This window comes from Phyllobates terribilis, unplaced genomic scaffold (genome assembly GCF_046119375.1).
Source record: "Phyllobates terribilis strain yellow unplaced genomic scaffold, ASM4611937v1 Scaffold_1__5_contigs__length_1240528914, whole genome shotgun sequence".
NCBI lineage: Eukaryota > Metazoa > Chordata > Amphibia > Anura > Dendrobatidae > Phyllobates > Phyllobates terribilis.
This window is the reverse complement of record NW_027362761.1, coordinates 1,227,320,134-1,227,865,652: the sequence shown is the minus strand read 5'-3', so window position 1 is coordinate 1,227,865,652 and position 545,519 is coordinate 1,227,320,134. Positions and strand designations below refer to the sequence as shown.

Here is a 545,519-nt window from a genome sequence, read left to right as displayed (position 1 = left end):
CTGAGTATTGTGTGTGGCCTCCACGTGCCTGTATGACCTCCCTACAATGCCTGGGCATGCTCCTGATGAGGCTGAGTATTGTGTGTGGCCTCCACGTACCTGTAAGACCTCCCTACAACGGCTGGGCATGCTCCTGATGAGGCTCAGTATTGTGTGTGGCCTCCACGTGCCTGTATGACCTCCCTACAATGCCTGGGCATGCTCCTGATGAGGCTGAGTATTGTGTGTGGCCTTTACGTACCTGTAAGACCTCCCTACAACGCCTGGGCATGCTCCTGATGAGGCTGAGTATTGTGTGTGGCCTCCACGTGCCTGTATGACCTCCCTACAATGCCTGGGCATGCTCCTGATGAGGCTGAGTACTGTGTGTGGCCTCCACGTGCCTTTATGATCTCCCTACAACGCCCGGGCATGCTCCTGATGAGGCTGAGTACTGTGTGTGGCCTCCACGTGCCTTTATGATCTCCCTACAACCCCTGGGCATGCTCCTGATGAGGCTGAGTATTGTGTGTGGCCGCCACGTGCCTGTATGACCTCCCTACAACGCCCGGGCATGCTCCTGATGAGGCTCAGTATTGTGTGTGGCCTCCACGTGCCTGTATGACCTCCCTACAACGCCTGGGCATGCTCCTGATGAGGCTGAGTATTGTGTGTGGCCTCCACGTGCCTGTATGAGCTCCCTACAACGCCTGGGCATGCTCCTGATGAGGCTGAGTATTGTGTGTGGCCTCCACGTGCCTGTATGACCTCCCTACAACGCCTGGGCATGCTCCTGATGAGGCTGAGTATTGTGTGTGACCTCGACGTGCCTGTATGACCTCCCTACAACGCCTGGGCATGCTCCTGATGAGGCTGAGTATTGTGTGTGGCCTCCACGTGCCTGTATGACCTCCCTACAACGCCTGGGCATGCTACTGATGAGGCTCAGTATTGTGTGTGGCCTCCACGTGCCTGTATGACCTCCCTACAACGCCTGGGCATGCTCCTGATGAGGCTGAGTATTGTGTGTGGCCTCCACGTGCCTGTATGACCTCCCTACAACGCCTGGGCATGCTCCTGATGAGGCTCAGTATTGTGTGTGGCCTCCACGTGCCTGTATGACCTCCCTACAACGCCTGGGCATGCTCCTGATGAGGCTGAGTATTGTGTGTGGCCTCCACGTGCCTGTATGACCTCCCTACAACGCCTGGGCATGCTCCTGATGAGGCTGAGTATTGTGTGTGGCCTCCATGTCCCTGTATGACCTCCCTACAACGCCTGGGCATGCTCTTGATGAGGCTGAGTATTGTGTGTGGCCTCCACGTACCTGTAAGACCTCCCTACAACGGCTGGGCATGGTCCTGATGAGGCTCAGTATTGTGTGTGGCCTCCACGTGCCTGTATGACCTCCCTACAACGCCTGGGCATGCTCCTGATGAGGCTGAGTATTGTGTGTGGCCTCCACGTGCCTGTATGACCTCCCTACAACGCCTGGGCATGCTCTTGATGAGGCTGAGTATTGTGTGTGGCCTCCACGTGCCTGTATGACCTCCCTACAACGCCTGGGCATGCTCCTGATGAGGCTCAGTATTGTGTGTGGCCTCCACGTGCCTGTATGACCTCCCTACAACGCCTGGGCATGCTCCTGATGATGCTCAGTATTGTGTGTGGCCTCCACGTGCCTGTATGACCTCCCTACAACACCTGGGCATGCTCCTGATGAGGCTGAGTATTGTGTGTGGCCTCCACGTGCCTGTATGATCTCCCTACAATGCCTGGGCACGCTCCTGATGAGGCTGAGTATTGTGTGTGGCCTCCACGTGCCTGTATGACCTCCCTACAACGCCTGGGCATGCTCCTGATGAGGCTGAGTATTGTGTGTGGCCTCCACGTGCCTGTATGACCTCCCTACAATGCCTGTGCATGCTCCTGATGAGGCTGAGTATTGTGTGTGGCCTCCACGTGCCTGTATGAGCTACCTACAACGCCTGGGCATGCTCCTGATGAGGCTGAGTATTGTGTGTGACCTCCACGTGCCTGTATGACCTCCCTACAACGCCTGGGCATGCTCCTGATGAGGCTGAGTATTGTGTGTGGCCGCCACGTGCCTGTATGACCTCCCTACACCGCCTGGCCATGCTCCTGATGAGGCTGAGTATTGTGTGTGGCCTCCACGTGCCTGTATGACCTCCCTACAACGCCTGGGCATGCTCCTGATGAGGCTGAGTATTGTGTGTGGCCTCCACGTGCCTGTATGACCTCCCTACAACGCCTGGACATGCTCCTGATGAGGCTGAGTATTGTGTGTGGCCTCCACGTGCCTGTATGACCTCCCTACAATGCCTGGGCATGCTCCTGATGAGGCTGAGTATTGTGTGTGGCCTCCACGTGCCTGTATGACCTACCTACAACGCCTGGGCATGCTCCTGATGAGGCTGAGTATTGTGTGTGGCCTCCACGTGCCTGTATGACCTACCTACAATGCCTGGGAATGCTCCTGATGAGGCTGAGTATTGTGTGTGGCCTCCACGTGCCTGTATGACCTCCATACGACGCCTGGGCATGCTCCTGATGAGGCTGAGTATTTTGTGTGGCCTCCACGTGCCTGTATGACCTCCCTACAACGCCTGGGCATGCTCCTGATGAGGCTGAGTATTGTGTGTGGCCTCCAAGTGCCTGTATGACCTACCTACAATGCCTGGGCATGCTCCTGATGAGGCTGAGTATTGTGTGTTGCCGCCACGTGCCTGTATGACCTCCCTACAATGCCCGGGCATGCTCCTGATGAGGCTGAGTATTGTGTGTGGCCTCCACGTGCCTGTATGACCTCCCTACAACGCCCGGGCATGCTCCTGATGAGGCTGAGTATTGTGTGTGGCCTCCACGCGCCTGTATGACCTCCCTACAACGCCTGGGCATGCTCCTGATGAGGCTGAGTATTGTGTTTGGTCTCCATGTGCCTGTATGACCTCCCTACAACGCCTGGGCATGCTCCTGATGAGGCTGAGTATTGTGTGTGGCCTCCACGTGCCTGTATGACCTCCCTACAACGCCTGGGCATGCTCCTGATGAGGCTGAGTATTGTGTGTGGCCTCCACGTGCCTGTATGACCTCCCTACAACGCCTGGGCATGCTCCTGATGAGGCTGAGTATTGTGTGTGGCCTCCACGTGCCTGTATGACCTCCCTACAACGCCTGGGCATGCTCCTGATGAGGCTGAGTATTGTGTGTGGCCTCCACGTGCCTGTATGACCTCCCTACACCGTCTGGGCATGCTCCTGATGAGGGTGAGTATTGTGTGTGGCCTCCACGTGCCTGTATGACCTCCCTACAACGCCTGTGCATGCTCCTGATGAGGCTGAGTATTGTGTGTGGCCTCCACGTGCCTGTATGACCTCCCTACAACGCCTGGGCATGCTCCTGATGAGGCTGAGTATTGTGTGTGGCCGCCACGTGCCTGTATGACCTCCCTACAACGCCTGGGCATGCTCCTGATGAGGCTGAGTATTGTGTGTGGCCTCCACGTGCCTGTATGACCTCCCTACAACGCCTGGGCATGCTACTGATGAGGCTGAGTATTGTGTGTGGCCTCCACGTGCCTGTATGACCTCCCTACAATGCCTGGGCATGCTCCTGATGAGGCTGAGTATTGTGTGTGGCCTCCACGTGCCTGTATGACCTCCCTACAACGCCCGGGCATGCTCCTGATGAGGCTGAGTATTGTGTGTGGCCTCCACGTGCCTGTATGACCTCCCTACAACGCCCGGGCATGCTCCTGATGAGGCTCAGTACTGTGTGTGGCCTCCACGTGCCTGTATGACCTCCCTACAACGCCTGGGCATGCTCCTGATGAGGCTGAGTATTGTGTGTGGCCTCCACGTGCCTGTATGACCTCCCTACAACGCCTGGGCATGCTCCTGATGAGACTGAGTATTGTGTGTGGCCTCCACGTGCCTGTATGACCTCCCTACAACGCCTGGGCATGCTCCTGATGAGGCTGAGTATTGTGTGTGACCTCCACGTGCCTGTATGACCTCCCTACAACGCCTGGGCATGCTCCTGATGAGGCTGAGTATTGTGTGTGGCCTCCACGTGCCTGTATGACCTCCCTACAACGCCTGGGCATGCTCCTGATGAGGCTGAGTATTGTGTGTGACATCCACGTGCCTGTATGACCTCCCTACAACGCCTGGGCATGCTCCTGATGAGGCTGAGTATTGTGTGTGGCCTCCACGTGCCTGTATGACCTCCCTACAACGCCTGGGCATGCTCCTGATGAGGCTGAGTATTGTGTGTGGCCGCCACGTGCCTGTATGACCTCCCTACAACGCCTGGGCATGCTCCTGATGAGGCTGAGTATTGTGTGTGGCCTCCACGTGCCTGTATGACCTCCCTACAACGCCTGGGCATGCTCCTGATGAGGCTGAGTATTGTGTGTGGCCTCCACGTGCCTGTATGACCTCCCTACAACGCCTGGGCATGCTCCTGATGAGGCTCAGTATTGTGTGTGGCCTCCACGTGCCTGTATGACCTCCCTACAACGCCTGGGCATGCTCCTGATGATGCTCAGTATTGTGTGTGGCCTCCACGTGCCTGTATGACCTCCCTACAACACCTGGGCATGCTCCTGATGAGGCTGAGTATTGTGTGTGGCCTCCACGTGCCTGTATGATCTCCCTACAATGCCTGGGCACGCTCCTGATGAGGCTGAGTATTGTGTGTGGCCTCCACGTGCCTGTATGACCTCCCTACAACGCCTGGGCATGCTCCTGATGAGGCTGAGTATTGTGTGTGGCCTCCACGTGCCTGTATGACCTCCCTACAATGCCTGGGCATGCTCCTGATGAGGCTGAGTATTGTGTGTGGCCTCCACGTGCCTGTATGACCTACCTACAACGCCTGGGCATGCTCCTGATGAGGCTGAGTATTGTGTGTGACCTCCACGTGCCTGTATGACCTCCCTACAACGCCTGGGCATGCTCCTGATGAGGCTGAGTATTGTGTGTGGCCGCCACGTGCCTGTATGACCTCCCTACACCGCCTGGGCATGCTCCTGATGAGGCTGAGTATTGTGTGTGGCCTCCACGTGCCTGTATGACCTCCCTACAACGCCTGGGCATGCTCCTGATGAGGCTGAGTATTGTGTGTGGCCTCCACGTGCCTGTATGACCTCCCTACAACGCCTGGACATGCTCCTGATGAGGCTGAGTATTGTGTGTGGCCTCCACGTGCCTGTATGACCTCCCTACAATGCCTGGGCATGCTCCTGATGAGGCTGAGTATTGTGTGTGGCCTCCACGTGCCTGTATGACCTACCTACAATGCCTGGGCATGCTCCTGATGAGGCTGAGCATTGTGTGTGGCCTCCACGTGCCTGTATGACCTACCTACAACGCCTGGGCATGCTCCTGATGAGGCTGAGTATTGTGTGTGGCCTCCACGTGCCTGTATGACCTACCTACAATGCCTGGGAATGCTCCTGATGAGGCTGAGTATTGTGTGTGGCCTCCACGTGCCTGTATGACCTCCATACGACGCCTGGGCATGCTCCTGATGAGGCTGAGTATTTTGTGTGGCCTCCACGTGCCTGTATGACCTCCCTACAACGCCTGGGCATGCTCCTGATGAGGCTGAGTATTGTGTGTGGCCTCCACGTGCCTGTATGACCTACCTACAATGCCTGGGCATGCTCCTGATGAGGCTGAGTATTGTGTGTGGCCGCCACGTGCCTGTATGACCTCCCTACAACGCCTGGGCATGCTCCTGATGAGGCTGAGTATTGTGTGTGGCCTCCACGTGCCTGTATGACCTCCCTACAACGCCTGGACATGCTCCTGATGAGGCTGAGTATTGTGTGTGGCCTCCACGTGCCTGTATGACCTCCCTACAATGCCTGGGCATGCTCCTGATGAGGCTCAGTATTGTGTGTGGCCTCCACGTGCCTGTATGACCTCCCTACAACGCCCGGGCATGCTCCTGATGAGGCTGAGTATTGTGTGTGGCCTCCACGCGCCTGTATGACATCCCTACAACGCCTGGGCATGCTCCTGATGAGGCTGAGTATTGTGTTTGGTCTCCACGTGCCTGTATGACCTCCCTACAACGCCTGGGCATGCTCCTGATGAGGCTGAGTATTGTGTGTGGCCTCCACGTGCCTGTATGACCTCCCTACAACGCCTGGGCATGCTCCTGATGAGGCTGAGTATTGTGTGTGGCCTCCACGTGCCTGTATGACCTCCCTACAACGCCTGGGCATGCTCCTGATGAGGCTGAGTATTGTGTGTGGCCTCCACGTGCCTGTATGACCTCCCTACAACGCCTGGGCATGCTCCTGATGAGGCTGAGTATTGTGTGTGGCCTCCACGTGCCTGTATGACCTCCCTACACCGTCTGGGCATGCTCCTGATGAGGGTGAGTATTGTGTGTGGCCTCCACGTGCCTGTATGACCTCCCTACAACGCCTGGGCATGCTCCTGATGAGGCTGAGTATTGTGTGTGGCCTCCACGTGCCTGTATGACCTCCCTACAACGCCTGGGCATGCTCCTGATGAGGCTGAGTATTGTGTGTGGCCGCCACGTGCCTGTATGACCTCCCTACAACGCCTGGGCATGCTCCTGATGAGGCTGAGTATTGTGTGTGGCCTCCACGTGCCTGTATGACCTCCCTACAACGCCTGGGCATGCTACTGATGAGGCTGAGTATTGTGTGTGGCCTCCACGTGCCTGTATGACCTCCCTACAATGCCTGGGCATGCTCCTGATGAGGCTGAGTATTGTGTGTGGCCTCCACGTGCCTGTATGACCTCCCTACAACGCCCGGGCATGCACCTGATGAGGCTCAGTACTGTGTGTGGCCTCCACGTGCCTGTATGACCTCCCTACAACGCCTGGGCATGCTCCTGATGAGGCTGAGTATTGTGTGTGGCCTCCACGTGCCTGTATGACCTCCCTACAACGCCTGGGCATGCTCCTGATGAGACTGAGTATTGTGTGTGGCCTCCACGTGCCTGTATGACCTCCCTACAACGCCTGGGCATGCTCCTGATGAGGCTGAGTATTGTGTGTGACCTCCACGTGCCTGTATGACCTCCCTACAACGCCTGGGCATGCTCCTGATGAGGCTGAGTATTGTGTGTGGCCTCCACGTGCCTGTATGACCTCCCTACAACGCCTGGGCATGCTCCTGATGAGGCTGAGTATTGTGTGTGACATCCACGTGCCTGTATGACCTCCCTACAACGCCTGGGCATGCTCCTGATGAGGCTGAGTATTGTGTGTGGCCTCCACGTGCCTGTATGACCTCCCTACAACGCCTGGGCATGCTCCTGATGAGGCTGAGTATTGTGTGTGGCCGCCACGTGCCTGTATGACCTCCCTACAACGCCTGGGCATGCTCCTGATGAGGCTGAGTATTGTGTGTGGCCTCCACGTGCCTGTATGACCTCCCTACAACGCCTGGGCATGCTCCTGATGAGGCTGAGTATTGTGTGTGGCCTCCACGTGCCTGTATGACCTCCCTACAACGCCTGGGCATGCTCCTGATGAGGCTGAGTATTGTGTGTGGCCTCCACGTGCCTGTATGACCTCCCTACAACGCCTGGGCATGCTCCTGATGAGGCTGAGTATTGTGTGTGGCCTCCACGTGCCTATATGACCTCCCTACAACGCCTGGGCATGCTCCTGATGAGGCTGAGTATTGTGTGTGGCCTCCACGTGCCTGTATGACCTCCCTACAACGCCTGGGCATGCTCCTGATGAGGCTGAGTATTGTGTTTGGCCTCCACGTGCCTGTATGACCTCCCTACAACGCCTGGGCATGCTCCTGATGAGGCTGAGTACTGTGTGTGGCCTCCACGTGCCTGTATGACCTCCCTACAATGCCCGGGCATGCTCCTGATGAGGCTGAGTATTGTGTGTGGCCTCCACGTGCCTGTATGACCTCCCTACAACGCCTGGGCATGCTCCTGATGAGGCTGAGTATTGTGTGTGGCCTCCACGTGTCTGTATGACCTCCCTACAACGCCTGGGCATGCTCCTGATGAGGCTCAGTATTGTGTGTGGCCTCCACGTGCCTGTATGACCTCCCTACAACGCCTGGGCATGCTCCTGATGAGGCTGAGTATTGTGTGTGGCCTCCACGTGCCTGTATGACCTCCCTACAACGCCTGGGCATGCTCCTGATGAGGCTGAGTATTGTGTGTGGCCTCCACGTGCCTGTATGAGCTCCCTACAACGCCTGGGCATGCTCCTGATGAGGCTGAGTATTGTGTGTGGCCTCCACGTGCCTGTATGACCTCCCTACAACGCCTGGGCATGCTCCTGATGAGGCTGAGTATTGTGTGTGGCCTCCACGTGCCTGTATGACCTCCCTACAACGCCTGGGCATGCTCCTGATGAGGCTGAGTATTGTGTGTGCACACCACGTGCCTGTATGACCTCCCTACAACGCCTGGACATGCTCCTGATGAGGCTGAGTATTGTGTGTGGCCTCCACGTGCCTGTATGAGCTCCCTACAACGCCTGGGCATGCTCCTGATGAGGCTGAGTATTGTGTGTGGCCGCCACGTGCCTGTATGACCTCCCTACAAGGCCTGGGCATGCTCCTGATGAGGCTGAGTATTGTGTGTGGGCTCCACGTGCCTGTATGAGCTCCCTACAACGCCTGGGCATGCTCCTGATGAGGCTGAGTATTGTGTGTGGCCGCCACGTGCCTGTATGACCTCCCTACAACGCCTGGGCATGCTCCTGATGAGGCTGAGTATTGTGTGTGGCCTCCACGTGCCTGTATGACCTCCCTACAACGCCTGGGCATGCTCCTGATGAGGCTGAGTATTGTGTGTGACCTCCACGTGCCTGTATGACCTCGCTACAACGCCTTGGCAAGCTCCTGATGAGGCTGAGTATTGTGTGTGGCCTCCACGTGCCTGTATGACCTCCCTACAACGCCTGGGCATGCTACTGATGAGGCTCAGTATTGTGTGTGGCCTCCACGTGCCTGTATGACCTCCCTACAACGCCTGGGCATGCTCCTGATGAGGCTAAGTATTGTGTGTGGCCTCCACGTGCCTGTATGACCTCCCTCCAACGCCTGGGCATGCTCCTGATGAGGCTGAGTATTGTGTGTGGCCTCCACGTGCCTGTATGACCTCCCTACAATGCCTGGGCATGCTCCTGATGAGGCTGAGTATTGTGTGTGGCCTTCACGTACCTGTATGACCTCCCTACAACGCCTGGGCATGCTCCTGATGAGGCTGAGTACTGTGTGTGGCCTCCACGTGCCTGTATGACCTCCCTACAACGCCTGGGCATGCTCCTGATGAGGCTCAGTATTGTGTGTGGCCTCCACGTGCCTGTATGACCTCCCTACAACGCCCGGGCATGCTCCTGATGAGGCTGAGTATTGTGTGTGGCCTCCACGTGCCTGTATGACCTCCCTACAACGCCCGGGCATGCTCCTGATGAGGCTGAGTATTGTGTGTGGCCTCCACGTGCCTGTATGACCTCCCTACAACGCCTGGGCATGCTCCTGATGAGGCTGAGTATTGTGTGTGGCCTCCACGTGTCTGTATGACCTCCCTACAACGCCTGGGCATGCTCCTGATGAGGCTCAGTATTGTGTGTGGCCTCCACGTGCCTGTATGACCTCCCTACAACGCCTGGGCATGCTCCTGATGAGGCTGAGTATTGTGTGTGGCCTCCACGTGCCTGTATGACCTCCCTACAACGCCTGGGCATGCTCCTGATGAGGCTGAGTATTGTGTGTGGCCTCCACGTGCCTGTATGACCTCCCTACAACGCCTTGGCAAGCTCCTGATGAGGCTGAGTATTGTGTGTGGCCTCCACGTGCCTGTATGACCTCCCTACAACGCCTGGGCATGCTACTGATGAGGCTCAGTATTGTGTGTGGCCTCCACGTGCCTGTATGACCTCCCTACAACGCCTGGGCATGCTCCTGATGAGGCTGAGTATTGTGTGTGGCCTCCACGTGCCTGTATGACCTCCCTCCAACGCCTGGGCATGCTCCTGATGAGGCTGAGTATTGTGTGTGGCCTCCACGTGCCTGTATGACCTCCCTACAACGCCTGGACATGCTCCTGATGAGGCTGAGTATTGTGTGTGGCCTCCACGTACCTGTATGACCTCCCTACAACGGCTGGGCATGCTCCTGATGAGGCTGAGTATTGTGTGTGGCCGCCACGTGCCTGTATGACCTCCCTACAACGCCTGGGCATGCTCCTGATGAGGCTCAGTATTGTGTGTGGCCTCCACGTGCCTGTATGATCTCCCTACAACGCCTGGGCATGCTCCTGATGAGGCTGAGTATTGTGTGTGGCCTCCACGTGCCTGTATGACCTCCCTACAACGCCTGGGCATGCTCCTCATGAGGCTGAGTATTGTGTGTGGCCTCCACGTGCCTGTATGACCTCCCTACAACGCCTGGGCATGCTCCTGATGAGGCTCAGTATTGTGTGTGGCCTCCACGTGCCTGTATGACCTCCCTACAACGCCTGGGCATGCTCCTGATGAGGCTCAGTATTGTGTGTGGCCGCCACGTGCCTGTATGACCTCCCTACAACGCCTGGGCATGCTCCTGATGAGGCTCAGTATTGTGTGTGGCCTCCACGTGCCTGTATGACCTCCCTACAACGCCTGGGCATGCTCCTGATGAGGCTGAGTATTGTGTGTGGCCTCCACGTGCCTGTATGACCTCTCTACAACGCCTGGGCATGCTCCTGATGAGGCTGAGTATTGTGTGTGGCCTCCACGTGCCTGTATGACCTCCCTACAACGCCTGGGCATGCTCCTGATGAGGCTCAGTATTGTGTGTGGCCTCCACGTGCCTGTATGACCTCCCTACAACGCCTGGGCATGCTCCTGATGAGGCTGAGTACTGTGTGCGGCCTCCACGTGCCTGTATGACCTCCCTACAACGCCCGGGCATGCTCCTGATGAGGCTGAGTATTGTGTGTGGCCTCCACGTGCCTGTGTGACCTCCCTACAACGCCTGGGCATGCTCCTGATGAGGCTGAGTACTGTGTGCGGCCTCCACGTGCCTGTATGACCTCCCTACAACGCCTGGACATGCTCCTGATGAGGCTGAGTACTGTGTGTGGCCTCCACGTGCCTTTATGATCTCCCTACAACCCCTGGGCATGCTCCTGATGAGGCTGAGTATTGTGTGTGGCCGCCACGTGCCTGTATGACCTCCCTACAACGCCCGGGCATGCTCCTGATGAGGCAGAGTATTGTGTGTGGCCTCAACATGCCTGTATGACCTCCCTACAACGCCTGGGCATGCTCCTGATGAGGCTGAGTATTGTGTGTGGCCTCAACATGCCTGTATGAGCTCCCTACAACGCCTGGGCATGCTCCTGATGAGGCTGAGTATTGTGTGTGGCCTCCACGTGCCTGTATGACCTCCCTACAACGCCTGGGCATGCTCCTGATGAGGCTGAGTATTGTGTGTGACCTCGACGTGCCTGTATGACCTCCCTACAACGCCTGGGCATGCTCCTGATGAGGCTGAGTATTGTGTGTGGCCTCCACGTGCCTGTATGACATCCCTACAACGCCTGGGCATGCTACTGATGAGGCTCAGTATTGTGTGTGGCCTCCACGTGCCTGTATTACCTCCCTACAACGCCTGGGCATGCTCCTGATGAGGCTGAGTATTGTGTGTGGCCTCCACGTGCCTGTATGACCTCCCTACAACGCCTGGGCATGCTCCTGATGAGGCTGAGTATTGTGTGTGGCTTCAACGTGCCTGTATGACCTCCCTACAATGCCTGGGCATGCTCCTGATGAGGCTGAGTATTGTGTGTGGCCTCCATGTCCCTGTATGACCTCCCTACAACGCCTGGGCATGCTCTTGATGAGGCTGAGTATTGTGTGTGGCCTTTACGTACCTGTAAGACCTCCCTACAACGCCTGGGCATGCTCCTGATGAGGCTGAGTATTGTGTGTGGCCTCCACGTGCCTGTATGACCTCCCTACAACGCCTGGGCATGCTCCTGATGAGGCTGAGTACTGTGTGTGGCCTCCACGTGCCTTTATGATCTCCCTACAACCCCTGGGCATGCTCCTGATGAGGCTGAGTATTGTGTGTGGCCGCCACGTGCCTGTATGACCTCCCTACAACGCCCGGGCATGCTCCTGATGAGGCTCAGTATTGTGTGTGGCCTCCACGTGCCTGTATGACCTCCCTACAACGCCTGGGCATGCTCCTGATGAGGCTGAGTATTGTGTGTGGCCTCCACGTGCCTGTATGACCTCCCTACAACGCCTGGGCATGCTACTGATGTGGCTCAGTATTGTGTGTGGCCTCCACGTGCCTGTATGACCTCCCTACAACGCCTGGGCATGCTCCTGATGAGGCTGAGTATTGTGTGTGGCCTCCACGTGCCTGTATGACCTCCCTACAACGCCTGGGCATGCTCCTGATGAGGCTCAGTATTGTGTGTGGCCTCCACGTGCCTGTATAACCTCCCTACAACGCCTGGGCATGCTCCTGATGAGGCTGAGTATTGTGTGTGGCCTCCACGTGCCTGTATGACCTCCCTACAACGCCCGGGCATGCTCCTGATGAGGCTCAGTATTGTGTGTGGCCTCCACGTGCCTGTATGACCTCCCTACAACGCCCGGGCATGCTCCTGATGAGGCTGAGTATTGTGTGTGGCCTCCACGTGCCTGTATGACCTCCCTACAACGCCTGGGCATGCTACTGATGAGGCTCAGTATTGTGTGTGGCCTCCACGTGCCTGTATGACCTCCCTACAACGCCTGGGCATGCTCCTGATGAGGCTGAGTATTGTGTGTGGCCTCCACGTGCCTGTATGACCTCCCTACAACGCCTGGGCATGCTCCTGATGAGGCTCAGTATTGTGTGTGGCCTCCACGTGCCTGTATAACCTCCCTACAACGCCTGGGCATGCTCCTGATGACCCTGAGTATTGTGTGTGGCCTCCACGTGCCTGTATGACCTCCCTACAATGCCTGGGCATGCTCCTGATGAGGCTGAGTATTGTGTGTGGCCTCCATGTCCCTGTATGACCTCCCTACAACGCCTGGGCATGCTCTTGATGAGGCTGAGTATTGTGTGTGGCCTCCACGTACCTGTAAGACCTCCCTACAACGGCTGGGCATGCTCCTGATGAGGCTCAGTATTGTGTGTGGCCTCCACGTGCCTGTATGACCTCCCTACAACGCCTGAGCATGCTCCTGATGAGGCTGAGTATTGTGTGTGGCCTCCACGTGCCTGTATGACCTCCCTACAACGCCTGGGCATGCTCTTGATGAGGCTGAGTATTGTGTGTGGCCTCCACGTGCCTGTATGACCTCCCTACAACGCCTGGGCATGCTCCTGATGAGGCTCAGTATTGTGTGTGGCCTCCACGTGCCTGTATGACCTCCCTACAACGCCTGGGCATGCTCCTGATGATGCTCAGTATTGTGTGTGGCCTCCACGTGCCTGTATGACCTCCCTACAACACCTGGGCATGCTCCTGATGAGGCTGAGTATTGTGTGTGGCCTCCACGTGCCTGTATGATCTCCCTACAATGCCTGGGCACGTTCCTGATGAGGCTGAGTATTGTGTGTGGCCTCCACGTGCCTGTATGACCTCCCTACAACGCCTGGGCATGCTCCTGATGAGGCTGAGTATTGTGTGTGACCTCCACGTGCCTGTATGACCTCCCTACAATGCCTGGGCATGCTCCTGATGAGGCTGAGTATTGTGTGTGGCCTCCACGTGCCTGTATGACCTCCCTACACCGCCTGGGCATGCTCCTGATAAGGCTGAGTATTGTGTGTGGCCTCCACGTGCCTGTATGACCTCCCTACAACGCCTGGGCATGCTCCTGATGAGGCTGAGTATTGTGTGTGGCCTCCACGTGCCTGTATGACCTCCCTACAACGCCTGGGCATGCTCCTGATGAGGCTGAGTATTGTGTGTGGCCTCCACGTGCCTGTATGACCTCCCTACAACGCCTGGGCATGCTCCTGATGAGGCTGAGTATTGTGTGTGGCCTCCACGTGCCTGTATGACCTCCCTACAATGCCTGGGCATGCTCCTGATGAGGCTGAGTATTGTGTGTGGCCTCCACGTGCCTGTATGACCTACCTACAATGCCTGGGCATGCTCCTGATGAGGCTGAGTATTGTGTGTGGCCTCCACGTGCCTGTATGACCTCCCTACAACGCCTGGACATGCTCCTGATGAGGCTGAGTATTGTGTGTGGCCTCCACGTGCCTGTATGACCTCCCTACAATGCCTGGGCATGCTCCTGATGAGGCTGAGTATTGTGTGTGGCCTCCACGTGCCTGTATGACCTACCTACAACGCCTGGGCATGCTCCTGATGAGGCTGAGTATTGTGTGTGGCCTCCACGTGCCTGTATGACCTACCTACAATGCCTGGGAATGCTCCTGATGAGGCTGAGTATTGTGTGTGGCCTCCACGTGCCTGTATGACCTCCATACAACGCCTGGGCATGCTCCTGATGAGGCTGAGTATTGTGTGTGGCCTCCACGTGCCTGTATGTCCTCCCTACAACGCCTGGGCATGCTCCTGATGAGGCTGAGTATTGTGTGTGGCCTCCACGTGCTTGTATGACCTCCCTACAACGCCTGGGCATGCTCCTGATGAGGCTGAGTATTGTGTGTGGCCTCCACGTGCCTGTATGACCTCCCTACAACGCCCGGGCATGCTCCTGATGAGGCTGAGTATTGTGTGTGGTCGCCACGTGCCTGTATGACCTCCCTACAACGCCTGGGCATGCTCCTGATGAGGCTGAGTATTGTGTGTGGCCTCCACGTGCCTGTATGACCTCCCTACAACGCCTGGACATGCTCCTGATGAGGCTGAGTATTGTGTGTGGCCTCCACGTGCCTGTATGACCTCCCTACAACGCCCGGGCATGCTCCTGATGAGGCTGAGTATTGTGTGTGGCCTCCACGTGCCTGTATGACCTCCCTACAACGCCCGGGCATGCTCCTGATGAGGCTGAGTATTGTGTGTGGCCTCCACGCGCCTGTATGACATCCCTACAACGCCTGGGCATGCTCCTGATGAGGCTGAGTATTGTGTTTGGTCTCCACGTGCCTGTATGACCTCCCTACAACGCCTGGGCATGCTCCTGATGAGGCTGAGTATTGTGTGTGGCCTCCACGTGCCTGTATGACCTCCCTACAACGCCTGGGCATGCTCCTGATGAGGCTGAGTATTGTGTGTGGCCTCCACGTGCCTGGATGACCTCCCTACAACGCCTGGGCATGCTACTGATGAGGCTCAGTATTGTGTGTGGCCTCCACGTGCCTGTATGACCTCCCTACAACGCCTGGGCATGCTCCTGATGAGGCTAAGTATTGTGTGTGGCCTCCACGTGCCTGTATGACCTCCCTCCAACGCCTGGGCATGCTCCTGATGAGGCTGAGTATTGTGTGTGGCCTCCACGTGCCTGTATGACCTCCCTACAATGCCTGGGCATGCTCCTGATGAGGCTGAGTACTGTGTGTGGCCTCCACGTGCCTTTATGATCTCCCTACAACGCCCGGGCATGCTCCTGATGAGGCTGAGTACTGTGTGTGGCCTCCACGTGCCTTTATGATCTCCCTACAACCCCTGGGCATGCTCCTGATGAGGCTGAGTATTGTGTGTGGCCGCCACGTGCCTGTATGACCTCCCTACAACGCCCGGGCATGCTCCTGATGAGGCTCAGTATTGTGTGTGGCCTCCACGTGCCTGTATGACCTCCCTACAACGCCCGGGCATGCTCCTGATGAGGCTGAGTATTGTGTGTGGCCTCCACGTGCCTGTATGACCTCCCTACAACGCCTGGGCATGCTACTGATGAGGCTCAGTATTGTGTGTGGCCTCCACGTGCCTGTATGACCTCCCTACAACGCCTGGGCATGCTCCTGATGAGGCTGAGTATTGTGTGTGGCCTCCACGTGCCTGTATGACCTCCCTACAACGCCTGGGCATGCTCCTGATGAGGCTCAGTATTGTGTGTGGCCTCCACGTGCCTGTATAACCTCCCTACAACGCCTGGGCATGCTCCTGATGAGGCTGAGTATTGTGTGTGGCCTCCACGTGCCTGTATGACCTCCCTACAATGCCTGGGCATGCTCCTGATGAGGCTGAGTATTGTGTGTGGCCTCCACGTGCCTGTATGACCTCCCTACAACGCCCGGGCATGCTCCTGATGAGGCTCAGTATTGTGTGTGGCCTCCACGTGCCTGTATGACCTCCCTACAACGCCTGGGCATGCTCCTGATGAGGCTGAGTATTGTGTGTGGCCTCCACGTGCCTGTATGACCTCCCTACAACGCCTGGGCATGCTACTGATGAGGCTCAGTATTGTGTGTGGCCTCCACGTGCCTGTATGACCTCCCTACAACGCCTGGGCATGCTCCTGATGAGGCTGAGTATTGTGTGTGGCCTCCACGTGCCTGTATGACCTCCCTACAACGCCTGGGCATGCTCCTGATGAGGCTCAGTATTGTGTGTGGCCTCCACGTGCCTGTATAACCTCCCTACAACGCCTGGGCATGCTCCTGATGAGGCTGAGTATTGTGTGTGGCCTCCACGTGCCTGTATGACCTCCCTACAATGCCTGGGCATGCTCCTGATGAGGCTGAGTATTGTGTGTGGCCTCCATGTCCCTGTATGACCTCCCTACAACGCCTGGGCATGCTCTTGATGAGGCTGAGTATTGTGTGTGGCCTCCACGTACCTGTAAGACCTCCCTACAACGGCTGGGCATGCTCCTGATGAGGCTCAGTATTGTGTGTGGCCTCCACGTGCCTGTATGACCTCCCTACAACGCCTGGGCATGCTCCTGATGAGGCTGAGTATTGTGTGTGGCCTCCACGTGCCTGTATGACCTCCCTACAACGCCTGGGCATGCTCTTGATGAGGCTGAGTATTGTGTGTGGCCTCCACGTGCCTGTATGACCTCCCTACAACGCCTGGGCATGCTCCTGATGAGGCTCAGTATTGTGTGTGGCCTCCACGTGCCTGTATGACCTCCCTACAACACCTGGGCATGCTCCTGATGAGGCTGAGTATTGTGTGTGGCCTCCACGTGCCTGTATGATCTCCCTACAATGCCTGGGCACGTTCCTGATGAGGCTGAGTATTGTGTGTGGCCTCCACGTGCCTGTATGACCTCCCTACAACGCCTGGGCATGCTCCTGATGAGGCTGAGTATTGTGTGTGACCTCCACGTGCCTGTATGACCTCCCTACAATGCCTGGGCATGCTCCTGATGAGGCTGAGTATTGTGTGTGGCCTCCACGTGCCTGTATGACCTACCTACAACACCTGGGCATGCTCCTGATGAGGCTGAGTATTGTGTGTGACCTCCACGTGCCTGTATGACCTCCCTACAACGCCTGGGCATGCTCCTGATGAGGCTGAGTATTGTGTGTGGCCGCCACGTGCCTGTATGACCTCCCTACACCGCCTGGGCATGCTCCTGATGAGGCTGAGTATTGTGTGTGGCCTCCACGTGCCTGTATGACCTCCCTACAACGCCTGGGCATGCTCCTGATGAGGCTGAGTATTGTGTGTGGCATCCACGTGCCTGTATGACCTCCCTACAACGCCTGGGCATGCTCCTGATGAGGCTGAGTATTGTGTGTGGCCTCCACGTGCCTGTATGACCTCCCTACAATGCCTGGGCATGCTCCTGATGAGGCTGAGTATTGTTTGTGGCCTCCACGTGCCTGTATGACCTACCTACAATGCCTGGGCATGCTCCTGATGAGGCTGAGTATTGTGTGTGGCCTCCACGTGCCTGTATGACCTCCCTACAACGCCTGGACATGCTCCTGATGAGGCTGAGTATTGTGTGTGGCCTCCACGTGCCTGTATGACCTCCCTACAATGCCTGGGCATGCTCCTGATGAGGCTGAGTATTGTGTGTGGCCTCCACGTGCCTGTATGACCTACCTACAACGCCTGGGCATGCTCCTGATGAGGCTGAGTATTGTGTGTGGCCTCCACGTGCCTGTATGACTTACCTACAATGCCTGGGAATGCTCCTGATGAGGCTGAGTATTGTGTGTGGCCTCCACGTGCCTGTATGACCTCCATACAACGCCTGGGCATGCTCCTGATGAGGCTGAGTATTGTGTGTGGCCTCCACGTGCCTGTATGACCTCCCTACAACGCCTGGGCATGCTCCTGATGAGGCTGAGTATTGTGTGTGGCCTCCACGTGCTTGTATGACCTACCTACAATGCCTGGGCATGCTCCTGATGAGGCTGAGTATTGTGTGTGGCCGCCACGTGCCTGTATGACCTCCCTACAACGCCTGGGCATGCTCCTGATGAGGCTGAGTATTGTGTGTGGCCTCCACGTGCCTGTATGACCTCCCTACAACTCCTGGACATGCTCCTGATGAGGCTGAGTATTGTGTGTGGCCTCCACGTGCCTGTATGACCTCCCTACAACGCCTGGGCATGCTCCTGATGAGGCTGAGTATTGTGTGTGGCCTCCACGTGCCTGTATGACCTCCCTACAACGCCCGGGCATGCTCCTGATGAGGCTGAGTATTGTGTGTGGCCTCCACGCGCCTGTATGACATCCCTACAACGCCTGGGCATGCTCCTGATGAGGCTGAGTATTGTGTTTGGTCTCCACGTGCCTGTATGACCTCCCTACAACGCCTGGGCATGCTCCTGATGAGGCTGAGTATTGTGTGTGGCCTCCACGTGCCTGTATGACCTCCCTACAACGCCTTGGCAAGCTCCTGATGAGGCTGAGTATTGTGTGTGGCCTCCACGTGCCTGGATGACCTCCCTACAACGCCTGGGCATGCTACTGATGAGGCTCAGTATTGTGTGTGGCCTCCACGTGCCTGTATGACCTCCCTACAACGCCTGGGCATGCTCCTGATGAGGCTAAGTATTGTGTGTGGCCTCCACGTGCCTGTATGACCTCCCTCCAACGCCTGGGCATGCTCCTGATGAGGCTGAGTATTGTGTGTGGCCTCCACGTGCCTGGATGACCTCCCTACAACGCCTGGGCATGCTACTGATGAGGCTCAGTATTGTGTGTGGCCTCCACGTGCCTGTATGACCTCCCTACAACGCCTGGGCATGCTCCTGATGAGGCTAAGTATAGTGTGTGGCCTCCACGTGCCTGTATGACCTCCCTCCAACGCCTGGGCATGCTCCTGATGAGGCTGAGTATTGTGTGTGGCCTCCACGTGCCTGTATGACCTCCCTACAATGCCTGGGCATGCTCCTGATGAGGCTGAGTACTGTGTGTGGCCTCCACGTGCCTTTATGATCTCCCTACAACGCCCGGGCATGCTCCTGATGAGGCTGAGTACTGTGTGTGGCCTCCACGTGCCTTTATGATCTCCCTACAACCCCTGGGCATGCTCCTGATGAGGCTGAGTATTGTGTGTGGCCGCCACGTGCCTGTATGACCTCCCTACAACGCCCGGGCATGCTCCTGATGAGGCTCAGTATTGTGTGTGGCCTCCACGTGCCTGTATGACCTCCCTACAACGCCTGGGCATGCTCCTGATGAGGCTGAGTATTGTGTGTGGCCTCCACGTGCCTGTATGACCTCCCTACAACGCCTGGGCATGCTACTGATGAGGCTGAGTATTGTGTGTGGCCTCCACGTGCCTGTATGACCTCCCTACAACGCCTGGGCATGCTCCTGATGAGGCTGAGTATTGTGTGTGGCCTCCACGTGCCTGTATGACCTCCCTACAACGCCTGGGCATGCTACTGATGAGCTCAGTATTGTGTGTGGCCTCCACGTGCCTGTATGACCTCCCTACAACGCCTGGGCATGCTACTGATGAGGCTCAGTATTGTGTGTGGCCTCCACGTGCCTGTATGACCTCCCTACAACGCCTGGGCATGCTCCTGATGAGGCTCAGTATTGTGTGTGGCCTCCACGTGCCTGTATGACCTCCCTACAACGCCTGGGCATGCTCCTGATGAGGCTCAGTATTGTGTGTGGCCTCCACGTGCCTGTATGACCTCCCTACAACGCCTGGGCATGCTCCTGATGAGGCTCAGTATTGTGTGTGGCCTCCACGTGCCTGTATGACCTCCCTACAACGCCTGGGCATGCTCTGATGAGGCTCATTATTGTGTGTGGCCTCCCTCCCCCCACGTGGCTGATGACCTCCCTACAACGCCTGGGCATGCTCCTGATGATCTCTTGTGTGTGGCCTCCACGTGCCTGTATGACCTCCCTACAATGCCTGGGCATGCTCCTGATGAGGCTGAGTATTGTGTGTGGCCTCCATGTCCCTGTATGACCTCCCTACAACGCCTGGGCATGCTCTTGATGAGGCTGAGTATTGTGTGTGGCCTCCACGTACCTGTAAGACCTCCCTACAACGGCTGGGCATGCTCCTGATGAGGCTGAGTATTGTGTGTGGCCTCCTCGTGCCTGTATGACCTCCCTACAACGCCTGGGCATGCTCCTGATGAGGCTGAGTATTGTGTGTGGCCTCCACGTGCCTGTATGACCTCCCTACAATGCCTGGGCACGTTCCTGATGAGGCTGAGTATTGTGTGTGGCCTCCACGTGCCTGTATGACCTCCCTACAACGCCTGGGCATGCTCCTGATGAGGCTGAGTATTGTGTGTGGCCTCCACGTGCCTGTATAACCTCCCTACAACGCCTGGGCATGCTCCTGATGAGGCTGAGTATTGTGTGTGGCCTCCACGTGCCTGTATGACCTCCCTACAATGCCTGGGCATGCTCCTGATGAGGCTCAGTATTGTGTGTGGCCTCCACGTGCCTGTATGACCTCCCTACAACGCCTGGGCATGCTCCTGATGAGGCTGAGTATTGTGTGTGGCCTCCACGTGCCTGTATGACCTCCCTACAACGCCTGGGCATGCTCTTGATGAGGCTGAGTATTGTGTGTGGCCTCCACGTGCCTGTATGACCTCCCTACAACGCCTGGGCATGCTCCTGATGAGGCTCAGTATTGTGTGTGGCCTCCACGTGCCTGTATGACCTCCCTACAACACCTGGGCATGCTCCTGATGAGGCTGAGTATTGTGTGTGGCCTCCACGTGCCTGTATGATCTCCCTACAATGCCTGGGCACGTTCCTGATGAGGCTGAGTATTGTGTGTGGCCTCCACGTGCCTGTATGACCTCCCTACAATGCCTGGGCACGTTCCTGATGAGGCTGAGTATTGTGTGTGGCCTCCACGTGCCTGTATGACCTCCCTACAACGCCTGGGCATGCTCCTGATGAGGCTGAGTATTGTGTGTGGCCTCCACGTGCCTGTATGACCTCCCTACAATGCCTGGACATGCTCCTGATGAGGCTGAGTATTGTGTGTGGCCTCCACGTGCCTGTATGACCTCCCTACAACGCCTGGGCATGCTCCTGATGAGGCTGAGTATTGTGTGTGGCCTCCACCTGCTTGTATGACCTCCCTACAACGCCTGGACATGCTCCTGATGAGGCTGAGTATTGTGTGTGGCCTCCACGTGCCTGTATGACCTCCCTACAACGCCTGGACATGCTCCTGATGAGGCTGAGTATTGTGTGTGGCCTCCACGTGCCTGTATGACCTCCCTACAATGCCCGGGCATGCTCCTGATGAGGCTGAGTATTGTGTGTGGCCTCCACGTGCCTGTATGATCTCCCTACAATTCCTGGGCACGTTCCTGATGAGGCTGAGTATTGTGTGTGGCCTCCACGTGCCTGTATGACCTCCCTACAACGCCTGGGCATGCTCCTGATGAGGCTGAGTATTGTGTGTGGCCTCCACGTGCCTGTATGACCTCCCTACAACGCCTGGGCATGCTCCTGATGAGGCTGAGTATTGTGTGTGGCCTCCACGTGCCTGTATGACCTCCCTACAACGCCTGGGCATGCTCCTGATGAGGCTGAGTATTGTGTGTGGCCGCCATGTGCCTGTATGACCTCCCTACACCGCCTGGGCATGCTCCTGATGAGGCTGAGTATTGTGTGTGGCCTCCACGTGCCTGTATGACCTCCCTACAACGCCTGGGCATGCTCCTGATGAGGCTGAGTATTGTGTGTGGCCTCCACGTGCCTGTATGACCTCCCTACAACGCCTGGGCATGCTCCTGATGAGGCTGAGTATTGTGTGTGGCCTCCACGTGCCTGTATGACCTCCCTACAATGCCTGGGCATGCTCCTGATGAGGCTGAGTATTGTGTGTGGCCTCCACGTGCCTGTATGACCTACCTACAATGCCTGGGCATGCTCCTGATGAGGCTGAGTATTGTGTGTGGCCTCCACGTGCCTGTATGACCTCCCTACAACGCCTGGACATGCTCCTGATGAGGCTGAGTATTGTGTGTGGCCTCCACGTGCCTGTATGACCTCCCTACAACGCCTGGGCATGCTCTTGATGAGGCTGAGTATTGTGTGTGGCCTCCACGTGCCTGTATGACCTCCCTACAACGCCTGGGCATGCTCCTGATGAGGCTGAGTATTGTGTGTGGCCTCCACGTGCCTGTATGACCTCCCTACAACGCCTGGACATGCTCCTGATGAGGCTGAGTATTGTGTGTGGCCTCCACGTGCCTGTATGACCTCCCTACAACGCCCGGGCATGCTCCTGATGAGGCTGAGTATTGTGTGTGGCCTCCACGTGCCTGTATGACCTCCCTACAACGCCCGGGCATGCTCCTGATGAGGCTGAGTATTGTGTGTGGCCTCCACGCGCCTGTATGACATCCCTACAACGCCTGGGCATGCTCCTGATGAGGCTGAGTATTGTGTTTGGTCTCCACGTGCCTGTATGACCTCCCTACAACGCCTGGGCATGCTCCTGATGAGGCTGAGTATTGTGTGTGGCCTCCACGTGCCTGTATGACCTCCCTACAACGCCTGGGCATGCTCCTGATGAGGCTGAGTATTGTGTGTGGCCTCCACGTGCCTGGATGACCTCCCTACAACGCCTGGGCATGCTACTGATGAGGCTCAGTATTGTGTGTGGCCTCCACGTGCCTGTATGACCTCCCTACAACGCCTGGGCATGCTCCTGATGAGGCTAAGTATTGTGTGTGGCCTCCACGTGCCTGTATGACCTCCCTCCAACGCCTGGGCATGCTCCTGATGAGGCTGAGTATTGTGTGTGGCCTCCACGTGCCTGTATGACCTCCCTACAATGCCTGGGCATGCTCCTGATGAGGCTGAGTACTGTGTGTGGCCTCCACGTGCCTTTATGATCTCCCTACAACGCCCGGGCATGCTCCTGATGAGGCTGAGTACTGTGTGTGGCCTCCACGTGCCTTTATGATCTCCCTACAACCCCTGGGCATGCTCCTGATGAGGCTGAGTATTGTGTGTGGCCGCCACGTGCCTGTATGACCTCCCTACAACGCCCGGGCATGCTCCTGATGAGGCTCAGTATTGTGTGTGGCCTCCACGTGCCTGTATGACCTCCCTACAACGCCTGGGCATGCTCCTGATGAGGCTGAGTATTGTGTGTGGCCTCCACGTGCCTGTATGACCTCCCTACAACGCCTGGGCATGCTCTTGATGAGGCTGAGTATTGTGTGTGGCCTCCACGTGCCTGTATGACCTCCCTACAACGCCTGGGCATGCTCCTGATGAGGCTCAGTATTGTGTGTGGCCTCCACGTGCCTGTATGACCTCCCTACAACACCTGGGCATGCTCCTGATGAGGCTGAGTATTGTGTGTGGCCTCCACGTGCCTGTATGATCTCCCTACAATGCCTGGGCACGTTCCTGATGAGGCTGAGTATTGTGTGTGGCCTCCACGTGCCTGTATGACCTCCCTACAATGCCTGGGCACGTTCCTGATGAGGCTGAGTATTGTGTGTGGCCTCCACGTGCCTGTATGACCTCCCTACAACGCCTGGGCATGCTCCTGATGAGGCTGAGTATTGTGTGTGGCCTCCACGTGCCTGTATGACCTCCCTACAATGCCTGGACATGCTCCTGATGAGGCTGAGTATTGTGTGTGGCCTCCACGTGCCTGTATGACCTCCCTACAACGCCTGGGCATGCTCCTGATGAGGCTGAGTATTGTGTGTGGCCTCCACCTGCTTGTATGACCTCCCTACAACGCCTGGACATGCTCCTGATGAGGCTGAGTATTGTGTGTGGCCTCCACGTGCCTGTATGACCTCCCTACAACGCCTGGACATGCTCCTGATGAGGCTGAGTATTGTGTGTGGCCTCCACGTGCCTGTATGACCTCCCTACAATGCCCGGGCATGCTCCTGATGAGGCTGAGTATTGTGTGTGGCCTCCACGTGCCTGTATGATCTCCCTACAATTCCTGGGCACGTTCCTGATGAGGCTGAGTATTGTGTGTGGCCTCCACGTGCCTGTATGACCTCCCTACAACGCCTGGGCATGCTCCTGATGAGGCTGAGTATTGTGTGTGGCCTCCACGTGCCTGTATGACCTCCCTACAACGCCTGGGCATGCTCCTGATGAGGCTGAGTATTGTGTGTGGCCTCCACGTGCCTGTATGACCTCCCTACAACGCCTGGGCATGCTCCTGATGAGGCTGAGTATTGTGTGTGGCCGCCATGTGCCTGTATGACCTCCCTACACCGCCTGGGCATGCTCCTGATGAGGCTGAGTATTGTGTGTGGCCTCCACGTGCCTGTATGACCTCCCTACAACGCCTGGGCATGCTCCTGATGAGGCTGAGTATTGTGTGTGGCCTCCACGTGCCTGTATGACCTCCCTACAACGCCTGGGCATGCTCCTGATGAGGCTGAGTATTGTGTGTGGCCTCCACGTGCCTGTATGACCTCCCTACAATGCCTGGGCATGCTCCTGATGAGGCTGAGTATTGTGTGTGGCCTCCACGTGCCTGTATGACCTACCTACAATGCCTGGGCATGCTCCTGATGAGGCTGAGTATTGTGTGTGGCCTCCACGTGCCTGTATGACCTCCCTACAACGCCTGGACATGCTCCTGATGAGGCTGAGTATTGTGTGTGGCCTCCACGTGCCTGTATGACCTCCCTACAATGCCTGGGCATGCTCCTGATGAGGCTGAGTATTGTGTGTGGCCTCCACGTGCCTGTATGACCTACCTACAACGCCTGGGCATGCTCCTGATGAGGCTGAGTATTGTGTGTGGCCTCCACGTGCCTGTATGACCTACCTACAATGCCTGGGAATGCTCCTGATGAGGCTGAGTATTGTGTGTGGCCTCCACGTGCCTGTATGACCTCCATACAACGCCTGGGCATGCTCCTGATGAGGCTGAGTATTGTGTGTGGCCTCCACGTGCCTGTATGACCTCCCTACAACGCCTGGGCATGCTCCTGATGAGGCTGAGTATTGTGTGTGGCCTCCACGTGCTTGTATGACCTACCTACAATGCCTGGGCATGCTCCTGATGAGGCTGAGTATTGTGTGTGGCCGCCACGTGCCTGTATGACCTCCCTACAACGCCTGGGCATGCTCCTGATGAGGCTGAGTATTGTGTGTGGCCTCCACGTGCCTGTATGACCTCCCTACAACGCCTGGACATGCTCCTGATGAGGCTGACTATTGTGTGTGGCCTCCACGTGCCTGTATGACCTCCCTACAACGCCTGGGCATGCTCCTGATGAGGCTGAGTATTGTGTGTGGCCTCCACGTGCCTGTATGACCTCCCTACAACGCCCGGGCATGCTCCTGATGAGGCTGAGTATTGTGTGTGGCCTCCACGCGCCTGTATGACATCCCTACAACGCCTGGGCATGCTCCTGATGAGGCTGAGTATTGTGTTTGGTCTCCACGTGCCTGTATGACCTCCCTACAACGCCTGGGCATGCTCCTGATGAGGCTGAGTATTGTGTGTGGCCTCCACGTGCCTGTATGACCTCCCTACAACGCCTTGGCAAGCTCCTGATGAGGCTGAGTATTGTGTGTGGCCTCCACGTGCCTGGATGACCTCCCTACAACGCCTGGGCATGCTACTGATGAGGCTCAGTATTGTGTGTGGCCTCCACGTGCCTGTATGACCTCCCTACAACGCCTGGGCATGCTCCTGATGAGGCTAAGTATTGTGTGTGGCCTCCACGTGCCTGTATGACCTCCCTCCAACGCCTGGGCATGCTCCTGATGAGGCTGAGTATTGTATGTGGCCTCCACGTGCCTGTATGACCTCCCTACAATGCCTGGGCATGCTCCTGATGAGGCTGAGTATTGTGTGTGGCCTTCACGTACCTGTATGACCTCCCTACAACGCCTGGGCATGCTCCTGATGAGGCTGAGTACTGTGTGTGGCCTCCACGTGCCTGTATGACCTCCCTACAACGCCCGGGCATGCTCCTGATGAGGCTGAGTATTGTGTGTGGCCTCCACGTGCCTGTATGACCTCCCTACAACGCCTGGGCATGCTCCTGATGAGGCTGAGTATTGTGTGTGGCCTCCACGTGTCTGTATGACCTCCCTACAATGCCTGGGCATGCTCCTGATGAGGCTCAGTATTGTGTGTGGCCTCCACGTGCCTGTATGACCTCCCTACAACGCCTGGGCATGCTCCTGATGAGGCTGAGTATTGTGTGTGGCCTCCACGTGCCTGTATGACCTCCCTACAACGCCTGGGCATGCTCCTGATGAGGCTGAGTATTGTGTGTGGCCTCCACGTGCATGTATGACCTCCCTACAACGCCTGGGCATGCTCCTGATGAGGCTGAGTATTGTGTGTGGCCTCCACGTGTCTGTATGACCTCCCTACAATGCCTGGGCATGCTCCTGATGAGGCTGAGTATTGTGTGTGGCCTCCACGTGTCTGTATGACCTCCCTACAACGCCTGGGCATGCTCCTGATGAGGCTGAGTATTGTGTGTGGCCTCCACGTGCCTGTATGACCTCCCAACAAGGCCTGGGCATGCTCCTGATGAGGCTGAGTATTGTGTGTGGCCTCCACGTGCCTGTATGACCTCCCTACAACGCCTGGGCATGCTCCTGATGAGGCTGAGTATTGTGTGTGGCCTCCACGTGCCTGTATGACCTCCCTACAAGGCCTGGGCATGCTCCTGATGAGGCTGAGTATTGTGTGTGGCCTCCACGTGCCTGTATGACCTCCCTACAACGCCTGGGCATGCTCCTGATGAGGCTGAGTATTGTGTGTGGCCTCCACGTGCCTGTATGACCTCCCTACAACGCCTGGGCATGCTCCTGATGAGGCTGAGTATTGTGTGTGGCCTCCACGTGCCTGTATGAGCTCCCTACAACGCCTGGGCATGCTCCTGATGAGGCTGAGTATTGTGTGTGGCCTCCACGTGCCTGTATGACCTCCCTACAACGCCTGGGCATGCTCCTGATGAGGCTGAGTATTGTGTGTGGCCTCCACGTGCCTGTATGACCTCCCTACAACGCCTGGGCATGCTCCTGATGAGGCTGAGTATTGTGTGTGGCCTCCACGTGCCTGTATGACCTCCCTACAACGCCTGGGCATGCTCCTGATGAGGTTGAGTATTGTGTGTGGCCTCCACGTGCCTGTATGACCTCCCTACAACGCCTGGGCATGCTCCTGATGAGGCTGAGTATTGTGTGTGGCCTCCACGTGTCTGTATAACCTCCCTACAACGCCTGGGCATGCTCCTGATGAGGCTGAGTATTGTGTGTGGCCTCCACGTGTCTGTATGACCTCCCTACAATGCCTGGGCATGCTCCTGATGAGGCTGAGTATTGTGTGTGGCCTCCACGTGCCAGTATGACCTCCCTACAACGCCTGGGCATGCTCCTTATGAGACTGAGTATTGTGTGTGGCCTCCACGTGCCTGTATGAGCTCCCTACAACGCCTGGGCATGCTCCTGATGAGGCTGAGTATTGTGTGTGGCCTCCACGTCCCTGTATGACCTCCCTACAACGGCTGGGCATGCTCCTGATGAGGCTGAGTATTGTGTGTGGCCTCCATGTGCCTGTATGACCTCCCTACAACGCCTGGTCATGCTCCTGATGAGGCTGAGTATTGTGTGTGGCCTCCACGTGCCTGTATGACCTCCCTACAACGCCTGGGCATGCTCCTAATAAGGCTGAGTATTGTGTGTGGCCTCCACGTGCCTGTATGACCTCCCTACAACGCCTGGGCATGCTCCTGATGAGGCTGAGTATTGTGTGTGGCCTCCACGTCCCTGTATGACCTCCCTACAACGCCTGGGCATGCTCCTGATGAGGCTGAGTATTGTGTGTGGCCTCCACGTGCCTGTATGAACTCCCTACAACGCCTGGGCATGCTCCTGATGAGGCTGAGTATTGTGTGTGGCCTCCACGTGCCTGTATGACCTCCCTACAACGCCTGGGCATGCTCCTGATGAGGCTGAGTATTGTGTGTGGCCTCCACGTGTCTGTATGACCTCCCTACAACGCCTGGGCATGCTCCTGATGAGGCTGAGTATTGTGTGTGGCCTCCACGTGCCTGTATGACCTCCCTACAACGCCTGGGCATGCTCCTGATGAGGCTGAGTATTGTGTGTGGCCTCCACGTGCCTGTATGACCTCCCTACAACGCCTGGGCATGCTACTGATGAGGCTGAGTATTGTGTGTGGCCTCCACGTGTCTGTATGACCTCCCTACAACGCCTGGGCATGCTCCTGATGAGGCTGAGTATTGTGTGTGGCCTCCACGTGCCTGTATGACCTCCCTACAACGCCTGGGCATGCTCCTGATGAGGCTGAGTATTGTGTGTGGCCTCCACGTGCCTGTATGACCTCCCTACAACGCCTGGGCATGCTCCTGATGAGGCTCAGTATTGTGTGTGGCCTCCACGTGCCTGTATGACCTCCCTACAACGCCCGGGCATGCTCCTGATGAGGCTGAGTATTGTGTGTGGCCTCCACGTGCCTGTATGACCTCCCTACACCGTCTGGGCATGCTCCTGATGAGGCTGAGTATTGTGTGTGGACTCCACGTGCCTGTATGACCTCCCTACAACGCCTGGGCATGCTCCTGATTAGGCTGAGTATTGTGTGTGGCCTCCACGTGCCTGTATGACCTCCCTACAACGCCTGGGCATGCTCCTGATGAGGCTGAGTATTGTGTGTGGCCTCCACGTGCCTGTATGACCTCCCTACAACGCCTAGGCATGCTCCTGATGAGGCTGAGTATTGTGTGTGGCCTCCACGTGCCTGCATGACCTCCCTACAACGCCTGGGCATGCTCTTGATGAGGCTGAGTATTGTGTGTGGCCTCCACGTGCCTGCATGACCTCCCTACAATGCCTGGGCATGCTCCTGATGAGGCTGAGTATTGTGTGTGGCCTCCACGTACCTGTATGACCTCCCTACAATGCCTGGGCATGCTCCTGATGAGGCTCAGTATTGTGTGTGGCCTCCACGTGCCTGTATGACCTCCCTACAACGCCTGGGCATGCTCCTGATGAGGCTCAGTATTGTGTGTGGCCTCCACGTGCCTGTATGACCTCCCTACAACACCTGGGCATGCTCCTGATGAGGCTGAGTATTGTGTGTGGCCTCCACGTGCCTGTATGACCTCCCTACAACACCTGGGCATGCTCCTGATGAGGCTGAGTATTGTGTGTGGCCTCCAAGTGCCTGTATGAGCTCCCTACAACTCCTGGGCATGCTCCTGATGAGGCTGAGTATTGTGTGTGGCATCCACGTGCCTGTATGACCTCCCTACAACGCCTGGGCATGCTCCTGATGAGGCTGAGTATTGTGTGTGGCCTCCACGTGCCTGTATGACCTCCCTACAACACCTGCGCATGCTCCTGATGAGGCTGAGTATTGTGTGTGGCCTCCACGTGCCTGTATGACCTCCCTACAACTCCTGGGCATGCTCCTGATGAGGCTGAGTATTGTGTGTGGCCGCCACGTGCCTGTATGACCTCCCTACAACGCCTGGGCACGCTCTTGATGAGGCTGAGTATTGTGTGTGGCCTCCACGTGCCTGTATGACCTCCTTACAACGCCTGGGCATGCTCCTGATGAGGCTCAGTATTGTGTGTGGCCTCCACGTGCCTGTATGACCTCCCTACAACGCCTGGGCATGCTCCTGATGAGGCTGAGTATTGTGTGTGGCCGCCACGTGCCTGTATGACCTCCCTACAACACCTGGGCATGCTCCTGATGAGGCTGAGTATTTTGTGTGGCCTCCACGTGCCTGTATGACCTCCCTACAATGCCTGGGCATGCTCCTGATGAGGCTGAGTATTGTGTGTGGCCTCCACGTGCCTGTATGACCTCCCTACAACGCCTGGGCATGCCCCTGATGAGGCTGAGTATTGTGTGTGGCCTCCACGTGCCTGTATGACCTCCCTACAACGCCTGGGCATGCTCCTGATGAGGCTCAGTATTGTGTGTGGCCTCCACGTGCCTGTATGACCTCCCTACAACGCCTGGGCATGCTCCTGATGAGGCTGAGTATTGTGTGTGGCCTCCACGTGCCTGTATGACCTCCCTACAACGCCTGGGCATGCTCCTGATGAGGCTCAGTATTGTGTGTGGCCTCCACGTGCCTGTATGACCTCCCTACAACGCCTGGGCATGCTCCTGATGAGGCTGAGTATTGTGTGTGGCCTCCACGTGCCTGTATCACCTCCCTACAACGCCTGGGCATGCTCCTGATGAGGCTGAGTATTGTGTGTGGCCTCCACGTGCCTGTATGACCTCCCTACAACGCCTGGGCATGCTCCTGATGAGGCTGAGTATTGTGTTTGGTCTCCACGTGCCTGTATGACCTCCCTACAACGCCTGGGCATGCTCCTGATGAGGCTGAGTATTGTGTGTGGCCTCCACGTGCCTGTATGACCTTCCTACAACGCCTGGGCATGCTCCTGATGAGGCTCAGTATTGTGTGTGGCCTCCACGTGCCTGTATGACCTCCCTACAACGCCTGGGCATGCTCCTGATGAGGCTGAGTATTGTGTGTGGCCTCCACGTGCCTGTATGACCTCCCTACAACGCCTGGGCATGCTCCTGATGAGGCTCAGTATTGTGTGTGAACTCCACGTGCCTGTATGACCTCCCTACAACGCCTGGGCATGCTCCTGATGAGGCTCAGTATTGTGTGTGGCCTCCACGTACCTGTATGACCTCCCTACAACGCCTGGGCATGCTCCTGATGAGGCTCAGTATTGTGTGTGGCCTCCACGTGCCTGTATGACCTCCCTACAACGCCTGGGCATGCTCCTGATGAGGCTGAGTATTGTGTGTGGCCTCCACGTGCCTGTATGACCTCCCTACAATGCCTGGGCATGCTCCTGATGAGGCTGAGTATTGTGTGTGGCCTCCACGTGCCTGTATGACCTCCCTACAACGCCTGGGCATGCTCCTGATGAGGCTGAGTATTGTGTGTGGCCTCCACGTGCCTGTATGACCTCCCTACAATGCCTGGGCATGCTCCTGATGAGGCTGAGTATTGTGTGTGACCTCCACGTGCCTGTTTGACCTCCCTACAACGCCTGGGCATGCTCCTGATGAGGCTGAGTATTGTGTGTGGCCTCCACGTGCCTGTATGACCTCCCTACAACGCCTGGGCATGCTCCTGATGAGGCTCAGTATTGTGTGTGGCCTCCAGGTGCCTGTATGACCTCCCTACAACGCCTGGGCATGCTCCTGATGAGGCTGAGTATTGTGTGTGGCCTCCACGTGCCTGTATGACCTCCCTACAACGCCTGGGCATGCTCCTGATGAGGCTGAGTATTGTGTGTGGCCTCCACGTGCCTGTATGACCTCCCTACAACGCCTGGGCATGCTCCTGATGAGGCTGAGTATTGTGTGTGACCTCCACGTGCCTGTATGACCTCCCTACAACGCCTGGGCATGCTCCTGATGAGGCTGAGTATTGTGTGTGGCCTCCACGTGCCTGTATGACCTCCCTACAACGCCTGGGCATGCTCCTGATGAGGCTGAGTATTGTGTGTGGCCTCCACGTGCCTGCATGACCTCCCTACAACGCCTGGGCATGCTCCTGATGAGGCTGAGTATTGTGTGTGGCCTCCACGTGCCTGTATGACCTCCCTACAACGCCTGGGCATGCTCCTGATGAGGCTGAGTATTGTGTGTGGCCTCCACGTGCCTGTATGACCTCCCTACAATGCCTGGGCATGCTCCTGATGAGGCTGAGTATTGTGTGTGGCCGCCACGTGCCTGTATGACCTCCCTACAACGCCTGGGCATGCTCCTGATGAGGCTGAGTATTGTGTGTGGCCTCCACGTGCCTGTATGACCTCCCTACAACGCCTGGGCATGCTCCTGATGAGGCTGAGTATTGTGTGTGGCCTCCACGTGCCTGTATGACCTCCCTACACCGCCTGGGCATGCTCCTGATGAGGCTGAGTATTGTGTGTGGCCTCCACGTGCCTGTATGACCTCCCTACAACGCCTGGGCATGCTCCTGATGAGGCTGAGTATTGTGTGTGGCCTCCACGTGCCTGTATGACCTCCCTACAACGCCTGGGCATGCTCCTGATGAGGCTGAGTATTGTGTGTGACCTCCACGTGCCTGTATGACCTCCCTACAACGCCTGGGCATGCTCCTGATGAGGATGAGTATTGTGTGTGGCCTCCACGTGCCTGTATGACCTCCCTACAACGCCTGGGCATGCTCCTGATGAGGCTGAGTATTGTGTGTGGCCTCCACGTGCCTGCATGACCTCCCTACAACGCCTGGGCATGCTCCTGATGAGGCTGAGTATTGTGTGTGGCCTCCACGTGCCTGTATGACCTCCCTACAACGCCTGGGCATGCTCCTGATGAGGCTGAGTATTGTGTGTGGCCTCCACGTGCCTGTATGACCTCCCTACAACGCCTGGGCATGCTCCTGATGAGGCTGAGTATTGTGTGTGGCCGCCACGTGCCTGTATGACCTCCCTACAATGCCTGGGCATGCTCCTGATGAGGCTGAGTATTGTGTGTGGCCGCCACGTGCCTGTATGACCTCCCTACAACGCCTGGGCATGCTCCTGATGAGGCTGAGTATTGTGTGTGGCCTCCACGTGCCTGTATGACCTCCCTACAACGCCTGGGCATGCTCCTGATGAGGCTGAGTATTGTGTGTGGCCTCCACGTGCCTGTATGACCTCCCTACAACGCCTGGGCATGCTCCTGATGAGGCTGAGTATTGTGTGTGGCTTCCACGTGCCTGTATGACCTCCCTACACCGCCTGGGCATGCTCCTGATGAGGCTGAGTATTGTGTGTGGCCTCCACGTGCCTGTATGACCTCCCTACAACGCCTGGGCATGCTCCTGATGAGGCTGAGTATTGTGTGTGGCCTCCACATGCCTGTATGATCTCCCTACAACGCCTGGGCATGCTCCTGATGAGGCTGAGCATTGTGTGTGGCCTCCACGTGCCAGTATGACCTCCCTACAACGCCCGGGCATGCTCCTGATGAGGCTCAGTATTGTGTGTGGCCTCCACGTGCCTGTATGACCTCCCTACAATGCCTGGGCATGCTCCTGATGAGGCTGAGTATTGTGTGTGGCCTTTACGTACCTGTAAGACCTCCCTACAACGCCTGGGCATGCTCCTGATGAGGCTGAGTACTGTGTGTGGCCTCCACGTGCCTTTATGATCTCCCTACAACCCCTGGGCATGCTCCTGATGAGGCTCAGTATTGTGTGTGGCCTCCACGTGCCTGTATGACCTCCCTACAACGCCCGGGCATGCTCCTGATGAGGCTGAGTATTGTGTGTGGCCGCCACGTGCCTGTATGACCTCCCTACAACGCCCGGGCATGCTCCTGATGAGGCTCAGTATTGTGTGTGGTCTCCACGTGCCTGTATGACCTCCCTACAACGCCTGGGCATGCTCCTGATGAGGCTGAGTATTGTGTGTGGCCTCCACGTGCCTGTATGAGCTCCCTACAACGCCTGGGCATGCTCCTGATGAGGCTGAGTATTGTGTGTGGCCTCCACGTGCCTCTATGACCTCCCTACAACGCCTGGGCATGCTCCTGATGAGGCTGAGTATTGTGTGTGACCTCGACGTGCCTGTATGACCTCCCTACAACGCCTGGGCATGCTCCTGATGAGGCTGAGTATTGTGTGTGGCCTCCACGTGCCTGTATGACCTCCCTACAACGCCTGGGCATGCTACTGATGAGGCTCAGTATTGTGTGTGGCCTCCACGTGCCTGTATGACCTCCCTACAACGCCTGGGCATGCTCCTGATGAGGCTGAGTATTGTGTGTGGCCTCCACGTGCCTGTATGACCTCCCTACAATGCCTGGGCATGCTCCTGATGAGGCTGAGTATTGTGTGTGGCCTCCATGTGCCTGTATGACCTCCCTACAACGCCTGGGCATGCTCTTGATGAGGCTGAGTATTGTGTGTGGCCTCCACGTACCTGTATGACCTCCATACAATGGCTGGGCATGCTCCTGATGAGGCTCAGTATTGTGTGTGGCCTCCACGTGCCTGTATGACCTCCCTACAACGCCTGGGCATGCTCCTGATGAGGCTGAGTATTGTGTGTGGCCTCCACGTGCCTGTATGACCTCCCTACAACGCCTGGGCATGCTCTTGATGAGGCTGAGTATTGTGTGTGGCCTCCACGTGCCTGTATGACCTCCCTACAACGCCTGGGCATGCTCCTGATGAGGCTCAGTATTGTGTGTGGCCTCCACGTGCCTGTATGACCTCCCTACAACGCCTGGGCATGCTCCTGATGATGCTCAGTATTGTGTGTGGCCTCCACGTGCCTGTATGACCTCCCTACAACACCTGGGCATGCTCCTGATGAGGCTGAGTTTTGTGTGTGGCCTCCACGTGCCTGTATGATCTCCCTACAACGCCTGGGCACGCTCCTGATGAGGCTGAGTATTGTGTGTGGCCTCCACATGCCTGTATGACCTCCCTACAACGCCTGGGCATGCTCCTGATGAGGCTGAGTATTGTGTGTGCGCTCCACGTGCCTGTATGACCTCCCTACAACGCCTGGGCATGCTCCTGATGAGGCTGAGTATTGTGTGTGGCCTCCACGTGCCTGTATGACCTCCCTACAACGCCTGGGCATGCTCCTGATGAGGCTGAGTATTGTGTGTGGCCTCCACGTGCCTGTATGACCTACCTCCAATGCCTGGGCATGCTCCTGATGAGGCTGAGTATTGTGTGTGGCCGCCACGTGCCTGTATGACCTCCCTACAACGCCTGGACATGCTCCTGATGAGGCTGAGTATTGTGTGTGGCCTCCACGTGCCTGTATGACCTCCCTACAATGCCTGGGCATGCTCCTGATGAGGCTGAGTATTGTGTGTGGCCTCCACGTGCCTGTATGACCTCCCTACAACGCACGGGCATGCTCCTGATGAGGCTGAGTATAGTGTGTGGCCTCCACGTGCCTGTATGACCTCACTACAACGCCTGAGCATGCTCCTGATGAGGCTGAGTATTGTGTGTGGCCTCCACGTGCCTGTATGACCTCCCTACAACGCCTGGGCATGCTCCTGATGAGGCTGAGTATTGTGTGTGGCCTCCACGTGCCTGTATGACCTCCCTACAACGCCTGGGCATGCTCCTGATGAGGCTGAGTATTGTGTGTGACCGCCACGTGCCTGTATTACCTCCCTACAACGCCTGGGCATGCTCCTGATGAGGCTGAGTACTGTGTGTGGCCTCCACGTGCCTGTATGACCTCCCTACAACGCCTGGGCATGCTACTGATGAGGCTGAGTATTGTGTGTGGCCTCCACGTGCCTGTATGACCTCCCTACAATGCCTGGGCATGCTCCTGATGAGGCTGAGTATTGTGTCTGGCCTCCACGTGCCTGTATGACCTCCCTACAACGCCCGGGCATGCTCCTGATGAGGCTGAGTATTGTGTGTGGCCTCCACGTGCCTGTATGACCTCCCTACAACGCCCGGGCATGCTCCTGATGAGGCTCAGTATTGTGTGTGGCCTCCACGTGCCTGTATGACCTCCCTACAACGCCTGGGCATGCTCCTGATGAGGCTGAGTATTGTGTTTGGTCTCCACGTGCCTGTATGAGCTCCCTACAAAGCCTGGGCATGCTCCTGATGAGGCTGAGTATTGTGTGTGACCTCCACGTGCCTGTATGACCTCCCTACAACGCCTGGGCATGCTCCTGATGAGGCTGAGTATTGTGTGTGACCTCCACGTGCCTGTATGACCTCCCTACAACGCCTGGGCATGCTCCTGATGAGGCTGAGTATTGTTTGTGGCCTCCACGTGCCTGTATGACCTCCCTACAACGCCTGGGCATGCTCCTGATGAGGCTGAGTATTGTGTGTGGCCTCCACGTGCCTGTATGACCTCCCTACAACGCCCGGGCATGCTCCTGATGAGGCTCAGTATTGTGTGTGGCCTCCACGTGCCTGTATGACCTCCCTACAATGCCTGGGCATGCTCCTGATGAGGCTGAGTATTGTGTGTGACCTCCACGTGCCTGTATGACCTCCCTACAACGCCTGGGCATGCTCCTGATGAGGCTGAGTATTGTGTGTGGCCTCCACGTGCCTGTATGACCTCCCTACAACGCCTGGGCATGCTCCTGATGAGGCTGAGTATTGTGTGTGGCTTCCACGTGCCTGTATGACCTCCCTACAACGCCTGGGCATGCTCCTGATGAGGCTGAGTATTGTGTGTGGCCTCCACGTGCCTGTATGACCTCCCTACAACGCCTGGGCATGCTCCTGATGAGGCTGAGTATTGTGTGTGGCCTCCACGTGCCTGTATGACCTCCCTACAACGCCTGGGCATGCTCCTGATGAGGCTGAGTATGGTGTGTGGCCTTCACGTACCTGTATGACCTCCCTACAATGCCTGGGCATGCTCCTGATGAGGCTGAGTACAGTGTGTGGCCTACACGTGCCTGTATGACCTCCCTACAACGCCCGGGCATGCTCCTGATGAGGCTGAGTATTGTGTGTGGCCTCCACGTGCCTGTATGACCTCCCTACAACGCCTGGGCATGCTCCTGATGAGGCTGAGTATTGTGTGTGGCCTCCACGTGTCTGTATGACCTCCCTACAACGCCTGGGCATGCTCCTGATGAGGCTGAGTACAGTGTGTGGCCTACACGTGCCTGTATGACCTCCCTACAACGCCCGGGCATGCTCCTGATGAGGCTGAGTATTGTGTGTGGCCTCCACGTGCCTGTATGACCTCCCTACAACGCCTGGGCATGCTCCTGATGAGGCTGAGTATTGTGTGTGGCCTTCACGTACCTGTATGACCTCCCTACAACGCCTGGGCATGCTCCTGATGAGGCTGAGTACAGTGTGTGGCCTACACGTGCCTGTATGACCTCCCTACAACGCCCGGGCATGCTCCTGATGAGGCTGAGTATTGTGTGTGGCCTCCACGTGCCTGTATGACCTCCCTACAACGCCTGGGCATGCTCCTGATGAGGCTGAGTATTGTGTGTGGCCTCTACGTGTCTGTATGACCTCCCTACAACGCCTGGGCATGCTCCTGATGAGGCTGAGTACAGTGTGTGGCCTCCACGTGCCTGTATGACCTCCCTACAACGCCCGGGCATGCTCCTGATGAGGCTGAGTATTGTGTGTGGCCTCCACGTGCCTGTATGACCTCCCTACAACGCCTGGGCATGCTCCTGATGAGGCTGAGTATTGTGTGTGGCCTCCACGTGCCTGTATGACCTCCCTACAACGCCTGGGCATGCTCCTGATGAGGCTGAGTATTGTGTGTGGCCTCCACGTGCCTGTATGAGCTCCCTACAACGCCTGGGCATGCTCCTGATGAGGCTGAGTATTGTGTGTGACCTCCACGTGCCTGTATGACCTCCCTACGCCTTGGCAAGCTCCTGATGAGGCTGAGTATTGTGTGTGGCCTCCACGTGCCTGTATGACCTCCCTACAACGCCTGGGCATGCTACTGATGAGGCTCAGTATTGTGTGTGGCCTCCACGTGCCTGTATGACCTCCCTACAACGCCTGGGCATGCTCCTGATGAGGCTGAGTATTGTGTGTGGCCTCCACGTGCCTGTATGACCTCCCTCCAACGCCTGGGCATGCTCCTGATGAGGCTGAGTATTGTGTGTGGCCTCCACGTGCCTGTATGACCTCCCTACAACGCCTGGACATGCTCCTGATGAGGCTGAGTATTGTGTGTGGCCTCCACGTACCTGTATGACCTCCCTACAACGCCTGGACATGCTCCTGATGAGGCTGAGTATTGTGTGTGGCCTCCACGTACCTGTATGACCTCCCTACAACGGCTGGGCATGCTCCTGATGAGGCTCAGTATTGTGTGTGGTCTCCCACGTGCCTGTATGACCTCCCTACAACGCCTGGGCATGCTCCTGATGAGGCTCAGTATTGTGTGTGGCCTCCACGTGCCTGTATGACCTCCCTACAACGCCTGGGCATGCTCCTGATGAGGCTGAGTATTGTGTGTGGCCTCCACGTGCCTGTATGACCTCTCTACAACGCCTGGGCATGCTCCTGATGAGGCTGAGTATTGTGTGTGGCCTCCACGTGCCTGTATGACCTCCCTACAATGCCTGGGCATGCTCCTGATGAGGCTCAGTATTGTGTGTGGCCTCCACGTGCCTGTATGACCTCCCTACAACGCCTGGGCATGCTCCTGATGAAGCTGAGTACTGTGTGTGGCCTCCACGTGCCTGTATGACCTCCCTACAACGCCCGGGCATGCTCCTGATGAGGCTCAGTATTGTGTGTGGCCTCCACGTGCCTGTATGACCTCCCTACAACACCTGGGCATGCTCCTGATGAGGCTGAGTATTGTGTGTGGCCTCCACGTGCCTGTATGAGATCCCTACAACGCCTGGGCATGCTCCTGATGAGGCTGAGTATTGTGTGTGGCCTCCACGTGCCTGTATGACCTCCCTACAACGCCTGGGCATGCTCCTGATGAGGCTGAGTATTGTGTGTGGCCTCCACGTGCCTGTATGACCTCCCTACAACGCCTGGGCATGCTCCTGATGAGGCTGAGTATTGTGTGTGGCCTCCACGTGCCTGTATGACCTCCCTACAACGCCTGGGTATTCTCCTGATGAGGCTGAGTATTGTGTGTGCGCTCCACGTGCCTGTATGACCTCCCTACAACGCCTGGGCATGCTCCTGATGAGGCTGAGTATTGTGTGTGGCCGCCACGTGCCTGTATGACCTCCCTACAACGCCTGGGCATGCTCCTGATGAGGCTGAGTATTGTGTGTGGCCTCCACGTGCCTGTATGAGCTCCCTACAACGCCAGGGCATGCTCCTGATGAGGCTGAGTATTGTGTGTGGCCTCCACGTGCCTGTATGAGCTCCCTACAACGCCTGGGCATGCTCCTGATGAGGCTCAGTATTGTGTGTGGCCTCCACGTGCCTGTATCACCTCCCTACAACGCCTGGGCATGCTCCTGATGAGGCTGAGTATTGTGTGTGGCCGCCACGTGCCTGTATGACCTCCCTACAACGCCTGGGCATGCTCCTGATGAGGCTGAGTATTGTGTGTGGCCTCCACGTGCCTGTATGACCTCCCTACAACGCCTGGACATGCTCCTGATGAGGCTGAGTATTGTGTGTGGCCTCCACGTGCCTGTATGACCTCCCTATAATGCCTGGGCATGCTCCTGATGAGGCTGAGTATTGTGTGTGGCCTCCACGTGCCTGTATGACCTCCCTACAACGCCCGGGCATGCTCCTGATGAGGCTCAGTATTGTGTGTGGCCTCCACGTGCCTGTATGACCTCCCTACAACTCCTGGGCATGCTCCTGATGAGGCTGAGTATTGTGTTTGGCCTCCACGTGCCTGTATGACCTCCCTACAACGCCTGGGCATGCTCCTGATGAGGCTGAGTATTGTGTGTGGCCTCCACGTGCCTGTATGAGCTCCCTACAACGCCTGGGCATGCTCCTGATGAGGCTGAGTATTGTGTGTGGCCTCCACGTGCCTGTATGACCTCCCTACAACGCCTGGACATGCTCCTGATGAGGCTGAGTATTGTGTGTGGCCTCCACGTGCCTGTATGACCTCCCTATAATGCCTGGGCATGCTCCTGATGAGGCTGAGTATTGTGTGTGGCCTCCACGTGCCTGTATCACCTCCCTACAACGCCTGGGCATGCTCCTGATGAGGCTGAGTATTGTGTGTGGCCTCCACGTGCCTGTATGACCTCCCTACAACGCCCGGGCATGCTCCTGATGAGGCTCAGTATTGTGTGTGGCCTCCACGTGCCTGTATGACCTCCCTACAACTCCTGGGCATGCTCCTGATGAGGCTGAGTATTGTGTTTGGCCTCCACGTGCCTGTATGACCTCCCTACAACGCTTGGGCATGCTCCTGATGAGGCTGAGTATTGTGTGTGGCCTCCACGTGCCTGTATGACCTCCCTACAACGCCCGGGCATGCTCCTGATGAGGCTGAGTATTGTGTGTGGCCTCCACGTGCCTGTATGACCTCCCTACAACGCCTGGGCATGCTCCTGATGAGGCTGAGTATTGTGTGTGGCCTCCACGTGCCTGTATGAGCTCCCTACAACGCCTGGGCATGCTCCTGATGAGGCTGAGTATTGTGTGTGGCCGCCACGTGCCTGTATGACCTCCCTACGACGCCTGGGCATGCTCCTGATGAGGCTGAGTATTGTGTGTGGCCTCCACGTGCCTGTATGACCTCCCTACAACGCCTGGACATGCTCCTGATGAGGCTGAGTATTGTGTGTGGCCTCCACGTGCCTGTATGACCTCCCTACAATGCCTGGGCATGCTCCTGATGAGGCTGAGTATTGTGTGTGGCCTCCACGTGCCTGTATGACCTCCCTACAATGCCTGGGCATGCTCCTGATGAGGCTGAGTATTGTGTGTGGCCTTTACGTACCTGTATGACCTCCCTACAACGCCTGGGCATGCTCCTGATGAGGCTGAGTACTGTGTGTGGCCTCCACGTGCCTGTATGACCTCCCTACAACGCCCGGGCATGCTCCTGATGAGGCTCAGTATTGTGTGTGGCCTCCACGTGCCTGCATGAGCTCCCTACAACGCCTGGGCATGCTCCTGATGAGGCTGAGTATTGTGTGTGGCCTCCACGTGCCTGTATGAGCTCCCTACAACGCCTGGGCATGCTCCTGATGAGGCTGAGTATTGTGTGTGGCCTCCACGTGCCTGTATGACCTCCCTACGCCTGGGCATGCTCCTGATGAGGTTGAGTATTGTGTGTGACCTCGACGTGCCTGTATGACCTCCCTACAACGCCTGGGCATGCTCCTGATGAGGCTGAGTATTGTGTGTGGCCTCCACGTGCCTGTATGACCTCCCTACAACGCCTGGGCATGCTCCTGATGAGGCTGAGTATTGTGTGTGGCCTCCACGTGCCTGTATGACCTCCCTACAACGTCTGGGCATGCTCCTGATGAGGCTCAGTATTGTGTGTGACCTCGACGTGCCTGTATGACCTCCCTACAACGCCTGGGCATGCTCCTGATGAGGCTGAGTATTGTGTGTGGCCTCCACGTGCCTGTATGACCTCCCTACAACGCCTGGGCATGCTCCTGATGAGGCTGAGTATTGTGTGTGGCCTCCACGTGCCTGTATGACCTCCCTACAACGCCTGGGCATGCTCCTGATGAGGCTGAGTATTGTGTGTGGCCTCCACGTGCCTGTATGACCTCCCTACACCGCCTGGGCATGCTCCTGATGAGGCTGAGTATTGTGTGTGGCCTCCACATGCCTGTATGACCTCCCTACAACGCCTGGGCATGGTCCTGATGAGGCTGAGTATTGTGTGTGGCCTCCACGTGCCTGTATGACCCCCCTACAACGCCTGGGCATGCTCCTGATGAGGTTGCGGATGGTCTCCTGTGGGATCTCCTCCCAGACCTGGACTAAAGCATCTGCCAACTCCTGGACAGTCTGTGGTGCAACGTGACGTTGGTGGATGGAGCAAGACATGATGTCCCAGATGTGCTCAATCGGATTCAGGTCTGGGGAACGGGCGGCCAGTCCATAGCTTCAATGCCTTCATCTTGCAGGAACTGCTGACACACTCCAGCCACATGAGGTCTGGCATTGTCCTACATTAGGAGGAACCCAGGGCCAACCGCACCAGCATATGGTCTCACAAGTGGTCTGAGGATCTCACCTCTGTACCTAATGGCAGTCAGGCTACCTCTGGCGAGCACATGGAGGGCTGTGTGGCCCCCCAAAGAAATGCCACCCCACACCATTACTGACCCACTGCCAAACCGGTCATGCTGAAGGATGTTGCAGGCAACAGATCGCTCTCCACGGCGTCTCCAGACTCTGTCACGTCTGTCACATGTGCTCAGTGTGAACCTGCTTTCATCTGTGAAGAGCACAGGGCACCAGTGGCGACTTTGCCAATCCTGGTGTTCTGTGGCAAATGGCAAGCGTCCTGCACGGTGTTGGGCTGTGAGCACAATCCCCATCTGTGGACGTCGGCCCTCATACCACCCTCATGGAGTCAGTTTCTAACCGTTTGTGCAGACACATGCACATTTGTGGCCTGCTGGAGGTAATTTTGCAGGGCTCTGCCAGTGCTCCTCCTGTTCCTCCTTGCACAAAGGCGGAGGTAGCGGTCCTGCTGCTGGGTTGTTGCCCTCCTACGGCCCCCTCCACGTCTCCTGGTGTACTGGCCTGTCTCCTGGTAGCGCCTCCAGCCTCTGGACACTAGGCTGACAGACACAGCAAACCTTATTGCCACAACTCGCATTGATGTGCCATCCTGGATGAGCTGCACTACCTGAACAACTTCTGTGGGTTGTAGAGTCCGTCTCATGCTACCACGAGTGTGAAAGCACAAACAGCATTCAAAAGTGACCAAAACATCAGCCAGAAAGCATTGGTACTGAGATGTGGTCTGTGGTCCCCACCTGCAGAACCACTCCTTTATTGAGGGTGTCTTGATAATTGCCAATAATTTCCATCTATTGTCTATTCCATTTGCACAACAGCATGTGAAATTGATTGTCAATCAGTGTTGCTTCCTAAGTGGACAGTTTGATGTCACAGAAGTTTGATTTACTTGGAGTTATATTCTGTTGTTTAAGTGTTACCTTTATTTTTTTCAGCAGTGGATATCCTTTGTTATATATACTTTGTTGGCAATGACAGAGGTGAAACGTTTTCTGTAAGTCTTCACCAGGTTGGCACACACTGTTGCTGGTGTGTTGGCCCATTCCTCCATGCAGATCTCCTCTAGAGCAGGGATATTTTGGGGCTGTCGCTGGGCAACACGGACTTTCAACTTCCTCCAAAGGTTTTCTATAGGGTTTAGATCTGGAGACTGGCTAGGCCTCTCCAGGACCCTGAAATGCTTCTTACGAAGCCATTCCTTCATTGCCCTGGCGGTGTGCTTGGGATCATTGTCATGCTGAAAGACCCAGCCACGTTTCATCTTCAATGCCCTTGCTGATGGAAGGAGGTTTGCACTGAAAATCTCACGATACATGGCCCCATTGATTCTTTCATGTACAAGGATCAGTGATCCTGGTCCCTTGGTAGAGAAACAGTCCCAAAGCATGATTTCGCCACCCCCATGCTTCACAGTAGGTATGATGTTCTTTGGATGCAACTCGGCATTCTTTCTCCTCCAAGCACAAGTTGTGTTTCTACCAAACAGTTCTACTTTGGTTTCATCTGCCCATATGACATTCTCCCAATACTCTTCTGGATCATCCAAATGCTCTCTAGAAAACTTCAGACGGGCCCGGACATGTAATGGCTTAAGCAGGGGGACACGTCTAGCACTGCAGGATCTGAGTCCCTGGCAGCGTAGTGTGCTACTGATGGAAGCCTGTGTAACGTACGTCCCAGCTCTCTGCAGGTCATTCACTAAGTCCCCCCGTGTGGTTCTGGGATTTGTGCTCACCGTTCTTGAGATCATTTTGACCCCACTAGGTAAGGTCTTGTGTGGAGCCCCAGATCGAGGGAGATTATCAGTGGTGTTGTATGTCGTCCATTTTCTAATTATTGCTCCCACAGTTGATTTCTTCACACCGAGCTGCTCGCCTATTGCAGATTCAGTCTTCCCAGCCTGGTGCAGGGCTACAATGTTGTTTCTGGTCTCCTTCGACAGCTCTTTGGTCTTCACCATAGTGGAGTTTGGAGTGTGACTGTTTGAGGCTGCGGCAGGTGTCTTTATACTGATAACAAGTTCAAACAGGAGCCAGTACTACAGATAATGAGTGGAGGACAGAGGAGCCAGTACTACAGGTAATGAGTGGAGGGCAGAGGAGCCAGTACTACAGGTAATGAGTGGAGGACAGAGGAGCCAGTACTACAGGTAATGAGTGGAGGACAGAGGAGCCAGTGCTACAGGTAATGAGTGGAGGACAGAGGAGCCAGCACTACAGGTAATGAGTGGAGGGCAGAGGAGCCAGTACTACAGGTAATGAGTGGAGGACAGAGGAGCCAGTACTACAGGTAATGAGTGGAGGACAGAGGAGCCAGTACTACAGGTAATGAGTGGAGGACAGAGGAGCCAGCACTACAGGTAATGAGTGGAGGACGGAGGAGCCAGTACTACAGGTAATGAGTGGAGGGCAGAGGAGCCAGTACTACAGGTAATGAGTGGAGGACAGAGGAGCCAGTACTACAGGTAATGAGTGGAGGGCAGAGGAGCCAGTACTACAGGTAATGAGTGGAGGACGGAGGAGCCAGTACTACAGGTAATGAGTGGAGGACGGAGGAGCCAGTACTACAGGTAATGAGTGGAGGACAGAGGAGCCAGTACTACAGGTAATGAGTGGAGGACAGAGGAGCCAGTACTACAGGTAATGAGTGGAGGACAGAGGAGCCAGCACTACAGGTAATGAGTGGAGGACAGAGGAGCCAGTACTACAGGTAATGAGTGGAGGACAGAGGAGCCAGTACTACAGGTAATGAGTGGAGGACAGAGGAGCCAGCACTACAGGTAATGAGTGGAGGACAGAGGAGCCAGTACTACAGGTAATGAGTGGAGGACAGAGGAGCCAGTACTACAGGTAATGAGTGGAGGACAGAGGAGCCAGCACTACAGGTAATGAGTGGAGGACAGAGGAGCCAGTACTACAAGTAATGAGCGGAGGACAGAGGAGCCAGCGCTACAGGTAATGAGCGGAGGACAGAGGAGCCAGCGCTACAGGTAATGAGCGGAGGACAGAGGAGCCAGCACTACAGGTAATGAGTGGAGGACAGAGGAGCCAGTGCTACAGGTAATGAGCGGAGGACAGAGGAGCCAGCGCTACAGGTAATGAGCGGAGGACGGAGGAGCCAGCACTACAGGTAATGAGCGGAGGACGGAGGAGCCAGTACTACAGGTAATGAGTGGAGGACAGAGGAGCCAGTACTACAGGTAATGAGTGGAGGACAGAGGAGCCAGTACTACAGGTAATGAGTGGAGGACAGAGGAGCCAGTACTACAGGTAATGAGTGGAGGACAGAGGAGCCAGTACTACAGGTAATGAGTGGAGGACAGAGGGGCCAGTACTACAGGTAATGAGTGGAGGACAGAGGAGCCAGTACTACAGGTAATGAGCGGAGGACAGAGGAGCCAGTACTACAGGTAATGAGCGGAGGACAGAGGAGCCAGTACTACAGGTAATGAGCGGAGGACAGAGGAGCCAGTACTACAGGTAATGAGCGGAGGACAGAGGAGCCAGTACTACAGGTAATGAGCGGAGGACAGAGGAGCCAGTACTACAGGTAATGAGTGGAGGACAGAGGAGCCAGCACTACAGGTAATGAGTGGAGGACAGAGGAGCCAGTACTACAGGTAATGAGTGGAGGACAGAGGAGCCAGTACTACAGGTAATGAGTGGAGGATAGAGGAGACAGTACTACAGGTAATGAGTGGAGGACAGAGGAGCCAGTACTACAGGTAATGAGTGGAGGATAGAGGAGCCAGTACTACAGGTAATGAGTGGAGGACAGAGGAGCCAGTACTACAGGTAATGAGTGGAGGACAGAGGAGCCAGCACTACAGGTAATGAGTGGAGGACAGAGGAGCCAGCACTACAGGTAATGAGTGCAGGATAGAGGAGCCAGCACTACAGGTAATGAGTGGAGGACAGAGGAGCCAGTACTACAGGTAATGAGTGGAGAACAGAGGAGCCAGTACTACAGGTAATGAGTGGAGGACAGAGGAGCCAGTACTACAGGTAATGAGTGGAGGACAGAGGAGCCAGTACTACAGGTAATGAGTGGAGGACAGAGGAGCCAGTACTACAGGTAATGAGTGGAGGACAGAGGAGCCAGTACTACAGGTAATGAGTGGAGGACAGAGGAGCCAGTACTACAGGTAATGAGTGGAGGACGGAGGAGCCAGTACTACAGGTAATGAGTGGAGGACAGAGGAGCCAGTACTACAGGTAATGAGTGGAGGACAGAGGAGCCAGTACTACAGGTAATGAGTGGAGGACGGAGGAGCCAGTACTACAGGTAATGAGTGGAGGACAGAGGAGCCAGTACTACAGGTAATGAGTGGAGGACAGAGGAGCCAGCACTACAGGTAATGAGTGCAGGATAGAGGAGCCAGTACTACAGGTAATGAGTGGAGGACAGAGGAGCCAGTACTACAGGTAATGAGTGGAGGACAGAGGAGCCAGTACTACAGGTAATGAGTGGAGAACAGAGGAGCCAGTACTACAGGTAATGAGTGGAGGACAGAGGAGCCAGTACTACAGGTAATGAGTGGAGGACAGAGGAGCCAGTACTACAGGTAATGAGTGGAGGACAGAGGAGCCAGTACTACAGGTAATGAGTGGAGGACAGAGGAGCCAGTACTACAGGTAATGAGTGGAGGACAGAGGAGCCAGTACTACAGGTAATGAGTGGAGGACAGAGGAGCCAGTACTACAGGTAATGAGTGGAGGACAGAGGAGCCAGTACTACAGGTAATGAGTGGAGGACAGAGGAGCCAGTGCTACAGGTAATGAGTGGAGGACAGAGGAGCCAGCACTACAGGTAATGAGTGGAGGACAGAGGAGCCAGTACTACAGGTAATGAGTGGAGGACGGAGGAGCCAGTACTACAGGTAATGAGTGGAGGACGGAGGAGCCAGCACTACAGGTAATGAGTGGAGGACAGAGGAGCCAGTACTACAGGTAATGAGTGGAGGACAGAGGAGCCTGTACTACAGGTAATGAGTGGAGGACAGAGGAGCCAGTACTACAGGTAATGAGTGGAGGATAGAGGAGCCAGTACTACAGGTAATGAGTGGAGGACAGAGGAGCCAGTACTACAGGTAATGAGTGGAGGACAGAGGAGCCAGTACTACAGGTAATGAGTGGAGGACGGAGGAGCCAGTACTACAGGTAATGAGTGGAGGACGGAGGAGCCAGTACTACAGGTAATGAGTGGAGGACGGAGGAGCCAGTACTACAGGTAATGAGTGGAGGACAGAGGAGCCAGTACTACAGGTAATGAGTGGAGGACAGAGGAGCCAGCACTACAGGTAATGAGTGGAGGACAGAGGAGCCTGTACTACAGGTAATGAGTGGAGGACAGAGGAGCCAGTACTACAGGTAATGAGTGGAGGACAGAGGAGCCAGTACTACAGGTAATGAGTGGAGGACAGAGGAGCCAGTACTACAGGTAATGAGTGGAGGACAGAGGAGCCAGTGCTACAGGTAATGAGCGGAGGACAGAGGAGCCAGTACTACAGGTAATGAGTGGAGGACAGAGGAGCCAGTACTACAGGTAATGAGTGGAGGACAGAGGAGCCAGTACTACAGGTAATGAGTGGAGGATAGAGGAGCCAGTACTACAGGTAATGAGTGGAGGACAGAGGAGCCAGTACTACAGGTAATGAGTGGAGGACAGAGGAGCCAGTACTACAGGTAATGAGTGGAGGACAGAGGAGCCAGTACTACAGGTAATGAGTGGAGGACAGAGGAGCCTCTTACAGAAGAAGTTACAGGTCTGTGAGAGACAGAAATCTCGCTCGTTTGTAATTGACCAAATAATTATTTTCCACCAAAATTTGAAAAAAAAATTATTTCCAAATGAGACAATGTGATTTTCAGGATTTGTTTTGTTATTTTGTCTCTCATAGTCGAGGTCGATCTATGATGACAATTACAGGCCGACCTCATCTTTATAAGTGGGAGAACTTGCACAATTGGTGGCTGACTAAATACTTTTTTTCCCCACTGTATATGCTAGAACCTGGCAAAAATGTCTGTCCTTCTCAGGTGTTAAGGTAGAAGAAGGTTACAGAAAAGATAGGTCCCTTTTCTTATGTTACCAGGGGGTTAGGAAGGGGTGTAGGGCCTCAAAATCCACTATTGCCAGGTGGATAAGGGACGCCATTGCTCTTGCCTATTCGTCAACCGGTGAGGAAGTACCAGAAGGTCTGAGAGCCCATTCTACTCGGGCAGTGGCGACCTCCTGGGCAGAGAAGACCGACGTCTCCATAGAGGAGATATGAAAGGCTGCTACCTGGTCCTCTCCCTTTACTTCTTACAAGCACTATTGGCTAGATATGGGTGTCTCTACCGATTTCACCTTTGGGAGGAGGGTGATCCAGACTGTGGTCCATCCCTAGAATTTTTCTCTCAGTAATTCTCTCGTGGTGCTGTCATGGGTGAACGAATAAAGTCTTAGTTACTTACCGGTAACGGGATTTTTCGGAACCCATGACAGCTCCCTTATATTCCCTCCCTTCACGTGGTGGGAGCACTCCTTTAGGTGTATCATATCTCACGCTTATAAGGTAAAGGAAAAAAAAAATTGGGAAAAGTTTATAGGTAAGCACATTGGTGTGAATTGGATTGTTGTACTAACCTTGGCGGTCCTCTCATGCTCTGTAAACAAAACTGAGGAGGGAGAGAGGCGCTGCCCCTTTTAAGTCCGTAGGTTTCCTGTCTTTGAAGGGCGGATCCCCTCTCTCGTGGTGCTGTCATGGGTTACGAAAAATCCTGTTACCGGTAAGTAACTAAGACTTTTCCTACCACAGAATGAAAATGTAACTATAGGAGCAGATGGTTATTCACGAATAGGGTAACAAATCTTAGCGATAATGACAATAACCACAATATAACAATTGCAATATCTTGTTCTGTGTTCTATCTAGTTATCTCTCAGTTAAATGACTATTAATGTATTTCTGTTTTAGCTCAATGGGTGTCACTTCCCCATGATAGGCCCGTCACTGTAATATGCTCTTCAAGCGTTTCTGATTATTATTGTGGCACTAACTGAGATCACTGGTATTTCAAGCTAGGCCACAAGTCCTTTATAAGCGAGTCACTTAGTACCCTGCCTGTATTTGTTACACCGGCCTCATTCGGTCCCTTCTGTAGAGCCGCCCCGGCCAATACCCTGTACCGTAAGTTTACGCTGGAAGTAACAGCCCGTCTCCTCTACAGACGTCCGGCCTCATACAAAGATCAGCGTCCGACCTACGGCGTATGGATGTTGGGTCTTAACTGGTAAAGTCTGAGCTTGGGTTATTGACCAACGATGTGCCGTCTGCTTTGGTCTCCAGCCATTCTTTGGTCGCTCTGACTCTGCGTTCCACTGCTCACACGTCCTCTCCCATCCGGCTTACTGGCACCAACTGACTTCCGGTCTTACCACTCTGGCCTTTTATATTTGATAACTGCGCCACAGCAACCACCTGATCCAGCGTCCCTTTCAAATTCATCCCTCTAGAAATGCTTCCTCAATCTTTTAGTAGTGCCCTACGCAGTTCGCTCAGCATATGGCGACATTTGGCTGTGAGTGCCGTAGAACGTTGATGAACCATATCTTCTACTCCAAATTACATTCCTCTCTTCTTCAAACTTGACAGTCCTCGGGCGAGGGAAGCCCTCACGCATCCTAACTTTCTTCGGAGGTGGCCCTATTGTGGCTAGTAAGCGAATTAGTTTAACGGCCGCCCTCTCTGTCGGCAATCCTGAGTCGGGCAGTTCCGGAAGATATGTCCTCTTCCTCCATAAGTCCAGCATTCAACACCACGTTTTCCTGGAGAGCAATGTGACCGGTGTTGTTGGCCACGGGGAGAGGGATACCCCAGTTCTGACTTCTAAGCGCTGTGCTATTAGCGGGGGTTCCTCTGATGCTGATCTCCTAAGGTCTCGCATTTCCTGACGTAATTCCCTGGCCCAATCTGGCTCGGCATTTGGCAACTCAGAGACTGTTACTTCGTGCCTCCGGACTACACCTGTCAAGGCTGATACCTCCTGTTCTCGGACCCTAGCCTCCGCCCCCGACCTCCAGGAAGCTTATGTTTGGGTTATAACGTAGACGTTTCTTCAGAGCCTGTCTCAGATAGGGGTCCCTCAAGCCAGCAACTAGTTGATACCTCAGCACCTCGTCCAGCGGTCCCAACCACCCGATGATCTTCCTGAGTCTTCTTCACATACTGGGCCACTGTCTCGCCTTCCGTCTGAACCCAACGGAATAGGCGTAAATTACCCAAGTCAGTAGTGTCGCCATGCATGGCCTCTAGGATTGTAGTCCCTTTATGTACCGTATCACAGTCCCTGGGCTGTCTGAACATAACTGTTTGTCAGGCCTCCCCGTCTAAGGTTAGCAGGACCATCATCGCCTTTAAGGCAGGTGTCATGGGGTGGTTGCTAATGCTTCCCCTGGTGGACTCTGTTACTGACTGATCCACCATTTCTTTGATGGTGTATGTTGCATCCTGCCAACTACGCCAACTGTGAACCGGTTACTGGGATGCAACAACACATAATGATGCGGAAGTAGTCACAAAAACTATTTATTATCCTTCTACAGAATGAAAATTTACCTATAAAAGCAGATGGTTATTCGGGCGTTAACTATCAGTTGAACGACTATTAATGTCTTTGGCTTAGCTCAACAGGCGTCATCCCCCAACGATAGGACCATCACTGTAATATGCTCTTCAAGTGCTTCTGATTATTATTGTGGCACTAACGAGGGACACCAATATTTTCCGCTAGGCTCCAAGTCCTTCATAAGCGGCTTGTGTTCGTCACACTGGCTGCCCTCGGTCCCTTCTGTAGAGCGGCCCCGGCCAATACCCTGTACCGTAAGTCTATGCTGGAAGTAACAGCCCGTCTCCTTGTCTCCACTACAGACGTCCGGCCTCGTACAAAGATCAGCGTCCGACCTACGGCGCTTGACCTGCGGTGTATGGATGTCGGTTTTTTACTGGTAAAGTCTGAGCTTGGGTTATTGACCAACTAAGTCCCGCCAGCTTCGGTCTCCGGCCACTCTACGATTGCTCTGTCTCCCCCGTTCCACTGCTCACACGTCCTCTCCCATCCGGCTTACTGGCATCAACTGACTTCCCGTCTTAGCGCTCCGGCCTTTTATATTTGATAAGTGCGCCACAGCAACCTCCTGACCCAGCATCCCTTTCAGGTTCATCCCTCCAGAAATGCTTCCGCCCTACTCTGTTCGCTTTGCAGAGCAGATGGCGCCATTTGGTTGTGAGGGCCGTAGAACGTTGATGAACCACCTCATCTTTCCCCCGCTCCACCTTACAGTACCTCGCTGTAAGCAAAGAGCAGGTGTGGGAGTTTATAGCTCCCAGTCGTGCCCACTAGACTCAACCAGCATCTGCTTAAGGGTACCATTGAATTGGTTACACAAACCATTGGTCAGTGGGTGATACGAACTTGATACCAACTGCTGCACCTGCATTTTCTCACAGATAGGATTGCATTAAACAAGACATGAACTGAGTCCGCTGGTCTGTAAGCATCTCCCTGGGAAATCCTACCCGAGAAAATATTGCCAAAGGGGCATCTGCCACCTTATCGGCCCTAATTGAAGACCACTGCCTCTAGGTACCAGGTAGCATAGTCTACCACAGCAAGGATGAAACGTTTTCCAGAGCTGCTGGGGATGGCCAGATGTCGACAGCAATCCTTCGGAAAGGCTCCTCTATCACCGGCAAAGGGATCAGGGGGGCTTTGGGAGCCGGCCCTGACTTCACCAATCTTTGACACGTGATCCAGGAGCAGCGGTAGTTGGCAGCATCTGTATCTACTTTGCGCCAATAGAAGAGTTGGGACAGCTGGGTCTTTGTTTTGCCGACCATAAGTGTCCAGCTAGTGGGATCTCCGCAAAAACTCCTCCCTAAACCAATTGGGCACGACCAACTATCTTTCCCTCAGCCACTCCTGTTGGTGGGTACAGGCTCCTGGTACAACCTCCCCGGGTTCCAGAATACCATCTCCTTGTCGGACTCGAAGTAGGGCTTCTCTGCAAGGTCCCTTGGTATCTGAGTGCAGAGACGCCTGGAACTCCTGACTACAAGGCAGCCAGAAGCGACGTCTAGGCCCCAACATCACTGGAACGGTCTGGGACCTGCGCCAGGTCTGCACTTGGTTCTGTTATCCCGCAGGAGGATGAGGGTCCAGAAGGCAGCACGTTACCTGCGTTCTGGGCACTCTGACTGCGGGTGACAGCAGCTGTGTAGGCCGCTTTCATCTCCCTCATCCTGACAGGCTATGGGTACCACTTTCCCATCCTCCCCAGATATCTCAAAGAGCAATGGTAATCATGGGGCAGCTACCCCCGGCCATGTCACTGTCATGACACTGGTCAGCTGCACGCGACTACCTCCTTTATGATCCCCATGCCTGTTCCCATCGCCCTTAGCACTGATTCTGGCTCCTTTTAGGGGGATCCTCAGCAACATCACTCCACAATGTGACATGGCTGAGTTCTCCCATATACATTATCATCATGCATCACATATTTGATTCACATTAAGTGCCAGATCAGTTCTCAATAACACATTTGTGGGGAGGTTCTTGGACACCCCTACTCCCCTCAATCCTCTCCCAGCACCCCCAATCTAGGAAGACACGGGCCATTGGCAAAGGTCAGTGGACACCCTCAATCCCGGTGACATACAGGGTTTTCCCAGGGACAAGGTCTTCAGGGGACACCAATTCAGGGCGGATGAGGGTTCGTTCTGCACCAGTGTCCTTGAGCCTCACAGTGATGGTGTCACCCACAGGAACTGACTGCATGTTGTCACAGGCCTTCCCAACCACCATCCACAAAAAGAACAGCTGCAGTAGGCCCCTGGGCCTCAGATATGTGTTTCTTCTGTCTATCCGGGCAGGTGAGGCTGATAAGGCCAGTCTGTTTGCAGGAAGAACACCGGCGGGAGTCAGATGCAGGCCGGGTGCTGGAAGATGGGTTGAGACCCCCCCAAGAACCGGTAGGCAAGGTGCATTGGATGTCAGCTTACCCCCTACATCTGACTTCTGCACCTCAGGTGTATGGTTGGCCTCATAGGTATCAGCAATCTGTGCAGCCTTTTTGGCTCCCTGTCCATCATGAACGGTCGCACCTCAATAGAGCAAAGATGAAGAAATTGGTCCTTCACCATTAGGTCCTTCAACTCCTCGAAAATGTTGACCGACAGTCCCTGGACCCACTGCTCGACATTGGTTCTGAGCCCGTCCACCACATCACCGCAGCTGTTGTGAGGTCCACGTTGGAGGGGCCGGGACTCTTTTCGGTACACCTCAGGAGTCAGCTGGTATTTCCTTATCAAGGCCTGTTTAACCCCTTTCTGGCCTGGGGCGTATTAGTACGCCCCAGGCCATCACCCCCGGTTCAGTGAGGGCTCCGGTGGTTCTTACAGATTCTTACAGCTGACATGTGCCTGCAACAGCCGCTGGTGGAATCGTGATGTACCCGCAGCTGTTGACCAGTTAAATGCCGCTGTCAATCTCTGACAGCGGCATTTAACAGCGCCGCGTCGGAAGCGTGTCACTTAAACCCCGCCCATTGGTGACCCCGTCACGTGATCGCAGGTCACTGATGGTTGGGCATGACAACCCTGGGTCTGCAGCAGACCCCAGTGGTTGTCATGTAAAGATCGCTATGAGCGCCACCTAGTGGTCGGCGCTCATAGCACAGGAGCATTTCTGCTACATAGAGGTGATCTGTTCATCACCTCTATGTATCAGAGGCGATCAGACAGTTGCTGCTTCTAGTCTCCTATGGAGACTATAGAAGCAAGCAAAAAGTGTAAAAACAAATTGTTTTTAAAAATATTAAAAAAATGTAAAAAATATAAAAGATTAAATCACCCCCCTTTCACCCCATTCAAAATAAAATAATAAAAAATAAACCCCACATATATATATTAGGTATCGCCGCGTTCAGAATCGCCCGATCAATATAAAAAAAGAATTAATCCGATCGGTAAACGGCGTAACGAGAAAAAAATTCCAAACGCCAGAATTACGTTTTTTTGGTCGACGCAACATTGCAATAAAATGCAATAATGGGCGATCAAAACATCGGATCTACCCCAAAATAGTATCAATAAAAACGTCAGCCCGGCACGCAAAAAGTAAGCCCTCACCTGGCCCCAGATCCCGAAAAATGGAGACGCTACGGGTCTCGGGCCTTATTTTTTTTTTTAGCAAACTTTGGATTTTTTTTTCACCACTTAAATAAAAAAGAACCTGTACATGTTTGGTGTCTACGAACTCGTAATGACCTGGAGAATAAGAATGGCAGCTCAGTTTTAGCATCCAGTGAACGTGGAAAGAAAAAAAAAAAACATCTGTGGTATTGCATTTTTTTTGCAATTTCACCGCACTTGGAATTTTTTCCCCGTTTTCCATTACACGATATGGTAAAACCAGTGATGGCGTTTAAAAGTACAACTCGTCCCGCAAAAAATAAGCCCTCACATGGCAGTATTGCCCAAAAAAATATATAAGCTATGGCTCTGGGAACAAGGGGAGCAAAAAACGAAAATACAAAAACGGACAATCGCAAAGTCGTAAAGGGGTTAATGGTTTCATAGTTTCCATCTTGTTCTCGAGGGAGAGCGGCGAACACCTCCAGAGCTTGCCTCATAGCCCTTGGGTTAAGTCTCGAGCCCACTGGTCCTCAGGTAACTGATACCGTCGGCAGGCCTTTTCAAACCCCCTTCAAAGATGTGTCCAGATTCGCATCCTTGTCCATGACAGGAAAATGCCCGGGATGAGGTTTGAAGGTGTTGACATTATTCCGCTCGCTGTTCAGTGGGGAAGATTACTCCTTCTGTAGTCGGGTTAACTCCAGCTGGAGCTCTGTCCGCCTGTCACCCTCACACCGGTCGCTCCGCAGCCTCTCACACGGCCTGTCACCCTCACACCGGTCGCTCCGCAGCCTCTCACACGGCCTGTCACCCTCACACCTGTCGCTCCGCAGCCTCTCACGCGGCCTGTCACCCTCACACCTGTCGCTCCGCAGCCTCTCACGCGGCCTGTCACCCTCACACCGGTCGCTCCGCAGCCTCTCACACGGCCTGTCACCCTCACACCTGTTGCTCCGCAGCCTCTCACTCGGCCTGTCACCATCACACCGGTCGCTCCGCAGCCTCTCACACGGCCTGTCACCCTCACACCTGTCGCTCCGCAGCCTCTCGCTCGGCCTGTCACCCTCACACCGGTCGTTCCGCAGCCTCTCACACGGCCTGTCACCCTCACACCTGTCGCTCCGCAGCCTCTCGCTCGGCCTGTCACCCTCACACCGGTCGTTCCGCAGCCTCTCGCTCGGCCTGTCACCCTCACACCGGTCGTTCCGCAGCCTCTCGCTCGGCCTGTCACCCTCACACCGGTCGTTCCGCAGCCTCTCGCTCGGCCTGTCACCCTCACACCGGTCGCTCCGCAGCCTCTCACGCGGCCTGTCACCCTTACACCGGTCGCTCCGCAGCCTCTCACTCGGCCTGTCACCCTCACACCTGTCGCTCCGCAGCCTCTCGCTCGGCCTGTCACTCTCACACCTGTCGCTCCGCAGCCTCTCGCTCGGCCTGTCACTCTCACACCTGCCGCTCCGCAGCCTCTCGCTCGGCCTGTCACTCTCACACCTGCCGCTCCGCAGCCTCTCGCTCGGCCTGTCACTCTCACACCTGCCGCTCCGCAGCCTCTCGCTCGGCCTGTCACTCTCACACCTGTCGCTCCGCAGCCTCTCGCTCGGCCTGTCACTCTCACACCTGCCGCTCCGCAGCCTCTCACTCGGCCTGTCACTCTCACACCTGCTGCTCCGCAGTCTCTCGCTTGGCCTGTCTCTCAGCTTGTCACTCAGCAAACTCACTTCTGCTCTGTGTTCTTGTAGCACAAGCTGCATCCGCATTTGAGGGTCACATCCCCCTAGTTGCTGCAAGATGAGTGGCAAGCAAGTGTCAATTCCACTCTGGGAGCTATGGCTGCTGCTGGCCCCTTCTGAGTCCACCGGTACCGGGCTCTGGTAGAACATTGTGTTGGTGCCTGGCATCATCCCCCACCAAGGCACAGATCAACATCTCTTTGGTCTTGTCTGACCCATCGAGACTTTGCTCCTCACACAAACGAATCAGCGCAGCTTTCTCCTGCTTCTTATAAGCAGCTGCCATCTTGCCAGGCACTCGCCAAATAAAAGAACAGAAAAACGAGAGGGATGCAATTGCTCCATGTACAATAATGTCCCTAAATATAAACACGGAGTCTGATCCTCAAAACTCTGCACAGAATCTTTGCAGGGACCGTGCAAGTTTTTAGTGACAGGGATGATTTCTCACTACAGATCACTAATGCTCTGTGATATCCCACTGCTGCCACCAGTTTGTCAAGGATTACAGCACGGGGGTCGCACAGATCTCACCACTGACACCAATTTGTCAGGGGACGCAATTACGCTGCTTCCAATCATCAGAGCAATTGACTGACAAGTGAAGAACGAGGCCGTGGCTGCTTCAACTACCAGGCCGGTTATTGAGAAACTAACAGTGGGCATATGGTTTCAATGCATGGAATAGATATATATATACCCCGATAAGGTCACTGCCAACTCCACAATAACAAAAGGAACAACTACCTGCCACTACCAATCGTTTATGCAGGCCGATTGGACACCCGTTCCATGTAGCGTATGACTTCAGGGGTTCAGTTTACAGAGAAATAGTAACGAAGCTATTAAATTGAATATATTTAATCCAGAAAAGTAGGCAGTGTTCATAAGAAATATACAAAGATGATACAAAATGGGGGGGAAAAAAAAAAAAAAAACGGTTTATACAATCACATAAAATAAAAGGGATAACAAAAGAAAAGTACTAAACCTGTGTCATGGAAAAGACTCAGAGCTTAGTGGAGGGAAACGGAAAGAACTACAGCAAGCTGTGCCTTCCTGAACTGGCAAAAGACCAAAACCCAAACTCTTGATTTTTATTAGATCAAGGTTACGCCCACATAACTCTCCTTGGGTGTGGGCTGGTTGTGGGTAGGTCTAATTTTCAGGATATCTTCGCCCCTGGAGATCCCAGGCAGGAAGATATTGTCATGTTTCCTGTGACGATTTTACCTTTCTATAGTGATGAAACATAGCATGGATAGCATCATCCATCTTACCCAATATTAAGTTGGAGGTGTTCGGCCGACCTTACGGTGATGTGAGTGAATGCGTTACGTTCGTCCCTTTGCTATGACACTGAAAATATATTTCCCCTAAATATCAGATCGATGCAAACCCCAATATTCATAACTTTCCACTGGCTCCAGAAAGTCTGAAATTAATCTGAGACCGGCGTGTCTCTTTCATACACCAGCCGCAGCCACTGAGATGAACAGAAATTATCAACTTTTATTAAATTCAAGAAATTTTTTTTATTTTTTTCACTTGTTTATATCAGAGGGACGATCGGAGGTCGTAGATACAAGAACTCGGGCAATAATCTCACATTTACTCATTGATTCTTCAGCCTTAATCACAGGGGTCACTTCATAGTCAACGTGATGACGATGGAGAAAAGTAAATAATAGTGCAAATGCATGAAATGACGCCGGCCCCTTTATAGTTGTAATGCCGTCACTTCTCATTACTATACAGTGGACTGCCTCTCCACACTGCACAGACCTGTGTGATTCTCCCGCTCAGTCTACAGATGACGGGAGCGGTGCGCAGGAGGCCATGCAGCTTCAGGAGGGTGCATGATGGAGGCGCCATCTGTGGGCTGAGCAGCAGGCCTGCAGGCTGGAAGGACTGCTGCTCATGTAGGGTGGGAGCTAGGGGCACTGGGCAAGCAAGAAGCACGGACCCCCTATTGTCACTGCCCAGGAGGGGCGACCTCAGAGACCACACGTCATAAATATCTGATTCCAACATAGAAACCTCTATAGAAAAATAAAGAATCTCCACCATCTGCTCTCTATATAACGTCTATTCTAGAAAGGGTACGGCTACACAATGGGCGGCGCAGGGGTGGGGTGCTGCCATAACTGGGCACACGACCAGGAGCGGACCACCATCATTTATAAGAAGTACATGTGTGACGGGGACATGGGGCAGCTGCTGACACATCCAACACCGGGCAGATAACGCTGACACCCCTCTATTACTGCTGACAGCAGATACCGCACTGTCACAGGCCCTCCCTCTACTACAGTCATACATTGCATGGAGAAAAGTATGTGCCCCCCACATCCACCTCCGGGGGCTTCTCTGTCCTCATCTACATCCATAGACATTAATATGGAGGAAAGTATGTGCCCCCCACATCCATCTCCGGGGGCTTCTCTGTCCTCATCTACATCCATAGACATTAATATGGAGGAAACTATGTGCCCCCCACATCCACCTCCAGGGGCTTCTCTGTCCTCATCTACATCCATAGACATTAATATGGAGGAAAGTATGTGCCCCCCACATCCACCTCCGGGGGCTTCTCTGTCCTCATCTACATCCATAGACATTAATATGGAGAAAGGTATGTGCCCCCCACATCCACCTCCAGGGGCTTCTCTGTCCTCATCTACATCCATAGACATTAATATGGAGAAAGGTATGTGCCCCCCACATCCACCTCCAGGGGCTTCTCTGCCCTCATCTACATCCATAGATATTAATATGGAGGAAAGTATGTGCCCCCCACATCCACCTCCAGGGGCTTCTCTGTCCTCATCTACATCCATAGACATTAATATGGAGGAAAGTATGTGCCCCCCACATCCACCTCCAGGGGCTTCTCTGTCCTCATCTCCATCCATAGACATTAATATGGAGGAAAGTATGTGCCCCCCACATCCACCTCCGGGGGCTTCTCTGTCCTCATCTACATCCATAGACATTAATATGGAGGAAAGTATGTGCCCCCCACATCCACCTCCAGGGGCTTCTCTGTCCTCATCTACATCCATAGACATTAATATGGAGGAAAGTATGTGCCCCCCACATCCACCTCCGGGGGCTTCTCTGTCCTCATCTACATCCATAGACATTAATATGGAGGAAAGTATGTGCCCCCCACATCCACCTCCGGGGGCTTCTCTGTCCTCATCTACATCCATAGACATTAATATGGAGAAAGGTATGTGCCCCCCACATCCACCTCCGGGGGCTTCTCTGTCCTCATCTACATCCATAGACATTAATATGGAGGAAAGTATGTGCCCCCCACATCCACCTCCAGGGGCTTCTCTGTCCTCATCTCCATCCATAGACATTAATATGGAGAAAGGTATGTGCCCCCCACATCCACCTCCGGGGGTTTCTCTGTCCTCATCTACATCCATAGACATTAATATGGAGGAAAGTATGTGCCCCCCACATCCACCTCCGGGGGCGTCTCTGTCCTCATCTACATCCATAGACATTAATATGGAGGAAAGTATGTGCCCCCCACATCCACCTCCGGGGGCGTCTCTGTCCTCATCTACATCCATAGACATTAATATGGAGGAAACTATGTGCCCCCCACATCCACCTCCAGGGGCTTCTCTGTCCTCATCTACATCCATAGACATTAATATGGAGGAAAGTATGTGCCCCCCACATCCACCTCCGGGGGCTTCTCTGTCCTCATCTACATCCATACACATTAATATGGAGAAAGTATGTGCCCCCCACATCCACCTCCGGGGGTTTCTCTGTCCTCATCTACATCCATAGACATTAATATGGAGGAAAGTATGTGCCCCCCACATCCACCTCCAGGGGCTTCTCTGTCCTCATCTACATCCATACACATTAATATGGAGAAAGGTATGTGCCCCCCACATCCACCTCCAGGGGCTTCTCTGTCCTCATCTACATCCATAGACATTAATATGGAGAAAACTATGTGCCCCCCACATCCACCTCCAGGGGCCTCTCTGTCCTCATCTACATCCATAGACATTAATATGGAGGAAAGTATGTGCCCCCCACATCCACCTCAGGGGGCTTCTCTGTCCTCATCTACATCCATAGACATTAATATGGAGAAAGTATGTGCCCCCCACATTCACCTCCGGGGGTTTCTCTGTCCTCATCTACATCCATAGACATTAATATGGAGAAAGTATGTGCCCCCCACATCCACCTCCAGGGGCTTCTCTGCCCTCATCTACATCCATAGATATTAATATGGAGGAAAGTATGTGCCCCCCACATCCACCTCCGGGGGCTTCTCTGCCCTCATCTACATCCATAGACATTAATATGGAGGAAAGTATGTGCCCCCCACATCCACCTCCGGGGGCTTCTCTGCCCTCATCTACATCCATAGACATTAATATGGAGGAAAGTATGTGCCCCCCACATCCACCTCCAGGGGCTTCTCTGCCCTCATCTACATCCATAGATATTAATATGGAGGAAAGTATGTGCCCCCCACATCCACCTCCGGGGGCTTCTCTGCCCTCATCTACATCCATAGACATTAATATGGAGGAAAGTATGTGCCCCCCACATCCACCTCCGGGGGCTTCTCTGCCCTCATCTACATCCATAGACATTAATATGGAGGAAAGTATGTGCCCCCCACATCCACCTCCGGGGGCTTCTCTGCCCTCATCTACATCCATAGACATTAATATGGAGCTGTCCTCTGCAGATATTATGGCTCCCGCTCTCCTGGGAAGGATTTCTACAAGATTTTTGAAGGCGTCTGTGGGAATTTTTGCCCCCTCATCCAGAAGAACATTTCCCATCACTGGAGCTGAGGGTCCACGGATGCCCCCTGATAACAGCCCATAGCATTATCCTCCTCCACCATCTGTACAGCGGCACAATGCAGTCAGGGGGTAACGTGCTCCTGGAATCAGATGCAGATAGAGAAGTGCGATCCGTCACTGCACAGGACACGTCTCCTCCAGAGTTCAGTGGTGGCGGCTTTACACCACTCCATCCGACGCTCAGCATTGTGCTTGGTGATGTAAGGCTACCTACAGCTGCTCAGCCATGAGGCTCCCGGCTGGGGCGCAGTGTTTGTTCTGATATCAGAGGAGGTCTGGACTCTGCAGTTATGGGGTCAGTGATGGGGAAGATTCAGGAGGAAGAAATGTCATGGATGGACCTGTTAACCTCGGTGGCTCCTATTACAGGACCGCGCTGGTATCAGTGACCTCTGCACCACTGGCCGATATGTCACATGGTAGAAATGGCAGACGGTGTTGTGGGGGCACCGGGCTTGATGAGAAACCTGAGTTCAGTGACTAGGAGGTGGGGACGATACTTTTCTCCATACAGTGTCTATCTGCGCTCAGCTATGTGTCTCAGGAAAAAAAGGGATGTGATTTCTTAAGGGGAGGCTTAAAGGGGTTGTCCACTACTAAGACCACCCTTTCTCAATCCTTGTATTTCTCCCCATTAAAGCAATAACGCCTATAGTGATCTCTGGTGCCGGTTCTGCGGTGTTGGTGCTGGCTCTCCCAGGGATTGTGTGACATAACAATCTGTGTGACCAATCAGCTGCGGCCGCTCTCTTATTTCCTCCAGAAGTCTGATTTGTCCATAGGAGGAGAGATCACATGACATAATGTCGCACGAGCCCCGGGAGGATCAGTGCAGACACCGCTGGTATGGCACTGGCACCGGAGGGTAATATAACTGGTATTATGTTACTGGGGTGAAACATAGGGATTGAGAAGTGATGTCCAAGCAGTGGACAACCCCTTTAACACACAGAAAAGATAGGTTAAAGGTCAGCCAAGAAGTTACCAAAGTTAGATGCAGGTGTGTAAAGGTGCAGGAAGCATCGTGAGCCGATCACAGGCGAGGAGGTAAAACAAAGCGTGGATCACATAACACAGCGGCCGGTCCCGTCTGTACCTGGAGACACCAACAACTGCTCCAAGACTAGAGCTCCACTTAGTGGTCACTAACACTAATGTGCACATGTAGGTTTCCAGCATAACAGACGATCTAAGACTCTAGAATGTCCCACATGGAGCCGACGTCACCAGCCGCATGTACAGACGGGCGCAAAGTCATGGCTGCTGGGCTCCTCTGACAGCCACACCATATACAGTGTTTACTACACAAGACAGAAGAGTCACCAAGGCACAGGCCACAAAACTGCTGACAACTCTCTCTACTCCTAAGGACTGCTGACAACTCTCTCTACTCGTGGGCTGCAGACAACTCTCTCTAGTCCTGTGGGCTGCAGACAACTCTCTCTAGTCCTGTGGGCTGCAGACAACTCTCTCTAGTCCTGTGGGCTGCAGACAACTCTCTCTAGTCCTGTGGGCTGCAGACAACTCTCTCTACTCCTAAGGACTGCAGACAACTCTCTCTACTCCTGTGGGCTGCAGACAACTCTCTCTACTCCTAAGGACTGCAGACAACTCTCTCTACTCCTGTGGGCTGCAGACAACTCTCTCTACTCCTAAGGACTGCAGACAACTCTCTCTACTCCTGTGGACTGCAGACAACTCTCTCTACTCGTGTGGACTGCAGACAACTCTCTCTACTCCTGTGGGCTGCAGACAACTCTCTCTACTCCTAAGGACTGCAGACAACTCTCTCTACTCGTGTGGACTGCAGACAACTCTCTCTACTCCTAAGGACTGCAGACAACTCTCTCTACTCCTAAGGACTGCAGACAACTCTCTCTACTCCTGTGGGCTGAAGACAACTCTCTCTACTCCTGTGGGCAGCTGACAACTCTCTCTACTCCTGTGGACTGCAGACAACTCTCTCTACTCCTGTGGGCTGCAGACAACTCTCTCTACTCCTAAGGACTGCAGACAACTCTCTCTACTCCTAAGGACTGCAGACAACTCTCTCTACTCCTAAGGACTGCAGACAACTCTCTCTACTCCTGTGGGCTGAAGACAACTCTCTCTACTCCTGTGGGCAGCTGACAACTCTCTCTACTCCTGTGGGCAGCTGACAACTCTCTCTACTCCTGTGGGCAGCTGACAACTCTCTCTAGTCCTGTGGGCTGCAGACAACTCTCTCTAGTCCTGTGGGCAGCTGACAACTCTCTCTACTCCTGTGGGCTGCAGACAACTCTCTCTACTCCTGTGGGCTGCAGACAACTCTCTCTACTCCTAAGGACTGCAGACAACTCTCTCTACTCGTGTGGACTGCAGACAACTCTCTCTACTCCTAAGGACTGCAGACAACTCTCTCTACTCGTGTGGACTGCAGACAACTCTCTCTACTCCTAAGGACTGCAGACAACTCTCTCTACTCCTGTGGGCTGAAGACAACTCTCTCTACTCCTGTGGGCTGCAGACAACTCTCTCTACTCCTGTGGGCTGCAGACAACTCTCTCTACTCCTAAGGACTGCAGACAACTCTCTCTACTCCTAAGGACTGCAGACAACTCTCTCTACTCCTGTGGGCTGAAGACAACTCTCTCTACTCCTGTGGGCTGCAGACAACTCTCTCTACTCCTGTGGACTGCAGACAACTCTCTCTACTCCTGTGGGCAGCTGACAACTCTCTCTACTCCTGTGGACTGCAGACAACTCTCTCTACTCCTGTGGGCTGCAGACAACTCTCTCTACTCCTAAGGACTGCAGACAACTCTCTCTACTCCTAAGGACTGCAGACAACTCTCTCTACTCCTGTGGGCTGCAGACAACTCTCTCTACTCCTGTGGACTGCAGACAACTCTCTCTACTCCTGTGGACTGCAGACAACTCTCTCTACTCCTGTGGACTGCAGACAACTCTCTCTACTCCTGTGGGCAGCTGACAACTCTCTCTACTCCTGTGGGCTGCAGACAACTCTCTCTACTCCTGTGGGCTGCAGACACCTCTCTCTACTCCTGTGGGCTGCAGACAACTCTCTCTACTCGTGGGCTGCAGACAACTCTCTCTACTCGTGGGCTGCAGACAACTCTCTCTACTCCTAAGGACTGCAGACAACTCTCTCTACTCCTGTGGGCTGAAGACAACTCTCTCTACTCCTGTGGACTGCAGACAACTCTCTCTACTCGTGGGCTGCAGACAACTCTCTCTACTCCTAAGGACTGCAGACAACTCTCTCTACTCCTGTGGGCTGCAGACAACTCTCTCTACTCCTGTGGGCAGCTGACAACTCTCTCTACTCCTGTGGGCTGCAGACAACTCTCTCTACTCCTGTGGACTGCAGACAACTCTCTCTACTCCTAAGGACTGCAGACAACTCTCTCTACTCCTGTGGGCAGCTGACAACTCTCTCTACTCCTGTGGGCTGCAGACAACTCTCTCTACTCCTAAGGACTGCAGACAACTCTCTCTACTCCTGTGGGCTGCAGACAACTCTCTCTACTCCTGTGGACTGCAGACAACTCTCTCTACTCCTAAGGACTGCAGACAACTCTCTCTACTCCTGTGGACTGCAGACAACTCTCTCTACTCCTAAGAACGGCAGACAACTCTCTCTACTCCTGTGGACTGCAGACAACTCTCTCTACTCCTGTGGGCTGCAGACAACTCTCTCTACTCCTGTGGGCTGCAGACAACTCTCTCTACTCCTAAGGACTGCAGACAACTCTCTCTACTCCTGTGGGCTGCAGACAACTCTCTCTACTCCTGTGGGCAGCTGACAACTCTCTCTACTCCTGTGGGCTGCAGACAACTCTCTCTACTCCTAAGGACTGCAGACAACTCTCTCTACTCCTGTGGGCTGCAGACAACTCTCTCTACTCCTGTGGACTGCAGACAACTCTCTCTACTCCTAAGGACTGCAGACAACTCTCTCTGCTCCTGTGGACTGCAGACAACTCTCTCTACTCCTAAGAACTGCAGACAACTCTCTCTACTCCTGTGGACTGCAGACAACTCTCTCTACTCCTGTGGGCTGCAGACAACTCTCTCTACTCCTGTGGGCAGCTGACAACTCTCTCTACTCCTGTGGGCTGCAGACAACTCTCTCTACTCCTAAGGACTGCAGACAACTCTCTCTACTCCTGTGGGCTGCAGACAACTCTCTCTACTCCTGTGGACTGCAGACAACTCTCTCTACTCCTAAGGACTGCAGACAACTCTCTCTGCTCCTGTGGACTGCAGACAACTCTCTCTACTCCTAAGAACTGCAGACAACTCTCTCTACTCCTGTGGACTGCAGACAACTCTCTCTACTCCTGTGGACTGCAGACAACTCTCTCTACTCCTGTGGATTGCAGACAACTCTCTCTAGTCCTGTGGGCTGCAGACAACTCTCTCTACTCCTAAGAACTGCAGACAACTCTCTCTACTCCTGTGGGCTGCAGACAACTCTCTCTACTCCTAAGAACTGCAGACAACTCTCTCTACTCCTGTGGACTGCAGACAACTCTCTCTAGTCCTGTGGGCTGCCGACTACTCTCTCTACTCCTGTGGGCTGCAGACAACTCTCTCTACTCCTGTGGGCTGCAGGCAACTCTCTCTACTCCGGTGGGCTGTAGCTGGAGCGCCGGTCTCCATGTAGCCGATGCCTTTTCAGATCAGGTGTTGTCCACAGTTTTCACACTATTTCCAATAACTCTGAATACTGTCAGTAAATTGAAATACTTTGCGGCTAAAATCCTCTGACCTAGTTCTGCTCTAACAGCTATAAATCTTGATCAGAAGTGAATGTTCGCTTCATTAACAGCAAGCAGTGATCTAGATGAGGAGCGGATACTTGGTCTATTAGAAAAGTTTCCGTATTTATCTGTCTAGGACGGAATGGCCTGGCCCTGGCCCTGTGTTTTCCTGATCAGCACCGATAGATATGGATGGTACCTTGTAGCCCCTCTGACACTTCCCTGGCCATAACGTGCCACCTGGACCCCTCCTGTATAACCCGTTCCCGGTAATCTTCTATACGGTGAAAGTCACGTATGATATAAAGATGTCAGTGGCGTCGGAGCTTCTTGCAGCACCTGGACAGGGCGAGGACATGATAGTCCATGGAGCAGAGGACACTGGCTCCTTCGTGGTTTAGTCAGTGAGATAGTGGCCCCCGACTGCAGCTAGTGGTGGCCCTAGTGGAGGCCGGTGGCTCTTCATGGCAGCCTCTTGATAAATGTGCATTATTGCCTCCCTCACGACTAATCCCGGGAGGACGGGAGGGTCCAGTCTTGTAGCTCCTGGCGGGGCGTCCTCTGCCGCCTCATATAAATAACAGTATAGATATATTTCTGAATAAAATATGGATATATATAATATACAGATCTATATGTATATCTCACTGGACTCAAAACACAAAGAAGATCAACACAGACATCGGGGCCGGGCCCCGTCCTCCGGGGCCCCTTGGCAGACCCCCAGGGGGTTTCTTGGCTGTCGCAATGAACTCACATGGAACAAGGAGGAGGAACACGAGGAGGAGTCCTGTAGACGGACCTGGTCCTGACCTTCCCGGCTCTGCGCTTCCATCTTAAGGCCTCCCAGAAACTCTCGGGTACGGATATTTGGCAATAGGCGAGTGCGGCCCTTCCCATGAGGAGACGGCGCCGTTAAATCTGATCGCAACCAGTTTGATCCGCAGGGGTTAGCAGCCTTCCTCCACCTTTATGTGTAAGATCTTGGAGAATCCCGGCCTCTTCTTAAGAGCCTGCAACACAAGAAAGGTCAGGTGGTCAACGTGCAATGTTACTGTCACGGGTTTACTGCGACAGTGAGAAGACCTCAGCGTCTGATTCCTCCCATTCCTACAGTGATTAGGAGGACTTCTCCTTCATATTATACGGTGCAGGTTTCTTCTAGCAGTGCAGGGGTTAATCTGCTCAGTTGTGAGCTCCTGGAAGCTTTCCTGCATTAAGGCTCTCAGCTGTTAGCCACTCCCCTCTCCTATATATTCTGGACTCTGGCTAGCACTCATTGCCAGAGCTAGCTTCATGCTGCATGGTTCAGGAGTGGGTGGAGAGTTGTTGTTTGAGAAGGCGTTTGGTGGATTTAGCTAAGACTGTTGTGTGGTTTTGGTTGTGTGTAAATCCCCTCCTTCTCCTACTTTAGCTTTCACCCATCTTCCACTCCCCGGATGTTTTCCTCTGTTGTTTGTGTGTATATTTGTATGATTGGTATTTTTAGTCTGGTTGGTGTATCGCGATATACTACTACTCCCCTCTTCCCTGGGTGGATTGAGGAGGTCAGACAAGGTACGTGGCCCTGGCATCTTCACATTCAGAAGTAATCCGGGGAACAGGGCCAGTTAGGGCGGCCCTAGCATTAGGAACAGGGAAGGAGCCCCTGGTCCCGGGAGACCCGACAAGAGAGTCGTGACATTAGCTCTGGCCGAAACCATTTTTTGATCCATCATGGATCCCATCACTGCTCTGACAGGGCAACTGCAGCAACTCAGCATGGAGGTGTCAGGTCTTCGCACTGTTATGTAGAACCCTAACACATCAGCTTTGGGGACCGTGACTGCCAGTCTACCATTAGTGGAACCCAAGATCGCTTTGCCTGACAGGTTCTCTGGGGGGCGTGACAAGTTTGTTGTTTTCAGGGAGACCTGTAAGCTATACTTCAGCTTACGTCCTTTCTCCTCAGGAACCAAGGAGCAACGGGTGGGGATAGTAATCTCGCTCCTTCAGGGTGACCCCCAAGAGTGGGCATTTTCTCTCCCATCGGACTCCCAGTTGCTCCGGATGGTGGAGGAATTTTTTATGGCACTGGGTCATATATACAACGACCCCGACCGCATTTCCCCGTCCAAGCTTCAGCAAGGAGACCAGCCGACGGAGGAGTATTGCTCCAAGTTTCAGAGGTGGTCCACTGACCCTAAGTGGAATGACCCTGAACCCTGTAGCCAGTTCTGTCAAGGGCTATCGGGGAGGGTGAAGGATACCTTAGCCATGTATGAGACTCCAGTTTCCCTTGAGGCGGTCATGTCTCGGCTATCCGGGTGGATCGCTGTCTTCGCCAGAGACATAAAGAGACACCTCAATGTGTGGGAGGTCCAGGGCAAAGGGAACCGTGGTCTGAGTCAGCTGAGAAACCCATGCAGTTGGGTGAGAAGACTCGTTCTGTTGTTCCAACTGTAGTTCAGAGTAAAGGGGGAATGTGTTTTTACTGTGGGAGAAAGTGTCATTTCATGGGTGCCTGTCCTTTCCTACCTCACCGTAAACAGCCACTGGAAAACTAAGAAGCCCGGGTTGCGGGGAGGTTAGCAACCCGGGTGTACATATTTCCTCTGTGGGTAGGTCACAATTTTTTCTACAGGCTAAAATCCATCTGGGAAAAATAAGGTGATCATTTCGGCCTTTCTGGACAGTGGGCAGGGTTTAATTTGATTGATGCCAGGTTCGCCCAGGTCCAGCACCTCAGACCACATACACTGTCCAGACCATATCGAAACTGACTCCGCACCCTTGAGCCAGGGGCATTTTACTCAAGTCATCAGAGGGTTACATCTACAGGTAGGGGCCATGCACTCAGAATGTATTGACTATTATGTGCTAGAGGTCCTGCCCTCTCCTGTTGTTCTGGGACTACCTTGGCTCACGCTGCACAACCCTGTGGTAGATTGCCAGACTCCGAAGGTGGTAAAGTGGAGCGAGTATTGTCAAGGACACTGTTTGGGCACCCAGCTAGGCAGGTTGGATTCCCAGTCTCTGCCTAAATACCTGTCTGACTTTGGGGATGTGTTTTTGGAGCAGGGGTGTCAGGAACTCCCTCTCCATCATCCTTATGATTGCGCCGTTAATCTTGTTCCTGGGGCCAAGCTGCCTAAGAGCAGACTTTATAATATATATGGTGTGACGACACAGCTGATAATCTTAATCAACCAGACGATTAGATTTGTTAAGCCAAGAGAAATACACTATTGTCTTTATGTTGGCTTGTAAATGTATGTGTATTTCTGTGGCTGGTCAAGGACAGACCAGTATTTGTATAACCCTGAATGTTGTCTTGTATTGGTCTGTGAACAATGATGTTTGTTACTATGCTAATTGCATATTATACTAAGCTAGCTAGATGTTTATTTAAAGAGACCCCTGCTATACCAACTATGTAAATTGATTAGCTCAAACAATGAGACCTGAGTGAGCCCTGCACCTTTATCCCTTGACATGTGAATGATGACCTTACACAGATGTAAATAAAAACAGGGATGTCTGTTGTGCTACAAGCAGAATCAATGAGCATCAGAAAGACATTACAGGGAGAATCAAGGATCAGAGACTCTCTCAGACCATCAGCTTGGAAGCATAGCTTTAACCAAAGAGACACAGATTTGGATTCTCCATGATTCCGGTCAGGGTATATGGCCCTGACTGGAAAGATACATGGATCTGCTCCATTGACCATCAGAGAGCCCATGGAGACATTCGGAGAAGCCAGATTGGGACCAGTCGGTCATCTGATCCCATGGAAACACTCACAGAGGCCAGGGTGGGACCCTCAGGTTTCCTGGCCTTGTACCTTGATGCTGGCTTCCTAAGCTTGCCGCTACCTCATCTCTGTGGGGGTCCGCCAAACGTGGGGGCAGGGCCGGCATCAGCACCCGGCGCAGCCGTGCAAGTCCCGGGGCCCTGAGCAGGCGGGGGGGGGACCACTCACCGTAGGGCACCCCGCCACGCTATGAGCGGAGGAGAGCGGTGTCAGCGCCCGCTGCCCCCCGCTTGCTCAGGGCCCCGGCGGCACAATACCTCCCCCGTTCCTCCGCAGCAGCTCCGGTCTTTTTCCGCGTCCTCTGACTGTGACGTCTCAGGTCAGAGGGCGCGGTGCCGTCTTTACACCGCGCTCTCTCCTGAGCCGTCACAGGCAGCTCAGAGCGGGAAGACGACGGCGACGCTGGAGTCCAGAGCAGAGCAGCGGCAGCAGGTGAGGAGAGTATTTGATTTTTTTTTTTTTAATGTATGGAGGCATGAGGCATTATAAGGGAGGGGGGGGTGACATCCTGCATGGGGCATTATAAGGGAGCGGGGGGGGGTGACATCCTGCATGGGCATCATAAGGGAGGGGGGGGTGACATCCTGCATGGGGCATTATAAAGGAGAGGGGGGGTGACATCCTGCATGGGGCATTATAAGGGAGAGGGGGGGTGACATCCTGCATGGGGCATCATAAGGGAGGGGGGTGTGACATCCTGCATGGGGCATTATAAGGGAGAGGGGGGGGGTGACATCCTGCATGGGCATCATAAGGGAGGGGGGTGTGACATCCTGCATGGGGCATCATAAGGGAGGGGGGGTGACATCCTGCATGGGGCATTATAAGGGAGAGGGGGGGTGACATCCTGCATGGGCATCATAAGGGAGGGGGGTGTGACATCCTGCATGGGGCATTATAAAGGAGAGGGGGGGTGACATCCTGCATGGGGCATTATAAGGGAGAGGGGGGGTGACATCCTGCATGGGGCATCATAAGGGAGGGGGGTGTGACATCCTGCATGGGGCATTATAAGGGAGAGGGGGGGGGTGACATCCTGCATGGGCATCATAAGGGAGGGGGGTGTGACATCCTGCATGTGGCATTATAAGGGAGAGGGGGGTTGACATCCTGCATGGGGCATCATAAGGGAGGGGGGTGTGACATCCTGCATGGGGCATTAAAAGGGGGGGAGTGACATCCTGCATGGGGCATTATAAGGTGGGGAAGTGACATCCTGCATGGAGCATTAAAAGGGGGAGGAAGTGACATCCCGCATGGGGCATTAAAAGGAGGGGGGAGTGACATCCTGCATGGGGCATTATAAGGGGGGGGGGGTGACATCCTGCATGGGGCATTATATGGGGGAGAACAGCCTGCATGGGGCATTATAAGGGGTGAACAGCCTGCGTGGAGCGTTATATGGGGGCCAGTATTCGGTATGGAGCGTTATACGGGGGCCAGTATCCTGTATGGAGCGTTATATGGGGGCCAGTATCCTGTATGGAGTGTTTTATGGGGCCAGTATCCGGTATGGAGGGTTATATGGGGGCCAGTATCCTGCATGGAGCGTTATATGGGGGCCAGTATCCTGTATGGAGTGTTATATGGGGCCAGTATCCGGTATGGAGGGTTATATGGGGGCCAGTATCCTGTATGGCGTGTTATATGGGGCCAGTATCTGGTATGGAGCGTTATATGGGGGCCAGTATCCTGCATGGAGCATTTTATGGGGGCCAGTATACTGTGTGGAGCGATTCGCTGGTTTCTGAGCTATTGTAGAATTTACAGTAGATATCGCTCATGTAATGTAGTAAGTGAAATCTTTGGCCTTGTACTATATATATATATATTTCTCTGCGGTATCTGTGCATCATGAATCGTGGTATGTGTTAAAGGGGCCACTGAGACTCTTTCGCCCGGGGCCCAGAAAAACCTGGAGCCGGCCCTGCGCGAGGGGGGGGGGGCACTGGTTGAGGTAGTTGGCACTGGAAGTCCCAAAGTCGCAGCTATCTATCCCAGGCGAGCCAGCGCAAGGGTGAGACGGTGTAATGTTCCACCATCTTGGGCACCTGCTGGGACTGTTCTATCTGTTTATTGTCGGTTTTGTGGGTCAGTAAAGTATTGCCACGAGGTTTTACCCCCACCCTGTGTTGTCTGAGTAGTATAATGCCCATGGAAGACCCTAGGTCTTCACATCTGGTCCAGATAAGAAGGCCATGAAGGACTAAATCGCGGAGAGTTTGGCAAGGGGTTATATCAGACCATCCTCATCCCCCGTTGCTGCGGGGTTACACTCCTGCCTAGATTTCCGCGAACTCAATCAGATCATGGTCCGGGATCCATACCCTCTCCCTCTCATCCTGGACCTATTTAATCAGATCTTAGGAGCAAAATGGTTTTCTAAACTGGATTGGAGGGGGGTGTATAATCTCATTCATATTAAAGAGGGGGATGAGTGGAAAATAGCCTTCAATACACATGAGGGACATTATGAAAACCTTGTGATGCCATTTGGGTTGACTAATGATCCCACCGTCTTTCAGCACTTTGTTAATGACATCTTTAAGCACCTGCCAGGTAAATTTGTGGTGATCTACCTTGATGACATATTAATTTATTCGCCTGACTTTGAGCCACATCAGGTACATGTCAGGCGGGTCTTACAGACACTCAAGAGACAATAAATTATTTGTCAAACCAGAGAAGGGCATGTTCTCAGTTAATGGGCTATATTTTATCGTCCGCTGGTTTTCGCATGGATCTGGCGCAAGTCCGGGCGGTACTGGATTGGGATCATCCTGAGGATTTAAAGGCGTTACTAAGTTTTTTGGGTTTTGCCAACTACTATCGCAAGTTCATCAAAAACTTTTCGGTAGTGGCCAAACAGCTGACTGATGTGACCAGGAAAGGGACGAACTTTTCCAAATGGTCCATTCCGGCCAGGGAGGCATTTAATACCTTGAAGGAGTGTTTTGCATCTGCGCCGATTCTCATACAGCTTGACGTCACTCAGCCATTTATTGTAGAAGTTCACGAGTCTGAAGTGGGGGTGTCCACTAGTAAATGGTGTCCGTGTGCATACTTTTCTAAAATACCGTCATCCGCTAAGAAAAATTATGACATTGGTAACAGGGAACTCTCGGCAATCAAGTGGGCCTTTGAAGAGTGGCATCATTTTCTGGAGGGTGCAGTTCAGGGTTCTTAATAGTTTGAAGAAGATGGAGTCCAAATATAAGAGTGTGGATGATCGGAGACGTTTTGTGGGTCCGGATCAGTGTGTTAGTGATTTGTTATGGTTTAGCTAAGACTGTCCCCTTCTTCTCCTACTTTGGTTTTTCCCCATCCTCCACTCCCCGTGTTTTCCTCTGTTGTTTGTGTGAGTATATTTGCATGATCGGTATTTTCCTTTATCCCTGTTTGTATTACCTTGTTAGTCTGGTTGGTGTATTGCCATACACTACTACTCCCCTCTTCCCTGGGTGGGGAGGGAACAGACTGAGAGTGGATTCAGGAGCTCAGCAAGGGACGTGGCCCCGGCGTCTTCACCTTCAGAAGTAATCCGGGGAACAGGGCCAGCTAGGGCGCCCCTAGCGTTAGGGACAAGGAAAGAGCCCCTGGTCCCGGCATACCCGACAACAGAGTCGTGACAGTTACTGGCCCTAAACATGGCCATACGGGGGCAAGACAGGGATGGACTGTGGTTACAGAGGGTATCATAGGGTCACCTGCAGCCCCTGAGCTGCCTAGGATGGCATTGTGGGGAGCGGCCGGACAGTATGGAGGCCCGAGAGTACGGAGGCCAGACAGTACGGAGGCCGGAGTCACCTGCAGCTTGTTCACCATCTCCTCAAACAGTTTCTGGGCTTCGGGGCTACTCGGGTCCTTAAAGTAATCAGCAATCCCGACCTGCACCACGATGGACTTCAGATTGCGACACACACCTAGAGAGAAAGACGACAGTGAGGGATGCCATCACCCCTGGCGGAAGCCATCACTCCTGGTGGATGCCATCACACCTGGCAGACTGCACCGCATGGGAGTTATACTCACTATTGAAGTGCAGCAGAGCCTTGGGAGTGACCGGGGTGGAGGTGAGGACCAGCATCTCCAGGCCCTTTAGACCCTCCCTGCAGACCTCTGCTGCCACCTCCTGGTTGATCTCAGTGACGTGGTCCAGCTCCAGCACCTGCAGACGCATGCAGTTCCGCGCTGAGGGGGGACAAGATGAGGTGAACGGCACTGAGACATAAACCGCGCTTCTAAGACTGCCAGGTCTGACGCTGCACTACATCACACTGCACCTGTGCCTTCCACTATGTGATATCAGGCCTGACACTGCACTACATCACACTGCACCTGTGCCTTCCACTATGTGATATCAGGCCTGACGCTGCACTACATCACACTGCACCTGCACCTTCCACTATGTGATATCAGGCCTGACACTGCACTACATCACACTGCACCTGCGCCTTCCACTATGTGATATCAGGCCTGACGCTGCACTACAGCACACTGCACCTGCGCCTTCCACTATATGATATCAGGCCTGACACTGCACTACATCACACTGCACCTGCACCTTCCACTATATGATATCAGGCCTGACGCTGCACTACAGCACACTGCACCTGCGCCTTCCACTATGTGATATCAGGCCTGACGCTGCACTACATCACACTGCACCTGCGCCTTCCACTATGTGATATCAGGCCTGACGCTGCACTACAGCACACTGCACCTGCGCCTTCCACTATATGATATCAGGCCTGACGCTGCACTACATCACACTGCACCTGCACCTTCCACTATGTGATATCAGGCCTGACACTGCACTACATCACACTGCACCTGCGCCTTCCACTATGTGATATCAGGCCTGACACTGCACTACATCACACTGCACCTGCGCCTTCCACTATGTGATATCAGGCCTGACACTGCACTACATCACACTGCACCTGCGCCTTCCACTATGTGATATCAGACCTGACACTGCACTACAGCACACTGCACCTGTGCCTTCCACTATGTGATATCAGGCCTGACGCTGCACTACATCACACTGCACCTGTGCCTTCCACTATGTGATATCAGGCCTGACGCTGCACTACAGCACACTGCACCTGCGCCTTCCACTATGTGATATCAGGCCTGACACTGCACTACATCACACTGCACCTGCACCTTCCACTATGTGATATCAGACCTGACACTGCACTACATCACACTGCACCTGCGCCTTCCACTATGTGATATCAGGCCTGACACTGCACTACATGACACTGCACCTGCACCTTCCACTATGTGATATCAGGCCTGGCGCTGCACTACATGACACTGGACCTGGACCTTCCACTATGTGATATCAGGCCTGGCGCTGCACTACATGACACTGGACCTGGACCTTCCACTATGTGATATCAGGCCTGACGCTGCACTACATCACACTGCACCTGCGCCTTCCACAATGTAATATCAGGCCTGACGCTGCACTACATGACACTGGACCTGCACCTTCCACTATGTGATATCAGACCTGACGCTGCACTACATCACACTGCACCTGCACCTTCCACTATGTGATATCAAGCCTGACACTGCACTACATCACACTGCACCTGCGCCTTCCACTATGTGATATCAAGCCTGACACTGCACTACATCACACTGCACCTGCGCCTTCCACTATGTGATATCAAGCCTGACACTGCACTACATCACACTGCACCTGCACCTTCCACTATGTGATATCAGGCCTGACGCTGCACTACATGACACTGGACCTGCGCCTTCCACTATGTAATATCAGGCCTGACGCTGCACTACGTCACACTGCACCTGCGCCTTCCACTATGTGATATCAAGCCTGACACTGCACTACATCACACTGCACCTGCGCCTTCCACTATGTGATATCAAGCCTGACACTGCACTACATCACACTGCACCTGCGCCTTCCACTATGTGATATCAGGCCTGACGCTGCACTACATGACACTGGACCTGGACCTTCCACTATGTGATATCAGGCCTTACGCTGCACTACATGACACTGGACCTGCACCTTCCACTATGTAATATCAGGCCTGACGCTGCACTACATCACACTGCACCTGCACCTTCCACTATGTGATATCAGGCCTGACGCTGCACTACATGACACTGGACCTGCACCTTCCACTATGTGATATCAGGCCTTACGCTGCACTACATCACACTGCACCTGTGCCTTCCACTATGTGATATCAGGCCTGACGCTGCACTACATCACACTGCACCTGCACCTTCCACTATGTGATATCAGACCTGACACTGCACTACATCACACTGCACCTGCGCCTTCCACTATGTGATATCAGGCCTGACACTGCACTACAGCACACTGCACCTGCACCTTCCACTATGTGATATCAGACCTGACACTGCACTACAGCACACTGCACCTGCACCTTCCACTATGTGATATCAGGCCTGACACTGCACTACATCACACTGCACCTGCACCTTCCACTATGTGATATCAGGCCTTACGCTGCACTACAGCACACTGCACCTGCGCCTTCCACTATGTGATATCAGGCCTGACACTGCACTACATCACACTGCACCTGCACCTTCCACTATGTGATATCAGGCCTTACGCTGCACTACAGCACACTGCACCTGCGCCTTCCACTATGTAATATCAGGCCTGACACTGCACTACATGACACTGGACCTGCACCTTCCACTATGTGATATCAGGCCTGACACTGCACTACATCACACTGCACCTGCACCTTCCCCTGTGTGATATCAGGTCTGACGCTGCACTACATCACACTGCACCTGCACCTTCCCCTGTGTGATATCAGGTCTGACGCTGCACTACATCACACTGCACCTGCGCCTTCCACTATGTGATATCAGGCCTGACACTGCACTACATCACACTGCACCTGCACCTTCCACTATGTGATATCAGACCTGACACTGCACTACATCACACTGCACCTGCGCCTTCCACTATGTGATATCAGGCCTGACACTGCACTACATGACACTGCACCTGCACCTTCCACTATGTGATATCAGACCTGACACTGCACTACATCACACTGCACCTGCGCCTTCCACTATGTGATATCAGGCCTGACACTGCACTACATGACACTGCACCTGCACCTTCCACTATGTGATATCAGACCTGACACTGCACTACATCACACTGCACCTGCGCCTTCTACTATGTGATATCAGGCCTGGCGCTGCACTACATGACACTGGACCTGCACCTTCCACTATGTGATATCAGGCCTGACGCTGCACTACATCACACTGCACCTGCACCTTCCACTATGTGATATCAGGCCTGACACTGCACTACATCACACTGCACCTGCACCTTCCACTATGTGATATCAGACCTGACACTGCACTACATCACACTGCACCTGCGCCTTCCACTATGTGATATCAGGCCTGACACTGCACTACATCACACTGCACCTGTGCCTTCCACTATGTGATATCAGGCCTGACGCTGCACTACATGACACTGGACCTGCACCTTCCACTATGTGATATCAGGCCTTACGCTGCACTACATCACACTGCACCTGTGCCTTCCACTATGTGATATCAGGCCTGACGCTGCACTACATCACACTGCACCTGCACCTTCCACTATGTGATATCAGGCCTGACACTGCACTACATCACACTGCACCTGCACCTTCCACTATGTGATATCAGGCCTGACGCTGCACTACATCACACTGCACCTGCACCTTCCCCTGTGTGATATCAGGTCTGACGCTGCACTACATCACACTGCACCTGCACCTTCCCCTGTGTGATATCAGGTCTGACGCTGCACTACATCACACTGCACCTGCGCCTTCCACTATGTGATATCAGGCCTTACGCTGCACTACATCACACTGCACCTGTGCCTTCCACTATGTGATATCAGGCCTGACACTGCACTACATGACACTGGACCTGCACCTTCCACTATGTGATATCAGGCCTGACGCTGCACTACATCACACTGCACCTGCGCCTTCCCCTGTGTGATATCAGGTCTGACGCTGCACTACATCACACTGCACCTGCACCTTCCCCTGTGTGATATCAGGCCTGACGCTGCACTACAGCACACTGCACCTGCGCCTTCCACTATGTAATATCAGGCCTGACGCTGCACTACAGCACACTGCACCTGCGCCTTCCCGTGAGTGATATCAGGCCTCACGCTGCACTACATCACACTGCACCTGCGCCTCCCCCGTGTGATATAAGGCCTGACGCTGCACTACAGCACACTGCACCTGCGCCTTCCCCTGTGTGATATAAGGCCTGACGCTGCACTACAGCACACTGCACCTGCGCCTTCCACTATGTAATATCAGGCCTGACGCTGCACTACAGCACACTGCACCTGCGCCTTCCCGAGTGATATCAGGCCTGACGCTGCACTACATCACACTGCACCTGCGCCTTCCACTATGTGATATCAGGCCTGACACTGCACTACATCACACTGCACCTGCGCCTTCCACTATGTGATATCAGGCCTGACACTGCACTACATCACACTGCACCTGCGCCTTCAACTATGTAATATCAGGCCTGACACTGCACTACATCACACTGCACCTGCGCCTTCCACTATGTGATATCAGGCCTGACACTGCACTACATCACACTGCACCTGCGCCTTACACTATGTGATATCAGGCCTGACACTGCACTACATCACACTGCACCTGCGCCTTACACTATGTGATATCAGGCCTGACACTGCACTACATCACACTGCACCTGCGCCTTCCACTATGTGATATCAGGCCTGACACTGCACTACATCACACTGCACCTGCGCCTTACACTATGTGATATCAGGCCTGACACTGCACTACATCACACTGCACCTGCGGCTTCCACTATGTGATATCAGGCCTGACGCTGCACTACATCACACTGCACCTGCACCTTACACTATGTGATATCAGGCCTGACACTGCACTACATCACACTGCACCTGCACCTTCCACTATGTGATATCAGGCCTGACACTGCACTACATCACACTGCACCTGCGCCTTCCACTATGTGATATCAGGCCTGACACTGCACTACAGCACACTGCACCTGCACCTTCCACTATGTGATATCAGGCCTGACACTGCACTACATCACACTGCACCTGCGCCTTCCACTATGTGATATCAGGCCTGACACTGCACTACATCACACTGCACCTGCACCTTCCACTATGTGATATCAGACCTGACACTGCACTACAGCACACTGCACCTGCGCCTTCCACTATGTGATATCAGGCCTGACGCTGCACTACATCACACTGCACCTGCACCTTCCACTATGTGATATCAGGCCTGACACTGCACTACATCACACTGCACCTGCGCCTTCCACTATGTAATATCAGGCCTGACACTGCACTACATCACACTGCACCTGCGCCTTCCACTATGTGATATCAGGCCTGACACTGCACTACATCACACTGCACCTGCGCCTTCCACTATGTGATATCAGGCCTGACGCTGCACTACATCACACTGCACCTGCGCCTTCCACTATGTGATATCAGGCCTGACACTGCACTACATCACACTGCACCTGCACCTTCCACTATGTGATATCAGACCTGACACTGCACTACATCACACTGCACCTGCACCTTCCACTATGTGATATCAGGCCTGACACTGCACTACATCACACTGCACCTGCGCCTTCCACTATGTAATATCAGGCCTGACACTGCACTACATCACACTGCACCTGCGCCTTCCACTATGTGATATCAGGCCTGACACTGCACTACATCACACTGCACCTGCGCCTTCCACTATGTGATATCAGGCCTGACGCTGCACTACATCACACTGCACCTGCGCCTTACACTATGTGATATCAGGCCTGACACTGCACTACATCACACTGCACCTGCGCCTTCCACTATGTGATATCAGGCCTGACACTGCACTACAACACACTGCACCTGCGCCTTCCACTATGTGATATCAGACCTGACACTGCACTACATCACACTGCACCTGCGCCTTCCACTATGTGATATCAGACCTGACACTGCACTACATCACACTGCACCTGCGCCTTCCACTATGTGATATCAGGCCTGACACTGCACTACATCACACTGCACCTGCGCCTTCCACTATGTAATATCAGGCCTAACGCTGCACTACAGCACACTGCACCTGCGCCTTCCACTATGTGATATCAGGCCTGACGCTGCACTACATCACACTGCACCTGCACCTTCCACTATGTAATATCAGACCTGACGCCGCACTACATCACACTTCACATGCGCCTTACACTATGTGATATCAGGCCTGACACTGCACTACATCACACTGCACCTGCGCCTTCCACTATGTGATATCAGGCCTGACACTGCACTACATCACACTGCACCTGCACGTTCCCCTGTGTGATATCAGGCCTGACACTGCACTACATCACACTGCACCTGCGCCTTCCACTATGTAATATCAGGCCTAACGCTGCACTACAGCACACTGCACCTGCGCCTTCCACTATGTAATATCAGGCCTAACGCTGCACTACAGCACACTGCACCTGCGCCTTCCACTATGTGATATCAGGCCTGACGCTGCACTACATCACACTGCACCTGCACCTTCCACTATGTGATATCAGGCCTGACACTGCACTACAGCACACTGCACCTGCACCTTCCACTGTGTGATATCAGACCTGACACTGCACTACATCACACTGCACCTGCACCTTCCACTATGTGATATCAGACCTGACACTGCACTACATCACACTGCACCTGCGCCTTCCACTATGTGATATCAGGCCTGACACTGCACTACATCACACTGCACCTGCGCCTTCCACTATGTGATATCAGGCCTGACACTGCACTACATCACACTGCACCTGCGCCTTCCACTATGTGATATCAGGCCTGACACTGCACTACATCACACTGCACCTGCGCCTTCCACTATGTAATATCAGGCCTAACGCTGCACTACAGCACACTGCACCTGCGCCTTCCACTATGTGATATCAGGCCTGACGCTGCACTACATCACACTGCACCTGCACCTTCCACTATGTAATATCAGACCTGACGCCGCACTACATCACACTTCACATGCGCCTTACACTATGTGATATCAGGCCTGACACTGCACTACATCACACTGCACCTGCGCCTTCCACTATGTGATATCAGACCTGACACTGCACTACATCACACTGCACCTGCACGTTCCCCTGTGTGATATCAGGCCTGACACTGCACTACATCACACTGCACCTGCGCCTTCCACTATGTAATATCAGGCCTAACGCTGCACTACAGCACACTGCACCTGCGCCTTCCACTATGTAATATCAGGCCTAACGCTGCACTACAGCACACTGCACCTGCGCCTTCCACTATGTGATATCAGGCCTGACGCTGCACTACATCACACTGCACCTGCACCTTCCACTATGTGATATCAGGCCTGACACTGCACTACATCACACTGCACCTGCGCCTTCCACTATGTGATATCAGGCCTGACACTGCACTACATCATACTCCACCTGTGCCTTCCACTATGTAATATCAGACCTGACGCCGCACTACATCACACTGCACATGCGCCTTACACTATGTGATATCAGGCCTGACACTGCACTACATCACACTGCACCTGCGCCTTCCACTATGTAATATCAGGCCTGACGCTGCACTACATCACACTGCACCTGCGCCTTCCACTATGTAATATCAGGCCTAACGCTGCACTACAGCACACTGCACCTGCGCCTTCCACTATGTAATATCAGGCCTGACACTGCACTACATCACACTGCACCTGCACCTTCCACTATGTGATATCAGGCCTGACACTGCACTACATCATACTCCACCTGTGCCTTCCACTATGTAATATCAGACCTGACGCCGCACTACATCACACTGCACATGCGCCTTACACTATGTGATATCAGGCCTGACACTGCACTACATCACACTGCACCTGCGCCTTCCACTATGTAATATCAGGCCTAACGCTGCACTACAGCACACTGCACCTGCGCCTTCCACTATGTGATATCAGGCCTGACGCTGCACTACATCACACTGCACCTGCACCTTCCACTATGTGATATCAGGCCTGACACTGCACTACATCATACTCCACCTGTGCCTTCCACTATGTAATATCAGACCTGACGCCGCACTACATCACACTGCACCTGCGCCTTACACTATGTGATATCAAGCCTGACGCTGCACTACATCACACTGCACCTGCACCTTCCCCTGTGTGATATCAGGCCTGACACTGCACTACATCATACTCCACCTGTGCCTTCCACTATGTAATATCAGGCCTGACGCCGCACTACATCACACTGCACCTGCGCCTTCCCCTGTGTGATATCAGGCCTGACACTGCACTACATCACACTGCACCTGCGCCTTCCAGTATGTGATATCAGGCCTGACGCTGCACTACATCACACTGCACCTGCGCCTTCCCCTATGCGATATCAGGCCTCACACTGCACTACATCACACTGTACCTGCGCCTTCCACTATGTGATATCAGGCCTGACGCTGCACTACATCACACTGCACCTGCGCCTTCCAGTATGTGATATCAGGCCTGACGCTGCACTACATCACACTGCACCTGCGCCTTCCACTATGTGATATCAGACCTGACACTGCACTACATCACACTGCACCTGCGCCTTCCAGTATGTGATATCAGGCCTGACGCTGCACTACATCACACTGCACCTGCGCCTTCCCCTATGCGATATCAGGCCTCACACTGCACTACATCACACTGCACCTGCGCCTTCCACTATGTGATATCAGGCCTGACGCTGCACTACATCACACTGCACCTGCGCCTTCCAGTATGTGATATCAGGCCTGACGCTGCACTACATCACACTGCACCTGCGCCTTACACTATGTGATATCAGACCTGACACTGCACTGCATCACACTGCACCTGCGCCTTCCAGTATGTGATATCAGGCCTGACGCTGCACTACATCACACTGCACCTGCGCCTTCCACTATGTGATATCAGGCCTGACGCTGCACTACATCACACTGCACCTGCGCCTTCCCCTGTGTGATATCAGGCCTGACACTGCACTACATCACACTGCACCTGCACCTTCCCCTGTGTGATATCAGGCCTGACGCCGCACTACATCACACTGCACCTGCGCCTTCCCCTATGCGATATCAGGCCTGACGCTGCACTACAGCACACTGCACCTGCGCCTTCCAGTATGTGATATCAGGCCTGACGCCGCACTACATCACACTGCACCTGCGCCTTCCACTATGTGATATCAGGCCTCACACTGCACTACAGCACACTGCACCTGCACCTTCCACTATGTGATATCAGGCCTGACGCTGCACTACATCACACTGCACCTGCGCCTTCCACTATGCGATATCAGGCCTGACACTGCACTACAGCACACTGCACCTGCGCCTTACACTATGTGATATCAGGCCTGACACTGCACTACATCACACTGCACCTGCGCCTTCCACTATGTGATATCAGACCTGACATTGCACTACATCACACTGCACCTGCACCTTCCACTATGTGATATCAGGCCTGACGCTGCACTACATCACACTGCACCTGCGCCTTCCCCTGTGTGATATCAGGCCTGACACTGCACTACATCACACTGCACCTGCACCTTCCCCTGTGTGATATCAGGCCTGACGCCGCACTACATCACACTGCACCTGCGCCTTCCCCTATGCGATATCAGGCCTGACGCTGCACTACAGCACACTGCACCTGCGCCTTCCACTATGTGATATCAGGCCTGACGCTGCACTACAGCACACTGCACCTGCGCCTTCCAGTATGTGATATCAGGCCTGACGCCGCACTACATCACACTGCACCTGCGCCTTCCACTATGTGATATCAGGCCTCACACTGCACTACAGCACACTGCACCTGCGCCTTTCACTATGTGATATCAGGCCTGACACTGCACTACAGCACACTGCACCTGCGCCTTCCACTATGCGATATCAGGCCTGACACTGCACTACAGCACACTGCACCTGCGCCTTACACTATGTGATATCAGGCCTGACACTGCACTACATCACACTGCACCTGCGCCTTCCACTATGTGATATCAGACCTGACATTGCACTACATCACACTGCACCTGCGCCTTCCACTATATGATATCAGGCCTGACGCTGCACTACATCACACTGCACCTGCACCTTCCACTATGTGATATCAGACCTGACACTGCACTACATCACACTGCACCTGCGCCTTCCACTATGTGATATCAGACCTGACATTGCACTACATCACACTGCACCTGCACCTTCCACTATGTGATATCAGGCCTGACACTGCACTACATCACACTGCACCTGCGGCTTCCACTATGTGATATCAGACCTGACACTGCACTACATCACACTGCACCTGCGCCTTCCACTATGTGATATCAGACCTGACATTGCACTACATCACACTGCACCTGCGCCTTCCACTATGTGATATCAGGCCTGATACTGCACTACATCACACTGCACCTGCGGCTTCCACTATGTGATATCAGACCTGACACTGCACTACATCACACTGCACCTGCGCCTTCCACTATGTGATATCAGGCCTGACACTGCACTACATCACACTGCACCTGCGCCTTCCACTATGTGATATCAGGCCTGACGCTGCACTACAGCACACTGCACCTGCACCTTCCACTGTGTGATATCAGACCTGACACTGCACTACATCACACTGCACCTGCGCCTTCTACTATGTGATATCAGGCCTGACGCTGCACTACAGCACACTGCACCTGCACCTTCCACTGTGTGATATCAGACCTGACACTGCACTACAGCACACTGCACCTGCGCCTTACACTATGTGATATCAGGCCTGGCGCTGCACTACATTACACTGCACCTGCGCCTTCCACTATGTGATATCAGGCCTGACACTGCACTACATCACACTGCACCTGCACCTTCCACTATGTGATATCAGGCCTGACGCTGCACTACATCACACTGCACCTGCGCCTTCCACTATGTGATATCAGGCCTGACGCTGCACTACATCACACTGCACCTGCGCCTTCCACTGTGTGATATCAGACCTGACACTGCACTACAGCACACTGCACCTGCGCCTTCCACTATGTGATATCAGGCCTGACACTGCACTGCATCACACTGCACCTGCGCCTTCCACTATGTAATATCAGGCCTGACGCTGCACTACAGCACACTGCACCTGCGCCTTCCACTATGTGATATCAGGCCTGACACTGCACTGCATCACACTGCACCTGCGCCTTCCACTATGTGATATCAGGCCTGACGCTGCACTACAGCACACTGCACCTGCGCCTTACACTATGTGATATCAGGCCTGACGCTGCACTACATCACACTGCACCTGCGCCTTCCACTATGTGATATCAGGCCTGACACTGCACTACATCACACTGCATCTGCGCCTTCCACTATGTGATATCAGGCCTGACGCTGCACTACATCACACTGCACCTGCGCCTTCCACTATGTGATATCAGGCCTGACGCTGCACTACAGCACACTGCACCTGCGCCTTCCACTATGTGATATCAGGCCTGACACTGCACTACATCACACTGCACCTGCGCCTTCCACTATATGATATCAGACCTGACACTGCACTACAGCACACTGCACCTGCGCCTTCCACTATGTGATATCAGGCCTGACGCTGCACTACAGCACACTGCACCTGCGCCTTCCACTATGTGACATTAGGCCTGACGCTGCACTACAGCACACTGCACCTGCGCCTTCCACTATGTGATATCAGGCCTGACACTGCACTACATCACACTGCACCTGCACCTTCCACTGTGTGATATCAGGCCTGACGCTGCACTACAGCACACTGCACCTGCGCCTTCCACTATGTGATATCAGGCCTGACGCTGCACTACATCACACTGCACCTGCGCCTTCCCCTGTGTGATATCAGGCCTGACACTGCACTACATCACACTGCACCTGCGCCTTCCACTATGTGATATCAGGCCTGACGCTGCACTACATCACACTGCACCTGCACCTTCCCCTGTGTGATATCAGGCCTGACACTGCACTACATCACACTGCACCTGCACCTTCCCCTGTGTGATATCAGGCCTGACGCTGCACTACATCACACTGCACCTGCGCCTTCCCCTGAGTGATATCAGGCCTGACGCTGCACTACAGCACACTGCACCTGCACCTTCCCCTGTGTGATATCAGGCCTGACACTGCACTACATCACACTGCACCTGCACCTTCCCCTGTGTGATATCAGGCCTGACGCTGCACTACATCACACTGCACCTGCGCCTTCCCCTGAGTGATATCAGGCCTGACACTGCACTACAGCACACTGCACCTGCACCTTCCCCTGTGTGATATCAGGCCTGACACTGCACTACATCACACTGCACCTGCACCTTCCCCTGAGTGATATCAGGCCTGACACTGCACTACAGCACACTGCACCTGCGCCTTCCACTATGTGATATCAGGCCTGACACTGCACTACAGCACACTGCACCTGCGCCTTCCACTATGTGATATCAGGCCTGACACTGCACTACATCACACTGCACCTGCGCCTTCCACTATGTGATATCAGGCCTGACACTGCACTACATCACACTGCACCTGCACCTTCCACTATGTGATATCAGGCCTGACACTGCACTACATCACACTGCACCTGCACCTTCCACTATGTGATATCAGGCCTGACGCTGCACTACATCACACTGCACCTGCACCTTCCACTATGTGATATCAGGCCTGACACTGCACTACATCACACTGCACCTGCACCTTCCACTATGTGATATCAGGCCTGACACTGCACTACATCACACTGCACCTGCACCTTCCACTATGTGATATCAGGCCTGACACTGCACTACATCACACTGCACCTGCACCTTCCACTATGTGATATCAGGCCTGACACTGCACTACATCACACTGCACCTGCGCCTTCCACTATGTGATATCAGGCCTGACACTGCACTACAGCACACTGCACCTGCACCTTCCCCTGTGTGATATCAGGCCTGACACTGCACTACATCACACTGCACCTGCACCTTCCCCTGAGTGATATCAGGCCTGACACTGCACTACAGCACACTGCACCTGCGCCTTCCACTATGTGATATCAGGCCTGACACTGCACTACAGCACACTGCACCTGCGCCTTCCACTATGTGATATCAGGCCTGACACTGCACTACATCACACTGCACCTGCGCCTTCCACTATGTGATATCAGGCCTGACACTGCACTACATCACACTGCACCTGCACCTTCCACTATGTGATATCAGGCCTGACACTGCACTACATCACACTGCACCTGCACCTTCCACTATGTGATATCAGGCCTGACACTGCACTACATCACACTGCACCTGCACCTTCCACTATGTGATATCAGGCCTGACGCTGCACTACATCACACTGCACCTGCGCCTTACACTATGTGATATCAGGCCTGACGCCGCACTACATCACACTGCACCTGCGCCTTCCACTATGTGATATCAGGCCTGACACTGCACTACAGCACACTGCACCTGCACCTTCCACTATGTAATATCAGGCCTGACGCTGCACTACATCACACTGCACCTGTGCCTTCCACTATGTGATATCAGGCCTGACGCTGCACTACAGCACACTGCACCTGCGCCTTCCCCTGTGTGATATCAGGCCTGACTCTGCACTACATCACACTGCACCTGCGCCTTCCACTATGTGATATCAGGCCTGACGCTGCACTACATCACACTGCACCTGCACCTTCCACTATGTGATATCAGGCCTGATGCTGCACTACAGCACACTGCACCTGCGCCTTCCCCTGAGTGATATCAGGTCTGACGCTGCACTACATCACACTGCACCTGCACCTTCCACTATGTGATATCAGGTCTGACACTGCACTACATCACACTGCACCTGCGCCTTCCACTATGTGATATCAGGCCTGACGCTGCACTACATCACACTGCACCTGCGCCTTCCCCTGAGTGATATCAGGCCTGACGCTGCACTACATCACACTGCACCTGCGCCTTCCCCTGTGTGATATCAGGCCTGACGCTGCACTACAGCACACTGCACCTGCGCCTTCCCCTGAGTGATATCAGGCCTCACGCTGCACTACATCACACTGCACCTGCGCCTCCCCTGTGTGATATAAGGCCTGACGCTGCACTACATCACACTGCACCTGCGCCTTCCCCTGTGTGATATAAGGCCTGACGCTGCACTACAGCACATTGCACCTGCGCCTTCCACTATGTAATATCAGGCCTGACGCTGCACTACAGCACACTGCACCTGCGCCTTCCCGAGTGATATCAGGCCTGACACTGCACTACATCACACTGCACCTGCGCCTTCTACTATGTGATATCAGGCCTGACACTGCACTACATCACACTGCACCTGCGCCTTCCACTATGTGATATCAGGCCTGACACTGCACTACATCACACTGCACCTGCGCCTTACACTATGTGATATCAGGCCTGACACTGCACTACATCACACTGCACCTGCGCCTTCCACTATGTGATATCAGGCCTGACACTGCACTACATCACACTGCACCTGCGCCTTACACTATGTGATATCAGGCCTGACACTGCACTACATCACACTGCACCTGCGCCTTCCACTATGTGATATCAGGCCTGACACTGCACTACAGCACACTGCACCTGCGCCTTACACTATGTGATATCAGGCCTGACACTGCACTACATCACACTGCACCTGCGCCTTCCACTATGTGATATCAGGCCTGACACTGCACTGCATCACACTGCACCTGCGCCTTCCACTATGAAATATCAGGCCTGACGCTGCACTACAGCACACTGCACCTGCGCCTTCTACTATGTGATATCAGGCCTGACACTGCACTACAGCACACTGCACCTGCGCCTTACACTATGTGATATCAGGCCTGACACTGCACTACATCACACTGCACCTGCGCCTTCCACTATGTGATATCAGGCCTGACACTGCACTACATCACACTGCACCTGCACCTTCCACTATGTGATATCAGGCCTGACGCTGCACTACATCACACTGTACCTGCGCCTTCCACTATGTGATATCAGGCCTGACACTGCACTACATCACACTGCACCTGCCACTATGTGATATCAGGCCTGACGCTGCACTACATCACACTGTACCTGCGCCTTCCACTATGTGATATCAGGCCTGACACTGCACTACATCACACTGCACCTGCGCCTTCCACTATGTGATATCAGGCCTGACGCTGCACTACAGCACACTGCACCTGCACCTTCCACTGTGTGATATCAGGCCTGACGCTGCACTACATCACACTGCACCTGCGACTTCCACTATGTGATATCGGGCCTGACGCTGCACTACATCACACTGCACCTGCGCCTTCCACTATGTGATATCAGGCCTGACGCTGCACTACATCACACTGCACCTGCGCCTTCCACTATGTGATATCAGGCCTGACGCTGCACTACATCACACTGCACCTGCGCCTTCCACTATGTGATATCAGGCCTGACGCTGCACTACATCACACTGCACCTGCACCTTCCACTATGTGATATCAGGCCTGACACTGCACTACATCACACTGCACCTGCACCTTCCACTATGTGATATCAGGCCTGACACTGCACTACATCACACTGCACCTGCACCTTCCACTATGTGATATCAGGCCTGACGCTGCACTACATCACACTGCACCTGCACCTTCCACTATGTGATATCAGGCCTGACGCTGCACTACATCACACTGCACCTGCAGCTTCCCCTGTGTGATATCAGGCCTGACGCTGCACTACATCACACTGCACCTGCGCCTTCCCGAGTGATATCAGGCCTGACACTGCACTACATCACACTGCACCTGCGCCTTCTACTATGTGATATCAGGCCTGACACTGCACTACATCACACTGCACCTGCGCCTTCCACTATGTGATATCAGGCCTGACACTGCACTACATCACACTGCACCTGCGCCTTACACTATGTGATATCAGGCCTGACACTGCACTACATCACACTGCACCTGCGCCTTCCACTATGTGATATCAGGCCTGACACTGCACTACATCACACTGCACCTGCGCCTTACACTATGTGATATCAGGCCTGACACTGCACTACATCACACTGCACCTGCGCCTTCCACTATGTGATATCAGGCCTGACACTGCACTACAGCACACTGCACCTGCGCCTTACACTATGTGATATCAGGCCTGACACTGCACTACATCACACTGCACCTGCGCCTTCCACTATGTGATATCAGGCCTGACACTGCACTGCATCACACTGCACCTGCGCCTTCCACTATGAAATATCAGGCCTGACGCTGCACTACAGCACACTGCACCTGCGCCTTCTACTATGTGATATCAGGCCTGACACTGCACTACAGCACACTGCACCTGCGCCTTACACTATGTGATATCAGGCCTGACACTGCACTACATCACACTGCACCTGCGCCTTCCACTATGTGATATCAGGCCTGACACTGCACTACATCACACTGCACCTGCACCTTCCACTATGTGATATCAGGCCTGACGCTGCACTACATCACACTGTACCTGCGCCTTCCACTATGTGATATCAGGCCTGACACTGCACTACATCACACTGCACCTGCCACTATGTGATATCAGGCCTGACGCTGCACTACATCACACTGTACCTGCGCCTTCCACTATGTGATATCAGGCCTGACACTGCACTACATCACACTGCACCTGCGCCTTCCACTATGTGATATCAGGCCTGACGCTGCACTACAGCACACTGCACCTGCACCTTCCACTGTGTGATATCAGGCCTGACGCTGCACTACATCACACTGCACCTGCGACTTCCACTATGTGATATCGGGCCTGACGCTGCACTACATCACACTGCACCTGCGCCTTCCACTATGTGATATCAGGCCTGACGCTGCACTACATCACACTGCACCTGCGCCTTCCACTATGTGATATCAGGCCTGACGCTGCACTACATCACACTGCACCTGCGCCTTCCACTATGTGATATCAGGCCTGACGCTGCACTACATCACACTGCACCTGCACCTTCCACTATGTGATATCAGGCCTGACACTGCACTACATCACACTGCACCTGCACCTTCCACTATGTGATATCAGGCCTGACACTGCACTACATCACACTGCACCTGCACCTTCCACTATGTGATATCAGGCCTGACGCTGCACTACATCACACTGCACCTGCACCTTCCACTATGTGATATCAGGCCTGACGCTGCACTACATCACACTGCACCTGCAGCTTCCCCTGTGTGATATCAGGCCTGACGCTGCACTACATCACACTGCACCTGCGCCTTCCCCTGAGTGATATCAGGCCTGACGCTGCACTACATCACACTGCACCTGCGCCTTCCCCTGTGTGATATCAGGCCTGACGCTGCACTACAGCACACTGCACCTGCGCCTTCCCCTGAGTGATATCAGGCCTCACGCTGCACTACATCACACTGCACCTGCGCCTCCCCTGTGTGATATAAGGCCTGACGCTGCACTACATCACACTGCACCTGCGCCTTCCCCTGTGTGATATAAGGCCTGACGCTGCACTACAGCACATTGCACCTGCGCCTTCCACTATGTAATATCAGGCCTGACGCTGCACTACAGCACACTGCACCTGCGCCTTCCCGAGTGATATCAGGCCTGACACTGCACTACATCACACTGCACCTGCGCCTTCTACTATGTGATATCAGGCCTGACACTGCACTACATCACACTGCACCTGCGCCTTCCACTATGTGATATCAGGCCTGACACTGCACTACATCACACTGCACCTGCGCCTTACACTATGTGATATCAGGCCTGACACTGCACTACATCACACTGCACCTGCGCCTTCCACTATGTGATATCAGGCCTGACACTGCACTACATCACACTGCACCTGCGCCTTACACTATGTGATATCAGGCCTGACACTGCACTACATCACACTGCACCTGCGCCTTCCACTATGTGATATCAGGCCTGACACTGCACTACAGCACACTGCACCTGCGCCTTACACTATGTGATATCAGGCCTGACACTGCACTACATCACACTGCACCTGCGCCTTCCACTATGTGATATCAGGCCTGACACTGCACTGCATCACACTGCACCTGCGCCTTCCACTATGAAATATCAGGCCTGACGCTGCACTACAGCACACTGCACCTGCGCCTTCTACTATGTGATATCAGGCCTGACACTGCACTACAGCACACTGCACCTGCGCCTTACACTATGTGATATCAGGCCTGACACTGCACTACATCACACTGCACCTGCGCCTTCCACTATGTGATATCAGGCCTGACACTGCACTACATCACACTGCACCTGCACCTTCCACTATGTGATATCAGGCCTGACGCTGCACTACATCACACTGTACCTGCGCCTTCCACTATGTGATATCAGGCCTGACACTGCACTACATCACACTGCACCTGCCACTATGTGATATCAGGCCTGACGCTGCACTACATCACACTGTACCTGCGCCTTCCACTATGTGATATCAGGCCTGACACTGCACTACATCACACTGCACCTGCGCCTTCCACTATGTGATATCAGGCCTGACGCTGCACTACAGCACACTGCACCTGCACCTTCCACTGTGTGATATCAGGCCTGACGCTGCACTACATCACACTGCACCTGCGACTTCCACTATGTGATATCGGGCCTGACGCTGCACTACATCACACTGCACCTGCGCCTTCCACTATGTGATATCAGGCCTGACGCTGCACTACATCACACTGCACCTGCGCCTTCCACTATGTGATATCAGGCCTGACGCTGCACTACATCACACTGCACCTGCGCCTTCCACTATGTGATATCAGGCCTGACGCTGCACTACATCACACTGCACCTGCACCTTCCACTATGTGATATCAGGCCTGACACTGCACTACATCACACTGCACCTGCACCTTCCACTATGTGATATCAGGCCTGACACTGCACTACATCACACTGCACCTGCACCTTCCACTATGTGATATCAGGCCTGACGCTGCACTACATCACACTGCACCTGCACCTTCCACTATGTGATATCAGGCCTGACGCTGCACTACATCACACTGCACCTGCGCCTTCCCCTGAGTGATATCAGGCCTGACGCTGCACTACATCACACTGCACCTGCACTTTCCACTATGTGATATCAGGCCTGACGCTGCACTACAGCACACTGCACCTGCACCTTCCACTATGTGATATCAGGCCTGACGCTGCACTACAGCACACTGCACCTGCGCCTTCCACTATGTAATATCAGGCCTGACGCTGCACTACAGCACACTGCACCTGCACCTTCCACTATGTGATATCAGGCCTGACGCTGCACTACATCACACTGCACCTGCGCCTTCCCGAGTGATATCAGGCCTGACGCTGCACTACATCACACTGCACCTGCGCCTTCCACTATGTGATATCAGACCTGACACTGCACTACATCACACTGCACCTGCGCCTTCCACTATGTGATATCAGGCCTGACGCTGCACTACATCACACTGCACCTGCACCTTCCACTATGTGATATCAGGCCTGACACTGCACTACATCACACTGCACCTGCGCCTTCCACTATGTGATATCAGGCCTGACACTGCACTACATCACACTGCACCTGCGCCTTCCACTATGTGATATCAGGCCTGACGCTGCACTACATCACACTGCACCTGCACCTTCCACTATGTGATATCAGGCCTGACACTGCACTACATCACACTGCACCTGCACCTTCCACTATGTGATATCAGGCCTGACACTGCACTACATCACACTGCACCTGCACCTTCCCCTGTGTGATATCAGGCCTGACGCTGCACTACAGCACACTGCACCTGCACCTTCCACTATGTGATATCAGGCCTGACACTGCACTACATCACACTGCACCTGCGCCTTCCACTATGTGATATCAAGCCTGACGATGCACTACAGCACACTGCACCTGCGCCTTCCCCTGTGTGATATAAGGCCTGACACTGCACTACAGCACACTGCACCTGCGCCTTACACTATGTGATATCAGACCTGACACTGCACTACATCACACTGCACCTGCGCCTTCCACTATGTGATATCAAGCCTGACGCTGCACTACAGCACACTGCACCTGCGCCTTCCCCTGTGTGATATAAGGCCTGACACTGCACTACAGCACACTGCACCTGCGCCTTACACTATGTGATATCAGACCTGACACTGCACTACATCACACTGCACCTGCGCCTTCCACTATGTGATATCAGGCCTGACACTGCACTACATCACACTGCACCTGCGCCTTCCACTATGTGATATCAGGCCTGACACTGCACTACATCACACTGCACCTGCGCCTTCCACTATGTGATATCAGACCTGACACTGCACTACAGCACACTGCACCTGCGCCTTCCCCTGTGTGATATCAGGCCTGACACTGCACTACATCACACTGCACCTGCGCCTTCCACTATGTGATATCAGGCCTGACACTGCACTACATCACACTGCACCTGCGCCTTCCACTATGTGATATCAGGCCTGACACTGCACTACATCACACTGCACCTGCACCTTCCACTATGTGATATCAGACCTGACACTGCACTACAGCACACTGCACCTGCGCCTTCCCCTGTGTGATATCAGGCCTGACACTGCACTACATCACACTGCACCTGCACCTTCCACTATGTGATATCAGGCCTGACACTGCACTACAGCACACTGCACCTGCGCCTTCCCCTGTGTGATATCAGGCCTGACACTGCACTACATTACACTGCACCTGCACCTTCCACTATGTGATATCAGGCCTGACGCTGCACTACATCACACTGCACCTGCGCCTTCCACTATGTGATATCAGGCCTGACGCTGCACTACATCACACTGCACCTGCGCCTTCCACTATGTGATATCAGGCCTGACGCTGCACTACAGCACACTGCACCTGCGCCTTCCACTATGTGATATTAGGCCTGACGCTGCACTACAGCACACTGCACCTGCGCCTTCCACTATGTGATATCAGACCTGACACTGCACTACAGCACACTGCACCTGCGCCTTCCACTATGTGATATCAGGCCTGACGCTGCACTACATCACACTGCACCTGCGCCTTCCACTATGTGATATCAGGCCTGACACTGCACTACATCACACTGCACCTGCGCCTTCCACTATGTGATATCAGGCCTGACGCTGCACTACATCACACTGCACCTGCGCCTTCCACTATGTGATATCAGACCTGACACTGCACTACAGCACACTGCACCTGCGCCTTCCCCTGTGTGATATCAGGCCTGACACTGCACTACATCACACTGCACCTGCGCCTTCCACTATGTGATATCAGGCCTGACGCTGCACTACAGCACACTGCACCTGCGCCTTCCACTATGTGATATCAGGCCTGACACTGCACTACATCACACTGCACCTGCACCTTCCACTATGTGATATCAGGCCTGACACTGCACTACATCACACTGCACCTGCGCCTTCCACTATGTGATATCAGACCTGACACTGCACTACATCACACTGCACCTGCGCCTTCCACTATGTGATATCAGGCCTGACACTGCACTACATCACACTGCACCTGCGCCTTCCACTATGTGATATCAGGCCTGACACTGCACTACAGCACACTGCACCTGCGCCTTACACTATGTGATATCAGACCTGACACTGCACTACATCACACTGCACCTGCGCCTTACACTATGTGATATCAGGCCTGACACTGCACTACATCACACTGCACCTGCGCTTTCCACTATGTGATATCAGACCTGACACTGCACTACAGCACACTGCACCTGCGCCTTCCCCTCTGTGATATCAGGCCTGACACTGCACTACAGCACACTGCACCTGCGCCTTCCACTATGTGATATCAGACCTGACACTGCACTACATCACACTGCACCTGCGCCTTCCACTATGTGATATCAGGCCTGACACTGCACTACAGCACACTGCACCTGCGCCTTACACTATGTGATATCAGGCCTGACACTGCACTACATAACACTGCACCTGCGCCTTACACTATGTGATATCAGGCCTGACGCTGCACTACATCACACTGCACCTGCACCTTCCACTATGTGATATCAGACCTGACGCTGCACTACATCACACTGCACCTGCACCTTCCCCTGTGTGATATCAGGCCTGACACTGCACTACATCACACTGCACCTGCGCCTTCCACTATGTGATATCAGGCCTGACGCTGCACTACATGACACTGGACCTGCGCCTTCCACTATGTAATATCAGGCCTGACGCTGCACTACATCACACTGCACCTGCGCCTTCCACTATGTGATATCAGGCCTGACGCTGCACTACATCACACTGCACCTGCACCTTCCACTATGTGATATCAGGCCTGACGCTGCACTACATCACACTGCACCTGCACCTTCCCCTGTGTGATATCAGGCCTCATGCTGCACTACATCACACTGCACCTGCACCTTCCACTATGTGATATCAGGCCTGACGCTGCACTACATCACACTGCACCTGCGCCTTCCACTATGTGATATCAGGCCTGACGCTGCACTACATGACACTGGACCTGCGCCTTCCACTATGTAATATCAGGCCTGACGCTGCACTACATCACACTGCACCTGCGCCTTCCACTATGTGATATCAGGCCTGACGCTGCACTACATCACACTGCACCTGCACCTTCCACTATGTGATATCAGGCCTGACGCTGCACTACATCACACTGCACCTGCACCTTCCCCTGTGTGATATCAGGCCTCATGCTGCACTACATCACACTGCACCTGTGCCTTCCACTATGTGATATCAGGCCTGACACTGCACTACATCACACTGCACCTGCGCCTTACACTATGTGATATCAGGCCTGACGCTGCACTACATCACACTGCACCTGCGCCTTCCACTATGTGATATCAGGACTGACGCTGCACTACATCACACTGCACCTGCGTCTTCCACTATGTGATATCAGGCCTGGCGCTGCACTACAGCACACTGCACCTGCGCCTTCCACTATGTGATATCAGGCCTGACACTGCACTACATCACACTGCACCTGCGTCTTACACTATGTGATATCAGGCCTGGCGCTGCACTACAGCACACTGCACCTGCGCCTTCCACTATGTGATATCAGGCCTGACACTGCACTACAGCACACTGCACCTGCGCCTTCCACTATGTGATATCAGGCCTGACGCTGCACTACATCACACTGCACCTGCACCTTCCACTATGTAATATCAGGCCTGACACTGCACTACATCACACTGCACCTGCACCTTCCCCTGTGTGATATCAGGCCTGACACTGCACTACATCACACTGCACCTGCACCTTCCCCTGTGTGATATCAGGCCTGACGCTGCACTACATCACACTGCACCTGCACCTTCCCCTGTGTGATATCAGGCCTGACACTGCACTACATCACACTGCACCTGCACCTTCCCCTGTGTGATATCAGGCCTGACGCTGCACTACATCACACTGCACCTGCACCTTCCCCTGTGTGATATCAGGCCTGACACTGCACTACATCACACTGCACCTGTGCCTTCCACTATGTGATATCAGGCCTGACGCTGCACTACATCACACTGCACCTGCACCTTCCACTATGTGATATCAGGCCTGACACTGCACTACATCACACTGCACCTGCACCTTCCACTATGTGATATCAGGCCTGACACTGCACTACATCACACTGCACCTGCGCCTTCCACTATGTGATATCAGGCCTGACACTGCACTACAGCACACTGCACCTGCGCCTTCCACTATGTGATATCAGGCCTGACACTGCACTACATCACACTGCACCTGCACCTTCCACTATGTGATATCAGGCCTGACACTGCACTACAGCACACTGCACCTGCGCCTTCCACTATGTGATATCAGGCCTGACACTGCACTACATCACACTGCACCTGCACCTTCCACTATGTGATATCAGGCCTGACACTGCACTACATCACACTGCACCTGCACCTTCCACTATGTGATATCAGGTCTGACACTGCACTACATCACACTGCACCTGCACCTTCCACTATGTGATATCAGGCCTGACACTGCACTACAGCACACTGCACCTGCGCCTTCCACTATGTGATATCAGGCCTGACGCTGCACTACATCACACTGCACCTGCGCCTTACACTATGTGATATCAGGCCTGACACTGCACTACATCACACTGCGCCTGCGCATTACACTATGTGATATCAGGCCTGACACTGCACTACATCACACTGCACCTGCGCCTTCCACTATGTGATATCAGGCCTGACACTGCACTACATCACACTGCACCTGCGCCTTCCACTATGTGATATCAGGCCTGACGCTGCACTACAGCACACTGCACCTGCACTTTCCACTATGTGATATCAGGCCTGACACTGCACTACATCACACTGCACCTGCGCCTTCCACTATGTGATATCAGGCCTGACACTGCACTACATCACACTGCACCTGCGCCTTCCACTATGTGATATCAGGCCTGACGCTGCACTACATCACACTGCACCTGCGCCTTCCACTATGTGATATCAGGCCTGACACTGCACTACAGCACACTGCACCTGCGCCTTCCACTATGTGATATCAGGCCTGACACTGCACTACATCACACTGCACCTGCGCCTTCCACTATGTGATATCAGGCCTGACGCTGCACTACATCACACTGCACCTGCACCTTCCACTATGTGATATCAGGCCTGACACTGCACTACATCACACTGCACCTGCACCTTCCACTATGTGATATCAGGCCTGACGCTGCACTACATCACACTGCACCTGCACCTTCCACTATGTGATATCAGGCCTGACGCTGCACTACATCACACTGCACCTGCACCTTCCACTATGTGATATCAGGCCTGACGCTGCACTACATCACACTGCACCTGCACCTTCCACTATGTGATATCAGACCTGACGCTGCACTACATCACACTGCACCTGCGCCTTCCCCTGAGTGATATCAGGCCTGACGCTGCACTACATCACACTGCACCTGCACTTTCCACTATGTGATATCAGGCCTGACGCTGCACTACAGCACACTGCACCTGCGCCTTCCACTATGTAATATCAGGCCTGACGCTGCACTACAGCACACTGCACCTGCGCCTTCCCGAGTGATATCAGGCCTGACGCTGCACTACATCACACTGCACCTGCGCCTTCCACTATGTGATATCAGGCCTGACACTGCACTACATCACACTGCACCTGCGCCTTCCACTATGTGATATCAGGCCTGACGCTGCACTACATCACACTGCACCTGCACCTTCCACTATGTGATATCAGGCCTGACACTGCACTACATCACACTGCACCTGCACCTTCCACTATGTGATATCAGGCCTGACGCTGCACTACATCACACTGCACCTGCGCCTTCCCCTGTGTGATATCAGGCCTGACACTGCACTACATCACACTGCACCTGCACCTTCCCCTGTGTGATATCAGGCCTGACGCTGCACTACAGCACACTGCACCTGCACCTTCCACTATGTGATATCAGGCCTGACACTGCACTACATCACACTGCACCTGCGCCTTCCACTATGTGATATCAAGCCTGACGCTGCACTACAGCACACTGCACCTGCGCCTTCCCCTGTGTGATATAAGGCCTGACACTGCACTACAGCACACTGCACCTGCGCCTTACACTATGTGATATCAGACCTGACACTGCACTACATCACACTGCACCTGCGCCTTCCACTATGTGATATCAAGCCTGACGCTGCACTACAGCACACTGCACCTGCGCCTTCCCCTGTGTGATATAAGGCCTGACACTGCACTACAGCACACTGCACCTGCACCTTACACTATGTGATATCAGACCTGACACTGCACTACATCACACTGCACCTGCGCCTTCCACTATGTGATATCAGGCCTGACACTGCACTACATCACACTGCACCTGCGCCTTCCACTATGTGATATCAGGCCTGACACTGCACTACATCACACTGCACCTGCGCCTTCCACTATGTGATATCAGACCTGACACTGCACTACAGCACACTGCACCTGCGCCTTCCCCTGTGTGATATCAGGCCTGACACTGCACTACATCACACTGCACCTGCGCCTTCCACTATGTGATATCAGGCCTGACACTGCACTACATCACACTGCACCTGCGCCTTCCACTATGTGATATCAGGCCTGACACTGCACTACATCACACTGCACCTGCACCTTCCACTATGTGATATCAGACCTGACACTGCACTACAGCACACTGCACCTGCGCCTTCCACTATGTGATATCAGACCTGACACTGCACTACAGCACACTGCACCTGCGCCTTCCCCTGTGTGATATCAGGCCTGACACTGCACTACATCACACTGCACCTGCGCCTTCCACTATGTGATATCAGGCCTGACACTGCACTACATCACACTGCACCTGCGCCTTCCACTATGTGATATCAGGCCTGACACTGCACTACATCACACTGCACCTGCACCTTCCACTATGTGATATCAGGCAAGACACTGCACTACATCACACTGCACCTGCGCCTTCCACTATGTGATATCAGGCCTGAGACTGCACTACATTACACTGCACCTGCACCTTCCACTATGTGATATCAGGCCTGACGCTGCACTACATCACACTGCACCTGCACCTTCCACTATGTGATATCAGGCCTGACACTGCACTACATTACACTGCACCTGCACCTTCCACTATGTGATATCAGACCTGACACTGCACTACATCACACTGCACCTGCACCTTCCACTATGTGATATCAGGCCTGACACTGCACTACATTACACTGCACCTGCACCGTCCACTATGTGATATCAGGCCTGACGCTGCACTACATCACACTGCACCTGCGCCTTCCACTATGTGATATCAGGCCTGACGCTGCACTACATCACACTGCACCTGCGCCTTCCCCTGTGTGATATCAGGCCTGACACTGCACTACAGCACACTGCACCTGCGCCTTCCCCTGTGTGATATCAGGCCTGACACTGCACTACATCACACTGCACCTGCGCCTTCCACTATGTGATATCAGACCTGACACTGCACTACATCACACTGCACCTGCGCCTTACACTATGTGATATCAGGCCTGACACTGCACTACATCACACTGCACCTGCGCCTTCCCCTGTGTGATATCAGGCCTGACGCTGCACTACATCACACTGCACCTGCGCCTTCCACTATGTGATATCAGGCCTGACGCTGCACTACAGCACACTGCACCTGCACCTTCCACTATGTGATATCAGACCTGACACTGCACTACATCACACTGCACCTGCACCTTCCCCTGTGTGATATCAGGCCTCATGCTGCACTACATCACACTGCACCTGTGCCTTCCACTATGTGATATCAGGCCTGACGCTGCACTACATCACACTGCACCTGCACCTTCCCCTGTGTGATATCAGGCCTCATGCTGCACTACATCACACTGCACCTGTGCCTTCCACTATGTGATATCAGGCCTGACACTGCACTACATCACACTGCACCTGCGCCTTACACTATGTGATATCAGGCCTGACGCTGCACTACATCACACTGCACCTGCGCCTTCCACTATGTGATATCAGGCCTGACGCTGCACTACATCACACTGCACCTGCGTCTTCCACTATGTGATATCAGGCCTGGCGCTGCACTACAGCACACTGCACCTGCGCCTTCCACTATGTGATATCAGGCCTGACACTGCACTACATCACACTGCACCTGCGCCTTCCTCTGTGTGATATCAAGCCTGACGCTGCACTACATCACACTGCACCTGCACCTTCCACTATGTGATATCAGGCCTGACACTGCACTACAGCACACTGCACCTGCACCTTCCACTATGTGATATCAGGCCTGACACTGCACTACATCACACTGCACCTGCGCCTTCTACTATGTGATATCAGGCCTGACACTGCACTACATCACACTGCACCTGCACCTTCCCCTGTGTGATATCAGGCCTGACGCTGCACTACATCACACTGCACCTGCACCTTCCCCTGTGTGATATCAGGCCTGACGCTGCACTACATCACACTGCACCTGCACCTTCCCCTGTGTGATATCAGGCCTGACGCTGCACTACAGCACACTGCACCTGCGCCTTCCACTATGTGATATCAGGCCTGACGCTGCACTACATCACACTGCACCTGCACCTTCCACTATGTGATATCAGGCCTGACACTGCACTACATCACACTGCACCTGCACCTTCCCCTGTGTGATATCAGGCCTGACACTGCACTACATCACACTGCACCTGCGCCTTCCACTATGTGATATCAGACCTGACGCTGCACTACAGCACACTGCACCTGCACCTTCCACTATGTGATATCAGGCCTGACACTGCACTACATCACACTGCACCTGCACCTTCCACTATGTGATATCAGGCCTGACACTGCACTACATCACACTGCACCTGCACCTTCCACTATGTGATATCAGGCCTGACACTGCACTACATCACACTGCACCTGCGCCTTCCACTATGTGATATCAGGCCTGACACTGCACTACAGCACACTGCACCTGCACCTTCCACTATGTGATATCAGGCCTGACACTGCACTACATCACACTGCACCTGCACCTTCCACTATGTGATATCAGGCCTGACACTGCACTACATCACACTGCACCTGCGCCTTCCACTATGTGATATCAGGCCTGACACTGCACTACATCACACTGCACCTGCACCTTCCACTATGTGATATCAGGCCTGACACTGCACTACATCACACTGCACCTGCGCCTTCCACTATGTGATATCAGGCCTGACGCCGCACTACAGCACACTGCACCTGCGCCTTCCACTATGTGATATCAGGCCTGACACTGCACTACATCACACTGCACCTGCACCTTCCACTATGTGATATCAGACCTGACACTGCACTACATCACACTGCACCTGCACCTTCCACTATGTGATATCAGGTCTGACACTGCACTACATCACACTGCACCTGCACCTTCCACTATGTGATATCAGGCCTGACACTGCACTACAGCACACTGCACCTGCGCCTTCCACTATGTGATATCAGGCCTGACGCTGCACTAAATCACACTGCACCTGCGCCTTACACTATGTGATATCAGGCCTGACACTGCACTACATCACACTGCGCCTGCGCATTACACTATGTGATATCAGGCCTGACACTGCACTACATCACACTGCACCTGCGCCTTCCACTATGTGATATCAGGCCTGACACTGCACTACATCACACTGCACCTGTGCCTTCCACTATGTGATATCAGGCCTGACGCTGCACTACATCACACTGCACCTGCACTTTCCACTATGTGATATCAGGCCTGACACTGCACTACAGCACACTGCACCTGCGCCTTCCACTATGTGATATCAGGCCTGACACTGCACTACATCACACTGCACCTGCGCCTTCCACTATGTGATATCAGGCCTGACGCTGCACTACATCACACTGCACCTGCGCCTTCCACTATGTGATATCAGGCCTGACGCTGCACTACATCACACTGCACCTGCGCCTTCCACTATGTGATATCAGGCCTGACACTGCACTACAGCACACTGCACCTGCGCCTTCCACTATGTGATATCAGGCCTGACACTGCACTACATCACACTGCACCTGCGCCTTCCACTATGTGATATCAGGCCTGACGCTGCACTACATCACACTGCACCTGCGCCTTCCACTATGTGATATCAGGCCTGACACTGCACTACAGCACACTGCACCTGCGCCTTCCACTATGTGATATCAGGCCTGACGCTGCACTACAGCACACTGCACCTGCGCCTTCCACTATGTGATATCAGGCCTGACGCTGCACTACATCACACTGCACCTGCACTTTCCACTATGTGATATCAGGCCTGACGCTGCACTACAGCACACTGCACCTGCACCTTCCACTATGTGATATCAGGCCTGACGCTGCACTACAGCACACTGCACCTGCGCCTTCCACTATGTAATATCAGGCCTGACGCTGCACTACAGCACACTGCACCTGCGCCTTCCCGAGTGATATCAGGCCTGACGCTGCACTACATCACACTGCACCTGCGCCTTCCACTATGTGATATCAGGCCTGACACTGCACTACATCACACTGCACCTGCGCCTTCCACTATGTGATATCAGGCCTGACACTGCACTACATCACACTGCACCTGCGCCTTCCACTATGTAATATCAGGCCTGACGCTGCACTACATCACACTGCACCTGCACCTTCCACTATGTGATATCAGACCTGACACTGCACTACATCACACTGCACCTGCGCCTTCCACTATGTGATATTAGGCCTGACGCTGCACTACATCACACTGCACCTGCACCTTCCACTATGTGATATCAGGCCTGACACTGCACTACATCACACTGCACCTGCACCTTCCACTATGTGATATCAGGCCTGACGCTGCACTACATCACACTGCACCTGCGCCTTCCCCTGTGTGATATCAGGCCTGACACTGCACTACATCACACTGCACCTGCACCTTCCCCTGTGTGATATCAGGCCTGACGCTGCACTACAGCACACTACACCTGCACCTTCCACTATGTGATATCAGGCCTGACACTGCACTACATCACACTGCACCTGCGCCTTCCACTATGTGATATCAGGCCTGACACTGCACTACATCACACTGCACCTGCACCTTCCACTATGTGATATCAGGCCTGACACTGCACTACATCACACTGCACCTGCGCCTTCCACTATGTGATATCAGGCCTGACGCTGCACTACAGCACACTGCACCTGCGCCTTCCCCTGTGTGATATAAGGCCTGACACTGCACTACAGCACACTGCACCTGCGCCTTAAACTATGTGATATCAGACCTGACACTGCACTACATCACACTGCACCTGCGCCTTCCACTATGTGATATCAAGCCTGACGCTGCACTACAGCACACTGCACCTGCGCCTTCCCCTGTGTGATATAAGGCCTGACACTGCACTACAGCACACTGCACCTGCGCCTTACACTATGTGATATCAGACCTGACACTGCACTACATCACACTGCACCTGCGTCTTCCACTATGTGATATCAGGCCTGACACTGCACTACATCACACTGCACCTGCGCCTTCCACTATGTGATATCAGGCCTGAGACTGCACTACATTACACTGCACCTGCACCTTCCACTATGTGATATCAGACCTGACACTGCACTACAGCACACTGCACCTGCGCCTTCCCCTGTGTGATATCAGGCCTGACACTGCACTACATCACACTGCACCTGCACCTTCCACTATGTGATATCAGACCTGACACTGCACTATAGCACACTGCACCTGCGCCTTCCCCTGTGTGATATCAGACCTGACACTGCACTACAGCACACTGCACCTGCGCCTTCCCCTGTGTGATATAAGGCCTGACACTGCACTACATCACACTGCACCTGCACCTTCCCCTGTGTGATATCAGGCCTGACACTGCACTACATCACACTGCACCTGCACCTTCCACTATGTGATATCAGGCCTGACACTGCACTACATTACACTGCACCTGCACCTTCCACTATGTGATATCAGGCCTGACGCTGCACTACATCACACTGCACCTGCGCCTTCCACTATGTGATATCAGGCCTGACGCTGCACTACATCACACTGCACCTGCGCCTTCCACTATGTGATATCAGGCCTGACGCTGCACTACAGCACACTGCACCTGCACCTTCCACTATGTGATATCAGGCCTGACGCTGCACTACATCACACTGCACCTGCGCCTTCCACTATGTGATATTAGGCCTGACGCTGCACTACAGCACACTGCACCTGCGCCTTCCACTATGTGATATCAGGCCTGACGCTGCACTACATCACACTGCACCTGCGCCTTCCACTATGTGATATCAGGCCTGACACTGCACTACATCACACTGCACCTGCGCCTTCCACTATGTGATATCAGGCCTGACGCTGCACTACATCACACTGCACCTGCGCCTTCCACTATGTGATATCAGACCTGACACTGCACTACAGCACACTGCACCTGCGCCTTCCCCTGTGTGATATCAGGCCTGACACTGCACTACAGCACACTGCACCTGCGCCTTCCCCTGTGTGATATCAGGCCTGACACTGCACTACATCACACTGCACCTGCGCCTTCCACTATGTGATATCAGGCCTGACGCTGCACTACAGCACACTGCACCTGCGCCTTCCACTATGTGATATCAGGCCTGACACTGCACTACATCACACTGCACCTGCACCTTCCACTATGTGATATCAGGCCTGACACTGCACTACATCACACTGCACCTGCGCCTTCCACTATGTGATATCAGGCCTGACACTGCACTACAGCACACTGCACCTGCGCCTTACACTATGTGATATCAGACCTGACACTGCACTGCATCACACTGCACCTGCGCCTTACACTATGTGATATCAGGCCTGACACTGCACTACATCACACTGCACCTGCGCCTTCCACTATGTGATATCAGACCTGACACTGCACTACAGCACACTGCACCTGCGCCTTCCCCTGTGTGATATCAGGCCTGCCACTGCACTACCGCACACTGCACCTGCGCCTTCCCCTGTGTGATATCAGGCCTGACACTGCACTACATCACACTGCACCTGCGCCTTCCACTATGTGATATCATACCTGACACTGCACTACATCACACTGCACCTGCGCCTTCCACTATGTGATATCAGGCCTGACACTGCACTACAGCACACTGCACCTGCGCCTTACACTATGTGATATCAGGCCTGACACTGCACTACATCACACTGCACCTGCGCCTTACACTATGTGATATCAGGCCTGACGCTGCACTACATCACACTGCACCTGCACCTTCCACTATGTGATATCAGGCCTGACGCTGCACTACATCACACTGCACCTGCGCCTTCCCCTGTGTGATATCAGGCCTCATGCTGCACTACATCACACTGCACCTGCGCCTTACACTATGTGATATCAGGCCTGACGCTGCACTACAGCACACTGCACCTGCACCTTCCACTATGTGATATCAGGCCTGACGCTGCACTACATCACACTGCACCTGCACCTTCCCCTGTGTGATATCAGGCCTCATGCTGCACTACATCACACTGCACCTGTGCCTTCCACTATGTGATATCAGGCCTGACACTGCACTACATCACACTGCACCTGCGCCTTACACTATGTGATATCAGGCCTGACTCTGCACTACATCACACTGCACCTGCGCCTTCCACTATGTGATATCAGGCCTGACGCTGCACTACATCACACTGCACCTGCGTCTTCCACTATGTGATATCAGGCCTGGCGCTGCACTACAGCACACTGCACCTGCGCCTTCCACTATGTGATATCAGGCCTGACACTGCACTACATCACACTGCACCTGCGCCTTCCTCTGTGTGATATCAGGCCTGACGCTGCACTACATCACACTGCACCTGCACCTTCCACTATGTAATATCAGGCCTGACACTGCACTACATCACACTGCACCTGCACCTTCCCCTGTGTGATATCAGGCGTGACGCTGCACTACATCACACTGCACCTGCACCTTCCCCTGTGTGATATCAGGCCTGACGCTGCACTACAGCACACTGCACCTGCGCCTTCCACTATGTGATATCAGGCCTGACGCTGCACTACATCACACTGCACCTGCACCTTCCCCTGTGTGATATCAGGCCTGACACTGCACTACATCACACTGCACCTGCGCCTTCCACTATGTGATATCAGACCTGACACTGCACTACATCACACTGCACCTGCGCCTTCCACTATGTGATATCAGGCCTGACGCTGCACTACATCACACTGCACCTGCACCTTCCACTATGTGATATCAGGCCTGACACTGCACTACATCACACTGCACCTGCACCTTCCCCTGTGTGATATCAGGCCTGACACTGCACTACATCACACTGCACCTGCGCCTTCCACTATGTGATATCAGGCCTGACACTGCACTACATCACACTGCACCTGCGCCTTCCACTATGTGATATCAGACCTGACACTGCACTACATCACACTGCACCTGCACCTTCCACTATGTGATATCAGGCCTGACACTGCACTACATCACACTGCACCTGCGCCTTCCACTATGTGATATCAGGCCTGACGCTGCACTACATCACACTGCACCTGCGCCTTCCACTATGTGATATCAGGCCTGACGCTGCACTACAGCACACTGCACCTGCACCTTCCACTATGTGATATCAGGCCTGACACTGCACTACATCACACTGCACCTGCACCTTCCACTATGTGATATCAGGCCTGACACTGCACTACATCACACTGCACCTGCACCTTCCACTATGTGATATCAGGCCTGACGCTGCACTACATCACACTGCACCTGCACCTTCCACTATGTGATATCAGGCCTGACGCTGCACTACATCACACTGCACCTGCACCTTCCACTATGTGATATCAGGCCTGACACTGCACTACATCACACTGCACCTGCACCTTCCACTATGTGATATCAGGCCTGACACTGCACTACATCACACTGCACCTGCGCCTTCCACTATGTGATATCAGGCCTGACACTCCACTACAGCACACTGCACCTGCGCCTTCCACTATGTGATATCAGGCCTGACGCCGCACTACAGCACACTGCACCTGCGCCTTCCACTATGTGATATCAGGCCTGACACTGCACTACATCACACTGCACCTGCGCCTTCCACTATGTGATATCAGGCCTGACACTGCACTACAGCACACTGCACCTGCGCCTTCCACTATGTGATATCAGGCCTGACGCTGCACTACATCACACTGCACCTGCGCCTTCCACTATGTGATATCAGGCCTGACGCTGCACTACATCACACTGCACCTGCGCCTTACACTATGTGATATCAGGCCTGACACTGCACTACATCACACTGCGCCTGCGCATTACACTATGTGATATCAGGCCTGACACTGCACTACATCACACTGCACCTGCGCCTTCCACTATGTGATATCAGGCCTGACACTGCACTACATCACACTGCACCTGCGCCTTCCACTATGTGATATCAGGCCTGACGCTGCACTACAGCACACTGCACCTGCGCTTTCCACTATGTGATATCAGGCCTGACACTGCACTACAGCACACTGCACCTGCGCCTTCCACTATGTGATATCAGACCTGACACTGCACTACATCACACTGCACCTGCGCCTTACACTATGTGATATCAGGCCTGACACTGCACTACATCACACTGCACCTGCGCCTTCCACTATGTGATATCAGGCCTGACACTGCACTACAGCACACTGCACCTGCGCCTTCCCCTGTGTGATATCAGGCCTGACACTGCACTACATCACACTGCACCTGCGCCTTCCACTATGTGATATCAGACCTGACACTGCACTACATCACACTGCACCTGCGCCTTCCACTATGTGATATCAGGCCTGACACTGCACTACAGCACACTGCACCTGCGCCTTACACTATGTGATATCAGGCCTGACACTGCACTACATCACACTGCACCTGCGCCTTACACTATGTGATATCAGGTCTGACGCTGCACTACATCACACTGCACCTGCACCTTCCACTATGTGATATCAGGCCTGACGCTGCACTACATCACACTGCACCTGCACCTTCCCCTGTGTGATATCAGGCCTCATGCTGCACTACATCACACTGCACCTGTGCCTTCCACTATGTGATATCAGGCCTGACGCTGCACTACAGCACACTGCACCTGCACCTTCCACTATGTGATATCAGGCCTGACGCTGCACTACATCACACTGCACCTGCACCTTCCCCTGTGTGATATCAGGCCTCATGCTGCACTACATCACACTGCACCTGTGCCTTCCACTATGTGATATCAGGCCTGACACTGCACTACATCACACTGCACCTGCGCCTTACACTATGTGATATCAGGCCTGACGCTGCACTACATCACACTGCACCTGCGCCTTACACTATGTGATATCAGGCCTGACGCTGCACTACATCACACTGCACCTGCGCCTTCCACTATGTGATATCAGGCCTGACGCTGCACTACATCACACTGCACCTGCGTCTTCCACTATGTGATATCAGGCCTGGCGCTGCACTACAGCACACTGCACCTGCGCCTTCCACTATGTGATATCAGGCCTGACACTGCACTACATCACACTGCACCTGCGCCTTCCTCTGTGTGATATCAGGCCTGACGCTGCACTACATCACACTGCACCTGCACCTTCCACTATGTAATATCAGGCCTGACACTGCACTACATCACACTGCACCTGCACCTTCCCCTGTGTGATATCAGGCCTGACGCTGCACTACATCACACTGCACCTGCACCTTCCCCTGTGTGATATCAGGCCTGACGCTGCACTACATCACACTGCACCTGCACCTTCCCCTGTGTGATATCAGGCCTGACGCTGCACTACAGCACACTGCACCTGCGCCTTCCACTATGTGATATCAGGCCTGACGCTGCACTACAGCACACTGCACCTGCACCTTCCACTATGTGATATCAGGCCTGACGCTGCACTACAGCACACTGCACCTGCACCTTCCACTATGTGATATCAGGCCTGACGCTGCACTACAGCACACTGCACCTGCGCCTTCCACTATGTGATATCAGGCCTGACACTGCACTACAGCACACTGCACCTGCGCCTTCCACTATGTGATATCAGGCCTGACGCTGCACTACATCACACTGCACCTGCGCCTTCCACTGTGTGATATCAGGCCTGACGCTGCACTACATCACACTGCACCTGCACCTTCCACTATGTGATATCAGGCCTGACACTGCACTACAGCACACTGCACCTGCGCCTTCCACTATGTGATATCAGGCCTGACGCTGCACTACATCACACTGCACCTGCGCCTTCCACTGTGTGATATCAGGCCTGACGCTGCACTACATCACACTGCACCTGCGCCTTCCACTATGTGATATCAGGCCTGACACTGCACTACAGCACACTGCACCTGCGCCTTCCACTATGTGATATCAGGCCTGACGCTGCACTACATCACACTGCACCTGCGCCTTCCACTGTGTGATATCAGGCCTGACGCTGCACTACATCACACTGCACCTGCACCTTCCACTATGTGATATCAGGCCTGACACTGCACTACAGCACACTGCACCTGCGCCTTCCACTGTGTGATATCAGGCCTGACGCTGCACTACATCACACTGCACCTGCGCCTTCCACTATGTGATATCAGGCCTGACGCTGCACTACATCACACTGCACCTGCACCTTCCACTATGTGATATCAGGCCTGACACTGCACTACATCACACTGCACCTGCACCTTCCACTATGTGATATCAGGCCTGACACTGCACTACATCACACTGCACCTGCACCTTCCCCTTAGTGATATCAGGCCTGACGCTGCACTACATCACACTGCACCTGCACCTTCCACTATGTGATATCAGGCCTGACGCTGCACTACATCACACTGCACCTGCGCCTTCCACTATGTGATATCAGGCCTGACACTGCACTACATCACACTGCACCTGCGCATTACACTATGTGATATCAGGCCTGACACTGCACTACATCACACTGCACCTGCACCTTGCCCTTAGTGATATCAGGCCTGACGCTGCACTACATCACACTGCACCTGCACCTTCCACTATGTGATATCAGGCCTGACGCTGCACTACATCACACTGCACCTGCACCTTCCACTATGTGATATCAGGCCTGACGCTGCACTACATCACACTGCACCTGCACCTTCCACTATGTTATATGAGGCCTGACGCTGCACTACATCACACTGCACCTGCGCCTTCCCCTGTGTGATATCAGGCCTGACACTGCACTACATCACACTGCACCTGCACCTTCCACTATGTGATATCAGGCCTGACGCCGCACTACATCACACTGCACCTGCGCATTACACTATGTGATATCAGGCCTGACACTGCACTACATCACACTGCACCTGCACCTTCCCCTGTGTGATATCAGGCCTGACGCTGCACTACATCACACTGCACCTGCACCTTCCACTATGTGATATCAGGCCTGACGCTGCACTACATCACACTGCACCTGCACCTTCCACTATGTGATATCAGGCCTGACGCTGCACTACATCACACTGCACCTGCGCCTTCCACTATGTGATATCAGGCCTGACACTGCACTACATCAGACTGCATCTGCGCCTTCCCCTGTGTGATATCAGACCTGACACTGCACTACATCACACTGCACCTGCGCCTTCCACTATGTGATATCAGACCTGACACTGCACTACATCACACTGCACCTGCGCCTTCCCCTGTGTGATATCAGGCCTGACGCTGCACTACATCACACTGCACCTGCGCCTTCCACTATGTGATATCAGGCCTGACACTGCACTACATCAGACTGCATCTGCGCCTTCCCCTGTGTGATATCAGACCTGACACTGCACTACATCACACTGCACCTGCGCCTTCCACTATGTGATATCAGACCTGACACTGCACTACAGCACACTGCACCTGCACCTTCCACTATGTGATATCAGACCTGACACTGCACTACATCACACTGCACCTGCGCCTTCCCCTGTGTGATATCAGGCCTGACACTGCACTACATCACACTGCACCTGCACCTTCCACTATGTGATATCAGGCCTGACACTGCACTACATCACACTGCACCTGCACCTTCCACTATGTGATATCAGGCCTGACGCTGCACTACATCACACTGCACCTGCACCTTCCACTATGTGATATCAGGCCTGACACTGCACTACATCACACTGCACCTGCGCCTTCCACTATGTGATATCAGGCCTGACGCTGCACTACATCACACTGCACCTGCGCCTTCCACTATGTGATATCAGGCCTGACACTGCACTACATCACACTGCACCTGCACCTTCCACTATGTGATATCAGGCCTGACGCTGCACTACATCACACTGCACCTGCGCCTTCCACTATGTGATATCAGGCCTGACGCTGCACTACATCACACTGCACCTGCACCTTCCACTATGTGATATCAGGCCTGACGCTGCACTACATCACACTGCACCTGCGCCTTCCACTATGTGATATCAGGCCTGACGCTGCACTACATCACACTGCACCTGCACCTTCCACTATGTGATATCAGGCCTGACGCTGCACTACATCACACTGCACCTGCACCTTCCACTATGTGATATCAGGCCTGACGCTGCACTACATCACACTGCACCTGCACCTTCCACTATGTGATATCAGGCCTGACGCTGCACTACATCACACTGCACCTGCACCTTCCACTATGTGATATCAGGCCTGACGCTGCACTACATCACACTGCACCTGCGCCTTCCACTATGTGATATCAGACCTGACGCTGCACTACATCACACTGCACCTGCGCCTTCCACTATGTGATATCAGGCCTGACGCTGCACTACATCACACTGCACCTGCACCTTCCACTATGTGATATCAGGCCTGACGCTGCACTACATCACACTGCACCTGCACCTTCCACTATGTGATATCAGGCCTGACACTGCACTACATCACACTGCACCTGCGCCTTCCACTATGTGATATCAGGCCTGACGCTGCACTACATCACACTGCACCTGCACCTTCCACTATGTGATATCAGGTCTGACACTGCACTACATCACACTGCACCTGCACCTTCCACTATGTGATATCAGGCCTGACGCTGCACTACAGCACACTGCACCTGCACCTTCCACTATGTGATATCAGGCCTGACGCTGCACTACATCACACTGCACCTGCACCTTCCACTATGTGATATCAGGTCTGACACTGCACTACATCACACTGCACCTGCGCCTTCCACTATATGATATCAGGCCTGACGCTGCACTACATGACACTGCACCTGCACCTTCCACTATGTGATATCAGGCCTGACGCTGCACTACATGACACTGCACCTGCACCTTCCACTATGTGATATCAGGCCTGACACTGCACTACATCACACTGCACCTGCACCTTCCACTATGTGATATCAGGCCTGACGCTGCACTACAGCACACTGCACCTGCGCCTTCCCCTGTGTGATATCAGGCCTGACGCTGCACTACATGACACTGCACCTGCACCTTCCACTATGTGATATCAGGCCTGACGCTGCACTACATGACACTGCACCTGCACCTTCCACTATGTGATATCAGGCCTGACACTGCACTACATCACACTGCACCTGCACCTTCCACTATGTGATATCAGGCCTGACGCTGCACTACATCACACTGCACCTGCGCATTCCACTATGTGATATCAGGCCTGACACTGCACTACATCACACTGCACCTGCGCCTTCCAGTATGTGATATCAGGCCTGACGCTGCACTACAGCACACTGCACCTGCGCCTTACACTATGTGATATCAGACCTGACGCTGCACTACATCACACTGCACCTGCGCCTTCCACTATATGATATCAGGCCTGACGCTGCACTACATCACACTGCACCTGCACTTTCCACTATGTGATATCAGGCCTGACACTGCACTACATCACACTGCACCTGCACCTTCCACTATGTGATATCAGGCCTGACACTGCACTACAGCACACTGCACCTGCGCCTTCCACTATGTGATATCAGGCCTGACACTGCACTACATCACACTGCACCTGCGCCTTCCACTATGTGATATCAGGCCTGACGCTGCACTACATCACACTGCACCTGCGCCTTCCACTATGTGATATCAGGCCTGACACTGCACTACAGCACACTGCACCTGCACCTTCCCCTGTGTGATATCAGGCCTGACACTGCACTACATCACACTGCACCTGCGCCTTCCACTATGTGATATCAGACCTGACACTGCACTACATCACACTGCACCTGCACCTTCCCCTGTGTGATATCAGGCCTGACACTGCACTACATCACACTGCACCTGCACCTTCCAGTATGTGATATCAGGCCTGACGCTGCACTACATCACACTGCACCTGCACCTTCCAGTATGTGATATCAGGCCTGACGCTGCACTACATCACACTGCACCTGCACCTTCCAGTATGTGATATCAGGCCTGACACTGCACTACAGCACACTGCACCTGCACCTTCCACTATGTGATATCAGACCTGACACTGCACTACATCACACTGCACCTGCACCTTCCAGTATGTGATATCAGGCCTGACACTGCACTACATCACACTGCACCTGCACCTTCCACTATGTGATATCAGGCCTGACACTGCACTACATCACACTGCACCTGCACCTTCCAGTATGTGATATCAGGCCTGACACTGCACTACATCACACTGCACCTGCGCCTTCCACTATGTGATATCAGACCTGACACTGCACTACATCACACTGCACCTGCACCTTCCAGTATGTGATATCAGGCCTGACACTGCACTACATCACACTGCACCTGCACCTTCCACTATGTGATATCAGGCCTGACACTGCACTACATCACACTGCACCTGCACCTTCCAGTATGTGATATCAGGCCTGACACTGCACTACATCACACTGCACCTGCGCCTTCCACTATGTGATATCAGGCCTGACGCTGCACTACATCACACTGCACCTGCACCTTCCACTATGTGATATCAGGCCTGACGCTGCACTACAGCACACTGCACCTGCGCATTCCACTATGTGATATCAGACCTGACACTGCACTACATCACACTGCACCTGCGCCTTCCAGTATGTGATATCAGGCCTGACACTGCACTACATCACACTGCACCTGCACCTTCCACTATGTGATATCAGGCCTGACGCTGCACTACATCACACTGCACCTGCGCCTTCCACTATGTGATATCAGGCCTGACGCTGCACTACATCACACTGCACCTGCACCTTCCACTATGTGATATCAGGCCTGACACTGCACTACATCACACTGCACCTGCGCCTTCCACTATGTGATATCAGGCCTGACGCTGCACTACATCACACTGCACCTGCACCTTCCACTATGTGATATCAGGCCTGACGCTGCACTACAGCACACTGCACCTGCGCATTCCACTATGTGATATCAGACCTGACACTGCACTACATCACACTGCACCTGCGCCTTCCAGTATGTGATATCAGGCCTGACACTGCACTACATCACACTGCACCTGCACCTTCCACTATGTGATATCAGGCCTGACACTGCACTACATCACACTGCACCTGCGCCTTCCACTATGTGATATCAGGCCTGACACTGCACTACAGCACACTGCACCTGCGCCTTCCACTATATGATATCAGGCCTGACGCTGCACTACATCACACTGCACCTGCGCCTTCCACTATATGATATCAGGCCTGACGCTGCACTACATCACACTGCACCTGCACCTTCCACTATGTGATATCAGGCCTGACACTGCACTACATCACACTGCACCTGCACCTTCCAGTATGTGATATCAGGCCTGACACTGCACTACATCACACTGCACCTGCACCTTCCACTATGTGATATCAGGCCTGACACTGCACTACAGCACACTGCACCTGCGCCTTCCACTATGTGATATCAGGCCTGACGCTGCACTACATCACACTGCACCTGCACCTTCCACTATGTGATATCAGGCCTGACGCTGCACTACATCACACTGCACCTGCGCCTTCCACTATGTGATATCAGACCTGACGCTGCACTACATCACACTGCACCTGCACCTTCCACTATGTGATATCAGACCTGACGCTGCACTACATCACACTGCACCTGCGCCTTCCACTATGTGATATCAGGCCTGACGCTGCACTACATCACACTGCACCTGCACCTTCTACTATGTGATATCAGACCTGACGCTGCACTACATCACACTGCACCTGCGCCTTCCACTATGTGATATCAGGCCTGACGCTGCACTACATCAGACTGCATCTGCGCCTTCCCCTGTGTGATATCAGACCTGACACTGCACTACATCACACTGCACCTGCGCCTTCCACTATGTGATATCAGACCTGACACTGCACTACAGCACACTGCACCTGCACCTTCCACTATGTGATATCAGACCTGACACTGCACTACATCACACTGCACCTGCGCCTTCCCCTGTGTGATATCAGGCCTGACACTGCACTACATCACACTGCACCTGCACCTTCCACTATGTGATATCAGGCCTGACACTGCACTACATCACACTGCACCTGCACCTTCCACTATGTGATATCAGGCCTGACGCTGCACTACATCACACTGCACCTGCACCTTCCACTATGTGATATCAGGCCTGACACTGCACTACATCACACTGCACCTGCGCCTTCCACTATGTGATATCAGGCCTGACGCTGCACTACATCACACTGCACCTGCGCCTTCCACTATGTGATATCAGGCCTGACACTGCACTACATCACACTGCACCTGCACCTTCCACTATGTGATATCAGGCCTGACGCTGCACTACATCACACTGCACCTGCGCCTTCCACTATGTGATATCAGGCCTGACGCTGCACTACATCACACTGCACCTGCACCTTCCACTATGTGATATCAGGCCTGACGCTGCACTACATCACACTGCACCTGCACCTTCCACTATGTGATATCAGGCCTGACGCTGCACTACATCACACTGCACCTGCACCTTCCACTATGTGATATCAGGCCTGACGCTGCACTACATCACACTGCACCTGCACCTTCCACTATGTGATATCAGGCCTGACGCTGCACTACATCACACTGCACCTGCACCTTCCACTATGTGATATCAGGCCTGACGCTGCACTACATCACACTGCACCTGCACCTTCCACTATGTGATATCAGGCCTGACGCTGCACTACATCACACTGCACCTGCGCCTTCCACTATGTGATATCAGACCTGACGCTGCACTACATCACACTGCACCTGCGCCTTCCACTATGTGATATCAGGCCTGACGCTGCACTACATCACACTGCACCTGCACCTTCCACTATGTGATATCAGGCCTGACGCTGCACTACATCACACTGCACCTGCACCTTCCACTATGTGATATCAGGCCTGACACTGCACTACATCACACTGCACCTGCGCCTTCCCCTGTGTGATATCAGACCTGACACTGCACTACATCACACTGCACCTGCGCCTTCCCCTGTGTGATATCAGGCCTGACGCTGCACTACATCACACTGCACCTGCGCCTTCCCCTGTGTGATATCAGGCCTGACACTGCACTACATCACACTGCACCTGCGCCTTCCCCTGTGTGATATCAGGCCTGACACTGCACTACATCACACTGCACCTGCGCCTTCCCCTGTGTGATATCAGGCCTGACACTGCACTACATCACACTGCACCTGCACCTTCCACTATGTGATATCAGACCTGACACTGCACTACATCACACTGCACCTGCACCTTCCACTATGTGATATCAGGCCTGACGCTGCACTACATCACACTGCACCTGCGCCTTCCACTATGTGATATCAGACCTGACGCTGCACTACATCACACTGCACCTGCGCCTTCCACTATGTGATATCAGGCCTGACACTGCACTACATCACACTGCACCTGCGCCTTCCACTATGTGATATCAGGTCTGACGCTGCACTACATCACACTGCACCTGCACCTTCCACTATGTGATATCAGGCCTGACGCTGCACTACATCACACTGCACCTGCACCTTCCACTATGTGATATCAGACCTGACACTGCACTACATCACACTGCACCTGCACCTTCCACTATGTGATATCAGGCCTGACACTGCACTACAGCACACTGCACCTGCACCTTCCACTATGTGATATCAGACCTGACACTGCACTACAGCACACTGCACCTGCACCTTCCACTATGTGATATCAGGCCTGACGCTGCACTACATCACACTGCACCTGCACCTTCCACTATGTGATATCAGACCTGACACTGCACTACATCACACTGCACCTGCACCTTCCACTATGTGATATCAGGCCTGACGCTGCACTACAGCACACTGCACCTGCACCTTCCACTATGTGATATCAGGCCTGACGCTGCACTACATCACACTGCACCTGCGCCTTCCACTATGTGATATCAGACCTGACGCTGCACTACATCACACTGCACCTGCACCTTCCACTATGTGATATCAGACCTGACGCTGCACTACATCACACTGCACCTGCGCCTTCCACTATGTGATATCAGGCCTGACGCTGCACTACATCACACTGCACCTGCACCTTCTACTATGTGATATCAGACCTGACGCTGCACTACATCACACTGCACCTGCGCCTTCCACTATGTGATATCAGGCCTGACGCTGCACTACATCACACTGCACCTGCGCCTTCCACTATGTGATATCAGGCCTGACACTGCATTACAGCACACTGCACCTGCGCCTTCCACTATGTGATATCAGGCCTGACGCTGCACTACATCACACTGCACCTGCGCCTTCCACTATGTGATATCAGGCCTGACGCTGCACTACATCACACTGCACCTGCACCTTCCACTATGTGATATCAGGCCTGACGCTGCACTACATCACACTGCACCTGCACCTTCCACTATGTGATATCAGACCTGACGCTGCACTACATCACACTGCACCTGCGCCTTCCACTATGTGATATCAGGCCTGACGCTGCACTACATCACACTGCACCTGCACCTTCCACTATGTGATATCGGGCCTGACGCTGCACTACATCACACTGCACCTGCGCCTTCCACTATGTGATATCAGACCTGACACTGCACTACAGCACACTGCACCTGCGCCTTCCCCTGTGTGATATCAGGCCTGACACTGCACTACATCACACTGCACCTGCGCCTTCCACTATATGATATCAGGCCTGACGCTGCACTACAGCACACTGCACCTGCACCTTCCACTATGTGATATCAGGTCTGACACTGCACTACATCACACTGCACCTGCGCCTTCCACTATGTGATATCAGACCTGACGCTGCACTACATCACACTGCACCTGCGCCTTCCACTATGTGATATCAGACCTGACGCTGCACTACATCACACTGCACCTGCGCCTTCCACTATGTGATATCAGGCCTGACACTGCACTACATCACACTGCACCTGCGCCTTCCACTATGTGATATCAGGCCTGACGCTGCACTACATCACACTGCACCTGCACCTTCCACTATGTGATATCAGGTCTGACACTGCACTACATCACACTGCACCTGCACCTTCCACTATGTGATATCAGGCCTGACGCTGCACTACAGCACACTGCACCTGCACCTTCCACTATGTGATATCAGGCCTGACGCTGCACTACATCACACTGCACCTGCACCTTCCACTATGTGATATCAGGTCTGACACTGCACTACATCACACTGCACCTGCGCCTTCCACTATATGATATCAGGCCTGACGCTGCACTACATGACACTGCACCTGCACCTTCCACTATGTGATATCAGGCCTGACGCTGCACTACATGACACTGCACCTGCACCTTCCACTATGTGATATCAGGCCTGACACTGCACTACATCACACTGCACCTGCACCTTCCACTATGTGATATCAGGCCTGACGCTGCACTACAGCACACTGCACCTGCGCCTTCCCCTGTGTGATATCAGGCCTGACGCTGCACTACATGACACTGCACCTGCACCTTCCACTATGTGATATCAGGCCTGACGCTGCACTACATGACACTGCACCTGCACCTTCCACTATGTGATATCAGGCCTGACACTGCACTACATCACACTGCACCTGCACCTTCCACTATGTGATATCAGGCCTGACGCTGCACTACATCACACTGCACCTGCGCATTCCACTATGTGATATCAGGCCTGACACTGCACTACATCACACTGCACCTGCGCCTTCCAGTATGTGATATCAGGCCTGACGCTGCACTACAGCACACTGCACCTGCGCCTTACACTATGTGATATCAGACCTGACGCTGCACTACATCACACTGCACCTGCGCCTTCCACTATATGATATCAGGCCTGACGCTGCACTACATCACACTGCACCTGCACTTTCCACTATGTGATATCAGGCCTGACACTGCACTACATCACACTGCACCTGCACCTTCCACTATGTGATATCAGGCCTGACACTGCACTACAGCACACTGCACCTGCGCCTTCCACTATGTGATATCAGGCCTGACACTGCACTACATCACACTGCACCTGCGCCTTCCACTATGTGATATCAGGCCTGACGCTGCACTACATCACACTGCACCTGCGCCTTCCACTATGTGATATCAGGCCTGACACTGCACTACAGCACACTGCACCTGCACCTTCCCCTGTGTGATATCAGGCCTGACACTGCACTACATCACACTGCACCTGCGCCTTCCACTATGTGATATCAGACCTGACACTGCACTACATCACACTGCACCTGCACCTTCCCCTGTGTGATATCAGGCCTGACACTGCACTACATCACACTGCACCTGCACCTTCCAGTATGTGATATCAGGCCTGACGCTGCACTACATCACACTGCACCTGCACCTTCCAGTATGTGATATCAGGCCTGACGCTGCACTACATCACACTGCACCTGCACCTTCCAGTATGTGATATCAGGCCTGACACTGCACTACAGCACACTGCACCTGCACCTTCCACTATGTGATATCAGACCTGACACTGCACTACATCACACTGCACCTGCACCTTCCAGTATGTGATATCAGGCCTGACACTGCACTACATCACACTGCACCTGCACCTTCCACTATGTGATATCAGGCCTGACACTGCACTACATCACACTGCACCTGCACCTTCCAGTATGTGATATCAGGCCTGACACTGCACTACATCACACTGCACCTGCGCCTTCCACTATGTGATATCAGACCTGACACTGCACTACATCACACTGCACCTGCACCTTCCAGTATGTGATATCAGGCCTGACACTGCACTACATCACACTGCACCTGCACCTTCCACTATGTGATATCAGGCCTGACACTGCACTACATCACACTGCACCTGCACCTTCCAGTATGTGATATCAGGCCTGACACTGCACTACATCACACTGCACCTGCGCCTTCCACTATGTGATATCAGGCCTGACGCTGCACTACATCACACTGCACCTGCACCTTCCACTATGTGATATCAGGCCTGACGCTGCACTACAGCACACTGCACCTGCGCATTCCACTATGTGATATCAGACCTGACACTGCACTACATCACACTGCACCTGCGCCTTCCAGTATGTGATATCAGGCCTGACACTGCACTACATCACACTGCACCTGCACCTTCCACTATGTGATATCAGGCCTGACGCTGCACTACATCACACTGCACCTGCGCCTTCCACTATGTGATATCAGGCCTGACGCTGCACTACATCACACTGCACCTGCACCTTCCACTATGTGATATCAGGCCTGACACTGCACTACATCACACTGCACCTGCGCCTTCCACTATGTGATATCAGGCCTGACGCTGCACTACATCACACTGCACCTGCACCTTCCACTATGTGATATCAGGCCTGACGCTGCACTACAGCACACTGCACCTGCGCATTCCACTATGTGATATCAGACCTGACACTGCACTACATCACACTGCACCTGCGCCTTCCAGTATGTGATATCAGGCCTGACACTGCACTACATCACACTGCACCTGCACCTTCCACTATGTGATATCAGGCCTGACACTGCACTACATCACACTGCACCTGCGCCTTCCACTATGTGATATCAGGCCTGACACTGCACTACAGCACACTGCACCTGCGCCTTCCACTATATGATATCAGGCCTGACGCTGCACTACATCACACTGCACCTGCGCCTTCCACTATATGATATCAGGCCTGACGCTGCACTACATCACACTGCACCTGCACCTTCCACTATGTGATATCAGGCCTGACACTGCACTACATCACACTGCACCTGCACCTTCCAGTATGTGATATCAGGCCTGACACTGCACTACATCACACTGCACCTGCACCTTCCACTATGTGATATCAGGCCTGACACTGCACTACAGCACACTGCACCTGCGCCTTCCACTATATGATATCAGGCCTGACGCTGCACTACATCACACTGCACCTGCGCCTTCCACTATATGATATCAGGCCTGACGCTGCACTACATCACACTGCACCTGCACCTTCCACTATGTAATATCAGGCCTGACACTGCACTACATCACACTGCACCTGCACCTTCCAGTATGTGATATCAGGCCTGACGCTGCACTACATCACACTGCACCTGCACCTTCCACTATGTGATATCAGGCCTGACACTGCACTACATCACACTGCACCTGCACCTTCCACTATGTGATATCAGGCCTGACACTGCACTACAGCACACTGCACCTGCGCCTTCCACTATGTGATATCAGGCCTGACGCTGCACTACATCACACTGCACCTGCGCCTTCCACTATGTGATATCAGACCTGACACTGCACTACAGCACACTGCACCTGCGCCTTCCACTATGTGATATCAGGCCTGACACTGCACTACAGCACACTGCACCTGCGCCTTCCACTATGTGATATCAGGCCTGACGCTGCACTACATCACACTGCACCTGCACCTTCCACTATGTGATATCAGACCTGACACTGCACTACAGCACACTGCACCTGCGCCTTCCACTATGTGATATCAGGCCTGACACTGCACTACATCACACTGCACCTGCACCTTCCACTATGTGATATCAGGCCTGACACTGCACTACAGCACACTGCACCTGCGCCTTCCACTATGTGATATCAGGCCTGACGCTGCACTACATCACACTGCACCTGCGCCTTCCACTATGTGATATCAGGCCTGACACTGCACTACATCACACTGCACCTGCACCTTCCACTATGTGATATCAGACCTGACACTGCACTACAGCACACTGCACCTGCGCCTTCCACTATGTGATATCAGGCCTGACACTGCACTACATCACACTGCACCTGCGCCTTCCACTATGTGATATCAGGCCTGACACTGCACTACATCACACTGCACCTGCACCTTCCAGTATGTGATATCAGGCCTGACGCTGCACTACATCACACTGCACCTGCACCTTCCACTATGTGATATCAGGCCTGGCGCTGCACTACATCACACTGCACCTGCGCCTTCCACTATGTGATATCAGGCCTGACGCTGCACTACATCACACTGCACCTGCGCCTTCCACTATGTGATATCAGACCTGACACTGCACTACATCACACTGCACCTGCGCCTTCCACTATGTGATATCAGACCTGACACTGCACTACAGCACACTGCACCTGCGCCTTCCACTATGTGATATCAGACCTGACACTGCACTACATCACACTGCACCTGCGCCTTCCACTATGTGATATCAGGCCTGACACTGCACTACATCACACTGCACCTGCGCCTTCCACTATGTGATATCAGACCTGACACTGCACTACATCACACTGCACCTGCACCTTCCACTATGTGATATCAGACCTGACACTGCACTACATCACACTGCACCTGCGCCTTCCACTATATGATATCAGGCCTGACGCTGCACTACATCACACTGCACCTGCGCCTTCCACTATGTGATATCAGGCCTGACGCTGCACTACATCACACTGCACCTGCGCCTTCCACTATGTGATATCAGGCCTGACGCTGCACTACATCACACTGCACCTGCGCCTTCCACTATATGATATCAGGCCTGACGCTGCACTACATCACACTGCACCTGCGCCTTCCACTATGTGATATCAGGCCTGACGCTGCACTACATCACACTGCACCTGCGCCTTCCACTATGTGATATCAGGCCTGACACTGCACTACAGCACACTGCACCTGCGCCTTCCACTGTGTGATATCAGACCTGACACTGCACTACATCACACTGCACCTGCACCTTCCACTATGTGATATCAGGCCTGACGCTGCACTACATCACACTGCACCTGCGCCTTCCACTATGTGATATCAGGCCTGACACTGCACTACAGCACACTGCACCTGCGCCTTCCACTGTGTGATATCAGACCTGACACTGCACTACAGCACACTGCACCTGCACCTTCCACTATGTGATATCAGGCCTGACACTGCACTACATCACACTGCACCTGCACCTTCCACTATGTGATATCAGGCCTGACGCTGCACTACATCACACTGCACCTGCACTTTCCACTATGTGATATCAGGCCTGACGCTGCACTACATCACACTGCACCTGCACTTTCCACTATGTGATATCAGGCCTGACACTGCACTACATCACACTGCACCTGCACCTTCCACTATGTGATATCAGGCCTGACGCTGCACTACATCACACTGCACCTGCGCCTTCCACTATGTGATATCAGGCCTGACGCTGCACTACATCACACTGCACCTGCACCTTCCACTATGTGATATCAGGCCTGACACTGCACTACATCACACTGCACCTGCACCTTCCACTATGTGATATCAGGCCTGACGCTGCACTACATCACACTGCACCTGCACTTTCCACTATGTGATATCAGGCCTGACACTGCACTACATCACACTGCACCTGCACCTTCCACTATGTGATATCAGGCCTGACGCTGCACTACATCACACTGCACCTGCACCTTCCACTATGTGATATCAGGCCTGACACTGCACTACATCACACTGCACCTGCACTTTCCACTATGTGATATCAGGCCTGACGCTGCACTACATCACACTGCACCTGCACTTTCCACTATGTGATATCAGGCCTGACGCTGCACTACATCACACTGCACCTGCACTTTCCACTATGTGATATCAGGCCTGACACTGCACTACATCACACTGCACCTGCACCTTCCACTATGTGATATCAGGCCTGACGCTGCACTACATCACACTGCACCTGCACCTTCCACTATGTGATATCAGGCCTGACGCTGCACTACATCACACTGCACCTGCACCTTCCACTATGTGATATCAGGCCTGACGCTGCACTACATCACACTGCACCTGCACCTTCCACTATGTGATATCAGGCCTGACGCTGCACTACAGCACACTGCACCTGCACCTTCCACTATGTGATATCAGGCCTGACGCTGCACTACATCACACTGCACCTGCACCTTCCACTATGTGATATCAGGCCTGACGCTGCACTACAGCACACTGCACCTGCACCTTCCACTATGTGATATCAGGCCTGACGCTGCACTACATCACACTGCACCTGCACCTTCCACTATGTGATATCAGGCCTGACGCTGCACTACATCACACTGCACCTGCGCCTTCTACTATGTGATATCAGGCCTGACACTGCACTACATCACACTGCACCTGCGCCTTCCACTATGTGATATCAGACCTGACACTGCACTACATCACACTGCACCTGCGCCTTCCACTATGTGATATCAGGCCTGACACTGCACTACATCACACTGCACCTGCGCCTTCCACTATGTGATATCAGGCCTGACGCTGCACTACATCACACTGCACCTGCGCCTTCCACTATGTGATATCAGGCCTGACACTGCACTACATCACACTGCACCTGCACCTTCCACTATGTGATATCAGGCCTGACACTGCACTACATCACACTGCACCTGCACCTTCCACTATGTGATATCAGACCTGACACTGCACTACATCACACTGCACCTGCGCCTTCCACTATATGATATCAGGCCTGACACTGCACTACATCACACTGCACCTGCGCCTTCCACTATGTGATATCAGGCCTGACACTGCACTACAGCACACTGCACCTGCGCCTTCCACTATGTGATATCAGGCCTGACACTGCACTACATCACACTGCACCTGCGCCTTCCCCTGAGTGATATCAGGCCTGACACTGCACTACATCACACTGCACCTGCGCCTTCCCCTGAGTGATATCAGGCCTGACACTGCACTACATCACACTGCACCTGCGGCTACATCAGGTAATGACTGTCCTTACCTAGCGAGGAGAGCCCCTGCACCCCACAGCCGGCGCCCCCCACACCCAGCGCGCGGAGGTGGGGCCAGCATCGTCCAATCATCTGCAGGCAGCGGTTACTGAAGCGCGTGGGCTGCTGACTGCGGAGAGAAGAGAAGGAGGTGAGGAGCTGCCTCACAGCTGGGGGGCTGCTACAGTGTGTCCAGTGCAGAGAATACTACACACAGCACTCAGCCTCTCTGCTCTGGACACTGTGTTACAATGTATCAGTCTGCAGTGAGGACACTGGATACCACTGTAACAAACCCTCAGCTGTCAAAGCAGTAGGTCAGGACAGGTTCTAGCGTAGGGACAAGTTCAGACACGCAGATTTCACAGTTCATATACGGACAGTAATCCCCGGACTGACAGCAGGTCTCCGGACCACAAGGGACTATGGACCAGTCACTGGGGGGCGCCCTCTGCTCTGTATACGGCCTGCCGCAGGGCGGACTCACCATGGATGTAACGGCGCCACCTGGAGGGAAATGATGTCTCTACATCCAGCGCCCAAAGCCCAAATGACTTCATGTCCTACAGGATCAGTGGCACTTCTGCAATGGAGCAAAACGTAGGAGTGACAGAGTATATATACAGCCGGCGTATACCCGCACTGCACCAGTATATAGCAGCACCTGTACGTCACAGCCTGCAGCGCACGGCAGTAGCAGCTCGCCAGCCACAGCGAGCGATCCGTCAGGATGTTCGGACAGTGGGAAAAACGCAAGATCAACAAGTTCCCGCCTGTGGCTTTCAGAAGAGATTCCAGACCGGATTCAAGACAGCCCCTGATAACAGCGAGAGACATGTAATACAGAGAGACAGACGATCAGGAGCAGTATGATAGGAGTTATATTCTTGTACATAGGGCCAGTATTACAGTAGTTATATTCTTGTACATAGGAGCAGTATTATAGTAGTTATATTCTTGTACATAGGGGGCAGTATTATAGTAGTTATATTCTTGTACATAGGAGCAGTATTATAGTAGTTATATTCTTGTACATAGGGGCAGTATTATAGTAGTTATATTCTTGTACATAGGGGGCAGTATTATAGTAGTTATATTCTTGTACATAGGAGCAGTATTATAGTAGTTATATTCTTGTACATAGGGGGCAGTATTATAGTAGTTTTATTCTTGTACATAGGAAGCAGTATTATAGTAGTTATATTCTTGTACATAGGAGCAGTATTATAGTAGTTATATTCTTGTACATAGGGGGCAGTATTATAGTAGTTATATTCTTGTACATAGGAGCAGTATTATAGTAGTTATATTCTTGTACATAGGAGCAGTATTATAGTAGTTATATTCTTGTACATAGGGGGCAGTATTATAGTAGTTATATTCTTGTACATAGGAGCAGTATTATAGTAGTTATATTCTTGTACATAGGAGCAGTATTATAGTAGTTATATTCTTCTACATAGGAGCAGTATTATAGTAGTTATATTCTTGTACATAGGAGCAGTATTATAGTAGTTATATTCTTGTACATAGGGGACAGTATTATAGTAGTTATATTCTTGTACAGAGGAGGCAGTATTATAGTAGTTATATTCTTGTACATAGGGGCAGTATTATAGTAGTTATATTCTTGTACATAGGGAGCAGTATTATAGTAGTTATATTCTTGTACATAGGGGGCAGTATTATAGTAGTTATATTCTTGTACATAGGGGGCAGTATTATAGTAGTTATATTCTTGTACATAGGGGGCAGTATTATAGTAGTTATATTCTTGTACATAGGAGCAGTATTACAGTAGTTATATTCTTGTACATAGGGAGCAGTATTATAGTAGTTATATTCTTGTACATAGGAGCAGTATTATAGTAGCTATATTCTTGTACATAGGGGGCAGTATTATAGTAGTTATATTCTTGTACATAGGAGCAGTATTATAGTAGCTATATTCTTGTACATAGGGGGCAGTATTATAGTAGTTATATTCTTGTACATAGGAGCAGTATTATAGTAGCTATATTCTTGTACATAGGGGGCAGTATTATAGTAGTTATATTCTTGTACATAGGAGCAGTATTATCGTAGTTATATTCTTGTACATAGGAGCAGTATTATAGTAGTTATATTCTTGTACATAGGGGGCAGTATTATAGTAGTTATATTCTTGTACATAGGGGGCAGTATTATAGTAGTTATATTCTTGTACATAGGGGGCAGTATTATAGTAGTTATATTCTTGTACATAGGAGCAGTATTACAGTAGTTATATTCTTGTACATAGGGAGGAGTATTATAGTAGTTATATTCTTGTACATAGGAGCAGTATTATAGTAGCTATATTGTTGTACATAGGGGGCAGTATTATAGTAGTTATATTCTTGTACATAGGAGCAGTATTATAGTAGCTATATTCTTGTACATAGGGGGCAGTATTCTAGTAGTTATATTCTTGTACATAGGGGCAGTATTATAGTAGTTATATTCTTGTACATAGGGGGCAGTATTCTAGTAGTTATATTCTTGTACATAGGGGCAGTATTATAGCAGTTATATTCTTGTACATAGGGAGCAGTATTATAGTAGTTATATTCTTGTACATAGGGGGCAGTATTATAGTAGTTATATTCTTGTACATAGGGAGCAGTATTATAGTAGTTATATTCTTGTACATAGGGGGCAGTATTATAGTAGTTATATTCTTGTACAGAGGAGGCAGTATTATAGTAGTTATATTCTTGTACATAGGGCAGTATTATAGTAGTTATATCCTTGCACATAGGGGCAGTATTATAGTAGTTATATTCTTGTACATAGGGAGCAGTATTATAGTAGTTATATTCTTGTACATAGGAGCAGTATTATAGTAGTTATATTCTTGTACATAGGAGCAGTATTATAGTAATTATATTCTTGTACATAGGGGCAGTATTATAGTAGTTATATTCTTGAACATAGGGAGCAGTATTATAGTAGTTATATTCTTGTACATAGGAGCAGTATTATAGTAGTTATATTCTTGTACATAGGGAGCAGTATTATAGTAGTTATATTCTTGTACATAGGGAGCAGTATTATAGTAGTTATATTCTTGTACATAGGGGGCAGTATTATAGTAGTTATATTCTTGTACATAGGAGCAGTATTATAGTAGTTATATTCTTGTACATAGGGAGCAGTATTATAGTAGTTATATTCTTGTACATAGGGGGCAGTATTATAGTAGTTATATTCTTGTACATAGGAGCAGTATTACAGTAGTTATATTCTTGTACATAGGGAGCAGTATTATAGTAGTTATATTCTTGTACATAGGAGCAGTATTATAGTAGCTATATTCTTGTACATAGGGGGCAGTATTATAGTAGTTATATTCTTGTACATAGGAGCAGTATTATAGTAGCTATATTCTTGTACATAGGGGGCAGTATTATAGTAGTTATATTCTTGTACATAGGAGCAGTATTATAGTAGCTATATTCTTGTACATAGGGGGCAGTATTATAGTAGTTATATTCTTGTACATAGGAGCAGTATTATCGTAGTTATATTCTTGTACATAGGAGCAGTATTATAGTAGTTATATTCTTGTACATAGGGGGCAGTATTATAGTAGTTATATTCTTGTACATAGGGGGCAGTATTATAGTAGTTATATTCTTGTACATAGGGGGCAGTATTATAGTAGTTATATTCTTGTACATAGGAGCAGTATTACAGTAGTTATATTCTTGTACATAGGGAGGAGTATTATAGTAGTTATATTCTTGTACATAGGAGCAGTATTATAGTAGCTATATTCTTGTACATAGGGGGCAGTATTATAGTAGTTATATTCTTGTACATAGGAGCAGTATTATAGTAGCTATATTCTTGTACATAGGGGGCAGTATTCTAGTAGTTATATTCTTGTACATAGGGGCAGTATTATAGTAGTTATATTCTTGTACATAGGGGGCAGTATTCTAGTAGTTATATTCTTGTACATAGGGGCAGTATTATAGCAGTTATATTCTTGTACATAGGGAGCAGTATTATAGTAGTTATATTCTTGTACATAGGGGGCAGTATTATAGTAGTTATATTCTTGTACATAGGGAGCAGTATTATAGTAGTTATATTCTTGTACATAGGGGGCAGTATTATAGTAGTTATATTCTTGTACAGAGGAGGCAGTATTATAGTAGTTATATTCTTGTACATAGGGCAGTATTATAGTAGTTATATCCTTGCACATAGGGGCAGTATTATAGTAGTTATATTCTTGTACATAGGGAGCAGTATTATAGTAGTTATATTCTTGTACATAGGAGCAGTATTATAGTAGTTATATTCTTGTACATAGGAGCAGTATTATAGTAATTATATTCTTGTACATAGGGGCAGTATTATAGTAGTTATATTCTTGTACATAGGGAGCAGTATTATAGTAGTTATATTCTTGTACATAGGAGCAGTATTATAGTAGTTATATTCTTGTACATAGGGAGCAGTATTATAGTAGTTATATTCTTGTACATAGGGAGCAGTATTATAGTAGTTATATTCTTGTACATAGGGGGCAGTATTATAGTAGTTATATTCTTGTACATAGGAGCAGTATTATAGTAGTTATATTCTTGTACATAGGGAGCAGTATTATAGTAGTTATATTCTTGTACATAGGGGGCAGTATTATAGTAGTTATATTCTTGTACATAGGGCAGTATTATAGTAGTTATATCCTTGCACATAGGGGCAGTATTATAGTAGTTATATTCTTGTACATAGGGAGCAGTATTATAGTAGTTATATTCTTGTACATAGGAGCAGTATTATAGTAGTTATATTCTTGTACATAGGAGCAGTATTATAGTAATTATATTCTTGTACATAGGAGCAGTATTATAGTAATTATATTCTTGTACATAGGAGCAGTATTATAGTAGTTATATTCTTGTACATAGGGGGCAGTATTATAGTAGTTATATTCTTGCACATAGGAGCAGTATTATAGTAGTTATATTCTTGTACATAGGGGCAGTATTATAGTAGTTATATTCTTGTACATAGGAGCAGTATTATAGTAGTTATAGTCTTGTACATAGGGGGCAGTATTATAGTAGTTATATTCTTGTACATAGGGAGCAGTATTATAGTAGTTATATTCTTGTACATAGGAGCAGTATTATAGTAGTTATATTCTTGTACATAGGGGGCAGTATTATAGTAGTTATATTCTTGTACATAGGAGCAGTATTATAGTAGTTATATTCTTCTACATAGGGGCAGTATTATAGTAGTTATATTCTTGTACATAGGAGCAGTATTATAGTAGTTATAGTCTTGTACATAGGGGGCAGTATTATAGTAGTTATATTCTTGTACATAGGAGCAGTATTATAGTAGTTATAGTCTTGTACATAGGGGGCAGTATTATAGTAGTTATATTCTTGTACATAGGGAGCAGTATTATAGTAGTTATATTCTTGTACATAGGAGCAGTATTATAGTAGTTATATTCTTGTACATAGGGGGCAGTATTATAGTAGTTATATTCTTGTACATAGGAGCAGTATTATAGTAGTTATATTCTTGTACATAGGGGCAGTATTATAGTAGTTATATTCTTGTACATAGGAGCAGTATTATAGTAGCTATAGTCTTGTACATAGGGGGCAGTATTATAGTAGTTATATTCTTGTACATAGGGAGCAGTATTATAGTAGTTATATTCTTGTACATAGGAGCAGTATTATAGTAGTTATATTCTTGTACATAGGAGCAGTATTATAGTAGTTATAGTCTTGTACATAGGGGGCAGTATTATAGTAGTTATATTCTTGTACATAGGAGCAGTATTATAGTAGTTATAGTCTTGTACATAGGGGGCAGTATTATAGTAGTTATATTCTTGTACATAGGGAGCAGTATTATAGTAGTTATATTCTTGTACATAGGAGCAGTATTATAGTAGTTATATTCTTGTACATAGGAGCAGTATTATAGTAGTTATAGTCTTGTACATAGGGGGCAGTATTATAGTAGTTATATTCTTGTACATAGGAGCAGTATTATAGTAGTTATATTCTTGTACATAGGAGCAGTATTATAGTAGTTATATTCTTGTACATAGGAGCAGTATTATAGTAGTTATAGTCTTGTACATAGGGGGCAGTATTATAGTAGTTATATTCTTGTACATTGAAGCAGTATTATAGGAGTTATATTCTTGTACATAAGGGGGCAGTATTATAGTAGTTATATTCTTGTATATAGGAGCAGTATTATAGTAGTTATATTCTTGTACATAAGGGGGCAGTATTATAGTAGTTATATTCTTGTACATAGGAGCAGTATTATAGTAGTTATATTCTTGTACATAGGGGAGCAGTATTATAGTAGTTATATTCTTGTATATAGGAGCAGTATTATAGTAGTTATATTATTGTACATAGGAGCAGTATTATAGTAGTTTTATTCTTGTACATAGGGGAGCAGTATTATAGTAGTTATATTCTTGTACATAGGGAGCAGTATTATAGTAGTTATATTCTTGTACATAGGAGCAGTATTATAGTAGTTATATTATTGTACATAGGAGCAGTATTATAGTAGTTATATTCTTGTACATAGGGAGCAGTATTATAGTAGTTATAGTCTTGTACATAGGGGGCAGTATTATAGTAGTTATATTCTTGTACATAGGGGGCAGTATTATAGGAGTTATATTCTTGTACATAGGGGGCAGTATTATAGTAGCTATATTCTTGTACATAGGGGGCAGTATTATAGTAGTTATATTCTTGTACATAGGAGCAGTATTATCGTAGTTATATTCTTGTACATAGGAGCAGTATTATAGTAGTTATATTCTTGTACATAGGGGGCAGTATTATAGTAGTTATATTCTTGTACATAGGGGGCAGTATTATAGTAGTTATATTCTTGTACATAGGGGGCAGTATTATAGTATTTATATTCTTGTACATAGGAGCAGTATTACAGTAGTTATATTCTTGTACATAGGGAGCAGTATTATAGTAGTTATATTCTTGTACATAGGAGCAGTATTATAGTAGCTATATTCTTGTACATAGGGGGCAGTATTATAGTAGTTATATTCTTGTACATAGGAGCAGTATTATAGTAGCTATATTCTTGTACATAGGGGGCAGTATTCTAGTAGTTATATTCTTGTACATAGGGGCAGTATTATAGTAGTTATATTCTTGTACATAGGGGGCAGTATTCTAGTAGTTATATTCTTGTACATAGGGGCAGTATTATAGCAGTTATATTCTTGTACATAGGGAGCAGTATTATAGTAGTTATATTCTTGTACATAGGGGGCAGTATTATAGTAGTTATATTCTTGTACATAGGGAGCAGTATTATAGTAGTTATATTCTTGTACATAGGGGGCAGTATTATAGTAGTTATATTCTTGTACAGAGGAGGCAGTATTATAGTAGTTATATTCTTGTACATAGGGCAGTATTATAGTAGTTATATCCTTGCACATAGGGGCAGTATTATAGTAGTTATATTCTTGTACATAGGGAGCAGTATTATAGTAGTTATATTCTTGTACATAGGAGCAGTATTATAGTAGTTATATTCTTGTACATAGGAGCAGTATTATAGTAATTATATTCTTGTACATAGGAGCAGTATTATAGTAGTTATATTCTTGTACATAGGAGCAGTATTATAGTAGTTATATTCTTGTACATAGGGAGCAGTATTATAGTAGTTATATTCTTGTACATAGGGGGCAGTATTATAGTAGTTATATTCTTGTACAGAGGAGGCAGTATTATAGTAGTTATATTCTTGTACATAGGGCAGTATTATAGTAGTTATATCCTTGCACATAGGGGCAGTATTATAGTAGTTATATTCTTGTACATAGGGAGCAGTATTATAGTAGTTATATTCTTGTACATAGGAGCAGTATTATAGTAGTTATATTCTTGTACATAGGAGCAGTATTATAGTAATTATATTCTTGTACATAGGAGCAGTATTATAGTAATTATATTCTTGTACATAGGAGCAGTATTATAGTAGTTATATTCTTGTACATAGGGGCAGTATTATAGTAGTTATATTCTTGTACATAGGGAGCAGTATTATAGTAGTTATATTCTTGTACATAGGAGCAGTATTATATTAGTTATATTCTTGTACATAGGAGCAGTATTATAGTAGTTATAGTCTTGTACATAGGGGGCAGTATTATAGTAGTTATATTCTTGTACATAGGAGCAGTATTATAGTAGTTATAGTCTTGTACATAGGGGGCAGTATTATAGTAGTTATATTCTTGTACATAGGGAGCAGTATTATAGTAGTTATATTCTTGTACATAGGAGCAGTATTATAGTAGTTATATTCTTGTACATAGGAGCAGTATTATAGTAGTTATAGTCTTGTACATAGGGGGCAGTATTATAGTAGTTATATTCTTGTACATAGGAGCAGTATTATAGTAGTTATATTCTTGTACATAGGAGCAGTATTATAGTAGTTATATTCTTGTACATAGGAGCAGTATTATAGTAGTTATAGTCTTGTACATAGGGGGCAGTATTATAGTAGTTATATTCTTGTACATTGAAGCAGTATTATAGTAGTTATATTCTTGTACATTGAAGCAGTATTATAGGAGTTATATTCTTGTATATAGGAGCAGTATTATAGTAGTTATATTCTTGTACATAAGGGGGCAGTATTATAGTAGTTATATTCTTGTACATAGGAGCAGTTTTATAGTAGTTATATTCTTGTACATAGGGGAGCAGTATTATAGTAGTTATATTCTTGTATATAGGAGCAGTATTATAGTAGTTATATTATTGTACATAGGAGCAGTATTATAGTAGTTATATTCTTGTACATAGGGGAGCAGTATTATAGTAGTTATATTCTTGTACATAGGGAGCAGTATTATAGTAGTTATATTCTTGTACATAGGAGCAGTATTATAGTAGTTATATTCTTGTACATAGGAGCAGTATTATAGTAGTTATATTCTTGTACATAGGGGGCAGTATTATAGTAGTTATATTCTTGTACATAGGAGCAGTATTATAGTAGTTATATTCCTGTACATAGGAGCAGTATTATAGTAGTTATATTCTTGTACATAGGGGGCAGTATTATAGTAGTTATATTCTTGTACATAGGAGCAGTATTATAGTAGTTATATTCTTGTACATAGGGGGCAGTATTATAGTAGTTATATTCCTGTACATAGGAGCAGTATTATAGTAGTTATATTCTTGTACATAGGGGGCAGTATTATAGTAGTTATATTCTTGTACATAGGGGGCAGTATTATAGTAGTTATATTCTTGTACATAGGAGCAGTATTATAGTAGTTATATTCTTGTACATAGGAGCAGTATTATAGTAGTTATATTCTTGTACATAGGAGCAGTATTATAGTAGTTATATTCTTGTACATAGGAGCAGTATTATAGTAGTTATATTCTTGTACATAGGGGGCAGTATTATAGTAGTTATATTCCTGTACATAGGAGCAGTATTATAGTAGTTATATTCTTGTACATAGGGGGCAGTATTATAGTAGTTATATTCTTGTACATAGGGGGCAGTATTATAGTAGTTATATTCTTGTACATAGGAGCAGTATTATAGTAGTTATATTCTTGTACATAGGAGCAGTATTATAGTAGTTATATTCTTCTACATAGGAGCAGTATTATAGTAGTTATATTCTTGTACATAGGAGTAGTATGATAGGAGTTATATTCTTGTACATAGGAGCAGTATTATAGTAGTTATATTCTTGTACATAGGAGCAGTATTATAGTAGTTATATTCTTGTACATAGGAGCAGTATTATAGTAGTTATATTCTTGTACATAGGGGGCAGTATTATAGTAGTTATATTCTTGTACATAGGAGCAGTATTATAGTAGTTATATTCTTGTACATAGGAGCAGTATTATAGTAGTTATATTCTTCTACATAGGAGCAGTATTATAGTAGTTATATTCTTGTACATAGGAGCAGTATTATAGTAGTTATATTCTTGTACATAGGGGACAGTATTATAGTAGTTATATTCTTGTACAGAGGAGGCAGTATTATAGTAGTTATATTCTTGTACATAGGGGCAGTATTATAGTAGTTATATTCTTGTACATAGGGAGCAGTATTATAGTAGTTATATTCTTGTACATAGGGGGCAGTATTATAGTAGTTATATTCTTGTACATAGGGGGCAGTATTATAGTAGTTATATTCTTGTACATAGGGGGCAGTATTATAGTAGTTATATTCTTGTACATAGGGGGCAGTATTATAGTAGTTATATTCTTGTACATAGGAGCAGTATTACAGTAGTTATATTCTTGTACATAGGGAGCAGTATTATAGTAGTTATATTCTTGTACATAGGAGCAGTATTATAGTAGCTATATTCTTGTACATAGGGGGCAGTATTATAGTAGTTATATTCTTGTACATAGGAGCAGTATTATAGTAGCTATATTCTTGTACATAGGGGGCAGTATTATAGTAGTTATATTCTTGTACATAGGAGCAGTATTATAGTAGCTATATTCTTGTACATAGGGGGCAGTATTATAGTAGTTATATTCTTGTACATAGGAGCAGTATTATCGTAGTTATATTCTTGTACATAGGAGCAGTATTATAGTAGTTATATTCTTGTACATAGGGGGCAGTATTATAGTAGTTATATTCTTGTACATAGGGGGCAGTATTATAGTAGTTATATTCTTGTACATAGGGGGCAGTATTATAGTAGTTATATTCTTGTACATAGGAGCAGTATTACAGTAGTTATATTCTTGTACATAGGGAGGAGTATTATAGTAGTTATATTCTTGTACATAGGAGCAGTATTATAGTAGCTATATTCTTGTACATAGGGGGCAGTATTATAGTAGTTATATTCTTGTACATAGGAGCAGTATTATAATAGCTATATTCTTGTACATAGGGGGCAGTATTCTAGTAGTTATATTCTTTTACATAGGGGCAGTATTATAGTAGTTATATTCTTGTACATAGGGGGCAGTATTCTAGTAGTTATATTCTTGTACATAGGGGCAGTATTATAGCAGTTATATTCTTGTACATAGGGAGCAGTATTATAGTAGTTATATTCTTGTACATAGGGGGCAGTATTATAGTAGTTATATTCTTGTACATAGGGAGCAGTATTATAGTAGTTATATTCTTGTACATAGGGGGCAGTATTATAGTAGTTATATTCTTGTACAGAGGAGGCAGTATTATAGTAGTTATATTCTTGTACATAGGGCAGTATTATAGTAGTTATATCCTTGCACATAGGGGCAGTATTATAGTAGTTATATTCTTGTACATAGGGAGCAGTATTATAGTAGTTATATTCTTGTACATAGGAGCAGTATTATAGTAGTTATATTCTTGTACATAGGAGCAGTATTATAGTAATTATATTCTTGTACATAGGAGCAGTATTATAGTAGTTATATTCTTGTACATAGGGAGCAGTATTATAGTAGTTATATTCTTGTACATAGGAGCAGTATTATAGTAGTTATATTCTTGTACATAGGGAGCAGTATTATAGTAGTTATATTCTTGTACATAGGGAGCAGTATTATAGTAGTTATATTCTTGTACATAGGGGGCAGTATTATAGTAGTTATATTCTTGTACATAGGAGCAGTATTATAGTAGTTATATTCTTGTACATAGGGAGCAGTATTATAGTAGTTATATTCTTGTACATAGGGGGCAGTATTATAGTAGTTATATTCTTGTACATAGGGCAGTATTATAGTAGTTATATCCTTGCACATAGGGGCAGTATTATAGTAGTTATATTCTTGTACATAGGGAGCAGTATTATAGTAGTTATATTCTTGTACATAGGAGCAGTATTATAGTAGTTATATTCTTGTACATAGGAGCAGTATTATAGTAATTATATTCTTGTACATAGGAGCAGTATTATAGTAATTATATTCTTGTACATAGGAGCAGTATTATAGTAGTTATATTCTTGTACATAGGGGGCAGTATTATAGTAGTTATATTCTTGCACATAGGAGCAGTATTATAGTAGTTATATTCTTGTACATAGGGGCAGTATTATAGTAGTTATATTCTTGTACATAGGAGCAGTATTATAGTAGTTATAGTCTTGTACATAGGGGGCAGTATTATAGTAGTTATATTCTTGTACATAGGGAGCAGTATTATAGTAGTTATATTCTTGTACATAGGAGCAGTATTATAGTAGTTATATTCTTGTACATAGGGGGCAGTATTATAGTAGTTATATTCTTGTACATAGGAGCAGTATTATAGTAGTTATATTCTTCTACATAGGGGCAGTATTATAGTAGTTATATTCTTGTACATAGGAGCAGTATTATAGTAGTTATAGTCTTGTACATAGGGGGCAGTATTATAGTAGTTATATTCTTGTACATAGGAGCAGTATTATAGTAGTTATAGTCTTGTACATAGGGGGCAGTATTATAGTAGTTATATTCTTGTACATAGGGAGCAGTATTATAGTAGTTATATTCTTGTACATAGGAGCAGTATTATAGTAGTTATATTCTTGTACATAGGGGGCAGTATTATAGTAGTTATATTCTTGTACATAGGAGCAGTATTATAGTAGTTATATTCTTGTACATAGGGGCAGTATTATAGTAGTTATATTCTTGTACATAGGAGCAGTATTATAGTAGTTATAGTCTTGTACATAGGGGGCAGTATTATAGTAGTTATATTCTTGTACATAGGGAGCAGTATTATAGTAGTTATATTCTTGTACATAGGAGCAGTATTATAGTAGTTATATTCTTGTACATAGGAGCAGTATTATAGTAGTTATAGTCTTGTACATAGGGGGCAGTATTATAGTAGTTATATTCTTGTACATAGGAGCAGTATTATAGTAGTTATAGTCTTGTACATAGGGGGCAGTATTATAGTAGTTATATTCTTGTACATAGGGAGCAGTATTATAGTAGTTATATTCTTGTACATAGGAGCAGTATTATAGTAGTTATATTCTTGTACATAGGAGCAGTATTATAGTAGTTATAGTCTTGTACATAGGGGGCAGTATTATAGTAGTTATATTCTTGTACATAGGAGCAGTATTATAGTAGTTATAGTCTTGTACATAGGGGGCAGTATTATAGTAGTTATATTCTTGTACATAGGGAGCAGTATTATAGTAGTTATATTCTTGTACATAGGAGCAGTATTATAGTAGTTATATTCTTGTACATAGGAGCAGTATTATAGTAGTTATAGTCTTGTACATAGGGGGCAGTATTATAGTAGTTATATTCTTGTACATAGGAGCAGTATTATAGTAGTTATATTCTTGTACATAGGAGCAGTATTATAGTAGTTATATTCTTGTACATAGGAGCAGTATTATAGTAGTTATAGTCTTGTACATAGGGGGCAGTATTATAGTAGTTATATTCTTGTACATTGAAGCAGTATTATAGGAGTTATATTCTTGTACATAAGGGGGCAGCATTATAGTAGTTATATTCTTGTATATAGGAGCAGTATTATAGTAGTTATATTCTTGTACATAAGGGGGCAGTATTATAGTAGTTATATTCTTGTACATAGGAGCAGTATTATAGTAGTTATATTCTTGTACATAGGGGAGCAGTATTATAGTAGTTATATTCTTGTATATAGGAGCAGTATTATAGTAGTTATATTATTGTACATAGGAGCAGTATTATAGTAGTTTTATTCTTGTACATAGGGGAGCAGTATTATAGTAGTTATATTCTTGTACATAGGGAGCAGTATTATAGTAGTTATATTCTTGTACATAGGAGCAGTATTATAGTAGTTATATTATTGTACATAGGAGCAGTATTATAGTAGTTATATTCTTGTACATAGGGAGCAGTATTATAGTAGTTATAGTCTTGTACATAGGGGGCAGTATTATAGTAGTTATATTCTTGTACATAGGGGTAGTATTATAGGAGTTATATTCTTGTACATAGGGGGCAGTATTATAGTAGCTATATTCTTGTACATAGGGGGCAGTATTATAGTAGTTATATTCTTGTACATAGGAGCAGTATTATCGTAGTTATATTCTTGTACATAGGAGCAGTATTATAGTAGTTATATTCTTGTACATAGGGGGCAGTATTATAGTAGTTATATTCTTGTACATAGGGGGCAGTATTATAGTAGTTATATTCTTGTACATAGGGGGCAGTATTATAGTAGTTATATTCTTGTACATAGGAGCAGTATTACAGTAGTTATATTCTTGTACATAGGGAGCAGTATTATAGTAGTTATATTCTTGTACATAGGAGCAGTATTATAGTAGCTATATTCTTGTACATAGGGGGCAGTATTATAGTAGTTATATTCTTGTACATAGGAGCAGTATTATAGTAGCTATATTCTTGTACATAGGGGGCAGTATTCTAGTAGTTATATTCTTGTACATAGGGGCAGTATTATAGTAGTTATATTCTTGTACATAGGGGGCAGTATTCTAGTAGTTATATTCTTGTACATAGGGGCAGTATTATAGCAGTTATATTCTTGTACATAGGGAGCAGTATTATAGTAGTTATATTCTTGTACATAGGGGGCAGTATTATAGTAGTTATATTCTTGTACATAGGGAGCAGTATTATAGTAGTTATATTCTTGTACATAGGGGGCAGTATTATAGTAGTTATATTCTTGTACAGAGGAGGCAGTATTATAGTAGTTATATTCTTGTACATAGGGCAGTATTATAGTAGTTATATCCTTGCACATAGGGGCAGTATTATAGTAGTTATATTCTTGTACATAGGGAGCAGTATTATAGTAGTTATATTCTTGTACATAGGAGCAGTATTATAGTAGTTATATTCTTGTACATAGGAGCAGTATTATAGTAATTATATTCTTGTACATAGGAGCAGTATTATAGTAATTATATTCTTGTACATAGGAGCAGTATTATAGTAGTTATATTCTTGTACATAGGGGCAGTATTATAGTAGTTATATTCTTGTACATAGGGAGCAGTATTATAGTAGTTATATTCTTGTACATAGGAGCAGTATTATATTAGTTATATTCTTGTACATAGGAGCAGTATTATAGTAGTTATAGTCTTGTACATAGGGGGCAGTATTATAGTAGTTATATTCTTGTACATAGGAGCAGTATTATAGTAGTTATAGTCTTGTACATAGGGGGCAGTATTATAGTAGTTATATTCTTGTACATAGGGAGCAGTATTATAGTAGTTATATTCTTGTACATAGGAGCAGTATTATAGTAGTTATATTCTTGTACATAGGAGCAGTATTATAGTAGTTATAGTCTTGTACATAGGGGGCAGTATTATAGTAGTTATATTCTTGTACATAGGAGCAGTATTATAGTAGTTATATTCTTGTACATAGGAGCAGTATTATAGTAGTTATATTCTTGTACATAGGAGCAGTATTATAGTAGTTATAGTCTTGTACATAGGGGGCAGTATTATAGTAGTTATATTCTTGTACATTGAAGCAGTATTATAGTAGTTATATTCTTGTACATTGAAGCAGTATTATAGTAGTTATATTCTTGTACATAAGGGGGCAGTATTATAGTAGTTATATTCTTGTACATAGGAGCAGTATTATAGTAGTTATATTCTTGTACATAGGGGAGCAGTATTATAGTAGTTATATTCTTGTATATAGGAGCAGTATTATAGTAGTTATATTATTGTACATAGGAGCAGTATTATAGTAGTTATATTCTTGTACATAGGGGAGCAGTATTATAGTAGTTATATTCTTGTACATAGGGAGCAGTATTATAGTAGTTATATTCTTGTTCATAGGAGCAGTATTATAGTAGTTATATTCTTGTACATAGGAGCAGTATTATAGTAGTTATATTATTGTACATAGGAGCAGTATTATAGTAGTTATATTCTTGTACATAGGGAGCAGTATTATAGTAGTTATAGTCTTGTACATAGGGGGCAGTATTATAGTAGTTATATTCTTGTACATTGAAGCAGTATTATAGGAGTTATATTCTTGTACATAAGGGGGCAGTATTATAGTAGTTATATTCTTGTATATAGGAGCAGTATTATAGTAGTTATATTCTTGTACATAAGGGGGCAGTATTATAGTAGTTATATTCTTGTACATAGGAGCAGTATTATAGTAGTTATATTCTTGTACATAGGGGAGCAGTATTATAGTAGTTATATTCTTGTATATAGGAGCAGTATTATAGTAGTTATATTCTTGTACATAGGGGCAGTATTATAGTAGTTATATTCTTATACATAGGGGGCAGTATTATAGTAGTTATATTATTGTACATAGGAGCAGTATTATAGTAGTTATATTCTTGTACATAGGGGAGCAGTATTATAGTAGTTATATTCTTGTACCTAGGAGCAGTATTATAGTAGTTATAGTCTTGTACATAGGGGCAGTATTATAGTAGTTATATTCTTGTACATAGGGGAGCAGTATTATAGTAGTTATATTCTTGTACATAGGGGACAGTATTATAGTAGTTATATTCTTGTACATAGGAGCAGTATTATAGTAGTTATAGTCTTGTACATAGGGGCAGTATTATAGTAGTTATATTCTTGTACATAGGAGCAGTATTATAGTAGTTATATTCTTGTACATAGGAGCAGTATTATAGTAGTTATAGTCTTGTACATAGGGGCAGTATTATAGTAGTTATATTCTTGTACATAGGAGCAGTATTATAGTAGTTATATTCTTGTACATAGGTGCAGTATTATAGTAGTTATATTCTTGTACATAGGGGCAGTATTATAGTAGTTATAGTCTTGTACATAGGGGACAGTATTATAGTAGTTATATTCTTGTACATAGGGGCAGTATTATAGTAGTTATATTCTTGTACATAGGAGCAGTATTATAGTAGTTATATTCTTGTACATAAGGGGGCAGTATTATAGTAGTTATATTCTTGTACATAGGAGCAGTATTATAGTAGTTATATTCTTGTACATAGGGGAGCAGTATTATAGTAGTTATATTCTTGTACCTAGGAGCAGTATTATAGTAGTTATAGTCTTGTACATAGGGGCAGTATTATAGTAGTTATATTCTTGTACATAGGGGAGCAGCATTATAGTAGTTATATTCTTGTACATAAGGGGGCAGTATTATAGTAGTTATATTCTTGTACATAGGAGCAGTATTATAGTAGTTATATTCTTGTACATAGGGGAGCAGTATTATAGTAGTTATATTCTTGTATATAGGAGCAGTATTATAGTAGTTATATTATTGTACATAGGAGCAGTATTATAGTAGTTATATTCTTGTACATAGGGGAGCAGTATTATAGTAGTTATATTCTTGTACATAGGGGACAGTATTATAGTAGTTATATTCTTGTACATAGGAGCAGTATTATAGTAGTTATAGTCTTGTACATAGGGGCAGTATTATAGTAGTTATAGTCTTGTACATAGGAGCAGTATTATAGTAGTTATATTCTTGTACATAGGAGCAGTATTATAGTAGTTATAGTCTTGTACATAGGGGCAGTATTATAGTAGTTATATTCTTGTACATAGGGGAGCAGTATTATAGTAGTTATATTCTTGTACATAGGGGCAGTATTATAGTAGCTATATTCTTGTACATAGGGGGCAGTATTATAGTAGTTATATTCTTGTACATAGGAGCAGTATTATAGTAGTTATAGTCTTGTACATAGGAGCAGTATTATAGTAGTTATATTCTTGTACATAGGAGCAGTATTATAGTAGTTATAGTCTTGTACATAGGGGCAGTATTATAGTAGCTATATTCTTGTACATAGGGGGCAGTATTATAGTAGTTATATTCTTGTATATAGGAGCAGTATTATAGTAGTTATAGTCTTGTACATAGGGGCAGTATTATAGTAGTTATATTCTTGTACATAGGGGAGCAGTATTATAGTAGTTATATTCTTGTACATAGGGGACAGTATTATAGTAGTTATATTCTTGTACATAGGAGCAGTATTATAGTAGTTATAGTCTTGTACATAGGGGCAGTATTATAGTAGTTATAGTCTTGTACATAGGAGCAGTATTATAGTAGTTATATTCTTGTACATAGGAGCAGTATTATAGTAGTTATAGTCTTGTACATAGGGGCAGTATTATAGTAGTTATATTCTTGTACATAGGGGACAGTATTATAGTAGTTATATTCTTGTACATAGGGGCAGTATTATAGTAGTTATATTCTTGTACATAGGAGCAGTATTATAGTAGTTACATTCTTGTACATAAGGGGGCAGTATTATAGTAGTTATATTCTTGTACATAGGAGCAGTATTATAGTAGTTATATTCTTGTACATAGGGGAGCAGTATTATAGTAGTTATATTCTTGTACCTAGGAGCAGTATTATAGTAGTTATAGTCTTGTACATAGGGGCAGTATTATAGTAGTTATATTCTTGTACATAGGGGAGCAGTATTATAGTAGTTATATTCTTGTACATAGGGGACAGTATTATAGTAGTTATATTCTTGTACATAGGAGCAGTATTATAGTAGTTATAGTCTTGTACATAGGGGCAGTATTATAGTAGTTATATTCTTGTACATAGGAACAGTATTATAGTAGTTATATTCTTGTACATAGGAGCAGTATTATAGTAGTTATAGTCTTGTACATAGGGGCAGTATTATAGTAGTTATATTCTTGTACATAGGGGACAGTATTATAGTAGTTATATTCTTGTACATAGGGGCAGTATTATAGTAGTTATATTCTTGTACATAGGAGCAGTATTATAGTAGTTATATTCTTGTACATAGGAGCAGTATTATAGTAGTTATATTCTTGTACATAGGGGGCAGTATTATAGCAGTTATATTCTTGTACATAGGAGCAGTATTATAGTAGTTATATTCTTGTACATAGGGGCAGTATTATAGTAGTTATATTCTTGTACATAGGGCCAGTATTATAGTAGTTATATTCTTGTACATAGGAGCAGTATTATAGTAGTTATATTCTTGTACATAGGGCCAGTATTATAGTAGTTATATTCTTGTGCATAGGGGGCAGTATTATAGTAGTTATATTCTTGTACATAGGGAGCAGTATTATAGTAGTTATATTCTTGTACATAGGGGCAGTATTATAGTAGTTATATTCTTGTACATAGGGGCAGTATTATAGTAGTTATATTCTTGTACATAGGGGCAGTATTATAGTAGTTATATTCTTGTACATAGGGAGCAGTATTATAGCAGTTATATTCTTGTACATAGGAGCAGTATTATAGCAGTTATATTCTTGTACATAGGAGCAGTATTATAGTAGTTATATTCTTGTACATAGGGCCAGTATTATAGTAGTTATATTCTTGTGCATAGGGGGCAGTATTATAGTAGTTATATTCTTGTACATAGGGAGCAGTATTATAGTAGTTATATTCTTGTACATAGGGGCAGTATTATAGTAGTTATATTCTTGTACATAGGGGCAGTATTATAGTAGTTATATTCTTGTACATAGGGAGCAGTATTATAGCAGTTATATTCTTGTACATAGAAGCAGTATTATAGTAGTTATATTCTTGTACATAGGGAGCAGTATTATAGTAGTTATATTCTTGTACATAGGAGCAGTATTATAGTAGTTATATTCTTGTACATAGGGAGCAGTATTATAGTAGTTATATTCTTGTACATAGGGGCAGTATTATAGTAGTTATATTCTTGTACATAGGGGCAGTATTATAGTAGTTATATTCTTGTACATAGGGGCAGTATTATAGTAGTTATATTCTTGTACATAGGGAGCAGTATTATAGCAGTTATATTCTTGTACATAGAAGCAGTATTATAGTAGTTATATTCTTGTACATAGGGAGCAGTATTATAGTAGTTATATTCTTGTACATAGGGGGCAGTATTATAGTAGTTATATTCTTGTACAGAGGAGGCAGTATTATAGTAGTTATATTCTTGTACATAGGGCAGTATTATAGTAGTTATATCCTTGCACATAGGGGCAGTATTATAGTAGTTATATTCTTGTACATAGGGAGCAGTATTATAGTAGTTATATTCTTGTACATAGGAGCAGTATTATAGTAGTTATATTCTTGTACATAGGAGCAGTATTATAGTAATTATATTCTTGTACATAGGAGCAGTATTATAGTAGTTATATTCTTGTACATAGGAGCAGTATTATAGTAGTTATATTCTTGTACATAGGGAGCAGTATTATAGTAGTTATATTCTTGTACATAGGGGGCAGTATTATAGTAGTTATATTCTTGTACAGAGGAGGCAGTATTATAGTAGTTATATTCTTGTACATAGGGCAGTATTATAGTAGTTATATCCTTGCACATAGGGGCAGTATTATAGTAGTTATATTCTTGTACATAGGGAGCAGTATTATAGTAGTTATATTCTTGTACATAGGAGCAGTATTATAGTAGTTATATTCTTGTACATAGGAGCAGTATTATAGTAATTATATTCTTGTACATAGGAGCAGTATTATAGTAATTATATTCTTGTACATAGGAGCAGTATTATAGTAGTTATATTCTTGTACATAGGGGCAGTATTATAGTAGTTATATTCTAGTACATAGGAGCATTATTATAGTAGTTATATTCTTGTACATAGGGGCAGTATTATAGTAGTTATATTCTTGTACATAGGAGCAGTATTATAGTAATTATATTCTTGTACATAGGGGCAGTATTATAGTAGTTATATCCTTGTACATAGGGGCAGTATTATAGTAGTTATATTCTTGTACATAGGGGGCAGTATTATAGTAGTTATATTCTTGGACATAGGAGGCAGTATTATAGTAGTTATATTCTTGTACATAGGGGCAGTAGTATAGTAGTTATATTCTTGTACATAGGAGCAGTATTATAGTAGTTATATTCTTGTACATAGGGGCAGTATTATAGTAGTTATATTCTTGTACATAGGAGCAGTATTATAGTAGTTATATTCTTGTACATAGGGGGCAGTATTATAGTAGTTATATTCTTGTACATAGGGGCAGTATTATAGTAGTTATATTCTTGTACATAGGGGGCAGTATTATAGTAGTTATATTCTTGTACATAGGAGCAGTATTATAGTAGTTATATTCTTGTACATAGGAGCAGTATTATAGTAGTTATATTCTTGTACATAGGGGGCAGTATTATAGTAGTTATATTCTTGTACATAGGAGCAGTATTATAGTAGTTATATTCTTGTACATAGGAGCAGTATTATAGTAGTTATATTCTTGTACATAGGAGCAGTATTATAGTAGTTATATTCTTGTACATAGGAGCAGTATTATAGTAGTTATATTCTTGTACATAGGGGGCAGTATTATAGTAGTTATATTCTTGTACATAGGAGCAGTATTATAGTAGTTATATTCTTGTACATAGGAGCAGTATTATAGTAGTTATATTCTTGTACATAGGAGCAGTATTATAGTAGTTATATTCTTGTACATAGGGGCAGTATTATAGTAGTTATATTCTTGTACATAGGGGGCAGTATTATAGTAGTTATATTCTTGTACATAGGAGCAGTATTATAGTAGTTATATTCTTGTACATAGGAGCAGTATTATAGTAGTTATATTCTTGTACATAGGGGGCAGTAATATAGTAGTTATATTCTTGTACATAGGAGCAGTATTATAGTAGTTATATTCTTGTACATAGGGGGCAGTATTATAGTAGTTATATTCTTGTACATAGGGGGCAGTATTATAGTAGTTATATTCTTGTACATAGGGACAGTAATATAGTAGTTATATTCTTGTACATAGGAGCAGTATTATAGTAGTTATATTCTTGTACATAGGAGCAGTATTATAGCAGTTATATTCTTGTACATAGGGGGCAGTATTATAGTAGTTATATTCTTGTACATAGGAGCAGTATTATAGTAGTTATATTCTTGTACATAGGAGCAGTATTATAGTAGTTATATTCTTGTACATAGGAGCAGTATTATAGTAGTTATATTCTTGTACATAGGGGCAGTATTATAGTAGTTATATTCTTGTACATAGGGGGCAGTATTATAGTAGTTATATTCTTGTATATAGGGGCAGTATTATAGTAGTTATATTCTTGTACATAGGGAGCAGTATTATAGTAGTTATATTCTTGTACATAGGAGCAGTATTATAGTAGTTATATTCTTGTACATAGGGGGCAGTATTATAGTAGTTATATTCTTGTACATAGGGGCAGTATTATAGTAGTTATATTCTTGTACATAGGAGCAGTATTATAGTAGTTATATTCTTGTATATAGGGGCAGTATTATAGTAGTTATATTCTTGTACATAGGGGGCAGTATTATAGTAGTTATATTCTTGTACATAGGGGGCAGTATTATAGTAGTTATATTCTTGTACATAGGGAGCAGTATTATAGTAGTTATATTCTTGTACATAGGAGCAGTATTATAGTAGTTATATTCTTGTACATAGGGGGCAGTATTATAGTAGTTATATTCTTGTACATAGGGAGCAGTATTATAGTAGTTATATTCTTGTACATAGGGGGCAGTATTATAGTAGTTATATTCTTGTACATAGGGGGCAGTATTATAGTAGTTATATTCTTGTACATAGGGGGCAGTATTATAGTAGTTATATTCTTGTACATAGGGGCAGTATTATAGTAGTTATATTCTTGTACATAGGGGCAGTATTATAGTAGTTACCGTATATTCCGGCGTATAAGACGACTTTTGAAGACTGAGAAATCTTCTGTCTAGTCTGGGGTCGTCTTATACGCCGGTAATGTTTTTGAACTTTCAGAAATTGACATGCGGGGATACTCTGGGGGTGTTAATAAGCTGCCGTGGCCGTATCCCTGCCATGTGGGAGTTAATATAAGGTGGAGGGAGTTAAAATACGGCGGCGGTAGGTCCAGACAGTCAGCGCTTCTGTGCTGAAACTGACACATCGCTGCGCTGTGTCTTCTCAGGCCTGGGACACTGCGCAGTGTATTCCCAGCAGCGGAGACAGACAGAACCTAGCGAACTTTTCTGACACATCGCAGTGTCTTCCCAGCTCCGGACACAGCGCAGGGCTTCTGTGCCGACAGCTTTCACTTGTCACAGATGCGCTGCGCTGTGTCCGGAGCTGGGAAGTTCGCATCGCTTCTGTGACAAGTAGTCTTGAGCATTCCGATACTGAAATATCGGGTATCAGCCGATATTCGCGGTATCGGAATTCCGATACTTAATTCCGATACTTTTACAATATCGAATACCAGAATCGGAAGTTCCCATAATGCCTGCGCTCTGCAGTGTCTCTGAAGGATGACAAGCTGGATGGCAGAGCTCAGCTGAGATCCAGCCTGTCATCAGAATGCCATCCCAGCGTGGGAGAATTCTCCTGATTGTTTAAAAGCCGGCGGGCGGTAAAAAGCCGCCGGCTTTTAAACAATCACACAGCCCCATACTGCTTCCCCGCAGCCTCCCACCCCGATCCTCCGCTCCCCCAATCCTGATCGTAAGTTAGGACCGGGCGGGGAGTGCAGCACAAAGGAGCGGGGAGCGAAGGACCCGGGCGGGGAAGCCGGCAGTGAAAAGACTTCACCGCCGGCTTTCCCGTTCTGTGCTGCGCTTTCCCGCCGGTTATTTCAAATGAACAGCTGAGGTATCAGGTGATGCCGATCAGCTGTTCATTTGAAGTCGCCGCGGTGCCCTCTGAGGGTTCATGTGAGTTCATGCTTGACTGCATTGCATGAACTCACATGAACTTTCCCACGGTCTCACAGGTCAGCCTCACCTCCCAGACCGGTCATGATTGGTGTGTGCGGGTGTCTGTGCGTGTGTCTGCGAGTGTGTGTGCGAGTGTGTGGGGTGTCTGTGCGATGTCTGCGGGTGTGTGCGGTGTCTGTGCGATGTCTGCGGGTGTGTGCGGTGTCTGTGAGATGTCTGCGAGTGTGTGCGGGTGTGCGCGGTGTCTGTGCGATGTCTGGGGGTGTGTGCGGTGTCTGTGAGATGTCTGCGAGTGTGTGCGGGTGTGCGCGGTGTCTGTGCGATGTCTGGGGGTGTGTGTGGTGTCTGTGCGATGTCTGGGGGTGTGTGCGGTGTCTGTGCGATGTCTGGGGGTGTGTGCGGTGTCTGTGAGATGTCTGCGAGTGTGTGCGGGTGTGCGCGGTGTCTGTGCGATGTCTGGGGGTGTGTGTGGTGTCTGTGCGATGTCTGGGGGTGTGTGCGGTGTCTGTGCGATGTCTGGGGGTGTGCGCGGTGTCTGTGCGATGTCTGGGGGTGTGTGCGGTGTCTGTGCGATGTCTGGGGGTGTGTGCGGTGTCTGTGCGATGTCTGGGGGTGTGCGCGGTGTCTGTGCGATGTCTGGGGGTGTGTGCGGTGTCTGTGCGATGTCTGGGGGTGTGCGCGGTGTCTGTGCGATGTCTGGGGGTGTGTGCGGTGTCTGTGCGATGTCTGGGGGTGTGTGCGGTGTCTGTGCGATGTCTGGGGGTGTGTGCGGTGTCTGTGCGATGTCTGGGGGTGTGCGCGGTGTCTGTGCGATGTCTGGGGGTGTGTGTGGTGTCTGTGCGATGTCTGAGGGTGTGTGCGGTGTCTGTGAGATGTCTGCGAGTGTGTGCGGGTGTGCGCGGTGTCTGTGCGATGTCTGGGGGTGTGTGCGGTGTCTGTGCGATGTCTGGGGGTGTGTGCGGTGTCTGTGAGATGTCTGCGAGTGTGTGCGGTGTCTGTGCGATGTCTGCGGGTGTGTGCGGTGTCTGTGCGATGTCTGGGGGTGTGTGCGGTGTCTGTGCGATGTCTGCGAGTGTGTGCGGTGTCTGTGCGATGTCTGCGGGTGTGTGCGGTGTCTGTGAGATGTCTGCGAGTGTGTGCGGTGTCTTGCGATGTCTGGGGGTGTGTGCGGTGTCTGTGCGATGTCTGGGGGTGTGTGCGGTGTCTGTGAGATGTCTGCGAGTGTGTGCGGGTGTGCGCGGTGTCTGTGCGATGTCTGCGGGTGTGTGCGGTGTCTGTGCGATGTCTGGGGGTGTGTGCGGTGTCTGTGCGATGTCTGCGAGTGTGTGTGGTGTCTGTGCGATGTCTGCGGGTGTGTGCGGTGTCTGTGAGATGTCTGCGAGTGTGTGCGGGTGTGCGCGGTGTCTGTGCGATGTCTGGGGGTGTGTGCGGTGTCTGTGCGATGTCTGGGGGTGTGTGCGGTGTCTGTGAGATGTCTGCGAGTGTGTGCGGGTGTGCGCGGTGTCTGTGCGATGTCTGGGGGTGTGTGCGGTGTCTGTGCGATGTCTGGGGGTGTGTGCGGTGTCTGTGCGATGTCTGCGAGTGTGTGCGGTGTCTGTGCGATGTCTGCGGGTGTGTGCGGTGTCTGTGAGATGTCTGCGAGTGTGTGCGGGGGTGCGCGGTGTCTGTGCGATGTCTGGGGGTGTGTGCGGTGTCTGTGCGATGTCTGGGGGTGTGTGCGGTGTCTGTGCGATGTCTGCGAGTGTGTGCGGTGTCTGTGCGATGTCTGCGAGTGTGTGCGGTGTCTGTGCGATGTGTGCGGGTGTGTGCGGTGTCTGTGCGATGTCTGCGAGTGTGTGCGGTGTCTGTGCGATGTCTGGGGGTGTGTGTGGTGTCTGTGCGATGTCTGCGAGTGTGTGCGGGTGTGCGCGGTGTCTGTGCGATGTCTGGGGGTGTGTGCGGTGTCTGTGCGATGTCTGGGGGTGTGTGCGGTGTCTGTGCGATGTCTGCGAGTGTGTGCGGTGTCTGTGCGATGTCTGCGGGTGTGTGCGGTGTCTGTGAGATGTCTGCGAGTGTGTGCGGGTGTGCGCGGTGTCTGTGCGATGTCTGGGGGTGTGTGCGGTGTCTGTGCGATGTCTGGGGGTGTGTGCGGTGTCTGTGAGATGTCTGCGAGTGTGTGCGGTGTCTGTGCGATGTCTGGGGGTGTGTGCGGTGTCTGTGCGATGTCTGCGAGTGTGTGCGGTGTCTGTGCGATGTCTGCGGGTGTGTGCGGTGTCTGTGAGATGTCTGCGAGTGTGTGCGGTGTCTGTGCGATGTCTGGGGGTGTGTGCGGTGTCTGTGCGATGTCTGGGGGTGTGCGCGGTGTCTGTGCGATGTCTGGGGGTGTGTGCGGTGTCTGTGCGATGTCTGGGGGTGTGTGCGGTGTCTGTGCGATGTCTGGGGGTGTGTGCGGTGTCTGTGCGATGTCTGGGGGTGTGCGCGGTGTCTGTGCGATGTCTGGGGGTGTGTGTGGTGTCTGTGCGATGTCTGAGGGTGTGTGCGGTGTCTGTGAGATGTCTGCGAGTGTGTGCGGGTGTGCGCGGTGTCTGTGCGATGTCTGGGGGTGTGTGCGGTGTCTGTGCGATGTCTGGGGGTGTGTGCGGTGTCTGTGAGATGTCTGCGAGTGTGTGCGGGTGTGCGCGGTGTCTGTGCGATGTCTGCGGGTGTGTGCGGTGTCTGTGCGATGTCTGGGGGTGTGTGCGGTGTCTGTGCGATGTCTGCGAGTGTGTGCGGTGTCTGTGCGATGTCTGCGGGTGTGTGCGGTGTCTGTGAGATGTCTGCGAGTGTGTGCGGTGTCTTGCGATGTCTGGGGGTGTGTGCGGTGTCTGTGCGATGTCTGGGGGTGTGTGCGGTGTCTGTGAGATGTCTGCGAGTGTGTGCGGGTGTGCGCGGTGTCTGTGCGATGTCTGCGGGTGTGTGCGGTGTCTGTGCGATGTCTGGGGGTGTGTGCGGTGTCTGTGCGATGTCTGCGAGTGTGTGCGGTGTCTGTGCGATGTCTGCGGGTGTGTGCGGTGTCTGTGAGATGTCTGCGAGTGTGTGCGGGTGTGCGCGGTGTCTGTGCGATGTCTGGGGGTGTGTGCGGTGTCTGTGCGATGTCTGGGGGTGTGTGCGGTGTCTGTGAGATGTCTGCGAGTGTGTGCGGGTGTGCGCGGTGTCTGTGCGATGTCTGGGGGTGTGTGCGGTGTCTGTGCGATGTCTGGGGGTGTGTGCGGTGTCTGTGCGATGTCTGCGAGTGTGTGCGGTGTCTGTGCGATGTCTGCGGGTGTGTGCGGTGTCTGTGAGATGTCTGCGAGTGTGTGCGGGGGTGCGCGGTGTCTGTGCGATGTCTGGGGGTGTGTGCGGTGTCTGTGCGATGTCTGGGGGTGTGTGCGGTGTCTGTGCGATGTCTGCGAGTGTGTGCGGTGTCTGTGCGATGTCTGCGAGTGTGTGCGGTGTCTGTGCGATGTGTGCGGGTGTGTGCGGTGTCTGTGCGATGTCTGCGAGTGTGTGCGGTGTCTGTGCGATGTCTGGGGGTGTGTGTGGTGTCTGTGCGATGTCTGCGAGTGTGTGCGGGTGTGCGCGGTGTCTGTGCAATGTCTGGGGGTGTGTGCTGTGTCTGTGCGATGTCTGGGGGTGTGTGCGGTGTCTGTGCGATGTCTGCGAGTGTGTGCGGTGTCTGTGCGATGTCTGCGGGTGTGTGCGGTGTCTGTGAGATGTCTGCGAGTGTGTGCGGGTGTGCGCGGTGTCTGTGCGATGTCTGGGGGTGTGTGCGGTGTCTGTGCGATGTCTGGGGGTGTGTGCGGTGTCTGTGAGATGTCTGCGAGTGTGTGCGGGTGTGCGCGGTGTCTGTGCAATGTCTGCGGGTGTGTGCGGTGTCTGTGCGATGTCTGGGGGTGTGTGCGGTGTCTGTGCGATGTCTGCGAGTGTGTGCGGTGTCTGTGCGATGTCTGCGAGTGTGTGCGGTGTCTGTGCGATGTGTGCGGGTGTGTGCGGTGTCTGTGCGATGTCTGGGGGTGTGTGCGGTGTCTGTGCGATGTCTGCGAGTGTGTGCGGTGTCTGTGCGATGTGTGCGGGTGTGTGCGTGCAGGCAGACATAGGCCGATGTGACACTACTACTCCCATCGGCCTATGTCTGTCCCCCGTCCACTCGTGCCAGCAGGATCAGCTCGATGGGAGCAGTAGTTCCCATCAGCCTGATCCTGCTATATAAATTGCCCTACTGTGTCCCCAATAAATGTTAGATACATGTCATTGGTGGCCAGTGGTTACCTAAAAGAAATTAGTTCATACATTACCTGTCCCCGCCGATCACCACCTAAAATAAAGTAAAAAATAAAAAACTACACCTATACTCACCTAGACACCTAATTCCCCAAAGCCATCGATCTCCTGTAATAAAATATAAAATAATAAACCACAACCTTATCCTTACCCCTCCGTAGTAGTCCACGAGTGTCCCACGATGATCTCCAGTTTAGAGCAGCCACATAGAATGTGACCGCTCTGAACCGCTGCCGCCGCTAGAATGACGGGGCCGTAAGGGTTCACCGGAGTTCAGGCAGCGCTGCTCCGGTCAGCTCCTTTACGGCCCTGCTGTATCGTGATAAATTCCCACGGTACAGCAGTGCCGTAAAGGAGGTCTCCGGAGCTGCGCTGCCTGAATGCACTCCGGTGACCTCAGTCAGTGGCTCCCGCTGCCGGGAGCGGACGTGTTCCCGGCAGCGTGAGCTTACAGCAGCCATGCACAGCTGTCACCATCTCCAGATGTGACAGCTGTGCATGGGAGATCAGCGCAGGAACGTGGACAGGTAACTATTTTTTTTTAGTAAACTAAGAATTAAATAAAATGGTGTTTTATTTCAAATAAATTATTTTTTTCTGGGTGTAGTGTGTGTTTTTTCTTTTTAACACTTTGTAGGTTAGTAATGGGGGTGTCTTATAGACGGCCATCATTACTAACCTGGGCTTCATGGCAGCTGGCGCTGACCTGAACCCCACCACTATTACCCCCTGCCACCGCACCAGGGCAGCGTGGAAGAGCGAGGCTAAGTGCCAGAATTGGCGCGTCCTATGGATGCGCCATTTCTGGGGCGGCTGACGGCTGGTGTTTCTAGCCTGGGAGGGGGCCAATATTCATGGCTCCCTTCCTGGGCTATTAATATCAGCCCCCAGCTGTCTGCCTAGCCTTTGCTAGCTATTAAAATAGGGGGGACCCCACGTCATTTTTTTGGGGGGTCCCCCATTTTAATAGCTAGTAAAGGCTAGGTATTCAGCTGGGGGCTGATATTAGTAGCCTGGGAAGCTCCGTGGGTATTACCCCCTTCCCAGGCTTCAAACATCTGCCCCAGCCGTCTGCTTAACCTCCGCTAGAGACTAAAATTAAGGGGAACCCCACGCCAATTTTTTTTTAAATAAATCTGTTATTTTAATACTAAATGACAAGTACAGTAATCAACACTGTCACTGTACTTCTTATATATGTGACTGACATGTTTCTATCTATCTAATCTATGTGTGAAGCTCTATTCTGTCTGTTATAAATTGTCGGTACCGGTGTATGCCGCTGATGAATTGTCGGGTACCGGTGTATGCCGCTGATGAATTGTGGGGTACCGGTGTATGCCGCTGATGATGAATTGTCGGGTATCGGTGTATGCCGCTGATGAATTGTCGGGTACCGGTGTATGCGCTGATGAATTGTCGGGTACCGGTGTATGCCGCTGATGAAAATGGATGATAGTAATGTTGTTGTTGTATGCCTTATATTTATGAGTGACAGTTTTCCTGCTATATACCTGCATGTCATAAGAATTTAAATTAAAAAAGGACAATGTTAAATTCAAATCTGTTTTTTTAAAATTTTTACCGGTGTTTGGTATGCGTTGGAAAAGGGGTAGTCTTATACGGTGAATATATCCTAAACTCTATATTTTAACAAGAAAGTAGGAGGGTCGTCTTATACGCCGGAATATACGGTATATTCTTGTACATAGGAGCAGTATTATAGTAGTTATATTCTTGTACATAGGAGCAGTATTATAGTAGTTATATTCTTGTACATAGGAGCAGTATTATAGTAGTTATATTCCTGTACATAGGGAGCAGTATTATAGTAGTTATATTCTTGTACATAGGGGCAGTATTATAGTAGTTATATTCTTGTACATAGGAGCAGTATTATAGTAGTTATATTCTTCTACATAGGAGCAGTATTATAGTAGTTATATTCTTGTACATAGGAGCAGTATTATAGTAGTTATATTCCTGTACATAGGGAGCAGTATTATAGTAGTTATATTCTTGTACATAGGGAGCAGTATTATAGTAGTTATATTCTTGTACATAGGGGCAGTATTATAGTAGTTATATTCTTGTACATAGGAGCAGTATTATAGTAGTTATATTCTTGTACATAGGAGCAGTATTATAGTAGTTATATTCCTGTACATAGGGAGCAGTATTATAGTAGTTATATTCTTGTACATAGGGGCAGTATTATAGTAGTTATATTCTTGTACATAGGAGCAGTATTATAGTAGTTATATTCTTCTACATAGGAGCAGTATTATAGTAGTTATATTCTTGTACATAGGAGCAGTATTATAGTAGTTATATTCTTCTACATAGGAGCAGTATTATAGTAGTTATATTCTTGTACATAGGGGGCAGTATTATAGTAGTTATATTCTTGTACATAGGGGCAGTATTATAGTAGTTATATTCTTGTATATAGGAGCAGTATTATAGTAGTTATATTCTTGTACATAGGGGGCAGTATTATAGTAGTTATATTCTTCTACATAGGAGCAGTATTATAGTAGTTATATTCTTCTACATAGGAGCAGTATTATAGTAGTTATATTCTTGTACATAGGGGCAGTATTATAGTAGTTATATTCTTGTACATAGGAGCAGTATTATAGTAGTTATATTCTTGTACATAGGGGCAGTATTATAGTAGTTATATTCTTGTACATAGGAGCAGTATTATAGTAGTTATATTCTTGTACATAGGGGCAGTATTATAGTAGTTATATTCTTGTACATAGGGGCAGTATTATAGTAGCTATATTCTTGTACATAGGGGGCAGTATTATAGTAGTTATATTCTTGTACATAGGAGCAGTATTATAGTAGTTATATTCTTGTACATAGGAGCAGTATTATAGTAGTTATATTCTTGTACATAGGGGCAGTATTATAGTAGTTATATTCTTGTACATAGGGGCAGTATTATAGTAGCTATATTCTTGTACATAGGGGGCAGTATTATAGTAGTTATATTCTTGTACATAGGAGCAGTATTATAGTAGTTATATTCTTGTACATAGGGAGCAGTATTATAGCAGTTATATTCTTGTACATAGGGGGCAGTATTATAGCAGTTATATTCTTGTACATAGGGGGCAGTATTATAGTAGTTATATTCTTGTACATAGGGGCAGTATTATAGTAGTTATATTCTTGTACATAGGAGCAGTATTATAGTAGTTATATTCTTCTACATAGGAGCAGTATTATAGTAGTTATATTCTTGTACATAGGGGGCAGTATTATAGTAGTTATATTCTTGTACATAGGGGCAGTATTATAGTAGTTATATTCTTGTACATAGGGGCAGTATTATAGTAGTTATATTCTTCTATATAGGAGCAGTATTATAGTAGTTATATTCTTGTATATAGGGGGCAGTATAATAGTAGTTATATTCCTGTACATAGGGAGCAGTATTATAGTAGTTATATTCTTGTACACAGGAGCAGTATTATAGTAGTTATAGTCTTGTACATAGGGGCAGTATTATAGTAGTTATATTCTTGTACATAGGGGCAGTATTATAGTAGTTATATTCTTGTACATAGGAGCAGTATTATAGTAGTTATATTCTTGTACATAGGAGCAGTATTATAGTAGTTATATTCTTGTACATAGGGGCAGTATTATAGTAGTTATATTCTTGTACATAGGGGCAGTATTATAGTAGCTATATTCTTGTACATAGGGGGCAGTATTATAGTAGTTATATTCTTGTACATAGGAGCAGTATTATAGTAGTTATATTCTTGTACATAGGAGCAGTATTATAGTAGTTATATTCTTGTACATAGGGGGCAGTATTATAGTAGTTATATTCTTGTACATAGGGGCAGTATTATAGTAGCTATATTCTTGTACATAGGGGGCAGTATTATAGTAGTTATATTCTTGTACATAGGAGCAGTATTATAGTAGTTATATTCTTGTACATAGGGAGCAGTATTATAGCAGTTATATTCTTGTACATAGGGGGCAGTATTATAGCAGTTATATTCTTGTACATAGGGGGCAGTATTATAGTAGTTATATTCTTGTACATAGGGGCAGTATTATAGTAGTTATATTCTTGTACATAGGAGCAGTATTATAGTAGTTATATTCTTCTACATAGGAGCAGTATTATAGTAGTTATATTCTTGTACATAGGGGGCAGTATTATAGTAGTTATATTCTTGTACATAGGGGCAGTATTATAGTAGTTATATTCTTGTACATAGGGGCAGTATTATAGTAGTTATATTCTTCTATATAGGAGCAGTATTATAGTAGTTATATTCTTGTATATAGGGGGCAGTATAATAGTAGTTATATTCCTGTACATAGGGAGCAGTATTATAGTAGTTATATTCTTGTACACAGGAGCAGTATTATAGTAGTTATAGTCTTGTACATAGGGGCAGTATTATAGTAGTTATATTCTTGTACATAGGGGAGCAGTATTATAGTAGTTATATTCTTGTACATAGGGGGCAGTATTATAGTAGTTATATTCTTGTACATAGGGGCAGTATTATAGTAGCTATATTCTTGTACATAGGGGGAAGTATTATAGTAGTTATATTCTTGTACATAGGAGCAGTATTATAGTAGTTATATTCTTGTACATAGGAGCAGTATTATAGTAGTTATATTCTTGTACATAGGAGCAGTATTATAGTAGTTATATTCCTGTACATAGGGAGCAGTATTATAGTAGTTATATTCTTGTACATAGGGGCAGTATTATAGTAGTTATATTCTTGTACATAGGAGCAGTATTATAGTAGTTATATTCTTCTACATAGGAGCAGTATTATAGTAGTTATATTCTTGTACATAGGAGCAGTATTATAGTAGTTATATTCCTGTACATAGGGAGCAGTATTATAGTAGTTATATTCTTGTACATAGGGAGCAGTATTATAGTAGTTATATTCTTGTACATAGGGGCAGTATTATAGTAGTTATATTCTTGTACATAGGAGCAGTATTATAGTAGTTATATTCTTGTACATAGGAGCAGTATTATAGTAGTTATATTCCTGTACATAGGGAGCAGTATTATAGTAGTTATATTCTTGTACATAGGGGCAGTATTATAGTAGTTATATTCTTGTACATAGGAGCAGTATTATAGTAGTTATATTCTTCTACATAGGAGCAGTATTATAGTAGTTATATTCTTGTACATAGGAGCAGTATTATAGTAGTTATATTCTTCTACATAGGAGCAGTATTATAGTAGTTATATTCTTGTACATAGGGGGCAGTATTATAGTAGTTATATTCTTGTACATAGGGGCAGTATTATAGTAGTTATATTCTTGTATATAGGAGCAGTATTATAGTAGTTATATTCTTGTACATAGGGGGCAGTATTATAGTAGTTATATTCTTCTACATAGGAGCAGTATTATAGTAGTTATATTCTTCTACATAGGAGCAGTATTATAGTAGTTATATTCTTGTACATAGGGGCAGTATTATAGTAGTTATATTCTTGTACATAGGAGCAGTATTATAGTAGTTATATTCTTGTACATAGGGGCAGTATTATAGTAGTTATATTCTTGTACATAGGAGCAGTATTATAGTAGTTATATTCTTGTACATAGGGGCAGTATTATAGTAGTTATATTCTTGTACATAGGGGCAGTATTATAGTAGCTATATTCTTGTACATAGGGGGCAGTATTATAGTAGTTATATTCTTGTACATAGGAGCAGTATTATAGTAGTTATATTCTTGTACATAGGAGCAGTATTATAGTAGTTATATTCTTGTACATAGGGGCAGTATTATAGTAGTTATATTCTTGTACATAGGGGCAGTATTATAGTAGCTATATTCTTGTACATAGGGGGCAGTATTATAGTAGTTATATTCTTGTACATAGGAGCAGTATTATAGTAGTTATATTCTTGTACATAGGGAGCAGTATTATAGCAGTTATATTCTTGTACATAGGGGGCAGTATTATAGCAGTTATATTCTTGTACATAGGGGGCAGTATTATAGTAGTTATATTCTTGTACATAGGGGCAGTATTATAGTAGTTATATTCTTGTACATAGGAGCAGTATTATAGTAGTTATATTCTTCTACATAGGAGCAGTATTATAGTAGTTATATTCTTGTACATAGGGGGCAGTATTATAGTAGTTATATTCTTGTACATAGGGGCAGTATTATAGTAGTTATATTCTTGTACATAGGGGCAGTATTATAGTAGTTATATTCTTCTATATAGGAGCAGTATTATAGTAGTTATATTCTTGTATATAGGGGGCAGTATAATAGTAGTTATATTCCTGTACATAGGGAGCAGTATTATAGTAGTTATATTCTTGTACACAGGAGCAGTATTATAGTAGTTATAGTCTTGTACATAGGGGCAGTATTATAGTAGTTATATTCTTGTACATAGGGGCAGTATTATAGTAGTTATATTCTTGTACATAGGAGCAGTATTATAGTAGTTATATTCTTGTACATAGGGGCAGTATTATAGTAGTTATATTCTTGTACATAGGAGCAGTATTATAGTAGTTATATTCTTGTACATAGGGGCAGTATTATAGTAGTTATATTCTTGTACATAGGGGCAGTATTATAGTAGCTATATTCTTGTACATAGGGGGCAGTATTATAGTAGTTATATTCTTGTACATAGGAGCAGTATTATAGTAGTTATATTCTTGTACATAGGAGCAGTATTATAGTAGTTATATTCTTGTACATAGGGGGCAGTATTATAGTAGTTATATTCTTGTACATAGGGGCAGTATTATAGTAGCTATATTCTTGTACATAGGGGGCAGTATTATAGTAGTTATATTCTTGTACATAGGAGCAGTATTATAGTAGTTATATTCTTGTACATAGGGAGCAGTATTATAGCAGTTATATTCTTGTACATAGGGGGCAGTATTATAGCAGTTATATTCTTGTACATAGGGGGCAGTATTATAGTAGTTATATTCTTGTACATAGGGGCAGTATTATAGTAGTTATATTCTTGTACATAGGAGCAGTATTATAGTAGTTATATTCTTCTACATAGGAGCAGTATTATAGTAGTTATATTCTTGTACATAGGGGGCAGTATTATAGTAGTTATATTCTTGTACATAGGGGCAGTATTATAGTAGTTATATTCTTGTACATAGGGGCAGTATTATAGTAGTTATATTCTTCTATATAGGAGCAGTATTATAGTAGTTATATTCTTGTATATAGGGGGCAGTATAATAGTAGTTATATTCCTGTACATAGGGAGCAGTATTATAGTAGTTATATTCTTGTACACAGGAGCAGTATTATAGTAGTTATAGTCTTGTACATAGGGGCAGTATTATAGTAGTTATATTCTTGTACATAGGGGAGCAGTATTATAGTAGTTATATTCTTGTACATAGGGGGCAGTATTATAGTAGTTATATTCTTGTACATAGGGGCAGTATTATAGTAGCTATATTCTTGTACATAGGGGGAAGTATTATAGTAGTTATATTCTTGTACATAGGAGCAGTATTATAGTAGTTATATTCTTGTACATAGGGAGCAGTATTATAGCAGTTATATTCTTGTACATAGGGGGCAGTATTATAGCAGTTATATTCTTGTACATAGGGGGCAGTATTATAGTAGTTATATTCTTGTACATAGGGGCAGTATTATAGTAGTTATATTCTTGTACATAGGAGCAGTATTATAGTAGTTATATTCTTCTACATAGGAGCAGTATTATAGTAGTTATATTCTTGTACATAGGGGGCAGTATTATAGTAGTTATATTCTTGTACATAGGGGCAGTATTATAGTAGTTATATTCTTGTACATAGGGGCAGTATTATAGTAGTTATATTCTTGTATATAGGAGCAGTATTATAGTAGTTATATTCTTGTATATAGGGGGCAGTATAATAGTAGTTATATTCCTGTACATAGGGAGCAGTATTATAGTAGTTATATTCTTGTACACAGGAGCAGTATTATAGTAGTTATAGTCTTGTACATAGGGGCAGTATTATAGTAGTTATATTCTTGTACATAGGGGAGCAGTATTATAGTAGTTATATTCTTGTACATAGGGAGCAGTATTATAGTAGTTATATTCTTGTACATAGAGGGCAGTATTATAGTAGTTATATTCTTGTACATAGGGGACAGTATTATAGTAGTTATACTCTTGTACATAGGAGCAGTATTATAGTAGTTATAGTCTTGTACATAGGGGCAGTATTATAGTAGTTATATTCTTGTACATAGGGAGCAGTATTATAGTAGTTATATTCTTGTACATAGGGGGCAGTATTATAGTAGTTATATTCTTGTACATAGGGGCAGTATTATAGTAGTTATATTCTTGTACATAGGAGCAGTATTATAGTAGTTATATTCTTGTACATAGGAGCAGTATTATAGTACTTATATTCTTGGACATAGGAGCAGTATTATAGTAGTTATATTCTTGTACACAGGAGCAGTATTATAGTAGTTATATTCTTGTACATAGGAGCAGTATTATAGTAGTTATATTCTTGTACATAGGGGGCAGTATTATAGTAGTTATATTCTTGTACATAGGGGGCAGTATTATAGTAGTTATATTCTTGTACATAGGGGCAGTATTATAGTAGTTATATTCTTGTACATAGGAGCAGTATTATAGTAGTTATATTCTTGTACATAGGGGCAGTATTATAGTAGTTATATTCTTGTACATAGGAGCAGTATTATAGTAGTTATATTCTTGTACATAGGGGCAGTATTATAGTAGTTATATTCTTGTACATAGGGGCAGTATTATAGTAGCTATATTCTTGTACATAGGGGGCAGTATTATAGTAGTTATATTCTTGTACATAGGGGCAGTATTATAGTAGTTATATTCTTGTACATAGGAGCAGTATTATAGTATTTATATTCTTGTACATAGGAGCAGTATTATAGTAGTTATATTCTTGTACATAGGAGCAGTATTATAGTATTTATATTCTTGTACATAGGAGCAGTATTATAGTAGTTATATTCTTGTACATAGGAGCAGTATTATAGTAGTTATATTCTTGTACATAGGGAGCAGTATTATAGTAGTTATATTCTTGTACATAGGGGCAGTATTATAGTAGTTATATTCTTGTACATAGGAGCAGTATTATAGTAGTTATATTCTTGTACATAGGAGCAGTATTATAGTAGTTATATTCTTGTACATAGGAGCAGTATTATAGTAGTTATATTCTTGTACATAGGAGCAGTATTATAGTAGTTATATTCCTGTACATAGGGAGCAGTATTATAGTAGTTATATTCTTGTACATAGGGAGCAGTATTATAGTAGTTATATTCTTGTACATAGGGGCAGTATTATAGTAGTTATATTCTTGTACATAGGAGCAGTATTATAGTAGTTATATTCTTGTACATAGGAGCAGTATTATAGTAGTTATATTCCTGTACATAGGGAGCAGTATTATAGTAGTTATATTCTTGTACATAGGGGCAGTATTATAGTAGTTATATTCTTGTACATAGGAGCAGTATTATAGTAGTTATATTCTTCTACATAGGAGCAGTATTATAGTAGTTATATTCTTCTACATAGGAGCAGTATTATAGTAGTTATATTCTTCTACATAGGAGCAGTATTATAGTAGTTATATTCTTGTACATAGGGGGCAGTATTATAGTAGTTATATTCTTGTACATAGGGGCAGTATTATAGTAGTTATATTCTTGTATATAGGAGCAGTATTATAGTAGTTATATTCTTGTACATAGGGGGCAGTATTATAGTAGTTATATTCTTCTACATAGGAGCAGTATTATAGTAGTTATATTCTTCTACATAGGAGCAGTATTATAGTAGTTATATTCTTGTACATAGGGGCAGTATTATAGTAGTTATATTCTTGTACATAGGAGCAGTATTATAGTATTTATATTCTTGTACATAGGAGCAGTATTATAGTAGTTATATTCTTGTACATAGGAGCAGTATTATAGTAGTTATATTCTTGTACATAGGGAGCAGTATTATAGTAGTTATATTCTTGTACATAGGGGCAGTATTATAGTAGTTATATTCTTGTACATAGGAGCAGTATTATAGTAGTTATATTCTTGTACATAGGAGCAGTATTATAGTAGTTATATTCTTGTACATAGGAGCAGTATTATAGTAGTTATATTCTTGTACATAGGAGCAGTATTATAGTAGTTATATTCCTGTACATAGGGAGCAGTATTATAGTAGTTATATTCTTGTACATAGGGAGCAGTATTATAGTAGTTATATTCTTGTACATAGGGGCAGTATTATAGTAGTTATATTCTTGTACATAGGAGCAGTATTATAGTAGTTATATTCTTGTACATAGGAGCAGTATTATAGTAGTTATATTCCTGTACATAGGGAGCAGTATTATAGTAGTTATATTCTTGTACATAGGGGCAGTATTATAGTAGTTATATTCTTGTACATAGGAGCAGTATTATAGTAGTTATATTCTTCTACATAGGAGCAGTATTATAGTAGTTATATTCTTGTACATAGGAGCAGTATTATAGTAGTTATATTCTTCTACATAGGAGCAGTATTATAGTAGTTATATTCTTGTACATAGGGGGCAGTATTATAGTAGTTATATTCTTGTACATAGGGGCAGTATTATAGTAGTTATATTCTTGTATATAGGAGCAGTATTATAGTAGTTATATTCTTGTACATAGGGGGCAGTATTATAGTAGTTATATTCTTCTACATAGGAGCAGTATTATAGTAGTTATATTCTTCTACATAGGAGCAGTATTATAGTAGTTATATTCTTGTACATAGGGGGCAGTATTATAGTAGTTATATTCTTGTACATAGGGGCAGTATTATAGTAGTTATATTCTTGTATATAGGAGCAGTATTATAGTAGTTATATTCTTGTATATAGGGGGCAGTATTATAGTAGTTATATTCTTGTACATAGGGAGCAGTATTATAGTAGTTATATTCTTGTACATAGGGGCAGTATTATAGTAGTTATATTCTTGTACATAGGAGCAGTATTATAGTAGTTATATTCTTGTACATAGGAGCAGTATTATAGTAGTTATATTCCTGTACATAGGGAGCAGTATTATAGTAGTTATATTCTTGTACATAGGGGCAGTATTATAGTAGTTATATTCTTGTACATAGGAGCAGTATTATAGTAGTTATATTCTTCTACATAGGAGCAGTATTATAGTAGTTATATTCTTCTACATAGGAGCAGTATTATAGTAGTTATATTCTTCTACATAGGAGCAGTATTATAGTAGTTATATTCTTGTACATAGGGGGCAGTATTATAGTAGTTATATTCTTGTACATAGGGGCAGTATTATAGTAGTTATATTCTTGTATATAGGAGCAGTATTATAGTAGTTATATTCTTGTACATAGGGGGCAGTATTATAGTAGTTATATTCTTCTACATAGGAGCAGTATTATAGTAGTTATATTCTTCTACATAGGAGCAGTATTATAGTAGTTATATTCTTGTACATAGGGGCAGTATTATAGTAGTTATATTCTTGTACATAGGAGCAGTATTATAGTATTTATATTCTTGTACATAGGAGCAGTATTATAGTAGTTATATTCTTGTACATAGGAGCAGTATTATAGTAGTTATATTCTTGTACATAGGGAGCAGTATTATAGTAGTTATATTCTTGTACATAGGGGCAGTATTATAGTAGTTATATTCTTGTACATAGGAGCAGTATTATAGTAGTTATATTCTTGTACATAGGAGCAGTATTATAGTAGTTATATTCTTGTACATAGGAGCAGTATTATAGTAGTTATATTCTTGTACATAGGAGCAGTATTATAGTAGTTATATTCCTGTACATAGGGAGCAGTATTATAGTAGTTATATTCTTGTACATAGGGAGCAGTATTATAGTAGTTATATTCTTGTACATAGGGGCAGTATTATAGTAGTTATATTCTTGTACATAGGAGCAGTATTATAGTAGTTATATTCTTGTACATAGGAGCAGTATTATAGTAGTTATATTCCTGTACATAGGGAGCAGTATTATAGTAGTTATATTCTTGTACATAGGGGCAGTATTATAGTAGTTATATTCTTGTACATAGGAGCAGTATTATAGTAGTTATATTCTTCTACATAGGAGCAGTATTATAGTAGTTATATTCTTGTACATAGGAGCAGTATTATAGTAGTTATATTCTTCTACATAGGAGCAGTATTATAGTAGTTATATTCTTGTACATAGGGGGCAGTATTATAGTAGTTATATTCTTGTACATAGGGGCAGTATTATAGTAGTTATATTCTTGTATATAGGAGCAGTATTATAGTAGTTATATTCTTGTACATAGGGGGCAGTATTATAGTAGTTATATTCTTCTACATAGGAGCAGTATTATAGTAGTTATATTCTTCTACATAGGAGCAGTATTATAGTAGTTATATTCTTGTACATAGGGGGCAGTATTATAGTAGTTATATTCTTGTACATAGGGGCAGTATTATAGTAGTTATATTCTTGTATATAGGAGCAGTATTATAGTAGTTATATTCTTGTATATAGGGGGCAGTATAATAGTAGTTATATTCCTGTACATAGGGAGCAGTATTATAGTAGTTATATTCTTGTACACAGGAGCAGTATTATAGTAGTTATAGTCTTGTACATAGGGGCAGTATTATAGTAGTTATATTCTTGTACATAGGGAGCAGTATTATAGTAGTTATATTCTTGTACATAGGGGGCAGTATTATAGTAGTTATATTCTTGTACATAGGGGCAGTATTATAGTAGTTATATTCTTGTACATAGGAGCAGTATTATAGTAGTTATATTCTTGTACATAGGAGCAGTATTATAGTACTTATATTCTTGGACATAGGAGCAGTATTATAGTAGTTATATTCTTGTACACAGGAGCAGTATTATAGTAGTTATATTCTTGTACATAGGAGCAGTATTATAGTAGTTATATTCTTGTACATAGGGGGCAGTATTATAGTAGTTATATTCTTGTACATAGGGGGCAGTATTATAGTAGTTATATTCTTGTACATAGGGGCAGTATTATAGTAGTTATATTCTTGTACATAGGAGCAGTATTATAGTAGTTATATTCTTGTACATAGGGGCAGTATTATAGTAGTTATATTCTTGTACATAGGAGCAGTATTATAGTAGTTATATTCTTGTACATAGGGGCAGTATTATAGTAGTTATATTCTTGTACATAGGGGCAGTATTATAGTAGCTATATTCTTGTACATAGGGGGCAGTATTATAGTAGTTATATTCTTGTACATAGGGGCAGTATTATAGTAGTTATATTCTTGTACATAGGAGCAGTATTATAGTATTTATATTCTTGTACATAGGAGCAGTATTATAGTAGTTATATTCTTGTACATAGGAGCAGTATTATAGTATTTATATTCTTGTACATAGGAGCAGTATTATAGTAGTTATATTCTTGTACATAGGAGCAGTATTATAGTAGTTATATTCTTGTACATAGGGAGCAGTATTATAGTAGTTATATTCTTGTACATAGGGGCAGTATTATAGTAGTTATATTCTTGTACATAGGAGCAGTATTATAGTAGTTATATTCTTGTACATAGGAGCAGTATTATAGTAGTTATATTCTTGTACATAGGAGCAGTATTATAGTAGTTATATTCTTGTACATAGGAGCAGTATTATAGTAGTTATATTCCTGTACATAGGGAGCAGTATTATAGTAGTTATATTCTTGTACATAGGGAGCAGTATTATAGTAGTTATATTCTTGTACATAGGGGCAGTATTATAGTAGTTATATTCTTGTACATAGGAGCAGTATTATAGTAGTTATATTCTTGTACATAGGAGCAGTATTATAGTAGTTATATTCCTGTACATAGGGAGCAGTATTATAGTAGTTATATTCTTGTACATAGGGGCAGTATTATAGTAGTTATATTCTTGTACATAGGAGCAGTATTATAGTAGTTATATTCTTCTACATAGGAGCAGTATTATAGTAGTTATATTCTTCTACATAGGAGCAGTATTATAGTAGTTATATTCTTCTACATAGGAGCAGTATTATAGTAGTTATATTCTTGTACATAGGGGGCAGTATTATAGTAGTTATATTCTTGTACATAGGGGCAGTATTATAGTAGTTATATTCTTGTATATAGGAGCAGTATTATAGTAGTTATATTCTTGTACATAGGGGGCAGTATTATAGTAGTTATATTCTTCTACATAGGAGCAGTATTATAGTAGTTATATTCTTCTACATAGGAGCAGTATTATAGTAGTTATATTCTTGTACATAGGGGCAGTATTATAGTAGTTATATTCTTGTACATAGGAGCAGTATTATAGTATTTATATTCTTGTACATAGGAGCAGTATTATAGTAGTTATATTCTTGTACATAGGAGCAGTATTATAGTAGTTATATTCTTGTACATAGGGAGCAGTATTATAGTAGTTATATTCTTGTACATAGGGGCAGTATTATAGTAGTTATATTCTTGTACATAGGAGCAGTATTATAGTAGTTATATTCTTCTACATAGGAGCAGTATTATAGTAGTTATATTCTTCTACATAGGAGCAGTATTATAGTAGTTATATTCTTGTACATAGGGGGCAGTATTATAGTAGTTATATTCTTGTACATAGGGGCAGTATTATAGTAGTTATATTCTTGTATATAGGAGCAGTATTATAGTAGTTATATTCTTGTATATAGGGGCAGTATTATAGTAGTTATATTCTTGTACATAGGGAGCAGTATTATAGTAGTTATATTCTTGTACATAGGGGCAGTATTATAGTAGTTATATTCTTGTACATAGGAGCAGTATTATAGTAGTTATATTCTTGTACATAGGAGCAGTATTATAGTAGTTATATTCCTGTACATAGGGAGCAGTATTATAGTAGTTATATTCTTGTACATAGGGGCAGTATTATAGTAGTTATATTCTTGTACATAGGAGCAGTATTATAGTAGTTATATTCTTCTACATAGGAGCAGTATTATAGTAGTTATATTCTTCTACATAGGAGCAGTATTATAGTAGTTATATTCTTCTACATAGGAGCAGTATTATAGTAGTTATATTCTTGTACATAGGGGGCAGTATTATAGTAGTTATATTCTTGTACATAGGGGCAGTATTATAGTAGTTATATTCTTGTATATAGGAGCAGTATTATAGTAGTTATATTCTTGTACATAGGGGGCAGTATTATAGTAGTTATATTCTTCTACATAGGAGCAGTATTATAGTAGTTATATTCTTCTACATAGGAGCAGTATTATAGTAGTTATATTCTTGTACATAGGGGCAGTATTATAGTAGTTATATTCTTGTACATAGGAGCAGTATTATAGTATTTATATTCTTGTACATAGGAGCAGTATTATAGTAGTTATATTCTTGTACATAGGAGCAGTATTATAGTAGTTATATTCTTGTACATAGGGAGCAGTATTATAGTAGTTATATTCTTGTACATAGGGGCAGTATTATAGTAGTTATATTCTTGTACATAGGAGCAGTATTATAGTAGTTATATTCTTGTACATAGGAGCAGTATTATAGTAGTTATATTCTTGTACATAGGAGCAGTATTATAGTAGTTATATTCTTGTACATAGGAGCAGTATTATAGTAGTTATATTCCTGTACATAGGGAGCAGTATTATAGTAGTTATATTCTTGTACATAGGGAGCAGTATTATAGTAGTTATATTCTTGTACATAGGGGCAGTATTATAGTAGTTATATTCTTGTACATAGGAGCAGTATTATAGTAGTTATATTCTTGTACATAGGAGCAGTATTATAGTAGTTATATTCCTGTACATAGGGAGCAGTATTATAGTAGTTATATTCTTGTACATAGGGGCAGTATTATAGTAGTTATATTCTTGTACATAGGAGCAGTATTATAGTAGTTATATTCTTCTACATAGGAGCAGTATTATAGTAGTTATATTCTTGTACATAGGAGCAGTATTATAGTAGTTATATTCTTCTACATAGGAGCAGTATTATAGTAGTTATATTCTTGTACATAGGGGGCAGTATTATAGTAGTTATATTCTTGTACATAGGGGCAGTATTATAGTAGTTATATTCTTGTATATAGGAGCAGTATTATAGTAGTTATATTCTTGTACATAGGGGGCAGTATTATAGTAGTTATATTCTTCTACATAGGAGCAGTATTATAGTAGTTATATTCTTCTACATAGGAGCAGTATTATAGTAGTTATATTCTTGTACATAGGGGGCAGTATTATAGTAGTTATATTCTTGTACATAGGGGCAGTATTATAGTAGTTATATTCTTGTATATAGGAGCAGTATTATAGTAGTTATATTCTTGTATATAGGGGGCAGTATAATAGTAGTTATATTCCTGTACATAGGGAGCAGTATTATAGTAGTTATATTCTTGTACACAGGAGCAGTATTATAGTAGTTATAGTCTTGTACATAGGGGCAGTATTATAGTAGTTATATTCTTGTACATAGGGAGCAGTATTATAGTAGTTATATTCTTGTACATAGGGGGCAGTATTATAGTAGTTATATTCTTGTACATAGGGGCAGTATTATAGTAGTTATATTCTTGTACATAGGAGCAGTATTATAGTAGTTATATTCTTGTACATAGGAGCAGTATTATAGTACTTATATTCTTGGACATAGGAGCAGTATTATAGTAGTTATATTCTTGTACACAGGAGCAGTATTATAGTAGTTATATTCTTGTACATAGGAGCAGTATTATAGTAGTTATATTCTTGTACATAGGGGGCAGTATTATAGTAGTTATATTCTTGTACATAGGGGGCAGTATTATAGTAGTTATATTCTTGTACATAGGGGCAGTATTATAGTAGTTATATTCTTGTACATAGGAGCAGTATTATAGTAGTTATATTCTTGTACATAGGGGCAGTATTATAGTAGTTATATTCTTGTACATAGGAGCAGTATTATAGTAGTTATATTCTTGTACATAGGGGCAGTATTATAGTAGTTATATTCTTGTACATAGGGGCAGTATTATAGTAGCTATATTCTTGTACATAGGGGGCAGTATTATAGTAGTTATATTCTTGTACATAGGGGCAGTATTATAGTAGTTATATTCTTGTACATAGGAGCAGTATTATAGTATTTATATTCTTGTACATAGGAGCAGTATTATAGTAGTTATATTCTTGTACATAGGAGCAGTATTATAGTATTTATATTCTTGTACATAGGAGCAGTATTATAGTAGTTATATTCTTGTACATAGGAGCAGTATTATAGTAGTTATATTCTTGTACATAGGGAGCAGTATTATAGTAGTTATATTCTTGTACATAGGGGCAGTATTATAGTAGTTATATTCTTGTACATAGGAGCAGTATTATAGTAGTTATATTCTTGTACATAGGAGCAGTATTATAGTAGTTATATTCTTGTACATAGGAGCAGTATTATAGTAGTTATATTCTTGTACATAGGAGCAGTATTATAGTAGTTATATTCCTGTACATAGGGAGCAGTATTATAGTAGTTATATTCTTGTACATAGGGAGCAGTATTATAGTAGTTATATTCTTGTACATAGGGGCAGTATTATAGTAGTTATATTCTTGTACATAGGAGCAGTATTATAGTAGTTATATTCTTGTACATAGGAGCAGTATTATAGTAGTTATATTCCTGTACATAGGGAGCAGTATTATAGTAGTTATATTCTTGTACATAGGGGCAGTATTATAGTAGTTATATTCTTGTACATAGGAGCAGTATTATAGTAGTTATATTCTTCTACATAGGAGCAGTATTATAGTAGTTATATTCTTCTACATAGGAGCAGTATTATAGTAGTTATATTCTTCTACATAGGAGCAGTATTATAGTAGTTATATTCTTGTACATAGGGGGCAGTATTATAGTAGTTATATTCTTGTACATAGGGGCAGTATTATAGTAGTTATATTCTTGTATATAGGAGCAGTATTATAGTAGTTATATTCTTGTACATAGGGGGCAGTATTATAGTAGTTATATTCTTCTACATAGGAGCAGTATTATAGTAGTTATATTCTTCTACATAGGAGCAGTATTATAGTAGTTATATTCTTGTACATAGGGGCAGTATTATAGTAGTTATATTCTTGTACATAGGAGCAGTATTATAGTATTTATATTCTTGTACATAGGAGCAGTATTATAGTAGTTATATTCTTGTACATAGGAGCAGTATTATAGTAGTTATATTCTTGTACATAGGGAGCAGTATTATAGTAGTTATATTCTTGTACATAGGGGCAGTATTATAGTAGTTATATTCTTGTACATAGGAGCAGTATTATAGTAGTTATATTCTTGTACATAGGAGCAGTATTATAGTAGTTATATTCTTGTACATAGGAGCAGTATTATAGTAGTTATATTCTTGTACATAGGAGCAGTATTATAGTAGTTATATTCCTGTACATAGGGAGCAGTATTATAGTAGTTATATTCTTGTACATAGGGAGCAGTATTATAGTAGTTATATTCTTGTACATAGGGGCAGTATTATAGTAGTTATATTCTTGTACATAGGAGCAGTATTATAGTAGTTATATTCTTGTACATAGGAGCAGTATTATAGTAGTTATATTCCTGTACATAGGGAGCAGTATTATAGTAGTTATATTCTTGTACATAGGGGCAGTATTATAGTAGTTATATTCTTGTACATAGGAGCAGTATTATAGTAGTTATATTCTTCTACATAGGAGCAGTATTATAGTAGTTATATTCTTGTACATAGGAGCAGTATTATAGTAGTTATATTTTTCTACATAGGAGCAGTATTATAGTAGTTATATTCTTGTACATAGGGGGCAGTATTATAGTAGTTATATTCTTGTACATAGGGGCAGTATTATAGTAGTTATATTCTTGTATATAGGAGCAGTATTATAGTAGTTATATTCTTGTACATAGGGGGCAGTATTATAGTAGTTATATTCTTCTACATAGGAGCAGTATTATAGTAGTTATATTCTTCTACATAGGAGCAGTATTATAGTAGTTATATTCTTGTACATAGGGGGCAGTATTATAGTAGTTATATTCTTGTACATAGGGGCAGTATTATAGTAGTTATATTCTTGTATATAGGAGCAGTATTATAGTAGTTATATTCTTGTATATAGGGGGCAGTATAATAGTAGTTATATTCCTGTACATAGGGAGCAGTATTATAGTAGTTATATTCTTGTACACAGGAGCAGTATTATAGTAGTTATAGTCTTGTACATAGGGGCAGTATTATAGTAGTTATATTCTTGTACATAGGGGAGCAGTATTATAGTAGTTATATTCTTGTACATAGGGGGCAGTATTATAGTAGTTATATTCTTGTACATAGGGGAGCAGTATTATAGTAGTTATATTCTTGTACATAGGGGCAGTATTATAGTAGTTATATTCTTGTACATAGGGGGCAGTATTATAGTAGTTATATTCTTGTACATAGGGGAGCAGTATTATAGTAGTTATATTCTTGTACATAGGGGACAGTATTATAGTAGTTATACTCTTGTACATAGGGGCAGTATTATAGTAGTTATATTCTTGTACATAGGGGAGCAGTATTATAGTAGTTATAGTCTTGTACATAGGGGCAGTATTATAGTAGTTATATTCTTGTACATAGGGGGCAGTATTATAGTAGTTATATTCTTGTACATAGGGGAGCAGTATTATAGTAGTTATATTCTTGTACATAGGGGACAGTATTATAGTAGTTATATTCTTGTACATAGGGGCAGTATTATAGTAGCTATATTCTTGTACATAGGGGGCAGTATTATAGTAGTTATATTCTTGTACATTGGAGCAGTATTATAGTACTTATATTCTTGTACATAGGGAGCAGTATTATAGCAGTTATATTCTTGTACATAGGGGGCAGTATTATAGCAGTTATATTCTTGTACATAGGGGGCAGTATTATAGTAGTTATATTCTTGTACATAGGGGCAGTATTATAGTAGTTATATTCTTGTACATAGGAGCAGTATTATAGTAGTTATATTCTTCTACATAGGAGCAGTATTATAGTAGTTATATTCTTGTACATAGGGGGCAGTATTATAGTAGTTATATTCTTGTACATAGGGGCAGTATTATAGTAGTTATATTCTTGTACATAGGGGCAGTATTATAGTAGTTATATTCTTGTACATAGGGGGCAGTATTATAGTAGTTATATTCTTGTACATAGGAGCAGTATTATAGTAGTTATATTCTTGTACATAGGGAGCAGTATTATAGTAGTTATATTCTTGTACATAGGGGACAGTATTATAGTAGTTATACTCTTGTACATAGGAGCAGTATTATAGTAGTTATAGTCTTGTACATAGGGGCAGTATTATAGTAGTTATATTCTTGTACATAGGGAGCAGTATTATAGTAGTTATATTCTTGTACATAGGGGGCAGTATTATAGTAGTTATATTCTTGTACATAGGGGCAGTATTATAGTAGTTATATTCTTGTACATAGGAGCAGTATTATAGTAGTTATATTCTTGTACATAGGAGCAGTATTATAGTAGTTATATTCTTGTACATAGGGGGCAGTATTATAGTAGTTATATTCTTGTACATAGGGGCAGTATTATAGTAGTTATATTCTTGTACATAGGAGCAGTATTATAGTAGTTATATTCTTGTACATATGGGCCGTATTATAGTAGTTATATTCTTGTACATAGGAGCAGTATTATAGTAGTTATATTCTTGTACATAGGGGCAGTATTATAGTAGTTATATTCTTGTACATAGGGGCAGTATTATAGTAGCTATATTCTTGTACATAGGGGGCAGTATTATAGTAGTTATATTCTTGTACATAGGAGCAGTATTATAGTAGTTATATTCTTGTACATAGGAGCAGTATTATAGTAGTTATATTCTTGTACATAGGGGGCAGTATTATAGTAGTTATATTCTTGTACATAGGGGCAGTATTATAGTAGCTATATTCTTGTACATAGGGGGCAGTATTATAGTAGTTATATTCTTGTACATAGGAGCAGTATTATAGTAGTTATATTCTTGTACATAGGGAGCAGTATTATAGCAGTTATATTCTTGTACATAGGGGGCAGTATTATAGCAGTTATATTCTTGTACATAGGGGGCAGTATTATAGTAGTTATATTCTTGTACATAGGGGCAGTATTATAGTAGTTATATTCTTGTACATAGGAGCAGTATTATAGTAGTTATATTCTTCTACATAGGAGCAGTATTATAGTAGTTATATTCTTGTACATAGGGGGCAGTATTATAGTAGTTATATTCTTGTACATAGGGGCAGTATTATAGTAGTTATATTCTTGTACATAGGGGCAGTATTATAGTAGTTATATTCTTGTATATAGGAGCAGTATTATAGTAGTTATATTCTTGTATATAGGGGGCAGTATAATAGTAGTTATATTCCTGTACATAGGGAGCAGTATTATAGTAGTTATATTCTTGTACACAGGAGCAGTATTATAGTAGTTATAGTCTTGTACATAGGGGCAGTATTATAGTAGTTATATTCTTGTACATAGGGGAGCAGTATTATAGTAGTTATATTCTTGTACATAGGGGGCAGTATTATAGTAGTTATATTCTTGTACATAGGGGCAGTATTATAGTAGCTATATTCTTGTACATAGGGGGAAGTATTATAGTAGTTATATTCTTGTACATAGGAGCAGTATTATAGTAGTTATATTCTTGTACATAGGGAGCAGTATTATAGCAGTTATATTCTTGTACATAGGGGGCAGTATTATAGCAGTTATATTCTTGTACATAGGGGGCAGTATTATAGTAGTTATATTCTTGTACATAGGGGCAGTATTATAGTAGTTATATTCTTGTACATAGGAGCAGTATTATAGTAGTTATATTCTTCTACATAGGAGCAGTATTATAGTAGTTATATTCTTGTACATAGGGGGCAGTATTATAGTAGTTATATTCTTGTACATAGGGGCAGTATTATAGTAGTTATATTCTTGTACATAGGGGCAGTATTATAGTAGTTATATTCTTGTATATAGGAGCAGTATTATAGTAGTTATATTCTTGTATATAGGGGGCAGTATAATAGTAGTTATATTCCTGTACATAGGGAGCAGTATTATAGTAGTTATATTCTTGTACACAGGAGCAGTATTATAGTAGTTATAGTCTTGTACATAGGGGCAGTATTATAGTAGTTATATTCTTGTACATAGGGGAGCAGTATTATAGTAGTTATATTCTTGTACATAGGGAGCAGTATTATAGTAGTTATATTCTTGTACATAGAGGGCAGTATTATAGTAGTTATATTCTTGTACATAGGGGACAGTATTATAGTAGTTATACTCTTGTACATAGGAGCAGTATTATAGTAGTTATAGTCTTGTACATAGGGGCAGTATTATAGTAGTTATATTCTTGTACATAGGGAGCAGTATTATAGTAGTTATATTCTTGTACATAGGGGGCAGTATTATAGTAGTTATATTCTTGTACATAGGGGCAGTATTATAGTAGTTATATTCTTGTACATAGGAGCAGTATTATAGTAGTTATATTCTTGTACATAGGAGCAGTATTATAGTACTTATATTCTTGGACATAGGAGCAGTATTATAGTAGTTATATTCTTGTACACAGGAGCAGTATTATAGTAGTTATATTCTTGTACATAGGAGCAGTATTATAGTAGTTATATTCTTGTACATAGGGGGCAGTATTATAGTAGTTATATTCTTGTACATAGGGGGCAGTATTATAGTAGTTATATTCTTGTACATAGGGGCAGTATTATAGTAGTTATATTCTTGTACATAGGAGCAGTATTATAGTAGTTATATTCTTGTACATAGGGGCAGTATTATAGTAGTTATATTCTTGTACATAGGAGCAGTATTATAGTAGTTATATTCTTGTACTTAGGGGCAGTATTATAGTAGTTATATTCTTGTACATAGGGGCAGTATTATAGTAGCTATATTCTTGTACATAGGGGGCAGTATTATAGTAGTTATATTCTTGTACATAGGAGCAGTATTATAGTAGTTATATTCTTGTACATAGGAGCAGTATTATAGTAGTTATATTCTTGTACATAGGGGGCAGTATTATAGTAGTTATATTCTTGTACATAGGGGCAGTATTATAGTAGCTATATTCTTGTACATAGGGGGCAGTATTATAGTAGTTATATTCTTGTACATAGGAGCAGTATTATAGTAGTTATATTCTTGTACATAGGGAGCAGTATTATAGCAGTTATATTCTTGTACATAGGGGGCAGTATTATAGCAGTTATATTCTTGTACATAGGGGGCAGTATTATAGTAGTTATATTCTTGTACATAGGGGCAGTATTATAGTAGTTATATTCTTGTACATAGGAGCAGTATTATAGTAGTTATATTCTTCTACATAGGAGCAGTATTATAGTAGTTATATTCTTGTACATAGGGGGCAGTATTATAGTAGTTATATTCTTGTACATAGGGGCAGTATTATAGTAGTTATATTCTTGTACATAGGGGCAGTATTATAGTAGTTATATTCTTGTATATAGGAGCAGTATTATAGTAGTTATATTCTTGTATATAGGGGGCAGTATAATAGTAGTTATATTCCTGTACATAGGGAGAAGTATTATAGTAGTTATATTCTTGTACACAGGAGCAGTATTATAGTAGTTATAGTCTTGTACATAGGGGCAGTATTATAGTAGTTATATTCTTGTACATAGGGGAGCAGTATTATAGTAGTTATATTCTTGTACATAGGGGACAGTATTATAGTAGTTATACTCTTGTACATAGGAGCAGTATTATAGTAGTTATAGTCTTGTACATAGGGGCAGTATTATAGTAGTTATATTCTTGTACATAGGGAGCAGTATTATAGTAGTTATATTCTTGTACATAGGGGGCAGTATTATAGTAGTTATATTCTTGTACATAGGGGCAGTATTATAGTAGTTATATTCTTGTACATAGGAGCAGTATTATAGTAGTTATATTCTTGTACATAGGAGCAGTATTATAGTAGTTATAGTCTTGTACATAGGGGCAGTATTATAGTAGTTATATTCTTGTACATAGGAGCAGTATTATAAGAGTTATATTCTTGTACATAGGGGCAGTATTATAGTAGTTATATTCTTGTACATAGGAGCAGTATTATAGTAGTTATATTCTTGTACATAGGGGGCAGTATTATAGTAGTTATATTCTTGTACATAGGGGCAGTATTATAGTAGCTATATTCTTGTACATAGGGGGCAGTATTATAGTAGTTATATTCTTGTACATAGGAGCAGTATTATAGTAGTTATATTCTTGTACATAGGGAGCAGTATTATAGTAGTTATATTCTTGTACATAGGGGCAGTATTATAGTAGTTATATTCTTGTACATAGGAGCAGTATTATAGTAGTTATATTCTTGTACATAGGGGGCAGTATTATAGTAGTTATATTCTTGTACATAGGGGCAGTATTATAGTAGCTATATTCTTGTACATAGGGGGCAGTATTATAGTAGTTATATTCTTGTACATAGGAGCAGTATTATAGTAGTTATATTCTTGTACATAGGGAGCAGTATTATAGTAGTTATATTCTTCTACATAGGAGCAGTATTATAGTAGTTATATTGTTGTACATAGGGGGCAGTATTATAGTAGTTATATTCTTGTACATAGGGGCAGTATTATAGTAGTTATATTCCTGTACATAGGGCAGTATTATAGTAGTTATATTCTTGTACACAGGAGCAGTATTATAGTAGTTATAGTCTTGTACATAGGGGCAGTATTATAGTAGTTATAATCTTGTACATAGGGGGCAGTATTATAGTAGTTATATTCTTGTACATAGGGAGCAGTATTATAGTAGTTATAGTCTTGTACATAGGAGCAGTATTATAGTAGTTATATTCTTGTACATAGGGAGCAGTATTATAGTAGTTATATTCTTGTACATAGGGGACAGTATTATAGTAGTTATACTCTTGTACATAGGGGGCAGTATTATAGTAGTTATATTCTTGTACATAGGGGCAGTATTATAGTAGTTATATTCTTGTACATAGGGAGCAGTATTCTAGCAGTTATATTCTTGTACATAGGGGGCAGTATTATAGCAGTTATATTCTTGTACATAGGGGGCAGTATTATAGTAGTTATATTCTTGTACATAGGGGCAGTATTATAGTAGTTATATTCTTGTACATAGGAGCAGTATTATAGTAGTTATATTCTTCTACATAGGAGCAGTATTATAGTAGTTATATTCTTGTACATAGGGGGCAGTATTATAGCAGTTATATTCTTGTACATATGAGCAGTATTATAGTAGTTATATTCTTGTACATAGGGGCAGTATTATAGTAGTTATATTCTTGTACATAGGGGCAGTATTATAGTAGTTATATTCTTGTATATAGGAGCAGTATTATAGTAGTTATATTCTTGTACATAGGGGGCAGCATTATAGTAGTTATATTCTTGTATATAGGGGGCAGTATTATAGTACTTATATTCTTGTATATAGGGGGCAGTATTATAGTAGTTATATTCTTGTACATAGGGGGCAGTATTATAGTAGTTATATTCTTCTACATAGGAGCAGTATTATAGTAGTTATATTCTTCTACATAGGAGCAGTATTATAGTAGTTATATTCTTGTACATAGGGGCAGTATTATAGTAGTTATATTCTTGTATATAGGGGGCAGTATTATAGTACTTATATTCTTGTATATAGGGGGCAGTATTATAGTAGTTATATTCTTGTACATAGGGGCAGTATTATAGTAGTTATATTCTTCTACATAGGAGCAGTATTATAGTAGTTATATTCTTCTACATAGGAGCAGTATTATAGTAGTTATATTCTTGTACATAGGGGCAGTATTTTAGTAGATATATTCTTGTACATAGGGGCAGTATTATAGTAGTTATATTCCTGTACATGGGAGCAGTATTATAGTACTTATATTCTTGTACATAGGGGGCAGTAGTATATTAGTTATATTCTTGTACATAGGAGCAGTATTATAGTAGTTATCTTCTTGTACATAGGAGCAGAATTATAGTACTTATATTCTTGGACATAGGAGCAGTATTATAGTAGTTATATTCTTGTACACAGGAGCAGTATTATAGTAGTTATATTCTTGTACATAGGAGCAGTATTATAGTAGTTATATTCTTGTACATAGGAGCAGTATTATAGTAGTTATATTCTTGTACATAGGAGCAGTATTATAGTAGTTAAATTCTTGTACATAGGAGGCAGTATTATAGTAGTTATATTCTTGTACATAGGGGGCAGTATTATAGTAGTTATATTCTTGTACATAGGGGACAGTATTATAGTAGTTATATTCTTGTACACAGGAGCAGTATTATAGTAGTTATATTCTTGTACATAGGAGCAGTATTATAGTAGTTATATTCTTGTAAATAGGAGCAGTATTATAGTAGTTATATTCTTGTACATAGGAGCAGTATTATAGTAGTTATATTCTTGTACATAGGAGGCAGTATTATAGTAGTTATATTCTTGTACATAGGGGGCAGTATTATAGTAGTTATATTCTTGTACATAGGGGACAGTATTATAGTAGCTATATTCTTGTACATAGGAGCAGTATTATAGTAGTTATATTCTTGTACATAGGGAGTAGTATTATAGTAGTTATATTCTTGTACATAGGGGGCAGTATTATAGTAGTTATATTCTTGTACATAGGGGGCAGTATTATAGTAGTTATATCCTTGTACATAGGGGCAGTATTATAGTAGTTATATTCTTGTACATAGGAGCAGTATTATAGTAGTTATATTCTTGTACATAGGAGGCAGTATTATAGTAGTTATATTCTTGTACATAGGGGGCAGTATTATAGTAGTTATATTCTTGTACATAGGGGACAGTATTATAGTAGCTATATTCTTGTACATAGGAGCAGTATTATAGTAGTTATATTCTTGTACATAGGGAGTAGTATTATAGTAGTTATATTCTTGTACATAGGGGGCAGTATTATAGTAGTTATATTCTTGTACATAGGAGCAGTATTATAGTAGTTATATTCTTGTACATAGGAGGCAGTATTATAGTATATTCTTGTACATAGGGGACAGTATTATAGCAGTTATATTCTTGTACATAGGAGCAGTATTATAGTAGTTATATTCTTGTACATAGGAGCAATATTATAGTAGTTATATTCTTGTACATAGGGGGCAGTATTATAGTAGTTATATTCATGTACATAGGGAGCAGTATTATAGTAGTTATATTTTGTACATAGGGGGCAGTATTATAGTAGTTATATTCTTGTACATAGGGGGCAGTATTATAGTAGTTATATTCTTGTACATAGGGGGCAGTATTATAGTAGTTATATTCTTGTACATAGGGAGCAGTATTATAGTAGTTATATTCTTGTATATAGGGGCAGTATTATAGTAGTTATATTCTTGTATATAGGGGCAGTATTATAGTAGTTATATTCTTGTATATAGGGGCAGTATTACAGTAGTTATATTCTTGTACATAGAGGCAGTATTATAGTAGTTATATTCTTGTACATAGGGGGCAGTATTATAGTAGTTTTATTCTTGTACATAGGAAGCAGTATTATAGTAGTTATATTCTTGTACATAGGGAGCAGTATTATAGTAGTTATATTCTTGTACATAGGGGCAGTATTATAGTAGTTATATTCTTGTACATAGGGGACAGTATTATAGTAGTTATATTCTTGTACATAGGGGCAGTATTATAGTAATTATATTCTTGTACATAGGAGCAGTATTATAGTAGTTATATTCTTGTACATAGGGGACAGCAATATAGTAGTTATATTCTTGTACATAGGAGCAGTATTATAGTAGTTATATTCTTGTACATAGTAGCAGTATTATAGTAGTTATATTCTTGTACATAGTAGCAGTATTATAGTAGTTATATTCTTGTACATAGGAGCAGTATTATAGTAGTTATATTCTTGTACATGGGGGCAGTATTATAGTAGTTATAGTTTTGTACATGGGGGCAGTATTATAGTAGTTATATTCTTGTAAATAGGAGCAGTATTATAGTAGTTATATTCTTGTACATAGGGGGCAGTATTATAGTAGTTATATTCTTGTACATAGGGGGCAGTATTATAGTAGTTATAGTCTTGTACATAGGGGCAGTATTATAGTAGTTATAGTCTTGTACATAGCAGTATTATAGTAGTTATATTCTTGTACATATGAGCAGTATTATAGTAGTTATATTCTTGTACATAGGAGCAGTATTATAGTAGTTATATTCTTGTACATAGGAGCAGTATTATAGTAGTTATATTCTTGTACATAGGGGGCAGTATTATAGTAGTTATATTCTTGTACATAGGAGCAGTATTATAGTAGCTATATTCTTGTACATAGGGGACAGTATTATAGTAGTTATATTCTTGTACATAGGGGGCAGTATTATAGTAGTCATATTCTTGTACATAGGAGCAGTATTATAGTAGTTATATTCTTGTACATAGGGGGCAGTATTATAGTAGTTATATTCTTGTACATAGGAGCAGTATTATAGTAGTTATATTCTTGTACATAGGGGCAGTATTATAGTAGTTATATTCTTGTACATAGGGGGCAGTATTATAGTAGTTATATTCTTGTACATAGGAGCAGTATTATAGTAGTTATATTCTTGTACATAGGAGCAGTATTATAGTAGCTATATTCTTGTACATAGGGGACAGTATTATAGTAGCTATATTCTTGTACATAGGAGCAGTATTATAGTAGTTATATTCTTGTACATAGGGGCAGTATTATAGTAGTTATATTCTTGTACATAGGGGGCAGTATTATAGCAGTTATATTCTTGTACATAGGAGCAGTATTATAGTAGTTATATTCTTGTACATAGGGAGTAGTATTATAGTAGTTATATTCTTGTACATAGGGGGCAATATTATAGTAGTTATATTCTTGTACATAGGAGCAGTATTATAGTAGTTATATTCTTGTACATAGGAGGCAGTATTATAGTATATTCTTGTACATAGGGGACAGTATTATAGCAGTTATATTCTTGTACATAGGAGCAGTATTATAGTAGTTATATTCTTGTACATAGGAGCAGTATTATAGTAGTTATATTCTTGTACATAGGGAGTAGTATTATAGTAGTTATATTCTTGTACATAGGGGGCAGTATTATAGTAGTTATATTCATGCACCTAGGGAGCAGTATTATAGTAGTTATATTATGTACATAGGGGGCAGTATTATAGTAGTTATATTCTTTTACATAGGGGGCAGTATTATAGTAGTTATATTCTTGTACATAGGGGGCAGTATTATAGTAGTTATATTCTTGTACATAGGGAGCAGTATTATAGTAGTTATATTCTTGTATATAGGGGCAGTATTATAGTAGTTATATTCTTGTATATAGGGGCAGTATTATAGTAGTTATATTCTTGTATATAGGGGCAGTATTATAGTAGTTATATTCTTGTACATAGAGGCAGTATTATAGTAGTTATATTCTTGTACATAGGAGCAGTATTATAGTAGTTATATTCTTGTACATAGGAGCAGTATTATAGTAGTTATATTCTTGTACAGAGGGGGCAGTATTATAGTAGTTATATTCTTGTACATAGGGGGCAGTATTATTGTAGTTATATTCTTGTACATAGGGGCAGTATTATAGTAGTTATATTCTTGTACATAGGGGCAGTATTATAGTAGTTATATTCTTGTACATAGGGGCAGTATTATAGTAGTTATATTCTTGTACATAGGGAGCAGTATTATAGCAGTTATATTCTTGTACATAGGAGCAGTATTATAGTAGTTATATTCTTGTACATAGGGAGCAGTATTATAGTAGTTATATTCTTGTACATAGGAGCAGTATTATTGTAGTTATATTCTTGTACATAGGGGGCAGTATTATAGTAGTTATATTCTTGTACATAGGGGCAGTATTATAGTAGTTATATTCTTGTACATAGGGAGCAGTATTATAGCAGTTATATTCTTGTACATAGGGGGCAGTATTATAGCAGTTATATTCTTGTACATAGGGGGCAGTATTATAGTAGTTATATTCTTGTACATAGGGGCAGTATTATAGTAGTTATATTCTTGTACATAGGAGCAGTATTATAGTAGTTATATTCTTCTACATAGGAGCAGTATTATAGTAGTTATATTCTTGTACATAGGGGGCAGTATTATAGCAGTTATATTCTTGTACATATGAGCAGTATTATAGTAGTTATATTCTTGTACATAGGGGCAGTATTATAGTAGTTATATTCTTGTACATAGGGGCAGTATTATAGTAGTTATATTCTTGTATATAGGAGCAGTATTATAGTAGTTATATTCTTGTACATAGGGGGCAGTATTATAGTAGTTATATTCTTGTATATAGGGGGCAGTATTATAGTACTTATATTCTTGTATATAGGGGGCAGTATTATAGTAGTTATATTCTTGTACATAGGGGGCAGTATTATAGTAGTTATATTCTTCTACATAGGAGCAGTATTATAGTAGTTATATTCTTCTACATAGGAGCAGTATTATAGTAGTTATATTCTTGTACATAGGGGCAGTATTATAGTAGTTATATTCTTGTATATAGGGGGCAGTATTATAGTACTTATATTCTTGTATATAGGGGGCAGTATTATAGTAGTTATATTCTTGTACATAGGGGGCAGTATTATAGTAGTTATATTCTTCTACATAGGAGCAGTATTATAGTAGTTATATTCTTGTACATAGGGGCAGTATTTTAGTAGATATATTCTTGTACATAGGGGCAGTATTATAGTAGTTATATTCTTGTACATGGGAGCAGTATTATAGTACTTATATTCTTGTACATAGGGGGCAGTAGTATATTAGTTATATTCTTGTACATAGGAGCAGTATTATAGTAGTTATATTCTTGTACATAGGAGCAGTATTATAGTACTTATATTCTTGGACATAGGAGCAGTATTATAGTAGTTATATTCTTGTACACAGGAGCAGTATTATAGTAGTTATATTCTTGTACATAGGAGCAGTATTATAGTAGTTATATTCTTGTACATAGGAGCAGTATTATAGTAGTTATATTCTTGTACATAGGAGCAGTATTATAGTAGTTAAATTCTTGTACATAGGAGGCAGTATTATAGTAGTTATATTCTTGTTCATAGGGGGCAGTATTATAGTAGTTATATTCTTGTACATAGGGGACAGTATTATAGTAGTTATATTCTTGTACACAGGAGCAGTATTATAGTAGTTATATTCTTGTACATAGGAGCAGTATTATAGTAGTTATATTCTTGTAAATAGGAGCAGTATTATAGTAGTTATATTCTTGTACATAGGAGCAGTATTATAGTAGTTATATTCTTGTACATAGGAGGCAGTATTATAGTAGTTATATTCTTGTACATAGGGGGCAGTATTATAGTAGTTATATTCTTGTACATAGGGGACAGTATTATAGTAGCTATATTCTTGTACATAGGAGCAGTATTATAGTAGTTATATTCTTGTACATAGGGAGTAGTATTATAGTAGTTATATTCTTGTACATAGGGGGCAGTATTATAGTAGTTATATTCTTGTACATAGGGGGCAGTATTATAGTAGTTATATCCTTGTACATAGGGGCAGTATTATAGTAGTTATATTCTTGTACATAGGAGCAGTATTATAGTAGTTATATTCTTGTACATAGGAGGCAGTATTATAGTAGTTATATTCTTGTACATAGGGGGCAGTATTATAGTAGTTATATTCTTGTACATAGGGGACAGTATTATAGTAGCTATATTCTTGTACACAGGAGCAGTATTATAGTAGTTATATTCTTGTACATAGGGAGTAGTATTATAGTAGTTATATTCTTGTACATAGGGGGCAGTATTATAGTAGTTATATTCTTGTACATAGGAGCAGTATTATAGTAGTTATATTCTTGTACATAGGAGGCAGTATTATAGTATATTCTTGTACATAGGGGACAGTATTATAGCAGTTATATTCTTGTACATAGGAGCAGTATTATAGTAGTTATATTCTTGTACATAGGAGCAATATTATAGTAGTTATATTCTTGTACATAGGGGGCAGTATTATAGTAGTTATATTCATGTACATAGGGAGCAGTATTATAGTAGTTATATTATGTACATAGGGGGCAGTATTATAGTAGTTATATTCTTGTACATAGGGGGCAGTATTATAGTAGTTATATTCTTGTACATAGGGGGCAGTATTATAGTAGTTATATTCTTGTACATAGGGAGCAGTATTATAGTAGTTATATTCTTGTATATAGGGGCAGTATTATAGTAGTTATATTCTTGTATATAGGGGCAGTATTATAGTAGTTATATTCTTGTATATAGGGGCAGTATTACAGTAGTTATATTCTTGTACATAGAGGCAGTATTATAGTAGTTATATTCTGGTACATAGGGGGCAGTATTATAGTAGTTTTATTCTTGTACATAGGAAGCAGTATTATAGTAGTTATATTCTTGTACATAGGGAGCAGTATTATAGTAGTTATATTCTTGTACATAGGGGCAGTATTATAGTAGTTATATTCTTGTACATAGGGGACAGTATTATAGTAGTTATATTCTTGTACATAGGGGCAGTATTATAGTAGTTATATTCTTGTACATAGGAGCAGTATTATAGTAGTTATATTCTTGTACATAGGGGACAGCAATATAGTAGTTATATTCTTGTACATAGGAGCAGTATTATAGTAGTTATATTCTTGTACATAGTAGCAGTATTATAGTAGTTATATTCTTGTACATAGTAGCAGTATTATAGTAGTTATATTCTTGTACATAGGAGCAGTATTATAGTAGTTATATTCTTGTACATGGGGGCAGTATTATAGTAGTTATAGTTTTGTACATGGGGGCAGTATTATAGTAGTTATATTCTTGTAAATAGGAGCAGTATTATAGTAGTTATATTCTTGTACATAGGGGGCAGTATCATAGTAGTTATATTCTTGTACATAGGGGGCAGTATTATAGTAGTTATAGTCTTGTACATAGGGGCAGTATTATAGTAGTTATAGTCTTGTACATAGCAGTATTATAGTAGTTATATTCTTGTACATATGAGCAGTATTATAGTAGTTATATTCTTGTACATAGGAGCAGTATTATAGTAGTTATATTCTTGTACATAGGAGCAGTATTATAGTAGTTATATTCTTGTACATAGGGGGCAGTATTATAGTAGTTATATTCTTGTACATAGGAGCAGTATTATAGTAGCTATATTCTTGTACATAGGGGACAGTATTATAGTAGCTATATTCTTGTACATAGGAGCAGTATTATAGTAGTTATATTCTTGTACATAGGAGGCAGTATTATAGTAGTTATATTCTTGTACATAGGGGGCAGTATTATAGTAGTTATATTCTTGTACATAGGGGACAGTATTATAGTAGCTATATTCTTGTACATAGGAGCAGTATTATAGTAGTTATATTCTTGTACATAGGGAGTAGTATTATAGTAGTTATATTCTTGTACATAGGGGGCAGTATTATAGTAGTTATATTCTTGTACATAGGGGGCAGTATTATAGTAGTTATATCCTTGTACATAGGGGCAGTATTATAGTAGTTATATTCTTGTACATAGGAGCAGTATTATAGTAGTTATATTCTTGTACATAGGAGGCAGTATTATAGTAGTTATATTCTTGTACATAGGGGGCAGTATTATAGTAGTTATATTCTTGTACATAGGGGACAGTATTATAGTAGCTATATTCTTGTACATAGGAGCAGTATTATAGTAGTTATATTCTTGTACATAGGGAGTAGTATTATAGTAGTTATATTCTTGTACATAGGGGGCAGTATTATAGTAGTTATATTCTTGTACATAGGAGCAGTATTATAGTAGTTATATTCTTGTACATAGGAGGCAGTATTATAGTATATTCTTGTACATAGGGGACAGTATTATAGCAGTTATATTCTTGTACATAGGAGCAGTATTATAGTAGTTATATTCTTGTACATAGGAGCAATATTATAGTAGTTATATTCTTGTACATAGGGGGCAGTATTATAGTAGTTATATTCATGTACATAGGGAGCAGTATTATAGTAGTTATATTATGTACATAGGGGGCAGTATTATAGTAGTTATATTCTTGTACATAGGGGGCAGTATTATAGTAGTTATATTCTTGTACATAGGGGGCAGTATTATAGTAGTTATATTCTTGTACATAGGGAGCAGTATTATAGTAGTTATATTCTTGTATATAGGGGCAGTATTATAGTAGTTATATTCTTGTATATAGGGGCAGTATTATAGTAGTTATATTCTTGTATATAGGGGCAGTATTACAGTAGTTATATTCTTGTACATAGGGGACAGTATTATAGTAGTTATATTCTTGTACATAGGGGCAGTATTATAGTAGTTATATTCTTGTACATAGGAGCAGTATTATAGTAGTTATATTCTTGTACATAGGGGACAGCAATATAGTAGTTATATTCTTGTACATAGGAGCAGTATTATAGTAGTTATATTCTTGTACATAGTAGCAGTATTATAGTAGTTATATTCTTGTACATAGTAGCAGTATTATAGTAGTTATATTCTTGTACATAGGAGCAGTATTATAGTAGTTATATTCTTGTACATGGGGGCAGTATTATAGTAGTTATAGTTTTGTACATGGGGGCAGTATTATAGTAGTTATATTCTTGTAAATAGGAGCAGTATTATAGTAGTTATATTCTTGTACATAGGGGGCAGTATTATAGTAGTTATATTCTTGTACATAGGGGGCAGTATTATAGTAGTTATAGTCTTGTACATAGGGGCAGTATTATAGTAGTTATAGTCTTGTACATAGCAGTATTATAGTAGTTATATTCTTGTACATATGAGCAGTATTATAGTAGTTATATTCTTGTACATAGGAGCAGTATTATAGTAGTTATATTCTTGTACATAGGAGCAGTATTATAGTAGTTATATTCTTGTACATAGGGGGCAGTATTATAGTAGTTATATTCTTGTACATAGGAGCAGTATTATAGTAGCTATATTTTTGTACATAGGGGACAGTATTATAGTAGCTATATTCTTGTACATAGGAGCAGTATTATAGTAGTTATATTCTTGTACATAGGGGCAGTATTATAGTAGTTATATTCTTGTACATAGGGGGCAGTATTATAGTAGTTATATTCTTGTACATAGGAGCAGTATTATAGTAGTTATATTCTTGTACATAGGAGCAGTATTATAGTAGCTATATTCTTGTACATAGGGGACAGTATTATAGTAGCTATATTCTTGTACATAGGAGCAGTATTATAGTAGTTATATTCTTGTACATAGGGGCAGTATTATAGTAGTTATATTCTTGTACATAGGGGGCAGTATTATAGCAGTTATATTCTTGTACATAGGAGCAGTATTATAGTAGTTATATTCTTGTACATAGGGAGTAGTATTATAGTAGTTATATTCTTGTACATAGGGGGCAATATTATAGTAGTTATATTCTTGTACATAGGAGCAGTATTATAGTAGTTATATTCTTGTACATAGGAGGCAGTATTATAGTATATTCTTGTACATAGGGGACAGTATTATAGCAGTTATATTCTTGTACATAGGAGCAGTATTATAGTAGTTATATTCTTGTACATAGGGAGTAGTATTATAGTAGTTATATTCTTGTACATAGGGGGCAGTATTATAGTAGTTATATTCATGCACCTAGGGAGCAGTATTATAGTAGTTATATTATGTACATAGGGGGCAGTATTATAGTAGTTATATTCTTGTACATAGGGGGCAGTATTATAGTAGTTATATTCTTGTACATAGGGGGCAGTATTATAGTAGTTATATTCTTGTACATAGGGAGCAGTATTATAGTAGTTATATTCTTGTATATAGGGGCAGTATTATAGTAGTTATATTCTTGTATATAGGGGCAGTATTATAGTAGTTATATTCTTGTATATAGGGGCAGTATTATAGTAGTTATATTCTTGTACATAGAGGCAGTATTATAGTAGTTATATTCTTGTACATAGGAGCAGTATTATAGTAGTTATATTCTTGTACATAGGAGCAGTATTATAGTAGTTATATTCTTGTACATAGGGGGCAGTATTATAGTAGTTATATTCTTGTACATAGGGGGCAGTATTATTGTAGTTATATTCTTGTACATAGGGGCAGTATTATAGTAGTTATATTCTTGTACATAGGGGCAGTATTATAGTAGTTATATTCTTGTACATAGGGGGCAGTATTATAGTAGTTTTATTCTTGTACATAGGAAGCAGTATTATAGTAGTTATATTCTTGTACATAGGGAGCAGTATTATAGTAGTTATATTCTTGTACATAGGGGCAGTATTATAGTAGTTATATTCTTGTACATAGGGGACAGTATTATAGTAGTTATATTCTTGTACATAGGGGCAGTATTATAGTAGCTATATTCTTGTACATAGGAGCAGTATTATAGTAGTTATATTCTTGTACATAGGGGACAGTAATATAGTAGTTATATTCTTGTACATAGGAGCAGTATTATAGTAGTTATATTCTTGTACATAGGAGCAGTATTATAGTAGTTATATTCTTGTACATAGTAGCAGTATTATAGTAGTTATATTCTTGTACATAGGAGCAGTATTATAGTAGTTATATTCTTGTACATGGGGGCAGTATTATAGTAGTTATAGTCTTGTACATGGGGGCAGTATTATAGTAGTTATATTCTTGTAAATAGGAGCAGTATTATAGTAGTTATATTCTTTTACATAGGGGGCAGTATTATAGTAGTTATATTCTTGTACATAGGAGCAGTATTATAGTAGTTATATTCTTGTACATAGGGGGCAGTATTATAGTAGTTATAGTCTTGTACATAGCAGTATTATAGTAGTTATATTCTTGTACATATGAGCAGTATTATAGTAGTTATATTCTTGTACATAGGAGCAGTATTATAGTAGTTATATTCTTGTACATAGGAGCAGTATTATAGTAGTTATATTCTTGTACATAGGAGCAGTATTATAGTAGTTATATTCTTGTACATAGGAGCAGTATTATAGTAGTTATATTCTTGTACATAGGAGCAGTATTATAGTAGTTATATTCTTGTACATAGGGGGCAGTATTATAGTAGTTATATTCTTGTACATAGGAGCAGTATTATAGTAGCTATATTCTTGTACATAAGGGACAGTATTATAGTAGCTATATTCTTGTACATAGGAGCAGTATTATAGTAGTTATATTCTTGTACATAGGGGCAGTATTATAGTAGTTATATTCTTGTACATAGGGAGCAGTATTATAGTAGTTATATTCTTGTACATAGGGGGCAGTATTATAGTAGTTATATTCTTGTACATAGGGAGCAGTATTATAGTAGTTATATTCTTGTACATAGGGGACAGTATTATAGTAGCTATATTCTTGTACATAGGAGCAGTATTATAGTAGTTATATTCTTGTACATAGGGGCAGTATTATAGTAGTTATATTCTTGTACATAGGGGGCAGTATTATAGTAGTTATATTCTTGTACATAGGAGCAGTATTATAGTAGTTATATTCTTGTACATAGGGGACAGTATTATAGTAGCTATATTCTTGTACATAGGAGCAGTATTATAGTAGTTATATTCTTGTACATAGGGAGTAGTATTATAGTAGTTATATTCTTGTACATAGGGGGCAGTATTATAGTAGTTATATTCTTGTACATAGGAGCAGTATTATAGTAGTTATATTCTTGTACATAGGAGGCAGTATTATAGTATATTCTTGTACATAGGGGACAGTATTATAGCAGTTATATTCTTGTACATAGGAGCAGTATTATAGTAGTTATATTCTTGTACATAGGAGCAGTATTATAGTAGTTATATTCTTCTACATAGGAGCAGTATTATAGTAGTTATATTCTTGTACATAGGGGACAGTATTATAGTAGTTATATTCTTGTACATAGGAGCAGTATTATAGTAGTTATATTCTTCTACATAGGGGCAGTATTATAGTAGTTATATTCTTGTACATAGGGGACAGTATTATAGTAGTTATATTCTTGTACATAGGGGACAGTATTATAGTAGTTATATTCTTGTACATAGGAGCAGTATTATAGTAGTTATATTCTTCTACATAGGAGCAGTATTATAGTAGTTATATTCTTGTACATAGGGGGCAGTATTATAGCAGTTATATTCTTGTACATAGGAGCAGTATTATAGTAGTTATATTCTTGTACATAGGGGCAGTATTATAGTAGTTATATTCTTGTACATAGGGGCAGTATTATAGTAGTTATATTCTTGTACATAGGGGCAGTATTATAGTAGTTATATTCTTGTACATAGGGGCAGTATTATAGTAGTTATATTCTTGTACATAGGGAGCAGCATTATAGCAGTTATATTCTTGTACATAGGAGCAGTATTATAGTAGTTATATTCTTGTACATAGGGAGCAGTATTATAGTAGTTATATTCTTGTACATAGGAGCAGTATTATTGTAGTTATATTCTTGTACATAGGGGGCAGTATTATAGTAGTTATATTCTTGTACATAGGGGCAGTATTATAGTAGTTATATTGTTGTACATAGGGAGCAGTATTATAGCAGTTATATTCTTGTACATAGGGGGCAGTATTATAGCAGTTATATTCTTGTACATAGGGGGCAGTATTATAGTAGTTATATTCTTGTACATAGGGGCAGTATTATAGTAGTTATATTCTTGTACATAGGAGCAGTATTATAGTAGTTATATTCTTCTACATAGGAGCAGTATTATAGTAGTTATATTCTTGTACATAGGGGGCAGTATTATAGCAGTTATATTCTTGTACATATGAGCAGTATTATAGTAGTTATATTCTTGTACATAGGGGCAGTATTATAGTAGTTATATTCTTGTACATAGGGGCAGTATTATAGTAGTTATATTCTTGTATATAGGAGCAGTATTATAGTAGTTATATTCTTGTACATAGGGGGCAGTATTATAGTAGTTATATTCTTGTATATAGGGGGCAGTATTATAGTACTTATATTCTTGTATATAGGGGGCAGTATTATAGTAGTTATATTCTTGTACATAGGGGGCAGTATTATAGTAGCTATATTCTTCTACATAGGAGCAGTATTATAGTAGTTATATTCTTCTACATGGGAGCAGTATTATAGTAGTTATATTCTTGTACATAGGGGCAGTATTATAGTAGTTATATTCTTGTATATAGGGGGCAGTATTATAGTACTTATATTCTTGTATATAGGGGGCAGTATTATAGTAGTTATATTCTTGTACATAGGGGGCAGTATTATAGTAGTTATATTCTTCTACATAGGAGCAGTATTATAGTAGTTATATTCTTCTACATAGGAGCAGTATTATAGTAGTTATATTCTTGTACATAGGGGCAGTATTTTAGTAGATATATTCTTGTACATAGGGGCAGTATTATAGTAGTTATATTCTTGTACATGGGAGCAGTATTATAGTACTTATATTCTTCTACATAGGGGGCAGTAGTATATTAGTTATATTCTTGTACATAGGAGCAGTATTATAGTAGTTATATTCTTGTACATAGGAGCAGTATTATAGTACTTATATTCTTGGACATAGGAGCAGTATTATAGTAGTTATATTCTTGTACACAGGAGCAGTATTATAGTAGTTATATTCTTGTACATAGGAGCAGTATTATAGTAGTTATATTCTTGTACATAGGAGCAGTATTATAGTAGTTATATTCTTGTACATAGGAGCAGTATTATAGTAGTTAAATTCTTGTACATAGGAGGCAGTATTATAGTAGTTATATTCTTGTACATAGGGGGCAGTATTATAGTAGTTATATTCTTGTACATAGGGGACAGTATTATAGTAGTTATATTCTTGTACACAGGAGCAGTATTATAGTAGTTATATTCTTGTACATAGGAGCAGTATTATAGTAGTTATATTCTTGTACATAGGAGCAGTATTATAGTAGTTATATTTTTGTACATAGGAGGCAGTATTACAGTAGTTATATTCTTGTACATAGGGGGCAGTATTATAGTAGTTATATTCTTGTACATAGGGGACAGTATTATAGTAGCTATATTCTTGTACATAGGAGCAGTATTATAGTAGTTATATTCTTGTACATAGGGAGTAGTATTATAGTAGTTATATTCTTGTACATAGGAGCAGTATTATAGTAGTTATATTCTTGTACATAGGGAGCAGTATTATAGTAGTTATATTCTTGTACATAGGGGGCAGTATTATAGTAGTTATATCCTTGTACATAGGGGCAGTATTATAGTAGTTATATTCTTGTACATAGGAGCAGTATTATAGTAGTTATATTCTTGTACATAGGAGGCAGTATTATAGTAGTTATATTCTTGTACATAGGGGGCAGTATTATAGTAGTTATATTCTTGTACATAGGGGACAGTATTATAGTAGCTATATTCTTGTACATAGGAGCAGTATTATAGTAGTTATATTCTTGTACATAGGGAGTAGTATTATAGTAGTTATATTCTTGTACATAGGGGGCAGTATTATAGTAGTTATATTCTTGTACATAGGAGCAGTATTATAGTAGTTATATTCTTGTACATAGGAGGCAGTATTATAGTATATTCTTGTACATAGGGGACAGTATTATAGCAGTTATATTCTTGTACATAGGAGCAGTATTATAGTAGTTATATTCTTGTACATAGGGAGTAGTATTATAGTAGTTATATTCTTGTACATAGGGGGCAGTATTATAGTAGTTATATTCATGTACATAGGGAGCAGTATTATAGTAGTTATATTATGTACATAGGGGGCAGTATTATAGTAGTTATATTCTTGTACATAGGGGGCAGTATTATAGTAGTTATATTCTTGTACATAGGGGGCAGTATTATAGTAGTTATATTCTTGTACATAGGGAGCAGTATTATAGTAGTTATATTCTTGTATATAGGGGCAGTATTATAGTAGTTATATTCTTGTATATAGGGGCAGTATTATAGTAGTTATATTCTTGTATATAGGGGCAGTATTACAGTAGTTATATTCTTGTACATAGAGGCAGTATTATAGTAGTTATATTCTTGTACATAGGGGGCAGTATTATAGTAGTTTTATTCTTGTACATAGGAAGCAGTATTATAGTAGTTATATTCTTGTACATAGGGAGCAGTATTATAGTAGTTATATTCTTGTACATAGGGGCAGTATTATAGTAGTTATATTCTTGTACATAGGGGACAGTATTATAGTAGTTATATTCTTGTACATAGGGGCAGTATTATAGTAGTTATATTCTTGTACATAGGAGCAGTATTATAGTAGTTATATTCTTGTACATAGGGGACAGCAATATAGTAGTTATATTCTTGTACATAGGAGCAGTATTATAGTAGTTATATTCTTGTACATAGGAGCAGTATTATAGTACTTATATTCTTGGACATAGGGGACAGTATTATAGTAGTTATATTCTTGTACACAGGAGCAGTATTATAGTAGTTATATTCTTGTACATAGGAGCAGTATTATAGTAGTTATATTCTTGTACATAGGAGCAGTATTATAGTAGTTATATTCTTGTACATAGGAGGCAGTATTACAGTAGTTATATTCTTGTACATAGGGGGCAGTATTATAGTAGTTATATTCTTGTACATAGGGGACAGTATTATAGTAGCTATATTCTTGTACATAGGAGCAGTATTATAGTAGTTATATTCTTGTACATAGGGAGTAGTATTATAGTAGTTATATTCTTGTACATAGGAGCAGTATTATAGTAGTTATATTCTTGTACATAGGGAGCAGTATTATAGTAGTTATATTCTTGTACATAGGGGGCAGTATTATAGTAGTTATATCCTTGTACATAGGGGCAGTATTATAGTAGTTATATTCTTGTACATAGGAGCAGTATTATAGTAGTTATATTCTTGTACATAGGAGGCAGTATTATAGTAGTTATATTCTTGTACATAGGGGGCAGTATTATAGTAGTTATATTCTTGTACATAGGGGACAGTATTATAGTAGCTATATTCTTGTACATAGGAGCAGTATTATAGTAGTTATATTCTTGTACATAGGGAGTAGTATTATAGTAGTTATATTCTTGTACATAGGGGGCAGTATTATAGTAGTTATATTCTTGTACATAGGAGCAGTATTATAGTAGTTATATTCTTGTACATAGGAGGCAGTATTATAGTATATTCTTGTACATAGGGGACAGTATTATAGCAGTTATATTCTTGTACATAGGAGCAGTATTATAGTAGTTATATTCTTGTACATAGGGAGTAGTATTATAGTAGTTATATTCTTGTACATAGGGGGCAGTATTATAGTAGTTATATTCATGTACATAGGGAGCAGTATTATAGTAGTTATATTATGTACATAGGGGGCAGTATTATAGTAGTTATATTCTTGTACATAGGGGGCAGTATTATAGTAGTTATATTCTTGTACATAGGGGGCAGTATTATAGTAGTTATATTCTTGTACATAGGGAGCAGTATTATAGTAGTTATATTCTTGTATATAGGGGCAGTATTATAGTAGTTATATTCTTGTATATAGGGGCAGTATTATAGTAGTTATATTCTTGTATATAGGGGCAGTATTACAGTAGTTATATTCTTGTACATAGAGGCAGTATTATAGTAGTTATATTCTTGTACATAGGGGGCAGTATTATAGTAGTTTTATTCTTGTACATAGGAAGCAGTATTATAGTAGTTATATTCTTGTACATAGGGAGCAGTATTATAGTAGTTATATTCTTGTACATAGGGGCAGTATTATAGTAGTTATATTCTTGTACATAGGGGACAGTATTATAGTAGTTATATTCTTGTACATAGGGGCAGTATTATAGTAGTTATATTCTTGTACATAGGAGCAGTATTATAGTAGTTATATTCTTGTACATAGGGGACAGCAATATAGTAGTTATATTCTTGTACATAGGAGCAGTATTATAGTAGTTATATTCTTGTACATAGTAGCAGTATTATAGTAGTTATATTCTTGTACATAGTAGCAGTATTATAGTAGTTATATTCTTGTACATAGGAGCAGTATTATAGTAGTTATATTCTTGTACATGGGGGCAGTATTATAGTAGTTATAGTTTTGTACATGGGGGCAGTATTATAGTAGTTATATTCTTGTAAATAGGAGCAGTATTATAGTAGTTATATTCTTGTACATAGGGGGCAGTATTATAGTAGTTATATTCTTGTACATAGGGGGCAGTATTATAGTAGTTATAGTCTTGTACATAGGGGCAGTATTATAGTAGTTATAGTCTTGTACATAGCAGTATTATAGTAGTTATATTCTTGTACATATGAGCAGTATTATAGTAGTTATATTCTTGTACATAGGAGCAGTATTATAGTAGTTATATTCTTGTACATAGGAGCAGTATTATAGTAGTTATATTCTTGTACATAGGGGGCAGTATTATAGTAGTTATATTCTTGTACATAGGAGCAGTATTATAGTAGCTATATTCTTGTACATAGGGGACAGTATTATAGTAGCTATATTCTTGTACATAGGAGCAGTATTATAGTAGTTATATTCTTGTACATAGGGGCAGTATTATAGTAGTTATATTCTTGTACATAGGGGGCAGTATTATAGTAGTTATATTCTTGTACATAGGAGCAGTATTATAGTAGTTATATTCTTGTACATAGGAGCAGTATTATAGTAGCTATATTCTTGTACATAGGGGACAGTATTATAGTAGCTATATTCTTGTACATAGGAGCAGTATTATAGTAGTTATATTCTTGTACATAGGGGCAGTATTATAGTAGTTATATTCTTGTACATAGGGGGCAGTATTATAGCAGTTATATTCTTGTACATAGGAGCAGTATTATAGTAGTTATATTCTTGTACATAGGGAGTAGTATTATAGTAGTTATATTCTTGTACATAGGGGGCAATATTATAGTAGTTATATTCTTGTACATAGGAGCAGTATTATAGTAGTTATATTCTTGTACATAGGAGGCAGTATTATAGTATATTCTTGTACATAGGGGACAGTATTATAGCAGTTATATTCTTGTACATAGGAGCAGTATTATAGTAGTTATATTCTTGTACATAGGGAGTAGTATTATAGTAGTTATATTCTTGTACATAGGGGGCAGTATTATAGTAGTTATATTCATGCACCTAGGGAGCAGTATTATAGTAGTTATATTATGTACATAGGGGGCAGTATTATAGTAGTTATATTCTTGTACATAGGGGGCAGTATTATAGTAGTTATATTCTTGTACATAGGGGGCAGTATTATAGTAGTTATATTCTTGTACATAGGGAGCAGTATTATAGTAGTTATATTCTTGTATATAGGGGCAGTATTATAGTAGTTATATTCTTGTATATAGGGGCAGTATTATAGTAGTTATATTCTTGTATATAGGGGCAGTATTATAGTAGTTATATTCTTGTACATAGAGGCAGTATTATAGTAGTTATATTCTTGTACATAGAAGCAGTATTATAGTAGTTATATTCTTGTACATAGGAGCAGTATTATAGTAGTTATATTCTTGTACATAGGGGGCAGTATTATAGTAGTTATATTCTTGTACATAGGGGGCAGTATTATTGTAGTTATATTCTTGTACATAGGGGCAGTATTATAGTAGTTATATTCTTGTACATAGGGGCAGTATTATAGTAGTTATATTCTTGTACATAGGGGGCAGTATTATAGTAGTTTTATTCTTGTACATAGGAAGCAGTATTATAGTAGTTACATTCTTGTACATAGGGAGCAGTATTATAGTAGTTATATTCTTGTACATAGGGGCAGTATTATAGTAGTTATATTCTTGTACATAGGGGACAGTATTATAGTAGTTATATTCTTGTACATAGGGGCAGTATTATAGTAGTTATATTCTTGTACATAGGAGCAGTATTATAGTAGTTATATTCTTGTACATAGGGGACAGTAATATAGTAGTTATATTCTTGTACATAGGAGCAGTATTATAGTAGTTATATTCTTGTACATAGGAGCAGTATTATAGTAGTTATATTCTTGTACATAGTAGCAGTATTATAGTAGTTATATTCTTGTACATAGGAGCAGTATTATAGTAGTTATATTCTTGTACATGGGGGCAGTATTATAGTAGTTATAGTCTTGTACATGGGGGCAGTATTATAGTAGTTATATTCTTGTAAATAGGAGCAGTATTATAGTAGTTATATTCTTTTACATAGGGGGCAGTATTATAGTAGTTATATTCTTGTACATAGGAGCAGTATTATAGTAGTTATATTCTTGTACATAGGGGGCAGTATTATAGTAGTTATAGTCTTGTACATAGCAGTATTATAGTAGTTATATTCTTGTACATATGAGCAGTATTATAGTAGTTATATTCTTGTACATAGGAGCAGTATTATAGTAGTTATATTCTTGTACATAGGAGCAGTATTATAGTAGTTATATTCTTGTACATAGGAGCAGTATTATAGTAGTTATATTCTTGTACATAGGAGCAGTATTATAGTAGTTATATTCTTGTACATAGGAGCAGTATTATAGTAGTTATATTCTTGTACATAGGGGGCAGTATTATAGTAGTTATATTCTTGTACATAGGAGCAGTATTATAGTAGCTATATTCTTGTACATAAGGGACAGTATTATAGTAGCTATATTCTTGTACATAGGAGCAGTATTATAGTAGTTATATTCTTGTACATAGGGGCAGTATTATAGTAGTTATATTCTTGTACATAGGGAGCAGTATTATAGTAGTTATATTCTTGTACATAGGGGGCAGTATTATAGTAGTTATATTCTTGTACATAGGGAGCAGTATTATAGTAGTTATATTCTTGTACATAGGGGACAGTATTATAGTAGCTATATTCTTGTACATAGGAGCAGTATTATAGTAGTTATATTCTTGTACATAGGGGCAGTATTATAGTAGTTATATTCTTGTACATAGGGGGCAGTATTATAGTAGTTATATTCTTGTACATAGGAGCAGTATTATAGTAGTTATATTCTTGTACATAGGGGACAGTATTATAGTAGCTATATTCTTGTACATAGGAGCAGTATTATAGTAGTTATATTCTTGTACATAGGGAGTAGTATTATAGTAGTTATATTCTTGTACATAGGGGGCAGTATTATAGTAGTTATATTCTTGTACATAGGAGCAGTATTATAGTAGTTATATTCTTGTACATAGGAGGCAGTATTATAGTATATTCTTATACATAGGGGACAGTATTATAGCAGTTATATTCTTGTACATAGGAGCAGTATTATAGTAGTTATATTCTTGTACATAGGGAGTAGTATTATAGTAGTTATATTCTTGTACATAGGGGGCAGTATTATAGTAGTTATATTCATGCACATAGGGAGCAGTATTATAGTAGTTATATTATGTACATAGGGGGCAGTATTATAGTAGTTATATTCTTGTACATAGGGGGCAGTATTATAGTAGTTATATTCTTGTACATAGGGGGCAGTATTATAGTAGTTATATTCTTGAACATAGGGAGCAGTATTATAGTAGTTATATTCTTGTATATAGGGGCAGTATTATAGTAGTTATATTCTTGTATATAGGGGCAGTATTATAGTAGTTATATTCTTGTATATAGGGGCAGTATTATAGTAGTTATATTCTTGTACATAGAGGCAGTATTATAGTAGTTATATTCTTGTACATAGGGGGCAGTATTATAGTAGTTTTATTCTTGTACATAGGAAGCAGTATTATAGTAGTTATATTCTTGTACATAGGGAGCAGTATTATAGTAGTTATATTCTTGTACATAGGGGGCAGTATTATAGTAGTTATATTCTTGTACATAGGGGACAGTATTATAGTAGTTATATTCTTGTACATAGGGGCAGTATTATAGTAGTTATATTCTTGTACATAGGAGCAGTATTATAGTAGTTATATTCTTGTACATAGGGGACAGTAATATAGTAGTTATATTCTTGTACATAGGAGCAGTATTATAGTAGTTATATTCTTGTACATAGGAGCAGTATTATAGTAGTTATATTCTTGTACATAGGGGGCAGTATTATAGTAGTTATATTCTTCTACATAGGAGCAGTATTATAGTAGTTATATTCTTGTACATAGGGGCAGTATTTTAGTAGATATATTCTTGTACATAGGGGCAGTATTATAGTAGTTATATTCTTGTACATGGGAGCAGTATTATAGTACTTATATTCTTGTACATAGGGGGCAGTAGTATATTAGTTATATTCTTGTACATAGGAGCAGTATTATAGTAGTTATATTCTTGTACATAGGAGCAGTATTATAGTACTTATATTCTTGGACATAGGAGCAGTATTATAGTAGTTATATTCTTGTACACAGGAGCAGTATTATAGTAGTTATATTCTTGTACATAGGAGCAGTATTATAGTAGTTATATTCTTGTACATAGGAGCAGTATTATAGTAGTTATATTCTTGTACATAGGAGCAGTATTATAGTAGTTAAATTCTTGTACATAGGAGGCAGTATTATAGTAGTTATATTCTTGTACATAGGGGGCAGTATTATAGTAGTTATATTCTTGTACATAGGGGACAGTATTATAGTAGTTATATTCTTGTACACAGGAGCAGTATTATAGTAGTTATATTCTTGTACATAGGAGCAGTATTATAGTAGTTATATTCTTGTAAATAGGAGCAGTATTATAGTAGTTATATTCTTGTACATAGGAGCAGTATTATAGTAGTTATATTCTTGTACATAGGAGGCAGTATTATAGTAGTTATATTCTTGTACATAGGGGGCAGTATTATAGTAGTTATATTCTTGTACATAGGGGACAGTATTATAGTAGCTATATTCTTGTACATAGGAGCAGTATTATAGTAGTTATATTCTTGTACATAGGGAGTAGTATTATAGTAGTTATATTCTTGTACATAGGGGGCAGTATTATAGTAGTTATATTCTTGTACATAGGGGGCAGTATTATAGTAGTTATATCCTTGTACATAGGGGCAGTATTATAGTAGTTATATTCTTGTACATAGGAGCAGTATTATAGTAGTTATATTCTTGTACATAGGAGGCAGTATTATAGTAGTTATATTCTTGTACATAGGGGGCAGTATTATAGTAGTTATATTCTTGTACATAGGGGACAGTATTATAGTAGCTATATTCTTGTACATAGGAGCAGTATTATAGTAGTTATATTCTTGTACATAGGGAGTAGTATTATAGTAGTTATATTCTTGTACATAGGGGGCAGTATTATAGTAGTTATATTCTTGTACATAGGTGCAGTATTATAGTAGTTATATTCTTGTACATAGGAGGCAGTATTATAGTATATTCTTGTACATAGGGGACAGTATTATAGCAGTTATATTCTTGTACATAGGAGCAGTATTATAGTAGTTATATTCTTGTACATAGGAGCAATATTATAGTAGTTATATTCTTGTACATAGGGGGCAGTATTATAGTAGTTATATTCATGTACATAGGGAGCAGTATTATAGTAGTTATATTATGTACATAGGGGGCAGTATTATAGTAGTTATATTCTTGTACATAGGGGGCAGTATTATAGTAGTTATATTCTTGTACATAGGGGGCAGTATTATAGTAGTTATATTCTTGTACATAGGGAGCAGTATTATAGTAGTTATATTCTTGTATATAGGGGCAGTATTATAGTAGTTATATTCTTGTATATAGGGGCAGTATTATAGTAGTTATATTCTTGTATATAGGGGCAGTATTACAGTAGTTATATTCTTGTACATAGAGGCAGTATTATAGTAGTTATATTCTTGTACATAGGGGGCAGTATTATAGTAGTTTTATTCTTGTACATAGGAAGCAGTATTATAGTAGTTATATTCTTGTACATAGGGAGCAGTATTATAGTAGTTATATTCTTGTACATAGGGGCAGTATTATAGTAGTTATATTCTTGTACATAGGGGACAGTATTATAGTAGTTATATTCTTGTACATAGGGGCAGTATTATAGTAGTTATATTCTTGTACATAGGAGCAGTATTATAGTAGTTATATTCTTGTACATAGGGGACAGCAATATAGTAGTTATATTCTTGTACATAGGAGCAGTATTATAGTAGTTATATTCTTGTACATAGTAGCAGTATTATAGTAGTTATATTCTTGTACATAGTAGCAGTATTATAGTAGTTATATTCTTGTACATAGGAGCAGTATTATAGTAGTTATATTCTTGTACATGGGGGCAGTATTATAGTAGTTATAGTTTTGTACATGGGGGCAGTATTATAGTAGTTATATTCTTGTAAATAGGAGCAGTATTATAGTAGTTATATTCTTGTACATAGGGGGCAGTATTATAGTAGTTATATTCTTGTACATAGGGGGCAGTATTATAGTAGTTATAGTCTTGTACATAGGGGCAGTATTATAGTAGTTATAGTCTTGTACATAGCAGTATTATAGTAGTTATATTCTTGTACATATGAGCAGTATTATAGTAGTTATATTCTTGTACATAGGGGGCAGTATTATAGTAGTTATATTCTTGTACATAGGAGCAGTATTATAGTAGCTATATTCTTGTACATAGGGGACAGTATTATAGTAGCTATATTCTTGTACATAGGAGCAGTATTATAGTAGTTATATTCTTGTACATAGGGGCAGTATTATAGTAGTTATATTCTTGTACATAGGGGGCAGTATTATAGTAGTTATATTCTTGTACATAGGAGCAGTATTATAGTAGTTATATTCTTGTACATAGGAGCAGTATTATAGTAGCTATATTCTTGTACATAGGGGACAGTATTATAGTAGCTATATTCTTGTACATAGGAGCAGTATTATAGTAGTTATATTCTTGTACATAGGGGCAGTATTATAGTAGTTATATTCTTGTACATAGGGGGCAGTATTATAGCAGTTATATTCTTGTACATAGGAGCAGTATTATAGTAGTTATATTCTTGTACATAGGGAGTAGTATTATAGTAGTTATATTCTTGTACATAGGGGGCAATATTATAGTAGTTATATTCTTGTACATAGGAGCAGTATTATAGTAGTTATATTCTTGTACATAGGAGGCAGTATTATAGTATATTCTTGTACATAGGGGACAGTATTATAGCAGTTATATTCTTGTACATAGGAGCAGTATTATAGTAGTTATATTCTTGTACATAGGGAGTAGTATTATAGTAGTTATATTCTTGTACATAGGGGGCAGTATTATAGTAGTTATATTCATGCACCTAGGGAGCAGTATTATAGTAGTTATATTATGTACATAGGGGGCAGTATTATAGTAGTTATATTCTTGTACATAGGGGGCAGTATTATAGTAGTTATATTCTTGTACATAGAGGGCAGTATTATAGTAGTTATATTCTTGTACATAGGGAGCAGTATTATAGTAGTTATATTCTTGTATATAGGGGCAGTATTATAGTAGTTATATTCTTGTATATAGGGGCAGTATTATAGTAGTTATATTCTTGTATATAGGGGCAGTATTATAGTAGTTATATTCTTGTACATAGAGGCAGTATTATAGTAGTTATATTCTTGTACATAGGAGCAGTATTATAGTAGTTATATTCTTGTACATAGGAGCAGTATTATAGTAGTTATATTCTTGTACATAGGGGGCAGTATTATAGTAGTTATATTCTTGTACATAGGGGGCAGTATTATTGTAGTTATATTCTTGTACATAGGGGCAGTATTATAGTAGTTATATTCTTGTACATAGGGGCAGTATTATAGTAGTTATATTCTTGTACATAGGGGGCAGTATTATAGTAGTTTTATTCTTGTACATAGGAAGCAGTATTATAGTAGTTATATTCTTGTACATAGGGAGCAGTATTATAGTAGTTATATTCTTGTACATAGGGGCAGTATTATAGTAGTTATATTCTTGTACATAGGGGACAGTATTATAGTAGTTATATTCTTGTACATAGGGGCAGTATTATAGTAGTTATATTCTTGTACATAGGAGCAGTATTATAGTAGTTATATTCTTGTACATAGGGGACAGTAATATAGTAGTTATATTCTTGTACATAGGAGCAGTATTATAGTAGTTATATTCTTGTACATAGGAGCAGTATTATAGTAGTTATATTCTTGTACATAGTAGCAGTATTATAGTAGTTATATTCTTGTACATAGGAGCAGTATTATAGTAGTTATATTCTTGTACATGGGGGCAGTATTATAGTAGTTATAGTCTTGTACATGGGGGCAGTATTATAGTAGTTATATTCTTGTAAATAGGAGCAGTATTATAGTAGTTATATTCTTTTACATAGGGGGCAGTATTATAGTAGTTATATTCTTGTACATAGGAGCAGTATTATAGTAGTTATATTCTTGTACATAGGGGGCAGTATTATAGTAGTTATAGTCTTGTACATAGGGGCAGTATTATAGTAGTTATATTCTTGTACATAGGGGCAGTATTATAGTAGTTATATTCTTGTACATAGGGGGCAGTATTATAGTAGTTATAGTCTTGTACATGGGGGCAGTATTATAGTAGTTATATTCTTGTAAATAGGAGCAGTATTATAGTAGTTATATTCTTTTACATAGGGGGCAGTATTATAGTAGTTATATTCTTGTACATAGGGGCAGTATTATAGTAGTTATATTCTTGTAAATAGGAGCAGTATTATAGTAGTTATATTCTTGTACATAGGGAGCAGTATTATAGTAGTTATATTCTTGTACATAGGGGCAGTATTATAGTAGTTATATTCTTGTACATAGGGGGCAGTATTATAGTAGTTATAGTCTTGTACATGGGGGCAGTATTATAGTAGTTATATTCTTGTAAATAGGAGCAGTATTATAGTAGTTATATTCTTTTACATAGGGGGCAGTATTATAGTAGTTATATTCTTGTACATATGAGCAGTATTATAGTAGTTATATTCTTGTACATAGGAGCAGTATTATAGTAGTTATATTCTTGTACATAGGAGCAGTATTATAGTAGTTATATTCTTGTACATAGGAGCAGTATTATAGTAGTTATATTCTTGTACATAGGAGCAGTATTATAGTAGTTATATTCTTGTACATAGGAGCAGTATTATAGTAGTTATATTCTTGTACATAGGGGGCAGTATTATAGTAGTTATATTCTTGTACATAGGAGCAGTATTATAGTAGCTATATTCTTGTACATAAGGGACAGTATTATAGTAGCTATATTCTTGTACATAGGAGCAGTATTATAGTAGTTATATTCTTGTACATAGGGGCAGTATTATAGTAGTTATATTCTTGTACATAGGGAGCAGTATTATAGTAGTTATATTCTTGTACATAGGGGGCAGTATTATAGTAGTTATATTCTTGTACATAGGGAGCAGTATTATAGTAGTTATATTCTTGTACATAGGGGACAGTATTATAGTAGCTATATTCTTGTACATAGGAGCAGTATTATAGTAGTTATATTCTTGTACATAGGGGCAGTATTATAGTAGTTATATTCTTGTACATAGGGGGCAGTATTATAGTAGTTATATTCTTGTACATAGGAGCAGTATTATAGTAGTTATATTCTTGTACATAGGGGACAGTATTATAGTAGCTATATTCTTGTACATAGGAGCAGTATTATAGTAGTTATATTTTTGTACATAGGGAGTAGTATTATAGTAGTTATATTCTTGTACATAGGGGGCAGTATTATAGTAGTTATATTCTTGTACATAGGAGCAGTATTATAGTAGTTATATTCTTGTACATAGGAGGCAGTATTATAGTATATTCTTGTACATAGGGGACAGTATTATAGCAGTTATATTCTTGTACATAGGAGCAGTATTATAGTAGTTATATTCTTGTACATAGGAGCAGTATTATAGTAGTTATATTCTTCTACATAGGAGCAGTATTATAGTAGTTATATTCTTGTACATAGGGGACAGTATTATAGTAGTTATATTCTTGTACATAGGAGCAGTATTATAGTAGTTATATTCTTCTACATAGGGGCAGTATTATAGTAGTTATATTCTTGTACATAGGGGACAGTATTATAGTAGTTATATTCTTGTACATAGGGGACAGTATTATAGTAGTTATATTCTTGTACATAGGAGCAGTATTATAGTAGTTATATTCTTCTACATAGGAGCAGTATTATAGTAGTTATATTCTTGTACATAGGGGGCAGTATTATAGCAGTTATATTCTTGTACATAGGAGCAGTATTATAGTAGTTATATTCTTGTACATAGGGGCAGTATTATAGTAGTTATATTCTTGTACATAGGGGCAGTATTATAGTAGTTATATTCTTGTACATAGGGGCAGTATTATAGTAGTTATATTCTTGTACATAGGGGCAGTATTATAGTAGTTATATTCTTGTACATAGGGAGCAGTATTATAGCAGTTATATTCTTGTACATAGGAGCAGTATTATAGTAGTTATATTCTTGTACATAGGGAGCAGTATTATAGTAGTTATATTCTTGTACATAGGAGCAGTATTATTGTAGTTATATTCTTGTACATAGGGGGCAGTATTATAGTAGTTATATTCTTGTACATAGGGGCAGTATTATAGTAGTTATATTGTTGTACATAGGGAGCAGTATTATAGCAGTTATATTCTTGTACATAGGGGGCAGTATTATAGCAGTTATATTCTTGTACATAGGGGGCAGTATTATAGTAGTTATATTCTTGTACATAGGGGCAGTATTATAGTAGTTATATTCTTGTACATAGGAGCAGTATTATAGTAGTTATATTCTTCTACATAGGAGCAGTATTATAGTAGTTATATTCTTGTACATAGGGGGCAGTATTATAGCAGTTATATTCTTGTACATATGAGCAGTATTATAGTAGTTATATTCTTGTACATAGGGGCAGTATTATAGTAGTTATATTCTTGTACATAGGGGCAGTATTATAGTAGTTATATTCTTGTATATAGGAGCAGTATTATAGTAGTTATATTCTTGTACATAGGGGGCAGTATTATAGTAGTTATATTCTTGTATATAGGGGGCAGTATTATAGTACTTATATTCTTGTATATAGGGGGCAGTATTATAGTAGTTATATTCTTGTACATAGGGGGCAGTATTATAGTAGTTATATTCTTCTACATAGGAGCAGTATTATAGTAGTTATATTCTTCTACATGGGAGCAGTATTATAGTAGTTATATTCTTGTACATAGGGGCAGTATTATAGTAGTTATATTCTTGTATATAGGGGGCAGTATTATAGTACTTATATTCTTGTATATAGGGGGCAGTATTATAGTAGTTATATTCTTGTACATAGGGGGCAGTATTATAGTAGTTATATTCTTCTACATAGGAGCAGTATTATAGTAGTTATATTCTTCTACATAGGAGCAGTATTATAGTAGTTATATTCTTGTACATAGGGGCAGTATTTTAGTAGATATATTCTTGTACATAGGGGCAGTATTATAGTAGTTATATTCTTGTACATGGGAGCAGTATTATAGTACTTATATTCTTGTACATAGGGGGCAGTAGTATATTAGTTATATTCTTGTACATAGGAGCAGTATTATAGTAGTTATATTCTTGTACATAGGAGCAGTATTATAGTACTTATATTCTTGGACATAGGAGCAGTATTATAGTAGTTATATTCTTGTACACAGGAGCAGTATTATAGTAGTTATATTCTTGTACATAGGAGCAGTATTATAGTAGTTATATTCTTGTACATAGGAGCAGTATTATAGTAGTTATATTCTTGTACATAGGAGCAGTATTATAGTAGTTAAATTCTTGTACATAGGAGGCAGTATTATAGTAGTTATATTCTTGTACATAGGGGGCAGTATTATAGTAGTTATATTCTTGTACATAGGGGACAGTATTATAGTAGTTATATTCTTGTACACAGGAGCAGTATTATAGTAGTTATATTCTTGTACATAGGAGCAGTATTATAGTAGTTATATTCTTGTAAATAGGAGCAGTATTATAGTAGTTATATTCTTGTACATAGGAGCAGTATTATAGTAGTTATATTCTTGTACATAGGAGGCAGTATTACAGTAGTTATATTCTTGTACATAGGGGGCAGTATTATAGTAGTTATATTCTTGTACATAGGGGGCAGTATTATAGTAGTTATATTCTTGTACATAGGGGACAGTATTATAGTAGCTATATTCTTGTACATAGGAGCAGTATTATAGTAGTTATATTCTTGTACATAGGGAGTAGTATTATAGTAGTTATATTCTTGTACATAGGAGCAGTATTATAGTAGTTATATTCTTGTACATAGGGAGCAGTATTATAGTAGTTATATTCTTGTACATAGGGGGCAGTATTATAGTAGTTATATCCTTGTACATAGGGGCAGTATTATAGTAGTTATATTCTTGTACATAGGAGCAGTATTATAGTAGTTATATTCTTGTACATAGGAGGCAGTATTATAGTAGTTATATTCTTGTACATAGGGGGCAGTATTATAGTAGTTATATTCTTGTACATAGGGGACAGTATTATAGTAGCTATATTCTTGTACATAGGAGCAGTATTATAGTAGTTATATTCTTGTACATAGGGAGTAGTATTATAGTAGTTATATTCTTGTACATAGGGGGCAGTATTATAGTAGTTATATTCTTGTACATAGGAGCAGTATTATAGTAGTTATATTCTTGTACATAGGAGGCAGTATTATAGTATATTCTTGTACATAGGGGACAGTATTATAGCAGTTATATTCTTGTACATAGGAGCAGTATTATAGTAGTTATATTCTTGTACATAGGGAGTAGTATTATAGTAGTTATATTCTTTTACATAGGGGGCAGTATTATAGTAGTTATATTCATGTACATAGGGAGCAGTATTATAGTAGTTATATTATGTACATAGGGGGCAGTATTATAGTAGTTATATTCTTGTACATAGGGGGCAGTATTATAGTAGTTATATTCTTGTACATAGGGGGCAGTATTATAGTAGTTATATTCTTGTACATAGGGAGCAGTATTATAGTAGTTATATTCTTGTATATAGGGGCAGTATTATAGTAGTTATATTCTTGTATATAGGGGCAGTATTATAGTAGTTATATTCTTGTATATAGGGGCAGTATTACAGTAGTTATATTCTTGTACATAGAGGCAGTATTATAGTAGTTATATTCTTGTACATAGGGGGCAGTATTATAGTAGTTTTATTCTTGTACATAGGAAGCAGTATTATAGTAGTTATATTCTTGTACATAGGGAGCAGTATTATAGTAGTTATATTCTTGTACATAGGGGCAGTATTATAGTAGTTATATTCTTGTACATAGGGGACAGTATTATAGTAGTTATATTCTTGTACATAGGGGCAGTATTATAGTAGTTATATTCTTGTACATAGGAGCAGTATTATAGTAGTTATATTCTTGTACATAGGGGACAGCAATATAGTAGTTATATTCTTGTACATAGGAGCAGTATTATAGTAGTTATATTCTTGTACATAGTAGCAGTATTATAGTAGTTATATTCTTGTACATAGTAGCAGTATTATAGTAGTTATATTCTTGTACATAGGAGCAGTATTATAGTAGTTATATTCTTGTACATGGGGGCAGTATTATAGTAGTTATAGTTTTGTACATGGGGGCAGTATTATAGTAGTTATATTCTTGTAAATAGGAGCAGTATTATAGTAGTTATATTCTTGTACATAGGGGGCAGTATTATAGTAGTTATATTCTTGTACATAGGGGGCAGTATTATAGTAGTTATAGTCTTGTACATAGGGGCAGTATTATAGTAGTTATAGTCTTGTACATAGCAGTATTATAGTAGTTATATTCTTGTACATATGAGCAGTATTATAGTAGTTATATTCTTGTACATAGGAGCAGTATTATAGTAGTTATATTCTTGTACATAGGAGCAGTATTATAGTAGTTATATTCTTGTACATAGGGGGCAGTATTATAGTAGTTATATTCTTGTACATAGGAGCAGTATTATAGTAGCTATATTCTTGTACATAGGGGACAGTATTATAGTAGCTATATTCTTGTACATAGGAGCAGTATTATAGTAGTTATATTCTTGTACATAGGGGCAGTATTATAGTAGTTATATTCTTGTACATAGGGGGCAGTATTATAGTAGTTATATTCTTGTACATAGGAGCAGTATTATAGTAGTTATATTCTTGTACATAGGAGCAGTATTATAGTAGCTATATTCTTGTACATAGGGGACAGTATTATAGTAGCTATATTCTTGTACATAGGAGCAGTATTATAGTAGTTATATTCTTGTACATAGGGGCAGTATTATAGTAGTTATATTCTTGTACATAGGGGGCAGTATTATAGCAGTTATATTCTTGTACATAGGAGCAGTATTATAGTAGTTATATTCTTGTACATAGGGAGTAGTATTATAGTAGTTATATTCTTGTACATAGGGGGCAATATTATAGTAGTTATATTCTTGTACATAGGAGCAGTATTATAGTAGTTATATTCTTGTACATAGGAGGCAGTATTATAGTATATTCTTGTACATAGGGGACAGTATTATAGCAGTTATATTCTTGTACATAGGAGCAGTATTATAGTAGTTATATTCTTGTACATAGGGAGTAGTATTATAGTAGTTATATTCTTGTACATAGGGGGCAGTATTATAGTAGTTATATTCATGCACCTAGGGAGCAGTATTATAGTAGTTATATTATGTACATAGGGGGCAGTATTATAGTAGTTATATTCTTGTACATAGGGGGCAGTATTATAGTAGTTATATTCTTGTACATAGGGGGCAGTATTATAGTAGTTATATTCTTGTACATAGGGAGCAGTATTATAGTAGTTATATTCTTGTATATAGGGGCAGTATTATAGTAGTTATATTCTTGTATATAGGGGCAGTATTATAGTAGTTATATTCTTGTATATAGGGGCAGTATTATAGTAGTTATATTCTTGTACATAGAGGCAGTATTATAGTAGTTATATTCTTGTACATAGGAGCAGTATTATAGTAGTTATATTCTTGTACATAGGAGCAGTATTATAGTAGTTATATTCTTGTACATAGGGGGCAGTATTATAGTAGTTATATTCTTGTACATAGGGGGCAGTATTATTGTAGTTATATTCTTGTACATAGGGGCAGTATTATAGTAGTTATATTCTTGTACATAGGGGCAGTATTATAGTAGTTATATTCTTGTACATAGGGGGCAGTATTATAGTAGTTTTATTCTTGTACATAGGAAGCAGTATTATAGTAGTTATATTCTTGTACATAGGGAGCAGTATTATAGTAGTTATATTCTTGTACATAGGGGCAGTATTATAGTAGTTATATTCTTGTACATAGGGGACAGTATTATAGTAGTTATATTCTTGTACATAGGAGCAGTATTATAGTAGTTATATTCTTGTACATAGGAGCAGTATTATAGTAGTTATATTCTTGTACATAGTAGCAGTATTATAGTAGTTATATTCTTGTACATAGGAGCAGTATTATAGTAGTTATATTCTTGTACATGGGGGCAGTATTATAGTAGTTATAGTCTTGTACATGGGGGCAGTATTATAGTAGTTATATTCTTGTAAATAGGAGCAGTATTATAGTAGTTATATTCTTTTACATAGGGGGCAGTATTATAGTAGTTATATTCTTGTACATAGGAGCAGTATTATAGTAGTTATATTCTTGTACATAGGGGGCAGTATTATAGTAGTTATAGTCTTGTACATAGCAGTATTATAGTAGTTATATTCTTGTACATATGAGCAGTATTATAGTAGTTATATTCTTGTACATAGGAGCAGTATTATAGTAGTTATATTCTTGTACATAGGAGCAGTATTATAGTAGTTATATTCTTGTACATAGGAGCAGTATTATAGTAGTTATATTCTTGTACATAGGAGCAGTATTATAGTAGTTATATTCTTGTACATAGGAGCAGTATTATAGTAGTTATATTCTTGTACATAGGGGGCAGTATTATAGTAGTTATATTCTTGTACATAGGAGCAGTATTATAGTAGCTATATTCTTGTACATAAGGGACAGTATTATAGTAGCTATATTCTTGTACATAGGAGCAGTATTATAGTAGTTATATTCTTGTACATAGGGGCAGTATTATAGTAGTTATATTCTTGTACATAGGGAGCAGTATTATAGTAGTTATATTCTTGTACATAGGGGGCAGTATTATAGTAGTTATATTCTTGTACATAGGGAGCAGTATTATAGTAGTTATATTCTTGTACATAGGGGACAGTATTATAGTAGCTATATTCTTGTACATAGGAGCAGTATTATAGTAGTTATATTCTTGTACATAGGGGCAGTATTATAGTAGTTATATTCTTGTACATAGGGGGCAGTATTATAGTAGTTATATTCTTGTACATAGGAGCAGTATTATAGTAGTTATATTCTTGTACATAGGGGACAGTATTATAGTAGCTATATTCTTGTACATAGGAGCAGTATTATAGTAGTTATATTCTTGTACATAGGGAGTAGTATTATAGTAGTTATATTCTTGTACATAGGGGGCAGTATTATAGTAGTTATATTCTTGTACATAGGAGCAGTATTATAGTAGTTATATTCTTGTACATAGGAGGCAGTATTATAGTATATTCTTGTACATAGGGGACAGTATTATAGCAGTTATATTCTTGTACATAGGAGCAGTATTATAGTAGTTATATTCTTGTACATAGGGAGTAGTATTATAGTAGTTATATTCTTGTACATAGGGGGCAGTATTATAGTAGTTATATTCATGCACATAGGGAGCAGTATTATAGTAGTTATATTATGTACATAGGGGGCAGTATTATAGTAGTTATATTCTTGTACATAGGGGGCAGTATTATAGTAGTTATATTCTTGTACATAGGGGGCAGTATTATAGTAGTTATATTCTTGTACATAGGGAGCAGTATTATAGTAGTTATATTCTTGTATATAGGGGCAGTATTATAGTAGTTATATTCTTGTATATAGGGGCAGTATTATAGTAGTTATATTCTTGTATATAGGGGCAGTATTATAGTAGTTATATTCTTGTACATAGAGGCAGTATTATAGTAGTTATATTCTTGTACATAGGGGGCAGTATTATAGTAGTTTTATTCTTGTACATAGGAAGCAGTATTATAGTAGTTATATTCTTGTACATAGGGAGCAGTATTATAGTAGTTATATTCTTGTACATAGGGGGCAGTATTATAGTAGTTATATTCTTGTACATAGGGGACAGTATTATAGTAGTTATATTCTTGTACATAGGGGCAGTATTATAGTAGTTATATTCTTGTACATAGGAGCAGTATTATAGTAGTTATATTCTTGTACATAGGGGACAGTAATATAGTAGTTATATTCTTGTACATAGGAGCAGTATTATAGTAGTTATATTCTTGTACATAGGAGCAGTATTATAGTAGTTATATTCTTGTACATAGTAGCAGTATTATAGTAGTTATATTCTTGTACATAGGAGCAGTATTATAGTAGTTATATTCTTGTACATGGGTGCAGTATTATAGTAGTTATATTCTTGTACAGAGGAGCAGTATTATAGTAGTTATATTCTTGTATATAGGGGCAGTATTATAGTAGTTATAGTCTTGTACATGGGGGCAGTATTATAGTAGTTATATTCTTGTAAATAGGAGCAGTATTATAGTAGTTATATTCTTGTACATAGGGGGCAGTATTATAGTAGTTATATTCTTGTACATAGGAGCAGTATTATAGTAGTTATATTCTTGTACATAGGGGGCAGTATTATAGTAGTTATAGTCTTGTACATAGCAGTATTATAGTAGTTATATTCTTGTACATATGAGCAGTATTATAGTAGTTATATTCTTGTACATAGGAGCAGTATTATAGTAGTTATATTCTTGTACATAGGAGCAGTATTATAGTAGTTATATTCTTGTACATAGGAGCAGTATTATAGTAGTTATATTCTTGTACATAGGAGCAGTATTATAGTAGTTATATTCTTGTACATAGGGGGCAGTATTATAGTAGTTATATTCTTGTACATAGGAGCAGTATTATAGTAGCTATATTCTTGTACATAGGAGCAGTATTATAGTAGTTATATTCTTGTACATAGGGGCAGTATTATAGTAGTTATATTCTTGTACATAGGGGCAGTATTATAGTAGTTATATTCTTGTATATAGGGGCAGTATTATAGTAGTTATATTCTTGTACATAGGGGGCAGTATTATAGTAGTTATTTTCTTGTACATAGGGGCAGTAATATAGTAGTTATATTCTTGTACATAGGGGGCATTATTATAGTAGTTATTTTCTTGTACATAGGGGGCAGTATTATAGTAGTTATATTCTTGTACATAGGGGGCAGTATTATAGTAGTTATATTCCTGTACATAGGGGGCAGTATTATAGTAGTTATATTCTTATACATAGGGGCAGTATTATAGTAGTTATATTCTTGTACATAGGGGCAGTATTATAGTAGTTATATTCTTGTACATAGGGGGCAGTATTATAGTAGTTATATTCCTGTACATAGGGGGCAGTATTATAGTAGTTATATTTTTGTACATAGGAGCAATATTATAGTAGTTATATTCTTGTACATAGGGGGCAGTATTATAGTAGTTATATTCTTGTACATAGGAGCAGTATTATAGTAGTTATATTCTTGTACATAGGGGCAGTATTATAGTAGTTATATTCTTGTACATAGGCGGCAGTATTATAGTAGTTATATTCTTGTACATAGGGGGCAGTATTATAGTAGTTATATTATTGTACATAGGGGGCAGTATTATAGTAGTTATAGTCTTGTACATAGGAGCAGTATTATAGTAGTTATACTCTTGTACATAGGAGCAGTATTATAGTAGTTATATTCTTGTACATAGGGGACAGTATTATAGTAGTTATATTCTTGTACATAGGGGGCAGTATTATAGCAGTTATATTCTTGTACATAGGAGCAGTATTATAGTAGTTATATTCTTGTACATAGGAGCAGTATTATAGTAGATATATTCTTGTACATAGGGGACAGTAATATAGTAGTTATATTCTTGTACATAGGAGCAGTATTATAGTAGTTATATTCTTGTACATAGGAGCAGTATTATAGTAGTTATATTCTTGTACATAGTAGCAGTATTATAGTAGTTATATTCTTGTACATAGGAGCAGTATTATAGTAGTTATATTCTTGTACATGGGGGCAGTATTATAGTAGTTATATTCTTGTACATAGGGAGCAGTATTATAGTAGTTATATTCTTGTACATAGGGGGCAGTATTATAGTAGTTATATCCTTGTACATAGGGGCAGTATTATAGTAGTTATATTCTTGTACATAGGAGCAGTATTATAGTAGTTATATTCTTGTACATAGGAGGCAGTATTATAGTAGTTATATTCTTGTACATAGGGGGCAGTATTATAGTAGTTATATTCTTGTACATAGGGGACAGTATTATAGTAGCTATATTCTTGTACATAGGAGCAGTATTATAGTAGTTATATTCTTGTACATAGGGAGTAGTATTATAGTAGTTATATTCTTGTACATAGGGGGCAGTATTATAGTAGTTATATTCTTGTACATAGGAGCAGTATTATAGTAGTTATATTCTTGTACATAGGAGGCAGTATTATAGTATATTCTTGTACATAGGGGACAGTATTATAGCAGTTATATTCTTGTACATAGGAGCAGTATTATAGTAGTTATATTCTTGTACATAGGGAGTAGTATTATAGTAGTTATATTCTTTTACATAGGGGGCAGTATTATAGTAGTTATATTCATGTACATAGGGAGCAGTATTATAGTAGTTATATTATGTACATAGGGGGCAGTATTATAGTAGTTATATTCTTGTACATAGGGGGCAGTATTATAGTAGTTATATTCTTGTACATAGGGGGCAGTATTATAGTAGTTATATTCTTGTACATAGGGAGCAGTATTATAGTAGTTATATTCTTGTATATAGGGGCAGTATTATAGTAGTTATATTCTTGTATATAGGGGCAGTATTATAGTAGTTATATTCTTGTATATAGGGGCAGTATTACAGTAGTTATATTCTTGTACATAGAGGCAGTATTATAGTAGTTATATTCTTGTACATAGGGGGCAGTATTATAGTAGTTTTATTCTTGTACATAGGAAGCAGTATTATAGTAGTTATATTCTTGTACATAGGGAGCAGTATTATAGTAGTTATATTCTTGTACATAGGGGCAGTATTATAGTAGTTATATTCTTGTACATAGGGGACAGTATTATAGTAGTTATATTCTTGTACATAGGGGCAGTATTATAGTAGTTATATTCTTGTACATAGGAGCAGTATTATAGTAGTTATATTCTTGTACATAGGGGACAGCAATATAGTAGTTATATTCTTGTACATAGGAGCAGTATTATAGTAGTTATATTCTTGTACATAGTAGCAGTATTATAGTAGTTATATTCTTGTACATAGTAGCAGTATTATAGTAGTTATATTCTTGTACATAGGAGCAGTATTATAGTAGTTATATTCTTGTACATGGGGGCAGTATTATAGTAGTTATAGTTTTGTACATGGGGGCAGTATTATAGTAGTTATATTCTTGTAAATAGGAGCAGTATTATAGTAGTTATATTCTTGTACATAGGGGGCAGTATTATAGTAGTTATATTCTTGTACATAGGGGGCAGTATTATAGTAGTTATAGTCTTGTACATAGGGGCAGTATTATAGTAGTTATAGTCTTGTACATAGCAGTATTATAGTAGTTATATTCTTGTACATATGAGCAGTATTATAGTAGTTATATTCTTGTACATAGGAGCAGTATTATAGTAGTTATATTCTTGTACATAGGAGCAGTATTATAGTAGTTATATTCTTGTACATAGGGGGCAGTATTATAGTAGTTATATTCTTGTACATAGGAGCAGTATTATAGTAGCTATATTCTTGTACATAGGGGACAGTATTATAGTAGCTATATTCTTGTACATAGGAGCAGTATTATAGTAGTTATATTCTTGTACATAGGGGCAGTATTATAGTAGTTATATTCTTGTACATAGGGGGCAGTATTATAGTAGTTATATTCTTGTACATAGGAGCAGTATTATAGTAGTTATATTCTTGTACATAGGAGCAGTATTATAGTAGCTATATTCTTGTACATAGGGGACAGTATTATAGTAGCTATATTCTTGTACATAGGAGCAGTATTATAGTAGTTATATTCTTGTACATAGGGGCAGTATTATAGTAGTTATATTCTTGTACATAGGGGGCAGTATTATAGCAGTTATATTCTTGTACATAGGAGCAGTATTATAGTAGTTATATTCTTGTACATAGGGAGTAGTATTATAGTAGTTATATTCTTGTACATAGGGGGCAATATTATAGTAGTTATATTCTTGTACATAGGAGCAGTATTATAGTAGTTATATTCTTGTACATAGGAGGCAGTATTATAGTATATTCTTGTACATAGGGGACAGTATTATAGCAGTTATATTCTTGTACATAGGAGCAGTATTATAGTAGTTATATTCTTGTACATAGGGAGTAGTATTATAGTAGTTATATTCTTGTACATAGGGGGCAGTATTATAGTAGTTATATTCATGCACCTAGGGAGCAGTATTATAGTAGTTATATTATGTACATAGGGGGCAGTATTATAGTAGTTATATTCTTGTACATAGGGGGCAGTATTATAGTAGTTATATTCTTGTACATAGGGGGCAGTATTATAGTAGTTATATTCTTGTACATAGGGAGCAGTATTATAGTAGTTATATTCTTGTATATAGGGGCAGTATTATAGTAGTTATATTCTTGTATATAGGGGCAGTATTATAGTAGTTATATTCTTGTATATAGGGGCAGTATTATAGTAGTTATATTCTTGTACATAGAGGCAGTATTATAGTAGTTATATTCTTGTACATAGGAGCAGTATTATAGTAGTTATATTCTTGTACATAGGAGCAGTATTATAGTAGTTATATTCTTGTACATAGGGGGCAGTATTATAGTAGTTATATTCTTGTACATAGGGGGCAGTATTATTGTAGTTATATTCTTGTACATAGGGGCAGTATTATAGTAGTTATATTCTTGTACATAGGGGCAGTATTATAGTAGTTATATTCTTGTACATAGGGGGCAGTATTATAGTAGTTTTATTCTTGTACATAGGAAGCAGTATTATAGTAGTTATATTCTTGTACATAGGGAGCAGTATTATAGTAGTTATATTCTTGTACATAGGGGCAGTATTATAGTAGTTATATTCTTGTACATAGGGGACAGTATTATAGTAGTTATATTCTTGTACATAGGAGCAGTATTATAGTAGTTATATTCTTGTACATAGGAGCAGTATTATAGTAGTTATATTCTTGTACATAGTAGCAGTATTATAGTAGTTATATTCTTGTACATAGGAGCAGTATTATAGTAGTTATATTCTTGTACATGGGGGCAGTATTATAGTAGTTATAGTCTTGTACATGGGGGCAGTATTATAGTAGTTATATTCTTGTAAATAGGAGCAGTATTATAGTAGTTATATTCTTTTACATAGGGGGCAGTATTATAGTAGTTATATTCTTGTACATAGGAGCAGTATTATAGTAGTTATATTCTTGTACATAGGGGGCAGTATTATAGTAGTTATAGTCTTGTACATAGCAGTATTATAGTAGTTATATTCTTGTACATATGAGCAGTATTATAGTAGTTATATTCTTGTACATAGGAGCAGTATTATAGTAGTTATATTCTTGTACATAGGAGCAGTATTATAGTAGTTATATTCTTGTACATAGGAGCAGTATTATAGTAGTTATATTCTTGTACATAGGAGCAGTATTATAGTAGTTATATTCTTGTACATAGGAGCAGTATTATAGTAGTTATATTCTTGTACATAGGGGGCAGTATTATAGTAGTTATATTCTTGTACATAGGAGCAGTATTATAGTAGCTATATTCTTGTACATAAGGGACAGTATTATAGTAGCTATATTCTTGTACATAGGAGCAGTATTATAGTAGTTATATTCTTGTACATAGGGGCAGTATTATAGTAGTTATATTCTTGTACATAGGGAGCAGTATTATAGTAGTTATATTCTTGTACATAGGGGGCAGTATTATAGTAGTTATATTCTTGTACATAGGGAGCAGTATTATAGTAGTTATATTCTTGTACATAGGGGACAGTATTATAGTAGCTATATTCTTGTACATAGGAGCAGTATTATAGTAGTTATATTCTTGTACATAGGGGCAGTATTATAGTAGTTATATTCTTGTACATAGGGGGCAGTATTATAGTAGTTATATTCTTGTACATAGGAGCAGTATTATAGTAGTTATATTCTTGTACATAGGGGACAGTATTATAGTAGCTATATTCTTGTACATAGGAGCAGTATTATAGTAGTTATATTCTTGTACATAGGGAGTAGTATTATAGTAGTTATATTCTTGTACATAGGGGGCAGTATTATAGTAGTTATATTCTTGTACATAGGAGCAGTATTATAGTAGTTATATTCTTGTACATAGGAGGCAGTATTATAGTATATTCTTGTACATAGGGGACAGTATTATAGCAGTTATATTCTTGTACATAGGAGCAGTATTATAGTAGTTATATTCTTGTACATAGGGAGTAGTATTATAGTAGTTATATTCTTGTACATAGGGGGCAGTATTATAGTAGTTATATTCATGCACATAGGGAGCAGTATTATAGTAGTTATATTATGTACATAGGGGGCAGTATTATAGTAGTTATATTCTTGTACATAGGGGGCAGTATTATAGTAGTTATATTCTTGTACATAGGGGGCAGTATTATAGTAGTTATATTCTTGTACATAGGGAGCAGTATTATAGTAGTTATATTCTTGTATATAGGGGCAGTATTATAGTAGTTATATTCTTGTATATAGGGGCAGTATTATAGTAGTTATATTCTTGTATATAGGGGCAGTATTATAGTAGTTATATTCTTGTACATAGAGGCAGTATTATAGTAGTTATATTCTTGTACATAGGGGGCAGTATTATAGTAGTTTTATTCTTGTACATAGGAAGCAGTATTATAGTAGTTATATTCTTGTACATAGGGAGCAGTATTATAGTAGTTATATTCTTGTACATAGGGGGCAGTATTATAGTAGTTATATTCTTGTACATAGGGGACAGTATTATAGTAGTTATATTCTTGTACATAGGGGCAGTATTATAGTAGTTATATTCTTGTACATAGGAGCAGTATTATAGTAGTTATATTCTTGTACATAGGGGACAGTAATATAGTAGTTATATTCTTGTACATAGGAGCAGTATTATAGTAGTTATATTCTTGTACATAGGAGCAGTATTATAGTAGTTATATTCTTGTACATAGTAGCAGTATTATAGTAGTTATATTCTTGTACATAGGAGCAGTATTATAGTAGTTATATTCTTGTACATGGGTGCAGTATTATAGTAGTTATATTCTTGTACAGAGGAGCAGTATTATAGTAGTTATATTCTTGTATATAGGGGCAGTATTATAGTAGTTATAGTCTTGTACATGGGGGCAGTATTATAGTAGTTATATTCTTGTAAATAGGAGCAGTATTATAGTAGTTATATTCTTGTACATAGGGGGCAGTATTATAGTAGTTATATTCTTGTACATAGGAGCAGTATTATAGTAGTTATATTCTTGTACATAGGGGGCAGTATTATAGTAGTTATAGTCTTGTACATAGCAGTATTATAGTAGTTATATTCTTGTACATATGAGCAGTATTATAGTAGTTATATTCTTGTACATAGGAGCAGTATTATAGTAGTTATATTCTTGTACATAGGAGCAGTATTATAGTAGTTATATTCTTGTACATGGGAGCAGTATTATAGTAGTTATATTCTTGTACATAGGAGCAGTATTATAGTAGTTATATTCTTGTACATAGGGGGCAGTATTATAGTAGTTATATTCTTGTACATAGGAGCAGTATTATAGTAGCTATATTCTTGTACATAGGAGCAGTATTATAGTAGTTATATTCTTGTACATAGGGGCAGTATTATAGTAGTTATATTCTTGTACATAGGGGCAGTATTATAGTAGTTATATTCTTGTATATAGGGGCAGTATTATAGTAGTTATATTCTTGTACATAGGGGGCAGTATTATAGTAGTTATTTTCTTGTACATAGGGGCAGTAATATAGTAGTTATATTCTTGTACATAGGGGGCATTATTATAGTAGTTATTTTCTTGTACATAGGGGGCAGTATTATAGTAGTTATATTCTTGTACATAGGGGGCAGTATTATAGTAGTTATATTCCTGTACATAGGGGGCAGTATTATAGTAGTTATATTCTTATACATAGGGGCAGTATTATAGTAGTTATATTCTTGTACATAGGGGCAGTATTATAGTAGTTATATTCTTGTACATAGGGGGCAGTATTATAGTAGTTATATTCCTGTACATAGGGGGCAGTATTATAGTAGTTATATTTTTGTACATAGGAGCAATATTATAGTAGTTATATTCTTGTACATAGGGGGCAGTATTATAGTAGTTATATTCTTGTACATAGGAGCAGTATTATAGTAGTTATATTCTTGTACATAGGGGCAGTATTATAGTAGTTATATTCTTGTACATAGGCGGCAGTATTATAGTAGTTATATTCTTGTACATAGGGGGCAGTATTATAGTAGTTATATTATTGTACATAGGGGGCAGTATTATAGTAGTTATAGTCTTGTACATAGGAGCAGTATTATAGTAGTTATACTCTTGTACATAGGAGCAGTATTATAGTAGTTATATTCTTGTACATAGGGGACAGTATTATAGTAGTTATATTCTTGTACATAGGGGGCAGTATTATAGCAGTTATATTCTTGTACATAGGAGCAGTATTATAGTAGTTATATTCTTGTACATAGGAGCAGTATTATAGTAGATATATTCTTGTACATAGGGGACAGTAATATAGTAGTTATATTCTTGTACATAGGAGCAGTATTATAGTAGTTATATTCTTGTACATAGGAGCAGTATTATAGTAGTTATATTCTTGTACATAGTAGCAGTATTATAGTAGTTATATTCTTGTACATAGGAGCAGTATTATAGTAGTTATATTCTTGTACATGGGGGCAGTATTATAGTAGTTATAGTCTTGTACATGGGGGCAGTATTATAGTAGTTATATTCTTGTACATAGGAGCAGTATTATAGTAGTTATATTCTTGTACATAGGAGCAGTATTATAGTAGTTATATTCTTGTACATAGGAGCAGTATTATAGTAGTTATATTCTTGTACATAGGAGCAGTATTATAGTAGTTATATTCTTGTAAATAGGAGCAGTATTATAGTAGTTATATTCTTGTACATAGGGGCAGTATTATAGTAGTTATATTCTTGTACATAGGGGGCAGTATTATAGAAGTTATATTCTTGTACATAGGAGCAGTATTATAGTAGTTATATTCTTGTACATAGGAGCAGTATTATAGTAGTTATATTCTTGTACATAGGAGCAGTATTATAGTAGTTATATTCTTGTACATAGGAGGCAGTATTATAGTAGTTATATTCTTGTACATAGGAGCAGTATTACAGTAGTTATATTCTTGTACATAGGAGCAGTATTATAGTAGTTATAGTCTTGTACATAGGAGGCAGTATTATAGTAGTTATATTCTTGTACATAGGAGCAGTATTATAGTAGTTATATTCTTGTACATAGGAGCAGTATTATAGTAGTTATATTCTTGTACATAGGAGCAGTATTATAGTAGTTATATTCTTGTACATAGGAGGCAGTATTATAGTAGTTATATTCTTGTACATATGAGCAGTATTATAGTAGTTATATTCTTGTACATAGGAGCAGTATTATAGTAGTTATAGTCTTGTACATAGGAGCAGTATTATAGTAGTTATATTCTTGTACATAGGAGCAGTATTATAGTAGTTATATTCTTGTACATAGGAGCAGTATTATAGTAGTTATATTCTTGTACATAGGAGCAGTATTATAGTAGTTATATTCTTGTACATAGGAGCAGTATTATAGTAGTTATATTCTTGTACATAGGGGGCAGTATTATAGTAGTTATAGTCTTGTACATAGCAGTATTATAGTAGTTATATTCTTGTACATATGAGCAGTATTATAGTAGTTATATTCTTGTACATAGGAGCAGTATTATAGTAGTTATATTCTTGTACATAGGAGCAGTATTATAGTAGTTATATTCTTGTACATAGGAGCAGTATTATAGTAGTTATATTCTTGTACATAGGAGCAGTATTATAGTAGTTATATTCTTGTACATAGGAGCAGTATTATAGTAGTTATATTCTTGTACATAGGAGCAGTATTATAGTAGTTATATTCTTGTACATAGGAGCAGTATTATAGTAGTTATATTTTTGTACATAGGAGCAGTATTATAGTAGTTATATTCTTGTACATAGGAGCAGTATTATAGTAGTTATATTCTTGTACATAGGGGGCAGTATTATAGTAGCTATATTCTTGTACATAGGGAGCAGTGTTATAGTAGTTATATTCTTGTACATAGGAGCAGTATTATAGTAGCTATATTCTTGTACATAGGAGCAGTATTATAGTAGTTATATTCTTGTACATAGGAGCAGTATTATAGTAGTTATATTCTTGTACATAGGGGGCAGTATTATAGTAGTCATATTCTTGTACATAGGAGCAGTATTATAGTAGTTATATTCTTGTACATAGGGGGCAGTATTATAGTAGCTATATTCTTGTACATAGGGGCAGTATTATAGTAGTTATATTCTTGTCCATGGGAGCAGTATTATAGTAGTTATATTCTTGTACATAGGAGCAGTATTATAGTAGTTATATTCTTGTACATAGGGGGCAGCATTATAGTAGTTATATTCTTGTACATAGGGGCAGTATTATAGTAGTTATATTCTTGTACATAGGGGACAGTAATATAGTAGTTATATTCTTGTACATAGGAGCAGTATTATAGTAGTTATATTCTTGTACATAGGGGGCAGTATTATAGTAGTTATATTCTTGTACATAGGAGCAGTATTATAGTAGTTATATTCTTGTACATAGGAGCAGTATTATAGTAGTTATATTCTTGTACATAGGAGCAGTATTATAGTAGTTATATTCTTGTACATAGGAGCAGTATTATAGTAGTTATATTCTTGTACATAGGAGCAGTATTATAGTAGTTATATTCTTGTACATAGGAGCAGTATTATAGTAGTTATATTCTTGTACATAGGAGCAGTATTATAGTAGTTATATTCTTGTACATAGGAGCAGTATTATAGTAGTTATATTTTTGTACATAGGAGCAGTATTATAGTAGTTATATTCTTGTACATAGGAGCAGTATTATAGTAGTTATATTCTTGTACATAGGGGGCAGTATTATAGTAGCTATATTCTTGTACATAGGGAGCAGTGTTATAGTAGTTATATTCTTGTACATAGGAGCAGTATTATAGTAGCTATATTCTTGTACATAGGAGCAGTATTATAGTAGTTATATTCTTGTACATAGGAGCAGTATTATAGTAGTTATATTCTTGTACATAGGGGGCAGTATTATAGTAGTCATATTCTTTTACATAGGAGCAGTATTATAGTAGTTATATTCTTGTACATAGGGGGCAGTATTATAGTAGCTATATTCTTGTACATAGGGGCAGTATTATAGTAGTTATATTCTTGTCCATGGGAGCAGTATTATAGTAGTTATATTCTTGTACATAGGAGCAGTATTATAGTAGTTATATTCTTGTACATAGGGGGCAGCATTATAGTAGTTATATTCTTGTACATAGGGGCAGTATTATAGTAGTTATATTCTTGTACATAGGGGACAGTAATATAGTAGTTATATTCTTGTACATAGGAGCAGTATTATAGTAGTTATATTCTTGTACATAGGGGGCAGTATTATAGTAGTTATATTCTTGTACATAGGAGCAGTATTATAGTAGTTATATTCTTGTACATAGGAGCAGTATTATAGTAGTTATATTCTTGTACATAGGAGCAGTATTATAGTAGTTATATTCTTGTACATAGGGGCAGTATTATAGTAGTTATATTCTTGTACATAGGGGGCAGTATTATAGTAGTTATATTCTTGTACATAGGGGGCAGTATTATAGTAGTTATATTATTGTACATAGGGGGCAGTATTATAGTAGTTATATTCCTGTACATAGGAGCAGTATTATAGTAGTTATACTCTTGTACATAGGAGCAGTATTATAGTAGTTATATTCTTGTACATAGGGGACAGTATTATAGTAGTTATATTCTTGTTCATAGGGGGCAGTATTATAGCAGTTATATTCTTGTACATAGGAGCAGTATTATAGTAGTTATATTCTTGTACATAGGAGCAGTATTATAGTAGATATATTCTTGTACATAGGGGACAGTAATATAGTAGTTATATTCTTGTACATAGGAGCAGTATTATAGTAGTTATATTCTTGTACATAGGAGCAGTATTATAGTAGTTATATTCTTGTACATAGGAGCAGTATTATAGTAGTTATAGTCTTGTACATGGGGGCAGTATTATAGTAGTTATAGTCTTGTACATGGGGGCAGTATTATAGTAGTTATATTCTTGTAAATAGGAGCAGTATTATAGTAGTTATATTCTTGTACATAGGGGGCAGTATTATAGTAGTTATATTCTTGTACATAGGAGCAGTATTATAGTAGTTATATTCTTGTACATAGGGGGCAGTATTATAGTAGTTATAGTCTTGTACATAGCAGTATTATAGTAGTTATATTCTTGTACATATGAGCAGTATTATAGTAGTTATATTCTTGTACATAGGAGCAGTATTATAGTAGTTATATTCTTGTACATAGGAGCAGTATTATAGTAGTTATATTCTTGTACATAGGAGCAGTATTATAGTAGTTATATTTTTGTACATAGGAGCAGTATTATAGTAGTTATATTCTTGTACATAGGAGCAGTATTATAGTAGTTATATTCTTGTACATAGGGGGCAGTATTATAGTAGCTATATTCTTGTACATAGGGAGCAGTATTATAGTAGTTATATTCTTGTACATAGGAGCAGTATTATAGTAGCTATATTCTTGTACATAGGAGCAGTATTATAGTAGTTATATTCTTGTACATAGGAGCAGTATTATAGTAGTTATATTCTTGTACATAGGGGGCAGTATTATAGTAGTTATATTCTTGTACATAGGAGCAGTATTATAGTAGTTATATTCTTGTACATAGGGGGCAGTATTATAGTAGCTATATTCTTGTACATAGGGGCAGTATTATAGTAGTTATATTCTTGTCCATAGGAGCAGTATTATAGTAGTTATATTCTTGTACATAGGGAGTAGTATTATAGTAGTTATATTCTTGTACATAGGGGCAGTATTATAGTAGTTATATTCTTGCACATAGGGGCAGTATTATAGTTATTATATTCATGTGCATAGTAGCAGTATTATAGTAGTTATATTCTTGTACATAGGGGCAGTATTATAGTAGTTATATTCTTGTACATAGGAGCAGTATTATAGTAGATATATTCTTGTACATAGGGGACAGTAATATAGTAGTTATATTCTTGTACATAGGAGCAGTATTATAGTAGTTATAGTCTTGTACATAGGGGCAGTATTATAGTAGTTATATTCTTGTACATAGGGAGCAGTATTATAGCAGTTATATTCTTGTACATAGGAGTAGTATTATAGTAGTTATATTCTTGTACATAGGGGCAGTATTATAGTTATTATATTCATGTGCATAGTAGCAGTATTATAGTAGTTATATTCTTGTACATAGGAGTAGTATTATAGTAGTTATATTCTTGTACATAGGGGCAGTATTATAGTAGTTGTAATCTTTTACATAGGGGGCAGTATTATAGCAGTTATATTCTTGTACATAGGGGCAGTATTATAGTAGTTATATTCTTGTACATAGGGAGCAGTATTATAGTAGTTATATTCTTGTACATAGGAGTAGTATTATAGTAGCTATATTCTTGTACATAGGGGCAGTATTATAGTAGTTATATTCTTGTACATAGGAAGCAGTATTATAGTAGTTATATTCTTGTACATAGGGGGCAGTATTATAGTAGTTATAATCTTGTACATAGGGGGCAGTATTATAGTAGTTATATTCTTATACATAGGAGCAGTATTATAGTAGTTATATTCTTGTACATAGGGAGCAGTATTATAGCAGTTATATTCTTGTACATAGGGGGCAGTATTATAGTAGTTATATTCTTATACATAGGGGTAGCATTATAGTAGTTATATTCTTGTACATAGGGGGCAGTATTATAGTAGTTATATTCTTGTACATAGGGGGCAGTATTATAGTAGTTATATTCTTGTACATAGGAGCAGTATTATAGTAGTTATATTCTTGTAAATAGGAGCAGTATTATAGTAGTTATATTCTTGTACATAGGGGGCAGTATTATAGTAGTTATATTCTTGTACATAGGAGCAGTATTATAGTAGTTATATTCTTGTACATAGGGGGCAGTATTATAGTAGTTATAGTCTTGTACATAGCAGTATTATAGTAGTTATATTCTTGTACATATGAGCAGTATTATAGTAGTTATATTCTTGTACATAGGAGCAGTATTATAGTAGTTATATTCTTGTACATAGGAGCAGTATTATAGTAGTTATATTCTTGTACATAGGAGCAGTATTATAGTAGTTATATTCTTGTACATAGGAGCAGTATTATAGTAGTTATATTCTTGTACATAGGGGGCAGTATTATAGTAGTTATATTCTTGTACATAGGAGCAGTATTATAGTAGCTATATTCTTGTACATAGGAGCAGTATTATAGTAGTTATATTCTTGTACATAGGGGTAGTATTATAGTAGTTATATTCTTATACATAGGGGCAGTATTATAGTAGTTATATTCTTGTACATAGGGAGCAGTATTATAGTAGTTATATTCTTATACATAGGGGCAGTATTATAGTAGTTATATTCTTGTACATAGGAGCAGTATTATAGTAGTTATATTCTTGTACATGGGGGCAGTATTATAGTAGTTATATTCTTGTACATGGGGGCAGTATTACAGTAGTTACATTTTTGTGTATAGGGTATTTCCTCCTAGCTGTGGGTAGGTGTCTCACCTTGTGCTTTTCATGTACTCCTCCTTGGTCTCCTTCTTTCCCCTCTGTCGAGGTTTGAGGTTCTGCAGGGTCAGGGAGTGGGTTTGTGTGCACCACTGTGAGAGGGTGAGGAGAAACTGCAGGAGAAGCAGATAATGTGAGTGAACATGCAGTATACGGGGACGGTTATAGCAGTGATGGTACGCTTCCCGTTCTTGGTTGTACTTTTTCCCCTGTCCTCAGAAAGTCCTCAAATGGTAAGGAGGTGCACTTTTAGGCTGCTTCCATCCTCCCCTTCTGATGTGACAGTGGGAGGAGTTATGTGTCACTGGTGGGTGCAGTAAGTCCTCGCCCACTTCCATCACATGGTGCCGCTGTTGGTCGGAGGAGTAAATTGCTGATTTTGCACTTTTCCAGGCGCAGTCGTCTCACAGGTTGTGTGTGTAGGGATTATAGCGGTATATGGAGCACACTAGTGCGGGTAACGGCTGCTCCTGGAGACTTACTTTAAGCACGTCTACCATCAATGTGGTTGGTCGCCTGTCTGCAGTAGGAGACTATTACATGTCCTTACAGAGATGGAGACAAAATCTATACCACTGTGTGTAACGAGAAGCCGCCATGTTGGATCTGGTGGCCCAATCCCTTCTGACCGAACGGCTTGGTACCCCAGAACCCCAATAAGAGGTATCTAATGAATCCCTCCGCCATCACTCACCTTGGTGGTCACCCTGGCGTTCTCGAGGAAAACCCGAGTCCACACGGCCGGATGGCGAGCCACAAACTTCCAGTCCCTGCTGACCTCAGCCACCCGCAGCAGCGTCTTGGTATCGAGGTAGGTGAATATACAAAATAGCGCCGCCCGCATCTTCAGGATCTCGGGGCTGATGACTTCATTGGTCCGGGACGGGCTGCCCTTCTCCGGCCTCAGCATCCTCCCATCACAGCGGCCTGAAGGGGAGAGGAAAGACCGTGAACGGAGGCGATCGGTGTACGCTGTCGGCGTCTACCACAGTGGGCTGAGATAGTGGGCAGGGAGGACCCACCCTTCGGCCGGGAGGCCCCCGATGAGCGGTTGGTGTTGAGGTCTGCAGAGCCGATGCTCTCCTGCTCCCAGACTTCCGCCTCTGACTCGGTGGTCCTAGATCCCACATCTGAAATGTCGCCGTCGTCCCCCTCGCTGTTCCTGTACGGCCGGCGGTGCCAGTTCTGGATGGCCTGTCTGCGGAGGCCGGAGCTGTGGTGGTTGTTGTTCCTCTCGAAGCTGCTGTCAGCCACATTACTGTTTCCGGAGTAGCGGTGCCCCTCCAAACCGTCGTCCACCGGGATCTGCTCAGCACCATCACTGTCGTAACAGCCCGAGCTCTGAGATACGGTCTTCATCCGGCCCGAGACCCTGAGAGCAGAGGAGGATGAAAGCCTGAGCGTATACACAGCGACTGCACCCGCAGAATAGCGAGCGCAGCTCTGAGGTATAATACAGGAGGTAACTCAGGATCAGTAATGTAATGTATGTACACAGTGACTGCACCAGCAGAATAGTGAGTGCAGCTCTGGAGTATAATACAGGATGTAACTCAGCATCAGTAATGTAATGTATGTACACAGTGACTGCACCAGCAGAATAGTGAGTGCAGCTCTGGAGTATAATACAGGATGTAACTCAGGATCAGTAATGTAATGTATGTACACAGTGACTGCACCAGCAGAATAGTGAGTGCAGCTCTGGAGTATAATACAGGATGTAACTCAGGATCAGTAATGTAATGTATGTACACAGTGATTGCACCCGCAGAATAGTGAGCGCAGCTCTGGAGTATAATACAGGAGGTAACTCAGGATCAGTAATGTAATGTATGTACACAGCGACTGCACCCACAGAATAGCGAGCGCAGCTCTGGGGTATAATACAGGAGGAAACTCAGGATCAGTAATGTAATGTATGTACACAGTGACTGCACCAGCAGAATAGTGAGTGCAGCTCTGGAGTATAATACAGGATGTAACTCAGGATCAGTAATGTAATGTATGTACACAGTGACTGCACCAGCAGAATAGTGAGTGCAGCTCTGGAGTATAATACAGGAGGTAACTCAGGATCAGTAATGTAATGTATGTACACAGTGACTGCATCAGCAGAATAGTGAGTGCAGCTCTGGAGTATAATACAGGATGTAACTCAGGATCAGTAATGTAATGTATGTACACAGTGACTGCACCAGCAGAATAGTGAGTGCAGCTCTGGAGTATAATACAGGATGTAACTCAGGATCAGTTATGTAATGTATGTACACAGTGACTGCACCAGCAGAATAGTGAGTGCAGCTCTGGAGTATAATACAGGAGGTAACTCAGGATCAGTTATGTAATGTATGTACACAGTGACTGCACCAGCAGAATAGTGAGTGCAGCTCTGGAGTATAATACAGGATGTAACTCAGGATCAGTTATGTAATGTATGTACACAGTGACTGCACCAGCAGAATAGTGAGTGCAGCTCTGGAGTATAATACAGGATGTAACTCAGGATCAGTAATGTAATGTATGTACACAGTGACTGCACCAGCAGAATAGTGAGTGCAGCTCTGGAGTATAATACAGGATGTAACTCAGTATCAGTAATGTAATGTATGTACATAGTGACTGCACCAGCTGAATAGTGAGTGCAGCTCTGGAGTATAATACAGGAGGTAACTCAGGATCAGTAATGTAATGTATGTACACAGTGACTGCACCATCAGAATAGTGAGTGCAGCTCTGGAGTATAATACAGGAGGTAACTCAGGATCAGTAATGTAATGTATGGACACAGTGACTGCACCAGCAGAATAGCGAGCGCAGCTCTGGAGTATAATACAGGAGGTAACTCAGGATCAGTAATGTAATGTATGTACATAGTGACTGCACCAGCTGAATAGTGAGTGCAGCTCTGGAGTATAATACGGGAGGTAACTCAGGATCAGTAATGTAATGTATGTACACAGTGACTGCACCAGCAGAATAGTGAGTGCAGCTCTGGAGTATAATACAGGATGTAACTCAGGATCAGTAATGTAATGTATGTACACAGTGACTGCACCATCACAATAGTGAGTGCAGCTCTGGAGTATAATACAGGATGTAACTCAGGATCAGTAATGTAATGTATGTACACAGTGACTGCACCAGCAGAATAGTGAGTGCAGCTCTGGAGTATAATACAGGAGGTAACTCAGGATCAGTAATGTAATGTATGTACACAGCGACTGCACCAGCAGAATAGTGAGTGCAGCTCTGGGGTATAATACTGGAGGTAACTCAGGATCAGTAATGTAATGTATGTACACAGTGACTGCACCAGCAGAATAGTGAGTGCAGCTCTGGGGTATAATACAGGATGTAACTCAGGATCAGTAATGTAATGTATGTACACAGTGACTGCACCAGCAGAATAGTGAGTGCAGCTCTGGAGTATAATACAGGATGTAACTCAGGATCAGTAATGTAATGTATGTACACAGTGACTGCACCAGCAGAATAGTGAGTGCAGCTCTGGAGTATAATACAGGAGGTAACTCAGGATCAGTAATGTAATGTATGTACACAGTGACTGCACCAGCAGAATAGTGAGTGCAGCTCTGGAGTATAATACAGGATGTAACTCAGGATCAGTTATGTAATGTATGTACACAGTGACTGCACCAGCAGAATAGTGAGTGCAGCTCTGGAGTATAATACAGGATGTAACTCAGGATCAGTAATGTAATGTATGTACACAGTGACTGCACCAGCAGAATAGTGAGTGCAGCTCTGGAGTATAATACAGGATGTAACTCAGGATCAGTAATGTAATGTATGTACACAGTGACTGCACCAGCAGAATAGTGAGTGCAGCTCTGGAGTATAATACAGGATGTAACTCAGTATCAGTAATGTAATGTATGTACATAGTGACTGCACCAGCTGAATAGTGAGTGCAGCTCTGGAGTATAATACAGGAGGTAACTCAGGATCAGTAATGTAATGTATGTACACAGTGACTGCACCAGCAGAATAGTGAGTGCAGCTCTGGAGTATAATACAGGATGTAACTCAGGATCAGTAATGTAATGTATGGACACAGTGACTGCACCAGCAGAATAGTGAGTGCAGCTCTGGAGTATAATACAGGAGGTAACTCAGGATCAGTAATGTAATGTATGTACATAGTGACTGCACCAGCTGAATAGTGAGTGCAGCTCTGGAGTATAATACAGGAGGTAACTCAGGATCAGTAATGTAATGTATGTACACAGTGACTGCACCAGCAGAATAGTGAGTGCAGCTCTGGAGTATAATACAGGATGTAACTCAGGATCAGTAATGTAATGTATGTACACAGTGACTGCACCATCACAATAGTGAGTGCAGCTCTGGAGTATAATACAGGATGTAACTCAGGATCAGTAATGTAATGTATGTACACAGTGACTGCACCAGCAGAATAGTGAGTGCAGCTCTGGAGTATAATACAGGAGGTAACTCAGGATCAGTAATGTAATGTATGTACACAGCGACTGCACCAGCAGAATAGTGAGTGCAGCTCTGGGGTATAATACTGGAGGTAACTCAGGATCAGTAATGTAATGTATGTACACAGTGACTGCACCAGCAGAATAGTGAGTGCAGCTCTGGAGTATAATACAGGAGGTAACTCAGGATCAGTAATGTAATGTATGTACACAGCGACTGCACCAGCAGAATAGTGAGTGCAGCTCTGGGGTATAATACTGGAGGTAACTCAGGATCAGTAATGTATATACACAGCGACTGCACCCACAGAATAGCGAGCGCAGCTCTGGGGTATAATACAGGATGTAACTCAGGATCAGTAATGTATATACACAGTGACTGCACCAGCAGAATAGTGAGTGCAGCTCTGGAGTATAATACAGGATGTAACTCAGGATCAGTAATGTAATGTATGTACACAGTGACTGCACCAGCAGAATAGTGAGTGCAGCTCTGGAGTATAATACAGGAGGTAACTCAGGATCAGTAATGTAATGTATGTACACAGTGACTGCACCAGCAGAATAGTGAGTGCAGCTCTGGAGTATAATACAGAATGTAACTCAGGATCAGTAATGTAATGTATGTACACAGTGACTGCACCAGCAGAATAGTGAGTGCAGCTCTGGAGTATAATACAGGATGTAACTCAGGATCAGTAATGTAATGTATGTACACAGTGACTGCACCAGCAGAATAGTGAGTGCAGCTCTGGAGTATAATACAGAATGTAACTCAGGATCAGTAATGTAATGTATGTACACAGTGACTGCACCAGCAGAATAGTGAGTGCAGCTCTGGAGTATAATACAGGAGGTAACTCAGGATCAGTAATGTAATGTATGTACACAGTGACTGCACCAGCAGAATAGTGAGTGCAGCTCTGGGGTATAATACAGGATGTAACTCAGGATCAGTAATGTAATGTATGTACACAGTGACTGCACCAGCAGAATAGTGAGTGCAGCTCTGGAGTATAATACAGGATGTAACTCAGGATCAGTAATGTAATGTATGTACACAGTGACTGCACCAGCAGAATAGTGAGTGCAGCTCTGGAGTATAATGCAGGATATAACTCAGGATCAGTAATGTAGTGTATGTACACAGTGACTGCACCAGCAGAATAGTGAGTGCAGCTCTGGAGTATAATACAGGATGTAACTCAGGATCAGTAATGTAATGTATGTACACAGTGACTGCACCAGCAGAATAGTGAGTGCAGCTCTGGAGTATAATACAGGATGTAACTCAGGATCAGTAATGTATGTACACAGTGACTGCACCAGCAGAATAGTGAGTGCAGCTCTGGAGTATAATACAGGAGGTAACTCAGGATCAGTAATGTAATGTATGTACACAGTGACTGCACCAGCAGAATAGTGAGTGGAGCTCTGGAGCATAATACAGGATGTAACTCAGGATCAGTAATGTAATGTATGTACACAGTGACTGCAGCAGCAGAATAGTGAGCGCAGCTCTGGAGTATAATACAGGATGTAACTCAGGATCAGTAATGTAATGTATGTACACAGTGACTGCACCAGCGGAATAGTGAGTGCAGCTCTGGAGTATAATACAGGATGTAACTCAGGATCAGTAATATATGTATGTACACAGTGACTGCACCAGCAGAATAGTGAGTGCAGCTCTGGAGTATAATACAGAATGTAACTCAGGATCAGTAATGTAATGTATGTACACAGTGACTGCAGCAGCAGAATAGTGAGTGCAGCTCTGGAGTATAATACACGATGTAACTTAGGATCAGTAATGTAATGTATGTACACAGTGACTGCACCAGCAGAATAGTGAGTGCAGCTCTGGAGTATAATACAGAATGTAACTCAGGATCAGTAATGTAATGTATGTACACAGTGACTACACCAGCAGAATAGTGAGTGCAGCTCTGGAGTATAATACAAGATGTAACTCAGGATCAGTAATGTAATGTATGTACACGGTGACTGCACCAGCAGAATAGTGAGTGCAGCTCTGGAGTATAATACAGGAGGTAACTCAGGATCAGTAATGTAATGTATGTACACAGTGACTGCACCAGCAGAATAGTGAGTGCAGCTCTGGAGTATAATACAGGAGGTAACTCAGGATCAGTAATGTAATGTATGTACACAGTGACTACACCAGCAGAATAGTGAGTGCAGCTCTGGAGTATAATACAGAATGTAACTCAGGATCAGTAATGTAATGTATGTACACAGTGACTACACCAGCAGAATAGTGAGTGCAGCTCTGGAGTATAATACAGGAGGTAACTCAGGATCAGTAATGTAATGTATGTACACAGTGACTGCACCAGCAGAATAGTGAGTGCAGCTCTGGAGTATAATACAGGATGTAACTCAGGATCAGTAATGTAATGTATGTACACAGTGACTACACCAGCAGAATAGTGAGTGCAGCTCTGGAGTATAATACAGGATGTAACTCAGGATCAGTAATGTAATGTATGTACACAGTGACTGCACCAGCAGAATAGTGAGTGCAGCTCTGGAGTATAATACAGGATGTAACTCAGGATCAGTAATGTAATGTATGTACACAGTGACTGCACCAGCAGAATAGTGAGTGCAGCTCTGGGGTATAATACAGGATGTAACTCAGGATCAGTAATGCAATGTATGGACACAGTGACTGCACCAGCAGAATAGTGAGTGCAGCTCTGGGGTATAATACAGGATGTAACTCAGGATCAGTAATGTAATGTATGTACACAGTGACTGCACCAGCAGAATAGTGAGTGCAGCTCTGGAGTATAATACAGGATGTAACTCAGGATCAGTAATGTAATGTATGTACACAGTGACTGCACCAGCAGAATAGTGAGTGCAGCTCTGGAGTATAATACAGGAGGTAACTCAGGATCAGTAATGTATGTGCACAGTGACTGCACCAGCAGAATAGTGAGTGCAGCTCTGGAGTATAATACAGGATGTAACTCAGGATCAGTAATGTAATGTATGTACACAGTGACTGCACCAGCAGAATAGTGAGTGCAGCTCTGGAGTATAATACAGGATGTAACTCAGGATCAGTAATGTAATGTATGTACATAGTGACTGCACCAGCTGAATAGTGAGTGCAGCTCTGGAGTATAATACAGGAGGTAACTCAGGATCAGTAATGTAATGTATGTACACAGTGACTGCACCAGCAGAATAGTGAGTGCAGCTCTGGAGTATAATACAGGATGTAACTCAGGATCAGTAATGTAATGTATGTACACAGTGACTGCACCAGCAGAATAGTGAGTGCAGCTATGGAGTATAATACAGGATGTAACTCAGGATCAGTAATGTAATGTATGTACACAGTGACTGCACCAGCAGAATAGTGAGTGCAGCTCTGGAGTATAATACAGGATGTAACTCAGGATCAGTAATGTAATGTATGTACACAGTGACTGCACCAGCAGAATAGTGAGTGCAGCTCTGGAGTATAATACAGGATGTAACTCAGGATCAGTAATGTAATGTATGAACACAGTGACTGCACCAGCAGAATAGTGAGTGCAGCTATGGAGTATAATACAGGAGGTAACTCAGGATCAGTAATGTAATGTATGTACACAGTGACTGCACCAGCAGAATAGTGAGTGCAGCTCTGGAGTATAATACAGGATGTAACTCAGGATCAGTAATGTAATGTATGTACACAGTGACTGCACCAGCAGAATAGTGAGTGCAGCTCTGGGGTATAATACAGGATGTAACTCAGGATCAGTAATGTAATGTATGGACACAGTGACTGCACCAGCAGAATAGTGAGTGCAGCTCTGGAGTATAATACAGGATGTAACTCAGGATCAGTAATGTAATGTATGTACACAGTAACTGCACCAGCAGAATAGTGAGTGCAGCTCTGGAGTATAATGCAGGATATAACTCAGGATCAGTAATGTAATGTATGTACACAGTGACTGCACCAGCAGAATAGTGAGTGCAGCTCTGGAGTATAATACAGGAGGTAACTCAGGATCAGTAATGTAATGTATGTACACAGTGACTGCACCAGCAGAATAGTGAGTGCAGCTCTGGGGTATAATACAGGATGTAACTCAGGATCAGTAATGTAATGTATGTACACAGTGACTGCACCAGCAGAATAGTGAGTGCAGCTCTGGAGTATAATACAGGAGGTAACTCAGGATCAGTAATGTAATGTATGTACACAGTGACTGCACCAGCAGAATAGTGAGTGCAGCTCTGGAGTATAATACAGGATATAACTCAGGATCAGTAATGTAATGTATGTACACAGTGACTGCACCAGCAGAATAGTGAGTGCAGCTCTGGGGTATAATACAGGATGTAACTCAGGATCAGTAATGTAATGTATGTACATAGTGACTGCACCAGCAGAATAGTGAGTGCAGCTCTGGAGTATAATGCAGGATATAACTCAGGATCAGTAATGTAATGTATGTACACAGTGACTGCACCAGCAGAATAGTGAGTGCAGCTCTGGAGTATAATACAGGATGTAACTCAGGATCAGTAATGTAATGTATGTACACAGTGACTGCACCAGCAGAATAGTGAGTGCAGCTCTGGGGTATAATACAGGATGTAACTCAGGATCAGTAATGTAATGTATGTACACAGTAACTGCACCAGCAGAATAGTGAGTGCAGCTCTGGAGTATAATGCAGGATATAACTCAGGATCAGTAATGTAATGTATGTACACAGTGACTGCACCAGCAGAATAGTGAGTGCAGCTCTGGAGTATAATACAGGAGGTAACTCAGGATCAGTAATGTAATGTATGTACACAGTAACTGCACCAGCAGAATAGTGAGTGCAGCTCTGGAGTATAATACAGGATGTAACTCAGGATCAGTAATGTAATGTATGTACACAGTGACTGCACCAGCAGAATAGTGAGTGCAGCTCTGGGGTATAATACAGGATGTAACTCAGGATCAGTAATGTAATGTATGTACACAGTGACTGCACCAGCAGAATAGTGAGTGCAGCTCTGGAGTATAATACAGGATGTAACTCAGGATCAGTAATGTAATGTATGTACACAGTAACTGCACCAGCAGAATAGTGAGTGCAGCTCTGGAGTATAATACAGGATGTAACTCAGGATCAGTAATGTAATGTATGTACACAGTGACTGCACCAGCAGAATAGTGAGTGCAGCTCTGGGGTATAATACAGGATGTAACTCAGGATCAGTAATGTAATGTATGTACACAGTGACTGCACCAGCAGAATAGTGAGTGCAGCTCTGGAGTATAATACAGGAGGTAACTCAGGATCAGTAATGTAATGTATGTACACATTGACTGCACCAGCAGAATAGTGAGTGCAGCTCTGGAGTATAATGCAGGATATAACTCAGGATCAGTAATGTAATGTATGTACACAGTGACTGCACCAGCAGAATAGTGAGTGCAGCTCTGGGGTATAATACAGGATGTAACTCAGGATCAGTAATGTAATGTATGTACACAGTGACTGCACCAGCAGAATAGTGAGTGCAGCTCTGGAGTATAATGCAGGATATAACTCAGGATCAGTAATGTAATGTATGTACACAGTGACTGCACCAGCAGAATAGTGAGTGCAGCTCTGGAGTATAATACAGGATGTAACTCAGGATCAGTAATGTAATGTATGTACACAGTGACTGCACCAGCAGAATAGTGAGTGCAGCTCTGGAGTATAATACAGAATGTAACTCAGGATCAGTAATGTAATGTATGTACACATATGACGTAGTGGTCATGGGAGATTTCAACTATCCAGACATTTGTTGGGAATCTCTCTCAAGTAAAACTAACAGGTCAAGCAAATTCTTATCCTCTCTTGCTGACAACTTTATCTTCCAAAAGGTAGGGGAGAAAACAAGGGGATCTGCTACTTTGGATCTAATCCTTATAAACAGGGAGGAAATGGTTGAGGAGGTAAAGGTGGCTGGGACCCTCGGAGGCAGCGATCATGCTATTATAGAATTTTGGATAACTAGAGGAGGAAGACATGTGAAGACTCAAACTTCAAGGTTAGATTTTAGAAAGGCAGATTTTAAGAGACTCAGAAAGAGAATAGGAGGGATCCAATGGCTAGATGTCCTTAAGGACAAAAATGTCCAGGAAGGATGGGAAATTTTTAAAAATGAGATTCTCAAAGCACAATCGTTAACAATCCCGAAAAGTAGGAAGAATGGGAAGCATTTAAGGAAACCAGGATGGATGAACACAGAACTTAAACACATGCTAAAAAGAAAGAAAGAAATGTTTATTAAATGGAAAGAGGGAGGCATATCTAAGGAAGATTATAATGCAGTCTGCAGATCCTGCAGGGCACGTATCAGGTTAGCTAAAGCTGACAATGAATTAAGGCTTGCAAGAGATGTCAAAAGCAATAAAAAAGGATTTTGGGGGTATGTCAAAAGTAAAAGAAAAGTCAAAGATGCTATAGGATTTTTACAGGATGAAAATGGAGAAATGGTAAGAGAGGATGTTGAGAAGGCCGAACTTTTTAATTCCTATTTTGCATCTGTTTTCTCTCAGAAAGAAAATGTAACATCAACTGATGTTCACTGTCCTTTTAAAGGAATAGAGGAATCCAAGTTATCAGTAAACAGAAAGATTGTGAGGGAATATTTAGCTAACATAAATGAGTTCAAGTCTCCAGGTCCAGATGAATTACACCCCAGAGTACTGAAGGAGATCGTAGAAGAAATTTTAGAACCACTCTCCATAATCTTTGAAAATTCTTGGAGAACAGGAGAAGTCCCAGAAGACTGGAGAAGAGCAAATGTTGTTCCTATCTTCAAAAAGGGGAAGAAGGTCGACCCAGGGAACTATAGGCCGGTGAGTCTGACTTCTATACCAGGAAAGATCTTTGAACAAATTATTAAACAACATGTATGTAAGTACATGGATAAGAATGAAGTGATTAACCAGAGTCAGCATGGGTTTGTAACTAACAAGTCATGTCAGACTAACTTAATTTCCTTCTATGACAGAATCACTGACTGGGTGGATCAGGGAAATGCTGTAGATATAGTATATCTTGACTTCAGCAAAGCATTTGACAAAGTATCTCACATCATCCTTATTGAAAAAATGACCAAGTATGCAATGGACCAGGCAACTGTTAGGTGGATTCATAACTGGCTTAGTGATCGGACTCAAAGGGTGGTTGTAAATGGCTTCACATCCAGCTGGATGAATGTCTCAAGTGGGGTACCACAGGGCTCCGTCCTGGGACCTGTATTGTTCAACATCTTTATCAATGATTTAGATGAAGGAATTGAGGGTAAACTGATTAAATTTGCTGATGACACAAAGCTAGGAGGGATAGCTAATACTAGAGAAGAGAGAGAGAGGATTCAAAAAGACCTAAATAAACTGGAGCAGTGGGCAGCAACCAACAGAATGGTTTTTAACAGGGAAAAATGCAAAGTCCTACATCTGGGCAATAAAAATGAAAAAAGCATATACAGAATGGGAGGAATAGAGCTAAGCAACAGTACATGTGAAAAAGACTTAGGTATACTAATAGATCATAGACTGAACATGAGTCAACAGTGTGATGCAGCAGCAAAAAAGGCAAATACAATTCTGGGATGTATTAACAGAAGCATACAGTCTAGATCACGTGAAGTCATTATCGGTCTTTACTCCTCTTTGGTCAGACCTCATCTGGAATACTGTGTACAGTTTTGGGCACCACATTTTAAAAAAGACATAGACAAACTGGAGCAAGTTCAGAGAAGAGCGACCAGAATGGTGACTGGTCTGCAAACCATGTCCTATGAGGAACGGTTGCAGGATTTGGGAATGTTTAGCTTGCAAAAAAGAAGACTGAGAGGAGACTTAATAGCTGTCTACAAATATGTCAAGGGCTGTCACATTGTAGAAGGATCATCTTTATTCTCATTTGCACAAGGAAAGACTAGAAGCAATGGGATGAAACTAAATGGGAGGAGACACAGATTAGATATTAGAATCAACTTTTTGACAGTTAGGGTGATTAATGAGTGGAATAGGCTGCCACGAGAGGTGGTGAGTTCCCCTTCAATGGACGTCTTCAAACAGAGGCTGGACAGACATCTGCCTGAGATGATTTAGTGAATCCTGCTTTGAGCAGAGGGTTGGACCAGATGACCCAGGAGGTCCCTTCCAACTCTACCATTCTATGATTCTATGATTCTATGGTCTTTCTAACCGGTTCCAAGCCCTTGATAACATATCTTCCTCTGAGGAGGAGGCTGAGGGTGAGGTTCCGGCTTCGGCGGAGCTTACAGGGGGCGCCGAGTCTCCTTCTCCTGGGGATGCAAGGTCCTTGGGGGGAGGGACTGGCCCAGAGTCCGGAGACGAGGACGAAAAAAGAAGGAAAAATGTGGGAATGGACACCTCTGTGTCATTAAAGAGGGGGAAGGATTCCTCCTCTGAGGCAGAGGATAAGGGGAGTGGGAAGAAGAAAGCCATCTAACTCAATCACCAATGATGGCGGTACCCACTCCGTTGACGCTGGCGTCCATTAATGTCGCCAGCATTAAGTCAAACATGGCTAGATTTGCGGCCTTTGATTTTCTCAGCCGGGTTGAAGCTGACATTTTCTTTTTGCAAGAGACCAGGCTGCAAAATATGGCAGAGGTGTTTATAGCTAAGAGGGAGTGGAGACTCGGGCCCTCCTATTGGTCTCTTGCGGCCGAGCCGTATAGCGGAGTGGCGGTCCTTTTTACCGCACCGGTAGAATGCCGACGGGTTATTGAGTTAGAAATGGGGAGGTGCCTGATATTAGATGTCCTCATGAAGGGACAAGAGCTTCGGCTCATTAACATCTATGGTCCCCAATCTAAATGGGACCGGAAGTGTCTCTTTACGAGGATCAAGCCCTACCTTTTTACGAGTCGGCAGGTCGTCTTTGGAGGGGACTTCAACACTGTCACGAGGCCCCGGGATAGAGGAGGTTCCAGAGACAAGCTGACTTATGATAGCGTCGCCCTTAATAGTATAGCTAGTGAGGCTCGCCTGGTGGATGTCCACATCCGGCACACCCCAGGCCACGAGGGGTTCACCTATCATAGAGGTAACTGTAGGTCCAGGATAGACAGGTTTTATTTAAAGGAGGAAGCCGTCTCTTCAGCAGTATCTGTTGTTGAGGTGGAGTTCTCCGATCACTGTATGATTTTGTTTTCCCTGAATGTTACAGAGACCCCCCGCATGGGAAGAGGCTTTTGGAGGCTCAATTCGTCTCTCTTGGAAGAAGCGGAGATAAGACAGTCCTTTGAGGATTTTCTTCAGAGCCAGGTACCCTTACTGGATCTTTGTAGTAGTAAGTCAGAGTGGTGGGAGATGTTCAAGAAAAGGGTGGCGAGATTCTTCCGCCAGCTCTCGAGCCTCAGGAGCCTGGACAGGTATCGCCTGTATCAGGGCCTGAGGAGGAAACTCGAGCATCTTGTCTCAACTGGAGGTAGCCACGAGGAGATCTCCAGAGTGAAATCTTTGCTAATGAGGTGTCAGTATGATAGACACGCATCTTTGGTTTTTGAGAGGGATTACGGGAAGTACCGCTCGCCCGACCCTTACAGAAACTGCAAGATGTCAGTGAACCAGGCAATGTGAACTGAGGTCTAAGATGGTAGACATGCAAGAAATAGGAGCATGTTCACACTAACAAAAAAGAAACAAAACCTACAAAAGACAAAAATATATCTCATACCCTACTATCATTATATATAAATGTAAAGCAAAGTTGCATAATAAATATAGGGTACTTAGTGAACTATTTTTGATCAAAAAAAGTATACAAGCCGTCCCACCAGCGGCAAGGTGACCCTAAATTGGGACGGTACCTATACTGCCTATATTAAAAACCTTACTGTATATCAAAGTTGAAGTAATGCATATAAAAGGGTAGACAAATAGGACCACGGGCCTGGGTGGTCTGGAGTTGGGACCCGGTCCTATTTGTCTACCCTTTTATATGCATTACTTCAACTTTGATATACAGTAAGGTTTTTAATATAGGCAGTATAGGTACCGTCCCAATTTAGGGTCACCTTGCCGCTGGTGGGACGGCTTGTATACTTTTTTTGATCAAAAATAGTTCACTAAGTACCCTATATTTATTATGCAACTTTGCTTTACATTTATAGATAATGATGGTAGGGTATGAGATATATTTTTGTCTTTTGTAGGTTAAGATGTCAGTGAATAGTAAAGTTGTTACTGGACTGGTTGACACTGCGGGGTCCCTGAAAAGATCCAGATCAGGGATCCTGGAGGTCGTCAGATCCTTCTACTCGCACCTCTTGGGGAAGAGGGATCTGGATTGGGATGAGATGTCGGCTTTTCTGGCTGAAGCCGTCCCCGAACCAGGGGTAGACCCCTCTCTTGGCGTTTTGACAGAGATGATCAGGGAAGAGGAAGTTAAGTTGGCGATTGAAGGGCTTGCCCTGAAGAAATCTCCCGGTCCGGATGGCTTAACATCTGAATTCTATAAGACCTTTAAGGACGCCTTGGTTCCCCTCTTGACTGAGGTATTCAATGAGTGTCTTTCCTCGGGCACTCTGCCAAAGTCAATGAGGAGGTCTGCCCTGATCATCTTGTCAAAGGGTAAGGACCCATCTTGCATTGAGAATTGGCGTCCCATAGCGCTTCTCAATGCAGACAGGAAGGTTTTGGCAAAGGTGCTGTTTAATCGGCTGGTGAAATTTGCACCCCAGCTCCTTTCGGGGGCCCAGCATTGCTCTGTTCGGGGCCGCAGTACAATTAGTGCTGTACTCTGTGTCCGAGAGGCGGTGGAGCAGGGTAGGGCTGGCCACTGGAAGGGGTACATGCTGTCATTGGACCAGGCAAAAGCGTTTGATCGAGTTAATCATGAGTACCTCTGGTCTGTCCTTCTGAGGTATGGCCTGCTGGGGGGGTTCGTTGATTGGCTTAAGACCTTGTACGCTGGGGCAGAGAGTTTCCCGCTTGTGAACGGTTGGATTGGCAGCTCTTTTGAGGTTGGGTGTGGTGTTCGCCAGGGTTGTCTCTTGAGCCCGCTACTGAACGTGTTTGCGATTGACCCACTTCTTAGGAGGGTGGAGCGTGGACCGTTGGCTGGGATCGGGATGGACCGGGCAGCACCGGAAGCCACTCTGAGAGTGGTGGCATATGCCGATGACGTCACCGTTTTTGTTTCCTCTGACGGGGAGGCAGAATGGCTGATGTCAGAGGTAAATCGCTACTCGGAGGCATCCGGGTCTAAGATCAACCGGGATAAGTGTGAGAGTCTCTGGCTGGGAGGAGGAGATCCTGGTTTTGATCTCCCGGACACCCTTCCAGAACCCAAAGTCTCTGCAAAAGTTCTTGGCATCGAATTTGGCCAGGGGGATTACCCCAAACAAAATTGGGACAGCAGGCTAGAGATCGCCACTCAGAAGGTGAACCAATGGAAGGGTTGGTCTTTGACCCTAAGGGAAAGGGTAAACCTGATCAAAACTTACCTGCTCCCTTTGCTGATCTATCTGGGCAGTGTGTGCATCTTGCCGGAGCCTCTCTGGACTCGGGTCTACAGTTTGTTCCTTCAAATGTTATGGGGGAATAGACTGAACCTGGTCAAGAGGGAGGTTACTTACCGTACGAGGAGACTAGGAGGGTTGGGTATGGTCAACCCTGTGGTATTCCTTGTGAATACCTTCATTAAGATCAATATTGCAAACCTCTGGAAAGAGAGGGCTCCTCCGTGGGTATTCTCCTGTAGGGATGGTTTCAGCCTTTCTTCCAGGAATGGGAGACAGGAGGGCAAGTGAAGGATCTCCGCACACCGCATGGACATCTCCCGGCTTACGCTACCGTGGTTCTGAAGGTAATTCGCCGGTGGGGTCTGGGAATGTGGGAGGTCAGGACTCTGCCAAGGAAGCTCCTTGACAAAAGGGTTCTGTTGACCCATTTTCAGAGGCCTCTGGCGCTCAGGGATTGCCCAAGTCGGGATCTTGGGGTGGGTCTGCATCTTTTGAATTCTATCAGGATCCCCTCGAAGTTTTGGGACTTGGCTTGGCGCTGCTTCCATGGGAAACTGTGTGTGAGGGACAATCTGAAGTGTAGGAGCTCTGAGGACAGGAGCTGTCCTCGGGAGCATTGTGGTACCATGCTTGAAAGCATGGACCACTTCCTGCTTCGTTGTCCCTTTAACACAGAGGTGTACAACAGGGTGGGCGCCTCCATTGGCTGGCCCCGGCTGGCCGGTCTCTCTTATGCGGAATGGGCCTATGGAGCATTCGGGGACCTGGGTGGTCGGGACCGCTGCACCTTATTTCTAGTTAGCGCAGTGGTTAGGTATCACACGTGGAACGCACGGTGCTTAGTATCGACGCAGCGGAAAATCCTCCCAGTGGACGATGTGTTTAGGACCATACTCGGTGACCTGGTGAAGGTGCGTTCTCTGGAGTATGAGAGACTGGGTACACGGAGGGCCGCTCTCCTCTGGAGGGGCTTTTCTTTTAGTGTGCCCTAGTCTGGTCGTCTCCTCTCCTGGTGGGGGGCTGCTGCTGACACCATAGATTTTTGTTTTATTGATCAGTAGACAGTGATGTAGGGCTGCAGGCGCCGAACTTGGGCTTTGTCAGTTGTGGTTATTGTATTGTTTGTTTCTGTATATATTGTATATATGGGTTTGGGTGGAGGGAAAAGGGGGGAGGTGGGTTCATCTTGTGGGACACTGGTTATTTGGGTGAAAAACTGGCACTGCCTGATCTGTCCTATGGACGTTGGACATGGACTGAGGCGCAGGACCAGCTCTCAGGTCAGTGCCGGGGAGGGACTGGGGGGCTCGAGTGTGGGGGGTTTTGTTTTGTCTTGTATATATTAGTTTGTATATAATTTGTCGGTTATTGTTTATTATATTGTTATTATTTGTTTGGCAACCGGACCAGATGTCACAGTGTAGATGGTTATTATTGTGTATATATGTATAATATGTGTGTGAGGGGAGAGGGAGCGGCTGGACCAGCAGAATAGTGAGTGCAGCTCTGGAGTATAATACAGGAGGTAACTCAGGATCAGTAATGTAATGTATGTACACAGTGACTGCACCAGCAGAATAGTGAGTGCAGCTCTGGGGTATAATACAGGATGTAACTCAGGATCAGTAATGTAATGTATGTACACAGTGACTGCACCAGCAGAATAGTGAGTGCAGCTCTGGAGTATAATACAGGATGTAACTCAGGATCAGTAATGTAATGTATGTACACAGTGACTGCACCAGCAGAATAGTGAGTGCAGCTCTGGAGTATAATACAGGAGGTAACTCAGGACCAGTAATGTAATGTATGTACACAGTGACTGCACCAGCAGAATAGTGAGTGCAGCTCTGGAGTATAATACAGGAGGTAATTCAGGATCAGTAATGTAATGTATGTACACAGTGACTGCACCAGCAGAATAGTGAGAGCAGCTCTGGAGTATAATACAGGAGGTAACTCAGGATCAGTAATGTAATGTATGTACACAGTGACTGCACCAGCAGAATAGTGAGTGCAGCTCTGGAGTATAATACAGGATGTAACTCAGGATCAGTAATGTAATGTATGTACACAGTGACTGCACCAGCAGAATAGTGAGTGCAGCTCTGGGGTATAATACAGGATGTAACTCAGGATCAGTAATGTAATGTATGTACACAGTGACTGCACCAGCAGAATAGTGAGTGCAGCTCTGGAGTATAATACAGGATGTAACTCAGGATCAGTAATGTAATGTATGTACACAGTGACTGCACCAGCAGAATAGTGAGTGCAGCTCTGGAGTATAATACAGGAGGTAACTCAGGATCAGTAATGTAATGTATGTACACAGTGACTGCACCAGCAGAATAGTGAGTGCAGCTCTGGAGTATAATACAGGAGGTAACTCAGGATCAGTAATGTAATGTATGTACACAGTGACTGCACCAGCAGAATAGTGAGTGCAGCTCTGGAGTATAATACAGGAGGTAACTCAGGATTAGTAATGTAATGTATGTACACAGTGACTGCACTAGCAGAATAGTGAGTGCAGCTCTGGGGTATAATACAGGATGTAACTCAGGATCAGTAATGTAATGTATGTACACAGTGACTGCACCAGCAGAATAGTGAGTGCAGCTCTGGAGTATAATACAGGACGTAACTCAGGATCAGTAATGTAATGTATGTACCCAGTGACTGCACCAGCAGAATAGTGAGTGCAGCTCTGGAGTATAATACAGGATGTAACTCAGGATCAGTAATGTAATGTATGTACACAGTGACTGCACCAGCAGAATAGTGAGTGCAGCTCTGGGGTATAATACAGGATGTAACTCAGGATCAGTAATGTAATGTATGTACACAGTGACTGCACCAGCAGAATAGTGAGTGCAGCTCTGGAGTATAATACAGGATGTAACTCAGGATCAGTAATGTAATGTATGTACACAGTGACTGCACCAGCAGAATAGTGAGTGCAGCTCTGGAGTATAATACAGGAGGTAACTCAGGATCAGTAATGTAATGTATGTACACAGTGACTGCACTAGCAGAATAGTGAGTGCAGCTCTGGGGTATAATACAGGAGGTAACTCAGGATCAGTAATGTAATGTATGTACACAGTGACTGCACTAGCAGAATAGTGAGTGCAGCTCTGGAGTATAATACAGGAGGTAACTCAGGATCAGTAATGTAATGTATGTACACAGTGACTGCACCAGCAGAATAGTGAGTGCAGCTCTGGAGTATAATACAGGACGTAACTCAGGATCAGTAATGTAATGTATGTACACAGTGACTGCACCAGCAGAATAGTGAGTGCAGCTCTGGGGTATAATACAGGATGTAACTCAGGATCAGTAATGTAATGTATGTACACAGTGACTGCACCAGCAGAATAGTGAGTGCAGCTCTGGAGTATAATACAGGAGGTAACTCAGGATCAGTAATGTAATGTATGTACACAGTGACTGCACCAGCAGAATAGTGAGTGCAGCTCTGGAGTATAATACAGGAGGTAACTCAGGATCAGTAATGTAATGTATGTACACAGTGACTGCACCAGCAGAATAGTGAGTGCAGCTCTGGAGTATAATACAGGAGGTAACTCAGGATCAGTAATGTAATGTATGTACACAGTGACTGCACCAGCAGAATAGTGAGTGCAGCTCTGGAGTATAATACAGGATGTAACTCAGGATCAGTAATGTAATGTATGTACACAGCAGAATAGTGAGTGCAGCTCTGGGGTATAATACAGGAGGTAACTCAGGATCAGTAATGTAATGTATGTACACAGTGACTGCACCAGCAGAATAGTGAGTGCAGCTCTGGAGTATAATACAGGAGGTAACTCAGGATCAGTAATGTAATGTATGTACACAGTGACTGCACCAGCAGAATAGTGAGTGCAGCTCTGGAGTATAATACAGGAGGTAACTCAGGATCAGTAATGTAATGTATGTACACAGTGACTGCACCAGCAGAATAGTGAGTGCAGCTCTGGAGTATAATACAGGAGGTAACTCTGGATCAGTAATGTAATGTATGTACACAGTGACTGCACCAGCAGGATAGTGAGTGCAGCTCTGGAGTATAATACAGGATGTAACTCAGGATCAGTAATGTAATGTATGTACACAGCGACTGCACCAGCAGAATAGTGAGTGCAGCTCTGGAGTATAATACAGGAGGTAACTCAGGATCAGTAATGTAATGTATGTACACAGTGACTGCACCAGCAGAATAGTGAGTGCAGCTCTGGAGTATAATACAGGAGGTAACTCAGGATCAGTAATGTAATGTATGTACACAGTGACTGCACCAGCAGAATAGTGAGTGCAGCTCTGGAGTATAATACAGGATGTAACTCAGGATCAGTAATGTAATGTATGTACACAGTGACTGCACCAGCAGAATAGTGAGTGCAGCTCTGGAGTATAATACAGGAGGTAACTCAGGATCAGTAATGTAATGTATGTACACAGTGACTGCACTAGCAGAATAGTGAGTGCAGCTCTGGGGTATAATACAGGAGGTAACTCAGGATCAGTAATGTAATGTATGTACACAGTGACTGCACTAGCAGAATAGTGAGTGCAGCTCTGGAGTATAATACAGGAGGTAACTCAGGATCAGTAATGTAATGTATGTACACAGTGACTGCACCAGCAGAATAGTGAGTGCAGCTCTGGAGTATAATACAGGACGTAACTCAGGATCAGTAATGTAATGTATGTACACAGTGACTGCACCAGCAGAATAGTGAGTGCAGCTCTGGGGTATAATACAGGATGTAACTCAGGATCAGTAATGTAATGTATGTACACAGTGACTGCACCAGCAGAATAGTGAGTGCAGCTCTGGAGTATAATACAGGAGGTAACTCAGGATCAGTAATGTAATGTATGTACACAGTGACTGCACCAGCAGAATAGTGAGTGCAGCTCTGGAGTATAATACAGGAGGTAACTCAGGATCAGTAATGTAATGTATGTACACAGTGACTGCACCAGCAGAATAGTGAGTGCAGCTCTGGAGTATAATACAGGAGGTAACTCAGGATCAGTAATGTAATGTATGTACACAGTGACTGCACCAGCAGAATAGTGAGTGCAGCTCTGGAGTATAATACAGGATGTAACTCAGGATCAGTAATGTAATGTATGTACACAGCAGAATAGTGAGTGCAGCTCTGGGGTATAATACAGGAGGTAACTCAGGATCAGTAATGTAATGTATGTACACAGTGACTGCACCAGCAGAATAGTGAGTGCAGCTCTGGAGTATAATACAGGAGGTAACTCAGGATCAGTAATGTAATGTATGTACACAGTGACTGCACCAGCAGAATAGTGAGTGCAGCTCTGGAGTATAATACAGGAGGTAACTCAGGATCAGTAATGTAATGTATGTACACAGTGACTGCACCAGCAGAATAGTGAGTGCAGCTCTGGAGTATAATACAGGAGGTAACTCTGGATCAGTAATGTAATGTATGTACACAGTGACTGCACCAGCAGGATAGTGAGTGCAGCTCTGGAGTATAATACAGGATGTAACTCAGGATCAGTAATGTAATGTATGTACACAGCGACTGCACCAGCAGAATAGTGAGTGCAGCTCTGGAGTATAATACAGGATGTAACTCCGGATCAGTAATGTAATGTATGTACACAGTGACTGCACCAGCAGAATAGTGAGTGCAGCTCTGGGGTAAAATACAGGATGTAACTCAGGATCAGTAATGTAATGTATGTACACAGTGACTGCAGCAGCAGAATAGTGAGTGCAGCTCTGGAGTATAATACAGGATGTAACTCAGGATCAGTAATGTAATGTATATTCCCAGTGACTGCACCAGCAGAATAGTGAGTGCAGCTCTGGAGTACAATACAGGAGGTAACTCAGGATCAGTAATGTAATGTATGTACACAGTGACTGCACCAGCAGAATAGTGAGTGCAGCTCTGGAGTATAATACAGGAGGTAACTCAGGATCAGTAATGTAATGTATGTACACAGTGACTGCACCAGCAGAATAGTGAGTGCAGCTCTGGAGTATAATACAGGATGTAACTCAGGATCAGTAATGTAATGTATGTACACAGTGACTGCACCAGCAGAATAGTGAGTGCAGCTCTGGAGTATAATACAGGATGTAACTCAGGATCAGTAATGTAATGTATGTACACAGTGACTGCACCAGCAGAATAGTGAGTGCAGCTCTGGAGTATAATACAGGATGTAACTCAGTATCAGTAATGTAATGTATATTCCCAGTGACTGCACCAGCAGAATAGTGAGTGCAGCTCTGGAGTATAATACAGGAGGTAACTCAGGATCAGTAACGTAATGTATGTACACAGTGACTGCACCAGCAGAATAGTGAGTGCAGCTCTGGAGTATAATACAGGATGTAACTCAGGATCAGTGATGTAATGTATGTACATAGTGACTGCACCAGCAGAATAGTGAGTGCAGCTCTGGAGTATAATACAGGATGTAACTCAGTATCAGTAATGTAATGTATATTCCCAGTGACTGCACCAGCAGAATAGTGAGTGCAGCTCTGGAGTATAATACAGGAGGTAACTCAGGATCAGTAATGTAATGTATGTACACAGTGACTGCACCAGCAGAATAGTGAGTGCAGCTCTGGAGTATAATACAGGATGTAACTCAGAATCAGTAATGTAATGTATGTACACAGTGACTGCACCAGCAGAATAGTGAGTGCAGCTCTGGGGTATAATACAGGAGGTAACTCAGAATCAGTCATGTAATGTATGTACACAGTGACTGCACCAGCAGAATAGTGAGTGCAGCTCTGGAGTATAATACAGGATGTAACTCAGGATCAGTAATGTAATGTATGTACACAGTGACAGCACCAGCAGAATAGTGAGTGCAGCTCTGGAGTATAATACAGGAGGTAACTCAGGATCAGTAGTGTAATGTATGTACACAGCGACTGCACCAGCAGAATAGTGAGTGCAGCTCTGGAGTATAATACAGGAGGTAACTCAGGATCAGTAATGTAATGTATGTACACAGTGACTGCACCAGCAGAATAGTGAGTGCAGCTCTGGGGTAAAATACAGGATGTAACTCAGGATCAGTAATGTATGTACACAGTGACTGCACCAGCAGAATAGTGAGTGCAGCTCTGCAGTATAATACAGGAGGTAACTCAGGATCAGTAATGTAATGTATGTACACAGTGACTGCACCAGCAGAATAGTGAGTGCAGCTCTGCAGTATAATACAGGAGGTAACTCAGGATCAGTAATGTAATGTATGTACACAGTGACTGCACCAGCAGAATAGTGAGTGCAGCTCTGGAGTGTAATACAGGATGTAACTCAGGATCAGTAATGTAATGTATGTACACAGTGACTGCACCAGCAGAATAGTGAGTGCAGCTCTGGAGTATAATACAGGATGTAACTCAGGATCAGTAATGTAATGTATGTACACAGTGACTGCACCAGCAGAATAGTGAGTGCAGCTCTGGGGTATAATACAGGAGGTAACTCAGGATCAGTAATGTATGTACACAGTGACTGCACCAGCAGAATAGTGAGTGCAGCTCTGGGGTAAAATACAGGATGTAACTCAGGATCAGTAATGTATGTACACAGTGACTGCACCAGCAGAATAGTGAGTGCAGCTCTGCAGTATAATACAGGAGGTAACTCAGGATCAGTAATGTAATGTATGTACACAGTGACTGCACCAGCAGAATAGTGAGTGCAGCTCTGGGGTATAATACAGGATGTAACTCAGGATCAGTAATGTAATGTATGTACACAGTGACTGCACCAGCAGAATAGTGAATGCAGCTCTGGAGTATAATACAGGATGTAACTCAGGATCAGTAATGTAATGTATGTACACAGTGACTGCACCAGCAGAATAGTGAGTGCAGCTCTGGAGTATAATACAGGATGTAACTCAGGATCAGTAATGTAATGTATGTACATAGTGACTGCACCAGCAGAATAGTGAGTGCAGCTCTGGAGTATAATACAGGATGTAACTCAGGATCAGTAATGTAATGTATGTACATAGTGACTCCACCAGCAGAATAGTGAGTGCAGCTCTGGAGTATAATACAGGATGTAACTCAGGATCAGTAATGTAATGTATGTACACAGTGACTGCACCAGCAGAATAGTGAGTGCAGCTCTGGAGTATAATACAGGATGTAACTCAGGATCAGTAATGTAATGTATGTACACAGTGACTGCACCAGCAGAATAGTGAGTGCAGCTCTGGAGGATAATACAGGATGTAACTCAGGATCAGTAATGTAATGTATGTACACAGTGACTGCACCAGCAGAATAGTGAGTGCAGCTCTGGAGTATAATACAGGATGTAACTAAGGATCAGTAATGTAATGTATGTATACAGTGACTGCACCAGCAGAATAGTGAGTGCAGCTCTGGAGTATAATACAGGATGTAACTCAGGATCAGTAATGTAATGTATGTACACAGTGACTGCACCAGCAGAATAGTGAGTGCAGCTCTGGAGTATAATACAGGAGGTAACTCAGGATCAGTAATGTAATGTATGTACACAGTGACTGCACCAGCAGAATAGTGAGTGCAGCTCTGGAGTATAATACAGGATGTAACTCAGGATCAGTAATGTAATGTATGTACACAGTGACTGCACCAGCAGAATAGTGAGTGCAGCTCTGGGGTATAATACAGGAGGTAACTCAGGATCAGTAATGTAATGTATGTACACAGTGACTGCACCAGCAGAATAGTGAGTGCAGCTCTGGGGTAAAATACAGGATGTAACTCAGGATCAGTAATGTAATGTATGTACACAGTGACTGCACCAGCAGAATAGCGAGTGCAGCTCTGGAGTATAATACAGGAGGTAACTCAGGATCAGTAATGTAATGTATGTACACAGTGACTGCACCAGCAGAATAGTGAGTGCAGCTCTGGAGTATAATACAGGAGGTAACTCAGGATCAGTAATGTAATGTATGTACACAGTGACTGCACCAGCAGAATAGTGAGTGCAGCTCTGGAGTATAATACAGGAGGTAACTCAGGATCAGTAATGTAATGTATGTACACAGTGACTGCACCAGCAGAATAGTGAGTGCAGCTCTGGGGTATAATACAGGAGGTAACTCAGGATCAGTAATGTAATGTATGTACACAGTGACTGCACCAGCAGAATAGTGAGTGCAGCTCTGGGGTAAAATACAGGATGTAACTCAGGATCAGTAATGTAATGTGTGTACACAGTGACTGCACCAGTAGAATAGTGAGTGCAGCTCTGGGGTATAATACAGGAGGTAACTCAGGATCAGTAATGTAATGTGTGTACACAGTGACTGCACCAGTAGAATAGTGAGTGCAGCTCTGGGGTATAATACAGGAGGTAACTCAGGATCAGTAATGTAATGTATGTACACAGTGACTGCACCAGCAGAATAGTGAGTGCAGCTCTGGGGTAAAATACAGGAGGTAACTCAGGATCAGTAATGTAATGTGTGTACACAGTGACTGCACCAGTAGAATAGTGAGTGCAGCTCTGGGGTATAATACAGGAGGTAACTCAGGATCAGTAATGTAATGTATGTACACAGTGACTGCACCAGCAGAATAGTGAGTGCAGCTCTGGAGTATAATACAGGATGTAACTCAGGATCAGTAATGTAATGTATGTGCACAGTGACTGCACCAGCAGAATAGTGAGTGCAGCTCTGGAGTATAATACAGGAGGTAACTCAGGATCAGTAATGTAATGTGTGTACACAGTGACTGCACCAGTAGAATAGTGAGTGCAGCTCTGGGGTATAATACAGGAGGTAACTCAGGATCAGTAATGTAATGTATGTACACAGTGACTGCACCAGCAGAATAGTGAGTGCAGCTCTGGGGTAAAATACAGGATGTAACTCAGGATCAGTAATGTAATGTATGTACACAGTGACTGCACCAGCAGAATAGCGAGTGCAGCTCTGGAGTATAATACAGGAGGTAACTCAGGATCAGTAATGTAATGTATGTACACAGTGACTGCAGCAGCAGAATAGTGAGTGCAGCTCTGGAGTATAATACAGGATGTAACTCAGGATCAGTAATGTAATGTATGTACACAGTGACTGCACCAGTAGAATAGTGAGTGCAGCTCTGGGGTATAATACAGGAGGTAACTCAGGATCAGTAATGTAATGTATGTACACAGTGACTGCACCAGCAGAATAGTGAGTGCAGCTCTGGGGTAAAATACAGGATGTAACTCAGGATCAGTAATGTAATGTATGTACACAGTGACTGCACCAGCAGAATAGTGAGTGCTGCTCTGGAGTATAATACAGGATGTAACTCAGGATCAGTAATGTAATGCATGTACACAGTGACTGCACCAGCAGAATAGTGAGTGCAGCTCTGGAGTATAATACAGGATGTAACTCAGGATCAGTAATGTATGTACACAGTGACTGCACCAGCAGAATAGTGAGTGCAGCTCTGGAGTATAATACAGGAGGTAACTCAGGATCAGTAATGTAATATATGTACACAGTGACTGCACCAGCAGAATAGTGAGTGCAGCTCTGGAGTATAATACAGGATGTAACTCAGGATCAGTTATGTAATGTATGTACATAGTGACTGCACCAGCAGAATAGTGAGTGCAGCTCTGGAGTATAATACAGGATGTAACTCAGGATCAGTAATGTAATGTATATTCCCAGTGACTGCACCAGCAGAATAGTGAGTGCAGCTCTGGAGTATAATACAGGAGGTAACTCAGGATCAGTAATGTAATGTATGTACACAGTGACTGCACCAGCAGAATAGTGAGTGCAGCTCTGGAGTATAAAACAGGATGTAACTCAGGATCAGTAATGTAATGTATGTACACAGTGACTGCACCAGCAGAATAGTGAGTGCAGCTCTGGGGTATAATACAGGAGGTAACTCAGAATCAGTAATGTAATGTATGTACACAGTGACTGCACCAGCAGAATAGTGAGTGCAGCTCTGGAGTATAATACAGGATGTAACTCAGGATCAGTAATGTAATGTATGTACACAGTGACAGCAGCAGCAGAATAGTGAGTGCAGCTCTGGAGTATAATACAGGACGTAACCCAGGATCAGTAATGTAATGTATGTACACAGTGACTGCACCAGCAGAATAGTGAGTGCAGCTCTGGAGTATAATACAGGAGGTAACTCAGGATCAGTAATGTAATGTATGTACACAGTGACTGCACCAGCAGAATAGTGAGTGCAGCTCTGGAGTATAATACAGGATGTAACTCAGGATCAGTAATGTAATGTATGTACACAGTGACTGCACCAGCAGAATAGTGAGTGCAGCTCTGGAGTATAATACAGGATGTAACTCAGGATCAGTAATGTAATGTATGTACACAGTGACTGCACCAGCAGAATAGTGAGTGCAGCTCTGGAGTATAATACAGGATGTAACTCAGGATCAGTAATGTAATGTATGTACACAGTGACTGCACCAGCAGAATAGTGAGTGCAGCTCTGGAGTATAATACAGGAGGTAACTCAGGAACAGTAATGTAATGTATGTACACAGTGACTGCACCAGCAGAATAGTGAGTGCAGCTCTGGAGTATAATACAGGAGGTAACTCAGGATCAGTAATGTAATGTATGTACATAGTGACTGCACCAGCAGAATAGGGAGCGCAGCTCTGGGGTATAATACAGGATGCAACTCAGGATCAGTAATGTAATGTATGTACACAGTGACTGCACCAGCAGAATAGTGAGTGCAGCTCTGGAGTATAATACAGGAGGTAACTCAGGATCAGTAATGTAATGTATGTACACAGTGACTGCACCAGCAGAATAGTGAGCGCAGCTCTGGAGTATAATACAGGATGTAACTCAGGATCAGTAATGTAATGTATGTACATAGTGACTGCACCAGCAGAATAGTGAGTGCAGCTCTGGAGTATAATACAGGATGTAACTCAGGATCAGTAATGTAATGTATGTACACAGTGACTGCACCAGCAGAATAGTGAGTGCAGCTCTGGAGTATAATACAGGACGTAACCCAGGATCAGTAATGTAATGTATGTACACAGTGACTGCACCAGCAGAATAGTGAGTGCAGCTCTGGAGTATAATACAGGAGGAAACTCAGGATCAGTAATGTAATGTATGTACACAGTGACTGCACCAGCAGAATAGTGAGTGCAGCTCTGGAGTATAATACAGGATGTAACTCAGGATCAGTAATGTAATGTATGTACACAGTGACTGCACCAGCAGAATAGTGAGTGCAGCTCTGGAGTATAATACAGGATGTAACTCAGGATCAGTAATGTAATGTATGTACACAGTGACTGCACCAGCAGAATAGTGAGTGCAGCTCTGGAGTATAATACAGGAGGTAACTCAGGATCAGTAATGTAATGTATGTACACAGTGACTGCACCAGCAGAATAGTGAGTGCAGCTCTGGAGTATAATACAGGAGGTAACTCAGGATCAGTAATGTAATGTATGTACACAGTGACTGCACCAGCAGAATAGTGAGTGCAGCTCTGGAGTATAATACAGGATGTAACTCAGGATCAGTAATGTAATGTATGTACACAGTGACTGCACCAGCAGAATAGTGAGTGCAGCTCTGGAGTATAATACAGGATGTAACTCAGGATCAGTAATGTAATGTATGTACACAGTGACTGCACCAGCAGAATAGTGAGCGCAGCTCTGGAGTATAATACAGGATGTAACTCAGGATCAGTAATGTAATGTATGTACACAGTGACTGCACCAGCAGAATAGTGAGTGCAGCTCTGGGGTATAATACAGGATGCAACTCAGGATCAGTAATGTAATGTATATACACAGTGTCTGCACCAGCAGAATAGTGAGTGCAGCTCTGGAGTATAATACAGGATGTAACTCAGGATCAGTAATGTAATGTATGTACACAGTGACTGCACCAGCAGAATAGTGAGTGCAGCTCTGGAGTATAATACAGGAGGTAACTCAGGATCAGTAATGTAATGTATGTACACAGTGACTGCACCAGCAGAATAGTGAGTGCAGCTCTGGAGTATAATACAGGAGGTAACTCAGGATCAGTAATGTAATGTATGTACACAGTGACTGCACCAGCAGAATAGTGAGTGCAGCTCTGGAGTATAATACAGGATGTAACTCAGGATCAGTAATGTAATGTATGTACTCAGTGACTGCACCAGCAGAATAGTGAGTGCAGCTCTGGGGTAAAATACAGGATGTAACTCAGGATCAGTAATGTAATGTATGTACACAGTGACTGCACCAGCAGAATAGTGAGTGCAGCTCTGGAGTATAATGCAGGATGTAACTCAGGATCAGTAATGTAATGTATGTACACAGTGACTGCACCAGCAGAATAGTGAGTGCAGCTCTGGGGTATAATACAGGATGTAACTCAGGATCAGTAATGTAATGTATGTACTCAGTGACTGCACCAGCAGAATAGTGAGTGCAGCTCTGGAGTATAATACAGGAGGTAACTCAGGATCAGTAATGTAATGTATGTACACAGTGACTGCACCAGCAGAATAGTGAGTGCAGCTCTGGGGTATAATACAGGATGTAACTCAGGATCAGTAATGTAATGTATGTACACAGTGACTGCACCAGCAGAATAGTGAGTGCAGCTCTGGAGTATAATACAGGAGGTAACTCAGGATCAGTAATGTAATGTATGTACACAGTGACTGCACCAGCAGAATAGTGAGTGCAGCTCTGGAGTATAATACAGGATGTAACTCAGGATCAGTAATGTAATGTATGTACACAGTGACTGCACCAGCAGAATAGTGAGTGCAGCTCTGGAGTATAATACAGGATATAACTCAGGATCAGTAATGTAATGTATGTACACAGTGACTGCACCAGCAGAATAGTGAGTGCAGCTCTGGAGTATAATACAGGATGTAACTCAGGATCAGTAATGTAATGTATGTACACAGTGACTGCACTAGCAGAATAGTGAGTGCAGCTCTGGAGTATAATACAGGATGTAACTCAGGATCAGTAATGTAATGTATGTACATAGTGACTGCACCAGCAGAATAGGGAGCGCAGCTCTGGGGTATAATACAGGATGCAACTCAGGATCAGTAATGTAATGTATGTACACAGTGACTGCACCAGCAGAATAGTGAGTGCAGCTCTGGAGTATAATACAGGATGTAACTCAGGATCAGTAATGTAATGTATGTACACAGTGACTGCACCAGCAGAATAGTGAGTGCAGCTCTGGAGTATAATACAGGAGGTAACTCAGGATCAGTAATGTAATGTATGTACACAGTGACTGCACCAGTAGAATAGTGAGTGCAGCTCTGGAGTATAATACAGGAGGTAACTCAGGATCAGTAATGTAATGTATGTACACAGTGACTGCACCAGCAGAATAGTGAGTGCAGCTCTGGGGTATAATACAGGAGGTAACTCAGGATCAGTAATGTAATGTATGTACACAGTGACTGCACCAGCAGAATAGTGAGTGCAGCTCTGGGGTAAAATACAGGATGTAACTCAGGATCAGTAATGTAATGTATGTACACAGTGACTGCACCAGCAGAATAGTGAGTGCAGCTCTGGAGTATAATGCAGGATGTAACTCAGGATCAGTAATGTAATGTATGTACACAGTGACTGCACCAGCAGAATAGTGAGTGCAGCTCTGGGGTATAATACAGGATGTAACTCAGGATCAGTAATGTAATGTATGTACTCAGTGACTGCACCAGCAGAATAGTGAGTGCAGCTCTAGAGTATAATACAGGAGGTAACTCAGGATCAGTAATGTAATGTATGTACACAGTGACTGCACCAGCAGAATAGTGAGTGCAGCTCTGGAGTATAATACAGGAGGTAACTCAGGATCAGTAATGTAATGTATGTACACAGTGACTGCACCAGCAGTATAGTGAGTGCAGCTCTGGGGTATAATACAGGATGTAACTCAGGATCAGTAATGTAATGTATGTACTCAGTGACTGCACCAGCAGAATAGTGAGTGCAGCTCTGGGGTATAATACAGGATGTAACTCAGGATCAGTAATGTAATGTATGTACACAGTGACTGCACCAGCAGAATAGTGATTGCAGCTCTGGGGTATAATACAGGATGTAACTCAGGATCAGTAATGTAATGTATGTACACAGTGACTGCACCAGCAGAATAGTGAGTGCAGCTCTGGGGTATAATACAGGATGTAACTCAGGATCAGTAATGTAATGTATGTACACAGTGACTGCACCAGCAGAATAGTGAGTGCAGCTCTGGAGTATAATACAGGAGGTAACTCAGGATCCGTAATGTAATGTATGTACACAGTGACTGCACCAGCAGAATAGTGAGTGCAGCTCTGGAGTATAATACAGGATATAACTCAGGATCAGTAATGTAATGTATGTACACAGTGACTGCACCAGCAGAATAGTGAGTGCAGCTCTGGAGTATAATACAGGATGTAACTCAGGATCAGTAATGTAATGTATGTACACAGTGACTGCACTAGCAGAATAGTGAGTGCAGCTCTGGAGTATAATACAGGATGTAACTCAGGATCAGTAATGTAATGTATGTACATAGTGACTGCACCAGCAGAATAGGGAGCGCAGCTCTGGGGTATAATACAGGATGCAACTCAGGATCAGTAATGTAATGTATGTACACAGTGACTGCACCAGCAGAATAGTGAGTGCAGCTCTGGAGTATAATACAGGATGTAACTCAGGATCAGTAATGTAATGTATGTACACAGTGACTGCACCAGCAGAATAGTGAGTGCAGCTCTGGAGTATAATACAGGAGGTAACTCAGGATCAGTAATGTAATGTATGTACACAGTGACTGCACCAGTAGAATAGTGAGTGCAGCTCTGGAGTATAATACAGGAGGTAACTCAGGATCAGTAATGTAATGTATGTACACAGTGACTGCACCAGCAGAATAGTGAGTGCAGCTCTGGGGTATAATACAGGAGGTAACTCAGGATCAGTAATGTAATGTATGTACACAGTGACTGCACCAGCAGAATAGTGAGTGCAGCTCTGGGGTAAAATACAGGATGTAACTCAGGATCAGTAATGTAATGTATGTACACAGTGACTGCACCAGCAGAATAGTGAGTGCAGCTCTGGAGTATAATGCAGGATGTAACTCAGGATCAGTAATGTAATGTATGTACACAGTGACTGCACCAGCAGAATAGTGAGTGCAGCTCTGGGGTATAATACAGTATGTAACTCAGGATCAGTAATGTAATGTATGTACACAGTGACTGCACCAGCAGAATAGTGAGTGCAGCTCTAGAGTATAATACAGGAGGTAACTCAGGATCAGTAATGTAATGTATGTACACAGTGACTGCACCAGCAGAATAGTGAGTGCAGCTCTGGAGTATAATACAGGAGGTAACTCAGGATCAGTAATGTAATGTATGTACACAGTGACTGCACCAGCAGAATAGTGAGTGCAGCTCTGGAGTATAATACAGGAGGTAACTCAGGATCAGTAATGTAATGTATGTACTCAGTGACTGCACCAGCAGAATAGTGAGTGCAGCTCTGGGGTAAAATACAGGATGTAACTCAGGATCAGTAATGTAATGTATGTACACAGTGACTGCACCAGCAGAATAGTGAGTGCAGCTCTGGAGTATAATGCAGGATGTAACTCAGGATCAGTAATGTAAAGTATGTACACAGTGACTGCACCAGCAGAATAGTGAGTGCAGCTCTGGGGTATAATACAGGATGTAACTCAGGATCAGTAATGTAATGTATGTACTCAGTGACTGCACCAGCAGAATAGTGAGTGCAGCTCTAGAGTATAATACAGGAGGTAACTCAGGATCAGTAATGTAATGTATGTACACAGTGACTGCACCAGCAGAATAGTGAGTGCAGCTCTGGAGTATAATACAGGAGGTAACTCAGGATCAGTAATGTAATGTATGTACACAGTGACTGCACCAGCAGAATAGTGAGTGCAGCTCTGGAGTATAATACAGGATATAACTCAGGATCAGTAATGTAATGTATGTACACAGTGACTGCACCAGCAGAATAGTGAGTGCAGCTCTGGAGTATAATACAGGATGTAACTCAGGATCAGTAATGTAATGTATGTACACAGTGACTGCACTAGCAGAATAGTGAGTGCAGCTCTGGAGTATAATACAGGATGTAACTCAGGATCAGTAATGTAATGTATGTACATAGTGACTGCACCAGCAGAATAGGGAGCGCAGCTCTGGGGTATAATACAGGATGCAACTCAGGATCAGTAATGTAATGTATGTACACAGTGACTGCACCAGCAGAATAGTGAGTGCAGCTCTGGAGTATAATACAGGATGTAACTCAGGATCAGTAATGTAATGTATGTACACAGTGACTGCACCAGCAGAATAGTGAGTGCAGCTCTGGAGTATAATACAGGAGGTAACTCAGGATCAGTAATGTAATGTATGTACACAGTGACTGCACCAGTAGAATAGTGAGTGCAGCTCTGGAGTATAATACAGGAGGTAACTCAGGATCAGTAATGTAATGTATGTACACAGTGACTGCACCAGCAGAATAGTGAGTGCAGCTCTGGGGTATAATACAGGAGGTAACTCAGGATCAGTAATGTAATGTATGTACACAGTGACTGCACCAGCAGAATAGTGAGTGCAGCTCTGGGGTAAAATACAGGATGTAACTCAGGATCAGTAATGTAATGTATGTACACAGTGACTGCACCAGCAGAATAGTGAGTGCAGCTCTGGAGTATAATGCAGGATGTAACTCAGGATCAGTAATGTAATGTATGTACACAGTGACTGCACCAGCAGAATAGTGAGTGCAGCTCTGGGGTATAATACAGGATGTAACTCAGGATCAGTAATGTAATGTATGTACTCAGTGACTGCACCAGCAGAATAGTGAGTGCAGCTCTAGAGTATAATACAGGAGGTAACTCAGGATCAGTAATGTAATGTATGTACACAGTGACTGCACCAGCAGAATAGTGAGTGCAGCTCTGGAGTATAATACAGGAGGTAACTCAGGATCAGTAATGTAATGTATGTACACAGTGACTGCACCAGCAGAATAGTGAGTGCAGCTCTGGGGTATAATACAGGAGGTAACTCAGGATCAGTAATGTAATGTATGTACACAGTGACTGCACCAGCAGAATAGTGAGTGCAGCTCTGGGGTAAAATACAGGATGTAACTCAGGATCAGTAATGTAATGTATGTACACAGTGACTGCACCAGCAGAATAGTGAGTGCAGCTCTGGAGTATAATGCAGGATGTAACTCAGGATCAGTAATGTAATGTATGTACACAGTGACTGCACCAGCAGAATAGTGAGTGCAGCTCTGGGGTATAATACAGGATGTAACTCAGGATCAGTAATGTAATGTATGTACTCAGTGACTGCACCAGCAGAATAGTGAGTGCAGCTCTAGAGTATAATACAGGAGGTAACTCAGGATCAGTAATGTAATGTATGTACACAGTGACTGCACCAGCAGAATAGTGAGTGCAGCTCTGGAGTATAATACAGGAGGTAACTCAGGATCAGTAATGTAATGTATGTACACAGTGACTGCACCAGCAGAATAGTGAGTGCAGCTCTGCAGTATAATACAGGATGTAACTCAGGATCAGTAATGTATGTACACAGTGACTGCACCAGCAGAATAGTGAGTGCAGCTCTGCAGTATAATACAGGATGTAACTCAGGATCAGTAATGTAATGTATGTACACAGTGACTGCACCAGCAGAATAGTGAGTGCAGCTCTGGAGTATAATACAGGATGTAACTCAGGATCAGTAATGTAATGTATGTACACAGTGACTGCACCAGCAGAATAGTGAGTGCAGCTCTGGAGTATAATACAGGATGTAACTCAGGATCAGTAATGTAATGTATGTACACAGTGACTGCACTAGCAGAATAGTGAGTGCAGCTCTGGAGTATAATACAGGATGTAACTCAGGATCAGTAATGTAATGTATGTACATAGTGACTGCACCAGCAGAATAGTGAGTGCAGCTCTGGAGTATAATACAGGATGTAACTCAGGATCAGCAATGTAATGTATGTACACAGTGACTGCACCAGCAGAATAGTGAGTGCAGCTCTGGAGGATAATACAGGATGTAACTCAGGATCAGTAATATAATGTATGTACACAGTGACTGCACCAGCAGAATAGTGAGTGCAGCTCTGGAGTATAATACAGGAGGTAACTCAGGATCAGTAATGTAATGTATGTACACAGTGACTGCAACAGCAGAATAGTGAGTGCAGCTCTGGAGTATAATACAGGAGGTAACTCAGGATCAGTAATGTAATGTAATGTATGTATACAGTGACTGCACCAGCAGAATAGTGAGTGCAGCTCTGGAGTATAATACAGGATGTAACTCAGGATCAATAATGTAATGTATGTACACAGTGACTGCACTAGCAGAATAGTGAGTGCAGCTCTGGAGTATAATACAGGATGTAACTCAGGATCAGTAATGTAATGTATGTACATAGTGACTGCACCAGCAGAATAGTGAGTGCAGCTCTGGAGTATAATACAGGAGGTAACTCAGGATCAGTAATGTAATGTATGTACACAGTGACTGCACCAGCAGAATAGTGAGTGCAGCTCTGGAGTATAATACAGGATGTAACTCAGGATCAGCAATGTAATGTATGTACACAGTGACTGCACCAGCAGAATAGTGAGTGCAGCTCTGGAGCATAATACAGGATGTAACTCAGGATCAGTAATGTAATGTATGTACACAGTGACTGCACCAGCAGAATAGTGAGTGCAGCTCTGGGGTATAATACAGGATGTAACTCAGGATCAGTAATGTAATGTATGTACTCAGTGACTGCACCAGAAGAATAGTGAGTGCAGCTCTGGAGTATAATACAGGAGGTAACTCAGGATCAGTAATGTAATGTATGTACACAGTGACTGCACCAGCAGAATAGTGAGTGCAGCTCTGGAGTATAATACAGGAGGTAACTCAGGATCAGTAATGTAATGTATGTACACAGTGACTGCACCAGCAGAATAGTGAGTGCAGCTCTGCAGTATAATACAGGAGGTAACTCAGGATCAGTAATGTAATGTATGTACACAGTGACTGCACCAGCAGAATAGTGAGTACAGCTCTGGAGTATAATACAGGATGTAACTCAGGATCAGTAATGTAATGTATGTACACAGTGACTGCACCAGCAGAATAGTGAGTGCAGCTCTGGGGTATAATACAGGAGGTAACTCAGAATCAGTAATGTAATGTATGTACACAGTGACTGCACCAGCAGAATAGTGAGTGCAGCTCTGGAGTATAATACAGGAGGTAACTAAGGATCAGTAATGTAATGTATGTACACAGTGACTGCACCAGCAGAATAGTGAGTGCAGCTCTGGGGTATAATACAGGAGGTAACTCAGGATCAGTAATGTAATGTATGTACACAGTGACTGCACCAGCAGAATAGTGAGTGCAGCTCTGGAGTATAATACAGGATGTAACTCAGGATCAGTAATGTAATGTATGTATACAGTGACTGCACCAGCAGAATAGTGAGTGCAGCTCTGGAGTATAATACAGGAGGTAACTCAGGATCAGTAATGTAATGTATGTACACAGTGACTGCACCAGCAGAATAGTGAGTGCAGCTCTGGGGTATAATACAGGATGTAACTCAGGATCAGTAATGTAATGTATGTACACAGTGACTGCACCAGCAGAATAGTGAGTGCAGCTCTGGAGTATAATACAGGATGTAACTCAGGATCAGTAATGTAATGTATGTACACAGTGACTGCACCAGCAGAATAGTGAGTGCAGCTCTGGAGTATAATACAGGATGTAACTCAGGATCAGCAATGTAATGTATGTACACAGTGACTGCACCAGCAGAATAGTGAGTGCAGCTCTGGAGTATAATACAGGATGTAACTCAGGATCAGTAATGTAATGTATGTACACAGTGACTGCACCAGCAGAATAGAGAGTGCAGCTCTGGAGCATAATACAGGATGTAACTCAGGATCAGTAATGTAATGTATGTACACAGTGACTGCACCAGCAGAATAGTGAGTGCAGCTCTGGAGTATAATACAGGATGTAACTCAGGATCAGCAATGTAATGTATGTACACAGTGACTGCACCAGCAGAATAGTGAGTGCAGCTCTGGAGGATAATACAGGATGTAACTCAGGATCAGTAATGTAATGTATGTACACAGTGACTGCACCAGCAGAATAGTGAGTGCAGCTCTGGAGTATAATGCTGGATGTAACTCAGGATCAGTAATGTAATGTATGTACTCAGTGACTGCACCAGAAGAATAGTGAGTGCAGCTCTGGAGTATAATACAGGAGGTAACTCAGGATCAGTAATGTAATGTATGTACACAGTGACTGCACCAGCAGAATAGTGAGTGCAGCTCTGGAGTATAATACAGGAGGTAACTCAGGATCAGTAATGTAATGTATGTACACAGTGACTGCACCAGCAGAATAGTGAGTGCAGCTCTGGAGTATAATACAGGATGTAACTCAGGATCAGTAATGTAATGTATGTACACAGTGACTGCACCAGCAGAATAGTGAGTGCAGCTCTGGGGTATAATACAGGAGGTAACTCAGAATCAGTAATGTAATGTATGTACACAGTGACTGCACCAGCAGAATAGTGAGTGCAGCTCTGGAGTATAATACAGGATGTAACTCAGGATCAGTAATGTAATGTATGTACACAGTGACTGCACCAGCAGAATAGTGAGTGCAGCTCTGGGGTATAATACAGGAGGTAACTCAGGATCAGTAATGTAATGTATGTACACAGTGACTGCACCAGCAGAATAGTGAGTGCAGCTCTGGAGTATAATACAGGATGTAACTCAGGATCAGTAATGTAATGTATGTACACAGTGACTGCACCAGCAGAATAGTGAGTGCAGCTCTGGAGTATAATACAGGATGTAACTCAGGATCAGTAATGTAATGTATGTACACAGTGACTGCACCAGCAGAATAGTGAGTGCAGCTCTGGAGTATAATACAGGATGTAACTCAGGATCAGTAATGTAATGTATGTACACAGTGACTGCACCAGCAGAATAGTGAGTGCAGCTCTGGAGTATAAAACAGGATCAGTAATGTAAGTACACGGTGACTGCACTGTACACGGTGATTTCCCCTATAATATCACATCATTACAGTGATGGCACATAGCAGGAGATGTGGCAGAATATTACGGCAGGTCGCTCAGAGAGCTGCGGTCCGTGTGTTAGATTGTGGATGGCACTGGGCGTGATGGGCGGAGGACAGCACGGTGTTGGAGAGGAGCATTACTGCTCCCATATTTATGAGCCTGGCTATTCTATATGGAGGTGAAGGAGCCCCGTTATATCAGGAGTAGGCAGGGTCAGATTGGCCCCGGAGGATCCTGTTAGGGCCCAGCAGAGTCCGGCCTCGATAAAGCTAACACTGGAGCTCTCTGCCCCTACAGGTGGATGGGGGCAGTGTCGGGGGGCAGATACTTTTGCACAGGATATGATGTGGTGTGGTATTAGGACCTGAGTGACGGATGAGGAGCCTCCTGGAGCAGAGACGTGATAACTCACCCTGTGCACGAGGCGGAGCGCTGGGTCACCGGGTAGGATCCATGCGTGGAGGAGCCGGGCCCCTGGTGCCGGTCTGCCCTCTACAAGAAGAAGTCATCATTACTGCCAGCTGTCAGGATGCCAGGATGGAGCCCCCTGTGTCAGCGCTGCGGGACCTACCTGCCTGGAGCCCTGGCCCCGGGCGTCCGTCACCTTGTACCCGGGGATGCTGCAGCGTCCCAGGCTGCCGTTAGGGGTGCTGCCGCAGCTGCTGATGATCTGCAGCTGTTTCTCGGCCCGGTCGGCGCGGTCCAGAAGCTCCTCTATGAACTGCTGGAGGCGCACCTTGGCGTTGGCTTCTCGGCTGGCCGTCTCCTTCAGGAACAAGTCGATTTCTACCACTTCTCTGCAAGATAAAGAGAAGAGCGCAGGTTATACAGGAGGATATCCGTTCACTGACGGCAAGCAGAGACCCTGAAAACGGTGCAGAAAAGAGACACAGAGTCCAGGCACAATGCCGCCCGTCATCCCTACAAATCTTTTTTTGCACGGTTTGTCGTCGCCCTCCTAGCTTGAATTTAATTCATATACAGTATTAGTGGCGCCCCCTAGTGTCTTTTGTATCTGGTGCTGGGTATTACAATGATGTTCTCACTGCTTCTCTTCTGCGGCGGGTGCTGCGTACATGTATATAATGGGCCCTTTGTCACCCTCTGAGGCCGCCATTGTCCTCGGCCCGCGCGGTGGTGCCGCCGGCCGCCCCTGACACGGGGGTCTTTGATTATCTCCCGACATGCAGTTGCTTATTGTTCTGTAATTACAGCAATATCTTTAGGAAATATTCCAGTAATATTTATCTGATAACGACCATGTAACCGTAGTCACGCCAATTATCGGCCCGACGTCAGGACGTTGCACCGCCACCCCCCGCAGGACGACACGGCCAGAGAGTAATAAATGTGTCACCATTGTCAGGACCTCTGCCTCCCGACCAGGAATGGCGACATTTGTCAGGATGCACCTCGCTGTCCTGAGATCGCTCTGCCGGCACAATCCGACATCAGGTAGTGAGAGCTCTGCTGGCACAATCCGACATCAGGTAGTGAGAGAGCTCTGCTGGCACAATCCGACATCAGCTAGTGAGAGAGCTCTGCTGGCACAATCCGACATCAGGTAGTGAGAGAGCTCTGCTGGCACAATCCGACATCAGGTAGTGAGAGAGCTCTGCTGGCACAATCCGACATCAGGTAGTGAGAGAGCTCTGCTGGCACAATCCGACATCAGCTAGTGAGAGAGCTCTGCTGATGGGTGCAGCTCACCCAGGATTGTCTGTATTGGATACAACTGTAACAGAGCCTCAGCTGTGAGGCATTTAGGTGCACATGAACCAGGATTTGGAGTTTGTTTGACCCGTGCCCCCCCCCCCCAGCATTCCCCGCAGACTCAATGTCCCCTTTACTTGAGGACTTACTGTTGTTTCTTGGTCAGCTCCTGCTCTTTCTGCACCAGGTCCTGTTTCAGGGAGGCCAGCATCTCCACACTGACGTCCACCTGCCTGGTGAGCTCCGAGGCCCGGTCCTCCAGCTCCTGCTTCTCCTGCCCCAGCCGTACACTCTCCTTCTTGGCATTCTCCAGCTCCGAGCTCTTCCTTTCCAGCTCCACCTGCAGCCGTCCCACTTGGGTGGCGATTTTCTGCTCTACCTCCTCAGTCAGCTTCTCCAGCCGTTTGTCCACTTCCAGCTTCTCGAATGCCCTGACTTTCAATCTGGCCAGACCTTCCTCGTAGGCGGCATCCACTGCCGCAGAGGCCGCGGCAGCCGCTGCCACCGCGGCCGGGGGAGGGGAGTGGGACGCCATGGTCGTCTTGGTAAAAATCTCACCTAGTGGGATCTCCACCTCTTGGGTGAAACGCGTTGATGCTTGGCTGCAGTCTTCGGCTTGGACTAATTCCCGCGTGAACCTCTGCTCCTTGCCCTGGAAAGACGTGCTCTCGAAGACCTCCCTACGGTGGGCAGGTGTCAACAAGGCAGTCTCGCTGGTCAGGGGGAAGACGGCGGCGTCACAGATGCTGTTGGTCTTGGATAAGACATAGAGGGTCTCGTAGGTGTGGTTATATTCCAGGTGGGCCCTCAGGGAGGACAGGCTTCGGAAACGTTTGTGCTCACCGCACCTTGGACACCGATAGGGCAGATCCAAAGAGGCCATGCCTCAGCTCAGAAGAGGGTGCTGGTCCGTCAGCCCTAAACTGAGCGTGATGGCGCGGAGGGTCATGGTGTACCGGAGACTCTGGATGGGTCACAACTGCGGGGAGAGCAAGACTTCACCAGTCTGTGCCAAGAAGGGCTCATCTCTGTAGTCGGAGGGCGATGGAAGCGATGGCACCGGGGACCGTTCACGTCAGAGGATCACTCGAACCACACGGGATCTGCCACATCGGCCTGTAGAGAGAGAGGAAATAAGTCACACGTCCACTCCGAACACCGGGAGAGCGCTGAAGACCTCTGCAACTGCCCGGCAGATCACCGCCTCGATTCATCAAGCAAAAATGTTACATCTTCTCTTGTTTTTGAACCACAAGAGATAATGACATCATACATGATAGAGGACGATGGCGTCACACACCAAGGAGGACGATGGCGTCATACACCAGGGAGGACGATGACGGCACACACCAAGGAGGACGATGGCGTCACACACCAGGGAGGACGATGGCGTCACACACCAGGGAGGACGATGACGGCACACACCAAGGAGGACGATGGCGTCACACACCAGGGAGGACGATGACGGCACACACCAAGGAGGACGATGGCGTCACACACCAGGGAGGACGATGACGGCACACACCAAGGAGGACGATGGCGTCACACACCAGGGAGGACGATGACGGCACACACCAAGGAGGACGATGGCGTCACACACCAGGGAGGACGATGACGGCACACACCAAGGAGGACGATGGCGTCACACACCAGGGAGGACGATGACGGCACACACCAAGGAGGACGATGGCGTCACACACCAGGGAGGACGATGACGGCACACACCAAGGAGGACGATGGCGTCACACACCAAGGAGGACGATGGCGTCACACACCATGGAGGACGATGGCGTCACACACCAGGGAGGACGATGACTGCACACACCAAGGAGGACGATGGCGTCACACACCAAGGAGGACGATGGCGTCACACATCAGGGAGGACGATGGCGTCACACACCAGGGAGGACGATGGCGGCACACACCAAGGAGGATGATGGCGTCACACACCAGGGAGGACGATGACAACACACACCAGGGAGGACGATGACAACACACACCAGGGAGGACGATGACAACACACACCAGGGAGGACAATGACGTCACACACCAGGGAGGACGATGACGGCACACACCATGGAGGACAATGACAACACACACCAGGGAGGACGATGACGGCACACATCAGGGAGGACGATGGCGTCACACACCAGGGAGGACGATGGCGGCACACACCAAGGAGGATGATGGCGTCACACACCAGGGAGCGCGATGACGTCACACACCAGGGAGGACGATGACAACACACACCAGGGAGGACAATGACGGCACACACCAGGGAGGACGATGACGGCACACACCAGGGAGGGCAATGATGTCACACACCAGGGAGGGCAATGTCGTCACACACCACAGAGGGCGATGATGTTACACACCACAGCAGATACCATGATCTAGGTAATGCATGGCATTATTAGTTGGTCACTATATGGCGGCATTGTGTGCTGTTATTTCTTAGGTCGCTGTATGTGTGTCATTTTCTGTATATGGCTGTACTATATATAGGACACTATGTCAGAGCGCTATTTCTATGTATATTACTGACTACAATTCATTGACTGGTTTCCTCCTTGTGAGGTGTGTTACCCTGGAGCCAGCCCTGAGCGCCCTGTATACATGTGATCCAGGCATACACTGTATATAGGTTGTGCCCACTGTGGTGATAAGTGGCGCGCGTCTTTAATCTCACATCTATTTCTTCAGTAACCCCATTGGATAATGAGGATTTGCTGTCGGCAGCAGCAGCAGCACAGACTCTGCCGGTGCCCGGGGCAGCGGTGACGGGGATCACAGCCGGCTCCCGGTGACCGCAGTCTCATGTTCTCCTGATGGGGGGTCACTTTCTTTGGGCAGTATTTTACCAATCCTGTGCCGTATTATAAGAATGTCATCCCTGATAGCTGGTTCAGACATCCGCAGTTCACCAGCGTGATTCGCCCGAGCAGTTCACAGACAGAACACTTACCCACTGCACCGACTTTCTACAGACCAATTGTCTGGGTAGATAAAAACGGAGACCTGTCCGACGGCCGCTCAAACCAATAGACGGAACGTGCACGGACGCCATCTTTGTACCGTTCAAAAAAGAACACACGGACAAAGTAATCATATCTGGCACGTTGCTGAAAAACGCTGCAGACAGCAGAATAAGTCTGAATGTGAACAGGTGCCATCCCAGGGCTGTGGATGAGGGGGCTGCGGGGTGTCAGATATTATGGGTGTCAGCAGCGGTCTATGGGATAATTCTTAGTGAGTGGCGGGCACAGGGTGACGCGGGGGCTTCAGGGAGACGAGATGCTGTGTGACAGCCGGAAAGTCTCTGCCCTCTCCCTGCAGCCACCGCAGGGGGGCTCCTGTCACAGCGATCCCAGCCCCCCACCATGACGGCACCGGCTGAGGCTGCAGCACCAGGCAGCAATGTCCGCCAAGACACAAAGGAAGCAGCTGTATCTGGTCAGTTTATCCGCTCCCAGGAAAGCTGTGTGCCTCCATTATAGCAGAACACACGGGGGGTCTCCCAACCTCATCTACCCTGGCTACCCAGCCCCCACCACTGTCTTCTTCTGGTTTACCCCCTTCCCCATACTTTACACTGCAGCACTTATCTATTATGTATTAGCTCCAGTGTTGCTGCATTGTCTATTGGAGTCTTAGTTTATTCTCAGATCCACCATTCGTGCTGCCGCTCTGTCCGTCCTCCATGCTTTACACTACAGCCTGGCTCTATTAGAGCCCAGCTATGATGAGACCCCAGATTGGCTGCACTGCCTGCTGCAGTCTGATGCAGTGTAACACCTGTCAGCGCCATTAATTGTAGTTCACCGACTTGAGACCCCGCTACAGTCACGAATATATCAAAAAAGTTCAAGTAAACTCAAGAAAAAGGTAAAGGAAGAGTCCTTCCTCCGCCCCCCGCCGCCCGCCAGCTGTGAGCGGATCTGTGGATGATCTCAGCACCGGATGGCGGCAGCTTTCATCTTATTTATAGTTAATGCAAATGTCCAATTTATAGGTGACACCATCAGAGGCATCACAGGAAGGAATATTCATAGACATCACCCCGGTTACCGAGCGGGAGATCTGCCACCGCTCACACAGCACGGCTGCCACAACCTGCGGGAGATCCGCGAGCGCTGCACAGCACGGCTGCCACAACCTGCGGGAGATCCGCGAGCGCTGCACAGCACGGCTGCCACAACCTGCGGGAGATCTGCGAGCGCTGCACAGCACGGCTGACGCAACCTGCGGGAGATCCGCGAGCACTGCACAGCACGGCTGCCACAACCTGCGGGAGATCCGCGAGCGCTGCACAGCACGGCTGACGCAACCTGCGGGAGATCCGCGAGCGCTGCACAGCACGGCTGCCACAACCTGCGGGAGATCCGCGAGCGCTGCACAGCACGGCTGACGCAACCTGCGGGAGATCCGCGAGCACTGCACAGCACGGCTGACGCAACCTGCGGGAGATCCGCGAGCGCTGCACAGCACGGCTGACGCAACCTGCGGGAGATCTACGAGACCTGCACAGCACGGCTGACGCAACCTGCGGGAGATCCGCGAGCGCTGCACAGCACGGCTGACGCAACCTGCGGGAGATCCGCGAGCACTGCACAGCACGGCTGACGCAACCTGCGGGAGATCTACGAGACCTGCACAGCACGGCTGACGCAACCTGCGGGAGATCCGCGAGCGCTGCACAGCACGGCTGCCACAACCTGCGGGAGATCCGCGAGCGCTGCACAGCACGGCTGCCGCAACCTGCGGGAGATCTGCGAGCACTGCACAGCACGGCTGACGCAACCTGCGGGAGATCTACGAGCGCTGCACAGCACGGCTGCCGCAACCTGCGGGAGATCTACGAGACCTGCACAGCACGGCTGACGCAACCTGCGGGACATCCGCGAGCGCTGCACAGCACGGCTGACGCAACCTGCGGGAGATCCGCGAGCACTGCACAGCACGGCTGACGCAACCTGCGGGAGATCCGCGAGCGCTGCACAGCACGGCTGCCACAACCTGCGGGAGATCCGCGAGCGCTGCACAGCACGGCTGACGCAACCTGCGGGAGATCCGCGAGCGCTGCACAGCACGGCTGCCACAACCTGCGGGAGATCCGCGAGCGCTGCACAGCACGGCTGACGCAACCTGCGGGAGATCCGCGAGCGCTGCACAGCACGGCTGACGCAACCTGCGGGAGATCTGCGAGCGCTGCACAGCACGGCTGACGCAACCTGCGGGAGATCTACGAGCGCTGCACAGCACGGCTGCCGCAACCTGCGGGAGATCTACGAGACCTGCACAGCACGGCTGACGCAACCTGCGGGACATCCGCGAGCGCTGCACAGCACGGCTGCCACAACCTGCGGGAGATCCGCCAGCGCTGCACAGCACGGCTGCCGCAACCTGCGGGACATCCGCGAGCGCTGCACAGCACGGCTGCCACAACCTGCGGGAGATCCGCCAGCGCTGCACAGCACGGCTGCCGCAACCTGCGGGACATCCGCGAGCGCTGCACAACACGGCTGCCGCAACCTGCAGGAGATCTGCCGGCGCTGCACAGCACGGCTGCCGCAACCTGCGGAAGATCCGCCAGCGCTGCACAGCACGGCTGCCGCAACCTGCGGGAGATCTGCGAGCGCTGCACAGCACGGCTGCCGCAACCTGCGGGAGATCCGCGAGCGCTGCACAGCACGGCTGCCGCAACCTGCGGGGGATCCGCGAGCGCTGCACAGCACAGCTGACGCAACCTGCGGGAGATCTGCAAGCACTGCACAGCACGGCTGACGCAACCTGCGGGAGATCTGCGAGCGCTGCACAGCACGGCTGACGCAACCTGCGGGAGCTCCGCGAGCGCTGCACAGCACGGCTGCCGCAACCTGCAGGAGATCTGCCAGCGCTGCACAGCACGGCTGCCGCAACCTGCGGAAGATCCGCCAGCGCTGCACAGCACGGCTGCCGCAACCTGCGGGAGATCTGCGAGCGCTGCACAGCACGGCTGACGCAACCTGCGGGAGATCCGCGAGCGCTGCACAGCACAGCTGACGCAACCTGCGGGAGATCTGCCAGCGCTGCACAGCACGGCTGCCGCAACCTGCAGGAGATCTGCCAGCGCTGCACAGCACGGCTGCCGCAACCTGCGGAAGATCCGCCAGCGCTGCACAGCACGGCTGCCGCAACCTGCGGGAGATCTGCGAGCGCTGCACAGCACGGCTGACGCAACCTGCGGGAGATCTGCGAGCGCTGCACAGCACGGCTGACGCAACCTGCGGGAGATCCGCGAGCGCTGCACAGCACGGCTGACGCAACCTGCGGGAGATCTGCCAGCGCTGCACAGCACGGCTGACGCAACCTGCGGGAGATCTGCGAGCGCTGCACAGCACGGCTGACGCAACCTGCGGGAGATCTGCCAGCGCTGCACAGCACGGCTGCCGCAACCTGCAGACCATTATTAGCTTTTATGATGTTCCATCATCAGAAAATCATTGTTGGATCCGTTATATAATGGACGCTAGCGGCACCCGACAGATCCCACTGACATTGATGGGATCCATCAGGAGGCTTCATAGCCGAACTCCAGATACTGATGATGGAGGAGACTGGTGGTCACCAGATACTGATGATGGAGGAGACGGGCAGGCACCAGATACTGATGAAGGAGGAGACGGGAAGGCACCAGATACTGATGATGGAGGAGACGGGCAGGCACCAGATACTGATGATGGAGGAGACGGGCAGTCACCAGATACTGATGGAGGAGATGGGCAGTCACCAGATACTGATGGAGGAGATGGGCAGTCACCAGATACTGATGGAGGAGATGGGCAGTCACCAGATACTGATGATGGAGGAGACGGGCAGGCACCAGATACTGATGGAGGAGATGGGTGGTCACCAGATACTGATGGAGGAGATGGGCAGGCACCAGATACTGATGGAGGAGACAGGAAGTCACCAGATACTGATGGAGGAGATGGGCAGTCACCAGATACTGATGGAGGAGATGGGCAGTCACCAGATACTGATGATGGAGGAGACGGGCAGGCACCAGATACTGATGGAGGAGATGGGTGGTCACCAGATACTGATGGAGGAGATGGGCAGGCACCAGATACTGATGGAGGAGACGGGCAGTCACCAGATACTGATGATGGAGGTGACGGGCGGTCACCAGATACTGATGTTGGAGGAGACGGGCGGTCACCAGATGCTGATGATGGAGGAGACGGGCAGTCACCAGAGGCTGATGATGGAGGTGACTGGCGGTCACCAGATACTGATGATGGAGGTGACGGGTGGTCACCAGATACTGATGATGGAGGCGATAGACGGTCACCAGATGCTGATGATGGAGGCGATGGACGGTCACCAGATGCTGATGATGGAGGTGACGGGCGGTCACCAGATACTGATGTTGGAGGAGACGGGCGGTCACCAGATACTGATGATGGAGGTGACGGGCAGTCACCAGATACTGATGATGGAGGTGACGGGCAGTCACCAGATACTGATGATGGAGGGTTTACATTACTCTTTTCTTCATTCACTTTTTATAGTGAATTTTATTTGTTACTTGATAACAATAAACGATTAACCCTTCTATCTCTGGAAGCTTCTGTGCCGCATTTTCCCACACGGCATAAGACTTCTGCGCACTCCGGTATATGACGCAGACGTAGCGGTATCGTACAGCTTCGCTGACCTCCGAGTTAGCAGACTTCTCCTGACTACGGGACGTCACCGCTCTACTTTACAACACGTGTCGCTGGGTAATAAGACGATCATTGCTCTTCAGACTCGCTGATGCGATCTTGCCTGACACACTTTTTTCTTATTATTACCCGTTCCCATGGTGATCAATACTTCATGACGCCTTCAATGATTCCTTCACATGTATTTTTCAAGCAGTTTCCTCATTAAAGATCCGTTTCATCTTCCATCAGAGTAAAAATAAACAGAACAACCAGGCAGATCACAGCCGGCAGGAAGCCGCCATTATGGAGCGTGTGCGAGACTGGGACGATAGTCACTACAGGCCGATGACTGTGACCACAGTGTGGATGACTGTGACTAGAGAGCACCGATGACTGTGACCACAGTGTGGATGACTGTGACTAGAGAGCACCGATGACTGTGACCACAGTGTGGATGACTGTGACTAGAGAGCACCGATGACTGTGACCACAGTGTGGATGACTGTGACTAGAGAGCACCGATGACTGCGACCACAGTGTGGATGACTGTGACTAGAGAGCACCGATGACTGCGACCACAGTGTGGATGACTGTGACTAGAGAGCACCGATGACTGTGACCACAGTGTGGATGACTGTGACTAGAGAGCACCGATGACTGCGACCACAGTGTGGATGACTGTGACTAGAGAGCACCGATGACTGCGACCACAGTGTGGATGACTGTGACTAGAGAGCACCGATGACTGTGACCACAGTGTGGATGACTGTGACTAGAGAGCACCGATGACTGCGACCACAGTGTGGATGACTGTGACTAGAGAGCACCGATGACTGTGACCACAGTGTGGATGACTGTGACTAGAGAGCACCGATGACTGCGACCACAGTGTGGATGACTGTGACTAGAGAGCACCGATGACTGCGACCACAGTGTGGATGACTGTGACTAGAGAGCACCGATGACTGTGACCACAGTGTGGATGACTGTGACTAGAGAGCACCGATGACTGCGACCACAGTGTGGATGACTGTGACTAGAGAGCACCGATGACTGCGACCACAGTGTGGATGACTGTGACTAGAGAGCACCGATGACTGCGACCACAGTGTGGATGACTGTGACTAGAGAGCACCGATGACTGTGACCACAGTGTGGATGACTGTGACTAGAGAGCACCGATGACTGCGACCACAGTGTGGATGACTGTGACTAGAGAGCACCGATGACTGTGACCACAGTGTGGATGACTGTGACTAGAGAGCACCGATGACTGTGACCACAGTGTGGATGACTGTGACTAGAGAGCACCGATGACTGCGACCACAGTGTGGATGACTGTGACTAGAGAGCACCGATGACTGTGACCACAGTGTGGATGACTGTGACTAGAGAGCACCGATGACTGCGACCACAGTGTGGATGACTGTGACTAGAGAGCACCGATGACTGCGACCACAGTGTGGATGACTGTGACTAGAGAGCACCGATGACTGCGACCACAGTGTGGATGACTGTGACTAGAGAGCACCGATGACTGTGACCACAGTGTGGATGACTGTGACTAGAGAGCACCGATGACTGCGACCACAGTGTGGATGACTGTGACTAGAGAGCACCGATGACTGCGACCACAGTGTGGATGACTGTGACTAGAGAGCACCGATGACTGCGACCACAGTGTGGATGACTGTGACTAGAGAGCACCGATGACTGTGACCACAGTGTGGATGACTGTGACTAGAGAGCACCGATGACTGTGACCACAGTGTGGATGACTGTGACTAGAGAGCACCGATGACTGCGACCACAGTGTGGATGACTGTGACTAGAGAGCACCGATGACTGCGACCACAGTATGGATGACTGTGACTAGAGAGCACCGATGACTGTGACCACAGTGTGGATGACTGTGACTAGAGAGCACCGATGACTGCGACCACAGTGTGGAGGACTGTGACTAGAGAGCACCGATGACTGTGACCACAGTGTGGATGACTGTGACTAGAGAGCACCGATGACTGCGACCACAGTGTGGAGGACTGTGACTAGAGAGCACCGATGACTGCGACCACAGTGTGGATGACTGTGACTAGAGAGCACCGATGACTGTGACCACAGTGTGGATGACTGTGACTAGAGAGCACCGATGACTGTGACCACAGTGTGGATGACTGTGACTAGAGAGCACCGATGACTGTGACCACAGTGTGGATGACTGTGACTAGAGAGCACCGATGACTGTGACCACAGTGTGGATGACTGTGACTAGAGAGTACGGATGATTGTGATTAGAGAGAGTACCAATGACTGTGACTGGAGAGTACCAATGACTGTGACTGGAGAGTACCAATGACTGTGACTGGAGAGTACCAATGACTGTGACTGGAGAGTACCGATGACTGTGACTGGAGAGTACCAATGATTGTGACTGGAGAGCACCAATGACTGTGACTGGAGAGTACCAATGACTGTGACTGGAGAGTACCAATGACTGCGACCACAGTGTAGATGACTGTGACTAGAGAGCACCGATGACTGTGACCACAGTGTGGATGACTGTGACTAGAGAGCACCGATGACTGTGACCACAGTGTGGATGACTGTGACTAGAGAGCACCGATGACTGCGACCACAGTGTGGATGACTGTGACTAGAGAGCACCGATGACTGCGACCACAGTATGGATGACTGTGACTAGAGAGCACCGATGACTGTGACCACAGTGTGGATGACTGTGACTAGAGAGCACCGATGACTGCGACCACAGTGTGGAGGACTGTGACTAGAGAGCACCGATGACTGTGACCACAGTGTGGAGGACTGTGACTAGAGAGCACCGATGACTGCGACCACAGTGTGGAGGACTGTGACTAGAGAGCACCGATGACTGCGACCACAGTGTGGATGACTGTAACTAGAGAGCACCGATGACTGTGACCACAGTGTGGATGACTGTGACTAGAGAGCACCGATGACTGTGACCACAGTGTGGATGACTGTGACTAGAGAGCACCGATGACTATGACCACAGTGTGGATGACTGTGACTAGAGAGTACGGATGATTGTGATTAGAGAGAGTACCGATGACTGTGACTAGAGAGTACGGATGATTGTGATTAGAGAGAGTACCAATGATTGTGACTGGAGAGTGCCGATGACTGTGACTGGAGAGCACCAATGACTGTGACTGGAGAGTACCAATGACTGTGACTGGAGAGTACCAATGATTGTGACTGGAGAGTGCCGATGACTGTGACTGGAGAGTACCAATGACTGTGACTGGAGAGTACCAATGACTGTGACTGGAGAGTACCAATGATTGTGACTGGAGAGTGCCGATGACTGTGACTGGAGAGTACCAATGACTGTGACTGGAGAGTACCAATGACTGTGACTGGAGAGCACCAATGACTGTGACTGGAGAGTACCGATGATTGTGACTGGAGAGTGCCGATGACTGTGACTGGAGAGCACCGATGACTGTGACTGGAGAGTACCGATGACTGTGACTGGAGAGCACCAATGACTGTGACTGGAGAGCACCAATGACTGTGACTGGAGAGTACCGATGATTGTGACTGGAGAGTGCCGATGACTGTGACTGGAGAGCACCGATGACTGTGACTGGAGAGTACCGATGATTGTGACTGGAGAGTGCCGATGACTGTGACTGGAGAGCACCAATGACTGTGACTGGAGAGTACCGATGATTGTGACTGCAGAGTGCCGATGACTGTGACCGGAGAGCACCGATGACTGTGACCGGAGAGCCCTGATGACTGTGACCGGAGAGCACCGATGACTGTGACCGGAGAGTACTGAAGACTGTGACCGGAGAATACCTATGACTGTGACCGGAGAATACCTATGACTGTGACCGGAGAATACCTATGACTGTGACCGGAGAATACCGATGACTGTGACTGGAGAGTACCAATGACTGACTGCAGAGTACCGATGACTGTGACTGCAGAGCACCGATGACTGTGACCGGAGAGCACCGATGACTGTGACCGGAGAGCCCTGATGACTGTGACCGGAGAGCACCGATGACTGTGACCGGAGAGCACCGATGACTGTGACCGGAGAGTACCGAAGACTGTGACCGGAGAATACCTATGACTGTGACCGGAGAATACCTATGACTGTGACCGGAGAATACCGATGACTGTGACCGGAGAATACCGATGACTGTGACCGGAGAATACCGATGACTGTGACTGGAGAGTACCAATGACTGACTGCAGAGTACCGATGACTGTGACTGGAGAATACCGATGACTGTGACCGGAGAGTACCGATGACTGTGACCGGAGAGTACCGAAGACTGTGACCCGAGAATACCGATGACGGTAACCGGAGAGTACCGATGACTGTGACTGGAGAGTACCGATGATTGTGACTGGAGAGTACCGATGATTGTGACTGGAGAGTACCGATGACTGTGACTGGAGAGTGCCGATGACTGTGACTGGAGAGTACCGATGATTGTGACAGAAGAGTACGCATGATTATGACTGCAGAGTACCGATGACTGTGACCGGAGAGTACCGATGATTGTGACCGGAGAGTACCGATGACTGTGACTGGAGAGTATGAATGATTGTGACTGGAGAGTACCGATGACTGTGACTGGAGAGTACCGATGACTGTGACTGCAGAGTACCGATGACTGTGACTGGAGAGTACCGATGACTGTGATCGGAGAGTACCGATGATTGTGACCGGAGAGTACCGATGCCTGTGACCGGAGAGTACCGATGACTGTGACTGGAGAGTATGAATGATTGTGACTGGAGAGTACCGATGATTGTGACTGGAGAGTACCGATGACTGTGACTGGAGAGTACCGATGATTGTGACAGAAGAGTACGCATGATTATGACTGCAGAGTACCGATGACTGTGACCGGAGAGTACCGATGATTGTGACCGGAGAGTACCGATGACTGTGACTGGAGAGTATGAATGATTGTGACCGGAGAGTACCGATGACTGTAACCGGAGAGTACTCATGATTGTGACTGGAGAGTACCGATGACTCTGACCGGAGAGTACTGATGACTCTGACCGGAGAGTACCGATGACTGTAACCGGAGAGTACTGATGATTGTGACTGGAGAGTATGAATGATTGTGACTGGAGAGTATGAATGATTGTGACTGGAGAGTATGAATGATTGTGACTGGAGAGTACCGATGACTCTGACCGGAGAGTACTGATGACTCTGACCGGAGAGTACCGATGACTGTAACCGGAGAGTACTGATGATTGTGACTGGAGAGTACTGATGATTGTGACTGTAGAGTATGAATGATTGTGACTGGCGAGTACCGATGATTGTGACTGGAGAGTACCGATGACTGTGACTGGAGAGTATCAATGATTGTGACAGAAGAGTACCAATGATTGTTACTGGAGAGTACCGATGACTGTGATTGGAGAGTATCAGTGATTGTGACAGAAGAGTACCGATCATTGTGACTGGAAAGCACCGATTATTGTAACTGGAGAGTACCGATGACTGTGACCGGAGAGTACCGATGACTGTGACCGGAGAGTACCGATGACTGTGACCGGAGAGTACCGATGACTGTGACCGGAGAGTACCGATGACTGTGACCAGAGAGTACCGATGACTGTGACTGGAGAATACCAATGACTGAGACTGGAGAATACCAATGACTGAGACTGGAGAGTATGAATGATTGTGACTGGAGAGTACCGATCATTGTGACTGGAGAGTACCGATCATTGTGACTGGAGAGTACCGATCATTGTGACTGGAAAGCACCGATTATTGTATCAGGAGAGTACTGATGATTGTGACTGGAGAGTACCGATGACTGTGACAGAAGAGTACCGATGATTGTTACTGGACACTACCGATGACTGTGATTGGAGAGTATCAATGATTGTGACAGAAGAGTACCGATGATTGTGACTGGAGAATACCGATGACTGTGACCAGAGTACAGATGATTGTGACTGGAAAGCACCGATTATTGTAACTGGAGAGTGCTGATGACTGTGACTGGAGAGTAGCGATGATTGTGACAGAAGAGTATCGATGATTATGACTGGAGAGTACCGATGATTGTGACTGGAGAGTACCGATGACTGTCTGGAGAGTGCTGATGACTGTGACTGGAGAGCACCGATGATTGTGACTGGACAGTACTGATGACTGTGACTGGAGAGTACCAATGACTGTGACTGGAGAGTACCGATGGTTGTGACTGGAGAGTGCCGATGACTGTGACTGGAGAGTACCGATGGTTGTGACTGGACAGTACTGATGACTGTGACTGGAGAGTACCGATGGTTGTGACTGGAGAGTGCCGATGACTGACTGGAGAGTGCTGATGACTGTGACTGGAGAGTGCTGATGACTGTGACTGGAGAGTGCTGATGACTGTGACTGGAGAGTAAAGATGACTGTGACTGGACAGTACTGATGACTGTGACTGGAGAGTACAGATGGTTGTGACTGGAGAGTGCTGATGACTGACTGGAGAGTACCAATGACTGTGACTGGAGAGTACCGATGATTGTGACTGGAGAGTGCTGATGACTGACTGGAGAGTACCGATGGTTGTGACTAGAGAGTATCGATGATTGTGACTGGAGAGTGCTGATGGTTGTGACTGGAGACTACCGATGACTGTGAATGGAGAGTATCGATGATTGTAACTGGAGAGTACCGATGGTTGTGACTAGAGAGTACCGATGACTGTGACTGGAGAGTACCGATGATTGTGACTGGAGAGTGCTGATGACTGTGACTGGAGAGTACCGATGGTTGTGACTAGAGAGTATCGATGATTGTGACTGGAGAGTACCGATGGTTGTGACTAGAGAGTACCGATGGTTGTGACTAGAGAGTATCGATGGTTGTGACTAGAGAGTATCGATGATTGTGACTGGAGAGTGCTGATGACTGTGACTGGAGAGTACCGATGGTTGTGACTAGAGAGTATCGATGGTTGTAACTGGAGAGTGCTGATGACTGACTGGAGAGTGCTGATGGCTGTGACTGAGTATTCTCATGATTATGCCTGGCGTGCTGATGACTGCCTTATAAGATAAAGGTGCATCTCACTAAATTAGAATATCATCAAAAAGTTTATTTATTTCAGTTCTTCAATACAAAAAGTGAAACTCCTATATTATATAGAGTCATTACACACAGAGGGATCTATTATATAGAGTCATTACACACAGAGCGCTCTATTATATAGAGTCATTACACACAGAGGGATCTATTATATAGAGTCATTACACACAGAGGGATCTATTATATAGTCATTACACACAGAGGGATCTATTATATAGAGTCATTACACACAGAGGGATCTATTATATAGAGTCATTACACGCAGAGGGATCTATTATATAGAGTCATTACACGCAGAGGGATCTATTATATAGAGTCATTACACGCAGAGGGATCTATTATATAGAGTCATTACACGCAGAGGGGTCTATTATATAGAGTCATTACACGCAGAGGGGTCTATTATATAGAGTCATTACACGCAGAGGGATCTATTATATAGAGTCATTACACGCAGAGGGATCTATTATATAGAGTCATTACACGCAGAGGGATCTATTATATAGAGTCATTACACGCAGAGGGATCTATTATATAGAGTCATTACACGCAGAGGGATCTATTATATAGTCATTACACGCAGAGGGATCTATTATATAGAGTCATTACACGCAGAGGGATCTATTATATAGAGTCATTACACGCAGAGGGATCTATTATATAGAGTCATTACACGCAGAGGGATCTATTATATAGAGTCATTACACGCAGAGGGATCTATTATATAGAGTCATTACACGCAGAGGGATCTATTATATAGAGTCATTACACGCAGAGGGATCTATTATATAGAGTCATTACACGCAGAGGGATCTATTATATAGAGTCATTACACGCAGAGGGATCTATTATATAGAGTCATTACACGCAGAGGGATCTATTATATAGAGTCATTACACGCAGAGGGGTCTATTACATAGAGTCATTACACGCAGAGGGGTCTATTACATAGAGTCATTACACGCAGAGGGGTCTATTACATAGAGTCATTACACAGAGGGGTCTATTACATAGAGTCATTACACGCAGAGGGGTCTATTACATAGAGTCATTACACGCAGAGGGATCTATTACATAGAGTCATTACACGCAGAGGGATCTATTATATAGAGTCATTACACGCAGAGGGATCTATTATATAGAGTCATTACACGCAGAGGGATCTATTATATAGAGTCATTACACGCAGAGGGATCTATTATATAGAGCCATTACACGCAGAGGGATCTATTATATAGAGCCATTACACGCAGAGGGATCTATTATATAGAGCCATTACACGCAGAGGGATCTATTATAGAGCCATTACACGCAGAGGGATCTATTATATAGAGTCATTACACGCAGAGGGGTCTATTATATAGAGTCATTACACGCAGAGGGGTCTATTATATAGAGTCATTACACGCAGAAGGGTCTATTATATAGAGTCATTACACGCAGAGGGATCTATTATATAGAGTCATTACACGCAGAGGGATCTATTATATAGAGTCATTACACGCAGAGGGATCTATTATATAGAGTCATTACACGCAGAGGGATCTATTATATAGAGTCATTACACGCAGAGGGATCTATTATATAGAGTCATTACACGTAGAGGGATCTATTATATAGAGTCATTACACGCAGAGGGATCTATTATATAGAGCCATTACACGCAGAGGGATCTATTATAGAGTCATTACACGCAGAGGGATCTATTATATAGAGTCATTACACGCAGAGGGGTCTATTATATAGAGTCATTACACGCAGAGGGGTCTATTATATAGAGTCATTACACGCAGAGGGGTCTATTATATAGAGTCATTACACGCAGAGGGGTCTATTATATAGAGTCATTACACGCAGAGGGATCTATTATATAGAGCCATTACACGCAGAGGGATCTATTATATAGAGCCATTACACGCAGAGGGATCTATTATAGAGCCATTACACGCAGAGGGATCTATTATATAGAGTCATTACACGCAGAGGGGTCTATTATATAGAGTCATTACACGCAGAGGGGTCTATTATATAGAGTCATTACACGCAGAGGGGTCTATTATATAGAGTCATTACACGCAGAGGGATCTATTATATAGAGTCATTACACGCAGAGGGATCTATTATATAGAGTCATTACACGCAGAGGGATCTATTATATAGAGTCATTACACGCAGAGGGATCTATTATATAGAGTCATTACACGCAGAGGGATCTATTATATAGAGTCATTACACGTAGAGGGATCTATTATATAGAGTCATTACACGCAGAGGGATCTATTATATAGAGCCATTACACGCAGAGGGATCTATTATAGAGTCATTAGACGCAGAGGGATCTATTATATAGAGTCATTACACGCAGAGGGGTCTATTATATAGAGTCATTACACGCAGAGGGGTCTATTATATAGAGTCATTACACGCAGAGGGGTCTATTATATAGAGTCATTACACGCAGAGGGGTCTATTATATAGAGTCATTACACGCAGAGGGATCTATTATATAGAGTCATTACACGCAGAGGGATCTATTATATAGAGTCATTACACGCAGAGGGATCTATTATATAGAGTCATTACACGCAGAGGGATCTATTATATAGAGTCATTACACGCAGAGGGATCTATTATATAGAGTCATTACACGCAGAGGGATCTATTATATAGAGTCATTACACGCAGAGGGATCTATTATATAGAGTCATTACACGCAGAGGGATCTATTATATAGTCATTACACGCAGAGGGATCTATTATATAGAGTCATTACACGCAGAGGGATCTATTCTATAGAGTCATTACACGCAGAGGGATCTATTCTATAGAGTCATTACACGCAGAGGGATCTATTCTATAGAGTCATTACACGCAGAGGGATCTATTCTATAGAGTCATTACACGCAGAGGGATCTATTCTATAGAGTCATTACACGCAGAGGGATCTATTTCACGTGTTTATTTCTGTTAATGTTGATGATTATGGCTTACAGCCAATGAAAACACAAAAGTCATTATCACAGTAAATTAGAATAATTAACAAAAAACACCTGCAAAGACTTCCTAAGCGTTTAAAATGGTCCCTTAGTCTGTTTCAGTAGGCTCCACAATCATGGGGAAGACTGCTGACGTGACAGATGTCCAGAAGGCAGTCACTGACACACTCCACAAGGTGCCAGAGTCTGGAGGAAGAGTGGAGAGGCCACAATCCAAGCTGCTGGAGGTCTACTGTGAAGTCTCCACAATCAGTGATGGTTTGGGGGGCCATGTCATCTGCTGGTGGAGGTCCACTGTGAAGTCTCCACAATCAGTGATGGTTTGGGGAGCCATGTCATCTGCTGGTGGAGGTCCACTGTGCTTTATCAAGACCAAAGTCAGCGCAGCCGTCTACCAGGACATTTTACAGCACTTCATGCTTCCCTCTGCCCACAAGCTTTATGGAGATGGAAATGTCATTCTCCAGCAGGACTTGGCCCCTGTCCACACGGCCAAAAGTACCAATACCTGGTTTACACACAACAGGATCACTGAGCTTGATTGGCCGCAAACTCGCCTGACCTTAACCCCATAGAGAATCTATTATAGAGAATCTATGGAGTATTGTCAAGAGGAAGATGAGAGACACCAGACCCCACAATGCAGACGAGCTGAAGGCTGCTATCAAAGCCACCTGGGCTTCCATAACACCTCAGCAGTGCTACAGGCTGATCCCTCCATGCCACAGGCTGATCCCTCCATGCCACAGGCTGATCCCCTCCATGCCACAGGCTGATCCCTCCATGCCACAGGCTGATCCCCTCCATGCCACAGGCTGATCCCTCCATGCCACAGGCTGATCCCCTCCATGCCACAGGCTGATCCCTCCATGCCACATTGCCGCATTGATGCAGTAATTGATGCCAAAGGAGCCGACCAAGTATTGAGGCATTTACTGAACAGACATTTCAGGAGGACATTTTGGATTTTAAAAACATTTTTCAAGCTGTAGTTATAAAGTATTCTAATTTACTGAGATAATGACTTTTGTGTTTTCATTGTCTGCAAGCCATAATCATCAACATTAACAGAAATAACCACGGGAAATAGATCCCTCTGCGTGTAATGCCTCTATATAATAGATCCCTCTGCGTGTAATGACTCTATATAATAGATCCCTCTGTGTGTAATGACTCTATATAATAGATCCCTCTGTGTGTAATGACTCTATATAATAGATCCCTCTGTGTGTAATGACTCTATATAATAGATCCCTCTGCGTGTAATGACTCTATATAATAGATCCCTCTGTGTGTAATGACTCTATATAATAGATCCCTCTGTGTGTAATGACTCTATATAATAGATCCCTCTGCGTGTAATGACTCTATATAATAGATCCCTCTGCGTGTAATGACTCTATACAATAGATCGCTCTGTGTGTAATGACTCTATATAATAGATCACTCTGTGTGTAATGACTCTATATAATAGATCCCTCTGCGTGTAATGACTCTATACAATAGATCGCTCTGTGTGTAATGACTCTATACAATAGATCGCTCTGTGTGTAATGACTCTATACAATAGATCGCTCTGTGTGTAATGACTCTATATAATAGATCCCTCTGCGTGTAATGACTCTATATAATAGATCCCTCTGCGTGTAATGACTCTATATAATAGATCACTCTGTGTGTAATGACTCTATACAATAGATCCCTCTGCGTGTGTAATGACTCTATATAATAGATCCCTCTGTGTGTAATGACTCTATATAATAGATCCCTGTGTGTAATGACTCTATATAATAGATCCCTCTGTGTGTAATGACTCTATATAATAGATCCCTCTGTGTGTAATGACTCTATATAATAGATCCCTCTGTGTGTAATGACTCTATATAATAGATACCTCTGTGTGTAATGCTCTATATAATAGATCCCTCTGTGTGTAATGACTCTATATAATAGATCCCTCTGTGTGTAATGACTCTATATAATAGATCCCTCTGTGTGTAATGACTCTATATAATAGATCCCTCTGTGTGTAATGACTCTATATAATAGATCGCTCTGTGTGTAATGACTCTATATTATAGATCCCTCTGTAATGACTCTATATAATAGATCGCTCTGTGTGTAATGACTCTATATTATAGATCCCTCTGTAATGACTCTATATAATAGATCCCTCTGTGTGTAATGACTCTATATAATAGATCCCTCTGTGTGTAATGACTCTATATAATAGATCCCTCTGTGTGTAATGACTCTATATAATAGATCCCTCTGTGTGTAATGACTATATAATAGATCCCTCTGTGTGTAATGACTCTATATAATAGATCGCTCTGTGTGTAATGACTCTATATAATAGATCCCTCTGTGTGTAATGACTCTATATAATAGATCCCTCTCCGTGTAATGACTCTATATAATAGATCCCTCTGTGTGTAATGACTCTATATAATAGGTCCCTCTGTGTGTAATGACTCTATATAATAGAGCGCTCTGTGTGTAATGACTCTATGTAATAGATCCCTCTGCGTGTAATGACTCTATATAATAGATCACTCTGTGTGTAATGACTCTATATAATAGATCCCTCTGTGTGTAATGACTCTATATAATAGATCCCTCTGTGTGTAATGACTCTATATAATAGATCCCTCTGTGTGTAATGACTCTATATAATAGATCGCTCTGTGTGTAATGACTCTATATTATAGATCCCTCTGTAATGACTCTATATAATAGATCCCTCTGTGTGTAATGACTATATAATAGATCCCTCTGTGTGTAATGACTCTATATAATAGATCGCTCTGTGTGTAATGACCCTATATAATAGATCCCTCTGTGTGTAATGACTCTGTATAATAGATCCCTGTGTGTAATGACTCTATATAATAGATCCCTCTGTGTGTAATGACTCTATATAATAGATCCCTCTGTGTGTAATGACTCTATATAATAGATCGCTCTGTGTGTAATGACTCTATATAATAGATCCCTCTGTGTGTAATGACTCTATATAATAGATCCCTCTGTGTGTAATGACTCTATAGAATAGATCGCTCTGCGTGTAATGACTCTATAGAATAGATCGCTCTGTGTGTAATGACTCTATATAATAGATCCCTCTGTGTGTAATGACTCTATATAATAGATCGCTCTGTGTGTAATGACTCTATATAATAGATCCCTCTGTGTGTAATGACTCTATAATAGATCCCTGTGTGTAATGACTCTATATAATAGATCCCTCTGTGTGTAATGACTCTATATAATAGATCCCTCTGTGTGTAATGACTCTATATAATAGATCGCTCTGTGTGTAATGACTCTATATAATAGATCCCTCTGTGTGTAATGACTCTATATAATAGATCCCTCTGTGTGTAATGACTCTATAGAATAGATCGCTCTGCGTGTAATGACTCTATAGAATAGATCGCTCTGTGTGTAATGACTCTATATAATAGATCCCTCTGTGTAATGACTCTATATAATAGATCCCTCTGTGTGTAATGACTCTATATAATATATGAGTTTCACTTTTTGTATTGAAGAACGGAAATAAATTAACTTTTTGATGATATTCTAATTTAGTGAGATGCACCTGTACAGTTGTGCTCAAAAGTTTTCCTTTCTTGGCCTTGTTTCAGACAATATGAATGATAACAAAAACCCTTTTCCTCCACTCATGGTTATTGGTTGGGTGAAGCCATTTATTGTCAAACTACTGTGTTTTCTCTTTTTAAATCTTAATGACAACCAAAAACATCCAAATGACCCCGATCAAAAGTTCACATACCCTGGTGATTTTGGCCTGATAACATGCACAGAATTTGACACAAATGGGTTTGAATGGCTACTAAAGGTTACATCCTCACCTGTGACCTGTTTGCTTGTAATCAGTGGGTGTGCATAAAAGCTGAGTGAGTTTCTGGGATCCAGACAGACTCTTGCATCTTTCATCCAGCCACTGACGTCATGAGGAAAGCAAAAGAATTGTCAACAGATCTACGGGAAAAGGTAGTAGAACTGTATAACACAGGAGGAAAGGAATACAAAAAGATATCCAAGGAATTGATAATGCCAGTCAGCAGCATTCAAACTCTGATTAACAAATGGAAAATCAGGGGCTCTGTAAAAACCAAACCACGGTCAGGTAGACCAACAAAAATTTCAGCCGCAACGGCCAGGAAAATTGTTCGAGATGCAAAGAAACACCCACAAATAACATCAGCTGAAATTTAGGACTCTCTGAAAACTAGCGGTGTGGCTGTTTCAAGATGCACAATAAGGAGGCACTTGAAGAAAAAATGGGCTGCATGGTCGAGTCGCCACAAGAAAGCCATTACTGCGCAAATAACACAAAGTATCTCTCTTACAATACGCCAAACTGCACAGAGACAAGCCTCAAAACTTCTGGAGCAAGGTAATTTGGAGTGATGAGACCAAAATTGAACTTTTTGGCCACAACCATAAACGTTACATTTGGAGAGAGGTCAACAAGGCCTATGATGAAAGGAACACCATTCCTACAGTAAAACATGGAGGTAGATCGCTGATGTTTTGGGAATGTGTGAGCTACAAAGGCACAGGAAACTTGGTAAAAGTTGAAGGAAAGATGAATGCAGCACGTTATCAGCAAATACTGGAGGCAAATTTGCACTCATCAGTCCGGAAGCGGCACATCGGTCCGGAAGCGGTACTTGGACGTTCCAACATGACAACGATCCAAAACACAAGGCCAAGTCGACCTGTCATTGGCTACAGCAGAACAAAGTGAAGGTTCTGCAGTGGCCATCTCAATCTCCTGACCTCAATATCATTGAGCCACTCTGGGGAGATCTCGAGCGCAGTTCATGCTAGACAGCCCAGGAATTTACAGGAACTGGAGGCTTTTTACCAAGAAGAATGGGCAGCTTTACCATCTGAGAATAAAGAACCTGATCCACAACTTCCACAAAAGACTTCAAGCTGTCATTCATGGTAGAGGGAGAGGGGGCAATACACGGTATTAAGAACTGGGGTATGTGAACTTTTGATCAGGGTCATTTGGATGTTTTTGGTTGTCATTAAGATTTGAAAAGAGAAAACACAGTAGTTTGACAATAAATGGCTTCACCCAACCAATAACCATGAGTGGAGGGAAAGATTTTTTGTTGTCATTCATATTCTCTGAAACAAGGCAAAGAAAAGAAAACTTTTAAGCACAACTGTAAGTCCTTCCCATACGCTCCCTGAGATGTCCGCTGCTTCTTGTTTGTCACTCTGATCTGTAGGAGCCGGCGGTGGTAGACATGGAGTTTATAAATGGTGATGCACATACAGGCCAATGAGTTCAGTATCTACCACCCATTAACTTATTGGTGAACCACCAACCTGACGACAAACAGACAACCAACCAATCACACAATTAAGGGGACAAGCAACCAAAAATAAAGGACAAACACACAACCAATCACATGACTAACTAGAAAACCAACAGGTTTGTTGACCTGACAACAAACTAACGTTAAAACCCAACAACCTGAGAGAAACCACACAACCACCAACCTAATAACTAACCAGACAACCATCCACACAACCAATTATTGACCAAAAAACCAACCTAACTAAAGCTGGACAACCAAGCAAACATCTAACGAGATAGACAACCAATCAACCTAATCACTAATTAGACAGGTAACCCTGATAATTAACCAAGCAACCAACCAAACTGATAACCAGGATAAATACCCAGACAACCATCCTTCCAAAGTTTGTTGTAAACTACATTTGTAGAGTAGAAACTTCTCGTTACTGCCATCCACCAGTGAACCCCAATAGTCCTCTCTGGAGCTTGAGGACGTGTGCGCATTTGTCTGGACTTCGTCTAAAGCTAAGCGATTTTCCCTTGTTTGTCCACCCCTGCTGTCTACAGTGTTTAGTGGATATAGACTAAGGCTCATCTCCTCCCTTCCCTAGCCTTAGCAATACGCCAGGGAAAGACAGGGCGAGGCACACGTGCAGCGATTGGTGAAGTGTCGATACAGGGACGTTAGGGGAGACAGGGTGACGCTAGAACAACCTAGGAGGTCTCCACTTCCTCCCTTTCCCTAGAGTCTGGGCTCCCTTTACCTCTTCCCTTTGTGTTGCACTAAGTCTTCCCCACACCTTGTGTGCCAGATGCACAGATACGGCGGAGAAATATAGGTATACAACAAAGGGCCCAGCCTGCCCCATCATCCTTCACATATACAGACATGCACGCACACATACAGTACGCAGACATGCATACACACAGTACACAGACATGCACACACAAAGTATGCAGACATGCGCGCACACATACAGTACGCAGACATGCATACACACAGTACACAGACATGCACACACACATACAGTACGCAGACATGCATACACACAGTACACAGACATGCACACACAAAGTATGCAGACATGCGCGCACACATACAGTACGCAGACATGCATACACACAGTATGTAGACATGCACACACACATACAGTACGCAGACATGCATACACACAGTACACAGACATGCACACACACAAAGTATGCAGACATGCGCGCACACATACAGTACGCAGACATGCATACACACAGTACATAGACATGCATACACAGTACGCAGATGTGTGCACACACAGTACACAGACATGCGCGCACACACACAGTACGCAGACATAAGCACACACACAGTATGCAGATATGCACACACGCACAATACGCAGACATGCACACACACAGTACGCAGATGTGTGCACATACAGTACGCAGACATGCATACACACAGTACCCAGATGTGTGCACACACAGTACGCAGACATACACACACACAGTACGCAGATGTGTGCACACACAGTACGCAGACATACATACACACAGTACCCAGATGTGTGCACACACAGTACGCAGACATGCACACACACAATACCCAGATGTGTGCACACACAGTACGCAGACATGCACACACACAGTACCCAGACGTGTGCACACACAGTACGCAGATGTGTGCACACACAGTACGCAGACATACACACACAGTACGCAGATGTGTGCACATACAGTACGCAGACATACACACACACAGTACCCAGATGTGTGCACACACAGTACGCAGACATACACACACAGTACGCAGACATGCACACACACAGTACGCAGATGTGTGCACATACAGTACGCAGACATACACACACACAGTACCCAGATGTGTGCACACACAGTACGCAGACATACACACACAGTACGCAGACATGCACACACACAGTACGCAGATGTGTGCACACACAGTACGCAGACATGCATACACACAGTACGCAGACATACACACACAGTACGCAGATGTGTGCACATACAGTACGCAGACATACACACACACAGTACCCAGATGTGTGCACACACAGTACGCAGACATACACACACAGTACGCAGACATGCACACACACAGTACGCAGACATACACACACACAGTACGCAGACATACACACACACAGTACGCAGATGTGTGCACACACAGTACGCAGACATGCATACACACAGTACCCAGATGTGTGCACACACAGTACATAGACATGCACACACACAGTACCCAGATGTGTGCACACACAGTACGCAGACATACACACAGTACGCAGACATGCATACACACAGTACCCAGATGTGTGCACACACAGTACATAGACATGCATACACACAGTACGCAGACATACACACACACAGTACGCAGATGTGTGCACACACAGTACGCAGACATACATACACACAGTACCCAGATGTGTGCACACACAGTACGCAGACATACACACACACAGTACGCAGACATACACACACACAGTACCCAGATGTGTGCACACACAGTACGCAGACATACATACCCACAGTACCCAGAAGTGTGCACACACAGTACGCAGACATACATACACACAGTACGCAGACATACACACACACAGTACGCAGACATACACACACACAGTACCCAGATGTGTGCACACACAGTACGCAGACATGCACACACACAGTACCCAGATGTGTGCACACACAGTACGCAGACATACACACACACAGTACCCAGATGTGTGCACACACAGTACGCAGACATACATACACACAGTACATAGACATGCACACACACAGTACCCAGATGTGTGCACACACAGTACGCAGACATACACACAGTACCCAGATGTGTGCACACACAGTACGCAGACATGCATACACACAGTACCCAGATGTGTGCACACACAGTACGCAGACATGCATACACACAGTACCCAGATGTGTGCACACACAGTACGCAGACATACATACACACAGTACCCAGATGTGTGCACACACAGTACGCAGACATACACACAGTACGCAGACATGCATACACACAGTACGCAGACATGCATACACACAGTACGCAGATGTGTGCACACACAGTACGCAGACATGCACACAGTATGTAGACATGCATACACACAGTACCCAGATGTGTGCACACACAGTACGCAGACATACACACAGTACGCAGACATGCATACACACAGTACGCAGACATGCATACACACAGTACGCAGACATACACACACAGTACGCAGATGTGTGCACATACAGTACGCAGACATACACACACAGTACGCAGACATGCATACACACAGTACGCAGATGTGTGCACATACAGTACGCAGACATACACACACACAGTACCCAGATGTGTGCACACACAGTACGCAGACATACACACACAGTACGCAGACATGCACACACACAGTACCCAGATGTGTGCACACACAGTACGCAGACATACACACACACAGTACGCAGATGTGTGCACATACAGTACGCAGACATACACACACACAGTACCCAGATGTGTGCACACACAGTACGCAGACATACACACACAGTACGCAGACATGCACACACACAGTACGCAGACATACACACACACAGTACGCAGACATACACACACACAGTACGCAGATGTGTGCACACACAGTACGCAGACATGCATACACACAGTACCCAGATGTGTGCACACACAGTACATAGACATGCATACACACAGTACCCAGATGTGTGCACACACAGTACGCAGACATACACACACACAGTACGCAGACATACACACACACAGTACCCAGATGTGTGCACACACAGTACGCAGACATGCATACACACAGTACGCAGACATACACACACACAGTACCCAGATGTGTGCACACACAGTACGCAGACATACATACACACAGTACCCAGATGTGTGCACACACAGTACGCAGACATACATACACACAGTACCCAGATGTGTGCACACACAGTACGCAGACATACACACACACAGTACGCAGACATACACACACACAGTACCCAGATGTGTGCACACACAGTACGCAGACATACATACACACAGTACCCAGATGTGTGCACACACAGTACGCAGACATACATACACACAGTACCCAGATGTGTGCACACACAGTACGCAGACATGCACACACAGTACCCAGATGTGTGCACACACAGTACGCAGACATACATACACACAGTACGCAGACATACACACACACAGTACCCAGATGTGTGCACACACAGTACGCAGACATGCATACACACAGTACCCAGATGTGTGCACACACAGTACGCAGACATACATACACACAGTACATAGACATGCACACACACAGTACCCAGATGTGTGCACACACAGTACGCAGACATACACACACACAGTACCCAGATGTGTGCACACACAGTACGCAGACATACATACACACAGTACATAGACATGCACACACACAGTACCCAGATGTGTGCACACACAGTACGCAGACATACACACACACAGTACCCAGATGTGTGCACACACAGTACGCAGACATGCACACACACAGTACCCAGATGTGTGCACACACAGTACGCAGACATACATACACACAGTACATAGACATGCACACACACAGTACCCAGATGTGTGCACACACAGTACGCAGACATACACACACAGTACCCAGATGTGTGCACACACAGTACGCAGACATACACACACACAGTACCCAGATGTGTGCACACACAGTACGCAGACATGCACACACACAGTACCCAGATGTGTGCACACACAGTACGCAGACATACATACACAGTACCCAGATGTGTGCACACACAGTACGCAGACATGCATACACACAGTACCCAGATGTGTGCACACACAGTACGCAGACATACACACACACAGTACCCAGATGTGTGCACACACAGTACGCAGACATGCATACACACAGTACCCAGATGTGTGCACACACAGTACGCAGACATACATACACAGTACCCAGATGTGTGCACACACAGTACGCAGACATGCATACACACAGTACCCAGATGTGTGCACACACAGTACGCAGACATACATACACACAGTACCCAGATGTGTGCACACACAGTACGCAGACATACATACACACAGTACCCAGATGTGTGCACACACAGTACGCAGACATGCACACACAGTACCCAGATATGTGCACACACAGTACGCAGACATACATACACACAGTACCCAGATGTGTGCACACACAGTACGCAGACATACATACACACAGTACCCAGATGTGTGCACACACAGTACGCAGACATACATACACACAGTACCCAGATGTGTGCACACACAGTACGCAGACATGCATACACACAGTACCCAGATATGTGCACACACAGTACGCAGACATACATACACACAGTACCCAGATGTGTGCACACATACAGTACGCAGACATGCACACACAGTACATAGACATACACACACACAGTAAGCAGACATAAGCACACACACAGTATGCAGACATGCACATGCACACAATACGCAGACATGCACACACGCACAGTACGCAGACATGCACACAGTACGCATACATGAACACACGCACAGTACGCAGACACGTGCACACACACAGTACGCAGACATGCAGACACACAGACATGCACACACGCACAGTACACAGACATGCACACGACAGTACGCAGACATGCACACAGTACGCATACATGAACACACACACAGTACGCAGACACGTGCACACACACAGTACGCAGACGTGCACACATGCACAGTACGCAGACATGCACATGCACACAGTACGCAGACACGCACAGTATTGCAGACACGTGCACACGCACAGACATGCACACACACATACAGTACGCAGACATGCGGACACATGCAGACATGCACACACACACATGCACATGGTACACAGATATGTACACATACAATATGCAGACACGCACATACACAAACATATATGCAAATACATACACATACAGCCATACGTACATTATTTGAACACAAATTCTTAAAAACACATAAAACAGACATAAATGTATACACTGTGTTCCAAATTATTATGCACAGCAGAGTTTTCAACCTTTTCATTTTAATAAAGAACAAAAAAATGTTCATTTGTGATATTCTAAGCATTAGCAGGTTATTACACACTGAAATCAAACAGTTTTCAACTCAAAACTTTATTCTAGGTGATGTTACATTTTCACATAGGACCCCTTGTTCAAAAGGAGCTTCTGAACTCTCTCGTCCATTGAATTTGTCAGGTTTTGGATGGTTTCTGCTTCAATTGTTTTGCATGAGGACAGAATACCCTCCCAGAGCTGTTGCTTAGATGTGAACTGCCTCCCGCCATCATAGACACTCCTTTTGATGATGCTCCAGAGGTTCTGAATGGGGTAGAGGTCAGGGGAGCATGGGGGTCACACCATAAGTTTGTCCCCTTTTATGCCCACAGCAGCCAGAGATGCAGATGTGTTATGTGCAGCATGAGATGGTGCATTATCATGCATGAAATGATCTCGATGGTCCAGATGGATGGAGTGGAGGATGGCTGGTTGATGGACACCCCATGCAAACACGGCTACAGTGCCAACAAGGAGGAGGTGGAGTAATGTTTTGGGCTGGAATCATGGGGAGAGAGATTGTCGGCCCCTTTTAGGATCCCTGAAGGGGTAAAGATGAACTCCATAATGTATGTGGAGTTTCTCAAACAGCACTTCCTGCCATGGTTCAAGAAGAAGAACCGTGTATTTCACAGCAAGATCATTTTTCTGCATGATAATGCACCATCTCATGCTGCACATAAAACATCTGCATCTCTGGCTGATATGGGCATAAAAGGGGACAAACTTATGGTGTGACCCCCATGCTCCCCTGACCTCTACCCCATTCAGAACCTTTGGAGCATCATTAAAAGGAGTGTCTATGATGGCGGGAGGCAGTTCACATCTAAGCAACAGCTCTGGGAGGGTATTCTGTCCTCATGCAAAACAATTGAAGCAGAAACCATCCAAAACCTGACAAATTCAATGGACGAGAGAGTTCAGAAGCTCCTTTCCAACAAGCGGTCCTATGTGAAAATGTAACATCACCTAGAATAAAGTTTTGAGTTGAAAACTGTTTGATTTCAGTGTGTAATAGCCTGCTAATGCTTATAATTTCAAAAATGACCATTTTTTTGTTCTTTATTAAAATGAAAAGGTTGAAAACTCTGCTGGGCATAATAATTTGGAACATGCATTTTGAGTGCAGTTTGAGTTTTTTCTTTTTTTATAAATCTCCTGTTATCATAGGCAGTTTATACAAAAACCTTTCAATTGTACTCGAATAGTTATTTCACTGGAAAATGACAATGACTGCAATTCATATAGGAAATTTGGGAAAATCTGAGAAAATATTATTTGCATAATAATTTGGAACACAGTGTATACACATTCATACACACTGACATACACAGATATTCACATCATACACAGATATTCACATCATACACACACGCACACACGCGCACACGCACACACACACGCGCACACACGCACACACGCACACACACACGCGCACACACGCACACACGCACACACACACGCGCACACACGCACACACGCACACACACACGCACACACACACATTAGAAATATTTTTAATATGGGGATTGGGGAAGCTGGCAACAAGCCTCACTCACCTGCCCCCGGCCTGTCTCCCATCCAGCTCCTCTGGCATGTGGCTGTGCAGGGCCGCCGGCGTGTGTTTGATGGCCGTCACAGTCACAGACATGGACCTGGACCATCAGAGAGCCCACTCGCCTTCAGGACCCGGGCCGCTCCCCCAGCAGCTGTGCAGGACCGCTGGCGCTGTTTAATTGCCGTCACTTTCCCAGATATGGCCGCGCGCAGTGCGCTGTGCGGCTGTGTCTGCCAGTAATAATGCAGCAGGGGCAACACATCAAGCACAATTAAAGGCGCCGTGCCGACCCTGCCGTGTCATTGATACCAGACACAGCTGCACTGCACGCGGCCATGTATGGTAAAGTGACGGAAATCAAACAGTGCCAACGGTCCTGCACAGTTGCTGGAGGAGCGGCCCGGGCCCTTACGGCGAGTGGGCCTCCCTGATGGTCCATGGCCCTGGCACTTGCCCGGGTGCTGACGCCAGCCCTGCATGGCCCTGGGCAGAGCTCACTGCAGTCACAGGAGCTCACTCAGTACAGACCACTGTCTCCACCAGTACACTGTAACAAGAGTCAGCTTTGATGTATTGTATCACAGCTGCTATTGTGACCTCTCTACAAATGCCTGAGTTGTGTCACTGTCGTCCCCAGCTCTCCGGAGTCCAGAATTATTCCAGCCATTAACAGTTCTTACTTATCCATGGGAAAGCTGGATATTAGATCAGTGGGGTCCAACTGCTGGAAATCTAGAACCCCTGACACTTCCCACTAGGACGACCGCAGAGTCCTACAGCTGTAATCAGCATCGTACTTTATAAAACATTTAACTGAGCAGCAGCCAGAGATACAAGTATGAAACCACTAGACACCAGGGATGTGATCTACTAACCCCTACAATACACCATGGACACAAGTATCAAACCACTAGACACCAGGGATGTGATCTACTAACCACTACACACCAGGGATACAAGTATCAAACCACTAGACACCAGGGATGTGATCTACTAACCCCTACAATACACCATGGACACAAGTATCAAACCACTAGACACCAGGGATGTGATCTACTAACCACTACACACCAGGGATACAAGTATCAAACCACTAGACACCAGGGATGTGATCTACTAACCCCTACAATACACCATGGACACAAGTATCAAACCACTAGACACCAGGGATGTGATCTACTAACCGCTACACACCAGGGATACAAGTATGAAACCACTAGACACCAGGGATGTGATCTACTAACCACTACACACCAGGGATACAAGAATCAAACCACTAGACACCAGGGATGTGATCTACTAACCACAACACACCAAGGATACAAGTATGAAACCACTAGACACCAGGGATGTGATCTACTAACCCCTACAATACACCATGGATACAAGTATGAAACCACTAGACACCAGGGATGTGATCTACTAACCCCTACAATACACCATGGATACAAGTATGAAACCACTAGACACCAGGGATGTGATCTACTAACCCCTACAATACACCATGGATACAAGTATCAAACCACTAGACACCAGGGATGTGATCTACTAACCCTTACAATACACCATGGATACAAGTATGAAACCACTAGACACCAGGGATGTGATCTACTAACCCCTACAATACACCATGGATACAAGTATGAAACCACTAGACACCAGGGATGTGATCTACTAACCCCTACAATACACCATGGATACAAGTATCAAACCACTAGACACCAGGGATGTGATCTACTAACCACTACACACCAGGGATACAAGTATCAAACCACTAGACACCAGGGATGTGATCTACTAACCCCTACAATACACCATGGACACAAGTATCAAACCACTAGACACCAGGGATGTGATCTACTAACCCCTACAATACACCATGGACACAAGTATCAAACCACTAGACACCAGGGATGTGATCTACTAACCCCTACAATACACCATGGACACAAGTATCAAACCACTAGACACCAGGGATGTGATCTACTAACCACTACACACCAGGGATACAAGTATGAAACCACTAGACACCAGGGATGTGATCTACTAACCCCTACAATACACCATGGACACAAGTATCAAACCACTAGACACCAGGGATGTGATCTACTAACCACTACACACCAGGGATACAAGTATGAAACCACTAGACACCAGGGATGTGATCTACTAACCCCTACAATACACCATGGATACAAGTATGAAACCACTAGACACCAGGGATGTGATCTACTAACCCCTACAATACACCATGGATACAAGTATCAAACCACTAGACACCAGGGATGTGATCTACTAACCCTTACAATACACCATGGATACAAGTATGAAACCACTAGACACCAGGGATGTGATCTACTAACCCCTACAATACACCATGGATACAAGTATGAAACCACTAGACACCAGGGATGTGATCTACTAACCCCTACAATACACCATGGATACAAGTATCAAACCACTAGACACCAGGGATGTGATCTACTAACCACTACACACCAGGGATACAAGTATCAAACCACTAGACACCAGGGATGTGATCTACTAACCCCTACAATACACCATGGACACAAGTATCAAACCACTAGACACCAGGGATGTGATCTACTAACCCCTACAATACACCATGGACACAAGTATCAAACCACTAGACACCAGGGATGTGATCTACTAACCCCTACAATACACCATGGACACAAGTATCAAACCACTAGACACCAGGGATGTGATCTACTAACCACTACACACCAGGGATACAAGTATGAAACCACTAGACACCAGGGATGTGATCTACTAACCCCTACAATACACCATGGACACAAGTATCAAACCACTAGACACCAGGGATGTGATCTACTAACCACTACACACCATGGACACAAGTATCAAACCACTAGACACCAGGGATGTGATCTACTAACCCCTACAATACACCATGGACACAAGTATCAAACCACTAGACACCAGGGATGTGATCTACTAACCCCTACAATACACCATGGACACAAGTATCAAACCACTAGACACCAGGGATGTGATCTACTAACCACTACACACCAGGGATACAAGTATGAAACCACTAGACACCAGGGATGTGATCTACTAACCACTACACACCAGGGATACAAGTATGAAACCACTAGACACCAGGGATGTGATCTACTAACCACTACACACCAGGGATACAAGAATCAAACCACTAGACACCAGGGATGTGATCTACTAACCACAACACACCAAGGATACAAGTATGAAACCACTAGACACCAGGGATGTGATCTACTAACCCCTACAATACACCATGGATACAAGTATGAAACCACTAAACACCAGGGATGTGATCTGCTAACCACTACACACCATGGATACAAGTATGAAACCACTAGACACCAGGGATGTGATCTACTAACCCCTACAATACACCATGGATACAAGTATGAAACCACTAGACACCAGGGATGTGATCTACTAACCCCTACAATACACCATGGATACAAGTATGAAACCACTAGACACCAGGGATGTGATCTACTAACCCTTACAATACACCATGGACACAAGTATCAAACCACTAGACACCAGGGATGTGATCTACTAACCACTACACACCAGGGATACAAGTATCAAACCACTAGACACCAGGGATGTGATCTACTAACCACAACACACCAAGGATACAAGTATGAAACCACTAGACACCAGGGATGTGATCTACTAACCCCTACAATACACCATGGATACAAGAATGAAACCACTAGACACCAGGGATGTGATCTGCTAACCACTACACACCATGGATACAAGTATGAAACCACTAGACACCAGGGATGTGATCTACTAACCCCTACAATACACCATGGATACAAGTATGAAACCACTAGACACCAGGGATGTGATCTACTAACCCCTACAATACACCATGGACACAAGTATCAAACCACTAGACACCAGGGATGTGATCTACTAACCACTACACACCAGGGATACAAGTATCAAACCACTAGACACCAGGGATGTGATCTACTAACCACTACACACCAGGGATACAAGTATCAAACCACTAGACACCAGGGATGTGATCTACTAACCACTACACACTAGGGATACAAGTATGAAACCACTAGACACCAGGGATGTGATCTACTAACCACTACACACCAGGGATACAAGTATGAAACCACTAGACACCAGGGATGTGATCTACTAACCACTACACACCAGGGATACAAGTATCAAACCACTAGACACCAGGGATGTGATCTACTAACCACTACACACTAGGGATACAAGTATGAAACCACTAGACACCAGGGATGTGATCTACTAACCACTACACACCAGGGATACAAGTATGAAACCACTAGACACCAGGGATGTGATCTACTAACCACAACACACCAGGGATACAAGTATGAAACCACTAGACACCAGGGATGTGATCTGCTAACCACTACACACCATGGATACAAGTATGAAACCACTAGACACCAGGGATGTGATCTACTAACCCCTACAATACACCATGGATACAAGTATGAAACCACTAGACACCAGGGATGTGATCTACTAACCCCTACAATACACCATGGACACAAGTATCAAACCACTAGACACCAGGGATGTGATCTACTAACCACTACACACCAGGGATACAAGTATGAAACCACTAGACACCAGGGATGTGATCTACTAACCACTACACACCAGGGATACAAGTATCAAACCACTAGACACCAGGGATGTGATCTACTAACCACTACACACTAGGGATACAAGTATGAAACCACTAGACACCAGGGATGTGATCTACTAACCACTACACACCAGGGATACAAGTATGAAACCACTAGACACCAGGGATGTGATCTACTAACCACTACACACCAGGGATACAAGTATGAAACCACTAGACACCAGGGATGTGATCTACTAACCACAACACACCAGGGATACAAGTATGAAACCACTAGACACCAGGGATGTGATCTACTAACCACTACACACCAGGGATACAAGTATCAAACCACTAGACACCAGGGATGCGATCTACTAACCACAACACACCAAGGATACAAGTATGAAACCACTAGACACCAGGGATGTGATCTACTAACCACTACAATACACCAGGGATACAAGTATCAAACCACTAGACACCAGTGATATACGTATTAACCCTCCGGACACCAGGAATGCCATCTACTAACCACTAGAATACAGGTAAATAATGGGGATGTGCTCTACTAACCACTAGTGATGATCGAGCATGCTTATTGCTCGAGATTTATGAGCATGCTCGGGCGAGCACCTATTATCTTCAGCGTGCTCGGGCTTTAAGTTTTCACCACTCAGGGAACATGATTTGCGACTGTTTGACAGCTTTAATACATGTGACGAACGCCTGTTTTTCCAGCATTCCTCACATGTATTAAAGCTGTCAAACAGTCGCAAATCATGTTCACGGAGCGACGAAAACTTAACGATAATAGGTGCTCGCCCGAGCATGCTCGTAAATCTCGAGCAATAAGCATGCTCGATCATCACTACTAACCACTACACACTAGGGATTCAGGGCTTTGATTTTCAAACTACTAGAAAACAGGAATGAGATCTAGTTACAAAACATCAGAGATGAGATCTACTAATCCCTAAACAAAAAGGAAATATAGAAAAGGAATATATTTTGACTGTCTGGACAACAACAGTACGGTGGCTCAGTCGCTAGCACTAAAGCTTTGCAGTGTCGGGGTCCAGGGTTCATATCCCAACAAAACCATATGCAAGGAGTTTGTATGTTCTCCCTGTGTTTGTATGGGTTTCCTCCCACAGTCTAAAGACATATGATAGAAAATAGATTATGAGCCCTAATGGGGACAGTGATTATGAGGTCTATAAAGCACTGTGGAAAATAATGGTGCTATATAGGCGATTAAAATAAATATATTTGCTACTGCTCTAAAGCACCAGGAATAAAAATGTTTACCCATTAGATGACAGAAGATTAACGGGGTTGTCCATTATGACAGGTCAGATAACTGGGGGTCTAACACCCGGCACTCTGCCCTAGAAGAGCAGCGCTCCGTTCACTGACCACGGTGGAGAACCGCAGCTCCGCTCCTATACAGCTGATCAGGAGTGCAGGTGCTGGATCTCCAGCGATGGTTACAGGGTGGCTGAACTAGCCTTGAATAAGGTATGCCAAGCGTAGTCGCTGCTCCACCACTATCCATAGAAATGCACTAGCCTCAGAGAGTTCAACATGGCACCCATGAAATCTATGGGGAAACCACAGGCGCCACATGGCTGTGCCCACAGTGATCACAGATCCCTATCATGTGTCTAGAGGTTACATGTTCTTGAGATCCTACATGGCTGGTGGTCTGTGTCGATGAGATGAGGCGCATCAATATGTTCATGCATCTCAACCTTCTAGGTAAGAAGTTTAAAATGTCCAGAACTTCCAACACCAAGGAGTTTCCAGAATCCTCAGAGAGCCCAGGAAACACTCTGCGATCCCGACTGCTTCTACCAGCAGCAGCCTCACCCAGGAGCAGCCTCACCCAGGAGCAGCCTCACCCAGGAGCAGCCTCACCCAGAAGCAGCCTCACCTAGGAGCAGCCTCACCTAGGAGCAGCCTCACCTAGGAACATCCTCACCCAGAAGCAGCCTCACCCAGGAGCAGCCTCACCCAGGAGCAGCCTCACCTAGGAGCAGCCTCACCTAGGAACATCCTCACCCAGAAGCAGCCTCACCCAGGAGCAGCCTCACCCAGGAGCAGCCTCACCCAGGAGCAGCCTCACCCAGGAGCAGCCTCACCCAGAAGCAGCCTCACCTAGGAGCAGCCTCACCTAGGAACATCCTCACCCAGAAGCAGCCTCACCCAGGAGCAGCCTCACCCAGGAGCAGCCTCACCTAGGAACATCCTCACCCAGGAGCAGCCTCACCTAGGAACATCCTCACCCAGAAGCAGCCTCACCTAGGAACATCCTCACCCAGAAGCAGCCTCACCCAGGAGCAGCCTCACCCAGAAGCAGCCTCACCCAGGAGCAGCCTCACCCAGGAGCAGCCTCACCCAGGAGCAGCCTCACCCAGAAGCAGCCTCACCCAGGAGCAGCCTCACCTAGGAACATCCTCACCCAGAAGCAGCCTCACCTAGGAACATCTTCACCCAGGAGCAGCCTCACCCAGGAACATCTTCACCCAGGAGCAGCCTCACCCAGGAACATCTTCACCCAGGAGCAGCCTCACCCAGGAGCAGCCTCACCCAGGAGCAGCCTCACCCAGGAACATCCTCACCCAGGAGCAGCCTCACCCAGGAGCAGCCTCACCTAGGAACATCCTCACCCAGGAGCAGCCTCACCTAGGAACATCCTCACCCAGGAGCAGCCTCACCTAGGAACATCCTCACCCAGGAGCAGCCTCACCCAGGAACAGCCTCACCCAGGAACATCCTCACCCAGGAACATCCTCACCCAGGAACATCCTCACCCAGGAGCAGCCTCACCCAGGAACATCCTCACCCAGGAGCAGCCTCACCCAGGAGCAGCCTCACCTAGGAACATCCTCACCCAGGAACATCCTCACCCAGGAACATCCTCACCCAGGAACATCCTCACCCAGGAACAGCCTCACCCAGGAGCAGCCTCACCCAGGAGCAGCCTCACCCAGGAGCAGCCTCACCTAGGAACATCCTCACCCAGAAGCAGCCTCACCCAGGAGCAGCCTCACCTAGGAACATCCTCACCCAGGAACATCCTCACCCAGGAACATCCTCACCCAGGAACAGCCTCACCCAGGAGCAGCCTCACCCAGGAGCAGCCTCACCCAGGAGCAGCCTCACCCAGGAGCAGCCTCACCCAGGAGCAGCCTCACCTAGGAACATCCTCACCTAGGAACATCCTCACCCAGGAGCAGCCTCACCCAGGAACATTCTCACCCAGGAACATTCTCACCCAGAAGCAGCCTCACGGCGGAGCAGCCTCACCTAGGAGCAGCCTCACCTAGGAGCATCCTCACCCAGGAGCAGCCTCACCTAGGAGCATCCTCACCCAGGAGCAGCCTCACCTAGGAACATCCTCACCCAGGAGCAGCCTCACCCAGGAGCAGCCTCACCCAGGAGCAGCCTCACCCAGGAACATCCTCACCCAGGAGCAGCCTCACCCAGGGGCAGCCTCACCCAGGGGCAGCCTCACCCAGGAGCAGCCTCACCCAGGAACATCCTCACCCAGGAGCAGCCTCACCCAGGAGCAGCCTCACCCAGGAGCAGGTTCTAGCAGGAGCAGCCTCAACTAGGAACATCTTCACCCAGGAGCAGCCTCACCCAGGAGCAGCTTCTACCAGGAGCAGGTTCTAGCAGGAGCAGCCTCACCCAGAAACATCCTCACCCAGGAGCAGCCTCACCCAGGAGCAGCCTCACCTAGGAACATCTTCACCCAGGAGCAGCCTCACCCAGGAGCAGGTTCTAGCAGGAGCAGCCTCAACTAGGAACATCTTCACCCAGGAGCAGCCTCACCCAGGAGCAGCTTCTACCAGGAGCAGCTTCTATCAGGAACTGCCTCTCCCAGGAGAGGCTTTTACCAGTAGCAGCCTATAGCAGAAGCAACATCTACCAGGATCAGTCTCACTCAGGAAGAGCTTCAACCAGGAGCAGTCTCAATCAGGAGCAGCTTCTTCCAAGAGCAGCTTCTACCAGGAGAAGCCTCAACCAGGAGCAGCCTCTACTAGAAGCATCTTCTACCAGGAGCAGCCTCTACCAGAAGCAGCTTCTACCAGGAGCAGCCTCACCCAGGAGCAGCCTTCACTCAGGAGCAGCTTCTACCAGGATCAGCCTCACTCAGGAGCAGCTTCTCCCAGGAGCAGTCTCACTCAGGAGCTCACCCAGAAGCAGCCTCACCCAGGAGAAGCCTCAACCAGGAAGAGCCTCTACCAGGAACAGCTTCTATCGGGAGTAGCCTCTACTAGGAGAAGCCTCTTCCAGAAGCGGCTTCCACTAGGGGCTGCTTCTCCCAGGCTCAGCTTCTACCAGGAGCAGCTTCTGACAGGAGAAGTCTCACCCAGGAGCAGCCTCCCCCAGGAGCAGCCCTTACCAGGAGCAGCCCTTACCAGGGGCAGCCTCTACTAGGAGCAGCCTCTACTAGGAGCAGCCTCTACCAGGAGCAGCCTCTACCAATAGGAGCCTCTTCCAGGAGCGGGTGCTATCAAAAGCAGCTTCTCCAAGGAGCAGCCTCTACAAGGAGCAACCTCTACTAGGTGAGGCCTCTCCCAGTAGTGACTTCCACTAGGAGCAGCTTCTACCAGGAGAAGCCTCTCCCAGGAGCTGCTTCTCCCAGGAGCAGCCTCTCCTAAGAGCAGCCTCTACCATGAGCAGTTTAACCCAGGAGCAGCTTTTACTATGAGCAGCCTCTGCTAAGAGCAGTTTCTACCAGGAGTAACCTCTACCAGGAGCAGCCTCTACTAGGGGCAGCTTTTACCAGGTATATCCTCACTCAGGAGTAGCTTCTACCAGCAGCAGACTCTACCAGGATCGACCTCTACAGGGAGCGGCCTCACTCAAGAGCAGCTTCTACCAGGAGCAGCCTCTACTAGGGGCAGCTTCTACCAGGTATATCCTCACTCAGGAGTAGCTTCTACCAGCAGCAGACTCTACCAGGATCGACCTCTACAGGGAGCGGCCTCACTCAAGAGCAGCTTCTACCAGGAGCAATTACTTCCTCCTCAGGAGTGCACTCACTCTTTGCTCTAAATAAGACGCCAGTGATTCATATTAGTACTGTAAGTCTTCCTAATGAACACTATGAAAGATCAGGCGGTAACTTCTCGGGGTTTTAGTGGTGTTATTGCGTCATCCATTCATCCCGCCGGTGTTTAGCGCCTCAGCGTACATAGGAATCAATATACTCCATACAGCTTAATGGAACGGCATAATCTTATATAAGAGGAATGTGTGGGCTTAATGCATCTGATTATACAACCTGCACCGCAGAGCACATAGGAAGTGTGAGGACCACCGCATATAACAAGGGGCTGACGTGCTCTGTATATAGGTCAATGCTTTGTGTATAGGGAGGTCGCCTCCCATTATAGAGGCAGCCTGAGTGCCAATGTAGGGTCATGGAGCCTATATGGGAAAATGGTGGGAGATATAGAGGACACTATAGGGGCAGTGATCGGTATGGTCCTACAGCTGTGACAGTTCATGTTGGCTCCGTATACAAACGGGGTTCAGCATAGTGATGGGGGCACTTGGCAGTACCCGCACCATACTGTAATTAGTAAACTGCCTGTAGAGAGCACAGCGGCCTCGGCATCTGCCAACACAATGCAAACTCCAGAAAACTCAGGAAGCTTTTAACATCTCGCCAGGTTCCAGCTCCGCAGCTGCCATGGTAACGATTGTACTCTGCCATATTTACTCGGTTTAACATTCTCCTCTCCAGAGCATAAATATAAACCAAGGTCTCGCTACGTACCACATACAGTCCTGCTCGAACTTATTTACCCCTGATCCTGTATTATACCCCAGAGCTGCACTCACTATTCTGCTGGTGCAGTCATTGTGTACATACATTACATTACTGATCCTGAGTTACATCCTGTATTATACCCTAGAGCTGCACTCACTATTCTGCTGGTGGAGTCACTGTGTACATACATTACATAACTGATCCTGAGTTACATCCTGTATTATACCCCAGAGCTGCACTCACTATTCTGCTGGTGCAGTCACTGTGTACATACATTACATTACTGATCCTCAGATATATCCTGCATTATACTCCAGAGCTGCACTTACTATTCTGCTGGTGCAGTCACTGTGTACATACATTACATTACTGATCCTGAGTTACCTCCTGTATTATACTCCAGAGCTGCACTCACTATTCTGCTGGTGCAGTCACTGTGTACATACATTACATTACTGATCCTGAGTTACCTCCTGTATTATACCCCAGAGCTGCACTCACTATTCTGCGGGTGCAGTCATTGTGTACATACATTACATTACTGATCCTGAGTTACATCCTGTATTATCCTCCAGAGCTGAACTCACTATTCTGCTGGTGCAGTCACTGTGTACATACATTACATTACTGATCCTGAGTTACATCCTGTATTATACTCCAGAGCTGCACTCACTATTCTGCTGGTGCAGTCATTGTGTACATACATTACATTACTGATCCTGAGTTACCTCCTGTATTATACTCCAGAGCTGCACTCACTATTCTGCTGGTGCAGTCACTGTGTCCATACATTACATTACTGATCCTGAGTTACCTCCTGTATTATACTCCAGAGCTGCACTCACTATTCTGCTGGTGCAGTCGCTGTGTACATACATTACATTACTGATCCTGAGTTACATCCTGTATTATACTCCAGAGCTGCACTCACTATTCTGCTGGTGCAGTCGCTGTGTACATACATTACATTACTGATCCTGAGTTACATCCTGTATCATACCCCAGAGCTGCACTCACTATTCTGCTGGTGCAGTCGCTGTGTACATACATTACATTACTGATCCTGAGTTACATCCTGTATTATACTCCAGAGCTGCACTCACTATTCTGCTGGTGCAGTCGCTGTGTACATACATTACATTACTGATCCTGAGTTACATCCTGTATTATACTCCAGAGCTGCACTCACTATTCTGCTGGTGCAGTCACTGTGTACATACATTACATTACTGATCCTGAGTTACATCCTGTATTATACCCCAGAGCTGCACTCACTATTCTGCTGGTGCAGTCACTGTGTACATACATTACATTACTGATCCTGAGTTACCTCCTGTATTATACTCCAGAGCTGCACTCACTATTCTGCTGGTGCAGTCACTGTGCACATCCATTACATTACTGGTCCTGAGTTACATCCTGTATTATACTCCAGAGCTGCACTCACTATTCTGCTGGTGCAGTCACTGTGTACATACATTACATTACTGATCCTGAGTTACATCCTGTATTATACTCCAGAGCTGCACTCACTATTCTGCTGGTGCAGTCACTGTGTACATACATTACATTAATGATCCTGAGTTACATCCTGTATTATACCCCAGAGCTGCACTCACTATTCTGCTGGTGCAGTCACTGTGTACATACATTACATTACTGATCCTGAGTTACATCCTGTATTATACTCCAGAGCTGCGCTCACTATTCTACTGGTGCAGTCACTATGTACATACATTACTGATCCTGAGTTACATCCTGTATTATACCCCAGAGCTGCACTCACTATTCTGCTGGTGCAGTCACTGTGCACATCCATTACATTACTGATCCTGAGTTACATCCTGTATTATACTCCAGAGCTGCACTCACTATTCTGCTGGTGCAGTCACTGTGTACATACATTACATTACTGATCCTGAGTTACCTCTTGTATTATACCCCAGAGCTGCACTCACTATTCTGCTGGTGCAGTCACTGTGTACATACATTACATTACTGATCCTGAGTTACATCCTGTATTATACCCCAGAGCTGCACTCACTATTCTGCTGCTGCAGTCACTGTGTACATACATTACATTACTGATCCTGAGTTACATCCTGTATTATACCCCAGAGCTGCACTCACTATTCTGCTGGTGCAGTCACTGTGTACATACATTACATTACTGATCCTGAGTTACATCCTGTATTATACTCCAGAGCTGCACTCACTATTCTGCTGGTGCAGTCGCTGTGTACATACATTACATTACTGATCCTGAGTTACATCCTGTATTATACCCCAGAGCTGCACTCACTATTCTGCTGGTGCAGTCGCTGTGTACATACATTACATTACTGATCCTGAGTTACATCCTGTATTATACTCCAGAGCTGCACTCACTATTCTGCTGGTGCAGTCACTGTGTACATACATTACATTACTGATCCTGAGTTACATCCTGTATTATACCCCAGAGCTGCACTCACTATTCTGCTGGTGCAGTCACTGTGTACATACATTACATTACTGATCCTGAGTTACCTCCTGTATTATACTCCAGAGCTGCACTCACTATTCTGCTGGTGCAGTCACTGTGCACATCCATTACATTACTGGTCCTGAGTTACATCCTGTATTATACTCCAGAGCTGCACTCACTATTCTGCTGGTGCAGTCACTGTGTACATACATTACATTACTGATCCTGAGTTACATCCTGTATTATACTCCAGAGCTGCGCTCACTATTCTACTGGTGCAGTCACTATGTACATACATTACTGATCCTGAGTTACATCCTGTATTATACCCCAGAGCTGCACTCACTATTCTGCTGGTGCAGTCACTGTGCACATCCATTACATTACTGATCCTGAGTTACATCCTGTATTATACTCCAGAGCTGCACTCACTATTCTGCTGGTGCAGTCACTGTGTACATACATTACATTACTGATCCTGAGTTACCTCTTGTATTATACCCCAGAGCTGCACTCACTATTCTGCTGGTGCAGTCACTGTGTACATACATTACATTACTGATCCTGAGTTACATCCTGTATTATACCCCAGAGCTGCACTCACTATTCTGCTGGTGCAGTCACTGTGTACATACATTACATTACTGATCCTGAGTTACATCCTGTATTATACCCCAGAGCTGCACTCACTATTCTGCTGGTGCAGTCACTGTGTACATACATTACATTACTGATCCTGAGTTACCTCCTGTATTATACTCCAGAGCTGCACTCACTATTCTGCTGGTGCAGTCACTGTGCACATCCATTACATTACTGATCCTGAGTTACATCCTGTATTATACCCCAGAGCTGCACTCACTATTCTGCTGGTGCAGTCACTGTGTACATACATTACATTACTGATCCTGAGTTACATCCTGTATTATACCCCAGAGCTGCACTCACTATTCTGCTGGTGCAGTCACTGTGTACATACATTACATTACTGATCCTGAGTTACATCCTGTATTATACCCCAGAGCTGCACTCACTATTCTGCTGGTGCAGTCACTGTGTACATACATTACATTACTGATCCTGAGTTACCTCCTGTATTATACTCCAGAGCTGCACTCACTATTCTGCTGGTGCAGTCACTGTGCACATCCATTACATTACTGGTCCTGAGTTACATCCTGTATTATACTCCAGAGCTGCACTCACTATTCTGCTGGTGCAGTCACTGTGTACATACATTACATTACTGATCCTGAGTTACATCCTGTATTATACTCCAGAGCTGCGCTCACTATTCTACTGGTGCAGTCACTATGTACATACATTACTGATCCTGAGTTACATCCTGTATTATACCCCAGAGCTGCACTCACTATTCTGCTGGTGCAGTCACTGTGCACATCCATTACATTACTGATCCTGAGTTACATCCTGTATTATACTCCAGAGCTGCACTCACTATTCTGCTGGTGCAGTCACTGTGTACATACATTACATTACTGATCCTGAGTTACCTCTTGTATTATACCCCAGAGCTGCACTCACTATTCTGCTGGTGCAGTCACTGTGTACATACATTACATTACTGATCCTGAGTTACATCCTGTATTATACCCCAGAGCTGCACTCACTATTCTGCTGGTGCAGTCACTGTGTACATACATTACATTACTGATCCTGAGTTACATCCTGTATTATACTCCAGAGCTGCACTCACTATTCTGCTGGTGCAGTCGCTGTGTACATACATTACATTACTGATCCTGAGTTACATCCTGTATTATACTCCAGAGCTGCACTCACTATTCTGCTGGTGCAGTCGCTGTGTACATACATTACATTACTGATCCTGAGTTACATCCTGTATTATACTCCAGAGCTGCACTCACTATTCTGCTGGTGCAGTCACTGTGTACATACATTACATTACTGATCCTGAGTTACATCCTGTATTATACCCCAGAGCTGCACTCACTATTCTGCTGGTGCAGTCACTGTGTACATACATTACATTACTGATCCTGAGTTACCTCCTGTATTATACTCCAGAGCTGCACTCACTATTCTGCTGGTGCAGTCACTGTGCACATCCATTACATTACTGGTCCTGAGTTACATCCTGTATTATACTCCAGAGCTGCACTCACTATTCTGCTGGTGCAGTCACTGTGTACATACATTACATTACTGATCCTGAGTTACATCCTGTATTATACTCCAGAGCTGCACTCACTATTCTGCTGGTGCAGTCACTGTGTACATACATTACATTAATGATCCTGAGTTACATCCTGTATTATACCCCAGAGCTGCACTCACTATTCTGCTGGTGCAGTCACTGTGTACATACATTACATTACTGATCCTGAGTTACATCCTGTATTATACTCCAGAGCTGCGCTCACTATTCTACTGGTGCAGTCACTATGTACATACATTACTGATCCTGAGTTACATCCTGTATTATACCCCAGAGCTGCACTCACTATTCTGCTGGTGCAGTCACTGTGCACATCCATTACATTACTGATCCTGAGTTACATCCTGTATTATACTCCAGAGCTGCACTCACTATTCTGCTGGTGCAGTCACTGTGTACATACATTACATTACTGATCCTGAGTTACCTCTTGTATTATACCCCAGAGCTGCACTCACTATTCTGCTGGTGCAGTCACTGTGTACATACATTACATTACTGATCCTGAGTTACATCCTGTATTATACCCCAGAGCTGCACTCACTATTCTGCTGGTGCAGTCACTGTGTACATACATTACATTACTGATCCTGAGTTACATCCTGTATTATACTCCAGAGCTGCACTCACTATTCTGCTGGTGCAGTCACTGTGTACATAAATTACATTACTGATCCTGAGTTACATCCTGTATTATACCCCAGAGCTGCACTCACTAATCTGCTGGTGCAGTCACTGTGTACATACATTACATTACTGATCCTGAGTTACCTCCTGTATTATACTCCAGAGCTGCACTCACTATTCTGCTGGTGCAGTCACTGTGTACATACATTACATTACTGATCCTGAGTTACCTCCTGTATTATACCCCAGAGCTGCACTCACTATTCTGCTGGTGCAGTCACTGTGTACATACATTACATTACTGATCCTGAGTTACCTCCTGTATTATACTCCAGAGCTGCACTCACTATTCTGCTGGTGCAGTCACTGTGTACATACATTACATTACTGATCCTGAGTTACCTCCTGTATTATACTCCAGAGCTGCACTCACTATTCTGCTGGTGCAGTCACTGTGTACATACATTACATTACTGATCCTGAGTTACATCCTGTATTATACTCCAGAGCTGCGCTCACTATTCTACTGGTGCAGTCACTATGTACATACATTACTGATCCTGAGTTACATCCTGTATTATACCCCAGAGCTGCACTCACTATTCTGCTGGTGCAGTCACTGTGTACATACATTACATTACTGATCCTGAGTTACCTCCTGTATTATACTCCAGAGCTGCACTCACTATTCTGCTGGTGCAGTCACTGTGTACATACATTACATTACTGATCCTGAGTTACCTCCTGTATTATACTCCAGAGCTGCACTCACTATTCTGCTGGTGCAGTCACTGTGCACATCCATTACATTACTGATCCTGAGTTACATCCTGTATTATACTCCAGAGCTGCACTCACTATTCTGCTGGTGCAGTCACTGTGTACATACATTACATTACTGATCCTGAGTTACCTCCTGTATTATACCCCAGAGCTGCACTCACTGTTCTGCTGGTGCAGTCACTGTGTACATACATTACATTACTGATCCTGAGTTACATCCTGTATTATACTCCAGAGCTGCACTCACTATTCTGCTGGTGCAGTCACTGTGTACATACATTACATTACTGATCCTGAGTTACATCCTGTATTATACTCTAGAGCTGCACTCACTATTCTGCTGGTGCAGTCACTGTGTACATACATTACATTACTGATCCTGAGTTACCTCCTGTATTATACCCCAGAGCTGCACTCACTATTCTGCTGGTGCAGTCACTGTGTACATACATTACATTACTGATCCTGAGTTACATCCTGTATTATACTCCAGAGCTGCACTCACTATTCTGCTGGTGCAGTCACTGTGTACATACATTACATTACTGATCCTGAGTTACCTCCTGTATTATACCCCAGAGCTGCACTCACTATTCTGCTGGTGCAGTCACTGTGTACATACATTACATTACTGATCCTGAGTTACATCCTGTATTATACTCCAGAGCTGCACTCACTATTCTGCTGGTGCAGTCACTGTGTACATACATTACATTACTGATCCTGAGTTACCTCCTGTATTATACCCCAGAGCTGCACTCACTATTCTGCTGGTGCAGTCACTGTGTACATACATTACATTACTGATCCTGAGTTACCTCCTGTATTATACTCCAGAGCTGCACTCACTATTCTGCTGGTGCAGTCACTGTGTACATACATTACATTACTGATCCTGAGTTACATCCTGTATTATACTCCAGAGCTGCACTCACTATTCTGCTGGTGCAGTCACTGTGTACATACATTACATTACTGATCCTGAGTTACATCCTGTATTATACCCCAGAGCTGCACTCACTATTCTGCTGGTGCAGTCACTGTGTACATACATTACATTACTGATCCTGAGTTACATCCTGTATTATACTCCAGAGCTGCACTCACTATTCTGCTGGTGCAGTCGCTGTGTACATACATTACATTACTGATCCTGAGTTACATCCTGTATTATACTCCAGAGCTGCACTCACTATTCTGCTGGTGCAGTCACTGTGTACATACATTACATTACTGATCCTGAGTTACATCCTGTATTATACCTCAGAGCTGCACTCACTATTCTGCTGGTGCAGTCACTGTGTACATACATTACATTACTGATCCTGAGTTACCTCCTGTATTATACTCCAGAGCTGCACTCACTATTCTGCTGGTGCAGTCACTGTGCACATCCATTACATTACTGGTCCTGAGTTACATCCTGTATTATACTCCAGAGCTGCACTCACTATTCTGCTGGTGCAGTCACTGTGTACATACATTACATTACTGATCCTGAGTTACATCCTGTATTATACTCCAGAGCTGCACTCACTATTCTGCTGGTGCAGTCACTGTGTACATACATTACATTAATGATCCTGAGTTACATCCTGTATTATACCCCAGAGCTGCACTCACTATTCTGCTGGTGCAGTCACTGTGTACATACATTACATTACTGATCCTGAGTTACATCCTGTATTATACTCCAGAGCTGCGCTCACTATTCTACTGGTGCAGTCACTATGTACATACATTACTGATCCTGAGTTACATCCTGTATTATACCCCAGAGCTGCACTCACTATTCTGCTGGTGCAGTCACTGTGTACATACATTACATTACTGATCCTGAGTTACATCCTGTATTATACTCCAGAGCTGCGCTCACTATTCTACTGGTGCAGTCACTATGTACATACATTACTGATCCTGAGTTACATCCTGTATTATACTCCAGAGCTGCACTCACTATTCTGCTGGTGCAGTCACTGTGTACATACATTACATTACTGATCCTGAGTTACCTCTTGTATTATACCCCAGAGCTGCACTCACTATTCTGCTGGTGCAGTCACTGTGTACATACATTACATTACTGATCCTGAGTTACATCCTGTATTATACCCCAGAGCTGCACTCACTATTCTGCTGGTGCAGTCACTGTGTACATACATTACATTACTGATCCTGAGTTACATCCTGTATTATACTCCAGAGCTGCACTCACTATTCTGCTGGTGCAGTCACTGTGTACATACATTACATTACTGATCCTGAGTTACATCCTGTATTATACCCCAGAGCTGCACTCACTATTCTGCTGGTGCAGTCACTGTGTACATACATTACATTACTGATCCTGAGTTACCTCCTGTATTATACTCCAGAGCTGCACTCACTATTCTGCTGGTGCAGTCACTGTGTACATACATTACATTACTGATCCTGAGTTACCTCCTGTATTATACCCCAGAGCTGCACTCACTATTCTGCTGGTGCAGTCACTGTGTACATACATTACATTACTGATCCTGAGTTACCTCCTGTATTATACTCCAGAGCTGCACTCACTATTCTGCTGGTGCAGTCACTGTGTACATACATTACATTACTGATCCTGAGTTACCTCCTGTATTATACTCCAGAGCTGCACTCACTATTCTGCTGGTGCAGTCACTGTGTACATACATTACATTACTGATCCTGAGTTACATCCTGTATTATACTCCAGAGCTGCGCTCACTATTCTACTGGTGCAGTCACTATGTACATACATTACTGATCCTGAGTTACATCCTGTATTATACCCCAGAGCTGCACTCACTATTCTGCTGGTGCAGTCACTGTGTACATACATTACATTACTGATCCTGAGTTACCTCCTGTATTATACTCCAGAGCTGCACTCACTATTCTGCTGGTGCAGTCACTGTGTACATACATTACATTACTGATCCTGAGTTACCTCCTGTATTATACTCCAGAGCTGCACTCACTATTCTGCTGGTGCAGTCACTGTGCACATCCATTACATTACTGATCCTGAGTTACATCCTGTATTATACTCCAGAGCTGCACTCACTATTCTGCTGGTGCAGTCACTGTGTACATACATTACATTACTGATCCTGAGTTACCTCCTGTATTATACCCCAGAGCTGCACTCACTATTCTGCTGGTGCAGTCACTGTGTACATACATTACATTACTGATCCTGAGTTACATCCTGTATTATACTCCAGAGCTGCACTCACTATTCTGCTGGTGCAGTCACTGTGTACATACATTACATTACTGATCCTGAGTTACATCCTGTATTATACCCCAGAGCTGCACTCACTATTCTGCTGGTGCAGTCACTGTGTACATACATTACATTACTGATCCTGAGTTACCTCCTGTATTATACTCCAGAGCTGCACTCACTATTCTGCTGGTGCAGTCACTGTGTACATACATTACATTACTGATCCTGAGTTACATCCTGTATTATACTCCAGAGCTGCACTCACTATTCTGCTGGTGCAGTCACTGTGTACATACATTACATTACTGATCCTGAGTTACATCCTGTATTATACCCCAGAGCTGCACTCACTATTCTGCTGGTGCAGTCACTGTGTACATACATTACATTACTGATCCTGAGTTACATCCTGTATTATACTCCAGAGCTGCACTCACTATTCTGCTGGTGCAGTCGCTGTGTACATACATTACATTACTGATCCTGAGTTACATCCTGTATTATACCCCAGAGCTGCACTCACTAATCTGCTGGTGCAGTCACTGTGTACATACATTACATTACTGATCCTGAGTTACCTCCTGTATTATACTCCAGAGCTGCACTCACTATTCTGCTGGTGCAGTCACTGTGTACATACATTACATTACTGATCCTGAGTTACCTCCTGTATTATACCCCAGAGCTGCACTCACTATTCTGCTGGTGCAGTCACTGTGTACATACATTACATTACTGATCCTGAGTTACCTCCTGTATTATACTCCAGAGCTGCACTCACTATTCTGCTGGTGCAGTCACTGTGTACATACATTACATTACTGATCCTGAGTTACCTCCTGTATTATACTCCAGAGCTGCACTCACTATTCTGCTGGTGCAGTCACTGTGTACATACATTACATTACTGATCCTGAGTTACATCCTGTATTATACTCCAGAGCTGCGCTCACTATTCTACTGGTGCAGTCACTATGTACATACATTACTGATCCTGAGTTACATCCTGTATTATACCCCAGAGCTGCACTCACTATTCTGCTGGTGCAGTCACTGTGTACATACATTACATTACTGATCCTGAGTTACCTCCTGTATTATACTCCAGAGCTGCACTCACTATTCTGCTGGTGCAGTCACTGTGTACATACATTACATTACTGATCCTGAGTTACCTCCTGTATTATACTCCAGAGCTGCACTCACTATTCTGCTGGTGCAGTCACTGTGCACATCCATTACATTACTGATCCTGAGTTACATCCTGTATTATACTCCAGAGCTGCACTCACTATTCTGCTGGTGCAGTCACTGTGTACATACATTACATTACTGATCCTGAGTTACCTCCTGTATTATACCCCAGAGCTGCACTCACTGTTCTGCTGGTGCAGTCACTGTGTACATACATTACATTACTGATCCTGAGTTACATCCTGTATTATACTCCAGAGCTGCACTCACTATTCTGCTGGTGCAGTCACTGTGTACATACATTACATTACTGATCCTGAGTTACATCCTGTATTATACTCTAGAGCTGCACTCACTATTCTGCTGGTGCAGTCACTGTGTACATACATTACATTACTGATCCTGAGTTACCTCCTGTATTATACCCCAGAGCTGCACTCACTATTCTGCTGGTGCAGTCACTGTGTACATACATTACATTACTGATCCTGAGTTACATCCTGTATTATACTCCAGAGCTGCACTCACTATTCTGCTGGTGCAGTCACTGTGTACATACATTACATTACTGATCCTGAGTTACCTCCTGTATTATACCCCAGAGCTGCACTCACTATTCTGCTGGTGCAGTCACTGTGTACATACATTACATTACTGATCCTGAGTTACATCCTGTATTATACTCCAGAGCTGCACTCACTATTCTGCTGGTGCAGTCACTGTGTACATACATTACATTACTGATCCTGAGTTACCTCCTGTATTATACCCCAGAGCTGCACTCACTATTCTGCTGGTGCAGTCACTGTGTACATACATTACATTACTGATCCTGAGTTACCTCCTGTATTATACTCCAGAGCTGCACTCACTATTCTGCTGGTGCAGTCACTGTGTACATACATTACATTACTGATCCTGAGTTACATCCTGTATTATACTCCAGAGCTGCACTCACTATTCTGCTGGTGCAGTCACTGTGTACATACATTACATTACTGATCCTGAGTTACATCCTGTATTATACCCCAGAGCTGCACTCACTATTCTGCTGGTGCAGTCACTGTGTACATACATTACATTACTGATCCTGAGTTACATCCTGTATTATACTCCAGAGCTGCACTCACTATTCTGCTGGTGCAGTCGCTGTGTACATACATTACATTACTGATCCTGAGTTACATCCTGTACTATACTCCAGAGCTGCACTCACTATTCTGCTGGTGCAGTCACTGTGTACATACATTACATTACTGATCCTGAGTTACATCCTGTATTATACCCCAGAGCTGCACTCACTATTCTGCTGGTGCAGTCACTGTGTACATACATTACATTACTGATCCTGAGTTACCTCCTGTATTATACTCCAGAGCTGCACTCACTATTCTGCTGGTGCAGTCACTGTGCACATCCATTACATTACTGGTCCTGAGTTACATCCTGTATTATACTCCAGAGCTGCACTCACTATTCTGCTGGTGCAGTCACTGTGTACATACATTACATTACTGATCCTGAGTTACATCCTGTATTATACTCCAGAGCTGCACTCACTATTCTGCTGGTGCAGTCACTGTGTACATACATTACATTAATGATCCTGAGTTACATCCTGTATTATACCCCAGAGCTGCACTCACTATTCTGCTGGTGCAGTCACTGTGTACATACATTACATTACTGATCCTGAGTTACATCCTGTATTATACTCCAGAGCTGCGCTCACTATTCTACTGGTGCAGTCACTATGTACATACATTACTGATCCTGAGTTACATCCTGTATTATACCCCAGAGCTGCACTCACTATTCTGCTGGTGCAGTCACTGTGTACATACATTACATTACTGATCCTGAGTTACATCCTGTATTATACTCCAGAGCTGCGCTCACTATTCTACTGGTGCAGTCACTATGTACATACATTACTGATCCTGAGTTACATCCTGTATTATACTCCAGAGCTGCACTCACTATTCTGCTGGTGCAGTCACTGTGTACATACATTACATTACTGATCCTGAGTTACCTCTTGTATTATACCCCAGAGCTGCACTCACTATTCTGCTGGTGCAGTCACTGTGTACATACATTACATTACTGATCCTGAGTTACATCCTGTATTATACCCCAGAGCTGCACTCACTATTCTGCTGGTGCAGTCACTGTGTACATACATTACATTACTGATCCTGAGTTACATCCTGTATTATACTCCAGAGCTGCACTCACTATTCTGCTGGTGCAGTCACTGTGTACATACATTACATTACTGATCCTGAGTTACATCCTGTATTATACCCCAGAGCTGCACTCACTATTCTGCTGGTGCAGTCACTGTGTACATACATTACATTACTGATCCTGAGTTACCTCCTGTATTATACTCCAGAGCTGCACTCACTATTCTGCTGGTGCAGTCACTGTGTACATACATTACATTACTGATCCTGAGTTACCTCCTGTATTATACCCCAGAGCTGCACTCACTATTCTGCTGGTGCAGTCACTGTGTACATACATTACATTACTGATCCTGAGTTACCTCCTGTATTATACTCCAGAGCTGCACTCACTATTCTGCTGGTGCAGTCACTGTGTACATACATTACATTACTGATCCTGAGTTACCTCCTGTATTATACTCCAGAGCTGCACTCACTATTCTGCTGGTGCAGTCACTGTGTACATACATTACATTACTGATCCTGAGTTACATCCTGTATTATACTCCAGAGCTGCGCTCACTATTCTACTGGTGCAGTCACTATGTACATACATTACTGATCCTGAGTTACATCCTGTATTATACCCCAGAGCTGCACTCACTATTCTGCTGGTGCAGTCACTGTGTACATACATTACATTACTGATCCTGAGTTACCTCCTGTATTATACTCCAGAGCTGCACTCACTATTCTGCTGGTGCAGTCACTGTGTACATACATTACATTACTGATCCTGAGTTACCTCCTGTATTATACTCCAGAGCTGCACTCACTATTCTGCTGGTGCAGTCACTGTGCACATCCATTACATTACTGATCCTGAGTTACATCCTGTATTATACTCCAGAGCTGCACTCACTATTCTGCTGGTGCAGTCACTGTGTACATACATTACATTACTGATCCTGAGTTACCTCCTGTATTATACCCCAGAGCTGCACTCACTATTCTGCTGGTGCAGTCACTGTGTACATACATTACATTACTGATCCTGAGTTACATCCTGTATTATACTCCAGAGCTGCACTCACTATTCTGCTGGTGCAGTCACTGTGTACATACATTACATTACTGATCCTGAGTTACATCCTGTATTATACCCCAGAGCTGCACTCACTATTCTGCTGGTGCAGTCACTGTGTACATACATTACATTACTGATCCTGAGTTACCTCCTGTATTATACTCCAGAGCTGCACTCACTATTCTGCTGGTGCAGTCACTGTGTACATACATTACATTACTGATCCTGAGTTACATCCTGTATTATACTCCAGAGCTGCACTCACTATTCTGCTGGTGCAGTCACTGTGTACATACATTACATTACTGATCCTGAGTTACATCCTGTATTATACCCCAGAGCTGCACTCACTATTCTGCTGGTGCAGTCACTGTGTACATACATTACATTACTGATCCTGAGTTACATCCTGTATTATACTCCAGAGCTGCACTCACTATTCTGCTGGTGCAGTCGCTGTGTACATACATTACATTACTGATCCTGAGTTACATCCTGTATTATACTCCAGAGCTGCACTCACTATTCTGCTGGTGCAGTCACTGTGTACATACATTACATTACTGATCCTGAGTTACATCCTGTATTATACCCCAGAGCTGCACTCACTATTCTGCTGGTGCAGTCACTGTGTACATACATTACATTACTGATCCTGAGTTACCTCCTGTATTATACTCCAGAGCTGCACTCACTATTCTGCTGGTGCAGTCACTGTGCACATCCATTACATTACTGGTCCTGAGTTACATCCTGTATTATACTCCAGAGCTGCACTCACTATTCTGCTGGTGCAGTCACTGTGTACATACATTACATTAATGATCCTGAGTTACATCCTGTATTATACCCCAGAGCTGCACTCACTATTCTGCTGGTGCAGTCACTGTGTACATACATTACATTACTGATCCTGAGTTACATCCTGTATTATACTCCAGAGCTGCGCTCACTATTCTGCTGGTGGAGTCACTGTGTACATACATTACATTACTGATCCTGAGTTACATCCTGTATTATACTCCAGAGCTGCACTCACTATTCTGCTGGTGCAGTCACTGTGTACATACATTACATTAATGATCCTGAGTTACATCCTGTATTATACCCCAGAGCTGCACTCACTATTCTGCTGGTGCAGTCACTGTGTACATACATTACATTACTGATCCTGAGTTACATCCTGTATTATACTCCAGAGCTGCGCTCACTATTCTACTGGTGCAGTCACTATGTACATACATTACTGATCCTGAGTTACATCCTGTATTATACCCCAGAGCTGCACTCACTATTCTGCTGGTGCAGTCACTGTGCACATCCATTACATTACTGATCCTGAGTTACATCCTGTATTATACTCCAGAGCTGCACTCACTATTCTGCTGGTGCAGTCACTGTGTACATACATTACATTACTGATCCTGAGTTACCTCTTGTATTATACCCCAGAGCTGCACTCACTATTCTGCTGGTGCAGTCACTGTGTACATACATTACATTACTGATCCTGAGTTACATCCTGTATTATACCCCAGAGCTGCACTCACTATTCTGCTGGTGCAGTCACTGTGTACATACATTACATTACTGATCCTGAGTTACATCCTGTATTATACTCCAGAGCTGCACTCACTATTCTGCTGGTGCAGTCACTGTGTACATACATTACATTACTGATCCTGAGTTACATCCTGTATTATACCCCAGAGCTGCACTCACTATTCTGCTGGTGCAGTCACTGTGTACATACATTACATTACTGATCCTGAGTTACCTCCTGTATTATACTCCAGAGCTGCACTCACTATTCTGCTGGTGCAGTCACTGTGTACATACATTACATTACTGATCCTGAGTTACCTCCTGTATTATACCCCAGAGCTGCACTCACTATTCTGCTGGTGCAGTCACTGTGTACATACATTACATTACTGATCCTGAGTTACCTCCTGTATTATACTCCAGAGCTGCACTCACTATTCTGCTGGTGCAGTCACTGTGTACATACATTACATTACTGATCCTGAGTTACCTCCTGTATTATACTCCAGAGCTGCACTCACTATTCTGCTGGTGCAGTCACTGTGTACATACATTACATTACTGATCCTGAGTTACATCCTGTATTATACTCCAGAGCTGCGCTCACTATTCTACTGGTGCAGTCACTATGTACATACATTACTGATCCTGAGTTACATCCTGTATTATACCCCAGAGCTGCACTCACTATTCTGCTGGTGCAGTCACTGTGTACATACATTACATTACTGATCCTGAGTTACCTCCTGTATTATACTCCAGAGCTGCACTCACTATTCTGCTGGTGCAGTCACTGTGTACATACATTACATTACTGATCCTGAGTTACCTCCTGTATTATACTCCAGAGCTGCACTCACTATTCTGCTGGTGCAGTCACTGTGCACATCCATTACATTACTGATCCTGAGTTACATCCTGTATTATACTCCAGAGCTGCACTCACTATTCTGCTGGTGCAGTCACTGTGTACATACATTACATTACTGATCCTGAGTTACCTCCTGTATTATACCCCAGAGCTGCACTCACTATTCTGCTGGTGCAGTCACTGTGTACATACATTACATTACTGATCCTGAGTTACATCCTGTATTATACTCCAGAGCTGCACTCACTATTCTGCTGGTGCAGTCACTGTGTACATACATTACATTACTGATCCTGAGTTACATCCTGTATTATACCCCAGAGCTGCACTCACTATTCTGCTGGTGCAGTCACTGTGTACATACATTACATTACTGATCCTGAGTTACCTCCTGTATTATACTCCAGAGCTGCACTCACTATTCTGCTGGTGCAGTCACTGTGTACATACATTACATTACTGATCCTGAGTTACCTCCTGTATTATACCCCAGAGCTGCACTCACTATTCTGCTGGTGCAGTCACTGTGTACATACATTACATTACTGATCCTGAGTTACCTCCTGTATTATACTCCAGAGCTGCACTCACTATTCTGCTGGTGCAGTCACTGTGTACATACATTACATTACTGATCCTGAGTTACCTCCTGTATTATACCCCAGAGCTGCACTCACTATTCTGCTGGTGCAGTCACTGTGTACATACATTACATTACTGATCCTGAGTTACCTCCTGTATTATACTCCAGAGCTGCACTCACTATTCTGCTGGTGGAGTCACTGTGTACATACATTACATTACTGATCCTGAGTTACATCCTGTATTATACTCCAGAGCTGCACTCACTATTCTGCTGGTGCAGTCACTGTGTACATACATTACATTACTGATCCTGAGTTACATCCTGTATTATTTTCCAGAGCTGCACTCACTATTCTGCTGGTGCAGTCACTGTGTACATACATTACTGATCCTGAGTTACATCCTGTATTATACCCCAGAGCTGCACTCACTATTCTGCTGGTGCAGTCACTGTGTACATACATTACATTACTGATCCTGAGTTACATCCTGTATTATACCCCAGAGCTGCACTCACTATTCTGCTGGTGCAGTCACTGTGTACATACATTACATTACTGATCCTGAGTTACCTCCTGTATTATACTCCAGAGCTGCACTCACTATTCTGCTGGTGCAGTCACTGTGTACATACATTACATTACTGATCATGAGTTACATCCTGTATTATACTCCAGAGCTGCACTCACTATTTTGCTGGTGCAGTCACTGTGTACATACATTACATTACTGATCCTGAGTTACATCCTGTATTATACCCCAGAGCTGCACTCACTATTCTGCTGGTGCAGTCGCTGTGTACATACATTACATTACTGATCCTGAGTTACATCCTGTATTATACTCCAGAGCTGCACTCACTATTCTGCTGGTGCAGTCTCTGTGTACATACATTACATTACTGATCCTGAGTTACATCCTGTATTATACTCCAGAGCGGCACTCACTATTTTGCTGGTGCAGTCACTGTGTACATACATTACATTACTGATCCTGAGTTACATCCTGTATTATACCCCAGAGCTGCACTCACTATTCTGCTGGTGCAGTCGCTGTGTACATACATTACATTACTGATCCTGAGTTACATCCTGTATTATACTCCAGAGCTGCACTCACTATTCTGCTGGTGCAGTCACTGTGTACATACATTACATTACTGATCCTGAGTTACATCCTGTGTTATACTCCAGAGCTGCACTCACTATTCTGCTGTTGCAGTCACTGTGTACATACATTACATTACTGATCCTGAGTTACATCCTGTGTTATACTCCAGAGCTGCACTCACTATTCTGCTGGTGCAGTCACATTGTAATGTCCATAGTCTATATTTATGGTGGTCTTCACCTTATGCAGCTCCTGTAGCGCCGCTGGTAGTTTTTTTGTGGACGGCCTGCAGCTTTTCATCCGGTGTCCTTCAGCAGGTGTCAGAGATCCATACCATCTTTCTTTCTTCCCGTCACAGATTTCGGAGGATTTGGTTTTGCTTGACCCCCTCCACTCTGTATCCCGATATGTAATGTCTATAAGGACGATGAAGCATCATATAGAGTATGGGACCCTATAGCCTCCCTCAAAATGCTTCTCCCCCTCATTTTTATATGGTGCAGATAAGAAGGCTGCGAGAGGACTCCACACTTTCTGAGCCCACACCATATAGAAGTCTCCGTCAGGGGTGGTTACGTGGAGAGGGGTCCGTGTACACGTTGGATGGTCGTCCATCGTGGTATTCAGCTTTAGTGATCCAGGAGGTCTCAGCACATGATCCACTGCCAATCAGAACTTCTGACATTTCTCAAAAAGTTTTTTAAAAAGTTACACATTAAGAAATGTGCTAAATACTCTTCAGTTAGCACCAAGCCATCGTCTGCTCATCACCTTTCATCACCCCAATATTACGTCGCCATATTATTAGGTCATGTCACCTCAATGTCACCTCATGACCTCATCACTTCAACAATGACCGACTCACCAACAACCACCCAGGAGAGAGAGGAACTGTAGACATAAGAAATCACATAGTGAGGTGTGGTACAGGATACAGGGGGGTGTCACTGCCACCGTCGCCCCGCTCGCCTGTCTTGTGACGGCACTGGTGGTCCGCCATCTTCCCGGGTGGCAGACGCTGCTATATCACTTGTCACAGTGATTATTCTGGCTCCGTGCAGTGAGCAGCAGGACAGATATTTTTAGTATTTGGTAATTGAGGCTCGTGACTGGGATTTGTGCACAAGAACGGGTCTTGCGTGCTGTCAATGTGGTCGGCCGCTCTTTGTTGGGATCATTGCTGTGGGGGAACATGAGCCTTGGCCACTGAAAGCACCAGTACCTCTAGAAGACTGGCAGCACTATGGGGTCCATGAGTAAGGGGGCCGCATCCCAGGCCTCAGCCTTATACTCTATTACTATGGACTCCCAGAATCCACACATCTATTTCTAGAAATTCATGGCACAAAACTGCCCCACAGTGAGCGGAGTCCTTACTGTACATGAGGTGCGATAGCATCACAGCAGGGGCCCCATGGTGTTATCTACTACGGGACCACTCAGCTCTGACCACCGGGCGGCACAATGTCCCACATATGTACCGAAAACATAAAGGAGGAAAACCAACCCACCAGTAATGGCAAGGTCCACCTCCCCGATGTCAGCAGCTACTGACCTGACAACGCCTCACTACATACTGACCAGGGCTGTGGAGTCAGTAAGCCAAACCTCCGACTCCACGTCTCCGGCTCCCTCATACTCCGGCTCCCTCATACTCCGGCTCCCTCATACTCCGGCTCCCTCATACTCCGGCTCCCTCATACTCCGGCTCCCTCATACTCCGGCTCCCTCATACTCCGACTCCCTCATACTCCGGCTCCCTCATACTCCGGCTCCCTCATACTCCGGCTCCCTCATACTCCGGCTCCCTCATACTCCGGCTCCCTCATACTCCGGCTCCCTCATACTCCGGCTCCCTCACACTCCGGCTCCCTCACACTCCGGCTCCCTCACACTCCGGCTCCCTCACACTCCGGCTCCCTCATACTCCGACTCCCTCATACTCCGACTCCACGACTCCGGCTCCCTCATACTCCGGCTCCCTCATACTCCGGCTCCCTCATACTCCGGCTCCCTCATACTCCGGCTCCCTCATACTCCGGCTCCCTCATACTCCGGCTCCCTCATACTCCAGCTCCCTCATACTCCGGCTCCCTCATACTCCGACTCCCTCATACTCCGACTCCCTCATACTCCGGCTCCCTCATACTCCGGCTCCCTCATACTCCGGCTCCCTCATACTCCAGCTCCCTCATACTCCAGCTCCCTCATACTCCAGCTCCCTCATACTCCAGCTCCCTCATACTCCGACTCCCTCATACTCCAGCTCCCTCATACTCCAGCTCCCTCATACTCCGACTCCACGACTCCGGCTCCCTCATACTCCGGCTCCCTCATACTCCGGCTCCCTCATACTCCGACTCCCTCATACTCCGACTCCCTCATACTCCGACTCCACGACTCCGGCTCCCTCATACTCCGGCTCCCTCATACTCCGACTCCCTCATACTCCGACTCCACGACTCCGGCTCCCTCATACTCCGGCTCCCTCATACTCCAGCTCCCTCATACTCCGGCTCCCTCATACTCCGGCTCCCTCATACTCCGGCTCCCTCATACTCCGACTCCCTCATACTCCGACTCCCTCATACTCCGGCTCCCTCATACTCCAGCTCCCTCATACTCCGACTCCCTCATACTCCGACTCCACGACTCCGGCTCCCTCATACTCCGGCTCCCTCATACTCCGGCTCCCTCATACTCCGGCTCCCTCATACTCCGGCTCCCTCATACTCCGGCTCCCTCATACACGGCTCATGTTTAAGTGATAAATACTGCAGCACAGATTCATCTCAGCTAAAAGTCCAGACCCCTAGATCAGGAATAGAGCAGACATTTATAGGACCTTTCATAACTTTCCCAAATTGTGGGGAATATTTTTTCATAACAAACTGCACTGAACTACTGTACCCAATTTATTATATATTTTAGGAGTCGGAGTCGGTCCATTTTATACCCACTCCGACTCCACCAAAATGGGCTCTGATTTCACGACTCCGACTCCATAGCCCTGCTACTGGCAACACCTCACTAACTCCTGAGAACACCTCACTACCTCCAGACAACACCTCACTACCTCCAGACAACACCTCACTACCTCCAGACAACACCTCACTATCTCCAGACAACACCTCACTATCTCCAGACAACACCTCACTATCTCCAGACAACACCTCACTATCTCCAGACAACACCTCACTGTCTCCAGACAACACCTCACTGTCTCCAGACAACACCTCACTGTCTCCAGACAACACCTCACTGTCTCCAGACAACACCTCACTGTCTCCAGACAACACCTCACTGTCTCCAGACAACACCTCACTGTCTCCAGACAACACCTCACTGTCTCCAGACAACACCTCACTGTCTCCAGACAACACCTCACTGTCTCCAGACAACACCTCACTGTCTCCAGACAACACCTCACTGTCTCCAGACAACACCTCACTGTCTCCAGACAACACCTCACTGTCTCCAGACAACACCTCACTGTCTCCAGACAACACCTCACTGTCTCCAGACAACACCTCACTGTCTCCAGACAACACCTCACTGTCTCCAGACAACACCTCACTATCTCCAGACAACACCTCACTATCTCCAGACAACACCTCACTATCTCCAGACAACACCTCACTATCTCCAGACAACACCTCACTATCTCCAGACAACACCTCACTATCTCCAGACAACACCTCACTATCTCCAGACAACACCTCACTATCTCCAGACAACACCTCACTATCTCCAGACAACACCTCACTATCTCCAGACAACACCTCACTATCTCCAGACAACACCTCACTATCTCCAGACAACACCTCACTATCTCCAGACAACACCTCACTATCTCCAGACAACACCTCACTATCTCCAGACAACACCTCACTATCTCCAGACAACACCTCACTATCTCCAGACAACACCTCACTATCTCCAGACAACACCTCACTATCTCCAGACAACACCTCACTACCTCCAGACAACACCTCACTACCTCCTGACAACTTCTAATTACCTCCTGACAACAACTAACAGTAGCATCGGCGTCTCTGCCCCCTGCTAGGCAGAGACGCCGTCCCTCTCACCGCCGTCGTCCTCCAGCGCTCCTCTTCCTGCTTCTGCCGGCGCGCGCAGCTTCCTGGGCACTGAGCTTAGGGCGCGCGCGCGTGCTCCCTCTCTCTTAAAGGGGCCACGCGCGCCGCCCTAAGGAGTCCCCAGCCAATTACCGGAGGTCCTCCCATATATAAAGCACCTCCTCCAATATGGAGGTGCCCAAGCAATAGTTGATGCACAGTATACTTACCTCTGCTTCAGCCCTCAGGTCCCGCTGCTAGCCTACTAGTCCTGCTCGCCAGCCTGACTATCAGTCCAGTCCGCCAGCCTGTCTACTCTCCCGCCTGACAGTCTGTCTTCCGTTCAGTCCACCAGTCTGTCTATGGGCTTTGTCCGCCGGCTTACCTGGAAGAACCTGCCTGTTACCTGTCAGCCTACCTGGAGGCTCCTGCCCGTCACTTGCCGTGACCACCTGACAGCCTACCTAGAGGCTCCCGCCTGTCACTTGCCGTGACCACCTGACAGCCTACCTAGAGGCTCCCGCCTGTCACTTGCCGTGACCACCTGTCTGCCTACCTGGAGGCTCCTGCCCGTCACTTGTCGTGACCACCTGTCAGCCTACCCGGAGGCTCCTTCCCGTCACTTGCCGTGACCACCTGACAGCCTACCTAGAGGCTCCCGCCTGTCGCCTGCTGTCTCTGCCAGTTCATCTACCCGGACCTCTCGTCAGCCTGCCTGCTGTGCCCATCCGCAGTATCGTTCAGTCTCTGCCCATCTGACCGGTGGGAGTCACCTGCTCTCTTACAAGATCGTCCCCAGAGTAGCACCTGGTACCTCTGCTCGGTCCCTCCCTGGTCACGGAGTCGTTAGCCGCCGTACGACCTAGGTCGGTCCGAGTTGATACTTAGTTACGCCCCTCTGGGTCCCTTCTTGCACCGCAGCACAGAGGTTCCACCACCCGGATCCGTAACAGTTTGCTCGGGCCATGGAACCCGGTGGCCCCCAAGCCCCCTCGCTCTCTGACCTGTACCAGGAGGTTTCTCGTCAGAGATCCCAACAGGAAACCATCCTGAACTTCCTGCGGAGTGTCAACTCCCGCCTGGACACACTGTCTGTTCCACCTGTGTCCGCCTCGAGTCGTGCGACTCCTGCTCCGGCAGCGCCGCTGCCCACCAATACCACGGCATCCAACCCAGGTCACCGGCTTTCTGCACCTCCTCGTTTTGGAGGCGACCCCGTTCTAGCTCGGGGTTTCATAAACCAGTGCACCCTGCAATTTGAACTTTTGGCACATCAGTTTCCCTCCGACCGGGCCAAGGTGGCGTTCATCATGTCTCACCTCACTGGGGAAGCACTGGCATGGCTTAATCCCCTGTGGGAGAGAGGGGATCCCCTGGTGTCCGATCTATCGTCTTTCCTCGCTGCTTTCCGGAAAGTCTTCGATGAACCAGGACGTAAAGCCTCTACTGCCTCCTCTTTGCTCCGTCTCCGCCAAGGGAGTCTCACCGTGGGCCAGTATGCCATACAGTTCCGTACCCTCACTTCTGAACTTGCCTGGGACAACGAGGCCCTGGTGTCCATCTTCTGGGAGGGCCTTTCCGGCTGGATTAAGGATCAGTTAGCCGGCCGGGACATTCCTACCACCCTGGATGACCTGGTGTCGCTAGCTACCCGGATCGACATCAGTTTCCTGGAACGTGCTAAAGAGACTACCCGGGAGTGAAGATTTCCTCGCCTTGCTCCGACTTTTCAGAGACCTGTCTCTCAATTAGCAACTCCCTGGGCACGCTCGCCCGAACCTATGCAGGTCGACCAGACCAAGATGGTCAAATCTTGCCAAGAGTCACGCCGAGCCGAGGGGAGCTGTTTCTATTGTGGCAGTAAGGAGCACTTCATCCGTTCCTGCCCGGTGAAGCCGGGAAACGCCAGTACCTAGGACCGCTCGGAGAGGTCATCCTAGACAAAAGTAAACCCTTTCCTTCCCTGACTTAGTCTGTCTCCATCTCCTGGGGAGAGAACCGCTATTTTGAACTTGCACACCTAGATTCCGGAGCTGTTGGAAACCTCATTTCCCAGTCCCTGGTAGAGAAATATCACATTCCCACCAAGCCTCTGGCTGAACCATTGGCAGTCGCCTCCGTGGATGGAAGACTCCTTCCGGTGACCATCCTGCTCATCACAGAACCTATAACCCTGCAGGTGGGAATGCTGCACTCTGAGAGGATCTCCTTCCATGGGCTTTCCGGTCTCTCTCACTCCCTATTGCTAGGTCTACCCTGGCTCCAGAGACATGAACCCGTGCTGAACTGGCAATCCGGTGAAGTTCTCCGTTGGGGGCAGGATTGCCATGAGACCTGCCTGGTCCAGGTCCGCCCGGTTCGTCCGCCCCTCACCCCGGCTAATCTACCCGGTTTACCAGCACCTTACTGGACCTATGCAGATGTCTTCGACAAAAAGGAAGCAGAGACACTGCCACCTCATAGGCCATACGATTGCCTGATCGACCTGGTACCCGGTGCCACTCCACCCCATGGGCGTATTTACCTGTTGTCATTGCCCGAAACCCGGGCCATGTCGGAATACAGTAAGGAGAATCTGGCTAGGGGATTCATCCGGAAATCTACCTCCCCGGCTGGAGCCGGATTCTTCTTCGTCAAGAAGAAAGATGGTTCACTACGCCCCTGTATAGAATATCGAGGACTCAACCAAATCACGGTCAAAAACAAATACCCCCTGCCACTCATCTCCGAGTTGTTTGACTGCCTTAAGGGCGCTAGGATCTTTTCCAAGCTGGATCTACGTGGGGCATATAACCTGGTCCGGATCCGTCAAGGAGACGAGTGGAAGACGGCATTCAATACCGGGGACAGTCACTATGAATACCGTGTGATGCCCTTCGGTCTCTGCAATGCTCCCGCCGTCTTCCAAGAATTAGTCAATGACATCTTCCGTGATCTTCTATATTCCTGCGTGGTGGTATACCTGGGCGACATCTTGGTCTTCTCTCCGGACCTTCCCACACACCGGAGGGATGTTCGTCAGGTCCTGCTTAGGCTCAGGCAGAATCACACCTCTATGCCAAATTTGAGAAGTGCCTCTTCGAGCAGACCTCCCTTCCGTTCCTGGGCTATATTATCTCCCATACAGGTCTACGAATGGACCCCGAGAAGCTTTCTGTCGTCTTAAAATGGCCCCGTCCGGTGGGGTTGAAGGCCATTCAGCGATTCCTGGGCTTCGCCAACTACTACCATCTCTTCATCCCGCTCTTCTCTTCCTGGACTGCTCCCATCTCTGCGCTCACCTGTTAGGGAGCAAATCCCAAGGTATGGCCGCCCGAAGCTGAGGAGGCCTTCCTTTCCTTAAAGCAAGCCTTCTCCTCTGCCCCAGTGCTGCACCGTCTGGACGGCAACAAACAGTTCTTCCTCGAGGTTGATGCTTCCTCCTCCGGAGCCGGAGCGGTGCTCACCCAAAAATCTTCATCCGGGAAAATGGTAACCTGCGGCTTCTTCTCCAAACTCTTCTCCTCATCAGAGCGCAACTACTCCATAGGAGACCGGGAACTGCTAACCATCTAATTGGCGCTGGAGGAGTGGCGTTACCTGCTTGAAGGGGCTCTATACCCAGTGATCATCTATACTGATCACAAAAACCTTGTATATCTCCAGAATGCCCAAAGACTCAATCCTCGTCAGGCCCGGTGGTCTTTGTTCTTCGCTCGCTTCGATTTTGTCCTACATTTCCGCCCGGCGGACAAGAATGTTAAAGCTGACGCCTTGTACCGATCATTCCTGTCCTCCGATCTAGAGGAGGAGCCTATGCACATCATCGACCCCTCCAAAGTGATGAGTATGGCCCCCTTAGATCTTACTCATCTCCCACATGGTAAGACGTTTGTAGCAGTTCCAGATTGGGAGAAGATCCTTCACTGGGGTCATTCATCTAAACATGCGGCCATGCCGGTCAGGAGAAAACTTTCCTGCTCATTACCTGGCATTACTGGTGGCCCACCCTGCGCAAGGATGTGGTAGACTTCGTCTCGGCCTGTTCGTCTTGTGCCCGCAACAAAGTTCCCAGACATCTTCCAGCCGGTCACCTCCTGCCTCCCGTACCTGCTGCCCCTTGGCAACACATTGCTATGGACTTTATTACAGATCTCCCTGTTTCTGTCGGCTGTACAGTCATTTGGGTGGTCGCCGACCGCTTTTCTAAAATGGCCCACTTCATCCCTCTGCCTGGTCTCCTGTCCGCATCAGAGCTGGCTAAGGACTTCTTCCTTCACATTTTCCGTCTCCATGGCCTACCCCTCCACATTGTGTCTGATCGAGGGGTTCAGTTCACCTCTCGCTTCTGGAGAGCTACGTGTAAGCTGCTGAATGTCACCCTGGATTTCTCCTCCGCTTACCATCCACAGTCCAATGGCCAAGTGGAGCGTATCAACCAGATCCTTACCAGCTACCTCCGGCACTTTGTTAATGCTCACCATACCGATTGGGTGGACCTCCTACCATGGGCCGAATTTTCCTACAACAACCATGAGAGCAAATCGACTTCCAAGTCCCCGTTCTTTATAGTCTATGGTCAACATCCCCAGATTCCATTTCCCGTCTCCGCTTCTGTGGACAGCCCTGCCGCGGAGTCTCTGGTGAGCGAATTTTCCACCATTTGGGAGAATACTAGGTCCGCACTTCTTCAATCCTCCGAGCGGATGAAGAAACATGCTGACAAGAGACGTCTGGATCCGCCTCAATTCCGTCCGGGAGACAAGGTTTGGCTCTCCTCCAAACATGTTCGGCTCAAAATACCCTCCGCTGTCAGTGACGTGCATGAGGTGAGCCGAGTTCATTGGACATAAACTCGGCTCATCTGGATGCCCTCACAGAGAGACACTGTGGAGCGCAAGCATGCCTGCGCTTCTCAGTGTCTGCGGGATGACAGGCTGGATGGCAGCGTTCTGCTGTGATCCAGCCTGTCATCTCGATGTAGCAGAGCTGAAGCTGTCGTGGGAACCATGGAGAGGTAAGGATGATGTTGCTTTATTATTTTTCTTTTATTTCAGGAGATCGTTGGCTTCAGCTGGAATGGGCGTGACGGTAAGTATGGTTTAATTTAGAACAATAAAGAATTGTGTGTTTATTTCAATTAAAGGACTTTTTTCTGGGTGTTGTGTTTTTTTTAAATACTTTACTAGAAATTCATGGTGGTCATGTCTAATATTGGCGTGACCCCATGAATTTTGGGCTTAGGGCCAGCTGATAATGCCAAGCTGGCCCTAACCCCTTTATTACCCAGTGAGCCAACGCATCAGGGCCCTGGATGAGTTGGGTACAGCGCCAGAAGATGGCGCTTCTATGAACGCGCCATTTTCCGGGGTGGCTGCGGACTGCAATTTGCAGCGGGGGTGGCCCAGAAAGCTTGGGCCTCCCTGCGCTGCGGATTCCAGCCCCCAGCTGCCTAGTTGTACCTGGCTGGACACAAAAATAGGGAGAAGCCCCACGTATTTTTTTTTTAATTATTTCATGAAATAATTAAGAAAAAAAGGCCTTCCCTATATTGTTGTGTCCGGCCAGGTACAAATAGGCAGCTGGTGGTTGGGGGCAGCCCGTTCCTGCCTGCTGTACCTGGCTGGACACAAATATAGTGCGAAGCCCCACTTCAATTTTTTTTAAATTATTTCATGAATTTCCTGAAATAATTTAAAAAAATTGAAGTGGGGCTTCGCACTATATTTGTGTCCAGCCAGGTACAGCAGGCAGGAACGGGCTGCCACCAACCACCAGCTGCCTATTTGTACCTGGCCGGACACAACAATATAGGGAAGGCCTTTTTTTCTTAATTATTTCATGAAATAATTAAAAAAAAAATACGTGGGGCTTCGCCCTATTTTTGTGTCCAGCCAGGAACAACTAGGCAGCTGGGGGCTGGAATCTGCAGCGCAGGGAGGCCCAAGCTTTCTGCCCCCCCCCGCTGCAAATTGCAGTCCGCAGCCACCCCGGAAAATGGCGCGTTCATAGAAGCGCCATCTTCTGGCGGTGTACCCAACTCATCCAGGGCCCTGGTGCGGTGGCTCACTGGGTAATAAAGGGGTTAGGGCCAGCTTGGCATTATCAGCTGGCCCCAAGCCCAAAATTCATGGGGTCACGCCAGTATTAGACATGACCACCATGAATTTCTAGTAAAGTATTTAAAAAAAACACAACACCCAGAATAAAGTCCTTTAATTGAAATAAAGACACAATTCTTTATTGTTCTAAATTAAACCATACTTACCATCACGCCCATTCCAGCTGAAGCCAACGATCTCCTGCAATAAAAGAAAAATAATAAACCAACCTCATCCTTACCTTTCCATGGTTCCCAGGACGGCTCCAGCTCTGCTACATCGAGATGACAGGTTGGACCGCAGCAGAACGCTGCCATCCAGCCTGTCATCCCGCAGACACTGAGAAGCGCAGGCATGCTTGCGCTCCACAGTGTCTCTCTGTGAGGGCATCCAGATGAGCCGAGTTAATGTCCAATGAACTCGGCTCACCTCATGCACGTCACTGACAGCGTGGGAAAATTCTCCTGCACTCAGCGCTTCAGCGTGGGAGAATTCTCCCACGCTGTCAGTGACGTGCATGAGGTGAGCTGAGTTCATTGGACATGAGCTCACCTCATGCACGTCACTGACAGCGTGGGAGAATTCTCCTGCACTCAGCACTTCAGCGTGAGAATTTTCCCACGCTGTCAGTGACGTGCATGAGGTGAGCCGAGTTCATTGGACATGACCTCGGCTCATCTGGATGCCGTCACAGCGAGACACTGAGGAGCGCAAGCATGCCTGCGCTTCTCAGTGTCTGCGTGATGACAGGCTGGATGGCAGCGTTCTGCTGCGGTCCAGCCTGTCATCTCGATGTAGCAGAGCTGAAGCTGTCCTGGGAACCATGGAAAGGTAAGGATGATGTTGGTTTATTATTTTATTTTTATTACAGGAGATCGTTGGCTTCAGCTGGAATGGGCGTGATGGTAAGTATGGTTTAATTTAGAACAATAAAGGAATGTGTCTTTATTTCAATTAAAGGACTTTATTCTGGGTGTTTGTGTTTTTTTTTAACTTTGACTATGGGGTTAGTAATGGGGGTGTCTTATAGACGCCTCTCCATTACTAACCTGGGCTTGATGTCAGCTGGCATTATAAGCTGACATCAACCCCAGCCCTATTACCCCACTGCCACCGCACCAGGGCAGCGTGGAAGAGCGAGGCTAAGTGCCAGAATTGGCGCATCTTATGGATGCGCCATTTATGGGGCGGCTGATGGCTGGTGTTTCTAGCCTGGGAGGGGGCCAATATTCATGGCACCCTTCCTGGGCTATTAATATCAGCCCCCAGCTGTCTGCCTAGCCTTTGCTAGCTATTAAATTAGGGGGGACCCCACGTCATTTTTTTGGGGGGGTCCCCCATTTTAATAGCTAGCAAAGGCTAGGTATTCAGCTGGGGGCTGATATTAGTAGCCTGGGAAGCTCCGTGGGTATTACCCCCTTCCCAGGCTTCAAACCTCTGCCCCAGCCGTCTGCTTAACCTCCGCTAGAGACTAAAATTACGGGGAGCCCCACGCCAATTTTTATTTTAATAAATCCTTTATTTTAACACTAAATGACAAGTACAGTAACCAACACTGTCGCTGTACTTCATATATATGTGACTGACATGTTTCTATCTATCTAATCTATGTGTGAAGCTCTATTCTGTCTGTTATAAATTGTCGGGTACCGCTGCTGAAATGCCGGCCGGCTTTTTTAAAGAGACGGTGCATGAAAACACTATTATTTTTTTTACTAAATCCTTTACACTAAATGACAAGTACAGTAAGCAGCACTTTCACTGTACTTCGTATATATGTGACTGACATGTTTCTATCTATCTAATCTATGTGTGATGCTCTATTCCTTCTTGTCTAAATTGTCGGGTACCGGTGTATGCCGCTGCTGAATTTGCCGGCCGGCTTTTTTAAAGAGAGTGTCTTCTGAGCAGTTTGTCAGCTTTTGGACACCTTTGCAGGTGTTTTCTATGTGTTTCTATGTGTTTTTCTTTGCCTGCCATTGGTTTTAACGGTGTTCTAAGGTGTTCGACGAACCGAACCGAACCCGAACACTATGGGGGTGGCTCAACACTAATTATGAATCCTAAGGCTATGTTCACACATCATGTTCTTTTCAGCAGTTTTTTTTTAGGCAAATTTTCAGCTGTGCTTTGCAGTACCAGCAAAGTCTATGAGATTCCAGAATTCTTAGTTCACACATCATGTTTTTTTTTTTTGTTCAGGATTTTGTGCCTTCCATGTTTTTTTGGAAAATAGAGCATGTCACTTCTTTCAGCGTTTTTTTCAGCGTTTTTTTCACCCATAGGAAGTAATGGGTGGTAAAAAAAAACGCTGAAAAAAACACACCAAAAACGCAGGTAACTTTATTTCAGTGTTTTTGATGACAAAATAGAATTATTTTTTTTTTCATTGAACTTTATGTACATGCATAAAAAAGAGACAGAAGGACAGTGAAAAAAATGCTGAAAAAAAGCACCAAACAAGAGATCAGGTTTTGCTGCAGAAAATTGACGCCAAAAAAAATCATGATGTGTGAACATAGCCTAAAAGTGGGTGGCAAAGCAAGGCGGAATGCTACAGGATTGATGACGGCCACAATCTTATAAGGACCGATGAACCTGGGTCCCAGTTTCCAAGAAGGAACCTTTAACTTAACGTTCCTTGAGGACAACCACACCAAATCACCAACACACAGGTCCAGACCTACCAAACGTCTCAGATCAGCCACACTCTCTTCAGGTTCTTCTTCAGGTATTTCTGAAGAACGATTCCTATTAAAAGAGCTGAACTGAGGATGAAACTTGTATATCCCGAAGAACGCGGACTTACCAGTAGACTCAAGATAACGGTTATAGTGACCCTCAGGTGTATTGAATTCTGTCTTTCACTCATCCCCCTCTTTAATTCGAATGAGATTATAAGCCCCCCTGAGATCCAGTTTACAAAACCATTTTGCTCCTACGATCTGATTAAAGAGGTCCGTGATGAGAGGGAGAGGGTATGGATCCCGGAATGTGATCTGATTAAGTTCTCGAAAATCTAGGCAGGGGCATAACCCACCCGCCTTTTTTCTTCACAAAGAAAAACCCCTCTGCAACGGGAGATGAAGACGGTATGATGTGGCCCTTTGCCAGACTTTCAGCGATATAGTCCTTCATGGCCTCCCTCTCTGGACCAGAGATATTATATAACCTCCTCTTTGGAAGTTCTCGACACCCCTGTTCCGAAAACGCATCCTCAAATTCAGACAGGTATTCAGGCAGAGATTAGGTACCCAAGCAGTGTCCTTGACAATACTCGCTCCACTCTACCACCTCCGGAGTCTGCCAATCTACCGCAGGGTTGTGTAGTGTAAGCCAAGGTAGTCCCAGAACAACAGGAGAGGGCAGGACCTCTAGCACATAACAGTCTATAAATTTGGAGTGCATGGCCCCTACCTGTATATGTAACCCACGAACGACCTGAGTAAGATACCAATGGCTCAACGGTGCAGAGTCAATGGCGATTATGGGTATTAGTCTAGACAGTTTATGTGGTTTGAGGCCCTGGTCCTGGATGAACCTAGCGTCGATCAAATTAAACCCCGTCACACTATCCAGAAAGGCTGAAATATCCACCTTATTCTTGCCAAGATCGATATTGGCCGGTAAAAAAAATTGTGACCTTGTCACGCTGTCTCTGTGTACTGGAGGTAGGGGGCCTAAGCTGACCCTAAGCTGGAGCCCTGACTAATCCCTCTACCTGGAGGTACTGTTAAAGGTACAGAGGTCCAGGCCGCCAGCGTAACCCCTACCTCCTGAGGATCCCTGCACCTAAGTAATCTAGTCCTGAGAAGGACCCCTGATCACAACAAAAGGGGACAGGTAATAATATGCCCACACTCAGTACTTAGACGAACGAGACAGTACAAGGGTAAAACCAAAACCACCTTGCATACAAAAACTACACAACTACAACAGAGGGAACACCAACGGGAAAGGAGATAAATGATAAAGCGAGGAAGGGAGAAAACACTCCAAATACACTTAGCTCTGAAACTCCAAATACCACGATCCGCTCTGTTAGTCTGCATGAAATGCTTTCACCGACACTTCCCTAACAGACCAGCAGGCATTTGAAGGAGTCCCACTACAGCTGCAATCAGAGAGAGAGAGAGTTAACTCCCTCACTGCCGAAAAACACAAAGCACCAAAACCTCAGCTGCGAGAAGTCAGGCTGTGTAATCGTGACGATCTTCGTGGTGACACACCCGTGACAGTACCCCCCCTTCTACGAGGGGCCTCCGGACCCTCAGGGCCAGGTATATCCGGGTGAGTCGTGTGGAAGGCCCGAACTAATCGGTCTGTGTTAATATCCGACGCAGGAACCCACATCCTCTCCTCAGGACCATACCCCTTCCAATGAACCAGGTACTGAAGGGACCGGCGATTAAAGCGTGAATCGATGACCCTCGATACCTGGAACTCCAAGTTACCATTGACCACCACTGGAGGGGGAGGTAAAGGTGACGGTACCACCGGCGCCACATACCTCTTAAGCAATGATCTGTGGAACACGTTGTGAATTTTAAACGTAGGGGGGAGGTCAAGACGGAATGCCACCGGATTAATTATAGAACTGATCCTGTATGGCCCGATGAACCTGGGACCCAGTTTCCAGGAGGGAACCTTAAGTTTTATATTCCTGGTAGACAACCATACCCGATCGTTCACACTTAGGTCCGGACCAGACACTCTCCTCCTATCAGCCATACGTTTGTATCGGTTCCCCATAGTATTCAGATTCTTCAGCACCCCTCTCCATACTGAAGCGAGTGATGAGGAAAATCGTTCCTCCTCAGGAACCCCCGAAGAGCCCCCCCTACTGAAAGTACAAAACTGGGGGTGAAAACCATATGCCCCAAAAAACGGGGACTTACCAGTGGACTCGCTCCGCCTATTATTAAGAGCAAACTCTGCCAGAGGTAAGAAAGAAGCCCAGTCCTCCTGGTTCTCTGACACAAAACACCGGAGATATGTCTCCAAGCTCTGGTTCAGACGTTCGGTCTGACCATTGGTCTGAGGATGAAAAGCCGATGAGAACGATAAATGCATCCCCCGCCGTGTACAAAACGCCTTCCAGAATTTGGACACAAACTGAGACCCCCGATCTGACACCACCTCGGAGGGTACCCCGTGAAGCCTCACAATCTCCCCAATGAACACCTGCGCAAGAGTTTTAGCATTAGGAAGAGCAGGAAGAGCGATAAAATGTGCCATCTTGCTGAACCTGTCCACTACAACGAGTATGACCGTTTTACCCGAAGACGGAGGGAGGTCCGGAATAAAGTCCATAGACAGATGAGTCCAAGGACGCTCCGGGATCTTCAAAGGTAAGAGGGCCCCAGACGGACGGGTATGTGAGGTCTTAGAGCGCGTACAAACCCCACAGGACGCGACAAAAGTTACCACCTCCTTATGTAAGTTAGGCCACCAAAACCGACGCGAGAGGAGATCCACAGTTGCTTTACTCCCCGGGTGTCCTGCAAAAACTGAGTTATGGTGTGCCTCGATCACCTTTTGTCGCAACTGATCTGGAACAAACAGTCTCCCCGGAGGTCCAACAGGGGCGTCCCCCTGAGCCTCCAATACCTCCTCCTCCAGCTCAGAGCATACTGCCGAAACCACCACCCCCTCCTGAAGGATAGGAATCGGGTCGTCCGTATTCCCGGCCCCAGGGAAACTACGAGATAAGGCATCCGCCTTTACATTTTTTTGACCCAGGACGATATGTAAAGACAAAATTAAACCTGGTAAAAAACAACGACCACCTGGCTTGTCTGGGATTCTGACATTTCGCGGACTCCAGATATAGCAGGTTCTTGTGATCGGTGATGACGGTGACCGGATGGACTGCCCCCTCTAAAAAATGGCGCCACTCCTCAAAAGCTAACTTAATGGCCAAGAGTTCCCTATAGCCGACATCGTAATTCCTCTCAGCGGACGACAATTTTTTAGAGAAAAAGGCGCACGGACGCCACTTACCAGGGGACGAACCCTGTGACAATACTGCTCCCACCCCTACCTCGGAAGCGTCTACCTCTACAATGAACGGCTGTGACGCATCAGGTTGAATGAGTATGGGTGCCGAGGCAAAACATTTTTTCAAGGAGGAGAATGCTTGACAAGCCTTGTCAGACCACCTAGAAAAATCCGTCCCCTTTTTAGTCATGTCTGTGAGAGGCTTAACCATGGACGAGAAATTACGAATGAACTTCCGGTAATAATTAGCAAACCCCAGGAAACGTTGTAGTGCCTTAAGATTCTCTGGCCGATCCCACTCAAGAACTGCCCGCACTTTCCCTGGGTCCATACGAAAACCGGACGCTGAAACCAGGAAGCCTAAAAACTGGAGTTCCTGTACGGCGAACACACACTTCTCCCATTTGGCATACAGTTTATTATCCCGCAAGATCTGTAACACCTGCCTAACGTGCTCCTGATGAGACACCAGATCCGGCGAGTAAATTAAGATATCATCCAGATATATGACAACAAACTGTCCCACCAGGCGGCGAAAAATGTCATTAACAAAGTGTTGGAACACCGCCGGGGCATTAGTCAGACCGAATGGCATGACAAGGTTCTCATAATGCCCCTCCGGAGTGTTAAACGCCGTCTTCCACTCATCCCCCTCCTTCATCCTAATCAGATTGTACGCCCCCCTGAGATCCAACTTAGAGAACCATTTGGCGCCCACGATCTGATTAAAGAGATCGGGAATAAGTGGGAGCGGATATGGATCTCGGACCGTAATCCGATTAAGTTCACGGAAATCCAGGCAAGGGCGTAGGCCTCCATCTTTCTTCTTAACAAAGAAGAACCCCGCGGCCACCGGTGAAGATGAAGGTCTAATATGCCCCTTAGCCAGACTTTCTGAAATATAATCCTTCATGGCCTGCCTCTCAGGACCAGAAAGGTTATACAACCTAGCTTTAGGTAACTTGGCCTCAGGGAGCAGTTTTACAGAACAGTCATACTCGCGATGAGGAGGTAGTTCCTGACACCCTTTCTCCGAGAATACATCCTCAAAGTCCGCCAGAAATGGAGGTAAGACCCTAGGAGTAACCGCACCGATGACCGTATTCATGCAGTTTTTATTACAGAATTTACTCCATTGGCTTATCTCTCTGGATTGCCAATTAATAACCGGGTTATGCTTAGTTAACCAAGGAAGGCCCAACACTATAGGAGTGGGAAGACCCTCCAACACGTAGCAAGACAACAGTTCTTTATGTATCTCCCCCACTTGAAGTTTTACGTTATGCACGGCTTGCAAAAAACTTCCCTGACCGAGAGGCCTGGCATCGATCGAGAATATGGGGATGGGTTTAGCCAACTCACTCAATCGCATACCTTGAACCCGGGCAAACCGAGCGTCCACCAGATTAGCCCCGGCCCCACTATCCAGAAGAACAGATATCCTCTCAGTTCTCGTACCCACCACCACCTCCGCCGGTACGAGAAACTGAGACGAACGTAGGGATGAAATACCTACTCCCAGATTGCCGTCCACCACACAACCTGGGATCAACAGTTTTCCGACGACTCTTCACTCTGCAAGGGACGGGATGGACACCCCCCAATAAAATGTCCCTTTCTCCCGCAGAAGAAACACCTTCCTGTCTTATGGCGCACCACCGGTCCCCTCCCCCGAAATGATGTCCCTCCTAATTGCATAGGCTCCTCTGGACTGACCAGGGGAACCACCATATGAGGGGACCTTGTAGGAGGTGGAGTCATCACAGGGGGTGGAGTTATCCCGCACCTCTCCCGAAGCCGTCTGTCAATGCGAATAGCAAGGGCCATAGCGGCTTCCAGTGACGCAGGAGAGTCATACTGTGCCAACACATCCTGTAATTTGTCGGATAAACCTTGACAAAACTGGCTCCTAAGAGCCGGGTCATTCCACTGGGTGTCAGTGGCCCACCTACGGAACTCCGAACAGAATTCCTCCGCCGGACGATCTCCCTGCTGGATCCTACGTAACTTAGATTCAGCAAGGGAGATCCGATCCGGGTCATCATATACAAGACCCAGAGCAGCAAAAAACCTATCCACTGACTGGAGAGCCGGGGAGCCCGGGGGAAGAGAGAACGCCCAAGATTGTGGGTCCCCTTGTAGGAGCGAGATGACAATTCCCACCCTTTGTTCTTCACTCCCCGATGACCGAGGCCGCAGCCGAAAGTACAACTTACATGCCTCCCGGAAAACAAAAAACTTGTCCCGCCCCCCAGTGAACCTGTCAGGGAGAGCTACTTTAGGTTCTGGTCCGGCTTGCTCCTGAGGATACAAAACCTTGGACCTAACGTCCGCCAGCTCCATGGACAAACTCTGCAACTGCCGAGCTAGACCGGCTACTGGATCCATGGTAGCTGGAGAAAATCTAAGTGGTCGGTGAAAATGTAACGCTGTCTCTGTGTACTGGAGGTAGGGGGCCTAAGCTGACCCTAAGCTGGAGCCCTCTACCTGGAGGTACTGTTAAAGGTACAGAGGTCCAGGCCGCCAGCGTAACCCCTACCTCCTGAGGATCCCTGCACCTAAGCAATCTAGTCCTGAGAAGGACCCCTGATCACAACAAAAGGGGACAGGTAATAATATGCCCACACTCAGTACTTAGACGAACGAGACAGTACAAGGGTAAAACCAAAACCACCTTGCATACAAAAACTACATAACTACAACAGAGGGAACACCAACGGGAAAGGAGATAAATGATAAAGCGAGGAAGGGAGAAAACACTCCAAATACACTTAGCTCTGAAACTCCAAAACACCACGATCCGCTCTGTTAGTCTGCATGAAATGCTTTCACCGACACTTCCCCAACAGACCGGCAGGCATTTGAAGGAGTCCCACTACAGCAGCATTGATTGCAGCTGGGCGACCTCGTCTAGCACAGAGAGAGAGAGAGTTAACTCCCTCACTGCCGAAAAACACAAAGCACCAAAACCTCAGCTGCGAGAAGTCAGGCTGTGTAATCGTGACGATCTTCGTGGCGACACACCCGTGACAGACCTATCCACAGAGGAAATATGTACACCCGGGTTGTCAACCTCCCCACAACCCGGGCTCCTTAGTTTTCCGACGGCAATTTACGATGTGATATGGAAGGACAAGCACCCACATAATGATCCTTTCCACCACAGAAGAAACACACTCCCCCTTTACGCCAAACTACCGACAGAATGGACGAATAGAAGGAATCACCCCACCGAACTGCAACGTAGGTTCCTTTGATAATAAATCCTTCAAAACAGAAGGAAATGCCAAAAATGAACCAACGGTAAGTCCAAAATACCAAAAAAAATCAAAGATACAACCAAAAAAACGGTATTAAACAAGGACAAAAGCAATTTTGTAAAGAAAATAGTACACTTTATTAGATAAATACAAAATATATAAAACCCAACACAAAACAAGGACATATTAAAATATAAAAAATAAAAAGTAGATCAGGAGGGGGGAGGGGTATGTCCACCACAATGAATTCATGGTCCAATGTAAACCTGAAGAGTTAATATATCAAAATGTATCCAGGTATATCTGCATCACCATTGATGTTATATATGTGGCTATTCCACAGTGGTCATCATTAATGTTATGTATGTGGTTATTCCATAATATTCACCAATATACAGTGGGGGGAAAAAGTATTTGATACACTGACAATTTTGCAAGTTTTCCAACCTACAAAGAATGGAGAGGTCTGTAATTTTTATCGTAGGTACACTTCAAATGTAAGAGACAGAATCTAAAAAAAAAATCACATTGTATGATTTTTACATAATTAATTAGCATTTTATTGCATGAAATAAGTATTTGATACAATAGAAAAACAGAACTTAATATTTGGTACAGAAACCTTTGTTACAATTCCAGAGGTCAGACGTTTCCTGTAGTTCTTGACCCGGTTTGCACACACTGCAGCAGGGATTTTGGCCCCCTCCTCCATACAGATCTTCTCCAGATCTTGACCAGGTTTGCACACACTGCAGCAGGGATTTTGGCCCCCTCCTCCATACAGATCTTCTCCAGATCTTGACCCGGTTTGCACGCACTGCAGCAGGGATTTTGGCCCCCTCCTCCATACAGATCTTCTCCAGATCGTTCAGGTTTCGGGGCTGTCGCTGGGCAACATTGAATTTCAGCTCCCTCCAAAGATTTTCTATTGGGTTCAGGTCTAGAGACTGGCTAGGCCACTCCAGGACCTTGAAATACTTCTTACGGAGCCACTCCTTAGTTACCCTGGCTGTGTGTTTCGAGTCATTGTCATGCTGGAAGACCCAGCCACGACCCATCTTCAATGCTCTTACTGAGGGAAGGAGGTTGCTAGCCAAAATCTCGCGAGACTTGACCCCATCCATCCTCCCTTCAGTACGATGCAGTTGTCCTGTCCCCTTAGCAGAAAAGCACCCCCAAAGTTTGATGTTTCCTGGCCAAAATTTCGCGAGACTTGACCCCATCCATCCTCCCTTCAGTACGGTGCACTTGTCCTGTCCCCTTAGCAGAAAAGCACCCCTAAAGTTTGATGTTTCCCCCACCATGCTTCACAGTTGGGATGGTGTTCTTGAAGTTGTACTCATCCTTCTTCTTCCTCCAAAAACGATAAGTGGATTTGATACCAAAAAGTTCTATTTTGGTCTCATCCTACCACATAACCTTTTCCCATGCTTCCTCGGGATCATCCATATGGTCATTGGCAAACTTCAAAAGGGCCTGGACATATGCGGCCGTGAGCAGGAGGGCTTTACTTGCCCTGCAGGATTTTAATCCATGATGGCGTAGTGTGCTACTAACGGTAATGTTTGAGACTGTGGTCCCAGCTCTCTTCAGGTCATTGACCAAGTCCTCCCGTGTAGTTCTAGGCTGATTCCTGACTTTTCTCAGAATTATTTTTACCGCACAAGGTGAGATCCTGCATGGAGCCTCAGACCGAGAAACATTGACAGTCATCTTGTGTTTTTTCCATTTTCTCATAATTGTGCCATCAGTTGTTGCTTTCTCACCAAGCTGTTTGCCTATTGTCCAGTAGCCCATCCCTGCATTGGGCAAGTCTACACTTTTGTCCCTGGTGTCCTTAGACAGCTCTTTAGTCTTGGCCATGGTGGAGAGGTTGGAGTGTGATTGATTGAGTGTGTGGCCAGGTGTCTTTTATACAGGTAATGAGTTCAAACAGGTGCAAATAATACAAGTAATGAGTGCAGAGTAGGAGGGCTTGTTAAAAAAAAAACTAACAGGTCTGTGAGAGCCAGAATTCTTGCTGGTCAGTATGTGATCAAATACTTATTTCATGCAATAAAATGCAATTTAATAATTTAAAGATCATACAATGTGATCTTCTGGTTTTCATTTTTAGATTCTGTCTCTCACAGGTGAAGTGTACCTACGATACAAATTACAGACCTCTCCATTCTTTGTAGGTGGGAAAACTTGCAAAATCGCCAGTGTAACAAATACTTATTTTCCCCACTGTATATAAATGTATTTTAGTTAGCCAAATTTTTCAACATTTAAAGTGCAAGTGCAATAAATGAGCACTTTAAATAGGACTTTAAATACCTGAATACATGATTGAAAAAACACAATGAGTGCATTATATTGATAAAATTTATCTTTATGTCTTCTGGCAAAGACAGTTGTCCACACGGATGGCCAAAGACATGGCTGCTGCAAGAGAAACCTGAGTCTCACACAGGGCAAAGGCATCCTTTGCCCTTTGAGATAGCCTTTGACTGAACTGGCTACAGAGTGCAGGGTCAGTTCACTTAGTATTTGTAGACCACCTTCGAAATTCGGAGCAATACTTCTCCGCTGGCCGGTCTCTCTGCTGAAGCTTACAGGCCTCCCTAAAGACAACAAACTTGTTTTGCCCCCCAAAGAACCTGTGAGGCAAAGCGATCTTGGGATCCACCAGGAGTTGCCTGGGAATCGCGGTCCCTAAACCAGATGTGTTTGGGTGCGGCAAAACAACAGTGCGAAGATCTGCCACCTCCAGGCTGAGTTCCTGCAGTTGCCCAGTCAGGGCAGTCATTGGATCCATGATGGATCAAAAAATAGTATGGGACAGCGTTAATGTCACGACTCTGTTGTAGTATATACCTGTGCTAGGGGCTCCTTCCCTATCCCTAAAGCTAGGGGTGCCCTAGCTATCTCTGCTCCACAGATTACTTCTGATGGTGAAAACGCTGGGGCCACATGCCTTCCCGAGCTTCTAAATAAGCCCTTAACTGTCCCCTCCCCCAACCAGGGAAGTGGGGAGTTGTAGTGTATAAGAATACACAAACCAGACTAACAAGGTAAGACGTACAGGGATAAATGAAAATACCTATCATACAAATATGCACTCACAAACAACAGAGTGGACATCAGAAAGTGAAGGAAGGAAAACATACATAAGAGAGGATGAGGATATGCACAACACTACAAAATGCCTACTCAAACAACCAACACTTCCAACTCCAGAACCAGGCAGTATGAAACTAACACTGGCAATCCCTGATTGCGAGAGGCGAGTTTATATCTCGAAGGGTATGGCCAACACTGAAAAGCTCAGATCAAAGCAGGAAAGCTCTAGAAGCTCTTAACTGCACAGATTAACCCCTGCACTGCTAGCAGAAACCAGCACCGTTTAATATGATGATGAAGTGCTTCTAATGAGTGCAGGAGTATGTGAAATCAGACACCGCGGTCTTCTGACCCCTCTCTGTCGTGGTAAACCCATGACAGTTGGCTCTGCACCTTTAGGAATGATCGCTAAAAGTCCCCCCCCCCCCCGGTCTCATCAGACTGAACACGTTCCCCACAGGCCTCTGGCAGACGTGACTGAGGTTTTGACAGGGCATGGCCAGGTTTGTTTGTTTTTCCTAATAAGGAAAGGATTCCGTCTTGCCCCCCCCCCCCCCGACACCACAGGCCGGCCATATGAAGAAAACATGCGATTGTTGTTACATACAGAGCACAACAAGAACTTGCCAATAAAATTCTTGCAGCTCCTTTAATGTTGCAGTCGGCCTCTTAGCAGCCTCGAGCACCAATATGCTTCTTGTCTTTTCATCAATATTTGAGGGACTTCCAGTTCTAGGTAATGTCACTGTTGCGCCAAATTTCAGCCCCTACTTGATGACTCCTTCACAGTGTTAATGGTAGATCTAATTTCTGGACATTGTTTTTGTCCCCTTCTCCTGACTGACAATGTTTCACAATGAGTACCTTTGCTGAGTTGTCAGCTGTTTATGGACCAGAAAATGTCAGAAAAAATACTCCAAGAACGGCAAAATTTTCTATGGAGCTAATCAGAATCGCTATAACTGACGGCGGCCATGCACTGACTACTATGTAACACGATAGGAAATGTGGTTGGCTGATTCTAATCCCATCCCTACTGTCTCACTAAAAGAATTCTTCTACCTCATTACATCACTACTAATTCATTATTACCTTACTAAAACCTTATTACTTCATAAGTGTCCTTTATTACCTCATTATTACATCACTCCTTCCTCATTACACCAGTACTACCTGGCAGTGCTCCAGCAGCTTAGGTTTGAGCAGTTTCATAATGCTGAAAGTGCGTTGCAGCCCAGCATTTGATCAACCACTGTTTTGAGGTGATCTATAAATTTTGGTCTGTGGTGGACAAATATGAGTTCCACAACAGGCTTTACGCTGGCTACTTGGACTATCAGGTCTCAGGGAAGCTCTGGTCTTCACCGTTTAACCACTGATTAGGTATGTGGGCTTATACAGGAACCCTATGTGGCGTCATCGGAGTAGCTGCTGGCCGGTGGAGCAGGCTGGCAGGAATGGTGAGGTCACCAGGTCAGAACCAAGAGGGTAAACACGGGACAAAATTGTGAGTTAGAAGAATCATCAACAATCGGGCCAAGGTCAAAACAATAGCGAAACGGGTAAAGCAGGAGGAAAACGATAGGTGTAGACGAGACTTAATATCAACCAAGAGGCTATGTGTACGTCACGTCAAGTTTTTCAAGCGGAAGTTGTTTCAGGAAAACGCCTGTGTTTTTCCTAAGGTGTCTTTTTGCTGCCTTAGGTTATGGGCACCAGGCGTCTCTATCAGGCGGATTCCGCCCGGAATCTGACTGACAAAACGCCACAAAATCTTCCCACAAAATGAACATGATTGACAGCAAATGTCGAAACGACTGTGCACACGTTCCGTATTATGTCACTTCTTATAATCGTTTCAGGGATTGGATACCCAGATGTGGTTAAAAGAAGTGACATGCTGATTTGTTGGGCGGTTTCCGCTAGGAAGCTGCCCATTCTCTATAGGTAACAGCACAGAGAGAAGGCCGCTACAAGAACTACAGCAAAGCCAGCGGCGAAACAGTCTCCGGAAAAGAACAGCTGGGGCTCGCTTTAAGCGGCTTCATCTGGGAAAACTCGGCAGCTTCGTTGGCGTGTAAATGACCACAGGTGCAGATACAGGACCTTCAGAGCACACGTCAACCTCTGGTCCTCAGGCCAAATCTGGCCCTCAGGTGATTATATTTGGCCCACGACACCTGGGACTATGTGGGGCCCATTATACTGTATGGAGGACCATGTGGTGACCATTATACTGTATGGAGGACTATGTGGTGACCATTATACTGTATGGAGGACCATGTGGTGACCATTATACTGTATGGAGGACTATGTGGCCCCATTATACTGTATGGAGGACTATGTGGGGCCATTATACTGTATGGAGGACTATGTGGGGCCCATTATACTGTATGGAGGACCATGTGGTGACCATTATACTGTATGGAGGACAATGTGGCCCCATTATACTGTATGGAGGACTATGTGGGGCCATTATACTGTATGGAGGACTATGTGGGGCCCATTATACTGTATGGAGGACTATGTGGAGACCATTATACTGTATGGAGGACCATGTGGTGACCATTATACTGTATGGAGGACTATGTGGCCCCATTATACTGTATGGAGGACTATGTGGGGCCATTATACTGTATGGAGGACTATGTGGGGCCCATTATACTGTATGGAGGACTATGTGGTGACCATTATACTGTATGGAGGACTATGTGGCCCCATTATACTGTATGGAGGACTATGTGGGGCCATTATACTGTATGGAGGACTATGTGGTGACCATTATACTGTATGGAGGACTATGTGGCCCCATTATACTGTATGGAGGACTATGTGGGGCCATTATACTGTATGGAGGACTATGTGGGGCCCATTATACTGTATGGAGGACTATGTGGTGACCATTATACTGTATGGAGGACTATGTGGCCCCATTATACTGTATGGAGGACTATGTGGGGCCATTATACTGTATGGAGGACTATGTGGGGCCCATTATACTGTATGGAGGACTATGTGGTGACCATTATACTGTATGGAGGACTATGTGGCCCCATTATACTGTATGGAGGACTATGTGGGGCCATTATACTGTATGGAGGACTATGTGGGGCCCATTATACTGTATGGAGGACTATGTGGTGACCATTATACTGTATGGAGGACTATGTGGCCCCATTATACTGTATGGAGGACTATGTGGGGCCATTATACTGTATGGAGCACTATGTGGGGCCATTATAGATTATCGAGCGCTATGTGGGCCCATTATACTGTATGGAGGACTATCTGTGGCCATTATACTGTATGGAGGACTATGTGGGGCCATTATACTGTATGGAGGACTATGTGTGGCCTATTATACTGTATGGATGACTATGTGGGGCCATTATACTGTATGGAGGACTATGTGGAGCCCATTATACTGTATGGAGGACTATGTGGGGCCATTATACTGTATGGAGGACTATGTGGAGCCCATTATACTGTAAGGAGGACTATGTGGGCCCATTATACTGTATGGAGGACTATGTGGGGCCCATTATACTGTATGGAGGACTATGTGGTGACCATTATACTGCGTGGAGGATTAAGCGGGGCCATTATCCGGTATGGAGGACTATGTGGCCCCATTATACTGTATGGAGGACTATGTGGGGCCATTATTCTGTATGGAGGACTATGTGGGGCCCATTATACTGTATGGAGGACTATGTGGTGACCATTATACTGTATGGAGGACTATGTGGCCCCATTATACTGTATGGAGGACTATGTGGGGCCATTATACTGTATGGAGGACTATGTGGGGCCATTATACTGTATGGAGGACTATGTGGGGCCCATTATACTGTATGGAGGACTATGTGGTGACCATTATACTGTATGGAGGACTATGTGGCCCCATTATACTGTATGGAGGACTATGTGGGGCCATTATACTGTATGGAGGACTATGTGGTGACCATTATACTGTATGGAGGACTATGTGGCCCCATTATACTGTATGGAGGACTATGTGGGGCCATTATACTGTATGGAGGACTATGTGGGGCCCATTATACTGTATGGAGGACTATGTGGTGACCATTATACTGTATGGAGGACTATGTGGCCCCATTATACTGTATGGAGGACTATGTGGGGCCATTATACTGTATGGAGGACTATGTGGGGCCCATTATACTGTATGGAGGACTATGTGGTGACCATTATACTGTATGGAGGACTATGTGGCCCCATTATACTGTATGGAGGACTATGTGGGGCCATTATACTGTATGGAGGACTATGTGGGGCCCATTATACTGTATGGAGGACTATGTGGTGACCATTATACTGTATGGAGGACTATGTGGCCCCATTATACTGTATGGAGGACTATGTGGGGCCATTATACTGTATGGAGCACTATGTGGGGCCATTATAGATTATCGAGCGCTATGTGGGCCCATTATACTGTATGGAGGACTATCTGTGGCCATTATACTGTATGGAGGACTATGTGGGGCCATTATACTGTATGGAGGACTATGTGTGGCCTATTATACTGTATGGATGACTATGTGGGGCCATTATACTGTATGGAGGACTATGTGGAGCCCATTATACTGTATGGAGGACTATGTGGGGCCATTATACTGTATGGAGGACTATGTGGAGCCCATTATACTGTAAGGAGGACTATGTGGGCCCATTATACTGTATGGAGGACTATGTGGGGCCCATTATACTGTATGGAGGACTATGTGGTGACCATTATACTGCGTGGAGGATTAAGCGGGGCCATTATCCGGTATGGAGGACTATGTGGCCCCATTATACTGTATGGAGGACTATGTGGGGCCATTATTCTGTATGGAGGACTATGTGGGGCCCATTATACTGTATGGAGGACTATGTGGTGACCATTATACTGTATGGATGACTATGTGGCCCCATTATACTGTATGGAGGACTATGTGGGGCCATTATTCTGTATGGAGGACTATGTGGGGCCCATTATACTGTATGGAGGACTATGTGGTGACCATTATACTGTATGGAGGACTATGTGGCCCCATTATACTGTATGGAGGACTATGTGGGGCCATTATACTGTATGGAGGACTATGTGGGGCCATTATACTGTATGGAGGACTATGTGGGGCCCATTATACTGTATGGAGGACTATGTGGGGCCATTATACTGTATGGAGCACTATGTGGGGCCATTATAGATTATGGAGCGCTATGTGGTTCCCATTATACTGTATGGAGGACTATGTGGGGCCATTATACTGTATGGAGGACTATGTGGAGCCCATTATACTGTATGGAGGACTATGTGGGACCATTATACTGTATGGAGGACTATGTGGGGCCCATTATACTGTATGGAGGACTATGTGGGGCCATTATACTGTATGGAGGACTATGTGGGTCCCATTATTCTGTATGGAGAACTATGTGGGGCCATTATACTGTATGGAGGACTATGTGGAGCCCATTATACTGTATGGAGGACTATGTGGGACCATTATACTGTATGGAGGACTATGTGGGCCCATTATACTGTATGGAGGACTATGTGGGGCCATTATACTGTATGGAGGACTATGTGGGTCGCATTATTCTGTATGGAGAACTATGTGGGGCCATTATACTGTATGGAGGACTATGTGGAGCCCATTATACTGTATGGAGGACTATGTGGGACCATTATACTGTATGGAGGACTATGTGGGCCCATTATACTGTATGGAGGACTATGTGGGGCCATTATACTGTATGGAAGACTATGTGGGGCCCATTATACTGTATGGAGGACTATGTGGTTCCCATTATACTGTATGGAGGATTATGTGGGGCCATTATACAGCATGGATGACTATTTGGGTCATTATACTGTATGGAGCACTATGTGGGGCCATTATACAGCATGGATGACTATTTGGGTCATTATTCTGTATGGAGGAGTATGTGGGGCCATTTTACTGTATGGAGGACTATGTGGGGATCATTATACTGTGTGGAGGACTATGTGGTGACCATTATACTGTATGGAGGACTATGTGGGGACCATTATACTGTATGGAGGAGTATGTGGGGCCATTTTACTGTATGGAGGACTATGTGGGGATCATTATACTGTGTGGAGGACTATGTGGTGACCATTATACTGTATGGAGGACTATGTGGGGGCCATTATACTGTATGGAGGACTATGTGGTGACCATTATACTGTGTGGAGGATTATGCAGGGTCATTATTCTGTATGGAGGAGTATGTGGGGCCATTTTACTGTATGGAGGACTATGTGGGGATCATTATACAGTGTGGAGGACTATGTGGGGCCCATTATACTGTGTGGAGGACTATGTGGTGACCATTATGCTGTATGGAGGACTATGTGGTTCCCATTATACTGTGTGGAGGACTATGTAGGGCCATTATTCTGTATGGAGGACTATGTGGGGCCCATTATACTGTATGGAGGAATATGTGGGGCCATTATACTGTGTAGAGGAGCATGTGGTGACCATTATACTGTATGGAGGACTATGTGGTTCCCATTATACTGTGTGGAGGATTATGTGGGGCCATTATTCTGTATGGAGGACTATGTGGGACCCATTATACTGTATGGAGGAATATGTGGGGACATTATACTGTATGGAGGATTATGTGGAGACCATTGTACTGTGTGGAGGAGTATGTGGTGACCATTATACTGTATGGAGGACTATGTGGTGACCATTATACTGTGGGAAGGACTATGTGGGGCCATTATACTCTACGGAGGACAATTTGGTGACCATTATACTGTGTGGAGGACTATGTGGGGCCATTATACTGTACGGAGGACAATTTGGTGACCATTATACTGTGTGGAGGACTATGTGGGGCCATTATACTGTACGGAGCACTATGTGGTGACCATTATACTGTGTGGAGGACTATGTGGTGACCATTATACTATATGGAGGACTATGTGGGGCCATTATACTGTATGGAGGATTATGTGGGGCCATTATACTGTATGGTGGACTATGTGGGTCCCATTATACTGTATGGTGGACTATGTGGGTCCCATTATACTGTATGGAGGACTATGTGGTGCCATTATACTGTATGGAGGACAATGTGGGGCCATTATACTGTGTGGAGGACTATGTGGGGCCCATTATACTGTATGGAGGACTATGTGGTGCCATTATACTGTATGGAGGACAATGTGGGGCCATTATACTGTATGGTGGACTATGTGGGGCCATTATGCTGTGTGGAGGAGTAAGTGGTGACCATTATACTGTATGGATGACTATGTGGTGACCATTATACTGTGTGGAGGACTATGTGGGGCCATTATATTGTATGGAGGACTATGTGGGGCCATTATACTGTGTGAAGGACTATGTGGTGACCATTATACTGTGTGGAGGACTATGTGGTGCCATTATACTGTACGGAGGACTATGTGGTGACCATTATACTGTGTGGAGGACTATGTGGTGACCATTATACTGTATGGAGGACTATGTGGGGCCATTATACTGTACGGAGGACTATGTGGTGACCATTATACTGCATGGAGGAATATGTAGTGACCATTATACTGTGTGGAGGACTATGTGGTGACCATTATACTATATGTAGGACTATGTGGCGACCATTATACTGTATGGAGGACTATGTGGTGACCATTATACTGGGTGGAGGAATATGTGGTGACCATTATAATGTGCGGATGACTATGTGGTGACCATTATACTGTGTGAAGGACTATGTGGTGACCATTATACCGTGTTGAGGACTATGTGGTGACCATTATACTGTATGGAGGACTATGTGGTGCCATTATACTGTATGGAGGGCTATGTGGTGACCATTATACTGTGTGGAGGACTATGAAGGGCCATTATACTGTATGGAGGACAATGTGCTGCCCATTATACTGTATGGAGGATTATGTGGGGCCATTACACTGTATGGAGCACTATGTGGTGCCATTATACTGTATGGAGGACTATGTGGTGACCATTATACTGTATGGAGGACTATGTGGTGACCATTATACTGTGTGGAGAAGTATGTGGTGACCATTATACTGTATGGAGGACTATGTGGAGACCATTATACAGTATGGAGGACAATGTGGTAACAATTATACTGTGTGGAGGATTATGTGGGGCCATTATTCTGTATGGAAGACTATGTGGGACCCATTATACTGTATGGAGGAATATGTGGGGACATTATACTGTGTGGAGGAGTATGTGGAGCCCATTATACTGTATGGAGGACTATGTGGTGCCATTATACAGTATGGAGAGCTATGTGGTGACCATTATACTGTGTGGAGGACTATGTGGTGACCATTATAATGTGTGGAGGACTACGTGGGGAAATTATACTGTATGGAGGACCATGTGGTGACCATTATACTGTATGGAGGACTATGTGGGGACATTATACTGTATGGAGGACTATGTGGTTCCCATTATACTGTATGGAGTACTATGTGGTGACCATTATACTGCGTGGAGGATTATGTGGTGACCATTATACTGCGTGGAGGATTATGTGGTGACCATTATACTGTGTGGAGGATTATGCAGGGTCATTATTCTGTATGGAGGAGTATGTGGGGCCATTTTACTGTATGGAGGACTATGTGGGGATCATTATACAGTGTGGAGGACTATGTGGTGACCATTATACTGTGTGGAGAAGTATGTGGTGACCATTATACTGTATGGAGGACAATGTGGTTCCCATTATACTGTATGGAGGACTATGTGGTGACCATTATACTGTGTGGAGGATTGTGTGGGGCCATTATTCTGTATGGAGGACTATGTGGGACCCATTATACTGTATGGAGGAATATGTGGGGCCACTATACTGTGTGGAGGAGTATGTGGTGACCATTATACTGTATGGAGGACTATGTGGTGACCATTATACTGTGTGGGGGACTATGTGGTGACCATTATACTGTGTGGAGGACTATGTGGTGACCATTATACTGTGTGGAGGACTATGTGGGGCCATTATACTGTATGGAGGACTATGTGGTGACCGTTATACCGTGTGGAGGACTATGTGGTGACCATTATACTGTGTGGTCGTCTGTGTGCAGATCACAGTTGGGGTATCATATTGTGATGGGTCACCATACTTTGCTTGGGGGAAACATCAAACAATGTATGTGGAGGGTACTGTGGAGGAATTCACTGTGGGGGTATCATACTGTGTTTGGGGGGCACTTTTGTTGACATTATATTTTATTATTCGTATTATTTTTCAATTTAAGTTTTTTTTTATCCTTTGTTATTACATATATAAATTAGGCCATTGGGACAAATGCTTTTCACTGCTCTTACATAACATAGTATAACAATATTTTATCCTAAGATCTATTGATTAATACGTACTTTGTGGCACAATCCCTTTCCCCTTTAAGTTTTCTTCCATATGAAAAGTTTCATCATTATATTTGAGGATAAGGAAAAACTTCCTCAATTGAAGACATTTTGTTAATAAATATCAAGGTTGGCAGTAACTTTGTCTATGTTTTTACATTTGGCCACTGTGTATTTGAGTCTGACATCCCTGCTCTAGAGGATGCTGTTGGCGGTGGCTTTTGGCGGTGGCTTTTGGCGGTGGCATTGGCGGTGGCATTGACGGTGGCTTTTGGCGGTGGCATTGGTGGTGGCTTTTGGCGGTGGCTTTTGGCGGTGGCTTTTGGGGTGGCTTTTGGCGGTGGCTTTTGGCGGTGGCATTGACGGTGGCTTTTGGCGGTGGCTTTTGGCGGTGACTTTTCGCGGTGGCTTTTGGGGTGGCTTTTGGCGGTGGCTTTTGGCGGTGGCTTTTGGCGGTGGCTTTTGGCAGTGGCTTTGCCACCAGAATTTTTTTCTTGTGAGTATAACATAGTGACCTGAAGGATTGTCTATTGTCCTGTAATTGCTTCATATCTACAGAGAGGTAAAAGAAGCTCAAAAGACAGAACACACAGTACGGACGCACAACAACTCGTCTTCACATGTAAATGCAAACGTCCATCTTTATAGCATTTTCTAGGCGCTTTTTCAGGCGGGTTTTGGAGCAGAAACCTGAAAAAAGGGGAATAAATATGGCTGCAGAAAAAGACGTCACAGGAGCAGGTCCAGGGGGAGATGTGACAATTCACTGACTACTACCTCATTATATTACTACCAACTCATTATTACCTCACTACTACCTCATTATATTACTACCACCTCATTATTACCTCACTACTACCTCATTATATTACTACTACCTCATTATTACCTCACTACCACCTCATTATATTACTACTACCTCATTATATTACTGCTACCTCATTATATTACTACTACCTCATTATTACCTCACTACTACCTCATTATATTACTACTACCTCATTATTACCTCACTACTACCTCATTATATTACTACCACCTCATTATATTACTACCAACTCATTATTACCTCACTACTACCTCATTATATTAATACCACCTCATTATTACCTCACTACTACCTCATTATATTACTACTACCTCATTATTACCTCACTACTACCTCATTATATTACTACCACCTCATTATATTACTACCAACTCATTATTACCTCACTACTACCTCATTATATTAATACCACCTCATTATTACCTCACTACTACCTCATTATATTACTACTACCTCATTATTACCTCACTACTACCTCATTATATTACTACCACCTCATTATATTACTACCAACTCATTATTACCTCACTACTACCTCATTATATTACTACCACCTCATTATTACCTCACTACTACCTCATTATATTACTACTACCTCATTATTACCTCACTACCACCTCATTATATTACTACTACCTCATTATATTACTGCTACCTCATTATATTACTACTACCTCATTATTACCTCACTACTACCTCATTATATTACTACTACCTCATTATTACCTCACTACTACCTCATTATATTATTACCACCTCATTATTACCTCACTACTACCTCATTATATTACTACTACCTCATTATTACCTCACTACTACCTCATTATATTACTACCACCTCATTATTACCTCACTACTACCTCATTATATTACTACTACCTCATTATTACCTCACTACTACCTCATTATATTACTACTACCTCATTATTACCTCACTACTACCTCATTATATTACTACTACCTCATTATATTACTACTACCTCATTATTACCTCACTACTACCTCATTATATTACTACTACCTCATTATTACCTCACTACTACCTCATTATATTACTACTATCTCATTATATTACTACTACCTCATTATTACCTCACTACTACCTCATTATATTACTACTACCTCATTATATTACTACTACCTCATTATTACCTCACTACCTCATTATATTACTACTACCTCATTATATTACTACTACCTCATTATTACCTCACTACTACCTCATTATATTACTACTACCTCATTATTACCTCACTACTACCTCATTATATTACTACTACCTCATTATATTACTACTACCTCATTATTACCTCACTACTACCTCATTATATTACTACTACCTCATTATATTACTACTACCTCATTATTACCTCACTACTACCTTATTATATTACTACTACCTCATTATATTACTGCTACCTCATTATTACCTCACTACTACCTCATTATATTACTACTACCTCATTATTACCTCACTACTATTTCATTATATTACTGCTACCTCATTATTACCTCACTACTACCTCATTATATTACTACTACCTCATTATTACCTCACTACTACCTCATTATATTACTACTACCTCATTATATTACTACTACTTCATTATTACCTCACTACTACCTCATTATATTACTGCTACCTCATTATTACCTCACTACTACCTCATTATATTACTACTACCTCATTATTACCTCACTACTACCTCATTATATTACTGCTACCTCATTATTACCTCACCACTACCTCATTATATTACTGCTACCTCATGATTACCTCACTACCACCTCATTATATTACTACTACCTCATTATATTACTACTACCTCATTATTACCTCACTACTACCTCATTATATTACTGCTACCTCATTATTACCTCACTACTACCTCATTATATTACTGCTACCTCATTATTACCACACTACTACCTCATTATATTACTACTACCTCATTATTACCTCACTACTACCTCATTATATTACTGCTACCTCATTATTACCTCACTACTACCTCATTATATTACTACTACCTCATTATTACCTCACTACTACCTCATTATATTACTACTACCTCATTATTACCTCACTACCACCTCATTATATTACTACTACCTCATTATATTACTACTACCTCATTATATTACTAGTACCTCATAATTACCTCACTACTACCTCATTATATGACTGCTACCTCATCATATTACTGCTACCTCATTATATTACTGCTACCTCATTATTACCTCACTACTACCTCATTATATGACTGCTATCTCATTATTACCTCACTACTACCTCATTATATTACTACTACCTCATTATATTACTACTACCTCATTATTACCTCACTACTACCTCATTATATTACTACTACCTCATTATTACCTCATTATATTACTACTACCTCATTATTACCTCACTACTACCTCATTATATTACTGCTACCTCATTATTACCTCACTACTACCTCATTATATTACTACTACCTCATTATTACCTCACTACTACCTCATTATATTACTGCTACCTCATTATTACCTCACCACTACCTCATTATATTACTGCTACCTCATTATTACCTCACTACTACCTCAATATATTACTACTACCTCATTATATTACTGCTACCTCATTATTACCTCACTACTACTTCATTATATTACTACTACCTCATTATATTACTACCACCTCATTATTACCTCACTACTACCTCATTATATTACTGCTACCTCATTATTACCTCACTACTACCTCATTATATTACTGCTACCTCATTATTACCACACTACTACCTTATTATATTACTACTACCTCATTATATTACTACTACCTCATTATTACCTCACTACTACCTCATTATATTACTGCTACCCCATTATTACCTCACTACTACCTCATTATATTACTACTACCTCATTATTACCTCACTACCACCTCATTATATTACTACTACCTCATTATATTACTACTACCTCATTATATTACTAGTACCTCATTATTACCTCACTACTACCTCATTATATGACTGCTACCTCATCATATTACTGCTACCTCATTATATTACTGCTATCTCATTATTACCTCACTACTACCTCATTATATTACTACTACCTCATTATATTACTACTACCTCATTATTACCTCACTACTACCTCATTATATTACTACTACCTCATTATTACCTCATTATATTACTACTACCTCATTATTACCTCACTACTACCTCATTATATTACTACTACCTCATTATATTACTGCTACCTCATTATTACCTCACTACTACCTCATGATATTACTACTACCTCATTATTACCTCACTACTACCTCATTATATTACTACTGCCTCATTATTACCTTACTACTACCTCATTATATTACTACTACCTCATTATATTACTGCTACCGCATTAATACCTCACTACTATCTCATTATATTACTACTGCCTCATTATTACCTCACTACTACCTCATTATATTACTACTGCCTCATTATTACCTCACTACATCATTATATTACTACTACCTCATTATTACCTCACTACTACCTCATTATATTACTACTACCTCATTATTACCTCACTACTATCTCATTATATTACTACTGCCTCATTATTACCTCACTACTACCTCATTATATTACTGCTACCTCATTATAACCTCACTACTACCTCATTATATTACTGCTACCTCATTATATTACTACTACCTCATTATTACCTCACTACTACCTCATTATATTACTGCTACCTCATTATTACCTCACTACTACCTCATTATATTACTACTACCTCATTATTACTTCACTACTACCTCATTATATTACTACTACCTCACTATTACCTCACTACTACCTCATTATATTACTACTACCTCATTATTACCTCACTACTACCTCATTATATTACTACTACCTCATTATTACCTCACTACTACCTCACTATATTACTGCCACCTCATTATTACCTCACTACTACCTCATTATATTACTGCTACCTAATTATTACCTCACTACTACCTCATTATATTACTGATACCTCATTATTACCTCACTACTACCTCATTATATTACTGATACCTCATTATTACCTCACTACTACCTCATTATATTACTGCTACCTCATTATTACCTCACTACTACCTTATTATATTACTGCTACCTCATTATTACCTCACTACTACCTCATTATATTACTGCTACCTCATTATTACCTCACTACTACCTCACTATATTACTGCCACCTCATTATTACCTCACTACTACCTCACTATATTACTGCCACCTCATTATTACCTCACTAATACCTCATTATATTACTGCTACCTCATTATTACCTCACTACTACCTCATTATATTACTGCTACCTCATTATTACCTCACTACTGCCTCATTATATTACTGCTACCTCATTATTACCTCACTACTACCTCATTATATTACTGCCACCTCATTATTACCTCACTACTACCTCATTATATTACTGCTACCTCATTATTACCTCACTACTACCTCATTATATTACTGCTACCTCATTATTACCTCACTACTACCTCATTATATTACTGCCACCTCATTATTACCTCACTACTACCTCATTATATTACTGCTACCTCATTATTACCTCACTACTACCTCATTATATTACTGCTACCTCATTATTACCTCACTACTTCCTCATTATATTACTACTACCTCATTATATTACTGCTACCTCATTATTACCTCACTACTGCCTCATTATATTACTGCTACCTCATTATTACCTCACTACTACCTCATTATATTACTGATACCTCATTATTACCTCACTACTACCTCATTATATTACTGCTACCTCATTATATTACTACTACCTCATTATTACCTCACTACTACCTCATTATATTACTGCTACCTCATTATTACCTCACTACTACCTCATTATATTACTGCTACCTCATTATATTACTACTACCTCATTATTACCTCACTACTACCTCATTATATTACTGCTACCTCATTATTACCTCACTACTACCTCATTATATTACTACTACCTCATTATATTACTGCTACCTCATTATTACCTCACTACTACCTCATTATATTACTGCTACCTCATTATTACCTCACTACTACCTCATTATATTACTAGTACATCATTATTACCTCACTACTACCTCATTATATTACTACTACCTCATTATATTACTGATACCTCATTATTACCTCACTGCTACCTCATTATATTACTAGTACATCATTATTACCTCACTACTACCTCATTATATTACTGCTACCTCATTATTACCTCACTACTACCTCATTATATTACTACTACCTCATTATTACCTCACTACTACCTCATTATATTACTGCTACCTCATTATTACCTCACTGCTACCTCATTATATTACTAGTACATCATTATTACCTCACTACTACCTCATTATATTACTGCTACCTCATTATTACCTCACTGCTACCTCATTATATTACTACTACCTCATTATTACCTCACTACTACCTCATTATATTACTGCTACCTCATTATTACCTTACTACTACCTCATTATATTACTGCTACCTCATTATATTACTGCTACCTCATTATAACCTCACTACTACCTCATTATATTACTACTACCTCATTATTACCTCACTACTACCTCATTATATTACTGCTACCTCATTATAACCTCACTACTACCTCATTATATTACTGCTACCTCATTATATTACTACTACCTCATTATTACCTCACTACTACCTCATTATATTACTGCTACCTCATTATTACCTCACTACCACCTCATTATATTACTACTACCTCATTACTACCTCACTGCTAGTGTTGAGCCACCCCCGTAGTGTTCGGGTTCGGTTCGGTTCGTTGAACACCGTTAAAACCAATGGCAGGCAAACAAAAACACATAGAAACACATAGAAAACACCTTCAAAGGTGTCCAAAAGCTGACAAACTGCTCAGAAGACACTCTCTTTAAAAAAGCCGGCCGGCAATTCATCAGCGGCATACACCGGTACCCGACAATTCATCAGCGCATACACCGGTACCCGACAATTCATCAGCGGCATACACCGGTACCCGACAATTCATCAGCGGCATACACCGGTACCCGACAATTCATCAGCGGCATACACCGGTACCCGACAATTCATCAGCGGCATACACCGGTACCCGACAATTCATCAGCGCATACACCGGTACCCGACAATTCATCAGCGGCATACACCGGTACCCCACAATTTAGACAAGAAGGAATAGAGCCTCACACATAGATTAGATAGATAGATAGAAACATGTCAGTCACATATATATGAAGTACAGTGATAGTGTTGGTTACTGCACTTGTCATTTAGTATTAAAATAAAGGATTTATTATTAAAAAAAATTGGCGTGGGGTTCCCCTTAATTTTAGTCTCTAGCGGAGGTTAAGCAGACGGCTGGGGCAGATGTTTGAAGCCTGGGAAGGGGGTAATACCCACGGAGCTTCCCAGGCTACTAATATCAGCCCCCAGCTGAATACCTAGCCTTTACTAGCTATTAAAATGGGGGACCCCCCAAAAAATGACGTGGGGTCCCCCCTAATTTAATAGCTAGCAAAGGCTAGGCAGACAGCTGGGGGCTGATATTAATAGCCCAGGAAGGGAGCCATGAATATTGGCCCCCTCCCAGGCTAGAAACACCAGCCGTCAGCCGCCCCAGAAATGGCGCATTCATAGGATGCGCCAATTCTGGCACTTAGCCTCGCTCTTCCCACTGCCCTGGTGCGGTGGCAGTGGGGTAATAGGGCTGGGGTTGATGTCAGCTTATAATGCCAGCTGACATCAAGCCCAGGTTAGTAATGGAGAGGCGTCTATAAGACACCCCCATTACTAACCCCATAGTCAAAGTTAAAAGAAAACACAAACACCCAGAATAAAGTCCTTTAATTGAAATAAAGACACAATTCTTAATTGTTCTAAATTAAACCATACTTACCGTCACGCCCATTCCAGCTGAAGCCAACGATCTCCTGCAATAAAAGAAAAATAATAAAGCAACATCATCCTTACCTTTCCATGGTTCCCAGGACAGCTTCAGCTCTGCTACATCGAGATGACAGGCTGGACCGCAGCAGAACGCTGCCATCCAGCCTGTCATCCCGCAGACACTGAGAAGCGCAGGCATGCTTGCGCTCTGCAGTGTCTGGCTGTGACGGCATCCAGATGAGCCGACAATGAACTCAGCTCACCTCCTGCACGTCACTGACAGCGTGGGAGAATTCTCCTGCACTCAGCGCTTCAGCGTGAGAATTTTCCCACGCTGTCAGTGACGTGCATGAGGTGACCTGAGTTCATTGGACATAAACTCGGCTCATCTGGATGCCGTCACAGGGAGACACTGAGGAGCGCAAGCATGTCTGCTCTTCTCAGTGTCTGCGGGATGACAGGCTGGATGGCAGCGTTCTGCTGCGGTCCAGCCTGTCATCTCGATGTAGCAGAGCTGAAGCTGTCGTGGGAACCATGGAAAGGTAAGGATGAGGTTGGTTTATTATTTTTCTTTTATTGCAGGAGATCGTTGGCTTCAGCTGGAATGGGCGTGATGGTAAGTATGGTTTAATTTAGAACAATAAAGAATTGTGTCTTTATTTCAATTAAAGGACTTTATTCTGGGTGTTTGTGTTTTTTTTAACTTTGACTATGGGGTTAGTAATGGGGGTGTCTTATAGACGCCTCTCCATTACTAACCTGGGCTTGATGTCAGCTGGCATTATAAGCTGACATCAACCCCAACCCTATTACCCCACTGCCACCGCACCAGGGCAGCGTGGAAGAGCGAGGCTAAGTGCCAGAATTGGCGCATCCTATGAATGCGCCATTTCTGGGGCGGCTGACGGCTGGTGTTTCTAGCCTGGGAGGGGGCCAATATTCATGGCACCCTTCCTGGGCTATTAATATCAGCCCCCAGCTGTCTGCCTAGCCTTTGCTAGCTATTAAATTAGGGGGGACCCCACGTCATTTTTTTGGGGGGGTCCCCCATTTTAATAGCTAGTAAAGGCTAGGTATTCAGCTGGGGGCTGATATTAGTAGCCTGGAAAGCTCCGTGGGTATTACCCCCTTCCCAGGCTTCAAACATCTGCCCCAGCCGTCTGCTTAACCTCCGCTAGAGACTAAAATTAAGGGGAACCCCACGCCAATTTTTTTAATAATAAATCCTTTATTTTAATACTAAATGACAAGTACAGTAATCAACACTGTCACTGTACTTCATATATATGTGACTGACATGTTTCTATCTATCTAATCTATGTGTGAAGCTCTATTCTGTCTGTTATAAATTGTCGGGTACAGATGCTGAATTGCCGGCCGGCTTTTTTAAAGAGACGGTGCATGAAAACACTATTATTTTTTTTGATAAATCCTTTACGCTAAATGACAAGTACAGTAAGCAACACTGTCACTGTACTTCGTATATATGTGGCTGACATGTTTATATCTATCTAATCTATGTGTGAAGCTCTATTCTTTCGGTTCTAAATTGTCGGGTACCGGTGTATGCCGCTGCTGAATTGTCGGCTTTTCATGTTTCACTGTTGGCACTGTTCCCATCGATTTGGGCAATCACTGTAATGCCACAACCACCATGGCTGTGGCATTACAGTGAGTGGCAGACAATCCCTGCATGATTGGTGCTCTAAATAGCGGCAGACATGCAGGACACGCTTTTGGTGCACGAACAGTTATCGAACATAACCTCGAACAGCCGAATTTTTTGCAAATCGTTCGGGTTCGTCGAACAACTCGAACACCACCCAAAACAGCTCGAATTTGAGATTGGCGAACAGTTCTAGTCGAACACCGCTCATCTCTACTCACTACTACCTCATTATATTACTACTACCTCATTATATTACTACTACCTCATTATTACCTCACTACTACCTCATTATATTACTACTACCTCATTATTACCTCACTACTACCTCATTATATTACTACTACCTCATTATTACCTCACTACTACCTCATTATATTACTACTACCTCATTATTACCTCACTACTACCTCATTATATTACTACTACCTCATTATTACCTCACTACTACCTCATTATATTACTACTACCTCATTATTACCTCACTACTACCTCATTATATTACTGCTACCTCATTATTACCTCACTACCTCATTATATTACTGTTACCTCATTATATTACTGCTACCTCATTATTACCTCACTACTATCTCATTATATTACTACTGCCTCATTATTACCTCACTATATTACTGCTACCTCATTATTACCTCACTACTACCTCATTATATTACTGCTACCTCATTATTACCTCACTACCTCATTATATTACTGCTACCTCATTATATTACTGCTACCTCATTATTACCTCACTACTATCTCATTATATTACTGCTACCTCATTATTACCTCACTACTACCTCATTATATTACTGCTACCTCATTATTACCTCACTACTACCTCATTATATTACTGCTACCTCATTACTACCTCACTGCTAGTGTTGAGCCACCCCCGTAGTGTTCGGGTTCGGTTCAGTTCGTTGAACACCGTTAAAACCAATGGCAGGCAAACAAAAACACATAGAAACACATACAAAACACCTTCAAAGGTGTCCAAAAGCTGACAAACTGCTCAGAAGACACTCTCTTTAAAAAAGCCGGCCGGCAATTCAGCAGCGGCATACACCGGTACCCGACAATTCATCAGCGGCATACACCGGTACCCGACAATTCATCAGCGGCATACACCGGTACCCGACAATTCATCAGCGGCATACACCGGTACCCGACAATTCAGCAGCGGCATACACCGGTACCCCACAATTCAGCAGCGGCATACACCGGTACCCCACAATTCAGCAGCGGCATACACCGGTACCCGACAATGTAGAACAGAAAGAATAGAGCTTCACACATAGATTAGATAGATAGAAACATGTCAGTCACATATATAAGAAGCACAGTGACAGTGTTGGTTACTGTACTTGTCATTTAGTGTAAAGGATTTATTAAAAAAAAAATTGGTGTATGGTTCCCCATAATATTAAGATCTAGCGGAGGTTAAGCAGACGGCTGGGGCAGATGTTTGAAGCCTGGGAAGGGGGTAATACCCACGGAGCTTCCCAGGCTACTAATATCAGCCCCCAGCTGAATACCTAGCCTTTACTAGCTATTAAAATGGGGGACCCCCCAAAAAAATGACGTGGGGTCCCCCCTATTTTAATAGCTAGCAAAGGCTAAGCAGACAGCTGGGGGCTGATATTAATAGCCCAGGAAGGGAGCCATGAATATTGGCCCCCTCCCAGGCTAGAAACACCAGCCGTCAGCCGCCCCAGAAATGGCGCATCCATAGGATGCGCCAATTCTGGCACTTAGCCTCGCTCTTCCCACTGCCCTGTAGCGGTGGCAGTGGGGTAATAGGGCTGGGGTTGATGTCAGCTTATAATGCCTGCGCTTCTCAGTGTCTGTGGGATGACAGGCTGGATGGCAGCGTTCTGCTGCGGTCCAGCCTGTCATCTCGATGTAGCAGAGCTGAAGCTGTCCTGGGAACCATGGAAAGGTAAGGATGATGTTGCTTTTTTATTTTATTTTTATTGCAGGAGATCGTTGGCTTCAGCTGGAATGGGCGTGATGGTAAGTATGGTTTAATTTAGAACAATAAAGAATTGTGTCTTTATTTCAATTAAAGGACTTTATTCTGGGTGTTTGTGTTTTTTTGTAACTTTGACTATGGGGGTAGTAATGGGGGTGTCTTATAGACGCCTCTCCATTACTAACCTGGGCTTGATGTCAGCTGGCATTATAAGCTGACATCAACCCCAGCCCTATTACCCCACTGCCACCGCACCAGGGCAGTGGGAAGAGCGAGGCTAAGTGCCAGAATTGGCGCATCCTATGAATGCGCCATTTCTGGGGCGGCTGACGGCTGGTGTTTCTAGCCTGGGAGGGGGCCAATATTCATGGCACCCTTCCTGGGCTATTAATATCAGCCCCCAGCTGTCTGCCTAGCCTTTGCTAGTTATTAAAATAGGGGGGACCCCACGTCATTTTTTTTGAGGGGTCCCCCATTTTAATAGCTAGTAAAGGCTAGGTATTCCGCTGGGGGCTGATATCAGTAGCCTGGGAAGCTCCGTGGGTATTACCCCCTTCCCAGGCTTCAAACATCTGCCCCAGCCGTCTGCTTAACCTCCGCTAGAGACTAAAATTACGGGGAACCCCACGCCAATTTTTTTAATAATAAATCCTTTATTTTAATACTAAATGACAAGTACAGTAATCAACACTAGCACTGTACTTCATATATATGTGACTGACATGTTTATATCTATCTAATCTATGTGTGATGCTCTATTCCTTCTATTCTAAATTGTCGGGTACCGGTGTATGCCGCTGATGAATTGTCGGCTTTTCATGTTTCACTGTTGGCACTGTTCCCATCGATTTGGGCAATCACTGTAATGCCACAACCACCATGGCTGTGGCATTACAGTGAGTGGCAGACAATCCCTGCATGATTGGTGCTCTAAATAGCGGCAGACATGCAGGACACGCTTTTGGTGCACGAACAGTTATCGAACATAACCTCGAACAGCCGGATTTTTTGCAAATCGTTCGGGTTCGTCGAACAACTCGAACACCGCCCAAAACAGCTCGAATTTGAGATTGGCGGACAGTTCTAGTCGAACACCGCTCATCTCTACTCACTACTACCTCATTATATTACTACTACCTCATTATTACCTCACTACTACCTCATTATATTACTACTACCTCATTATTACCTCACTACTACCTCATTATATTACTACTACCTCATTATTACCTCACTACTACCTTATTATATTACTACTACCTCATTATATTACTACTACCTCATTATTACCTCACTACTACCTCATTATATTACTACTACCTCATTATTACCTCACTACTACCTCATTATATTACTACTACCTCATTATATTACTACTACCTCATTATTACCTCACTACTACCTTATTATATTACTACTACCTTATTATATTACTACTACCTCATTATATTACTGCTACCTCATTATTACCTCACTACTACCTCATTATATTACTACTACCTCATTATTACCTCACTACTACCTCATTATATTACTACTACCTCATTATTACCTCACTACTATCTCATTATATTACTGCTACCTCATTATTACCTCACTACTACCTCATTATATTACTACTACCTCATTATTACCTCACTACTACCTCATTATATTACTACTACCTCATTATATTACTACTACTTCATTATTACCTCACTACTACCTCATTATATTACTGCTACCTCATTATTACCTCACTACTACCTCATTATATTACTGCTACCTCATTATTACCACACTACTACCTTATTATATTACTACTATCTCATTATATTACTACTACCTCATTATTACCTCACTACTACCTCATTATATTACTGCTACCTCATTATTACCTCACCACTACCTCATTATATTACTACTACCTCATTATATTACTGCTACCTCATTATTACCTCACTACTACTTCATTATATTACTACTACCTCATTATCTTACTACCACCTCATTATTACCTCACTACTACCTCATTATATTACTGCTACCTCATTATTACCTCACTACTACCTCATTATATTACTGCTACCTCATTATTACCACACTACTACCTTATTATATTACTACTACCTCATTATATTACTACTACCTCATTATTACCTCACTACTACCTCATTATATTACTGCTAAATCATTATTACCTCACTACTACCTCATTATATTACTACTACCTCATTATTACCTCACTACTACCTCATTATATTACTACTACCTCATTATATTACTACTACCTCATTATATTACTAGTACCTCATTATTACCTCACTACTACCTCATTATATGACTGCTACCTCATCATATTACTGCTACCTCATTATATTACTGCTACCTCATTATTACCTCACTACTACCTCATTATATGACTGCTATCTCATTATTACCTCACTACTACCTCATTATATTACTACTACCTCATTATATTACTACTACCTCATTATTACCTCACTACTACCTCATTATATTACTACTACCTCATTATTACCTCACTACTACCTCATTATATTACTACTACCTCATTATTACCTCACTACTACCTCATTATATTACTACTACCTCATTATTACCTCACTACTACCTCATTATATTACTACTACCTCATTATTACCTCACTACTACCTCATTATATTACTGCTACCTCATTATTACCTCACTACCTCATTATATTACTGCTACCTCATTATATTACTGCTACCTCATTATTACCTCACTACTATCTCATTATATTACTGCTACCTCATTATTACCTCACTACTACCTCATTATATTACTGCTACCTCATTATTACCTCACTACTACCTCATTATATTACTACTACCTCATTATTACCTCACTACTACCTCATTATATTACTGCTACCTCATTATTACCTCACCACTACCTCATTATATTACTGCTACCTCATTATTACCTCACTACTACCTCATTATATTACTACTACCTCATTATATTACTGCTACCTCATTATTACCTCACTACTACTTCATTATATTACTACTACCTCATTATATTACTACCACCTCATTATTACCTCACTACTACCTCATTATATTACTGCTACCTCATTATTACCTCACTACTACCTCATTATATTACTACTACCTCATTATATTACTACTACCTCATTATTACCTCACTACTACCTCATTATATTACTGCTACCTCATTATTACCACACTACTACCTCATTATATTACTGCTACCTCATTATTACCTCACTACTACCTCATTATATTACTACTACCTCATTACATTACTACTACCTCATTATTACCTCACTACCTCATTATATTACTGCTACCTCATTATTACCTCACTACTACCTCATTATATTACTACTACCTCATTATTACCACACTACTACCTCATTATATTACTGCTACCTCATTATTACCTCACTACTACCTCATTATATTACTACTACCTCATTATTACCTCACTACTACCTCATTATATTACTACTACCTCATTATATTACTACTACCTCATTATTACCTCACTACTACCTCATTATATTACTACTACCTCATTATATTACTACTACCTCATTATTACCTCACTACTACCTCATTATATTACTACTACCTCATTATATTACTACTACCTCATTATTACCTCACTACCACCTCATTATATTACTGCTACCTCATTATATTACTACTACCTCATTATTACCTCACTACCACCTCATTATATTACTACCACCTCATTATATTACTACTACCTCATTATTACCTCACTACTACCTCATTATATTACTACTACCTCATTATATTACTACTACCTCATTATTACTTCACTACTACCTCATTATATTACTGCTACCTCATTATATTACTACTACCTCATTATAACCTTACTACTACCTCATTATATTACTGCTACCTCATTATTACCTCACTACTACCTCATTATATTACTACTACCTCATTATTACCTCACTACTACCTCATTATATTACTACTACCTCATTATCTTACTACCACCTCATTATTACCTCACTACTACCTCATTATATTACTGCTACCTCATTATTACCTCACTACTACCTCATTATATTACTGCTACCTCATTATTACCACACTACTACCTTATTATATTACTACTACCTCATTATTACCTCACTACTACCTCATTATATTACTGCTACCTCATTATTACCTCACTACTACCTCATTATATTACTACTACCTCATTATTACCTCACTACTACCTCATTATATTACTACTACCTCATTATATTACTACTACCTCATTATATTACTAGTACCTCATTATTACCTCACTACTACCTCATTATATGACTGCTACCTCATCATATTACTGCTACCTCATTATATTACTGCTACCTCATTATTACCTCACTACTACCTCATTATATGACTGCTATCTCATTATTACCTCACTACTACCTCATTATATTACTACTACCTCATTATATTACTACTACCTCATTATTACCTCACTACTACCTCATTATATTACTACTACCTCATTATATTACTGCTACCTCATTATTACCTCACTACTACCTCATTATATTACTACTACCTCATTATATTACTACTACCTCATTATTACCTCACTACCACCTCATTATATTACTGCTACCTCATTATATTACTACTACCTCATTATTATCTCACTACCACCTCATTATATTACTACCACCTCATTATATTACTACTACCTCATTATTACCTCACTACTACCTCATTATATTACTACTACCTCATAATATTACTACTACCTCATTATTACTTCACTACTACCTCATTATATTACTGCTACCTCATTATATTACTACTACCTCATTATAACCTTACTACTACCTCATTATATTACTGCTACCTCATTATTACCTCACTACTACCTCATTATATTACTACTACCTCATTATTACCTCACTACTACCTCATTATATTACTACTACCTCATTATCTTACTACCACCTCATTATTACCTCACTACTACCTCATTATATTACTGCTACCTCATTATTACCTCACTACTACCTCATTATATTACTGCTACCTCATTATTACCACACTACTACCTTATTATATTACTACTACCTCATTATATTACTACTACCTCATTATTACCTCACTACTACCTCATTATATTACTGCTACCTCATTATTACCTCACTACTACCTCATTATATTACTACTACCTCATTATTACCTCACTACTACCTCATTATATTACTACTACCTCATTATATTACTACTACCTCATTATATTACTAGTACCTCATTATTACCTCACTACTACCTCATTATATGACTGCTACCTCATCATATTACTGCTACCTCATTATATTACTGTTACCTCATTATTACCTCACTACTACCTCATTATATGACTGCTATCTCATTATTACCTCACTACTACCTCATTATATTACTACTACCTCATTATATTACTACTACCTCATTATTACCTCACTACTACCTCATTATATTACTACTACCTCATTATTACCTCATTATATTACTACTACCTCATTATTACCTCACTACTACCTCATTATATTACTACTACCTCATTATATTACTGCTACCTCATTATTACCTCACTACTACCTCATGATATTACTACTACCTCATTATTACCTCACTACTACCTCATTATATTACTACTACCTCATTATATTACTACTGCCTCATTATTACCTCACTACTACCTCATTATATTACTGCTACCTCATTATTACCTCACTACTACCTCATTATTTTACTACTACCTCATTATTACCTCACTACTACCTCATTATATTACTACTACCTCATTATTACCTCACTACTACCTCATTATATTACTACTACCTCATTATTACCTCACTACTACCTCATTATATTACTACTACCTCATTATTACCTCACTACTACCTCATTATATTACTACTACCTCATTATTACCTCACTACTACCTCATTATATTACTGCTACCTCATTATTACCTCACTACCTCATTATATTACTGCTACCTCATTATATTACTGCTACCTCATTATTACCTCACTACTATCTCATTATATTACTGCTACCTCATTATTACCTCACTACTACCTCATTATATTACTGCTACCTCATTATTACCTCACTACTACCTCATTATATTACTACTACCTCATTATTACCTCACTACTACCTCATTATATTACTGCTACCTCATTATTACCTCACCACTACCTCATTATATTACTGCTACCTCATTATTACCTCACTACTACCTCATTATATTACTACTACCTCATTATATTACTGCTACCTCATTATTACCTCACAACTACTTCATTATATTACTACTACCTCATTATATTACTACCACCTCATTATTACCTCACTACTACCTCATTATATTACTGCTACCTCATTATTACCTCACTACTACCTCATTATATTACTACTACCTCATTATATTACTACTACCTCATTATTACCTCACTACTACCTCATTATATTACTGCTACCTCATTATTACCACACTACTACCTCATTATATTACTGCTACCTCATTATTACCTCACTACTACCTCATTATATTACTACTACCTCATTATATTACTACTACCTCATTATTACCTCACTACTACCTCATTATATTACTGCTACCTCATTATTACCTCACTACTACCTCATTATATTACTACTACCTCATTATTACCACTACTACCTCATTATATTACTGCTACCTCATTATTACCTCACTACTACCTCATTATATTACTACTACCTCATTATTACCTCACTACTACCTCATTATATTACTACTACCTCATTATATTACTACTACCTCATTATTACCTCACTACTACCTCATTATATTACTACTACCTCATTATATTACTACTACCTCATTATTACCTCACTACCACCTCATTATATTACTGCTACCTCATTATATTACTACTACCTCATTATTACCTCACTACCACCTCATTATATTACTACCACCTCATTATATTACTACTACCTCATTATTACCTCACTACTACCTCATTATATTACTACTACCTCATTATATTACTACTACCTCATTATTACTTCACTACTACCTCATTATATTACTGCTACCTCATTATATTACTACTACCTCATTATAACCTTACTACTACCTCATTATATTACTGCTACCTCATTATTACCTCACTACTACCTCATTATATTACTACTACCTCATTATTACCTCACTACTACCTCATTATATTACTACTACCTCATTATTACCTCACTACTACCTCATTATATTACTGCTACCTCATTATTACCTTACTACTACCTCATTATATTACTGCTACCTCATTATTACCTCACTACTACCTCATTATATTACTACTACCTCATTATTACCTCACTACTACCTCATTATATTACTACTACCTCATTATATTACTACTACCTCATTATTACCTCACTACTACCTCATTATATTACTACTACCTCATTATTACCTCACTACTACCTTATTATATTACTGCTACCTCATTATTACCTCACTACTACCTCATTATATTACTGCTACCTCATTATTACCTCACTACTACCTCATTATATTACTACCACCTCATTATTACCTCACTACTACCTCAATATATTACTGCTACCTCATTATATTACTGCTACCTCATTATTACCTCACTACTACCTCATTATATTACTACCACCTCATTATTACCTCACTACTACCTCATTATATTACTACTACCTCATTATATTACTGCTACCTCATTATTACCTCACTACTACCTCATTATATTACTACCACCTCATTATTACCTCACTACTGCCTCATTATATTACTACTACCTCATTATTACCTCACTACTACCTCATTATATTACTACTACCTCATTATTACCTCACTACTACCTCATTATATTACTGCTACCTCATTATTACCTCACTACTACCTCATTATATTACTGCTACCTCATTATTACCTCACTACTACCTCATTATATTACTGCTACCTCATTATTACCTCACTGCTACCTTATTATATTACTGCTACCTCATTATTACCTCACTACTGCCTCATTATATTACTACCACCTCATTATTACCTCACTACTGCCTCATTATATTACTACTACCTCATTATTACCTCACTACTACCTCATTATATTACTACCACCTCATTATTACCTCACTACTGCCTCATTATATTATTGCTACCTCATTATTACCTCACTACTGCCTCATTATATTACTACTACCTCATTATTACCTCACTACCTCATTATATTACTGCTACCTCATTATTACCTCACTACCACCTCATTATATTACTACCACCTCATTATTACCTCACTACTACCTCATTATATTACTACCACCTCATTATTACCTCACTACCACCTCATTATATTACTGCTACCTCATTATATTACTGCTACATCATTATTACCTCACTACTGCCTCATTATATTACTGCTACCTCATTATTACCTCACTACTACCTCATTATATTACTACTACCTCATTATTACCTCACTACTACCTCATTATATTACTACTACCTCATTATTACCTCACTACCACCTCATTATATTACTACCACCTCATTATTACCTCACTACTACCTCATTATATTACTACTACCTCATTATTACCTCACTGCTACCTCATTATATTACTACTACCTCATTATATTACTGCTAACTCATTATATTACTGCCACCTCATTATATTACTACCACCTCATTATTACCTCACTACTACCTCATTATATTACTGCTACCTCATTATTACCTCACTACTGCCACATTATATTACTGCTACCTCATTATTACCTCACTACTGCCTCATTATATTACTACTACCTCATTATTACCTCACTACTACCTCATTATATTACTACTACCTCATTATTACCTCACTACTACCTCATTATATTACTGCTACCTCATTATTACCTCACTACTACCTCATTATATTACTGCTACCTCATTATTACCTCACTACTACCTTATTATATTACTGCTAACTCATTATTACCTCACTACTACCTCATTATATTACTGCTACCTCATTATTACCTCACTACTACCTCATTATATTACTACTACCTCATTATTACCTCACTACTACCTCATTATATTACTGCTACCTCATTATTACCTCACTACTACCTCATTATATTACTGCTACCTCATTATTACCTCACTACTACCTCATTATATTACTGCTACCTCATTATATTACTGCTACCTCATTATTACCTCACTACTACCTCATTATATTACTGCTACCTCATTATTACCTCACTACTACCTCATTATATTACTACTACCTCATTATATTACTGCTACCTCATTATTACCTCACTACTACCTCATTATATTACTGCTACCTCATTATATTACTGCTACCTCATTATTACCTCACTACTACCTCATTATATTACTGCTACCTCATTATTACCTCACTACTACCTCATTATATTACTACTACCTCATTATTACCTCACTACTACCTCATTATATTACTGCTACCTCATTATTACCTCACTACTACCTCATTATATTACTGCTACCTCATTATATTACTGCTACCTCATTATTACCTCACTACTACCTCATTATATTACTACTACCTCATTATTACCTCACTACTACCTCATTATATTACTACTACCTCATTATTACCTCACTACTACCTCATTATATTACTACTACCTCATTATTACCTCACTACTACCTCATTATATTACTGCTACCTCATTATTACCTCACTACTACCTCATTATAACCTCACTACTACCTCATTATATTACTGCTACCTCATTATATTACTACTACCTCATTATTACCTCACTACTACCTCATTATATTACTGCTACCTCATTATTACCTCACTACTACCTCATTATATTACTGCTACCTCATTATTACCTCACTACTACCTCATTATTACCTCACTACTACCTCATTATATTACTGCTACCTCATTATATTACTGCTACCTCATTATTACCTCACTACTACCTCATTATATTACTGCTACCTCATTACTACCTCACTGCTAGTGTTGAGCCACCCCCGTAGTGTTCGGGTTCGGTTCGTTGAACACCGTTAAAACCAATGGCAGGCAAACAAAAACACATAGAAACACATTGAAAACACCTTCAAAGGTGTCCAAAAGCTGACAAACTGCTCAGAAGACACTCTCTTTAAAAAAGCCGGCCGGCAATTCAGCAGCGGCATACACCGGTACCCGACAATTCATCAGCGGCATACACCGGTACCCGACAATTCATCAGCGGCATACACCGGTACCCGACAATTCATCAGCGGCATACACCGGTACCCGACAATTCATCAGCGGCATACACCGGTACCCGACAATTCATCAGCGGCATACACCGGTACCCGACAATTCATCAGCGGCATACACCGGTACCCGACAATTCATCAGCGGCATACACCGGTACCCGACAATTCATCAGCGGCATACACCGGTACCCGACAATTCATCAGCGCATACACCGGTACCCGACAATTCATCAGCGGCATACACCGGTACCCGACAATTCATCAGCGGCATACACCGGTACCCGACAATTCATCAGCGGCATACACCGGTACCCGACAATTCATCAGCGGCATACACCGGTACCCGACAATTCATCAGCGCATACACCGGTACCCGACAATTCATCAGCGCATACACCGGTACCGACAATTCATCAGCGGCATACACCGGTACCCGACAATTCATCAGCGGCATACACCAGTACCCGACAATTCATCAGCGGCATACACCGGTACCCGACAATTCATCAGCGGCATACACCGGTACCCGACAATTCATCAGCGCATACACCGGTACCCGACAATTCATCAGCGGCATACACCGGTACCCGACAATTCATCAGCGGCATACACCGGTACCCGACAATTCAGCAGCGGCATACACCGGTACCCGACAATTCAGCAGCGGCATACACCGGTACCCGACAATGTAGAACAGAAAGAATAGAGAATCACACATAGATAAGATAGATAGAAACATGTCAGTCACATATATATGAAGTACTGTGACAGTGTTGATTACTGTACTTGTCATTTAGTGTAAAGGATTTATTAAAAAAAAAATTGGTGTATGGTTCCCCATAATATTAAGATCTAGCGGAGGTTAAGCAGACGGCTGGGGCAGATGTTTGAAGCCTGGGAAGGGGGTAATACCCACGGAGCTTCCCAGGCTACTAATATCAGCCCCCAGCTGAATACCTAGCCTTTACTAGCTATTAAAATGGGGGACCCCCCAAAAAAATGACGTGGGGTCCCCCCTATTTTAATAGCTAGCAAAGGCTAGGCAGACAGCTGGGGGCTGATATTAATAGCCCAGGAAGGGAGCCATGAATATTGGCCCCCTCCCAGGCTAGAAACACCAGCCGTCAGCCGCCCCAGAAATGGCGCATCCATAGGATGCGCCAATTCTGGCACTTAGCCTCGCTCTTCCCACTGCCCTGTAGCGGTGGCAGTGGGGTAATAGGGCTGGGGTTGATGTCAGCTTATAATGCCTGCGCTTCTCAGTGTCTGCGGGATGACAGGCTGGATGGCAGCGTTCTGCTGCGGTCCAGCCTGTCATCTCGATGTAGCAGAGCTGAAGCTGTCCTGGGAACCATGGAAAGGTAAGGATGAGGTTGCTTTTTTATTTTATTTTTATTGCAGGAGATCGTTGGCTTCAGCTGGAATGGGCGTGATGGTAAGTATGGTTTAATTTAGAACAATAAAGAATTGTGTCTTTATTTCAATTAAAGGACTTTATTCTGGGTGTTTGTGTTTTTTTGTAACTTTGACTATGGGGTTAGTAATGGGGGTGTCTTATAGACGCCTCTCCATTACTAACCTGGGCTTGATGTCAGCTGGCATTATAAGCTGACATCAACCCCAGCCCTATTACCCCACTGCCACCGCTACAGGGCAGTGGGAAGAGCGAGGCTAAGTGCCAGAATTGGCGCATCCTATGAATGCGCCATTTCTGGGGCGGCTGACGGGTGGTGTTTCTGGCCTGGGAGGGGGCCAATATTCATGGCACCCTTCCTGGGCTATTAATATCAGCCCCCAGCTGTCTGCCTAGCCTTTGCTAGTTATTAAAATAGGGGGGACCCCACGTCATTTTTTTTGAGGGGTCCCCCATTTTAATAGCTAGTAAAGGCTAGGTATTCCGCTGGGGGCTGATATCAGTAGCCTGGGAAGCTCCGTGGGTATTACCCCCTTCCCAGGCTTCAAACATCTGCCCCAGCCGTCTGCTTAACCTCCGCTAGAGACTAAAATTACAGGGAACCCCACGCCAATTTTTTTAATAATAAATCCTTTATTTTAATACTAAATGACAAGTACAGTAATCAACACTATCACTGTACTTCATATATATGTGACTGACATGTTTCTATCTATCTAATCTATGTGTGATTCTCTATTCCTTCTATTCTAAATTGTCGGGTACCGGTGTATGCCGCTGATGAATTGTCGGCTTTTCATGTTTCACTGTTGGCACTGTTCCCATCGATTTGGGCAACCACTGTAATGGCACAACCACCATGGCTGTGGCATTACAGTGAGTGGCAGACAATCCCTGCATGATTGGTGCTCTAAATAGCGGCAGACATGCAGGACACGCTTTTGGTGCACAAACAGTTATCGAACATAACCTCGAACAGCCGGATTTTTTCCAAATCGTTCGGGTTCGTCGAACAACTCGAACACCGCCCAAAACAGCTCGAATTTGAGATTGGCGGACAGTTCTAGTCGAACACCGCTCATCTCTACTCACTACTACCTCATTATATTACTACTACCTCATTATTACCTCACTACTACCTCATTATATTACTACCACCTCATTATTACCTCACTACTACCTCATTATATTACTACCACCTCATTATTACCTCACTACTGCCTCATTATATTACTACTACCTCATTATTACCTCACTACTACCTCATTATATTATTACCACCTCATTATTACCTCACTACTACCTCATTATATTACTACTACCTCATTATTACCTCACTACTACCTCATTATATTACAACCACCTCATTATTACCTCACTACTACCTCATTATATTACTACTACCTCATTATTACCTCACTACTACCTCATTATATTACTACTACCTCATTATTACCTCACTACTACCTCATTATATTACTACTACCTCATTATTACCTCATTACTACCTTATTATATTACTACTACCTCATTATATTACTACTACCTCATTATTACCTCACTACTACCTCATTATATTACTACTACCTCATTATTACCTCACTACTACCTCATTATATTACTACTACCTCATTATATTACTACTACCTCATTATTACCTCACTACTACCTTATTATATTACTACTACCTTATTATATTACTACTACCTCATTATATTACTGCTACCTCATTATTACCTCACTACTACCTCATTATATTACTACTACCTCATTATTACCTCACTACTATTTCATTATATTACTACTACCTCATTATTACCTCACTACTACCTCATTATATTACTACTACCTCATTATATTACTACTACTTCATTATTACCTCACTACTACCTCATTATATTACTGCTACCTCATTATTACCTCACTACTACCTCATTATATTACTACTACCTCATTATTACCTCACTACTACCTCATTATATTACTGCTACCTCATTATTACCTCACCACTACCTCATTATATTACTGCTACCTCATGATTACCTCACTACTACCTCATTATATTACTACTACCTCATTATATTACTGCTACCTCATTATTACCTCACTACTACTTCATTATATTACTACTACCTCATTATATTACTACCACCTCATTATTACCTCACTACTACCTCATTATATTACTGCTACCTCATTATTACCTCACTACTACCTCATTATATTACTGCTACCTCATTATTACCACACTACTACCTCATTATATTACTACTACCTCATTATTACCTCACTACTACCTCATTATATTACTGCTACCTCATTATTACCTCACTACTACCTCATTATATTACTACTACCTCATTATTACCTCACTACCACCTCATTATATTACTACTACCTCATTATATTACTACTACCTCATTATATTACTAGTACCTCATAATTACCTCACTACTACCTCATTATATGACTGCTACCTCATCATATTACTGCTACCTCATTATATTACTGCTACCTCATTATTACCTCACTACTACCTCATTATATGACTGCTATCTCATTATTACCTCACTACTACCTCATTATATTACTACTACCTCATTATATTACTACTACCTCATTATTACCTCACTACTACCTCATTATAATACTACTACCTCATTATTACCTCATTATATTACTACTACCTCATTATTACCTCACTACTACCTCATTATATTACTGCTACCTCATTATTACCTCACTACTACCTCATTATATTACTACTACCTCATTATTACCTCACTACTACCTCATTATATTACTGCTACCTCATTATTACCTCACCACTACCTCATTATATTACTGCTACCTCATTATTACCTCACTACTACCTCAATATATTACTACTACCTCATTATATTACTGCTACCTCATTATTACCTCACTACTACTTCATTATATTACTACTACCTCATTATATTACTACCACCTCATTATTACCTCACTACTACCTCATTATATTACTGCTACCTCATTATTACCTCACTACTACCTCATTATATTACTGCTACCTCATTATTACCACACTACTACCTTATTATATTACTACTACCTCATTATATTACTACTACCTCATTATTACCTCACTACTACCTCATTATATTACTGCTACCTCATTATTACCTCACTACTACCTCATTATATTACTACTACCTCATTATTACCTCACTACCACCTCATTATATTACTACTACCTCATTATATTACTACTACCTCATTATATTACTAGTACCTCATTATTACCTCACTACTACCTCATTATATGACTGCTACCTCATCATATTACTGCTACCTCATTATATTACTGCTACCTCATTATTACCTCACTACTACCTCATTATATGACTGCTATCTCATTATTACCTCACTACTACCTCATTATATTACTACTACCTCATTATATTACTACTACCTCATTATTACCTCACTACTACCTCATTATATTACTACTACCTCATTATTACCTCATTATATTACTACTACCTCATTATTACCTCACTACTACCTCATTATATTACTACTACCTCATTATATTACTGCTACCTCATTATTACCTCACTACTACCTCATGATATTACTACTACCTCATTATTACCTCACTACTACCTCATTATATTACTACTGCCTCATTATTACCTTACTACTACCTCATTATATTACTACTACCTCATTATATTTCTGCTACCGCATTAATACCTCACTACTATCTCATTATATTACTACTGCCTCATTATTACCTCACTACTACCTCATTATATTACTACTGCCTCATTATTACCTCACTACCTCATTATATTACTACTACCTCATTATTACCTCACTACTACCTCATAATATTACTACTACCTCATTATTACCTCACTACTATCTCATTATATTACTACTGCCTCATTATTACCTCACTACTATCTCATTATATTACTACTGCCTCATTATTACCTCACTACTACCTCATTATATTACTACTACCTCATTATTACCTCACTACTACCTCATTATATTACTACTGCCTCATTATTACCTCACTACTACCTCATTATATTACTACTACCTCATTATTACCTCACTACTACCTCATTATATTACTGCTACCTCATTATTACCTCACTACTACCTCATTATATTACTGCTACCTCATTATTACCTCACTACTACCTCATTATTTTACTACTACCTCATTATTACCTCACTACTACCTCATTATATTACTACTACCTCATTATTACCTCACTACTACCTCATTATATTACTACTACCTCATTATTACCTCACTACTACCTCATTATATTACTACTACCTCATTATTACCTCACTACTACCTCATTATATTACTACTACCTCATTATTACCTCACAACTACCTCATTATATTACTGCTACCTCATTATTACCTCACTACCTCATTATATTACTGCTACCTTATTATATTACTGCTACCTCATTATTACCTCACTACTCTCTCATTATATTACTGCTACCTCATTATTACCTCACTACTACCTCATTATATTACTGCTACCTCATTATTACCTCACTACTACCTCATTATAACCTCACTACTACCTCATTATATTACTACTACCTCATTATTACCTCACTACTACCTCATTATATTACTGCTACCTCATTATTACCTCACCACTACCTCATTATATTACTGCTACCTCATTATTACCTCACTACTACCTCATTATATTACTACTACCTCATTATATTACTGCTACCTCATTATTACCTCACTACTACTTCATTATATTACTACTACCTCATTATATTACTACCACCTCATTATTACCTCACTACTACCTCATTATATTACTGCTACCTCATTATTACCTCACTACTACCTCATTATATTACTACTACCTCATTATATTACTACTACCTCATTATTACCTCACTACTACCTCATTATATTACTACTACCTCATTATATTACTACTACCTCATTATTACCTCACTACTACCTCATTATATTACTGCTACCTCATTATTACCTCACTACTACCTCATTATATTACTGCTACCTCATTATTACCTCACTACTACCTCATTATATTACTACTACCTCATTATATTACTACTACCTCATTATTACCTCACTACTACCTCATTATATTACTGCTACCTCATTATTACCTCACTACTACCTCATTATATTACTACTACCTCATTATTGCCACACTACTACCTCATTATATTACTGCTACCTCATTATTACCTCACTACTACCTCATTATATTACTACTACCTCATTATTACCTCACTACTACCTCATTATATTACTACTACCTCATTATTACCTCACTACTACCTCATTATATTACTACTACCTCATTATATTACTACTACCTCATTATTACCTCACTACCACCTCATTATATTACTGCTACCTCATTATATTACTACTACCTCATTATTACCTCACTACCACCTCATTATATTACTACCACCTCATTATATTACTACTACCTCATTATTACCTCACTAGTACCTCATTATATTACTACTACCTCATTATATTACTACTACCTCATTATTACTTCACTACTACCTCATTATATTACTGCTACCTCATTATATTACTACTACCTCATTATTACCTTACTACTACCTCATTATATTACTGCTACCTCATTATTACCTCACTACTACCTCATTATATTACTACTACCTCATTATTACCTCACTACTACCTCATTATATTACTACTACCTCATTATTACCTCACTACTACCTCATTATATTACTACTACCTCATTATATTACTGCTACCTCATTATTACCTTACTACTACCTCATTATATTACTGCTACCTCATTATTACCTCACTACTACCTCATTATATTACTACTACCTCATTATTACCTCACTACTACCTCATTATATTACTACTACCTCATTATATTACTAATACCTCATTATTACCTCACTACTACCTCATTATATTACTACTACCTCATTATTACCTCACTACTACCTTATTATATTACTGCTACCTCATTATTACCTCACTACTACCTCATTATATTACTGCTACCTCATTATTACCTCACTACTACCTCAATATATTACTGCTACCTCATTATATTACTGCTACCTCATTATTACCTCACTAATACCTCATTATATTACTACTACCTCATTATATTACTGCTACCTCATTATTACCTCACTACTACCTTATTATATTACTGCTACCTCATTATTACCTCACTGCTACCTCATTATATTACTGCTACCTCATTATTACCTCACTACCACCTCATTATATTACTACCACCTCATTATTACCTCACTACTACCTCATTATATTACTACTACCTCATTATTTTACTACCACCTCATTATTACCTCACTACTGCCTCATTATATTACTACTACCTCATTATATTACTGCTACCTCATTATTACCTCACTACTACCTCATTATATTACTGCTACCTCATTATTACCTCACTACTGCCTCATTATATTACTACCACCTCATTATTACCTCACTACTGACTCATTATATTACTACTACCTCATTATTACCTCACTACCTCATTATATTACTGCTACCTCATTATTACCTCACTACCACCTCATTATATTACTACCACCTCATTATTACCTCACTACTACCTCATTATATTATTACCACCTCATTATTACCTCACTACCACCTCATTATATTACTGCTACCTCATTATATTACTGCTACCTCATTATTACCTCACTACTGCCTCATTATATTACTGCTACCTCATTATTACCTCACTACTACCTCATTATATTACTACTACCTCATTATTACCTCACTACCACCTCATTATATTACTACCACCTCATTATTACCTCACTACTACCTCATTATATTACTACTACCTCATTATTACCTCACTGCTACCTCATTATATTACTACTACCTCATTATATTACTGCCACCTCATTATATTACTACCACCTCATTATTACCTCACTACTACCTCATTATATTACTGCTACCTCATTATTATCTCACTACTGCCGCATTATATTACTGCTACCTCATTATTACCTCACTACTGCCTCATTATATTACTACTACCTCATTATTACCTCACTACTACCTCATTATATTACTACTACCTCATTATTACCTCACTACTACCTCATTATATTACTGCTACCTCATTATTACCTCACTACTACCTCATTATATTACTGCTACCTCATTATTACCTCACTACTACCTCATTATATTACTGCTAACTCATTATTACCTCACTACTACCTCATTATATTACTGCTACCTCATTATTACCTCACTACTACCTCATTATATTACTACTACCTCATTATTACCTCACTACCTCATTATATTACTGCTACCTCATTATTACCTCACTACTACCTCATTATATTACTGCTACCTCATTATTACCTCACTACTACCTCATTATATTACTGCTACCTCATTATATTACTGCTACCTCATTATTACCTCACTACTACCTCATTATATTACTGCTACCTCATTATTACCTCACTACTACCTCATTATATTACTGCTACCTCATTATTACCTCACTACTACCTCATTATATTACTGCTACCTCATTATTACCTCACTACTACCTCATTATATTACTGCTACCTCATTATTACCTCACCACTACCTCATTATATTACTACTACCTCATTATTACCTCACTACTACCTCATTATATTACTACCACCTCATTATTACCTCACTACTACCTCATTATATTACTACCACCTCATTATTACCTCACTACTACCTCATTATATTACTGCTACCTCATTATTACCTCACTACTACCTCATTATATTACTACTACCTCATTATTACCTCACTACTACCTCATTATATTACTACTACCTCATTATTACCTCACTACCACCTCATTATATTACTACCACCTCATTATTACCTCACTACTACCTCATTATATTACTACTACCTCATTATTACCTCACTGCTACCTCATTATCTTACTGCCACCTCATTATTACCTCACTACTACCTCATTATATTACTGCTACCTCATTATTACCTCACTACTGCCGCATTATATTACTGCTACCTCATTATTACCTCACTACTGCCTCATTATATTACTACTACCTCATTATTACCTCACTACTACCTCATTATATTACTACTACCTCATTATTACCTCACTACTACCTCATTATATTACTGCTACCTCATTATTACCTCACTACTACCTCATTATATTACTGCTACCTCATTATTACCTCACTACTACCTCATTATATTACTGCTACCTCATTATTACCTCACTACTACCTCATTATATTACTGCTACCTCATTATTACCTCACTACTACCTCATTATATTACTACCTCATTATTACCTCACTACTACCTCATTATATTACTACTACCTCATTATTACCTCACTACCACCTCATTATATTACTACCACCTCATTATTACCTCACTACTGCCTCATTATATTACTACTACCTCATTATTACCTCACTGCTACCTCATTATATTACTACTACCTCATTATATTACTGCTACCTCATTATATTACTACCACCTCATTATTACCTCACTACTACCTCATTATATTACTGCTACCTCATTATTACCTCACTACTGCCGCATTATATTACTGCTACCTCATTATTACCTCACTACTGCCTCATTATATTACTACTACCTCATTATTACCTCACTACTACCTCATTATATTACTACTACCTCATTATTACCTCACTACTACCTCATTATATTACTGCTACCTCATTATTACCTCACTACTACCTCATTATATTACTGCTACCTCATTATATTACTACTACCTCATTATTACCTCACTACTACCTCATATTACTGCTACCTCATTATTACCTCACTACTACCTCATTATATTACTGCTACCTCATTATTACCTCACTACTACCTCATTATATTACTGCTACCTCATTATTACCTCACTACTACCTCATTATATTACTGCTACCTCATTATATTACTGCTACCTCATTATTCCCTCACTACTACCTCATTATATTACTGCTACCTCATTATTACCTCACTACTACCTCATTATATTACTACTACCTCATTATTACCTCACTACTACCTCATTATATTACTGCTACCTCATTATTACCTCACTACTACCTCATTATATTACTGCTACCTCATTATTACCTCACTACTACCTCATTATATTACTGCTACCTCATTATATTACTGCTACCTCATTATTACCTCACTACTACCTCATTATATTACTGCTACCTCATTATTACCTCACTACTACCTCATTATATTACTGCTACCTCATTATTACCTCACTACTACCTCATTATATTACTGCTACCTCATTATTACCTCACTACTACCTCATTATATTACTGCTACCTCATTATATTACTGCTACCTCATTATTACCTCACTACTACCTCATTATATTACTACTACCTCATTATTACCTCACTACTACCTCAATATATTACTACTACCTCATTATTACCTCACTACTACCTCATTATATTACTACTACCTCATTATATTACTACTACCTCATTATTACCTCACTACTACCTCATTATATTACTACTACCTCATTATTACCTCACTACTACCTTATTATATTACTACTACCTCATTATATTACTGCTACCTCATTATTACCTCACTACTACCTCATTATATTACTACTACCTCATTATTACCTCACTACTACCTCATTATATTACTACTACCTCATTATTACCTCACTACTATCTCATTATATTACTGCTACCTCATTATTACCTCACTACTACCTCATTATATTACTACTACCTCATTATTACCTCAATACTACCTCATTATATTACTACTACCTCATTATTACCTCACTACCTCATTATATTACTACTACCTCATTATTACCTCACTACTACCTCATTATATTACTACTACCTCATTATTACCTCACTACTACCTCATTATATTACTACCACCTCATTATTACCTCACTACTACCTCATTATATTACTACCACCTCATTATTACCTCACTACTACCTCATTATATTACTGCTACCTCATTATTACCTCACTACTACCTCATTATATTACTACTACCTCATTATTACCTCACTACTACCTCATTATATTACTACCACCTCATTATTACCTCACTACTACCTCATTATATTACTACTACCTCATTATTACCTCACTACTACCTCATTATATTACTGCTACCTCATTATTACCTCACTACTACCTCATTATATTACTGCTACCTCATTATTACCTCACTACCTCATTATATTACTACTACCTCATTATTACCTCACTACTACCTCATTACCTCACTACCACCTCATTATTACCTCACTACTACCTCATTATATTACTACTACCTCATTATTACCTCACTATTACCTCATTATATTACTACTACCTCATTATATTACTGCTACCTCATTATTACCTCACTACTACCTCATTATATTACTACTACCTCATTATTACCTCACTACTACCTCATTATATTACTGCTACCTCATTATTACCTCACTACTACCTCATTATATTACTACTACCTCATTATATTACTGCTACCTCATTATTACCTCACTACTACCTCAGTATATTACTACTACCTCATTATTACCTCACTACTACCTCATTATATTACTACTACCTCAATATTACCTCACTACTACCTCATTATATTACTGCTACCTCATTATTACCTCACTACTACCTCATTATATTAATACCACCTCATTATATTACTACTACCTCATTATATTACTGCTACCTCATTATTACCTCACTACTACCTCATTATATTACTGCTACCTCATTATTACCTCACTACTACCTCATTATATTACTACTACCTCATTATTACCTCACTACTACCTCATTATATTACTGCTACCTCATTATTACCTCACTACTACCTCATTATATTACTGCTACCTCATTATTACCTCACTACTACCTCATTATATTACTACTACCTCATTATATTACTGCTACCTCATTATTACCTCACTACTACCTCATTATATTACTACTACCTCATTATTACCTCACTACTACCTCATTATATTACTGCTACCTCATTATTACCTCACTACTACCTCATTATATTACTACTACCTCATTATATTACTGCTACCTCATTATTACCTCACTACTACCTCATTATATTACTACTACCTCATTATTACCTCACTACTACCTCATTATATTACTACTACCTCAATATTACCTCACTACTACCTCATTATATTACTACTACCTCATTATATTACTACTACCTCATTATATTACTGCTACCTCATTATTACCTCACTACTACCTCATTATATTACTACTACCTCATTATTACCTCACTACTACCTCATTATATTACTGCTACCTCATTATTACCTCACTACTACCTCATTATATTACTACTACCTCATTATATTACTACTACCTCATTATATTACTGCTACCTCATTATTACCTTACTACCTCATTATATTACTGCTACCTCATTATTACCTCACTACTACCTCATTATATTACTGCTACCTCATTATTACCTCACTACTACCTCATTATTACCTCACTACTACCTCATTATATTACTACTACCTCATTATTACCTCACTACTACCTCATTATATTACTACTACCTCATTATTACCTCACTACTACCTCATTATATTACTACTACCTCATTATATTACTGCTACCTCATTATATTACTACTACCTCATTATATTACTGCTACCTCATTATTACCTTACTACCTCATTATATTACTGCTACCTCATTATTACCTCACTACTACCTCATTATATTACTGCTACCTCATTATTACCTCACTACTACCTCATTATTACCTCACTACTACCTCATTATATTACTACTACCTCATTATTACCTCACTACTACCTCATTATATTACTACTACCTCATTATTACCTCACTACCACCTCATTATATTACTACCACCTCATTATTACCTCACTACTACCTCATTATATTACTACTACCTCATTATTACCTCACTGCTACCTCATTATCTTACTGCCACCTCATTATTACCTCACTACTACCTCATTATATTACTGCTACCTCATTATTACCTCACTACTGCCGCATTATATTACTGCTACCTCATTATTACCTCACTACTGCCTCATTATATTACTACTACCTCATTATTACCTCACTACTACCTCATTATATTACTACTACCTCATTATTACCTCACTACTACCTCATTATATTACTGCTACCTCATTATTACCTCACTACTACCTCATTATATTACTGCTACCTCATTATTACCTCACTACTACCTCATTATATTACTGCTACCTCATTATTACCTCACTACTACCTCATTATATTACTGCTACCTCATTATTACCTCACTACTACCTCATTATATTACTACCTCATTATTACCTCACTACTACCTCATTATATTACTACTACCTCATTATTACCTCACTACCACCTCATTATATTACTACCACCTCATTATTACCTCACTACTGCCTCATTATATTACTACTACCTCATTATTACCTCACTGCTACCTCATTATATTACTACTACCTCATTATATTACTGCTACCTCATTATATTACTACCACCTCATTATTACCTCACTACTACCTCATTATATTACTGCTACCTCATTATTACCTCACTACTGCCGCATTATATTACTGCTACCTCATTATTACCTCACTACTGCCTCATTATATTACTACTACCTCATTATTACCTCACTACTACCTCATTATATTACTACTACCTCATTATTACCTCACTACTACCTCATTATATTACTGCTACCTCATTATTACCTCACTACTACCTCATTATATTACTGCTACCTCATTATATTACTACTACCTCATTATTACCTCACTACTACCTCATATTACTGCTACCTCATTATTACCTCACTACTACCTCATTATATTACTGCTACCTCATTATTACCTCACTACTACCTCATTATATTACTGCTACCTCATTATTACCTCACTACTACCTCATTATATTACTGCTACCTCATTATATTACTGCTACCTCATTATTACCTCACTACTACCTCATTATATTACTGCTACCTCATTATTACCTCACTACTACCTCATTATATTACTACTACCTCATTATTACCTCACTACTACCTCATTATATTACTGCTACCTCATTATTACCTCACTACTACCTCATTATATTACTGCTACCTCATTATTACCTCACTACTACCTCATTATATTACTGCTACCTCATTATATTACTGCTACCTCATTATTACCTCACTACTACCTCATTATATTACTGCTACCTCATTATTACCTCACTACTACCTCATTATATTACTGCTACCTCATTATTACCTCACTACTACCTCATTATATTACTGCTACCTCATTATTACCTCACTACTACCTCATTATATTACTGCTACCTCATTATTACCTCACTACTACCTCATTATATTACTACTACCTCATTATTACCTCACTACTACCTCAATATATTACTACTACCTCATTATTACCTCACTACTACCTCATTATATTACTACTACCTCATTATATTACTACTACCTCATTATTACCTCACTACTACCTCATTATATTACTACTACCTCATTATTACCTCACTACTACCTTATTATATTACTACTACCTCATTATATTACTGCTACCTCATTATTACCTCACTACTACCTCATTATATTACTACTACCTCATTATTACCTCACTACTACCTCATTATATTACTACTACCTCATTATTACCTCACTACTATCTCATTATATTACTGCTACCTCATTATTACCTCACTACTACCTCATTATATTACTACTACCTCATTATTACCTCACTACTACCTCATTATATTACTACTACCTCATTATATTACTACTACCTCATTATTACCTCACTACCTCATTATATTACTACTACCTCATTATTACCTCACTACTACCTCATTATATTACTACTACCTCATTATTACCTCACTACTACCTCATTATATTACTACCACCTCATTATTACCTCACTACTACCTCATTATATTACTACCACCTCATTATTACCTCACTACTACCTCATTATATTACTGCTACCTCATTATTACCTCACTACTACCTCATTATATTACTACTACCTCATTATTACCTCACTACTACCTCATTATATTACTACCACCTCATTATTACCTCACTACTACCTCATTATATTACTACTACCTCATTATTACCTCACTACTACCTCATTATATTACTGCTACCTCATTATTACCTCACTACTACCTCATTATATTACTGCTACCTCATTATTACCTCACTACCTCATTATATTACTACTACCTCATTATTACCTCACTACTACCTCATTATATTACTACCACCTCATTATTACCTCACTACTACCTCATTATATTACTACTACCTCATTATTACCTCACTACTACCTCATTATATTACTACTACCTCATTATATTACTGCTACCTCATTATTACCTCACTACTACCTCATTATATTACTACTACCTCATTATTACCTCACTACTACCTCATTATATTACTGCTACCTCATTATTACCTCACTACTACCTCATTATATTACTACTACCTCATTATATTACTGCTACCTCATTATTACCTCACTACTACCTCAGTATATTACTACTACCTCATTATTACCTCACTACTACCTCATTATATTACTACTACCTCAATATTACCTCACTACTACCTCATTATATTACTGCTACCTCATTATTACCTCACTACTACCTCATTATATTAATACCACCTCATTATATTACTACTACCTCATTATATTACTGCTACCTCATTATTACCTCACTACTACCTCATTATTACCTCACTACTACCTCATTATATTACTACTACCTCATTATTACCTCACTACTACCTCATTATATTACTGCTACCTCATTATTACCTCACTACTACCTCATTATATTACTGCTACCTCATTATTACCTCACTACTACCTCATTATATTACTACTACCTCATTATATTACTGCTACCTCATTATTACCTCACTACTACCTCATTATATTACTACTACCTCATTATTACCTCACTACTACCTCATTATATTACTGCTACCTCATTATTACCTCACTACTACCTCATTATATTACTACTACCTCATTATATTACTGCTACCTCATTATTACCTCACTACTACCTCATTATATTACTACTACCTCATTATTACCTCACTACTACCTCATTATATTACTACTACCTCAATATTACCTCACTACTACCTCATTATATTACTACTACCTCATTATATTACTACTACCTCATTATATTACTGCTACCTCATTATTACCTCACTACTACCTCATTATATTACTACTACCTCATTATTACCTCACTACTACCTCATTATATTACTGCTACCTCATTATTACCTCACTACTACCTCATTATATTACTACTACCTCATTATATTACTACTACCTCATTATATTACTGCTACCTCATTATTACCTTACTACCTCATTATATTACTGCTACCTCATTATTACCTCACTACTACCTCATTATATTACTGCTACCTCATTATTACCTCACTACTACCTCATTATTACCTCACTACTACCTCATTATATTACTACTACCTCATTATTACCTCACTACTACCTCATTATATTACTACTACCTCATTATTACCTCACTACTACCTCATTATATTACTACTACCTCATTATATTACTGCTACCTCATTATATTACTACTACCTCATTATATTACTGCTACCTCATTATTACCTTACTACCTCATTATATTACTGCTACCTCATTATTACCTCACTACTACCTCATTATATTACTGCTACCTCATTATTACCTCACTACTACCTCATTATTACCTCACTACTACCTCATTATATTACTACTACCTCATTATTACCTCACTACTACCTCATTATATTACTACTACCTCATTATTACCTCACTACTACCTCATTATATTACTACTACCTCATTATATTACTACTACCTCATTATATTACTACTACCTCATTATATTACTGCTACCTCATTATTACCTTACTACCTCATTATATTACTGCTACCTCATTATTACCTCACTACTACCTCATTATATTACTGCTACCTCATTATTACCTCACTACTACCTCATTATTACCTCACTACTACCTCATTATATTACTACTACCTCATTATTACCTCACTACTACCTCATTATATTACTACTACCTCATTATTACCTCACTACTACCTCATTATATTACTACTACCTCATTATATTACTGCTACCTCATTATTACCTCACTACTACCTCATTATATTACTACTACCTCAATATTACCTCACTACTACCTCATTATATTACTACTACCTCATTATTACCTCACTACTACCTCATTATATTACTGCTACCTCATTATTACCTCACTACTACCTCATTATATTACTACTACCTCATTATATTACTGCTACCTCATTATTACCTCACTACTACCTCATTATATTACTACTACCTCATTATTACCTCACTACTACCTCATTATATTACTACTACCTCAATATTACCTCACTACTACCTCATTATATTACTACTACCTCATTATATTACTACTACCTCATTATATTACTGCTACCTCATTATTACCTCACTACTACCTCATTATATTACTACTACCTCATTATTACCTCACTACTACCTCATTATATTACTGCTACCTCATTATTACCTCACTACTACCTCATTATATTACTACTACCTCATTATATTACTACTACTTCATTATTACCTCACTACTACCTCATTATATTACTGCTACCTCATTATTACCTCACTACTACCTCATTATATTACTACTACCTCATTATATTACTACTACCTCATTATATTACTGCTACCTCATTATTACCTCACTACTACCTCATTATATTACTACTACCTCATTATTACCTCACTACTACCTCATTATATTACTGCTACCTCATTATTACCTCACTACTACCTCATTATATTACTACTACCTCATTATATTACTACTACTTCATTATTACCTCACTACTACCTCATTATATTACTGCTACCTCATTATTACCTCACTACTACCTCATTATATTACTACTACCTCATTATATTACTACTACCTCATTATATTACTGCTACCTCATTATTACCTCACTACTACCTCATTATATTACTACTACCTCAATATTACCTCACTACTACCTCATTATATTACTACTACCTCATTATATTATTACTACCTCAATATTACCTCACTACTACCTCATTATATTACTACTACCTCATTATATTACTACTACCTCATTATTACCTCACTACTACCTCATTATATTACTGCTACCTCATTATTACCTCACTACTACCTCATTATATTACTACTACCTCATTATTACCTCACTACTACCTCATTATATTACTACTACCTCATTATTACCTCACTACTACCTCATTATATTACTACTACCTCATTATATTACTGCTACCTCATTATTACCTCACTACTACCTCATTATATTACTACTACCTCATTATTACCTCACTACTACCTCATTATATTACTGCTACCTCATTATTACCTCACTACTACCTCATTATATTACTACTACCTCATTATTACCACACTACTACCTCATTATATTACTACTACCTCATTATTACCTCACTACTACCTCATTATATTACTGCTACCTCATTATTACCTCACTACTACCTCATTATATGACTGCTACCTCATCATATTACTGCTACCTCATTATTACCTCACTACTACCTCATTATATGACTGCTACCTCATCATATTACTACTACCTCATTATTACCTCACTACTACCTCATTATATTACTACTACCTCATTATTACCTCACTACTACCTCATTATATTACTACTACCTCATTATATTACTGCTACCTCATTATTACCTCACTACTACCTCATTATATTACTACTACCTCATTATTACCTCACTACTACCTCATTATATTACTACCACCTCATTATATTACTGCTACCTCATTATTACCACACTACTACCTCATTATATTACTACCACCTCATTATATTACTACTACCTCATTATTACCTCACTACTACCTCATTATATTACTACTACCTCATTATTACCTCACTACTACCTCATTATATTACTACTACCTCATTATTACCTCACTACTACCTCATTATATTACTGCTACCTCATTATTACCTCACTACTACCTCATTATATTACTGCTACCTCATTATTACCTCACTACTACCTCATTATATTACTGCTACCTCATTATTACCTCACTACTACCTCATTATATTACTACTACCTCATTATATTACTGCTACCTCATTATTACCTCACTACTACCTCATTATATTACTACCACCTCATTATATTACTGCTACCTCATTATTACCTCACTACTACCTCATTATATTACTACTACCTCATTATTACCTCACTACTACCTCATTATATTACTACTACCTCATTATTACCTCACTACTACCTCATTATATTACTGCTACCTCATTATTACCACACTACTACCTCATTATATTACTACCACCTCATTATATTACTACTACCTCAATATTACCTCACTACTACCTCATTATATTAATACCACCTCATTATTATCTCAGTAGTAGCACATTTTGTTACTATAATCTTATTATTAGTGCAGCACCACCTCACTACTACCTTATTATATTACTATTAGCTCATAATTACCTCATTATTACACTATAGGAGGTCACTGGTATGGAGGGCAGATGCAGGCAACACCATAATAACATCTATGTAATCAATAACTGATGCGTTATAACATTATAACGAGCAATGAAGGATACACCGCAGGTGCAAGCAGCTCCGTACATATATACCCGACTGCAGCCATATTCAGACAGTCGCAGCAAGAAGAAAGTCACTAGGAAATCAGGTGGATGGGTGGATGGATAGATGGATGGGTGGATGGATGGATGGATGGATGGATGGATAGGTGGATGGATAGGTGGATGGATGGATGGATGGATGGATGGATGGGTGGATGGATGGATGGGTGGATGGAGCTAACATGTGGAAGAAGGGGCTCTGGTCAGATGAGACGAAAGGAGAACTTTTTGGGCTAAATGCAAAACCCTATGTGTGGTGGTAAACTAACGCTGCACATCACCCTGAAAACACCATCCCCACCGTCACACATGGTGGTGGCAGCATCCTGCTGTGGGGAGGCTTTTCTTCAGCAGAGGCAGGGAAGCTGGTCAGAGGTGATGGAAGATGGATGGAGCTAAATACAGGACAATCCTGGAGGAAAACCTGTCCTGACCTCAGGTGCGCGGGCGGCCATTTTGGTGCATGTAAATTTCAGGTTTGGCACACAAATTACACAGGCAGCATTTTAAACAGCAGGCAGTGACTGAAAGCACAGTGACCTATCACAGGCCAGAGATAGGCATACATAATGAGAGCACCAGATACAGCCCCTACCCGAAGCCCGCCGGAAGCACGAGCATCTCATTGTGTCAGAAATTAAAATAAAGATTAAGAAAAGAACAACTGGACGGATTTCATCAGCAAAGGTATCATTTTACTGAGTATAACGGCGCTCACCTGACAGTGTACGTGCTTTACTGAGCACAATCCTGCTGACAGCTGCGCTTTAAGTTTGTTGGTGTGACCTGAAAAATGTGGAAAAGTTCACAGGTATGAAGACTTTTTCAAGGCACTGTAGATATAGATAGAATGACAGAGAGAGATAGATAGCGCCTATCAGGCTGAGTTGTGCAGATTCCCTCCATGCCTTGCAGTCCTGAAGAGGGCGCTGTCATTCTGCGCTAAGCTACATAGTAGCAGCCCGAGCTCCATCACCATAAAGCCCGGCTGCTGCATGTCGGTGGTCCGTCCAAACCAGGCGCTCCGGACCAGCTCACCTGAACCCGTGCTGACCGAAACACAAAGCTCAGCAGCCTGACAAACGCTGACGGTAGACGAGGGCCGGGAGAGCTATGTCTGTGACTGCAGGTACGAAATCACAGAAAGTGACCAAAACTGCAGGCCAGCCCGATATTGGGAGAAACTCCCACCCCAGAGTCCGTCAGATCCTGAGCCAGTATAGACTCAGCGCCCACAGTCTGGTCATCGAACCCAGAAAGGACAGACTGTGCCCACACTGCGAACCTGGAAGCTGTGGAGGATCAGACCAACTTCCTGCTACACTGCACCAAATACTCAGCAGTGAGGAACACTCACTGCTGAAGATGCTCTGATTTTCAGCCCTATGGTGGACGAAGAAAAAAATAATATCCTGCTGGAGGAAACCAGTACGGTGGAGACACTGGCGGACACAAACAGAAGAGGGCCCCCGTGCAAGAACAATATATGGGCCGCTAGCAGCAAAAGAGCTACTAAAAATGCAAAACTGCACCTGCTTTGGAGGTATAAACTGGCCCCTTACCTCTTCTGCAGCCGCACAGGTTGCACCAATGATATGTCCGCCCCTGGGTGGAGATAGCAGCGAGGTATGTGAACGCGGCCATAGACATAGAGAACATGACATGCCATGGACTTCCATAGCCCCCGCCTCGGACGTGCCCCGGCCATCATCCCCACAGTCCCTATGCCTCGTCTCTACTCCTCTCTTGCTTTGGGTATAGTAAAGTGCGTTTGGACCCAACAATAAAGCGACTCTGAATCAGATGTCAAGAGAGATAGATGATAGATAATTGATAGATAGATGATAGATATATAATAGACAGATAATAGATAGATGATAGATGATAGATAGATAATAGATAATAGATGGATGATAGATAATAGATAGATAGATGATAGATAGATAGATAGATAATAGATAGATAGATGATAGATAATAGATAGATAGACAGATAATAGATAGATAATAGATAATTAATAGATAGATAATAGATAATAGATAGATAATAGATAGATGATAGATAGATAGATAATAGATAGATGATAGATAGATAGATAGAAGATAGATAATAGACAGATAATATATAGATAGATGATAGATAGATAGATAATAGATAGATGATAGATAGATAATAGATAATAGATAGATAATAGATAGATGATAGATAATAGATAGATAATAGATAGATGATAGATAATAGATAGATAGATGATAGATAGATGATAGATAGATAGCAGATAGATGATAGATAGATAGATAATAGATAGATAGATGATAGATAATAGATAGATAATAGATAGATGATAGATAATAGATAGATAGATGATAGATAGATAATAGATAGATAATAGATAGATAGATAGATAATAGATAGATAATAGATAGATAGATAGATAATAGATAGATAGATGATAGATAGATAGACAGATAATAGATAGATAATAGATAGATAGATAGATAATAGATAGATAGATAATAGATAGATAGATGATAGATAGATAATAGATAGATAGATGATAGATAATAGATAGATAGACAGATAATAGATAGATAATAGATAATTAATAGATAGATGATAGATAATAGATAATTAATAGATAGATAATAGATAATAGATAGATAATAGATAGATAGATGATAGATAGATAGATAATAGATAGATGATAGATAGATAGTAGATAGATAGAAGATAGATAATAGACAGATAATATATAGATAGATGATAGATAGATAATAGATAGATGATAGATAGATAATAGATAGATAATAGATAGATGATAGATAATAGATAGATAGATGATAGATAGATGATAGATAGATAGTAGATAGATGATAGATAGATAGATAATAGATAGATAATAGATAGATGATAGATAATAGATAGATAGATGATAGATAGATAGATAATAGATAGATAGATAATAGATAGATAATAGATAGATAGATAGATAATAGATAGATAATAGATAGATAGATGATAGATAGATAGACAGATAATAGATAATAGATAGATAATAGATAGATAGATAGATAGATAATAGATAGATAGATAGATAATAGATAGATAGATAATAGAGAGATAATAGATAGATAATAGATAGATAATAGATAGATAATATATAGATAGATGATAGATAGATAATAGATAGATGATAGATAATAGATAGATATATGATAGATAGATAGATAATAGATGATAGATAGATAGATAATAGATAGATAATAGATAGATGATAGATAATAGATAGATAGATAGATAATAGATAGATAGATGATAGATAGATAATAGATAGATAATAGATAGATGATAGATAGATAATAGATAGATGATAGATAGATAGTAGATAGATAGAAGATAGATAATAGACAGATAATATATAGATAGATGATAGATAGATAGATAATAGATAGATGATAGATAGATAATAGATAGATAGATAGATAATAGATAGATAGATAGATAATAGATAGATAGATAATAGAGAGATAATAGATAGATAATAGATAATATATAGATAGATGATAGATAGATAATAGATAGATGATAGATAATAGATAGATATATGATAGATAGATAGATAATAGATGATAGATAGATAGATAATAGATAGATAATAGATAGATGATAGATAATAGATAGATAGATAGATAATAGATAGATAGATGATAGATAGATGATAGATAGATAATAGATAGATAATAGATAGATGATAGATAGATAGATAATAGATAGATGATAGATAGATAGTAGATAGATAGATGATAGATAGATAGATAATAGATAGATGATAGATAGATAATAGATAATAGATAGATAATAGATAGATGATAGATAATAGATAGATAATAGATAGATGATAGATAATAGATAGATAGATGATAGATAGATGATAGATAGATAGTAGATAGATGATAGATAGATAGATAATAGATAGATAGATGATAGATAATAGATAGATAATAGATAGATGATAGATAATAGATAGATAGATGATAGATAGATAATAGATAGATAATAGATAGATAGATAATAGATAGATAGATAGATAATAGATAGATAGATGATAGATAGACAGATAATAGATAGATAATAGATAGATAGATAGATAATAGATAGATAGATAATAGATAGATAGATGATAGATAGATAATAGATAGATAGATGATAGATAATAGATAGATAGACAGATAATAGATAGATAATAGATAATTAATAGATAGATGATAGATAATAGATAATTAATAGATAGATAATAGATAATAGATAGATAATAGATAGATAGATGATAGATAGATAGATAATAGATAGATGATAGATAGATAGTAGATAGATAGAAGATAGATAATAGACAGATAATATATAGATAGATGATAGATAGATAATAGATAGATGATAGATAGATAATAGATAGATAATAGATAGATGATAGATAATAGATAGATAGATGATAGATAGATGATAGATAGATAGTAGATAGATGATAGATAGATAGATAATAGATAGATAATAGATAGATGATAGATAATAGATAGATAGATGATAGATAGATAGATAATAGATAGATAGATAGATAATAGATAGATAATAGATAGATAGATAGATAATAGATAGATAATAGATAGATAGATGATAGATAGATAGACAGATAATAGATAATAGATAGATAATAGATAGATAGATAGATAATAGATAGATAGATAGATAATAGATAGATAGATAATAGAGAGATAATAGATAGATAATAGATAGATAATATATAGATAGATGATAGATAGATAATAGATAGATGATAGATAATAGATAGATATATGATAGATAGATAGATAATAGATGATAGATAGATAGATAATAGATAGATGATAGATAATAGATAGATATATGATAGATAGATAGATAATAGATGATAGATAGATAGATAATAGATAGATAATAGATGATAGATAATAGATAGATAGATAGATAATAGATAGATAGATGATAGATAGATGATAGATAGATAATAGATAGATAATAGATAGATGATAGATAGATAGATAATAGATAGATAGATAATAGAGAGATAATAGATAGATAATAGATAGATAATATATAGATAGATGATAGATAGATAATAGATAGATGATAGATAATAGATAGATATATGATAGATAGATAGATAATAGATGATAGATAGATAGATAATAGATAGATAATAGATAGATGATAGATAATAGATAGATAGATAGATAATAGATAGATAGATGATAGATAGATGATAGATAGATAATAGATAGATAATAGATAGATGATAGATAGATAGATAATAGATAGATGATAGATAGATAGTAGATAGATAGAAGATAGATAATAGACAGATAATATATAGATAGATGATAGATAGATAGATAATAGATAGATGATAGATAGATAATAGATAATAGATAGATAATAGATAGATGATAGATAATAGATAGATAATAGATAGATGATAGATAATAGATAGATAGATGATAGATAGATGATAGATAGATAGTAGATAGATGATAGATAATAGATAGATAATAGATAGATGATAGATAATAGATAGATAGATGATAGATAGATAATAGATAGATAATAGATAGATAGATAATAGATAGATAATAGATAGATAGATAATAGATAGATAATAGATAGATAGATGATAGATAGATAGACAGATAATAGATAGATAATAGATAGATAGATAATAGATAGATAGATAATAGATAGATAGATGATAGATAGATAATAGATAGATAGATGATAGATAATAGATAGATAGACAGATAATAGATAGATAATAGATAATTAATAGATAGATGATAGATAATAGATAATTAATAGATAGATAATAGATAATAGATAGATAATAGATAGATAGATGATAGATAGATAGATAATAGATAGATGATAGATAGATAGTAGATAGATAGAAGATAGATAATAGACAGATAATATATAGATAGATGATAGATAGATAATAGATAGATGATAGATAGATGATAGATAGATAATAGATAGATAATAGATAGATGATAGATAATAGATAGATAGATGATAGATAGATGATAGATAGATAGTAGATAGATGATAGATAGATAGATAATAGATAGATAATAGATAGATGATAGATAATAGATAGATAGATGATAGATAGATAGATAATAGATAGATAGATAGATAATAGATAGATAATAGATAGATAGATAGATAATAGATAGATAATAGATAGATAGATGATAGATAGATAATAGATAGATAGATAATAGATAGATAATAGATAGATAATAGATAGATAATAGATAGATAATATATAGATAGATGATAGATAGATAATAGATAGATGATAGATAATAGATAGATATATGATAGATAGATAGATAATAGATGATAGATAGATAGATAATAGATAGATAATAGATAGATGATAGATAATAGATAGATAGATAGATAATAGATAGATAGATGATAGATGATAGATAGATAATAGATAGATAATAGATAGATAGACAGATAATAGATAGATAGATAGATAATAGATAGATAGACAGATAATAGATAGATAATAGATAGATAGATAATAGATAGATGATATCTAGAAAATAGATTGATAGTAGACAGATAACAAATATATATTAGACAGATAATATATAGATTATAGATAGATAGATAATAGATAGATAATATATAGATAATAGATAGGTAGATTATAGATAGATAGTAGATCGATAATAGATAGATAGATAATAGATAATAGATAGATGATAGATAGTAGATGATAGATAGATAATAGATAGATAATAGATAATAGATAGATGATAGATAGATGATAGATAATAGATAGATGATAGATAATAGATAGATAATAGATAGATGATAGATAGTAGATGATAGATGGATAATAGATAGATAATAGATAGATGATAGATAATAGATAGATGATAGATAGATAATAGATAATAGATAGATGATAGATAAGAGAGATAATGATAGATAATAGATAGATGATAGATAATAGATAGATGATAGATAGATAATAGATAGATAATAGATGATAGATAGATAATAGATAGATAATAGATAGATGATAGATAATAGATAGATAATAGATAATAGATAGATGATAGATAGTAGATGATAGATGGATAATAGATAGATAATAGATAGATGATAGATAATAGATAGATAATAGATAGATGATAGATAGATGATAGATAGATGATAGATGATAGATAATAGATAGATGATAGATAGATAATAGATAGATAATAGATAATAGATAGATAATAGATAGATGATAGATAAGAGAGATAATGATAGATAATAGATAGATGATAGATAATAGATAATAGATAGATAATAGATGATAGATAGATGATAGATAGATAATAGATAATAGATAGATAATAGATGATAGATAGATGATAGATAGATAATAGATAGATAATAGATAGATGATAGATAATAGATAGATAGATGATAGATAGATAATAGATAGATAATAGATAGATAGATAGATAGTAGATATGGCGCTAGGTAAATGGAAGGATGACATTGATGGGTGGGTGATGCTGGTGGTCTTTAGCTCCGGATCAGATGCTGCTGTGCATAGCTATGGGGGGTGCACATACATTTGCATGTGGAGGGCTGCACACATGTACACACATTCCGGTTGTCTGTCGCTGATACACTGCAGGTCGCGATAGTAGCTGTGCTGCCTCCTTGGGGTCAGGACTTTCTCTCCTGTCCCCATCATGTCGCCTCCATCCTGCCTCCTGCCTGGGTTTCCTGCCGGTATCTGCAGCAGCCTCCCCCCCGGCACCGCCGCCTGCCTCCCGCATCAGATGCTGCAGAGTGCGGGCGCCTGAGCTGAAGGACCGGCAGCACTGACCGCCGCCTGCTGCACAGGTACCGGGGGCACCGACCCCCGCCCGGGAGCAGCCTGCTGCACAGGTACCGGGGGCACCGACCCCCGCCCGGGAGCAGCCTGCTGCACAGGTACCGGGGCACCGACCCCCGCCCGGGAGCAGCCTGCTGCACAGGTACCGGGAGCACCGACCCCCGCCCGGGAGCAGCCTGCTGCACAGGTACCGGGAGCACCGACCCCCGCCCGGGAGCAGCCTGCTGCACAGGTACCGGGGGCACCGACCCCCGCCCGGGAGCAGCCTGCTGCACAGGTACCGGGGGCACCGACCCCCGCCCGGGAGCAGCCTGCTGCACAGGTACCGGGGGCACCGACCCCCGCCCGGGAGCAGCCTGCTGCACAGGTACCGGGAGCACCGACCCCCGCCCGGGAGCAGCCTGCTGCACAGGTACCGGGGGCACCGACCCCCGCCCGGGAGCAGCCTGCTGCACAGGTACCGGGGGCACCGACCCCCGCCCGGGAGCAGCCTGCTGCACAGGTACCGGGAGCACCGACCCCCGCCCGGGAGCAGCCTGCTGCACAGGTACCGGGGGCACCGACCCCCGCCCGGGAGCAGCCTGCTGCACAGGTACCGGGAGCACCGACCCCCGCCCGGGAGCAGCCTGCTGCACAGGTACCGGGGGCACCGACCCCCGCCCGGGAGCAGCCTGCTGCACAGGTACCGGGAGCACCGACCCCCGCCCGGGAGCAGCCTGCTGCACAGGTACCGGGAGCACCGACCCCCGCCCGGGAGCAGCCTGCTGCACAGGTACCGGGGGCACCGACCCCCGCCCGGGAGCAGCCTGCTGCACAGGTACCGGGGGCACCGACCCCCGCCCGGGAGCAGCCTGCTGCACAGGTACCGGGAGCACCGACCCCCGCCCGGGAGCAGCCTGCTGCACAGGTACCGGGGGCACCGACCCCCGCCCGGGAGCAGCCTGCTGCACAGGTACCGGGAGCACCGACCCCCGCCCGGGAGCAGCCTGCTGCACAGGTACCGGGAGCACCGACCCCCGCCCGGGAGCAGCCTGCTGCACAGGTACCGGGAGCACCGACCCCCGCCCGGGAGCAGCCTGCTGCACAGGTACCGGGGGCACCGACCCCCGCCCGGGAGCAGCCTGCTGCACAGGTACCGGGAGCACCGACCCCCGCCCGGGAGCAGCCTGCTGCACAGGTACCGGGAGCACCGACCCCCGCCCGGGAGCAGCCTGCTGCACAGGTACCGGGGGCACCGACCCCCGCCCGGGAGCAGCCTGCTGCACAGGTACCGGGAGCACCGACCCCCGCCCGGGAGCAGCCTGCTGCACAGGTACCGGGGGCTCGCTGCACCGGTAGATGACGGCAGCGCTGCCGGTGCCCTCGCTGGATGCAGAGGAGACACCAGGCTACTGCTCGTGCGCTGCCTCCTCCATGTCTGCGGCGCTCGGCTCCTCGCAGCGGGGCGGCATTGGCCCGGCAGCTCCCTCCGGTGCAGGCCGCTTACCTTCTCCGGTAGCCCCCAGTATGTGTCAGGGTCGCCTCCTCCTGCAGATGCCCGCAGTGTCTTCTCCACTTACGTGGGGACCTCCCAAGCTGCCCAGATGTGCTGCACACCAAGGCACCGTCTGCAAAGAGCCTCCCCTCCCAGCGCCAGCACCCACCAGCCCTGCTGCTGCCGGGAGCACTGAGCACTACAGAAGCGTCACAGGCACCGGGGCAGCCCCCGCCACACCGGCCCGGAGATCACCAGCACCAGCCGGGGACAGCACGCGAGAGCCCCGCACTGCAGCGCTGGGATATTGTCAGACGGTCCCTAGGACTGCTGCTTCTTCTACTGCCTGTATCTCATGAGCCTGATATAAAATGCAATGTTACATCCACACATAGGCCAGCAAAGTAAGCAATACTGCCTGCCCCCCCCAACATGAGCAACACTGCCTGCCCCCCCCAACATGAGCAACACTGCCTGCCCCCCAACATGACCAACACTGCCTGCCCCCCAACATGACCAACACTGCCTGCCCCCCCCAACATGAGCAACACTGCCTGCCCCCCCCAACATGAGCAACACTGCCTGCCCCCCAACATGACCAACACTGCCTGCCCCCCAACATGAGCAACACTGCCTGCCCCCCAACATGACCAACACCGCCTGCCCCCAACATGAGCAACACCGCCTGCCCCCCAACATGAGCAACACCGCCTGCTCCCCAACATGATCAACACTGCCTACCCCCCAACATGACCAACACTGCCTGCCCCCCAACATGACCAACACTGCCTGCCCCCAACATGAGCAACACTGCCAGCCCCCAACATGAGCAACACTGCCTGCCCCCCAACATGAGCAACACTGCCTGCACCGCAACATGAGCAACACTGCCAGCCCCCAACATGAGCAACACTGCCTGCACCGCAACATGAGCAACACTGCCAGCCCCCAACATGAGCAACACTGCCTGCCCCCCAACATGAGCAACACTGCCTGCCCCCCAACATGAGCAACACTGCCTGCCCCCAACATGAGCAACACTGCCTGCCCCCAACATGAGCAACACCGCCTGCCCCCCAACATGAGCAACACCGCCTGCTCCCCAACATGATCAACACTGCCTGCCCCCAACATGAGCAACACTGCCTCCCCCCCCAACATGAGCAACACTGCCTGCCCCCCAACATGGGCAACACTGCCTGCCCCCAACATGAGCAACACTGCCTGCCCCCAACATGAGCAACACCGCCTGCCCCCCAACATGAGCAACACCGCCTGCTCCCCAACATGATCAACACTGCCTGCCCCCAACATGACCAACACTGCCTGCCCCCCAACATGAGCAACACTGCCTGCCCCCAACATGAGCAACACTGCCTGCCCCCCAACATGAGCAACACCGCCTGCCCCCCAACATGAGCAACACCGCCTGCTCCCCAACATGATCAACACTGCCTGCCCCCAACATGACCAACACTGCCTGCCCCCCAACATGAGCAACACTGCCTGCCCCCAACATGAGCAACACTGCCTGCCCCCAACATGAGCAACACTGCCTGCCCCCAACATGAGCAATACTGCCTGCCCCCAACATGAGCAACACTGCCTGCCCCCAACATGAGCAACACTGCCTGCCCCCCAACATGAGCAACACTGCCTGCCCCCCAACATGAGCAACACTGCCTGCCCCCCCCAACATGAGCAACACTGCCTGCCCCCCCAACATGAGCAACACTGCCTGCCCCCCAACATGACCAACACTGCCTGCCCCCCAACATGACCAACACTGCCTGCCCCCCAACATGACCAACACTGCCTGCCCCCCAACATGAGCAACACTGCCTGCCCCCCAACATGACCAACACTGCCTGCCCCCCAACATGAGCAACACTGCCTGCCCCCCAACATGAGCAACACCGCCTGCCCCCAACATGAGCAACACCGCCTGCCCCCCAACATGAGCAACACCGCCTGCTCCCCAACATGATCAACACTGCCTACCCCCCAACATGACCAACACTGCCTGCCCCCAACATGACCAACACTGCCTGCCCCCAACATGAGCAACACTGCCAGCCCCCAACATGAGCAACACTGCCTGCCCCCAACATGAGCAACACTGCCTGCCCCCCAACATGAGCAACACTGCCTGCCCCCCAACATGAGCAACACTGCCTGCCCCCAACATGAGCAACACTGCCTGCCCCCAACATGAGCAACACCGCCTGCCCCCCAACATGAGCAACACCGCCTGCTCCCCAACATGATCAACACTGCCTGCCCCCAACATGAGCAACACTGCCTCCCCCCCCAACATGAGCAACACTGCCTGCCCCCCAACATGGGCAACACTGCCTGCCCCCAACATGAGCAACACTGCCTGCCCCCAACATGAGCAACACCGCCTGCCCCCCAACATGAGCAACACCGCCTGCTCCCCAACATGATCAACACTGCCTGCCCCCAACATGACCAACACTGCCTGCCCCCCAACATGAGCAACACTGCCTGCCCCCAACATGAGCAACACTGCCTGCCCCCCAACATGAGCAACACCGCCTGCCCCCCAACATGAGCAACACCGCCTGCTCCCCAACATGATCAACACTGCCTGCCCCCAACATGACCAACACTGCCTGCCCCCCAACATGAGCAACACTGCCTGCCCCCAACATGAGCAACACTGCCTGCCCCCAACATGAGCAACACTGCCTGCCCCCAACATGAGCAATACTGCCTGCCCCCAACATGAGCAACACTGCCTGCCCCCAACATGAGCAACACTGCCTGCCCCCAACATGAGCAACACCGCCTGCTCCCCAACAGGAGCAACACTGCATGTCCCCCAACATGAGCAACACTGCCAGCCCCCAACATGAGCAACACTGCCTGCCCCCCAACATGAGCAATACTGCCTGCCCCCCAACATGAGCAATACTGCCTGCCCCCCAACATGAGCAACACTGCCTGCACGGCAACATGAGCAACACTGCCTGCCACCCAACATGAGCAACACTGCCTACCCCCCAACATGAGCAAGACTGCCTGCCCCCAACATGAGCAACACTGCCTGCCCCCACCTAACATGAGCAACACTGCCTGCCCCCACCTAACATGAGCAACACTGCCTGCCCCCCAACATGAGCAACACTGCCTGCCCCCCAACATGAGCAACACTGCCTGCCCCCAACATGAGCAACACTGCCTGCCCCCAACATGAGCAACACTGCCTGCCCCCAACATGAGCAACACTGCCTGCCCCACAACATGAGCAACACTGCATGTCCCCCAACATGATCAACACTGCCTGCCCCCAACATGAGCAACACTGCATGTCCCCCAACATGAGCAACACTGCCAGCCCCCAACATGAGCAACACTGCCTGCCCCCCAACATGAGCAATACTGCCTGCCCCCCAACATGAGCAACACTGCCTGCACGGCAACATGAGCAACACTGCCTGCCACCCAACATGAGCAACACTGCCTACCCCCCAACATGAGCAAGACTGCCTGCCCCCAACATGAGCAACACTGCCTGCCCCCACCTAACATGAGCAACACTGCCTGCCCCCACCTAACATGAGCAACACTGCCTGCCCCCCAACATGAGCAACACTGCCTGCCCCCCCAACATGAGCAACACTGCCTGCACCCAACATGAGCAACACTGCCTGCACCCAACATGAGCAACACTGCCTGCCCCCCAACATGAGCAACACTGCCTGCCCCCCCCCCAACATGCGCAACACTGCCTGCCCCCCCAACATGAGCAACACTGCCTGCCCCCCCCCAACATGAGCAACACTGCCTGCCCCCCCCAACATGAGCAACACTGCCTGCCCCCCCCCAACATGAGCAACACTGCCTGCCCCCAACATGAGCAACACTGCCTGCCCCAACATGAGCAACACTGCATGTCCCCCAATATGAGCAACACTGCCTGCCCCACAACATGACCAAAACTGCCTGCCCCCCAACATGAGCAACACTGCCTGCCCCCCAACATGAGCAACACCGCCTGCCCCCAACATGAGCAACACCACCTGCCCCCCAACATGAGCAACACCGCCTGCCCCCCAACATGAGCAACACCGCCTGCCCCCCAACATGAGCAACACCGCCTGCCCCCCAACATGAGCAACACCGCCTGCCCGCCAACATGAGCAACACTGCCTGCCCCCCCCAACATGAGCAACACTGCCTGCCCCCCAACATGAGCAACACTGCCTGCCCCCCAACATGAGCAACACTGCCTGCCCCCCCAACATGAGCAACACTGCCTGCCCCCCAACATAAGCAACACTGCCTGCCCCCCAACATAAGCAACACTGCATGCCCCCCAACATGAGCAACACTGCATGCCCCCCAACATGAGCAACACTGCCTGCACCGCAACATGAGCAACACTGCCTGCCCCCCAACATGAGCAACACTGCCTGCACCGCAACATGAGCAACACTGCCTGCCCCCCAACATGAGCAATACTGCCTGCCCCCCAACATGAGCAACACTGCCTGCACCGCAACATGAGCAACACTGCCTGCACCGCAACATGAGCAACACTGCCTGCCCCCCAACATGAGCAACACTGCCTGCCACCCAACATGAGCAACACTGCCTACCCCCCAACATGAGCAAGACTGCCTGCCCCCAACATGAGCAACACTGCCTGCCCCCCAACATGAGCAACACTGCCTGCCCCCCCCAACATGATCAACACTGCCAGCACCGCAACATGAGCAACACTGCCTACCCCCCAACATGAGCAAGACTGCGTGCCCCCAACATGAGCAACACTGCCTGCCCCCCAACATGAGCAACACTGCCTGCCCCCCCCTAACATGAGCAACACTGCCTGCCCCCCAACATGAGCAACACTGCCTACCCCCCAACATGAGCAACACTGCCTGCCCCCCAACATGAGCAACACTGCCTGCCCCCCCATGAGCAACACTGCCTGCCCCCCAACATGAGCAACACTGCCTGCCCCCCAACATGAGCAACACTGCCTGCCCCCCAACATGAGCAACACTGCCTGCCCCCCAACATGAGCAATACTGCATGCCCCCCAACATAAGCAACACTGCCTGCCCCCCAACATGAGCAACACTGCCTGCCACCCAACATGAGCAACACTGCCTGCCCCCCAACATGAGCAACACTGCCTGCCCCCCAACATGAACAAGACTGCATGCCCCCAACATGAGCAACACTGCATGCCCCCAACATGAGCAACACTGACTACCCCCACAACATGAGCAACACTGCCTGCCCCCCAACATGAGCAATACTGCCTGCCCCCCAACATGAGCAACACTGCCTGCACCGCAACATGAGCAACACTGCCTGCCCCCCAACATGAGCAACACTGCCTGCCCCCCAACATGAGCAGCACTGCCTGCCCCCCAACATGAGCAACACTGCATGCCCCCCAACATGAGCAACACTGCCTGCCCCCAACATGAGCAACACTGCCTGCCCCCCAACATGAGCAACACTGCCTGCCCCCCAACATGAGCAACACTGCATGCCCCCCAACATGAGCAACACTGCCTGCCCCCAACATGAGCAACACCGCCTGCCCCCCAAACATAAGCAACACTGCCTGCCCCCCAACATGAACAAGACTGCATGCCCCCAACATGAGCAACACTGCATGCCCCCAACAAGAGCAACACTGACTACCCCCACAACATGAGCAACACTGCCTGCCCCCCAACATGAGTAATACTGCCTGCCCCCCAACATGAGCAACACTGCCTGCACCGCAACATGAGCAACACTGCCTGCCACCCAACATGAGCAACACTGCCTACCCCCCAACATGAGCAAGACTGCCTGCCCCCAACATGAGCAACACTGCATGCCCCCCAACATGAGCAACACTGCCTGCCCCCACCTAACATGAGCAACACTGCCTGCCCCCCAACATGAGCAACACTGCCTGCCCCCCCCAACATGAGCAACACTGCCTGCCCCCAACATGAGCAACACTGCCTGCCCCCCCCAACATAAGCAACACTGCCTGCCCCCAACATGAGCAACACTGCCTGCCCCCAACATGAGCAACACCGCCTGCCCCCCAACATGAGCAACACTGCCTGCCCCCCAACATGAGCAACACTGCCTGCCCCCAACATGAGCAACACTGCCTGCCCCCCAACATGAGCAACACTGCCTGCCCCCCCCAACATGCGCAACACTGCCTGTCCCCCAACATGAGCAACACTGCCTGCCCCCCCAACATGAGCAACACTGCCTGCCCCCCAACATGAGCAACACTGCCTGCCCCCCAACATGAGCAACACTGCCTGCCCCCCAACATGAGCAACACTGCATGTCCCCCAACATGAGCAACACTGCCTGCCCCACAACATGACCAACACTGCCTGCCCCCAACATGAGCAACATTGCCTGCCCCCCAACATGAGCAATACTGCCTGCCCCCCAACATGAGCAACACTGCCTGCACCGCAACATGAGCAACACTGCCTGCCCCCCAACATGAGCAACACTGCCTGCCCCCCAACATGAGCAACACTGCCTGCCCCCCCAACATGAGCAACACTGCCTGCCCCCCAACATGAGCAACACTGCCTGCCCCCAACATGAGCAACACTGCCTGCCCCCCAACATGAGCAACACTGCCTGCCCCCCAACATGAGCAACAATGCATGCACCCAACATAAGCAACACTGCCTGCCCCGCAACATGAGCAACACTGCCTGCCCCCCAACATGAGCAACACTGCCTGCCCCCCAACATGAGCAACAATGCATGCACCCAACATAAGCAACACTGCCTGCCCCGCAACATGAGCAACACTGCCTGCCCCCCAACATGAGCAACACTGCCTGCCCCCCAACATGAGCAAGACTGCCTGCTCCCCAACATGAGCAACACTGCCTGCCCCCCAACATGAGCAAGACTGCCTGCCCCCCAACATGAGCAACACTGCCTGCTCCCCAACATGAGCAACACTGCCTACCCCCAACATGAGCAACACTGCCTGCCCCCCAACGTGAGCAACACTGCCTGCCCCCCCAACATGAGCAATACTGCCTACCCCCCCAACATGAGCAACGCTGCCTGCCCCCCAACATGAGCAACACTGCATGCCCCCCAACATGAGCAACACTGCCTGCCCCCCAACATGAGCAACACTGTCTGCTCCCCAACATGAACAACACTGCCTGCCCCCCAACATGAGCAACACTGCCTGCCCCACAACATGAGCAACACTGCCTGCCCCCCAACATGAGCAACACTGCCAGCCCCCAACATGAGCAACACTGCCTGCCCCCAACATGAGCAACACTGCCTGCCCCCCAACATGAGCAACACTGCCTGCCCCCCCCCAACATTAGCAACACTGCCTGCACCGCAACATGAGCAACACTGCCAGCCCCCAACATGAGCAACACTGCCTGCCCCCCAACATGAGCAACACTGCCAGCCCCCAACATGAGCAACACTGCCTGCCCCCCAACATGAGCAACACTGCCTGCCCCCCAACATGACCAACACTGCCTGCCCCCCAACATGAGCAACACTGCCTGCCCCCCCCCAACATTAGCAACACTGCCTGCACCGCAACATGAGCAACACTGCCAGCCGCCAACATGAGCAACACTGCCTGCCCCCCCAACATGAGCAACACTGCCTGCCCCCAACATGAGCAACACTGCCAGCCCCCAACATGAGCAACACTGCCTGCCCCCCAACATGAGCAACACTGCCTGCCCCCCAACATGAGCAAGACTGCCTGCCCCCCAACATGAGCAACACTGCCTGCCCCCCCAACATGAGCAACACTGCCTGCCCCCCAACATGACCAACACTGCCTGCCCCCCAACATGAGCAACACTGCCTGCCCCCCCCCAACATTAGCAACACTGCCTGCACCGCAACATGAGCAACACTGCCAGCCGCCAACATGAGCAACACTGCCTGCCCCCAACATGAGCAACACTGCCAGCCCCCAACATGAGCAACACTGCCTGCCCCCCCAACATGAGCAACACTGCCTGCCCCCCAACATGAGCAACACTGCCTGCCCCCCAACATGAGCAACACTGCCTGCCCCCCAACATGAGCAACACTGCCTGCCCCCCAACATGAGCAACACTGCCTGCCCCCCCAACATGAGCAACACTGCCTGCCCCCCAACATGAGCAACACTACCTGCCTCTCCAATAATTGCTGTCTTTGGGTTCGGGAGGTAGAGGAATGGACAGGGAGCTGCTGGATCAAGCAAAACTCTGTAATCTGGTTGATCATAAAGACCTCTGCTACGTCCTTCAGATATATTGTCTCTCTGGGCCGGGGGGTTGTAGATTGACTGGACTTTGTACCAATGTTTCGGGGAGCCTTTGGCTTGTGAATGGTTGAATTGGCTGTGGTTTTCAGATTTCCTGTGGGGCCTGTTAGTTACTATCAACCTGCCAGTTCTGCCCAGCCGCCATCTCTGCCAGCTCAGAGAAGTCCCGGACTGCTCCTGCCAGCGATTCTACAACTTCCGGTGATGTCACGTTAACAGAGCAGTTCTCTCTCTTCTGCAGGTAGGCAGCGAGCTGTCGTCAGCATGACGTCGGCTGTAACCCCATACAGAGCAGAGCGGAGGAGAAGGAGCTGCTCTGTGGACGAATCTCCCGCAGGAGCGATCCATGAGATCGGTGCTGAGCAGAACAGACAAGTAGTTAATTGCCTGTAAGTTCTTAGCCCTGTAGGTAAAACAGGCAAAGTGCCAGATGGCCCCTTTATAAAGGTCTGGAGGTTGACCTAGGAGCGAGACGTCGGCCTTTAATAACTTATTTTAGATACTTTTAGTTTATTTCTCTGTAAACCTGGAAATGAAGGATTAGGAATCGAAACCTCTGGTAATTGAAAAGGAAGCCGAAATCACTACTATGGAAGAGCAGATCAGGGTGGTCCTGCAGATTGGAAGGTCAGGAATGCCCCCCAACATGAATCGGACATAAGGAGACCAATACATTACCACAACAACAGTGAGACATTACTGAAATACTCTGTGCTGCTGGGGGCCAACCCAATATCCTTCCACTGTATAAACCTGACCCTATCACCAACAGGATCAGCATCTGCTGAAAGGCTCTGTGCTGCTGGAGACCAACCCAATATCCTTCCACTGTATAAACCTGACCCTATCACCAACAGGATCAGCATCTGCTGAAAGGCTCTGTGCTGCTGGAGACCAACCCAATATCCTTCCACTGTATAAACCTGACCCTATCACCAACAGGATCAGCTTCTGCTGAAAGGCTCTGTGCTGCTGGAGACCAACCCAATATCCTTCCACTGTATAAACCTGACCCTATCACCAACAGGATCAGCATCTGCTGAAAGGCTCTGTGCTGCTGGAGACCAACCCAATATCCTTCCACTGTATAAACCTGACCCTATCACCAACAGGATCAGCTTCTGCTGAAAGGCTCTGTGCTGCTGGGGGCCAACCCAATATCCTTCCACTGTATAAACCTGACCCTATCACCAACAGGATCAGCTTCTGCTGAAAGGCTCTGTGCTGCTGGGGACCAACCCAATATCATTCCACTGTATAAACCTGACCCTATCACCAACAGGATCAGCATCTGCTGAAAGGCTCTGTGCTGCTGGGGACCAACCCAATATCCTTCCACTGTATAAACCTGACCCTATCACCAACAGGATCAGCATCTGCTGAAAGGCTCTGTGCTGCTGGGGGCCAACCCAGTATCCTTCCACTGTATAAACCTGACCCTATCACCAACAGGATCAGCATCTGCTGAAAGGCTCTGTGCTGCTGGAGACCAACCCAATATCCTTCCACTGTATAAACCTGACCCTATCACCAACAGGATCAGCATCTGCTGAAAGGCTCTGTGCTGCTGGAGACCAACCCAATATCCTTCCACTGTATAAACCTGACCCTATCACCAACAGGATCAGCATCTGCTGAAAGGCTCTGTGCTGCTGGGGGCCAACCCAATATCCTTCCACTGTATAAACCTGACCCTACCACCAACAGGATCAGCATCTGCTGAAAGGCTCTGTGCTGCTGGGGGCCAACCCAATATCCTTCCACTGTATAAACCTGACCCTATCACCAACAGGATCAGCATCTGCTGAAAGGCTCTGTGCTGCTGGGGACCAACCCAATATCCTTCCACAGTATAAACCTGACCCTATCACCAACAGGATCTGACGCGCCCCCTGGGACATATTCCTTTTTGAGGGGAATACCCGGCACCGGATCAGATGGGGGGGGGTTGTAGTCTCCGAGCGGCTGTGACCCGGTCCCGTGCCCAGGGCGTCAAGCTCAGGGTTATGTGGCAGTCTTTACTGATGTTATTAAAGTTCGTTGTGTCGACTACGCCACCCGTTGTGATGCGGTCACTGTGGCCGCCGCTGCAGCAGGGTCCGCTGAGGCTGATGGTGGATGCGCAGCTTGGTGGGATAACCCCCAACGGGAGGGGTATAGCCTCAGAGGGGACAGGCGCAGAGGATGGGGGTTGTGGTGGTGCGGTGCAGCCGGTAATGATGACAGACTCGGGTAGTGCAGTTAAGGGTCTTTACTTACTGCAGATGTTCCTGGTCACTCTAGCTCCAAGTGACCTCCCGAGCCGTGCTGCGTCCACCAGGTCCTGGATCCGGCCAACCCCCAAACAAGTCCGGAGCGTGGCCCTGAGCTCTCCCTCTGTCCTTTCTCCAGCCGTCCCCACCAGTGATTCACCTAAATCCAGCTCCCTCGGGCCTTCTGTTGGGCAACCTTTGGCCTCAGGTTCCCTGACCCTCCATGTGGTGTGCCTTCAGGGTGAATGTAGTGGGTGACCGTGACAGACACTGCCCACGGTCTCCGGTCTCTGGCTGGGGAATGTCTTTGCCCCCACCAGCTTGGGTTCCGGTACCCTTCTGCTGACTCCTCACCCGGTGTTCTTATTTGGGTTCTTGGGTCCCTTCTTTGTCCCCCTCTGGGTCTTTCTGCACTCCACTCTCTCTCCAGGGCTGTTGTTTCTTTCTCTCTCTCTTGCTGCAGGCTTGTCCTCTGCATCTGACTTCCTCTCTGCGTCTGACCCTGATCCTAGTTGGTGCCCACCTTATATATCCCTCTATGTGTGAGCTCAGGTGACCAGCACCCAATGAGCTCCTACCACTACCCAGACTGCTCCCCCTATCTGCCCCTACACTACATGGGATGTTCCTCCCCCCTCCCACTCCAGCCAGGAACAGGCTCGGTCGCACCTGCACATTTCTAAGTGGGAGTGCCGTCGGCCTGCTCCTCTGGAATGGGATGTATGTAGTGCATGCAGTCTATCTGAGCTCAGTTCCACACTCCTTCCTTACCCGGGAGTGGAATATCACACCTCTGGGTTGAGGTGCAATACTCCTGTAGCAGCCGAATCCTCAGGGTGCTACATTCCCCCCTGGTAAATCACAGCACGTCCTCGGGCTGCAAAGACAAAAAACACCAAAACATACAACATTTTATAAACATGTAAAACATATTAAATATTATACGAAATACTATATGAATATATATATAAACTTTTTCAGGTAAACAACATTCTCGTCGTCTCTTTCTCTCTTCTGTTCCTCTGGTCACCGTGCAACTCGTGACCAGGTAGAGTGCGACAGTCTTTTGGAAAAATGGTTTTTCCTATAAAAACCGGTAGGGGGCGCTTTAGCAAGCGCAACTATGTACAGGGAAATTTTGGCCGTTCTCAGTCCCCGGCCAGGTAAAGGGAAAGGGATGGCTGCTCACAGTCCTCAGCCTGGTATGGAAAGGGTTACAGGTAACAGTTCGCTGGTCCCAACGGGGACTATTTTAGCAGCAACAACAGTTCCAGTTTCAGTTTCAGTTCCGATTCACTGTGCCCCGACAGGCAACTATATACAGTCTCCTGCTCTGCCGCACTCAACGGCGTCTGCCTCCTGCTCTTATCTTACGGCTGGTGGTTTCTTCAGACCCGTCCGGGTCCTCCTGCTCCTCCTCCTCGCACCGCAACTCCTCCTCCGTCAAGCGATGCACGTGGAGGGCGTAAGGTCCCTTGGCACACTTGTGCCGGGTGAACGTTACCTCATCACCGACGTAGAGGTCACGGCCTTTGTGACCCTCTGGCAGGTGGGACTCGACGTCCCGTCGTGTAACGAAGACGTCACCCATGGTGTTCCGGTCCCTTATGAAGCCCCACCCATGCTGCGCATTAAACTTTATTACCGTCCCGATGGTACGGGGACGATCTGCTGCACGGGGGTCCCTTCTGGTCCGACTCTTTTGCTCCGCGCTGCGGGTCTGGGCCCATTGCTCTTTGGCCTGCCTCTCCTCCCGCTCTCTCTTGAACTCTGCCAGCTGTTGACGGCAACACTCTGTGCGCGCTGCTGCAGCTGCCCGAGTCTCTCCGGTGAACCCCATCAGATCTTCTCCCTTGGGGTCCCACGCAAATTGAGCCTCTTCTAGGGGAGGCGAGACCCGAGTCACGGGCTTTGGAGCCGGGATCAGGGGCTCACACAGGGGACCTAGTTGCTTCTGCCGCTCCAGCTCCAAGAATCCTTCGGGCCAGATGAAAGGCCGACCGTCCGGCCACGTTAGCTGGCTGAAGGGGTCCTCTCCCAGATGTGGCACCCTAGGTATTACGGGCGCGGGCGCGGTGGTGGTGGCGCCCGGGTTGCCCAGGCCTTGCGGCCAGGCCTGGGGCACCTGGAAGGTGAAGGGCACCGTTAGGACGGCGGCGCCCTGGGTTACCTGGCCTTGCGACCAGGCCGGAGGCTCCGCGGAGGTAGATGGCTCTGCATTGGATGCGGCGCCCGGAAATGCTAGGCCCTGTGACCAGGCCGGAGGCTCCTCTTCCGGCGCCACGCTCCGGGTCACGATGCGTGACGTCATCGGGGTCGCGACGGCGGCTTCCGGTCGGGGCCTAGTCGGTGGCGATGTCATGGCGGTCTCGGGTACGGCCGGGGGACCTTCGGGCTCTGCGACGGGGAGCTGGGGCAGGTAAGCGGTCTTCCGGTATGGGGTATAGGCATCCCCCTTACCTGCTGCCATACGTCTCGCTCCCTCTTCTGCGCCGTCTCCGGCCTTGGGTCCTCCCGCGTCATCTGCAGAGGCAGTCGATGTCTTCTTCCAAGGGAGCGGGTTAAGTGGACGGGTTCCAGCTTGCTGGGCCATCTCCCGGCCCCACTCCGCCAGGATCTCCCTCTGCACTCGGGCCATCCTTCCCGCGAGGCCCTCCAGGGCACTCCGCGCGCACTCCCGATCTCGGGGAAGCTGCGCCAGGATCTCCGCTAAGCCTAGCGGGGTTGTTGACTCCAGCAGGCTCCTGACCATCGGGTCGGTGCTGCTCTGCTCTGCTTCCGGCAGGCTCCTGGCCAGCGGGCCGGTGCTGCTCTGCTCTCCTCCTTCTTCCTCCAGCAGGCTCCTGGCCAGCGGGCCGGTGCTGCTCTGCTGCCGCTCCATTCCCGGGTCCACTCTTTCTCTCCTCGACTCCGGGTGAGCTTCTCCGCTACTCCTCATTAGACCTCTTGCCTCCGGGTGCGCTCGTTCTACACTGCTCCAAGCGACACCCATCTTTGCTCTTTTTTTTCGTCTCCTCCCACTTCGAGGGCGGTCCCGGGGCAACTCGGTGACTGTCAGCTCCAGGGGGAGTTCTTTCACGCTGACAGACACCTCCAGCATCACAGTCTCTGTTGGTGGGGGCGGTTTCCACTTTTGGCGCCATTTTCTGTCCTGGCCCACGATGGGAGGTGGCCTCTTGCCCTCCTTTGGCACGCCCATAATGGCGTCCGCTGCTCTTCCAAGGCGGGAAATCTGCGGTTTTGGCGGGAATCGCTTCCCAGTGGCGGGAAACTCGGCAGATGGCGGGAACAAGCTGGAAATGGCGGACAATCGGCGGGAAACGACTGGTGATGGAGTCCGATGGCGTGGACCCTCCGGAACCGGCAGGAGTCTTCTTTCTGAGGTAAACTTGCATTTTTCTTCAGGCACGCAGTACCCGGGTGTTGCGGGCACGTAATCCTGCCGACTACGCCAAAGTTGACGCGCCCCCTGGGACATATTCCTTTTTGAGGGGAATACCCGGCACCGGATCAGATGGGGGGGGGGGTTGTAGTCTCCGAGCGGCTGTGACCCGGTCCCGTGCCCAGGGCGTCAAGCTCAGGGTTATGTGGCAGTCTTTACTGATGTTATTAAAGTTCGTTGTGTCGACTACGCCACCCGTTGTGATGCGGTCACTGTGGCCGCCGCTGCAGCAGGGTCCGCTGAGGCTGATGGTGGATGCGCAGCTTGGTGGGATAACCCCCAACGGGAGGGGTATAGCCTCAGAGGGGACAGGCGCAGAGGATGGGGGTTGTGGTGGTGCGGTGCAGCCGGTAATGATGACAGACTCGGGTAGTGCAGTTAAGGGTCTTTACTTACTGCAGATGTTCCTGGTCACTCTAGCTCCAAGTGACCTCCCGAGCCGTGCTGCGTCCACCAGGTCCTGGATCCGGCCAACCCCCAAACAAGTCCGGAGCGTGGCCCTGAGCTCTCCCTCTGTCCTTTCTCCAGCCGTCCCCACCAGTGATTCACCTAAATCCAGCTCCCTCGGGCCTTCTGTTGGGCAACCTTTGGCCTCAGGTTCCCTGACCCTTCATGTGGTGTGCCTTCAGGGTGAATGTAGTGGGTGACCGTGACAGACACTGCCCACGGTCTCCGGTCTCTGGCTGGGGAATGTCTTTGCCCCCACCAGCTTGGGTTCCGGTACCCTTCTGCTGACTCCTCACCCGGTGTTCTTATTTGGGTTCTTGGGTCCCTTCTTTGTCCCCCTCTGGGTCTTTCTGCACTCCACTCTCTCTCCAGGGCTGTTGTTTCTTTCTCTCTCTCTTGCTGCAGGCTTGTCCTCTGCATCTGACTTCCTCTCTGCGTCTGACCCTGATCCTAGTTGGTGCCCACCTTATATATCCCTCTATGTGTGAGCTCAGGTGACCAGCACCCAATGAGCTCCTACCACTACCCAGACTGCTCCCCCTATCTGCCCCTACACTACATGGGATGTTCCTCCCCCCTCCCACTCCAGCCAGGAACAGGCTCGGTCGCACCTGCACATTTCTAAGTGGGAGTGCCGTCGGCCTGCTCCTCTGGAATGGGATGTATGTAGTGCATGCAGTCTATCTGAGCTCAGTTCCACACTCCTTCCTTACCCGGGAGTGGAATATCACACCTCTGGGTTGAGGTGCAATACTCCTGTAGCAGCCGAATCCTCAGGGTGCTACAGATCAGCATCTGCTGAAAGGCTCTGTGCTGCTGGGGACCAACCCAATATCCTTCCACTGTATAAACCTGACCCTATCACCAACAGGATCAGCATCTGCTGAAAGGCTCTGTGCTGCTGGGGACCAACCCAATATCCTTCCACTGTATAAACCTGACCCTATCACCAACAGGATCAGCATCTGCTGAAAGGCTCTGTGCTGCTGGAGACCAACCCAATATCCTTCCACTGTATAAACCTGACCCTATCACCAACAGGATCAGCATCTGCTGAAAGGCTCTGTGCTGCTGGGGGCCAACCCAATATCCTTCCACTGTATAAACCTGACCCTATCACCAACAGGATCAGCATCTGCTGAAAGGCTCTGTGCTGCTGGAGACCAACCCAATATCCTTCCACTGTATAAACCTGACCCTATCACCAACAGGATCAGCATCTGCTGAAAGGCTCTGTGCTGCTGGGACCAACCCAATATCCTTCCACTGTATAAACCTGACCCTATCACCAACAGGATCAGCATCTGCTGAAAGGCTCTGTGCTGCTGGAGACCAACCCAATATCCTTCCACTGTATAAACCTGACCCTATCACCAACAGGATCAGCATCTGCTGAAAGGCTCTGTGCTGCTGGGACCAACCCAATATCCTTCCACTGTATAAACCTGACCCTACCACCAACAGGATCAGCATCTGCTGAAAGGCTCTGTGCTGCTGGAGACCAACCCAATATCCTTCCACTGTATAAACCTGACCCTATCACCAACAGGATCAGCTTCTGCTGAAAGGCTCTGTGCTGCTGGGGACCAACCCAATATCCTTCCACTGTATAAACCTGACCCTACCACCAACAGGATCAGCTTCTGCTGAAAGGCTCTGTGCTGCTGGAGACCAACCCAATATCCTTCCACAGTATAAACCTGACCCTACCACCAACAGGATCAGCATCTGCTGAAAGGCTCTGTGCTGCTGGGGGCCAACCCAATATCCTTCCACAGTATAAACCTGACCCTACCACCAACAGGATCAGCATCTGCTGAAAGGCTCTGTGCTGCTGGGGGCCAACCCAATATCCTTCCACTGTATAAACCTGACCCTATCACCAACAGGATCAGCATCTGCTGAAAGGCTCTGTGCTGCTGGAGACCAACCCAATATCCTTCCACTGTATAAACCTGACCCTATCACCAACAGGATCAGCATCTGCTGAAAGGCTCTGTGCTGCTGGGGACCAACCCAATATCCTTCCACTGTATAAACCTGACCCTATCACCAACAGGATCAGCATCTGCTGAAAGGCTCTGTGCTGCTGGAGACCAACCCAATATCCTTCCACTGTATAAACCTGACCCTACCACCAACAGGATCAGCATCTGCTGAAAGGCTCTGTGCTGCTGGAGACCAACCCAATATCCTTCCACTGTATAAACCTGACCCTATCACCAACAGGATCAGCATCTGCTGAAAGGCTCTGTGCTGCTGGGGGCCAACCCAATATCCTTCCACTGTATAAACCTGACCCTATCACCAACAGGATCAGCATCTGCTGAAAGGCTCTGTGCTGCTGAGGACCAACCCAATATCCTTCCACTGTATAAACCTGACCCTATCACCAACAGGATCAGCATCTGCTGAAAGGCTCTGTGCTGCTGGAGACCAACCCAATATCCTTCCACTGTATAAACCTGACCCTATCACCAACAGGATCAGCATCTGCTGAAAGGCTCTGTGCTGCTGGGGGCCAACCCAATATCCTTCCACTGTATAAACCTGACCCTATCACCAACAGGATCAGCATCTGCTGAAAGGCTCTGTGCTGCTGGGGACCAACCCAATATCCTTCCACTGTATAAACCTGACCCTATCACCAACAGGATCAGCATCTGCTGAAAGGCTCTGTGCTGCTGGAGACCAACCCAATATCCTTCCACTGTATAAACCTGACCCTATCACCAACAGGATCAGCTTCTGCTGAAAGGCTCTGTGCTGCTGGAGACCAACCCAATATCCTTCCACTGTATAAACCTGACCCTACCACCAACAGGATCAGCATCTGCTGAAAGGCTCTGTGCTGCTGGGGGCCAACCCAATATCCTTCCACTGTATAAACCTGACCCTACCACCAACAGGATCAGCATCTGCTGAAAGGCTCTGTGCTGCTGGAGACCAACCCAATATCCTTCCACTGTATAAACCTGACCCTACCACCAACAGGATCAGCATCTGCTGAAAGGCTCTGTGCTGCTGGAGACCAACCCAATATCCTTCCACTGTATAAACCTGACCCTACCACCAACAGGATCAGCTTCTGCTGAAAGGCTCTGTGCTGCTGGGGGCCAACCCAATATCCTTCCACTGTATAAACCTGACCCTATCACCAACAGGATCAGCTTCTGCTGAAAGGCTCTGTGCTGCTGGAGACCAACCCAATATCCTTCCACTGTATAAACCTGACCCTATCACCAACAGGATCAGCTTCTGCTGAAAGGCTCTGTGCTGCTGGAGACCAACCCAATATCCTTCCACTGTATAAACCTGACCCTATCACCAACAGGAACAGCATCTGCTGAAAGGCTCTGTGCTGCTGGGGGCCAACCCAATATCCTTCCACTGTATAAACCTGACCCTACCACCAACAGGATCAGCTTCTGCTGAAAGGCTCTGTGCTGCTGGAGACCAACCCAATATCCTTCCACTGTATAAACCTGACCCTACCACCAACAGGATCAGCATCTGCTGAAAGGCTCTGAGCTGCTGGAGACCAACCCAATATCCTTCCACTGTATAAACCTGACCCTATCACCAACAGGATCAGCATCTGCTGAAAGGCTCTGTGCTGCTGGGGACCAACCCAATATCCTTCCACTGTATAAACCTGACCCTATCACCAACAGGATCAGCACCTGCTGAAAGGCTCTGTGCTGCTGGGACCAACCCAATATCCTTCCACTGTATAAACCTGACCCTACCACCAACAGGATCAGCATCTGCTGAAAGGCTCTGTGCTGCTGGGACCAACCCAATATCCTTCCACTGTATAAACCTGACCCTACCACCAACAGGATCAGCATCTGCTGAAAGGCTCTGTGCTGCTGGAGACCAACCCAATATCCTTCCACTGTATAAACCTGACCCTATCACCAACAGGATCAGCATCTGCTGAAAGGCTCTGTGCTGCTGGGGGCCAACCCAATATCCTTCCACTGTATAAACCTGACCCTATCACCAACAGGATCAGCATCTGCTGAAAGGCTCTGTGCTGCTGGGGACCAACCCAATATCCTTCCACTGTATAAACCTGACCCTATCACCAACAGGATCAGCTTCTGCTGAAAGGCTCTGTGCTGCTGGAGACCAACCCAATATCCTTCCACTGTATAAACCTGACCCTATCACCAACAGGATCAGTATCTGCTGAAAGGCTCTGTGCTGCTGGAGACCAACCCAATATCCTTCCACTGTATAAACCTGACCCTATCACCAACAGGATCAGCATCTGCTGAAAAGCTCTGTGCTGCTGGGGACCAACCCAATATCCTTCCACTGTATAAACCTGACCCTACCACCAACAGGATCAGCATCTGCTGAAAGGCTCTGTGCTGCTGGGACCAACCCAATATCCTTCCACTGTATAAACCTGACCCTATCACCAACAGGATCAGCATCTGCTGAAAGGCTCTGTGCTGCTGGAGACCAACCCAATATCCTTCCACTGTATAAACCTGACCCTACCACCAACAGGATCAGCATCTGCTGAAAGGCTCTGTGCTGCTGGAGACCAACCCAATATCCTTCCACTGTATAAACCTGACCCTATCACCAACAGGATCAGTATCTGCTGAAAGGCTCTGTGCTGCTGGAGACCAACCCAATATCCTTCCACTGTATAAACCTGACCCTATCACCAACAGGATCAGCATCTGCTGAAAGGCTCTGTGCTGCTGGAGACCAACCCAATATCCTTCCACTGTATAAACCTGACCCTATCACCAACAGGATCAGCATCTGCTGAAAGGCTCTGTGCTGCTGGAGACCAACCCAATATCCTTCCACTGTATAAACCTGACCCTATCACCAACAGGATCAGCATCTGCTGAAAGGCTCTGTGCTGCTGGAGACCAACCCAATATCCTTCCACTGTATAAACCTGACCCTACCACCAACAGGATCAGCATCTGCTGAAAGGCTCTGTGCTGCTGGAGACCAACCCAATATCCTTCCACTGTATAAACCTGACCCTATCACCAACAGGATCAGCATCTGCTGAAAGGCTCTGTGCTGCTGGGGACCAACCCAATATCCTTCCACTGTATAAACCTGACCCTATCACCAACAGGATCAGCTTCTGCTGAAAGGCTCTGTGCTGCTGGGGACCAACCCAATATCCTTCCACTGTATAAACCTGACCCTATCACCAACAGGATCAGCATCTGCTGAAAGGCTCTGTGCTGCTGGGGACCAACCCAATATCCTTCCACTGTATAAACCTGACCCTATCACCAACAGGATCAGCATCTGCTGAAAGGCTCTGTGCTGCTGGGGACCAACCCAATATCCTTCCACTGTATAAACCTGACCCTATCACCAACAGGATCAGCATCTGCTGAAAGGCTCTGTGCTGCTGGGGGCCAACCCAATATCCTTCCACTGTATAAACCTGACCCTACCACCAACAGGATCAGCATCTGCTGAAAGGCTCTGTGCTGCTGGGGGCCAACCCAATATCCTTCCACTGTATAAACCTGACCCTATCACCAACAGGATCAGCATCTGCTGAAAGGCTCTGTGCTGCTGGGGACCAACCCAATATCCTTCCACTGTATAAACCTGACCCTATCACCAACAGGATCAGCATCTGCTGAAAGGCTCTGTGCTGCTGGGGACCAACCCAATATCCTTCCACTGTATAAACCTGACCCTATCACCAACAGGATCAGCATCTGCTGAAAGGCTCTGTGCTGCTGGAGACCAACCCAATATCCTTCCACTGTATAAACCTGACCCTATCACCAACAGGATCAGCATCTGCTGAAAGGCTCTGTGCTGCTGGAGACCAACCCAATATCCTTCCACTGTATAAACCTGACCCTATCACCAACAGGATCAGCATCTGCTGAAAGGCTCTGTGCTGCTGGGGACCAACCCAATATCCTTCCACTGTATAAACCTGACCCTATCACCAACAGGATCAGCATCTGCTGAAAGGCTCTGTGCTGCTGGGGACCAACCCAATATCCTTCCACTGTATAAACCTGACCCTATCACCAACAGGATCAGCATCTGCTGAAAGACTCTGTGCTGCTGGGGACCAACCCAATATCCTTCCACTGTATAAACCTGACCCTACCACCAACAGGATCAGCATCTGCTGAAAGGCTCTGTGCTGCTGGGACCAACCCAATATCCTTCCACTGTATAAACCTGACCCTACCACCAACAGGATCAACATCTGCTGAAAGGCTCTGTGCTGCTGGGGGCCAACCCAATATCCTTCCACTGTATAAACCTGACCCTACCACCAACAGGATCAGCATCTGCTGAAAGGCTCTGTGCTGCTGGGGACCAACCCAATATCCTTCCACTGTATAAACCTGACCCTATCACCAACAGGATCAGCATCTGCTGAAAGGCTCTGTGCTGCTGGGGACCAACCCAATATCCTTCCACTGTATAAACCTGACCCTATCACCAACAGGATCAGCTTCTGCTGAAAGGCTCTGTGCTGCTGGAGACCAACCCAATATCCTTCCACTGTATAAACCTGACCCTATCACCAACAGGATCAGCATCTGCTGAAAGGCTCTGTGCTGCTGGGGACCAACCCAATATCCTTCCACTGTATAAACCTGACCCTATCACCAACAGGATCAGCATCTGCTGAAAGGCTCTGTGCTGCTGGGGACCAACCCAATATCCTTCCACTGTATAAACCTGACCCTATCACCAACAGGATCAGCATCTGCTGAAAGGCTCTGTGCTGCTGGGGGCCAACCCAATATCCTTCCACTGTATAAACCTGACCCTACCACCAACAGGATCAGCATCTGCTGAAAGGCTCTGTGCTGCTGGGGGCCAACCCAATATCCTTCCACTGTATAAACCTGACCCTATCACCAACAGGATCAGCATCTGCTGAAAGGCTCTGTGCTGCTGGAGACCAACCCAATATCCTTCCACTGTATAAACCTGACCCTATCACCAACAGGATCAGCATCTGCTGAAAGGCTCTGTGCTGCTGGGGGCCAACCCAATATCCTTCCACTGTATAAACCTGACCCTACCACCAACAGGATCAGCATCTGCTGAAAGGCTCTGTGCTGCTGGGGACCAACCCAATATCCTTCCACTGTATAAACCTGACCCTACCACCAACAGGATCAGCATCTGCTGAAAGGCTCTGTGCTGCTGGGGACCAACCCAATATCCTTCCACTGTATAAACCTGACCCTACCACCAACAGGATCAGCATCTGCTGAAAGGCTCTGTGCTGCTGGAGACCAACCCAATATCCTTCCACTGTATAAACCTGACCCTATCACCAACAGGATCAGCATCTGCTGAAAGGCTCTGTGCTGCTGGGGACCAACCCAATATCCTTCCACTGTATAAACCTGACCCTACCACCAACAGGATCAGCATCTGCTGAAAGGCTCTGTGCTGCTGGGGGCCAACCCAATATCCTTCCACTGTATAAACCTGACCCTACCACCAACAGGATCAGCATCTGCTGAAAGGCTCTGTGCTGCTGGAGACCAACCCAATATCCTTCCACTGTATAAACCTGACTCTATCACCAACAGGATCAGCATCTGCTGAAAGGCTCTGTGCTGCTGGGGACCAACCCAATATCCTTCCACTGTATAAACCTGACCCTATCACCAACAGGATCAGCATCTGCTGAAAGGCTCTGTGCTGCTGGAGACCAACCCAATATCCTTCCACTGTATAAACCTGACCCTACCACCAACAGGATCAGCATCTGCTGAAAGGCTCTGTGCTGCTGGGGACCAACCCAATATCCTTCCACTGTATAAACCTGACCCTACCACCAACAGGATCAGCATCTGCTGAAAGGCTCTGTGCTGCTGGAGACCAACCCAATATCCTTCCACTGTATAAACCTGACCCTATCACCAACAAGATCAGCTTCTGCTGAAAGGCTCTGTGCTGCTGGGGACCAACCCAATATCCTTCCACTGTATAAACCTGACCCTACCACCAACAGGATCAGCATCTGCTGAAAGGCTCTGTGCTGCTGGAGACCAACCCAATATCCTTCCACTGTATAAACCTGACCCTATCACCAACAGGATCAGCATCTGCTGAAAGGCTCTGTGCTGCTGGAGACCAACCCAATATCCTTCCACTGTATAAACCTGACCCTATCACCAACAGGATCAGCATCTGCTGAAAGGCTCTGTGCTGCTGGAGACCAACCCAATATCCTTCCACTGTATAAACCTGACCCTATCACCAACAGGATCAGCATCTGCTGAAAGGCTCTGTGCTGCTGGAGACCAACCCAATATCCTTCCACTGTATAAACCTGACCCTATCACCAACAGGATCAGCATCTGCTGAAAGGCTCTGTGCTGCTGGAGACCAACCCAATATCCTTCCACTGTATAAACCTGACCCTACCACCAACAGGATCAGCATCTGCTGAAAGGCTCTGTGCTGCTGGAGACCAACCCAATATCCTTCCACTGTATAAACCTGACCCTACCACCAACAGTATCAGCTTCTGCTGAAAGGCTCTGTGCTGCTGGAGACCAACCCAATATCCTTCCACTGTATAAACCTGACCCTACCACCAACAGGATCAGCATCTGCTGAAAGGCTCTGTGCTGCTGGAGACCAACCCAATATCCTTCCACTGTATAAACCTGACCCTATCACCAACAGGATCAGCATCTGCTGAAAGGCTCTGTGCTGCTGGAGACCAACCCAATATCCTTCCACTGTATAAACCTGACCCTATCACCAACAGGATCAGCATCTGCTGAAAGGCTCTGTGCTGCTGGAGACCAACCCAATATCCTTCCACTGTATAAACCTGACCCTACCACCAACAGGATCAGCATCTGCTGAGAGGCTCTGTGCTGCTGGAGACCAACCCAATATCCTTCCACTGTATAAACCTGACCCTATCACCAACAGGATCAGCTTCTGCTGAAAGGCTCTGTGCTGCTGGGGGCCAACCCAATATCCTTCCACTGTATAAACCTGACCCTATCACCAACAGGATCAGCATCTGCTGAAAGGCTCTGTGCTGCTGGAGACCAACCCAATATCCTTCCACTGTATAAACCTGACCCTATCACCAACAGGATCAGCATCTGCTGAAAGGCTCTGTGCTGCTGGAGACCAACCCAATATCCTTCCACTGTATAAACCTGACCCTATCACCAACAGGATCAGCTTCTGCTGAAAGGCTCTGTGCTGCTGGGGGCCAACCCAATATCCTTCCACTGTATAAACCTGACCCTATCACCAACAGGATCAGCATCTGCTGAAAGGCTCTGTGCTGCTGGAGACCAACCCAATATCCTTCCACTGTATAAACCTGACCCTATCACCAACAGGATCAGCATCTGCTGAAAGGCTCTGTGCTGCTGGGGGCCAACCCAATATCCTTCCACTGTATAAACCTGACCCTATCACCAACAGGATCAGCATCTGCTGAAAGGCTCTGTGCTGCTGGAGACCAACCCAATATCCTTCCACTGTATAAACCTGACCCTATCACCAACAGGATCAGCATCTGCTGAAAGGCTCTGTGCTGCTGGAGACCAACCCAATATCCTTCCACTGTATAAACCTGACCCTATCACCAACAGGATCAGCATCTGCTGAAAGGCTCTGTGCTGCTGGAGACCAACCCAATATCCTTCCACTGTATAAACCTGACCCTATCACCAACAGGATCAGCATCTGCTGAAAGGCTCTGTGCTGCTGGGGACCAACCCAATATCCTTCCACTGTATAAACCTGACCCTATCACCAACAGGATCAGCATCTGCTCAAAGGCTCTGTGCTGCTGGGGACCAACCCAATATCCTTCCACTGTATAAACCTGACCCTATCACCAACAGGATCAGCATCTGCTGAAAGACTCTGTGCTGCTGGAGACCAACCCAATATCCTTCCACTGTATAAACCTGACCCTATCACCAACAGGATCAGCATCTGCTGAAAGACTCTGTGCTGCTGGAGACCAACCCAATATCCTTCCACTGTATAAACCTGACCCTATCACCAACAGGATCAGCATCTGCTGAAAGGCTCTGTGCTGCTGGGACCAACCCAATATCCTTCCACTGTATAAACCTGACCCTATCACCAACAGGATCAGCATCTGCTGAAAGGCTCTGTGCTGCTGGGACCAACCCAATATCCTTCCACTGTATAAACCTGACCCTATCACCAACAGGATCAGCATCTGCTGAAAGGCTCTGTGCTGCTGGGACCAACCCAATATCCTTCCACTGTATAAACCTGACCCTATCACCAACAGGATCAGCATCTGCTGAAAGGCTCTGTGCTGCTGGGGACCAACCCAATATCCTTCCACTGTATAAACCTGACCCTATCACCAACAGGATCAGCATCTGCTGAAAGGCTCTGTGCTGCTGGGACCAACCCAATATCCTTCCACTGTATAAACCTGACCCTACCACCAACAGGATCAGCTTCTGCTGAAAGGCTCTGTGCTGCTGGGGACCAACCCAATATCCTTCCACTGTATAAACCTGACCCTATCACCAACAGGATCAGCTTCTGCTGAAAGGCTCTGTGCTGCTGGGGGCCAACCCAATATCCTTCCACTGTATAAACCTGACCCTATCACCAACAGGATCAGCATCTGCTGAAAGGCTCTGTGCTGCTGGGGGCCAACCCAATATCCTTCCACTGTATAAACCTGACCCTACCACCAACAGGATCAGCATCTGCTGAAAGGCTCTGTGCTGCTGGAGACCAACCCAATATCCTTCCACTGTATAAACCTGACCCTATCACCAACAGGATCAGCATCTGCTGAAAGGCTCTGTGCTGCTGGGGGCCAACCCAATATCCTTCCACTGTATAAACCTGACCCTATCACCAACAGGATCAGCATCTGCTGAAAGGCTCTGTGCTGCTGAGGACCAACCCAATATCCTTCCACTGTATAAACCTGACCCTACCACCAACAGGATCAGCATCTGCTGAAAGGCTCTGTGCTGCTGGGGACCAACCCAATATCCTTCCACTGTATAAACCTGACCCTACCACCAACAGGATCAGCATCTGCTGAAAGGCTCTGTGCTGCTGGAGACCAACCCAATATCCTTCCACTGTATAAACCTGACCCTATCACCAACAGGATCAGCATCTGCTGAAAGGCTCTGTGCTGCTGGAGACCAACCCAATATCCTTCCACTGTATAAACCTGACCCTATCACCAACAGGATCAGCATCTGTTGAAAGGCTCTGTGCTGCTGGAGACCAACCCAATATCCTTCCACTGTATAAACCTGACCCTATCACCAACAGGATCAGCATCTGCTGAAAGGCTCTGTGCTGCTGGGGACCAACCCAATATCCTTCCACTGTATAAACCTAACCCTACCACCAACAGGATCAGCTTCTGCTGAAAGGCTCTGTGCTGCTGGAGACCAACCCAATATCCTTCCACTGTATAAACCTGACCCTATCACCAACAGGATCAGCATCTGCTGAAAGGCTCTGTGCTGCTGGAGACCAACCCAATATCCTTCCACTGTATAAACCTGACCCTATCACCAACAGGATCAGCTTCTGCTGAAAGGCTCTGTGCTGCTGGAGACCAACCCAATATCCTTCCACTGTATAAACCTGACCCTATCACCAACAGGATCAGCATCTGCTGAAAGGCTCTGTGCTGCTGGGGACCAACCCAATATCCTTCCACTGTATAAACCTGACCCTACCACCAACAGGATCAGCTTCTGCTGAAAGGCTCTGTGCTGCTGGAGACCAACCCAATATCCTTCCACTGTATAAACCTGACCCTATCACCAACAGGATCAGCATCTGCTGAAAGGCTCTGTGCTGCTGGAGACCAACCCAATATCCTTCCACTGTATAAACCTGACCCTACCACCAACAGGATCAGCTTCTGCTGAAAGGCTCTGTGCTGCTGGGGGCCAACCCAATATCCTTCCACTGTATAAAACTGACCCTACCACCAACAGGATCAGCATCTGCTGAAAGGCTCTGTGCTGCTGGGGGCCAACCCAATATCCTTCCACTGTATAAACCTGACCCTACCACTAACAGGATCAGCATCTGCTGAAAGGCTCTGTGCTGCTGGAGACCAACCCAATGTCCTTCCACTGTATAAACCTGACCCTATCACCAACAGGATCAGCATCTGCTGAAAGGCTCTGTGCTGCTGGGGGCCAACCCAATATCCTTCCACTGTATAAACCTGACCCTACCACTAACAGGATCAGCATCTGCTGAAAGGCTCTGTGCTGCTGGAGACCAACCCAATGTCCTTCCACTGTATAAACCTGACCCTATCACCAACAGGATCAGCATCTGCTGAAAGGCTCTGTGCTGCTGGGGACCAACCCAATATCCTTCCACTGTATAAACCTGACCCTATCACCAACAGGATCAGCATCTGCTGAAAGGCTCTGTGCTGCTGGGGACCAACCCAATATCCTTCCACTGTATAAACCTGACCCTACCACCAACAGGATCAGCATCTGCTGAAAGGCTCTGTGCTGCTGGAGACCAACCCAATATCCTTCCACTGTATAAACCTGACCCTACCACCAACAGGATCAGCATCTGCTGAAAGGCTCTGTGCTGCTGGAGACCAACCCAATATCCTTCCACTGTATAAACCTGACCCTACCACCAACAGGATCAGCATCTGCTGAAAGGCTCTGTGCTGCTGGAGACCAACCCAATATCCTTCCACTGTATAAACCTGACCCTACCACCAACAGGATCAGCACCTGCTGAAAGGCTCTGTGCTGCTGGAGACCAACCCAATATCCTTCCACTGTATAAACCTGACCCTATCACCAACAGGATCAGCATCTGCTGAAAGGCTCTGTGCTGCTGGGGACCAACCCAATATCCTTCCACTGTATAAACCTGACCCTACCACCAACAGGATCAGCATCTGCTGAAAGGCTCTGTGCTGCTGGAGACCAACCCAATATCCTTCCACTGTATAAACCTGACCCTACCACCAACAGGATCAGCTTCTGCTGAAAGGCTCTGTGCTGCTGGAGACCAACCCAATATCCTTCCACTGTATAAACCTGACCCTATCACCAACAGGATCAGCATCTGCTGAAAGGCTCTGTGCTGCTGGGGACCAACCCAATATCCTTCCACTGTATAAACCTGACCCTACCACCAACAGGATCAGCATCTGCTGAAAGGCTCTGTGCTGCTGGAGACCAACCCAATATCCTTCCACTGTATAAACCTGACCCTACCACCAACAGGATCAGCTTCTGCTGAAAGGCTCTGTGCTGCTGGAGACCAACCCAATATCCTTCCACTGTATAAACCTGACCCTATCACCAACAGGATCAGCATCTGCTGAAAGGCTCTGTGCTGCTGGGGGCCAACCCAATATCCTTCCACTATATAAACCTGACCCTATCACCAACAGGATCAGCACCTGCTGAAAGGCTCTGTGCTGCTGGGGGCCAACCCAATATCCTTCCACTGTATAAACCTGACCCTATCACCAACAGGATCAGCATCTGCTGAAAGGCTCTGTGCTGCTGGGGGCCAACCCAATATCCTTCCACTGTATAAACCTGACCCTATCACCAACAGGATCAGCATCTGCTGAAAGGCTCTGTGCTGCTGGGGGCCAACCCAATATCCTTCCACTGTATAAACCTGACCCTATCACCAACAGGATCAGCATCTGCTGAAAGGCTCTGTGCTGCTGGGGGCCAACCCAATATCCTTCCACTGTATAAACCTGACCCTATCACCAACAGGATCAGCATCTGCTGAAAGGCTCTGTGCTGCTGAGGACCAACCCAATATCCTTCCACTGTATAAACCTGACCCTACCACCAACAGGATCAGCATCTGCTGAAAGGCTCTGTGCTGCTGGAGACCAACCCAATATCCTTCCACTGTATAAACCTGACCCTATCACCAACAGGATCAGCATCTGCTGAAAGGCTCTGTGCTGCTGGGGACCAACCCAATATCCTTCCACTGTATAAACCTGACCCTACCACCAACAGGATCAGCATCTGCTGAAAGGCTCTGTGCTGCTGGAGACCAACCCAATATCCTTCCACTGTATAAACCTGACCCTATCACCAACAGGATCAGCATCTGCTGAAAGGCTCTGTGCTGCTGGAGACCAACCCAATATCCTTCCACTGTATAAACCTGACCCTACCACCAACAGGATCAGCATCTGCTGAAAGGCTCTGTGCTGCTGGGGGCCAACCCAATATCCTTCCACTGTATAAACCTGACCCTACCACCAACAGGATCAGCATCTGCTGAAAGGCTCTGTGCTGCTGGAGACCAACCCAATATCCTTCCACTGTATAAACCTGACCCTATCACCAACAGGATCAGCATCTGCTGAAAGGCTCTGTGCTGCTGGAGACCAACCCAATATCCTTCCACTGTATAAACCTGACCCTACCACCAACAGGATCAGCTTCTGCTGAAAGGCTCTGTGCTGCTGGAGACCAACCCAATATCCTTCCACTGTATAAACCTGACCCTATCACCAACAGGATCAGCATCTGCTGAAAGGCTCTGTGCTGCTGGGGACCAACCCAATATCCTTCCACTGTATAAACCTGACCCTACCACCAACAGGATCAGCTTCTGCTGAAAGGCTCTGTGCTGCTGGAGACCAACCCAATATCCTTCCACTGTATAAACCTGACCCTATCACCAACAGGATCAGCATCTGCTGAAAGGCTCTGTGCTGCTGGAGACCAACCCAATATCCTTCCACTGTATAAACCTGACCCTACCACCAACAGGATCAGCTTCTGCTGAAAGGCTCTGTGCTGCTGGGGACCAACCCAATATCCTTCCACTGTATAAACCTGACCCTATCACCAACAGGATCAGCATCTGCTGAAAGGCTCTGTGCTGCTGGGGGCCAACCCAATATCCTTCCACTGTATAAACCTGACCCTACCACCAACAGGATCAGCATCTGCTGAAAGGCTCTGTGCTGCTGGAGACCAACCCAATATCCTTCCACTGTATAAACCTGACCCTACCACCAACAGGATCAGCATCTGCTGAAAGGCTCTGTGCTGCTGGAGACCAACCCAATATCCTTCCACTGTATAAACCTGACCCTACCACCAACAGGATCAGCATCTGCTGAAAGGCTCTGTGCTGCTGGGGGCCAACCCAGTATCCTTCCACTGTATAAACCTGACCCTATCACCAACAGGATCAGCATCTGCTGAAAGGCTCTGTGCTGCTGGAGACCAACCCAATATCCTTCCACTGTATAAACCTGACCCTATCACCAACAGGATCAGCATCTGCTGAAAGGCTCTGTGCTGCTGGAGACCAACCCAATATCCTTCCACTGTATAAACCTGACCCTACCACCAACAGGATCAGCATCTGCTGAAAGGCTCTGTGCTGCTGGGGGCCAACCCAGTATCCTTCCACTGTATAAACCTGACCCTATCACCAACAGGATCAGCATCTGCTGAAAGGCTCTGTGCTGCTGGGGGCCAACCCAATATCCTTCCACTGTATAAACCTGACCCTACCACCAACAGGATCAGCATCTGCTGAAAGGCTCTGTGCTGCTGGGGGCCAACCCAGTATCCTTCCACTGTATAAACCTGACCCTATCACCAACAGGATCAGCATCTGCTGAAAGGCTCTGTGCTGCTGGGGACCAACCCAATATCCTTCCACTGTATAAACCTGACCCTATCACCAACAGGATCAGCATCTGCTGAAAGGCTCTGTGCTGCTGGAGACCAACCCAATATCCTTCCACTGTATAAACCTGACCCTATCACCAACAGGATCAGCATCTGCTGAAAGGCTCTGTGCTGCTGGAGACCAACCCAATATCCTTCCACTGTATAAACCTGACCCTACCACCAACAGGATCAGCATCTGCTGAAAGGCTCTGTGCTGCTGGGACCAACCCAATATCCTTCCACTGTATAAACCTGACCCTACCACCAACAGGATCAGCATCTGCTGAAAGGCTCTGTGCTGCTGGGGGCCAACCCAGTATCCTTCCACTGTATAAACCTGACCCTATCACCAACAGGATCAGCATCTGCTGAAAGGCTCTGTGCTGCTGGGGACCAACCCAATATCCTTCCACTGTATAAACCTGACCCTATCACCAACAGGATCAGCATCTGCTGAAAGGCTCTGTGCTGCTGGGGACCAACCCAATATCCTTCCACTGTATAAACCTGACCCTACCACCAACAGGATCAGCATCTGCTGAAAGGCTCTGTGCTGCTGGGGGCCAACCCAGTATCCTTCCACTGTATAAACCTGACCCTATCACCAACAGGATCAGCATCTGCTGAAAGGCTCTGTGCTGCTGGGGACCAACCCAATATCCTTCCACTGTATAAACCTGACCCTATCACCAACAGGATCAGCACCTGCTGAAAGGCTCTGTGCTGCTGGGGGCCAACCCAATATCCTTCCACTGTATAAACCTGACCCTATCACCAACAGGATCAGCATCTGCTGAAAGGCTCTGTGCTGCTGGAGACCAACCCAATATCCTTCCACTGTATAAACCTGACCCTATCACCAACAGGATCAGCATCTGCTGAAAGGCTCTGTGCTGCTGGAGACCAACCCAATATCCTTCCACTGTATAAACCTGACCCTACCACCAACAGGATCAGCATCTGCTGAAAGGCTCTGTGCTGCTGGGACCAACCCAATATCCTTCCACTGTATAAACCTGACCCTATCACCAACAGGATCAGCATCTGCTGAAAGGCTCTGTGCTGCTGGGGACCAACCCAATATCCTTCCACTGTATAAACCTGACCCTATCACCAACAGGATCAGCATCTGCTGAAAGGCTCTGTGCTGCTGGGGACCAACCCAATATCCTTCCACTGTATAAACCTGACTATCACCAACAGGATCAGCATCTGCTGAAAGGCTCTGTGCTGCTGGAGACCAACCCAATATCCTTCCACTGTATAAACCTGACCCTATCACCAACAGGATCAGCATCTGCTGAAAGGCTCTGTGCTGCTGGAGACCAACCCAATATCCTTCCACTGTATAAACCTGACCCTACCACCAACAGTATCAGCTTCTGCTGAAAGGCTCTGTGCTGCTGGAGACCAACCCAATATCCTTCCACTGTATAAACCTGACCCTACCACCAACAGGATCAGCATCTGCTGAAAGGCTCTGTGCTGCTGGAGACCAACCCAATATCCTTCCACTGTATAAACCTGTCCCTATCACCAACAGGATCAGCTTCTGCTGAAAGGCTCTGTGCTGCTGGAGACCAACCCAATATCCTTCCACTGTATAAACCTGACCCTATCACCAACAGGATCAGCATCTGCTGAAAGGCTCTGTGCTGCTGGAGACCAACCCAATATCCTTCCACTGTATAAACCTGACCCTATCACCAACAGGATCAGCATCTGCTGAAAGGCTCTGTGCTGCTGGAGACCAACCCAATATCCTTCCACTGTATAAACCTGACCCTACCACCAACAGGATCAGCATCTGCTGAAAGGCTCTGTGCTGCTGGGGACCAACCCAATATCCTTCCACTGTATAAACCTGACCCTACCACCAACAGGATCAGCTTCTGCTGAAAGGCTCTGTGCTGCTGGAGACCAACCCAATATCCTTCCACTGTATAAACCTGACCCTATCACCAACAGGATCAGCATCTGCTGAAAGGCTCTGTGCTGCTGGAGACCAACCCAATATCCTTCCACTGTATAAACCTGACCCTATCACCAACAGGATCAGCATCTGCTGAAAGGCTCTGTGCTGCTGGAGACCAACCCAATATCCTTCCACTGTATAAACCTGACCCTACCACCAACAGGATCAGCATCTGCTGAAAGGCTCTGTGCTGCTGGGGACCAACCCAATATCCTTCCACTGTATAAACCTGACCCTATCACCAACAGGATCAGCATCTGCTGAAAGGCTCTGTGCTGCTGGGGACCAACCCAATATCCTTCCACTGTATAAACCTGACCCTATCACCAACAGGATCAGCATCTGCTGAAAGGCTCTGTGCTGCTGGAGACCAACCCAATATCCTTCCACTGTATAAACCTGACCCTATCACCAACAGGATCAGCATCTGCTGAAAGGCTCTGTGCTGCTGGGGACCAACCCAATATCCTTCCACTGTATAAACCTGACCCTATCACCAACAGGATCAGCATCTGCTGAAAGGCTCTGTGCTGCTGGAGACCAACCCAGTATCCTTCCACTGTATAAACCTGACCCTACCACCAACAGGATCAGCATCTGCTGAAAGGCTCTGTGCTGCTGGAGACCAACCCAATATCCTTCCACTGTATAAACCTGACCCTATCACCAACAGGATCAGCATCTGCTGAAAGGCTCTGTGCTGCTGGAGACCAACCCAATATCCTTCCACTGTATAAACCTGACCCTATCACCAACAGGATCAGCTTCTGCTGAAAGGCTCTGTGCTGCTGGGGGCCAACCCAATATCCTTCCACTGTATAAACCTGACCCTACCACCAACAGGATCAGCTTCTGCTGAAAGGCTCTGTGCTGCTGGGGACCAACCCAATATCCTTCCACTGTATAAACCTGACCCTATCACCAACAGGATCAGCATCTGCTGAAAGGCTCTGTGCTGCTGGAGACCAACCCAATATCCTTCCACTGTATAAACCTGACCCTATCACCAACAGGATCAGCATCTGCTGAAAGGCTCTGTGCTGCTGGAGACCAACCCAATATCCTTCCACTGTATAAACCTGACCCTATCACCAACAGGATCAGCTTCTGCTGAAAGGCTCTGTGCTGCTGGGGGCCAACCCAATATCCTTCCACTGTATAAACCTGACCCTATCACCAACAGGATCAGCATCTGCTGAAAGGCTCTGTGCTGCTGGAGACCAACCCAATATCCTTCCACTGTATAAACCTGACCCTATCACCAACAGGATCAGCATCTGCTGAAAGGCTCTGTGCTGCTGGAGACCAACCCAATATCCTTCCACTGTATAAACCTGACCCTATCACCAACAGGATCAGCATCTGCTGAAAGGCTCTGTGCTGCTGGAGACCAACCCAATATCCTTCCACTGTATAAACCTGACCCTATCACCAACAGGATCAGCATCTGCTGAAAGGCTCTGTGCTGCTGGGGACCAACCCAATATCCTTCCACTGTATAAACCTGACCCTATCACCAACAGGATCAGCATCTGCTGAAAGGCTCTGTGCTGCTGGGGACCAACCCAATATCCTTCCACTGTATAAACCTGACCCTATCACCAACAGGATCAGCATCTGCTGAAAGACTCTGTGCTGCTGGAGACCAACCCAATATCCTTCCACTGTATAAACCTGACCCTATCACCAACAGGATCAGCATCTGCTGAAAGGCTCTGTGCTGCTGGGACCAACCCAATATCCTTCCACTGTATAAACCTGACCCTATCACCAACAGGATCAGCATCTGCTGAAAGGCTCTGTGCTGCTGGGGACCAACCCAATATCCTTCCACTGTATAAACCTGACCCTATCACCAACAGGATCAGCATCTGCTGAAAGGCTCTGTGCTGCTGGGACCAACCCAATATCCTTCCACTGTATAAACCTGACCCTACCACCAACAGGATCAGCTTCTGCTGAAAGGCTCTGTGCTGCTGGGGACCAACCCAATATCCTTCCACTGTATAAACCTGACCCTATCACCAACAGGATCAGCTTCTGCTGAAAGGCTCTGTGCTGCTGGGGGCCAACCCAATATCCTTCCACTGTATAAACCTGACCCTATCACCAACAGGATCAGCATCTGCTGAAAGGCTCTGTGCTGCTGGGGGCCAACCCAATATCCTTCCACTGTATAAACCTGACCCTACCACCAACAGGATCAGCATCTGCTGAAAGGCTCTGTGCTGCTGGGGGCCAACCCAATATCCTTCCACTGTATAAACCTGACCCTACCACCAACAGGATCAGCATCTGCTGAAAGGCTCTGTGCTGCTGGAGACCAACCCAATATCCTTCCACTGTATAAACCTGACCCTATCACCAACAGGATCAGCATCTGCTGAAAGGCTCTGTGCTGCTGGGGGCCAACCCAATATCCTTCCACTGTATAAACCTGACCCTATCACCAACAGGATCAGCATCTGCTGAAAGGCTCTGTGCTGCTGGGGGCCAACCCAATATCCTTCCACTGTATAAACCTGACCCTATCACCAACAGGATCAGCATCTGCTGAAAGGCTCTGTGCTGCTGAGGACCAACCCAATATCCTTCCACTGTATAAACCTGACCCTATCACCAACAGGATCAGCTTCTGCTGAAAGGCTCTGTGCTGCTGGAGACCAACCCAATATCCTTCCACTGTATAAACCTGACCCTATCACCAACAGGATCAGCATCTGCTGAAAGGCTCTGTGCTGCTGGAGACCAACCCAATATCCTTCCACTGTATAAACCTGACCCTACCACCAACAGGATCAGCATCTGCTGAAAGGCTCTGTGCTGCTGGAGACCAACCCAATATCCTTCCACTGTATAAACCTGACCCTACCACCAACAGGATCAGCATCTGCTGAAAGGCTCTGTGCTGCTGGGGACCAACCCAATATCCTTCCACTGTATAAACCTGACCCTACCACCAACAGGATCAGCATCTGCTGAAAGGCTCTGTGCTGCTGGAGACCAACCCAATATCCTTCCACTGTATAAACCTGACCCTATCACCAACAGGATCAGCATCTGCTGAAAGGCTCTGTGCTGCTGGAGACCAACCCAATATCCTTCCACTGTATAAACCTGACCCTACCACCAACAGGATCAGCATCTGCTCAAAGGCTCTGTGCTGCTGGAGACCAACCCAATATCCTTCCACTGTATAAACCTGACCCTACCACCAACAGGATCAGCTTCTGCTGAAAGGCTCTGTGCTGCTGGAGACCAACCCAATATCCTTCCACTGTATAAACCTGACCCTATCACCAACAGGATCAGCATCTGCTGAAAGGCTCTGTGCTGCTGGGGACCAACCCAATATCCTTCCACTGTATAAACCTGACCCTACCACCAACAGGATCAGCTTCTGCTGAAAGGCTCTGTGCTGCTGGAGACCAACCCAATATCCTTCCACTGTATAAACCTGACCCTATCACCAACAGGATCAGCATCTGCTGAAAGGCTCTGTGCTGCTGGAGACCAACCCAATATCCTTCCACTGTATAAACCTGACCCTATCACCAACAGGATCAGCTTCTGCTGAAAGGCTCTGTGCTGCTGGAGACCAACCCAATATCCTTCCACTGTATAAACCTGACCCTACCACCAACAGGATCAGCTTCTGCTGAAAGGCTCTGTGCTGCTGGAGACCAACCCAATATCCTTCCACTGTATAAACCTGACCCTATCACCAACAGGATCAGCATCTGCTGAAAGGCTCTGTGCTGCTGGGGACCAACCCAATATCCTTCCACTGTATAAACCTGACCCTACCACCAACAGGATCAGCTTCTGCTGAAAGGCTCTGTGCTGCTGGAGACCAACCCAATATCCTTCCACTGTATAAACCTGACCCTACCACCAACAGGATCAGCTTCTGCTGAAAGGCTCTGTGCTGCTGGGGGCCAACCCAATATCCTTCCACTGTATAAACCTGACCCTACCACTAACAGGATCAGCATCTGCTGAAAGGCTCTGTGCTGCTGGGGGCCAACCCAATGTCCTTCCACTGTATAAACCTGACCCTATCACCAACAGGATCAGCATCTGCTGAAAGGCTCTGTGCTGCTGGGGGCCAACCCAATATCCTTCCACTGTATAAACCTGACCCTACCACTAACAGGATCAGCATCTGCTGAAAGGCTCTGTGCTGCTGGAGACCAACCCAATGTCCTTCCACTGTATAAACCTGACCCTATCACCAACAGGATCAGCATCTGCTGAAAGGCTCTGTGCTGCTGGGGACCAACCCAATATCCTTCCACTGTATAAACCTGACCCTATCACCAACAGGATCAGCACCTGCTGAAAGGCTCTGTGCTGCTGGGGACCAACCCAATATCCTTCCACTGTATAAACCTGACCCTACCACCAACAGGATCAGCATCTGCTGAAAGGCTCTGTGCTGCTGGGGACCAACCCAATATCCTTCCACTGTATAAACCTGACCCTACCACCAACAGGATCAGCACCTGCTGAAAGGCTCTGTGCTGCTGGGGACCAACCCAATATCCTTCCACTGTATAAACCTGACCCTATCACCAACAGGATCAGCACCTGCTGAAAGGCTCTGTGCTGCTGGGGACCAACCCAATATCCTTCCACTGTATAAACCTGACCCTATCACCAACAGGATCAGCATCTGCTGAAAGGCTCTGTGCTGCTGGGGACCAACCCAATATCCTTCCACTGTATAAACCTGACCCTATCACCAACAGGATCAGCACCTGCTGAAAGGCTCTGTGCTGCTGGGGACCAACCCAATATCCTTCCACTGTATAAACCTGACCCTATCACCAACAGGATCAGCATCTGCTGAAAGGCTCTGTGCTGCTGGGGGCCAACCCAATATCCTTCCACTGTATAAACCTGACCCTACCACTAACAGGATCAGCATCTGCTGAAAGGCTCTGTGCTGCTGGAGACCAACCCAATGTCCTTCCACTGTATAAACCTGACCCTATCACCAACAGGATCAGCATCTGCTGAAAGGCTCTGTGCTGCTGGGGACCAACCCAATATCCTTCCACTGTATAAACCTGACCCTATCACCAACAGGATCAGCACCTGCTGAAAGGCTCTGTGCTGCTGGGGGCCAACCCAATATCCTTCCACTGTATAAACCTGACCCTATCACCAACAGGATCAGCATCTGCTGAAAGGCTCTGTGCTGCTGGGGGCCAACCCAATATCCTTCCACTGTATAAACCTGACCCTATCACCAACAGGATCAGCATCTGCTGAAAGGCTCTGTGCTGCTGGGGGCCAACCCAATATCCTTCCACTGTATAAACCTGACCCTATCACCAACAGGATCAGCATCTGCTGAAAGGCTCTGTGCTGCTGGAGACCAACCCAATATCCTTCCACTGTATAAACCTGACCCTATCACCAACAGGATCAGCATCTGCTGAAAGGCTCTGTGCTGCTGGGGGCCAACCCAATATCCTTCCACTGTATAAACCTGACCCTATCACCAACAGGATCAGCATCTGCTGAAAGGCTCTGTGCTGCTGAGGACCAACCCAATATCCTTCCACTGTATAAACCTGACCCTACCACCAACAGGATCAGCATCTGCTGAAAGGCTCTGTGCTGCTGGAGACCAACCCAATATCCTTCCACTGTATAAACCTGACCCTACCACCAACAGGATCAGCATCTGCTGAAAGGCTCTGTGCTGCTGGAGACCAACCCAATATCCTTCCACTGTATAAACCTGACCCTACCACCAACAGGATCAGCATCTGCTGAAAGGCTCTGTGCTGCTGGGGACCAACCCAATATCCTTCCACTGTATAAACCTGACCCTACCACCAACAGGATCAGCATCTGCTGAAAGGCTCTGTGCTGCTGGAGACCAACCCAATATCCTTCCACTGTATAAACCTGACCCTACCACCAACAGGATCAGCATCTGCTGAAAGGCTCTGTGCTGCTGGGGACCAACCCAATATCCTTCCACTGTATAAACCTGACCCTACCACCAACAGGATCAGCATCTGCTGAAAGGCTCTGTGCTGCTGGAGACCAACCCAATATCCTTCCACTGTATAAACCTGACCCTACCACCAACAGGATCAGCATCTGCTGAAAGGCTCTGTGCTGCTGGGGACCAACCCAATATCCTTCCACTGTATAAACCTGACCCTACCACCAACAGGATCAGCATCTGCTGAAAGGCTCTGTGCTGCTGGAGACCAACCCAATATCCTTCCACTGTATAAACCTGACCCTATCACCAACAGGATCAGCATCTGCTGAAAGGCTCTGTGCTGCTGGAGACCAACCCAATATCCTTCCACTGTATAAACCTGACCCTACCACCAACAGGATCAGCATCTGCTGAAAGGCTCTGTGCTGCTGGGGGCCAACCCAATATCCTTCCACTGTATAAACCTGACCCTACCACCAACAGGATCAGCATCTGCTGAAAGGCTCTGTGCTGCTGGAGACCAACCCAATATCCTTCCACTGTATAAACCTGACCCTATCACCAACAGGATCAGCATCTGCTGAAAGGCTCTGTGCTGCTGGAGACCAACCCAATATCCTTCCACTGTATAAACCTGACCCTATCACCAACAGGATCAGCATCTGCTGAAAGGCTCTGTGCTGCTGGAGACCAACCCAATATCCTTCCACTGTATAAACCTGACCCTACCACCAACAGGATCAGCTTCTGCTGAAAGGCTCTGTGCTGCTGGAGACCAACCCAATATCCTTCCACTGTATAAACCTGACCCTATCACCAACAGGATCAGCATCTGCTGAAAGGCTCTGTGCTGCTGGAGACCAACCCAATATCCTTCCACTGTATAAACCTGACCCTACCACCAACAGGATCAGCTTCTGCTGAAAGGCTCTGTGCTGCTGGAGACCAACCCAATATCCTTCCACTGTATAAACCTGACCCTATCACCAACAGGATCAGCATCTGCTGAAAGGCTCTGTGCTGCTGGGGACCAACCCAATATCCTTCCACTGTATAAACCTGACCCTACCACCAACAGGATAAGCTTCTGCTGAAAGGCTCTGTGCTGCTGGAGACCAACCCAATATCCTTCCACTGTATAAACCTGACCCTATCACCAACAGGATCAGCATCTGCTGAAAGGCTCTGTGCTGCTGGAGACCAACCCAATATCCTTCCACTGTATAAACCTGACCCTACCACCAACAGGATCAGCTTCTGCTGAAAGGCTCTGTGCTGCTGGGGACCAACCCAATATCCTTCCACTGTATAAACCTGACCCTATCACCAACAGGATCAGCATCTGCTGAAAGGCTCTGTGCTGCTGGGGGCCAACCCAATATCCTTCCACTGTATAAACCTGACCCTACCACCAACAGGATCAGCATCTGCTGAAAGGCTCTGTGCTGCTGGAGACCAACCCAATATCCTTCCACTGTATAAACCTGACCCTACCACCAACAGGATCAGCATCTGCTGAAAGGCTCTGTGCTGCTGGAGACCAACCCAATATCCTTCCACTGTATAAACCTGACCCTACCACCAACAGGATCAGCATCTGCTGAAAGGCTCTGTGCTGCTGGGGGCCAACCCAGTATCCTTCCACTGTATAAACCTGACCCTATCACCAACAGGATCAGCATCTGCTGAAAGGCTCTGTGCTGCTGGGGGCCAACCCAATATCCTTCCACTGTATAAACCTGACCCTATCACCAACAGGATCAGCATCTGCTGAAAGGCTCTGTGCTGCTGGGGGCCAACCCAATATCCTTCCACTGTATAAACCTGACCCTATCACCAACAGGATCAGCATCTGCTGAAAGGCTCTGTGCTGCTGGAGACCAACCCAATATCCTTCCACTGTATAAACCTGACCCTATCACCAACAGGATCAGCATCTGCTGAAAGGCTCTGTGCTGCTGGAGACCAACCCAATATCCTTCCACTGTATAAACCTGACCCTACCACCAACAGGATCAGCATCTGCTGAAAGGCTCTGTGCTGCTGGGGGCCAACCCAGTATCCTTCCACTGTATAAACCTGACCCTATCACCAACAGGATCAGCATCTGCTGAAAGGCTCTGTGCTGCTGGGGGCCAACCCAATATCCTTCCACTGTATAAACCTGACCCTATCACCAACAGGATCAGCATCTGCTGAAAGGCTCTGTGCTGCTGGAGACCAACCCAATATCCTTCCACTGTATAAACCTGACCCTATCACCAACAGGATCAGCATCTGCTGAAAGGCTCTGTGCTGCTGGAGACCAACCCAATATCCTTCCACTGTATAAACCTGACCCTACCACCAACAGGATCAGCATCTGCTGAAAGGCTCTGTGCTGCTGGGGGCCAACCCAATATCCTTCCACTGTATAAACCTGACCCTATCACCAACAGGATCAGCATCTGCTGAAAGGCTCTGTGCTGCTGGAGACCAACCCAATATCCTTCCACTGTATAAACCTGACCCTATCACCAACAGGATCAGCATCTGCTGAAAGGCTCTGTGCTGCTGGGGACCAACCCAATATCCTTCCACTGTATAAACCTGACCCTATCACCAACAGGATCAGCATCTGCTGAAAGGCTCTGTGCTGCTGGGGACCAACCCAATATCCTTCCACTGTATAAACCTGACCCTATCACCAACAGGATCAGCACCTGCTGAAAGGCTCTGTGCTGCTGGGGGCCAACCCAATATCCTTCCACTGTATAAACCTGACCCTATCACCAACAGGATCAGCATCTGCTGAAAGGCTCTGTGCTGCTGGGGGCCAACCCAATATCCTTCCACTGTATAAACCTGACCCTACCACCAACAGGATCAGCTTCTGCTGAAAGGCTCTGTGCTGCTGGAGACCAACCCAATATCCTTCCACTGTATAAACCTGACCCTATCACCAACAGGATCAGCATCTGCTGAAAGGCTCTGTGCTGCTGGGGACCAACCCAATATCCTTCCACTGTATAAACCTGACCCTACCACCAACAGGATCAGCTTCTGCTGAAAGGCTCTGTGCTGCTGGAGACCAACCCAATATCCTTCCACTGTATAAACCTGACCCTATCACCAACAGGATCAGCATCTGCTGAAAGGCTCTGTGCTGCTGGAGACCAACCCAATATCCTTCCACTGTATAAACCTGACCCTACCACCAACAGGATCAGCTTCTGCTGAAAGGCTCTGTGCTGCTGGGGACCAACCCAATATCCTTCCACTGTATAAACCTGACCCTATCACCAACAGGATCAGCATCTGCTGAAAGGCTCTGTGCTGCTGGGGGCCAACCCAATATCCTTCCACTGTATAAACCTGACCCTACCACCAACAGGATCAGCATCTGCTGAAAGGCTCTGTGCTGCTGGAGACCAACCCAATATCCTTCCACTGTATAAACCTGACCCTACCACCAACAGGATCAGCATCTGCTGAAAGGCTCTGTGCTGCTGGAGACCAACCCAATATCCTTCCACTGTATAAACCTGACCCTACCACCAACAGGATCAGCATCTGCTGAAAGGCTCTGTGCTGCTGGAGACCAACCCAATATCCTTCCACTGTATAAACCTGACCCTATCACCAACAGGATCAGCATCTGCTGAAAGGCTCTGTGCTGCTGGGGGCCAACCCAATATCCTTCCACTGTATAAACCTGATCCTATCACCAACAGGATCAGCATCTGCTGAAAGGCTCTGTGCTGCTGGGGGCCAACCCAATATCCTTCCACTGTATAAACCTGACCCTATCACCAACAGGATCAGCATCTGCTGAAAGGCTCTGTGCTGCTGGAGACCAACCCAATATCCTTCCACTGTATAAACCTGACCCTATCACCAACAGGATCAGCATCTGCTGAAAGGCTCTGTGCTGCTGGAGACCAACCCAATATCCTTCCACTGTATAAACCTGACCCTACCACCAACAGGATCAGCATCTGCTGAAAGGCTCTGTGCTGCTGGGGGCCAACCCAGTATCCTTCCACTGTATAAACCTGACCCTATCACCAACAGGATCAGCATCTGCTGAAAGGCTCTGTGCTGCTGGGGGCCAACCCAATATCCTTCCACTGTATAAACCTGACCCTATCACCAACAGGATCAGCATCTGCTGAAAGGCTCTGTGCTGCTGGAGACCAACCCAATATCCTTCCACTGTATAAACCTGACCCTATCACCAACAGGATCAGCATCTGCTGAAAGGCTCTGTGCTGCTGGAGACCAACCCAATATCCTTCCACTGTATAAACCTGACCCTACCACCAACAGGATCAGCATCTGCTGAAAGGCTCTGTGCTGCTGGGGGCCAACCCAGTATCCTTCCACTGTATAAACCTGACCCTATCACCAACAGGATCAGCATCTGCTGAAAGGCTCTGTGCTGCTGGGGACCAACCCAATATCCTTCCACTGTATAAACCTGACCCTATCACCAACAGGATCAGCACCTGCTGAAAGGCTCTGTGCTGCTGGAGACCAACCCAATATCCTTCCACTGTATAAACCTGACCCTATCACCAACAGGATCAGCATCTGCTGAAAGGCTCTGTGCTGCTGGGGGCCAACCCAATATCCTTCCACTGTATAAACCTGACCCTATCACCAACAGGATCAGCATCTGCTGAAAGGCTCTGTGCTGCTGGGGGCCAACCCAATATCCTTCCACTGTATAAACCTGACCCTATCACCAACAGGATCAGCATCTGCTGAAAGGCTCTGTGCTGCTGGGGACCAACCCAATATCCTTCCACTGTATAAACCTGACCCTATCACCAACAGGATCAGCACCTGCTGAAAGGCTCTGTGCTGCTGGGGGCCAACCCAATATCCTTCCACTGTATAAACCTGACCCTATCACCAACAGGATCAGCATCTGCTGAAAGGCTCTGTGCTGCTGGAGACCAACCCAATATCCTTCCACTGTATAAACCTGACCCTACCACCAACAGGATCAGCATCTGCTGAAAGGCTCTGTGCTGCTGGGACCAACCCAATATCCTTCCACTGTATAAACCTGACCCTATCACCAACAGGATCAGCATCTGCTGAAAGGCTCTGTGCTGCTGGAGACCAACCCAATATCCTTCCACTGTATAAACCTGACCCTACCACCAACAGGATCAGCATCTGCTGAAAGGCTCTGTGCTGCTGGAGACCAACCCAATATCCTTCCACTGTATAAACCTGACCCTACCACCAACAGGATCAGCATCTGCTGAAAGGCTCTGTGCTGCTGGGACCAACCCAATATCCTTCCACTGTATAAACCTGACCCTATCACCAACAGGATCAGCATCTGCTGAAAGGCTCTGTGCTGCTGGAGACCAACCCAATATCCTTCCACTGTATAAACCTGACCCTATCACCAACAGGATCAGCATCTGCTGAAAGGCTCTGTGCTGCTGGGATGGATGGCTGGTTTTGTATGATTTCTGTCTGGTTTTTCAATCTCATCTCCTTCTTTGTCACAGCAGCCAAAAAAATTATAACGTATTGTTGTTTTCCCGAAACAAGTAATGAACGACAGCGAAACGTTATAATGTATTATTAACATCTCTCGCAATTATATAACTAGTGCAAAATCTCCCCGCAACAAATAATGAGGAGCCTGATCATTACACCAGCTCACAAGACAGGGAAAGATCTGTAGAAAACCGAGAAAAACGCCGAAATGCGAGCATCACCCGAGAGTGAGGACTGCGCAAACATAAAAATCCACCCGTACAACCTGTCCAATGCCAAACCACAAGGGGCAGTATTATAGTAGTTATATTCTTGTACATAGGAGCAGTATTATAGTAGTTATATTCTTGTACATAGGGGCAGTATTATAGTAGTTATATTCTTGTACATAGGGATCAGTATTATAGCAGTTATATTCTTGTACATAGGGGGCAGTATTATAGTAGTTATATTCTTGTACATAGGAGCAGTATTATAGCAGTTATATTCTTGTACATAGAGGGCAGTATTATAGTAGTTATATTCTTATAGATAGGGGGCAGTATTATAGTAGTTATATTCTTGTACATAGGGGGCAGTATTATAGCAGTTATATTCTTGTACATAGGGGGCAGTATTATAGCAGTTATATTCTTGTACATAGGGGGCAGTATTATAGTAGTTATATTCTTGTACATAGGGGGCAGTATTATAGTAGTTATATTCTTGTACATAGGAGCAGTATTATAGTAGTTATATTCTTGTACATAGGAGCAGTATTATAGTAGTTATATTCTTGTACATAGGGGGCAGTATTATAGTAGTTATATTCTTATAGATAGGGGGCAGTATTATAGTAGTTATATTCTTGTACATAGGGGGCAGTATTATAGCAGTTATATTCTTGTACATAGGGAGCAGTATTATAGCAGTTATATTCTTGTACATAGGGGGCAGTATTATAGCAGTTATATTCTTGTACATAGGGGGCAGTATTATATCAGTTATATTCTTGTACATAGGAGCAGTATTATAGCAGTTATATTCTTGTACATAGGGGGCAGTATTATAGCAGTTATATTCTTGTACATAGGGGGCAGTATTATAGCAGTTATATTCTTGTACATAGGAGCAGTATTATAGCAGTTATATTCTTGTACATAGGGAGCAGTATTATACTAGTTATATTCTTGTAAATAGGGGGCAGTATTATAGTAGTTATATTCTTATAGATAGGGGGCAGTATTATAGTAGTTATATTCTTGTACATAGGGGGCAGTATTATAGTAGTTATATTCTTGTACATAGGAGCAGTATTATAGTAGTTATATTCTTGTACATAGGGGGCAGTATTATAGTAGTTATATTCCTGTACATAGGGACAGTATTATAGTAGTTATATTCTATTACATAGGAGCAGTATTATAGTAGTTATATTCTTGTACATAGGGGGCAGTATTATAGTAGTTATATTCCTGTACATAGGGACAGTATTATAGTAGTTATATTCTATTACATAGGAGCAGTATTATAGTAGTTATATTCTTGTACATAGGGGCAGTATTATAGTAGTTATATTCTTGTACATAGGAGCAGTATTATAGTAGTTATATTCTTGTACATAGGGGGCAGTATTATAGTAGTTATATTCCTGTACATAGGAGCAGTATTATAGTAGTTATATTCTTGTATATAGGGGGCAGTATTATAGTAGTTATATTCTTATACATAGGGGGCAGTATTATAGTAGTTATATTCTTGTACATAGGAGCAGTATTATAGTAGTTATATTCTTGTACATAGGGGGCAGTATTATAGTAGTTATATTCTTGTACATAGGGGGCAGTATTATAGTAGTTATATTCTTGTACATAGGGGGCAGTATTATAGTAGTTATATTCTTGTACATAGGGGCAGTATTATAGTAGTTATATTCTTGTACATAGGGAGCAGTATTATAGTAGTTATATTCTTGTACATAGGGGCAGTATTATAGTAGTTATTTTCTTGTACATAGGGGGCAGTATTATAGTAGTTATATTCTTGTACATAGGAGCAGTATTATAGTAGTTATATTCTTGTACATAGGAGCAGTATTATAGTAATTATATTCTTGTACATAGGAGCAGTATTATAGTAGTTATATTCTTGTACATAGGAGCATTATTATAGTAGTTATATTCTATTACATAGGAGCAGTGTTATAGTAATTATATTCTTGTACATAGGAGCAGTATTATAGTAGTTATATTCTTGTACATAGGGTCAGTATTATAGTAGTTATATTCTTGTACATAGGAGCAGTATTATAGTAGTTATATTCTTGTACATAGGGGGCAGTATTATAGTAGTTATATTCTTGTACATAGCAGTATTATAGTAGTTACAGTTATATGAAAAAGTTTGGGCACCCCTATTAATCTTAAGCTTAATATTTTATAAAAATTGGTGTTTTTGCAACAGCTGTTTCAGTTTGATATATGTAATAACTGTTGGACACAGTAATGTTTCTGCCTTGAAATGAGGTTTATTGTACTAACAGAAAATGTGCAATCTGCATTCAAACAAAATTTGACAGGTGCATAAGTATGGGCACCCTTATCATTTTCTTGTTTTAAATACTCCTACCTACTTTTTACTGACTTACTAAAGCCCTTTTTTTGGTTTTGTAACCTCATTGAGCTTTGAACTTCATAGCCAGGTGTATGCAATCATGAGAAAAGCTACTTAAAGTGGCCACTTGCAAGTTGTTCTCCTGTTTGAATCTCCTCTGAAGAGTGGCATCATGGGCTCCTCAAAACAACTGTCAAATGATCTGAAAACAAAGATTATTCAGCATAGTTGTTCAGGGGAAGGATACAAAAAGCTGTCTCAGAGATTTAACCTGTCAGTTTCCACTGTGAGGAACATAGTAAGGAAATGGAAGAACACAGGGACAGTTCTTGTTAAGGCCAGAAGTGGCAGGCCAAGAAAAACATCAGAAAGGCAGAGAAGAAGAATGGTGAGATCAGTCAAGGACAATCCTCAGACCACCTCCAGAGAGCTGCAGCATCAACTTGCTGCAGATGGTGTCACTGTGCATCGGTCAACTATACAACGCACTTTGCACAAGGAGAAGCTGTATGGGAGAGTGATGCGAAAGAAGCCGTTTCTGCAAGCACGCCACAAACAGAGTCGGCTGAGGTATGCAAAAGCACATTTGGAGAAGCCAATTTCCTTTTGGAAGAAGGTCCTGTGGACTGATGAAACCAAGATTGAGTTGTTTGGTCATACAAAAAGGCGTTATGCATGGTGGCAAAAAAACACAGCATTCCAAGAAAAACACTTGCTACCCACAGTAAAATTTAGTGGAGGTTCCATCATGCTTTGGGGCTGTGTGGTGTGACACCCCAGGGGTCTGGTTGCCACAGTGATAGAGATATTACGTCTGAGAGCAGGTGGGAGGTCTCTTGGTCAGGGATCCTATGCATGCCACACCTCCTGCCCAGTCCTGGGAGGGGAAGAACTTCCCCTATATAAACCTAGGGCTGAGGCAGGGTTAGGGAGTAGAGAAGAGAAGCAGCATAGGAAGAAACAACAGGAGCTCTGTGGGAGCAGTGCTACAAGGAGTCAGGGGCTGGCAGCTGCAGAGCTCGCCCTGACTGAGAAGTTATCACCGGACCCGGAGTCCGAGGCTGTGGGGACTAATCCTTACCCAGCAGCAGAATCCGTCAGGCAGGGGATTCCAGGTCCTCTGGCCAAGAAACCCGAAGGCACGGTCACACGCATGGGACCAGCACCGCCGTCGTGGAGCGGAAGCTACTAGAAGGCCCCGAGTCACCGGCCATACGGGTGAGCACCACACGGTACACTCAGGGACGTGGGCTATTTTTACCCGCCTCTAGCAAGGTAGCCAGAAGAGTACAATTAGTTGGGGAGGCCTACAACTCCGCCTGGCCAGGGGAAATCCCATCTGCTCAAGGACTGACCAGGCCCCAATCGCTAGCCAGTACTCCGGGAGGGTCTATCTTTGTCACCAGTAAAGACCCTGAACTACACCGTACCGTCTCCGAGTGGTTCCTGCTACCCCCATCATCCACGTCGGCTGCCCTGAGGCCATACCCCTCCCGTTGGGGGTTATACTATCACGCTGCACAATCCTACCACCGGCCTCAGCGGTCTGCCCTGCAGCAGCAGCTCCTTAGCTGTACTCAATGGGTGGCGTAGTCGTCCAACATCTACCGCTGATACAGCGCCACTTAGTCTGACTCCCTGGGCACGGACCGGATCACCGCCACGAGACTACAACCCTCAAGAGATCCGGCTCCGGGTAAGCTCCCGCGTGCGCAACGCAGCGCGACACAGGCCCAGGGGCGCGTCAACTTTTGGCGTAGTCGGCTGGATTTCGTGCCCGCAACCACCGGGTACTGCGTGCCTGAAAAAGACTGTTCAAACTTACCTGTGGTGAAGATTCCCGCCATCCGGCGCCATCTCCCGCTTCCTTCCCGCCATCGGTGGAGTTTTCCCGCCATCCGGCGCCATCTTCAGCCTTCTTCCCGCCATACGTGGAGTTTTCCCGCCATTGGACGCCATCTTGAGGACGCCGCGCGGGAAGAAGAGGGGCGTGGACTCCGAAAGCGCGCGAGAACTGAAGCCCCGCCTCACGTCCGGACGTTGCGTAAGGTCCTGGAAGGAGCCCAGCAGACGCCGACGTCACAGGAGCGCGACGGAAGGTCCTCAACCCTGACGATCCACTGCGGAGCCGCGGCCTACAGAAGAGGATCATCGCAAGGTAGGCCACGGTCCACTAGGGGGGAGAAGGATGTCGGATACGGAGGAGAGCTTCACCGCTTCAACCCCCGCCAGCGCCACCGCTGTGGCGGTCATACCTTTCACCATGCCCTATATCCCGGGGGCAGCCTGGCTACCCCAGTACTCGGGGGAGTCACATACCCTGCATGACTTTAGAGAAAAGCTGGATAGCCTCTTCCAGGTGTACCCCCTCACAGAGGAGCAAAAAGTGAGCATCCTGGTGGCCCAATTAACCGGGGCAGCCCAAAGGGAGGTAAAGTCCTGGCCACCTGGGGGGAGGACTGTCGCAGGGATACTAACCCGGCTGAGGGACACCTTTGATACCCGCACCTCAGCCGAGATCAAGCTTAGATTCTACGGGTGCAAACAGCGGGCACATGAGAGTATAAGGGACTATGCCCTAAACCTACAAGCCATTAAGCAGACCGACCCTGACGGCGTGGGGGACGAGGACAGGCTGTTGACTGAACAATTTATAGAGGGTTTATATTGCAATGCCCACCGAACCCAGTTGCGGGCAATGGCCTTACAGGACCCTCATCTGGGATTTGCACAGTTCAAGGACAGAGCCATCCGGGTGCTTCGAGAACCGGCACCAGGTGGCGTTGTGACCCACAGACGCCCCACTACCACTTACCACCAGGAGGCGGCGCCCTTGTCGGCAGGGCCTGTGGGAGCTGATGCGCAGGCTTTGAACAATGACCCGGCTCCAGACCTGCACCATCAGGTCCAAGAGCTAGCTAAAAGCGTTGCTGCGCTAACCCGAACTGTGCAGTCTTTACAGGTTTCCACTCCAGGGAAGATCCAGCTGGCATCCGGACCGGAGGACATCCCGTGGCGTCGACCAAGGAGGACCCCACCGGCCAGAGGAAGACCCAGCGACCGATACAACGAGGACGGACGACCCATCTGCCGCCGCTGCAATCAACCCGGACATATGGCAAGGTACTGTCCTTTAAACTGGCACAACCTGGGGTAGAGGGCCAACCCCCAGGAAAAAGATCACCAGGCCCATCGAACTGGCGCGACAAATATGTGGGAGGACGTCCAGTCTTACCTGTGGTACTGGATGGCATTCCTATGAGTGCCCTATTGGACACCGGGTCACAGGTCACCACCATCCCGTACGTGCTCTTCAAGCAGTACTGGAATGACTCGGATATCACCCGCTACCCTGACGACGACTTGAGTATCATCGCCAGCAATGGTCAGCCCGTGCCACAGATCGGATTTAAAGAGGTGACCATTAAAATCGGTAGAGTCGAATTGGCAGCACAGGGACTGATCATTGTAGACATTGACAAACACGAGAGTCACCCAAAGATAACTCTAGGAACTAATGTAATTGAAAATTGTCTTGCAGAGGTGATTTTCCTTTTACAGCAGGTTGCCAAGAACGCCAGCTCCGGCGAGCAGCGAGTGCTCCAGAAAGAGATCCGGGCACTGATGCGACGGCAACAGCTAGAACTCTCCGGTGGTGAGATTGGTAGCGTGCGAATGTGTGACCCTTTCCCTATTGCCATGCCCCCGAAAAGTGAAATGATGATTTGGTGCCGGGCAGCTATTGGTCTGAGAGGTAGAGATTACCAGGCAATGGTAGAACCAGTTTACTCAGACAGTAGGCCCACCATTTTGACAGCACGGGGGGTGGTCAATGTACGCCATGGGAGGGTGCCCGTTCGCATAATAAATATCGGGAAGAGGGAAGTGTACCTGCCCCGGTATGCCACGCTAGCCAAATTATATACCATCAATCAAGATTCCATACAGTCCGTAGAACCCTTGCCTCCATCTTCCCCGGAGGAAGGTAACGGCTCTAACAAAACGATGGAGGACTGGTGTCAGCAACTACATTTGGGTACTGACTCCACTCCCTCACACCAGAAACAGGGAGTCTATCGGGTGGTTCAAGAGTACGAGAGAGTGTTTAGTAAACACCCGTTAGACTTCGGGCGAGTCAAGGGGGTAGAACACCACATCCCCACGGGAGACCATCCTCCCATAAAAGAGAGGTATCGACCCGTACCCCCTGCACACTACCAACACGCCAAGGGGATGCTTAGAGACATGAAGGAGGCTGGGGTGATCAGGGATAGCTGTAGCCCCTGGGCAGCTCCACTAGTCTTAGTCAAAAAGAAAGACAACACCATGAGGATGTGTGTAGATTACCGGAAAATCAACCGTATCACACACAAGGATGCGTACCCCTTACCAAGGATAGAGGAGTCTTTGGCTGCTTTAAGATCTGCTAACTTCTTCTCTACCTTGGATCTCACTAGTGGGTACTGGCAGGTTCCTGTAGCAGAGGCGGACCGGGAGAAGACCGCATTCACCACCCCGATGGGACTTAGCGAGTTTACCTGCATGCCGTTCGGACTCTGCAACGCACCAGGAACCTTCCAACGATTAATGGAGTGCTGTCTGGGCCACAGAAACTTCGAGACGGTCTTGTTGTACCTGGACGATGTCATCGTATATTCCAAGACGTATGAGGACCACCTGAAACACCTGGCGGAAGTGTTCGAAGCTCTGGCAAGCTACGGCCTAAAGGTGAAACCCTCCAAGTGTCACCTCCTGAAACCAAAGGTGCAGTACCTGGGACACGTGGTGAGCGCTGACGGAGTGGCTCCCGACCCTGATAAGATCACCGCAATTAAGGAATGGCCAAGTCCCTCCAGTGTAAAAGAAGTGCGGCAGTTCCTCGGGTTGGTAGGCTATTACCGCAGATTCATCCCCGGTTTCACCAAAAAGGCAGCTCCTATGCAGGACCTCCTGATAGGCCAGTCCCGGAAGGCCAAGAACCAGAAGCCGCCCTTCAGATGGGAGAAGTTGGAAGAAGAGTCCTTCCGCCAGCTGAAGATGGCCCTCACGGGGGATGAAATCCTGGCGTACCCTGATTACAGCCAGCCCTTTATCCTCTACACCGACGCAAGTAACATCGGGCTAGGAGCCGTGCTGTCCCAGATCCAGCAGGGGAAAGAACGAGTAATCGCTTACGCCAGCCGAAAACTGCGACCCACCGAGAGAAACCCTGAGAATTACAGCTCATTTAAGCTAGAGTTCCTGGCAGTGGTGTGGGCAGTCACCGAACGCTTTAAGCACTACCTCGCTTCTTCCCGGTTCATCGTGTACACGGATAACAACCCGTTGACACACCTGGACACGGCAAGACTCGGTGCCCTAGAGCAGAGATGGATGGCCCGTCTGTCCAACTACGAGTTCACAATCAAATACCGGGCAGGACGCTCCAATACCAACGTGGACGCCCTGTCCAGGATGCCAAACCTACCGTACGTAGGAGAAGATCCAGAGGGACTGGAAGAAGTTGAACTCCCCGCGTTCCACCGTCATGGGACTATCCAGTATTCCCATCGGGTAAAGAGTAAGCAAGCCGCTACGTTTAACCCCTTGCCTCACTACAACTGGGAGGAAACGCAAGACAGTGACCCTGCCGTCCGACTGGTGAAGGAGATGCTGACTCGGCCAGAGGCTCGCCTTGACCCAGACGCTCCGGAGGAAGCCAAGCAACTATGGGCTGAGAAGAGTCGACTGTTCCTTTACAAGGGGAAGTTGTGCCGCAGAATGGTTAACTCCCGGATGCATGAACTAATCTGGCAAGTAGTGGTGCCACGAAGAGACGCAGCCATGGTGATGGAGGCATACCACGACGGGGCTGGACACTTCGGATGGAAGAAGCTGGAGTTCCTGCTGCGCGAGCGGTTCCACTGGGTAGGCATGAGGGGAACCATCGAGAGGTGGTGCAGAGACTGTGGCCCGTGCAACCTAAGAAGGAAGGACCGTGCCAGCCAGAAGACTCCCCTGCAGTCCATCGTCACCCGGCAGCCGTTGGAACTGGTAGCCTTGGATCATGTAAAACTGACCCCAAGCAGAAGTGGCTACGTCTACGCACTAACCATCGTGGATCACTACTCCCGGTTCTTGGTTGTCGTCCCCGTCAAGGACTTAACAGCTCGAACAGCAGCTAGAGCCTTCCAGCAGCATTTCTGCCGTCCACACGGGTACCCGGACCAAGTGTTGACAGACCAGGGACCTGCCTTTGAAGCGGAGGTCTTCCAAGAATTCTGCACTCTGTATGGCTGCCGGAAGATAAGGACAACACCCTATCATCCGCAAACTAATGGACTTTGTGAGAAAATGAACCAGGTGGTAATGGATCTTCTGAAAACGTTGCCCCTGGAAGAACGCAGTCTGTGGCCTGAGAAGCTGCCCGATCTGGTGGACCTATACAACCACATCCTGGTAGGTTCCACCAACTGTACCCCGGCTTACCTAATGAGGGCGAGACCTGGTAAGTTACCTGTTGACCTGGAAATGGGAGTCCTGACACCCGAGGACACTTCACCAGAAGCAGACTGGGACACAGAGAGGCAGCAGCAGTACCGGAGAGTACAGGAGAGTGTGGAGCGAAGTCTCTGTCAGGCTAGGGAAAGACAAGAGAAAACTTACAACCAGTATGCTCCCGCTGTTCCCCTGGCACCCGGAGAGCAGGTCTTGAAGAGAAAAAGACGGCTCCACAAGTTGGACGACCAGTGGGAGAAGGACCCGTACACCGTACTGCCCTCAAGCCACGACAACCCAAAGGTCTGTACCATCAGTAAAGACGGAGGGGAAACCACGACCATTGTATCCCGGGATCACCTGAAGAAGTGTCCCGAACAGCTACGGAACCCTGAAGAGGAACAAGAAGACCCTCGACCCGTAGAGGAAAGGGAAGACATGGTTAGTACTGTGCTCGGAGACTTCCCTCGGTCTTGGACTCAAGTCAATGGCGCAGTTGTGGTACCCGTACTCACCTTCCTCCAACCAGCATCCCAAGCACCTACGGAGCGACAGGTAGAGCTGGAAGAGCAGCCGGTCCAGGAGGCAGAAGACTCCACACAAGCAGAACAGGAGGATCAACCCTCTGCTCATAGTGAGCCTGCCGTACCCCTAGTGAGCCAAGGAGCCGGTAGACAGCTGCCCAGTTTACCCTTGACAGCTTCTACACCCTGTAGTTCAGGGCTAGACAGTCAGCTCCGTAGGTCCACTAGGGCCACTAGAGGCCAGTTACCCGCACGTTGGAGGATTTGAAGTGTATAAATTGTTTTATTTGTGGTTACCTGTTTTTCTTGTTGCTTGTGTATAATTATGTGTTTCTAGTTGTTTATAGGAGTCTTTGGTGGATTTACCGGGAATCCTGTGTACATTGTTGGAGCGTAACCCAGGACGGACTAAAGACTGTTAAGGACTCGGGGCAGGACAGACCCCTACCTGGTTACGTCTCCCTGTTTTGGTGAAATGGACACCTTGTTTTTCTTCAAAAACTGCACCCGGTTGCGGACACGCCGTGACCATCTTTATGTGTTTTTCTTATTGTATTATTATGGTTTATACCTTGTTATGTTTTTCCAAAAATATGTTTAGTCCCGGAGTACTAAATTTCACTAGGGGGGAATGTGACACCCCAGGGGTCTGGTTGCCACAGTGATAGAGATATTACGTCTGAGAGCAGGTGGGAGGTCTCTTGGTCAGGGATCCTATGCATGCCACACCTCCTGCCCAGTCCTGGGAGGGGAAGAACTTCCCCTATATAAACCTAGGGCTGAGGCAGGGTTAGGGAGTAGAGAAGAGAAGCAGCATAGGAAGAAACAACAGGAGCTCTATGGGAGCAGTGCTACAAGGAGTCAGGGGCTGGCAGCTGCAGAGCTCGCCCTGACTGAGAAGTTATCACCGGACCCGGAGTCCGAGGCTGTGGGGACTAACTCCTACCCAGCAGCAGAATCCGTCAGGCAGGGGATTCCAGGTCCTCTGGCCAAGAAACCCGAAGGCACGGTCACACGCATGGGACCAGCACCGCCGTCGTGGAGCGGAAGCTACTAGAAGGCCCCGAGTCACCGGCCATACGGGTGAGCACCACACGGTACACTCAGGGACGTGGGCTACTTTTACCCGCCTCTAGCAAGGTAGCCAGAAGAGTACAATTAGTTGGGGAGGCCTACAACTCCGCCTGGCCAGGGGAAATCCCATCTGCTCAAGGACTGACCAGGCCCCAATCGCTAGCCAGTACTCCGGGAGGGTCTATCTTTGTCACCAGTAAAGACCCTGAACTACACCGTACCGTCTCCGAGTGGTTCCTGCTACCCCCATCATCCACGTCGGCTGCCCTGAGGCCATACCCCTCCCGTTGGGGGTTATACTATCACGCTGCACAATCCTACCACCGGCCTCAGCGGTCTGCCCTGCAGCAGCAGCTCCTTAGCTGTACTCAACGGGTGGCGTAGTCGTCCAACATCTACCGCTGATACAGCGCCACTTAGTCTGACTCCCTGGGCACGGACCGGATCACCGCCACGAGACTACAACCCTCAAGAGATCCGGCTCCGGGTAAGCTCCCGCGTGCGCAACGCAGCGCGACACAGGCCCAGGGGCGCGTCATGTGGCCAATGCCGGCACCGGGAATCTTGTTAAAGTTGAGGGACGCATGGATTCCAATCAGTATCAGCAGATTCTTGACAATAATATTCAAGAATCAGTGACAAAGTTGAAGTTACGCAGGGGATGGATCTTTCAGCAAGACAATGATCCAAAACACCGCTCCAAATCTACTCAGGCATTCATGCAGAGGAACAATTACAATGTTCTGGAATGGCCATCCCAGTCCCCAGACCTGAATATCATTGAACATCTGTGGGATCATTTGAAGAGGGCTGTCCATGCTCCGCGACCATCAAACTTACAGGAACTGGAATTGTTTTGTAAACAGGAATGGTCAAAAATACCTTCATCCAGGATCCAGGAACTCATTAAAAGCTACAGGAAGCGACTAGAGGCAAAAGGAGGATCTACTAAATATTAATGTCACTTTTCTGGTGAGGTGCCCATACTTATGCACCTGTCAAATTTTGTTTGAATGCAGATTGCACATTTTCTGTTAGTACAATAAACCTCATTTCAAGGCAGAAACATTACTGTATCCAACAGTTATTACATAGATCAAACTGAAAGAGCTGCTGCAAAAACACCAATTTATATAAAATATTAAGCTTAAGATTAATAGGGGTGCCCAAACTTTTTCATATAACTGTATATTCTTGTACATAGGAGCAGTATTATAGTAGTTATATTCCTGTACGTAGAGGGCAGTATTATAGTAGTTATATTCTTGTACATAGGAGCAGTATTATAGTAGTTATATTCTTGTACATAGGAGCAGTATTATAGTAGTTATATTCTTGTACACAAGAGCAGTATTATAGTAGTTATATTCTTGTACATAGGAGCAGTATTAAAGTAGTTATATTCTTGTACACAAGAGCAGTATTATAGTAGTTATATTCTTGTACATAGGGGGCAGTTTTATAGTAGTTATATTCTTGTACATAGGAGCAGTATTATAGTAGTTATACTCTTGTACATAGGGGGCAGTATTATAGTAGTTATATTCTTGTACATAGGGAACAGTATTATAGTAGTTATATTCTTGTACATAGGAGCAGTATTATAGTAGTTATATTCCTGTACGTAGAGGGCAGTATTATAGTAGTTATATTCTTGTACATAGGGGGCAGTATTATAGTAGTTATATTCTTGTACATAGGAGCAGTATTATAGTAGTTATATTCTTGTACATAGGGGGCAGTATTATAGTAGTTATATTCTTGTATATAGGGGCAGTATTATAGTAGTTATATTCTTGTACATAGGGGGCAGTATTATAGTAGTTATATTCTTGTACATAGGGGCAGTATTATAGTAGTTATATTCTTGTATATAGGGGCAGTATTATAGTAGTTATATTCTTGTACATAGGGGGCAGTATTATAGTAGTTATATTCCTGTAAATAGGAGCAGTATTATAGTGGTTATATTCTTGTACATAGGGGGCAGTATTATAGTAGTTATAGTCTTGTACATAGGGGCAGTATTATAGTAGTTATATTCTTGTACATAGGGGGCAGTATTATAGTAGTTATATTCTTGTACATAGGGAGCAGTATTATAGCAGTTATATTCTTGTACATAGGGGGCAGTATTATAGCAGTTATATTCTTGTACATAGGGGGCAGTATTATAGCAGTTATATTCTTGTACATAGGAGCAGTATTATAGCAGTTATATTCTTGTACATAGGGAGCAGTATTATAGTAGTTATATTCTTGTACAAAGGAGCAGTATTATAGTAGTTATATTCTTGTACATAGGGAGCAGTATTATAGTAGTTATATTCTTGTACATAGGAGCAGTATTATAGTAGTTATATTCTTGTACATAGGAGCAGTATTATAGCAGTTATATTCTTGTACATAGGAGCAGTATTATAGTAGTTATATTCTTGTACATAGGGAGCAGTATTATAGTAGTTATATTCTTGTACATAGGAGCAGTATTATAGCAGTTATATTCTTGTACATAGGAGCAGTATTATAGTAGTTATATTCTTGTACATAGGGAGCAGTATTATAGCAGTTATATTCTTGTACATAGGAGCAGTATTATAGTAGTTATATTCTTGTACATAGGGAGCAGTATTATAGCAGTTATATTCTTGTACATAGGAGCAGTATTATAGCAGTTATATTCTTGTACATAGGAGCAGTATTATAGTAGTTATATTCTTGTACATAGGGGGCAGTATTATAGTAGTTATATTCTTGTACATAGGGGGCAGTATTATAGCAGTTATATTCTTGTACATAGGAGCAGTATTATAGCAGTTATATTCTTGTACATAGGAGCAGTATTATAGTAGTTATATTCTTGTACATAGGGAGCAGTATTATAGCAGTTATATTCTTGTACATAGGAGCAGTATTATAGCAGTTATATTCTTGTACATAGGAGCAGTATTATAGTAGTTATATTCTTGTACATAGGGGGCAGTATTATAGTAGTTATATTCTTGTACATAGGGGGCAGTATTATAGCAGTTATATTCTTGTACATAGGGAGCAGTATTATAGTAGTTATATTCTTGTACATAGGGCAGTATTATAGTAGTTATATTCTTGTACATAGGGAGCAGTATTATAGTAGTTATATTCTTGTACATAGTGAGCAGTATTATAGTAGTTATATTCTTGTACATAGGGGGCAGTATTATAGCAGTTATATTCTTGTACATAGGGGGCAGTATTATAGTAGTTATATTCTTGTACATAGGGGCAGTATTATAGTAGTTATATTCTTGTACATAGGGGGCAGTATTAAAGTAGTTATATTCTTGTACATAGGGAGCAGTATTATAGTAGTTATATTCTTGTACATAGGGGGCAGTATTATAGCAGTTATATTCTTGTACATAGGGGCAGTATTATAGCAGTTATATTCTTGTACATAGGAGCAGTATTATAGCAGTTATATTCTTGTACATAGGGAGCAGTATTATAGTAGTTATATTCTTGTACATAGGAGCAGTACTATAGTAGTTATATTCTTGTACATAGGAGCAGTATTATAGTAGTTATATTCTTGTACATAGGAGCAGTATTATAGTAGTTATATTCTTGTACATAGGGGGCAGTATTATAGTAGTTATATTCTTGTACATAGGAGCAGTATTATAGTAGTTATAGTCTTGTACATAGGGGGCAGTATTATAGTAGTTATATTCTTGTACATAGGGAGCAGTATTATATTAGTTATATTCTTGTACATAGGGGGCAGTATTATAGTAGTTATATTCTTTTACATGGGGGGCAGTATTATAGTAGCTATATTCTTGTACATAGGGGCAGTATTATAGTAGTTATATTCTTGTACATAGGGGGCAGTATTATAGTAGTTATATTCTTGTACATAGGGGGCAGTATTATAGTAGTTATATTCTTGTACATAGGGGGCAGTATTATAGTAGTTATATTCTTGTACATAGGAGCAGTATTATAGTAGTTATATTCTTGTACATAGGAGCAGTATTATAGTAGTTATATTCTATTACATAGGAGCAGTATTATAGTAGTTATATTCTATTACATAGGAGCAGTATTATAGTAGTTATATTCCTGTACGTAGAGGGCAGTATTATAGTAGTTATATTCTTGTACATAGGGGGCAGTATTATAGTAGTTATATTCTTGTACATAGGGGGCAGTATTATAGTAGTTATATTCTTGTACATAGGGAGCAGTATTATAGTAGTTATATTCTTGTACATAGGGAGCAGTATTATAGTAGTTATATTCTTGTATATAGGGGCAGTATTATAGTAGTTATATTCTTGCACATAGGAGCAGTATTATAGTAGTTATATTCTTGTACATAGGGGGCAGTATTATAGTAGTTATATTCTTGTATATAGGGGGCAGTATTATAGTAGTTATATTCTTCTACATAGGGGCAGTATTATAGTAGTTATATTCTTGTACATAGGGGCAGTATTATAGTAGTTATATTCTTGTACATAGGGGGCAGTATTATAGTAGTTATATTCTTGTACATAGGGGGCAGTATTATAGTAGTTATATTCTTGTACATAGGGGGCAGTATTATAGTAGTTATATTCTTGTACATAGGAGCAGTATTATAGTAGTTATATTCTTGTACATAGGAGCAGTATTATAGTAGTTATATTCTATTACATAGGAGCAGTATTATAGTAGTTATATTCTATTACATAGGAGCAGTATTATAGTAGTTATATTCCTGTACGTAGAGGGCAGTATTATAGTAGTTATATTCTTGTACATAGGGGGCAGTATTATAGCAGTTATATTCTTGTACATAGGGGGCAGTATTATAGCAGTTATATTCTTGTACATAGGAGCAGTATTATAGTAGTTATATTCTATTACATAGGAGCAGTATTATAGTAGTTATATTCCTGTACGTAGAGGGCAGTATTATAGTAGTTATATTCTTGTACATAGGGGGCAGTATTATAGTAGTTATATTCTTGTACATAGGGGGCAGTATTATAGTAGTTATATTCTTGTACATAGGAGCAGTATTATAGTAGTTATATTCTTGTACATAGGAGCAGTATTATAGTAGTTATATTCTATTACATAGGAGCAGTATTATAGTAGTTATATTCTATTACATAGGAGCAGTATTATAGTAGTTATATTCTTGTACATAGGGAGCAGTATTATAGTAGTTATATTCTTGTACATAGGGGGCAGTATTATAGCAGTTATATTCTTGTACATAGGGGGCAGTATTATAGCAGTTATATTCTTGTACATAGGCGCAGTATTATAGCAGTTATATTCTTGTACATAGAGAGCAGTATTATAGTAGTTATATTCTTGTACATAGGAGCAGTATTATAGTAGTTATATTCTTGTACATAGGAGCAGTATTATAGTAGTTATATTCTTGTACATAGGGGGCAGTATTATAGTAGTTATATTCTTGTACATAGGAGCAGTATTATAGTAGTTATATTCTTGTACATAGGGGGCAGTATTATAGTAGTTATATTCTTGTACATAGGAGCAGTATTATAGTAGTTATAGTCTTGTACATAGGGGGCAGTATTATAGTAGTTATATTCTTGTACATATTGAGCAGTATTATATTAGTTATATTCTTGTACATAGGGGGCAGTATTATAGTAGTTATATTCTTGTACATAGGGGGCAGTATTATAGTAGCTATATTCTTGTACATAGGGGCAGTATTATAGTAGTTATATTCTTGTACATAGGGGGCAGTATTATAGTAGTTATATTCTTGTACATAGGGGGCAGTATTATAGTAGTTATATTCTTGTACATAGGGGGCAGTATTATAGTAGTTATATTCTTGAACATAGGAGCAGTATTATAGTAGTTATATTCTTGTACATAGGAGCAGTATTATAGTAGTTATATTCTATTACATAGGAGCAGTATTATAGTAGTTATATTCTATTACATAGGAGCAGTATTATAGTAGTTATATTCCTGTACGTAGAGGGCAGTATTATAGTAGTTATATTCTTGTACATAGGGGGCAGTATTATAGTAGTTATATTCTTGTACATAGGGGGCAGTATTATAGTAGTTATATTCTTGTACATAGGGAGCAGTATTATAGTAGTTATATTCTTGTACATAGGGAGCAGTATTATAGTAGTTATATTCTTGTATATAGGGGCAGTATTATAGTAGTTATATTCTTGTACATAGGAGCAGTATTATAGTAGTTATATTCTTGTACATAGGGGGCAGTATTATAGTAGTTATATTCTTGTATATAGGGGGCAGTATTATAGTAGTTATATTCTTGTACATAGGGAGCAGTATTATAGTAGTTATATTCTTGTATATAGGGGCAGTATTATAGTAGTTATATTCTTGTACATAGGAGCAGTATTATAGTAGTTATATTCTTGTACATAGGGAGCAGTATTATAGTAGTTATATTCTTGTATATAGGGGCAGTATTATAGTAGTTATATTCTTGTACATAGGAGCAGTATTATAGTAGTTATATTCTTGTACATAGGGAGCAGTATTATAGTAGTTATATTCTTGTATATAGGGGCAGTATTATAGTAGTTATATTCTTGTACATAGGAGCAGTATTATAGTAGTTATATTCTTGTACATAGGAGCAGTATTATAGTAGTTATATTCTTGTACATAGGGGCAGTATTATAGTAGTTATATTCTTGTACATAGGGGCAGTATTATAGTAGTTATATTCTTGTACATAGGGGCAGTATTATAGCAGTTATATTCTTGTATATAGGGGCAGTATTATAGTAGTTATATTCTTGTACATAGGAGCAGTATTATAGTAGTTATATTCTTGTACATAGGGGGCAGTATTATAGTAGTTATAGTCTTGTACATAGGGGTAGTATTATAGTAGTTATATTCTTGTACATAGGGGGCAGTATTATAGTAGTTATATTATTGTACATAGGGAGCAGTATTATAGTAGTTATATTCTTGTACATAGGGAGCAGTATTATAGTAGTTATATTCTTGTATATAGGGGCAGTATTATAGTAGTTATATTCTTGTACATAGGAGCAGTATTATACTAGTTATATTCTTGTACATAGGGGGCAGTATTATAGTAGTTATATTCTTGTATATAGGGGCAGTATTATAGTAGTTATATTCTTGTACATAGTGGGCAGTATTATAGTAGTTATATTCTTGTACATAGGAGCAGTATTATAGTAGTTATATTCTTGTACATAGGGGGCAGTATTATAGTAGTTATATTCTTGTACATAGGGGCAGTATTATAGTAGTTATATTCTTGTATATAGGGGCAGTATTATAGTAGTTATATTCTTGTACATAGGAGCAGTATTATAGTAGTTATATTCTTGTACATAGGGGGCAGTATTATAGTAGTTATAGTCTTGTACATAGGGGTAGTATTAAAGTAGTTATATTCTTGTACATAGGAGCAGTATTATAGTAGTTATATTATTGTACATAGGGTGCAGTATTATAGTAGTTATATTCTTGTACATAGGGAGCAGTATTATAGTAGTTATATTCTTGTATATAGGGGCAGTATTATAGTAGTTATATTCTTGTACATAAGAGCAGTATTATAGTAGTTATATTCTTGTACATAGGGGGCAGTATTATAGTAGTTATATTCTTGTATATAGGGGCAGTATTATAGTAGTTATATTCTTGTACATAGGGGGCAGTATTATAGTAGTTATATTCTTGTACATAGGGGCAGCATTATAGTAGTTATATTCTTGTATATAGGGGCAGTATTATAGTAGTTATATTCTTGTACATAGGGGGCAGTATTATAGTAGTTATATTCCTGTACATAGGAGCAGTATTATAGTAGTTATATTCTTGTACATAGGGGGCAGTATTATAGTAGTTATAGTCTTGTACATAGGGGCAGTATTATAGTAGTTATATTCTTGTACATAGGGGGCAGTATTATAGTAGTTATATTCTTGTACATAGGGGCAGTATTATAGTAGATATATTCTTGTACATAGGAGCAGTATTATAGTAGTTATATTCTTGTACATAGGAGCAGTATTATATTAGTTATATTCTTGTACATAGGGGCAGTATTATAGTAGTTATATTCTTGTACATAGGGGGCAGTATTATAGTAGTTATATTCTTGTACATAGGGGCAGTATTATAGGAGTTATATTCTTGTACATAGGGGGCAGTATTATAGTAGTTATATTCTTGTACATAGGAGCAGTATTATAGTAGTTATATTCTTGTATATAGGGGGCAGTATTATAGTAGTTATATTCTTGTACATAGTGGCAGTATTATAGTAGTTATATTCTTGTACATAGGAGCAGTATTATAGTAGTTATATTCTTGTACATAGGAGCAGTATTATAGTAGTTATATTCTTGTATATAGGGGGCAGTATTATAGTAGTTATATTCTTGTACATAGTGGCAGTATTATAGTAGTTATATTCTTGTACATAGGAGCAGTATTATAGTAGTTATATTCTTGTACATAGGGGGCAGTATTATAGTAGTTATAGTCTTGTACATAGGGGCAGTATTATAGTAGTTATATTCTTGTACATAGGGGGCAGTATTATAGCAGTTATATTCTTGTACATAGGGGGCAGTATTATAGCAGTTATATTCTTGTACATAGGAGCAGTATTATAGCAGTTATATTCTTGTACATAGGGAGCAGTATTATAGTAGTTATATTCTTGTACTTAGGAGCAGTATTATAGTAGTTATATTCTTGTACATAGGAGCAGTATTATAGTAGTTATATTCTTGTACATAGGAGCAGTATTATAGTAGTTATATTCTTGTACATAGGGGGCAGTATTATAGTAGTTATATTCTTGTACATAGGAGCAGTATTATAGTAGTTATAGTCTTGTACATAGGGGGCAGTATTATAGTAGTTATATTCTTGTACATAGGGATCAGTATTATAGTAGTTATATTCTTGTACATAGGGGGCAGTATTATAGTAGTTATATTCTTGTACATAGGGGGCAGTATTATAGTAGTTATATTCTTGTACATAGGGGCAGTATTATAGTAGTTATATTCTTGTACATAGGGGGCCGTATTATAGTAGTTATATTCTTGTACATAGGGGGCAGTATTATAGTAGTTATATTCTTGTACATAGGGGGCAGTATTATAGTAGTTATATTCTTGTACATAGGAGCAGTATTATAGTAGTTATATTCTTGTACATAGGAGCAGTATTATAGTAGTTATATTCTTGTACATAGGGGGCAGTATTATAGTAGTTATATTCTTGTACATAGGAGCAGTATTATAGTAGTTATAGTCTTGTACATAGGGGGCAGTATTATATTAGTTATATTCTTGTACATAGGGAGCAGTATTATAGTAGTTATATTCTTGTACATAGGGGGCAGTATTATAGTAGTTATATTCTTGTACATAGGGGGCAGTATTATAGTAGTTATATTCTTGTACATAGGGGCAGTATTATAGTAGTTATATTCTTGTACATAGGGGGCAGTATTATAGTAGTTATATTCTTGTACATAGGGGGCAGTATTATAGTAGTTATATTCTTGTACATAGGGGGCAGTATTATAGTAGTTATATTCTTGTACATAGGAGCAGTATTATAGTAGTTATATTCTTGTACATAGGAGCAGTATTATAGTAGTTATATTCTATTACATAGGAGCAGTATTATAGTAGTTATATTCCTGTACGTAGAGGGCAGTATTATAGTAGTTATATTCTTGTATATAGGGGGCAGTATTATAGTAGTTATATTCTTGTACATAGGAGCAGTATTATAGTAGTTATATTCTTGTACATAGGAGCAGTATTATAGTAGTTATATTCTTGTATATAGGGGGCAGTATTATAGTAGTTATATTCTTGTACATAGTGGCAGTATTATAGTAGTTATATTCTTGTACATAGGAGCAGTATTATAGTAGTTATATTCTTGTACATAGGGGGCAGTATTATAGTAGTTATAGTCTTGTACATAGGGGCAGTATTATAGTAGTTTTATTCTTGTACATAGGGGGCAGTATTATAGCAGTTATATTCTTGTACATAGGGGGCAGTATTATAGCAGTTATATTCTTGTACATAGGAGCAGTATTATAGCAGTTATATTCTTGTACATAGGGAGCAGTATTATAGTAGTTATATTCTTGTACTTAGGAGCAGTATTATAGTAGTTATATTCTTGTACATAGGAGCAGTATTATAGTAGTTATATTCTTGTACATAGGAGCAGTATTATAGTAGTTATATTCTTGTACATAGGGGGCAGTATTATAGTATTTATATTCTTGTACATAGGAGCAGTATTATAGTAGTTATAGTCTTGTACATAGGGGGCAGTATTATAGTAGTTATATTCTTGTACATAGGGAGCAGTATTATAGTAGTTATATTCTTGTACATAGGGGGCAGTATTATAGTAGTTATATTCTTGTACATAGGGGGCAGTATTATAGTAGTTATATTCTTGTACATAGGGGCAGTATTATAGTAGTTATATTCTTGTACATAGGGGGCCGTATTATAGTAGTTATATTCTTGTACATAGGGGGCAGTATTATAGTAGTTATATTCTTGTACATAGGGGGCAGTATTATAGTAGTTATATTCTTGTACATAGGAGCAGTATTATAGTAGTTATATTCTTGTACATAGGAGCAGTATTATAGTAGTTATATTCTTGTACATAGGGGGCAGTATTATAGTAGTTATATTCTTGTACATAGGAGCAGTATTATAGTAGTTATAGTCTTGTACATAGGGGGCAGTATTATAGTAGTTATATTCTTGTACATAGGGAGCAGTATTATAGTAGTTATATTCTTGTACATAGGGGGCTGTATTATAGTAGTTATATTCTTGTACATAGGGGGCAGTATTATAGTAGTTATATTCTTGTACATAGGGGCAGTATTATAGTAGTTATATTCTTGTACATAGGGGGCAGTATTATAGTAGTTATATTCTTGTACATAGGGGGCAGTATTATAGTAGTTATATTCTTGTACATAGGGGGCAGTATTATAGTAGTTATATTCTTGTACATAGGAGCAGTATTATAGTAGTTATATTCTTGTACATAGGAGCAGTATTATAGTAGTTATATTCTATTACATAGGAGCAGTATTATAGTAGTTATATTCCTGTACGTAGAGGGCAGTATTATAGTAGTTATATTCTTGTACATAGGGGGCAGTATTATAGTAGTTATATTCTTGTACATAGGGGGCAGTATTATAGTAGTTATATTCTTGTACATAGGGAGCAGTATTATAGTAGTTATATTCTTGTACATAGGGAGCAGTATTATAGTAGTTATATTCTTGTATATAGGGGCAGTATTATAGTAGTTATATTCTTGTACATAGGAGCAGTATTATAGTAGTTATATTCTTGTACATAGGGGTCAGTATTATAGTAGTTATATTCTTGTACATAGGGGCAGTATTATAGTAGTTATATTCTTGTATATAGGGGCAGTATTATAGTAGTTATATTCTTGTACATAGGAGCAGTATTATAGTAGTTATATTCTTGTACATAGGGGGCAGTATTATAGTAGTTATAGTCTTGTACATAGGGGTAGTATTATAGTAGTTATATTCTTGTACATAGGGGGCAGTATTATAGTAGTTATATTATTGTACATAGGGAGCAGTATTATAGTAGTTATATTCTTGTACATAGGGAGCAGTATTATAGTAGTTATATTCTTGTATATAGGGGCAGTATTATAGTAGTTATATTCTTGTACATAGGAGCAGTATTATAGTAGTTATATTCTTGTACATAGGGGGCAGTATTATAGTAGTTATATTCTTGTATATAGGGGCAGTATTATAGTAGTTATATTCTTGTACATAGGGGGCAGTATTATAGTAGTTATATTCTTGTACATAGGGGCAGTATTATAGTAGTTATATTCTTGTATATAGGGGCAGTATTATAGTAGTTATATTCTTGTACATAGGGGGCAGTATTATAGTAGTTATATTCCTGTACATAGGAGCAGTATTATAGTAGTTATATTCTTGTACATAGGGGGCAGTATTATAGTAGTTATAGTCTTGTACATAGGGGCAGTATTATAGTAGTTATATTCTTGTACATAGGGGGCAGTATTATAGTAGTTATATTCTTGTACATAGGGGCAGTATTATAGTAGATATATTCTTGTACATAGGAGCAGTATTATAGTAGTTATATTCTTGTACATAGGAGCAGTATTATATTAGTTATATTCTTGTACATAGGGGCAGTATTATAGTAGTTATATTCTTGTACATAGGGGGCAGTATTATAGTAGTTATATTCTTGTACATAGGGGCAGTATTATAGGAGTTATATTCTTGTACATAGGGGGCAGTATTATAGTAGTTATATTCTTGTACATAGGAGCAGTATTATAGTAGTTATATTCTTGTATATAGGGGGCAGTATTATAGTAGTTATATTCTTGTACATAGTGGCAGTATTATAGTAGTTATATTCTTGTACATAGGAGCAGTATTATAGTAGTTATATTCTTGTACATAGGAGCAGTATTATAGTAGTTATATTCTTGTATATAGGGGGCAGTATTATAGTAGTTATATTCTTGTACATAGTGGCAGTATTATAGTAGTTATATTCTTGTACATAGGAGCAGTATTATAGTAGTTATATTCTTGTACATAGGGGGCAGTATTATAGTAGTTATAGTCTTGTACATAGGGGCAGTATTATAGTAGTTATATTCTTGTACATAGGGGGCAGTATTATAGCAGTTATATTCTTGTACATAGGGGGCAGTATTATAGCAGTTATATTCTTGTACATAGGAGCAGTATTATAGCAGTTATATTCTTGTACATAGGGAGCAGTATTATAGTAGTTATATTCTTGTACTTAGGAGCAGTATTATAGTAGTTATATTCTTGTACATAGGAGCAGTATTATAGTAGTTATATTCTTGTACATAGGAGCAGTATTATAGTAGTTATATTCTTGTACATAGGGGGCAGTATTATAGTAGTTTTATTCTTGTACATAGGAGCAGTATTATAGTAGTTATAGTCTTGTACATAGGGGGCAGTATTATAGTAGTTATATTCTTGTACATAGGGATCAGTATTATAGTAGTTATATTCTTGTACATAGGGGGCAGTATTATAGTAGTTATATTCTTGTACATAGGGGGCAGTATTATAGTAGTTATATTCTTGTACATATGGGCAGTATTATAGTAGTTATATTCTTGTACATAGGGGGCCGTATTATAGTAGTTATATTCTTGTACATAGGGGGCAGTATTATAGTAGTTATATTCTTGTACATAGGGGGCAGTATTATAGTAGGTATATTCTTGTACATAGGAGCAGTATTATAGTAGTTATATTCTTGTACATAGGAGCAGTATTATAGTAGTTATATTCTTGTACATAGGGGGCAGTATTATAGTAGTTATATTCTTGTACATAGGAGCAGTATTATAGTAGTTATAGTCTTGTACATAGGGGGCAGTATTATAGTAGTTATATTCTTGTACATAGGGAGCAGTATTATAGTAGTTATATTCTTGTACATAGGGGGCAGTATTATAGTAGTTATATTCTTGTACATAGGGGGCAGTATTATAGTAGTTATATTCTTGTACATAGGGGCAGTATTATAGTAGTTATATTCTTGTACATAGGGGGCAGTATTATAGTAGTTATATTCTTGTACATAGGGGGCAGTATTATAGTAGTTATATTCTTGTACATAGGGGGCAGTATTATAGTAGTTATATTCTTGTACATAGGAGCAGTATTATAGTAGTTATATTCTTGTACATAGGAGCAGTATTATAGTAGTTATATTCTATTACATAGGAGCAGTATTATAGTAGTTATATTCCTGTACGTAGAGGGCAGTATTATAGTAGTTATATTCTTGTATATAGGGGGCAGTATTAAAGTAGTTATATTCTTGTACATAGTGGCAGGATTATAGTAGTTATATTCTTGTACATAGGAGCAGTATTATAGTAGTTATATTCTTGTACATAGGAGCAGTATTATAGTAGTTATATTCTTGTATATAGGGGGCAGTATTATAGTAGTTATATTCTTGTACATAGTGGCAGTATTATAGTAGTTATATTCTTGTACATAGGAGCAGTATTATAGTAGTTATATTCTTGTACATAGGGGGCAGTATTATAGTAGTTATAGTCTTGTACATAGGGGCAGTATTATAGTAGTTATATTCTTGTACATAGGGGGCAGTATTATAGCAGTTATATTCTTGTACATAGGGGGCAGTATTATAGCAGTTATATTCTTGTACATAGGAGCAGTATTATAGCAGTTATATTCTTGTACATAGGGAGCAGTATTATAGTAGTTATATTCTTGTACTTAGGAGCAGTATTATAGTAGTTATATTCTTGTACATAGGAGCAGTATTATAGTAGTTATATTCTTGTACATAGGAGCAGTATTATAGTAGTTATATTCTTGTACATAGGGGGCAGTATTATAGTAGTTATATTCTTGTACATAGGAGCAGTATTATAGTAGTTATAGTCTTGTACATAGGGGGCAGTATTATAGTAGTTATATTCTTGTACATAGGGAGCAGTATTATAGTAGTTATATTCTTGTACATAGGGGGCAGTATTATAGTAGTTATATTCTTGTACATAGGGGGCAGTATTATAGTAGTTATATTCTTGTACATAGGGGCAGTATTATAGTAGTTATATTCTTGTACATAGGGGGCCGTATTATAGTAGTTATATTCTTGTACATAGGGGGCAGTATTATAGTAGTTATATTCTTGTACATAGGGGGCAGTATTATAGTAGTTATATTCTTGTACATAGGAGCAGTATTATAGTAGTTATATTCTTGTACATAGGAGCAGTATTATAGTAGTTATATTCTTGTACATAGGGGGCAGTATTATAGTAGTTATATTCTTGTACATAGGAGCAGTATTATAGTAGTTATAGTCTTGTACATACGGGGCAGTATTATAGTAGTTATATTCTTGTACATAGGGAGCAGTATTATAGTAGTTATATTCTTGTACATAGGGGGCAGTATTATAGTAGTTATATTCTTGTACATAGGGGGCAGTATTATAGTAGTTATATTCTTGTACATAGGGGCAGTATTATAGTAGTTATATTCTTGTACATAGGGGGCAGTATTATAGTAGTTATATTCTTGTACATAGGGGGCAGTATTATAGTAGTTATATTCTTGTACATAGGGGGCAGTATTATAGTAGTTATATTCTTGTACATAGGAGCAGTATTATAGTAGTTATATTCTTGTACATAGGAGCAGTATTATAGTAGTTATATTCTATTACATAGGAGCAGTATTATAGTAGTTATATTCTTGTACATAGGGGGCAGTATTATAGTAGTTATATTCTTGTACATAGGGGGCAGTATTATAGTAGTTATATTCTTGTACATAGGGAGCAGTATTATAGTAGTTATATTCTTGTACATAGGGAGCAGTATTATAGTAGTTATATTTTTGTATATAGGGGCAGTATTATAGTAGTTATATTCTTGTACATAGGAGCAGTATTATAGTAGTTATATTCTTGTACATAGGGGGCAGTATTATAGTAGTTATATTCTTGTACATAGGGGCAGTATTATAGTAGTTATATTCTTGTATATAGGGGCAGTATTATAGTAGTTATATTCTTGTACATAGGAGCAGTATTATAGTAGTTATATTCTTGTACATAGGGGGCAGTATTATAGTAGTTATAGTCTTGTACATAGGGGTAGTATTATAGTAGTTATATTCTTGTACATAGGGGGCAGTATTATAGTAGTTATATTATTGTACATAGGGAGCAGTATTATAGTAGTTATATTCTTGTACATAGGGAGCAGTATTATAGTAGTTATATTCTTGTATATAGGGGCAGTATTATAGTAGTTATATTCTTGTACATAGGAGCAGTATTATAGTAGTTATATTCTTGTACATAGGGGGCAGTATTATAGTAGTTATATTCTTGTATATAGGGGCAGTATTATAGTAGTTATATTCTTGTACATAGGGGCAGTATTATAGTAGTTATATTCTTGTATATAGGGGCAGTATTATAGTAGTTATATTCTTGTTCATAGGGGGCAGTATTATAGTAGTTATATTCCTGTACATAGGAGCAGTATTATAGTAGTTATATTCTTGTACATAGGGGGCAGTATTATAGTAGTTATAGTCTTGTACATAGGGGCAGTATTATAGTAGTTATATTCTTGTACATAGGGGGCAGTATTATAGTAGTTATAGTCTTGTACATAGGGGCAGTATTATAGTAGATATATTCTTGTACATAGGAGCAGTATTATAGTAGTTATATTCTTGTACATAGGAGCAGTATTATATTAGTTATATTCTTGTACATAGGGGCAGTATTATAGTAGTTATATTCTTGTACATAGGGGGCAGTATTATAGTAGTTATATTCTTGTACATAGGGACAGTATTATAGGAGTTATATTCTTGTACATAGGGGGCAGTATTATAGTAGTTATATTCTTGTACATAGGAGCAGTATTATAGTAGTTATATTCTTGTACATAGGGGGCAGTATTATAGTAGTTATATTCTTGTACATAGGGGCAGTATTATAGTAGTTATATTCTTGTATATAGGGGCAGTATTATAGTAGTTATATTCTTGTACATAGGAGCAGTATTATAGTAGTTATATTCTTGTACATAGGGGGCAGTATTATAGTAGTTATAGTCTTGTACATAGGGGTAGTATTATAGTAGTTATATTCTTGTACATAGGGAGCAGTATTATAGTAGTTATATTCTTGTACATAGGAGCAGTATTATAGTAGTTATATTCTTGTACATAGGAGCAGTATTATAGTAGTTATATTCTTGTACATAGGAGCAGTATTATAGTAGTTATATTCTTGTACATAGGGGGCAGTATTATAGTAGTTATATTCTTGTACATAGGAGCAGTATTATAGTAGTTATAGACTTGTACATAGGGGGCAGTATTATAGTAGTTATATTCTTGTACATAGGGAGCAGTATTATAGTAGTTATATTCTTGTACATAGGGGGCAGTATTATAGTAGTTATATTCTTGTACATAGGGGGCAGTATTATAGTAGTTATATTCTTGTACATAGGGGCAGTATTATAGTAGTTATATTCTTGTACATAGGGGGCAGTATTATAGTAGTTATATTCTTGTACATAGGGGGCAGTATTATAGTAGTTATATTCTTGTACATGGGGGGCAGTATTATAGTAGTTATATTCTTGTACATAGGAGCAGTATTATAGTAGTTATATTCTTGTACATAGGAGCAGTATTATAGTAGTTATATTCTATTACATAGGAGCAGTATTATAGTAGTTATATTCCTGTACGTAGAGGGCAGTATTATAGTAGTTATATTCTTGTACATAGGGGGCAGTATTATAGTAGTTATATTCTTGTACATAGGGGGCAGTATTATAGTAGTTATATTCTTGTACATAGGGAGCAGTATTATAGTAGTTATATTCTTGTACATAGGGAGCAGTATTATAGTAGTTATATTCTTGTATATAGGGGCAGTATTATAGTAGTTATATTCTTGTACATAGGAGCAGTATTATAGTAGTTATATTCTTGTACATAGGGGGCAGTATTATAGTAGTTATATTCTTGTACATAGGGGCAGTATTATAGTAGTTATATTCTTGTATATAGGGGCAGTATTATAGTAGTTATATTCTTGTACATAGGAGCAGTATTATAGTAGTTATATTCTTGTACATAGGGGGCAGTATTATAGTAGTTATATTCTTGTATATAGGGGCAGTATTATAGTAGTTATATTCTTGTACATAGGGGCAGTATTATAGTACTTATATTCTTGTATATAGGGGCAGTATTATAGTAGTTATATTCTTGTACATAGGGGGCAGTATTATAGTAGTTATATTCCTGTACATAGGAGCAGTATTATAGTAGTTATATTCTTGTACATAGGGGGCAGTATTATAGTAGTTATAGTCTTGTACATAGGGGCAGTATTATAGTAGTTATATTCTTGTACATAGGGGGCAGTATTATATTAGTTATATTCTTGTACATAGGGGCAGTATTATAGTAGATATATTCTTGTACATAGGAGCAGTATTATAGTAGTTATATTCTTGTACATAGGAGCAGTATTATATTAGTTATATTCTTGTACATAGGGGCAGTATTATAGTAGATATATTCTTGTACATAGGGGGCAGTATTATAGTCGTTATATTCTTGTACATAGGGGCAGTATTATAGGAGTTATATTCTTGTACATAGGGGGCAGTATTATAGTAGTTATATTCTTGTACATAGGAGCAGTATTATAGTAGTTATATTCTTGTACATAGGGGGCAGTATTATAGTAGTTATATTCTTGTACATAGGGGCAGTATTATAGTAGTTATATTCTTGTATATAGGGGCAGTATTATAGTAGTTATATTCTTGTACATAGGGGGCAGTATTATAGTAGTTATATTCTTGTACATAGGGGCAGTATTATAGTAGTTATATTCTTGTACATAGGGGGCAGTATTATAGTAGTTATATTCTTGTACATAGGGGGCAGTATTATAGTAGTTATATTCTTGTACATAGGAGCAGTATTATAGTAGTTATATTCTTGTACATAGGAGCAGTATTATAGTAGTTATATTCTTGTACATAGGGGGCAGTATTATAGTAGTTATATTCTTGTACATAGGAGCAGTATTATAGTAGTTATAGTCTTGTACATAGGGGGCAGTATTATAGTAGTTATATTCTTGTACATAGGGAGCAGTATTATAGTAGTTATATTCTTGTACATAGGGGGCAGTATTATAGTAGTTATATTCTTGTACATAGGGGGCAGTATTATAGTAGTTATATTCTTGTACATAGGGGCAGTATTATAGTAGTTATATTCTTGTACATAGGGGGCAGTATTATAGTAGCTATATTCTTGTACATAGGGGGCAGTATTATAGTAGTTATATTCTTGTACATAGGGGGCAGTATTATAGTAGTTATATTCTTGTACATAGGAGCAGTATTATAGTAGTTATATTCTTGTACATAGGAGCAGTATTATAGTAGTTATATTCTATTACATAGGAGCAGTATTATAGTAGTTATATTCCTGTACGTAGAGGGCAGTATTATAGTAGTTATATTCTTGTACATAGGGGGCAGTATTATAGTAGTTATATTCTTGTACATAGGGGGCAGTATTATAGTAGTTATATTCTTGTACATAGGGAGCAGTATTATAGTAGTTATATTCTTGTACATAGGGAGCAGTATTATAGTAGTTATATTCTTGTATATAGGGGCAGTATTATAGTAGTTATATTCTTGTACATAGGAGCAGTATTATAGTAGTTATATTCTTGTACATAGGGGGCAGTATTATAGTAGTTATATTCTTGTACATAGGGGAAGTATTATAGTAGTTATATTCTTGTATATAGGGGCAGTATTATAGTAGTTATATTCTTGTACATAGGAGCAGTATTATAGTAGTTATATTCTTGTACATAGGGGGCAGTATTATAGTAGTTATAGTCTTGTACATAGGGGTAGTATTATAGTAGTTATATTCTTGTACATAGGGGGCAGTATTATAGTAGTTATATTATTGTACATAGGGAGCAGTATTATAGTAGTTATATTCTTGTACATAGGGAGCAATATTATAGTAGTTATATTCTTGTATATAGGGGCAGTATTATAGTAGTTATATTCTTGTACATAGGAGCAGTATTATAGTAGTTATATTCTTGTACATAGGGGGCAGTATTATAGTAGTTATATTCTTGTATATAGGGGCAGTATTATAGTAGTTATATTCTTGTTCATAGGGGGCAGTATTATAGTAGTTATATTCCTGTACATAGGAGCAGTATTATAGTAGTTATATTCTTGTACATAGGGGGCAGTATTATAGTAGTTATAGTCTTGTACATAGGGGCAGTATTATAGTAGTTATATTCTTGTACATAGGGGGCAGTATTATAGTAGTTATATTCTTGTACATAGGGGCAGTATTATAGTAGATATATTCTTGTACATAGGAGCAGTATTATAGTAGTTATATTCTTGTACATAGGAGCAGTATTATATTAGTTATATTCTTGTACATAGGGGCAGTATTATAGTAGTTATATTCTTGTACATAGGGGGCAGTATTATAGTAGTTATATTCTTGTACATAGGGGCAGTATTATAGGAGTTATATTCTTGTACATAGGGGGCAGTATTATAGTAGTTATATTCTTGTACATAGGAGCAGTATTATAGTAGTTATATTCTTGTACATAGGGGGCAGTATTATAGTAGTTATATTCTTGTACATAGGGGCAGTATTATAGTAGTTATATTCTTGTATATAGGGGCAGTATTATAGTAGTTATATTCTTGTACATAGGAGCAGTATTATAGTAGTTATATTCTTGTACATAGGGGGCAGTATTATAGTAGTTATAGTCTTGTACATAGGGGTAGTATTATAGTAGTTATATTCTTGTACATAGTGGCAGTATTATAGTAGTTATATTCTTGTACATAGGGGGCAGTATTATAGTATTTATATTCTTGTACATAGGGGGCAGTATTATAGTAGTTATATTCTTGTACATAGGGGGCAGTATTATAGTAGTTATATTCTTGTACATAGGAGCAGTATTATAGTAGTTATATTCTTGTACATAGGAGCAATATTATAGTAGTTATATTCTATTACATAGGAGCAGTATTATAGTAGTTATATTCCTGTACGTAGAGGGCAGTATTATAGTAGTTATATTCTTGTACATAGGGGGCAGTATTATAGTAGTTATATTCTTGTACATAGGGGGCAGTATTATAGTAGTTATATTCTTGTACATAGGGAGCAGTATTATAGTAGTTATATTCTTGTACATAGGGAGCAGTATTATAGTAGTTATATTCTTGTATATAGGGGCAGTATTATAGTAGTTATATTCTTGTACATAGGAGCAGTATTATAGTAGTTATATTCTTGTACATAGGGGGCAGTATTATAGTAGTTATATTCTTGTACATAGGGGAAGTATTATAGTAGTTATATTCTTGTATATAGGGGCAGTATTATAGTAGTTATATTCTTGTACATAGGAGCAGTATTATAGTAGTTATATTCTTGTACATAGGGGGCAGTATTATAGTAGTTATAGTCTTGTACATAGGGGTAGTATTATAGTAGTTATATTCTTGTACATAGGGGGCAGTATTATAGTAGTTATATTATTGTACATAGGGAGCAGTATTATAGTAGTTATATTCTTGTACATAGGGAGCAGTATTATAGTAGTTATATTCTTGTATATAGGGGCAGTATTATAGTAGTTATATTCTTGTACATAGGAGCAGTATTATAGTAGTTATATTCTTGTACATAGGGGGCAGTATTATAGTAGTTATATTCTTGTATATAGGGGCAGTATTATAGTAGTTATATTCTTGTACATAGGGGCAGTATTATAGTAGTTATATTCTTGTATATAGGGGCAGTATTATAGTAGTTATATTCTTGTTCATAGGGGGCAGTATTATAGTAGTTATATTCCTGTACATAGGAGCAGTATTATAGTAGTTATATTCTTGTACATAGGGGGCAGTATTATAGTAGTTATAGTCTTGTACATAGGGGCAGTATTATAGTAGTTATATTCTTGTACATAGGGGGCAGTATTATAGTAGTTATATTCTTGTACATAGGGGCAGTATTATAGTAGATATATTCTTGTACATAGGAGCAGTATTATAGTAGTTATATTCTTGTACATAGGAGCAGTATTATATTAGTTATATTCTTGTACATAGGGGCAGTATTATAGTAGTTATATTCTTGTACATAGGGGGCAGTATTATAGTAGTTATATTCTTGTACATAGGGGCAGTATTATAGGAGTTATATTCTTGTACATAGGGGGTAGTATTATAGTAGTTATATTCTTGTACATAGGAGCAGTATTATAGTAGTTATATTCTTGTACATAGGGGGCAGTATTATAGTAGTTATATTCTTGTACATAGGGGCAGTATTATAGTAGTTATATTCTTGTATATAGGGGCAGTATTATAGTAGTTATATTCTTGTACATAGGAGCAGTATTATAGTAGTTATATTCTTGTACATAGGGGGCAGTATTATAGTAGTTATAGTCTTGTACATAGGGGTAGTATTATAGTAGTTATATTCTTGTACATAGGGAGCAGTATTATAGTAGTTATATTCTTGTACATAGGAGCAGTATTATAGTAGTTATATTCTTGTACATAGGAGCAGTATTATAGTAGTTATATTCTTGTACATAGGAGCAGTATTATAGTAGTTATATTCTTGTACATAGGGGGCAGTATTATAGTAGTTATATTCTTGTACATAGGAGCAGTATTATAGTAGTTATAGTCTTGTACATAGGGGGCAGTATTATAGTAGTTATATTCTTGTACATAGGGAGCAGTATTATAGTAGTTATATTCTTGTACATAGGGGGCAGTATTATAGTAGTTATATTCTTGTACATAGGGGGCAGTATTATAGTAGTTATATTCTTGTACATAGGGGCAGTATTATAGTAGTTATATTCTTGTACATAGGGGGCAGTATTATAGTAGTTATATTCTTGTACATAGGGGGCAGTATTATAGTAGTTATATTCTTGTACATGGGGGGCAGTATTATAGTAGTTATATTCTTGTACATAGGAGCAGTATTATAGTAGTTATATTCTTGTACATAGGAGCAGTATTATAGTAGTTATATTCTATTACATAGGAGCAGTATTATAGTAGTTATATTCCTGTACGTAGAGGGCAGTATTATAGTAGTTATATTCTTGTACATAGGGGGCAGTATTATAGTAGTTATATTCTTGTACATAGGGGGCAGTATTATAGTAGTTATATTCTTGTACATAGGGAGCAGTATTATAGTAGTTATATTCTTGTACATAGGAAGCAGTATTATAGTAGTTATATTCTTGTATATAGGGGCAGTATTATAGTAGTTATATTCTTGTACATAGGAGCAGTATTATAGTAGTTATATTCTTGTACATAGGGGGCAGTATTATAGTAGTTATATTCCTGTACATAGGGGCAGTATTATAGTAGTTATATTCTTGTATATAGGGGCAGTATTATAGTAGTTATATTCTTGTACATAGGAGCAGTATTATAGTAGTTATATTCTTGTACATAGGGGGCAGTATTATAGTAGTTATAGTCTTGTACATAGGGGTAGTATTATAGTAGTTATATTCTTGTACATAGGGGGCAGTATTATAGTAGTTATATTATTGTACATAGGGAGCAGTATTATAGTAGTTATATTCTTGTACATAGGGAGCAGTATTATAGTAGTTATATTCTTGTATATAGGGGCAGTATTATAGTAGTTATATTCTTGTACATAGGAGCAGTATTATAGTAGTTATATTCTTGTACATAGGGGGCAGTATTATAGTAGTTATATTCTTGTATATAGGGGCAGTATTATAGTAGTTATATTCTTGTACATAGGGGCAGTATTATAGTAGTTATATTCTTGTATATAGGGGCAGTATTATAGTAGTTATATTCTTGTACATAGGGGGCAGTATTATAGTAGTTATATTCCTGTACATAGGAGCAGTATTATAGTAGTTATATTCTTGTACATAGGGGGCAGTATTATAGTAGTTATAGTCTTGTACATAGGGGCAGTATTATAGTAGTTATATTCTTGTACATAGGGGGCAGTATTATATTAGTTATATTCTTGTACATAGGGGCAGTATTATAGTAGATATATTCTTGTACATAGGAGCAGTATTATAGTAGTTATATTCTTGTACATAGGAGCAGTATTATATTAGTTATATTCTTGTACATAGGGGCAGTATTATAGTAGTTATATTCTTGTACATAGGGGGCAGTATTATAGTAGTTATATTCTTGTACATAGGGGCAGTATTATAGGAGTTATATTCTTGTACATAGGGGGCAGTATTATAGTAGTTATATTCTTGTACATAGGAGCAGTATTATAGTAGTTATATTCTTGTACATAGGGGGCAGTATTATAGTAGTTATATTCTTGTACATAGGGGCAGTATTATAGTAGTTATATTCTTGTACATAGGGGGCAGTATTATAGTAGTTATAGTCTTGTACATAGGGGTAGTATTATAGTAGTTATATTCTTGTACATAGGGGGCAGTATTATAGTAGTTATATTATTGTACATAGGGAGCAGTATTATAGTAGTTATATTCTTGTACATAGGGAGCAGTATTATAGTAGTTATATTCTTGTATATAGGGGCAGTATTATAGTAGTTATATTCTTGTACATAGGAGCAGTATTATAGTAGTTATATTCTTGTACATAGGGGGCAGTATTATAGTAGTTATATTCTTGTATATAGGGGCAGTATTATAGTAGTTATATTCTTGTACATAGGGGGCAGTATTATAGTAGTTATATTCTTGTACATAGGGGCAGTATTATAGTAGTTATATTCTTGTATATAGGGGCAGTATTATAGTAGTTATATTCTTGTACATAGGGGGCAGTATTATAGTAGTTATATTCCTGTACATAGGAGCAGTATTATAGTAGTTATATTCTTGTACATAGGGGGCAGTATTATAGTAGTTATAGTCTTGTACATAGGGGCAGTATTATAGTAGTTATATTCTTGTACATAGGGGGCAGTATTATAGTAGTTATATTCTTGTACATAGGGACATTATTATGGTAGATATATTCTTGTACATAGGAGCAGTATTATAGTAGTTATATTCTTGTACATAGGAGCAGTATTATATTAGTTATATTCTTGTACATAGGGGCAGTATTATAGTAGTTATATTCTTGTACATAGGGGGCAGTATTATAGTAGTTATATTCTTGTACATAGGGGCAGTATTATAGGAGTTATATTCTTGTACATAGGGGGCAGTATTATAGTAGTTATATTCTTGTACATAGGATCAGTATTATAGTAGTTATATTCTTGTATAAAGGGGGCAGTATTATAGTAGTTATATTCTTGTACATAGTGGCAGTATTATAGTAGTTATATTCTTGTACATAGCAGCAGTATTATAGTAGTTATATTCTTGTACATAGGAGCAGTATTATAGTAGTTATATTCTTGTATATAGGGGGCAGTATTATAGTAGTTATATTCTTGTACATAGTGGCAGTATTATAGTAGTTATATTCTTGTACATAGGAGCAGTATTATAGTAGTTATATTCTTGTACATAGGGGGCAGTATTATAGTAGTTATAGTCTTGTACATAGGGGCAGTATTATAGTAGTTATATTCTTGTACATAGGGGGCAGTATTATAGCAGTTATATTCTTGTACATAGGGGGCAGTATTATAGCAGTTATATTCTTGTACATAGGAGCAGTATTATAGCAGTTATATTCTTGTACATAGGGAGCAGTATTATAGTAGTTATATTCTTGTACATAGGAGCAGTATTATAGTAGTTATATTCTTGTACATAGGAGCAGTATTATAGTAGTTATATTCTTGTACATAGGAGCAGTATTATAGTAGTTATATTCTTGTACATAGGGGCCAGTATTATAGTAGTTATATTCTTGTACATAGGAGCAGTATTATAGTAGTTATAGTCTTGTACATAGGGGGCAGTATTATAGTAGTTATATTCTTGTACATAGGGAGCAGTATTATAGTAGTTATATTCTTGTACATAGGGGGCAGTATTATAGTAGTTATATTCTTGTACATAGGGGGCAGTATTATAGTAGTTATATTCTTGTACATAGGGGCAGTATTATAGTAGTTATATTCTTGTACATAGGGGGCAGTATTATAGTAGTTATATTCTTGTACATAGGGGGCAGTATTATAGTAGTTATATTCTTGTACATAGGGGGCAGTATTATAGTAGTTATATTCTTGTACATAGGAGCAGTATTATAGTAGTTATATTCTTGTACATAGGAGCAGTATTATAGTAGTTATATTCTATTACATAGGAGCAGTATTATAGTAGTTATATTCTATTACATAGGAGAAGTATTATAGTAGTTATATTCCTGTACGTAGAGGGCAGTATTATAGTAGTTATATTCTTGTACATAGGGGGCAGTATTATAGTAGTTATATTCTTGTACATAGGGGGCAGTATTATAGTAGTTATATTCTTGTACATAGGGAGCAGTATTATAGTAGTTATATTCTTGTACATAGGGAGCAGTATTATAGTAGTTATATTCTTGTATATAGGGGCAGTATTATAGTAGTTATATTCTTGTACATAGGAGCAGTATTATAGTAGTTGTATTCTTGTACATAGGGGGCAGTATTATAGTAGTTATATTCTTGTATATAGGGGGCAGCATTATAGTAGTTATATTCTTGTACATAGGGGCAGTATTATAGTAGTTATATTCTTGTACATAGGGGCAGTATTATAGTAGTTATATTCTTGTACATATGGGCAGTATTATAGTAGTTATATTCTTGTATATAGGGGCAGTATTATAGTAGTTATATTCTTGTACATAGGGGGCAGTATTATAGTAGTTATATTCTTGTACATAGGGGCAGTATTATAGTAGATATATTCTTGTACATAGGAGCAGTATTATAGTAGTTATATTCTTGTACATAGGAGAAGTATTATATTAGTTATATTCTTGTACATAGGGGCAGTATTATAGTAGTTATATTCTTGTACATAGGGGGCAGTATTATAGTAGTTATATTCTTGTACATAGGGGCAGTATTAAAGGAGTTATATTCTTGTACATAGGGGGCAGTATTATAGTAGTTATATTCTTGTACATAGGAGCAGTATTATAGTCGTTATATTCTTGTACATAGGGGCAGTATTATAGTAGTTATATTCTTGTATATAGGGGCAATATTATAGTAGTTATATTCTTGTACATAGGAGCAGTATTATAGTAGTTATATTCTTGTACATAGGGGGCAGTATTATAGTAGTTATAGTCTTGTACATAGGGGTGGTATTATAGTAGTTATATTCTTGTACATAGGGGGCAGTATTATAGTAGTTATATTATTGTACATAGGGAGCAGTATTATAGTAGTTATATTCTTGTACATAGGGAGCAGTATTATAGTAGTTATATTCTTGTATATAGGGGCAGTATTATAGTAGTTATATTCTTGTACATAGGAGCAGTATTATAGTAGTTATATTCTTGTACATAGGGGGCAGTATTATAGTAGTTATATTCTTGTATATAGGGGCAGTATTATAGTAGTTATATACTTGTACATAGGGGGCAGTATTATAGTAGTTATATTCTTGTACATAGGGGCAGTATTATAGTAGTTATATTCTTGTATATAGGGGCAGTATTATAGTAGTTATATTCTTGTACATCGGGGGCAGTATTATAGTAGTTATATTCCTGTACATAGGAGCAGTATTATAGTAGTTATATTCTTGTACATAGGGGGCAGTATTATAGTAGTTATAGTCTTGTACATAGGGGCAGTATTATAGTAGTTATATTCTTGTACATAGGGGGCAGTATTATAGTAGTTATATTCTTGTACATAGGGGCAGTATTATGGTAGATATATTCTTGTACATAGGAGCAGTATTATAGTAGTTATATTCTTGTACATAGGAGCAGTATTATATTAGTTATATTCTTGTACATAGGGGCAGTATTATAGTAGTTATATTCTTGTACATAGGGGGCAGTATTATAGTAGTTATATTCTTGTACATAGGGGCAGTATTATAGGAGTTATATTCTTGTACATAGGAGCAGTATTATAGTAGTTATATTCTTGTACATAGGAGCAGTATTATAGTAGTTATATTCTTGTATATAGGGGGCAGTATTATAGTAGTTATATTCTTGTACATAGTGGCAGTATTATAGTAGTTATATTCTTGTACATAGGAGCAGTATTATAGTAGTTATATTCTTGTACATAGGAGCAGTATTATAGTAGTTATATTCTTGTATATAGGGGGCAGTATTATAGTAGTTATATTCTTGTACATAGTGGCAGTATTATAGTAGTTATATTCTTGTACATAGGAGCAGTATTATAGTAGTTATATTCTTGTACATAGGGGGCAGTATTATAGTAGTTATAGTCTTGTACATAGGGGCAGTATTATAGTAGTTATATTCTTGTACATAGGGGGCAGTATTATAGTAGTTATATTCTTGTACATAGGGGCAGTATTATGGTAGATATATTCTTGTACATAGGAGCAGTATTATAGTAGTTATATTCTTGTACATAGGAGCAGTATTATATTAGTTATATTCTTGTACATAGGGGCAGTATTATAGTAGTTATATTCTTGTACATAGGGGGCAGTATTATAGTAGTTATATTCTTGTACATAGGGGCAGTATTATAGGAGTTATATTCTTGTACATAGGAGCAGTATTATAGTAGTTATATTCTTGTACATAGGAGCAGTATTATAGTAGTTATATTCTTGTATATAGGGGGCAGTATTATAGTAGTTATATTCTTGTACATAGTGGCAGTATTATAGTAGTTATATTCTTGTACATAGGAGCAGTATTATAGTAGTTATATTCTTGTACATAGGAGCAGTATTATAGTAGTTATATTCTTGTATATAGGGGGCAGTATTATAGTAGTTATATTCTTGTACATAGTGGCAGTATTATAGTAGTTATATTCTTGTACATAGGAGCAGTATTATAGTAGTTATATTCTTGTACATAGGGGGCAGTATTATAGTAGTTATAGTCTTGTACATAGGGGCAGTATTATAGTAGTTATATTCTTGTACATAGGGGGCAGTATTATAGCAGTTATATTCTTGTACATAGGGGGCAGTATTATAGCAGTTATATTCTTGTACATAGGAGCAGTATTATAGCAGTTATATTCTTGTACATAGGGAGCAGTATTATAGTAGTTATATTCTTGTACATATGAGCAGTATTATAGTAGTTATATTCTTGTACATAGGAGCAGTATTATAGTAGTTATATTCTTGTACATAGGAGCAGTATTATAGTAGTTATATTCTTGTACATAGGGGGCAGTATTATAGTAGTTATATTCTTGTACATAGGAGCAGTATTATAGTAGTTATAGTCTTGTACATAGGGGGCAGTATTATAGTAGTTATATTCTTGTACATAGGGAGCAGTATTATAGTAGTTATATTCTTGTACATAGGGGGCAGTATTATAGTAGTTATATTATTGTACATAGGGGGCAGTATTATAGTAGTTATATTCTTGTACATAGGGGCAGTATTATAGTAGTTATATTCTTGTACATAGGGGGCAGTATTATAGTAGTTATATTCTTGTACATAGGGGCAGTATTATAGTAGTTATATTCTTGTACATAGGGGGCAGTATTATAGTAGTTATATTCTTGTACATAGGAGCAGTATTATAGTAGTTATATTCTTGTACATAGGAGCAGTATTATAGTAGTTATATTCTATTACATAGGAGCAGTATTATAGTAGTTATATTCTATTACATAGGAGCAGTATTATAGTAGTTATATTCCTGTACGTAGAGGGCAGTATTATAGTAGTTATATTCTTGTACATAGGGGGCAGTATTATAGTAGTTATATTCTTGTACATAGGGGGCAGTATTATAGTAGTTATATTCTTGTACATAGGGAGCAGTATTATAGTAGTTATATTCTTGTACATAGGGAGCAGTATTATAGTAGTTATATTCTTGTATATAGGGGCAGTAGTATAGTAGTTATATTCTTGTACATAGGAGCAGTATTATAGTAGTTATATTCTTGTACATAGGGGGCAGTATTATAGTAGTTATATTCTTGTATATAGGGGGCAGTATTGTAGCAGTTATATTCTTGTACATAGGGGCAGTATTATAGTAGTTATATTCTTGTACATAGGGGCAGTATTATAGTAGTTATATTCTTGTACATATGGGCAGTATTATAGTAGTTATATTCTTGTATATAGGGGCAGTATTATAGTAGTTATATTCTTGTACATAGGAGCAGTATTATAGTAGTTATATTCTTGTACATAGGGGGCAGTATTATAGTAGTTATATTCTTGTACATAGGGGCAGTATTATAGTAGTTATATTCTTGTATATAGGGGCAGTATTATAGTAGTTATATTCTTGTACATAGGAGCAGTATTATAGTAGTTATATTCTTGTACATAGGGGGCAGTATTATAGTAGTTATAGTCTTGTACATAGGGGTAGTATTATAGTAGTTATATTCTTGTACATAGGGGGCAGTATTATAGTAGTTATATTATTGTACATAGGGAGCAGTATTATAGTAGTTATATTCTTGTACATAGGGAGCAGTATTATAGTAGTTATATTCTTGTATATAGGGGCAGTATTATAGTAGTTATATTCTTGTACATAGGAGCAGTATTATAGTAGTTATATTCTTGTACATAGGGGGCAGTATTATAGTAGTTATATTCTTGTACATAGGGGGCAGTATTATAGTAGTTATATTCTTGTACATAGGAGCAGTATTATAGTAGTTATATTCTTGTACATAGGAGCAGTATTATACTAGTTATATTCTATTATAGGAGCAGTATTATAGTAGTTATATTCTATTACATAGGAGCAGTATTATAGTAGTTATATTCCTGTACGTAGAGGGCAGTATTATAGTAGTTATATTCTTGTACATAGTGGGCAGTATTATAGTAGTTATATTCTTGTACATAGGGGGCAGTATTATAGTAGTTATATTCTTGTACATAGGGAGCAGTATTATAGTAGTTATATTCTTGTACATAGGGAGCAGTATTATAGTAGTTATATTCTTGTATATAGGGGCAGTATTATAGTAGTTATATTCTTGTACATAGAAGCAGTATTATAGTAGTTATATTCTTGTACATAGGGGGCAGTATTATAGTAGTTATATTCTTGTATATAGGGGGCAGTATTATAGTAGTTATATTCTTGTACATAGGGGCAGTATTATAGTAGTTATATTCTTGTACATAGGGGCAGTATTATAGTAGTTATATTCTTGTATATAGGGGCAGTATTATAGTAGTTATATTCTTGTACATAGGAGCAGTATTATAGTAGTTATATTCTTGTACATAGGGGGCAGTATTATAGTAGTTATATTCTTGTACATAGGGGCAGTATTATAGTAGTTATATTCTTGTATATAGGGGCAGTATTATAGTACTTATATTCTTGTACATAGGAGCAGTATTATAGTAGTTATATTCTTGTACATAGGGGGCAGTATTATAGCAGTTATAGTCTTGTACATAGGGGTAGTATTATAGTAGTTATATTCTTGTACATAGGGGGCAGTATTATAGTAGTTATATTATTGTACATAGGGAGCAGTATTATAGTAGTTATATTCTTGTACATAGGGAGCAGTATTATAGTAGTTATATTCTTGTATATAGGGGCAGTATTATAGTAGTTATATTCTTGTACATAGGAGCAGTATTATAGTAGTTATATTCTTGTACATAGGGGGCAGTATTATAGTAGTTATATTCTTGTATATAGGGGCAGTATTATAGTAGTTATATTCTTGTACATAGGGGCAGTATTATAGTAGTTATATTCTTGTACATAGGGGCAGTATTATAGTAGTTATATTCTTGTACATAGGGACAGTATTATAGTAGTTAAATTCTTGTATATAGGGGCAGTATTATAGTAGTTATATTCTTGTACATAGGAGCAGTATTATAGTAGTTATATTCTTGTACATAGGAGCAGTATTATAGTAGTTATATTCTTGTACATAGGAGCAGTATTATAGTAGTTATATTCTTGTACATAGGAGCAGTATTATAGTAGTTATATTCTTGTACATAGGGGGCAGTATTATAGTAGTTATATTCTTGTATATAGGGAGCAGTATTATAGTAGTTATATTCTTGTACATAGGGGGCAGTATTATAGTAGTTATATTCTCGTACATAGGGGGCAGTATTATAGTAGTTATATTCATGTACATAGGGGGCAGTATTATAGTAGTTATATTCTTGTATATATTGCCAGTATTATAGTAGTTATATTCTTGTACATAGGGGGCAGTATTATAGTAGTTATATTCTTGTACATAGGGGCAGTATTATAGTAGTTATATTCTTGTATATAGGGGCAGTATTATAGTAGTTATATTCTTGTACATAGGGGGCAGTATTATAGTAGTTATATTCCTGTACATAGGAGCAGTATTATAGTAGTTATATTCTTGTACATAGGGGGCAGTATTATAGTAGTTATAGTCTTGTACATAGGGGCAGTATTATAGTAGTTATATTCTTGTTCATAGGGGGCAGTATTATAGTAGTTATATTCTTGTACATAGGGGCAGTATTATGGTAGATATATTCTTGTACATAGGAGCAGTATTATAGTAGTTATATTCTTGTACATAGGAGCAGTATTATATTAGTTATATTCTTGTACATAGGGGCAGTATTATAGTAGTTATATTCTTGTACATAGGGGGCAGTATTATAGTAGTTATATTCTTGTACATAGGGGCAGTATTATAGGAGTTATATTCTTGTACATAGGAGCAGTATTATAGTAGTTATATTCTTGTACATAGGAGCAGTATTATAGTAGTTATATTCTTGTATATAGGGGGCAGTATTATAGTAGTTATATTCTTGTACATAGTGGCAGTATTATAGTAGTTATATTCTTGTACATAGGAGCAGTATTATAGTAGTTATATTCTTGTACATAGGAGCAGTATTATAGTAGTTATATTCTTGTATATAGGGGGCAGTATTATAGTAGTTATATTCTTGTACATAGTGGCAGTATTATAGTAGTTATATTCTTGTACATAGGAGCAGTATTATAGTAGTTATATTCTTGTACATAGGGGGCAGTATTATAGTAGTTATAGTCTTGTACATAGGGGTAGTATTATAGTAGTTATATTCTTGTACATAGGGGGCAGTATTATAGTAGTTATATTCTTGTACATAGGGGCAGTATTATGGTAGATATATTCTTGTACATAGGAGCAGTATTATAGTAGTTATATTCTTGTACATAGGAGCAGTATTATATTAGTTATATTCTTGTACATAGGGGCAGTATTATAGTAGTTATATTCTTGTACATAGGGGGCAGTATTATAGTAGTTATATTCTTGTACATAGGGGCAGTATTATAGGAGTTATATTCTTGTACATAGGAGCAGTATTATAGTAGTTATATTCTTGTACATAGGAGCAGTATTATAGTAGTTATATTCTATTACATAGGAGCAGTATTATAGTAGTTATATTCTATTACATAGGAGCAGTATTATAGTAGTTATATTCCTGTACGTAGAGGGCAGTATTATAGTAGTTATATTCTTGTACATAGGGGGCAGTATTATAGTAGTTATATTCTTGTACATAGGGGGCAGTATTATAGTAGTTATATTCTTGTACATAGGGAGCAGTATTATAGTAGTTATATTCTTGTACATAGGGAGCAGTATTATAGTAGTTATATTCTTGTATATAGGGGCAGTAGTATAGTAGTTATATTCTTGTACATAGGAGCAGTATTATAGTAGTTATATTCTTGTACATAGGGGGCAGTATTATAGTAGTTATATTCTTGTACATAGGGGGCAGTATTATAGTAGTTATATTCCTGTACATAGGAGCAGTATTATAGTAGTTATATTCTTGTACATAGGGGGCAGTATTATAGTAGTTATAGTCTTGTACATAGGGGCAGTATTATAGTAGTTATATTCTTGTTCATAGGGGGCAGTATTATAGTAGTTATATTCTTGTACATAGGGGCAGTATTATGGTAGATATATTCTTGTACATAGGAGCAGTATTATAGTAGTTATATTCTTGTACATAGGAGCAGTATTATATTAGTTATATTCTTGTACATAGGGGCAGTATTATAGTAGTTATATTCTTGTACATAGGGGGCAGTATTATAGTAGTTATATTCTTGTACATAGGGGCAGTATTATAGGAGTTATATTCTTGTACATAGGAGCAGTATTATAGTAGTTATATTCTTGTACATAGGAGCAGTATTATAGTAGTTATATTCTTGTATATAGGGGGCAGTATTATAGTAGTTATATTCTTGTACATAGTGGCAGTATTATAGTAGTTATATTCTTGTACATAGGAGCAGTATTATAGTAGTTATATTCTTGTACATAGGAGCAGTATTATAGTAGTTATATTCTTGTATATAGGGGGCAGTATTATAGTAGTTATATTCTTGTACATAGTGGCAGTATTATAGTAGTTATATTCTTGTACATAGGAGCAGTATTATAGTAGTTATATTCTTGTACATAGGGGGCAGTATTATAGTAGTTATAGTCTTGTACATAGGGGCAGTATTATAGTAGTTATATTCTTGTACATAGGGGGCAGTATTATAGTAGTTATATTCTTGTACATAGGGGCAGTATTATGGTAGATATATTCTTGTACATAGGAGCAGTATTATAGTAGTTATATTCTTGTACATAGGAGCAGTATTATATTAGTTATATTCTTGTACATAGGGGCAGTATTATAGTAGTTATATTCTTGTACATAGGGGGCAGTATTATAGTAGTTATATTCTTGTACATAGGGGCAGTATTATAGGAGTTATATTCTTGTACATAGGAGCAGTATTATAGTAGTTATATTCTTGTACATAGGAGCAGTATTATAGTAGTTATATTCTATTACATAGGAGCAGTATTATAGTAGTTATATTCTATTACATAGGAGCAGTATTATAGTAGTTATATTCCTGTACGTAGAGGGCAGTATTATAGTAGTTATATTCTTGTACATAGGGGGCAGTATTATAGTAGTTATATTCTTGTACATAGGGGGCAGTATTATAGTAGTTATATTCTTGTACATAGGGAGCAGTATTATAGTAGTTATATTCTTGTACATAGGGAGCAGTATTATAGTAGTTATATTCTTGTATATAGGGGCAGTAGTATAGTAGTTATATTCTTGTACATAGGAGCAGTATTATAGTAGTTATATTCTTGTACATAGGGGTAGTATTATAGTAGTTATATTCTTGTATATAGGGGGCAGTATTGTAGTAGTTATATTCTTGTACATAGAGGCAGTATTATAGTAGTTATATTCTTGTACATAGGGGCAGTATTATAGTAGTTATATTCTTGTACATATGGGCAGTATTATAGTAGTTATATTCTTGTATATAGGGGCAGTATTATAGTAGTTATATTCTTGTACATAGGAGCAGTATTATAGTAGTTATATTCTTGTACATAGGGGGCAGTATTATAGTAGTTATATTCTTGTACATAGGGGCAGTATTATAGTAGTTATATTCTTGTATATAGGGGCAGTATTATAGTAGTTATATTCTTGTACATAGGAGCAGTATTATAGTAGTTATATTCTTGTACATAGGGGGCAGTATTATAGTAGTTATAGTCTTGTACATAGGGGTAGTATTATAGTAGTTATATTCTTGTACATAGGGGGCAGTATTATAGTAGTTATATTATTGTACATAGGGAGCAGTATTATAGTAGTTATATTCTTGTACATAGGGAGCAGTATTATAGTAGTTATATTCTTGTATATAGGGGCAGTATTATAGTAGTTATATTCTTGTACATAGGAGCAGTATTATAGTAGTTATATTCTTGTACATAGGGGGCAGTATTATAGTAGTTATATTCTTGTACATAGGGGGCAGTATTATAGTAGTTATATTCTTGTACATAGGAGCAGTATTATAGTAGTTATATTCTTGTACATAGGAGCAGTATTATACTAGTTATATTCTATTATAGGAGCAGTATTATAGTAGTTATATTCTATTACATAGGAGCAGTATTATAGTAGTTATATTCCTGTACGTAGAGGGCAGTATTATAGTAGTTATTTTCTTGTACATAGTGGGCAGTATTATAGTAGTTATATTCTTGTACATAGGGGGCAGTATTATAGTAGTTATATTCTTGTACATAGGGAGCAGTATTATAGTAGTTATATTCTTGTACATAGGGAGCAGTATTATAGTAGTTATATTCTTGTATATAGGGGCAGTATTATAGTAGTTATATTCTTGTACATAGAAGCAGTATTATAGTAGTTATATTCTTGTACATAGGGGGCAGTATTATAGTAGTTATATTCTTGTATATAGGGGGCAGTATTATAGTAGTTATATTCTTGTACATAGGGGCAGTATTATAGTAGTTATATTCTTGTACATAGGGGCAGTATTATAGTAGTTATATTCTTGTATATGGGGGCAGTATTATAGTAGTTATATTCTTGTACATAGGAGCAGTATTATAGTAGTTATATTCTTGTACATAGGGGGCAGTATTATAGTAGTTATATTCTTGTACATAGGGGCAGTATTATAGTAGTTATATTCTTGTATATAGGGGCAGTATTATAGTACTTATATTCTTGTACATAGGAGCAGTATTATAGTAGTTATATTCTTGTACATAGGGGGCAGTATTATAGCAGTTATAGTCTTGTACATAGGGGTAGTATTATAGTAGTTATATTCTTGTACATAGGGGGCAGTATTATAGTAGTTATATTATTGTACATAGGGAGCAGTATTATAGTAGTTATATTCTTGTACATAGGGAGCAGTATTATAGTAGTTATATTCTTGTATATAGGGGCAGTATTATAGTAGTTATATTCTTGTACATAGGAGCAGTATTATAGTAGTTATATTCTTGTACATAGGGGGCAGTATTATAGTAGTTATATTCTTGTATATAGGGGCAGTATTATAGTAGTTATATTCTTGTACATAGGGGCAGTATTATAGTAGTTATATTCTTGTACATAGGGGCAGTATTATAGTAGTTATATTCTTGTACATAGGGGCAGTATTATAGTAGTTAAATTCTTGTATATAGGGGCAGTATTATAGTAGTTATATTCTTGTACATAGGAGCAGTATTATAGTAGTTATATTCTTGTACATAGGAGTAGTATTATAGTAGTTATATTCTTGTACATAGGAGCAGTATTATAGTAGTTATATTCTTGTACATAGGAGCAGTATTATAGTAGTTATATTCTTGTACATAGGGGGCAGTATTATAGTAGTTATATTCTTGTATATAGGGAGCAGTATTATAGTAGTTATATTCTTGTACATAGGGGGCAGTATTATAGTAGTTATATTCTCGTACATAGGGGGCAGTATTATAGTAGTTATATTCATGTACATAGGGGGCAGTATTATAGTAGTTATATTCTTGTATATAGGGCCAGTATTATAGTAGTTATATTCTTGTACATAGGGGGCAGTATTATAGTAGTTATATTCTTGTACATAGGGGCAGTATTATAGTAGTTATATTCTTGTATATAGGGGCAGTATTATAGTAGTTATATTCTTGTACATAGGGGGCAGTATTATAGTAGTTATATTCCTGTACATAGGAGCAGTATTATAGTAGTTATATTCTTGTACATAGGGGGCAGTATTATAGTAGTTATAGTCTTGTACATAGGGGCAGTATTATAGTAGTTATATTCTTGTTCATAGGGGGCAGTATTATTGTAGTTATATTCTTGTACATAGGGGCAGTATTATGGTAGATATATTCTTGTACATAGGAGCAGTATTATAGTAGTTATATTCTTGTACATAGGAGCAGTATTATATTAGTTATATTCTTGTACATAGGGGCAGTATTATAGTAGTTATATTCTTGTACATAGGGGGCAGTATTATAGTAGTTATATTCTTGTACATAGGGGCAGTATTATAGGAGTTATATTCTTGTACATAGGAGCAGTATTATAGTAGTTATATTCTTGTACATAGGAGCAGTATTATAGTAGTTATATTCTTGTATATAGGGGGCAGTATTATAGTAGTTATATTCTTGTACATAGTGGCAGTATTATAGTAGTTATATTCTTGTACATAGGAGCAGTATTATAGTAGTTATATTCTTGTACATAGGAGCAGTATTATAGTAGTTATATTCTTGTATATAGGGGGCAGTATTATAGTAGTTATATTCTTGTACATAGTGGCAGTATTATAGTAGTTATATTCTTGTACATAGGAGCAGTATTATAGTAGTTATATTCTTGTACATAGGGGGCAGTATTATAGTAGTTATAGTCTTGTACATAGGGGCAGTATTATAGTAGTTATATTCTTGTACATAGGGGGCAGTATTATAGTAGTTATATTCTTGTACATAGGGGCAGTATTATGGTAGATATATTCTTGTACATAGGAGCAGTATTATAGTAGTTATATTCTTGTACATAGGAGCAGTATTATATTAGTTATATTCTTGTACATAGGGGCAGTATTATAGTAGTTATATTCTTGTACATAGGGGGCAGTATTATAGTAGTTATATTCTTGTACATAGGGGCAGTATTATAGGAGTTATATTCTTGTACATAGGAGCAGTATTATAGTAGTTATATTCTTGTACATAGGAGCAGTATTATAGTAGTTATATTCTTGTATATAGGGGGCAGTATTATAGTAGTTATATTCTTGTACATAGTGGCAGTATTATAGTAGTTATATTCTTGTACATAGGAGCAGTATTATAGTAGTTATATTCTTGTACATAGGAGCAGTATTATAGTAGTTATATTCTTGTATATAGGGGGCAGTATTATAGTAGTTATATTCTTGTACATAGTGGCAGTATTATAGTAGTTATATTCTTGTACATAGGAGCAGTATTATAGTAGTTATATTCTTGTACATAGGGGGCAGTATTATAGTAGTTATAGTCTTGTACATAGGGGCAGTATTATAGTAGTTATATTCTTGTACATAGGGGGCAGTATTATAGCAGTTATATTCTTGTACATAGGGGGCAGTATTATAGCAGTTATATTCTTGTACATAGGAGCAGTATTATAGCAGTTATATTCTTGTACATAGGGAGCAGTATTATAGTAGTTATATTCTTGTACATAGGAGCAGTATTATAGTAGTTATATTCTTGTACATAGGAGCAGTATTATAGTAGTTATATTCTTGTACATAGGAGCAGTATTATAGTAGTTATATTCTTGTACATAGGGGGCAGTATTATAGTAGTTATATTCTTGTACATAGGAGCAGTATTATAGTAGTTATAGTCTTGTACATAGGGGGCAGTATTATAGTAGTTATATTCTTGTACATAGGGAGCAGTATTATAGTAGTTATATTCTTGTACATAGGGGCAGTATTATAGTAGTTATATTCTTGTACATAGGGGGCAGTATTATAGTAGTTATATTCTTGTACATAGGGGCAGTATTATAGTAGTTATATTCTTGTACATAGGGGGCAGTATTATAGTAGTTATATTCTTGTACATAGGGGCAGTATTATAGTAGTTATATTCTTGTACATAGGGGGCAGTATTATAGTAGTTATATTCTTGTACATAGGAGCAGTATTATAGTAGTTATATTCTTGTACATAGGAGCAGTATTATACTAGTTATATTCTATTATAGGAGCAGTATTATAGTAGTTATATTCTATTACATAGGAGCAGTATTATAGTAGTTATATTCCTGTACGTAGAGGGCAGTATTATAGTAGTTATTTTCTTGTACATAGTGGGCAGTATTATAGTAGTTATATTCTTGTACATAGGGGGCAGTATTATAGTAGTTATATTCTTGTACATAGGGAGCAGTATTATAGTAGTTATATTCTTGTACATAGGGAGCAGTATTATAGTAGTTATATTCTTGTATATAGGGGCAGTATTATAGTAGTTATATTCTTGTACATAGAAGCAGTATTATAGTAGTTATATTCTTGTACATAGGGGGCAGTATTATAGTAGTTATATTCTTGTATATAGGGGGCAGTATTATAGTAGTTATATTCTTGTACATAGGGGCAGTATTATAGTAGTTATATTCTTGTACATAGGGGCAGTATTATAGTAGTTATATTCTTGTATATGGGGGCAGTATTATAGTAGTTATATTCTTGTACATAGGAGCAGTATTATAGTAGTTATATTCTTGTACATAGGGGGCAGTATTATAGTAGTTATATTCTTGTACATAGGGGCAGTATTATAGTAGTTATATTCTTGTATATAGGGGCAGTATTATAGTACTTATATTCTTGTACATAGGAGCAGTATTATAGTAGTTATATTCTTGTACATAGGGGGCAGTATTATAGCAGTTATAGTCTTGTACATAGGGGTAGTATTATAGTAGTTATATTCTTGTACATAGGGGGCAGTATTATAGTAGTTATATTATTGTACATAGGGAGCAGTATTATAGTAGTTATATTCTTGTACATAGGGAGCAGTATTATAGTAGTTATATTCTTGTATATAGGGGCAGTATTATAGTAGTTATATTCTTGTACATAGGAGCAGTATTATAGTAGTTATATTCTTGTACATAGGGGGCAGTATTATAGTAGTTATATTCTTGTATATAGGGGCAGTATTATAGTAGTTATATTCTTGTACATAGGGGCAGTATTATAGTAGTTATATTCTTGTACATAGGGGCAGTATTATAGTAGTTATATTCTTGTACATAGGGGCAGTATTATAGTAGTTAAATTCTTGTATATAGGGGCAGTATTATAGTAGTTATATTCTTGTACATAGGAGCAGTATTATAGTAGTTATATTCTTGTACATAGGAGTAGTATTATAGTAGTTATATTCTTGTACATAGGAGCAGTATTATAGTAGTTTTATTCTTGTACATAGGAGCAGTATTATAGTAGTTATATTCTTGTACATAGGGGGCAGTATTATAGTAGTTATATTCTTGTATATAGGGAGCAGTATTATAGTAGTTATATTCTTGTACATAGGGGTCAGTATTATAGTAGTTATATTCTCGTACATAGGGGGCAGTATTATAGTAGTTATATTCATGTACATAGGGGGCAGTATTATAGTAGTTATATTCTTGTATATAGGGCCAGTATTATAGTAGTTATATTCTTGTACATAGGGGGCAGTATTATAGTAGTTATATTCTTGTACATAGGGGCAGTATTATAGTAGTTATATTCTTGTATATAGGGGCAGTATTATAGTAGTTATATTCTTGTACATAGGGGGCAGTATTATAGTAGTTATATTCCTGTACATAGGAGCAGTATTATAGTAGTTATATTCTTGTACATAGGGGGCAGTATTATAGTAGTTATAGTCTTGTACATAGGGGCAGTATTATAGTAGTTATATTCTTGTTCATAGGGGGCAGTATTATTGTAGTTATATTCTTGTACATAGGGGCAGTATTATGGTAGATATATTCTTGTACATAGGAGCAGTATTATAGTAGTTATATTCTTGTACATAGGAGCAGTATTATATTAGTTATATTCTTGTACATAGGGGCAGTATTATAGTAGTTATATTCTTGTACATAGGGGGCAGTATTATAGTAGTTATATTCTTGTACATAGGGGCAGTATTATAGGAGTTATATTCTTGTACATAGGAGCAGTATTATAGTAGTTATATTCTTGTACATAGGAGCAGTATTATAGTAGTTATATTCTTGTATATAGGGGGCAGTATTATAGTAGTTATATTCTTGTACATAGTGGCAGTATTATAGTAGTTATATTCTTGTACATAGGAGCAGTATTATAGTAGTTATATTCTTGTACATAGGAGCAGTATTATAGTAGTTATATTCTTGTATATAGGGGGCAGTATTATAGTAGTTATATTCTTGTACATAGTGGCAGTATTATAGTAGTTATATTCTTGTACATAGGAGCAGTATTATAGTAGTTATATTCTTGTACATAGGGGGCAGTATTATAGTAGTTATAGTCTTGTACATAGGGGCAGTATTATAGTAGTTATATTCTTGTACATAGGGGGCAGTATTATAGTAGTTATATTCTTGTACATAGGGGCAGTATTATGGTAGATTTATTCTTGTACATAGGAGCAGTATTATAGTAGTTATATTCTTGTACATAGGAGCAGTATTATATTAGTTATATTCTTGTACATAGGGGCAGTATTATAGTAGTTATATTCTTGTACATAGGGGGCAGTATTATAGTAGTTATATTCTTGTACATAGGGGCAGTATTATAGGAGTTATATTCTTGTACATAGGAGCAGTATTATAGTAGTTATATTCTTGTACATAGGAGCAGTATTATAGTAGTTATATTCTTGTATATAGGGGGCAGTATTATAGTAGTTATATTCTTGTACATAGTGGCAGTATTATAGTAGTTATATTCTTGTACATAGGAGCAGTATTATAGTAGTTATATTCTTGTACATAGGAGCAGTATTATAGTAGTTATATTCTTGTATATAGGGGGCAGTATTATAGTAGTTATATTCTTGTACATAGTGGCAGTATTATAGTAGTTATATTCTTGTACATAGGAGCAGTATTATAGTAGTTATATTCTTGTACATAGGGGGCAGTATTATAGTAGTTATAGTCTTGTACATAGGGGCAGTATTATAGTAGTTATATTCTTGTACATAGGGGGCAGTATTATAGCAGTTATATTCTTGTACATAGGGGGCAGTATTATAGCAGTTATATTCTTGTACATAGGAGCAGTATTATAGCAGTTATATTCTTGTACATAGGGAGTAGTATTATAGTAGTTATATTCTTGTACATAGGAGCAGTATTATAGTAGTTATATTCTTGTACATAGGAGCAGTATTATAGTAGTTATATTCTTGTACATAGGAGCAGTATTATAGTAGTTATATTCTTGTACATAGGGGGCAGTATTATAGTAGTTATATTCTTGTACATAGGAGCAGTATTATAGTAGTTATAGTCTTGTACATAGGGGGCAGTATTATAGTAGTTATATTCTTGTACATAGGGAGCAGTATTATAGTAGTTATATTCTTGTACATAGGGGCAGTATTATAGTAGTTATATTCTTGTACATAGGGGGCAGTATTATAGTAGTTATATTCTTGTACATAGGGGCAGTATTATAGTAGTTATATTCTTGTACATAGGGGGCAGTATTATAGTAGTTATATTCTTGTACATAGGGGCAGTATTATAGTAGTTATATTCTTGTACATAGGGGGCAGTATTATAGTAGTTATATTCTTGTACATAGGAGCAGTATTATAGTAGTTATATTCTTGTACATAGGAGCAGTATTATAGTAGTTATATTCTATTACATAGGAGCAGTATTATAGTAGTTATATTCTATTACATAGGAGCAGTATTATAGTAGTTATATTCCTGTACGTAGAGGGCAGTATTATAGTAGTTATATTCTTGTACATAGGGGGCAGTATTATAGTAGTTATATTCTTGTACATAGGGGGCAGTATTATAGTAGTTATATTCGTGTACATAGGGAGCAGTATTATAGTAGTTATATTCTTGTACATAGGGAGCAGTATTATAGTAGTTATATTCTTGTATATAGGGGCAGTAGTATAGTAGTTATATTCTTGTACATAGGAGCAGTATTATAGTAGTTATATTCTTGTACATAGGGGGCAGTATTATAGTAGTTATATTCTTGTATATAGGGGGCAGTATTATAGTAGTTATATTCTTGTACATAGGGGCAGTATTATAGTAGTTATATTCTTGTACATAGGGGCAGTATTATAGTAGTTATATTCTTGTACATATGGGCAGTATTATAGTAGTTATATTCTTGTATATAGGGGCAGTATTATAGTAGTTATATTCTTGTACATAGGAGCAGTATTATAGTAGTTATATTCTTGTACATAGGGGGCAGTATTATAGTAGTTATATTCTTGTACATAGGGGCAGTATTATAGTAGTTATATTCTTGTATATAGGGGCAGTATTATAGTAGTTATATTCTTGTACATAGGAGCAGTATTATAGTAGTTATATTCTTGTACATAGGGGGCAGTATTATAGCAGTTATAGTCTTGTACATAGGGGTAGTATTATAGTAGTTATATTCTTGTACATAGGGGGCAGTATTATAGTAGTTATATTATTGTACATAGGGAGCAGTATTATAGTAGTTATATTCTTGTACATAGGGAGCAGTATTATAGTAGTTATATTCTTGTATATAGGGGCAGTATTATAGTAGTTATATTCTTGTACATAGGAGCAGTATTATAGTAGTTATATTCTTGTACATAGGGGGCAGTATTATAGTAGTTATATTCTTGTATATAGGGGCAGTATTATAGTAGTTATATTCTTGTACATAGGAGCAGTATTATAGTAGTTATATTCTTGTACATAGGAGCAGTATTATAGTAGTTATATTCTTGTACATAGGAGCAGTATTATAGTAGTTATATTCTTGTACATAGGAGCAGTATTATAGTAGTTATATTCTTGTACATAGGGGGCAGTATTATAGTAGTTATATTCTTGTATATAGGGAGCAGTATTATAGTAGTTAAATTCTTGTACATAGGGGGCAGTATTATAGTAGTTATATTCTCGTACATAGGGGGCAGTATTATAGTAGTTATATTCATGTACATAGGAGCAGTATTATAGTAGTTATATTCTTGCACATAGGGGCAGTATTATAGTAGCTATATTCTTGTACATAGAGGGCAGTATTATAGTAGTTATATTCTTGTACATAGGAGCAGTATTATAGTAGTTATATTCTTGTACATAGGAGCAGTATTATAGTAGTTATATTCTTGTACATAGGGGCAGTATTATAGTAGTTATATTCTTGTACATAGGGCCAGTATTATAGTAGTTATATTCTTGTACATAGGAGCAGTATTATAGTAGTTATATTCTTGTACATAGGGGGCAGTATTATAGTAGTTATATTCTTGTACATAAGGGCAGTATTATAGTAGTTATATTCTTGCACATAGGGCCAGTATTATAGTAGTTATATTCTTGTACATAGGAGCAGTATTATAGTAGTTATATTCTTGTACATAGGGGACAGTATTATAGTAGTTATATTCTTGTACATAGGGGGCAGTATTATAGTAGTTATATTCTTGTACATAGGAGCAGTATTATAGTAGTTATATTCTGGTACATAGGAGCAGTATTATATTAGTTATATTCTTGTACATAGGAGCAGTATTATATTAGTTATATTCTTGTACAAAGGGGGCAGTATTATAGTAGTTATATTCTTGTGCATAGGGGACAGTATTACAGTAGTTATATTCTTGTACATGGGGAGCAGTGTTATAGTAGTTATATTCTTGTACATAGGGAGCAGTATTATAGTAGTTATAATCTTGTACATAGGGGCTGTATTATAGTAGTTATATTCTTGTACATAGGGGGCAGTATTATAGTAGTTATATTCTTGTACATAGGGGCAGTATTATAGTAGTTATATTCTTGTACATAGGGGGCAGTATTATAGTAGTTATATTCATGTACATAGGAGCAGTATTATAGTAGTTATATTCTTGCACATAGGGGCAGTATTATAGTAGCTATATTCTTGTACATAGGGGGCAGTATTATAGTAGTTATATTCTTGTACATAGGAGCAGTATTATAGTAGTTATATTCTTGTACATAGGGGCAGTATTATAGTAGTTATATTCTTGTACATAGGGTGCAGTATTATAGTAGTTATATTCTTGTACATAGGGAGCAGTATTATAGTAGTTATATTCTTGTACATAGGGGGCAGTATTATAGTAGTTATATTCTTGTACATAGCAGTATTTTAGTAGTTATATTCTTGTACATAGGGAGCAGTATTATAGTCGTTATATTTTTATACATAGGAGCAGTATTATAGTAGTTATATTCTTATATATAGGGGGCAGTATTATAGTAGTTATATTCTTATACATTGGAGCAGTATTATAGTAGTTATATTCTTGTATATAGGGGGCAGTATTATAGTAGTTATAATCTTGTACATAGGGAGCAGTATTATAGTAGTTATATTCTTGTACATAGGAGCAGTATTATAGTAGTTATATTCTTGTACATAGGGAGCAGTATTATAGTAGTTATATTCTTGTACATAGGGAGCAGTATTATAGTAGTTATATTTTTAAACATAGGAGCAGTATTATAGTAGTTATATTCTTGTATATAGGGGGCAGTATTATAGTAGTTATAATCTTGTACATAGGGAGCAGTATTATAGTAGTTATATTCTTGTACATAGGAGCAGTATTATAGTAGTTTTATTCTTGTACATAGGAGCAGTATTATAGTAGTTATATTCTTGTACATAGGGGGCAGTATTATAGTAGTTATATTCTTGTACATAGGGAGCAGTATTATAGTAGTTATATTCTTGTACATAAGGGGCAGTATTATAGTAGTTATATTCTTGTACATAGCAGTATTATAGTAGTTATATTCTTGTACATAGGGAGCAGTATTATAGTAGTTATATTTTTATACATAGGAGCAGTATTATAGTAGTTATATTCTTATATATAGGGGGCAGTATTATAGTAGTTATATTCTTATACATAGGAGCAGTATTATAGTAGTTATATTCTTGTACATAGGGGCAGTATTATAGTAGTTATATGCTTATATATAGGGGGCAGTATTATAGTAGTTATATTCTTATACATAGGAGCAGTATTATAGTAGTTTTATTCTTGTACATAGGAGCAGTATTATAGTAGTTATATTCTTATATATAGGGGGCAGTATTATAGTAGTTATATTCTTATACATAGGAGCAGTATTATAGTAGTTATATTCTTGTACATAGGGGCAGTATTATAGTAGTTATATTCTTATATATAGGGGCAGTATTATAGTAGTTTTATTCTTATACATAGGAGCAGTAGTATAGTAGTTATATTCTTGTACATAGGGGCAGTATTATAGTAGTTATATTCTTATATATAGGGGGCAGTATTATAGTAGTTATATTCTTATACATAGGAGCAGTATTATAGTAGTTATATTCTAGTACATAGGGGCAGTATTATAGTAGTTATATTCTTATATATAGGGGGCAGTATTATAGTAGTTATATTCTTATACATAGGAGCAGTATTATAGTAGTTATATTCTTGTACATAGGAGCAGTATTATAGTAGTTATATTCTTATACATAGGGAGCAGTATTATAGTAGTTATATTCTTGTACATAGGGAGCAGTATTATAGTAGTTATATTCTTGTACATAGGAGCAGTATTATAGTAGTTATATTCTTATACATAGGGAGCAGTATTATAGTAGTTATATTCTTGTATATAGGGGGCAGTGTTATAGTAGTTATATTCTTGTACATAGGGAGCAGTATTATAGTAGTTATATTCTTGTACATAGGGAGCAGTATTATAGTAGTTATATTCTTGAACATAGGGAGCAGTATTATAGTAGTTATATTCTTGTATATAGGGGCAGTATTATAGGAGTTATATTCTTGTACATAGGGGCAGTATTATACTAGTTATATTCTTGTACATAGGAGCAGTATTATAGTAGTTATATTCTTGTACATAGGAGCAGTATTATAGTAGTTATATTCTTATAGATAGGGGGCAGTATTATAGTAGTTATATTCTTGTACATAGGGAGCAGTATTATAGTAGTTATATTCTTTTACATAGGGAGCAGTATTATAGTAGTTATATTCTTGTACATAGGGAGCAATATTATAGTAGTTATATTCTTGTACATAGTGAGCAGTATTATAGTAGTTATATTCTTGTACATAGGGAACAGTATTATAGTAGTTATATTCTTGTACATAGAGAGCAGTATTATAGTAGTTATATTCTTGTACATAGGGCCAGTATTATAGTAGTTATATTCTTGTACATAGAGAGCAGTATTATAATAGTTATATTCTTATAGATAGGGGGCAGTATTATAGTAGTTATATTCTTGTACATAGGGAGCAGTATTATAGTAGTTATATTCTTTTACATAGGGAGCAGTATTATAGTAGTTATATTCTTGTACATAGGGAGCAGTATTATAGTAGTTATATTCTTGTACATAGGGAGCAGTATTATAGTAGTTATATCCTTGTACATAGGGAACAGTATTATAGTAGTTATATTCTTGTACATAGAGAGCAGTATTATAGTAGTTATATTCTTGTACATAGGGCCAGTATTATAGTAGTTATATTCTTGTACATAGAAAGCAGTATTATAGTAGTTATATTATTGTACATAGGGGGCAGTATTATAGTAGTTATATTATTGTACATAGGTGGCAGTATTATAGTAGTTATATTCTTGTACATAGGGGCAGTATTATAGTAGTTATATTCTTGTACATAGAGAGCAGTATTATAGTAGTTATATTATTGTACATAGGGGGCAGTATTATAGTAGTTATATTATTGTACATAGGGGGCAGTATTATAGTAGTTATATTCTTGTACATAGGGGCAGTATTATAGTAGCTATATTCTTGTGAATAGGGGCAGTATTATAGTAGTTATATTCTTGCACATAGTAGCAGTATTATAGCAGTTATATTCTTGTACATAGGGGCAGTATTATAGTAGTTATATTCTTGTACATAGGAGCAGTATTATAGTAGCTATATTCTTGTACATAGGGGCAGTATTATAGTAGTTATATTCTTGTACATAGGAGCAGTATTATAGTAGTTATATTCTTGTACATAGGGGGCTGTATTATAGTAGTTATATTCTTGTACATAGGGGGCAGTATTATAGTAGTTATATTCATGTACATAGGAGCAGTATTATAGTAGTTATATTCTTGCACATAGGGGCAGTATTATAGTAGCTATATTCTTGTACATAGGGGGCAGTATTATAGTAGTCATATTCTTGTACATAGGAGCAGTATTATAGTAGTTATATTCTTGTACATAGGAGCAGTATTATAGTAGTTATATTCTTGTACATAGGGGCAGTATTATAGTAGTTATATTCTTGTACATAGGGCCAGTATTATAGTAGTTATATTCTTGTACATAGGAGCAGTATTATAGTAGTTATATTCTTGTACATAGGGGGCAGTATTATAGTAGTTATATTCTTGTACATAGGGGCAGTATTATAGTAGTTATATTCTTGTACATAGGGCCAGTATTATAGTAGTTATATTCTTGTACATAGGAGCAGTATTATAGTAGTTATATTCTTGTACATAGGGGACAGTATTATAGTAGTTATATTCTTGTACATAGGGGCAGTATTATAGTAGTTATATTCTTGTACATAGGAGCAGTATTATAGTAGTTATATTCTGGTACATAGGAGCAGTATTATATTAGTTATATTCTTGTACATAGGAGCAGTATTATATTAGTTATATTCTTGTACAAAGGGGGCAGTATTATAGTAGTTATATTCCTGTACATAGGAGAAGTATTATAGTAGTTATATTCTTGTACATAGGGGCAGTATTATAGTAGTTATATTCTTGTGCATAGGGGGCAGTATTACAGTAGTTATATTCTTGTACATGGGGAGCAGTGTTATAGTAGTTATATTCTTGTACATAGGGAGCAGTATTAGAGTAGTTATATTCTTGTACATAGGGGCTGTATTATAGTAGTTATATTCTTGTACATAGGGGGCAGTATTATAGTAGTTATATTCTTGTACATAGGGGCAGTATTATAGTAGTTATATTCTTGTACATAGGGGGCAGTATTATAGTAGTTATATTCATGTACATAGGAGCAGTATTATAGTAGTTATATTCTTGCACATAGGGGCAGTATTATAGTAGCTATATTCTTGTTCATAGGGGGCAGTATTAGAGTTGTTATATTCTTGTACATAGGAGCAGTATTATAGTAGTTATATTCTTGTACATAGGAGCAGTATTATAGTAGTTATATTCTTGTACATAGGAGCAGTATTATAGTAGTTATATTCTTGTACATAGGGGGCAGTATTATAGTAGTTATATTCTTGTATATAGGGAGCAGTATTATAGTAGTTATATTCTTGTACATAGGGGGCAGTATTATAGTAGTTATATTCTCGTACATTGGGGGCAGTATTATAGTAGTTATATTAATGTACATAGGAGCAGTATTATAGTAGTTATATTCTTGCACATAGGGGCAGTATTATAGTAGCTATATTCTTGTACATAGGGGGCAGAATTATAGTAGTTATATTCTTGTACATAGGAGCAGTATTATAGTAGTTATATTCTTGTACATAGGAGCAGTATTATAGTAGTTATATTCTTGTACATAGGGGCAGTATTATAGTAGTTATATTCTTGTACATTGGAGCAGTATTATAGTAGTTATATTCTTGTACATAGGGGGCAGTATTATAGTAGTTATATTCTTGTACATAGGGGCAGTATTATAGTAGTTATATTCTTGTACACAGGGCCAGTATTATAGTAGTTATATTCTTGTACATAGGAGCAGTATTATAGTAGTTATATTCTTGTACATAGGGGACAGTATTATAGTAGTTATATTCTTGTACATAGGGGGCAGTATTATAGTAGTTATATTCTTATACATAGGAGCAGTATTATAGTAGTTATATTCTTGTACATAGGGGCAGTATTATAGTAGTTATATTCTTATATATAGGGGCAGTATTATAGTAGTTTTATTCTTATACATAGGAGCAGTATTATAGTAGTTATATTCTTGTACATAGGGGCAGTATTATAGTAGTTATATTCTTATATATAGGGGGCAGTATTATAGTAGTTATATTCTTATACATAGGAGCAGTATTATAGTAGTTATATTCTAGTACATAGGGGCAGTATTATAGTAGTTATATTCTTATATATAGGGGGCAGTATTATATTAGTTATATTCTTATACATAGGAGCAGTATTATAGTAGTTATATTCTTGTACATAGGAGCAGTATTATAGTAGTTATATTCTTATACATAGGGAGCAGTATTATAGTAGTTATATTCTTGTACATAGGGAGCAGTATTATAGTAGTTATATTCTTGTACATAGGAGCAGTATTATAGTAGTTATATTCTTATACATAGGGAGCAGTATTATAGTAGTTATATTCTTGTATATAGGGGGCAGTGTTATAGTAGTTATATTCTTGTACATAGGGAGCAGTATTATAGTAGTTATATTCTTGTACATAGGGAGCAGTATTATAGTAGTTATATTCTTGTACATAGGGAGCAGTATTATAGTAGTTATATTCTTGTATATAGGGGCAGTATTATAGGAGTTATATTCTTGTACATAGGGGCAGTATTATAGTAGTTATATTCTTGTACATAGGAGCAGTATTATAGTAGTTATATTCTTGTACATAGGAGCAGTATTATAGTAGTTATATTCTTATAGATAGGGGGCAGTATTATAGTAGTTATATTCTTGTACATAGGGAGCAGTATTATAGTAGTTATATTCTTTTACATAGGGAGCAGTATTATAGTAGTTATATTCTTGTACATAGGGAGCAATATTATAGTAGTTATATTCTTGTACATAGTGAGCAGTATTATAGTAGTTATATTCTTGTACATAGGGAACAGTATTATAGTAGTTATATTCTTGTACATAGAGAGCAGTATTATAGTAGTTATATTCTTGTACATAGGAGCAGTATTATAGTAGTTATATTCTTGTACATAGGAGCAGTATTATAGTAGTTATATTCTTATATATAGGGGGCAGTATTATAGTAGTTATATTCTTATACATAGGAGCAGTATTATAGTAGTTATATTCTTGTACATAGGGGCAGTATTATAGTGGTTATATTCTTATATATAGGGGCAGTATTATAGTAGTTTTATTCTTATACATAGGAGCAGTATTATAGTAGTTATATTCTTGTACATAGGGGCAGTATTATAGTAGTTATATTCTTATATATAGGGGGCAGTATTATAGTAGTTATATTCTTATACATAGGAGCAGTATTATAGTAGTTATATTCTAGTACATAGGGGCAGTATTATAGTAGTTATATTCTTATATATAGGGGGCAGTATTATAGTAGTTATATTCTTATACATAGGAGCAGTATTATAGTAGTTATATTCTTGTACATAGGAGCAGTATTATAGTAGTTATATTCTTATACATAGGGAGCAGTATTATAGTAGTTATATTCTTGTACATAGGGAGCAGTATTATAGTAGTTATATTCTTGTACATAGGAGCAGTATTATAGTAGTTATATTCTTATACATAGGGAGCAGTATTATAGTAGTTATATTCTTGTATATAGGGGGCAGTGTTATAGTAGTTATATTCTTGTACATAGGGAGCAGTATTATAGTAGTTATATTCTTGTACATAGGGAGCAGTATTATAGTAGTTATATTCTTGTACATAGGGAACAGTATTATAGTAGTTATATTCTTGTACATAGAGAGCAGTATTATAGTAGTTATATTCTTGTACATAGGGCCAGTATTATAGTAGTTATATTCTTGTACATAGAGAGCAGTATTATAGTAGTTATATTCTTATAGATAGGGGGCAGTATTATAGTAGTTATATTCTTGTACATAGGGAGCAGTATTATAGTAGTTATATTCTTTTACATAGGGAGCAGTATTATAGTAGTTATATTCTTGTACATAGGGAGCAGTATTATAGTAGTTATATTCTTGTACATAGGGAGCAGTATTATAGTAGTTATATCCTTGTACATAGGGAACAGTATTATAGTAGTTATATTCTTGTACATAGAGAGCAGTATTATAGTAGTTATATTCTTGTACATAGGGCCAGTATTATAGTAGTTATATTCTTGTACATAGAAAGCAGTATTATAGTAGTTATATTATTGTACATAGGGGGCAGTATTATAGTAGTTATATTATTGTACATAGGTGGCAGTATTATAGTAGTTATATTCTTGTACATAGGGGCAGTATTATAGTAGTTATATTCTTGTACATAGAGAGCAGTATTATAGTAGTTATATTATTGTACATAGGGGGCAGTATTATAGTAGTTATATTATTGTACATAGGGGGCAGTATTATAGTAGTTATATTCTTGTACATAGGGGCAGTATTATAGTAGCTATATTCTTGTGAATAGGGGCAGTATTATAGTAGTTATATTCTTGCACATAGTAGCAGTATTATAGCAGTTATATTCTTGTACATAGGGGCAGTATTATAGTAGTTATATTCTTGTACATAGGAGCAGTATTATAGTAGCTATATTCTTGTACATAGGGGAAGTATTATAGTAGTTATATTCTTGTACATAGGAGCAGTATTATAGTAGTTATATTCTTGTACATAGGGGGCTGTATTATAGTAGTTATATTCTTGTACATAGGGGGCAGTATTATAGTAGTTATATTCATGTACATAGGAGCAGTATTATAGTAGTTATATTCTTGCACATAGGGGCAGTATTATAGTAGCTATATTCTTGTACATAGGGGGCAGTATTATAGTAGTCATATTCTTGTACATAGGAGCAGTATTATAGTAGTTATATTCTTGTACATAGGAGCAGTATTATAGTAGTTATATTCTTGTACATAGGGGCAGTATTATAGTAGTTATATTCTTGTACATAGGGCCAGTATTATAGTAGTTATATTCTTGTACATAGGAGCAGTATTATAGTAGTTATATTCTTGTACATAGGGAGCAATATTATAGTAGTTATATTCTTGTACATAGTGAGCAGTATTATAGTAGTTATATTCTTGTACATAGGGAACAGTATTATAGTAGTTATATTCTTGTACATAGAGAGCAGTATTATAGTAGTTATATTCTTGTACATAGGAGCAGTATTATAGTAGTTATATTCTTGTACATAGTGAGCAGTATTATAGTAGTTATATTCTTGTACATAGGGAACAGTATTATAGTAGTTATATTCTTGTATATAGGGGGCAGTATTATAGTAGTTATATTCTTGTACATAGGGGCAGTATTATAGTAGTTATATTCTTGTACATAGGAGCAGTATTATAGTAGTTATATTCTTATATATAGGGGGCAGTATTATAGTAGTTATATTCTTATACATAGGAGCAGTATTATAGTAGTTATATTCTTGTACATAGGGGCAGTATTATAGTAGTTATATTCTTATATATAGGGGCAGTATTATAGTAGTTTTATTCTTATACATAGGAGCAGTATTATAGTAGTTATATTCTTGTACATAGGGGCAGTATTATAGTAGTTATATTCTTATATATAGGGGGCAGTATTATAGTAGTTATATTCTTATACATAGGAGCAGTATTATAGTAGTTATATTCTAGTACATAGGGGCAGTATTATAGTAGTTATATTCTTATATATAGGGGGCAGTATTATAGTAGTTATATTCTTATACATAGGAGCAGTATTATAGTAGTTATATTCTTGTACATAGGAGCAGTATTATAGTAGTTATATTCTTATACATAGGGAGCAGTATTATAGTAGTTATATTCTTGTACATAGGGAGCAGTATTATAGTAGTTATATTCTTGTACATAGGAGCAGTATTATAGTAGTTATATTCTTATACATAGGGAGCAGTATTATAGTAGTTATATTCTTGTATATAGGGGGCAGTGTTATAGTAGTTATATTCTTGTACATAGGGAGCAGTATTATAGTAGTTATATTCTTGTACATAGGGAGCAGTATTATAGTAGTTATATTCTTGTACATAGGGAACAGTATTATAGTAGTTATATTCTTGTACATAGAGAGCAGTATTATAGTAGTTATATTCTTGTACATAGGGCCAGTATTATAGTAGTTATATTCTTGTACATAGGGGCAGTATTATAGTAGTTATATTCTTGTACATAGAGAGCAGTATTATAGTAGTTATATTATTGTACATAGGGGGCAGTATTATAGTAGTTATATTATTGTACATAGGGGGCAGTATTATAGTAGTTATATTCTTGTACATAGGGGCAGTATTATAGTAGCTATATTCTTGTGAATAGGGGCAGTATTATAGTAGTTATATTCTTGCACATAGTAGCAGTATTATAGCAGTTATATTCTTGTACATAGGGGCAGTATTATAGTAGTTATATTCTTGTACATAGGAGCAGTATTATAGTAGCTATATTCTTGTACATAGGGGAAGTATTATAGTAGTTATATTCTTGTACATAGGAGCAGTATTATAGTAGTTATATTCTTGTACATAGGGGGCTGTATTATAGTAGTTATATTCTTGTACATAGGGGGCAGTATTATAGTAGTTATATTCATGTACATAGGAGCAGTATTATAGTAGTTATATTCTTGCACATAGGGGCAGTATTATAGTAGCTATATTCTTGTACATAGGGGGCAGTATTATAGTAGTCATATTCTTGTACATAGGAGCAGTATTATAGTAGTTATATTCTTGTACATAGGAGCAGTATTATAGTAGTTATATTCTTGTACATAGGGGCAGTATTATAGTAGTTATATTCTTGTACATAGGGCCAGTATTATAGTAGTTATATTCTTGTACATAGGAGCAGTATTATAGTAGTTATATTCTTGTACATAGGGGGCAGTATTATAGTAGTTATATTCTTGTACATAGGGGCAGTATTATAGTAGTTATATTCTTGTACATAGGGCCAGTATTATAGTAGTTATATTCTTGTACATAGGAGCAGTATTATAGTAGTTATATTCTTGTACATAGGGGACAGTATTATAGTAGTTATATTCTTGTACATAGGGGCAGTATTATAGTAGTTATATTCTTGTACATAGGAGCAGTATTATAGTAGTTATATTCTGGTACATAGGAGCAGTATTATATTAGTTATATTCTTGTACATAGGAGCAGTATTATATTAGTTATATTCTTGTACAAAGGGGGCAGTATTATAGTAGTTATATTCCTGTACATAGGAGAAGTATTATAGTAGTTATATTCTTGTACATAGGGGCAGTATTATAGTAGTTATATTCTTGTGCATAGGGGGCAGTATTACAGTAGTTATATTCTTGTACATGGGGAGCAGTGTTATAGTAGTTATATTCTTGTACATAGGGAGCAGTATTAGAGTAGTTATATTCTTGTACATAGGGGCTGTATTATAGTAGTTATATTCTTGTACATAGGGGGCAGTATTATAGTAGTTATATTCTTGTACATAGGGGCAGTATTATAGTAGTTATATTCTTGTACATAGGGGGCAGTATTATAGTAGTTATATTCATGTACATAGGAGCAGTATTATAGTAGTTATATTCTTGCACATAGGGGCAGTATTATAGTAGCTATATTCTTGTACATAGGGGGCAGTATTAGAGTTGTTATTTTCTTGTACATAGGAGCAGTATTATAGTAGTTATATTCTTGTACATAGGAGCAGTATTATAGTAGTTATATTCTTGTACATAGGAGCAGTATTATAGTAGTTATATTCTTGTACATAGGGGGCAGTATTATAGTAGTTATATTCTTGTATATAGGGAGCAGTATTATAGTAGTTATATTCTTGTACATAGGGGGCAGTATTATAGTAGTTATATTCTCGTACATAGGGGGCAGTATTATAGTAGTTATATTAATGTACATAGGAGCAGTATTATAGTAGTTATATTCTTGCACATAGGGGCAGTATTATAGTAGCTATATTCTTGTACATAGGGGGCAGAATTATAGTAGTTATATTCTTGTACATAGGAGCAGTATTATAGTAGTTATATTCTTGTACATAGGAGCAGTATTATAGTAGTTATATTCTTGTACATAGGGGCAGTATTATAGTAGTTATATTCTTGTACATAGGAGCAGTATTATAGTAGTTATATTCTTGTACATAGGGGGCAGTATTATAGTAGTTATATTCTTGTACATAGGGGCAGTATTATAGTAGTTATATTCTTGTACACAGGGCCAGTATTATAGTAGTTATATTCTTGTACATAGGAGCAGTATTATAGTAGTTATATTCTTGTACATAGGGGACAGTATTATAGTAGTTATATTCTTGTACATAGGGGGCAGTATTATAGTAGTTATATTCTTATATAAAGGAGCAGTATTATAGTAGTTATATTCTTGTACATAGGGGCAGTATTATAGTAGTTATATTCTTATATATAGGGGCAGTATTATAGTAGTTTTATTCTTATACATAGGAGCAGTATTATAGTAGTTATATTCTTGTACATAGGGGCAGTATTATAGTAGTTATATTCTTATATATAGGGGGCAGTATTATAGTAGTTATATTCTTATACATAGGGAGCAGTATTATAGTAGTTATATTCTTGTACATAGGGAGCAGTATTATAGTAGTTATATTCTTGTACATAGGAGCAGTATTATAGTAGTTATATTCTTATACATAGGGAGCAGTATTATAGTAGTTATATTCTTGTATATAGGGGGCAGTGTTATAGTAGTTATATTCTTGTACATAGAGAGCAGTATTATAGTAGTTATATTCTTGTACATAGGGAGCAGTATTATAGTAGTTATATTCTTGTACATAGGGAGCAGTATTATAGTAGTTATATTCTTGTATATAGGGGCAGTATTATAGGAGTTATATTCTTGTACATAGGGGCAGTATTATAGTAGTTATATTCTTGTACATAGGAGCAGTATTATAGTAGTTATATTCTTGTACATAGGAGCAGTATTATAGTAGTTATATTCTTATAGATAGGGGGCAGTATTATAGTAGTTATATTCTTGTACATAGGGAGCAGTATTATAGTAGTTATATTCTTTTACATAGGGAGCAGTATTATAGTAGTTATATTCTTGTACATAGGGAGCAATATTATAGTAGTTATATTCTTGTACATAGTGAGCAGTATTATAGTAGTTATATTCTTGTACATAGGGAACAGTATTATAGTAGTTATATTCTTGTACATAGAGAGCAGTATTATAGTAGTTATATTCTTGTACATAGGGCCAGTATTATAGTAGTTATATTCTTGTACATAGAGAGCAGTATTATAGTAGTTATATTCTTATAGATAGGGGGCAGTATTATAGTAGTTATATTCTTGTACATAGGGAGCAGTATTATAGTAGTTATATTCTTTTACATAGGGAGCAGTATTATAGTAGTTATATTCTTGTACATAGGGAGCAGTATTATAGTAGTTATATTCTTGTACATAGGGAGCAGTATTATAGTAGTTATATCCTTGTACACAGGGAACAGTATTATAGTAGTTATATTCTTGTACATAGAGAGCAGTATTATAGTAGTTATATTCTTGTACATAGGGCCAGTATTATAGTAGTTATATTCTTGTACATAGAAAGCAGTATTATAGTAGTTATATTATTGTACATAGGGGGCAGTATTATAGTAGTTATATTATTGTACATAGGTGGCAGTATTATAGTAGTTATATTCTTGTACATAGGGGCAGTATTATAGTAGTTATATTCTTGTACATAGAGAGCAGTATTATAGTAGTTATATTATTGTACATAGGGGGCAGTATTATAGTAGTTATAGTATTGTACATAGGGGGCAGTATTATAGTAGTTATATTCTTGTACATAGGGGCAGTATTATACTAGCTATATTCTTGTGAATAGGGGCAGTATTATAGTAGTTATATTCTTGCACATAGTAGCAGTATTATAGCAGTTATATTCTTGTACATAGGGGCAGTATTATAGTAGTTATATTCTTGTACATAGGAGCAGTATTATAGTAGCTATATTCTTGTACATAGGGGCAGTATTATAGTAGTTATATTCTTGTACATAGGAGCAGTATTATAGTAGTTATATTCTTGTACATAGGGGGCTGTATTATAGTAGTTATATTCTTGTACATAGGGGGCAGTATTATAGTAGTTATATTCATGTACATAGGAGCAGTATTATAGTAGTTATATTCTTGCACATAGGGGCAGTATTATAGTAGCTATTATCTTGTACATAGGGGGCAGTATTATAGTAGTCATATTCTTGTACATAGGAGCAGTATTATAGCAGTTATATTCTTGTACATAGGAGCAGTATTATAGTAGTTATATTCTTGTACATAGGGGCAGTATTATAGTAGTTATATTCTTGTACATAGGGCCAGTATTATAGTAGTTATATTCTTGTACATAGGAGTAGTATTATAGTAGTTATATTCTTGTACATAGGGGGCAGTATTATAGTAGTTATATTCTTGTACATAGGGGCAGTATTATAGTAGTTATATTCTTGTACATAGGGCCAGTATTATAGTAGTTATATTCTTGTACATAGGAGCAGTATTATAGTAGTTATATTCTTGTACATAGGGGACAGTATTATAGTAGTTATATTCTTGTACATAGGGGCAGTATTATAGTAGTTATATTCTTGTACATAGGAGCAGTATTATAGTAGTTATATTCTGGTACATAGGAGCAGTATTATATTAGTTATATTCTTGTACATAGGAGCAGTATTATATTAGTTATATTCTTGTACAAAGGGGGCAGTATTATAGTAGTTATATTCCTGTACATAGGAGAAGTATTATAGTAGTTATATTCTTGTGCATAGGGGGCAGTATTACAGTAGTTATATTCTTGTTCATGGGGAGCAGTGTTATAGTAGTTATATTCTTGTACATAGGGAGCAGTATTAGAGTAGTTATATTCTTGTACATAGGGGCTGTATTATAGTAGTTATATTCTTGTACATAGGGGGCAGTATTATAGTAGTTATATTCTTGTACATAGGGGCAGTATTATAGTAGTTATATTCTTGTACATAGGGGGCAGTATTATAGTAGTTATATTCATGTACATAGGAGCAGTATTATAGTAGTTATATTCTTGCACATAGGGGCAGTATTATAGTAGCTATATTCTTGTACATAGGGGGCAGTATTAGAGTTGTTATATTCTTGTACATAGGAGCAGTATTATAGTAGTTATATTCTTGTACATAGGAGCAGTATTATAGTAGTTATATTCTTGTACATAGGAGCAGTATTATAGTAGTTATATTCTTGTACATAGGGGGCAGTATTATAGTAGTTATATTCTTGTATATAGGGAGCAGTATTATAGTAGTTATATTCTTGTACATAGGGGGCAGTATTATAGTAGTTATATTCTCGTACATAGGGGGCAGTATTATAGTAGTTATATTCATGTACATAGGAGCAGTATTATAGTAGTTATATTCTTGCACATAGGGGCAGTATTATAGTAGCTATATTCTTGTACATAGGGGGCAGAATTATAGTAGTTATATTCTTGTACATAGGAGCAGTATTATAGTAGTTATATTCTTGTACATAGGAGCAGTATTATAGTAGTTATATTCTTGTACATAGGGGCAGTATTATAGTAGTTATATTCTTGTACATAGGAGCAGTATTATAGTAGTTATATTCTTGTACATAGGGGGCAGTATTATAGTAGTTATATTCTTGTACATAGGGGCAGTATTATAGTAGTTATATTCTTGTACACAGGGCCAGTATTATAGTAGTTATATTCTTGTACATAGGAGCAGTATTATAGTAGTTATATTCTTGTACATAGGGGACAGTATTATAGTAGTTATATTCTTGTACATAGGGGGCAGTATTATAGTAGTTATATTCTTATATATAGGAGCAGTATTATAGTAGTTATATTCTTGTACATAGGGGCAGTATTATAGTAGTTATATTCTTATATATAGGGGCAGTATTATAGTAGTTTTATTCTTATACATAGGAGCAGTATTATAGTAGTTATATTCTTGTACATAGGGGCAGTATTATAGTAGTTATATTCTTATATATAGGGGGCAGTATTATAGTAGTTATATTCTTATACATAGGGAGCAGTATTATAGTAGTTATATTCTTGTACATAGGGAGCAGTATTATAGTAGTTATATTCTTGTACATAGGAGCAGTATTATAGTAGTTATATTCTTATACATAGGGAGCAGTATTATAGTAGTTATATTCTTGTATATAGGGGTCAGTGTTATAGTAGTTATATTCTTGTACATAGAGAGCAGTATTATAGTAGTTATATTCTTGTACATAGGGAGCAGTATTATAGTAGTTATATTCTTGTACATAGGGAGCAGTATTATAGTAGTTATATTCTTGTATATAGGGGCAGTATTATAGGAGTTATATTCTTGTACATAGGGGCAGTATTATAGTAGTTATATTCTTGTACATAGGAGCAGTATTATAGTAGTTATATTCTTGTACATAGGAGCAGTATTATAGTAGTTATATTCTTATAGATAGGGGGCAGTATTATAGTAGTTATATTCTTGTACATAGGGAGCAGTAGTATAGTAGTTATATTCTTTTACATAGGGAGCAGTATTATAGTAGTTATATTCTTGTACATAGGGAGCAATATTATAGTAGTTATATTCTTGTACATAGTGAGCAGTATTATAGTAGTTATATTCTTGTACATAGGGAACAGTATTATAGTAGTTATATTCTTGTACATAGAGAGCAGTATTATAGTAGTTATATTCTTGTACATAGGGCCAGTATTATAGTAGTTATATTCTTGTACATAGAGAGCAGTATTATAGTAGTTATATTCTTATAGATAGGGGGCAGTATTATAGTAGTTATATTCTTGTACATAGGGAGCAGTATTATAGTAGTTATATTCTTTTACATAGGGAGCAGTATTATAGTAGTTATATTCTTGTACATAGGGAGCAGTATTATAGTAGTTATATTCTTGTACATAGGGAGCAGTATTATAGTAGTTATATCCTTGTACATAGGGAACAGTATTATAGTAGTTATATTCTTGTACATAGAGAGCAGTATTATAGTAGTTATATTCTTGTACATAGGGTCAGTATTATAGTAGTTATATTCTTGTACATAGAAAGCAGTATTATAGTAGTTATATTATTGTACATAGGGGGCAGTATTATAGTAGTTATATTATTGTACATAGGTGGCAGTATTATAGTAGTTATATTCTTGTACATAGGGGCAGTATTATAGTAGTTATATTCTTGTACATAGAGAGCAGTATTATAGTAGTTATATTATTGTACATAGGGGGCAGTATTATAGTAGTTATAGTATTGTACATAGGGGGCAGTATTATAGTAGTTATATTCTTGTACATAGGGGCAGTATTATACTAGCTATATTCTTGTGAATAGGGGCAGTATTATAGTAGTTATATTCTTGCACATAGTAGCAGTATTATAGCAGTTATATTCTTGTACATAGGGGCAGTATTATAGTAGTTATATTCTTGTACATAGGAGCAGTATTATAGTAGCTATATTCTTGTACATAGGGGCAGTATTATAGTAGTTATATTCTTGTACATAGGGGGCTGTATTATAGTAGTTATATTCTTGTACATAGGGGGCAGTATTATAGTAGTTATATTCATGTACATAGGAGCAGTATTATAGTAGTTATATTCTTGCACATAGGGGCAGTATTATAGTAGCTATTATCTTGTACATAGGGGGCAGTATTATAGTAGTCATATTCTTGTACATAGGAGCAGTATTATAGCAGTTATATTCTTGTACATAGGAGCAGTATTATAGTAGTTATATTCTTGTACATAGGGGCAGTATTATAGTAGTTATATTCTTGTACATAGGGCCAGTATTATAGTAGTTATATTCTTGTACATAGGAGTAGTATTATAGTAGTTATATTCTTGTACATAGGGGGCAGTATTATAGTAGTTATATTCTTGTACATAGGGGCAGTATTATAGTAGTTATATTCTTGTACATAGGGCCAGTATTATAGTAGTTATATTCTTGTACATAGGAGCAGTATTATAGTAGTTATATTCTTGTACATAGGGGACAGTATTATAGTAGTTATATTCTTGTACATAGGGGCAGTATTATAGTAGTTATATTCTTGTACATAGGGAACAGTATTATAGTAGTTATATTCTTGTACATAGAGAGCAGTATTATAGTAGTTATATTCTTGTACATAGGGTCAGTATTATAGTAGTTATATTCTTGTACATAGAAAGCAGTATTATAGTAGTTATATTATTGTACATAGGGGGCAGTATTATAGTAGTTATATTATTGTACATAGGTGGCAGTATTATAGTAGTTATATTCTTGTACATAGGGGCAGTATTATAGTAGTTATATTCTTGTACATAGAGAGCAGTATTATAGTAGTTATATTATTGTACATAGGGGGCAGTATTATAGTAGTTATAGTATTGTACATAGGGGGCAGTATTATAGTAGTTATATTCTTGTACATAGGGGCAGTATTATACTAGCTATATTCTTGTGAATAGGGGCAGTATTATAGTAGTTATATTCTTGCACATAGTAGCAGTATTATAGCAGTTATATTCTTGTACATAGGGGCAGTATTATAGTAGTTATATTCTTGTACATAGGAGCAGTATTATAGTAGCTATATTCTTGTACATAGGGGCAGTATTATAGTAGTTATATTCTTGTACATAGGGGGCTGTATTATAGTAGTTATATTCTTGTACATAGGGGGCAGTATTATAGTAGTTATATTCATGTACATAGGAGCAGTATTATAGTAGTTATATTCTTGCACATAGGGGCAGTATTATAGTAGCTATTATCTTGTACATAGGGGGCAGTATTATAGTAGTCATATTCTTGTACATAGGAGCAGTATTATAGCAGTTATATTCTTGTACATAGGAGCAGTATTATAGTAGTTATATTCTTGTACATAGGGGCAGTATTATAGTAGTTATATTCTTGTACATAGGGCCAGTATTATAGTAGTTATATTCTTGTACATAGGAGTAGTATTATAGTAGTTATATTCTTGTACATAGGGGGCAGTATTATAGTAGTTATATTCTTGTACATAGGGGCAGTATTATAGTAGTTATATTCTTGTACATAGGGCCAGTATTATAGTAGTTATATTCTTGTACATAGGAGCAGTATTATAGTAGTTATATTCTTGTACATAGGGGACAGTATTATAGTAGTTATATTCTTGTACATAGGGGCAGTATTATAGTAGTTATATTCTTGTACATAGGAGCAGTATTATAGTAGTTATATTCTGGTACATAGGAGCAGTATTATATTAGTTATATTCTTGTACATAGGAGCAGTATTATATTAGTTATATTCTTGTACAAAGGGGGCAGTATTATAGTAGTTATATTCCTGTACATAGGAGAAGTATTATAGTAGTTATATTCTTGTGCATAGGGGGCAGTATTACAGTAGTTATATTCTTGTACATGGGGAGCAGTGTTATAGTAGTTATATTCTTGTACATAGGGAGCAGTATTAGAGTAGTTATATTCTTGTACATAGGGGCTGTATTATAGTAGTTATATTCTTGTACATAGGGGGCAGTATTATAGTAGTTATATTCTTGTACATAGGGGCAGTATTATAGTAGTTATATTCTTGTACATAGGGGGCAGTATTATAGTAGTTATATTCATGTACATAGGAGCAGTATTATAGTAGTTATATTCTTGCACATAGGGGCAGTATTATAGTAGCTATTTTCTTGTACATAGGGGGCAGTATTAGAGTTGTTATATTCTTGTACATAGGAGCAGTATTATAGTAGTTATATTCTTGTACATAGGAGCAGTATTATAGTAGTTATATTCTTGTACATAGGAGCAGTATTATAGTAGTTATATTCTTGTACATAGGGAGCAGTATTATAGTAGTTATATTCTTGTATATAGGGAGCAGTATTATAGTAGTTATATTCTTGTACATAGGGGGCAGTATTATAGTAGTTATATTCTCGTACATAGGGGGCAGTATTATAGTAGTTATATTCATGTACATAGGAGCAGTATTATAGTAGTTATATTCTTGCACATAGGGGCAGTATTATAGTAGCTATATTCTTGTACATAGGGGGCAGAATTATAGTAGTTATATTCTTGTACATAGGAGCAGTATTATAGTAGTTATATTCTTGTACATAGGAGCAGTATTATAGTAGTTATATTCTTGTACATAGGGGCAGTATTATAGTAGTTATATTCTTGTACATAGGAGCAGTATTATAGTAGTTATATTCTTGTACATAGGGGGCAGTATTATAGTAGTTATATTCTTGTACATAGGGGCAGTATTATAGTAGTTATATTCTTGTACATAGGGCCAGTATTATAGTAGTTATATTCTTGTACATAGGAGCAGTATTATAGTAGTTATATTCTTGTACATAGGGGACAGTATTATAGTAGTTATATTCTTGTACATAGGGGGCAGTATTATAGTAGTTATATTCTTGTACATAGGAGCAGAATTATAGTAGTTATATTCTGGTACATAGGAGCAGTATTATATTAGTTATATTCTTGTACATAGGAGCAGTATTATATTAGTTATATTCTTGTACAAAGGGGGCAGTATTATAGTAGTTATATTCTTGTGCATAGGGGGCAGTATTACAGTAGTTATATTCTTGTACATGGGGAGCAGTGTTATAGTAGATATATTCTTGTACATAGGGGGCAGTATTATAGTAGTTATATTCTTGTACATAGTGAGAAGTATTATAGTAGTTATAATCTTGTACATAGGGGCTGTATTATAGTAGTTATATTCTTGTACATAGGGGGCAGTATTATAGTAGTTATATTCTTGTACATAGGGGCAGTATTATAGTAGTTATATTCTTGTACATAGGGGCAGTATTATAGTAGTTATATTCATGTACATAGGAGCAGTATTATAGTAGTTATATTCTTGCACATAGGGGCAGTATTATAGTAGCTATATTCTTGTACATAGGGGGCAGTATTATAGTAGTTATATTCTTGTACATAGGAGCAGTATTATATTAGTTATATTCTTGTACATAGGGGCAGTATTATAGTAGTTATATTCTTGTACATAGGGGGCAGTATTATAGTAGTTATATTCTTGTACATAGGGAGCAGTATTATAGTAGTTATATTCTTGTACATAGGGGGCAGTATTATAGTAGTTATATTCTTGTACATAGCAGTATTTTAGTAGTTATATTCTTGTACATAGGGAGCAGTATTATAGTAGTTATATTTTTATACATAGGAGCAGTATTATAGTAGTTATATTCTTATATATAGGGGGCAGTATTATAGTAGTTATATTCTTATACATTGGAGCAGTATTATAGTAGTTATATTCTTGTATATAGGGGGCAGTATTATAGTAGTTATAATCTTGTACATAGGGAGCAGTATTATAGTAGTTATATTCTTGTACATAGGAGCAGTATTATAGTAGTTATATTCTTGTACATAGGGAGCAGTATTATAGTAGTTATATTCTTGTACATAGGGAGCAGTATTATAGTAGTTATATTTTTATACATAGGAGCAGTATTATAGTAGTTATATTCTTGTATATAGGGGGCAGTATTATAGTAGTTATAATCTTGTACATAGGGAGCAGTATTATAGTAGTTATATTCTTGTACATAGGAGCACTATTATAGTAGTTATATTCTTGTACATAGGAGCAGTATTATAGTAGTTATATTCTTGTACATAGGGGGCAGTATTATAGTAGTTATATTCTTGTACATAGGGAGCAGTATTATAGTAGTTATATTCTTGTACATAGGGGGCAGTATTATAGTAGTTATATTCTTGTACATAGCAGTATTATAGTAGTTATATTCTTGTACATAGGGAGCAGTATTATAGTAGTTATATTTTTATACATAGGAGCAGTATTATAGTAGTTATATTCTTATATATAGTGGGCAGTATTATAGTAGTTATATTCTTATACATAGGAGCAGTATTATAGTAGTTATATTCTTGTACATAGGGGCAGTATTATAGTAGTTATATGCTTATATATAGGGGGCAGTATTATAGTAGTTATATTCTTATACATAGGAGCAGTATTATAGTAGTTATATTCTTGTACATAGGAGCAGTATTATAGTAGTTATATTCTTATATATAGGGGGCAGTATTATAGTAGTTATATTCTTATACATAGGAACAGTATTATAGTAGTTATATTCTTGTACATAGGGGCAGTATTATAGTAGTTATATTCTTATATATAGGGGCAGTATTATAGTAGTTTTATTCTTATACATAGGAGCAGTATTATAGTAGTTATATTCTTGTACATAGGGGCAGTATTATAGTAGTTATATTCTTATATATAGGGGGCAGTATTATAGTAGTTATATTCTTATACGTAGGAGCAGTATTATAGTAGTTATATTATTGTACATAGGGGCAGTATTATAGTAGTTATATTCTTGTACATAGGGGGCAGTATTATAGTAGTTATATTCATGTACATAGGAGCAGTATTATAGTAGTTATATTCTTGCACATAGGGGCAGTATTATAGTAGCTATATTCTTGTACATAGGGGGCAGTATTATAGTAGTTATATTCTTGTACATAGGAGCAGTATTATAGTAGTTATATTCTTGTACATAGGGGGCAGTATTATAGTAGTTATATTCTTGTACATAGGGAGCAGTATTATAGTAGTTATATTCTTGTACATAGGGGGCAGTATTATAGTAGTTATATTCTTGTACATAGCAGTATTTTAGTAGTTATATTCTTGTACATAGGGAGCAGTATTATAGTAGTTATATTTTTATACATAGGAGCAGTATTATAGTAGTTATATTCTTATATATAGGGGGCAGTATTATAGTAGTTATATTCTTGTACATAGGGAGCAGTATTATAGTAGTTATATTTTTATACATAGCAGCAGTATTATAGTAGTTATATTCTTGTATATAGGGGGCAGTATTATAGTAGTTATAATCTTGTACATAGGGAGCAGTATTATAGTAGTTATATTCTTGTACATAGGAGCAGTATTATAGTAGTTATATTCTTGTACATAGGGAGCAGTATTATAGTAGTTATATTTTTATACATAGGAGCAGTATTATAGTAGTTATATTATTATATATAGGGGGCAGTATTATAGTAGTTATATTCTTGTACATAGGGAGCAGTATTATAGTAGTTATATTTTTATACATAGGAGCAGTATTATAGTAGTTATATTCTTGTATATAGGGGGCAGTATTATAGTAGTTATAATCTTGTACATAGGGAGCAGTATTATAGTAGTTATATTCTTGTACATAGGAGCAGTATTATAGAAGTTATATTCTTGTACATAGGGGGCAGTATTATAGTAGTTATATTCTTGTACATAGGGAGCAGTATTATAGTAGTTATATTCTTGTACATAGGGGGCAGTATTATAGTAGTTATATTCTTGTACATAGCAGTATTTTAGTAGTTATATTCTTGTACATAGGGAGCAGTATTATAGTAGTTATATTTTTATACATAGGAGCAGTATTATAGTAGTTATATTCTTATATATAGGGGGCAGTATTATAGTAGTTATATTCTTATACATTGGAGCAGTATTATAGTAGTTATATTCTTGTTTATAGGGGGCAGTATTATAGTAGTTATAATCTTGTACATAGGGAGCAGTATTATAGTAGTTATATTCTTGTACATAGGAGCAGTATTATAGTAGTTATATTCTTGTACATAGGGAGCAGTATTATAGTAGTTATATTCTTGTACATAGGGAGCAGTATTATAGTAGTTATATTTTTATACATAGGAGCAGTATTATAGTAGTTATATTCTTGTATATAGGGGGCAGTATTATAGTAGTTATAATCTTGTACATAGGGAGCAGTATTATAGTAGTTATATTCTTGTACATTGGAGCAGTATTATAGTAGTTATATTCTTGTACATAGGAGCAGTATTATAGTAGTTATATTCTTGTACATAGGGGGCAGTATTATAGTAGTTATATTCTTGTACATAGGGAGCAGTATTCAAGTAGTTATATTCTTGTACATAGGGGGCAGTATTATAGTAGTTATATTCTTGTACATAGCAGTATTATAGTAGTTATATTCTTGTACATAGGGAGCAGTATTATAGTAGTTATATTTTTATACATAGGAGCAGTATTATAGTAGTTATATTCTTATATATAGTGGGCAGTATTATAGTAGTTATATTCTTATACATAGGAGCAGTATTATAGTAGTTATATTCTTGTACATAGGGGCAGTATTATAGTAGTTATATGCTTATATATAGGGGGCAGTATTATAGTAGTTATATTCTTATACATAGGAGCAGTATTATAGTAGTTATATTCTTGTACATAGGAGCAGTATTATAGTAGTTATATTCTTATATATAGGGGGCAGTATTATAGTAGTTTTATTCTTATACATAGGAGCAGTATTATAGTAGTTATATTCTTGTACATAGGGGCAGTATTAGTAGTTATATTCTTATATATAGGGGCAGTATTGTAGTAGTTTTATTCTTGTACATAGGGGGCAGTATTATAGTAGTTATATTCTTGTACATAGGGAGCAGTATTATAGTAGTTATATTCTTGTACATAGGGGGCAGTATTATAGTAGTTATATTCTTGTACATAGCAGTATTTTAGTAGTTATATTCTTGTACATAGGGAGCAGTATTATAGTAGTTATATTTTTATACATAGGAGCAGTATTATAGTAGTTATATTCTTATATATAGGGGGCAGTATTATAGTAGTTATATTCTTGTACATAGGGAGCAGTATTATAGTAGTTATATTTTTATACATAGGAGCAGTATTATAGTAGTTATATTCTTGTATATAGGGGGCAGTATTATAGTAGTTATAATCTTGTACATAGGGAGCAGTATTATAGTAGTTATATTCTTGTACATAGGAGCAGTATTATAGTAGTTATATTCTTGTACATAGGGAGCAGTATTATAGTAGTTATATTCTTGTACATAGGGAGCAGTATTATAGTAGTTATATTTTTATACATAGGAGCAGTATTATAGTAGTTATATTCTTGTATATAGGGGGCAGTATTATAGTAGTTATAATCTTGTACATAGGGAGCAGTATTATAGTAGTTATAGTCTTGTACATAGGGGGCAGTATTATAGTAGTTATATTCTTGTACATAGGAGCAGTATTATAGTAGTTATATTCTTGTACATAGGAGCAGTATTATAGTAGTTATATTCTTGTACATAGGGGGCAGTATTATAGTAGTTATATTCTTGTACATAGGGAGCAGTATTATAGTAGTTATATTCTTGTACATAGGGGGCAGTATTATAGTAGTTATATTCTTGTACATAGCAGTATTAAAGTAGTTATATTCTTGTACATAGGGAGCAGTATTATAGTAGTTATATTTTTATACATAGGAGCAGTATTATAGTAGTTATATTCTTATATATAGGGGGCAGTATTATAGTAGTTATATTCTTATACATAGGAGCAGTATTATAGTAGTTATATTCTTGTACATAGGGGCAGTATTATAGTAGTTATATGCTTATATATAGGGGGCAGTATTATAGTAGTTATATTCTTATACATAGGAGCAGTATTATAGTAGTTATATTCTTGTACATAGGAGCAGTATTATAGTAGTTATATTCTTATATATAGGGGGCAGTATTATAGTAGTTATATTCTTATACATAGGAGCAGTATTATAGTAGTTATATTCTTGTACATAGGGGCAGTATTAGTAGTTATATTCTTATATATAGGGGCAGTATTATAGTAGTTTTATTCTTATACATAGGAGCAGTATTATAGTAGTTATATTCTTGTACATAGGGGCAGTATTATGGTAGTTATATTCTTATATATAGGGGGCAGTATTATAGTAGTTATATTCTTATACATAGGAGCAGTATTATAGTAGTTATATTCTTGTATATAGGGGCAGTATTATAGTAGTTATAGTCTTGTACATAGGGAGCAGTATTATAGTAGTTATATTCTTGTACATAGGCGCAGTATTATAGTAGTTATATTCTTGTACATAGGAGCAGTATTATAGTAGTTATATTCTTGTACATAGGGGGCAGTATTATAGTAGTTATATTCTTGTACCTAGGGAGCAGTATTATAGTAGTTATATTCTTGTACATAGGGGGCAGTATTATAGTAGTTATATTCTTGTACATAGCAGTATTATAGTAGTTATATTCTTGTACATAGGGAGCAGTATTATAGTAGTTATATTTTTATATATAGGAGCAGTATTATAGTAGTTATATTCTTATATATAGGGGGAGTATTATAGTAGTTATATTCTTATACATAGGAGCAGTATTATAGTAGTTATATTCTTTTACATAGGGGCAGTATTATAGTAGTTATATGCTTATATATAGGGGGCAGTATTATAGTAGTTATATTCTTATACATAGGAGCAGTATTATAGTAGTTATATTCTTGTACATAGGAGCAGTATTATAGTAGTTATATTCTTATATATAGGGGTCAGTATTATAGTAGTTATATTCTTATACATAGGAGCAGTATTATAGTAGTTATATTCTTGTACATAGGGGCAGTATTATAGTAGTTATATTCTCATATATAGGGGCAGTATTATAGTAGTTTTATTCTTATACATAGGAGCAGTATTATAGTAGTTATATTCTTGTACATAGGGGCAGTATTATAGTAGTTATATTCTTATATATAGGGGGCAGTATTATAGTAGTTATATTCTTATACATAGGAGCAGTATTATAGTAGTTATATTCTAGTACATAGGGGCAGTATTATAGTAGTTATTTTCTTATATATAGGGGGCAGTATTATAGTAGTTATATTCTTATACATAGGAGCAGTATTATAGTAGTTATATTCTTGTACATAGGAGCAGTATTATAGTAGTTATATTCTTATACATAGGGAGCAGTATTATAGTAGTTATATTCTTGTACATAGGGAGCAGTATTATAGTAGTTATATTCTTGTACATAGGAGCAGTATTATAGTAGTTATATTCTTATACATAGGGAGCAGTATTATAGTAGTTATATTCTTGTATATAGGGGGCAGTATTATAGTAGTTATATTCTTGTACATAGGGTGCAGTATTATAGTAGTTATATTCTTGTACATAGGGAGCAGTATTATAGTAGTTATATTCTTGTATATAGGGGCAGTATTATAGGAGTTATATTCTTGTACATAGGGGCAGTATTATAGTAGTTATATTCTTGTACATAGGAGCAGTATTATAGTAGTTATATTCTTGTACATAGGAGCAGTATTATAGTAGTTATATTCTTATAGATAGGGGGCAGTATTATAGTAGTTATATTCTTGAACATAGGGAGCAGTATTATAGTAGTTATATTCTTTTACATAGGGAGCAGTATTATAGTAGTTATATTCTTGTACATAGGGAGCAATATTATAGTAGTTATATTCTTGTACATAGGGAGCAGTATTATAGTAGTTATATTCTTGTACATAGGGAACAGTATTATAGTAGTTATATTCTTGTACATAGAGAGCAGTATTATAGTAGTTATATTCTTGTACATAGGGCCAGTATTATAGTAGTTATATTCTTGTACATAGAGAGCAGTATTATAGTAGTTATATTCTTATAGATAGGGGGCAGTATTATAGTAGTTATATTCTTGTACATAGGGAACAGTATTATAGTAGTTATATTCTTTTACATAGGGAGCAGTATTATAGTAGTTATATTCTTGTACATAGGGAGCAGTATTATAGTAGTTATATTCTTGTACATAGGGAGCAGTATTATAGTAGTTATATCCTTGTACATAGGGAACAGTATTATTGTAGTTATATTCTTGTACATAGAGAGCAGTATTATAGTAGTTATATTCTTGTACATAGGGGGCAGTATTATAGTAGTTATATTCTTGTACATAGGGCCAGTATTATAGTAGTTATATTCTTGTACATAGGGGGCAGTATTATAGGAGTTATATTCTTGTACATAGGGCCAGTATTATAGTAGTTATATTCTTGTACATAGAGAGCAGTATTATAGTAGTTATATTATTGTACATAGGGGGCAGTATTATAGTAGTTATATTATTGTACATAGGTGGCAGTATTATAGTAGTTATATTCTTGTACATAGGGGCAGTATTATAGTAGTTATATTCTTGTACATAGAGAGCAGTATTATAGTAGTTATATTATTGTACATAGGGGGCAGTATTATAGTAGTTATATTATTGTACATAGGGGGCAGTATTATAGTAGTTATATTCTTGTACATAGGGGCAGTATTATAGTAGCTATATTCTTGTAAATAGGGGCAGTATTATAGTAGTTATATTCTTCCACATAGTAGCAGTATTATAGCAGTTATATTCTTGTACATAGGGGCAGTATTAGAGTAGTTATATTCTTGTACATAGGAACAGTATTATAGAAGTTATATTCTTGTACATAGGGAGCAGTATTATAGTAGTTATATTCTTGTACATAGGAGCAGTATTATAGTAGCTATATTCTTGTACATAGGAGCAGTATTATAGTAGTTATATTCTTGTACATAGGAGCAGTATTATAGTAGTTATATTCTTGTACATAGGGAGCAGTATTATAGTAGTTATATTCTTGTACATAGGAACAGTATTATAGTAGTTATATTCTTGTACATAGGGGCAGTATTATAGTAGTTATATTCTTGTACATAGGGCCAGTATTATAGTAGTTATATTCTTGTGCATAGAAAGCAGTATTATAGTAGTTATATTATTGTACATAGGGGCAGTATTATAGTAGTTATATTCTTGTACATAGGGGCAGTATTATAGTAGTTATATTCTTGTACATAGGGGCAGTATTATAGTAGTTATATTCTTGTACATAGGGCCAGTATTATAGTAGTTATATTCTTATACATAGGGAGCAGTATTATAGTAGTTATATTATTGTACATAGGGGGCAGTATTATAGTAGTTATATTATTGTACATAGGGGGCAGTATTATAGTAGTTATATTCTTGTACATAGGGGCAGTATTATAGTAGTTATATTCTTGTACATAGGGGCAGTATTAGAGTAGTTATATTCTTGTACATAGGATCAGTATTAGAGTAGTTATATTCTTGTACATAGGGGCAGTATTATAGTAGTTATATTCTTGTACATAGGAGCAGTATTATAGTAGCTATATTCTTGTACATAGGGGCAGTATTATAGTAGTTATATTCTTGCACATAGTAGCAGTATTATAGTAGTTATATTCTTTCACATAGGAGCAGTATTATAGTAGTTATATTCTTGTAGATAGGGGGCAGTATTATAGTAGTTATATTCTTGTACATAGGGGGCAGTATTATAGTAGCTATATTCTTGTACATAGGAGCAGTATTATAGTAGTTATATTCTTGTACATAGGGAGCAGTATTATAGTAGTTATATTCTTGTACATAGGAGCAGTATTATAGTAGCTATATTCTTGTACATAGGGGCAGTATTATAGTAGTTATATTCTTGTACATAGGAGCAGTATTATAGTAGTTATATTCTTGTACATAGGGGGCAGTATTATAGTAGTTATATTCTTGTACATAGGGGGCAGTATTATAGTAGTTATATTCTTGTACATAGGAGCAGTATTATAGTAGTTATATTCTTGCACATAGGGGCAGTATTATAGTAGCTATATTCTTGTACATAGGGGGCAGTATTATAGTAGTTATATTCTTGTACATAGGAGCAGTATTATAGTAGTTATATTCTTGTACATAGGAGCAGTATTATAGTAGTTATATTCTTGTACATAGGGGCAGTATTATAGTAGTTATATTCTTGTACATAGGGGGCAGTATTATAGTAGTTATAGTCTTGTACATAGGGGCAGTATTATAGTAGTTATATTCTTGTACATAGGGGGCAGTATTATAGCAGTTATATTCTTGTACATAGGGGGCAGTATTATAGCAGCTATATTCTTGTACATAGGAGCAGTATTATAGCAGTTATATTCTTGTACATAGGGAGCAGTATTATAGTAGTTATATTCTTGTACATAGGAGCAGTATTATAGTAGTTATATTCTTGTACATAGGAGCAGTATTATAGTAGTTATATTCTTGTACATAGGAGCAGTATTATAGTAGTTATATTCTTGTACATAGGGGCAGTATTATAGTAGTTATATTCTTGTACATAGGAGCAGTATTATAGTAGTTATAGTCTTGTACATAGGGGGCAGTATTATAGTAGTTATATTCTTGTACATAGGGAGCAGTATTATAGTAGTTATATTCTTGTACATAGGGGGCAGTATTATAGTAGTTATATTCTTGTACATAGGGGGCAGTATTATAGTAGTTATATTCTTGTACATAGGGGCAGTATTATAGTAGTTATATTCTTGTACATAGGGGGCAGTATTATAGTAGTTATATTCTTGTACATAGGGGGCAGTATTATAGTAGTTATATTCTTGTACATAGGGGGCAGTATTATAGTAGTTATATTCTTGTACATAGGAGCAGTATTATAGTAGTTATATTCTTGTACATAGGAGCAGTATTATAGTAGTTATATTCTATTACATAGGAGCAGTATTATAGTAGTTATATTCTATTACATAGGAGCAGTATTATAGTAGTTATATTCCTGTACGTAGAGGGCAGTATTATAGTAGTTATATTCTTGTACATAGGGGGCAGTATTATAGTAGTTATATTCTTGTACATAGGGGGCAGTATTATAGTAGTTATATTCTTGTACATAGGGAGCAGTATTATAGTAGTTATATTCTTGTACATAGGGAGCAGTATTATAGTAGTTATATTCTTGTATATAGGGGCAGTATTATAGTAGTTATATTCTTGTACATAGGAGCAGTATTATAGTAGTTATATTCTTGTACATAGGGGGCAGTATTATAGTAGTTATATTCTTGTATATAGGGGGCAGTATTATAGTAGTTATATTCTTGTACATAGGGGCAGTATTATAGTAGTTATATTCTTGTACATAGGGGCAGTATTATAGTAGTTATATTCTTGTACATATGGGCAGTATTATAGTAGTTATATTCTTGTATATAGGGGCAGTATTATAGTAGTTATATTCTTGTACATAGGAGCAGTATTATAGTAGTTATATTCTTGTACATAGGGGGCAGTATTATAGTAGTTAAATTCTTGTACATAGGGGCAGTATTATAGTAGTTATATTCTTGTATATAGGGGCAGTATTATAGTAGTTATATTCTTGTACATAGGAGCAGTATTATAGTAGTTATATTCTTGTAGATAGGGGGCAGTATTATAGTAGTTATAGTCTTGTACATAGGGGTAGTATTATAGTAGTTATATTCTTGTACATAGGGGGCAGTATTATAGTAGTTATATTATTGTACATAGGGAGCAGTATTATAGTAGTTATATTCTTGTACATAGGGAGCAGTATTATAGTAGTTATATTCTTGTATATAGGGGCAGTATTATAGTAGTTATATTCTTGTACATAGGAGCAGTATTATAGTACTTATATTCTTGTACATAGGGGGCAGTATTATAGTAGTTATATTCTTGTACATAGGGGGCAGTATTATAGTAGTTATATTCTTGTACATAGGAGCAGTATTATAGTAGTTATATTCTTATACATAGGAGCAGTATTATAGTAGTTATATTCTATTACATAGGAGCAGTATTATAGTAGTTATATTCTATTACATAGGAGCAGTATTATAGTAGTTATATTCCTGTACGTAGAGGGCAGTATTATAGTAGTTATATTCTTGTACATAGTGGGCAGTATTATAGTAGTTATATTCTTGTACATAGGGGGCAGTATTATAGTAGTTATATTCTTGTACATAGGGAGCAGTATTATAGTAGTTATATTCTTGTACATAGGGAGCAGTATTATAGTAGTTATATTCTTGTATATAGGGGCAGTATTATAGTAGTTATATTCTTGTACATAGAAGCAGTATTATAGTAGTTATATTCCTGTACATAGGGGGCAGTATTATAGTAGTTATATTCTTGTATATAGGGGGCAGTATTATAGTAGTTATATTCTTGTACATAGGGGCAGTATTATAGTAGTTATATTCTTGTACATAGGGGCAGTATTATAGTAGTTATATTCTTGTACATAGGGGCAGTATTATAGTAGTTATATTCTTGTATATAGGGGCAGTATTATAGTAGTTATATTCTTGTACATAGGAGCAGTATTATAGTAGTTATATTCTTGTACATAGGGGGCAGTATTATAGTAGTTATATTCTTGTACATAGGGGCAGTATTATAGTAGTTATATTCTTGTATATAGGGGCAGTATTATAGTAGTTATATTCTTGTACATAGGAGCAGTATTATAGTAGTTATATTCTTGTACATAGGGGGCAGTATTATAGCAGTTATAGTCTTGTACATAGGGGTAGTATTATAGTAGTTATATTCTTGTACATAGGGGGCAGTATTATAGTAGTTATATTATTGGACATAGGGAGCAGTATTATAGTAGTTATATTCTTGTACATAGGGAGCAGTATTATAGTAGTTATATTCTTGTATATAGGGGCAGTATTATAGTAGTTATATTCTTGTACATAGGAGCAGTATTATAGTAGTTATATTCTTGTACATAGGGGGCAGTATTATAGTAGTTATATTCTTGTATATAGGGGCAGTATTATAGTAGTTATATTCTTGTACATAGGGGCAGTATTATAGTAGTTATATTCTTGTACATAGGGGCAGTATTATAGTAGTTATATTCTTGTACATAGGGGCAGTATTATAGTAGTTAAATTCTTGTATATAGGGGCAGTATTATAGTAGTTATATTCTTGTACATAGGAGCAGTATTATAGTAGGTATATTCTTGTACATAGGAGCAGTATTATAGTAGTTATATTCTTGTACATAGGGGCAGTATTATAGTAGCTATATTCTTGTACATAGGGGGCAGTATTATAGTAGTTATATTCTTGTACATAGGAGCAGTATTATAGTAGTTATATTCTTGTACATAGGAGCAGTATTATAGTAGTTATATTCTTGTACATAGGGGCAGTATTATAGTAGTTATATTCTTGTACATAGGGGGCAGTATTATAGTAGTTATAGTCTTGTACATAGGGGCAGTATTATAGTAGTTATATTCTTGTACATAGGGGGCAGTATTATAGCAGTTATATTCTTGTACATAGGGGGCAGTATTATAGCAGTTATATTCTTGTACATAGGAGCAGTATTATAGCAGTTATATTCTTGTACATAGGGAGCAGTATTATAGTAGTTATATTCTTGTACATAGGAGCAGTATTATAGTAGTTATATTCTTGTACATAGGAGCAGTATTATAGTAGTTATATTCTTGTACATAGGAGCAGTATTATAGTA

At 43.0% G+C, this 545,519-nt stretch overlaps 1 protein-coding gene across 2 annotated transcripts; it reads right to left on the bottom strand.

Moving 5' to 3' along the window:
- Positions 1 to 64,824: 64,824 nt before the first annotated feature.
- FBXO41 (F-box protein 41) lies at positions 64,825 to 413,470 on the bottom strand. Of its 2 annotated transcripts, XM_073649898.1 has the most exons (14): positions 413,181 to 413,470; positions 404,471 to 404,538; positions 270,658 to 271,624; positions 269,367 to 269,592; positions 269,208 to 269,287; positions 231,549 to 231,898; positions 231,221 to 231,453; positions 230,524 to 230,639; positions 127,437 to 127,589; positions 127,260 to 127,355; positions 126,784 to 126,902; positions 73,351 to 73,509; positions 73,126 to 73,241; positions 64,825 to 66,535 (listed from the first exon to the last, which is right to left on the bottom strand). In XM_073649898.1, exons 3-14 carry the CDS (start codon positions 271,389 to 271,391, stop codon positions 66,473 to 66,475), a joined length of 2,445 nt encoding a protein of 814 aa, XP_073505999.1. In that variant the 5' UTR covers positions 271,392 to 271,624; positions 404,471 to 404,538; positions 413,181 to 413,470; the 3' UTR covers positions 64,825 to 66,472. The 2 variants fall into 2 exon arrangements, with proteins under 2 accessions (XP_073505999.1, XP_073505991.1); XM_073649890.1 differs by lacking the exon at positions 404,471 to 404,538.
- Between the last annotated feature and the right edge of the window lie 132,049 nt (positions 413,471 to 545,519).

What these genes read in the sequence shown, in the direction of transcription:
- FBXO41 (XM_073649898.1), bottom strand. Translation starts at nt 271,391, where the DNA reads ATGGCCTCTTTGGATCTGCCCTATCGGTGTCCAAGGTGCGGTGAGCAC. An exon ending in GGGGCCAGGGCTCCAGGCAG is followed by an intron (nt 269,288 to 269,366) that starts GTAGGTCCCGCA and finishes TTCTTCTTGTAG; the next exon opens with AGGGCAGACCGGCACCAGGG. An exon ending in GAGTACATGAAAAGCACAAG is followed by an intron (nt 127,590 to 230,523) that starts GTGAGACACCTA and finishes CGCTGTTATCAG; the next exon opens with GGGCTGTCTTGAATCCGGTC.